Raw genomic sequence first — 576,716 nt, forward strand, 5'->3', positions numbered from 1 at the left:
TACGCTTAGAGAAGCCAGAGGCACTCAGTGACTTCCATTTATTTTCGCAGCGAAAATCAATGCATTTATTCTGTTTCTTCTTCCCATCATCGTATTGTGTCTCATTGCCGGACCACATATGCCCTGTTCTTCTCTTTGGTTAGGGGATTGTTTGTTTAGAGACTTTGTTTAGGGGATTACTATGACTGAAGCCAATTATAAACTAAGAACATAATTCATATCAGTTCACTTTTACTATCTCTAAGATTGAACCACAGCGAGACTCTTAAATGTTAACATATGAAGGGACATCTCCATATAATCCGTGTGATCTTAGTTCATATTCAGCTCTAGGTGATATTAATGTGCTTAGCAAAACTATTTCCACTCACTAGTGGAAAAAAATTATGGGGTAGCAGCAGCAGCAGGAGACAATAGACCAAAGGAACTCTCAGCAGCCTAAGGAGCTTCCTTTCCCTTAGGGACAGTCAGATAATGCCAGATCCTTGACTACCCTGAAGGAAAGAACTTCAGGATGAGCCAGAGTGAAGGCAAGTTAGTGAGCTTATCAAAGTCCGACAGCTAAAAGCCCAAGTGCTAGATAGCTAAAGCATCTTTCTTCTCTGCCCTGCCTTTGACTCAAAGTCCCTCCTTTCTGTTAAACCCCTGTCATCTATCTGGTTACTTGCACTGCCTCTTGGCCTAGGGTTAACTTTATAAAATCCTGTGTACAGAAAGTTCTTGGATTAAAGGTGTGTGTTAGGGCTGAAGCACACCAAACAAAAGACAGGTTTTTTTCCCAGTTCGAAATTGTAGGGATCACAATGGGGTGAAATATCCTGCAACACTGCTTATTTATCTATTTTCATTTTGTGTCTGTGGGTGTCTTGCCTGTCTGTATGTGTATAAACTACATGCATGCGGTGCCTGAGGAAGGCAGAGAGGGTGTCAGCTCGCCCCAAACTGGAGTTACAGACAACTGTTAGTCCTTCCCTTCTCGTGACCTCTCACCTTTCCATCCTCATAAGCCACAGGAGAATCTAATATTGTAAAAATGCTGGAAAACCCACTCCCTAATCATGTGTCTGAAACAAATTCAATTTCTACCACTGCAAGAGAAATTAGGACGGCCCATTGATTAGTTGACTTCTGGCCAGCAGGTGGCAGCAGAAGATTAATTAAGTGCTTCTCTCCCCGGGGCTTACATTAAGTTTTCAAGCCTTTTCATAGCCATCAAGTAGCTGGTTTGCTGGTTAGTTGAGCTATCATTTTACATCACTGCGATTTTGAGTTGTTTACAATTAGTACTCTTCAAATTTTCTGGAATACTTTTAAGCTGCTTTTTCTACATTTTGTGTTTCTTTTGTTTTTGTTTTTTCAAGACAGGGTTTCTCTCTGTATCCTTGGCTGTCCTGGACTCGCTTTGTAGACTGGGCTGACCTCGAACTCACAGAAATCCACCTGCCTCCCTGAGTGCTGGAATTACAGGTGTGCACCACCTTGCCTGGCCATTTTTGTGTTTCTTACCAGCACTTAGGAGATGCCCAGCATCGCTGAGTTCATTGCAGACACTCTAAGCATCTCTCAGCTGAGTTCATTGCAGACACTGTGTAAGCATCTCTCAGCTCATTTTCAAGTGATGAAATCTGAGCAGGAGATAGCGTTCAGTCCACAGAGAGCTTGTCTAGCTTGCATGGGGCTCTGGGTCCAATCCCCAGAGTACATACAACTGGGTGTGGTGGTGCATGCTGGTAATCACAGCATGGGAAAGCAGAGGCAAGAGAGTCAGAAGTTCAAGGTCATTCTTGGTTTCACAATAAGTTCAAGACAAGCCTAGAAAACATGACACCCTGTGTCAGATAGATAGATAGTAGATAGATGGATGGATAGATAGATAAGCAAGCAAAACAAAAACTCAAAAACCTTCAGTCTAGAAAGGATTAAATGATGTTCAATAGGATTAACCAACGGTAAATGAAGGCCCAAATTGCTGAGACCATAAACTGATAAAAGCTGTTAACTGTCTTTTTGATAAGCTGCAGGAGACTGCCGTAGGCTGTGATGAGGTTAAGGACCCATGAAAGGTGCTAATGGCACTAAAGCTTGGTAGAGATGGACAGTCCTGGGCTCCATTTGCTACTGACACGCTACGAAGCATTACAGCCATTTTAGAAGACAAATTCTGATAACAGTACATGTTGTCAAAACATACAGTCCTGCCACCACACTGTACGAAACACCACACTACCAAACTGAAAACTTACGTCTGCACAAACATCCACACACAAGTGTTTGGAGCCATTGTTACGAGCTGCACCTGAAATGTCCCCACCTGGTCGCATGTCAAAGGCTTGGCCCTCAGCAAGTGATATTATTCGCAGAGGCTGTGGGAAAACTTTGAGGCCTGGCTGGATGTATGTCACTTTGGAGCCATCCTGTCCCGGCCCCTCCTTCCCTCTTCCTCACAGTCTCTCTGGCATAAGCAGCCTCTGCCATGCACTGCTGCCCCCACGGCACTGCCTCACAGCAGGCCATCGTGCTGGATCCAGACACCTGGAGTGGAACTTCTAAAACCATACATTAAATAAATCTTCCCTCCTTTTTAAACAGTTTGTTTTAGCATTTATAAGTGATCCTCCCCCCCCCCGCAAAAAAAAAAAAAAAAAAACAGGTAAAATTTTCAGATAATTTATAGTAATTTAGAGAATAGAGGATGAGGTGGCGGACAGCCTTGTCAAGATTAATGCTGAGTAATCCTCATCGGATAATTATAGAATGGTTGCCATCAAACTTTTGAATACTGCCTAGGAAACCAAACAACAGAAAATACTGTTCTCACGTAAGACTGTTTACCTTAATCACCAGGTGGTGCAGGACCAGCCAGATAGTTCAGTGGCTGAAGGTGTCCACAGCTCCCAAGTCTGAGTTTGAACCTAGGGACATGCTTTTAACCACTGCGCCTTCTCTCCAGCCCCCACAATTAATCCATTAGCAACCAGATTTTGAACCTAGGCATTTGACAGGCAAACTGATACACATTTGAGAGAGAGAAAAAGAATTGTTAATAATTTCCTAAAACATAAATAGGTCTGTCCTAGGAAAGAATGAAACATACCATCGCTACTTAGATCTCTGCAGTGACTATTACAGTGAATCTCATGGTATTGTTTCAAATAACAAAATGTCAATTTTTTTACAGTTGAATTTGAATGTATTGACTCTGTCATCTATCAAAATCCCAGAGTGAAATTAACATACAAAACATGAAGATGTTTCATCTTATCACTCAATGTAGAAGATAGGAAAACCCTACAGCTCAAAATCATATAAAAAATGCCGAAGACTACCTCTTCCCAGTTTAATTTGACATGGGTTGCTAAGATGAGCGGAACATAATTCTATCCTAGGACCGTCCTAAAATTAGTGCATCAAACACCATCTGTTTTAGGCCGCCCTCGCCTCCCCACAGCCCAGCAATTTTGCACTTTTCTCTATGTTAAATTTTTCTCTTTTTAGTGAGTTTTTTCTTTGTTTTTCTCTTTTATAAGAGAATAATAAAATTAAAGCAAAAGTTCCCCTGATGGTCTATTATTACTCTGCCCTTCCCCTCCCCTTTACAAAAGCATGAGGCGGGCAAATTAAAACTATTTGCATATGCTTAGTGAATTAGAAGCTATGCAGTTCCTCCACCAACAGTAGCTTGGCCAGCCACACTGTGCAGAAGATCTTCGTGAGCATGCTCAGTAAAGCATTTGTCCTAACAGTTGAGCATATAGAGGAAACTCATGTAATAGGTATCTGGTGAGAGTTTTAAGGGGCCTGCCATACCCAGGAGAGATTCTGAAGATCCAAGAGAGTATCGGAGCAAGCGGAACACATTCCTTCCAACTGGGTAAGAGGAAATTAGTGTCTTAAGAGTAGAACTAGGAAGAATTGTTCAACTAGAATTGGCCATTATTTATCCCTGATCTCTTACTTCATAGCTAGCAACTCTTTCTTTAAAATATGGTAGGAACCTGGGCTGAAGATACAGCTCAGTTTGCCTAGTACCTGTGAGGCTCTGGGCTTGATCCTTAATGCACCACAGAAACCAGGTGCTCTACCGATAAACTCAGCCCTTGAGAAGGGAAGGCAAGAGGATCAGAAAGTCACCCTCCCCTTCAGAGGGACTTCAAAACCAGCCTGGGCTAGAGTCCCGATTGCAAAAGATCAATAATAGTAACAACAATAGTAATACCTATTTGAAACTCGGTCTGATGGGCTAAAGCGGCAAGAGTGGGAGGTACCTTTGACGGCCCTTGTGAAGGGGAAATTGTGGCAGGACTCCCAAGGAGAGCTGAGGCCCCCACACCAGAGATGGTTCATGTCAGTTCTCTGAGGAGAATCGAAGTGGCAGAAATGGGGTCTGTTCTTGTACCTTTTGAGAAGGAGGTTTATAACAAGAGTCAGGCTCCCTGAGTCTACGCCCATCACACATTCCTCTCTCCCTAGGCGGGAAGAGGGCGGGGAGCGAGGTGTGCACGGAATGAACATCCTTTGAGGTTAACTCACTTGCCAGTCGAGAAATCCGGCCCGCAACGTCACTGGAGGGTTTCTGTCGGTATCCTCGACACGGGAAGAACTACTCACAACAGCAGCAGGATTCTACCATCTCCCTCTCACACTTCGGACCTGGAAGGCTCCACGTGGTCTGAAAGCTTGCTGTTTCCCCTCTCCAAAGGCAGCATGAATCTGGGAGAGCAGGGCCTAAAATTGAGAGGGTCTGAAATCTCCTGCAATAGCCAGCCTTACTCAGAGCATACGACTGTTTATTCTCTGAGGGTTAAAAAGGAATAAAGCATACAGTCACAAGGAGAAGACCCACGTGGAAAAAAACATGTTTTCCCATGAGGCATATGAATAACAATCGCTGAAGCAAACCCACATCTCCCTGCTACACCCAAGAGGAGCATGAAAAAGCTTGCAGTCAGCTGTCTGCATGTGCTGTTCCTTCTGAAGCTGGTATCTTTCAAATATCTTCCCCAAATCACCTTTCCACAAAGGCGTTTGACACCCCCACCATCCTGACTCTTCATGCTCTTCTGACATATTTTGATGGTTTTGTCCTTAGTACGGAACAAAGTTATAAATTTCCTCTAAGCTCTGTTTCTTCCACTAGAATATTGGGTCCCTGGAGCCCCTTTGTATTTCACTCTCTGCCGCTATTCACCAGGTCTGGGGAGCAGATGACACATACTGGGCGTGTCCTAAAGATTCGAGCAAACCAAGATCCAAGAAACAGGGGCTGAAGAGATGGCTGAGGAGTTGAGAGCACGCTGCTCTTCCAGAGGTCCTGAGTTCAATTCCCTGGCAGCCATCCATACTGGGATCTGATGCCCTCTTATGACATGCACATAGAGCACTCATATACACAAAATAAATAAATCAACCTTTTTTAAAAATCCAAGAATGTGTTGAAGGTTCTTAGAGCAAACGAAATGCTGAATTAATCTAATCCAAAGTTTCTTAGATGCCTTCCTTTGGCTCTCAGCACCCAGGGACCAATGGGATCTAGACCCAAAGGCCTGCTCCCAGGCAAAGCCCAGAGCACAGACTAGGTGGTCACTGGACAAAAAGGCCTCAGAAGCTTTCTTCCGGTTTCACTAGGGAGTCAAAGCCCCATGGGGAATCTCCTTTATCACTTTCTTCCGCCTCTGTGTGAGTGCAGATGATCTGCCTGCCCCTCACAGTACAGCAGCTAAGAGGGTCCTTTCTGACAGGGTTTACCTTCACTGTAAATCTCTTTTCATATCTGCTTTGGGCTCTGTCTTCCTGTCACCTTACTGCTGAGCTGAGGGGGAACTTGTCCAGGGAACAGACTTGAATTCCCTTATGACCAGACACTTGAGTTCTGCACTACAGTAACGGCAGGATTTCTCAGGACTCTCCAATAGGTTCATAAAAATAAAAAATAAAAAAAATCAGGTCTCCAAGAAGCAATATGATATAACTATTCCTAAAATTTATTTGAACATTAATGTCATTTCTCTGAGTCTCTTTATTACAGAACAGAAACGTCTCTTGGAAAATTATGTAGCACATAATCATACTTTCTAGCATTGCTTATATTACGGTAATAAACTTTTATGCATCCATTACACAAATGTGAGCCCTCTCATCCCAATCTAAAGCTGACTAGAATCTTGATTTCTTCCTGAAGTTTCTCTTGGTCAAGCCAAGCCAAGAAAGAAGAGATCAGGATTCTGCAGCACTAACTGCAATCTCTTTTGGCTGGGTGGGTGGACAGGGCTGGGCAGGGGTAACAACTTTACTGTGATATGACTCAGTACCGTACAACTTACTCACTTTAAAGCACACAGTTCAGGAGTTTGAATGTTTTTGAATGACTTTGAGTGACTTTGATCATTAACACTATTTCCACGAGCCTCCTTCTTACAGAACCAAAATTCACCTGTTGGTAATCACCACCACAATCAATCTTAGAACATTTCCAGGGGCTCTAAAAAATAAAAAATAAAAAAAAATCCTTGAACTCTCCAGCTAGCACCTTCTCATATCATAGTATTTCCGCAGCCTTAAACCGGTGGAGTCCAAGCAGCGCCTGCGGGGGACATCGTGTGACTCTTCCCTTATGGGACCCTACTGTGTCAAGGCATGTGGAAAGCCCTTCCCACCTGGCAAGGACCTGTGCTGGATTGTGGTGGCCTCTGTGCTTATCGCCTCGACTGTGTGTGGCACAAGCTCTCCTTGCTTTCCCTGCACTGTTTATACTCAGGGCAATACTAAGTTTCACCTTGCCAGTTGTGGGCCAGGCCAGGATCACACAGGCTGAAAGCCCTGTGGATGAGCCTATGTTTTTCTCAATACTCTTTCGAGGGGTAAAAGCCTCTTCTCTTCTCTCTGCCTCTATCGATCCTCCAGATATGACCAATAATCCTGGGTATTTTGGGACAGGGAGTAAGCCTGTAGCAGTTGTGGAGAGCAAGGACCTGCTTGCATAACTGTTCTGAGGAAGCTGTGTCTGATCAATAAGAGACTTAAAAAATGGTTCTTGGAAAGATGGTATCAGAAATTGATGGGTGCATATCAGGAAAGGCTAGTTAATACAATAAGCACATCTCCGTCTACAATTTTAAAAAGCATTACGACACAGGGGTGCTCTTTGATGAATGGACTTATACCCACACATGGTTAATCTGTCGCTTACCTTTCCTAACTGTGTAACTGCATTTGCTACCAGCTGGGTCTGTGCTCGTGCCCACAGGACATTCCTGGCTAGACATTTATTTTTGGCTTGCTTAAATTATGCTTTGTAGTGCAAAATAAGTTGGGTGTGGGTGGAGCGACTGACCCAGCAGGAGAGGGGAAGGAGGAGGGGAAACTATTGAGGGGGTTTTGTAATAAGGGGGCTAGTGTGGTGCTGATATTATGGTTTCTTTAAGTAAAATAACCAATGTCACTTCTCAGGCAAGCAGGCTTGTGATTGTATAAATAAAGACAGCTCGAGCTATTTGGGATCACTTGCTTGAATATGAACAGCTAGTTAGCATCTTCACTTTCGCCGCCGACACCTGTCCTCAGGTTTTGGAACTTACTAGCCCTGGTTGCTGGCATTAAATGAGCATTAATCTTTCTATTCTAGAATATTCCCCTACTCTTCATATTTCCCATAAACAGAATAATACACTATAGGCCCTCTATGTTTCTTTCCTAAAAGGTCTATATTCATCCATGTATCACCAGTTCATTCTCTTTATGGACAATAAGTCCTTGTATTGACCAGCCATCTTTTATCGATCTCTTCTTCAATTGCTGGACGTTGGGGCCTTTTCTCCTCTTCATTATTAAGAATATGAAAATTCCCATACAAGTTTTTTATGCGGGTGTAAGACAGGGCTCTCTAGAAGAACAGACCCACTAGAAAGGGATTCATTAGGTTGGCTTACACAATAGGGTAGTGCAACAGTGCATGTCTGCATGCTAGGGATGCTGAGAGCCCAGCATCTGCTCAGTCTAGTCTCAGTCCTGGTCTGGTGCTGAAAGCCTGGACATTCCCTGGAGAGTCACTAGTACTCACTCGTGCTGGAGGGCCGGAGAAGTTGGAGTCTCTTGTTGGTAAGGGGCAGCAGGAACATCAGAGACACAATTGCTCAGACAAAAAAAGTGAGGGCAAGCTGGAACAGGCCTGTGGTCCTTTAGGGCTTTATATCTGGGCCACTCTTTCAGAAGATAACACCTGATTTGAGGGTGGGGTCTTCTTCCTCAGTTCATTCTTCCTTGAAACACACACATATATGCATGCATGTGTGCATGTGAGAGAGAGGGAGAGAGAGAGCTGTCTCCTAGGTGACTTTAAATCTCATTACGGTGTTTTTATTTCTTTTGCATATATGCAGACAAGCTGAGTAAGTTCATTTTCCTGCTTAAACATCGTGCTGGTATACTTAGAACAGAATCCAAACCTTTATCGAGGCTTTCCAGGTGTGTTTATTCTCACCGTCGCTACATCTAGGTGGCTACCAGGTCCCCCCATTCACCACACTCTGACAACACCCACCAAATTTGATTATTGGTTTCTAAAATTATCCCTTGTTCTTGCTCTTCCTCGAATGTCCAGTTGGGCATCCCTCTCTGATCAAATAGACCTCAGTCCAAAAATGCCTGGCTGGCTAGTTTTTATGACAACTTGACCTGGGGTCATCGGGAAGGCTATAGGGCAAGTGTGTAGGGCGTTTTCTTGATTGAGATGGGAGGGCCCAACTTACTGTGGGTGACGCCACTTCTGGGCAGGTGGTCCTAGATGACACAAGAAAGCAAGTTGTGCGTGCTAAGGGGAACAAGGCAGGAAACAGCACTCCTCTGTATGGTGGCGCCTACTTCTTCTGGGGAAGCTTTTACCTCCTACGTGTTCTGTAGGTTCCCCAAATAGTGCCATTAGCCAAGGACCGAGTATGCGGTCCAGGAGTCTGTGGCGGGCATTTTAGATTCAGATCATAAAAAGGTATATACCCAAGATGGGGCAGTGGGGCTGTGTGGCCATTCTGTTTTTAGTACCCACCCTCAGCAGTGGTTGTAATTTAAATTCCCAACCAGGATGTGTAAGGGTCCCCTCCCCCCACATCTTCCCCAGTGTTTTTCAGTTTTGATTCTTTGATGAGAGATATTCTGTCAGGAATAAGGTGCAATTTCATGTTTTATATCTTATCCATATTTTCTTGAATCAAGGTAAATACAGAGAGATGAAAGGAGAATCTTTTCCTTGACCCATTTTTATTGCTGATTTACTTGAGGCTCATTTGTTCAACAAATGGCATACCTGGGATGCATTTCAAACATAAAGGCAGTTATGCTTGGAAAGCCCATGAAACGTGGTAAATCAGCTGACATAAAAGTGTGCAAACAATAAATAAACAAGCAAACAAGCCAATAAACCAATCACAGAGCTGTTAAATTTGGCTATTAAATTCGGGTCAGTCTCATGTGGAAGATTCACGAAAGGAGACAAGACTCCACTCAAACACAGTGAAGTATTGATTATGATACAGTCAATTACAGCCTCCCCAATCTTTTTAAGAATAAAGAACACTTGAATATTGTCATAATCTAGTCCATCGTCACAATTTATACGATGCGCTTTTTTTAGTTATACTATAGGAGAAAGTTGTGTGTGTTTGTCACTTTCAGTTTTAGGTTCTATTTGCTGGACACTGTCAGATATTTAGTTATGTAGAACAGTGAAAACTGCAGTGCACTAGGTACAACAGAAAACACGCACATTGGTTGAATGCCAAGCTGCTGAATATTGCTGTTTGTTCTCTTGCTAAAGTTCATACGTGGCCAGGGTAAGTAACTACAGCCAACCATATGCTGCAGTATCTGCTTCTATTTGTGTACAAAAGCTATGTGATTTATTTACCAGGGCTGATAACTATACAGCAGAAGTAGGTGACCATGATGTCTAAAAAATGATACATCAGTAATTAGACCTACCAGGCTATTATGGTCAAGAGTCCTGGTTCAGGTGTGTAATGGAGAAAGAGGGAAGTGAAAACTAGTCTGTCCACCATTCAAGGTGACCCAGGCAAGCTCATCCCTCATCTGGCAATATCTGAGCAGTAAACCCGAGAGGATGTACACGAGAACTATAAGAGATGGTTTGCTTTAGAGGTGTATTTGGGAATCACACCAGAGGCTGCTTTCTTCAGGGAATGTTGCTCGTCAACATTCCATTCACATGACTTCTGCCCTGACAACACAGAAACAGAATCAGAGCTGTTAACCACTTCAGACCAGAGTCTGAGGAAAGCAGGACAGGAGAAAGTGCATACAAAGGGGCAGCCAGGCACTATAACCTGATGACTTACGCAGATCAAAGCAGACATAAACCAGTTTACCGCGGATACCTGAGCAAGCACAGGTTATGACCATGCAGTTATATGAAGAACTCCCATGCACAGTTTCAGTACTGGATTGGAAACACCCGACCTAATTGTCACCATAATTGTGTGTGGGTAATGGGAAGCTTTCTGCGGGGTCTGACACTATGTGGAGAATGAGCCTCTAGAACAAAAGAACATAAATGAGGGGCTCTAAGAGCAGGCAGGTGGGGGAAAGCAAAACAGGACAGAAAGGACTATCAGACAGGAGAAAACCTCAAGTGAAAAAAGGCCAGACCACCAAGACTGTAGTCATTAAGGTAGCTTCATCACTGGGTTGGGATACAAGAAGCGTAATAAATAAATACACAAATAAATGAATAAATCAGGAGGAATGTTGTTCAGTATCTGTTTTGTGATCTATGTTGTGAAGTAGAAGAAGCTGGGGTGTCAAGGATCCAAGCAAATAATTAGCAAGCTAATGGTAAAGCACATGAGTTTAAGTACACTTTTTATACTTTGGGGGGGGCAGTAGGGGTTGAGAGCTCTATGTAGCTCTGGCTGTCCAGGCACTCACTATATAGGTCAGACTGACCTTGAACTCCAACATCTTTCAAGATACATCCACTGTTAACATCATTTGTGACTGCATAGAATTTTGAATTGTCTGCTTGCTTTGGAGATATTTTTGTCTTTGTTTTCATTTTTTTGAAACAGTGTCTTAACGTGTAGTCCAATCTTGTCTCAAACTTGCCATCCTCCTGCCTCTATCTCCTGGATGCTGGGGGTACTGACATGTACCACCACATGAAGCTTATGCAGGAATGTCTTCATTTCCAGTTTTAGAGGCTATCTTGACTTCCTACTCTGGAAAACAAGCATTTATATCTTTACATTTAAATTTTATTTATGACTAGCGCACACTCCTTCAGAGGCTTCTGGAAAGAGAATTTGAAATGTCGAGACCTCGTTTGTCAGAAGAGGCTCATTCCCCTCACATTTTGTTAGGTTTGCAATGGAGATGACAGTCTGTCTGGGAAACCATTTTCCCTCAGACCCTTGAACATGTTGCTCTACAGGCTTCCTGGTTGCTTGTGAGAGACACTGTGTTTCCCATTCTTTGTACCTGGCATGATTATCTCTACCCCTCTTATTTTCTAGTTACCGTTAGATTGTGCCCTTGCAAAATAATGTATCTTCCTATGAGTTGTTTTCATCCAAGGCCGTGATTTCCATTAGCCAGAAAGTAATTATCTTTCAGTTTAGTTAGTCAGTAAGTTAGTTAGTTAGTTAGTTAGTTGGTTGGTTGGTTTTTTTGAGACAGGGTTTTTCTGTGTATCCTTGGCTGCCCTGGACTCACTATGTAGATCAGACTGGCTTCCAACTCACAGCAATCAGCCTGCCTCTGCCTCCCGGATTACTGGGATTAAAGGTGTGCACCACCATGCCCAGATCAGTTTTATTAATTAGTTTATTTATTTTAGGTTGTTCCTTTGATAACTTCCTGCTTATTTTTTATCTCTTCTCCAACTTTCTGTTTGTCATTTTGTTCTGGCTTATGGTCAATTTGATCTTTTAACCCTTTCTTGAATTTATCTTATACATTATTTTCCAAAATTTCATTCATTTGTTTTATAAATATTCCTTTTGCTTGTTTTTAAGTTTTATTTATTTATATTAATTTTTTTGGAAGTCTCACGTAGCCCAGGATAGACTTAAAATTCTTATGTAGCCAAGGATAGCCTGGACCTCCTGATCTTCCTGATTCCACACAAGTTTGTGGCAGTCAGAAGACAACCCAAAAAAGTCAGTTCTCTCCTTCCACCATGTAGGACCAGAGTATCAAACTCAGATCTGAGACCCTCTTCTGGCCTCTACAGGCTCCAGGCACATGAGTGGTACATACACATCGCCAAAGCACTCATACTCACAACACAAAAATACATAAATCATTATTTAAGACAACAACAAACAACTTGACCCAGAGAACGTGTGCTGTCCCTATCAACTACTGGGCTTTGCTCTGATGTGGATTAGTGACAGAGCTCCTAGTCACAGCTTGTTGACTTTGCTGTCTCTGGAGGTTGTCCTTTGCAGCTTGGATGTTTAGCAGCATCCCAGGCTCTGCTCACTAGAGGATAGTTTCGAGGTCCATCTACGACTACAAACTGTCTCCAGACACTTCCATATATCTAAGGTGTCTCTTTGGTAAGGTTTGGTTGGGCTTCAAGCAAGTGTCTGTAATTTTCCTCTTTCTCACGGGTGTCAGCCTCTCTTGCTTTCTTGCAAGAGGTTTCTTGCCTGAGGATGGTTGCTTGGATACCGGAAGAAGGTACTAGTGTTCCTGTGTCTGTGTGGATTTAGGCTGTGCTGTCACCATTTTCATCTTATTACATTTGTGCTTATCTACTTTGTGTGTGTTTACATGGGAGTGTGTGTACACTCCCATGGCCGTCAGGGGTCCTCATGGAAGAAGGAGACTCTTCCACAAGGAGCCCAGGGTCATCAGGCTCCACGGCAGTCCCCTTTACCCGCTGAGTCGTCTCAGCAGCTCTTTCTTGCTGCAGCTGCTACTGGCACCATCCAGGACAGAGAGCCTCTGGGTTCTGTTTACGATTCATTCCCCTGCCAGGATGATGACACCCATGCGGCTGCAGCTCTGCAGGGTCGCAGAGATAAACTGTAGATCCTGGCACTTCTTTCACAGGCTTGCAGCGAGTCTTGTTTGAACCTCGTCCGCATGCCGATTCCGTGTATCTGGCATCTCCGGTTCTAGACTTTGTAGTTTTGCCATGCGAAGCAACCTGTGTCGTGGCTTCTAATATTCACCTTTCTTGGTTCTGTTATGTCAGTTTGCCCTCCTCCATTTGCTTTCCAACTTCCAAAGATTTCCTCCCTCTCTGTTTGTCTTTGTGGACCTTTGGTCGTTTGCTTGCTTGCTTGCTTGCTTGCTTGCGGCAGGGGCTCAGTCTGTATCCCAGGCTGACCTTCAACTTTGTAGCCCAGCCTGCTCTTGACCTTTTAACAAACCCCCTGCCTCAGCCTCCATAAGAATTATAGGAATTACAGTGCTGGAATTATAGGCACACACCACCATGCTGGGCTGTCCTTGTGGATTTTTGGCCTGCTGAATTATAAACAGCTATGCCATTTTTAGGAATATAATGAGTTTTATTAAGACAATCGGGTTATTTGACAAAATAGGGGGAAAAAAAAAGAACTTCAGCCTTTTCCTATAACCTAGTTGGTATTAGCCTGTTTTTCAGTATGCTGTCAGAGACTTCCTCTGAGCGGGCCTACCAGAGACCAGGGCAATCAGAAAGGAAACCTGAGGCACGCCTCTTTCCGATCATCTAAGACACAAGGCTATTGCTGTATCGCTGTTATCCAAGCTGCGCACTGCCGAACTTCTCTTTGTATACTAGCCTTCTTCTCTACAATGCTGATTTCGTTGACTGTTCTTTATCAGATCAGGGCAAGAGATCTGTGCTGCACTGGAGAAAAATGACCTTAAAAAAAAAGCTATATAGACAGACGGAAGTATTGGCAGTTGGGTAGCCTGCCTCTAAGACTTATGCAGATCAGTGTTTCCAGTTCTGGAAGCTGATTGCCTGTTTCATTATTCACTGTGTGTTAGGCTGAGTTAGTTGCCAGTTCCCCACCCGTAATATCAAAACAAGAGTGAACTAACAGAAGGTAAGAATTGGAGTAGAGGTTGTAAAACTGTGGAATGTTGTATGTCATTTAGGTTTCAATTCATGTCATTTTCTGATGAGCAAGGTCCTTCTCAAACTTTCCCAATGAATCTAAAAGAGCCAGTCAATGAGACTTGCTCAAGTCTGGAAGTGTTAAGGTCGCCATTATGACACACAACACCTTCCGTACTGTTCTCCAGCCCTGGCATTCAAAACAGGATTGAGCGGGGAGGATCTGGAAAGAGCTCTCCACGGACCCGCATGCCAGGATAAGCGCTGCACCCAGAAAGCACGCTAGACAGCTGTGTTGATTCTTTGGGAGGTTTACTTTTAACAGCAGCGCCAAGCACGCCATGGGAACACCTCTAACACACAAGCCCTACCTCAAACCAAAGACTTTTTGGATGGGACAATGAGCTTATGGTGGCCTAGTGGCTTGGCACGGCCTATCACCACGATGACAAAAGACTTGCTGCTGGGAGCATATTGCTACAACCATGAGGGAAGGGGTCAAATGTTATTGAATGGACTCTTCAGACTTGTGGCCTAGAGTTCTTGGGCACAGGACTTTGAACTTACATGTTTTCATTTCGGTGGTCATCCAACGGAACTAATATTAAGGTTGTTCTAGATACCTTCTGTTGATGGGATAGAATAGCTTGACCGAAACTAACTTTGGGGAGGAAGGGATTTATCTGGCTGACACTTTCAAGTTACAATCCCTCACTGAGGGAAGTCAAGGCAGGAACTCAAGGCAGAAACTTGAAGCAAAAACCATGGAGAAATGCTGCTCGCTGGCTTACTCGTGGTTAGTTGGCCTTTGTTTTGTTTAGTTTTGTGAGGTGGATGTGTCTGCATGACTTTACATACATTATATGTGTCCAGGAGCCTGCATAGGCCAGAGCATGTTGGATGCCCTGGAACTACAATTACAGGGAGTTGTGACTGAGTGGTGTGGCTGCTGAGAACCAAACCTGGGTCCTCCGAGTGAGCTATAAGCACACTTAACTACTGAGCCTCCTGAGCCAGGTTTCCTGTACACCACGGGACCACCTGCCTATGGAGGGTGTGGCCCACAGTGGGCGCGGTCCTCCCGAATCATTTTGCCGGCCCCATTTTATGTCACCACAATTGAATAATAATAATTTTGCTCGAGACTGAATTCTATTGGTAGTTTTCAAAACTTTTATTTCATGGGCTCTAAGCTTTGTCACTTTTGTAGTGAGAACTATTATTTTAGCTAATGTACCCTTTTAATGTATTTTTAAAAAATCCTTGATTATCTCTTAAAAATGTTTTGGATGTTTTATAATTCTCTGTTCTAAAGAGAAACACTTTGCACCGAAGAGTGTTCTTATATTAATTGCTTTTCTATTTCTGTGATAAAGCACCATGACCAAAATCTACTTATAGAAGAAAGAATTTATTTTGGCTTACGGTTCCCAAGGAATTAGAGTCCATCGTTGTGGGGAGGAATGGCAGCACGCAGAAGGCACGCTGGCAGAAGCAGGAAGCTGAGAGATCATATCGCAGTCATGACATAGGAAGCCAACAGGAAGTGGAGCACAGCCAGAAGCTCTCGGCGCCGGCCCTCAGGAATGAACTTCCTCCTGCAGGGCTGTGCCCCTAACTGGGGTCAAGTGTCCAAATGCTCAAGTCTATGGGGGAATTCCTCACTTAAGCCACTATACTCTTTAGACACTGTGTCTTAAAACATTACATCTCTTGTTCTCCATTGTTCCCTTTGGGAGTTCTTGTTAGCTAAACAGTGACTGGTTCTCTCTGTGTGACTCTGTCGCTGTTTCTATATCTCAGGCAGGATCTCACGGAGCAGGTGCTGCTTGAATTCACTCCGTGGCTAAGGATGACCTCGGATTTCAGATCCTGCGGCCTCCTCCACCGAGGGCTGGCCTTCGGGGGTGTGCAGCCACAGTCCGATCCTCAGCGTCTTCTAAGCTGTCGTATTTTCCCTTTCTTTTTTTTAAATTAAATTTTTATTTTTTTATATATATTAGTTACAGTTTATTCACTTTGTATCCCAGCTGTAGCCCCCTCCCTCCTTCCCTCCCAATCACGCCCTCCCTCTCTATTCTCCCTTTCTTCAGATGAGGGTCACCTTCTACACATACCTCTTAAATGTGTACTTCAGGACATGAAGACAGGACTTAAGGCGTTCAAGTTGTAAAATGTCAGTTGCAGTTTTCAATTTTATTTTTAGAAACATTGTAAGGAAGCCTCAGGCAGCGTCCTATATTCCTGCGATTTCTTATCTCGAGCTATGGGTTGAGCACACTTGTTTTATGAGGCAATAAGCTGCGGGTCTCAGGAGGGAGGGCACACATAAGCCTGCTGGCTGCTGGCCTCTTATCTGTTACACCTGGTGGATTGCTTCCTGCTGTGTTTCGTCATTTTGAAAGTTTGCTCTGAGCTTCAATAGGGATCCATCTTTCCGTGCAGCTTTAGATCTGGGAGCCCTCCTAACCGGCTCCTTTGGTATTAGATTTTTGCTTTTTTTCTAGGCTGTTGAGCTGTTTTCCATCAGGTTTTGATGGCGATGGACACTCCTGGGCCATGTGGAAAGTACGAAATCTATCTGTATTTAAAGTTGTGGTTTCAGACTTCAGCTCTGTCCATGAGGTAAACTCTGGGTTTTTAATTTTTTGGAGATTTTTGGATTGTTCCCTTCCCAAAGCCGAGCTTCGTTTCATTGGAGCCTTGCCCTGTGACAGGTTAGAGAGATTTCCCGGTATCTCCTTCACACACGTGTATCCTTCCTGTGACTCCTGCCCAGCTCTATGCCTCTGAAGCTTATTTTTCATTTCAAAGGCCTATAGTCCATCTGCTTACCAAGGCCACTGCAGCTTACATCATGGCACACAGCATCCAGATATTTTTTCCATTGTCGACGCTGGGAATCTCTAGTTTCTCCACACAGTCATACATAAATATGATACAGTCCTTGTAGTTCTGTTTTAGCCAGCCTTTCAGGGTGTGCAAGAGGGGGGATTCTGTGCCACGCTAACCCTCGCTGTTAGAACTATACATCCAGCAATGAACTTTTAACTTATAGCTGCTTGTAAGTTAACATGTCCTGATACAGAAACAACAGTTTTCTGTGTGCAAAATAGTGCTCATGTTTAATTCTTCAGCTGAACTTGAATTTCTGTTCTTATTGTGCTAATTCAAACTTACAGTTGTCTCTTAGGGAAAAGACCACAGTTTCCTCGGAAAGTTGATCACTGAGACTTTGGTTTGCAGTGTGAAGGTGACACAATGCAGCAGAGTCATGAGCTCCTGTGCCAGAACGGGCAAGTGTAAGTCAGGAGTGATGGGTCCAGTCCAAGTGGAGGCTTACGGTTCGCATGAGTGAGAAGTTTACAGGAAGCGGGAACAGAGACAAGCAGTGGGGGAAATGCCCTGAGTCATCACAGCGTAAATTCTAGAAGAGGCAGGTTGTCACCAGTGAACAGATGTGCTACCCCAGGCTCATCTCTGTTCACGGAAAGTCCAACACTCCATGGAGTAGTGGTAAATAAGTGATAAAGAAAGTTTGCATTGTATTAATGAATACACCACCAATCGGATGTTTCATTGATGTAATGGATTGGTGATGATGATGATGATGATGATGATGATGATGGTGAAGTAGTAGGAGAAAAATTGACATTCAAGGCCAACCTTGGCTAAATTGAGTTACAGAAAACTCTTTCTCAATTTAAAAAGGAAAAAAAAAAAAAGAACTTCTAAGGGTTAGGTTAACAAGTAGACAGAGTACTATGGGCTGGAGTTCAGAGCCCTGGCATCCATGGAAACACGAGGTGGTGTGGCAGGAATTCCAGGCCCAGGAGACAAAGACACAAGTAAACACTACACACATGAACCTGAAAAAAAAGGCTGGTTTATTGTTTGTTTGTTTGTTTGTTTGTTTCAGTAAAACAGTATCCTCTGTTTCATTACTTATGTTGATAAATTGTGTAATTTTTTTATTTAATATAAATTTCAAATTAAAAAATTTGTTCATAGTTAATGCATAAATTTTAAGCTTGTGCTTAATCTTATGTTTGTATGTATTTAAGTTGTATATAAGTAAAGGCAAGTCATCTCTAAAGAGCCAAGTAAAAAAAGAATGGTTCTGACTAGAGCAGGAAGCAGGCACTGCAGTCCTCTATTATCTATACACGGAGACATATGGAATTACATTCTGACCTTCTGCAGTCGTTACTTTTGCATAGGACCAAAAATACCTGGAAGAAGAACTTTTAACAAGCAGGATTTACATTGCTCACAGCTTCAGAGGTTTCATCTCATGGTTGGTTGGCACCATGCACTTGAGCAGAGTATCACACTGACAGGGCATATGGCTAGAAGCAAAGAGCCTAAAGGTACGCAATGCTGTGGCTTATTCAGCTATGCACTTTGGGTTTGCACATAACCTGGTATTGTCTACCAAGTGAGGAGCCTACAAATAGCTATGGAAGCGCAATGACCCAATGTTGTATAAGTACCCATCACCCCACAAAGTGCTGGAGGCTCTTTGCCACAGAATGGGCAGCAGCGGAGAGCAAGAAGAGAACCGGGGACCAAATATAACCTCCAAAAATTACACCGCAAGTGACCTGTTTCTTCTGGCTAGGACGGAAATTCTAGCATTCCCATCACCTCACAAAACGGCCTGTCTATCTGAGGACTGAGCTTTCAATATGGGCGCCTGGGGTAGATGCTTTATCTCCAGCCACATACCTCTTCAAATTGTCGCAATTGCCTGGAAATGGGTAGGCCGGTGTCTACACAAGCATGTTGGAGGTCAGAGGACGACTTGCTGGAGCTGACTCTTCCACCACGAGGCAATAAGAGATGGAGCCCCGGTTGGCAGGCTTAGCAGCAAGCACCTCTACCCACCGATCCATCTCACTGGCCTTCAAACCTCTGTACTTTAAGAAAAGTTACTTATGGAAGTTCCAAAGATAGACAATAGTCTTAAGTATGAAACTTAGGTCTTTGAGCCCATCAGTTCTCATTTGTAAAACAGAAAAATCGTTCTGACGTATTACAGATAGTTGCTTATACATTAGAACTGTACTGTTTTTACATATCTAATAGATTGTCATTTTCTAGAAAAATATATGTTCCCAGAGAAATGCATACTCTGTGGCTCTGAAAATCAGAGGATTATTTCATTTTTGGGAATGACCAAGGTGCCCTAGTAATCCAGCTCCTACACAGAAGCAACAACTACTTGAAAGATGAAATTTTCCTAAGAGACGGAAATTGCCACAGATAGCCCTGTCATATTTGGGAGTGTGTACATTCCTTATTTATTTATTAACTTTTAGATAGGTTCTCACTATGTAGCCCCAAATGGCCTGGAACTCACTACATAGTCCAGGTTGGCTTGAACTCAGAGAGATCCACCTTTTTCTGTCTCCCAAGTGCTAGAATTTAAAGCATGTGCCCCCACACCTGCCCATTCCTATTCCGGGTTTAACTAAAAGCCTAAATTAAAGTGGTTGCCTAAAATACCATTCTAGAATGCCAAGGTATTATATGTATCATGAAGTACACAACGAGCAGGCTCAGAACCCATAGAAAGACTATCAAGATCTATGCCACTGTGGTGGTTTGAATACGTATGGTCCCTGTAGACATATGTGTTTGAATTATTCACCCATACGGAGTAGCACTATTAGGTGTGGCCTTGCTGGAGGAAGTGTGTCACTGTGGGGGTGGGCTTTGAGGTCTCCTGTGCTAACCTCCGCCCACTGTGGAGCACATTCTCCTTATGCTACCTGTGGATCAAGATGTAGAACTCTCAGCGCCTTCTCCAGCACCATATCTGCCTGCGTGCCACCATGATGATAATGGACTAAACCTCCAAAACTGTAATCCAGCCTCAATTAAACATTCCCTTTATAAGAGTTGCCGTGGTCATGGTGTCTCTTTCCAGCAATAAAACCCAAACTAAGACAGGCACTGAAGTCAAAGGAAGCCTTGGCTGTTACATACATAGCTATTTGTAGGCTATTGATTTGAGAGACGAAAGGAAAATTATGCTCAAAACCAAAGTGACTAGCTGAAGAAGCCACTAGCTTACATAGATTAAATGGTGGGTTCAGGGAAGAGAGGTCTCAGTGTTTACGGGATGTACTGCTCTGTGGGAGGACTGGCACCTCACTTGTAACTTCCAGCTTCAGGGGATTCAATGCCCTCTTCTGGCCTGTGTGTGTGTGTGTGTGTGTGTGTGTGTGTGTGTGTGTGTGTACACAAAGTATATGTAAAGAAAAATAAAATCTCTACTTTTTATATTTTGGTTTTTTTTTTTTTTTTGAGACAAGGTCTCTCTATACAGAGATCCACCTGCCTGAATGGTAGGATTAAAGGTATATTCCATCACATCCAGCCTGAAATTTTTTAAAAAATGAATTAAAAGCTGCAAGATATAAAAGATCTGTACCTAATCCATGGGCATGTATGTAAAAAGGTTAAAACCTCCTCAGCAAGTGCAGACACAAAGAAGGCAGTTGGAAGTAGACAATCGAAAGAACGGAAAGGCTGCTTCCCCCCTTTTTTAAATGGGTCACAAAGAATGAGGAAACACCTGGCCAGATGTTGTGACTCACATCTGTAATTCCAGTAACCAGGAGACTGTGACAGGATGATTGTCTTGAGTTCAGAGTCATCTCGAAGTAAATAGTGAATTCTAGATAAACCTGGACGACAGAGTAGCTAAAAAAGAGGGAGAAAAAAGAGTTAAGGATTGCCAAACAAAATTAGCCAGGCATATTTGGACAAGTCAGTCTCCATTTTTATTAGTGTCTAAGGTGACACAAAATACAATCTTAAGTCCCAGGTACGAGGTTAATAAAAATTTCTCAAGAGCCAGCCTCAGGTAGTCATAAGAATTAGGTAGCGTGAGATTCGGGTTCTCCAGGGGAAGCTGTTGCTATTAGTCACATTTATTATAAGATGACTGTTGCTGATGGTCAGTGATGCTGCCTGTTTTCTATTTCTATGGGACTGGGGAGGAAAAGGAAGTAGATTTCACCATATAATTAATTTCTAATTCTTAAATCTTTCCATACTGTCTCTGTGCTTGATTCTAAATATGGTTTGAGTTGTATGGTTGAGATGATTAGCTTTCTCAGAAACTCCAATGAAAGCTGTACAAGATGACTCCTCAGGTAGCCAACTGCATGAGCCTTTTCCATTCAGGATGTATGTGTTTCCGGTGTCAAGAATAATCTAGCGCATTCTAAGAAAATAAATGTGTTTAGGAGAAACATTTCTTAGTGCTGTGAGGTCTCTTTCTTCTAAAACGTGGGTCATTAAAAAGGAGTATGTTGGTGTACACACAGACTATTTCTTAATCTTTAAGCTAATGCCTTCCCGCTTTGTGTCTTCAAATACATTTGAAATGGTGTGTGTGTGTGTGTGTGTGTGTGTGTGTGTGTGTGTGTGTGTGTGTAAGAGAGAGGAGTGAGAGGCTCTGGCTGTCCTGGAACTCACTATGTAGACTATGGTGACCTTGAACTCACAGACATCCACCTGCCTCTGCCTCCCATGAGCTAGGACTAGTGTGTAGCCCAGAATTCTGCCATAAAGTCATTAGCCTTTCAATAACCAGATCCAACCCCAGGACCCCTCATCAGAGCTAGACCTTCTTTGATAAACCTCTGATGTAGAAAACACACAAAGGAAAAGCACAATGGCCCTGCCCCATTACACAAGGTGACTCGGCCTTCATGCCCACGGATGGCATCTGCACTCTGCAGACTAACACAGCATCACCAGGTATCACAGCATCACCTCCGCCTCTCTCTAATCACAGTAGTCCAGCTCTGATCCCCAATCACCCTCCTCTTCTGATCATTCCCTACCAGCACACTCTCACCTGTACCTGATATGAAGCTCTGCCAACACACAGTGTTCTTAGAGTACAGAGAAGGGCATCGGACTAGGACACGGAAAGTTTTCCTTCTTTCAAATGGAATAGTTTGAGTGGCGTCCTTCTGTTAACCTGGTGTAGAATGGGAAAGCAAAGGACTGATTAAAACTTCAAAAGCATTAAAATGGTCTGTAGAATTTGTTTTTGAATTACAAATTTCTTAGTAACTTTGTGGTACTTTTTCTAATCCTGTACATTCAATGTGATGTTAAAAAAAAAATGCAGGAGAGATGGCTCAGAGGTTAAACTCACTTGCTGTTCTTCCAAAGGTCCTGAGTTCAAATCCCATGCGGTTGCACTGTGGCTCATAACCATGTATAGTAAGATCTAGTGTGCAGGCAGAATGTTGTATAAATAATAAATAAATCTTTAAAAAAAATGCAGAAGCCCTGGGAACTAGCTAAGAATTTTTTTTTTAAATCTTAAATTGGGATCACAATTTCGTTTAGCTCAATTGTCATTTTGTTTTGTTTCTTTAAGGTCTTGTTTATCTGAGCCAAATTACTCTTGTGTTTTTTGTTTCTTCACCAACTTGTGATGTTTTAAAGGGCAAACTAGAATACTAGCACAGTGTTATGTTGCTTGGATGCTTAAGGGCAGAGACACCACTCCTGCTCCGGAATGTGGTCGCCTGGCTGGAATGCCACGGTGAAGATGTTGACCGCAGCAAACAGGAAGCATCTTTCAGGGGAGACCAGGAGGCATCCTTCTTCTTAGTCAACATACACAAAAGACTAGGTGATGACTTATGCAATACCAGTGAAGCAACTGGTAGACAGTAGGATTTAAAGTCAAACAGAAATTATGAGTCACCACAGTCAGGCTTTGGTTTGAATACCCAGGTTGTTTTGCTTCTCAGTTAAATAGTTGGTAGTATGCTTGCATACAAAAGAAAACAGAAGGCACAAATTATTTGAGTTTTAAATTTAAATGCTCACACACACATACATTCTACATTTTCTTTATTTTCCTCCCCTCCCCCACATTCTTATGAGTTATTCCTATACAGGACTGATCTCTAAGCTAAACTGCCACCATCTTCACCAGTCAGCTGCTTCAGCTTGCAGAAGATCACCACAGCTGGGCTTGTTGACTGTTCGTGTTCCCTCTGAGAAGGCAAGGAGGGCAGAAGGAAGGAAGGATGGGAAGGGCCGGGGATACCCAGCAACTCTTCCTGGCAAGCTGTATGCAGTTTGCCATGACTGCATGTGGCCTCTTTAAGGGGCTAGCATGTATAGGAGGGGAATGGCTAGGAGATGGGGCTCCTTCTACACAGCCATGGGACAATCATCATCCATGCTGGGTGCAAACCTTCGAGTGAGAGTACTTTAAGGTCATTCATACTCCTGCCCACAACCCCTCACCCATTGTTTGGTAAGTTTAATATTGGTTCCTCAGGGTAAGCTTTAATGAAATCATTTCTCAGTTTGTAGTTGTGTGAGGGGGGGTAGACATTGTTTAGTTCTCTTCCAGGGAAAGAGCTTAGCAACAGTTATTTAATCACTAAACTACACATTCCTCAAGTTACATGCCATAAATAATTGTTAATCGCTACTGGAAGTGAAGAGTCGAATTTTTACCACAGGAAAACATCTCTTATGAACAGCATAGCAACTGCTCTTGAGATAGTCTGAATTGTTATCCCTTAAGAAATACTGTTGACTGTTAGAAGAAAAAGTGGAGAAGAGCCTTGACCTCACTGGCACAGGAGACAACTTCTTGAACAGAACACCAACAGTACAGGCTCTAAGAGCAACAATCAATAAATGGGACCTCATGAAACTGAAAAGCTTCTGTAAAGCAAAGGACACTGTCGTCAGAACAAAACGACAGCCTACAGACTGGGAAATGATCTTCACCAACCCTATATCTGACAGAGGGCTAATATCCAGAATATATAAATAACTCAAGAAGTTAAACATCAACAAATCAAGTAATCCAATTAAAAAATGGGGCACAAAGATAAACAGAGAATTCTCAATGGAGGAATATTGAATGGCAGAGGAACACTTTAAGAAATGCTCAACATCCTTAGTCATCATGGAAATTCAAATCAAAACGAACCTGAGATTTCACCTTAAACCCATCAGAATGGCTAAGATCAAAAACTCAAGTGACAATACATGCTGGAGAGGATGTGGTGAAAAAGGAACCCTGCTCCACTCCTGGTGGGAATGTAAACTTGTACAACTCGTGTTCCCTCTGAGAAGGCAAGGAGGGCAGAAGGAAGGAAGGATGGGAAGGGCCGGGGATACCCAGCAACTCTTCCTGGCAAGCTGTATGCAGTTTACCATGACTGCATGTGGCCTCTTTAAGGGGCTATAAATAAATAGCCCCTTAAAGAAATAAATAAAATAAATCTAGTGCTTTCTCAGAAAATTAGGAATAATACTACCTCAAGATCCAGCTATACCACTCCTAGGCATATATCCAAAATATGCTCAAGTATACAACAAAGACATTTGCTCAACCATGTTCATAGCAACTCTATTCATAATGCCAGAATCTGGAAACAAACCCAGATGTCCGTCAATGGAGGAATGAATACAGAAATTGTGGTACATTTACACAATGGAATACTACTCAGCTATTAAAAACAGGAAAACTATGAAATTCACAGGCAAATTGTGGGAACTAGAAAAGATCATCCTGAGTGAGGTATCCCAGAAACAGAAAGATACACATGGTATATACTCACTCATAAGTGGTTTTTAGACATATAATATAGGATAAACCTGCTAAAAGTTATACTCCTAAAGAAGCTAAACAACAAAGAAGACCCTAGGGAAGATGATCAATCCTCATTCAGAAGGACAAATTCAATAGACATTGAAAGCAGGAACAGGACAGGAATCTACCACAGATGACCTCTGAAAGACTCTACTGATCAGGGTATCAAAGCAGAGGCTGATTCATAGCCTAACTTTGGGCAGAATGCATAGAATTTTATGAAAGAAGGGGAAGATAGAAAGACCTGGAAGGGTCAGGAGCTCCAAAAGTTGACCAAAGAGCCAAAAAAAACTGAGCCGTGGGGACCCTGAAGAGAATGATACCCCAACCAAGGACAATGCATGGAGGTCTAAAACTCCAGCTCAGATGTAGCTCATAGACTCAGTTTCCAAGTGGGGTCCCTAGTAAGAGAGCAGGGGCTTTCTCTGGCATGAACTCCTCAGTGGCAGGCTCTCTTATCACCTCCCATTGGAGGGTGCAGCCTTGCAAAGCCACAGAGGAAGATAATGCAACCAGCCCAGAGGAGACCTGATAAGCTAGGGTCAGATAGGGAAGGAGGACTTCCCCTATCATTGGACTAGGGAAGGGGCAAGGGGAAGAAGAGGAAGGGTGGGATTGGGAGGAAATGAGGGAGGGGACCACAGCCGGGATATAAATTGAATAAAGTGTAGTAAATGATAATAATAAAAAATAGTGAAAGTTTAAAAAAAAAGAAATATGGTTGAAAAAGCATGGTCGCAATGTTAAAAGAACTGCAAAGTAACAAGAAAAAGGGAAGCAACCATGATTGATAAGCAATACTTTCCCCTATCACTTTTAATAAGAAACAGGCAGTTAAGTCTTTCACCTTTTACCCGTAAGCATAGTGAAGCCTTCTCAAGCCCTTAGTCCTTGGCTTTCCATAATATCTTCCACAAATGGGTGTCCGGCATGTATTTGATGCATGAATAGCTGGAGGTATTAATGAGTTTCTTTACTTTGAAAAGCTAGACCTCTTAGAGGTTCTCTAAAAAGACTTCTTGACTGATTTGACACTCTTCTTTGGCACTCCTGTTAGAAGCAGCTGTTTCTCAGGCTACCTGTTGACCTTGAAGGTTGCCAAGTAAACAATACTCATAGACCCATATCCACAAGCATGACCTAGACTAGGCTGTTGCATTGCATTCTGGTCATTTAATTTAGAGGTGCCAGCTCTGTAACACTCTGTGTGGAGTAAGAATGAAGCACAAATCAAATTCCTTCCTTCAGCATTGATGACTATAGTGTCGTTTACCATCATTAGTCCAGTCACCAAGGTGCCTGATAGCTATTGCTTCATAAAGAGTAACTTAAAAAAATCATGAGGCAAAAAAAAATTAGACTATACAGATTCTGTTGTAAGTTAACTTTTCCAGTACAATAATTTATTTGGTATGTCTGCCCAAGCACTAACACAATAATGAGATCTGCATTACAATCTCTTAAATTGTACTCTTTACACAACTAAAGCCTATGTGTGCTCATCTTAGTCTTTCTATTTGTATAAATGTCCTTTAAGTATTTTTCAACCCAGAAGTGAAAAAATTTTTAATAGACACTGATAACTTATCCAAGACCAGGAATAGCCTGGTGTCTCTGAAATATGAGCTCAGAGCTTTCTATACCTTATGATTTTTCTTCCTGTCCAGACACTTCTTGAACCATTAATTGAATAGCTCTCCACCATATTTATGGACCACTCATGAAAAATTAGTGTATTTTTGAAAAATGGCCTGTCAGGAACCATTTTGAAAAATGATGTCAGGAAATAATGTTCTTCAAGGTCCACCACTGACTCGGAATCTCAGACTGTGTTTCTTTAAGGAAGAGTTGTCTTGTCCTTTTGAGGCTCCTTGGGCATCTTTAATACACCTGTTAGGAGGAGAGGTAAAACTGGTCCAGTGGAGACATGGACATTCAGAAACCCAATACAGCATCAATATGGCACAAGTAACTAGAGATAGCAACTACAATAGTCTCGTGCCTGGTTGAGGTGACCTGAGTAAAACCACCCACTATTTAATACAAAATACTATAACATAAAGGACGTATATGAGAGGAAGAGGTTTTCGTTATTGAATTCTTGATGGGTGAACGTAGTTTTCCGTAGTATCCAACAACAGCTAATAAATACATTTCATCGTTTTTGTATGTTGGGAAGAGGAGCCCAAAGTCAAAAGAACTCCTGGGCATCTGCCCAAAGAACTTTGTCTCTCCCGCAGGTACTTGCCCATCGTGGGCACTGTCGGAGCATCCACACAGGAAGAGAATGGAGTCAGCCTACATGTCTGTCAACCGAAGAAACGGTGACAAAAATGTGGTACACATGCTAAATGGAATTTTATTCAGCTGCAGAGAAAAATGACATTAGGATATTTGTAGGAAACTTGATACAACTGGAAAATGTGTTACAAAGCGAGGTAACAGAAAAAGACGAGTACAGGCAGCCAGTAATTTCAGCTCTAGGAAGGCAGGCTGACGGGAGGGCGAGCTCACACAGCCAGACTAGACACGTCCTTGGCCCCAGGGTGGAGTGAGAGACCCTGCCTCAAAGAATGAGGTGGAGAGTGATTCCTCAGGTCTCCACAGTAAGTGTGCACATTACATATACACCTGCACATATCCACATGCATGCTAACAGGCACATACACATGCTTGCACACATCACATGCGTGCACACCAAATAATAAAAATAATAAGATAGAATCCAGAGCCATAACTTTGCTGCTTTCTAGGATATACCATTGAGTACCTAGAGCTGTGAGAGCTCCCTCATCTGTAACACAAGAGTTGCTGACAAATGAATACAGCACCTGCTGTCACTGAGAAGTGTTCTTTTTTTTTTTTTTTAACATGTTAGCTATATGTTTCATGAGCTCTAGAAAAAACAGAAATTCAGAACCAGATTTTTGCCTCTGGAGTCAAGAGTCTCAGTAAGTGCATTCAGTTCAGGAAACACATTGTAAAAGAGCTAAGGAAGAGAAAAGTAATGTTCTAATTCTGAACTCACAAAATGCTAATGAAAAAGTGCACAGCAACCTAGGATTTTTAAAACAATTGTAGAGGAGCAGCTGGCTGCAGTGGAAAGTGAGCCTGGTTTTAAAAAGAGAAAGAAAATTAAGGTTGCATCAAATTCATCCATGAACTACTTTCATCGCGTTAAGCAAGAAGGTGGATGCTTCTAAAAATTGTGTGCTTTGCAGAGGAAAGCAGTGAAATATAGCTTTATTTTATCTAATTTTCCATATTATGAAAGGCTCATTGTTTTTCCGTATATAAGGGCTGGGGATGTAGCAGCACTGGTAGAATGCTTGCCTAGAACGCAGGAGTCCCTGGGCTTGGTCCCCACCACCATAGAAACACGACCGGCATTTACATGCACATGAGGTACAGTGACACACACCTGTAGCTCCAGCACCCAGGAAGTAGACACAGGAGGATTAGAAGTTCAAGGCCATCCTTGACTACATAGTGACCCTGTTATAAGAAAGAAAACAAAAGATTGCCAACTGCGCACAATGCTTTCCTGTAATGTAAAATTTATATTTCACATTTCTTTTTCTTCAAGATGAAGTACTTATTATATTGCCCAGACTGGTCTTAAATTCATAGTCCTCCTGCCTCAGTCTCCAAAATAGACAAGATTATAGGGTTTTGTCTCCTTGTCCGGCTCTGATCCCATATTTATTGAAAGAGCTATTTAAATATACTTACAAGGCTGAAAAGAAAAATATTAGAAAAATAGAACTCCTCAAATGCGGCATACTGACCTTTGGTTCTATCAGCCTCTATGTCTTCAAGAGCACGGATGACATTCATTTCTTTTGTGTGTGTCCAAATGTGTATATGTGCCTTACAGGTGCATGTATACCCATGTGTACATGCTCGTGTGTGCATGTAGGGGCTAGAGGTCAATCTCAGACGTCATTCTCTATAAAAACCCTTGACTTTCTGTTTTGAGACAGAGTCTCTCCATGGGAGCTGGGGCTTGACAACAGGCGAGGCTCACTGACCAGAGAGCCCCAGGGATCCATTCATGTTCACCTCTCCAGCACCGAGATTACAAATACTCATCACCGCAGCTTTCATTTACATGGGTGCTAGGGATTGAACTTAGGTCCTCATGGTTGTGCAGCAACCACTTTACTGAGAGATCAACCAGCACTGGTGATGCTCATTCCTTAGAAGACATGAGCACAGTTGCCCTCAAGATGCTCTCACAAGCCCTGCTTTGTTGTCATACCTCCCATGCCACCAAGCCCTGACAAGTTGTATATGACTTGCCTTGTGGGCAAGTGACTCTGCTATATCATCCACTATGTGATGTATTTTGAGTTCAGAGATGTCAGGTATGGAAAAAGTGCATCTTAGCAGTATGAAACTGGGGTAACACTTGAACTGTCAAAGACCTACTGTGAGGATTAATAAACCGAATTAGAAGGCTTAATAATACACTAGCATACGTACAAGCAAATAGCAGCCATTGTGTTACAGGGAAAGGCGGAATGCAGGGCTCCTGCTCTGACTCCTCCCCAGGCCACGGGAACATTCTGAACTGAGTTACTACAAGCTCTGGGTCTTTTACTGTGTTGCTTCAGGTTTAGCCGATTCTGGGCTTCAGATAATCCTCTCAGAAATAGCAGTACAGAGTGGAGGTTAAAATATTAGTACAAAACTAGTTAGAAGCACATGATTTGCCAGCAATGACAATGCAACCTTCTTCAATGAAGATAAGGTTGGTTTTGTTTTGCTTCGTTTCTCTGAACTATATAATGGGTCCCCAAGGAAGAACTCGGAAAATAATAGGGCAGGCTCCCAGGGCTGTAGAAATGCCTCTAGATTTGATTTAAGGAAGGCAGCTGTCTGGTGTCTCGGTTCTTGTTGATGCAACTCTGGGTGGAGGTCTGAAAGATTAGTGAAGGGGAGGGATCCACCACACGGATAAATCATCCTGTGAGGAAAGTGGGTAATTGCTTGGCATTTAAGTCATTATGCATGCAAATTAGAAGAGACTATATATATGAGCCAAATGAAAGACAACAATCGTTAGCATATTGAGCCACCATGCCGGTCACACCATCATTCCCTGCTGCCAGGATGTAAGTACCAGCGAGGACACGGGTTTCAGTTGGTGGATGCTCTGACAGTCATCTATTGAAGCAGCAATGCTTTCTTTGGAGGGTGCTCTCAACATTAAATGAGGGGAAATGATTTTTTTTCTGGTTGATTCTATACTTCCACCACACCAAAAGCAAAAAACCCAGAAAATATTTATTATAGAGCCAAATAACTTTAAAAAAATAATTCTTACTTTCTAAATTCTTATTTTTAGTTCTAATTTTAATTTTTTTCCTTTAAAATGTTATAATTGAAAATTTAATACTCAGTGTTAGTAATGATTGTTCCCAGCATGGGACTGCAGGATCGTTTCTTCTTTTGCTTCTTTCAGTATTTCAAAGAATATGAATGACATGCAGATGATGAACAGAACAGGGAGAAATCTCATCTTCTACTTTATGTAGTTTTTTTATGTTTGTGTTGTGTCTATTGTCTGACACAGATCGTGTACTTCTGGACATCAGCAGACGCGCATTTCAGGAGATTTCTATTTTTATTTTTAGTTCTAGTCTACTTCTGAGCCTCAGTGTAATGACTCCTGTGTGACGAAAGCTTAAGCTTACTGTAAGGATAAATAGAGACATTCTCAAGGGTTTCTAAACTTTAAATATATATATTTATGAGTGGTGTGAAAGCTTGGATCAAAGCCTGTGAATCTAAGCAATGGTGAAGCTAGAGTCTGCTTCACAGTTTCTTCTGTAACTAAAAGGGAGAACGAACCCCAGGTGCCATGAAGAGTTCTAGGTTCAACAATGAAGACCTGGATGGATGAGTTTTGCGGCAGGAAGGCTATTGCCAGGCCGGGGTGAATCATAAGAGGAAGGGCGGGGAAAGGCTTCCTACACAAATGAGTCTCAGCCGAGTGTGTAGCACGAAAACGGCCTCCAAAGGCTTAACATTAAACACTTTTAAAATCTCTAGAGAAAGCCTAAATTTAAAATCTCCGAAAAAAAAAAATCAGTGAATAATGGCAGTAAGTTAAGTGACACCGATAAAAGATACAAAACACTGCTAGACACGTGGAGTAGATCAGTTTAGAGCAGATACAGAACAATCCATGAAAGATGTTAAGACGAACCAAGCCTCAGAAGGGATGTAGGAAGACAGTGCAGACGGCTGGAGAGCACACACCAAGGAGCGCGCAGGCGGAGACAGAGCTGTTCTGATGTACCTCGGTTTGGGGTACGAACAGCCCTCTCCTGCGCGCTGCTGCTTCCCAGTCACAGGGGGTGATGCTCAACCACCGAGGCTGACCTCGCAGCAGGGTCACCGCCTTTGTGACAGGTTCACCCTGGAACCCACACCTGAAAACGGGCAGTGAAAGTTTATCATCCGGGAAGGCCTTGTAGGGGCGTGTTACCATCACACCCCATTTTCAGCGGGAATTTGGGGGATGATTGACCTCGTAGCCTCCTCCCAGAAACCACTGGTGGGGTCTTCTGAGACCCCACCATTCCCTATTACCTCACTCTCTGGGAACTGACCTCTTCAAGTCTGTCCCACTGGCAAAGCTCCTAAGCTCAGCCTATTTCTCTAACGTGTTTAGGATCCCCGAAATTTGCTTCATTACATACAAATATCCCACGTATTTAAACACCTTTATTTGAGATTTTTTTTTCACTTCCTTATTTAGTCTCAAACTGATTCCGTCCTGATTTTGTGAGTTTCCTCCTTGGCCACAGAGTGATCGCTTCTTGGATTACTGATTCCGAGGTCTCAAGACTGTCAGGTTATTAGCAGTCTCCACGTCCTCCATCTCCACAAGCACGCCACTTTGTTTCTGGATTTTGTTATTAACCCTAAAGTCCTCTTCTCAGTGGCCCCGCCCTGCTATCCAGGACTCAGAACAGAGGTGAGTTCAGACCTCGTTAGGGAAATGCGCGTTTTGATCTTCAGTAATAATAATATACTCAAGCTCGCTATAGAAAATGCAAACAGATCAGAAATGATGCAGGATAAATTGAAAGGTAAAAAAGATTTATTTAATTAGCAAAAATATTTAGCTCCACCCTTTTGATCAAAAATAATTGTCTCTTTCCAAAAATATTACACAGACTGACTGTACCAGAACGTCCTTTCTGCTCTGATCACCAGGTACACACGTGATGTACATTCTCTCATAAATAAGACCTGATAGGCTTCCCAGCACCCTTCCGGGAGCCCAGACATCTTCTCCCTCCTTCCTCCTGCGTCTGTACCTGTGCTTCCTAGCACCAGCCTCTGCTTCCTCCATGTGACTCCATGAGGACATCCGGCTCCTTGTGGCTAACAGGGCTTCTTTAAGGAGCTCCCTTCCACCCACGTGTGGAAATCCTAGCTGTGGCCGCAAGACTCGCGTGGAGCAAGCAGGTTGTAACTGAGAGCAGGACAGCTGTGTCTCCCAAGTGTTTACAGTGCTTCGGCATGATACTGCTCTGATGAGCTGGGCTTCGTGTTTTGGGATGATTGAGTACATGATAGTACAATGTTTGATACACTGAATGCTGGACCATTCTCTACACTACCAGGTGAGTAAGGTTTACATTTTTATTAACAGGGACAAAAATGGTGAAATGCAGTCCAAACACCATTTATCAGAGTATAATTCACATTACCATATAACTATTCATTTTAAGTAAAATATTCAATCACAATGTTGTACAATTACCACTTCTGCCTACTTTCAAAAAAATTAAGTGTCCCCAAATGAAAACCATGGAAACTGATTTTAAACTAACTTTGGGATTTATATATGATTTACATGTTTGTAATATCTATTATATTTCTATTTTTCTCATCCTACTAATCCAATATAATCCATTTAATGTTAAAGATATTTTCACTGAAGTGAGAGTACACTGAATGTCATAGGAGAAAGCCTTTCTCACACAAGAAAACTACTACTAAGCAATCTAAATCTATATAGAAGACACTCTTCAAAAAACGAGGGATAGCCAATTAAAAAAAGACACTTTAAATGACCAATGAAGGAGTTTGGAGGAAGTTAAAGTAAAAAACAAAATTAGACCAAAAAAAACAAAAAAAAAAAAAACAAACCAAGAACAGCTGGAGAACAGTGCCTGTCAGGGGCCCGATGAGTGCCTGTGGAATGAAAGAATGAAAAAAAAAAAACCTATTAATCTAGATAAATGAATGAATAAATGGCTGCCTTGGAAATGAATACAGGGTATGAGTGGTATTTCAGGACAGAAATTTGATAAATTTCCCCACAAGGGAAAAGACTTTAATGGTTGGTTACCCCTTAAAAACAAACAGCAAAGGAATATAGAGAATCTATGATTCTGTGATGAAATACTTATTCAAATAAGAAAACGATTGAGGTTTTTGTAAGCATATCTAAAATCTAGAGATAGAAGAATGTGACTTTTTAAACTGTTTTTTTAAATCAGCATACCAAATAATGAGCAATTTTATAAGACATTTCTCGAGTTGTTGAGCTTCCTTCTATAGCCCCACCCACCCCACCTCCTTCCTGCCCCGTTCCTCCTCAATAGTTCACCTTCTGATGTCATGTACATCACAGCTCAGGAAGGAAAGGACTGAGTAGATTCCAGCACGTAAGGCCAGAATTAGGAGGGCCTTTTCTGCTGTGTAAACCCTTGTTTATAAGCTTGGACCGTGCCCCATGTGGCTGTAAATTTACATGACTGTTTCTGAGTCAACCTTGGGGAAACCATTTCTCATTTGTTTCTCTTAATGTGCTGGGTGCATTTTTCCCCCTCTGACTACTAGTTGAAATATGTTATTAATTTTCAAGTTTGGTCAATCCCCAGGCCAGAAGAATGCCTGGAATGACACATAACATCATGTAACTATTGGAAGTAAAACAAAGTTAATTAAAGCACTGGCATATTTCCTTCAACACAATAATTAGCTTAATAGGGTTTAGCAAGAGCTAGAAATTAGTCTATTTCCGTTCATTTGTGCTAAAAATGCACTCCGGGGCTGGCAAGCTGACTCAGGAGATAAAGACGCTTGCTGCCAAGCCTGAGATGACCTGAGTTCACTCTCCAGGCACACTCGGCAGAAGGAGAGAGCCAACACACACACGTTGTTCTCTGACCTCCACATGCGTGCTGTGGCACTAGCATGCCCGCTCATCCAGATACATCATCACACGAGATAGAGAGATGATAGATAGATAGATAGATAGATAGATAGATAGATAGATAGATAGATAGATGGATTTTTTTTAAGTGAACAGGGTCATAGAATTGGCTCTCAGCCTGTGAAAGCGTTTGCCGTGCAAGCTTGATAAACAGAGTCCAATTCCCAGGTCTCGCAGTGGAAGAAGAACATGGATTCCAAAGGTAGTCCTCTGCTCCAAGGGATCTTCCTGTGGCATCCAGTACCTGTGCATGCAGATGGTGTGCCCAAACTCATGCAGGCATATATGCATACATCAAAAAAGATAAACTTTTATTAAAAAAAAACACACTTATACAAGGCATTCTAAGTCAGGGACAGCAAGCACATTTGGGATGTTTCTTGTGCATCAAGAATAGTCTGCTCCCCGAGGAAGCCCCCTCAGCCACACAACCCTCATTGCAGGTCATTCCTGTGGATCCACAAGCTCAGCTTTAGGCCTACCTTGTATGCCCAACTGTCCCTTGGCAATAAACTACTGAAGATGTGAACAATGTATTTAACAAGGAAAACAACTGATGCCATAGAAGAGGTGATGTGAAGATCAAGACATTCGTTCAGTTTAGCTTTTATTTGAAGCTTGTCTCATGACTGTGAGTAAATGGGGAATAAAAGAAACAAGGGACCAGAAATACAACACTTAGGCTTCTTCCATGCTACATTATGGAAGCCTTGATCAGTAAAGGCCGAGCTGAGCTCAGCCCTGATAAACAGAATTGTCCGACCCTGCTTAGTGGAAATAGGGACTTGCCTACACAAATCCCACAGAACCGAAGAACCCCAATCTTGGTTCTGTACTGGTCACATTAAATGAACGATAATTGTATCTAGTTTAAGACCTAGACTCTTAAATGAAAAAGAGAAGATTCATGCACATTAATTTAGAAATCACAGACAGCATTGGGGATGCACCCAGTTGCTAGATTGCTTGCATAGCATGCAGGAAGTCCCAGAATTGATTTTCAGCACCACACAAACCTGGCATGGCAGTACACACCAGTAATGCTAATACTGTGAAATGGAGGCACAGAGTTCAGGAAATGAAAAATTGTCTTCAGCCACATGGAGAGCTCAGGGCCGGTCTACAAAAGACGCTGTCTTAAAGAAAAAAGTCACAGGGAGGAAAAACCCTTCCAGTTTAGTGTTAGTCAACATTTGGTGAGATTTAAGTGGTGTTATTAATTAATTGCTATCATCCAGCTAATTGGAGGTTAAAAAAGAAAAAAAAAAAAAAACTCTTGAGACCAATGAGAAGGCTACAAGTATGGAAAGGAACACATAACATTCAATTTCACTTCTCTCTTCCTGGGTGGACATTTCTGTGCTGACTGGAAGACCCTGAGTTCTGTCTTCTAAATTAAAACCTCCTTTCGTTCTCCCCCACTTCTCCCTTTCTCCACATGCAGGATGGAAGCAGCATGGGACATGGTCCTCTCTTTCCACTGGCTGTATACAGTCCAAGTTATTCAGGTGGTAGCCTCATGAACTCAGAGGGCAAAATCAAGCGTAATGAGTTGGCATTAAGTATGCAGAAGCTGTGGTTGTTGAAGAAGTGATCTACCTAGAACTCTCTAGTCTTGCTGAGAGCAAGCTTGGCGTTTTCTCCCCTCTACCTCACCATGGCTGGGGAGAGAGGCTTTTGCTTGCCCTCTTGCTTGCTCTCTTTAAATGATTAGTAGATGTCCCAATATCAAACCAAAGATTCATTTCCAAGGTGTGGCCTGACACAAGGTTGTCAGGCGGCCACTGTCTTCAGAAGGGAGAATGTAATAGTAAATACCACAAAATGCTATTTAGGTACCAGGCAGATTTTAATGCTGGCTAGAAATGATGACACATGATACTTGTAATCTCAGACGAGGCAGGAGGGCTGCTATAGGTCCAAGGTTGATTTTGGATGTGTAGCAAAACATTGCTATAAAATCTGTTTCTGTCAAACATTTTAAAGCTCCTCTAAAAGGAGGAGCTAAAAGGCAAGCAAGATGGCTCAGCCTGTAAAGGTGCTTGCTACTTGTCTACCATGGCATGCCCGTGCGCACATGTATGTGTGTGTGTGTGGATGTCGCACACATCAAAAGAAATTAAAATATAGTTCTCTCTACGAAGTTTAAAAACCTTTTAAATCCAGTTAATCTGAGAACTCTACAGAGGTTTTCAGTAGTGATACAAAAAGGCTTTATTGGCCAGGCAGTGGTGGCACATGCCTTTCATCCTAGCACTCAAACTTGGGAGGCAGAGCAGGTGTATCTCTGAGTTCAAGGCCAGCCTGGTCTGCAGAGCGAGTTCAAGAACAGTGAGGGCTACACAGAAAAATCCACCCTGTTTGAAAAAAAAAAAAAAAGTAGGAACGGAAGGAAGGAAGGAAGGAAGGAAGGAAGGAAGGAAAGAAGGAAGGAAGGACATAAGGCAGGCTCTATCAATGCTTGCCTACCCTGAGTGCTCTATGCAAGTGTTCAGATGTGATTATAGCTACAGCTATCTACAGTTTTGATACAGTGTTAAACACATCAAACAAAAGATTTTTTAAAATCTACTTTTAAATCTTGGTGGGATTTTTTCATCAAAATGTGAAAATATACTATGTACTATACTAGCAAACTCTCTTTAAACTGCACAGTGTGGAAAATAAAACTTCTGGTTTAGTTTGAGCCACCATTAGATTAAAGGTATTAATTGATGTATTAATTGCAACGATCCAGTTAATTAGTGTCTACAATGAGGCAACTGCATGGGAAAAGGAAAATGGAACATTCCATCTCCCACACTACACACAGAAAGAGATAAGGATAACATACCCAGACATACACACGCCCACATACAGCGCTGTTGAGAGTGTCAAGGTGATAGTCGAATATGCGAAGTCTTTACACACGCACCAATAGATAGCACTGTAGAAAGCTTCAGGGTGTTTTCTACATGGGAACCGTCTTTAGTTAGGTAAGATTATACTTCCTTTTTCTTTTACCATGTTGGTATCATACTATAATTTCTATTTAAAAAAAATCTTAACCGCAGTGTCACAAATGGTTTAGGTTGAGTTCTTCTTCTCAGAAGCGAGAGTTTCTCCTGCTTGATATCAGAGAAGCCATATCAGCTAGATTCCTTCTTACCCCAGAATTGACAAGCTGTGGGAAGAGTTTGAGGGACAATAGAACAGAATCCAGTTGGCCACCTGACTAGGGAGAATCATTTTCTCTCCTTCCCTCCTTTTTACCTCCCCCCTCCCTCTTTACTTTTCCCAGTCCTTCTTCCCTCCTCTCTCTTTATGTATACATCATCAGATTCATCCCACAACCTTCTGAGGTGGGCTCCGTCATTATCCCTACCTGACAGAGGAGGAGGCAAGATTGCCAGCCCAGTCACTCCTCTAGAGTTAGAACACAGGACTTCCAACTCCAAGCCCATGCCCTTAAGACAAGATCTAATCTTGGCTACTTGCTTTATCAGACACAAAGGCATGTCTCCAGTCTTTTGATGTCTGTTTACCCAGGTCTATAAACATCAGCCCAGAGTATGCCCATCTCTCTCCTGCCCAGATGTCTGGATGGTTGCCTCATCTTAAAGAGCCCTTCTCCTGGCTGTCTCAGAAGCCTTCATATGGGCACTTACTTGTCAATTCAGAGTGGATTTCCTGGTTACTCCAAGGAGTGTCCTCTCCTCCTCCCAGAACTTCCTCTGTCATTTTGCCTTATTAGTTTTCTTCATGGCACTAACCACATCTAGAAAATATGTTGTCTGTTTGGTTTATATTTCCCCCTGCAGGAATGCACCCTCCATGAGAACGGTTTGTTCTGGTAATTCTGTGTTTTGGGAACCTGGCATAGAACCTGACCCATGACAGTTGAGGCTTTTAGTCCCTAAGCCACACTCTCTGGGGCAGTGGATTATTTCCTGCATGAAGGTGATACAGATTCCGGTGACAGCACCTGTCTCCTTCTTACCCACGTTCTGTTCAAACCTACATCCCCTGGAGGATACGCACTTCTGCACAAGTCTGGCTTCTTATCCTTTAGTTTCCACTCAAGTAGCACCTTGTCATCATCATCCTGCCTCTCCCTACCCTTCTCACCCACCACCCTTTTTATCTGGATTACAGTATTTATCACACTCACACTTATATTGGATTTTTTTTTTAACATCTCTCCATTAGAAAGTAAGTAATGTTCTTAAGGAAAAGAATAAGAATATCTCTGCTGACCAGGCAGTGGTGCCCACACCCTTAATCCCAGCACTCAGGAGGCAGAGGCAGGAGGATCTCTTAAGTTTGAGGCCAGCCTGGTCTACAGAGTGAGTTCCAGGACAGACAGGACTACACAGAGAAACTCTGTTTAAAAGAAAAAAAATCACTGTTGCAGAATTTCCAAAATGTTTTCAAACAAATAGACAACAATATTTGTTCACTGATCCAACTCTGGCCACTTATGTGTTCCTTCTTTGCTGTAATCATGTAGTTGTTCTGATAGTTTGTTATTTGCTTGTGTATTTGAGACAGTGTCTCTGGTAGCCCCTGGACTAGATTCTGACTTGCAGTGTAACTGAGTCTAGCTTTGATCCTCCTGTGTTAGCATCCCAGTTGCTGCGATTACAAGCATGTGTAACCACACCAGCAATTCTGATAGTTTTTAAGTGGATTTCTTTGTTTTTCTGAGTTCATGATTTTTCATGTCTAATCAATATTCCCTTCTGAGAGTTATAACATATTGCTTTTCTTTTTCCTATATTAACTAATAGAACCACAAACGTATGAGACTATACAAGTAATAGTTGCCTTAATTAATTAGTTTGTCCTTAATTAATCATTAATATGACATTGCTAGTCGTTGAAACAATCTATTCCTCATTAAGAGATGTAATCCTACTTTTCTAAGATTTTTCTTTGGCTGGACAGTTGGTTGGGTTTGGTTTGTTTTTGCTTTGTGCTGGTTTGGGGCAGAATCTTGCTAAGTAGCCCAGGCTAACATCAAATTCATGATCCTCCTACCTCAGTCTCCTAAGTGCTGAGGCTACAGGCATGCACCACCACACTTAGTAAGGATGTTAAATTTACCACAAGGTAGGTTAGTTTTAGCCAAAAAGCCACCTTGAATTTTACAAAGGGCTTTTGATCATAGGGTTTTCTTTCTCTGATTTCCCGATGGGGTACATTCCCAGATTTTGTTAAAATTGAAACTGATGTGGAGGAAGAGGAGAAAATGAGGGCTCGTGTAGCCCAGGCTGTCCCTGAACTCAGGCTCTTCTAGTACCTCCCAGGAGCTAGGATTATAGACACGCGTGCCCTCACCTGGCTGAAATAGTCTTGTATTTCTGGAATAAACTCTACCAGCCATGTAAACATTTCTGCCTTCTTTGGTTTTCTGGCATTTTTGGAATTTTTGCACATGCGTGGTCATTGGAGTGATGGTGACATGTTTGTTGGGTTTGTGTCTGTCACCTTGTGAGGATTTAGCAACGGAGAAGAAACAAATACCCGTGAGGGCATTTCCAGAATGCAGCTGAAGAAAGAGCGGTTGTAAACGTGAGCGGCCTCCTGAGTGTGAATACAGTGGGGCCAGCCGCCCCGGCAACAGCTAGAGACGGCAGCTCTTAGCTGCGCCTGCTCCCTGCTGTGACAGTGCGGCAGGCCTCACACTCAGGCAAAATGAGCCTTCCCTGCTAAGCTGCTTCCATTTCCTTACAGCCGTAAGAAAAATAACTAGTACATCTTCTATATGGTTCCTGTGTTATGGTTTCCCATTTTTCTTAGCCCAACAAATAAGTGTTGCTTTTACAGTAAAGAAAAAAAAAGAATGTAGCCTTCTTACTGTTTAAAGAACATTATTCATAGATGCCATTCTTAAACCGAAGCTATGTGTTATCTCAACTAGTTGCTTTATTTATCATTGAATTTTTACAGAAATCCTGTATGACTGGTTCTGCTATGATCTTCATTTTATAAGTCAAAAAAAAAAAAAAAAGCAAAGGTGTAGATAGTTTTCAGGTGCTGTTTTTCCTGAAATCTTACTTCATAACGTGGGTGTAGGACTGAGCCTCTGGTGGAACTAAAAGGGAAGTTTCTCTCTAGAATTTTAAAGCCAATTTCCAAGCAGAACCATGAAAACTGCAGTGATCGATTGTGCAAACGCTCTTCTCTGAGCCTTACACCTCTTCATTACTAATAAAGGCCGTCACCAACATCTTATTTTAAAGCTGACATGTAGTTGCTTGTTAAACTGAGAGCTGCCACCAAGCACACCCCATAATCCGCTGTTGGAAGAGATTGTCCAGAGGGGAGAGCCACAGTAAGAGAGGTACTACTGTGAGAAAACTCTCTCTGACCCCAGAGTTGCTTCTCAGTGGCCCACCAGGGTCATAAGTGGCCTTCAATGGCAAAAGTTCATACATTCAATTAAGTGATATGATCTGCTTTTCTCTTGGCTGAGTGTTGATCAAGAATCCTTCTGTTGGGATTCTCCAGGCCTACAACCTGGAGAAGGTAGACCATGAGAGGTTCCAGAAGATTTTTTTTTTCCATGCAGCTATTAGTATTGAAATCCAAACTGATGAAAATCTCTTCAGCTGAAAGGCTGGGCAGGAGGTTGCCAAGGGTTACCAGATGCTGAGATTTCATACAGCATGGATAAGAGAGCATTTTACTTTGAAGTGTTCTGGTCATAATTTCAATGAAACCATTCTAAGCAACCAGTATGGTTTTCAGGGAACCCTCCGAAAGTTCTCATTATAAAATATGATAAAAGTTTCCCAGGAGTATTCACTCTAGTGCCATAGTGAAGGCTGAAGCATGGGTTGGTGTTAATGATAGGGTTGGTCCTTATAGTTTCAAGCCCAGTCTTACTCACTGTGCACCCTTTGCTGTGTCCATACTATTAGGTCTCAAGGTTTTTGCAACCAGATTTAAGTAAAAGACTTCTTTATCCCTTCTTCAGGGCATCCAGTTCTTGCTGGATATTGCCCTGTGGATGAGTTCCAGGTACTTCAATCTCTCTCTCTCTCTCTTTTTCTCTCTCTGTCTTTCTCTCTTTCTCTCATAGATATAGATAGATAGATAGATACATACATACATACATACGTAGATAGATAGATATAGAGATGTGTCTTCCATCTTCTGTCTACTCTTCCTTGTCTCTGGTCATCAATGTCATCTTTCACAAGCTCAGTTCCAACTACATCATCGTCTCCCTCAAAACTTGAGCCAGCACCTTGCTGTTTACATGGGGAAAAGCTGATTCCTTGGGATAACGTTCGCAACAGATCTCAGCCTTATTTATTCTTCTCCACTGCTCCTAAACCTTTTCATTACTGTTCCTCCAGGAAATCTTTTTAAAACTATTCACACCCCTTGAAATGTTAACATTATAGACAGACTGCATATTGACCCAGCTGTGTGTTGCGTGCATTATCTATGTTTTATACATAAAAAGAGCAAGGGTTTCCCTCCACCCTATCGAAAATGTATGCTGTAGGTGGAGTGCGGTGGTGCGTGCCTATAATCCCAGCACTCAGAAAGAGAGGCGGCAGCATCAGGCATTTAGGGTCATCTTGGCTATAAACCTTAGCTACAAGGATTTTTGAGACCATCTTGGTCTACACAAAACCTTGTCTCAAAAAAAAAAAAAAGGAAGGAAAAAAAGAAAGAAGAAAATGTCTGTTTTAGCCAAAGCGGATCAAGTACTTAGTAGTACTTGTGTACAGCTCTGTACTTTTTAGCTTCCAAGTTTGTGCTCATTGTGGCCATTGAGAGAGCGTGAAAGACCCCGACAGCGCCTTTCTGTGTTCTATCCCACTGCTGTTCTCCTGGCCTAGAATAGGCTCATGTGTCTTCTCCCACCTCCATCTATTTTCTCCTTCTTCAAATCTTACTCTTGAAGTTTCAGGCCAAACTTCACATCCTCTGCACTGACCCACTTAGCTAAAACTGATCTCCTTTGTGTGCTCCGTGGCACTTTTATGCTTTCATTATTTGAATAAATGTATGGGGACGTACACGTGAGTACAGGTGCCCAAGGACATCAGCGGCCTCAGGTCCTTCTGGAGCTGGACTTACAGCTGGTTATGGGCCGCCGAGCCTGGGCGCTGGGAACTGGACCCAGGTGCTCTGCAAGGACACCAAGTACTTTTAACCTCCAAACCAGCTTCCAAGCCCAAGGAATTATTTTTATTAAATAATTATGTCTCTAGTCACGCGGAGTCCCTCTCTGGCTTATGAGAAAAAGACTGTGTAGTTTAGTGTGTACACAGTGGCTTCATGTAACAGGTTCCAGAACAGGTTAACTGCAGTCAGTTCACTGACAAAAACAGGGCAAAACTCCACCACTACCTGCATTAGAAAGTCAGCATGGATACCTAAAGAATGAAGGAACGTGCAAGAATAATTGAAAAGCGTGTGCATGACAGACATCCGAACCTCCATCATTACCAGAGAGTCAGTTTAGGAAGGAGTTCTGTGTCATACAACATGGACGAGTAGAGTGGATCCCCACTTCTTGCAGACAATAGGCACACCCAAAAAGTTATCTCAAAGGCTAGCTCTCCAGACACGCCGTGAGTGATAATGAAGATAAGTCAAGGGACCAAAGCAGACTTTTTTTTTTTCTACGTAGTCTTGATTGTTTTTGTTTTACAGGGGTGAAACCCAGTTTGGTTTACTTACCATGAAAAGGTGGTATTTTACCATGAAACGATGATACTTGTGGACATACTTTGTAAAGATTAATGGACATTACTATCACATCAGAAAGGACCAAATAATGGGTGTTGGGGTTTGCGTGTCCACCAGACTAAATTGTTTTTAAGTAGAGAAATATGTTTTCTGGAAAGACATTTATAATTTTTTGAAAGCACATCTATGACCCAGGCATGGGGGCACACATCTGTAATCCCAGCACTTAGGGAGGCAGAGGCAGGTGGATCTCTGTGTGGGCTCCAGGACAGGCTGGTCTACAAAGCAAGTCCAAGACAGCCAAGGCTACACAGAGAAACCTTGCCTCAAAAAAACAAAAACAAACAAACAAAGCAGATATGTGCACAGCTTTGGAAATAGCAGACTTTATTACATCATGGAATCATTGGCTTTCTAGGAAAAGTACTCTCTGACGGTTGCACAGGATTGCGATTTGCTCTAGCGCTTTCTAATACCCTTTGCCTCAGGGCTGCCTTCTGAAATACTGTAAATGGGGCTTTTTGTTTGTTGGCTTGTCAAAGCCTGAGGATGACTTTCTAGGAAGCAATGGGACTGTGTTTATGAGGGCAATGGGAAGTTTAGCAAAAAATTCATTTCCAAAGGTAATCTAGTGCCGCTCTTTCCGTGAGTCCCTCTGAGACAAATGGCCTGGGGTGAGTTCAGGCTTCCCCGGGTCTTTCACGTAGGGTAACACTTCTGCTAACTCACAAAATCACACCGCTTTCCTGCTCTTCATTACTGAAAGACGGGATTAGTTGTGAATCCTTTTCCTTCTCAGTCTTGCTGCCAGCCAAGATCAGATTTTTCCAGCAGACAGCAACAGCCAAGCAAATACTCTGGGGCTAACACTTAAAGGTAAGCCTCACTTAGAGACAGAATTATGTAGGCTTGTTTGCTTAACAAGTCACATAGAGGGTGGGAGGGGGAGAGGGAGGAGACGCGGCACGGCCCGCCCGCCAAACGCGATTGGCTCCCTCTCTCCATTTACTCACACATTTTGCCTCTCGGTTGGACAGGTTAAGAGAAACATGTCATTAAGGTGTTGTCAAAAGGAGCCCTGTATGTGTGGGCTGTCCCTAGGTTTGTGGTTTTGGGCTTTTCAGAGGCGCGGAGCTATTATGGGCTATGGGATCAAGTTCGGGAAAACTAGTCTTCTTTATCTTGAAAAATGGCTTTGTAAGAGGAGGCGCCAAGGAGCTTAAGTACACATAACTCGCACGCGGGAGAGAAAAAATGACGAAAGTTCCTCAGGGGTTTGATTTCAGTTTCCTAAATGAGGAAGAAGCCAGGAAGATCCTCCAGGTACTGGAAAGAAATGAAGAGCTCCGGAGGGCAGAGAAGGACAGGATCAGGTAGGAAGCGGACTCCTCTTGGGCTGGGCCTGCATCCTGCTGGCCTGCGGGGGAACCCAGGGGACCGCGCTGCTTTCCTGAGCACCTGCTGCGACCCAGGGCAGAAGGAGGGAATCAGGGTAGTTTGTTCTCTGTGGGTCTCCAGATGCCTTACGGGTGCTCTCTCCAGGCTCTCCATCCCCGGTGGGGCTGGCTGCGAGTCCAGGATTCCGTAGGGAGGAGGAAGAAGGTAGCGCTCTCCTCTCCGCATTTTTCCGTGCGTGGGTACCCGCCTATTCAGGACACCTGGCCGAACCTCAGCGCGGGAGGGACGGGGAGAGAGGCTCAGGTGCGGCACAGGCCACTAGGGATAGGGTCTGAACCATTTGGGGTATGCTAATTATTGTGCGGGGCACTCCTGCTCCCTCCAAGCTAGAGAGAGGCCCAGGGCGGAAGATCCAGGAACTTGCCAGAGTCCTGTGTGGGTGAATGGGACTCAGACACGTGGGGTTGGCTGCTGTGTGGTGCTGTAAGGAGGCGTTTCTATGGGATTTAACCAACGCGTTTATTAATAAATATGCTGTTGTAGGTGAGGAAGGGATAAGTTGCTGGCAAATTAAATTCACAAGTGATTACTGGGACTATAATTCAACTTTATTTCTCCCCTGCCGGAGTACTACCCATCCAAGAGCTATCCAAGTCTTCCGCAGTGAACTGTGGGAGGAAAGCCAAGATAATCTCTCAGGCTACAATGCATGACATAAACTGGACTTTAGAGAGCCGGCTTGGTGGAGTCATCCGGGTTCCCAGTTCCCCTCAGTTCCTCCCACCTCCACCCTTCTCTCCCAAAAGAAACCCCTCCAAGGGTAAACTTCCAACTGGGGAACCCTTAGTCTTTGCGGAGACAGAAGACACTGGGCCCAAAGCGCCTCCTTATTCTTCTCTTCTATATGAGTCTCTAGGGAGGTGTGTGTGGGGGTGACATTTAAAGTTTGAGAATGGAGATCTCACCACACTCTGCTTTTGAAAATCACACTCCATCCCCTCCAGTCACGTCAAAAGTCTGAAAACGGCGCGTTCACACCCACGCGCGTGCGCCTGTGCATATTCAGACTGGCCACACGCAGTGTCGCCCCGCGGAGAGATGGACGTTATTATCTGCGCAGGGTTAGCTTCAAGGCACATGCAATCCTGAGGCTCCCAGTCTGCAGTTGTCTGTGTTATTGGGACTGTTCCTTGTCTCTGAGGAGAAGGTGGCCATTACGTATGAGGGAAAAGCCAGGGCAGAATTAGGAAATAGTGAGAGGGAGGAGAAATTGTATTTAGGTATCAACTTGACCCTTTTAAAATTATAGTCTTAGGGCTGGGCATGATGGCACATGCCTTTAATCCCAGCACTTGGGAGGCAGAGGAAGGCAGATCTCTGAGTTCAAGGCCAGCCTGGTCTACAGGGCAAGCGTCAGGACAGCTAGAACTATGCAGAGAAGCCCTGTCTTGAACAACAAAAACAAAATTATAGTCTTGGGAGCTCCAGTGGCACCATCTGTTAGCATGCAGTAGTTATACAAACTGTAGTCCTCGAAATAGTGACATAATTAATTTTAAATTGATTCAAGGAAATTTCTTTTGTACTGAGTTAGAGGTATGTGAAATATGACAACTGAAGGAAAATAGATGAGGGTCTATAGGCCTCTTCATACTTATTATTATTGTGCATATGTTGTATGTGTGTTGTATACGTGTGTGAGGTAGACAGTCATGGAAGTCAGAAGAAAACAGCTAGTGTCCTTCTCTATCACTGTCTTATTGCTTTGAAACAAGGTCTCTCGCTGAACCTTGAGCTAGGCTGGCTGGGGGCCAGCAATCCTCAGCAATCTCCGTGTCTCTGTCCCTCACAGCTCTGGGGCTGTGGGCACTGCCACGCCTGCCTTCCTACGCCCACTGCTGCTGAGATCCAAACTCAAGTCTTCCTGCTCACACAGCATGCGCTCTCCGCCCCTGGCTGTCCCTCCTGCGCCTGCGAAGCAGCTTTAGAGCTGTCCCAACCTTTGCCTTGTGCTCTCTCTACCACAGTTGCTGGCATCACAAACTTTCAGGGTAATGGATCTGTGCAGAGTTGGCAAAGGCTTAGGTGTTAGGAAGGCTGCAACACATCTCGAGACGTCCTGATGTTCACGGCCTAAAGGAAGCATCAACAGAAAGAGCTACAATGCTAATACAAAACTCACAATTATAACTGTGTAAACTACTAAATTAATCCTCCAAATGGTTTAAAACATTACTGTCACTGACATATAAAAACACGTTAGGGGGGCTGGAGAGATGGCTCAGCAGTTAAGAGCACTGGCTGCTCTTCCAGAGGTCCTGAGTTCAATTCCCAGCAACCACATGGTGGCTCACAACCATCTATAATGGGATCTGATGCAGGTGTACATGCAGCTAAAGCTCTCATATACATAAATAAATATATTTAAAAAAACACTTGAGGGAGAGTGGATGATTGGACCAAATGGCCACAGTATTGACTTGTGGTTCCTTTCTCCTGGTTACTTCCTGGCTCTCACTGTTGAATACTCATATCTTTGTGTCGTCATCTGCCCTGCTTCAGGCCCAAGTTCATTCACTCTGTAGTGGATACTGGCCTGCAGAAAGGGCCCAGGGTAGCATGTAACCTAACTGTCTCTCCTGCTCATTATCTTTAAAAGTATGATCATTAGATTTTCCAAATAAAACTCAGGGTGCATGACTTATGTAATCCCAGACTGTAACTTCAGAAATGTTTCAAAGGGCCTTTCTGGGAGGTGCTGGGGCCTTATACTTCCTCAGAACCAGCTTCTTGAAATAGGATTCTCTTGGGTAGGACTGCAAGGGACTAGATAGGGAAGTTTGGCAAGGTAGCTGATCGAGAGACATGATGAATTCACCTGTATTTAAAATAGATTTGAAATGTCAACAAGACAACGAAAAGGAGTTCCTATAGTTAGAAATATAGGATGACACTGTGGCACAGGAAAGGCGATGCTCAGATATGAACATCAATGCTATAGGAATAGTTTAGGTCCCAGTGTAGGAGACAGAACCTCCCAAGAGTTCTTCATCATGTAGGGATGTCCTGTAATCATTATCAGTACTCCACCTCTTTGGCTTCAGTTTCTGGGAGAGATGTTATATTCATTTAATGTAGCAATGTTACTAATGTATAAGAAGTTCTGGTGTGAAAGACTATATAAGATACAAATTTTAGCCACCAAGATTCAAGTTAATAAGTGGGTAAAAGAAGTAAGTCAATCGCACCTGAGCACAGATAATCAATAAACAAAATTATTATCGTTGAGTCACAATAAAAATGAAAATTTAATTTTGAGATGCCCATAGTCTGCATGTTGTTAGTGAAAGAAGATTTCAGACCTTTTCCAAAAGATTAATTTTTATTATTTCTAATTGTGCATATATGCCTATCTGTGTGGGGGTATGTGCCTGTAATTGCAGGTTCCCATAGAAACCAAAAGAGAGCATGGAATCCTCCAGAGGTGGAGTTACAGGTGGTTGTGAGCCGCCTGACACAGGTGCTGGGAACCAAACGTGGGTTCTCTGCAAGAACAGTATGCATTTTTGACTGCTGAGCCACCTCTCCAGCCAACTCTCAGCCTTTCAGTGATTAAGAGCACAGTTTGCATAAGCCTTGCCTTTGACCCAGTTATCCACTTCTTAGACATTTGTCATAAGTAGGAGGTTAAAGAAGAGGAGCTGGCCATAGCAGCCTTTATTATAATGATAGTAATTATCATCCTCATAATAACAGCTAACATGTATTAGGAAGATTCTGCATACTGGCCATTGTACTAAACAGACTGTACAGATTTAGTGAATCTTCCCAATAGCCACGCTAGGCACACTTGTTAGTTTCCATTTTACAGAGAAAGAAACGTCTTATGAAAGTTGAGTATCTCAGCAAATAGTAGGATCAGAACTCAAATCTAGGTCTATCTTAAAATTATTTTGCCTGTCAACCTGAGTAACAGTCACAGCTGTTCCTCCAGTCTTACTAAGTATTTTAACATTTAACAATGTCAAGGAACTTGCCCAGGGTCCCATAGTTCACAAAATACAAATCTAAAACTTGAACCAAGATTGATCTTGCTCTAAAATGTTTTATTTTTCCCATATTGAATGTATACATATTTATCTACATGTATTTACATCTGGATGGATTTTATGTATTCACTTTTACTTTCATCCTAAATCTGACCAAGCAGAAATTTTGTTTTTTTCTGTCTTGAAAGCTAACAATAGGGGCTGAGTTGGTTTTCATGAGCACTGACTGTCTTGCTGAAGATCTGGGTTTCAGTTCCCAGCATCCACATGGCAGCCACAAACTTGTGTAACTCCAGCTTTAGGGTATCTGGCGCCTCCTTCTGATTTTCACAGGCAAGCTATGTGTCACTAACACACCAGTGATTTATTTTTTGTAGATTCTCTGGGAGAGGATCTCAGGTCTCACTTGCCAGCCATTCTAGTCAATCACGGAGCTCCAGGCTCAGTGAGAAACCTTGCCAATCAATAGATAGATAGATAGATAGATAGATAGATAGATAGATAGATAGACAGACAGACAGATATAGATAGGCAGGCCCATGCACATCCAGCCACACACTTCTATACACAAACACACATACACACTAAGATGCATATTACACATTTAAAGTCAGCACCTTGTCGTTTATTTCTTTACCTGTGGTGGTGGCAGCATGTGCGTTCCACAGCACATGTGTGGAAGTCAGAGGACAATGTGTTCAAGTTGGTTGTCTCTGTCCATCCTGAAGGCCTCAGAGATCAAACTGAGGTTGTCAGGCTTCGAGGAGACACCTTTACCCAAAGAGCCATCTCTGGCCCTTTATGCATTTAACATTTTGTAATTGTTTATTTACGTGTGTGTGTGTGTGTGTGTGTGTGTGTGTGTGTGTGTGGTGTATCCCAGTACTTGTGTGAAAGTCAGGGGACAACTTGTAGGCTTTGGTTTTCTCTAAAGGATGGAACCCAGACTGTCAGGCTTGGACGCAGGTGTGTTTTCCAGCTGAGCCACCTGGCTGCCGATATATATATATACATATATATATGTTTGTGTTTCGCATGTGTGAGTGTGGGTGTGTGCCTGCCACGGTGGGAATACGGAGGCCAGAGGACAACTCTTTGCCTTCCCACCTTGCTTTTGAGGTGCTTGTTGCTCTGTATGCCAGGCTAGCTGGCCCGCGTGCTCCCAGGCGCTTCTGCCACCCATTTCCCATGGCAGTGCTGAGCTCACAGGTGCAAGCTGCTCATTTGGCTTTTCTGTGGGTTCAGACACACTTGAATGGCTCATTGTCACTGAGCCAGTTTCCCAACCCAGAATTTGTTTGGTGTTTGCTTGGTTGGTTGGTTTTTTGTTTTTTTTTTTTTTTTTTTTGAGACAGGGTTTCTCGGTATAGTCTTGGCTGTCCTGGACTTACTCTGTAGGCCAGGTTGGCCTTGAACTCACAGCAATCTGTCTGCCTCTGCCTCTGAGTGCTGGGATTACAGGCATGCAGCACCACACCCGGCCCCCATATTTATTTTTGAGGCAGGATCTCCCTTTATCCCAGATTGGCCTGGAACTCACTATCTAGCTTAGGCTAGCCTTAAACTTCCGACAATCCTCCTGTCCGAGCCTCCCAAGTGCTAGGATTGAAGAAGTGAGCCCCTGCTTGCAGGTTAAATGTACCTCCTTAAATATTTTTTTAAATGTGTCTAATAAATTGTCTGCCCTTGTCGTTTTCTCCATTGTGTTGTGGTCTACATAGGTAAGCTGGTACAGGGTGAGCTGCACATCAGCCTTGACTCTTGGTGATCAAGGATGTTGTGTTGGATGGAGTTAGACACTTTGCGGTCATCCCATGGCTGGTTACAGGGACTTAACCGCTGTGTAGGGAATACAAAGTAAGGGAGAGAAAGATGTGGGAAACCACATGAAAACAGAAAGTCAGATCGAGTCTTGTCTAAAAATACGTTCTCATCCACAGAGGCCATCTTAAACCAAGAAATGAAAGGCAAAGAGGAGTCAGGTTAGGTCAGTAGGAGAACGTTTCACTTCTTGAAGCTGCGCAGGGGTGGTGAGGCCATGCCTTCCACACACCGGAGAATTCGAATGCTGTCGCAGTCCGCACATGGGAGGACTCTAACGCTGTCACGCACAGGGAGCGTCTGCAGCCCGCTGCTGCCCAGGCTGTGTATTTAAGAACCACAGGCTCGCCTCCTCCAACTCCCACCTTCCAGAATGCTTCCTGCTTTAAAGGCTGTCCTGTAACTTAGTCAAGCAGCTCACCACTGCTGCCAGTTTCTCCATTCCCTGTGTTAGAAGAAGAAATGGATGGCTGCTGTGACCAAAGACCCCCATCTACAAAAGACGGTTGTGATTTTTCAATATTAACATCGACTTTGCCTCGGTTTAGCTTTTAAAAAGCACATTTAGCAGGGGCTGGCGAGATGGCTTAGCGGTTAAGCACACAGGCTGTTCTTCCAAAGGTCCTTCTAGAGGTCGATTCCCAGCAACCACATGGTGGCTCACAACCATCTATAATGAGATCTGGTGCCCTCTTTTGGAGCACAGTCAGAATGGTGTTTAAATAAATAAATAAGCACATTTAGCAGCAGTTAAAGGGGTAAGGGGTGTGGGGAAAGAATAATGAGGGACACAAACTTTTCTGGCTACTACTCTTCTGTCCCTCATCACTGTGGGTTTATATTAAGTCAACGTTTATTGTTTATGAGGAAGCAGAGTCTATAACCCCTGAGAGTGTCTTCCTCACCTCTGAAAGGTGCTATACAGATGTCACTGGTTGTTGTATGTACCAAGAATTCGTTGCTTTGAGGGCTGAGGACCACTCCACTGGACACATGGACGGAATAGGTGACCACTTCACCCACTGAAGAACATTTTAGATTATTTCCGGTTTTGGGTGACTTTGAATAGAAGTTCTACAAATTTGTACACATTGTTGTGTAAATATAACAGTTTTTTGCAAGGAATATACTTGCCAGATCCTATCCTTTCTTTGTTTGTTTTGTCTTTCAAGACAGAGTTTCTCTGTGTAGCCTTTGTGTAGCCTTGGCTGTTCTAGACTTACTTTGTAGACCAGGCGGGCCTTGAACTTACAGCAATCCACCTGCTTCTGCCTCCCTGAGTCCTGGGATTACAGCATATGCCATCACCCCTGGCAGATCCTATTCTTGAACCCATATGGTATTTTCTAAGTTATTTTTCCTAATAGCTGTAACATATGGCATTCCTCTTAGTAGAATATGAGAGTTCCAGGTTTCGTCTTAGTTACTCAGGCTACCGTAATAAAATAAATGCTTTACATTGGTTAATAGAAACATAAGAAGTTTACTGTTCACTGTTCTGAAGCTGGGGAGTTTGATATCAAGACTAATGGTGACTATCAAATGCTTTCAATATTTTTATTTTACCCTATCTTATTAGCTTGTGATATTACCATATTCTATTTTGCATTTCCTAATGGCTAATAGTGAATATCAAATGTTTTCAATAGTTTTCTTTTACCTAGTCTTATAAGTTTATGGTATTATCATGTTCTACTTTGCATTTCCTAATGGCGAATGATAGTACACATTTTCATGTGGTAGTCTGCCTTTCATTTATTCTCCTTGATGTCTGTTCTAATCTTTTGCATATTTTTAATTGGGTTACTTGTTTTCTTATTGTTGATTTTTTAAGTTTTTCTTGACACTTTTCATTGTGGAATACAGAGTTTTACAAGCATTTTCTTCTCAACCATAGCTTGTCTTCTAGATCTTGTAGAACAAAAATATAATATATTTTGGTGAAACCCAATATACAAAGTTTTCTCTTGTGAATTATGCTTTTGGTAGCATTCTGAGAACTATCTGACAAACCCAAGAACACAGGAATTTTTCTCCTATGACATAAAGGGTTTCTCTTTCTAGTTTTATGTCTTAGATGGTTGTATTTTGAAATATTTTCGCGCACAGTGTGCAGTTTAGTGTGGACTTTACCATATTTCCTGGCTACTGATGCCCAGTCATCCCAATATAGTTTTTAGAAAGCCTTTCCTTCACTGACGTGCTTCTTCACCATTGTAAAAGTATATTTTAAGGTGTGTTTCTGAGCCCTGTCCAATTTCATTGTTTTTGTTCCCTTTCCTCAATAAATGCGACATTTGCTTCACTACAGTGACTTTATAGTAAATCTAGTAAATCTTAATATTAAACTTATGGGAATAATTATTTTGCCTGTTTGGTTCCTTTACTTTTCTGTGTCAGAGTCTTACATCTGCCTCATGTTATTAGTACAAATCCACACTGAGGTCTTGTGTTCCAACACTCTGTTAAATCCACACAGAGGTGGTTTTGCTTCTTCTTGTCTGGCAGGTGTGTCTTTTTTCCTAGCCTAATATTAGTTAGACCTTCCAACAAGGCATTGAAGAGGGCTACTTGCCTTAACTCAGAACCTTCAGTCTTTGGGTGTTGGGTGCGATGTTGGTTCCACTTTTCTGATAGATGCATCAGACTTTATTTCTTGCTGCTGAGACTTTTGATCAAAGGCTTTGGTGACACCAGTTAACATGCTCGTGTGGCTTTGCATCTTTAGACTTGGTATGGCATTTATAGCAACCACTTTTAAAATACCAAATCAGCCTTCATGTTGCAGAATGAACAGTGTTTTTGAAAATGAATGCTGGTCTATCTTCCAGTCCCCCAGCGTGGCATTGGAGAGAGGGCTTTAACATAGGTAGTTGACTGAAGATGGGATCACTTCTGTAATGAGGCTGATATTCTCTCTTTTTATTTTTTAATCTATACACAAGGGGCAGGCCTAAGAGAAAGCCATGTGCAGACTGCCATTACAATTACATGGAAAATGAATGGTCAGGAACAAGGATGGTCTTTGCCTGGTGCCTGTGAGGGAAGCAGGACACTGCTGCACTTTGATCTTGAACTCCAGAACTGTAGGACCATAAACCCATCTATAGCCACACAGTTTCACTATTATGACACTGTATTACAGTACTTTCCTAACACCAGGCTAGCACACAGGCACACTCTAAGGCAAGCCCCATTGGTCAGCATGTATTGCTATTATAGTTAAAATTTGGTTTGCTAAAGTTTCCTTGGGGATTTGGGCCTCTGGATTGGTGAAAGACACTGATGTACTATTTTTTTATTTTTTTTTCACAATTTATTCATTAAAAAAAATTACAATTGAAGCCCTCTCCCTCAATTCCTCCCAGTCCCACCCTCCCTCACTCTTCCTCCCCACCCCTCTCCTTTAGGCCACTGAAAGGGGGAGTTCTTCTCCTTCGCATCTGCCCATAGCTTACCATCGGGACTGCCTGGATCCTCTTCCTCTGTGGCCTGGCAAGGCCGCATCACCAGGGGCAAGTGACCAAAGAGCAGGCAACTGAGTTCATGACAGAGACAGTCCCTGTTCCCCTTACTCAGGAATACATGAAGACTGAGCTGCCAATTGGCTACATCTGAGCAGGGGATCTAGGTCATCTCCATGCATGGTCCTTGGTTGGTGCATCAGTCTCTGCAGAACCCCTTGGGCTCAGATTTTTTAGCTTTGTTGGTCTCCTTGTGGGGTCCCTGTCCCCTCCATGTCCTTCTATCCCCACCACCTCTTTTTCCATAAGACTCCCTGTTTTCTGACCAAAGTTTGGCTGTGAATCTCAGCATCTGCTTCAATCCTTGTTGGGTGGAGCCTTTCAGAGGACCCTTTATAGTAGGCTCTCATCCTGTTTCCTCTTTTCCACTGCTTCTGGTATCAGCAAAGTGGCTGGATACAAAATTAACTGATGTATTATTTTTATATATCCTGTTGCTTTGTTTTGTTGTTGAGACAGTCTTATGTATAGCCTAGTCCATCCTCATACTTTGTAGCCTAGGCTCCTGGTCCTGACTCATCTCCCAAGCATTGAGATTACAGGCATGAAGCACTGTCATGCTTATGATTCTTGTCTGTTTTAATGTTGAGTAAATCTAGCTTTATTACAGATTATCTTGTCTTTATTCCTGTGAGAGGTGGTATAGCTTCTTCTATAAGCATTTGGTAAAAGGCCCTAGGACCGAGTTTTATTTTCTGGAAGTTTATTATAAATTTGGTTTCTCTAATAATACAGGGCTTTCCCAGCTAAATTACTCTGCGTGAGTTGTGTAGTTGATGGTTTTAGAGAAATGGGTCCATTTTGCCTAAATTATCACATTGATGTATACAAGGTTGCTAGAATGTTTCTGGTGGCTACATTAATCGTATCATCTTTAGCAAGATTTGTGTATTTATTTAGGTCTACCATTTTGTTCCCTGTTTGTTAATTTTGTAGGTTCCTCATTGTCTTATTTTCTGCCTGCAACATTAAAATATTTCGAGTATTTATTTATTAATCATGTGTTGAGGTGCACATGTGCCATAGCACACAATGTGGAGGTCAGAGGACAACTTGATTGAGCTGGTTCTCTCCCTCCACCATGTGGGTACCACAGGTCCTGAGGTAGCAAATGCCTCCCCCCTTTTTTTCTGAGCTTCTCACTTGCAGCATTTGTTTTTAATGTTCTTTTCAAAACTGTTAACTAAAACGGTTGCTGTATGTCTGTATATAATGTTCGGTGGTTGCTCTGGGAATACACACACACACAATTTTTTCACAGGTAACTTATAATCACTATTTTACATGAAATGTAGGAAATGGCTATTACAGGGGTCAGTGTGCTCCCCTATGTTCTGCCTTATGTGGTGTTTGCTTGGTGTATTAGAACTATAGATAACAGAAACCCCAGCAGGTGATGGTGTAATTTTTGCTTTTAACCTTCAAATATACTCTATGGAACTCAATAAAATAATTGATTACATAGTTCTTTGTGTTTATAAGTTTGCCACTATAGATTCAAACATCCTAGTATCTAACTACATTTATTCACCCACTCACTCACCCATCCATCCACCCATCCATCCATCCTCCATCCACCCATCCATCCATCCACCCATCCATCCATCCATCCACCCATCCACCCATCCACCCATCCACCCATCCATCCATCCACCCATCCATCCATCCACCCATCCATCCATCCACCCATCCATCCATCCACCCATCCGTCCAGATTGAAGGTCTCTAAGTGCTGTTTGGGATCTATTCCCAGGCTATAGATCAAAAATGTTTAAAAGGTGATTGCATCTCTTCTAAGTATGTACATACATTTACTTGTCGTTAAAATCCTTATATTTATATAGCATTTCTTTGTATTTGGTGTTATGAGGGTTTTTTTTTAAATTCTTTCATGATTTTCATAGTTCTTACACAGAGTGAGTATTTGTATTCTTGTTTGTTTGTTTGTTTGTTTGTTCTTTGTTCCGGGGGTCCTGGATTCTATCCCGCTAGTCTGCTGCTAACAGATGCTGCTTCACTTCATCTGCCCGCGTCCTTCACCCTGGCTCCTGAAGGATATTTCATTAGGCAGGGCATTGGAGCGGACTGTTCTTTTCTCCCTTGGCACTCCCCAGACTTGTCCCTGTGATGTTTCTCTCTATCCTGTCTTCCTTATACTTCCTGTTATTTTGTTGAAACAAGGTCTCACTAATTACGTAGGTAAAGCTGGCGTTGAAGGCCTGTTTGTTTGATCCCTGTTTGTTTGGGGTTACAGGCATGTGCCACGGTGCCTGGGTCCTTCTAGTTCCCTGGAGCCGTGGGGGGAGAGGGGGTCAAAGCTCAGTCTGGGAGTTGCCAAGTCTTAGAACCGCAGCTCCTCAAATCAGAACAGTTTCCCTCCCTCGGTGTTTTAAGCAGTGTTCATGTTTCCTGTCCCTGCCCTTGCTCCCAGGAAACCCCTTCTCTGCTCCGCCCCCTTTCCTGTGCCTCCTCTCCAAACCAGAGGCACCTTCCAGACATCTCTGGCTCGTTCCAGTCCCTCCTCTGGGGGTCAGTTCGAATCCAAACAAAAAATAAAAATAAAAAAATAAAAAAATAAATAACAACAGAAACTACTCTGTGTAAGGCAGAATGGAGCACAGTGAGTTAGCCACATGGCGACAAAAAGAACCAGCTTGAACAATGTTGGGGGGTGGGGGAGCGCAACAATGATGGCGAGCCAGAGGAGGGCGTCCATGGAACCTGTAGCACAGAGACTGTAGAAACCACAGCATGCTAGAAAGTGGTTCTTCTCAGGTTATGGGGAAGAAAAAGCAAACTTCTGGTTTGTTGCCTTGGCCAAGTTCAAACCAGCAGTAGTTAAACAACCAGCTTGTAAATTCCTGAATATTTAACCAGCTCTAAAACTGTTTAGAGAGGAAAGGGCGCTTGGTGGCGTTCTCCCACAAGAGAAACAGAAGCCATGGCGGTATGAACAGGGGTTTGGAGATGACCGCCACGGTCAGTTGCAGAAGTCCTCCACAGCGAGAAAAGAGAGCAAACCCTTAACTTTCCTCTTCCCTCCTAACCTACCAGTTCCTGCAGGACCCCAGTCAGAAGCAGAGGTTATGAGGGCCTGGGAAGTGTAACCTGCTAGCGTCCCCGCCCAATAGGAAGCATTGTGCCTGTCCCTTCTTGCTTCCGTGGCTGTGTCTCTTCTCTGGCTCCCTTTAGAGTCTTCCTTCTCTCACTGCTCTTTCATTTTGCTTCCCTGCCTAAAAGTTCTCAGGAACTAACCCCTGTATGTAACACTGCGGTCCACATTCCATCCTCTGCCCTTTGCTCTTTCTCTACACTCTGCACTTTGAGAGAAGCGGCATTCTGCTGTGGCTTTCCCCTGCCTGCCTTGCTCCCTTCTGGGTGGAGCATTCCCTTCCCAGAAAGGGACCGTGCCCAGGTGCTATCCTACATGCAAAAGCCAAGGTCTTTGAGCACAGACTCAGTGTACCTTAGGTACTGGAGGCTCTGGGGGCTGAAGCTGAAAACAGATGGACTTGAAACTGAAAGGCTTCCAGATACAGGTTGCTCATAATCCATTCCTGCTCCTCCCAGGTGCCCTTGACTCTATGTATCCTCACTGTCTGATTCTCCTTGGTTCAGACTCTGGGAGAGGGACATACCTGTCAAGCCAATCACTTACAACCCTGATAGACTGCCCTGAGTGAGGCCAAGCATCCACTCTGAAATACCTCCTGTGAGGCTCCATGCGGGACTGTCTGATTGGGCTGTGCAGTGATGCCATGCTGTGGCAGGCACAAGACTCACCTGTCTAGGAAATGGCTGTGCCCTGGCCTTCTCCATGCTCACTCAGCTCCTTCCCCCAGTGTGTCTACCTGCACACCAAGACCACTGACACATCTGCTGGGTGTGTTTGGCGTCTGTGATGACATGTCTTAGGCTGTGCTGATTCTTGGCTGTGGCTGAAATGACAATGACTTAAGAAACTCTCAAAGCTACCAATGCCAGACCCCACCTTGGGAATGGGTTTTTCTTTTCTTTTCTTTTCTCTTCTTTTCTTTCTTTCTTTCTTTCTTTCTTTCTTTCTTCCCTTTCCCCTTCCCTCTCTTTCTTCTTTTCTTCCTTCCTTTCTTCTTTTTCCTTTCCCTTCTTTTTTTATTTACTATCTAAGGATCTAGGATTCAGGTTCCTGTTCAGGCTCCACTTGCCATGGTTGTGCAGCTCAGTTCGTAAAGAAACCTCAGAGTCTGGAATGTTAATTTTCGTCAGGGAGGCTGTGTGTTCAAGCAGCACACTGGAAGCTACAGGGACCCAGTATGCCTCATGTGCTGGGCTTTTATTAGGAACAACTACAAGCAATGATACTATACAATCATCCAACCATGTTTACAAAGAATAGAAGGGTTTGCTTAATAGATCACCAGGGAGAACAAAGACAAAGAAGTGAAAAATGTGTGGAAATATAAGCAGCCCATACATCTCAGGAAAAGTACACTCCGGCTCCTGAGCTGGAAAGCCTGTTGCACAGACCTTTCCTTCTGTCCTTAGTGTGCCGGGGCCCTGAGTGCTCCTGGGTGAGGAGAGTGCTTCTTTCTCAGACAAGGCTGTTTGCAGCATCATTTGTTCTTTGACAATATTATTCATGTATGCAATATATTCTACCCCCACCTCCTCAGGGACACATACCAAACCCCCTCCACATGTATGCCACCCCAGTCCAATCAGTGCTGCCTGCTGGAATGTTGACTGATCCTGTCGGTTTGATCTTGTGCAAGTTGTATGCAGATAACTATAGATGCAGTGTGCCCGTCAGTGCAACAGAGATGTTGTGTCTACAAGATCGCATCCACAGCATGTTTCCCATACGCCTATGTAGAGAAATTTTAATTCGGAACATGGCAGCTCTGGCAAGAGATCATATCCAAAGACCTTCTAGGTCTGTGTGATCCGGCTGGAATACAAACATGCCCTTAACCCGGGAGACAGAGGCAAGCAGATCTGAGTTTAAGGCCAGCCTGATATAGAGCAAGTATCAGGCAAAGAAAAGCTTAGGGCCAAGAGTGGTGTCACACGCCTTTAATCCCAAACAATGATGGTAAAGTTAGTTTGTAGAAGGAAGCATCTATGTTTGAAAGTGATGCTTAATTGAGTGGCAGAAACAGTGACGAATCAGAGAAAGACTTGACAGAATAGGATATGCCCAACTCTCACTAAAAGAGAAAGGAAAGGGAAGCTACTTAAGGGGCAATGAGAGAGGGGAGACAGTTTTACTGGGACAGTAATAGAGAGACAGGTTGCAGAGAGAGAACATAGGTGAAGACAGAATGAGCCAGAGACTGTGAAGGAGCCAGAAGATTGGGGAAGATTGCTGGAGTTAGTTTGAGCCCAAGTAGAGCAATTCTGGAGTGGAGAGAGAAGCCAGATTGAATAAGTCAGCTGGGAGAGGAGTTTGAGCCTGAACAGCTGAGTTGAACCAGCCAGCTAGGAGTTCAGAATGAACAAGACAGGATGAGCTTATTAAGCAGTAAATCTCAGAGGCTGAAAACATTCTAGGCCTGGGTTAGACTGTATGGAGGCCAGAAGCTTCTAGAACTAGGCCTAGGTTAGCAGAGGGAGGCAATAAGCCTCTGAGACAACAATTGAAACAGACAAATAAAAGATCCTTTCACATGCTATTCTTTCCCCCTTCTTGGCAATGTTCTGCTAGCCTTTGAGAGAGGTGGTACAGATGTCCTATGATGACCGTGCACTCACTTATTGTCAGCCCTTCGTTACTGAGCGATGCAGAAAGAGGCTTCCCCAGCCAAGGTTGAGGACAGCACTAACCTATGAGTATAACCATCAATATTTAGAAGACACTTTCAAACATGTCCGTTTAATAAAACAATAGCAATAGCTACCCTCCCGGGGGCATATGACCTCCTGACCATGGGGGTTGATCAGGTTTACAGTGCCAGGCATGTGGAGCAGGCTTTTTAAAGCTCCTTAGATGAGGCTAACGAACAGTAAGGGATCCAACAGGCCCCCTGGGCACTTGGATCACGGCCTTGAAATGCTCCATCTTTCCTACACTCCATTCCTTTGCGTGAGGTGAGAGACTGCTAATATTTCAGAAAATCCTATGCCTGGGAGGATAAAGCCTGGGGTCCGCGCCAGGTGAGAGGTCTGTGCCTACTGCAAACATAAGGAACTTTGTTTCTAGTGGTTTTTAACTTTAAAATTCCTTGACTTGATCAGCGCTACCTTCTGCCCGCAAAGCTGTGTAGTCAGGCGACTGGAAGAGTCACCTTTTGCTTACAGTGTTTTTCTTTTATGGCCTCCAGAGTGCAGGTTGCTGTGCACACAGAGGCTGGAATGGCCACAAGCTTCTTAGAAGTGGCCCTAAGAACTGACGTCCTTAAGAAGTTCTTCACCTTGGCTGTTGAGTGGCTGAGCTCACTGCCTATTTCTTAAAGGGCTGCTGTGTATTGGTGGCTCTCGTCTCCCAAATGCCATAAAGACATTAAGAACTGACCAGGGATGGTGTATATTTGAGGGTAGTTTTGACTTGTTAGCATTTATACTTGAGCGTGCACTTGCGTTGTGGCTTTTCCTGGGGTGATGCAGAAGAACATCTATTCAGCCCAGATAAAGCGCTGACAACAGATCAAACAAATGATTCTGGCGAGGTCTAGCTTACTGAACCAGTGAGTTAGCAGGACTATGGATGAGGGGTTAGCTACAGAGTGTGGGTGACTAAAGGCAGCTGCATCACTGAAAAGCCCACACCAGGATGGGTAATCCCCAGAAGTCCTTGAGCGGCCTACTTGGCCATGTTGGATCACTCTCCTCTCCCAGGCTATTGTTACTGCTTGTATAACCTTAGGGAGGTGCCTTGGGGTCTTGTAAGTTTCAGAAGCTTCCTGGGCTTATGAATTCCATTTATTTCTAGAGTCTCAAAGGACATCTCTCTATGAAGGAATGTTTCCAAATGGAGGACATGGCTACACAATTTAGAGGAACTAGGCATTAATCAATGTCTCTGCTTGCTGGAAGTTATCTCTAAGTAGCTGTTGGTGCTTTAGTACTTACGGTATAAAACAAAATACTCCTATGTATGTGGGAGGCAGTTAGAACCGGCCTTCTATTGCATCGGGGAGAGTGTGAGAGTATGGCCACTCTTCAATGTCATCAGGCAATTTCCCTACCCACTCACCACAGTCCATTCTCACTTCTGGTCACTGTACAGCACTGGCTCCAGAGAAGGCAACTGAAAAGGCCAATAAATTAGGTCATGTCTATCCACAGCTGTTTAATTACCCAGCCTCTGCCATCCGGGCAGACATCTGCAAACATTTATGAGTAACATATCCCTTCAAGCTAGCTGCCTACCTTCAAAGCCACTGGTTCTAGCTTCCTCCCAGATTTCTTCCTTATTTCCTCCTACATTGACATTCAGCACCTTTTCTGTGCCTCTGAGGCTTTTGAGGAGAGTCTACGGGGTAGTCCAATACACGAATTTACTATGTGCGTGTGTGTATGCATATATGTGAGGGTCAGAGCATCAGAAACTCTCTTCAGTCACTTTCCACCTTATTTTTTTTTGAAGTGAGGCTGGAACATTTCCATTCAGCTAGACTGGGTGGCTGGCTTGTCTTGGGGATTCCTGTCTCCAGCCTCCGAACACTGGCATCACTGGGGGGCTGCCATATGTACCCAGCATTTGGCTGCATTCTAGGGATTCAAACTCTGGCCTCATGTCTGCATGGCAAATGCTTGCTGCTGAGCTATCACCCTAGCCCATGGAAGTTTTTATTAAGACAATTTGCACTTATCTAAAGCAAATATTGTAAATACTACAATTTCCAAACATTGGCTCCTTAAAATAATGGAGCTGGCTTTAATTTGTTCGTGTGTGTGTGTGTGTGTGTGTGTGTGTGTGTGTGTGTGTGCGCGCATGTGCAAAATGCATTGATGGGCAGAGATTAACATCAGGTAACGGGAACCATTCATCTGGCTTTTGAGACCATCTTTTACTGGCTGGGATTGGAGTAGGCTAAGCTCCAGGGATCCATCTGTCTCTGCCACCCCAGGATTGAGAGTACACAGTGTACCACTGTGCCTGGCTTTTTAAATATGGGTTCCGGGAATCAACTTTGGTTCCTCATGGGTGTAAGGCAAGCATCCTACTGACTGAGTAATCTTCTGAGCCCCAGAGATGGTTTGTGACACAGGTGGTACCGATGCCCTCTTTCTCTAGCTCATGCTGGCTCTATCTCTTGGTACTGCAGGCACCCATTGGTCACAGCCTCCCACGGATCAAGACTGTGCCTCCACGAGTAGGTCATGTCAGAGTAACCCAGAGCCTGACTGCTTCTTTGCCTTGGAAGTTTTCTTCCTGGGAAGCAGGAGTTTGGGAGTGTGGTTCAGGCAACCATCAGCAACAGATTGTTCCAGCGATTATCTTAGCACTTCCTATCACCAGAGGACAGAGGTTGGGGAGCTTTGTTGCTCTGTTTAATGACAGCATCATGGGACAGATTCTCTTGCGTCAGAATTCAGCAACACCAGCAGCAAGCACTCATTCTGCAGCGGCTGGATCTGAGCTCTTACTTTGTTCCCAGTTGCAGGGATACAAATTCCTCTCTAAAACCTTTCAGCACGGTGAGGAGGCGGAATTTAAGTGCCATATAGTCAGCATTCAATGTCCATGGGGAACTGGTGCCAGCACTTCGCATCAGATGCCAAAATCCACAGATGCTGAAGTCCTTTATTTAAAATAATGCAGTATTTACATACAACCCACGGTCCACCCCACTTTAAGTCAATTTTTTGATTACTTATAATACTTTACCCAATTTAAATGCTATGAAAATTGTTAGACTATATTGTCTAGGGAATAATGACTAGAAAGTGAATGTGTTTCATATATATTTAAAATGTTTTTCAAATATTGTTACTTTGTGGGGTTTTTCTTATCTGTGGGTATAGAACCCAGAAATAGCAAGGACCAACTGTATGTTCACTAACTATGTGATCAGACAGTTATGTATAGAGGTCATTGACTACCATGCTGAAAGAGACGATGCCTGAACTGAGTCTGGAGAGAGATGAGGAGTGGGTAGAGGTGGGAAGGCTCCTGGACATAATGCTGGCAAGACCCAGCTATGTGGAAAACCACAGTGAGGTGCAGCCAGAATTCACAGGGCAGATCACCAGGATACAAAGTAAGAGGCAAGCGTGTAGGCTAAGAGACAGCGGTGGGTCTGAGAAGGCCCCTGTGCCATGCCAAGAACCCTGAGTTTGTTATGGTGACGGAGAACCATAAACACGTTTAGAGCAGCAGCATAATGAAGTCAACATTTCTTTGTGGGTAGATGATAGTCAACTCTGGATTAAGGAGAATTCTGTAGAGAAGTTTAATGTCCCCTAAAGCTCATATGTCAGGAACTTATTTTCCAACACTGTAATGCTGGGAGGTGGAGCCCCATGGAGGTAACTGGGCCATTGGGGCTCTATTCATCTAAATAGACGGCCATTCTTGCAGGAGTGAGAGAAACTTGGTGTAAAAGCAAGTTTGAAGCATGGAGAGGTAATTCAAGTGGCAGAGTGCTTGCCTGGCATACACGAAGCTCTGGGTTCCATCTCAGCAGTACATAAACCAGGTATGTTGGCACATGCCTATAATGCCAACACCAGAAGATAGATGAGGAAGACCAATAATTCAAGGACATCCTCAGTTACACAGCAAGATAATTTCAGCCTGGGTACATAGAACCTATCTCTCTCACACACACAAATAAACCGAAAAAAGTAAATTGAACTTCTCCGGTTTGCGTGCTTTCTCATGCTCTTTTGCCCTCTACCATGGGATGACAGAGCATGAGGGTCCAGGCTAGATACCAATGCCCTGCCCTTGGACTTCCCAGACACTAAAACGATAAGAAATAAGTTACACATCTGCAGCTCTCGGTTACAGCAACATAAAATTGACCAAGAAAGAGGTCTTTATTAGAAATTAAGTGAAGGTGATGGATTCAAAAGATACCAGAAAGGCAAATCACGGGACTTGGTGGCTCCTTGGCTGAAGAAGGACAGAGATACGACTATAGACAGATTTCAGGCTTTGACAAGGTTTTGGTGTCCCGCTCACTGTTTACCTTGAATCTAGTGAATCCAAACAGGCTGCACACTGGGGTCCAAGGATGGCGAACAGAGCTGCGTTCCGAAGGTCGCCGCTCTGAAATATTTAGACATTACTTTTTGGCAGTTGAGATTGGGTCTTAGGCCTGTGACCAGGGCTGGAGCCGAGAGGAAGAGTGGACCCGTCGAAAGGCAGTGTTCTGGAACTGTCTGCCAGCTCCAGATGGCCTGGTGAGGGACTTCTGGAAAAAAAGATGAAAGCAGGCATCCAACAGTAGAGGAGTAGACGGAAGCCATCCCAAGTACAAGCTGGTGAACAGCCCGCCAAACAGCAGGTAACCAGCCAGTCAGAGGAACACATAAGTCCTTCATTTCCTCCCCTCTGGCTTTGGACTTCAGTCAGAAGCCTTATTTCTTTCTCTCTAAGCAAAAAATTATTATGACCAACTAATTGAGACAGCTCCCCTCACCCTCCCCCCACCAAAATAAAAACAAGGCAAAAAGCCCAGGACTCTTGATTCCAGCCATTTGTCCTCCCTAATAAGCAAGAAGCTTCCCTTCAAGCAGCTCTGTCCCTTTTCAGATGGGGTGGACAGAAATGCAGTTCACTTCCAGGGAGCAGGAGATCCTTCACCTCAATACATCCTGCCCCCGAGCACAGGGCACTGAGGATGTCGCCTTTGAAGCTCACACAGAGTCTCTGAGGAGAAAGGCAAAGCGGTCAGTCTGTGAGCACCCCAGCTCTAGCCAGGTAAGCTGCCATTCATTCACCTGTGGGAAGGCCCCGCAGCACTCAGGCTTGCGGTTCAAGACTTAGCTTAATTAAGTGCTCACTTCGGTGGTCAAAGCAGCATGGCTAAGAAGGGGATCCAGCAGACATGGCGATGAGACACCTGCTTCAAGCTCATAAGCAGATGCATTTGCTTAACTAAACCCCAGTGTTTTGGGGAGCAGGCTGAGCAGCATATCTACTCATATTAAGATATGAGGTCCTTGAGAAATATTTTGAGGAACTGTTATTTATATAAGGTATTCAACCTGCTACTGTTAATGCAAAATCCAGGGCCCAAGAAATGAATAATGTATTTGAAAGGATAGGCCAGAAGGATTTAAATAACTTCTCTCTGTTTCTCCCTCCCTCCTTCCTTCTTTCTCGCTTTCTTCTTTCTTTTTTCCTTCCTTCCTTCCTTCCTTCCTTCCTTCCTTCCTGCCTTCCTTCCTTCCTTCCTCCTTGCTTCCTTTCTTATTTTTGTCTCACCTTGTAACTCAGGCTGTCCTAGAGCTCAGTATACCCAAGGCTACTTTAAAAGTCTGATGATTCTCTGCCCTTTGACAGCTTCTATATTTTTGGATTGCTCATGACTGGTGAGTGGTACAGACTTACTAAAGTAGGGCTTGGGAGACAAACATGAATGGAAACTAAAATTATGAGAAAAGTGGTTGCAAAGAGGCTGGCCATGCAGGCGCAGCTATGGTGTGGCTAATAAAACGTGGCTGGAGAAAATGACTGCTAATTATCGCTTGCTGCTGTGCCACTGAATGGAATATCACACTTGCCAAATTTTAATTCATAGTTGGAATATGTAATCTTCACTTCAGAAAAACTATTCATGTTCCTATCAGAAACTGAAGCCCTAAACTGAAGACTTAGTGCTTGCCCTGTGGTAGCTGCTATCTCCTCCATTCTACAGCTTCTGCCCCACCACTCTCCTTCCCCTCCCCAGAATTCTATTCACCTTCAGTAACTATTGCTAGATGCCCACTGACTTTTAACAACCAGACCCATAAAGGATGAGATCAGAGTGGATCGTTTCATTTTTACGTTTCAACTCTGTAAATTTCAAATGGAAAAGAAATACATTAACCTCTGACAAATGAAGCTTGTGTTAATGGTTTTGTAGCACCTTCCTCTGATTGCTGGCTTTCTGTTGAATCAGTTGCTTCAGAAAGCAATTTCTCTGAATGCCGGTGCTTTCCTATGAATGAGTAGCTGACAGGACACAAAAAGAAAACCTGTCCCTGCTACCCCCTTCCATGGTTGTATTAGAAGTCTCCAGAAGACTTAGATGATCTTACTGTTAAACACTCTCCAGGCACCTCTATTAAATAGCCGAGAGAATTTAAGAGTTTGGAGAAGTCTCATGTGTAGCCCAATAACCGGAGACAACTGTGAAAAGATTCTTGGATAATGGCGTGACTGCCACAAATACATTTGGACAACTTTTGGAAGCAAGGCTAAGCAAACAAAAAACTAGAGACCACTCGCTCACAAACAAAGCCAGACAAAACCCCCAAGTAACCTCCCACTTCTCTTCTCCCGGACTGCTCTCTATGAGGATGGCAGCCCTCACCCACAACCACTAAAATACCTTCCAGTCGCTGTGAATGAACATCATGGCTGGCAACCAAAAGCAGCTCCAGATGTTCTAGCAGAGTTTAAACCCCAGTAAGACTGGTTCTGTCTTGAAAGGCCCATGTTATATTAGATAGAAAGACTCCTACCCTCCTTTGTGGCCCTACGTCAAGAGGCTTGGCTTTCCATGATACAAGATCTGTCATGTTCTAGGTTACACCTGTCTTTATCCACCAACAGATACTAAATTTCCCAGCGTCTTCATCCCATCATTGTGGTTGCTAAAGCTCACTATGGTTTGAAACGGCTTTTTTCCCTAGTCAAAAAGGCATTTTTAAAAAACTTTAGCTAGGTGCCAGCACTGAGTCAGATCGTGGCACAAAGAAATGTGTGAAAAGGGCAAGCAAAAGAGAAACTTGGAAAATAGCCCAGAAGACATGACAGCAACTTTAGAATGGTTAGCAGGCAGGGTTTACGCGAGGGAGTGAAGGCCAAACAAGCCCAGATAAGTAAGCAGGGCTGGATACCAAGACTGGAGTCCCAGAGGGGAGGAGGAAAATGAGGCAGAAGTTATTTGATCAGTCCGAGTAACAAAGGGATCGGTGCCTGGCCCAAGAGTGTTCCCACCACCCAGAAGCAGCACCCTCCCATCAGCTCAGACAGTTTTTGACTCCCACGCCAGTCTGGGACAACTAGCCGGGAAGAGATGGCAATCTTGATTGGCAAGAGTGCCCTGACGGTATCGTCTGCAGAGCTGGACCACATGGGGCCTCCCTTTGTGCTTAGCACAGTAGCCAGAACAAGAACAGACAAAGGAGCATAAGAATTAAGTGGACCGAATGTGACATTTAGCACAGGTCTGTGACATGCTCCAGTGGCCAGGCCACAGATACTTAGACCCACCCGGGAGTTACTCTCAGTGAATACTCTCAGGTTGTCAACCTGCTGTTTTTCCTCTTGTGGCTTGGTCCTTCATCAAAGGGCCAATATTACTAATGATGTCTGGGTTAAAATAGCAAGCAAAGGTCCTGAACAGAGAAGCCATAAGATTATTCCTGCCCAAGAACATGAAATAATGTTCAGCTCTCTAATAAGGTATTAGGGAAGGTCAGACAAACTATCTTTGATCAGCAAAACACTGAAAGAATGGGCTAAAGAGGCGGGACAGGGCTTTTGAGCATTTGCAACTCTTGCAGAGGACTGAGTTCCATTCCCAGCACCCACACGGCCACTCAAAACCCTCTGTAACTCAGATGGTTCTGATGTCCTCTTCTGGTCTCTGTAGGTACTGAGTACGCAGGTGCACAAATACATGCCAGCAAAAGACCCACAGAAAGTAAAGTTATTTTAAAAAGAGAATGGTAATGGGAAAGGGGCCCTTGCATGGGGACAGACTTTATACAATCTTTCTCCACAGTAATTTGAGGACGTGCTTCATAAGCAACGAAAACAATTTCCTTCTCTGGCTTGCCAATTCTACTTCAGAGAAATTCATTCTGCGGAATTAATGAGAAATATGCACAGAACCAGTTCTAAACTGTGTTCGTGTCAACATCATAACCATGAAAAATTAAAAATAACTCATGTATCTGACTATAATAAGAGAGCTGAGGTGGTAGAATATTCATGTAGTTTAACAATGTTCTTAACTGTGATGCTGAGTCGAAGCACAGATATACTGCGGAATATATGGTGTGAGAACATTTTTAACAGAAAACTAGCACATTGAGCAAGTGGGAAAACAGAATATAATCAGAAAGCACCTTTTGTTTTACCTCCTGTGATCCCTTTAAGTGCTATTGAATTAAAATTAAGTGTATGACCATGACCTCTCTCCTTACTCTTATGTAATAAAAGTCTTTTGGCCACTTTAAAACACACAGCACAGGTCTTCTAATAAGATAATTAGAACGCCTGGGTCAGCCTGAGTTCAGCGGTATTCAGTGGAATAGCCAGTCCCTCTAACGGCCACCATCTGCTTTGCTCTTCTGCTAAAACCAAGACACACAGGGTCTGGGGATTATGAGTGGGTTTTTTTTCCATGTTTTTTTTTTCCTGATTTTTTTAACTTCAAGGTTTTTTTGTTAATTTCTAAGTGTTCTGTGTTGAATCGAATTATATTTTCATAAAGTCAACTTAGAAAAGCTTTATAATGGGAAAGCAGTTTATTTTGCCAACATTGAAGGATCCTGTCCTAATGCTAAGAATTCTCTTGAGAACAAATTCCTCCATATTGCTTATGGCTGGATGTTTAATTTATTGATTTTAGGCGACAAGGAATTTATGCTACTTTCCCTTAACTGGTGGGCGGTTCGTTGTTGTTACGATGGGAGGTCAGGAACAGCCTGGGCCCTCAGGAGCCAGTCCTCAGGAGCTGGAAGGGAGCAGCACTCTGGCACCTGTCAGTGAGGTGAGATTCTCCAGGCCTAGGGCTCGGAATTTCATCTCTGCCTCTCCTTGTGCACTTCCATTTCTGTGGCTGATTTCCTTCTTGCACCATCCATTTCTGCCCCTGGCTTCGGCCTGTCTCTTACTGTCGCATTATGGGCTCTATGAGGTACTCAATGCCTCTCTCTGTGTTTCCCTCAGCCTCTTGTCGCTTTAGTTTGGTTTCGCTGTCATGATTTCAAGACCTGGCACGGCGTGATTAAACTGTTGTCACTCTCCAGGGTACAGCACGTGAGCTGGGTGGCCGCCTTGCTCCAGTTTAGCTCTTGAGTCAAGCACATGTTGCTGGTATGGTTGACTAAGGCCAGGAATTCCAACAATTCGGATCATGTGACCCAAAGTACAACTGTCACTCCTGACCACTTCCTCGCTAATGTTTCCTAGCACACCTTGGGCTTCCTATGGCGGTCTGTTGTCTCGGGCAGATCCTGCATTCTTGCATTAGTTCTTTGGCTGGGTTGTATTTTGCGGTGTTGATAAAGAGAATAGATGTAACAGAATGATCTCGTAAATTGTTATCAAATTCTATTCATTTACTTTTGTGTGTTTGTTTATGTAGCACGGCATGTGTGTGGAAGTCAGAGAAAAACTAGCAGCAGGCAGTTCTCTGGCTATGTGGGTTCCAGGGATCAACCTCAAGGCCTAAGGCTTGATGTGACGTGCCTTTACCTGCTGAGCCATCCTCAGAATTATCTGAAACAAGCAAAAACAAAAGAGAGGGATGTCGGGTTACGCGGATTTCTTCCTCTAGGCCCTATATTACTTTTTTCAGAAAAAAAAGAAAGAGAGAGAGAAAGAGAGAGAGAGAAGGAAAGAAAGGAAGGAAGGAAGGAAGAAAGAAAGAAAGAAAGAAAGAAAGAAAGAAAGAAAGAAAGAAAGAAAGAAAGAACGAAAGAATGAAAGAGAGAGAGAGAGAGAGAAAAAAAACAATATCAAATGAGCAGCTGCCTTCATTGCTGCTTTTCCTCTCTAAAATATACCTGGCATTGACTTTTCATTCTTGAGAAATGGGTTGGTTGGTTACACACCAAGAAAGACTATTCTGTACTTATTCACGTCAAAGACATATTAGCACTGTATCCCAAAAGAGTTACATTGTCATTCGTTATGTTCAGCAGTGTTCATAGCCTTTCTCCAAAGACTGGCTGAGACTTTATGAGTAGGTATTTAATACACAGTGAAGAATGAGTGCAAATTTTGTTTCTGAGATCCTGAAATAATTTAGATGCTAGCATCCAGCCGGGTGTGGTGGCACACACCGTTAGTCCCAGCACTCAGGAGGCAGAGGCAGGTGGATCTCTAAGTTTGAGGCCAGCCTGGTCTTCAAAGCTAGTTCCAGGGGAGACAGGGCTACATGGAAAAACCCTGTCTCGATAAACAACAACAAAACAAAACAAAAACACAAAAATAGATACTAACATCCAAAAGCTAAAATTGTATCAAATAACAGCAGTGACATTACCAGAAAAAAAAAATCTTAAAAAAAAAAAATGTTAATACAGGAACTCCAGTCAGCGGGTCAATGCACCTGATGACCTGAGTTCAATCCCCGGGTCCAGACTGCGCAAGAAGAGAGCCAGCTCCAGCAAGTTGTCCTCGGGCCTGCACAAGCACACTGTGACATGTACACATCCAACAGCTACATGTCCCCCCCACACACTCAGGTTTTCCTACATTTCCAAAACAAGTCACGTGATTTACATGCACTAGGATAACTTACATGCATTAGTATTATTATTTCATTTTACTTCAAGTACATATTTTGTTGCAAGTTATTTCAACACTGTTTCAAGGAAAGATGTTTTGTTTGTTTGTTTTTTAATATAACTATATCTAAAGAGAATCTTTAAAGTCTCCTGGATGAAATAGTAACAAGTGGAATAAATTATCAGCAGATAAGATTATCATGATCACATTTTTAAGAAAGCCCCAAAACATTCAGTGTCAGACTCTGTGTAGTTTTAGAAGATGCTGAACACCAGGTTCAAACCTTTAGTCCGTCAGTGAATGAAGAAAAGCAGAGTACCCATAGCTCTGACCTCTGTAAGACTGCTTCTAGCGAGGACTTAGAAAGGGCGGCAGCAACCATTTAAGTAAAGCCTTCTTCAGAGCCTGAGCCTTTCCTGCAAGCTATTACCAAGCCATGAGCTTCAATGGCCCCACTAAGCTCTCTTCGGCTAACTTCTGCCATGGACTGTGCAGGTCACATATTCTCCTGACTTCCACTGTCCCTGGTGAGAATCCGGAGAGCCATCTATTCATGGCTGTGACATTTAGGAAAATGGAGGCCACTTTCCCTACATTCCTGGAGGAGAGGTTGAGAGGGACACTTTCTTCCTGCTGGCTTGCATGCTTGATCTGTGTGTGAGGACTGGTTGAGAAGAGGAGACTAAGCCCAGGCAGATTTAAGGCAGTGTCCTAACACCTTTAAGATTTGTACGGGACAGAGTGTAAAGTGGGTTGAATATAATAACTGTTTATTTTAATTACAGAATGAGAGGTGAATTGTCTAGACCCAGAATGAGTCCAGAGTGAACGTGGTTTCTTTTTGCTAGTTTGTGAAATCATCTTTCTGTTTTCTTTTTCCGGCAAGATATGCCTAAGGATAAACATTAAATTTGATATGGGAGTGAGGGCACATGGTTTTCATTCTTGTTGCTGCAAAGGAAGGAGGGATGCTGTAAAGGAGGGACATACACCTGGCTAGAGCCTGTTACCTCACTGCCTAAGTGGCAGACAGAGGATGTGGTTGGAATTTAAGGTGTAGTGGTCTTTGGAGAACAGCCATGGATAACATAATAAACAAATCCAAGGTGCTGAGATCACGCACTTTGCCTGAGAGTCCTTTACACGCAGTTCTGCGCCTTCAGTGTCCTACCAGTCAGCTTGTGAGTCTCAATGGAGGTGTCTGAGCAGCTGGGTAAAGTGGAAAGACGGGGGCAGCAGCTAACAGCTGCGGCTTTTAATTCCCACGTACCCCTTCACTGGTCATTCAATAATACGTATTCACTGCCTGCAGTCTGTGCAGGAGGGAGATCTGGCCCTCGACCTGGGGAACTGACAGTCTCCTGAGGAAAGTCAGTCACAAGAAAAAGGGCTACAGAGTAGTTTAATTCTAGGCAAGGGTTGAATCGCCCAGCCTCACGGTTTCCATAACAAATGACATACTCTACCCCCTTAAGGGAAAGTGGTTTGAAGTAGCAAATGGCTACTTATTTCACTCATCTTTACAGCCTTGGGTGAATATAATCTTTCACAGTTTTGTTTCCTTCTAGTATGGGAGTCCGTGGGTACCTGCAGGGGGTTGGCTTCAGGATAAGCCCCCTACTTGTATGCCAAAACCAGAGACACTCAAGTCTCTTATCTAAAACGCCATGCTATTTGCACATAACCTATAAAACCCCTCCCAGGTATTTTAAATCATCTTTAGATTATTTAGAATAAGTAATATAATGCAAATGATATGCAAATAGCTGTTTCACTGCCTTGCTTAGGGACTAATGGCCAGAAGACATCTGCGAAGGGGAAGCCCAGCAACATTTTTCTTGCATCCTTATCTGCAGTTGGTTGAAGCCAAGGGTAACGGAATCCATGGCTATGAAGGACTAGCTATGAGATCACGCCTCCCTCACTGGGCTCCCATGGTGGTGACAGTCTATGTGGACTTAGGGGCACTTGTCACATGACATACGCTTAACACATATTTCCAGCTTCCTTTCCTCTTTGGGGAGCAAGGTGATGTTACTGTGTAACCATAAATAATACAAAACAGGGCCTTCATCTTCCACCAGGTTCTTGCCTGTGGAAAACAGTGCTGTCTTTTAGCTGTTTCATTTTAATTTTGTGTTAGATCTGGAGAGACACTCCAAAGACAAAGGGCAGGAAAATGAAAAGACAGTGGATACCAGAGAATGGTGTGAAAGATTTGCCCAGAATACAGCAGCTCAAAGACACAGGATGAGATCAGTGAGATCTCAGACAGAGCTAACTGTGGGTTGGCTAAGCACATTCTTACAGAAGGCTCCACTTTCAGACCTTTGAAAATGCATGTGTACAGTCACAGCAGGGAAGAGGGCCCTGCAGTCTCTGGTTCAGCATTTCACACATGAGGAATCGGCTTCAGAGAAAAGAGCTATTCCCAAATTCATGTGCCCGAATCTGTTCTCTGCTTACCAAGAGCTTACTGAGCCCCTACCTGTGTCAGGCATCAACCAGAACACAAGACATAGAAAGGCCTTGCTGTTAGGAGCTGCATTTTTGAGGGCAGAAGAGACATTAAATGAAGCAAATAAATGAAGAAGATTAATGCAATTAAAACACACACACACACACACACACACACACTAAGAAATCTGACTCTGAGAGATAGTGACTGCAGGTGGGAGGCTCCAGGGGAAAGAATCGTTAGTTCTGAAAAGCTAAGGAAGACCTCTCGAGGATGCAACATTTTAGCTAAGGCATAAATGAGGCAAAAGAATGCCCATGTGACAAATGGGGGTAGGGGCAGGGATGGACAGCCTAGATGGGGGCTAGCTTAGCTCCCTGGAGGAAAGAAAGAGGCCAAGCGCCAAGAAGAAAGGAAGGCCTTCAGATTAAAAGTGGTCAAACTGGCAGAAAGCCAGTAACACGCAGCTTCAGAGACTACGGTGTTCAAAGTGCCCTGGTAAGCATGGTGAGACGCTATGGGAAGATGTGGCTGGGAGACTGGTGTGAGAGAGCCACAAAACAATACTGTGTGAGGGCCTTTTTCTTGTGGCCCTGACAAAGCACTTGCCAAAAGCAGAGTAAGGGCAGACAGGTTCATCTTGGCTCACAGCTCCAGGGTCCAGTGTGTTGAAGGGCAAGGGATGGCTTCCTGATAGCAGGACTGTGAGACAGCTGCTCACAGGGCATCCACAGCCAGCGAACAGAGAGAGAGAGATGCTAGTGCCCTCCTTACTTCATCCTCTTCACTTATGGACCTAGCTTGAGGGGTGCTCTAAGTCCCACCAACTGGGGAGATGGCTCAGTGGATGAAATGTTTGCTGTGAAAACAGAAAGTTCAGTTCCGCATTACCCGTGTGAAAAGTCAGGTGAGGCCATGTACATCTGTGATCCCAGCACTGAGGAGGTAAAGAGGGTGGGGAAGGCGGGGGGGGGGGGGAACCTTTCTGGCGTTCACTGGCCAGTCAGACTAGCTGAATGGGTGAGACCAAGATTTAGTGAGAAACCCTTTCTCAAGAAACCACTGTTGTCCTCCGTCTTCCAATGTGTAGGCACTTCACCTATGGCGGGCACAGACTGACTTTATCAGCTTACGCCGTCCTCACCAAGCCTCACTGAAATATCATCACTCTCATCCCCGCATTATAGACGAAAAAGCCGAGGTACAGAGATTAAAGTTATGGTTGATAAAGGTTACCTCAGTGTCCAACCCAATTAGTATGAATTTACTCTCGCTTCTCAGTATTTTGTTTTTCTCATGTGGAATAAGTAATACTGTTAATCTTCAGGAGGGTGCTTGAAGAAGCTAGTTAATATGTGTAAGCATGCCTGAAAGCACTGTGTTAACCGTGACTGGTATTATTCTTAAAGAAAAATCTAAATGTGTACACGTACGTGCATGCATGTGTAATTTCCATGCAAAACTTCATCTCTCACCTTACGTCAATATTGACTGAGTTCCTTCACAGCAATGGCATGAGAAGTTTGAAAAGGAGCTGGAGAGATGACTCAGTGGGTGAGAGAGCTCCCTGCTCTTCCAGAGAACTTGGGTTCCGTTCCTAGAACCCACACAAGGCAGCTCACAACCACCTGTAATTACTGTGTCAAGGGATGTGATGCCTTCCTCCAGCCTCCTCACACACCTGCGCACATATGTGCAAACACACACAGACACACACTTGAACACATGACTAAAAACTAAAAAAATATATTTTGAAGTTTTTAAGGATGTTTAAGAGCTGGTCACTATGTCACATACCTATCTATAATCCCAACACTTAGAAGGCTAAGGCAAGATGATCACAAATTTGAGGCCAGCCTGGGCTACATGGTGAGACTCTTAAACTAAACAAACAAAGAAGAAAAGAGAAAGAAAAAAAATCAAAGTTTGCAGAACTCACTATCATCTAAAGTGAACAACAACAAAATAGATGTTGATTGGCTTTAATGAGGGAACCATCATACAAGGCCCTGGGGATGCCAGGTAAATGGGATACAGTCCCTATCCTTAAGGAAATGACGTGCTGGTGACATATCCAGACAACTGAATGCCAAATAATTCAATACAATGTGCCAAGCATGGTGATATTAAAGAGTGTTGTCTGAAGTAGTTAGAATAAATTTTAAAAAGTCATGTAAACGAAAGGGTCAGAAGATGAAAGGGTCCACACAGCTTCAAGAGGAATAAACTCTAAATGGACAACCAGCCTCCAATTGACTGCCAGACTTTCATACAGCACCTTCTTCAGAATAATTTTGGATGAGGAACACTAGATAAGAACCAAAGGACATAGTTCTTTTTATTTAGGTCATTCGCATTTTCTTTCTGTTGTAATGTGTCCCATTAAAAAACAACAACAAAAACAAAAAACAAAACAAAACAAAAACAAATCCAGGAAGGTTACAATCATCAGTTTTAGAAATACAGAAACAAAACTTTTATCTGGGAGTGTCCAGTCCAGATCATAGCCATTCAAGGAGTTTCAATGGGCTGTTCTGTCTCACTTGGCCGAATGGTGAAACCATTGTGTCACTTCCCTTTGCATTTGAAAGATTTACTATAGTTACTGGTTGCTATTTAGTTTACCCTTTCTTTATCCAAACTTCTTCCCAGACTTCCCCAAAGGTTTGATTTTGCCATTATCAAAAGAACGCTTTTTTTTTTTTTTTTTCAATCAATCTGCTTGCTTTTTCTAATCTCTGCCCCTCCCTGTGTGTTAGTTCTGGGCCTAACCAAAAATCAGACCCTGGTGTCAGTGGCAGAGGCTTTCAGTTCCACAGGTTTGGTTTTGTTTTTTGTTTTGTTTTGTTTTATGTATACAGTATTCTGTCTGCCTGCATGCCAGAAGAGAGTACCAGATCTTATTATACATGGTTGTGAGCTGCTATGTGGTTGCTGTGGATTGAACTCAGGACCTTCAGAGAACAGCCAGTGCACTTAACCTCTGAGCCATCTCTCCAGCCAGGCAGAGGCACTCAAACAACCATCTTTTCAAAGAAGCAACAGAGCCAGGCCCTGGACTGTAGAGTTCTGAGTGCTGCTACTGAATCACAAGGCTATGAGCCTTGGTGTGGCCTCCTGCTGGTGTGGTGTGGAAGGCTCTTCTTTAGGGGTGAGTGGAGATAAAACCTACACCCGGAAGTTTTGCCTTTCTACAATAGCAGGAAGACAGAGAGTGACCGTTCACAGAGATGGTGTGTCTGTCTGAGGGACTCCGGTTTTTAAAAACTTGCTTGGATATACAGACCCATTCTCCATCATGACATTTACCTTGCATGTGTCTCTGCCTTAGGATGCAGGTCTACTCCTATACATGATCACTTCCTGTGTGTTGTGGTTAGTAGACAGTATGAAACAAGCGCAAATTAGAATTCCTGTGTGGAAGGGAAACCGTCAAGGCTGTTTTGGTCATGTGTGAATGGGCAGACAAATCTACTTTCATAAGATACTCTATCCTATGAAAACTGGAAAATTCATTCTGGGCCTCATGGATGACTGAGCCTGTAAGGAGTCCCTGGCAAGGGGCCTTTCGTAAGGTTTAGTGCAGATGCTTGGAAAGATCAGGATGTTTGTCTGTGTGGAAGACAGAACAAGGTATAACAAGACCATCAGTGTGGGAAAGTCAGTTGTGAAAGAGAAATAGGATGTGATAGAAGCCAAAGAAGTTAAGAAAGTTGGAGGGAAAGGTATCTGTAGGAAGATAGATAGATAGATAGATAGATAGATAGATAGATAGATAGATAGATAGATAGATAGATAGATAGATAGACAGACAAATAAATAAATTATAAGAGAAGCAAAAAGAGGGATAAGGGGAGTGGTTTTGATAAAAACATTGAGATTATGCTGACAGCAAAGCTGTAATTCCTGTATTCTGGCTCAGAGGGCTTGTTTGGTTTTAAATTTTTTATAACTGTCTTTAAGAACATTTGAGGGAAATGTCCCTCTAAGCATATGTCAGTTGCATTGTATATCAGTGGCATTAGCGATGCAGGCAGTTAAGTTCATAGTTGGGAAACACAGGCTTCAGAATCAGAGACACGAGCTCATACCCCAGTTCAAGCACTCCAGCCTGCCTCGTCTGCCTGGCTGCCTGGCCTCTCTAAGTGAGGCTCTGCAGTGTGACCATGGGACCAGGAACAATGATGGCAAAACCCAGAGAAAGGAAGGTCTCAACATATTTGCTACTGTTATCATCATCATCATCTTCATCATTATTAATTATTCTACCTGCAGACAAGGAGATTGAATAGATTATGACTTCATATCTTTGTTAGCTCTGTAAGATACCCTATTTAAATATAATACAGCAATGCTGAGTCTTTTTGAACCATGGACTTTAAACCAGATTATGGTTATCTCCAAAAATAGCCCATCTGTATCTATTTCTAAATTTTATTATTTATTCTTTATTTTAAAGATTTCTTTTTATGTTTATTCATGTGCATATGTGTGTACGTGTGTGTGTGTGCACAACACATGGGCCAGGATGCCTACAGATCCAGAAGAGAGTGGTAGGTTCCTTGGATCAACATGGGTGCTGGGAACTGAACTCAGGTTCTCTGGAAGAGCAGCAAGCGCCTTACTGCTCTTTTCAGATCTTGTATCCATTTATAAAAATTAAAAAAAGAGAGAGAGAGAGAGAGCCTCAAAATTTAAACCATTTTGACGTACTAGCTTATGGTACTAGCTTATGGGGGTATCATTTGGGCTGGCTTAGCTGGGTAGTCCACTCTGGCTTCTTCTTTTTGGCTCTAGTGGCCCAGCAGGATCTAGATGGTCTATGATGGCTTTACTCATGAGTATGGCAGTGGATGAGGGTTCTCAGCTGGGTCTCTCCTTATGTGATCTCCCTCTCAAAGAAAGACACCAGTTAAAATTCTTTTTATACTGAGGTTCCCAGGCTGCAAGAGGGAGAAGACAGAAATCACAAGATCTTTTGAGGCCTGGCCTTAGAAGTTTCCAGTTTCACATCTACACATACTCTGTTGTTCTAAATAATCAGTTGGCTTGCCCAGATTCCAGAGGGCTGTGGAAGAGGCCCTGATAGGAAGAGTGGAGCAGTCACAGTGAAATGTATATATTTTCACTTTTCAGGCAGAAGAGGGATTATGGAGGCAGTCCTACAAAAAAAGAAAGAAAGGTAATTAGAAAAGGTCATCAAGGGAAGATAAGGAAGAGATGAGGGACATGATAGTCATAGCTCAAGGATGCAAACTACAGAAATACTTAAATAACTCAGGAAAAGAAACCTTAAAAGATGTGGCATGGTGAAGGGGTGCCAGGATAGAGTCATGAGCAGCATGGGGCAGAGTGAAGGAAAGGTACTGGGCTTGAACTAAGGGCTGGACCAGCAAGAAAAGACCTGATCTTATGTAGTCTAGTTGATCACCCTGAGGGTAAAACAAATTAGAAGTATAGACAGCAGTCCCTGTGATATGTTGAGTCAGGCACAGCTAATTAAGCAGACAAGCTTTGTACTAGTAATTTGCCTCGATGTATGTCATTCCTAACCCTAGGGTTCTTCTCGTTGGCTTAAGTGGACCATACACCCTGATTGGCTCCCTGGGTATATAGCAAAGCAAATTAGAAGGATGAGTCTCCTGTGGGCTGCTTAGGAGTTGAGTTCCATTGAGTTCTATTCACAAACAAAGTATCCCTGAAAGCAAGGCCAGCTGAGATATAAATGTCGGTCCTGTTTTGAGTGTCGCTGTGCCCTTGCTTTTATGTTCAGGGTTTTTCTTACTTCTTCATGGTGAGTTACTCGCTATCTTATGTTTGAGGTAGATGCATAAATAACTCCAGACCATGTTGACTGTATGAATGAATGTTGTGTTCTTCCCAGTAAGCTGCCATAAGTGTGCAAATTATACTTTACTGTCTACAAACTCTTCCCTAGTCAAGACTGGGAAGGCTGGTTCTTAGAGAGTTTAGACTTTCGTGCTAGGCTTAATTTCTTCACCTCCATTCCTCTTGTTCCAAATGCCAGAACTAATTTTTGCAACAGTGAACACAGTGTCATCTTCCACAACCTGAACTTTGAACTTCCTGGATCCTGACTATGCCTCCTCAGCCAACAGTGTAAAAGTAACTTTTATTTTACTGCCTCCCTCTGCTGACCTAGGCCTAGGCCTAGAAGCTTCTAGCCTCCATACAGTCTAACCTAGGCCTAGTATGTCTTCAGCCCCTGAGACTTACTGCTTAGTAGACTCATCCCTTCTTGTCTTATTGAGCTCTCGGCTGTCTAGTTCAACTCAGCTGTTCTGACTCAAACTCTTCTCCCAGCTAATTTGTTCAATCTGGCTTTTCTCTCAGCCTCAAACTAACTCCTGCAATCTTTTAGCTCCTTCTCATCCTGTATTCACCGGTGTCTAGCCTGTTCTTTTATTCAACTCTTCTGTAAAACTCTTCAGTTAAAACTGCCTCCCCTTCCTCTCTGCCTTGCCCCTTAAGTATCTTTCCTATTCTCTCTCTTCTCTTGAGACTTGGGCGAATCCTATTCCATCAAATCTTCTCTGATTCGTCAGCTTTTTCTGCCACTCAATTAGACATCACTTTCAAATGTGTGTGCTTCCTTCTACAAACTAACTTTACCTTCATTGTTTGGGATTAAAGGGGTGTGCCACAACATATGGACCTAAGCTTTTCTTTACCTGAAACTTTCTCTATGTAAGACTGAGCTTAAACTCAGAGCTGCTTACCTCTGTCTCCTGGAGTAAAGGCATGTTTGTATTCCAGTCGGATCACACAGGCCTAGAAGGTCTTTGGATGGGATCTCTTGCTAGAGCACCCATGTTCTGAATTAAAATTGCTCTACAACTTTCCCCTTTCTGTTTAAGCTAAAAATTGTACACAGATTAACTTTTACAATAAAAACAATTATCAATCCCACAAACTTAACAGTCCAAATGTCCTTATGAAAATCCACTCAGCCATTGATGCGATGATCCTCCATAATTGCAGTCCTGACCATCTGTCAGCAACAGTCCATTTCAGCATCAAGGTTTTCCAGTCTGCCAGTCTGATGAACTGTGTTCCTCTTCAGCTGGTTTGTTAAGCTGTCTTCATACAGGGGAATCTGCTTTCTGCGTTGTCTACATTGCTGTGTGTGTGTGTGTGTGTGTGTGTGTGTGTGTGTGTCTTCCTTGAGTCGTACCTTTCATTTGGAAGCTTCTCTTATTTGGACTAGGTCTTTATCAATTTTGATGCAACCCATAGTCTTTTATTACCTATGGAAATATAGGCAAAACTCTTCCCCAAGGTAACATATTCCCTGAGTTCTATTCTGATGCTAAAACATCTTTAAAGTGTACAAGTTGATCTAATTTAGTTTTTTCACCAACCTGTGTCTTTAAGCTAATCTTATTTTCTGTATGATGTGGTGAGGTGTTGTGGAGACACCATAACATATAGCAGTATTCTGTGTCGTCACCAGCTCTTCATTCAAACACCCGAACTGAGGATGCACAGCCATTTCTTCGCATTAGTATTGTCTGTGACAGAATGCAAATGGGACTCCATTTATCAGCTCCTACAAGGCAGGCAGAGCAAGAGGCTGTGTTCAGACAGGTGAAGACAGAAGGAACCTGAGAGTGAGAAGGAGCCAGAAGATTAGAAAAGATTGCTAGAGTTAGTTTGAGGCCAAGCAGAGCAATACAGAAGCTGAGAGAAAAGCCAGTTTGAATCAGTCAGTTGGGAGAGGAGTTTAAGCCAGAACAGCTGAGTTGAACCAGCCAGCTAGGAGCTCAGAAAGAGCAAGAAAGGGTGAGTCTATTAAGCAGTAAGTTAAGGGGCTGAAAAACATTCTACTAGGCTAGCTTGTACAGAAGCTTCCAGGACTAGGCCTAGGTTACCTGACAACGGAGGCAGTAAGCCTCAGAGATGACAAACACCTCAGGGAAATAAAAGTTCCTTTTATACAACTGTCCTGTCCACCAGCCACCAACACCCTCTGCATACTTTTGCTTTATTTAAATATTCTAAAATTGTTCTGGATCATGCCATTATTGCACATGTAGGTATCGCTGTTTCCTGGATTTCATCTCTTACTGCCTTCAGGAAACAAATATAATTTTATCATAAATTTAACTATAGATTATACCTAGTTCATCCCTAGCTAGAATCATGGTTTTTATGGCACAACATTTAGAGTTTAATCAAAATAAAAATCAAAACCCTGTTTTCAATACTTAGAAAAGATAAGAAAAATCAGGACTTTTTTTAAATGTCTGATTCCAAAGAAAAAGTCTTGATTCATAAACTTACTAAAGCATGCAATTGCCAAAACACAAAGTGTAATCACAAAATATTCAAATCTTATTAATTATAAATGTAACACTAAATTGAACTCAGAAATGTAGCATACTTAATTGAACAGAAAACAAAACTTCTCAAAGCAAAAATTAATTACTGACAATTATAAATGAAATATCTTTAAACTATTACATAAGAAAAATAAAAATAATTGAAATAATTATACCTAGCTTTCTAAAGCTGTCTTGTGGTAGGCTTGCACCCCGTGGCCTGATTATAACCTTTGAAATGCATTTTGGTTTTATGTATAAAGAATCACAAAAATGTTTTGACTCTTTAGTCTAATCGTTCTATTTCTGTCTGAGGCATCAGAAACTATGTGGTATGTTAATTACCTCAGTATTTACAAGAGTCTCAATGACATATTTCAGGGGATTGGAAGATTACCTTGAATACTTAGTGATTTCTCAGCAAACGAGAGAAGTTATAAGTGTTTTTTGGTGTGTGTAAGTATGTGTGTGTGTCTTCTACACCGAGACACATGTGTAGAAGTCAGAGAAGAACTTGTGAGAATGGTTTTCACTGTCTACTGTGTGGGTTTCAGGACCTGAACTCAGGTCATTAGATTGGTGGCAAGTGCCTTTACCAGCTGAACCATCTCACCAGCCCCAAAGGTGTTTTTGTTAAAATGTTGTTTTAATGTTATGTGTGCTAGATCTCTACAAATTGCATCTTCTATGTATTTTATCAATAAGAAATCTCGTGGTCCTCCTTGGCATGTACCTTTAACTCCCAAATCATTCCATCTCTCTAAAAACTCTATTTTTCTTTGGCTTCACCATCATCGAGCAGGTTGAAATAAATGGCTTTTTCTACTGGACTCTATAGGTACTCTGACTGATCTGGCCTTCAGAGCACTGACTGGAATCTATTCTCTGCCTGTAGCTAAATGCCAATGTCTCTCACACTCACACATACACACACAGCATTGCTTCAAATGCCCAGCACCTTACCCAAACGCTACACAAAACTGTGGCTGCCTCTCTAGACTCATCTCCCCATTGCTACCCTCTGGGCAGTTATCCACAGTTGATACTTTTCTGCCTAGGATGCTGTCTACTGCCTAGCACACTGCCAACAGTTGACACTCCCCTGCCTAGATGCTCTCTGCAAGTACTTTAACTCATCCTCCTTCCACCCCACCATCTCAGGAAATCTTCATTATTGCCCTCAAGCAGGTTCCCTTGTCATACTCTCTTGTGACCTCTACTATTTTTTATTTATGACTCACACCTACATTCATATTCCTACCCTAGTAGAATTTAAAGACCAGGGACTTGACTTGTTCACTGCTTTTTACCCAGAGTTCAAATATGCATTCAGTGCCTAAGTCACGTGCACCACTGTTGCTTGGCTGATCTGTGTCATTGTGGGATTCTTGGGGCTTTCTCTTGTTTTACTTCAGTCTCCGGAGAGAGGGGCCATTCCTGCTCTGCCTACTGTGATACCCCAGTATCTGCACAGTAAGCGGTTTTCTCCAGGTTTCTCCTGGATAAATTTACCATAACCATGTAAAACACAAAGAAAAGCTGCAACCAAAAAATGGTTAGAATTATAAAAATATAACTTTTCTCAAAATGATAACATAATAAAAAGTCACAATTAAACAGAAAGAAATAACTCTTTTAATACATTGTAATCATAAAATGCATGTAACAAAAAGGCTAACCATAGAAATGGTACGTATAATTATTCTACTGTAAAAGATTAGATGTTTCTATTTTTCTCTAGTGTATCCAAATGGCTGTGTCATTTTTGCATAGCTGTAATCATAGATTAAATTCTATGTTTTGTTTTTTGTTTCATGCTTCTGTTTCCCAGGATTCTAAATTGCCTATGTAATTATAGTTAGCAACTACATGGTATTCATTTCCATCTTTGTGCCTGACAGTGGTTCTTACTCTAAGATGTATTTCCTTGAAATAGAAATCAGAGTGTGTAAGTATTCATAGGGAAATATGTTAGTATGGAAAAGACATGGAAACCGTCAGGTGTGCAGACATAGAATAGTGCTTGACTCAGGACTAGCTGTGATTATTTTTACAAGAGGATTCAACTTTCATCAAGCCTATAAGGAAAAAAAAAATCCCTCTCTGTAGGTTTATACAGGACACCCTAAGTCATGTAACTTCTGAAATAAGATGGACATGCTAGGAGTGAAAGAGGGTACTGGGTTTGGGAAAAGCCACAAGTAGAGAGGGCTCTGAGAAAATGGAATTCATAGATTTATGAGGGACATTTTTAAGTGAAACACCAATATTGATTAGAAGAAGATAATGGGGGTCTCTGTTCTGTTAGCATGGGAGATAGCAACAGAGACAGAAGTGACTGACCAGGTGACAGGCAAGCAAAAGGCAGACACCAGCACAAATCTGTAGGCTGAACATAATGACGCTGCTGCCTAATGCTTTTCAAAATGCAAGTCTGGGCAGGATGACCCCTGGCTTCTCTAATACTTTTTGTTTTTTATAAAACGGCAGTATCGTAGCCTCAAGCAGGATTGAGTTACAGCCCTCTCGGTTCCTTGGCTTTAACTCCAAAGTGGCCACTTTGGCCTTAGTCTTGTCTGCCACCTTTCTAGCAATACAAAAACCCAACACTAAAACTAGGCACAGTGGCTCAAGCCTATGACTCTAGCACTTGAGGAACTGAAGCAACAGGATAGCCATGAGTTCAAAGCCAGTCTGGGCTACATAATAAGACCTCATCCCAAACCAACACACATTCACACTCACACACTCCCTAACGCACTTTTCAGAAGACCTCACATAAAAGATTACAGCTATCAGAACCTTGAAATAATTCCCCAAACACTAGAAATTCCCCAAATTTGGAAGCCCAATACACCCAAAGTTTTTGTGAGTGCTGAACCATCTGCTTTTAAGGTTGGCATGATGCTCTTCACCCAGGGCCATCTCCCTTTGAATTAAGCACCTATCACTTCCAAACGCTTTCTAGAGTCCTCCTGAGAAATGGCTTATCCTGGAAAGTAATTAGTTAAGGACTTAAAACAACCTTTCTTTGAAAAAGACAGCTAAGGAAGGAAAAACAGGGGGGAAAGAAGCCATGTTAGGAATTCAGGTCTGAAATCCCAAACATATAGCCAGGTGTACACTCTTGTTCTCTGAATGGTGTTTTCATCTGTCTCAAAAGTCGACTCTCTCCTCTACAGCCTGAGCACTAACACTGTTCTCATTCGCGGTCTTTTGTGCCTTGTGTTCAACAAACTTCATCATCTAAAGCCGTTACACTAACAATCCACGTATTAGCTTCGTCGCCGGCAACAACGTGGATAAGGGAGGATGTCATCTGCTGCGCTCCGCACAGCCTACAAGGGATCGCAATAAACATTTAGTTGACAAATGTTGCTCAAGAAACATCTAATGTATTAATGAATAAGCGAATGAGTAACCAGAACCGGAACATTCCGGTTTCTACATGTCGGTAGGACATCTATCATTTCGGTGCTTCATTAGATCAGGTCTTAACACATCGCTCAGCCAGGTTTCTTGTCATTGACTCTGTGATTATTTTAACAACCAGCAGAAACCTTTAGGTTGTCATCGTACACAGAAGACTACAGCATATTCAGAAGACCGTGTGTAAATATGTACAGCATGATCAAAGGGGACTCTGGCTAGGACTTTTCCCCGAGCTGTCAGCCTAGGCTGCCTCTCTAGTATGCAAAGTTCAGCTCATTACCTGAGTCTGCTCTAATTAGGAATGGATTTGAATGGTGCGCTGATATTTGTGTCTTACTTCAGCAAACTTCAAAAGACAAAGAGGGACATCAGGTGGCTTCAAGGAGCAACTGGTGAATGGTTTGAAGAAGTTCAAAGAAAGAAGTTTTGCAATGAAGCAGATGTTAACCAGATGTTAAAACCACCACTTACGTTCAGGCTACAGAAGGGGATGGCAAAAAATGGTAAGAAAGAAAAATTTTTTGCTTTAAATTATCTTGTCCTTTCCTCGTGCTATAGTTTCATAGATGATGAATCCACGCATCTGCGATTTAACCAATTTGCACCTACGGACTGTTCTAAAGGACTAAAGTTTTGTACTAGAGCACATGCTAGACAGACAAAATGACTAGTACAATTCTCTGCGAATATGATCAGATTATTTGTTCTTCATAAACTTCAGTACAGTTTTCATCTTTAAATGGGAATAGTATCTACCTCAGAGGATTAAATAAAATTACGAATGTTAAGAATTAGGCTAAGGGCCAAGGAGATATCCCAGCAGGTAAAACATTTACTGCACAAGTGTGAAGATCTAAATTCAAATCCCCAGTACCTACCTAAATCTGGCACAGTAAACCATGCCTATAACCACAGCATTCCTGTGGGAGGAGAGAGAACAGCCAGGAGAAACCGCTGCACTCGCTACCCTGCACACAGCATGGCAGCAAAATGCCAGGAGAAGACAGAAGGGTGAAGACTGATAAATTAAGGTTTCCCCTGACCTCCGCATTCATGACATGGTAAGAGCATGCTATGCACAGATGCACACACGGACACTCACACATATCAACACACTAAAGACTTAAAAGTAAGCAGAACTGGCCTGAGCTGACGGTGATGGCTTCTGCCTTTATCCCAGCACTCAAGAGGCAAGAGGGTCGTCACAAGTTTCAGGCCAGTATGAGCTACAGGATGAGACCTCATCCCCCAAAAATATGAACAGGAAAGAAAGGCGGAGAACTAACCAGCAGCATAGGAAGCAGTTACCTAAATGGTTGAAGGGAAAAGGCAGGAGAAGAGAAGGTTGGGATAATAGCGGAAAGAAGAAGGCGTGTAGAAGAGTTGACACTCCTCTGGAGCCTCAGCAGACTCCACAGTGAGTTGTAGCGAGTGCCTGCTTGTGACTGCCAGCCTGTCACTTCGCTTCACCCAGTCTGAATGAGGGCGGCGAAACCTGTCTCCACAGGACAGCTGTGAGGGCAGTCAACTGTCAGAAACAGTAAACCATGAACCGACCCTGTTACCTAACCAGTCTCGCCAACTACTTTTACATACGTTGTCAACATTGGTAACCTCCTGAAAGAGGCAACAATATTTCTGAAAGTATAGATAGATAAAATCTCCAACTCACACAAAAAGCCAATGGGTCTGAAAGGACAATTCAGGTGTGTGTGTGTGTGTGTGTGTGTGTGTGTGTGTGGTGCTTGTGATGCGGAGGATCAAGCCCAGGGCTTCGTGCTAAGCAAGTGCTCTGTCACGTATCCCCGTTTTCAGATGGGGCCCAAATATATGCCACGGTGGCTCTGCCTTGTCTTGAACTCTGGTGTTTATAAAGTCAGCACAAAGGAGCTATGGTATTACGGTCTTTGTCTGTGTTGAAGGCTTTCAGCTTGAAATTGAAGGCTCACATATAAAGCTACATGTTATAAAAAGAGCTTCTACTCTCCTGCTTCTGTTGTTGTCTCCGAGGCTTACTGCCTCCTTCTGCTACCCTAGGCCTAGTCCTGGAAGCTTCTAGCCTCTGTACCGTCTCACTGAGGCCTAGAATGTTTTCGGCCTCTGTGACTTACTGCTGTGACTTACTTACACACGTATTACATGAATACACATATAACTCAAATATGTCCATACTCACATATATTTGTATATATGTAAAATACACATCACATACCACACCAGAATAGATTTTGAAAAAGAATAAGGAACACGGGCTGGAGAGATGGCTCAGTGGTTAAGCGCTCTGTCTATTCTTCCAGAGGTCTTGAGTTCAATTCCCAGCAACCACATGGTGGCTCACAACCTTCTATACCTTCTACTGCCATCTTCTGGCATATTGGTTTACATATAGAGCTTTCAAAATAAATAAATACAATCTTTTAAAAAAAAAGTTGACAAAAAAAAAAGAATAAGCAACACTCTAAATGGTTTCATTCCCTTTTATTTACTTTCTTTGGGGAAAAAACAAAGTTACATGAAAACTCTCCATGATTTCAAAGAACTGAAATTTTCTAAAACCTATTTGGACCAGCAAGATATGAAATGAATGTGACCCCTAAATGTTGGACATCCATGTAAAGGATGTAATGAGAAAGACCCACAGAGCTGGCATCAAGCAAGGAAGCCCGTGTGGACGGTGGCCTGTGACACACACTGAAACACATGATGTTTGTGTGCAAAGCTCTTCTCCTCCCAGCAGAACCACGGCAGCACAGGGCCCTGAGGAGCCGCTCTGGCTTCCCTTCACTCCTGAGCTTTTGTGGGGATGCTAACTGCTCCCAGGCTTCAGAAGGAGAGGGAAACAAAAGCCACACCTTCCTTCTTTCACCTAGATTTACCGGAAAGCCAGGCATAGTAGCAGATGCCTGTAACTCCAGTCCTGAGGCAGGAGGATTGCATGTTTGAGATCAGCCTGACCTCACCAGCCAGACTGAGCTTTGTCATAATAACTTGTCTTAAATTTTAAATGACCAGAAAGTACATTAATCCGAATTTTTTTTAATGGTCTCATGTAGCTTATTCTGCCTAACATGTAACGTGTGCCTTGAATTTTTCACACGCCTGCCTCCACCTCCCAAGTGCCAGGATTATAGGCAAGTCCACTCTAGCAGTGATAGCAATAGAAGCCAGGGCTATATGCATGCAAGCACCCCACAACCCTCCAGCATTTCACCAATGCTTTGTTTGTTTGTTTGTTTGTTTGTTTGATTTTAAGATCCGATGGAATTACAGACGTCAAGATCTAAGAACCTAATGAACCAAAAACCATCTGTTTCTCCCAGAATGAGTTTTCGGTCATCCTTTGCCTCACTGTTCTCATTCAGAAGATCTGGGAAGGAGACGCTTAAGCCTCAATCCCAGAGATCAAAAGGGTGAGTTTAACCCAGATCATGCTGCCTTGGTTATCTGATACTGCGGTGTATAGCCTGTTAGGTGTTAGAACGTTGGCTGATTGTTCTTAGAACTGAAGTCCCAGTGCAAACAGTGTCTCGCTCACTTCAGAGCGCTTCTTCGGGACTGTGAAACTTGGCTCAGCTGAAAGCCAACTTTTAATCAACTGGTGGGGAACCTGGAGAGCCATGAGTTAAATGTTGCGAAAGAGTTCTTCACAGTGGTTCTGCTGGAGCGGAGAGCGTGCCTTGGCTGGGAAGATAAATTTAAATCGCTAGCGTGTTTTTGTCCATCAGTAGACCTGACATAGTTAGATCAGAAGAATATTAAGCATCAGGTGGGTGAAAGGGGGGAGAAAATCAACTCCCAAGCAGAGGGGAAAATGAACTTGGTTCACAGAAACGCTAAGGCGGCTGCTGAGCGGTTGGTTGCCTGGCTGCTCAGCCTAAGGAGAGGGCGGGGCCTGCGCGGCTCCGCGCGCACCTTCCCGGCTGCGGGCCGCAGTCCCCTCCACTCCAAGTGTCCCCGTGTGGATTCGCGACGAACGAGCGGCCGGAGCCGGGCGTCTTCCGCACGTCTTCCTGGTTGCAAAGCTCCCACCCTCTTAAGGTGTTGGCTCGGCACGTGACGCGTTCCCAGCGCTCGCGAACAGTCAGGCTGCGTGCGGCGCTCCGAGGTGTCGGAGGTCACTGTCCCTGAAAAACAAGCCGCAGCAGGAGCCGCCGGCGGGCGTGTGCGAGGCTCCGGGCCTCGCCGAGCCGCCCGGACTCCTCACCTGCCGGGAGAGCAGAGCCAACGCGGCTGTGGGACTACCAGGGTCACTTCCCGGGAATGCGCTTCATCGGTGAGTGGCTGTGTGAAAGAAGGAAAACCAAGCAAAACGCGTGCCGCAATCGCAGTCCTGTTGTTTGGGAGAGTTAAAACTGAAAAATATTTCGTGGTTGGTAGGAACCATTTTTTTTCCCCCAAGGAGAAAAGTTGATCGTCAGCCTGTCTCGGGAGATGAAGGTTTTCACTGTGACTTCTGTCTTAGGAGATTTTTTTTTTAAGGGGGAGTTTTATAAAGCAGAATGAGATGGCTTAGGAAGCCGGTGAAGAGGCGTGTTTTCTCCATAGGCAGTTTGTTGTTTAGTTGGTTGGGGTTTTTTGGTTTGTTTTTCCAAGCTCCTGTTACATATTTCTGCAAGAGTAAATCAAGGACTATAAAGAGGGCCAAAGGATCTTCATTCTTGGTATGTGTTTTGACCAGAGGGCAAAAGAAAGCAGAAAACCTGCAAATTCTGTTCAGTAGATGTAATCTCAGATAGCAAACGGACTCATAACCAGACAGACTGAGAATGCAGCCTGGAGACGGGCAACGAATGCCATTACTTCAGAACTGCGAGGGCATTGCCATCTTGAAATACATCTTTTAAAAAATATTCATTTTTTATTACCGTGTATATAAGAAAGAGAGAAGGGCAGAGAGAGACAGAGAGGATGAACACAGGCACCGTGAAATGTGGTGGTGGAGGTCAGTGGGCAGCTTCCAGGAACTGGTTCTGTCCAGCCGTGTGGGATGGGGACCAAATTCTGTCATCATCCTTGGCAATAGCACTTTTACCCACCAAGCCTTTTTACCAATCCCAAATACATCTTACTCTCAAACTGGAAATGTAAAATGTTTATCTTAACATGATCATTAATATGTCTTTTATTTATTTACTTGCTTTTGTTTTTTTGACAATTGTATAGACTGTAGCCTAGGCTGTCCAGGAACTCATGTAGCCCAGGCTAGCGGCAAGCTCACTCTGATCCTTCTGTTTCTACCTTGACAAGTATTTGATCTGCCAGGACAGACTATAATGAAGGATTAACAGTAGTGTTTATTTCTACAAGATCTCACAGGATCGTGCAAAAAGTACGCCTTTTTTAACTTTAAATTTGAACTTGATTTCAGTGTTCGGATAGAAAGCCGAAATGTGGGGAAACATATGTTTTTTGAGGGGGTAGGAGGTGTCACATCAAGGCAGCTAATATGAACTCATGGTCTGTCTAATCCCAGGGAGCAGTTAACTTTAACAGTTTCATCTCTAGAATGCAAAAGCAATCTTCCGTATGCATTCAGACTCAGAAGCTATCCTTGCCGGAACTCTGGAGAGGGACTGGTGAGATCTGGGAAGCCTAGTTACCCAGCACAGGCAACGGTCAGGTTTCTACTTTCTGAAGCCATCAAGGGCTTGGCTGTCATGCTTGGTGCCCTGGGGAGCAAGGCAGCAAAGCAGGTTAGGAAAAAAAGTATTTTCACTTTAGTGAGCCAATTTTAATTCCTTCTAAGGTGTAAAGTTTATACTACGATGTTAACGCTTAAATCAACTTACTTTTGGGGTTGTTTATCTTCATCCTTCTCCTTTATCAAATCATGTTTGTGGTTCTCATAACAAATACACAATTGAGTATCAGGCGCAAAAGCCAACGTCAGAGTTATTGATATAGAAGGGTAAGGTGAGCGCATGAGTGGTGTAGGAGCATTCATGCCTCTAGCAGCTAATCCAGAGCTGGGGGCCCTTAACTTGACTTTCCAGAGCAGCACTCAGAGGAAAAGTAACCAAGTCAAAAAAGCAAAGACAAAACACCAAGCTTTATATGCAAAAGATGAAACTCTTGATAAATTCTCCTCCTGCTCCTTTCCCTCCTCCTTCTTCTTGGTTTGAGACATGGTCTCTCTGTGTAGTCCTGGCTGCCCTGGACTTTGCTATGTAGACCAGGCTAGTCTCGAACTCTCAAATGCAGAGACCAAAGGTGTGCGCCACCACACCAGGATTGCTTTCTTCCTGTAAGCTTTGGGTGTTTGTTTTGTTTTGTTCTATTTTTGAGACAAGAGCCCAGGCTAGTCTCAAAACCGATCTTGAACCTACAGCCCTTTGATGCCAGCCTCCTGGATTCTGTACCTAAGAACGTGTCCCACCATGCTCAACTCAATGGGTTGGTTTTCACTGGGAGACAACACCGGAAATAGGTAACCTTTCTCAGAAAATAAAACAGGGAGGGGATTTTGTAACTTGACAAGATAGCCTGCTTACTGTAAGGCCCATCCGATAAGAACAGGATAGCTTCCCCCTCCCTATTCAGTTAATTCTCAACCCTGATCCAAAACTACAGTAGAGTCTGACGAGAAGCCTTGAAAGACAGAAAAATAAAGCTAGATTTATATAAGTTTTATTGCGGCACATTGTGGTTATCCCGGTTTGTTATTCACTGGTGATATCTAATTCTTCCTATGCCCAATACATGAATTAAGCATAGGTAATAGGAAAAATAAGGTAAATATAGGGTTTTCTACCATCTGTGATTTCTAGTTGTCACTAGAGATCTTAGAATGCATCCCTCACACAAGGATAAGAGAAACTAGAGTGTATGGGGGGGGGGGGGTTGAGGTGCCTTTTCTTGTTTTGCTTTGTTGAGACAGAGTTGCACACTGTAGCCCAGGCTGGCCTGGAATCCATGGCCATCATCCTACCTGAGCCTCCTGAATGTTAAGATTCTAGACATGAGCAACCAGGTCCAGCAATATGTGTAATCTTGAAGTTTTGGTTTATTGCTTCCAATGGAAAAAAGAAAGCCACAGGAACATAGTAATTCCATAAATTATAAAAAAATCAAAATGACTTTCTGTTTCTGCTTCAGGGGTGTCCTCTTCCTCCAAAACTCACACTGTGCCCCAGCTTTCCCGTTACAACTTTAATATTACTTGAAAACAATTGAACTGACCCAAATCCCAGGAAGAAAGACAAACGTTTGTGCTTATCTTTTATTTATCACTATCCAGTATATTCAAGACAGTCTCATGTGGTACAACAGCTCTCCCCAACACTTTCCTGTAGGAGGCGTTCCCCAGGTCATGCTATCAGGCAGCTGGTGTGTATGCATGTGGTGTTCAGCCCCCACCACAGAATCTCAGTAGCTCTGTGTTCCACAGGCTCCCTCCCGAGAGTTCAGTAGGTATCTGTGGTACACAGCCTTCTGAACAGCATCCTCAGCCATTCCTTTTTTGGTCCAGATTCCCAATCACAGAAATGACTCTCTCCTTGCCATGGTGAAGCAATGTGTCCCAGCATGCTCCACCAGGAAGTCACTCCCCCAGGGAGCCACCAACTCTCTGTCCGCCCACCGTCTGAAAGCCACAGCCATATGCTCCTCTCGGTTATGGCAATTTTAGGAATGTAGATTTTTTTTTTTTACATTGCTCTTTTCCTTGTGGTAGTCCCAAAATGAAAGCGCAGGGAAGTAGTTTGCAAAGTTCGTGAATAATGTGTGTACAGTTGAAGCCTCCCTTCCTTTGAGGAGCGCCACTGTGTATGACACACTGGTGACTGGTCCCAACATGGTTCCAGATGGACCGGTAACTGTGATTTTGGGATGAAGATGCAAGCCCACCCTTCTGCTCCTTAGGGATGAATTGATTCATCCTTCAGTTGCAAGTAGCTTTGGTGGATCCACCTAGCCACTTCTCAGACATGCCCAAATCTGCCTGCTCCACAGGGCGTACACAGCCTGAGCCGCTCAGCTGCAGACTCCCTTACATAAGCAGAAAGGTCACAAGCTCTTTTGGAAAGTTAAAAGGCACGTCGTATTTTCCCTGAATTTATATTCTCTGTGCCTCTTGCTCCCACTTTCTCCTTTCGTGCCCCTTTTTCGAACTGAGCTGGAATAGAAGACTCTTAAGAGCCTTAGCCAGAGAAGTCAGAGTAAAGGAGATCCTTCCTGAATTCCCTCTGTGGTCCCAGGTGTGCTGCAGACAGCTGAGCAGCAGGAGAAGCAAGGCGTGGGGCAAGTCTGAGTTTCTTTCATCCTGGGTAGCTAGCGGCTTCCCGTCGATCTGGTTTTCTCTATTAAGTCTGGGTCATGTGAGCAGTTTCACGTGAAGAGTTGATCAGGTCCTAGGTTTGGAATCTGCTTGAGGAGGCACAGCGCTGGGACCAGGGAACTTTCTTTTTTCAAGATGCCTGGGAAGCCCTGCAGCTTATTCAGACTAAGGTAAAGGCTGCACTATTCCTGGCATGGGTGATAGCAGCCAAGGCAATAGCTTTACTTTCATGTACAATCAAGCTCTTATCAAAGCCCTACCCAGGATCAGCGGTGCCTTTAGCGTTAGGGGTGAGGTGTGGCCATAAAGCCAAGTCCCTTCTGGAAGGACTCTATACTCTGATTGCCCCCTGCAGTGGGGGGCTGGTCCACCTCAGAATCCTTCTGTTTTGTTTTGTTTTGTTTTGTTTTGTTTTGTTTTGTTTTGTTTTGTTCTTCCTATTTTGTTGTTTGTTAGTTTTGGGTTTTTGCTTCCTTGTTTGTTTTGTTTTTCAAGACAAGGTTTCTCTGTGCCGCCCTGGCTGTCCTGGAATTCAAACTCAGATCCAACTGCCTCTGTGCTAGGATTCAAGGGGTATGTCACTGAATCTGTTCTTTATTTTGGCAGTTTCAGGAAATGGGTCTTGAGGAAGTTGTGTCCTTTTGAATTCACACAGGGATCCCAAGTGGCCTAGCTGTCACCTGGGTAGCAGCAGGTATACTGATGTCTGATCTATATCACCTGGTAAGAATCTGATGACTGAGGATCTTTCTGCCAGGGGACCAAAGAGAGAAAGTTCTTAACATAAACTAGAGGATCCAGGAGGCTTTCTGGAGGAAGGGGACCGAGCTAGGTGACTAAAAGACTAGAGGCTGTACCAAGCAAAAATATAGTTGCCAGAGAAAGCAGAAATCCATCCAGGTGCAGAGACTCAGTGAATCAGCTCAAGTTGCCATCATCTGTCTTGCATTTTAGAAAGATCGCTTCGGCTCAGTGGTTCTTCAGCCACGGGCAGTTTGATGCCTTGATGGACATCCGGCTTTAACACCTTTCCGCTTTTCACAGCTGAAGTGAGAAGTCAGAGACGTTGAGAAACATTTGCAATGAGCAAGACAGGCTGCCACAGGAAAACACAAGGTCTTTGCTCCAACCTATAGCACAAAGAATGGATTTGAGGGAGAAGAATTAAAGCCAGAGTTGCAGGAATGCTGGCTTGGTGGTACCTATCTGTAATCCCCTTCCAGTCCATCCTCAGCTACGTTGTGAGTGTGAGGCCAGCCTGGGCTAAATAAGACCTTGCCTCAAAAAAGCAAAAGCAATTGAAAATGAGAATAAAAGTAAGAGCTAGGGATGGGGGAGATTTATAATCCTTAATTCTAGGTTACCAACTGGTCTGGGTTTCAAACCATCTAGGAGACATACCCTGGGCTGTATCTCTAACCGAAAGCCAAATAAACCCTTCACCTTTTAGGTTGATTCTTTCAGGTATCAGTCACAACAAGAAGAAAAGAAACAGCTACATAACTGGGATAGCAAATGTAAAGATGAACATATCTGGCAAGATTTTGAGTGGATCATGACAGTCACAATAGGGGGTGGTGGGTGAGGAAGGAACTAGAGGAACTGCCTTGGGGAACTAGGTGGATGGCGATGGATGAAAGAGGAAGCGCAAATGGGAAAGGGGGAAATGGCTGCCACCTTCACTCATTTATTTAACCAGACTGTACAAGAATTCCACAGGACCAACTTAGTCAGTACCCACCTTCACACATGTGGTTCTTTTGAGGTGAAGACAAACTCAGAGGCTGAGAGGAACCGCCACAGCGGAGAAGACCCATCCGGTATGGGAACACACTGAGGGACAGGGCTTTAGAGAAGGTCCAGCTCAGCCTTCTTGAGGATGTGACATCCATATCTTGATCCTTCAAGTGTCCGATATGTTGCCCCAGCCCAGAGCTGACAGAGGGAGAGTGTTTCAGGCAAAGATTGTGCGTGCAAAAGTGCAGGTGTCAGTCAGACTCCCTCTGGCGGAGGAGACAAAGGGGGACATAGGGCAGCAGGGTGTGGGGCCAGAAAGCACGTAGAGACTAGGTCACATAGGGCTTCACGAGTGCAGAAAATAACCTCACCTTTCACTGGGAAGCAAAACATTTGTGGGAAGAGGCCCCGTTCGATTTGTCCTGAGCGCTCTGACTCTCCACGGAGAATGGATTGGGACAAGCTTGGAGACATCAGGACAGTTAAGGGCTACTGCACTAAAGGGTATAATGAATGCTGTGACCAGGGTAATGGCAGGTAGGTGCAGAGACAAGGGTGGATTTGAGAAAGAACCCTGAGTCTGAGTCAGTAGGGTTTGTTGACCAGATAGGAAAGAATGCGGATGGGAAGATGAAGTCCGTGTTTAACCCGTGGGGTCTCAACTGCCCGTGACACTATAGGTGGGTCTTCTCAGGATAGTCTTGAGCCCTGCCCTGTCCTATTGCATGAGGATCTCAGGTGGCATCTGCAAAGGGGTGGAAAGGAAAGAGCCACTGAGGGGGAATTAAGTGGACAGGTCCAGAAATGCCTAGGAGGAGTGCTGAGAGATAAGGCTCAGTGGGCGAGGGCTTGCCCAAGTTGTTTACACCAAACCTGATGACCCAAGTGTGATCCGCAGGACCCGCATAATGGAAACTCCTGCCAGTTGCCCTTTGACCTCCGCATGCTGCATGTGCACTTAAACCTACGCTAAATAAACAAATGTAATAACAAAAAAAATTTTTAAAGGAAAACTTTGTGTCATGTTAAGATTTTGATCAATTCCTTTCAGGAGTTTTAGGCAGGGATTACAAAGATCTCCGTGTTGTTGGCATGAAGGATGGAGGGGATTCCAGAAGGGAAACAAGAAGGTGAATATAAGGCAGGATGATTGACATGGGAGGAGGGGTTATTTGTAAGAGATCTCTGAGATGTGACATCATTAGGGACCTGGCGATAAATGCAGAGGATGAGTTATTTTTGCCAAGCCCAGAGGGCTTTTTCCAACATATTCTTCATGACACCAGTGATGCCTGTGGAAGGCCGGGCAGGCCTGCTGCAGATGCTGAGATGTGGGCCTCCCAGGCAGCTGGAAGTCCCCCCCTCCCCCATCCAAAGTAGAAGGTAGCACACATGGCCAGACACCTTTCAGGTCGATGTGCATCCTCTACCCCAAACACCTGCGCTTGATGGCGCTCTGTCCTGCCTGTGTCCCTTTAGTCCCGTTTCCCACTGTTCGCCATCCTCAGCGCACCGCCTCAGTTGTGCTGACTCTAAGTCAGGTAGGGGAGCAGGCTGGCTGCAGTGAGGACTGCCATCACTGTGGTTATGAGAAGATCTGACCCAATCTTGCTCATACTCTTGGCTCAAGGCTAACTGAATTCTTGCCAGTTCCCAACCAAACTGATAACATTCCTATCTCCAAGACTTTGTTTTTGGGTAGGGTATGTCTTTATCGGTTTGTTTGAATTTTTACTTGTTTTATGCATTCATGGGTGTTCTGTCTGCATGTATGTCTGTGGACCAGGTGCATGCCTGGTGCCTGTGGAGGCCAGAAGATGGCCTCTGACTAATGGTTGTGAATTAACCATGTGGGTGCTGGGAACAGAACCTGGGCTCCTAACCACTAGCCATCTGTCCAGCCTTTTATCGTTTGCTTGCTTGATCGATTGATTGATTGATTGATTGATTGATTGATTGATTTTGAGACATGGTTTTATTATGCAAGCCTGGCTGGCCTGGACCTTGCTGTGTAGATCAGGCTGATCTCAAGTGTGGGTCCCCTGAAGGCTGGGAGGGCAGGCATGCGCCAGGCTCCCACCTTTTGCTCATCCTGCCCTTGACCTCCGTGGCAGTTCTCCGCCACCTTCTCCCTGCTGGCTCCCCAGTGCATCTCCTCCTGGAAGTAGCTTCTGCTCTACAGTGTCTGCACGCTCACACGCCTCTCTCTATTTTCCTTACCAAGGCTAAAATGGTATTATAGCTCTTCAGTGAAAAGCACTCTGAAAACCAGGATCCCGTCTCAGCCATATTTGTTTTCTTCAGAGATTTCAAAACAATACCATTTCGAGGGCAGTTTGTAGTAGGAATGCAGCTTCAGCAAGTGTAGACAGAGGAAGAATAAAAGTGGGGAGAGGCACGTTGTCCTGTAAACTTGAGAGGCAGAATTGTGGCAGATTCAAGGCCTGCCTGATTTACACAGTGAGTTCAGGCTAGCCAGGGCTGTGTGGCAAGACTTCGTCTGACAAGGCCAAGGAAATGCATATATAGTGTGCGCACCCCTAATCCAAAAGCCTCACATCTGAAATTTTTTAATGTATTTAATTTTATTTATATACGTTGGTGTGAATTGTCAGATTCCTTCGAACTGGAATAACAGAGTTTTGAGCGGCCATGTGTGTGCTGGAACTTGAATCCAGGTCCTCTGGGAGAACAGACAGTGCTCTTAACTGCTGAGCCATCTCTCTAGTCCCTCAAATTTGAAATTTTAAAGATTGTTTACATTTGTTTGTTTGTTATTTATTTAGTGTGTATGCGGCCCTGTGTGCTATAGCCTGTGTGCTTTTTCTTTATATTTATAAAGAAAAGAAGGGAGGGAGGAAAAGAGAGGGAGGAAAGGGAATGAAAGAAGAGCCGAAATATGTCTGGTCCCAAGCACATTGGGTAAGGAATCCTGACTTGTGCTTAGCATGCAGATATTATTAGTAGAACTAATATTTCAGGATAGTATGAAAAAAATCCACAACTTAAATGTCTGTTCGAAGTTGAAGATCAACTACAAAACAGCTATGGCTATCTTTAAAATATAAAACCGTTTGGCGTGCCAGCTTTTATGGTCTACTTGCTTGAACTCTGAAGCAGGGAAGTGGATGAAGGTCAGCTGTTGCCCAGCCACTCCTGACTGCGCCAATCCACAGTCCCAACTTGTGTCACACTTGGTTCCCTGGCTGCTGCCTTGGTGGAGGAGGTGGCCTACTTTCCCGAAGAGCTGTGAATCACTGAAGTCTAACCCTGAATCAGGACCGGCATGGGCACACGTACTCTTGGCATAGTACTCTAGGCTGGCGAGCTGGCATCGACCCCTTTTTATTTTCATATTTATTGTATGTATGTGTGGCAGCACGTGTGCGCCACAGCATATGTTTGTGGGAGCTGGCTCTCTCTCTCCACATGTGGGTCCTACAGATCTGACTCTGGTCGGCAGGCTTGGTGGCAAGAACCTTTGCCTCCTGAGACATGTCACCTCAAGCCAGCGACTTCATGAACAAAATCCCCCAGAAGCAATTCTTGTAAGGCTTGTTTTTTAAACGGTTCTTATAAATGAATTCTGGCCCTGGTGTAATTGCTCTTTAAAATAGAAATGCCCAGAAGTGTTTCTATTTGCAACAGAAGCCAGTGTACTCTGCTGGTTAAGGACAACTGTAAATTTAGACCGCCTCACCCAGCTCCTACCCTGGATGCTCACTGCCTTGTAAGCCGTGCTTCCCAGCCTCCCTGTGCTTTATGTTATCATCTGTGAAACAGAAACAGCCATGATCTCTGCCTTGATGGGGGATCTGAGTGAGTCTGGCGCCGGCCACGTTTATATATTTAGCAGATATAGGCAGTTCTTTACATGTGTTTATGCTGTGCTCAGATGCAAACTACGTGGGTGGCAGGAATGGAAATACAGATTCTAAGCAATCCCAGGGGAAAGTTTTCTGAAATTTTGCTCAGGTGATGCACTAACCAAAAGGTGTCCTTTTAAGGAGCGTTAAAAATACACCGTATTCTCTCTTGATGGTGTCAGGTAATGGTAAATGTGCTATTTCATTGGCTTTTCTTCCTGGTGAAAGTCAGCCTCTTCAAAGAAGTGATCTCAAATTCTTTCCGCAGGTGTGCTGATGGTGCAGGACCTTCTCTGAGGGAGACAGCTGCGGTAAGTGGCGGGGGAGCCAGAGTTGGCCCTGAAAACATGGCGTCTGTGTCGCCCCGAGCGGCTGCCTTGTGAGCAGGATTCTCCTCGGCTTGGCTTCACGTTGGCTTCAGATTTCTCCCAGAGAGTCCAAAGTTTCTGGGTGGCTCTGGTCCACACTCACCTCCTAGAGTCTGCAGGAAGCCGTAGCTGGTGTGTTTCCACCACACTACAGCTGGCGCCTCCGCTGTCAACCCCATGTCCCTCCTGTCCAGCACTGAACTGGCGACTGGCAGGAGGCATGGGGCAGTCACAGCCACGTTTTCGTCAAGTGAGTGTTAGCTGGATCCTTTCTGAGTGCGGACGTGTTTTCATTCAAAGTGGAAACCCCTGAAGGTGTGTGTGGATGGGGAAGGCTCACAGAAGGGGCTTAACCACACACAACTCTTGAGTACCAAAGGCAGACATGTATTTGTTTACTTACATACTTAGGACATATTAAGCACATAGGTGTTTTGGCTGCATGTGCAAGCTGTTGTCTGTGCAAGCACTTGCAAGCAGTGCCCACAGAAGCCAGAAGTGGTGTCAGGTTCCCGGAGCTGGAGACCGTGAGGGGTGCTGGTGATACAACCTGGCTGCTCTAGAAGAAGGGACTGTGTTCTTAACCACTGAGCCACCTCTCCGGCTCCAAAGGCAGAAAGTCTGGCTTTCCACTGTGTTTACATATTCTTCAGGGTTGAGAATCAGAAGTATTCTATTTCTGGTTTTATTTTGAGATCATAGCTCCTGCTTTGCGTTGTCTGTATGGCTAATGATCCGTAAATAAAAGGTGGGCTTTTGAGGGGGCCGCTGAGAGCGTAGGAAGAGGGAGGGGCGATTTTCAAATGACTGCACCCTGAGCCCTGGCGCGCCCACTCGCTGCAGCAAGTACGAGTACAGTCGTGGTGAGGGCTGTACTCGAGCACGAGTTCATTGCGTGAAAACAAAAGTGGACTCTTCTCCCTGGTAATGAGATTTTTTTCTGAGTAATTATAAGGAGATAGCTCTGGCAGTAATGTCTTTGCCTTGAAAGCCTAAAATAAATAAATGAACTGGCAGCTTTGGTGTAATGGGTAAAGTGCAGAGCACGTGGAAATACGGAGGACTGTGATGGCAGCACCGCCCTCCCTGGGAGGCGGGGGGGAGGGGGGGAGAGGTTAAACAGTTCTCAGCTGCTCGCTCAGAAGCTCCTGGCTCAGCTAGGCTGAAAGACGCAACAAGAGAGACCTTGCCCCAAACAGAGTTGCGGGTGAGGACTGCGAGCCCACGAGTGCACTGTGGCATGGCGAACCCACATTCACACAAAGCCAGCTGTGGTGGGTGCCCCTGTTCCCAGCGCTGTGCCTTGTCTCCTCGGCAAGCTCCAGAGCAGAAAGAGAACCGATCTAAAAAAAAGAAAAAGGGGAGAGAACCTATCTGAAAAAGGAGAGGGTCTGTCTGAAATAATAAAAAGTTGGAGAGCACCTAAGGCATTATGTCTGAGGCCTCCGCATGCACACAAAGAGAAAGCCCCATCTTGAAAAAAAATCGCTCCTGCTTGTCTTTTTAATCAGCTATTTCATAGCTATCAGCGTGTAAGGGACTGTTGTCTTAATGAATGATAATCCCAAATCATTTGATTTTTACCAGCACAGACTCAGGAGCCAGATGCTGGGGTGACAACTTGCTAGCTTAGAGAGGCAGAGAGAGCACCCAGCTGACCTTCCTTCTCAGCTCACATCCCAGAGGAAAAAGCCTGCCAGCTCACCCGACAGCCCAGGAAGAAAAAGCCAAAAGCTAAAAGCCGAAGAGCCCTTTATTCTTCTCCCTGCCGTCTTAAATACCCTTCAGCTCAAAGTCCTTCCTTTTACTTAATCCCTTTCAGCTGGCTTCCTGCTCTGCCTCTTGACCTCAAGTTAACTTTATTAAATCCTAGGTTCAGAAAGCTCTTGGAGTAAAGGTGTGTGCTAAGGCTGAGCCACACAAAATAAGAAACAGGCTTTTACAATTCACAGTCTCTGGGTTCACAATGGGATCAAATATCCTGCAACAAGGGACCTGCCAGTGAGCCTTGTGAGAATGACTGTCCGCTACCACCAGTGACAAAAAGGGAAAGAATAGAAATTCTGCGTAAAGCCACAGCTGTGTATGGCATCCTGGAAGTTGACCATTGATGCCACAGGGATTCTTGCCAAACCTGGGGTGATGAATTTCCCACCACTTGATTGGCAGCTGGGCAGGATGATACATGGAGGTGTGGGGGAGCTGTTAGTATTTTGTGCGAGATTTATTGTGTGATTGAATCACCCTCCTTTGAGAAAAGGTGGCAGGCACTACTTAAACAAATGCACAATAAAAAGAAATAAAGCATCCCAGAAACATGGAATGCTTTGGCACTAGATGGAAACTTAGAGATTGCCTCGCCCAGGATTCCTCTCAGACTCAGCGCCATGGACGTCTTTAGCCCAACCGTGGTCTGTGAGGGCACTGGCTAGTATTTGGCAGGGTGTGCCAAAGCACCTCACCTCTGCGTACAGGATGCCGGCATCTCTCTTCCCTCCAGCTGTGGTCCCTCTGGAACATGTAGCCTCCAGCTGAGAACAATTTCCTGGCAAGAGAAGAATCTAAAGTTAAAGTCCACCTTCAGGAACAGAGCTGTCACTTAGCTGATAGAGTGCTTGCTTGAGTTTGATCCCCCGCATCGCATCGTATAAACCAGGCATGTGGTGCGCCAGTAACTCCAACGCTTAGGAGGTGGAGGCAAGGTCAGAGAAGTTCAAGACCATTCCCTACTCTCTGTACCTAGCAAGTTCAAGGCTAGCCCGGGCCATAGGAGTATATAGACTAAATGTGTGTGTATATTAAAACGGACACACTTTCGTGTGCATGCACCAGACAAACCCACGGTGTGGTGATGCATGCCTGTGAATCCAGCACATGGGAAGGTCAGAAGTTCCCAGTAGCCTCTGCTACATAGCAAGGTCGAGGCTAGCCCAAGCTACATGAGACCCTGTCTCAAAAGAAGAGAAAAGAAAAGAAAAATGTGATGTGGGCCAGATAGTTGCTCTCGGTTTATCTGAACGCACTGTAGTTAAGCTCAATACTGCCAGCACCGTTTCTGGAGGGACACACCTCCAGAGTGAGACTTACCAAGCAGATAGCATCTCACGTCTCTGTACATATCCTCCCCTGCAGAGCCTGTGTGCCCAGGGTCTGAAAGCAGGAGCCAGGGGGCCGAGAACACACTGCTGAATGTGATCTCTGCAGGAAAGCAGACAGAAAAAAAAGAAGAAGAAGAAAGAAAGAAAAGAAAGCAGGGAGCACCTGAAAATTTAATTTGTTGACTTTACCCAGGCATTTGATAATATCGGGCGGCGGCAAGGGCTCCCACAGCCGCCCTGCAGGTTTGGCCGCCCTGGGACGTTCTCAAATGTTCGCAGGTTACACTCTGACAGGAGCTTTGTTTGTTCAGTTATGTCAACACCGCAGACAGTATCAGCAGAGGGCATTGAAGTTGTGTAAAAGGTCCTGGTTACTCAGTGACTTTTCTGCTCCCTGTTTCCTGAAAGCCGGAGTCTGAGAATGTTGTCCTGTTGGGCATCTGCCCAGCTCACGAGCTCTACGAATCTCAGACGTTCTCCAGAGAATTCTCCATAACCCCAAAGAACAGCAACAGTAGGCGGAGAGGACTCACCGAGGCCTGGACCCCGCTCTCCGTGGTTCCCAGCTGATACGTCAGCTCACCTTCTCAGCAGCCCAGAAAGGAAGCATTGCTTGATATCGTCCTTAGTTTTATTTGACCAACAAAGTCACTAAGCACAGAAGGTTAAGGGATTAGCCCAGAGCCATGTAGACCAGCGGTTCTCAACCTTCCTAGGCAGTGACCCTTTAACACAGTTCCTCATGTTGGGGTGACCCCAGCCATAAAATCATCATTGTTGCTACTTCATAGTTGTGGTTTTGCTACTGTTATGAATTGTAATGTAAATACTTAATATGCAGGATATATGTATGATGTTCCATCCCCTTTCCCAAGGGGTCCCGACCCACAGGTTGAGAACTGCTGCTGTAGACACTCCTGGCCAGAGCTGGGCCTCCACTGTGCAGCAGCACTTACGCTGTCTTCCCTCCAGCATGCTTTTCTGGGCCCTAATAGGGAAAATATTTTTCTTATCTTTTTTCTTCTCAAGACAGGGTTTCCACGTAGCCCTGCTGCCGTCCTGGAACTCATTCTGTAAATAGGCTGGCCTCGAACTCAGAGGTGGTCCTGGCTCTGACTCCTGAGTGTGAAAAAAATTTCTATAACTCAGTAATGCTGTAATATTCACTAGCAACCTCCCCTCTGTGGTTTTCTATCCTGGCGTGTCGTAAGTCAGTTCATAACTACGTACGAAGTGTCACTCCACACAGAAAGGCAGGGAGTGTGGAGGTTTCCCTTTCAGATGGGTTGTTATGTAGATATGTGCATTAGCAGAAGTTACCATGGAGCAACCAGGGCTTAGGATCAGCTCAGATGAGTGTGAACAGCCACCACCACTACGGCATTTATATGACACCTACGTGAAGTTCACTTGTTTTATCTCCAAAATGGGGATGATAAATCCTTAACTAAACCACAAATTTGTTATAAGGGTATAGGAGAAAAGATGTAAGAGGTGTAGTATTTAAAAAGTAACCAAGGGCTAGCAAGGTATCTCACAGGGTTAAAAGGGCAGGGGGCCACTTGCCACCAGGCCCAACAACCTTAGCTCCATCCCTGAGATACACATTGACCTCTGACCTCCACAAGAATGCCATGGTACACACAGCCTCAAATAAATAAACAAGTCATTTTAAAGATGTATTTATTTGCCTTTTACGTATGGTTGTTTTACCTGCATGTATGTTTGTGCACCACGTGCATGCAGTACCCACAGAGGTGAGAGGGTGATGGGTGCCCTGGAACTGGAGTTTCAGACAGTTATCAGCAGCCATGCCAGTCCTGGGAATTGAACCCAGGTCTTCTGAAAGAATAGCCGGTGCTCTTAACCACTGAGTCATCTCTCTAGCCCTATAATTATTTTTTTAAAGATCTATTTATTTATTTATACAGTGTTCTGCCCGCATACCAGAAGAGAGCATCAGATCTCACTAGAGATGGTTGTGAGCCACCATGTGGCTGCTGGGAATCAAACTAAGGACCTTGAGAAGAACAGCCAGTGCTCTTAACCTCTGAGCCATCTCTCCAGGCCCACCCCCTATAATTATTTTTTAAAATGAATGAGTAATTATGCTAGAATATAAGAATGTTGGTAGCAAATGAGTAGGGGAAAAAAAGATGTATTAGAGGGTTAGGGAGATGGCTCAGTAGGAAAGAGTACTTGCTATGCAAGCATGACAACCTGAGTTCAAATCCTCAGCTCCTGCATAAGAGCTGTCTTATAAAACCAGCCGGTGATGGCTCATGTCTTTAATCTCAACACTCAGGAGGCAGAGGCAGGTGGATCACTGAGCTTTGAGACCAGCCTGGTCCATAAAGGGAGTTCAAGGACAGCTCAGGATACACAGAGAAACCCTGTCTTGAAAAACAAAAAATAAAAAGAACCAGGTTGCATTCCTATAACCCCAGTCCTGGGGGCGTGGAAACGAGTGCATCATGGGAGCTCCCTAGCCGGCTAGTCTAGTCAAAATGGCGAACTTCAGTGTCAATGATAGGAGACCTTAGCAAGAGAACAATGTGGAACGTGGTAGAGGAAGACAAGACATTATCTACTGAGTTTGGTATGTGCACACATGTGCACACACACACCACACTACCACTTCCACACACAAACTTTTAAAAATCTTTTAGAGAAGTCCAGAAGGAAAGACTATTACCATAGGGGGAGAGAGATAAAATGTAATGTGAGGTGGGAAGGAGGCTCTAGGGAGCCAAGAGCTCAGAGGGCAAGAACTGAGTAGCAGAGTGAGCAGGAAATAGGGGGAAAGGAAGGACGGCAGCTGCCAGCCTTGCTCGGCCTGAGTACCCTGGCAGGATGAGCTGAGGTGGGAGGTGGGACTGACAGAGCCAGTTTGACAAAGGACATGCAGGTGGGGCCCTGGCATGGAAAAGTGAAGGTGCGGCGTGGATAATTGTCCCCAAGGTTATAAAGACAAATGAAGCTTGAAAGTGGGACAGCGACTGAATTTGATACCAACATGAGCACTTGCTAGTTTTTGTTTTTCTAAGGGAATGCAGCTTTAGCTTTATATCTGTCTCCTAAATCCTTTAAAAGTAGCAACGGTTTAAAAAGAGAGGCAAGATCTTACCTTTCAATGCCTTCATTTCAGAATTACTAAACCCACTCATACGGAATGTGTGATGGTTCTCCGTTCTTCGTTTCTTCCTCTTAGAATGTGATTTGATTAGTTTTTGAAATTAACATGAATGTGATGAGTTTCTGTTGTGGCATCTTCGTACTTTATTTTTCTAGTCCTTCTCCCCTGCCCACTCACTTCCTTCTTCCCCTTGCCCTCTTCCCTCTGCTGCACTTCCTTCTGTTTTACGTGATCACCTTCCTTGTGTTTCTCTCTGTTCTGTCATTTGGAATGGCCTCTGGATAGGAACACTGTCTTTTCTCAAGCCCTTTGAGTTCATAAAACTCAAGGTCCACTTGGATGGCAGCTAAGACACTCTTAACAGAAAATGCACAGTTAGGAAATCCAAAGTCCTAGCCATTAGCACCATAAAGACGATACCCCCCACTTGAGAATGGTTAACTTCCGGATTGCCAGGAATCGCTCTTCTACCATAAAGCCTGCTTAATTCTGTAAGAGTCTCAGCGCCTGCCTGAACATTGTTGTTAAAACAATTAACATTCATTGAATTATGTATTGCGGATTGTACATATGAATGTATGTGCAGGGAGTGGACATACGAATGTGTGTGGGGGATGGTGTATGTATGAAGATATATAGAGGGGAGTGTGCATAGGTGTGTGTGGAGGGGAATGTGCAAATGAGAGTCTGTGTAGGAGAGCATGCGTGTATGGAGATGCGTAAGGGAACATGCACATGCATATGAGTGTAGCAGAGGGTACTTACCAGTGCGTGTGTAGGATAACGTATGTGTGAATACGTATCTAGGAAAACATGCATATGAGGGTATGGGTAGGTGTCCCTGTCCCATTGTAAATAGCAAAAATAAGAAAACACCAAATTGAGAAATAAATGTTGGAAAAACTGATCAGTAGTTCTTAGACTAGCACCACTGACCCTTGGAGGAACATACAAGTGTTTTAGCTGGAGAAGATATAAAATAATATTATATATATTTTTTACTTGAAAATTGACAGGCAAAAATATACAATTCACCTGTTGGGAGTCAACCAGTTGCCAGTGCGCTTGTTCCTAAGCCGGCCATCATGAGGGAGGAGAGTGGCATGCCTCCCCCCTGGGACGCTTCCCTGCTGGAGAGTGAGTTTTTTCAAGGTAAGTTCATGCATCAGGTCTCCCTAGGTACTCTGGGAACTAGAGAGAGTATCTGTACTGAATGCTCTAAACAAATCAAGGCCTGACTTACTTCCTCCACCTCAAGAGGATTCCATTCTATGTTATGAACCCAAATCTTGAAGAACCTTATGGCTAAACATAGTCTAAGCAAATAATCTGAGATCAAAGACTGACAAACTTATGGACCAGTGATGCTGTTTAATATTTTACCTCAGATCAAAAAGAAATACATCTAAAAGCTTGCTCTTAAAAGTCTCTTATTGTTATTGATTAGGGCACAAATGCACTGTGAGCAATCCAGTAGTCATTAAACAGTTCACCCAGTGACCCAGATATCAGAAGTACAGAATACACATGAGTCATAGTATTGATAACATAGTTCACTTTACACGCATTATTCTGTATCACCATGCCCGAGGCCAGGAGAGTTAAGCCCATGGTCATCCAGCAGCTTTGCAGTGAGGAAACATTCAGTTTGCTGTGAAATGGGACCAGTGGTAGTCATAGAGCCTTAGGCTAGGCTCTTCATCTAGGAACACCCTGGAGCAAGGTGGGCAGGGACCAGGGGGAAATCTATTCCAAGTGAAGCTTTTGCTTGAAAAGGAATCAGCACAAGCCTCTGAAAAGAAAGGCTGGTGGCAGAGCACTAATTTTTCCGGCCTCTGGAGTAGTAAGAAAAACAGCCCCAATAATGTGAGGTTCTGACCAACTTTGAGTGCCTGAATTCTGTTACAGGGTGAGAAAAGTGGCTAGTCCCAGGAGGGAGTCCAAGTGGCCATGATTTCTTTTGTTTTCTGTTTTAAATGTGTTTTGTTTTGTCTTTAACATAAGGCTTTAATGTGTGTGTTTGGGGGGGCGGTAGGATGGCCACACATGACAGGGATGGGACATAAGCAGCTGAGGGGGCAGCAGCCTTACCAGGCCACAGAGGAAGACAAAGATGCCAGTTCTGATGAGACCTGATAGGCTAGGGTCAAATGGAAGGGGAGGAGGACCTCCCCTATCGGTGGACTGGTGGACTGGGGGAGGGGCATAGGAGAAGAGGGAGGGAGGGTGGGATTGGGAGGGGATGAGAGAGGGGGCTACAGCTGCGATACAAAGTGACTAAACTGTAATTAATAAAAATAAAATGAAAATGAAAAAAAGAAAAAATATTTTAAATGAAAAAAAAGAAGAAGAGAACGGAAACAAGAGACTTTTATCATTTGTTTTAAGACCAGATTTTTACTAACTCTATAGAGTTTTCTTTTTTTTTTTCCTGCCTTATAGTCTGACATAGCCTGATAATCTTATTGTGGATTATTCCAGTGACTAGGAATCAAATGGTTTTTCATTAAGAATCCTTTCGTTGTAAGATCTTAGTGATAAACATGAGTTCCAATGGCTTTGTCAGCTCAAGAGCACTTACAGAGAAGTCCAGAGGAGAAGGGAAAAGATCCCTCTAGTGTCTGCCCAGAAGTGATTGGCACATTGCTTGTACAGCTATGCATGACAGCTGTGTGCATGCAGACATGCCTTGCCTTCCATGATTCTTTAGTTTAAAAAAAAACTTTAAATGAGAAATAATATAACTAAAGTTATATTATTAATATAATCATCTACATCAAAAGAAAGCTTTCTGTAGGCCCAGAACTGCAGCACTCTGAATAGTACAGATCTAATTTTTATTAATGAATATTTCACCAGTAAATGCATAATTGATTTGTATTCATCATAAAATATATATGATATGTCTATTATAAGGCAAGTCTTAGAAAAATGTAAACACCTTAAAGAGGGTGCAGTTACCGCAGGTTGACAGAGGAAGATGTTTACTGTGATTAAATCCGGTGCGAAGTGATGCAGGTGTTAAACCTGAAAATCTCAAAGAGAAAAAACTAAGCCCATGATTGTCCAGTTAAAGCAAGGTGTATTTTAGGGCACAGCAGGCATTGGCCAGCCCTGCTGGCCTCTTGAAATCCCTTTTATAAGGAGAGATAAAGTGGAGAGGATGAAAGAGTTGGCCGTTACACAAGGTTAAGAAAGGGGAAAAACAGGGGTAAGGACATTCATTGTGTGAATGGGGTTGTAAGAAGTTTACATCAGATCGAAGAAACGGGAACCTATTCTTTTTTTTTTATATATGTTTATTTATTATGTATACAATATTGTACTCCTGCACACCAGAAGAGGGCACCAGATCTCATTATAGATGGTTGTGAGCCACTATGTGGTTGCTGGGAATTGAACTCAGGACCTCTGGAAGAGCAGCCAGTGCTCTTAACCTTTGAGCCATTTCTCCAACCCAGGAACCTATTCTTAATTACAACTAGAAAACTTAACTTGCAAGGAGTTAACACAGGACAAACAGGAACTTATAACTACAAACAGACACCACAGCCTGCACAGGACAGGGACTGCTTCTTAATTACAAATAGAAAACCTACAAGGACATAACATCCCCCCTGTGGGATTACAGATTCATGCCACTATTCTGCTTCTTCCTGGGGATTGAATCCAGGTCCTCATACTTGTACAGCAAGCATTTTACTGACTGAGATATCTCCTCAGCCCCAAAATACAGCTTTATATCCTTAAAGGTACGATGAAAAAAAGAAAGAACATTGCATTACAGTCTTATAAAAGTCATATTATCATTTAAACATCAGCAAGATTCATGTTCTATTAGCCAGGCAGTGGTGTCATACTCTCTTAATCTCAGCACTCGAGTAGCAGAGGCAGGCAGATTGAATTTGAGGCCAGCCTGGTCTATAGAGCGAGTTCCAGGACAACCAGGACTACACAGAGAAACCCTATCTTGACAAGCCAAAAAGGGGAAAAATATTAATGTTATATTTATATTTACAATAAGAAAATATGATTCTCAGAAGGGAAACTTCAATGAGACTGATTGTTATAAAACTACAAAATCACATACAAAAAATTAATTCCCATTCTCCTTTAGTTTTAGATGATTTGGATAGCAAGCTGGCTCAGGAGCAATCTGCAGGCCTGGTGAATACCAGAGCGCCATTCAGCTACGGATCAAGAACACAGTTCAAGTATTCTCACCCGAGTAGGAACAGGCATGGTCACGTCACAGGAAGACATCAAAACTACCGCAGTGAAACTTCCAACATGTCTATCTACGACATCCTGAGACCAGGAACTCCTAGAGAAGGCTTCAAAACCTTTTCTCCCAGGACAAAGACAATTTATGATATGTACAGGACCAGGGACACCAGAGTCTTAAAAGAAGATTTCATGCAAAAGAATACGTTTGGTAGTACATCTCTGTGTTTCGACAGCCGGCAAAGATCAGCCTCACCAGCTGCCGGGCGTTTTACTGCCAGAAGTTTACACTTCCCAGCCGATACTCAAAACAAGAGTAGTTTTACTCCACTGAGGCACCAGCAAAGCCCCAAAAGGACGCCTTTATCATCAATCATATGGAACAGGCCAGATTTTTCTAGACATAGACAGGATCTGGAAGGGTCACCAGGGGTCCCATCACCAATGGACATTGACCCTCCTGATCAGTATGTGTCTAAGTGTTTTCAGGAAAGTAGGAGGTATGGGGTGTACCATTCGCAGAACACTTACCAGAGCTACCCTGTAAGCACTCCCATGGATAATGCGATGAGTCCTGATGTGATGGAGGACTCAGAGAATGTGCCATTCCACCAGCAGCATAACCCATCTGCGAGGTCTTTCTTCTGCAGTTCCTTGAGACAGAGCAGAGAGCACAGATTTGGACAGAATTCTTTTTGGAGCCAACAGGAAGAGCATTCTTCTTGGTCTGACTTTCCCCACGGCAGGCAGCCATTTCCTTCTTCTGAGAAGGACTTTGAAATGATTTCCATTGAAGCAGCCAGGGCACCATCTGTCTGCAGCCATGGTGTCCCTTCTCAGCACTGGAGGCCACGTTCTCCTGGCTATGGACCATATGTGTTCAGAGGTCAAGAAGATCCACATTGCTGGCGATCTGATTTTCAAACGTCCCCACTGGAAAGCATGGACACCTCACATGTTAATGAGAACCATTTGCCACCCCATTTTGTCACACCAGATGGCTTTTCCATAGCTGGCTCAGGCTTCCATGTCCAATCTTGTAGGCTGGACTCTCAGCAGGGCCACTGTCCTATAGAAGTAGCTGTAGATGAAGAGCCTTGTTTGTTCAGCAAAGCTCGGACTCTAGTATCCGCATTCAGACCTCCCTCCCCCCTCAATCCTGACAGCCGAAGGGAGTCTCGGAGTCCCAGCTTCCAGAATTCCACAGTTACTTTGCAGAAAATAATCTCTAATAAGCCAGACTCTCTTCCAATAAGAAGCTGTACAGAAGTTACTGTAGCTTGTGGCCAGTCGACTGAATCACTGTCTCTTACTGATACCCAGTCCAACATCCCAGTGATGGAAATGGACAGTGAAAAAGATATAAATGAATCTATTCCAGAGGATGAACAGCTAAACAGGAGCAGCCAGAAAAACAAGCCAAGTGGGTTACCCCAACCTGCTTCACAGACAGTGATCTCTAATGATTTACCTGATTTTCAAAACACCCACTCCCAGGAATCAACTCAAAATGACAGGTATGTCTTTAATGCATCTGCCACAGAGAGTTCCAGAAGATCACCCAGGGTCTTTTCCAGGAAAGGTACATCCGAAATTCATACAACACAAAGAGATAAAGGCCAGGAACTGAGCAAAAGTAAGTGTTTTCCTGGGAACAGGAAACTTGACTCAGCAGCTTCCCTGCCTTTTGTCCAAGAAAGTGGTACATCACCATCTCGTCCCAACCCAAATCAAGGTTGTTACCAGACAACAGGAAGTCATGAAGACACTTCAAGCATCGTTAAAAACAGCCACTGGTGCTTGGAACCCACTGCTAACCAAAAGCCCCAGTCCCCAGAGGAGCCTGCTCTTTTAGACCTTGAGCGACAGCGATGCCCTTTCACTCATTCTGCCAATGGCAGTAAGCTGGCCGCTGGGAACACCGTCTCACAAGGCCCTTCAGGTGTGTCGTCAGGGGCACCCCAAGATTCCTTACCGCTGAGTGAGTCTTTCCGGGATGCCCTTCTGGTACCTTCCACTACAGTGTTCTCCAGGGGCCTTTCCGACCAAGACCCATCTCAAGAACAGAGAGAAGAAAAAAACAAGGCTACGAAGAACCAAAATGATCAGTTGGCTGTAAATTCTGGAGGCAGCCAGGAGAGTCCTGATGGTCCTGCACTCACGCATGGTGCTGTCCTCTGCCATCCGTACTCTCCCTTCAGAAATGGGAGGGGGAAAGGAAGAGTAAGACGCCGCATTTCCTGTATTGAGGAGCTAACCAAAACAGAGAGCAGAGCAGCACCCACAGGCAAAGGCGATAGCCTTGCTGAGGACCAAAGCAATGTCAGAGCTCCTGAGCTCAGCTCAGTCTACTGCACCCTGCCGAGAAAATCAGCCAGCTTCCTCACACACAGCAGACAGCGGGAAAGTAAGGTAACGGCTGCTTCCGTCAGGAATGGGCCGCTTCCGTTCCAAGTGAAAAATAAAGCAGAAGTTCCCACTGGGAAGAGTGCATCTGACAAACCCGGTTCTCCTGAGTCAGTGAGTGATGCTTCAAATTCAGTCATGGGGACACCCGAAGCCACCAAGAGAATGACAGATATGAAAGCCATCAGATCGGCTTCTCTTAGGAAGGGGCCGCTCCCTTTCCTCATCAAGAGGGCAACGTCATGTCCCTCGGGGGAGCCATGCACCTTGGCTGGAAGTGGTGAGAGAGAAACGTCACCAGCCCTGGACACGGATACTTCTGCTGTAACACCCAGGCCTGGGGGCACCATCTTTAACTCTCTGGAAGGTGAGTCAGCGTTTGGAGCGAGTACTTTCTCCGAAAGACACAACCAAAAGGAATTTGCTCCAGAACACCCTGGAAAGGATGGTGAGACTCCTGCCCCCAGGATGAGCTCATTTACCCTTTCAAACAAAAGCCCAGAGCCTTTTGGATCAGGAAAGGAGCGTGGGAAAGCATTACATAAGTTTAAGACGACTAGCATGTTTTCTGTTTCCGGGGATGAAGAGAATGTGAAGTGTTTGGAGGTAGTTTCAATATATTACACTCTACCAAGGAAGCCCAGCAAGAAGTTCTGCAGCCTCCTTCAGCAGTACACACATGATACCGATTCACTTCGGGACGCTTTTCAGGGAGAGGCGAAAGCATTTCCTAATGCTTTAGAAAGTGATGAGCTGAGCTCTCCTGCACAAGTGCAGTCCCGAACGCCTCTACTGCAAGACCTAAAGTTGCCCGTTGACCCTGCTCCGTGCTGTCCTTCTCACGGCTTGGACAGTCAGGCTGGCTCCCAGTTACCAAACATGGAGGCCTCCAAATCTACCTTAGAGGAAACGGCTTCTGCGAAGCCAGATGTTTCTCTTCATAAAGGAGAACCTAACACAGAAGAGATGTTCCCGAGTAACTTATCTGAAACAGCTGCAGATGACTCACTAAGCAGGAAGGAGAGAGGTGGGGAATTGCTAAAACAAACGCTACAGACCCCTTTACTGCTTCAGGAAAAAAGTGCTGCAGAAGAAAGCACTGAAAGTCATCAACAGCCTTTTAAAGGAGGAAACAGCGATCCCTCTGGTCTCCCATCCCACTCAGAAGATAATGCTGAAAATTCCCACATCAGAAGAAATTCTGGAACAAGCGCAGGTGGCATGGCCATTATGTCAACAGGAAATGGACTGTCTCCTTGGAGAGCTCACGTGGCTGTGGCTGTGGATGACAGTTCTCGTGGCTCACAGCCTAGGGAAACCAGTGGGACAGCTGGATCAGACTGCCAAAAGCTGACTGCCAGAACGCCCTCTGACTCAGAAAGCCAAGCCTCTGCCCTAACACCAGCGTTGCATAAGCTGCAGCTTGCCGCTGGGGCTCAAACAGGGGCAGCAGACCCGCAGTCGGGACCCAGGCCATCAGGAAGTCAGGAGACAAATACAGCAGAGATGAGGAGGCTTGGAGATGAAACACAAAAGTTGGCAAGGGATCAAACTTTACTCCCTGGAGGAAATAATAAAAGTATAACCAACACGGGTGACCTAGAAACAAAAGCAGACAGGTGCTCAGTTAAACACAGAAGGGCAAGCAGAAAAATCCCAGCTAGGGATTTAAGTGCCAGAAAACACGTAGCTACTGTCTTCTCCCAAAGTGAAAGCAAATCTGGCTTTCCGCGGCTGTCTCTTTGCAGGCCAGAGGACGGCCCACTCTCCCCCGAACCTACTGTAAAATCCACAAACTCCGCAGATAAAAGCAGCCTGACGAATGTGAACAAATCTGAGACCTTTCTCCAGGCTGCTGCAATACCCAACCCAGAACCTCCTTGTCCGTCCTGTAATCAGGAGTCTAACACACCACAACCATATCAGAACGAGTCCAACCGTGTCTCAGAAACACCACCAAAGAATGAGGGTTCTAAAGCCCGGACTTCAGGGGAGTCGGGAGCCCCGGCGCAGCCTACACTTGCCAGCCCCTTAGAAAACAGCTCTGACCGTCGGCAGAGGTTAAGTCCTTTACCCCTGGAGCCTGTACAGAAATCTACAATTAACTTCTCCCAGGGTCAGCGCGACAGGAGTGCTCTGTCCCCTGAGCCACACCTCTATCGGTCGAAGAGTTTAAAAAACTTCAATGTGGGTGGTGACCTGCTGTGCGCAAGCCAGCCTCCCAAAGCCAGGGGGCGCCACTTCTCTGAAAACACTTCCATTGACAGTGCCCTGGGTCAGCTGTCCCTTGAAGATGACAACAGCGGCTACAGTAGAAGATTCAAATCTTTTTCTGAGCTTCCCGCCTCTTATGAAGGCGAAAGTTGGGCTTTGCATAACAGGACGCGAGTGGGCCCGAAGTCCACCTCATCCATTTCCAGGCCTATTGATTATGGGATTTTTGGGAAAGAGCAGCAGTTGGCTTTCTTGGAGAATGTCAAACGGTCACTCACACAAGGAAGATTATGGAAGCCAAGTTTTCTCAAGAACCCTGGCTTCCTCAAGGATGAGGTACTTAATGCTTCCAACCTCTCACAGTCAGAGCTGTTAAATTCTCCTGGTGGTCAGGCGCCAGAAGATGGCTTATTTTTAAACGAACCACTTAATATCTATGAGGAGGACCCCGTGGACCCAATGGACTCGGACTGGGACACAGACACAACCACAGATGACGAATACTACCTGGATGAAAAAGATAAAGAGTCAGAACTGTGAGACTTTTGCAAGAAACTGTATAATATAATATTTTCACTTTTTTTTAACCAAAAGTTTACCATTGAAATGAGTCTAAATTTATAGGCAGATAAAGAAGATCCAGTTTGAGCAGTGTCCACATCAAAACAACCCATTCCTTTCTATTCCATTTTCCCCCTTCTGAATTCTAAGAACAATGCTTACTGGTTTTGAGAGGTTTTGTTTGTTTGTTTTTCCTGCTATTCTGGTGTGTTTGCCTTTCTTGTATCTTCCCCCAACCTTATATCTAAGCCACTTTCCAGTGTTAGCTCTATTTTCTTTATCGTTTTCACACATCTCTTACCCCTAAAGGTTTGGGGACAGGTTCAGCCTTGTTACTTGCTAGTTACCCAGCACAGTCGCTAAGCTGAATTGCCTCTCTGTCCACAGCCTGAATTCGAGATGTTAAATTTAATATAGGGAAAGCAATCGTCGTGTGAAAAACTGTCAGCTCATGTTTTCATTTATGCCGTGCCACAGAGGCTAGAAGGGGACATCAGAGCTCCTGGATTGGGAGTGCCAGGTGGGGTGGTGTGGGTAGCAACCCCGGTCCTCTGCAGGAGCTCTTAGCCACAGAGCACTGTCCAGCCACAGGGCTGTTATGAGAGAATCCTTGCACTTCTGTAGTGGGCCCTTAAACACCTGGTTAGAGGACATGTCGAGGTTATGAACGAACCATTGTGGATTTCTCTGGAACAGTTTGTGGTGGCTGGATGAATTTTTGAGGGCTAAGTTTTCACCGAGCTTAGAGCGTGGGCGAAACACAAACGATGCAGGCAGGGCAGCCTGGCCACGGAGACAAAAGCTAATGGGCGGAGATGACAGAAAGCTCTTTGCTGGACCAGCTTTATTTTGCTGCTCTCTCCACAACCGTCTTTCCCATCTCCCCAGACCTGTGCTTTTCTCATCTCCTTATTTGTAGCCCAGGCTGGGCCTTCTTAAACTTCTCTTACTTCATGTCTTTGTAGTTTGGGGAATTTTTACATGACTTCGGGTATATATAAAATAGGTACACAAATCAAATATTCGCTGATAACTCAAATTTAGTTTAAAACCGGTTTCTGGCTTGCACACCAATTTACCACTTGTTTAAGGTAAAAACAAAACATATACTAATGAGCTAGATGTGTCTGTTTGCCTAGCACAGAGCAGTCTGAGGCCAGGCTAATGTTACCCACATGCTGGAGAATAAAGTGAAGAAAAGTCTTTGTTGCCTGTAATTGCTCTTCAATTTGAGCAGAGATCTTTCCATGTGCAGTAAAAGCTGCGCAGAACTGTATCAGATCTCCTCTCCCCACTTTCCTTTCCTCTCTCCCTGCACTCTTTTCTCTTCTTCCTCCCAGGACAAGGTGTCCGTGCTCTGTGTGTGAACCAAGCTGCAGTGAAGCCACACCAGGCGCCATGGGAACAGCAGGGCCAGGATTCACTACATAGTTAATTTTGAATTGTTTGTTGTTGTTGTTCGGTGCACTTTCAGAAACTTTTACTGCTGCCATTTTTTTTTTTTTTTTTTGCAACCCCACATTCAGTTATACAACCCCATAAAGAGTGAGGACGCACAGTCTAAGAGGCTTTGGGTTAGGACATGAGAAGGATTTTAGTGGGAACCTTGGAAGAGTCCTTAAGATGCTGGATCAGACATAATGTCTGGGAACCACTTGGCTCCTCTGCTGAGCCATCCTTCAAGCCCTCAGGAACATCTAACTCAGAACTCCTAATTTACTGTAAGCCACGTGTGATACCCATTGTCAATTCGGCTTCCTACCTCTTTAGCTCTGCATCAAACATCTGGAGCTTTCTTGCCTCTAATTCAAGATCAAGGTCTATGGTTGAGGCAGAGGGTGATCGAGACCTGAGCGGCATGGGATGACAAGAGTGGATTTTGTCTTATATAGCTGTTTTCTGACATACTTATATCTTCCAGATAAACTGAAGCTAAGGACAGGTGTGTATAGAGATATGGCGCCGACACAGATGCAAGAAAGATCTATATTATTATTATTGCCCTCGTAATCATTGTCTGGCCTCAAAGCCAAATGCCTGGGCTAGTTTACGTCGGTCCCATAAGACTCAGAACTAGTAAAGGTGAGGTCACTAACATTTCCTTTAGCCTGTCCGCTCAAACTTTGAGCTCTAGCCAATTTGAAGCTCAAAAAGATGCCTAAACCAACTGTCCTGAACTGATTCAAACTTGATTAGTAAAGAAAAAAATTTGTCTAAAAACAAAAAACTTAATTTCTTGTTTAACGGTGTATACTTGTGCACATGCCTTTCCTCTTGCTGTTTACCTGATTATTTGAGTAAGCCTCTCACATATTATGACTTTTGTGTGATTTTAATATATTCTGAGATATTTTAACAGTAAGATCTTGGTTGGTTTTTTTTAAATGATCACCATGAGATACTATTGCAGTAAATATTTTTTGAGCCTACATGAGTCTGCAAGAGGTGACACGAAGTCGGCTTGCTTTTGAACAAGGTGAGGCTCTGAGTGGGGGAAGTGGGTAAGAAGGACAGACGCCGTGGAGGCCCTGACTCTGTGCCGGAACGTGCTTTCCACATGGAAAGGTTCCTGGCTGCCCCGCTTGTCTGCACCATGTGTAAGGGTCACTGCTTGTGGAGTGAGGGACTAGAAAAACGGTGATTTCACAAAAATACAACAGCACCTTTACTGTCCTGGAGTTTATGAAGCACTTCGTTGAAGAAGTATAGAGACTGTCTTTGTGTCGTAATACGTAAACTGCTGCTTTTTAATGCTCATTTTGGGCACAGCTGTGGTAACTTTAATGATGGTCATTTTATATTTTTTCTAAAATATATAATCATTTATAATATATAAATATATATAATCAATTATAAACAGTAAAACACTAATTGATCAATGCTAATAAGTGCCTAGGAAACTACTAGTTTGCTTAAATATTAGGTTAACACGACTATAAATATTGTGTTGCTATATTTGTCTTACGTGGAGTTTAGGAAGATTATTTTATTTTTTAGATACTCCCATCTGAATAGTTTACTCTCCCATCATAAATACATTGATTTTCATAAAACTCCCACCGCTACTAACACGAGTTTGGTTAAGGAGAATGTCAAAAGGGAAAACTGCTTTGTATAAGAAATAAAGGTGGTTAACAAGGTTGCTGAAAGAAGTCTCCTGCGGTTGTGGAAAACATGAGGATCAAGTGGAAATTCACAGGGCTGTAAAAACAAGTGTCTCTATTGAATGCTGTTGTGTTTGGTCTATCAGGCCTTACTGCTTAGAGCTTACTGTCTATAATGGAGTCTTGGGATGCCCTCCCTAAATGTACAGTATAGATATGTAAATATCTTATTTTGCAAGTTTGCATTACTGCTTAATGGCCCTTTGTGACCAATAATTCTATTCCAAAACAATAAGCCATAATCAGCAGCTTTGTTAAAACTGTCAAGACTCCTCTTATGGTTTTCCTCGGATCTGTTCCCAAAGCGTGGACTATGGACTGGAAGGTGAAATCTTGTACCGATGCTTTTGTCGAAATAAAGAACTTAAGCACACGCACCACGTGGCTTGTTGTCTTTTTGGGGTTGTCTTGTTGGATTTGTGGGGACACACACTCTAGGCAGCCCCACCACTAAGCCCCAACCCCAAACAGTTAGACTTGGTTTTCTTTCCTGTCCTCAGATTAGTTTTTAGTCTTTTAATGTGTATGAGTGTCTTGCCTGCCTACTGTGCACCACCTGGCGTTCACAGGCCAGAAGAGGGCATCAGATCCCCCAACGAGAGTTACAGATGGTTGTGAGATGCCGTGTGGGTTCTGGGAATTAAACCTGGGTCTCTGCAAGAGCAGCCAGTGCTCTTAACTGCTGAGCCATTTCTCCAGTCCCTCAAAAGATGATTTTTTTTTTTTTTAACTGTGAAGTTTTCCAGGAAAATTACTAAGATACTGGGGAAATGTCCCCAGTCTTTCTGGGAGAGATTTCCCAAATGGATGATTTAAAAATCACAAGAGCAGCTTGCTCTTCTCTTTCATAATACACATTCAAAGTAGACAACAAGCTGAGATATCAACGTGCCTGGCTAACAGGAGAGACATGAGAAAGGCCTGACCTCCCTTCCTGGAGGGTCTCAGGCATAGGAAGCAGGAGGCAGCCCAGCATGAATTGGGGCACAGCCCACCTAACAGCCCCTCAGGTTGTTCTTTGTAGCTTAAGACATTCACTTAAAGTTTTCATTTCTCAACTGGTTGAAGAGATCAATTGCTTGGCAGTCCCTCCCTCTGCCCCCAAACAGCTGTTACTTCAAATATTATATAATTTCTTAGACAACATTTCACTATCGCCCAGAACCAGATAACCCCCAGCTCACTTCTCTGGGAAAAGAAAATTTAACTTCATTTTGGCAGAGAGTGAACAAAACGCTCTACACAGGTTGTTCGTGCATGTGCTGTTTATTTATGAATGCTTACAGAAAGAAAACATTCTAAGAAAACTCCAGGAAGCAGTGTGGAAATCACAGTAAGTTATTCTACGCTGCTGCCCCTCAGCTTACAAGTGATGTATCCCAGGTGCTGGTGAGGCGTCTAAACTAGAGTGCTGTCTAAGCCCTCCACAGGTGGAGCACAAGCTAACTCAAGTCCTGGGCCCTGTGGAGTGCACCTGGGCTTCCTGTGCCTTCCTCACACTGGCCTCTCTACCCTATCCCGCCCTTCTTAAGAGGGTTGGTGACCTGGGCCCAAGCTCCAAATGCTCAGGAGCCCAACTGAAGCCTGGGGAAGGCAGAGGACAGTTCAGAATCGGATTCTGACATGATCTGGCTTGAGATCTATCAGGAGGGGCAGCTCTTCATCTGTTCTGTAGGATGAGATCTTCCAGATTTCTCAGCCTGGGAGAATCATTATTTCCTAAGATTTGAATGCTATGCAGATAAGAAGAAAAAATAATTACCAAAAGTGAACAACTGGGCTGGGGGGAGATGTTCTTTCTGACTCTTGAGGCTCAGGAGCGGGGTGCCCGGGCCACCCATCCTACCTTTCCAAAGTGGGTAGGGAGGGAAAAGTGCCTAATTCTGAGAAGGTTGCCCACACAGCTCAAGGGAAGGCCCAGTGACCTCTGCACCAGAAAACACTCGAAAGAGAAGGGACAGAAAGGGAACCTACTCTAGGGACGTCATCAAGAAAGACTGCCAAGGACAAAATAAATGTGACCCAAGACCAGTGAAATTCCTCACGGGGAAGCCATTCCTCTTGTTCCACTTGTGGCACTGGCAACCAAACCCTGGGCCTTGTACACTGTAGGCCCCATCCCAAACCTGAGCCTGTAACGTTTAAACTCGTTTCGTTGTTTTGTTTGTGCCAGACTGGGCATGGGAGTGGGCACCTTTGATCCCAGCACTTGGGAGACAGAGGCAGGCCGATGACAGTGAGTTAAAGGCCAGCTGGTTTACAAAGAGAGTGCCAGGGCAGTAGGAGCTACAGAGTGAGACCCTCCATCAATTAATTAGTAAAAACAAAACATAAAATAAGTGGAAACGGTAACAACCATTTAATAAGCCAACCAACCAACCCTGCCTTTCTCTAAACTTCTGACAAACTCAAGCGACCAGTGGAGCCCCGGCGAGCAGGAGGCCGGGCCGCGGCGCTCACCGACACCCCGTCGCTGTCGGGGGCGGCTCCAGGCTGAGGCCCGCCCCCGGGTGTCCCCCTCGGCCCGGCGCTCCGGCCCCTCCCTGGCCAGCAGAGCTGAGAGCCGGCGACCATGCACCGCGTCCGGCGGGCCCTGCTGCTGCGGCTGCCGCTCGCCCTGCTGGTGGCCGCGGGGGCCGGGGCGCGAGTGAGCGCGCCGCGGAGCCTGGCGTGGGGCCCGGGGCTGCAGGCCGCCGCCGTCCTGCCCGTGCGCTACTTCTTCCTGCAGTCGGTGGACTCGGACGGCCGGAACCTCACCAGCTCGCCGCCAGGTCAGCGCGGTCCCTGTGCCCACGCGTGGTCGTCTCCGCACTGCGGGGGTCGCCCTCCTTCCCCTCCCAGCGGCCCCTTCCCTGCTCCCTGACACCCACGGGGAGACGCCACCCAAGTCCGCTGGGTGACTGTCTGACTCAGAGGCCGGGCCACAGGTCCCGCGCCATGACCGACGTGAGGGTAAGTGGAGGGAATGGGGCCCGTGCTGTCCTGTGGGGCGCGGGGCGCGATCACGTGGCCTGCAGGGCGAGACTTCCTTCCGGACTCAGCAGCCCGCGCGTCACCCAGGCGCTCCGAGGCCCTCCGTGCAGGCCGTAACAATCAGTGAAACTTCGGCAGGGTCCTCCTCCCTCATCTGACTGCTGCTCTGGACTTGCCCAACTGGTTTCAAGTTGTTGCCAGTCAGGATTTGCTAATTTGCGTCTAAATGTAAGCCTGCTCCCAACGCATCGCATCCTGTTTTGCCTGCAAAAGAGACCCGAGTAATCCAGGGCCTCCACAGTGCAAATGGGAATTTCATGTCCTTGGAGGTCTCTGTGTATTTGGTAACCCTGGAGTAAAAGGAACATGGAAATGTCTGCCCATCAGAAAACTTGGGCCCGACCGAGAAAAGAGATAATAAACAGCTGACCTATCAGGGCACAGCACAGTTGCTACAGCAGGGTGTGTGTAGCGTGGTATGAACAGTGAGGACAGCCAGTAGGCCCTGGGATCTCTGGGAGGCTTTCGGGAGTAGGGGGTTTGGAAGCCCAGAAGGTTTTCTGGACATGCTTGCAGATGTGCAAAAGCAGAGACCGTGAGGACCAAGTGTTCAGAACAGGAGCCTGTGGGACACGGCTCAGATTCAAACCGTAACTCCGTCTCTCCAATTCTGTAATAGATAAATGTACCCAGATATGAACTCCTGTAGCTACAGCATGAGAGTAAGGATTTTTTTTCTCTAATTTTTAAATTCTTTTTCCCCATTACAGTTTTCTGCAGAGATTATGCGTTATTTATTTAGACTTTCATGGACAGGCGCATGTGCGTTTGCATATGCGCTGATCTGCTGTGGCTGGGGTTGTAGGCACTTGTGAGCCGCCTCATGTGGTTGCTGGGAGTTGAGCATGTGTGCTCTGGAGAGGAGGAAGCACTCCTAACCACCCAGCCCCAATGGATGGTAATGTTTCTATAGTGAGGGAAAAAAATCTTTTAAAAAAAATGCAGTGCATGGGTGGGTCCTGGAGTGTCCATGGCAGGGGTCAGACATGTCTGGAGGATGAGGTAGCCCTAGGGTTTAACACTTTGGTCTTATGGGATTCTCTAGTTGGTAATGCAGGGCCAGTACTTTCCGTGTAACTGCAGAGAGCTTTGACACACTGCCTAAGTGTCCTTGAAAGGAAAAGTATCAACCCCCAAGACCAAGTTCTCAGCATGAAGGCGATTTATTTGCTCCGGAGGGACAGAGGGTAGGGAATAAGAGACAAAGACAGGAGGACAGAGGATGAGGGAGAAGGGAAGTGGCCAAATAAGGTGCTGAGCTTTAAGGCTGTAATCTAACAGTTTCTAGCAAAGCAGAGGGAGCCGGGTGCAATGGTGCACGCCTTTAGTCCCAGCACCCAGGGAGGCAGAGGCAAGTGGAGCTCTGTGAGTTCGAGGCCAGCCTCGTCTACAGAGTGGTTTCCAGGACAGTCAAGGCTATATGGGAAACTCTGTGTCAACAACAAAAAAAGCAAGGCAGAGGGAATGGGAAAGAAAGGCAAGGCCAACCAGACACTTGTTTTCATTGCTACTTTAGAACTGTAATTTTGCTGCTGTTATGAATTGTAATGCAAATACCTGAAATCCAGGGTATGTAATATGTGACCCCGGTGAAAGAGTCATCCGATTCCACCCTCGTGAGAACCTGCCCACAGGTTGAGAACCACTGCCCTTGACTCAGCCTTTGCAATCATAAACTCCTAACTGTGGTGACCTGCACTAGACTCACACCAGACTGGCCCTGCCAACCGTCAGTTCAGTCACAGAGTAGGGAGGGCCTATGGGGCCCTATTCTCACTTTCTAGCGATCATTAGGTTCTGGGAGAGGGAAAGGCCTGCTTTAGTTGTGTGCCTGCTCTAGATCCCCTATTGAGCCCAGCTCTGAATCCATGGTCACACAGACAGCCCTGGGTGGGCACAGTGGACCACAAACAAGATCGAGACACGTGAATGTTAAAAAGAGATTTGTAGAAAAGGGAAAGGGGTAGACAAGGCCAGGAGGGGGTTGGAGAAGGCAGAGGGTGACAGTGGTCCGTATGTATCTAACAGTGGGAAACTGTCAAAGGGCAAAATTAATAAAAAAGGAACAGTTTCTCAGAAATGAGAATACTTAAATGGCATTAAATAACGTGTGTGTGTTTAACAGGGAGAAAGTTGAATTACTGCAGGGCCATTATCTCTATAGAGTGTGGAGTCTTAACCACCCACGCTTGAATGTTACTCAGAGGAGAAAAGACCAAGCAGGCGAAATGTTGCTTTCTCAAATGAGTTGATCCACTGTCGTTTTTGAATGGCTGGTGAACCCCATATTAAGCCAGAGCCTTGGCTTAAGGATGGGCCAGACATAGTTGCTGCCCTCAAAGATCTTCCAGGCTGATATGAATGTGGTTTACTGTGAGACTGCAGGACAAAGGAATTTAGATACGAAGACACCTATGTAATCACTGGGGCATGATAATCAGGAAATGAGCTGGGCGCGGTGGTGCCTATAATCCCAGCCCTCCGGGAGGCAGAGGCAGGTGGATCTCTGTGAGTTCAAGGCCAGCCTGGTCTACTAAGTGAGTCCAGGACAGCCAAGGATGCACAGAGAACCCTGTGTCAAAAAAAAAAAAAAAAAAAAAAAAAAACAGAAACAAACCAAATCAAATAATCAGGAAACAGTAACGTTATTTATATTTCTTTTGCTCACAGGTCAAACACAGTTCAAAGTAGCAGTAAAATCCCTTTCACCTAGAGAGTCAGCCCGTATTTATGTCCCTAAACCTTTGGACAGAAACGATGGAACATTTTTGGTGAGGTACAGGATGCATGAGACGGTCCATGAAGGCCTCAGGATAGAGATCCTTTATGGTGGCGAGCATGTGGCTCAGTCTCCCTACACCCTGAAAGGTAAGTGTTACTAGTCACCTGACCCCACACTTAAGTGGAGTGTGTGCGTTTCAGATGGGTTGTTGTGGCCCTTCAGTCAAATTCGACAGGGTAAACATTGTCTATGTGCTCCCTGGAGCTCACATTTTTTTTTTCATTTTTGGCATTTTTAAAAATATCATTTTTCTGAGTTTAGAGAGCACTTTCTGCTCTTGCAGAGGACCTGGGTTCAGTTCCCAGCATCCGCAGGGTAGCTCACAATCATCTATAATTCCTGTTCTAGGGAATCCAATGTCCTCTTCTGACCTCTGCGGGTATTGTACACACACATGCAAGCACATACACCATACACATGAAATAAACCATAAAAAAATTTTTTTCTGCTTCATTTTGTATCATTCCCATTGCTATATCTTTAAGTTTGTTCATCTTTTTTCCTCTGAGGCCAAGTTATTCCTACTGCCATTAATCTCCAGTAGTGTATTTTTTTTTTATCTCTGACTCCATTTTTAATTTCTCTAAGCTTTATCTCCCGGATGTGGCAGAGTTAATTGGACATAAATTAATCCTTTTGAATTATGTTTTTACGATTTGTTAGATGAAACTGAGCCACGATTAATCTAGGGCTAATTATTCTCGACAACTAAGACACGTGCTCTGAAGCCCGGAGGATGCAGAGGCTCTCCCACCTGGCTGATGCAGCCCTCTGGGAGCTGTTCACTGACCCTCCAGGGTTGTTCTGGATGGCTCTTCCCTGCCCTGGTGGTTTCCTCTCATAGATGCCCTGATCACAGGCCAGGCTGGATGCTCACCCACAGACCCCTGCGTGTTTCTGGACTCTTCCATATTTACTCCTGCCTTCACATGCTCTGTATTCCCGTGCTCAGTTGCTTCGTCTGCTTCGTCTCCCCGCACGCTCAGCTCTTGAGAGTATTCAGCCCTGCCCATGCCCTCTTCCTGTAAGCAGCAAGTTGTGTGACCTGTGAGGCTTACCTTGCTAGAGTCTGCCTCCAGGACTCACTGTCCTTCATCACCTCCTGTCCATAGTCTGAAAACTGTGAGCCTGTAAGTCATGTCAGGCTCCATCCACCAGCGTCAAGTGAAAGAACAAGCTAGCGCCTCTTACTGCTCTAAAGTAGAAATCTTCAAGAAAAATCAGGCCTAATGATGTCATCTCAGCACTAGGCAGGTAAAGACAGGAGGGTCAGGACCAGCCTGGGCTACATGAGACTCTGTTTCCAAAGACCATAAATAGATCATCAAGAAAACTTAACATGGATGTGTCCTGAAATTATGGTAGATTCGTATACCTTGTTTTCTAAGTGTGTCTTCAGAAAAGGCCTGTGCATTCAACTGCCCAGGGCACACTTGATAGACCCCATTGGGTTATTCTTTCCTCTGAGATGTGCCAACCAAGGGAGCCTTAGAGACCTTGAGGGAAAGTCCTCCGTTTTCTCAGACTTACTGTTTCCACGAAGCACTCCCTTTCCGTGCTAACCTGTGATTATTTTATATTCATCGCTTCCACCTCACCAGAAGCGAATGTCCCATCCAAGGGACTGGAGTGTGTTGGTTTGTCGGGAGCACATGCTGTGCAGGGTGCGGGTGCCTTGAAAGGGGGCAGAGGTGTGACCCTGATGTAATTACTCCACCGCCGATTGGCCTAAGATAGATTTGCCTCGCAGTCGTTTCCAGGTGTGCAGAGTTTTCATCCGGTGCTCACGTCCCCTTCTGTCACGGTGTGTGCTAACTCAGGGTGGCATTGTGTGTGTGTGTCACCCCCCAGGACCCGTGTACCACGAGTACTGTGACTGTCCAGAAGAGGACCCTCACGTCTGGCAGAAAACTCTGTCCTGTCCGGCCAAGGAACCACAGATCGAGCAGGATTTTTCTTCCTTCCCCAGCATCAGTCTCCAGCAGATGCTGAAGGAAGTCCCCAAAAGATTTGGGGACGAGCGGGGTGCTGTTGTTCATTACACAGTTCTCAATAACCGCATCTACCGGAGGTCTTTGGGGAAATACACAGACTTCAAAATGTTCTCTGATGAAATTTTGCTGTCGCTGGCAAGGAAGGTATGAAAATGAATGACCTGGGTCCAGAAATGTTACATACTTAGAAAGATAACGACTGATGACAGTAGATTTCAGGGCTCAGAAACGTGTCTCGAAATGTGCATAAGTCTCCTACCTTCGCAGATGGCTGCTTCCTGTAAGATTTAAATTAAGCTGTGCTTGGTGGCTCTTGCCTGAAATCCCAGCACTCAGGTTCATGAGACTTCAGTATAAGCTAGAATATACCAGGACAGAGCATAAGTCTTGTTCTGTGGTCTAGAGATTCTGGTAAACTTAGTCATGATGTGAGTGTGTGTGGGGTGTAGAGATTTGGGCGGCTATTCAAGTTAGGGCAGGGTAGGGTCAGAATGCCTAATAAGGGAACTGATGGCCCATTCCAAGCAAGAGATGGCAAGGACCTCAACTGAGTATCAATCGTGGATACGGAAACGGGACAGAGGCCTCTAGAGGCAGAGGTGGCAGAGGGCACAGTGAAGGGACAGTGGCTTAGGATCAACCGCAAGCTGTTGCACATTCACACTCTCTGTACACGCCCACTTCTGTAACATCACCTTGTAAACGCCACCTCGGGAGAGGTAGCCAGCTTCCAGTTAAGTGAGCGTGTCATATACTGCCCTCACCTAGGACCTTCTGACATACAGTGACCACGAGGCCTTCTTCTCCCCCATCCCACCGTCTTCAGTGGTCTCCTGGATTAGAAGTTCTTCAGAGTGCCAGGCTGGGGAGGTGGCGCAGTCAAGGGCTTGCTGTGTAAATGTTAGGACCCGAGTCTAATCCTCTGAACCCACATGAAAAAGGCCAGTGGTGATGGTGTGTGCTCGTGTTCCCAGTGTGAGGAAGGAGAGACAGGTGGGTCCTGAAGGCTCAGAGCTTAACCTCCGCAGACCCTGTGAGCAACTCTCTCAGGCTGTGAGAGACCAGGTCTCAAAAAAACAAGGTAGACGGCTCTTGAGGAAAATGATCAGAGATTGACCACAGCCTGTCCTATACCCACAGGTGCGCGCGCACGGACAGGACACGCATGCACACATGCACACGCACGCACACGTGCGTACACACACAGCCAAGAGACTGAGGCGTCCGATACCTCCCAGCACTAATGCTAATGTGCTTTTGTTTTTGTAGGTCACCCTCCCAGATTTAGAATTTTATATTAACCTGGGAGATTGGCCGTTGGAGCATCGAAAGGTCAATGACACCCCCAGCCCTATACCTATCATTTCGTGGTGTGGCTCCTTGGATTCAAGGGACATTATCCTTCCCACGTATGATGTCACCCACTCCACACTTGAAGCAATGAGGGGTGTCACAAATGATCTCCTCTCTGTTCAGGGAAATACAGGTAAGTCAAGGCTAATTCTCTAGGGGAAATCTTAAGTGTGAAAAAAAGGTAAAGAGAAAGTTTAACCAGAAATAATAAATGCATAAGCTTAGTCATTCTTACTTCTCACTAAGAAAAATGCTTGACTAGCATGTACAAGGGACCAGGCTCCACTTCCAGCATGACAAAGCAGGTACAGGCACCCCAAGGCTGAAAGATGACGTTTAGGACTCTACTAAATTGAAAATTAAAAACACATATTTGGGGGCAATAATGCCCAAGCCTATATGCATGGAGTCTCCTTAATCATTTGTAAACATATTTTCAAGTCTGCACTTGGTTATACTTATATGAAAATTTGGGGCAGAAATTAAAGATACTTAAAGAATATGTATATTTGGTAAACTTGTTACTTAATTCTGACTCCAATGCTTTTTATTAATGGAGGAAATGAGAGCAGATTCTAAAAAACATAATAGGATTGTGATCGTGGTGTAATTTGGGCATCATGAGCCCATCCTCCAACACTTTGTAAGGAATTCTCTCATTCCATTTTTCTGTACTTCTTGAGTCTTTAAAACTAGAATACCTTCTCTCTTTTTATGAGTCCTTTCATTTTGATACAGTACCCTTTTTGAAACTCATTGGGCTGCAAACATTTTGCTCCTTTTTCAGCCTCTATTTCTCTTTAATGTCATTTGGTGGACAAGATCAGAGATTTGTGCAAAGTACCTAAAGATGAGAACAGATAATAAAAGTAAGATGAAGACAATATGAAATAAAAATGGGCCTACTTTGAATTTGATAGCAGTGAATTTCTGAAAAGTATGCTGAGAAGATTGAATCCCCCGATTTCTACCTTCTGATATCTTGGATGTGCTGAGTCTTTAGAATAAAGACTTTAGAATAATAAGATATTTTGTCAGAGGTTGGAATTTCCCTTCTACAAAAGAGAAGATACAGCTGGGCATGGTAACTCATGCCTGTAATCCTAGCTCCTGGAAGCCTAAGGCAGGAGGATTGTTGTTAGTTAAGAGAGCCGTCTGGGCTACATAGCCAGGAGCAGACCAGCCAGGGTATACAGCAAGAGCCTGTCTCAAACTCCTTATATACCCGTGTGAGGGTAGTGGGCCGTATTAACTGCATTTAACAGAACAGTGTCTTCCCTGTGGCTGAGCTGGAGAGATGGGCAAGAGCACTCACTGCTCTTCAAGAAGGCCCAGGTTCCATTCCCAACACCTACTGGATGACTCCTAACCGTGTGTTAATTCCAGTCCAAGGGATCTGACTCCCTCCTCTGGCCTCTGTGGGCACCTCATGTGTGCAGTGCACAGACATATATAAAATACTCGTTCATGTAAAATAAAAATAAGGGGAAAATGGACTAAAAATCTGTTGGAGTTACTTAGCCATGTAGTTTTCCGCTGACATCATATACGAACAAAGCTCATGTGTGCTTTGTGGAACATGAAAGATGGAAGAAGCTATGGCCTTGGAAGTGGACAAATAAGGAACCTCTTGTGCTTTGAGCTTGGTCTGGTAGTGAGTTGGCTACTTCCTGGTGTCATTCTACAGGAAATGGCAGTACCTGTGTGAGCTGTTCTTGGCAGGTAAATGGGAGGGGCTGGGGCAAACAGGACGGTCTCAGAAGCATCTCTGGCAAAAGGAGACTTGGCCCAGATATTTTGGAAACAGCATCTGTGTTACAAAGTGAGCTTGTGAACAGCATCAGCACATAAATGGCAATGGTGGATTAAAGGTCATTGTACTGTCTTATGATTTCAGAATCTTAATCATCATTTTTTATGGCCTCAAACTTCTAGGGCCTTCCTGGATCAATAAAACAGAGAAAGCTTTCTTCCGAGGTAGAGATAGCCGGGAAGAGAGGCTGCAGTTGGTACAGCTGTCCAAAGAAAATCCACAGCTGCTAGATGCAGGAATTACAGGATATTTCTTTTTCCAAGAGAAAGAAAAAGAGCTTGGAAAAGCCAAGTTGATGGGTTTCTTTGATTTCTTTAAGGTATGAGTCTTCCTACGGCTATGAAGTGATAAACTGTGTCCAAAGTCTACGAAACAGGTGGTCCAGGCAGGATGCCTTGGTTTGTGAGCTAACTTTGCTTTCAGACTTTCCTGTCAGACCGAGGAAATCACAGAGCTCTGGCAGTCTGTCTGTCTCTGTTAATTTTGATCACCAAATAATGTAGAACTGTATTTAATGCTTAGAGTAAATGTGAGGTTTGGGTGTATTTATTGTAGCTTTTCCCTTTGATTTAATAAGCTGGAAAGATAAGTGTCTTTTACACGGAGTGATCTCGAGTGTCCTTGGTAAATGAAGAGAGCATTCATTTTTATGTATGCAAAATAGGAGCCAGAGCAAGGAGTTCAGGACCTGCTTATATTCCCTTCTTCATTGTCTCTTAGTGACTCTGCTGTCCCCTGCTGCCTGCCATGTTCTTTTACTCTCTTCTTGTATTGACTTGTGCGTGTGTGTGTGTGTGTGTGTGTGTGTGTGTGTGTGTGTGTATTGGAATTTGTACATACATGTATATATGTGATATGGTGTGCATGTGTGTATTTGTGTTGCGTGTACACACACATGTATGTGCCCCTCACTTCTTTAGAATTTAGAGCTGGCTAGGAAACACGTGGTATTGATCATTTAAGAAATTGTTAGGCGGTTAGGGTGTAGCCCAGTGCGGAGGGCTTCTGTTGCATGTGTGAGGCATAGATGCAATCTCCACCACTGAGAAGGAAAGAGAGGGAGAATGGAAGGGAGAATGGGAGGGAGGAGCTGGGTCACCATATGTAGAAATGGATCATCTTCATCTCCGGGGTTTTACGAAGAAAAGCACAGCAAACTCGCGTTCAGAATGTAGGTTTATACATTTCTCTGTGTACTGGTTTTCTCACTTGTTTAAAAAAAAATACCTCATAATTAAATTGATAAATGCTTTTGAAATCAAAACTTACTAATACAATATAAGCCAGCAAAATAACTACTTCTCCAGGTTCCTCTCAACTATTTTATACACCTCTCTCTCTCTGTCTTTCTGTGTGTGTGTGTGTGTGTGTGTGTGTGTGTGTGTGATTCAGATGACTCCTTACCAGAGTTAATTCTCTCCCTTTACCCTGTGGGTCCTGGGAATTGAACTTGAGGACCAGAGGAGCTGGTCTGGCAGCCAGCTCCTCTACTCATGGAGCTACCTTAGCTACAGTTTACAGGCTGCTAAGATATAAATTCTGTTGTATGTAAACTCTAGTTTACCAGCCAGTAAACCATTAGAGACAGTGCCTTTCTGTTTGGTGGGCTTAGTATAAGGAACAAATGAAATAGTTTATACATGAAATTTAGAACGTTTTAATACCTGCTCTGGTTACGGAAGTCTAGACTCTGCCCTTCACACATGTAATTGAAACGGGCTCTTGTTCCTGTCCTAAAATTTCCCATAAAGGAGCTGTTAAAGGCTGGTTATCATTTTTATACAAAGAGAAAATAAAAAGTAAATGAAATGCATACACAGATGTGGGAAAATGTGTATTTAATTTTAAAGTGCTGGCGAGAAGCAGAAGGAAAACAAATGGCTTTATGAGATTTTGTTTTTCTTTTACTCTTCTAGTACAAGTACCAGGTGAATGTGGATGGGACTGTGGCCGCATACAGGTACCCATACCTCATGCTTGGGGACAGCCTGGTTCTGAAGCAGGAGTCTCCATACTATGAACACTTCTACGGGGCTCTGAAGCCTTGGAAACACTACATTCCCATTAAAAGAAACCTCAGTGATTTACTAGAAAAGGTGAAATGGGCCAAGGTATGTTTCAAGCAATTTTTCTTTCTTTGGGCAATGATAAGGTTATTAATATGGGAAAGCTGTGTTCTGTCAGGACCTAATGTAATGAAATCAAATCAAAGGAAGTAGGATTTTCCGAAAAATATGTTCCTTTAAATAGCAAAAGAAAGGAAATCGGGTCGGAGAGGTAGCTGATCAGTTAAGAGTACTTGCTGCTCTTCCGAAGGACCTTGGTTTGGCTTCCTGTGTCACCCTGGACAGCTCTCAGTGACCTGTAACTCAGATCCAGGGGCTCAGATGGCCTGTTCTGGCTTCTGTCGTGGCACTCATGCATGCACAAGCCCACATCAGGTACACATAAACACATATGTACAAGAGTAAGAAAGGAGCTGGACGTGGCGGCACACATTTTTAATCCCAGCACCAAAGGAGGCAGATCTCTGTGAGTTCAAGGCAGCCTGGTCTACGTAGTGAGTTCAGGACAGCCAGGGCTACACAGAGAAACCCAAAAATTAAATAAGGAAATAAAAACAGAGAGAGAGAGAGGAAGGACCTCAGAATCATTTTGTATACCCTCTATCAATATTGTTGAAGGTTAGATTTGAAGTCTAGTGTTGTATATAATATATCTTTTCTAAATGAATCACTATTTGCACTTCTATATGCAAAACAATAACACACACAATGTAAATAGTAGATTGAAAAGACCAGAGTTGAAAGGCTTTGTATATAAAGAGAACATTTCAGGCAACTATGATACTCTTTTTCATATAGGAAAAAAACCCACAAGTCCTTACCCAACATAAGCTACACAGCATCCCAAGAACATAAAACAGGGATTCTTTTTCTTAAGGAATAACATTTAAAACTATTGGGGTTTACTATGAAGCTATAAAAATTTATCCTTCCATTATAATTTTTTTTTATTTTTAAGTTTTAAGAAGTAAGATTTGGTTATGGAAATAATGAATCAGAATCATTGTTCTGGCTTTTCCTAAGATCCACAATTTGCCAGCAAATAGCTTTTCATATCAGTTTGTATGCACAAAACAAGCATTTCCCATGACTCTAATTAGGAGCATTAGTTCTTCCTGGCTCTACAGCCTGTGAGTACTAAAGAGTGAATAATTTTTTTATTACAACATTATAGTCCCTTGTGACAAAACTTTTTGCCACTGACTGTATATTTAAATGAAGTTTTATGAAAACATTTTTATTATTTTAATTTTACACATGTCAGTATAAGAATCTGTGCGCGTGAGCAAAGACGCCCTCAAAGGCCAGAGGCCTCAGGTGCCCAGGAGCTGAAGTTGAGAACCACCGAGGTGGCTGCCAGTCCTTTGCAAGAGTGGTACTCACAACTGCCAAGCCATCTCCCCAGCCCCAAAGCTTTTATTTTATTTTATTTTGGTTTTTTAAGACAGGGTTTCTCTGTGTAGCCCTGGCTGTCCTGGACTCACTCTGTACACTAGGCTGTCCTGGAACTCAGAGGTCTGCAGCCCCGCATTTGAGCCATTTGAACTTGGAAATTGATTCATTGTGTACTTCGGCAGAGAGGGCTGCTGGGAGATGAGGACCCCTGGTTCTCTCCATGGGTAGCAACGAAAGCACCAGAATAGTCACAGAAGAGGCCTGTGAGTGCTGTGGGGTCAGGCCCCACACCTGTCTTTGCTCTTTAACAGACATTGACTAACTTCTCCCATGGCCTCCCTTGTAAGGTAGAGCCCACTGTAGGTGCCCTCCCACCCCACCCCCGTGCTTCTTAGGGCCACCTCCCCTGGCTCACTCTCACCTGCACTTAGCTTTCTTGGTGGGCTGCTGCAGTAACTTTGATTTTTATTGTTTGCCATTTAGGAAAACGATGAAGAGGCGAAGAAGATCGCGAAAGAAGGGCAGTTAGCTGCTAGGGACCTGCTCCAGCCGCCCAGGCTTTACTGCTACTATTATAGAGTACTGCAGGTCAGTTCAGAGCGTCTGTCCTGCTGGCTCAGGGGTCCGTGGACCACGTGTGTGGACTGGACACTTTGTGCCGTGCTTCCTGCGGGGATCAGGGGCAGCTTGTGGAAAGAATGTGGGTTCAGCTGAGACCCTGGGAAGAAAGGACCAGTGCTGACTCCCTCTGGAGCCACCACACTCTTGTTTTGTTTTTGGCTTTGTGCGTGTGTGTTTTGGTTTGGTTTGGTTTGGTGTGTTTTTTTAATTGAGGTGTGGCCTTGGCTGTCCTAGAACTAGCTTTGTAGATCAGGCTAGCTTTGAACTCACAGGCAGCCTCCTGCCTCTTTCTCCTGAGTGCTGGGGTTAAAGGCGAGCACTACCACTGCCCAGCCTAATGCACATTTGTAATCTTTTATGATCTGCATTATAAAAATAATGGAAATACGTAACAACGAGGACCCAAGTGAGGATGCTTAAATCTCACTCAGAAGGGGAAATAAAACAGACAGCGGAAGTGGCTGAAGAGAGAACAAGACAGAAGCCTAGCGTAGCTGTCCTCTGAGAGGCTCCACCCAGCAGCAGATGGTAAGACCCGGAGCCAAACATGGGGCAAAGCATAGGGAGTCTTGTGGAAGAGTGGAGGGAAGGATAGAAGGACCTGGAGGTCACAGGAGCCCACAAGAAGACCAACATAGCCAACTAACCAGGGCCTAGAGGGGCCTGTGGAGACTGAAGCCCCAACCAAGGACCATGCATGAGCCGGGCCTAGGCCTCCTACACAGATGTACCTGATGGACAGCTCAGGCTTCATGTGGATTCCCTAGTAAAGGGGAACAGGGGCTGTCTCTGACATGGACTCTGCCTGCTTTTTGATTACTTCTCCCTGGCTGGGCAGCAAGTATAAAAAAAAAAATGGAGGCTTAGAGCCCATGATGCTCCTCCATCTTGTCATTGTGCGCCCCCTGGTGGTTGATCCTTAGAGAAATAAAGGCCAATTGTGTAAACACAACCTTCTTGCCATCCATAGATGGGTTCCGTCCTCTCTACTAACCTAGTTTTAATCTTTTTTCAACTTTAATTCTATTCTATTTATTTATTTTGTGAGCTCAGTGGGAAAGGGTGAGCATAGTGCCCGAGGGATTCAGAGGACGGTTGATGGGGTTGGTTCTCTCCTTCCACCATGTAGGTTCCAGGGATTGAACCAGGGCTTTAATAAGGGTGGGCGTCAGGCACCTTCACTCACTCAGCCATCTTACCAGCCCTAGCTTTAATTTCAATGGTAGGTGTTTCTACCTTTAGCCTGTTGAGTGGGCTCACTGAGCTATACTGTTGTTTTGTTGGCATTAGCTCAGTACTAGGAGTAGAAGACCAAGTGGATACAGAGTAAATGGAGTGAAGGACTTGGTACATAGGGATGCTTATGGCCAGAGCAGGACACTGCACAGGCCTCTTGCCATGGCCCTGACTCCAGACCTGCAGGATGGATTGCAGCAGCCGTCTGCGCACTCCATCTGGAGAAGCACGCTATCTTAGCTTGCTACGAGAATTTAACAATAGAATATTCAGTGGAATTGAGAAAAAGTGCTAACTCCTTTTGTTTCAAGTAGGGGCGCTTAGCTCGGTATCTGTCTTTTCTAGAGTCGTCCCATTTACACTTTACACGGAAGCGTAGATTGGGATTCTGCCTGACTATGAGCTCTTAACACCAACGTTTATAGTAAAGAAATTTAAAATGTAACTATGAGACTAGAATGGGCCAGACCTTTGGTTTAGGTCTGGAACATCATGATTGAAGGAGGAGGAGTGCAGGAGGTGGGCTAGAGTGAAGCAGGAGCTAAAATAAACCTTCTGTTCTTTCCATACTTATTTCAGAAATATGCTGAGCGCCAGGCCAGCAAGCCCACGGTCCGTGATGGAATGGAACCTGTTCCCCAGCCAGATGACAGCGGGTCCATTTGCCAGTGCCACAGGAAGCTTCCAGAGAGGGAAGAGCTTTAAAGTGAGCCAGGTCCACACACCTTCGTATGCCGGCTGCATCTTTAAGACTTGTGAAAGATGCTAAGATGTGATGAGAAACCAGGCCTGGTGGATTAGGCTTACATCTGTAACCCCAGCACTCTGGAGGCAGAGGCGAGAGAATTCCACTAGTGCAAAGCCCACCTGAGCTACAGATGATTTCCAGGCCAGCCCAGACTACCCGGTTGGATCTTATCAAAAAGCCAGAATGAAGAATAAATGTAAAGAAATGCTAAGCATGTAATCCCACACTCGGGAGCCTGAGTCGGGATGATCATGAGTTTCAGTATTACCAAATACCTTTGAATATTCATTTATTTTGAGTGAAAACTGCTTATTTGAGTACCATAGTGGATAAAAAAGGCTTCTGAATCAACTGGCAATCTGTGAATGCCACAATCCCTGATTTGTTTCTGTATCAAAGATTTAAAACATAACTTTCACTGACTTTTACACTCAGTTATGAAGAGAAAAGTGTCTGGGAGACTTTTGTTTTCTCCTCACTCTGTAGTTTCTCCTCTTGCAAGCTGCTCTGGAAGCTTGGCGGTGGCAGCCTCCCTTTGGAAGATCTGATGAGGCTGGCTAAGGAACAAGTTGCCACTATTTAAAGTAGCATGGAGTCTGGAGGAACGTGCCACATCGTTAAAATTCTTTCTGCTAGGTTTTTGCCAGGACTTTAGTCAGAATTAGGAGGAAATTGTGTCCTACACTGGCAAGTCACAATCTGTCTTGGTTGTACACCTATTAAAGACGCCATACCTATTGAGGTAGATGGTGGCATCCCAGGGGTATGTATATTCTAGGAATATAACAAAAAAACAGTTGTCAGTGAGATCTTTAATTCTTCTTTTTTTTCTCCATCCAAGAGACCTTGAAAACTGCTACAGCCAGCGTTAGGAATCCTCTGTACTCTGCTTCACTAATAAGCAGATGACAGAGGCAGGTACTTATTCCTAGATCCACAGACCCTCCTCTCTTTCAGTAGGTTGATTTAACAGCCTATGGAAGCATTAAAATCAAGGTTTTGGAACTTTTCTCCACCTTGTAGGACAGGGTCAGGATCTAAGTCTCATACCATAAATACATTTCTAGTTCCTCAGAACATCATCAACTCAGCATGCAGTTTATGAAAGAATGCACTCTTAACACAAGAACTACCCACACTCCCAGAGTGAAAGCACTCCCTCATCTGAAGTCTTCACTTGGCCATATCTGTTCTCCTGAAGACCAAGAACACAAGAATTTATATTTTTAACTAGATCACAGTAGTGTATCATCGAGACAAATATCCCATCACCAATTTAAAGCCTCCCTGTGGGGTATGAAATAAAGGACAAGCTGTCCTGAGGCCACACCATGTGGCCTCTGACTTACATTGTGCATAGAGAATAGGGCTTATTGAGATCGGTGTCCGAAAAAAGGCTGCCTCCCTCATTTTGCCCTCTTTAACCCCAGGTCCAGAAAGCAAATGGTAGTTTGTTAGAGACACGTTAAGTCTTTTAAATTGTTGCCTTTGATGCTGAACAGTCCTCGAAGTTAAAAGCAAGAGACAAACCAGGCAGTTTCTATTGACTTGTCAGAGCTCCCATGATTCTAGCTTAAAGCGCCCCACCTTGGAGCATTTCACTGAAGACTTGGAAACATGAGCCTGCAGGGACATTTCACATTCAAACTAACAAGTCTATCAAGAAACCTAGATAACCCCACATCTCCCCAATTTGAGCATAGCCTTTGAAGTGAGTTTTACATGGCTTTTTGGTTTATTAACTTGGATGTATCTTGGTGAAACAACCTGGAATTTTAAGCCCTGATCCTTTCCCTTTCAACCCACCTATTATCCACATAGGCCATTAGCCACTTTTAATACTGAAATTTTTATTAAAATATATCTGGCTTTGGAGGCCATGAATTAAAAGAATAGAGGGAAATACCTGAGGGGGTGGGAGGGAGGAAAGGGGACAATGATAAAACTACATTTCAACTTTAACAAAAAAAAATTTCAATCTGACTTTTGAAAAGAGAGAATTAATGATACAAAGATAAAGTTGTGTTCATTCAAGTAAACTGTCTACAGTGTTTGTGGCCTCAAACACTGAGTGGCCATCACCCATCAATAGGGCATTGCCCACGTAGATGCAGACGAGTGGGGGAACGCAGTACCGCCACGGACAAGAACAAAGCAGTTTTAATTATGCAGTAGTGAAAACTTTCTGTGATGGGTTCAGTGAAAACCAAAGGCTCAGGATGTAGAACCTGAAAGCATTTTGCCAAAGACAAAAAGACAATGGTTGGGTTTAAAGGACAAACTGCCAGTGATGGGGAAGGTGTAAAGAGAAGGGAATTTTTGCTTTTTGCTTTATACCTTTCTATAATATCCAAATTGTTTTTTTGACTATGGATATAAATCAGATTATAAATTAAAATGTCAACATGGTAAAAGAATAAATGCACAGAGGGTATAAGAAGGAAAAATGAATATTTATGTTTTCCACAGTTCTATATTAAAAACCTATGTCTAGAATTTTGTCATGTGGATTTATTATATACTTTTTTTTTAATAAAACAAATTTTCTTAATAAAAATGGGAAGCTATTTATTTTGTCTTAAGAAAGATATACCTGTACCCTGGTATGTTTATGACTGACTTCATCTAAACTGATCGGGTTTTTTTTTTAAGATTTTATTTATTTTCTGTGTATGAGTGTTGCTTGCATATATGTAAGTACCCACACACATGCCTGGGGCCCACAGAGGCCAGAAAAGAGAGATTTCCTGGAGCCAAAGTTACAAGTGATTGTGAGCTGCCATGTGGGTGCTGGGAACTGAACCTGGGTCCTCTGCAAGAGCAGCCAGTGCTCTTCACACCTAAGCCCTCTCTCTAACGTTCATCTCCATTTCTTCATGAATAACTCAACTGAAACTGCTATTGTGGCCATTCTGTCCCTATTGGGCATAAATAGAAAAAAAAGTTTTACACCACCTTAAAAAACAAAAAACTAATTTTTAAAGCTCACAGCCACGGAGCGGGTGGTGGCAAACAAGCTCTTTTCCACAGCTCTTGCTTCTGGTGCAAGCCCCATTCACCAAACTCAGCCTGGGCGGTTGGTTACACTCAACGCACGCGTGGATTTTAATCCTCCCTTTCAGTAGCTGCGTAGGAGCAAAGGCAACTGCCACAGGCATTAGGCTGTGAACAGCACAGGAGCCCTGAGCCCTCAAGGAGATGCACCAAGACAGCCCGAGGCCCCTCTAAAGTCCACTCCTTCCTGGAGCATCACCTAGAGCGCGGCTGATCTGGGCGTGTTGGGGAGCATGGTGGGAAGGGATGAGGCTCCCCAAGACAGGCTTTAGGCCTAAGACTCTATCTACTCCAGGCCTCGTTACTTTTCTCGTAGGAGGTGAGGGTTTGGGAACCAGAATTGAAATTCTCAGCCTCACCTCAACCCGTGGTTCCCTAGGGGCGCGCAAACCCAGCCTTCCCCTTTAAAGGTGCCTTTTCCCTAGAAGTCCACCGGGACCTCCAACACCCAGGTCCCAAGCTCCGAGCTCCAAGCCACCTGGGCCACAGTCGTTCTCCTCAAAGCCCAGCAAATCCCCCATCCGCTCAACACCCCCACCCCATCCCCATCCCCATCCCCAACTGCCTCTGTCCTTAGCCTGGGCCTGAGCCCGGAAGACGAGGAACAGCGCCATCTGCTGGTCCCATGGATGTCGCCGTGCTGGTTGTGGAGCGGGGAGAGGCCCGTCACACCACAGAGCGGAAGCCCTTGCCCGGCCAGAGCTTCACCCGACAAGGGCAACCGTAGCTATACCCCGCTCCTCTCCGTTGTTGTGATCAGAGCGGGGGAAATCTGGACCCTGTTCGGCGAGGCTTGGTCCGGTAGGGGAATGGTGGGGGTAACACAGCCGGACAGCGCTCAACTGAAACCCAGGAGACACGGACTGGAGCTCTAGGAAGGGCCTAACAGAGTACAGCGACTGTGGGAACAAGGAACGGGTTTTGGGAAAGAAGAGATGGTTTGGAACGAGGCTCGTGTGGACGAGCTAACGTTGCTCTCCAGCGACTTTCTGAGACGTTTTACGGCTTCTTTGAAACCGCCCACAGTGAGAGTGGTTTCAGCACCAGAAATTGTAGAAAGCAGTGCTTTGTTTGGTCTTGTGTTTTTAGAACAGTTTGCAAGGATACACCTACCAATATCCCACAATTCTTTGGCTAACAAAATAAAATCATCCCACAAAAGAGAGAGAATCTGGTGTTCCTGGCCTAAAATGGGGGATTAGAGAAAGTCTGCAGACATGACATGGCTTTGACCATGTTTCAAAATTTTTAGCATAGCCTGGTCTACAGAGCAAGTTCAAGAACAGCCAGGGCTACAACCAAGAAACCCTGTCTTGAAAAAAACAAAAATAAGATTAGGCGGGCGCTTCGTTGCACGCCTGTGATCCCAGCACTCAGGGAGGCAGAGGCAGGCGGAGCTCTGTGACTTTGAGGCCAGCCTGGTCTACAGATCGAGTCCAGGACAGCCTAAGGCTACACAGAAAAACTCTGTCTCGAAAAAACCAAAACCAAAAAGAACAAAACAAAACCCTCCCCAATACCAAAATAACAACAACAAATAAATAAATAAATAAAACTAATTTTATTTAATATAAAAATTTGAACCCAATTTGTGCTAGATTAAAAGGCCCAAGTATTAAAATTTGTTCATGGCCGTGTGTTAAGGAGAACCAAAGCCCGTGGCCGCCTTTATGGTGACCCTGACAATGGCTTTGACGGTCCTGAAGCTCACATTGCCACTGAATTCCCTATAGGGATTTTTTTCCCCGTAGAAGGAAAACATTTCCCTAGAAGTTCATCTTCCTCACAAATTATGTCCCATGCAAGCGCACTGAGGGAAGCATAGAAGTGGGCAGGTCTGAATACCCTTCATTTTTCGTTGTTACACTCTGCCTGCGCGATGTTCAGCAGCCAAGGAAATGAAACACACATCAGCTGTGCAGTCTGCCTATTTAAGGCCCTCTGTGATGCCCTCGGTTTTTGCTTAAAACCTGTGTTACACTAAGGAATTTAAACGGCGTTAGAATGAGGCCTCGTGTCACTTACTCTCAGGCCTTCCGGCAAGGCCTATCACCTACATGCGATCCCTCTGAGTTCCTTTCTCAAACCGTTCGCCTCTGCGGTCCCGAGAATGAAAGAGGGGTGAGGGGCTTCTAGCAGAACTAACCATCACCACAGACTAAGGCTTAAACGTCTGCGGGAGAAGAATGGTCAGGCTGGGGGCGGGGCCTGAGAAGACGGTTGAGGTGGAAGGAGCTATTGAGTCATTTCCCACTGCGTCCTCCTGGTCACTAAGGAAACAAGCGAGGGGAGCGAGGCTGGCAAGTCAAGGGAAGTATCCCCTCCCCGGCTCCTTTCTGCTGTGACGGCTGATCTGAGCTTGGCCGGTTGCACAACCCTAAACACCCACGCGTCCATCTTGGCATAGACAGATGCTCTGTTCCCCAAACCCCTCTCCCGGAGCAACTGCTCTGGTCTGATGGGAAAGCTTTCCTCTGCCTCACCCATCCCTAAATCAGCGTTGGAGAGAGAGATTGCGAACCCGGCCCGCACCTCCGGATTCCTCCCCACACGCTGTCAAACGCGGTACCTGGCGCTAGCTTTTCTCCCTGACTATCCAGAGGTGGAGGGAGCCTTGTAAAGGGTACAAGAGCAGGGTGTCTGTTGTTTTCTGTCTTGACCCTCACTATAAAGGTATAGGGAAAAAGCAAAATAATGAAGACATATTTGTTGAAAAAAATAAAATCCAGTGAAGAGAATGAGAGTATGGGTTCTGAGTGGAAGGAAAACACGTGACGAGGTATTGGCTTGGAGTTGCCTTGCAGGCCTACCTACCTGTGAATCACATGACGGGTATTGGTTTGAGATTGGCTCCTCCGACTTGGCAGTTCGCGCCTGGGTGTGGTGACGGCATGACTTGGCGGTGGTGTGCTTGTGCTCCCTGCGTCTTAGAACTGAGAAGTATTTCCACATGGCTAGTTTGAATGAAGCCTCACAGCAGGCGACCTCGTCCCCCTGCGCAAAGAACTGAACGTTTCCTTTACCCTCTCTTTGATTCCTCCTCCTCTAACAACGTTTCCACGTGTTTTAGTGCCTCATATTTAAAAAAGAGAAGCCGCCTGGATCCAGCCCCGTCCTCCAGCTACTGCGTCCCTGCTTCCACACAGCATTCCAGAGCCCTTCCCTATTCCACGTATTCCTCAACGACCTCCGGCTTTGCCTTCCACAACGCTGCCTGTGACCTCAGCATTTAGGCCACCGACGCTCTGGGGTTTAGGAGCGTCTTGGGCTTCATGATGAAATTCTGTGTCTCTCTCAAAAGCAAGAGAGAGATGTGGGAGGGAGAGAGAGAGAGAGAGAGGAGTCGCTACTGACTTTACTCATGCTCATTGGCCTGACCTGCCATTTAGTACATTAAGAGCATTCAGTACAACTGAGCACGCTGAGCTCTTCGGTTTTTGGGTTTTTTCCTTTACTGAAGGGCCAGTGTACCCCAGGATCCTCTCTGCGTCGCTTTGCTATTCGCGTTGGAATGGTAATGTATACACAACACCTTTAATCTGCATTATTAACGCTTCACCGCACTATCCTTAAGTCTGAAGTCAACCAGCAGGATGAGAAATACCGATTTAAAACCCTTGACAGCTTTCACGATGCAAAGGCTCCTGTGGTCAGTCTCAGCCTCAGGGATTGCGAGGAGATGGGCCACGTTAGCCATAGTCTCTCCTTTACCGTTGCTGTGACTCTCCTGGAAGTGCTGGGAACTGAACTGTGGGTGCCAGGAAATCGTACTGCCCCTGAGCTGCAGCCCCAACCCTTCCTCTTCCTTCCATGCAGGCACAGCGAACAGCTCAAGAGCAGCAATTAATCGTTGGAGACATTAACTTTACATTTATTTGCGTGTCTCTGTGCAAGCACACGTGTGCCATGGCATCCTCCCTTCCAGCCTCATGCAGATTTTCCTTCCGTCTTCAGGTTCATGTCATCCGGTTGGTGGCAAGTCCCTTTACCCTCCGAACCATCAATCCTGCCCTTTGAAGACAGCACTGGCTTTCAGTGTGGGCTGTGGGCTGTGAAGGAGGACTTACACTAAGCACTGTGCCATGCACAGGGCACTCCCTGCCGCCACTCACAGGAAAATGGTGCAGCCTGAAGTATCAGGAGCGCCAGTGCTGAGGAGGACCGCAGTAGACATAAGCCAGCTCAGACATACGTAAATAGCAGAGAGCATAACCAAGGCTGTTGTGTTCTGAGGACTGATTTGGAAGTGTGATCTATTCTGACTGTCTTGATGCCTGGCTAAGCAACAGTGATGGCTTGGGGCTTTGTATGTGTCTGTTGTACCTTTTCAGAGTGATACTTTAAAAGCACAAATCAGATCATGTAAAATTGTTAGAAAAGAGGGAAACTAATATATATATATTATATATATATATATATATTTTTTACAAGTCCTCTGATTATATGTAGTACATGCTGTATGCTACAGCAAGGTAAAATGTCTGGGAAAGTCTCTACTCAATTGTGTGTGTGTGTGTGTGTGTGTGTTTGAGAGAGAGAATGAATGTGATATGTGGACACAAGTGCAGGTGCCCACGTAAGTCAGAGGCTCCGGATCCCCTGGATTGGAATTACAAGCAGCTGGGGGCCACCTGCTGAGGGTTGGTGAGGAGTGAACCCGGTCCTCTCAAAGGGCAGCAATGCTCTTGACCGCTGAGCCATCTCTCCAGTCCCTTCTTTTTTTGTTGAGACAGGCTTGGTGAAACCTGGAGCTCAACATTTTTTCTAGACCAGCTCACCAGTGAGTCCCCTGGGATCCTCCTGTCCCTGCCCGACTGTGCCCCTGAGGGCTGGGGTCACAGATGGCCATGGCTTCCTGCTCTCTATGGAGGCTGGGCATCTTCATGCTTGCAAAACAAGAAGCTGCCCAAACCCTTCCCCCTCGGGTCCCATTTTATCTCCTATGCTGACGTAGGAATGGAGTCTGAACAACCTCAGAAAGGCACAACTTGACATCCACTTCCGTCTTAGTGCGCATTTTGTGGAAGCTTTGGGAAGGAGCAGGAGCTAGAGTTTCTCTCTGGTTTCTGTACTACTCTTAATAGTTCAAGTAAAATTGTGAAGTACCCGTAGTGATTTTGCTTCACTCCTTAATAGTTCCAGCGTCATCTTTTTAAAAATGTAAAGTGTGGTATATAAAGGAGGCACCATAGTTGTAATCAACTCGCAGTTCTAGGTTAGGGCTTAGGCAAGCTTGTGGCTACAGCTGTTTCTTTACACATGTTGATAAAGGAAAGGTCACAGACTTGAAAGCCCTAAACAGACTCAACTCTGACCAGTTATTTACTATTTGACCTTAAATCTTAAAGTTCAGTCTGGCACAAGCACATTTAAAATCTATACTGGGAGCAGAGAGGTGGCTCGTGGTTAAAAGTCAGTGCTCTATCAGAGGACCAGAGTTCAGATCCCAGCACCAACATCAGGCAGCTCTCAAGAGACTGTGATTCCAGTAGCTGGGGGCACTTCATAATTCACATACGCGCGCACACGCACACAGATCTTTTGAAAAATCTCCCATGCAAAATACTTGTTGAAAAACAGTGTAACCCATTAGGGATCTCACTTAAATACCCAGTCTCATTTCATCTCCTTTAGACAATTTACTGTCCATTGAGTCCCAGAGACAGCTTCACAGTGAAACATAAAATTATTTCAAGGTTCCCACTTTGCTTATTTTTCTTTTAGAACTTCCAAATGCCTGAGGAACCACTCCAAGAATCTGAAAGGCTGGAAATGGCTGCAAAAACCATTCAGAGGGCCTGGAAAAACTTTCTTGTGAGTTCGTTTATTTGATCTCTTGAGAGATGATTTACAGTTCACAAAATGTACGTCTGTAAAGTGTGTGCAGTTCAACAGTTCTCTAGTGTATTTGCCCATGTTTGGACCGCCCTCAGCTTAGAAGTTCACCATTCAGTTTCAGAAGTTAGAATTATTACACTAGGTTCACAAACATGTCCATTCTTTTTAGTTAAAACAGTTTTTATATGCATGGATGTAGACACGTGCAGGCATGTGTGGACATGTTTGTACATGCACACATGTGGAGGCCACAAGTCAGCCTGTGACATTGGCTCAGGCTCAGACATTGTTCCTCAGGACATCGCCCACTTTATTTTTGAGACAGGAACCCGCACGAGCGTGTAACTTGCCTGTAGGCTGCAGTGATTACCCAGCAAGCCTCGGTGACTCACTTGTCACAGCCTCTGGCTCCCAGCACCACCGGGTTATTCCTGTCTCCTCACATTCAGCTTTTTGGTTTTGTTTTTTTGAAACAGAGTTTCTCTGTGTGTCCCTGACTGTCTGGGAACTCACCAGGCAGGCCTTCAATTGAGAGATCTACCTGCCTCTGCCTCCCAAGTGCCTGGATTAAAGGTGTGTGCCCCCACTGCCTGCCACACTCAGCTCTTTTATGTGGGTACTGGAGAGCAAGCACTTTATCCACTGAGCTGCCCCTCTGGTTTCTGGGAAGCTTCTGTATGTGGGCAGACGCTTTGATAATGCCCATAAATAATCTATCACTAACAGTCTCCAGTCTCATTCAATTTTGACCTCTGATATTTTTTTTTTTTTGGTGGGGGAGAAATTAAAGAAATTATTTTTTAAGTTATTTATTATAATTTATTCACTTTTTATCCCAGCTGTAGCCCCCTCCCTCGTCCACTTATAGGGACCCCCCTCCCTCATCTCCTCCTATGCCCCTTCCTCAGTCTACTGATAGGAATGTCCTCCTCCCTTTCCCTCTGACCATAGCCTATCAGGTCTCATCAGGACTGGCTGCATTGTCCTGATGAAACCTGATAGGGGGTGATCTCCTCTGGGGGTGATCAAAGAGCCAGCCACTGAGTTCATGTCAGAGATAGTCCCTGTTCCCATTACTAGGAAACCCACTTGGACACAGAGCTGCCATGGACTACATCTGTACAGGGGTTCTAGGGGTTCTCATGCATGGTCCTTGGTTGGAGTATTCGTCTCTGCAAAAAGCCCTGGGCCCAGATTCTTTGGTTCTGTTGATCTCCTTTTGGAGCTCCTGTCTCCCCCGGGTCTTTCTAGCTCCCTCTTCTTTCATAAGATTCCCTGAACTCTGCCCAAAGTTTGGCTATGAGTCTTAGTCTCTGTGTTGATACCCTGCTGGGTAGAGTCTTTCAGAGGCCCTCTGTGGTAGGCTCCTGTCCTGTTCCCTGTTTCCTTCATCTCCTGAGGTCTATCCTGTTTGCCTTTCTGAATGATAATTGATCACCTTACCCAGGGTCCTCTTTCCTGCTTAACTTCTTTAGGTGTACAGATTTAATATGTTTATCCTATATTATATGTCTAATATCCACTTATAAGTGAGTTTATACCATGTGTGTCTTTCTGCTCCGGGATACCTCACTCAGGATGATCTTTTCTTGTTCCCACCATTTGCCTGCAAATTTCATCATTTCCTTGTTTTTCCTTGCTGAGTACTATTCCATTGGTAAATGTATCACAATTTCTGTATCCATTCTTCAGTTGAAGGACATCTGGGCTGTTTCCAGATTCTGGCTATTATGAATAAAGCTGCTATGAACATGGTTGAGCAAATGTCCTTGTTGTATACTTGAGCATGTTTTGAACATATGTCTAGGAGTGGTATAGCTGGATCTTGGGGAAGCACTATTCCTAATCTTGAGAAAGCACCAGATTGATTTCCAATGTGATTGTACAAGTTTACATTCCCACCAGCAATAGAGGAGGGTTCCCTTTTCTCCACATCCTCTCCAGCATGTGTTGTCACTTGAGTTTTTTTTATCTTAGACATTCTGATGGGTATAAAGTGGAATCTCAGGTTCGTTTTGACTTGCATTTCCCTGATGACTAAGGACTTTGAGCACTTCTTTAAGTGTTTCTCTGCCATTCTGTATTCTTCTGTTAAGAATTCTCTGTTTAGCTCTGTATCCCATTTTTTAATTGGTTTATTTGATTTGGTGGTGTTTAACTTCTTGAGTTCTTTATATACTCTGGATATTAGCCTTCTGGCAGATACAGGGTTGGTGAGGACCTCTGATATTCTTTATTTCTTGACTCAGCCATCATGTTTGCAACAAAGTGGTAAAGGCATATTTACTCATCCAATATTTATGAGTACTCTTGAAGATCTTATGGTTTAATGGCATATTTTATCTGGGCTTTTGTATTGCTCATTTATTGTGCTCTTAACATGGATGGAATTGGTCTCATAAGTAAAAGTAATTTTCCAAGTTTACTTACCAGGTTGGGTGACAGCCAAGAGGGAAAATGACTTCACTTCTTCTCATAACAGTAGCAAACCTGTTACTGAAGGGCTCTAGCAGGGCTGAGCACAGCAAACATGGCTCCAGCAGGGTTCGCCCTTTCCCCTTCTCTCTCCTTTGCTAAACTGTGAGATTGCATTCCTGAAGTTATCCACCAAGGTCTGCTCCCTTATCTGACCACTTTGTTATGCCTGACTCATTCCTGGGTCTGAGCACCAACATCCAGCTATGAAAACACCAGGGTCCAGCAATCAGACTTCATGATTTTGACTATCCTGTTTAAGATACCCAGTCAGAACTTATCAACTCATTTTAGCTCATTCTATCCCAGACCTCCTCTTCTCCCCGCTCTTAACATTAACACTAGCAAAGCTATTCATTGCTGTTTCTGTGGGACTCAGAGTCAGCCGCCTTGCCTCTTGCTTGATAAAGGGATCTCTTTGTGTTTGGTTTGTGCTTGGAAATTGGTGTTTGGATGTGGTCCCTGCCTAATCTGGGGGCCAGAAAGGAGCACCCTGCAGTGGGTCCCTTCAGTCAATGTGCCTAGTGGCTTTGTGCTAAGTTATACAGTTGCTTCCAGTCCACAAGACTACCATCAGATCAAATCTTGCAAATCTACCATTCTCTGGAAGAGCCATAAAACCTGTGCTGGTGTGTAACTCTATTAACACCCAAACAGCTGCTTTTGCTTGTTTTAAGTTTGCATTTACTTTAAATTTCACATCCACTCTCCCTGTACGCTCTCAGCCCCTTTGTGTCTTCACTGGTGGCTTAAGTTTCTTATAAGTTTCAGGCAGAATATTGTTTGGTCTTGTTTTTTAAATCTGTTGATATACTCTGTAAACCTTGATTGTTTTTTGTTTTTCCAGACAGGGTTTCTCTGCATAGTCTTGGCTGTCCTGGCCTTGCCTTGTAGAACAGGTTGGCCTTGAATTCACAGAGATCTGTTTTCGTCTGCCTCCCCAAGTGCTGGGATTACAGGTGTGCGCCACCACGTCCAGCAACTCTGTATCTTTTAATTGGAGAATTTAGTTCATTTACATCTAAGGTTATTAATGATAAGTAAAGGCTCCTGAGTTTTTTCTTGTAATTGTCCTGAATATTCTTTGTAATTTTATTATATTGACGGTTTACTCTTATTTGATGAAGACTGATTCTTCATTTTCCTTTCGTTTGCAGGCTCTAGTTGGGTTTATGCTTCCATGTGCTCTCACGATGCTAGCTATCTTTCATTCACCTTTGAGTTTAGGACTCTCTTAAACATTTTCTTCACTTAACTACCAGTCTGTCTCCTGATGGATCTCACTGGGTATCCTTATGATCATTATTTGACATTTGTCAAGTATTTTGTACATAGTGAGCCTACAGGTCTCTGGAGCCAATAAATTGCCGTCTTTTTGTGAGCCCTCTCTTGTGCTCCCACACTGATATTTGCCACTTGATATTCCCATTAATTTATGGGGTAGCCTCTTAGCAAGTGGCCTGCTCCAGAAGATGTGTCCAGCAGCATGATTCTAGTGCACACCAGTGGCTCTGTTCCCACTGGGCACCACAGCCTCCTCCTCATAGCTTCTTTAACTAGAAGGGATGACTTTGGACACAGTACATACCAGGGAGAGCCTGCTAGATGCTGCTAGAGAGACTCACTGTCTCTGGAGACCTACAAGAGTGGGGACAATAGTGGTTCAGGTACCTGTGACATGAGCAACAGTAGGAGCGGGTACTCAGTGTGTGGCTACAGCACAGTGGGGATGGCAGCCTCTAGCAAATGATGGCTTTTCCTGAGGCTCTGCTGTGCCCTGCTTCTAGCAAAGCCTATTTGTTGTGGCAGTTCTAGCAGTGCTGAGAAGCCTGAAGCACCATGGCAGGCTCTCTGCCGCCTCAGTGTCAGTGCACACAGGGGTAGGACAGCTGGAGCCAAGGCATTTCTCTCTGCCATTTCTATGGTAATATAGATCCAGAGACAGAGGGCTGGCTAGAGCCCCTTTAGCAAGCATATGTGAATGCGTTTGCAGCAGGAACCACGGCATTTCCTTACAACTCTAATGACCTTTGTAGGTCTCTGCTTCAGGGTCCACAAGCAGCTGCCATGCTCTGGGCCTCAGAATGCAAGTACAAAAGTCTCCTGGTTCTCAAGGTCTGTGCCCTCTCTTCCTGGTCATGTCAAAAGTCCATCCTTTAAAATGCAGAGCATCCAACTAGCATAGGACACAGCTACTCTGCAAGGTCAGGCTGAGTTTGCAATGCAGGCACCCAAAAAGCCAGGGTAGTAGGTGTCTATGGAACCCTGGAGGGGAGGGCTACACAGGGATTTCTGACCCCTAGAACACTCCAACTTTACACAACAGTATATGTCTCCAGGTGCCACTAGCTATAGCAAACCTGTTTGTTCACCTGGAGACACTGAAGTCCTTGTCCAAAACACAGATGCTCTACAGAGTCATGGTAGCTTATCTAACTGCCAGCCTGGAAGAGCTGTGAAGCTTTTTTGATAGCAAAGGCTGCCTGCATCCTCGCTGACAAGAGTCTACGGGGGGTGGGGGTGGGGGGGGTTGGCAAGATGGCTCAACGGTTAAGGGCTTGGTTCCTCTTTCAAAGGTCCTAAGTTTAATTCCCAGCAACCACATGGTGGCTCACAACCATCTATAATGAGATTTGGTGCCCTCTTCTGGCCTGCAGTTGTACATGCAGGCAGAACACAGGATACACAATAAATAAATAAATAAATAAATAAATAAATGAATAAATAAATAAATAAATAAATAAATCTTTAAAAAAAATAAGAGAGAGTCTACAGGGACTCTCCCATTTACCCTCTCCTGCAGTGGGGGCGGGGGGCGGGGAGGGAAGCTTCCCTCTGTAGATATGGAGCTGCGATAAAAGTTGCAGAAATGCTTTTCTTTTTATGCTGTCAACTCCCCGACATCTTAATTTCCTTCCTTTTCTCCTTCCCTCCCTCCTTCCCTCCTTTATTCCTTCCCTCCCTACATCCTCCTTTATTGCTCTCATTTAGTCCTAAATCATCTCCTAAAGTCACTCACCTCATTATACAGCTATGTTTTTTAATTTGGTTCTTTTCAGAGAAAGTGGGTGCTGGGCTGTATCTAGCATCCCCTCCTCTCTTATATTCTCCATCCCCCCTCTTTTATGGTGTCCTTGAGGAGTTTTAACTTCAGATAGCACCAGCCTCCTTTAGGAGCTGGGGAGAGATTACATGAGAGATTTTACCTTCCAGCGTTGACTGCCTCAGCCGAGCCACAGGGGGAGGAATTTTTGCTCTCCCTAAAACGGTTTTAGTTTGAGGCCTCCTTTCTCTTGTCCTACTAGACTATTCATATCTGCGTTTCTGTGCAGTTATATGAACAGCTAATAAAAAAGTAGAAAATCCAAGGCCGGTAACATAGCTCAGTGGGTAAAGGCAATTACTAGCAAGCTAATGACCTGGTTCTTTCCCTAGGCCCACATGAGGGAGGAAAGGAAGGAACCAACGCCCGACAGTTGTCCTCTAAATGTGTGCTGTAGCACCCCCGTCCCAAATAAATAAATGCTAAAATAATTAAAATCATAATAATACCTTTAGGAAAGCAGAGAACCTAGTTTTAACCATAAAAATCTGTTTTCACTCTTTAGAATGTTGCCATATTCCAGCATTTTAAAAGTCTGATTAACTTTAGAAGACAAGGAGAACCACATCAGATAATGAGGTACATTAACCCTAAAGAGGTAAGATTGTCATTTCTGACCCAGAACTTCCTATTAGTTCAATGTTTTCATGTTTGCGTCTTTACAAACTTTTTACTGAACTATTACATGCATGTAGAATGCCCAGAAAGCATAAATATATAGTTAAATGAATTACCACAAAACAAACAGCACAAAATATGCCCCAGCTCACTGTACCTGCCAGTCACTTACAACATTTTCCTTCTAATCTAAGCGTGTTCATTTTGAGTTCAGCACCTTGCGTAAGCTTCTACTTTTGGAAGCATGTCTTGAGGTGCTATCCTGTTTTGTGTTTTGTTGTTTGTTTTTTGTCAGCTTGATATAAGCTCAGGTCATTTGGGAAGAGTCTTATGTGTAGGGCGTTTTCTTGATAATGATTGATGTGCTAATGGTTGATGTGGGATGGCCTTGAATAGTACCACTTCTGGGCGGGTGGTCCTTGACTGCACAAGAAAGCAGACTGAGCAAGCCATACATACATAGCAAGCCAATAAGCAGCACACACCCCCCCCCGGCCTCCGCATCAGCTCCTGCCTCCAAGTGCTGAGATTAGCCCTTCAGAGGAGGAGAAGAAACCCGAGCTTGTATCCTTGCTCTTTTGTCACATGATGTCATCAATGCAGGAAGGCCCTCTGCAGATGCTGATACCACAGCCTCCAGAACTAAGGAAAAAGCTTCCCATTCATCAACATTTTGTTACAGCAGCAGAAAGTCAACCAACATATGCCATAATCTCTTCTATTCCATTCCTGAGTATACAGCCAGGGAAGTAAATTCAGTGATTCACCAGAAGACATGAAGTACCAGTAATACTCACAGCGGCTTTGTTTGTAGCCCAAGTTATAGACAGAGCAAATGGGGAGCAGTTAGAGTTGGTAAGATGAAATACTAGTAGCAATGTAAAATAACCTGTGCATCTAATGGATGGATCTTATTCTTTTGTCCTCTACTGAAGCTGAACAAAACGCCAGGCACCAAAATAGTATATAGTGTGATTCCTTTTGTGTGAAATTTGAAAGCAGATAGCATGAAGATAAAGAGATATTTAAGGATAACCAACGGGGAGGGGCAACAGGACCACAATGATGAAAATGGTTATGATTTTTATATGACTTACAGAGTCATGGAATGTACAAATGTGTAAAATTTCATGGAGCAACACACTTAAAATTGTTGATTTCTGGTGGTGGTAATGCACGCTTTTAATTACAGCCCTCAGGAGGCTGGAATATGTATGAGTGTATATCATCACCATCCGAATAAAATTACATACTATTTTATACTCATATTTAATTTGTAAAGGTTTTAGATGGAAGAAAAGTATTCTGAAAAAATTAATTGATTTTCAAACCATAATGCCTATTTTCTAATCTAACCTAATATAAAGGAGATAGATTTGAACTGTCTTCACATAAGGGAATAGATAGATAGATAGATAGATAGATAGATAGATAGATAGATAGATAGATAGATTTGGTGCAGGGTACTATATTTAAAAGATCCATTATTAATAATTCTCACAAAAATTTGGATATTGTTTGACTTAGCAAAAGCTAGTGTTGAGCTTTAGTGAGATAAGTTTTTTTATGTGTGAATTTATTTACAAGGTAATATTTTGTATATGTCATATATTTGAGGACTTATTTCTTTCACAAATAACAAGTCACTTAGGATTTGTGCTTATTTTATTTTTTAATTATTATTTTAAGACAGGATTTCTCTATCTATATAGTTTTGGCTGTCTTGGAGCTCACTGGCCTTGAACTCACAGAGATCCACCTGCCTCTGCCTCCTGAGTGCTGGGATTAAAGTCATGTGCCATCATCACACTCATTTTAGGATTTGTATTTAAATATTTCACAGAAATGAGAGTTTGGTAGTATTTTCCCAGTTATCCTAAGAGCTGTCCATAAGTCCTTAGTTCTCAGTATTTTATGATGTCTGGACTGGAGAAATGGCTCATCAGTTAAGATCTCATACTGTTCTTCCAGAGGACCCAAGTTCAGTTCCCAGCAACCACACTGGGTGGCTCACAACCACCTGTAACTCCAGTTTTAGTGGAATCCAACGCCTATATCTTCCATGGGTACCTCTGCACTCATGTGTACTCATAATTAAAAACATTTTTAAATGATTTAAATCTATTTGAAGCACATTCACCTGACCTGTTTTATAAATAGTAAATACCAGTGATTACTTTTGAATTGCCAGCGTGAGAAAGCCAAATGATGCTCATGGGATGCTGAAGGGACATCTGTTTTCTTACAGGCAGAGTTCCTAGATACTGCTGCTGGTGTTCAAGTCCGATTCAGATTGGGTGGGGTGAGTATGCAGGAACCCTTATTTGGTAGGTTTGTTTTTCCCTTTTCTTGAAAAAAAATTTTTTTTTCTCTGACTATGGCTCTAATTTCTCTGATCCTGATTATGGTTCCCACTTCCTCTACTCTTCCCAGATTCTCCCCTCCCATCCAGATCCACTAACTTTGTGTCTCTCATAAGAAAACAAACAGACTTCTAAGGAATAACGATGTGATGTGATGTGATGTGATATGATATATGATGTGATATGATAAAATAAAACTAACACATCAGAATTGGACAAAACAAACAGAAGGAAAAGAGTTCAAGAGAAGGCCCAAGAGCCAGAGACCCACTTGCTGTCACATTCAGGAATCCCATAAAAACACTCAACTGGAAGCCATAATATTAGTACAAAGGACCTGAGGCAGATGTTTGCAGGCCCTGCACAAGCTGCCTCAGTCTCTGTGAGTTCATACACGCTTTGCTCATGTTCATTTAAAGGGCCTTGTTTTCTTGGTGTCCTCCATCCTCTATGGCTCTTACACTGTTTACACCTCCTCTTCCACAGAGTTTCTTGAGGCATAAGGGGAGAGGTATGATGGAGGCATCCCATTTACAGCTAAGTGTCCCAAGGTCTCTTGCTCGATACGTGTCCAGCATGTTGGGCTGTGGCTCTCTGTATTTGTTTACAGCCACTGTAGGAAGAAGCTTCTCTGATGTTGGTGGAACAAGGCGCTGATCTATGAATATAGCAGAACGTCATTAGGAGTTGTTTTATTGTTAATTTTGTTTTGGATCAGTAGGATTTGGTTTACCTTTGGTCCTTGGGCTATTTAAAGTTTCTGGTGATCCAAAGAGGATCAAATATGGGTTCTAACTCACAGAGTGAGTCTTAAGTTAAATCAGATATTGACTGGTTGCTCCCAAAAGCTTTGTGCCACCATTGTCCTAGCATGTCTTGCAGACAGGACAGCAGTGTAGATCAAAGTGCTGGTATTGCATTTGGTATACGAAGAATACCTTCCTGTTAACAAAGATGCTAGAACTTAGGGGTGAAGGCCCTGTGTAGGCACCCGGTTGACATCTTCATGTTCAGTGAGCTGTGTAGGTGTTATCTCCAGCAATGGGGGCTTTTTGTCAGTTTGTGGAGAGCAACCTATAGTCTTAGCAACAGCCTGGGTTGTTTGGGGATTCCTATGGGACCCTTTTGGCCAACAACTCAATTAGATGTAATCCAATCCTGATATTGAATGCTTCATCTGGTGATAAGAGATAGTTAAGATTCTGTCTTCCCCATTGTTTGGTGATTTCATTAGGTTACCTTCATATACATATGTCTTAGAATTTTATTGCTGTGAAGAGACACCGTGACCACTACAAATCTTATAAAGGATAAAATTTAATTGGGGCTGGCTTGCAGTTCTAGAGGTTTAGGTCATTATCGCCATAGTGAGAATCACAACAGCATGCAGACAGACATGGTGCTGGAGGAGCCATTTGATTTTCCTCTTTTGGGAATTCTCGGTTTATATCTGAACACCATTTTTAAATGGGTTATTTCTTTTGTTGATATCTAGTTTTTTTTTAGTTCTTTATGTATTTTGAATATTAAACCTCTATCAAATGTGTAGTTGGTAAATATTTTCCCATTCTATAGGCTGCTAGTTTGTCTGTCTGAATGACTGCCTTTGCCTTGCAGAAACATTTCAGTTTCATGAAGTCCCATTTATTAATTTTTGATCTTAGTACCTGTGCTAATGATGTTCTGTTCAGAAGTCTTTTCTTGTGCCAATGATCTCAAGGCTATCCCCACTTTCTCTTCTATCAAGTTTAGTATATTGGGTTTATGTTGAACTCTTTGATCCATTTAGGTTCAGTTTTGCACAGGGTGATAAATATGGATCTATTTGCATTCTTCTGCATGCAGACATCCAGTTTAACCAACACCATTTGTTGAAGATGCTATCTTTTTTCTGGTGTGCATTTGTGGCTTTTTTGTTAACACCATTAGCACAGGGACACTATGAAAAGACAAAATCTAAGAATACAGGAAGGAATACAGGAATACAGGAAGGAATACAGGAAGGAAAAGAAACACAGGTCAAAGGTACAGAAAATATGAGTAGAGGGTTCTTCAGTTTCCATGAGTTTGTAGTTTTCTGTTGTTTCTGAGTTCCAGCTTTAATCCATGGCGGTCTGATAAGATACAAAGGGTTATTTTAGTCTTCTTGTATCTATTGAGGCTTGCTTTGTGGCCAAGTATATGGCCAGTTTTGGAGAAGATTCCATGAGGTGTGAGAAGAATGTAAATTCTTTTGTGTTTGGGTAAAATGTTCTGTATATATCTGTTAGGTCCATTTAATTCATGACATCTATTAGTTTTGTTTATATTGCTGTTTAGTTTCTGTCTCTATGACGTGCACATTAGTGAGAAAGTGGTGTTGAAGTCTCCCACTATTAATGTGTGGGTTTTGATGTGGAATTTAAGCTTTAGTAATGTTTCTTTTACAAATGCAGGTACCCTTGTATTGGGGGCATAGATGTTTTGAATTGAGATGTCATCTTGGTGGATTTTTCATTTAATGGGTATGAAGTGTCCTTCCCCATCTCCTTTGATTAATCTTAGTTGAAAGTCTGTTTTATTAGATACTAGACTAGCTACTATAGCTTGCTTCTTGGGTCTTTTTGCTTTGAAAACCTTTTCCTGCACTTTACTCTGAGATGTTTATCATGATTGCTGAAGTGTGTTTCTTGTATGCAGCACAATGATGGGTCTTGTTTTCACATCCATTCTGTTAGTCTGTGTCTTTTTATTTGGGGAGTTGAGGCCACTGATGTTGAGAGATATTAATGACCAGTGGTTGTTACTTCCTGTTATTTGATGTTGTGTGTTTCCCTTCTTTTGGTTTTGGTGATGTGGGGTTATTTATTTCTTGTGTTTTCCTGGGTGTAGTTAGCCTCCATGGGTTGGAGTTTTTCTTCTAGTATCTTCTATGGGCTAGATTTGTGAATATGTGTTGTTTAAATGTGCTTTTTTTTTTAAAATGAAATCTCTTGTTTTCTCCATCTATGGTGATTAAAAGTTTCTCTGGGTATAATAGTGGGGGCTAACATCTGTGGTCTCTTAGTGTCTGTAAAATATCTGCCTGGGCCCTTCTGGCTTTTAGAATTTCTGGTGGGAAGCTATATGTAATTCCGATAGGTCTACCTTTATATGTGACTTGGCCTTTTTTTTCCTTGTAGTTTTTAATATTCTTTCTTTGTTCTTCACATTCAGCCTTTTGATTATTATGTGGCAGGAGGATTTTCTTTTCTGGTCCAATCTAGTTGGTATTCTGTAAGCTTCTTGTATATTTCTAGGCATCTCTTTTTTAGGTTGAAAAATTTCTCTTTTATACTTTGTTAAAAATATTTTCAATATTTTGGAGCTGAGAATCTTCTTCTTCCATTCCTATTATTCATAGGTTTGGTCTTTTTATAGTGTTCCAGATTCCTTGGATGTTTTGTTTCAGAGACTTTTTAGATTTAACATTTTAACCGATACGATTTTTTTCAATCATATCTTCTACACCTGAGATTCTCTCTTCCATCTCTTCTGTTCTGTTGGTAATGCTTGTGTTTGTAGTTCCTGTTCTTTTCCTTAGGTTCTCTATATCCAGGATTGCTTCAGTTTGTGGGGTTTTGTTTGTTTGGTTTTGTTTTTTTTGAGACAGGATTTCTCTGTGTAGCCCTGGCTGTCCTGAACTCTTTTTGTAGAGCAGGCTGGCCTCAAACTCAGAGATCTGCCTGCCTCTGCCTCCCAGAGTGCTGGGATTAAAGGCATGTGCCACTGTGCCGGGCTAGATTGTATTATCCTTACTCCATCTATTTCCAGTTTTAGATCTTAGACAGTCTTATTCATTTCCTTCTCCTGTTTGACTGTACGTTCCTGTATTTCTTTAAGGGATTTATTTAATTCTATCACCTGTTTGATTGCATTTTCCTGCATTTCTTTGAGGGATTTATTTTCCCCTTTTAAGGCCCCTGTCATTTTTTTATCACCTCAGATTTAAGATCGTTTGCTTGCACTTCAGGTGGGATACTATCTCCAGGACTTGCTGTGGTAGGATAGCTGGGTTCCAGTGGTGTCATATGGCCCTAGTTTTTGTTACTTGTGTTCTTATGCTGACCTCTAGCCATTTGGTTGTCTCTGGTGTTAGCAAGCCTGATAGTCCCTGATGATAGTAGGTCTCTGGGGTTGTAAACAGAGCTGGTGGTCCCAGATGGCAGCAGTCCTCTGGTTTTTCTGGGTGACAGTAGGCCTCCAGGTATACAGGGAGAGCTGGTAAGCTCTGATGGCTGCCATCTCTGGGTTTGCAGGTGGAGATTGGGCCAGGCAGTCCTTGATGGCTGCTTGTCTCTGGTGGTCACTGATGGGTATCATTCTCTGCTGCTCCCTGATGGCTCCTGGTGTTTGGAATTGCAGGTGTCAGTGTGGCCTGGGAAATGGCACAAGCCTGGGTTCTGAGGTGTGGGGCACAGAGGGACCTGAGCAGACCTTGTCATTGCTGGCAGGCTCTGGCAGGCCAGGAGTTGGGGAAGGATCCTCACTTCCTGCTCCTTGATGGATGCTGGGCTCTGGGGTTGCAGGTGGGGGAGAGATGATAGCAGGGAACTGAACCCGACTCTCAGATTCAGGGTCAGGAGCCTTATCAGTTGAGCGTCTTTGTATGCTTTTAATACCTTGATAGGCATCTTCTTCTTTTAGGTTAAGGAAGTCTTCTATGATTTTGTTGAACATATTTTCTGTGCTTTGACCTGTGTTTCTTTTCTTTCCTGTATTCCTATTATTCTTAGATTTTGTCTTTTCATAGTGTCCCAGATTTCCTGGGTTATTTGTGCCAGGATTTTTTTAGATTCAACATTTTCTTTGACCAAGGTATCCATTTCTTCATGTCTTCAATGCCTATGATTCTTTTTCATCTCTTGTCGTCTGTTGGTGAGACTTACCTGAAGTTTCTGCTCAAGTTTGTAAATTTATTTCCAGATTTCCCTCAATTTGGGTTTTCTTTATTGTTTCTATTTCTACTTGAGCTGTTCTATTCATTTCCTAGCCTTTTTGTGTGTGTGTTTTCATAGATTAAAGGATTTATTAATTTCTTCTTTAATAAACCTCTATCATTTATAATGGCTATTTTACGGTCCTTTTCTAGTGCTTCAGCTGTATTGCATTTCTCAGGGCCTTCTGTGGTAGGGCTGCTGGGCTCTAGTGGAGATATTATTCTGGCTGTTATTGTGTTTTTACATTGGTCTCTGGTCATCTGTGTTTGAGACAATTGTAATTCTAGGTGCTGATACTTGAGCTTGTCTTTGTTGGGTGGATGTTTTGTTTCTTGGTTGCCCGCTCTGGTTCTTAGGAGATTTAGTGGCTATGTGTTGCCTAATAAGAACATTTTCTGGCATTCTGATAGGTGTGGCCACTGAGATTTTCCAGGTTAAATGTATTTAACCTAGGTATTAGGAGGTGACATGTAAGAATGAGGATGGGCTAGGAGGAAGGTGTTAAGGTCCCCAGGATGGATGAAACAGGGTGTTCCACCAGGTTTGCTTAGTCCCCCAGGGACCAAGGGCAGGCACAGCCGAAGGTCTGTTATAGAGCTGGGCATGAGACTGGGAGATTGGACTCGGTGGAATGGAGGGAGAGGTGAAGATCAGCAGTGCCCTTTGAGGTCCAGAGAGTACCGACTGGAGTTAGGTCTAGGATAATGCAATGAGTGTGTGTGTGTGTGTGTGTGTGTGTAGGGAGGTTAGGAGGTGAAGATCTATGTGATCTACATGATGGGGGCTGAGGCGGATCACAAAGGAGAGGATGCAAAAGGTGATCTGCTTTAGAGCTAAGAATGAGGCTGGGGATTGAATTTAGAGGAGAGAAGGGATATGCAAAAATCGGCAGTTAGCCTATCTGCTTCTCTGGCCTGAGTAACCTGCAAGTTCCCTGGGAGTACTAGGAGTTGGGGGCTGGGATAAGGCAATAAATGGAAGGAAGGAAGTCAGGAGGAGAAGATATGTGTGATCCCTGGAGATGGGGCAGTAGGGAAGGGAGCAGGTGGGCAGCTGCAGAATTGGGAAGTGGGATGGATTTGGAAGAGCAGCGGGACAAGAGAAGATCTGTAGCTAAGCCAACCTGCTACCCGGGCTGGAGTCCTTATTTGGTAGTTTTAAAGCACAGCTATGTGAAGTATAAATGAATTTTTAAATTGTAACCCATTTCTGTTATTGCATTACAACATGCTTTGAACTTTCCCATCTACAGGATACATTTCCACCCCAGATATACTATAAAATTTTTACTCACAGACATATTGAAGATCTGTGTGCCAACAGCCCTAAAGACTACACAAAGCTTCCATCAAGATACACATCTCATAATAAAGACGATCCACCCGAGGTTGAGAACCGAAGTGGCTGGTATCGCCGGGTAGAGAACAATGGATGGAGGCCTGTTGCTTATAGAGTAAGAAAATGGAAATAGTAGTAATTTTTATTTAGCATATTTAGAAATTAATCTTGGTTTTGAAAGTTCATCCTGAATTTTAAAAATAATAATTGTAATTTAATTGAAAAAATTACTTAACTTAGCTTTTTTGGAGTTGTTAATTCTAAGGATAACAATTTGTTTTTATGTTTATAAATTAATTATTGTTGTGTGTGTAAAAATGATGTGTGTGCAAGCATGGGCAAATATGTGTTCCACTGTTCATGGAGAAGTCTGAGGACAGCTTTTGGCGCTGGTTTCCCCCTTCCAACTATGGGCTCCTGAGATCATACCCACATCACCAGGGTTGACTGGTATTTCTCCACAGTAAGCCACCTTGCTGCCTCTCTTACATGTTTATTTACTCTCTGCTAACTGTATTCTCAAAACACAGATTATAGGGTGAGGTATATTTATATATCAAATGTTTCAATGTCTCATGTTTAAAATGACTGAGGTGTGAATATGCTCGTTCAGTACTTTGTTGCATGTCTGTCATGTTAGGCTAGTTCCAGATGCTACGAACACAGTGGTGAGAAGACACAGCTCCTTCTCTCAAAGAGGATGCCTGGACCTAGAGACAGTCAAGTAGGCAGGCTGCTTTAGCACAGTCTGGTGAACGCTTCAACAGGGCAAATTGTTGGGAGATACAGCAGAGTTACATAGTACCTGTCCTGTGGGGATACACGGGAAGTGGGGAAGTGACCAACCAGCTAGGAGGACATGTCACACAAAAAAGCCACAGTTTGGAACATAGCAGAGGCACTTCTTTTCTGGGTGGATATAATCCTTGAGGATTAGAGTCATAAGAAGCTAGCAGCACTAGGAGGGACTAAGTATGTTCAGGCGAGATGAGGCAGACATGCTCAGAATAGGCTTACTATTCATTCATTCGCCAGGTACTGAGGGAACGCCTCAGCACACAAGGAGTTGGTCAGAGCTGCTCCTGGAATGTCCTGCTTGTAACTTAATTAGAGCTGCTTTGGGAAGTTCTGTCTTCTCTTTTACTCCTTTCTTGCACATTCCTATCAACACCCCAAAGTTCCTGTGTAGAGAGAGTTAAATTCACAACGAGTATGTCAATTGTGTATATATTCATCTTCACTTTGCCATAGTTTTGGATGCCAGCTGAAAGTGAAATGTTGGAAAGCACAAAGGAAAGCGAATTTCATTTCTCTAAACTGAAGAGAAAGCAAGATATTGAAAAGAAAAGAAAAATTAAAAAAATTGAATGGATGAGGCAAATGTAAGTAGATGACTTAGTTTTACTAAAGAAATGTATGTCTTTCTGAGAAAAAAAAAAGTAGAGTAAGGATTACAAAGAAATTGTAATCACGACATTGTGAGTAGCATAAAGGCACATAGAGATGTTTGGAGCAGACCATAGTACTGAGAAATAGACCCACACATACATTGTTAGTTGATTTTTTTTTTTTTAAAGCAAAGTGCATGGTTTATTCTATGCTGCTTCACATGATAAGGTGATCTGGCCACATGAGTTTAGGGGGTGAAAGGGTTTGTCTCAGCTGTTAAACTACAGTCTATCACTGAGGGAAGTCATGGCTGAAAATCAAACATCACTTGGAGTAGAAACCACAGAAGAACACCACTTGCAGGATTATCCTTAGCTAGCTTTCTTATGCAGTCCAATGAACACAGCTGAGCATGGCAGGCTCTCCTCCACCCCCGGCCAGCCAGACCTATCCACAGGCCAATCCACTGTGGACAACTGCAGGTGATTAGGACCAGGACTAGGGGACTGCTTTTGGCAAAGATACTCCATATTTTTGATTAGGAAAATAGTTCACTTACATTCCAGGTTATTACTGGTTAAGAATTTACTCTTGGCTTTTGTTGTTCTCCAGTTGTTATATAGCCATGGTTTCTCTCTATCTTGTTTATTTTTGTGGTTTGGGGGCTTTTCAGTAATCAGAGAGTTGCAGTGAGGGCCGCCCCCGCCCCCCCCCCAATTCACACACATTTCATGGTGTTTACTGCCCTTTAACACGAGATGCAGGTCTTTGCTGAGCATCTGTTATAGGTCAGGTCTAGTGATGAGGTGGTTGAGCTTCCTCAGTTCTTGTTTGTCAGAAACAAGAAAGTCTTTGTCTTACTAAACTTTGTTCAAATTGTCTCATGGCAATCCTCAAATGCTTCAATTACAGGTGTGAGCCATCACACCCAGCTTTATCTGATTCTGTCAGAGCCTTTGGACTTCCCTACCTTCACAGCCGCACCTTTCCCCAGGTTAGAGACATTTCATTGACAAGGTTTTGTGGCTTTCCACATTTTGTTGTCTTGTATTAATTAAAAATTTTGTAACAGTGCCATGTCTATCAGACTGTTTCTTCACTCTTTTTTTTCATCTAACATATTACAAAAGATCTACCTTTATACTCATATTTTTTTCTCCTTATTTAATGTGGTGAAGCTATCAATTACATATTTAATTTGAATTAGTGAATTCCTCACTTGGAAGATTATTTTCATGATCTATATCTGCTAAAAGTTTCATTCATAAATTTCCCCAATTTTGTTGAATTTCCTGTGTGTATGTGTAACTCTCCTAGATCTGAGTTTCCTTAGATTGGTTAAAACATTTAGTAGGCATTTAATTAGTATCCTTTTTGTTGTTGTTTTTTTTTTTTTTTTTTGAGTCTATAACTATAGTTCTGCTCCCTTGGAAGCTTCGTGTTACTTTTTCTCCATTACCTCTGTGTCTGCACCTCGTGGATCCTTTTAGAGTAAAAAGCCATCTTTCTGAATGGGGCTCCTTGAATGTTGGCCTGGCTAAGGACACTGGCTCTATTTCCAGTTGGCCATGGAAATAAACTCTTTCCTGTAAAAGGAACTTTTATTCACTTGTTTCAGTTGTCTCAGAAGCTCACTGCCTCTGTCCGCTAACTGAGGCCTAGTCCTGGAAGCTTCTAGCCTTTGTACAATCTAACTTAGATCTAGAATGTTTTCAGCCTCTCAGACTTACTGCTTAATAAGCTCACCATTTCTAATTCTTTCTAAATTCTGGCTGGCTGGTTCAACTCAGTTGTTCTGACTCAAACTCCTCTCCCAGATAACTTATTCAATCTGGCTTTTCTCTCAGCCTCTGAATTGCTCTGGTTGGCTTCAAACTAATTCCAGCAATCTGCTCTAATCATCTGGCTCCTCATTCTCTGGCTCATTCTGCCTTCACCTGTGTCTAGTCTGTTCTCGCATTCAATCTCTCTCTGTAAAACTCTCCTGGTAAAACCATCTCCCTCCCTTCTCTGCATTGCTTCTTAAGTAGCTTCCTTCTCTCTTTTCTTGTGAGAATTGGGCATATCCTATTCTGTCAAATCTTTTTCCGATTCATCACTTTTTTGCCACTCAATTAAAGATCACTTTCTAAAATGGGTGCTTCCTTCTACAAACTAACTTTACCTTCATTGTTTGGGATTAAAGGCGTGTACCACCATACCTGGACCTAAGCTTTTCTTTACCTGGTACTTGCTCTGTACCAAGCTGGCCTTGAATTTAGATCTGCTTCCCTCTGTCTCCTGGATCAAAGGTGTGCCTGTATTCTAGATGATAGAGATCTAGAAGGTCTTTGGATGTGATTTCTTGTCAGAATAGCCATGTTCCCCAACTATAGTCAGTGGCTTGTGGATACCCTACATGTAGCAGTCCAGTCAAGGAGTCACTTTTCCTCTGAATGCCATGTTGGGTGGCAGCATGGAGCCACCCAAATAAGTATGTTTGCATACTGGGTCTCCACCACATTGACTACTGTGGGTGCCAGGAATGAGGAGCATAGTGGGATTACTATTTCTGCAGGCACTTTAGGTCCTTATGCTGCAAGTGCAGGCCCTCTTCTCTAGCATTTCTTGTAGCCCTGCTCTAGTAATGATGGCAAAGTCTGCTGATGATGGCACATTTGTCTTCTCAATGAATTTCTGCGTTTCTATTCTTAGTAATGACTACTATTGTGCCTGGTGGGAACACTGACCTGAAAGCAGTGCTTAAAATAGTGTCAGACAGATGGAAGGAGGCTGTACTCAGACTCAATTTGAATCCTGGTTTCTCTCATTTTTACTTTTATGATCTTGAACAATTCCTTTGATTCTCCATGGTTCTTTATATGAAAAGACAGAAAAACAACTGTCACAAATGGCTGACTTTTAAAAGAAAAACAAGAAAACTATGCAATGTATCTGACACAAAGATGTAGATAAACAAACCTTTCCTTTTCTAACTGCCATTAGCCTTGTGATCTTGTAGAAGTTACCCAATTCCTCCTGGATTTATTTCTTCACTTATAAAATGAGAAAGCTAGCTTAGTCTCTAAGATTTTTCTACTCACAACATAGTTCAGATTTTCTTTGTATCATGAAACTTATGCCAGCTGATTAAGTGAAGGCTTCCTGGTTAGTGGCTAAATTAGCCTAGTAATGTTGTATCATATGGGTCTCAGTTTAGATATATAGGACAAATATTTAATTTATAATTTTAATATATAACATAAACAAGAACATTTATCAACTGTGTCTACTTCTAATCACTGCAACAGATGTGTTTCACTTCTTTTCTGTTATTTAGGTACTATATGGGAAGCCTGGAGGCAAAGCCCACCAATCAGGAAACTCTAGGCCTAATTCATAAAGCAACAAAAGGACTAATCAAGAGTTTTGAAGATGGTGGGGTAGATTCTGTGATGGAATGGGAAGTGGATGAAGTGCTGAAGTGGACAAATACACTCAACTTTGAGGAGTAAGTACAGAGCAAGTCCTTCTAAAAATTCCTAAGCTTCCTAGGTTGAACCCTGGGGTCATGAACATAACCTTTAAAAACCGACTGCTGAGATTATAGGTGTGCGCCACCACGGCTGGCTCCACAGAAACATTTTATGAGAAAAAATTAGAAGTAACCCTAATGTCCATCAGTTGACAATTAGGCATGTAAATCACAGTATACCCACATAATGTAGCATTATTCAGCAGTACAGCAGTGAAATACTGGTATGTGCCATGATGTTAATGGAACTGTTAAATAAAAGCAGCCTTATTATATTTGATATGTGATATATACAGAATAAGTAAACTTAGAGACAACATATATTAGTAGTGGTTACCTGAGGCTGTGGAATTTATAAGGGATGTTGAGTGTATCCTGGGTGTAATGATGTCTGAAAATTGACTGTGGTGAGAAGTGTACATGTCTGAATATACTAATCATCTCCAAACCATAGACTTTACATGAGTGGATTGTAGAGCAAACAAATTATACCTCAGCAAAGCTGTTAAAATGTTCAATATGTATTCAGCTCCAAGAAATGTGAATATTGCATGGGCAAAGAGAAAAAGTATAAAGATGGTGAAGAAATGGGAGCTGTTAGACAGAGGGGGTTAATGCCTGGGCAACACAGGTGGAGCTGGCCATGGTGGGGAAAGCATGGCTGTGAGATTAGGAGAGCTGCCCCGCCTGCTGCCAGTGGTGGCATTAGATGGCCTGATGGGAGCAGCTCTGGAGAGCCGGTATACTGACATGCTCAGCCACCACCCAGGCCCAGATCCAGGGCTTTGAGTTGGCCCACCCCCAAATCTACAACATCTGCAGAACTCATGGATAGAGTGAAAGGGCCAGTCCTGTTGAGTCAAAGCTGCAGGATCTCCATGACACAAGGCAACAACAGGATAACTGAGATGAGTCCAGGTGGGAGTCTAATGTTGAATGTGTGGCAGAAGCCAGAGGTCTCCAGCCAGACCAATGACTCATTGCAATGAACACGTGCAGTGAAGATGTGTGGACAAAGGATACACTGTAGGACACACTGACACACCACAGCTTCCACAATGAGGTGTTTTCTTCTTTTTTAAAAAATTTATTTTCCTTTATTTTATGTGCACTGGTGTTTAGCTTGCATATATGTCTATATGAGTGTCATATCTTGGACTTACAGACAGTTGTGAGCTGCCATGTGGGTGCTGGGATTTGAATCCAGGTCCTCTGGAAAAGGACAGTGGCCTTAACTGCTGAGCCATCTCTCAAGGAAATTTTTTTTGTTGGTTTAAGCTTCCCTTCTTTTGTGGGGGAAGGTTGCAAGGGCGAAAGACAGATATGAGGGGACAGGGAAATGAGTGGGACTGAAGTGCATGGTGTGAAACTCACAAAGAATCAATAAAAAGTTGGGAAAAAAAGAGGGAGATAAAAGGGGAGAAGAAGAATCAAGGTGTCACCGACAGAACCAGGGAAAGAGACCAGATGAAGCAGAGAATGACAAAAGGGAAAGCCCATTATTCAGATATGTCTTTGTCACCACACCTGTGGAGAAGCTGGTGTAGACAAACCTCTGTTGCCAGTCACTTCTCTGCTCGATTCTGTGTGTACTGGGATGAACACTCATGCTATGAAATGGTGGGCATAACTGAAGGCCCACATTTCCCCTTAAATGTTTCCCAATAGTGAACTTCTTTCAGTTCAATTAAATACATACACACATTTTATTTTTTCACTGACCCCTGACAACAGCATAAACTTTAAGGTGAGGTGAGTGATTGTTGGGAATATATGAGTATTACTTTTGGGCACAGACACAAATTATCAGATGCAGGATCAAACTTTTCAGCAACTTGGTTCTACAGCAGGAATAAGCAGCTAGTTCCATTGGCTTTTATGGCTTCCAGTCTCCCTTACTGTTCTTTGTTTATAACTGGTTTAATGACATTATGTGGGAAAATGTTGAATATGGCATTTCTCCTTATAGGAAAATTGGTAGGTCAGTAATTTCTTGGAAAGACCTTCAAAAATCTGGGTAACTATACTTACATATTAATTTTTAAAGCCCCAATATTTAATTTTAAGACAAGGTCTTACTATGTCACCCTGCCTGTCCTAGAACTTAAGAGATCCATCACCCATCTCCAGAGTATTGGAATGAAAGGTGTGTGCCACCACAGGGTTCCATTTTAACCTCTTGTAACTCCTTGTCCTGGAGACTGCCTTAGAAGCATGTGACCTACTGGCCGGTGGTAAAGTCAAACATTGAGACTAGTAAAGATGTCACCTCTAAGCATATGTTAACTTATTATTTAGTAGTAAGTCAACTTAATGTCCATATAATGCGTTGCAGGTATATTGCTAATTGGAAAGAAACTGCCACAAGCAACTCTTCAGCTACGTTAAAACGTAGGTGATTATTTGTGTGTGTGAGTATTTTGCCTCTGTGTAAGGGTACCATATGAATGAAGTGCCTATGGAGGCTGGAGGACATCAGATCCCCGGGAATTGGAGTGACAGTTGTATGTACTGCTGTGATGGGGCTGCAAACTTACTTAGGTCCTCTGCAAGAGCATCCAGTGCTCCTTTCCAGTGCAAGCTGGGTGATTTTTAGCAATACTTTATGGAACATGTGTAAGTCTACATGATATTACTCACATCTCTACATATGTCCAAGGAGCTAACCTTTCAGCATCTGTAAGAGTTTTTGTGTACATACATGGCTATAAATGACTCCGCCAGGTCATTTTTACCTTTTTGTATAGGGGTGTCAATTGCAAATAGTTTTTCTTTTAATTTATGGCTGGATAACTTTTTTTAGAAAGCTTTTTTTTTTTTCTGTGTGTGTGTAGCTCTGGCTGTCCTGGAGCTGACTCTGTAGACCAGGCTGGCCTCAAACTCACAGAGATCTGCCTGCGTCTGCCTCCTGAGTGCTGGGATTAAAGACATGTGCTATCACCACCTGGCTGGGTAACATTTTTTAAAGTTGCATAGCTTATAATTTTGGTAATGATCTCGGCGAACTTTGGTAATGATCTCGGCCAAACTTGATTTGGCAAAATGAATGCCTCCAAATATTGGAAATGTCTTAAGTTCAGTGCCACTGTTGTCCTTTTAGTAATAGCACACTGAAAACTCCCATGGCACAGAAATATTAATGATTCTAAAATACCTCTGACTTACAGTTTCTGTATTGTCCAGAAACAATCTGAAGAAAAGGCTTATTCACTTAAACTCCTATATTACAGTCAATCATCCAAGAAGTCAGGGCAAGGACTGATGCACAGGCCATGGAGGGGTACTGCTTATTGGCTTGCTCAGCCTGCTTTCTTAGACCATTCAGGATCACCTGCCCAGTGGTGGCACTGCCCATATGAGGTAGTCCCTCCATCACCAATCTCTTGATCAAAGCAATGGCTCAGACTTGCCTGCAGGCCAATCTTACAGAGGCATTTCTCAATTAGGAGTCTCTCCTCCTATGTCTTTGTGTCAAGTTGACAAAAACAACCAGCACAATAGCCAAAGCCTGTGATTACCTGTGATCAGAGTGTGACTCTGCTATCTCATATAAGAAGCAGTCAGGCAGAGAGGTTAGACTGCGGAGTCTGGGTTTGAGTTTTGGTCTTACTGTTGGCTGACTATGTGATTTTGGTCCTTCATTTGTAAAACAACAATATTACCTATACTTAGCTCATGGGAAGTATAAGGCTCAGACTAGTGCTTGACATTTAACATATCTTAGGATGCTGCCCAACACACATCACCCCATCAGTATGGACTATCATTTTCCTCAGCTTGTTCACTTACTCCCAGCTCACTGCTACCCCCCAAATCCACCATGTGATCAACAAGTTCTGCAATGGCTACCATGCCGAGATTCCCCGATTCATTCTATGTACAACAGATAATGTGAACTCTTAGCAATTACAAAGAAAAATGAACTTTCTTGATTTTTCAAACAATATATGGAACAGGTTCCATTATCTGCATTTTCTGAGGGAGATGATATGACTAGCTCAAGGTCAGTCTGTGTCTAGGATTTAAACAAAAGCAGGTTAATAATCCACTGAAACACTGTTGTAGTCTGCTGCTTCAAACACTCAGCTTTTCCCACATAAATTCAGTTGACTGGATATACTTAATGAACACATTCTGCTTTTTACTCATACTCTTCATTTTTCAGACCCATGACTATTCCTCAAACACACCGAGCAGTTTCTACACTGGGGATTGGTGAAGTCAATGCTGATCTATTAGACTGGTTTAATCAGTATGCTCTGAGTAGTCCAACAATGTTGGTTCCACACCAGAGTCTGAGAATCCAGTGGTTGAACATTCCATGGGGGCTGGGTACATTATCAGTACTGAAAGTCTAGAGGATCCTTTGAGAGCTGCTGATCTTTAGCACATGCTGGAAACCTGAGGCTGGCTCTGATATCAATGAAAGAATGCAGCATAGACAGTTCAGATAAGTTTGCCATTAAAATAAAGACAAGCAGGCAAAGCAAGCCTTCTTTTTCCACCACCTCTTATTTGGGCTGCTGCAGAATCGTGCCACCCACCTATGGGTGGGCCTCTCAATTAACTAAGCAAATTCCTCACATAATTGCTTGCCTTTTAGTTGACTCCAGACTGAGTCAAGCTGACAGCCAAGACTGACCATTAAAATGGCCTTCTATAGAATAATTTTTGGTAACCTTCTTGATAGTAAGGACAGTCAGGGTTATACAACAGAGACCCTGTCTCAAAACACAAAACAAAGAGATAGGATGTGCGTGAACAGAGCATATCCAGAGCAGATCCAAAGAGGAGAAAATGTAGTTTATTTGGGAATAAAGAAATGGCCATAGTTAATTACAAAGCACTTATTTCCAAACAGTATGCACCATCACATTTAATTCTCACAAAACCAGGCAGGGCCTGGGGGATGGCCTAGTCGGTAAGACTACTTGCTATGCAAGCTTGAAGACCCTAGCACTCTTGTAAGAAATGCCAGGCACAGCCTGTGGGTGCTTGTGACCTCAGCATTAGGGAGTGGACACATGGGAATCTCAGGAACTCAATGGTCAGCCACCCCAGCAGAATTGATAAGCTCCATGATCAACGAGAGATCCTGAGTTAAAGGAATAAAGTAAGGCAATATGATAGAGGTCACCTTACATCATCCTCTGGCCTTCACTGGGTCCAGCCACACTATGAGGCAGGGTCTACCATGATCTTAAGTTTTACAGATGAAGACTTGGGCTTACAGAACATAAATGAGTGTCCTAAACTACTACCTGTCCTAACAGGTAGTAGTTATTAGTAGGTCCTATCTAGAACTCAGGCCCTGCAGAGACCTATATAGATAGACCGTGGTTAAAGTAGGACAAACAGATTGGGGCACTTAAGAGTTTCGTTAAAACACCAATAAGGACATGTGCTCAAAGTGTGGAGGAAAGGACTATAGAGTAAGGCACTGATTTTTGTTGTTTTTTGAAGAGGGTTTCTCTGTGTAGCCCTGACTGACCTGGAACTCGCTTTGTGCCAGTCTGGCCCTGAACTCAGAGATCTACCTGCCTATGCCTGGGACGGAGAGTGTGCCTCACCATACCCAGCAGGGCATTGTTCTAACCACCTGTCATTTCTCTTTAGATGTCAAGCTTGAGCAAATACAGAAAGGCCTACACAACACCTATGAACCTAAATCCGCAGAGCCATTATTGGATGAAACTTTTGAGAGTGATCGCAATGTAAGATCACCGCTCATTACCTTAACTCCTGATACCACGTATGGAATGTAACCACAAAGGATTTCCTTTTCTGAGTAATGGTCCTTCAAGCCCATTTTTCAGCTAAGAGATTACTCATTCTGACTACTATATATATATATATATATTATATATTATATATATATTAAGGAAGGCTAAAGAAATACTACACTGGCCAGTGCATAGTTCTTCCTGGTATTCTGATAAACTGTAGTTGTCTTGACAATTACACTTAAAATAAAGATATTTTAGGTATTCAATTCAAAATAATTTTGCTTTTAGTACAGTTGGTCAGGGAAGAGTTCACTCACTGAACAGTCCATATCCAAACGGCCTTTGCTTATTTGTTTTCCTGAACTGTCCACTGAAGAATTTGTAAACTATGCATAGGTAACGATTTACACATTTATGGAAAACGGTGTATTTCACAGTATTTCTACAATGTGTACCAACCAAATCAGGGCAGTTGATGTCTCCATCTTTAGGTTGGTGCATTTGGATACACGGTGCTACAGCGAATGAGGAAATGCACGGATTTCTTTGGGACATCAATTTCCTTTGGAAATATACCTGTTAGTGATGCTGTTGGATCACAGAGCAGCTTCTCTTTGGCTATCCAACTGTCCTTCCATCAGGATTATGAGTTCCTTTCCCCCATATTAACACACATTTTTTTTTTTGATAATGTGCATTTTGTTTAGAGTATGATGGCACCTTGTTGTTTTGTGACTTTTAATATTTTTAAAGGTTTTTTTAATGTATTCTTGATTAGACTCTTTTCAGATGAAGGGTTGGCAAGTATTTTTATCCTCAATTTGTAAGCTGTCTCTCCACTCTTATAATTTTGGTTTTGTTGCTTCACATGAGCATTTTAGTTGGCGATTCCCCAGTCTGTCACTTTCAGTGTTTTTTGTGCATTAAGGGCACTTAAGAAAACCATTACTCATTACCATCTTATGTTTCATGTAACAGTTCTATATCTTATCTTTAGGTTTTGACACATTCGAGTTGATTTTGGTATAGGGTGAGATACAGAATCAAATTTTAATCTGCATTAAAATATAGTTTATCAGAACCAATGGAAATAAGAAAATTGTTTCTGGGCCAACATTATGTTTTTGGGAACATCTGTGTAGAATCAGTTTGGTGGGGTATGTGTGCTTTATTTGTAGGGCAATAAAGTTTTCATTATTGCAACTCAAGCATGTCTCCTAATACTTCCAAGTTTTTTATTGTTGTTAGCTACTGACAGGGTTTTGTTTTGGTTTTGTAGTTCTATATGAATTTTGTGATTTTCTAGTTCTCTAAAGGATGTTCCTGGTATTTTCAAAAGGATTGGACAAGCTCTATAATTTTTTTGTCTGTTATGAATATTTAGCAATATTAGTTCTTCCAACCATAAACAGACATACTTTTCATCTTTAGACTTCTCTGGTGACTTTCTTCAATGTTTTATAATTTTCATAGTAGAGGTTTTTCAGAGCCTCAGCTGAATTTATTCTAAGGTATTTTACTTCTAACTAACTACCGTGAATGGATTTGCCTTCAGTTTCTGTTACATAAGGTAATAGCAGGATGAAACTCAGCCCACATATAGTCATTTTTGGCTTAACCTATCCAGACCTAAGAAAGAAAATGACACCTCTGATCTCACGGCAAACTAATGAACCTCAAAACAGTAACTCTAAGAACAGAGCAAGGCATTCTAACTTCTCTATCCTCAGCAAGGATGACTATTACCTAACATAAAGAGACAGACATATCCAAATAAATGCAGTTAACGGTGACTTAAACATCTCTCATCAATAGATCATCTTCTTCTGGAAAACGGATGGAAAGTAAATAATTTCTTTTTCTGAATTACTGGGGTTTGTGGTATATATTGTCAATCTCAACCTACTCATTGTGAAGAGTAAAAGGTGAATGTAAAAAAAAAAAAAAAAAAAAAAAAAAAAAAAAGGCCAAAACCAAAAAGTACCAGCCACTCCATTTCTGGTTTTATATCTAAAAGTACTAAAAATGGAGTTCTGAAGAGATGTCTATATTCCCATGTTTATTATGATGGCATTCTGTTGTAGGGACAAATGTATGTGGTAAACAATAAGACTCCTTCATTTAGGTTCTGTGTTGAGGCAGTATCATGCCAGGAAGCAAGTTGTCTTGCAAAGCTGAAACTTTTCAAAGATACGGAGCAGTGACACAAAGAGACAAAGGGTTCCATCTTATAAATTCAAAGAGCATAACCCGCCCCTCTCCTAACTTTCTTGTACTGGCCCAGCTCCTAAAGGTGGTTCCATCACCTCCCAAATGTTAAAAGTTTGTTTGTTTCTTAATCTTAGAAAACCTAACAGTGTGAGCATGATAGTAGCACGTTAAAAAAAAAAAGTCATTTTCAGTGTGTGTAGTAACAGTTAACTCAGCACAAAACTTCACAGCAGTCCAGGGATGAAAAGAAATTTCTTTAACAAGAAAAGTGACAAAGCCTTACAGGAAATTGGAAAACACTGGCACTTGAGTGTTAGCTATCAGCCACAGGACTGTTCAAACATGACAGCTTATATCTTCCATGATCACTGCATCAAGCAGAGGATGCAGCCAGAAGAGGAAAGAAAGATAAAGCTACAAAAAAGTAATTAAATCTGGAAGGGAAAAATATTTTTAATTTTTCACCTAAAACTGCAGTTCTCAACTCCTGGGTTGTGACGCTTTCCCAGGGTCACCTGAGACCATCAGAAAACACAGATATTTACATTACCACTCATAACAGTAGCAAAATTACAGTTCTGAAGTATCAACAAAATAATCTTATGGTCGAGGTTCACCTCAGCATGAAGAACTATATTTAAGGGCTGCAACATTAGGAAGGTTGAGAACCACTAACCTAAACAAACCCACATATGTTTTCAGAAAGAATAAGACTTTATCTTGGTTACTAGATTAAAATATCAGTGGAGAGTAAGTAAAAAATTTCAAATGATAATGAGAAAAGATAGTGTATCAAAACCGTGAAGGTGCCCAGGAAAAAAAAAAATGTAATAAAGTATGCAAGATTTATACAATAAAAACTCTTAAGAACTGAGTAATATTTAAGAAGGTATAGGAATGAAGGAAAGTCCTCAGAGATTTAACCATCATTGAAAACAGTGATGACAATGAATAAGTGACAAGAGAGAAAACAAGATTTAGCAAAGATAACAAGCAGCCAAAAGAGAAAAGCAGAAACTGTTATTCAGTCACTGTGACTCTTCAACAGAGAAACAAACACACAAACCTCCCACCCCCAAAACCTGTGAAAAGTTTTGCGTCCCTAGTTGTTACAAATGAAGGCAACACCATTTTGTACCTAACGGAACAAAATATTTTTTAGTTTGAAAATATAAACAAGGCAGAGGTTACCTGGTTTAGAACTTCTGCTTTTGAACAATATATTAACTATCTAGCTCTTACTCCTCTCCTACACATAAAACCACATGTCCTGTTAGAGCAAAGTACAGGTTTTTATCCCGAGGAATAATTTTCATTATATGAGATCTTTACCAATTCTGAACCCAATCTCTCGGGATACTTTGACTATACTGTATACAAAACTCATTTTTTGCCAGAAGCTGTACAGAGGAACATGAGACCCTCAGGAGCAATGAATTTTACAACATGACAAAGTGAAACATCACATTTAGGATACTAGGATCTTTATTTGTCATATCCCAGTACAAGTTAGTTTTTTAGATTTGAGAAATATCAACTAGATCACTTTATAAGCTAGAGTAATGAACGTTATTCATTTGCCTTCCTGTTACAAGGTAATTAAAAACCAGCAGACACATAGGCTTGCGGTCACAGGGCAGCAGCAGCCACTCTCCTCTGGCCTAACTGTGAGCTGCACACGGAACACTCAGTATTTCATAGAGTGCACAAATGCTCATATACTTAGCATGTACTTGTAGAGTTCTTTATTAAAAACATCTGGTGACTCAGCTAACAGTGTAACTGAGAAAACAAATCTACATAAAATACATCATTAAAGTGCAACTGAAACATTTGAAATGGCACATTTGTCTACTTCATACTGGCCTTCTACCTAAAAAGATGGTTATTATAAACCTTAAGGTGCCAAAATTCTTCCTTTTTGCTTTCGTTCCTTTTATCTTAAATTTGTGATGATTTCTAGGTGCAAAAAAAATTTTTCCCCTGTTTTATGTGAACATTATGATGACCTTAGCTTTAGGGCCTGATTGGAGACCACTTTGAAGGGGTACAAGAGCACAGAGCTGGTAGAGGGGCTGTTGCCTCCCCTTCCTTCAGACACATTAGCTGTCTAACTTCCTTTTCTAGCAGCTTCTCTAGAAAAGGACTAGACTTCTGAGTAAAATGTGCTGTGTTTTCTGACCTTAAGCAAGTAACCTTCCTCCAGCCTTCACTTTCTCTGGATATAATCTGGGACAACACCATGAATATTACAAGGTTTTGTTGTAACAATCGGAGGTGCTGCTGAGAGACAAGTCAGGTTCTCAGCATAAAGAAAATACCTGATTTTTAATACTTGTAAATCTAAGCATCTGTCATTGGCTCCTGGTTACTGCCCATCTTACTCAAGCTTGTCAAAATATTTTCTAACGTAATCTTTTTGACATTTCAATTAGCTGCTTCTAGGTTTATCTGAAGAAATATGGTCTAGTTTTTTCTTTTTAAAGCCATTGATAAAATCTGAATAGAATATGTGTGGGTGGCATATCATTCAAGGGTGAAGAATGGATCACTTATGTTATTCCAACCTCTTCAGTGGATTAACTACAAAAACAAATTACAAATTTACTCAGCTGGCCGTCATTAGCTAATATCATCCTCTATTCATGAAGATGTCAACAGTTCCATAAAGACATTCTAAGGTCATCACATTCTCTTATTTACTACACTCAGTAGATAACAAATATCCATTTAAGCAACACTGACAAAAGACACAAAGAAGGAAAGTTGAAATGCAGGATAATTTTCCTAACAGTTTGGCTGTGTGGAGTTTGGCTTTGTGTGTGTATGTATACATATATATGTCAACAATAAAAAACACAAACACATACACACACACACACACACACACACACACACACACACACATTCTTTTAAAAGAATCTTAGGCTTGCAAATAGCCTAAGATTGTGCAGCCCTGGCTGTCCTTGAACTTGCTCTTTATACCAGGCTGGCCTTGATTTCAGAGATCCCCTGGAGTACAGGGATTAAAGAGGTATGCCACCATACCTGGCTTGAAATCAGAACATTTCTTTGTTTTTAGATTTTTTTCCCCTTTTGTCATTCTTCTTTTTCTTTTTTCTTTTCTTTTTTTTGTAATCAGAACATTACTTAAGTGCAGGCTTAGTCAGTGTCCCTCCTCGAAATGCTGAGGACTAGAGCTGCTTCTGGTTTTAGATATTTTCAATTGTAAAGCATTTGTGCAGACTAGCTATGTGCCTCATCTGAAAGTTTGAAGTGTGCCCAATGTCACAAAGTTTTGGACATTGAAACATCTCATGTTTTGGATTTTGGAATTAAGATGTTCAACCTTGACTACTTTGCTTTCAACATGCTCTTTTCTTTCTCTCTTTAATCTGAAATTCTGGTCTGGAACATGGGTCCTCATACAGGTAAGGCACATATTCTACCACTGAGCCACACTCCAGCCCAACGTTCATTTTAATGTGGGTTTCCCACAATACGCTGTCAGTTATAACTTTAAAGAAGCCCCTTTTCACGGTACTATTAAGTACTTCATTACTCCTACGTGTGACACTCATATTCTCTGGAAACATGCTTTAATTAAAGATTGTTCAGAGCAGAAACTATGAAGTTGTCTTAGTGCACACCACAAGCAAGGCTCACCCTGCTACACCTGCTGTCTGCAGTTCATGTGTATACTGGTGATCCCACTGTAGTAACAGAAGCATGATCTTAAGGGTCAACATGCACCCTAAGGGTCGATTTTGAGTAACGATTACTTGTAACACGCGAGAGCAGAAATACTAATATTTTGGTGCTGATGAATCTAGTAGAAAACTGGTGTAAAAGCAGTTATTCACTTAAATAATTCCCTATATGGTCGGAGAGTGTACTTCCTCAAGTCTTGAGTTTAAGAGTCATTCCTGTGCTGACAGTCACACCCAAGCTTTCCATCCTGGGAAAAGCCGGCTAAGATTTTTGGGATCCATGGCCTGCTGGATGAGCAAGTTCACCTGTCCGCCCACACTGAGCACAGTGCCTTCCTCCACGCCTTTCAGTTTCTCTTGCAGTCTCATCAAGACACGCTCAGCTACTTTGTTGAAACTCTGCTCGGTGTCCCTAATGATAAGAAACACAAAGATTACATTGAGGTACAACCATTAAGGGCCTGGGAATAAGAAAATCTAAGTAACTAGCAATAGGTCCTTTCTAAAATCTCCCACCTAAGACTTCGTTTGCATTCCTGATCATCTGCATTGGGGGTAGAATGGAGCTCAGTCTCGTCTTCTGGCCTCTGTTGTAAATACAAAGCTTTTAAAGGATTCATAGTCCAATCAAAGAGTGGATCATACAAAAGGACCTAAACAGAACAAAACAAAATGTGCATTTGGATTATGTATAGTTAAAAACAGTAGCAACCACATTATAAAATAACAGTAGTAACAAGCAATGGCAAATGGAAAACTGTTCTTCAATATTAGGAAAAACACAGCAACTGACTCTCAGAAATTTGGATTGTCTTACAGGGGTGGGGTGTGGTTCTAAAGTGATACAGGTATTACAAATGGAGATAGAAATAATTTCCCAGATCATTGTGGCAAACTGTTAATCTTCTAAAGGACATAGCTCCAACTTGTTATCACAGATTTAACAGTTAGTGCCAGGGAAACACGAATAACTTAACCCTGCCTGCACAGGAGAAATCATTTACAAAACACCCATGTTCCTACATCATCCCTAGAAATTTGGTTTGGACTCAGTCAGCATCTACTCTGTAGAAGCAGTAAAGATGCTACTTGTGTGCACCCAGGCCTGTCCTCTACTTCCTGTATTTCCCTGTGCAGGAAACAGCCCAGTTCTTATCTCACACATCCTTACCAGGTTCACAAACGACTGCCTGAGGTGCACAGCTCGCAGCTGGGTAGGATTAACATTGTAAGCATTGGAAATAAATCTTTCTTCATTCTCTGTGCTGGGGCAACATGAAATGATGACCCTGATTTAAATGTGTATGTTCTGCAGGCCACAGCAAATCTAAACAGCAGATGGGCACTGCAGAAGCCTCAGCAGCAAACCTTGCTTCAGTTACGCTTGCCACTATAATGCTGATACTCTGATTTCCATCTAAATTACCTCTGAAATTTATAGTGGAAATTATATACATTACTGATTTCTCTTCACGGAAATCAATCTCAAAGTAATCCCACATGGAATGCATACAGATATAACTATGTGTTTGCACACAACCATATTATGTGGGTGTGACTGGAGACCAGAGGTTAATGGCAGATGTTTTCTTCAATCACTTTTCTTCTTATTTTCTGAGACAGTGGCTATCACTGAACCAGAAACTCACCAATTTGGCTAGACTGGCTGGCCAGTGAGTCCTAGAGATAGGCCCATCTCTGCCTCCTCAGTGCTGGGACTGTAAACTATGCTAGGTTTTCACATGGATTTGGGGGATCCGAACTCAGGCCCTCACACTCGAGGGCAAGCACTTTGACACCTGAGTCATCTTTTCAGGCCCACGTGCGATGTCTAAGATGTCGAAGGGCTCATTTATTTATTATTGAAAATTGAAGATTACTTAACAACTATACAATATTACAAGAAACCTGAGAGGACGAGAACCATTCCTGACCCTAAACTTCGTGATGTATGAAAATGCCCACTGTGCCCCTTTCTGCTGCTGCCCAGCACCACTTTACATGGGTGACCTTCTAACAAGGCAGGCTGGCTGCTAAAGGGATCCAGATGTCTTTACGCATACTTTACCTCTACGATGGTTAGCAGAGTTTCCTGAGAACTGCGCATAACTTCCATTGTTTTTTCACAGCACCTGCAAGGTGAAACACATCACAAATGTGAATTTTGCAAGCACACCAATATTTCAATCCATCTTTGCCTACATGCACTTATAAATACAGTATTCCCAAAATTGCATTTCAAAGAGCAGAATAGTTGACTAAGATGACATTTAAAATATGCTCCAGAAATTAATACAAATGCAAATATATATGTGTGGCTATTTCCTAAGCTCAGCACTTATAAAAGAAGGCAGTACTACTATAAAATACTTTGTCTTATTACTGAGGCAAGTATTAACTTACTTTTTAACAAGCTGAGATTATGAACCATTGCTGGGAAAACTAGAAGGAACAATAAAATCTATAGGTGGGAGTTATACTGGAACATTGTTCTTTCAGATAAAACTATCATCTCCTTAATACCCAAAAGAATGAGCATCAACAAAATGGCAAAAATGAGTCAACTAAGACTGAGTAACAGCATAAAAGGGCTTCTCCTAGAGAAGGCTAGGCATGATAACACATGTCATGCTGAATTAAGTCCCAGCTGGCTGAAAAGAACTATTAGTGCCTGTACCTAGCGTCTTTTCCTTTGTACTGTAAAGTACTTTGCATCATCTATTTAAATCTATTAGTTGAATAATTTTGATAGCCAAAATTGTCTGCTTTCCCTCCCTTACCTTCTGAAGACACCTTCCACACCAGTGATGCCCATGCCATCCACAATATCTCTGCTGAGTCTAAAAGGAACTGTTTCTGGAGTGGGAAGGATCTTCCCCTGTTCAAAAGCCACTCCTAAAATAAAAGAAATAGGAGGCAAGCAAGTCTGCTGGGCTGATACACTATTTCCATAAGTACATTTTAGTTTTGTAAAGGCAGCAAATAATATCACTGATTCTCTATTATTCCTGGATGATATGAATATACACACACACACACATATAAAGTATGTATTATTCTATTTTTCCTTTCCCTATCTACCTCAGCTCTACCGTCTATAAATGCAAAAGTGACAGCTTCTTGACAAATGAATGCACATTAAAGGATGATTTTTAAAAGGGTAATGGGTATGTTTAAAATGTAAAGACTGATGTATTAAATGTTTTAAAACATTTTAAATAAAAAGTTTAGAGATACAGACTCACATGCTTTTTTGAAGTAATTACAGATTCACATGCAATTCTAAGAAATAATGCACAGTACAGTATCACAGCCAGGATATAAACATTGGTACAGCCAAGACACATTGCATTCCATCACCAAGGAATCCCTCATATGGCCCTTCTATAGCCCTCTTTCCTCAACGAGCTTGTCAATCTCTACACATATCCCCATTCATCTAACAACCACTAATTTGCTTACTGCTATAATTCTGTCATATCAAATGGATTATATTAATAAAATCACACTTGCATTCACTCCAACTTTCTGTTGCAGTTAATACTGACTGGACTTTATTATTGCCCTCATGGAATATTTTCCTCCTGTAGCTTGAAAGATTTCTCTCAAGGGTTGAAAGATGCTTTTTCTTGAACCTTGAACCATTTCCTTTGATGTACTGAAGAGATGGCTCAGTGACAAAGAAACCCCTCCTTTTGGTTTGTGATACTTACTTTTCTTTTTGTTTTGAGATGGGGGTCCATTTCATAGCCCAGACTGGTCTGAAACTCCCTATCTAGCCTAAGCTGTCCTTGAACTCATAACAATCCTCCTGCCTTAGCCTTTTAAATGCTGGGATTATAGTAGTCATGAGACTCAAAAGCCCAATTTGGTTTAATTTTTCAACACCAGCATTCCCAATGCTTCCATCTTCAGCCCAGTGACTCAGCATGTCTATCATGGACTCGTCATCACATCCAAACTCTTTTTTTTTACAGTATGTTGCCGCTGCCATCTGGAAATCTCACTAATTCTTTGAAATAATGTGCAAAACGCATTTTTAATATTTAATGAAATCTGCTTTATTCCTTTGTTACATGCTTTGGATGTCTGGAAATCCCCCTAGCACTCTGCACAACTAACTTCAATGGTACAACCTACTAAAAAAATGTCTTCAAATCCTAGTTCCAGTTCAGAAAATTACCTAAAGTTCAAACATGAATGTCTCCTCTTTAAGTATTTTTCACTTTCCACCATTTAACAGATTAAAAATCAAAACTCTTCAGCCTATTTTTTTTTTTACTAATTCACTATCATTCTCTGTCTCAAGCTACTTAATTACAGGCAAAGTTTCCTCCAGCAATATTTAGAACCTCACCATTTCTACAGCTTCCCTTATTAATTACCCCTCCCATGGAGTTTTTAGTTCTCCATGTTCTCAATCACCCTTCTTTTCTTGAAGACTGACTCAACTACCACCTCTTACAGTGAGATTTACTCATCGTCACAGGTAAAAATAGCGACTCCTCTCACAGGTACTTTAGCCTAAGAAAAACAAGTCTTTTTTTCTTTCCTTTTTCTTTTTGGCTTTTCAAGACTGGGTTTCTGTGTAGCCTTGGCTGTCCTGGACTCTCTTTAGAACAGGCTGGCCTCAAAATCACAGAGATCCGCCTGCCTCTGCCTCCCCGAGTGCTGGGATTCCAGGCCGTGAAAGCCATGTATTTCTGCTGCTGTGTCTGACCTCCTTATATTTATAATATGCTGACAGGCAAAATATTATGACTAAACATTTATCAAAATATTGATGACTAAATATTAATGAAAGATAGGTATCTTTTATTACTCACCCAAATCTATGTGTACAAGTTCTGCTGACTGCTCATTTATCAAGATGTTCTGTACATGCCTATCACCAAGTCCAAGGATATAGCCAACTAGGGGGAAAATCAACCATGTGAAATCTCCAACACACATTCAACTACAATCTCGACTAACACCATTGAGTCTATGCAATTTTTAAGTATCGACTTTAAAGCTGCTTAACGGAAATTATACAGTAAATAGCATGTAGAGTTTAAGTCAAATCTAGCTAGATACTTTAATACATATAAATATTTTCTCTTTTTTAAAAAGCATAGATTTTCTCTGAAATTAGTGTGGTTAAAGCTGGAGACCCTAGGCCAGTGCAGTACATTCAACCTTTTATTAAGTGTTCTTACAAAATGAGATACACTGATAGGTAACTTCATTATTTGACAGGGAGACTTTCCTCTGCTTGATGAGCTATGCTGACCAGAAGCTGATGGCTACTTTATTTCGCCAGGTGCCTGTCCAGGCATAACTGCATTTCTATTTTTTAAGACAGATAATGACACACCCTAAAATACCTTTAACCTGATGAGAGAAAGCACGCAGTGTTACAGAAAAATCATTGGGTAGAAAATAAGGGTGCCGCCATGCCTGGCTGGCTGTACTGTTAACTGAGCCTGCTTTCTTGTTTATAAACCAAAATGCTTTAATCCAATTAGACTTTCAAGGCAGAAGAGGTTCCCACAACCACCGACTATGCATGCCCTGCCACATTACATACAGTATAACAGTGGCAGAATAAACTGTTTTAGTTGCAAATTAAAGTGAAACAGTCTATTTGAGACATGAGCCAGACATCTAATAGTTCTCATACTCTAGGATTTTGCTAGCTGCTTTATCTAACTAACTTTATTTAACTAATTTTATCCCAATCTCATAAAAAATTTAAAAAGTCAAAATATATGTTGTATAACAAGTATTTAAACATATACCACAATTTCTGTTCTGAGATTATATTAAGCAGAATGAATCATTGGCAGAAGACTACTAAGGAAGTCAAATGGCAATATCAAAGGTTTTATTGCCAAAGAATATCTCAAAGAATCCGTATTGAAGGGAGAGAAAACAAACCACTTTCACTATATTAAAACTAAAACAAAACTTGTTTATTTTTCTACTTCAGAGTAGAATTCTTGTCTATAAAGATAGTTAGAAGCTAACAATCAGCATGAACAAACACTATTTTTTCATTGTGAGGATAGTTTGAGTAACAACTACTATTACCACCACTACTATGCTCTTATAAGACAGAATGCAGTATGTAATCAACACGTAAGATATACAGGGATTACCAATAGAAGACGTGGCCACACTGCGTGTATATGCCAATCGTTTCTCAAACCAAACAGCTGGGTCCAAGAACTTTTCCATGCAGAAGTAACGGAAAACTGGTTCAAAGTTTTGGCAAATAGTCATGAAGGTATCATATTTCTCTTCAAAAGACTTCTTCTGCACTTCCTTTAAACAGAATATTTATAATACTTTCTCAGTATTACACTTATGTCATTCAACTAATATCCATAATGCTTCTAGATGAAATAGCTAATAGATTATAGGGGACTAAAAGATAAAAAAAGACATTCTACATCCAGGAGGTTAGCAATTCAGTCAGGAAAGCCTTTAAGTGATAATCTTGTTAGAATCCTATCTCTTGGACTGCTTTTTAACTAAATTCTAATTTGAAGAGTCTTGTAATATAGATGGAATGACACAGGAGAAACCAGAGGAGGCTCCCAATAGTTTCAGATGGTGCCACAGCATGAGTGCTGTGACAGGATGGAGACATCAGACTTCTGTCCTCTAAAACCTCTCTGTGGAATACGTTCCTGAAGCAAAGTTTATCAACTTCAGTAAGTTTAGTATCCATCCATTTGACAATGACTTCCTACTTTGGCCCAGACACCTCTAACTTGAGTGCTGTGCCACTCCATTTCCCACTCAACATCCTCACTTGAATCCTTCTAAATCCAAACACAGCAGCTGGTCTTACTATCCAGAAAACTGCTTAGAACACAGCTTTCTGTATACTGTTTGTTACTTAACTTTAATAAAATTTCATCCAGGTATATGTTATATATTGAACATATTCTCCTACCTTGTTACACTCCTCTATGAATCCTTTAGCAATTTCAGTTCTGTTTTCATCATTTTATACATTCATTCATACTGTTTAAAATCTAAGAACCACAAATTTGAAAAATCAGACATCTGTCTGAGCCTAGCTTAATTAACTTAATATTATCATCTCCAGTTTTTCTGCAATGTAACTTCATTCTTCAGCAAACCTTAAAAATTTTCCATTTTCCTTATCTATCCCTATGAACACCCGGGAGCTCAATGTTTGTGTCTCTAAGAAGAAAGGGTTGGCACTTCATATTGCATAAAAACCTTCCTATTTCACTCCCACATACATTCATCCTGGTAAATTTATGTCTTGTTTGTTACTTAGTATCTTCAATAATTATCTCATGACTATATTGTTTTGTATTTTATAATATTTGGTATCTTTATAAACATTAAATAACCTTGAACTCACCATCATTTTCTTTTGGCACTGATAAGCACTGAAATCATTTGGCCTGTATCTTTTATGAGCACCTTCTTCGTTGTTAACAAGATATTCACCAATAGGGATGGTTCCTGTGCACCACTCAAGAACACCACTTCGCTGGGAGAGTGGAACCACCTGAGGTGAAATCAAGAACCTTTGATTATGGAAAGACATTAAAGATCCACTGATGATCATCAGTACAAAGTATTTTCTCAGGATTTACTAACATTTCTGCCAACAGGATAAAAAGCTCCTTTGGAAGAAAGCATGAATAAACCTAGGCTCAAAAAAATAAGATCTTTCTAACTTTGGCTTAAGATTTCAGAGAAACCACCCATCTCTCAGTACCCACAATTCTCTGAGAGATCATTCCTGTTAATGATATCCATCATTGCCTGTGATTGATCCATAATTAATTTGTTCATTTAGTAGAGGATAAACTCTGTTTTCATTATACTGTTTTCTGAAACAGGACCTCATTACATAGCTTGGGATCTTTGAACTTGTGATGTTCCTGCCTCAGTCTCTGGAGCAGTGGAACTAGGAGTGCATCTGCTATTTTCCTAACACCTCTGTTACCCATGAAACTTAGGGAGTTTCATTTAGAATGTGGCTGTGGTCTCAATTTTAACATACATTCATTATTTAACTACATGTATTTTTTTTTAATTTATTTTTATTTTATTTTGTGTGCATCAGTGTGAAGGTGTCAGATCCCTTGGAACTGGAGTTACAGACAGTTGTGAGCTGCCATGTGGGTGCTGGGAATTAAACCCAGGTCTATTTGGAAGAGCAGACAATGCTCTTAACCACTGAGCCATCTCTCCAGCCCCCGTATTTTTGTTTAGAGTCTTATTAATTTCTCTTTTTAGTCTTATTAATTTCAGGAAGAGAAAAATATATTTGTAAACAAAAATAAGAAAGTTTACTAAGATAGTTTTTTAAATCATGGTACATTATAAATATTTAAGTGCAAAAATAATAAGAAACAAATACTATTTTATATATTAAACAGCTTTAAATCTAACACTTAGTCAAATTTGCAGGAAAAGAGATGAAGCTTCTTTTATGGCTCTTGCTGTGTTCACACCTCTCCCACCACAATTCCTGCTACTGCTTTATTAAATTCATGTAATTTTTGTACTTTATTTTCAAAGCTATCTATGTAAAAATACCTGCAAATTTTATATTTTAAGTAATTATTATGGCCTATAAAGCAAACCAGCAGTCTATTTCTGTACTGCCTCTGAGCAAGCCATGTCTTTACAGCTTTAAAACGTCTTAAGTGAAAACTAAAGAATATGCAAGAGTCCTAAATGGACCTCAAATCTAAAATATTTACTAGTTATTCCTTCACAGAAACCATTTGCTAATCCTTAGTCCAAATAGTACACTTTTCTTGGGGAAGCACCAGAATACAAGCTACCTTGGATGAATATAAGTTACCTTGTATGTGCAGATAGTCAGTTTCCTCTTTCTCGTCTCAGTGTTTCTCTGCAGCAGTGTATTGCACATCTGGAAAACCTGCTGCATGACAGCATCCTGTCTCAGGTCATCACGGCCCTTCAGAACAACCAGATACAAACAGGCACAGTTTACTTTATTACAGGCACATCATCATCTAAGAACAGTACAAGGCAATCTGAGTTTCTATGCTCCTCTTCAGAGTCTCTTAAGTAATTAATACCTACTGCCATTTTTCACTTAGAAAAAACTATGAAAATGAGAAGCAGACTGATACAAAAGACAAAGTTTCTATCTTTGTTTTTAATTTCATAAAGTTTTTATTTAACTTTTATTTTATTAGCATTTATTGTATAGATGAAAAGATTCCACCATGATATTTCACACATTGATCAATCCCCTATTATCATAAACTATTTGCCCTTTTTCAGTATTTCCATTCCTGTATCTCTAGAGCCTTCTACTTTCATTTCTCTATTTTTTATCATTTATTACAATTTATTCAATTTGTATTCAGGCTGTGGCCCCCTTCCTCTTCTCCTTTCAATCCCACCCTCCCTCCCTCTTCTCTCCCTATGCCCCTCCCCTAATCTACTGATAGGGGAGGTCCTCCTCCCCTTCTATCTGACCCTAGCCTATCAGGTCTCATCAGGGCTTGTTGCATTGTCTTTCTCTGTGGACTGGCAAGGCTGTACTTCACAGGGGGAGGTGATCAGAGAACCTGCCACTGATTCATGCCAGAGAAAAGTCCCTGCTCCCCTAACTAGAGGCCCCACTTGGAGACTGGGTCTATGGGCTACATCTGAGCCAGGGTTTTAGGTGCTCTCCATGCATTGTCCTTGGTTGGGGTATCATTCTCTTTAGGGCTCAGTTTTTATGGCTCTGTTAGGCCAAGTTTCTCTTAGCTGCTTCTCAAATAACCGAACCTGATTAAAGCAATATTTCATCTGCAAGCAGTGCAAATCAAGGAGTGCTGATACTTCCCAGTAGAGTAGCAGGTGGCACAGTATCAGGCCCAGTATATTGAACAAAGGCCTGAAATCTGTTCTAATCACCACCAAAAGCTTTTTCCACAAGCAAGCTCGTGGTGTGTGTATAGCTTGGTAACAGTCTTTCTCTCGAATCAACTGCACAAGGGCCTGCCGAGCCCCATAATGCAGACCTAAACTCTCAGCTCTCCAGAAGCTGAGGCAAGAGAGTCCCAAGTTCAAGCCCAGCCCAGACAGTTTAGCAAGACCTCTTTGGCTGTAACTCAGAAGAAGAGAATTGATGAGCATGAGCAAAGCCCTGGTTTTAAGCCACAATAGTAGAACACAAAAACCAAAAACAATAGTCTTTCAGAGAAAGATAACACAGTAAGAAAGCAGTTTGGTTTAGCAAACTGCATTTCTACTTCACAAATGTTTCCTACTGGTCATTATTCAGAATAAAGCTATATCCAGACAGCCAAATGAAACAAGAGAAAACGTCTACTCAAGTTTTTCCTGACTCTGATGTCGTTAACCCTCTAAGGACTACACCAGAAACAGGAAGTCTTACCTTGACAAGCTGTCTCCTTTCTTTGCCATCAGAACCCACACAATCTATTATTTTTGGTAAATTTAAACCTCCTGCTAAGCGAAATTCTGTTCTAAATGATTTTATAGTCACCAGATTTTCATACTCTCCTGTGGGATCAACCTAATAAATTATGACAATTGATTATTATAAGTCAGATAAACAACATGGAAGAAAAACAAATAATAAATAGTAATCAGAACAATGAAAACACGCTGCTGATTAACAACTAGTCTTATAATTTATTTTGTTTAATTAAAGTCAGGATAAATGACATGGATAGATCTTTATTACACTGGCTTATTCACTTGCTATTTGGCTGAGCACACATGTATGTCACTGTACTGGTACCAATGTTGAGCTCTGGTTTACAGGCTTGGAAGCAAGTGTCTTTATGTGGTGAGGCATCTTGCCAACCCAGATTTTTAAAATTACATATAGTTTACTTTATGAAACATCTTTTAATAGAACTTCAGCATTTCAAGTCAATTAGACAGTGTTGCTGTAAAACTACTGAGAAAATTACAACCTAGTTGTCATTTCCATATGTTAAATAATCTAAGAAATTATTTAATTCACAAGAACATCAGGTAAATTTTGAATAGTGAAGAGGAAATATTCAGTTAAACAACATAGTTTATAGCTGTGAATCTGCATGATGAAGTAATGGGTCAAACTCAGTAACAAAAACACTAATCTTAATGACTGGAAGGAGAGCTGTACCATGTACTTAACTCATCAGTTTCTACAATGGCAACTTTTAATGTTACATACAGCCTGCCCACATGGTACTCTTTGAAATAGCTGTGATTAGCTAAATTTCATATGTACATGCAGCAACTTCAAAGTACTATAATATCTGTTGCTTTACTAAATAATATATTTACATCACAACCAATGTTACATCACAACCAATACATTAAAAAACAAAACAAAACAACAAAAAAGAGAGAGTGTTATATACCTGTAAACCCCAAAAGATTCAGGTATAGTTCAGTGATACAGTGTTTCGTGACTATGGCACCACACCCACACTTATGCACGTATGTATACACTTAAAAAGAATAATAAAATAAAGTGAAACAAAATGAATGGGCCACAGGTCTATAGTCCCAAGTACTCAGGAGACTGAGACAGGATTGCCAAGCTCATCTTGCTTGAATTACAGAGCAGGTTCAAGGTCAACTCATTGAGACCCTGCCTCAAAATTAAAAGTATAAAAAGGCTTATCTAGCATATACCAGGTTCAGTCCCTACTGCTAAAATAACAATAAAATAAAACAATGGAAATTCTCAGGAAAAGCTCCTGACTATTTTAAGGTTTAGGCAAAGGAAATCTAATACAGACAACCTCTAGGTGAGGAAACACAAAACTACAATAATGAGCCATTTGGAATGCATAAAAAGATCTACAAATAACTTATTCTAATGTGTAGTTTAGTCTTATTAAAAATCAAAAGTTAATGGTAAATTACCTTAATTTCCATAGTGGGAACAACAACATCTTCTAAATTCTTTAGTTTAGTGATTGGTTGGTTTGCTGGAATACTGATGCCTTCTACATTAAAAAAAAAAAAAAAAAAAAAAAAAAGATTTCAGCAACAACCGTAAATTAAGGAATATGACTGAAGGTTAAGCTGGAACAGCAGCAACGATACTTTGGCACATACTTCTCTGAGTCTTCCACTGAGAGGCATCCAAGTTTGCCAATATAATATAGGCATCACAAAGCATCTCCATGTCCTTCACCATCTTACATCTCTTACTTCTGATGGTATGTATTATTTTGGTTGCAGCCTCTGTTCGATCCTATCATCAACAACAAAGAACAAAGAGAGCAAAGAGAGAATAAGAACCACTGAGCCACTTTTTGGAGCTATACAAAGAGAATTTATGCATAGATTTAGACAATGGAAAGACTATATAATTCCTCACATACAAACAAAACACCCATCTAATAAATGAAACAAACACATAAAAAATTCAAGGTTAATAACTTGGGCACTTTTCAAAAATCTGTTTTTCTGTGGCTAGAGAGATGGTTCAGTGGCTAAGAGTACTTGCTGCTCTTTCAGAGGACCTGGGTTTGGATCCAGCACCTACATGGCAACTCCAGGTACAGGACATCCAAAATCCTCTTCTGGATTCTGTATGCACTAGATATATACATGGTATAGTCCAGATACTCATGCACATTATAAATAAATAAAGCTTTTTAAAAAATGTTTGTTTTGTCCCACTGCTGTGCAAAAACAAAATCAAACTGCTATTTATGTGCTGGGAAACGTTTAGGAAGTGTTAACCAGTTTTGGGTGGCATCATCATAATAAGGGATTTAGACTCTAAATACCACAAAAAGCAACATACATTCTTAAAATCTCTGAGAATTAAGAAAGGAATATTCTAGGAAAGAATGACCATCGCGTACAAAAAGGTACTTGTATTTAATCCAAATACCTCATCCAGCTGAGAGCTTTCTTTGGGTGCATTTTTCGTTATTCTACTCCTTGCTGTCTCTGGTTTGCTCAAAAATTCATCTTTGTTTGCATTTGCTAAGGCCAATATAATGAACAAAGTATGATGGGGGTGGTCCATTGAAATCCTGGAGATCAGCTATCAGAAAATTAGTAACTATTAGTTTCATACAAATAAAATTTTATATACATTTTTCATTTTACTTCACATCAAAATTCAAGTTAATGTCATTATTATACAGTAAGTGTGTGTATGTCTGTATGAGAGACAGAGAAAAGAACATCAGAAAAGAGAAAAATTTATCTAAAAAAGAAAATTTAATATTATGATTTTCCATTTTCAGTAACAGAAAGGTAGTTATTACATTTTGACTTCAAGTCTACTTACATTATTTAGGACTTCATGAAATCCGAGGCCTCCCATCATTTTGGTCCCCATTCTAGCAGCCAATTGATACATAAGAGGCAAAAATTTATATGATGAAATCTTCATTCCATCTTTCTGCCATTAAAAAATGCAAAATTAAGAAATGTGTAATATACTCTCACATATAAGCCAAAATAATAATACTAAAATAATGTTCCTCTACTAGTACACCCTAGTGGCTGCCAAAATTTTACTAACTACACAATTTTACTCGTTTCTTGGCTTATCTGAAGCTCTTCTAATGGGAAGCCTAGGCTGATTCAGTGACACTAAAAATACTTTGCCCTAAATAATTATATCCAGAGCTGGTATGCTAACCACTACATACATTCCAGTGACTCCAAGGATGACAAATGTGGATCTGAGGCCTATTGTGGTCTCAACTCCCAAGAAGTCAGTGGGTAACAAAACACAAGTTCTTTTTCCTTCATGCCAGAAATACTGAAGTTTAACACATACCATAGAATAGATTATTTTGTTGATTTTGAGACTTAATCATTCTTTTCATTCCAAACTAAATGATAATATGTATTTATTTTATGACTATATCTTAAGATTTTTCTCAATAAAAACTTACAAGTACTCCTGCATATGTTATAAAGTTTTTAATTGTTACTCTATTGGGGAAAAAAATCTCTCAAAAGAATAAATAAAGCAAAGCAAAATTCTTGCTTAGGATCACACTGTCTCTAGTTGTTTCTGTTCTCCGGTCTAGCATTCCCTTTTATGTACTCCTCTACATCATCTGCGATGATAAAACACTAACATAAATTCTCTCACCTCTTTACAAACTTACATCATTTAGAGCTTATTTGTGGAGAAATAAACCCATTGGGAGGGGTACATAGGGATGTATAAAATCAGACACTGACGGGTCTTATGCCTCAGTTTTTAAAGCAGATGTTCAAATGCTAGGTTGGGTAAGACTTGCCTTCATCATGCCATTAACTTCAGAAACTCCAGAATTTTCAAGCCAGAGGGAGCAAAGTCGGAATACCCACATATCATGTTCTTCTCCACTTAGTAAGCAGCTGATGTAGTTCTCAACTGCTTTGCATAGGAAACGTTTACGATCCTCTTTCAGCGCATGGAGAGCACATTCATCAAGCTCCAGTTCTCTCTGAACCTTTACTGTGTATCTTGCATTTGATAAATTCAAACACAAAAGTCACAAAACTTTACGTAACTATAACATCATACATACTATAGAACATAAATGAAAAACAAGGTGTTTACTCGAAGCAAAAAAAAAAAAAAAAAAGACAATTCTAAAGATAATAAATGGAATTAAATGACTTGTCAAAATTGCAAATAATAGGTCTTACATACCCCCCAAAACAGAGTGGATTCTACTTAGTTAATTCTCTGCTTACTTCAAACACACAAATACCCAATGCAGACTTAACATGCAGGCAAGTCAACTACACTTAATTTCAGTATCTAGCAAAACCAAACTAACATCCGTGTACTTTGCCAAGAGCTAAACCAAGACACCAGTTCTTCTTAGAATATGTCAGTGTACTGAAGACTGCCTGAAGTTGTGATTAACCACTGGAGGACTGAGAAAGACTGTAAAAAGTCCAGTGTAAGTATTTGAAACTGTGATTCAGATGACAAGTCCAATTCATACTTTTCATGCAAACAGCCCTTTAGCTGAACATATAACAATCACTTATAGACATAAAGTTACCTATTAGTTTGAATTTTATGTTCCCTTAGAAGGCCCACTTCTTCTTTGGCTCTTTTTAAGAGAGTTTGCTTGTTTTCAAATTCTGACGATTTCATGTAGTTTTCAATTCTCTGGTACTGAGTATCAGAGAACCGTGCTAATGACAGAAATGCCTTCATCTGTCCATTTCTGAGCTCACTGCTTTTGCCATCATAACTTCCAGCAACCTTCACTGCCTTTAACAACATACAATTCATTTAGATTATATTTACAAGTGCTGAAAATAGTTAAAGACTCTCAGATCAAGGTAATCCACTCACATATATGCAAATGCAAAATTTGATGATATGGAACCCTTACCAGGTAATAGTTACAATGAACTATGCAAAAATGAAGAGATTTTTTTTTCTTTACTATCAAAGACAACCACATTTTTCTCTTCATATTAAACTTACTCAGTGAAATAACTATTTCCCAAATTAGTGGCACTAAATGACAAAGAGGAGAAACAGTAAGGTTAATGAGGACTAGAGAAGTGAAGTCTTAACCCTTCCTGTGGGTTGCTGGACCACCTACAAAGAGCAGTGATGGAATGTATGTTTAATAGGATATTTTGTAGACTAAATGACTTCTGGAAAGATAGCGGTGGGTGTAAAGATGGAAGACATTCATGCTTTCAAAGTTGTTCCTTCTTTGAAGCACTCTGTTTCATTCTGCTCTAAGGACTGCACAGAGCCCCAGCAGGAGCTGAGGAATTAAACCACACTTTCATTTGGTTTTGACATATATGTGGTCTTAACAAAAGGATCAGGTATATGCTAAACAATAATATTCAAAGCTGCAGCAATAACCTACCTTTTCTAGATAGGTCTGCATGATGATTGCAGGATTTTCTAAGCAAGTTTCTGCCAGCCAGTTGCCACAAACCCTCAGACACTCTGTGTACATGACTTTTAGACCTGCATCATTCTGTATAAGGAAGCAAAAATGTTAAAATGTAAATCCTCAAGCAATTAAAAATATTTTTACTCATGTTGTTACTATATAACTTTTAAGTATGCAAGTTCATGAAATAGCCACCCTGAACTGTTATTAATTGGAACAACTCACATTTCCTGAGTACTTTAGAATGCCAGGATCCTTCCAACAGCTTTATATATATAAACTCATAATTTTCACAGGACTCCTACAAACTAGGCATATAATTATTACCTACTTGCCAACGCAAAGACTGGGGCACAAAACCAGCTCATATATTGGGGCCTATACTATTAGGGAATATTTAAGCAAGTTATACTGGCACCCAAAGCTTTTTTATAATAAATAATTCATAACCCTACAATGTCCCTGTACTGTCCACTGAATGATATATTCAGAGCATTTGGAATGACAAACTGTTCTAACTCGTTTCTACTTTTCTTCTCTCAGACATTTCTCTTCTTGCTACCTCAAAGTATGTATTTCCAACATAACATTCATTGACTTTTATAGAAAAACAAAACTTAGCCCTGCAATAAATAATGAACATACAAGACAGACTGATAGATTTTTTTTTTTTTAAATAAGAAAAGGTTTCCAAGTCTCATTTCTGACATTAATTCTCAAAATCTCTTTTCATATTATTTTGTTCATGGATCAGTATTTCAAAACCTTAATGTAATTATTACAGACATAGTCTGAAGCCCAAGAGTGCTTTTCAGTAACACTGAAACGCTACTCTAGTCAGCCAACTGAAGCACGCACCTCTTTAAAGCTGGCATCCAACTTCTTGATCATCTGCTTGAGGATACTCAGGGCAAGACTCTGCTCCTTTTTTGCCCAGAACACTTGTGCTTCTTCCAGCTGCCACTCAGAGACTCCACAAATAGCTGAATTATATTGTTTAATTTTAAATATTGCTCTTTCAGGGAGCTATAATGAAAGTGCATGTGGAAATAAATACTACGACCAGTAAGGTTGAAAACCAAAGCATACCTACCTTTCACTGAGAACTTCACTATTTGTCAGGGACTACCTTATTAGCTCCCTGCGTACTTACAACAAAGTCTCCCTGACACATGGCTCATGCGTGCATGTGTGGGTGTGGGCGCACATGTGTGAAATCACTGAATTGTTATTATTAAATTATAGTAGGTTGTGTATCTTCACATTGTATAAACAGGAAACTGGGGCTGAGAAAAAAATAATTAATTGTCTTGTGAAGATTTAAACTCAGGTTTTGTCTAACTCCAATATGGAAGTTTTGTTTTATCTTTTCCCATCAATACTGCAGTGTCTGGTCCGAGTTTTCATTTCTTCTTCACATTACCTTCTGGTATTTGAGTAATGAAAAATCCCAAGAAGTAAGATGACATAATTTTACAAACTTTTTACCTGGGTGTTCTTGAAGGTTCGGGCCAGAATAGAGAACTCAACAAGGTGTTTGGTGAGAATGTCCTTAAATAATCCTCCTAGCGAGGTCTCCATTTCCTTTTGTATGAGGATCTCCAGAATGACTGTGCGCAGAGCCATGAGAGGCTCCTGAAAACTAAAGTCACTGTCCTTCAGAAGCTGGGAGTGTTTCTGCCACTTCAAATATACTTCAGAGAGCTCTCTATCTGTAATTGACCTGAAAGTCAAGTCACATAACTTAAGTGAGCAAGTGCAAATGAAAACAACAAAAAAAACATTTAAGTCCTAAAACTTAAGACACTGTACACTATACAAGGAACTCTTATAAACTTATAAATAACAATAACTATTTAGAACAGTGCAAAATAATATGTACTGAGGATCCTAGGAAGTCAATAGGAAGGTTACAGATAAAGGGTACTTTAAAAGATATTCTTAAAAGGCAGCCTTTCTACATAGATTTTGTTCTGAGATGAGAATGCTATATTCAAACCAATAATGAAAACATGACTAATCTTCTAGTCCTCCTTGCAACAAGGAAGTCAATTAACTTCATTAATCATCTACAGATCACACTATGCATAGCTGTCAAAAAAAATCAGTTCATTGAAGAAACAACTGGCATTTGAAAAGATTCCATCTGCTAAACATTATTAAAGCAATAGAAAATGCAGAGTGTACAGTTCATTTAAATGAAGAATTTGCCTTTCACATGCATAAAATAAGTTATATTATCTTTTTTTTCTTCATTGAGACAGGGTTTCTCTGTGTAGCCCTGGCTGTCCTGGACTTGCTTTGTAGACCAGGCTAGCCTTGAACTCACAGAGATCAGCCTGCCTCTGCCTTCCTGAGTTCTGGGATTAGAAGCATGAGCCACCACATCCAGCTAACTACTTATCATTTTTTTTCAATGTTTATTTGTCATTTTTTTTTTCATGTGTATGAGTGCTCTATCTGCACGTACATCTCCATGTCAGAATTGGGCATCAGATCACACTATAGATGGTTGTGAGCCACCATGTGGTTGCTGGGAAGTGAACTCGGGACCTCTGGAAGAATAGACAGTGCTCTTAACCTCTGACTTACGTTGAGAGAAAAAAAAGATCTAGGGAGACTAAGAAAATGATGCAAAATAAAGGTAAAAAATCCTTTTAGTTGCTTCACAGAGACGGAAATAATAATGTATGTTCGTAAAACCAAATGTCTACTTCCCTCACAAATGATATCAGAGCAACAGATCTAAAATACTGTAGACAAAGGAACCTCTATATACTCTTAAAATTAATGAAGGTTCTAAAGAGCTTTCAATTTCAATTCTCAAGTTATACCTACTGGCATTGCATTTTTCAGTTGATAAGAATCTAAAATGTGTTTATTACACATACTTTAATAAATGTATCAAGTTTATTTTAAAATAAATTTCTCCCTTTCCTCCTGCTATGTGCCATCAACACAGAGTCTTATTCAGGCCAACATAGAAGCAGCTAATCAGGGCTGAAACCTTTGAAAACCATGAGCCAAAATAAACCTGTTCTCACTTAACAAAACAAATAATAAATCATGCCTATCATATGCTAATGGTAACACAAACAATGCACCTCAGGATTATCAAAACCACATACCTTGAGAAAAGCTCTCCAATATTTTCCAGTTCTCCAATTGCCTGCAATCTACTAAGTGTGGGATACAGTGAATACACAGATTCCAGGCTGCCCTTACACAACTCTTCAACTTCTTTTACTCTAGGAGTAAGAGAGAGAAGACTGTCTGAAACTAACAAGTTTTCAGGGGGATAGAAGTTCAATTCTGTGTTTAAGCTGTACTTAGCATATGCTTGTTGCTGACCTAAAAAAAAAACCTAATACACACAAACAATAGTGATGGTGAAAGAGCAATGTGGCCAATACTAGCCTTATGACTGTACAGTTCTAAATGTAAAGCCCAGTTCTGCTATGTCTGTTTATCCTTGACTCTGTTACTGAATTCAGCTATTGTTTTTCACCTGTGGAGTTACTTTTAAGAGTATGTATAGAAAAAGGCTGACAAAGTGTTTAGAATAGAACCACTTTATATATATGATTATATATATAGATATATAGATAGATATGATTTAGGATGTCAGTGGTGTTTAAAAAATTCATATTTTGGGGCTGGAGAGATGGCTCAGAAGTTAGGCTCACTGGCTGCGCTTCCAGAGGGCCAGGGGGTTCAGTTCCCAGCACCCACAACGCAGCTCACAACTGTCTGAAACTCCAACTCCAGGGGACCCAACCCCCCTACAAAGACATATATGTAGGCAAAACCATCAATGCACATAAAAATAAATCTTTAAAAAGAATTCAGGTTTGCTTAACCTGTAGTTAATTTCTACATAATGTGTCACTTCATGTGTGCATCAAAGAAACCTATAAATACTATTGATCATCCTTTTATAGAGCTATAATGGCAAGAGAGTAAAGGCCATTTAACTAGAGGACAAAAATTAAAACTCTTCTAGGATGCTTGTATAGAAAGAGAACACCACCACGATTTTCTGAGGGCTCAGAGTGAAGAACTGACATAAAGTCCTAAAGAAAATCTTTAAGAAAGAGCAAAAAGTGACAAAGAAACACCTGACCAGTCACCAAGTCTTCATTCTTTCATCAATGCACACACTCACATTAAAACTACTCACAGTTTGAGGACAGCAGCCACAGCATTAAATGTAAAACAATCTTGTCTTTTATAATACCTGGCACAGCTGAGACTTTCATAAAATGTGGAGAATTCTCTGTTTCTTAGAGACTGCAGAGCATTATACAATGACTCATGGTAACTGGTTCCTTCTAGTTCTTGGCTGTGACATGATTAGAAAAAGAATTAAATATAGAAAATCTTAAAATATGCATGTATAGATAACTAGTTCAAAGGACAAAACTGAAAATTAAAATTAAAAAAATATGGCTGGATGTATGCCTTTAGCGGGGAGGCAGGAGCAGGTGGGGCTCTGGGAGTTCAAGGCTAGCCAGGGTTATAGAGTAAAAGCTTGCCTCAAAATAAAAATAAACAAATGAATAAAACAAAATAAAATAGAACAAAGCAGTAAAAAACAAAGAACTTTATAGGCCATTTAAAATTTTTGAAATAAAAACAGCTTCTCAGAAATTGTGCCTGGTTCTCAATCTTATCTTTAAGACAAATATTTAAAATATAAGAACAGTGGTGGCACATGCACTCAGGAGGCAGACGTAGGATCTCTGAGTTCAAGGCCAGGCTGGTCCATATAGTCAGTTCCATGACAGCCAGGGCTACACAGAGGAACCATGTCTCGAAACAAAATTATATATATGTGAATAAATCTGCTTTTATTCTACTCTTACAATATGAAATTTGAAAAACATTCCAATTAATGACAACATTTTTCCATTAAGGGAATTAAATGACTTCATTTTTAAGTGTTCTATTATTAAAAGATTTTTATGTTAACTATTAAATCCTTTAGTAGTCCAAGTGTTTGGGTTCTCACTTAAAAAAATATCGTGATTGGACATACAGGTTATAACTTTTATCTTCTTGGGCAATGTGGTTTAGCAGTACGTTTTTCTGTCTAATTATCTATTTGTTTTTAAGGCACTGTCTCCTGTGTAGCCCTGGCTGGTCTGGAACTCTCTTGGTTAACATGGCTAGCTAGCATCAAACCTAGAGATACACCTGCCTCTGCCTCCTTGAGTACTAGAGGAAAGTTGTGCATCACAACTCTGGGTCTAGTACTACTTTTTAACAAAAGAAAATATTGTTAACAAATGCAATCTATTTTATCATCCAGCCAATAAAAGTGTTTGTGACTACAATGTAGCAAGAAGTGGAAGAAAGAATGCCTAAATTTGTTTTTAGACTCCTGAATCCAACAAAGAATTCTCATAGAAAAAGAAGTTTTAAAAAAATTTCTCTTCAAAAATTCTTGAGGGAGGGGACAGAATTTCTCTACTGGAAAAAAAGAGAATGAAAATCAAGCTTTGTTGTGTTAACTGCCTATTACTATCTTAAATATTTAGGCAAATGTGCAGCCCACAAAAATAGCTGCAAAATATATATAAAAAAAACCCCCACAACCTACCATCTTAATATTTATGGATAAGACAAAATAACTAGGGGAGTCAGGCATGGTGGCACATGCCTTTAATCCCAGCCTCAATATGCAGAGGCAGGCAGTCTCTGTGAAATTCATGATCAGCCTGGTTTACAAAATGATTCTAGGACAACCAGGGCTCTGTTATACAGAGAAACTCTGTCTTGGGAAAAAACAAAAACAAAAACAAAACAAAAAAAAAAAAAACAACCAAAACCAAACCAAACCAAACCAAAACAAAAAACACAAGCAAATAAAAAAAAAAAAAAAAAACACAACTAGGGAAAAGTTAATCTTTTGAAAAGTCAGTTTTTAGCCGGGTAGTGCAAGCCTTTAATCCCAGTACTTGGGAGGCAGAGGCAGATGAATCTCTGTGAGTTCAAGGTCAACCTTACACAGAGAGTTCCAGGATGGCCAAAGCTACACAGAGAAACCCTGTCTCGAAAAACCAAACAAATAAAAAACAAAAAAGAAAGAAAGAAAGAAAACAAAGAAAGAGAAGTCAGTTTTCTCCTTACTTGGCAAAACTGCCTAGGTCCCACTGCATATTCCTCCACGCTGCTTGGTAATGAAGTTCCTGTAGTTCAGGACACCACTCTCTATTTTCATGATCTAATCCTTTTAAATAGATAGAAAGAATATGGGAAAGCCCCAAATTCTGCAAGGCCTAAAAGAAAGTTATTACAAAATAAATACATATTCAAATATCTCAGCATAAACAAGAGCAGCTGTTTTCAACATTCCTAATGCTGTGACCCTTTAAAACAGGTCCTCATGTTGTGGTCACCCAACCATAAATTATTTCTTTGCTACTCCTTACCTACAATTTTGCTACTGTTATAAATTGTAATATAAGTATCTGACATCCAGGATATCTGATAGGTGATATCAGATACCTGAAAGGGTCCTTCAACCCCCAATGGTTGAACCACTGAACTAGAGAGGAAAAAATTTAACTTTAAAAATGGTAACTAGAGAAGAAAAAAATTAACTTCAAAAATTATAATTAACCATATTACTTAAAATTCTAAAATATTACTTAGCATATATATTTCCTCAGAAAATACTAATATTTGATGGAAAAATACCTAAGCCTATTAACTAGTAACAGAAGTAACAGTTTCTGGGACCAACTCTAATGCAAACTATAGGTGCTATATGAGGCACTCCTGGCATCCTGTGCCCTCTCAAGAACTGTCTTCTGCTGTTGACTAATAAACAAATTGCCAACAAGCTACACTGACCTGTCCAGCTTTCCTGTATATACCTGAGGCTTTAGGCTAATGTCAGAAAGCAGTAACTCTGGTCTACTCTAGTCTACCTGAGTAAACACTTTATGACACACTGAAATCGATGATGATGGCTTTATAGAAGCAGATACAGAAAAAGGTGTACCTGGATTATGCCTGACTGGCGGGTTGAGGAAGAGATTGTGGTCTCAATGTCATACGTTACTAAGGCTTTCTTCCACATTGCTTCATGTTCATACGTCCGTATTCTACAAGAAAAGATGGTAAAACATCCTTTGTTTCTATATGCATGTAGCTCCTTCAAAAAAGAGAAATACTACCTAAAAGGGAAATTTACCTAGTAAGGGGCTGTAACATTTTCCCTCCACCACAGCCATATAGGCTGTCTGGCTCTCCTATACTTCTGTAGATTTCTAAGAGAAGATCCTAAAAACAAAAATACCAAAGATGGAGATTTGAAACAAACAAAAAAAACAGTACATGAATTTCATAAACTTTAAATATTATCATTATCAACTCATAAATGTATTGTAAAAAGTAAAACATAATATTTTAAAACAGAAAATATTCTCATCAATAGCACAACAGACCTGTCCCATACAACAAAACGATTAATCTATTTTAGAAATAATGTTCACAGATGGAGACATGGTCCAGCAGTTGAAAGCACTTGCTTTTCCTGCAGAGGACCCAGGCTTGAACCTGAGCACCCACACAGTGGCTTACAACCATCTGTAACTCCAGTAGTATGGGACCCAATGCACTGCTGTCCTTGGCAGGCACCAGGCATGCATGTGGTACATTTACATACTTGCAAACAAAATACTCATATGCATACAAAAATAAATCTAAAAAAGGTGATACCCAAAATTTCATGAATTAGATAAGACACATATACCAATGTACCAGGTTTTTAATCACATTCAGCAATAATCACAAAACAAAGCAATCTTGTCAACAAATGAAACTGTAAATGGAAAAAAAATTCTGTAAAGCCTAACTACCAAAACTGATAAAAATTGAAGGTCATAAATTTCTTTAAAATGTCTAATAGTTTAAAAAAATATGCTGTGTATGAGGCAGCAATTTAATTACTTAAAATACTTTTTTTGTGAAACTTACATAGGACAGACAAGTGTTGTTTAACTTCAATGAAATAAAGCAAAAGCACACAAAAAAAAAAACCAGAAGCTACATTTCATAGGAAACTGAGCCAGTAATTTAACTGCCTTGATATTATTGCTGTGGGAAATATTCTCTAAATACAAATCCATCAATATTGGTTTAATTCTATATAAAATTCTTATTCAAATATTTCTATTCCTATACATGAAATAAAAGCTTAAGAGTTAAAACACTAGGGACCTAACAGTGCTTGGCATAAGAAAATACTCACAAAATTTCAGCACAGAAAGGTGAACTGTACAGTATCAAGAGAAAAAGAGAAACATTAATATAGTGGATCACATGGTTAAGCACAAGACAGGGCTGAGGAGCTGAGGAGAAGCTCAGTCACTAAAGTGCTCAGCACAAAATCATAAAGACCTAAGTCCAGATGCCCAGCACACACATGGAAGCTCAGAGCAGCTGCAAGCAGCTGCGATTCTAGCTCTGCAGAGGCTGACAGGGAGATCCCTATTGCTCACTGATCAGTCAGCCTCACAATCAGTGAGCTCTGGGTTTAATGAGATACCTTGTTTCAAAAGACATGATGAAGTTAAATGTTAAGGAGAAAGAAATGGAGAGCAAATACAGACATCATCAGAAAGTCTGGATGTGAAAGGAAAGAAGACAGTGACACCTAAAGAGAACACAGGAGCTCCTTCCATCTCTAAAACCAGAAATGTTTTAAACAGTAAAGGTCCGAAATGTTTAGGATATAGTTAAGAAAGAGAACAGCATAATAATGTTTCTGAGAAAGAACAGATAAATAACCTGAGATAAAGGAAAGTAGCTTTCTATTTTAATGAGAGACAGTTATGACAAGAGCACATATGGGGAGATTTAAGTTGATTTTGGGATGTGGTGGGATTCCTACCTATGTGGTGGTCTGAAAAAGAATGGCCCCCATGGCTCATTTTTGAATACTTGGGTCCCCAGTTGGAAAAGTCTGAGAATGATCAGGAGGTGCAGTCTTTTAGAGGAAGTGTGCCATTGGCGTTTCTCTCTCTCTGTCTCTCCGATAGCTGAACTCCCAGCAGCAGCTCCTGCTGCCATGCCTTTGCTCTGCCATAACGGACTAGAACCCACTAAAACTATAACCCCAAATTAAACACTTCTCTTTTATAAGTTGCCTCAGTCACAGTGCCTTACTACAGCAATACAAAAATAACTGAGATATCATCTATTTTCTCCAAGAAGCAGGAGGCAAGCTGAATACAACTAGAAAAAAAGTGAAGTTCAGAGTTTTAATCAAAGCATTCAGGTTCAAACTGCCATTGTAGAGAAATGAGCTTGACAAAGAGATTCAAGAATGCCGAAGAGTGCTAGGAGTACACTGAGACAGTATTTAAATAAAAAAGATAAAGTTAAGTTGCTTCTCTGTGTCATATGTATATATGCACATATAGAAATAAAGGTAGTAACTGTAAGTGCCATAAATAAAATGGAGGAGGACACAATGACAAAGCTGTGTGGTCTAAGTTTACCCTGTGAGAAAGGTGGTTTCACATTAGCCTTTCCTATCAGAGGCTTCTAGGTCAGAAAGAGTCAGTTATTTATGCAGCACACATAACAAGCGGCAGAGTCTAGATGGGACATCACTTCTCTACTCAGAGCATGGGGATTCAGAGATAATGCTCAGTCCAGGATGTAACTTCAGTTTTAAAATCAAGTATATCATCATGAGAAGATAATCCAGCATATCACATAAATATCATTACAGAGTTTCTAATAATTACCTGTAAGCTTATTCCAGTTTCTTCTTTACTTTTTTCACTCAAACTAGAAATAGTTGTACCTTGACTTCCTTCTTCAAATGTTGGACTTCTGGTTATTATAAGAACATCTCTTTTAATGAGAATATACTATCTAAGAGGTTATGAGTATATTTATTCTATATTTTAGCAGAAAAACACTAATATGGTTGCAAAAACAAAGTAAGCTATTTATACTTTAACAGAGAATATCCTTTAGACCCAGCAGGGAAAACAACTTTGAGAATGTTAATTCTATATGTGAAATTTATGTATAATAACAATATTATAAAAAACAGCAAAGTTATGTGCCAAAACATGCTTATTTACATAGACAGGCATGTTTCAAAATAGAATACAAATTTTACAATTCAGAACCTAAATATTTTGTCAGTGGACTGACTTGCTTTAACGGGATAACTGCAGATATGCATTAGTAAAACCACAAGACACAATTTAACCCTGGAGCATGCTAACAAAACTGTACATGTACCTCAAATACCCACTATGAAGAATTCTATTAAATAATTTGAATAGAAAATACTAGTAATTTGTTTACTTGACAGTACAGGTAAACTGCTCACCTCTGTTCTAGTCACAAGCACGCTGTGCTTACTACCTCAGACCTTCAGGTCTGGCTCCTCTAACAGACTTCTCCGTCTCTGTACACCTCATCTGTCTATTCCTTTCTCATCAGATCTCCAGGGGAAAAAGAACTCCAAAGAGACCATCAAAGCAAATGCAGGCACAGCTGCCTGTAAGCGAGCAATTCTGCACAAGTTTGCTCCATTCGCGTAATGGCTTTCAAATTTAAGATGCTCGTATTTATACTCACAGAGGACTTAGTATTTACTCCCGATTAATAATAATAAAAAAAAATACTATCCTATGGACTTACAAACTAAAACTATTCAAACTTCAATTACTACCATATACTTGTCTCCATACAGTAATTATGAACACATTGCTTACATACGCTATAGTGTCCTCATAATGTCGACTACTAATTGTTTTCAACTGAAAAGCAGAGATTTAAATATCAAACCAGAAGTGAAGAAACTAGTCCAAATCTGTTAACTAGTCACAGAATATGAGATTTCTGGTCCCACTTTTCCAGTCTAAACAAACACATTACATTTCCAGTTTAAGAACATCTACAATTGCAAAACATTGTATGTGTTGGTATAACTCAGATTTGTGATCTTAATTTCTTAGTGAGGCTGAATTAGTGGTAAGAAAGTGAGGCTATATATAAGCACAAACACTAGGCTATTTCAGACAGACAAGGACTTAAAAGGAGATTCATACAGTAAAGTGTGTAATGCAATTTAATACCCTATTTTTCTTGGTTATTTCTTTTATCACAATCTATGATCATATTTTTAGCTTCTTATAAAAGTTCTAACTCAACCAGAGCCAAAGAGGAAAATGAATCCTGAAAGGTAAAAGGGTTAGAGGCAAATAAAAAGTAACCAAAATTAGGAACTCAGTCAATCGTGAAAACACGTACGGATGGTTTACATTCCAAATGCTAGCCTAGTCACAGGGAAAACACAAACAGGCAAGTATTGTTTCTGTCTAGTCCTTATAATATAAAACAGAATACACTAGAAAACTAGAATTCCTTTTTTTTTTTTTCAGAGAATTGCTTCTTTAAAAAAATATTTTGCTTTGATATAGAAAATTTCTGCCTAAAATGTCTTTTAAATGGAGAAATGGAGCAAAAAAACCTTTATTATACACTTTTACTGAAACAGTATCAGCACCAGTTTAAAAACCAAAATGTCACTATGTGTTGGTGGCACACGCCTTTAATCCCAACACTTGGGAGGCAGAGACAGGTGAATCTCTGTGAGTTCAGGGCCAGCCTGGTCTACAGAGTGAGTTCTAGTACATACAGTACAGAGAAACGGTGTCTTGATAATCCAAGAAAAAAACAACTGTCAAAACCCATTTACCTTTTCTCTTGCTCCTCTACGCTTTTTCTGTCTGAGTAGATCTCCGCATAGAGCAATGCTGTGAAGTGAGCAGCACAAGACTGAGCCACCTTTGCAACTTCAAGATAGTTCACATCCAGCCAGAAAGCGTCATCAAAAGCTGTTCCTGAAGAAGACCTGAAGTGGAATAAAAGCACAACGGTACAGGATGTAACTTCAGGCCACAGTTCTCTAGTGTGCGGTCATAAACCATTCTGAGATAGCATGGCTAAGGTCCAGTTCTCAGTGTCCTGGACCATAACCTCTCAGAGAATCTGAAGAAAGCTATGAATCATCACTCCATACAAATCTGGGCTCTGTACCCACCGTTTAATTCACTGGCTACAAAGGACAGTTTCACAGTCACTTTAGTAAAAAAACATTGTCTCTTCTCAGACAGGAGGAAAACAAAAAACAAAAACCCAATAACACCCCCCCCAAAAAAATGTGATGGATTAATTCTGACTGTTAACTTGATGGAACTTAGAAAGACAGTGGATACAAACTCCTGAGCATGTCTTGTGAGAAGACCCACCCTGAATAAAGGTGGCACCATTTCATGAACTCAGATCCTGGGCTGAATACAAGGATAAAGTGAATTGAGCACCAGCATTGACAGCTCTCACCAGCTGCTGTTGCCAGCATGCCTTTTCCAACATGATCAAATGCATACCTCAAACTAAAAGCCTTCTTCCTTAAGTGGCTTTTGTCAAGTGTTATGTCACAGCACTGAGAAAAGTAATACACATGGCTTTTCTCTTGCAATTTTTTTGTTCCTATTACCAACACTGAACTATTTAATTAAAAACTATGCACTGTCACCGGGCATTGGTGGTGCTCACCTTTAATCCCAGAACTCAAGAGGCAGAGGCAGGCAGATCTCTGAGTTCTGAGTTCAAGGCCACCCTGGTCTACGGAATGAATCCAGGACACCTAATGCTACACAGAGAAACCCTGTCTTACAAAAAAAAAAAAAAAAAAAAAAAAAAAAAACCCAAGAGATCAGAAGTGGAAACTATAGATACCATCCTCTTCAAAACTACCAATATACACATAAGACAACACAGTGGTTCGGCACTGGCTCTGGAGCAGTGTACAGCCAAGTACAAACGCAGCTTTACAACCCACTCCTAGCTATATCATCTGCAGCAACAATTCAGTCAGTTTTATTCCTACGTGTAAAATCATAGAACAGCACACAGCACGCCTTCTACATGGTCAGCATTTTAGTACAACACTTCTAAGGAAATTCAAGTTCAGAGAAGTAAAACTTTCCCACAGAAAAGAACGGTACATTTACTGAATGTCAGAAGTACTACACTGTCAAATTTGATCAGCAAACACCCTACCCTAAAGGAGACCTTACCTTGACATTTATCTGAGACATGGACTAGTATCTGAGACTATGTGTTCTGGCTGTCTGGGATTCAAAGAGATATTCTGCCTCTGCTTGGGGCTGAAAGTATGCATCAGCACATCCATGCCCTTATCCTGATTCTTACAATGAAAAACAAAGATGCACCCAGACATCAGGTAAAATGATCAGATTATAGAACTTTCAATAAAGCACTAAATTTGAATTTGGTCTGACCCTAGTCACATCTTCTTGGGTAATTTTTAAAAGTCCCCCCCCCCTTTTCAAGACAGGGTTTTCCTGTGTAACCAAGGCTGTCCTAGAACTCACTCTGTAGCCCAGGCTGGACTCAGAGATCCATCTGCCTCTGCCTCCCCAATGCTGGGACTAAAGGTGTGCATCAGTACAGCAGACCTGCAAGATTTCATAACAATAATGAAAGTAACCCCACACACACACCGGAGACATTATCTTTGTTTTATAATTGTAGGCTGCTTTGAAACGATGTAGCCCAGGCTTGCCTCAAATTCACAATCCTTTCCTCAGTCTTCTAAATATTGCAATTACAGATGTGCACCACTATGCCCAGCTCAGGAATTTTTATCTTGTACAGTTACTACGTGTTAACTGAAAATAAAAATGTGAATAAATGTGTGAATACATGTGTGTCCATGTTCATCATGTGCTGTCATGCACATGTGGCAGTCAGAAAACAACCTTGGGTGTCAGTCCCTCGCCCCCATCCTGTTTAAGATGGGGTCTCTTGTTCACTGCTACATATACAGGTTTGTTGGCCCACAAGCTTCTAAGGAGTCTCCAGTTCCTGCTTCCTGTAACTTGTTATGGACAGTAGCATGTGCTACTGACTCCAGCTTCCATATGAGCTCTGGGGATTCAAAATCAGGCCATGAGGATGGCACAGTATGTCAGGGTTACACAGCAAGCACATTGCCCATGCATCCACCATCCCAGCCCAAAAAAGTGTTCTCTTAAAAAAAAAGAATTTTTATCTTTCCTATGTCTTGCCAATATCAATGTAATTCTATCTCATTAAGTCTGAAATAAACGGTTCCAAGACGAAACTATCTCCCAATACCAAAAAGGGCACTCAGAGGTACAGTTAAGTGTCTTCTCAGAAGAGGATCAACTTTAAAACAAGGTAACAAGCTTTCTAATAACAAAGAAAGACAATAAAATGCAAAAATAAAATCTGTTGGTGAAATAGAATGTTATGAAAGGTATGTATCATTTACAACAAAAATGCAATTAGGGTCAAAATAATCTATTACTCTTTTATCTTATCCCTTCATCTTTACCAACTACTGTCATTATCACCATACATACTCATGAGGCATTAATTACTGTGTGTCCAAATTACACATGCTGCTACACTTAGGGTAGGTTTATGGCCAATATACCCATCCCAGGTTGAAAACACCTTAAGGAAAAAAATGCACTTATCATAACCAACCTACTGAAGAGCATAGCAACACAGTACATAATGACAGTTTATCTTCTTCATCACATGACTGATAAGGAGCCACAATCTAGCATCTCAAGAAAGGATGATGAACATAGTGGTGCATACCTTTAATCCCAGCACTTGGGAGGCAGATGCAGGTAGAATTCCATGAGTTTAAGGCCAGTCAGGACTACAAAGTGAGGAAAAAAAGAAAAAAAAAAAAGACTATGCTGTATTATCACCAGCCTGCAACACGACCGGAATCTGAAGTCCACCTTCCTCTGAATGCTGTCACATATTGTTGTAAAGTTGAAAAATCCTAAGGTGAGCTGGACCATTCTGAGTCAAGGCCTACAGCTTCATTTCTCCAGGGTTCTGATAGCTCTCTAGCATCATACATGTTCTGCACCCATTTTGAGCTATTTCTGCACTTTGCTAAAAGTCCCTTGAATGGTACACACCTATAACCACAGCACTCCAAGTGGAGGAACATCGGGGATTCAAGGCCATGAACTACATGGTGAATTTAAGGGTACTCTCGGCTACATACAACCTGTTCTCAAAACAATTACAATAGAAATAAAAATACTATATACTGTAAAGTAACTGAGCTAAATCAATTTTGTCATATCACATAATTACTACCAATTTTCATGGTAAGTATGGCAGAGAGCAACAAAAGCTTTATTCTCTTTAAAAAATTTTTTAAGATTTATTTATTTTATGTATATGAGTGATTCATCTGCAGGTACACCTACATGGCAGAAGAGGGTATCAGAACTCATTATAGATGGTTGTGAGCCACCATGTGGATGCCGAGAATTGAACTCAGGGCCTCTGGAAGAGTAGACAGTGCTCTTAACCACTGAGCCATCACTCCAGCCCCCAAAAGCTTTATTCTTTATAACAAAAAATGATAGAAGAGGCATCCAACTCTAGCAACTCTAAGAAATAGTTAATGAGCAGCCACATTACTGAGAGCAACCTGGGAAAACCATATGTTCCTTCTCCACATCTTCCCTGGTATGGTAAAGTAAAGTTTGCATGATTTAGCCACAGCAGTATGCCTAATGGGACAGCTGGGACAAGAACTGACAGTTTCCCACACTTAACCTAAGTATTGCCCTGCATAAGGATTATTAAATTAAAAAATACAGAAGCATAACATCAATTAATTTTAGCAGTCTGAAACAGTTGCACATAATAATCAAGTTGAAAAGCACCCAGAAGGACATTGCAGTGCTCAGTTCCCAAATCTGAGAAACAACTGTTATATTACCTCTTTTGCCTTCTCAAATAATCGACAACAGCAAGCATTGTTCTTTGAGACCTTTTATCCAAACAGCATTGGAGAAAGTGCTCTTGCTCTAAAAGAAACAGAAATATCTTTTCTTAGTCTCACACTGCTGTATAAGCAGTTTCTTGTTGTGTGTCTCCTACACTGTATGACTCTGATGGGTGGTATATCTAACACAAAAATGCTTAATAAATAGAAATCAATTTAATTTAGTGCCATTTAATTTATTTAAAAAAAAGGTGTATAATATAAGAAGAATTTATATTGCAAATTATAATTTGTTTCTGAAGCAGGTATCCCACTGCTTGAGACATCTGGAATTTTTTATGTGCTAGTGCTTGGTACATCTACAACCACAACTAATCAAGACAGTTTCTGCACACAAAACCACTGACTAGCCTTGAGCTCTTAACATGGATGGATGAGTGGTGTGAGAGAGAAGCTAAGGATGTGTTCAATGTGTACAAGTCAAGTGACAGTGACCTCACGTGGACTTAGAAAACCTTGAAAGAAAAAGTTCCATCTGGTCAAATACTGGTCAGTCAGAGAAAGGGAAAGCTAGCAGAGTCTGAAGGGGCTGCGAGTGTAGCTCAGCTGGCAAGAGTGTGTGGCCAGCCTGTAGGTGCCATGGCACATACCTCTACAGCCAGCACCTGAGAGGTAAAGGCAGAAGAATTAGAAGTTCAAGGCCTTACACTACTACACAAGTCTGTGAACAGTTTGAGTTGCTGTCTCAAAACAAAAATAAAAACATACCAAAACAACAACAAAAACAAACAGTGGCTACTAGTAACAGGTAAAACTCAGAAGATAGTGAGAGAATCTCAACCAGAGGTTTAAAGCAGAAAGGATGGCGGTGACAGAGGTAACAGAACTGTCAGGATCTGCTACTCTGATGGGTGAGAAAGGTTTTTCATGTGGCCAGCAAGGACCATTTATTTCATCCATACAATTGAGTTTAGATTCATGTGAGACATTCAAGTAAGAGACTTCCAGACACCAGAAAGACACAGCATTTAAGATTTATAGGAATCTACATTTATTGTCATTTTCAATAATATCCTTATATATGTGAAGTTCAAAATTTCATTTAAGATAATAGAAACATTGGCACTCTATACAGAAATAAAACTAGATGATTTTGCTATTAAGTGATCAAGCATAAATATAAGTAGTAAAATTGTTTTAAACAGTAAACGGTTGACTACTTAATATTATTATTTCCCCAATTAAACATAGGTGATTTATTCTTGTTTGCAAGGTCTCTGCAATAACTTTTATTTTGGATTTTTAAACTTACATTTAATTAATTTTTAAAAAAAATGTTGATTATGATAATTATTATGTGTGTGGTCACTCATTGCACAGAGCTTACATGGAGGTCGGAGGGCAGCTTGTACAAGTTGGCTCTCTCCTTCCACTGTCTGGGTTTCTCAGTATTGAACTCAAGTCATCAAAATCTGGTGGCAAGTGCCCTGACCCATAAAACCACCAACACACTAACCCATACTGTAGGACTTTTATTTCAGCAATCCCCCCAAATTTCGTAAGCATATTCCAGATTATTTTGATGAACAACTTCTAATCTAAGAGGGACCAGGATGGACAACCATGTCTATATTATATGTTTTTTTTTTAGATAGTTTTGTTACACTTTATAATTTTTAACCACAAGCATACATATTAATGGGATGCCATTTGATTTTTCAATGCAGGTATATATTTTATAATGTTTTAATCAGCTTAAATATATCTATCTCGGGGCTGGAGAGATGGCTCAGAGGTTAAGAGCACTGGCTGTTCTTCCAGAAGTCTGGAGTTCAATTCCCAGCAACCACATGGTGGCTCACAACCATCTAGAATGAGATCTGGTGCCCTCTTCTGGCATGCAGGCATACATAATAAATAAATAAATAAATCTTAAAAAAATATATATCCTCAAAATTTTATGTTCATAATAAAAACATTAACTATTTCTTCAAGCTTTTTAAGAAAGATTTTTAAAAATGTGTGTGTTGTGCACATGAACGCAGGTGCCCATGGAGAAAAGAAAAGAGGTGACAAGTCCCCATGGAGGTAGAGTTACAGGTGAGCCAGCCACTGCGGTGCTGAGAATTGAACTCAGGCTACAGACCTTCCAACACCTCAAAGGTTTGTCTGCTTGTTTTCACATGCAATGTGGTATCACTGCCAGCAGTCCCCAACACCAGCTCTTATGCCTGCATAACTATAACTTAGTAGCCACCAGTCTCCTCACCTAGCCTCTCTCAACTTCAGTGAAATAATGTATCAACTCAGTTACATGAAAACAGCAAAATGAGGTCTAAAGGATGCCGAGGACAAAGCAAACGCAGGCTTGTCACAGTAAAAGTAGAAATTTTTATTTCTGGTAAAACTGAATAATCACAATTATGCTGAAATGTCTATAAACTAAGGTGTGGTTTTTATTAAAATGCTATTTCTTGAGATGTAACATGTACATTTGTACCTGGTTTTATGCATATGTACACTAAGCACAGTAAATTAACAATATGGAACTGTTTTCTTACCCTTTTGAAATTTCAGTTTGAAGAAGTGACCTATAATGAATCCTCAATTCCGTTTATATGTGTTACACGCACTATGTACATTTAAATTCTAATGTAATTTCTCTCCCTCTCTCTCTTTTGGCATATGTGTGGAGGTATACATGTGGAGGTCAGAGGTTGACACTGAGTATCTTTCTTGATTGTTCTCTCTATATTGAGGACTGTCGGTCAACCCAGAGCTCACTGTGTTGGCTAGCTTAACTAGCGAGCTTACTCTAGGGATTCTCCATATCCACCTCTGACAAACAGATATGAGAGATGGGCTATCACACTTACCCAAACTCTGGTCCTTGTAAGCACTTTACCTGCTGAGCCATCTAACACCCTTAATGTAATGTAACATCAGAAATGTTCTTGTGACTTACTTGATATTTTTTTCTTTTGGCAACTGTCACAGAAACTTTATCCAGAAGTAAAATGATAGCACACATCAGATACACTGCTTTGAATATTTAAAGCCCTAGAAATACTCACTTCATACCATGAAAGTAAAATTGGAAGAGTAAGTAAAACACAAGCCAACTGTTCCTTTAAAACAGTTAAAAAATTAGAAGGATATATTCCAAATATAAAAATATAAACATAAAAATTTATATTTATATGCATACAAATCCAAATGTAGATATCTTGAGTTATGGGTATGACTAGGGGTAATTGAAAAAAATTGTAGAACTTTTATTATCTACAAAAATATGTATGATTTGGTGATAAAAAGTTTTTAAAGAGTGGTTGGCCAGAGGTCTTAAAATATGAAAACTCCACCATACTTCTACCATGGTCCCAAACACGAGGACAAGTTTGCTTACATGTTTTTTCTATTGCTAAAACGGGAGTGCTGTGTTGGTCACATCCATATTGCAAGCACAATGTCTGATGTAAAGAATGTACGGTAAGCTGCCCCATTATTCACTGTACCATCTTTCTCTAGAGTTGCGAGGTTAACAGTGTAAATACTAACAATTAAACAGAATACCTGAATCTGAGTTTGCAGGAGTTGCTGATCGGCTTGCTTGTAAGGAATGTTTAAAACAGCTGGTGAAAAATCCTCGAACATGTGTAGATAGCAGAGTCCTCCTTGATTCATGTGTGTCTTGGAGTAAAACATCATGAATCAAGTATGGCAACACAGTCTGACAAAAGTCAGTTTTCACCTAGAACACAGTAATACATCTACTTACTTGTTTCAATTAGAGTAACATAATTCACTTAAAATGTTTATTCCCTATTACTGACATATGAAAAAGTTAAAAATTACACTGATCTCTCATGAACTCAAAATAGCATTAAACAAGAATAACAACCACCACCAAAGGTGTGTATCAAATAGTGTTTATAAAATAACAAATTAATAAATAAAAAACAACAGTAATACCAAGCAAGCTATCACAGAATGTGGGAGATTGCTGCAGGAGGAACAGCAGTTCAAAGTCATCCCTGGGTGTGCAGTGAGTTCCAAGTGAGTCTAGGCTACACAAGAGCCTCTCTCAAAACAAAGCAACAAACAACAACACACCAGGTCTGACCCCAGCGCCTGATGCACTGAAGCACCTGATCTCCCAGTGAGCCTTACCTTATGCCCCAAACACTGTCAGCTATTTGACACACTTACTATTCACACTTACTATTCGCTGAAATTGGCTGTACGCGACCTTCCATGTAAAACTGATTACTGCTGCCTACCTTTTCTTCACTTAGAAAGCATGAGAACACCAACTGACAGTAAAGAAAATCAGGGCTGACTTTCAATAACATAAATAATTTATAGTCACAATTACTTTAAGGGTCACTACTCTACAATTTAGCCAGTATGCTGCCTTCTTATATCTAAAGCCAGCCTTGTGGTCCTGATAACCAGAGACACCACTTTAATGCATTTACAGCAGCTGGAGGTGGGTAACACTGCAGGCAGATGATTCACTCATCACTTAGAAGTCTTCTCAAAATATGCAAATCACAATCAGACACAGATGTTAAAATGAATAGGAAAAGCAAAAAACAAAAACAAAAACACAGGCTCTAAGTCAGAACAAATCCTCTTACTTCACACATTGGCTTTAATAACTGAAGAATTTCACTTTTTATGCCTCCACTGTCCAAAAAGGCACATGTCAGCGTCTTGATCCAAATGTCATGACTTTCACTTTGAGGAACCCACAGATTCACATCATCCAGGCTTTCTAGAACATCTTCTTTAACAAACTGGGGTACTTCTAAAAACTAGAAGCAGAAAGTCATTTTCTATGTCAAATAAATACCCAGGCACAGTCAAATCTGTTTCCAATAAAACTAAGTACACTTAAACTCCACCCCAGGTCTGTGCACACAAGACAGGTCAGGAAGTGAAGGTACTTGCCATCAACCTCACTGACCAAAGTTTGATCCCTAGAACCTACATGGTATATAAGGAGAGAACTGACTCTGGGAATTTGTTCTCCCACTTGCACATGAGTGCCATGGCACATATGTGAACACACACACACACACACACAGGCGCACACACGCGTGTGCATATGTATGTGCACGCCTACACATACACATTATGTTTAATAAAAAATTAAATTTGAACACAATTATTTGCCTTTTAAAAGTTAAAGAGTTTAGATTAGGAATGGTGGTTCAGGCTTGTAATCCCAACTATTCAAGAGCTGAGGCAAGATTTTAAGGTCAAAGCATGCTTGGTATCTTAGTGAAATCCTATCTCAAAATAAAAATAAAACAGAACTAGGGATACAGGTCAATGGCCAAGCAGAAGACCCTAAGAGCCAATTCCTGCTACAAAAGTAAATGGGGGAGGGGGATAGTGCACATATAAGGGGGTAACTGGGGGAGTGAAACTGTAAAAACAATACTGGTGTGGGAAGTGAGACACCTGAGTTCTACTGTTAGCTCTGTCACTCACTGGCAGCACATTAAAAAGTCACAATCTCTGCCTTATCTGACTCATACACAAAACTGGTTCAAATCTACCACAAAAACTAGTTCCAAAATAAAATATAATTTTTACATGTTAAAAAGATAATACTTAGCTGGGCAGTGGCAGCACACACCTTTAATCTCAGCACTCAGGGGACAGAGGCAGGCAGATCTCTGAGTATGAGGCAAGCGTGGTCTACAGAGTGAGTTCCAGGACAGCCAGGGCTACACAGAACAACCCTGTCTCGAAAAACTAAAATTAAACCAAAAAAAAAACCAACCAACCAAACAAAACACAAAACCTCCAAAACAAAACAAACAAACAAAAAGTCCCACTATTTTACATTATATTAGCAACTTCATCAGCAGTTTGCATTGCTTACTAACTTACTGAGAACCAGAACTATGATACATTAAAATTACTACTTCAATAAGGGTGAGCAGGTAAAAACAACTGCACAGCGCTGTCACTTTCTGAATAGAGGAATGTGTAGAGACAGGAGATGCAAAAGCTTTTAGTGATACTGCAGATGGCTTTCAGCAGAACTGTCATGATGATCACATGCAGGAAAGCAGCTTGTAAGTCTTATATTTTACCAAAGTTGGGCTAAGCAGGAAATGATTGCTGGCTGATCACAATACATAAAGTTATCCATAAACAAAGACGCATGATACCAAAGGGTCTGCTACACTGGAAGAGAATTTCCCTCAGTCCCAAATCACCATTTCTTTAGGCTATCTACTTCAGCTTTTCTATTCTGCCAAGTGAAAAACAGCAGATCTCTAGAATTCAGTATCTACAGTTTGAATTTTTCTAGAAGTACATAACAATTTTAAGCAATTTGATATCCACAGCCCAAAACAAATGTAACCATTCTATTAGGTAATCAATAGTCATTCGTTACTTAAGAGACCTTTTTCCTTGATGTCCTAAAAGGCTGTAGATAGGTCAGCATGGGATCCTTTGATGTCTTGTAAGTCTCCCAGAAACTATGTCCAGTCTTTGTAGCCAAAATGTTTTTCAAGCAGGTAGCAGCAGCTGATCGAATTTTGACACTGAAAAACACACATAATTATTTATACGGAATGCTATGCAAATTCAACTGGAAAACTTTAAAACTAAAATATATTATAAACATCTATAAAGTTCTACAGCACTAAAAAAAAAAAAAAAGTCAAAGGATTTTTAAAATATTTCAATTGAAAAGTAAAATTCTTTCTTATTAAGACAGAAACACCACAGGCAATGGAGGGCTACAGAGTCCTGAAAATACAGCATCTGACAAAAAAACATTACTGGGCCTGAGACTGTAGTAAGGACAAGTTATCAAAGTTAGGCTTCACTCTTCAGGTGTGTTTTGGCTAATTACTCACAAGCTGACTTCGAAAACTGGAAATTCTTTCAATACCTAATTCCTACTGGCTATGTTGAAACCATATCCTAGTCCCACCCATGTCTCACCCATGTCCATTCCTGGTCTCCTAATTATTATCACAATCTTTCTTTCTCTGTACTATAGCAATAATTAGCGTTACCGATTCTGTTTCTACTTTTGCCCCTTAGTCGTCGTGCTGGAAAACTTTTTTTTTTGTCAACCTGACACAAGCCAGAGTTATCTGAGAAGGTGCCTTCATCAGATTGCCGAAAAAAGTCTGGGGAACATTTTCTTGATTAATGACTGATGTAGGAGGGCCCAGCCCACTGTGGGCGTGCTACCCCTGGGCAGGTCGTCCTAATAGATGTAAGAAAGGTGGCTGTTCCACAGAGCAAGCCAATAGGTAGCATTCATCCATCAGCTCTACTCTAGTTCCTGCCTTCTTGAATTCCCATCCTGACTTCCTTTCAGAATGGACTGTGAAATAAACCCTTTCTTCCACCATTTGCTTTTGGCCATGATGTTATCACAGCAGTAGAAAGCAAACTAGAACAGTAATCAATTTGTCATATAAAAGCCAGTTATGTATGATGTATCACAATACTACTGCATATAAAAATTCACGGCATATGTATATATATAATACATATATCCTGTATTATATCAGATAAATATAAACAAAATGATCTTACTATCACCCCTGTGTGGAATGCTTTACTCTTATTCTCTCATATGTTAACTCTTTATCACTCAAATCATATGACACTTCTTCAAAGAAGTGTTTTCTGATCAGCTACTGTGGTTATTTACTTAGTCAACCTCCCTCCATATGCTGAAACCCCTTAAATACCTAATGTTTCTCCCCATCTACAGTAAAAAAGAAAAGAACTCTTTATCTGTTGCCTATTATTCTCATGCTTATGTCACACTAAAGGTCTGTGCATCATAAAACAAACACAATTTCAGATTACTGTATATCAGATCATTTTATGATTAAGTTTTCTGTGGAAAATTTCTTCAAAAAGAAAAGATAGATTAAGCCAGTATACATGTTGCAATCTCAGCACTTAAGAGGTAGAGGGCAGAGGGAGAATCAGGAGTTCAGGATCACCAAGTTATAATCAAGTTAAAGCAAGCCTGAATTACATGAAGTCTTATCTCAATAAAGGAGAGAGAGACAGAGATGGAGAAAAAGAGAAATAAATGGATTAACAATGGCAGAATAATCGGGGAATGTTTAAAAAAAAAAAAGGTTAGCAGCAAAACATTAATGTAAGAATTTACATGGTAAGTATATAGATTATTCACTGTATAATTCTTTCACCTTTATTGTATGTATAAAACTTTATATAATAAAATGTTAGGAAAGAACCAATGACAGCAAGTTAACATAACAAAAACAATAACAAAAAAAAATGTAGGTCCACTAAATCAATAATGGAAACATAGTAGGTTAGGAGAGAAGAATAAAGTAAAAAAACCATACATATCTTTAAGAGATGCCTGGTTGGGAGATGACACTGAACTTACCCACTTCCACAAATGGTAATGAGAGGGTAGATAAATAAACCAGTCAATCAATGAAAAACTGTGAGCGCTGGGAATATGACTGTGATGCCAATGATGTGTAAGGTCCTGGGTTTAGTCCCCAGCATTGCAAACCGTTAATAATAATAGTAATAAATAAGAAGTTAATAAATAATGAAAAGAAACTAATCTCACAACCAGCAAGATAAAATAGTAACTGTATATGAAAAATTTGTTTTGAACAAAGAATAATCAGTAACAGAAAATTCTATTAGTTTAAACCTTTGTAGATTAAAAAGTATTTTGCTCCACGGATTATTCTAGAAGAAACAAAATAAAGATCAGCTTGGAGGAACAAAGCACTCTGTTTTTTGGTTGTTTTTGTTTTTTGTTTTTTTTTTGGGGGGGGAAGGTGTTTTTTTGAGACAGGGTTTCTCGGTCAGCCCTTGGCTGTCCTGGACTTGCTTTATAAACCAGGCTGGCCTCAAAGATCCACCTGCCTCTGCCTCCCAGAGTGCTGGAATTACAGGTGTGCACTACCAACCCTGGTACACTCTGGTTTTAAAAATCACTTAAAATAAATTTACATTTCTGTATTTAAAGCTGTCATTATGTACATATGTGAGGGTGAAGGTGCATAGCACAGCATGCTTGTGGAGGTCAGAAAACAACTTTCAGGAGTAGCTTCTCTCCCTCTGAGTTCTGTGGATCAAACTCAGGTTGTCAAGCTTAATGGCAGGCACCTTTTACCTGCTGAGCCACCCCACCAGACTACAATGCCTGTAATTGTCTGTATGGAACCACCTGACAGTTTGCTTATTTATCCTTTAACTTAGTCTCACCAGATTTTAAAACAGACCACCATCAAGTGTCAGGTACATAGGGTACCTAATCATACAAATAATGGGAGTTTCATTAAAATATACAAGATTTTTAAAAATGAGGCTGTGAGTATGGATTGGTGGTTGAGAACATTTGTTTCTGCAGAGGACCAGGGTTTGATTCCCAGCATCCACATACGTTTCAATTGTCCAACTACATTTCCAGTGTATCCAATACCCTCTTCTGAGATACCCAGGCACCAGGCATGCATGTGGTACACATAACATATATGTAGGCCAAACATTAATACACATAAAAGAAACAACAACAACAAAAGAACTGGCAAGATAAAGTGCTAACTTAAGTGAAGTACTAGGATCATTTTCCTGAAAGGCAGATTTGGTTTCTCTAATGGGATGAAAGGCGGCCAAGGACTCACCTGTCCTCTACCAGTGTATTGTTCAGGGCAGTCAGCATTATCAAGGTCCACTGAAGTTCTTTATCTTCAGGCAGCCCATGGGCTTTGGTGTAAGACATATCTTTGCTATGCTGTACAGCTATAGTAGAGAAATCCAGAGGACCTATCTCTCCCAAACACCTTCCAACAGCCTCTACAGAGAAACCTCGTTTTAGTATAGTTATAAATAGGAAGGTATACAACATTCCCACTTTAAAAAGCATTAGCACTGTTTTGTCATGCTTCAAGATTTCAGTGTTTTCTAACATTGGGAGTAAAAAAAACTACAAAATGTATCAATGTTATAACATATTTTTCCCCAGAGAAGACAGGCTATAAGTTAACAATTATAGTAACAGAACATTAAAAGCAAAAGTATTAACATGCCTGGCACTGTATAAAGTATCAACTTTAAACCCTTATGTCATACATGTATCATTCATTAATTTTAAACATACAATTTAGTGAAAAATTTTGAACATATGTCATCATGTCATCTATAAACACAGGCAGTTTTGCTTTCTTTCCACTCTGCACACTTTTCATTTCATTTCCTTGCTTGAAACTCTAGCTACAACATCAATCTACTGCTGAATACAAGCAATAAAGGGGAATAACTTTTCTTATTCCTCATGTTACAGGAAAGGTTTCAGTCTCTTACCACTAAGTGTGAAGTATATTAACACATAGAAGATCACTGTGTTACATAATAAAGCTACTCAGGGTTCCTGGAGCAAATCAGGTTCATGCCCAGAATCAAGACAATGAACAAAGCTGTTCACCTGGGGGGTAGGCAGATCGGAGGGTTCTGGTAGAGATAAATTTCTAGAACTGGGGGGTGGATGCAGATATAGTCTGATTGTGTACAAATACTTAAAACTGAAAGCTAGCTTAAGACATGATTTGTATACCAGTCTATACATAAGATAATTTAAATAAAAACCAACCTAAAAGGTAAGTATGCTAGACAGGCTCCCACAGAGAGCTGAGACAGACACTAGCAAGTGAACCATCAGCAAATTACTTTCCCCATTCTCAGTAAGGCATTGTGGAATGCCAGTTGCTAGCTAACTATAATCATGTGATTTTTCCTTTCTAAGACTACCAAATCTAAATGCCTATATTCAACATGATGTTAGGAATTTACTTTATATTAGATTATGCCTAAATGGCAGCAATAAAAGAATTAAATGATATTTAAAAAATTCTGAGTTTAATCAACCTTCAGAATATTTGTTCCTGTTTTCTATATAGAAAATACACATTAAATACCATTAAGTCATACTTACTAATTTGCAACTTAGTTAAGCAGTTATTTATGATTTTCCTACATATTTATAAGACATTTTAAGATCAACATTTATATACTATCAGTTATTATTGCTAACTTTATAAGTATTTTGAAGAATATGAAAGGATTACCTGAATTAGACAGAAATTTAACAAGCCATTCTTATTTCTCCAGTGAATCAAATGAGAAACTTACACTTATTCTGACCATACTAGAGAGACCATTCGCCTACATCATTTACCTAAAACTTCTCTTTCACCAGTCTGGTTCACTGCCATTTTGGATAACTGCAACAAGCTGACAACCAGCTTCACCACAACGCCATCTTGTGGGTTATCTAGAAATAATTTTGAGAAAAGTGCTTCAGTTATAAGGACAACACATACTGATTTTACACCACTTCCCAAACAGGATGTTTTAAAAGTTTTAAATCATAAGCCGATTTTAAAAATACACAGAGATAGAACATGAACTTCCTTCTGAAATACAGCCTCATGGAAATGACTAGAAAGATTTATTAGCACAATTTATCAAGGAGATAGAGAAATGTCTTGAACAAGTTGAACAGAAAAGTTAATACCTTAGCAAGGTCACAAATAACTGGAAACATAAAACTCATTCAACACAAAAGCTGAGATCTTGCTTTAGAAAGGTCTTTAGAAACAGCACACAGTATTCAGAATTTAAACCCACACCATCCAGTGGCCTCTCTGCAATGATGAAGCTACAAATGATGACGGTGGCAAGAAAAATTTACAAAATAATATTTGAGAAAGAAACAAGAAGAAAAAAATTCATAATGTTAAAATTAATACTCCAAGGGGGTTGTAGAGATGTCTCATCTGTTGAGAACAATTGCTGCTCTTGCAGAGGATCCTGGCTCAGTTCCCAGCACCCACATGGCAGCTCACAACCACCTGTTAACTCAAGCTCCAGTAGAATGCAATGCCCTCTTCTCTGTCCTCCATGAGCACTGTGGTACATATAATATACATGTAAGCAAAACACACACACACATAAAAATAAATATTAAAGAAACAAAACAACTTATACCCTGACATGCTCTCATAAGATCTAACATCTGATCCTTATGTTGTTCCAGTTGTCTTCGAAGATCCTTCAAGCCTTCAAGCCTGGTCAGTGGCAGTGGATTGTAAGCACTTACTGAGAGAAAATGGTTAATTTCCTAAAGGACAGGATTAATTAATATTAGTTGAGTATGTTTTGGATAAGTGTAAGGAATAAAACAATAAAAGAAAAACAAGTACTGTCGACAGATACTGACACACAAAGCAAACATAGAAGAGCAAAGTTCCTTCTTCCACTTTAATTCTGACGATGTTTTAAGGGTTTAGATTCTAAGAGATTCTCTTATCTATATTAGATATCATATATTAAGACTTCAAGAATGCAATAGCAAGCTGAATTGGAAAGAAATGTTTCACTTTTTATTTATTTTGTACTATAACTTGGATTATGTAGCATAATGTAGTAAATATTTTCATATTGATAGTCTTAATAGAATAATTTTAAAATTGTAACATTTAGACAAATTTAGACATAACTAAGTTTATAAAGATTAAAATTCTAAATATCATCTCTAATATTAACTATTACTGACACGCAAAGAAATAAATGGCAATTCTGAGATATTAAGGAGCATGTGCATGTTAAAATTAATACTATTTTATATCATATTCAAAGATAAATATTCAAACTGATCTTTGTCAAGAAGCTTTGCTATCTATACTTTAAGTAAAATTCAAGAAGATGCATAAAGATCTGTTTTGACAGGCTGAAGCGATGGCCCAATGATTAACAGAGCTAGCTGCTCTTGCAGCAGACCTGCACTCAGGTCCCAGAATTCATGTCAGATGGCTCAGGACCAGATATAATTTCAGCTGCAGGGGAATTTGAAACCTTCTTTTGGCTTCCTTGGGCACATGTACATATAAGGCATACACACAGAGAGACATAAATTTAAATATCTATGCATATTTTTAAGATATTTGGATTTTATTTACGGAGGTAACTCTCATGCATTACTTTTATTAGAACGGAAAGTACTCTGTCCTTATTAGTGAGGCACTGAAGTTTTAAGACATTACTACTGCCTATGTTCTGTAACATAAAACTATAAATGAAATTTTTATTACCTCTAAGAGTGAAAAAGGTCCTCCACTATATTTGATATTCTGTTGGGTAAGCCGTAAATCCTTAAAAACAACATGGTCAGGAAAAGGATCCAAAAGCTTAATTGTGACAAAGAGGTTTTCATTGTCCTTGTTATCTATTACTAAGTACTTCAACAGGTCCAATACCTAAACAATTGCCAAAGGAGAGAGGAAGTCTTAATTATATTCGGAGAGCCAAATTCCATTAACACCGATAAACAAACAAACCAACCAACCTCTGCTAACCTAGTTCAGAAGAAATGTTCTAACAGCATGTGTGATACCCAGCTATTAGCCAGTAGTTTCAAAACTCTAAAACACTTGCAGTGCTACACATAATGGGAATAACAAATCCAGTGCTAGTGAAACATTTTATGAGATCTCACATATCATTACGGTGGGGACTACTAGCTCTACTTTTTAATTACTTCTACATTTTAGTGTAATAGACAACATTATCAGATTTATCAGCTCAAAATTACCTAGGGCTAAGTAACTGATTTCAAAGAGTAAATCACTAAGAATGCCTTCCCCACCAACTATCAAGAAGCCTTTCTATTAAACCTGTTAGCCACACCAGGTAAACATAAAGTGTTCAATTCCTGAGAGTGTCATTTATCTCAAATACCCCTGTTCAGATGAACTGGGAAATTACCTGTTCTTGAACCTCCTGATAATCCACAAGGGGTATAAGTGTGCCAACAATAACATGAAGATGGTTTTCTAGAGCATCCTTACAGTGAGTTACAGCTGTATGACAAACTCGACTTAATAGGTCACAGCAAAGGGAAAAGCTACGAAATGACACATCTGTGAAATGAGAAGGCCTAATAGGAAAAATAAACGAATGGATGAATAACAACATCTAAGAAACTACTTTGAAGTAATATTTCAAGTTATTTTTACTCAGTCTCTAATTCTTACATGGCTTGGAAAAAACTGACTTTCATATCTAATATTTCAATGGTTACAAACCAATAAAGAAAAAGGATGCCAGAAAGATACAGAATAGGCAATCCTAGCCACCTATTTTCTGATAGAATTACTGCGAAACAACAACAACAAAAAAACCCATCACAACTGTTAAATACAGCAAGACCTCACTACTTTACAACAATAATCATGAAAAAAAAATTAAGTAGCAAACTTAAATAAGCCAGTAACAAGTAATGAAACTAAATAAAAAGTCATCCAACAAAGTCCAGGATGAGATGACTTCACTAAACTGATACTGATTATTTGCAATTATTCAAAAATTAAAGAATTTCTGCCAGCTCATTCCACTGGACCATAACTAGCCTGACACCAAAACCAGATAGTTAGATAATAACAACAAAACTATAGGCCAATATTCCTGATAAGCAAAGATACAAAAATCCTCCACAAAGTACTAGCAAATATAACTCAACATCACACAGAAAACATAACACATAATCAGGTGGGGTTCATACCAGAGATGGATGGTTCAACATATACAAATCAATAAAAGTGCTAAACCATACATCAAAAGAATTAAGGCTTTTAAAGCTATAATCATCTCAACAGCCAAAAAAGCATTTGAAAACGTTAAAACCTGAACAAAATAGATATTTTAAGAATATATATTAACAAAATACACGAAATTCACTACTAACACCCTGAACAGAGAAAAGCAGAATAGTTTCTCTAACATTATGAAAAAGACTAGAACTCCTTTCCCACCACTTCCATTTCAAGACAGTGACAGAACAGGAAAGAAATAAATAGTGTCTAAAATGTTAACAGAGAAAGCCAAGTCATTACTATTTGCAGGTAAACTTAAAAGGCACCACAAAACAAAACAAATATACAAACATCCAAACTATTAAAACTACTAAATGTGTTCAGTGAAGGTGCAGTTTATAAAATCAACATTAAAGAATCAGTAGGATTTCTTCACACTGATAATAAGGGGGAAAAACACACACAAAAAAAAATTTAGCTAAACAGGAACAATCTCTACAAAACAAAAACAATAAATTTATAAAATAATGAAACAAAGGAAAAGGGAAATCCTTTAATCACTGAATAATTATTAAAATGTTCACTCTACCCAATGCAATCTACGTAATTCCTAAAGATACTAACGACACCTTAGAGAACTAAAATAGAAATTCTAAGATTCAAACAGAACACACACACACACACAATCTCAAATAGCCAAAGCAATTTTAAGTAAAAAGAAAAAAAAGAGTATAATACTATTTTTGATGTCAAAGGCATAGTAGTTAAAACAGAATGAGAGCTGAAATACAATAGCATGAAAATGTACATACAGACCAATGAAACAGCAGAGTGGTCACCTATAACCCCTGGATGCAGGAGATGGACAGAGATCCTGGGAACAAGCTGGCTAGTACCAGACCAACCTTACTGGTGCGTTCTGGTTCCATTAAAGACGGTGACTCAATGAAGTAGGTGAAAAGCAATTCAGAAAGACTCCTGACATCAACTTGAGGACTCTACATACTCATTTCCAAAACACACGTGCTTGTACACACACAAAAGACTGCTAGTGCATCAGTGCAATGCATTATTTACCTTTTGTTGATGTAGTGAATCAAAGTATAAATAATATCCCGAAGAACAAAGGCCCAAGCTCCTCCCAAGCCACTTGTTATATCTTTCAGTAATAAACTAACAAACAGGTGATATATTTTAAGAATTCTGTACTTTTTATAGATATTATTTGTCTCAGCTGCTTGTTTGCAAATGGCCAGAAGAATTTTCTGATAGGAATCCTATAAAATAGATACATTTAGAAAAAAATTTTAAATCAAATATATTTGACTGCTGTTAACACAATTAATAATGTACTACATGATCATTTAGACATGGGCCTGATATCATATGCAAAATATTACACTGAAATTGTTAAGAGTCCATTTTACTTTTTAAAAGTTGCCACATTAGTTTTCAGAAAATAAACTGAAAGTCAACAGATTATGATGAAACAGTAAATATGCTCCCTGAGTTAATTAATACAGGCAGTGTCACAAGATCCTGACTTAATATTTAAATATGTTTAGTTAACACTAAAACACTTAGATACAACTGGTAAATCAAGTGCTTTCCTTTTTAAATTAGTAAAGTAAAATTTCATGTTTTCCCCCCTTCCCAAGATACAGATTTTCTAGCTGAAAAGGACTTTTCTTACCAATTAGTATACTAATAATGCAATGAGTACTTACAGGGATTTTAGAAAGAATTTCTAAAATGCTTTTAAACTTGGTTTTATGACAGTTACTGATGTAGGCAAATGTTGCCTTAATAACATGTGATGGAAAATATGGTGGATTAGGAGCAGGATCCAAATCCCTAAGAAAGTATAAGGAAAGAAATAAAGTTATTTAAAGAAAAAAAAATGTATCAGTGAATTTCCAAACTGGAGACTTTAATAACTCCCAAGTTATTAAAAACAAAACTGGTTTTTCTATTGAAGAACTATGTATTTTTAAAAATCACAAATGATAAAACATAGTTCACATACATGAATCAGGCATTCTCCCCATGGACTCAGTATCAGATGATCTGTTTAAAATAACTGAATTATGTAACATTTTATAAAGTTAATGGCAGACCCAGAGTTGGGCCTCAGCACAACTTCCCTTCAGGTCTGATTTATGATTATACCTGAGTATTGCAAGACCAACAGTATCTTAAGCCAGGTGATCCATAAGAGTAGTAATATTATTTAAAATAAAATTATAAAGTCTAAGCATTTTTTCAGTGTAACTACTAATGCTTAGCACAGTCATCCTATTTTCAGCAGGGTACAGTGGCACATGCCTTTAATCCCAGCACTGGGGAGGCAGAGGCAGGCAGATCTCTGAGTTTGAGGCCAGCCTGGTCTACAAAGTGAGTTCCAGGACAGCAGCACTAAGTAGTGAAACCCTGTCTTACTAAAAAGAAATCCAAACAAAATATTTTGGTAACTGGAGAGATGGTTTAGCAGTTAAGAGAACTGACTGCTTTTCCAGAGGACCCAGGTTCAATTCCTGGCACCCACATGGTGGCTCACAACTCCAGTTTCAGGGCTGGGTGTGGGGGAATGAAGGAGGTTCTAATGCCCTCTGTGGCCACTGCATGCACGTGATGCACAGACATACATGCAGGCCAATCACTCGTACATATAAAAATGAAATGTTTTAAAAATACTTTTAAAAACTGAGAATTTTCAAGTAGCTTACAATCACGCTTAAAAAAAAAATCACACTAATATTCATATAAAAACCAACTGATTTCCCATCTAAATTAAACTAGACAGCTAGGAATACCATAAAGGAGGCAGAGAAAGGTATTAGGTAGCTCAATGCTTTAGTACCATAGGAAAAATGAAAGTTTTCCAAAAAAGTCAGCAGAAGAGCAACGATGGTAGGAAGGTTGCAGGGAAGGAGACAGGTCGTTAAGGGGACTCTTGAACTACACCTAGCTCTCTAAGTATGAAATGGGCATACCCTGAGAAATCACAGAGCTCAGTGCTTTGACTAGCATCAGAATCAGCTGTTTCATGTAGTGTCATAAGCAACTCCACCACAATCTCTGGTAAATTACTAATGAATACTTGATCAATCTGTAGAAACACAAAATTACAAAATATAAAACACTTTTATATCTGTGATTTTCACAACAGCACAAAGGGTATGTGTTAATTTCTTACTTCAAAACTAAAAAACATTAAATTAAATAAAATATAATCAAGCCTAAGTTCTTCAACAAAAACCTCTACATTTTCTTCTATAGAGCCAATCCACAGAGTGAGGTAAGCTTAGCAAAATCATACCCAGCCAACCTTCCGTACCTTCTATTTTACAGAACTTTAAATGACTTCAGATTTACCATAAATTCCTCAAATTACAAGTTCTCCAGGTAGCAAAGTTCCATAATCTACACTGTTTCTTGGTTTGTATTTTTATCTTTAATTCATTTGCTAACTCTTTAACGATTTTAACTGTTAAAAATCTTTGTGACTGGCAATAATCCTGTAGTGTCTTGTATCCTGATATTGGATGATATTCCCAAAATCTGAAGCCAGTACAACCCTTCATCAATAGTCACTAAAAGGACTCCTGTCTAAGAGACAGATTTCTCACCAATCTGCTTCTGCTACAGGTAATCTCACAAAAGACTGCCAGCAAGAATCTATGATCCCTACCTCTGGGGTTACAAGTGTGAGGTGTCAGCCAAGTCAGCTTTTATTTGGATGTAGGAATAGGAAGTTAAGTTGCCATACTTGAGCACCAAATACTTTACCAAGCCATACCCTGAAGCCCAATAACATTAAAGTCCAAAGCTTACATCTTTCTTCAGTAGATAAAGGTACACAAAGACTGAAGCCATACTTGTTTCCCTAGGAAGTCTTCGCCTTTAAGTGTATCGTAGACCTCGGTAGCAGTCTCTCTCTTCTGGGCTATGCTGCTGTCTCCTCTGCCCTCATAGGCGAAATAAGGAAGAATGTGTACAAGAATCTTTGGGAAGCAGTCTATCAACAGACTTTTCCAGCCCTTTTGGATCTGATTAGCAATGGACTTCACCTCATCAAAATGACTTCTAATCACCAAATGTGGAATCAAAATCTTGTAACAAGATCTGAAAATGTTTAAATTTAGGTTATAAAGTTCTCAAAGTAAAATTTTACATCAAAATAACAAAATGATTTAATAGTCAGTAGTTAAAAGATCACTTTAGGTCTTTAAATGTTCTTTTTACATTTTACACTTTTTATGTGTTTAAAATGTTATAAATACAGGTGTTTTGCCTGCATGTATTCTATGTACTGCTCTGCATGCCTCTGAAGACCCAACCCCATATAGGGTCTTCTGTAGTACAGGCTGGCCCCAAACTCCCCAGGCAAATGAAAATGACCTTGAACTACTGAGCCTCCTGCATCTACCGACCTTCAGAGTACTGGGGTACAAGTAAGCCCCACTGTGCCTGGTTTACACAGTCAGCGCTGAATGGAGGGACACGAGCACCCTAGGCATGTACTATACCAACAGAGCTGCACGCTGGGCACACTGTACCAACAACGCTATACTTAAGTCCTCACAATATCAATTATCTTGCAATAAGCTTTGAGATATCATAGAAATTATGATTAAATAATCTACTATCAAGCAAGAGGAATGAAAAATCCAGTGGGAAATAATGGCCACTAGTAATTTATCTTTGATTATTTACCAAAGGGAAGATATTTGTGTGTAAACGAGATGCATAATGTATTAGCATGGCTTACACAAAGATACACAACTGATTGCTGATATTGCTACCAGAAATTCTAATTCAAGTACATCCTTTGATACATTCTCAAACTTTCTTTTTTAAAAACCAGGCTACTTCCTACCTGCAGCTAGGGATGGGAGAGGTAGGAAAAGGGGGCTGTCAAACACTATTGCACACAGCATAGATAAACCTACCTATAGAAATCCTCAACATTTGTATAGTTTAACAAAATAAAAGGAAAAGAAGATAGGTTGTATTCACTGTCTTGAAGGTTCAGCCATTCCAAAACCAAGTAATCTAGATGAGAAACCATGAAGTCTTCTAAACATCTATAACCAAATGATTCAGAGACTTTCTCTAAAACCTGCACAAAAGAAAAACATGTTGTTTGAAAAAATAAGGAATAATCATCATTTTGGTCCTTGTTAATATTTAAAATAGCATTTTATAACAGTTATCCAATGATTTTCTATCTTGATTTCTTTATCAACGAATGACACAAGGATAATAAAAGAGAAAATAGAAGATGTGTTTAATATAACTGACATAACACTCAGCACATAGAAAACGCATAATAAACATTAAATAAATAATAGCATAATTTTATATAGCTAACTATATCTCAAAGGAAAAATCTAAGAAAAAATTATTTTCGGCCTGACATCTAAATTTTTTTAAATCCCAAAACATGCCACTTTGTTGTTTTTAAAATACAAAATCCCAATTGTTTGAGTTTACTAATGAAGACTCAGGAACCAGACGTGGTTATGAAAACCCAGCTGACCTCCCTATTCCACCAACATCCCAGAAGAAAATAGTTTTATCTTCTCCACACTGTCTTAAATACCCTTCAACTCAATGTCCCTCTTTCCTGATTTTCTTGTCAACTGGTTACCTACTCCGCCTCTTGGCCTATGGTTGGCTTTATTCAGCTCTTGTTTACAGAAAGCTCTTGGGTTAAAGGTGTGTGCTAGGGCTGAGCCACAAGAAAGAGGTTTTTCCAGTATATAATCTTGGGGTTCACAGTGTGATCAAATATCCTACAATATCAATTGAATAATGATGTAGCATAATAAAAAACTTCTTATAAACTCATTTTAACCAATAGGTAAAAGGTTAACTCATTTAAGATCATTCTCTGCAGGCTGGCCTACAATATTCTGAACCTATGCTGGTACAAAGTTATTTGCCTATCAGTCCATATTCATCACATTAAAACCTCCAACAGGAACTAAATAATCAACATGGAATGGAAGAACAGGGAGGGCTGCTACATTCTACAATAATGGGATGATACAGTTGTAATGATTAAACCCAGGCCTCTTCCCTAAATGAATCCTAAAAGCCACGCTGCCCTGAACTTTGTTTTCTGGTCTTGTTAAATCGTAGTGTGCTGCTCCACAATGGATAATGCAAAAGCAAACAAATGTCTCCAAGTGTTTCCCTCAATAAACACTTCCAGAGAATATGTTCTATGTGGAGAGACCATTCACTTCTGCATATTTTCAGTGAGTGCTATATTTTATGAAATGCTCTTAAACTGACTAAGACGAAAGTCACAGTAAATACAAATTCACATACCACTTAAAAGAATTATTATGTTTGGCTGTGGAAGGGACTATAGCTGAGCAGCACAGTGCTTATTACAAAGTACAAGGCTCTGTGTCCAAGTCCCAGCAGTGTAAAGCACCAGAGCATATGCACGTAAGCACACATGCACACATTTTCTCTCACACACACTATTAAGCTTCTTTTTAATATTCCAAGTCTAAAAACCCAATTGTTTCTAATTGTGCTACATACAATGAGAAAGTATTCATCATACCTTTTTCACAAGATGAAGTTCTAATCCATTTTCCTTCACAGATTTGCATATAGCAAACAAAGCCTGTTTTTCACAGATAGGGCTACAGTGCAAGACCACAGCTATCATCATCAGTAAAACAGATTTTCTATTATAAATCTCATCCAGAAGATCGGGGTTCTGAGTATCACATAACTTCAAAAAAATTGTAAGAATAATGACTTAAACATCTTAAAATGGTAAAGCAAGCAAGCAAGCTCAAATCCAAGTATTCTCTAACCTCTGAATAGCCTACACTGTTTAAATCTTATAAAAATGAGCTAAGAGAAAAGACATAAGAAACAAGGTTTTCCACAGCTAAGAAAAGCTGTCATTTCCCAGGATCTAATGGAAACAGTTACCATAGGAGAAAAAAAAAAAAAAAAAGATTTTTCCAAAGGATTAAAGTACAAACAGCAAATGAGAACAAGAAGTATTAACGAGTTCTTCCACTACAAAGTGGTACTCCTAAGAGGATTTTTATTACTAGGACATCTTTATAGCGTTTCCTTCTTTAAAAATTGTTGCCATCTATATTATAAAAATAAACAAAAAAGTCTTGAAAATAGAATGACATGCTTTCGGTTTATTGAAAATTACTTTTTAAAAATCTCCACTAGGCACCATCTTCATTTTAAAAATTTATTCTTATATGTGATATTTTGCCTGCATGTATGTCTATGCACGGTGTCTGCAGAGATTAGAAAAGGGTGCCAGATACCCAGGAACTGAGCTACAGAGAGTTGTGAGCTGCCCTGTGAGTGCTGAGATTCAAACCCTGGTCTTCTGTGAGGAAAGCCAATGCTCTTAACTAACAGCCATCTCTCCAGCCCTTATCTGCGTTTTTTTAACTAGCTGCACTTACTCTACAATCCAAGTTTAACTCAGTCTTTGAATAGTAAGGTCACAGGCACACACCACCAAACTCTGCATCTTTTGGTGTGTTCTCGATTTTTCTTTTTGTTTTAAAAAATTTCTTAAGCTAAACAAGCCCTTTTAATATCTCAATGTATTGAAATGCCCATTAAAGTTGGATTGTCCTCACAAAAACACCATAGAAAAGTTACAGCAAAAGTAATTGCTATTAATTGACTCCTTCTGACCTATAAATTACATTCAGAAAAATTTTATTCAGTCTATACAGATGACTTAGACAAGCTTTATAGAGAAACTACTAAATACAAACTCTCATCTCAAGTGTGCTAAAGAAATAACACAGACCACACGTGTGAGTGCAGAGCATATATGTTAGCATAATTAGGTTAGCATAATTACCGCTTCTCTTATTCCTGCCTCTGCCTTCATGTATGCATTTTTAAATGCTGTTTGTTGAAATTTCAAAGGAAGTGCTTTCAAGCATTTGGAGGAATCTCCTTGTTTCATATGCTGGAATAATCTTTAAAAACAAACAAACAAAAAAGATTAATTTATTTCAAAGCCTACATATCAAAGCATATTACAGAACAAAAGTAAACCAGTTTGTAAGGTAAGTATACCTTCTTTCTTTGAAAGACTAAGTTAGCAATTCAGACCATCTACTAAATGTTAAGGTCCTTGATCTATAAGCCAATTTCTCCTTTAAAAAAAAGAAGATTCCAAAAATTTTTAAAAACTGGTGAGATTTGAAAGCTGTCAGAAAGAATCACTGTCCTCTTACCAAACACAAATCAGGAGCCCACAAACTTCTGTCAACTTGTTCTAATATTTAATCACCCCAAAAGTGAGTAGCTCCATACGTCAATATTCAGTTTACATTATATTTTATGTGAAAAAAGGTTATCAGTGCCTCTTACATATCCACATATTTAAGGCATCTCTGTAATAAGTTTTGTCCCTGATAATTTTTAGGAATCAAATTTTTATAATTTCTGATTGCTACATTCTGCTAGCTTTTTGAAATAGCCCAACATTATATGCCTAACAAATTTGAAACCCAAAAAAGCCAAACGAATCCTAATTATTGATCTTTCTTGAATTTAGGAGATTCCCCATGCTACTACTACACTGGGCTATGACACTCATCTATAACCCTCTAAACCTGAGAACTTTAACTTCAGTTCAATAAGCATTTAACTCCCACACACAGCCACCTGCAATCTTGACAATGCATTAATTTCTTACTAACACAAATGAGGATTGAGACAACATCTGGTTCACGAAAACACCACTGTCATAGATTCAAATGATGGACACATTAGCACTAATATCATAGAGCAGCAGTCTTCAATTTTCCTAATGCTGTTTACCCCTTTAATACAGGTCCTCATGTGGAGATCCCCAATCATAAAATTATTTTTGCTGCTAGTTCATAATTGCAATTTTGCTATGAATTGTAATGTAAATATCTGTTTTCCGACGGTCTTAGGCGACCCTCAAAGGGGTCACAACTACAGGTTGAGAATCACAATCATAGATTATGTAATTACTTGGACAATTCCATTATGGCGACCTTCTTTTACTGGTCACTTAGGTCTGAATAATATGCAATTTTTCAGCTTTGATGGTTTTAAAGCAGCACATAATTTCTTTTCCAAATACATTCATTTATTGCACCAATTATCAATGAACAGCCAGCACAGCCAAATATTATTTTAGGTTAAAAACAGCCATGATATCAACATCATAAAAAATGAAGAAACTCCCATTTTACTGAATCACATAAAGCTGTGTAATATCCGAATATTCTACACCTTCTCAAGTGGCAGTAGACACATTTCACTCAAATCAATGGCTTGTTAGCGCCATAGCACTAAGCAAATTACCTCTCAAAGCTAGAGTTTTCACTTGTAAATTGAGGACAACAATGTTATCTAATTGAGAAAACTGTCAGAATAAATAAAAACATAAAACACAGGACTTGTACACACTGACTAAGTGTGCGTTGCTGTCATCAGCATGTGGAGAGTGCCACCAGCAGCATTACGAGCACTTCAGGAGAACTTCTCTTTACCTGTCCACTGACCCTGCGGCCAGCATCCGAACCTGATGATGATCATCTGCCAGAAAGTGTGGAAATACTTCATTTACAGGAAAGTCTTCTCCTTTTACATTAAGAACTGCCCATTTGGAATATGGATCAACCTATAGTAAAATAACAATTAAGATTAAATACAAAACATTATGAGAAAAACCAGTGACTAGCATGCAGAAATAAAGGCAGCTTTAGCCATCCCAACAAAGAACTTTCTAGTAACACGGAATAACTCACCTCAAGGAGAGTCTGAAGACACTTTACTAATGCCATTCTTACAGAGAATATGCATTTCTTCTCCTTTGTTAGATGCCTGAAAACAGGTAAGATTTTTCAATGCAATAATTACTCAAACAAAGCAAAGACCAAAAAAAAAAATCAATGGATATAAGCATTATCACAGGTTATTTCAAAATTTGTTTTAAACTAATTCTTACTATATGGAAAATGCCAATATATTTATCTTTCCTAAAATTCAAGCTAAATAAAACAATATTTCAGTTTGATGTACCTTATCTGTTTTTTATCTTAGAACTGATACACTGTGGGTAACCATGCTATAGCAAACTAAAGATAAACAGAATATCCTTTAAATTTGGTCATTATAATATGAATTTAAAAACTATGTTCTAAGCCAGGCGTGGTGGTGCACACCTGTAATCCCAGGACTCAAGCAGGCAGAAGCAAGTGGATCTTTGTGAGTTCAAGGCCAGCCTGGTCTACAAAGCAAGTCCAGGTCAGCCAAGACTACACAGAGTCCCTGCCTCAAAAAACCAACCAAACAAACAAAATCTGTGTTTTATATTGACTCAGAGAAGTCCTTATTAATCAAAGAGAATGAAGCATCTAAATTACAAACATGTGATTTTCTATAAGTATCAAATATGTTGTTGTTGGGCCAATGACTGCTGGACCCTGAGTTCAACCCCTGGGACCCACATAATGGAAGGAGAAGAACTGACTTCCACTAGCTGTTCTCTGACCTGCACATGTGCACATGTTAAAATGTTATTGTGAGACTATGAGTGAAATACAGTGACAAAGCCAAATGGTTCATTTGGATGACCAACAATTCATTTGGCTTGGATTGTTGCACTTTTTTATGCAACATCCATGTCAAGTTATTATGTGATTTGAAATTTACAGGGCCACATGCTAAACATTTTAGAAAATAAAAATTATAAAAACAATACAGCTTTTCAAGTAGGGAATGGAAGACAGAGCTGGGGAAATGGCTCAAGAGAGAAAGTACTTGCTACCTACGTATGAAAACCATGGTTTGGATCTCCAGAACTCATGTGAAGTAAGATGCAGAAGCATCCATATGTAATCTCAACATACCTACAGCAAGATTTGTAAAGGAGAAAAAGGAGAAACTTGTGGACCTGGTAGCCTGGTGCATGAAGCAGTGAACATAATACCTGCTTCAAACAGGTACAAGTGAGAATGACACCCAATGTTGTTCTTCGAATGTTACGGTAGTGCAGTGACACACATGTACCCACACTCATACAAGTGAACATTCACACAAACATACATACTAAGAAAAGGAAGACAGACCACTCACACTTTTGTTAAAAGATGCAAAATGTTATACAAAACAAACAAAAAAATTCAGGATTGTACAGAGTTTACACCCGTATCTAGAGATAGAAAAACAACTACAAAAAGAGACTTATGCCTACCAAAATGCGCCAATCACTGTCAGGAACTGTCCTTGTGCATTCTTTGTGCTCTCAGTGTCCACACTGTCCCAACACAGGCTTGTCACTATATGGAGGACATTGCTTAAAATTGCTTCACAAACATCTTGGTCACGGCGATGCAGAGAACATACAAGGCTGTGGTAGAAAAGGTTTAATGTTACAAGCTTGCAAGAACACGTCAGTTTATAATTTAAAACAGGCAGAACATATGGTTTTTGTTTCTTACGATAATGGTTTCAGAAGTTCAGCAACATCTTCCATTGGTAACGAATGTTCCTTTCCAGGAAGCTCCTTCAAAAGCACTAAGTACTAAGGTGGTTAAAAATAAATAAATTAACAAATAAACAAGTCACCAGCTTTACCCAAAGATCACTTACTTTAAAAAAGCATATGTAAACAAATCGAAACATGCACACAGCTGTAAATTTCTAAACACAGCATATAATAAAAATATCTTTAAAATCAAATGCTAGATTCAAAACTCCACACAACAGCCATAACTCAAATGGTTAAAAATCCTGACCATATGCCGTGGAGAACTGTCATATTGGGGAATATATCAATCATCTGGCCAGGTAACTAAGGAGTAGAAACAATAACCTCTATTGCTGAAATTCAATAAGTGATCATTACTGTCACTGCTGCAGTTAAAAGATAAAGACTCTGAGACTATACTATGTCTCTACACTCCAAGAAAAATGTAAGTTCAATGGTGAAAAACTACTGAATTCTGGAAAGCAAAGATATATTCTGAGAAGTAAAATGTCCTAATCTACCTACTTACCATGGCTACTTTGTAACTATGTTACTATACACACAAAGATCTATGTTATAAGTAAATATTTATAATGGCAGTTATAACCGAGCAAGCAATTTCTCAGGTGTTAATTTTCTAGTTATACCAAGAAATCCTAAGAGGTATTTCTTATACACTAATAAAGGATTTGTTAAAAATCCTCTTCAGTGTCTAACATGTGAGTCGTATGTACTGTTACTGAGAATGTAAAGTAATTTGTACCATCAAAACTTTAAGTATATTATCCTTCCCACTGGTCAGAGATAAGACTCTATGAAAGTATTCAGGAAGAATGAAGCCAAGGGTCCCAACAGGATACAATGAAACCTATTTTGATTAGAGAATGCCTGTGGATGTTTAAGACATCCATGGCAAGGAATTAGGAACTCACCAAGTATGACTGCTAGTTTACCAGAACCAAGGATATAACCTTGAACACACCCAGAAGATACTCAATGGGCCAGGAACTATTTCCAAGTATTTACTGGGAATGAGGTAAGGGCATGTTTCACATAAGAACTTAGTTTCATAGAAGGATACAGAGTAAATAAATTCATTATTTATTGACAAAAAAAGGACCAACAAGGGAGCTACAAGTTTGCAGAGGAAAAAAAAGCCATGAAGTCATGAATTGGAATTGAAGGTATATATTTAGTGGCAGTAGTTCAAAGGCCAAAATTCAGACTTCAAATTTCATGTTATAAATTAACAGTCAAGATCTATGTTTTGCTGACCACTGATTACACTCATAATCTCAGCACTTGGAAGAAATTTAGCACAAGCCATCCTGGGCTACACAGGAAGAACTTGTCTCAAAGAAGATATTTCTTGTTCCAGTCAATAATAATTCATAAGAATTACACTAAATAATATTCAAAATACATTCAAATTTTAAAGCTTCAGCATCCACTTTAATTATTTCATTGCATGTTAAAGAAAAAAAATGAGAAATCTAGGCATAATAGCATTTACATCTTACCCCATTTATTCAGTGAGACTGCTTGAGCCCAGTCTGAGAAACACATACACACACAGAGAGGGTATGTCTATGACTACTCTCAGATTTACCTTTCAGAAAATTAATTTCAATCCTTCAAAGTGACTGTTCCACTCTTAAACATCTAACTATTACATTTACATGACAACACCAGACAAAATCAAAAGCTTCTTCAATCTACTTGACTCACCACATGTAGGTGGAGGGATTTAGTAAGATCAAGTGTGCTAGAATCAAGCAGCATTAACAATTTCCTTCTAATATCAGCGCCTCTAAAAGACACAGTAATGCTCTGAGATGCAGTTACACAGCGGCATAAAAACCTGAGCATGTCTAAAAGAAGGTGATCTTGCTTTGACAGATAGTCAGCATTCAAAGGATTCATGGCACCTAAAAATAAAAGGCACTTATTAACACTAAGAGAGGGGTACAGTAGACAGATACATCCTCAAACATCTCTCCACAGTCCAAATAATCTATCGTGCAGTTTTTTTAAAAACTATTTTAAATTCTTTCATGAAGAATAAAATAAGAAACTAATAAATTTGATTTTTAAAATGAGAGTAATTTAAAATGTGTAATAAGGAGGGGAAGTGAAGTTCACTTGACAAAACTGAAACCCAGAACTCAGTCCACAGTTGAAGGGGGGAACTGACTCCTGGAACACTGTCCTCCAATCTACCTCCACATGTGTACCCACAATAACACACACACACAGAAATAATAAAAGCAACACACACACACATTTTAACAATATGTGGGTATGGTGGTAAAACACTATTAATCTCAGTACTTGTGAGGAAGAGGCAGATGGATCTTTGTGAATTTGTAGGTCAGTCTGGTCTACAGAGTGAGTTCCAGGACAATACTGCAAAGTAAAACTGTCTCCAGAAAAAAAAAAAAAAAGTCTTAATTGTATAGAAAAAGAACAATCCAAGTAGACTATACCTAACAAAAGTGAAATTATCATTAAAGTTCTTTTCAGTGAGGCCCCTTACGGTGCCAAATTAATATAAATGGTAAAAGAAACTCCAACAGTATTTACCAACAGTATTCTGGTTCTCTCCAGCATCATTTACATCACTCACAGTACCAGCACTAAACAGACTTGAGGATGATGGACCCTGTGCCTCCATCAGATTTTCATCAGCACCATCTTTCACTGAATGCACTTCTCCATAATCAAATGGCTTTTTTGTACGGGATACCTTTAGAAAGGAGTAACAAAGATGCTATTTTCAACTTCTTTTAAAAGCACCCTAATCCATCATTGTGTAGGGAAATGAATATATAAACTGGAATCTGTTTAGATAATAGAATAACAAAACTTTACAAATAATTTCTTATATTAAAAAGTATCATGGGCCAGGAAGGTGGTTCATGGAATAAAAGCACTTGCTACCAGGCCTGATGATCTGAGTTGGGACCCTGAAAACTACATGTTAGGAGAGAATAAACTCCAGCAATTGCTCTCTTACTTCCACACACGCACTGTGACACACGTGCCCACACAGTATAAAAATAAATGTGATAAAAAAAAAGAATTCTAGCAGTCATTCTGTATTATATTTAAACATTCAAACACCACTCTATTTCCCCACAAACACACAGAACTATACTTTGCAACATTTAATAAAATTTTTAAAAGTTAGTATCAGAAATTGATGGAAGCATAGAAAAAGTATCAACTATTTGGTAGGACAATAACAATATTCATCAAAATTAAACTTAAAGCTGAGCACAGAGGCACGAGCCTGCAGTCCCACCTCTTTGGATACTTGAGGCAAAAGAACCATTTAGGCCTAGAGTTCAAGGCCAGCCTAGGCAACACAACTAAGATCTTCAAACAAGCAAGCACACTCCCCAAGGTTCTCATGCGTCCCTCTGAACGAGAATTTCCTTCCTAGAATTTCTCTTGCATCCTTCAAATGCACAAATACAAGACAAAGTAGAAATGCAGGGGTCTCTGTAGGAAAAACTCTTGGTTAGAAGGGGAAATGATTTGAAATGTTAAGTAGGAGCAGATAGGTATTAGCAGGCATGGAGGGATGTGCCCCTACGCAGACTGCCGGCATGGCTTAGGATGGCTTAGGTAGAATGATTATCAAAAATTCAAAGCCAAACTGGGGTGTGTGATGAATACCAAGCTAGCCAGGGATACCATAGCAAGATGTGTTCTAAAATTAAAAAAAAAAGAAAAAAAAAAAGAACAGGTAGATTATACATATGTTTTATATATATATATATATATATATGGTGTTATATACATATACTATTCCTAAGTAGTACAATATTATAACTGCCAAGTAAAGCACAGCTGTGTGTAGCTCATAAATAAGCATAGTAACAAGGAAAAACGATTTATGAAACACAAATAATTAAGTTACAGAGTATTTCATTGCCCAACAAACTATTAAAAGTAAACAAGTAAAAATAAAAGAGCATGTATAACATAAGTCTAATCTCATAAAAGATGAGGTATAAATACCACAATAAAAACATGGCCCCAGGCAGATCACTGTGAGTTCAGAGCCAGTCTGGCCTACAAAACAAGTTCTAGGCTAGCCAAGCCATATAGTGAGAACACGTTTTGGACAATAAATTGAATCTTTCAATTATTTCAAGGAAAAACTAAAGGGCAACTAAACTACTTTGCCAGGCACTGATATCAAGTAGAAATCAAACACATGTCCTCCTTAATGTAATAAGTTTATTAAAGACTGCATTTATTTAAAAACAATCCAAGATGCTCTATACCATGAGATGCATATCTATTTAAACAAAAACTTGCAATTAAGGACCAGTAAGATGGGTCAGTGTGTAGAGGCTTTTGCATGCAAGCCTGACATCCCGAGTTTATTCACTGGATCCTAGGAAATGACAGACAAGAACCCACTGCCAAGAGTTGTCCTGACTTCTACATTCACTGAGGTATACATGCACCAGTTTGCTTATGCTTGCTCACCATCCCCTTCTTTCTGAAACATATATATGTGTATATAAGTTATTAGTAAAATAGGGTTCATACTTACTAAACTTTTACAAATATCTGCAATGTCATTCATAAGCTTTGATGTTAATAATCGTAGGAAAAAGCCAGATGCAATCTTGTTTGGATTATGCTGTAATTTAAACAAAGATCCAAGCAATAAAAAATAAAACACACACACATACATATGTGTATATATACGTATATAAATATATAGTGATACTATTTTCTCTACCTTGAATGAGCTGTAGATAGAGTTCAGAACTGAGGCCAAGTTAAGATACAATACCTTCTTTCTTTTTAAGAATGAGACTTTTGAGTCTATTTCAAGAGGCTAGTAAACTAGGAAGTAACCAGAAAAACAACTAAACAACTCCAGCCTCTTTTCTAAAGGAAATATAAATAAAGTAAATGTTCTTGCGTTTATGCATCATTAAAGTGCCAGCTATTGATCCTAAACATAATAAGCAATTAACTGTGTGGTTTATTCTTTGATTTCAGGCCTACCACACTTGACTGTTCTGATTACTGATAACACTCTAGCATGATTAAGCTACCCCAACAGGCCTGTGAAAAATCAAAAAAAAAGAATTACACACAGCAGGACTTTTTCTATCAACATTACCAAAGATGATCTGGGTAAAAGAAAGAAACATTTGCTCAAGTGTCATTTATCCTTGTTGGCACTCTACAGAATGAACTGCATCCTAGGCTTGTGTTATCTTTGTAACATTCATCACCTGTGGTATAGTTGTAATAAAAACAAAAAAAAAATCACATAATTGTTAACAATCAACAAATTAGGAAAGCATGCTAGCAACACAAGACTCAGTTGTGTGTGTGTTTATATGTAATAATAAGAAAATGAAGTTATGATTTGGTTCATGAGAAACCAATATTCTCTGAATATTCTTATTCATCGTTCAATTTAATGTCAGATCACAGATAAACTCATAAATGGACCAAAAATTCAACATCAGTCAATATGTCCCATGAATAGGCTATATTACCAAAAAGACACTCTTACCTTGGTATCTCTACACAAGCAACCGGTACACAGCTGTATCACATTTCTCAATGAACCAATTCTAGATTCCTCATTTGTGTTATATGTAAACAGAGAGATGCTTTCTCCTGCACACTGCATTAGAGACTATTTAGAATAGAAGAAAAAGACAAATTCCAGTTGACATAATAACTCGGTATTACTATTTTGAAATTTAAGTACAAATATTAAATATATTTACAATTTGAACATGAAACTTGGAGTGGGGACAGACACTAGCACTTGGGAAAGGATGATGTAAAAGCATCACGAGGCCAGCCTGGGCGAAGAGCTGAGACCCAGACTCAAAAAAAAAAGTGTACATGTTTATGCAGTAAGATTACAAGTGACACACACCCACAAAGAAAATGACAAATCCAAGCTACATGAGCAATGTGTGCAGAGGCTCAAGGGTCCAAGGTCTTGAGTTCTATACCAAGCTGGACTATACAGTGAGACCTTGTCTCAACAAACAAAATGACAACAAAAACCTACCACAGATATACAAGTATTGAGAGATTATTAATAAAGTTTTAATCCGGATGGTGGTAGTGCATGCCTTTAATCCCAGGGCTCAAGAGGCAGAGGTAGGCAGATCACTGTGAATGCAAGGCCGGCGTGGTCCACAGACTGAGTTCCAAGACAGTCACGGTTAGACAGAGAAAACTTGTCTCAAACAAACAAACAAACCCAAACAAACACACAAACAAAAAAAGAGGTGAAGAGCTGGGCACAGTGACACACCAAAATACCATCACTCAGGGAGGCAGAGACAGGCGAGTTCAAGGCCAGCCTGCTTTATACAGGGAAACCTTGTCTCAAAGGAGAGAAGGAGGAAGGGAGGGAGGCAGGGAGAGAGAGGAAGAGGAAGAAGACAACGAAGAAAGTTTTACACTTAGAACCTATGTGACTAATATACCCAATCAAGAATTCTTCACTACAGATCATCTTGGGGAAAAATTTAAGAGTAACAAATAAAACTCAATGTGTATAGCCAGGCATGGTAGTATACATTTTTAATCTCAGAACTTGGTAAACAGAGGCAGGCAGATCTCTGCGAGTTCCAGGTCAGTCAGGGACCCTATCTGAAAATAGTAGTAGTGGTAGTATTCTAATGAGGTTACATTGTGATATGAGATTATTTATTTATTACTGACTTATAATAATTTTACATTTTTAAGGAAGGAAACAGCATTTCTTTTATACTGTATAAATAAGTGAAAGAAAAAAAGTTAATCTATATACGTTGAGCATTTCTTATAAAAATACACAGGACAAAAAATGTTTCAGAATTTGAAATATTTACACATACTTAAAGTATCTTTGGGATAGATCACAAATCTAAACACAAAACTTGTTTGTTTCATCATTGTTGGTCAGTTTTTCTGTCAACCTGCTAGAGGCACATGAGAAGGGGGAGCCTTAGCTGGTTGACAGGCAAGCATTTTCTTGACTGACCACTGCTGTAGAAGGAAACAGTCTGCTGTGGACAGTGCCCTCCCTGGGCAGGTCCAGGGGTAAGAAAGCTAAGTGGGCAAGCCTAGGGAGAAAGCCAGTATGAGCATTCCTCCATGGCCTCTTACCAGGTCCTGCCCTGGCTGCCCTCTAGATGAAGTACAATCCTCACGTTTGTCAGCCACATAAACCTTCCCTCCCCAGGTTGTTTTTGGTCATGGTCCTTATCACAGCACCAGAAAACTACAGACCACATCTTACACATGCCTGATGGTAGGATGGCCTACATTTTGACTATGACCTGTCACATGAGGGAAGATGTGGAAACTTTCACCTTTGTGCTCCAGTTCTCTGAAGTATTTCAGATTTCCTATTTTCAGATTAGAGACATTAAACTTAACATATAAATTTATTTTACCTAATTTTTCAGGGATTCAATTCATTTAAATTCACCTAAAACTTTATCAATATAAATTTTCCTACCTTGGCCTTCTGAAATAATTCTGATTTATATGCTTCATCTTCTGTTATAATACCCACATAACAATAGCAGCCAAGAACTCCCACCAAAAGACTTGAACACCGGACAAGTGTTTCTGAACTTGTAATCTTAAAATAAATCATAAATTAAAAAAAGTATTAGATATAAATAATTCTGTATACTTTGGAATTACCTCTGGAAAAACAAATTCCTGTACATATGAAAAAATAAAAATTAAACAAGTTAAAACTGGAATTTTAACAAGTTTAAAACCAGCTCAAAGATCACTGTAGAATTATGATAACCAATATCCAAAAAAACAAACAAAAAAGGCTTAGGTTACTCCTAAAGACAGGCAGTGGTGGCGCTTGTCTTTAATCCAAGTATTTGAGGCAGTATAGAGGCAGGCAGATCTCTGTGAGTTCAAGACCGGCCTGGTCTACAGAGATTGAGTTCCAGTACAGCCAAGGGTGTTTCTCCCAAAAACAAACAACAATAATAAAAGACAGATAAAAGTATCACCTCCTAATGCAGCAACACACAAGAAGAAGAAAAAAAACCTGGCAGTTTTAGAACATGTGGCTCAGTGCTTACCTAATTACAAGGTCCCAGGTTCGATCTCTAATATTGAAGAGAAAACAAACCAAAAGACTCAGAACATGAAAACCAGATTCATAGAAAAATGATACTCTGAACAAAAGCCTTTACTGATTATTAAGCTTTCTTATACTCCAGACTAGCCAAAAACATTTTTACTAGTAGCCATCTGCTAGACAACTTTACAGGATTATAGAAGAATCTGCAAACATTACACTGAAAAACAAGATGATCATGTTTTGATCATGTTTTGTCCCAGTCCTATAAGAAATGACATTCTAAGAGGAAAACAATAGAAAACTAAACTATTTTAGAACAAAATCAGCTAAATCTGTGATAGAGAAGACCAACAGTAAACGGCAAAGACAAAAAAAAAACAGCCACACTGCCCCTGCTTGGTTTTATTTGATCATTTTCCAGGCTGCTTTTTGCACTCCTTTGGGAGTTTGAGAGCTTTTTAAAATTATATCATTTACATAACACAAGACTTTGTGGAAGATATAAAGACCAATAAATTATTATGACCTTTAAGCAAATTATGGCAAAAGTTGACATATATATATATAAACATACAAATATCCATGATATAAAAAAGATACTAATTAAGTACTCTTAAAATTGAAATACTAAACAGTATGAATTGTCTGTTTTTTCAAGACTAGGTTTCTTTGTGTATGCCTGGCTGTTCTGGAACTAGCTTTTAGAGCAGGCTGACCTCAGGAATTCAGAGATCCGCCTGCCTCTGCCTCCCAAGTTCTAGGATTAAAGGTTATGAAACTAGTAGGTAAAAAACTAGTATGGCTGGGTGAACATAAAGCTTCTACAACAAACGTTAACATATGACCATCTATATAGAAAAGCATGGATATACACCATACACGGAAAGAAATGGTGTTTTACCAGAGACTAGCACACATGAGTTTGTAAGAAATCCTCATTTGACCTCTAAAAACTGTGTAATTACTAGTCCATTTCATATGTTTTAAAATCATTCCACTTGCTTCAAATGCAATGAATCTATTAGATTTTTCTTTTCCTGTGATGAAAATTTCCTTCCTTTGTACCAGTATGTTCGTTCCACATACCATCATGGAATTCTTAGACTCACACCAGCACTACTTCCCACTAACTTACTCAAAAAATTCCTTTGTCTAAGAAATCTTGGAACTAATTTTCTCAGACTTGTTTTCCTTCCCTTCCTGCTAACTTTCCCGGATACTTGTTGGTGTGTGCCACCACTTTATTCACAACCAGGCTTCCCTCGTCTTCCGTGCCTTTCATTCTCCCATTTTTCTTTCCTAACTGTCTACAAACGTGCAAGAGTAGGCCTTGGTTCTTTTTTTTAAAATCTCACCTCAGATGAGTAATTATTTAGAAGCTGCTCTGACAATCCCAGAAGATAATGATCCAATGATTCCTTGAGATTTTGGTGGACAGAAAAGCCAACACTAGGCTGAAAACTTTCTACAGAACATTCATTCAGAGTGGTTAAAAAATCCATGTTGTCAAAAGTTGTCTGAAGAAATAGTTCTTCTACTTCTGAAAATGAAGGCTCTTCTTTAACTTGGCAGTACTGTTCACTTCAAGAGGGAAATAGCTGATTAATAACCGTGATCTTGTGTTTTCTCAACTTATTGGCCACATATTACATATAAAAACATCAAGAAAACACTTAGACCATTCAAAGACTGCTAATACAATTTGTGAGTTATTCTGTCAAATGGTTTCTCTTTGTTGGGCTTCTACAGCAAATTGAATTGAGACTGAAGAGTTCATTATTCGGTAGTAAGTTTTACTCACAAAAATACAGAAGTTACAATTTCAAAGACATTGTCTTCTTTTTACCTCTATTTTCAAAATAAGTGATTTTTCTTTCATAATAAGACTTTGAGAGCAATAGACTGGGTATCTTTATGTCACTGAGTTATTTTCAGTTACAGAGACAAATTTAAGTATCTGAGTCAATCAACTAAAATAAGTTTTTAGGTATTTTTACTTTATAATTAGGCTTTGTTTTTCAGTATTAATTCTAGTTACACTGCGCAGGATGGTCTCAAACTTGATTTCAACACTCTTGCCTGAGCTTCCCAGTGTTTGGACCATAGGACGTCATGATATTCGTATCATTAGTTTTTCTTTTGTTCCGCCACCCATTTAGCTAATTAGATTTAGTGACAGTGTGTGAGTGTGTGTGTGCTTCATACACATGTGAAGTCAAATTGACAACCTTCCAGCATATCAGTCCCAGGGACTGAAGCCAGGTTATCGGGTTTGAAAAATATCTTTACCCACTAAGTCATCTCATGGGCCCATTTTTAAACCTAATAAATGTAACTCAATAAATAAATAAATAAATAAATAAATAAATAAATAAAGGAGTCTCTACTAAAAATCACTTCAAATAAATTTCCCATCATAACTGTTCAGTTTTATACTGACACTTGTTATACATGTTAAAATACCCATCAGTAAAACTGTAACCTTATCTAAAGTTATAGAACACAAATTATAATCACTAATAAGAAACTTTTCTTCCTGCTTAATAACTACAGGGATATTTTTCTTTACTCAGACCAATTTATATCATAATGACTAATGAGATGAGCTCCCGGCCTGCTAGGATTATCTTTTTAATTAATGCTGTATCTTAAAACATCACATATTTTACATACCATTCTGGCATACTTTGAAAAAATTTCATTGCAGCTTTAGAGTTTTTCATAGTGAGACTTACAAGAATTTTTTCCAGTACAAGATGAGGAAAATTACTAAAAAGAAAATGAAAAGCTTTACTTAAGAGACCATATGTCATTAGGAAAAATATAAAAATCTTTAACATCCATACATATATAGCAAAAATTGTAATCCCTAAAACTCAGATCTCAAACTAAAAATGTTTTCATCTGTCCTGAATCACCTAGTATTTGAAAGGAGAATTTATTAAAAAGGTTGAAACAATGCTACTATAGTTTCCAACATACTTAGAATAAGCTTTATATAATTTTAAAAGTAGGATTTCTTGCTGGGCATGGTGGCACACACCTGTGATCCCAGCACACAATGTATGTGAGCATCAAATATTGCATTGTATAACACAAACACAAATCCTTTTTATGTTAAATTTGTAAGAATGTTTCTGTCCTTCGTGACCATCTCCCATATCTTACAGTGAGATAACCTTTTATTTCAGAAATGATCCAGCATAAAGATACAGATGATTTAAAAATTTTAAACATAACTGCAGGAAATTCTGCATTATGAGTATAAAATAAAGCTACTTGATATTAAATATGTAGATGGAGCCTTATAAAATTAAACACGTAATCATGCACAGACAAAACAAAACAAGAACCCAGGAATATGCCAATAAACTACAAGTACCCCTGAAGAATTGGAGGCAGTTCTGTGCCGTCTTCTAAGTCATCCTCTAAGTGGTAGAATAAAAGCCATCTCATTATTGACTCCTTTAAAGAAAAACTTCTATTTATTTCACATATGCTTTGTTCTGTTCCCATTTTTATTGCATCTGGAACTACACAGGTGCTAAGTGCCAAAGTCAAACAGCACACTGAAGGACTATAAAGAAACACAAAGAGATTGTTAGAAGCCAGCTCTTGGGCAGAAGGCTTTCCTATGCTGCTTGCTGCTAAGCCTGTCATGCTCAGGGCAATATAAGAACCATTTTGTTAACAAAGCCATAAAAGAAAGACTATATTTGAAATAACTCTTAATTAAAAATCTTTGCCCAGGGGCTAAAGTGATGGTTCAGAGGTTAAGAGCACTGGTTGCTCTTCCGGAGGTCCTGAGTTCAATTCCCAGCAACCACACGGTGGTTCAAAACCACCTGAGATCTGGTGCCCTCTGCTGGTGTGCAGGTGTAAGTGGTGTGCAGGTGTACATGCAGACAGATATTGTCTACATAATAAATATTTAAAAATAATTTTGTCCAACAAAAATATGCAGACCTACAAAAATGTTTAAGACTATTGAATAATTATAAATTATAGGTAAAAGAAATTTAAATTTTATAATCCTTTTAAAAAAAAGGCAGGGCATGGTAGCTCACATCTTTAATCCCAGTACTTAGGAAGCAAAGGCAGACCGATCTCTACACATCTGAGGCCAGCTGATTCTATTAAAAATTCTAGGCAAGCCTGGGCTACACTGTAAGACTCTAACACCAAAAATATTAAACCAAATCAAACACACACAAAAAATTAAATTGGCCTTAACCCCAAAACTCTCTGTATTATTATGTAGTTTGGGCCAAACAACAAAAGCACCCCAAACAGAATTTATTACATTTTGCTGAAGTAACAAACTCTGAAAATGATCGGAGACATACACTTGTATATTTATGTAAAATCAAATATAATGCAACCTACCTTGAAGGTTTACAGGCTGAGCCAGTAAATAACTTCCAGAATTCTCTGTCAAGTTCAATTAAACTTCCTTGAATAATGGCCCCAAGTAAACCAAAGTTTTCAGTTTGTGTTTGTTCAGAACTTATACCACGAAAGGTAATAGACCAAATTTTAATCCACAGTTTCAGTAAATCTGACTTTTGAGAGCTTTCTAGGTTTGTTTTCTTGCCGTGACACAGCGCAACTTCTGTAAGGCATCTTAACAAATATGGAGTACGTTCTCCACGTCGCTGCTGAGGTAGAAGCTGGTACAGTATCACTATTAATGGACACAGCTCACAGTTAGGTAAACTGGAAGGATACTTTGATATTAATCGGGTTGTAATCTGTAGCCTGAAAGAAAAAAAGGAAATAATCTCAAAGTTTTTCAATCCCGTTAACAACCTAAAAGAAAATAAATATGCAAATAATATACCTTAGCATCTTAACTAAAGCACCATAGCGCTTTCAAAATAAAGTAACTATTGATATTTATTAGGCCCTGCTGCCAATTACAGAATTACAACTTCTGGCTAGGTCTTTATATAAAACTAAGTAACAACTAAACTTTTGATCTTCTGGCACCAAAAATATTCTATACTCGGAAAATAAAACTTCACTACTACTAGCTGGTCTGGGAGTAGACAAATAACACCTCTGGTCAATGGAGGCTTTCTGAGGAAAAAAATGCGATTTAAATGACATTGAATGAGAAAAATACAACATTTTACCAAGGCACAAGATCAAAATCATTTTGTGACTTCTGAAGATTATCTTTTATCACTTCCCAGCCAATTTCTATTTTTCTTTTTTTGCAAGGTATACTGTCATCAGTGGATTCTCTTTGTGTGGTATAGGACTGAGAAATCTCCACGGATCTGGTATCTTCATTAAAAAGCTACAAAATAAAAAGTACATTTTTACTGCTACACTTTTCTAATCATTAGGGAGAAAAATCCTTCTTAAATGCAGATACAGGGACTCACAATTAGTAATAAGTTATAGAAATATAAAAACATATTAAGAGGTAAATATTTTGCATAGCAATAATGACATTCTTCCCAAACATGCTTTATTTCGTCGGGACATTTACCAAAATTGCAAATAGTGTATTTTCAACAGGATTAAAATTTAAGATTACCATTAACAATTAAGAGCACAAAATTACTACCAGGATGTAGTAGGGGAGAAGAGTTTAACTCATGACACACAAGTAGAATATCAACTCATGAATGAGTAAGCAAATGTACTATATCCATATAATTATTATTTAATTATAAGGAATAAAATACTGATTTATAGTGCCAAATGTTGTGGATTTAAACAGTTTTGTTTTGATCTCAGGTGTGGAATACAAGACTGATTCAGATGGTCTACAACAGCAGACTATTTGCTTCATGTGGGCTCTGAGAGGAGCCCTTTGCCAGCTGCAGATAGTTTAAATCTGAGGACTCTGAAGAGAGAATAAATGCCAGAGCCCATAGAGTGTGAAGAAAGAACAAAGCTGCTGCTGCTGCTTCCCACTTGCTGCTCCTGGTTGCTGTTGTGAGACAAGAAGTTAGAGATCTCCTGAAATGAGGACTGGGCTGGCTCCAATGAACCAGGCAACCCTAACCAGCAGGAAGCAGCTAAGAGAACTGCACCCCCTCTCCCACTAACCCTTTCTCTCTCCTACCTAGTGTTGGGGTGCTGAAAGGGATTGGGGTGGAATAGGGAGAAAAAGATATAAGAAATGTAAATAAAAGTTTTTCAAAAGTATGCCAACAAACAGCACCCAGACGTCGGGCTTAAATGGCTAATGCCGCCCAGGAGACAGTAGGGTATGATTGTCATCACCGGATCTAGATACATGCTCAAAAGTTATCTTTCAATTAAAAGGGTTAATTTTAAATACACACCATTTTAAAATAATTGTTATGAATACAGAATAATTTCGTAGGCTTCTTGTGATAATGCAAGGTATAAACATCCAGACGAAAGAAATTTAACAGGAAATTTTAAATGGCAACAGGTACAATACCTGGTGACAGACATCTGCCATCAAGTCAATCAAATTTTCTTTGACAGCAATACTACGGGATCCTGAAGAATATTTTCCTCTACTTCCTATATGACTTATTTCATTCACTAGCAGGTCGTATAAGTTGTACAAGATACTTTTCCATTTCACTGATTCATGAGCACCTGTAACCCAGAAACACAGCGTATTTACATACAACTTCTGTCTACACGGCGCGATTTCAAAATACTCAACTTCTTAGGCTCCTCAACATTAGATGCCCAGGTCAATGTCTATTCAGTACTAATGCCTTTCTGGGCAATATCCTTGAAAACTCTACTTCCCAATGGTCTCCACTTCATATTCAAGCAATTGTGCTTGTTATAAATAGCTCACATTCTCATCTAAAATTATCTTTTCTTTTTTTTTTTTTTTTTCCCTCATTTTGATTTTTTGAGACAGGGTTTCTTGGTGTAGCCTTGACTTTCCTGGAGTTGCTTTGTAGACCAGACTGGACTCAAACTCACAGAAATCCACCTGCCTCTGCCTTCCTGAGTGCTGGGCGCACGCCACTGCAACCAGTGAAATTCCCTTTTCTAATGTATGATGTTCCCTAAGAAAGAGAAAATGTTTCTTCCACTTCTCTTCTGGACAGTTTCTATCACTGTCCAGAGAAAACCATGATCAGATCCTCTCCTAGAACATACATGACGCTCTCCACTCATCCTGGCTCTCTCACCATTCAAGCCACACTCCAGCCAGGTTAACTCCCTCTTAAAACACTGAACTGGAAAGTGGGGTGTGGTGGTGTACTCAGGAGGCAGAGGCATGTGGATCTAAGTTCAAGGCCAGCCTTGTCTATAAGCAGAGTTCCAAGAAGGCCAGGGTTACACAGGGAATCCCTGTCTCGAAAAACACAAAATCAATCAATCAATCAATCAATCAATCAATCAATGCTGAACTGGAGTCTGTACAATGTGGTGAACGTAATTCCTCAACTGTCTGAGCTTCCTGAAATACTACAGGGCTATTAATTCTCACAATCAAGGTACCATAAAAATAAATTATTTAATTACTATGCGAACTTTTCTGGTATCTTCGTCATCCTGTTAAATTTTCAATTCACCATAAATAAGCAGTTAACTAACATATTATACCACCTCTTAACCTGTCTCATCTCTATCCTGGCTAGAGCAAGGTGAAAGATGCAAAAGCAAGAAGTCATAATTCTTCTGACTTACAGTCATTTTAGGGGCCACACAAATCTCAATGTATACACTAAGAGATGATACATATCCCTATTGAAATAAAAAGTGGCTACAATAGTTATTCTCCATTCTATCTGTTATTTAGTGTACCATGCTATCTTGACAAAATCATCACTACTACCCAAGATGAACTAATCTAAAAGGTAGTTAAGCCTAAAGGCAATCATAAACTAGCCATAAACTAGGTCAACTGTCATTCAATCCAGTACTTAAGGGAATGTAAAACAATCAAGGAGGACAAGAGATTCATTACCAATGTTTTACTGTTTTTTCTTTTTGCTCCCAGAAAACGAGACTGGTGTAACAATGAGGCACAAGGTACAGCCCATTCTACCTCACATGTCTTTGCAAAATCTTAAGTACATAACCTTCTTGGAAATTGAATAACTGGCTTGACTGCTTTCAGTTTAGCAGTTTTATTTTCTATTAGAAATAAGAAGCAACATGTAGATAAACGTTCCTGCTTTCTCTAAATTCCTTTGCTCTACAGCCTATGTCATCTCTTAATACTGAAGTAGTGATGGATAAATGGCTTTTAGAGGAAATGTCTCATAATTGTTTTCATCATAGCACTTTATTGAACAATGGAAAGGCTATATATAATTTACTGTCACTGATTCAAATTCAAAAACATGCATGAAAAAGTCTCAAGACTAATTAACCAGAGACATTTCAATCACCTACAGAACACACTGATACCATACTTAGGCCTCTTATATTTTAATGAAGCATATTCAAACCAGGAAAATTTCTCCTTATACCTTTTTCAGGAGCTGTGGCTCCTTGTGGATGATGGATACAGATTTGCAGTTGCATTAGTTCAATAATTACTTCTTTTAAAGAATCGTTAAGTCTATGCTGAGTCCAAATACACAGTAAGGTAGGAAGAATTTCATCCCCTACATCACACACCCGCTTTCGGAAGTTGACAGCCAGAGTCTTGAGGAAAATGATAAGGGCTGCTAAGATATGATTTAAGCCAGGAGAGCTCTTTTCTTGTCTGCAACAGAAGAGAAAGTCAACTCAGTTTAACAGGCACATTCTAAAGAATAAAATTTAATTTTCAAACAGTATCATATTCTGGGTCGCTCTTCAGAAAAGAAAAACAAATAATATCCAAGAGTACTAACCAGTAACAAAAACATTGTTTCTCAGCTGGGGCTAAGAAACTTGTCCTGTTAAATCTCTCTACCATTAAACCACTCTCTAAAAATACACACAATTTATTTGTATATTTACAGTTTATAAATGTTTTAATATAAACTGTATAATACAAGTGTGCAACAATGCTTCCAAAATATTTTACTATTTTATTCTCAACATACTACATCTATGCTTAAAACGGAAAGGCATTACTTAAGTGATATCCAACTTCCCTGGTTATCAGATGAGAAAGACCCCAGTGCTCACACTTAAGAGTGTCATTTAGTATTTACACATTAAGGAAATCTAGATCTATCTGATACTTTGAGAAACTACTTGGTTCTGAGTCAATGGTTCCTTTTGAAAGACAGTATTTTACACTCCCCCAATACAGTGAGTTAGCCCTTCTCCAAAATGTTAACAGCATTTGCTGTTTCTTTATTTTTGGTAGCAAAGCTCTTTGAACTAAAGTACTTCATCTCACTGTGGTTTGGCTTCACATCTTTGATAGCTAATGAGGTGAACATGTTCTTCATAAGTTAACTGATAGCATAGTTGTTTTTCTTTTTCCACCTATTTTATCATGATGCAGATCAAGTTGGCCATAAACTCACAATCTTCCTATTTCAGAGTACTGGAATTACATCACTACAACCAGCCCTTTGCTTAATTTTTTAATAAGGATATTTAGTAATTTTAAAAACAAACTGATTTTTATTAATTCTTTGAGAGTTTCATATAATGTGCCTTGATCAAATTTACCCTCCATCTCCTCAGCAATGATTTTTTTTTTATCAAGTTCCCTAAAGTTGCTTAATATAATCTGAATGGTAAGTCTTTAGTGAGATTCAACAGTGTGTATAAGCCTCTCCCATTTGGAAAGCTATCTTTTCACTCTGCTGAGTATTTTTCTGTGAAGAAGCTGTAGTTTATATAATCCCATTTATCTCTTTTTGCTCTTGTTTTAGAGGTTTATCCCAAAAGATCACTGCTTTTATCTTTAAAAAAAAAATTAGTGTGTGTGTGCACACATGCACATACATGTATGCATGAAGAGGCCTAATGGAGGATGTTGGGTGTCCAAACTTCTCCACACTATTGCCTTGAAACACAATCTCTCATTCAACCTGGGACTTGGCAATGATCTCTGTTTCTATCTTCAACTCCAACTGAGAATGCTGGGATCAAAAGTTTGCCCAGTTACACTGAGTTATTTGATTTGGCTGCTAAAGATCTAAACTCAGGTCCTCATACTCACACAAGTGTTCGTATCCACTAAAGCACTTCCCGAGACCCTTATGTCAATATCTTGAAGTGTTTAATCTTTTTGCTTTCCTCAAGTTTCTAAGTTGCAAATCTTTGGTTTAAGTTTTTTTGTTTTGTTTTCTTATATAGGACAGGAAATAGGGGTCAAGTTACATACAAAAATGAAATATCACAATGAAACATTTGAATATTTACATGTATTATGTATTAGTAAAAACTTAATATTCAAGAAAATAGAAATATCCTGATTTGATCATTACATGCTGTATACCTATACTGAATATTATTTACATCACAAATTCGAGCTGAATAACCACTGTTGAAAAGGAAATCTAAAACATGGTCATGGCAGGATCTAACGTAGTTTGGTACAAAATGAAACAAAGTGATTAGATTACCTTGCATACTGAATAGCCTTGGAAAAAAAATCTAAAAACTTCGAAGGTAATCCATCAGTCTGTGAACAGCATCCTCTCGTGACAGCATGAATTATTCTAGCCACTAAAACTCTATTAACGTCTTGTGATGGTTTGAGATACAGCCTGAAGTACACAGAAAACAATTCTAAAAATTGAAAAGAAGAGTATTAGCTTTTCAAGTTCACTCTGCTTGTAACACAACAAACAGTATGGCAATTTCATGAATTTTTAGTCAAGAGCATGAGATTCTGATGAAATAGGAAAAGCCAACACTACAATTGCTTCTCATTAGAGCAGACTAAAGGCACATGTTACTGGTGGGAAATGATGCAAATTTTCACAAAATCAATCATACTTCTCTAGAGAGGGGGCATAAAAGATGGCACGAGACACTGCTTCTTCAAAAGGGTGCAATATATGCATTCAGGTGAACGTGCTTTCTCCATGAGCACCAAAATTACACATGAAAACAAATGTTTCTTGAGTTGAAAAATAAAAACTCAAATATCATCAAATGTAAATTTCTTGAGATATTACATAGGAGCAGTGCAGTCACTTGCGAATGGTACTGAATGGGATAAACCATGCAGATCTGTGTCTGTCTGTGTTACATGGTCCTGACTGCAATGCAATGCTGAAATGCTGTAGAAACGGACGTGACTCCGGGGAGGCCTCAAGTTAGGCGCCACAATGACGGAAGTACTCGTATCGTCAGTGATGTGGGCTCAGGGTTTAATTGCAACTCTCTCAAGTGCTAAAACAAGATTCCAGGAACAAAAAACAACTTTGTATTACAGCACTGAACAATCTGGGAATAGAAATTTTAAAAAACAGCACTTTGCATTCCTAGTAAGTGAATGGGTAAAACAATATTCTAATGCATTTGATTTTCATTAGCTAATAGTTCTGCCTAACGCAATGAGTAGTTTTGGACTTCATCGTTTGAGACATTTAAGGTGTTCACCACACCTTCTGAACTCTTGCTTTCAACTTCTGTGACATGTCTCATTTGGTTTACTCCTTTCTCTATGTTCTGTTCTGTGTGCATACTCTACACGAGCATGCATACAACAAATGGCACAATAATCTTCAGTTGACTGTTTCTGTCATAGTACTACCCAATAGTTAAAAACAGTAATCTTTGAAATCTTTAATTCGGGACTAGAGAGATGGCTCCGTGGTTCAGCGTACTGGCTGCTCTTCCAGAGGATCAGGGCTCAATTCTCAGCACCCACATGACAGTTCACATCTGCCTGTAACTTCAGTTCCAGGGGATCCAACTCCCTTACGTAGATATATATACAGTCAAAATACCAATGCACAGAAAATAGAAATAAACATTGAACTCTGTAATTCCAGCTCTAGCGGTAAGTACCTACTATAAACAATGTGACTTTATAATTTTAAAAGTACATAATAAACCAACATTAAGAACTAAGCAGGGTAGTGTATATACTCTCACCCTTGGCAGACCAAGGCAGGAGGATTACAAACTGAAGCCCAGAACAGGCTATATAGCAAGATGTTATCTTAAAGAAGAATTAAGGATCTAAAACTATAAGACTGTGCATCACCTGTGGGATGTAGACTGCTTTTACCGTTGAAATTTCATATTGTAAAGGAAAAAGTCTCAGTCTTCAAAACATACCTAGCCACTGTTGCTCAGATATTTCACACCAGTATTTTCTCACAGAAAGAATGTCTTTGAGTAGTATATTGCTACAATCAGCTCCATAAGTTACACCATTAGATGAATCTTTCACTGTCTCCATGACATAATTCAAGAGGTCTTGACATTTTAGCCTGGGTGCTCCTATTTAAAAATAAAATAAAAAGGTAAAAATGCACAGATCTTAAAAATAAAGAATCCTTGGACTGCCAACTTCTTTAAATGACCCCATTCGGAAAGTTGCTCTTAACTCACTTCCTCATACACTAAAGGTTGGCAAATTCTATAGTCCAAAGTAAAATTGAACTGGTGGCTATTTTGTTAATAAAGTTTTACTGGAACACAGTCACGTTCATTCATTTACGTAAATAACAAGAAATGAGTAAATATAACAGATAATATATAGCCCAGAAAGTAAGAAACAAAACAAAAAACAATTTGCTATACAGCCCCATTAAAGAAGTTTGACAACTCCTAGAGGTACAGCAATAGTAAAGATTAATTTTTATACCTCAAAATTCACACTTTCTGGCACTGAACTTAAAAGATTCGGAGTCTGAGAATCTTTATGATTAATTTTATTAAAATAGCCTATTTACCCTAAAAAGCAAGATTATTTCATGACATCTAATAGCATACAAATGGTATCCATATAAAAGACTGAACTTTTTTGTTTGCTTTTTGAGACAGGGTTTCTCTGTGTTGTCCTAGCTGTCCTGGAACTCAGGCTATAGGCCAGGCTGACCTTGAACTCAGAGTTCTTCTTACCCCTGCCTCCACTACTACACAGCTAAAAGGGCTGAAATTTTACCAACACAATATTTTAGATTCTGAAAATTCAGTGTTAATAAGATAAATACTTTTTAAATGGGTTCTTTAAGCACCCACCTTTCCTACAATTTTATTTCTTTGTTTGTGTATAGGTGTTCTGCTTGCATGTGTGTCTGTGCACCACATACATGCAGTGCCTGCCAAGGCCGATAGCAACAGATCCCCTATGAGTGGAGTTATGGGTGACTGAGAGCTCCATGTGGGTGCTGGGAATTAAATCCAAGTCTTCTGGAAAAGGAGACAGTGCTCTTAACCAGAGCCATCTCTCCCACTCCTAAATGTTTACTCTTAAAGATCACAAATTACATTTACAAAATAACAATCCAGTAATCCCAGAAGTCCTGGGTAAAGGCAAGATTAGGAAGGTCAGGGTATCATTCTTGACTATACAGTAAGCTTAAAACCATCTTGGGCCACATGGAAACCCTACCCTTAAAAAAAGAAGTCAGGCACCTACAATCCCAACATTCATGGAGGCAGAGGCAGGCAGATCACTCTGAGTTTGAGGCTAGCCTGGTTTACAAAGCTAGTCTAGGAAACCAGGGCTGCATAGAGAAACCCTGTCTTGGAAAAAAAGAAAATGGGAAATTTTAAGTTGACAAGCATGGTGTTTGTCTGTAATTCCAGGTAAAGGCCAGAGCATTATGAACTGGAGGCTAGCCAGGGCTAGTGTTAGGCTTCAGAAATAGCCAAATACTGACCACTGGAACACCAGACGCAAGTAAGTTCATTGAAAGCTGAACAAAAACTGACCCATCAGGGCCATAATCTGGGCTCAGGAGCCATACTGTGATGCCGGTCTGTTTCTAAGGCAGGTTTTTTAATATAAAAAACCATAACCAGGCAACAACCAGGTGGGGGGGGCACTGCAGCATTACATCTTCTGACTAGCTAAACAACCGATTTTGTTCCAAGTGTACTGTGTTGTACCTAGGTAGCCAGACAAAGTACTTTAAGTTGATTGGATGGGACTTAGGGTAAAAGAGCTCTTGGGGGCTTTCCAGCTTTCCAGGATTAAGAAACATAGCAGGATGTAGCGATCTTAACTCTAACAGAACATACATTTATCTTTTATTGTTTTATTCTAAGCAGCAAGTACTGGACTATTTAACTGTATCCTGGTCTCAGGCATGTAGGCCTGAAATTGAACCTAATTTCACCTCTTGATCAAAAGGAGACTTGGAAGCAAAATGGCTTCTGATATGCTAAAGGCTACAGCAGGTGTTAACAGAGGTGCCATAGTTATGCTAAGAACTAAAGTAGGTCTCAACAAAGAGGGTATAGAGTTTAAGCAGGTTACAACAACAGAAAAAAAAACTATTTTTATCTAATCATACTGATGTCAAAGCTAAAACACTATTGTTTCTTCAATACTGATTTCATTTTGAAATTGAACTATGTGTAGAGTGCAATTCCATACATATAAGTGAAATGCATTAGGTTAACGTTTTCTTAGCGAGACTGGTTATATCAGGCTATGGTAAGCACTCACTGACATCACAGCACAGCAGCTTTCAGTTCTGGCTTATAATTTCAGGCATCTGGCCCATGATGCCCAGACCCATGTGGTCCTTGTCTACTATTCCTTGGGTATCTTACTCATAATTCTTGAAACATTTTCTTATATACAACCTTTGTAGTATTATCAGAATATTAGGGAAAGAAATAATTTTTATGTTACCACAAATGCCCAAAACCAACAGTGGACAACAATAAACTCATAAATATTAAGATGAAACAATTTTTTCTGTGTTCTTTATCCCAGCAGTCTCTTCCTCTGCTAAGCATAATTGTGTTAAAATTTGTTTTAAAAAAAAAAAAAACACAAAAGTTTCTCAGCTGAGTGGTGGTACATGCCTTTAATCCCAGCACTTGAGAAGCAGAGGTACATAGATCTGAGTTCGAGGACAGCCTGATTTACAAAGTGAGTTCAGGACAGCCAGGGTTCATAGAAAAATTCTGTTTCGAAAAAGCAAAAACCAAACCAAACCAAACCAAAACCCAAAATGCACCTCTCAGAGATTAAATAAAACTCAGTGGTACAATATTTGCCAAGCAAGCACAAACCAAGGGTTTCATACCTATCACTGTAAAAAACAAACAAAAGTAACAAAAGAAAACCAAACAAGTAAGTAAAAATTAAAAAAATCTATCTCATAAAGAGGGCTGAGTTATCTATATGCTTAAAAAAACCTGGTCTTGATTTTCCAGTTACATTTTTATGCATACATGCAAGGCACTTATGAATTTGGGAGTCTAAGGACAACTTGTAAGAGTCAGTTCTCTCCTTCCATCACGTGGGTCCTACGGACTGAGCTCAGGTTGTCAGGCTTGGCAGCAGGTGCCTTTTATCTGCTGAGCCATCATGGTAGACCATGGATTTGCCTCATTTTTGGCCTAAAATCGCTATCACAAATCCTCACCATTATTTACACAGTGTACAAAATCTGAGATCTCTCAACAAATATTTTTGTTCTAGCTTTCAGCACTATATAAAGACTATTTCTTTGCAAAAGCTTATTATTTCTGCTTCTAAAGTGTCATTTTTGAGGTCAACAAGATGGCTCCACTGGTAAAGGTGCTTGCTGCCTAATCTGATGATTTGAAAACATATACATGTACACAAAATAAATAAAATCTAGTAAAAAATTTTTGAACTCTCCTTCAAAATATGAAATGTAGGGACTAGAGATGCTTCTCGGCGAAGGAAGCTAATCCATCACACACAAGACCCAGGTTTAATCCCCAGAACCATATATATATCTTTACATAAACAACACTTAATTAAGTAACTAAGTTCAGAATAAGAGATACGTGACTTATCACTGACAAGAAAAAAAAGACTTGATTTTTATTCATTTTTTTAATATGAGCTAAAATGTCCATTTTGACTACAAGAGGTATTGTAGCATCCAATCTTAGCATGAGTATGACAGGAGGATCCCTGGAGCTTGTTGGCCTACAAACCTACCTTCCAGACCAAGGAGAAACTATATTGGATGGCACCAAAGGAATGACAGCTAATGTTGTCCTCAGACCTCCCATTTACCACAACACTTGTGGATAAATGCGTGATCACATGCACACACACAAATAAATCAATAAAAAAACAAACAATAAACTCATAGGTAGCATGGGGGCACCTATCTGCAATTCTAGCACTGAAAAAAATTTGAGGAAGCACATCACAAATCTGAGACCAACCTGAGCTATGCTGAAAGACCCTGCTTCCAAAAGCAAATATGCTGTGGACTATGCCAGCTAGATTATATTACAAGATTGAGTTCCACTCTTTAAGAAATAGCAAACTGAAGAATTTATATTAAAGAGAAAGTAAAATAAAAACTAGGTCACATGAGCTGAAGGAATTAAGTCCATTTACCTTAGAGAAAGAGTACTTGGGACTGGGAATTCTGTGGCTATTTTTTCCAATATATCAAATACTATCATGTTGAAATAAATATTAGACTTTCTGTGTATGATTTAAGAAGTTAAATGGGGCTGGAGATATGGCTTAGTGGTTAAGAGCATTTGATGTGCTTGCAGAGGACTTGAGTTTGGTTCTCAGCACTCACATGTAAGTTTATAACCATCCAGTTCCAGCAGATTTTTCTGATTTCTGCAAGTACTGGAACACATGGTATATTTATAGACATGCAGACAAACGCTCATACACATACACAAGTAAATCTTTAAAAAATAAAATAGAACCAGGAATAAATGAAGACAGGCTTTTAAAAAAATTTTTTTAAACATTTTTCGTTTGTTTACTTTGTATATGCACTCATGCTCACATGTGCACTAAACCACCCACGCCATAGTGCATGTGCAGAGGTCAGAGGACAACCTCAAGTAGGTTTTCTCTATCATGTAGGTTCTGGGGCTCAAACTCAGGCCATCATGCTTACTGGCAAAGTGCATTTACCTGCCAAGACACCTTACTGGCCTGACACACTTTTACACCTTTAAAATTGTTCAGCCTCAAAACGTTTGTCGAATGCTTAAGACTACACTTCTGTGTAAAGATATGCCTAAAAATATATAGAGGAATTACAAGATGTATAAAGATATATAGAAGAAATACAAGAATGAGTGAATTGAAGCAGTAATGTTTAATTTTTCCACTTCTGAGATTAACCATTTTATACAAAGTTTCTCTAAATTTTGGACCTTTAACGACTTAAATATTTGTGTGTAATATAGAACGTTGCTTACTTTTATTTGCACATTTGATGAAGTATCTGACCAAGCTGCTGATCTCTTGAATCTTTTTCTGTCTGGAAGTTTGTGTGGAGGCTGATACATTTGATTTTGCTGTTCTCAGACATTCTGTCTCTTTTTGAATATACTTCTGCAAAAACCTTCAAGAAAAAAAAACATATGCTCATTAATGCTTATAATTTTATCATTTAAAAAACTCATGCATGGTTTTGTCACCTTCCCTGCTTACTCAGAATGGCACTGACGACGATCAGCTCTCCTTACACTGTGAACAGCCTGTTATACTGCTACTTGTGAAATGAGGGCTGGCAAGGAGGGATGCAAACCTGGCCTATGTAATCAGCTTATAAAAACAGACAATAACTCTGTTAACACCGCAAATACATTACATGCCCAAGAGAAAGCAGGACTTTTTCCGTGTCATATGCATTCAGAACTTTAAAGAGTTTACTATCAAACAAGAGATAAAAAATAAGTTTATCAGCTGGGGAATGGTGTTGGATGCTTTTAATCCCAGCATTCAAGAGGCAGAGACTACCCTTTGAGTTCAAGGCCAGCCTGGTCTATAGAATTCTAGGGCAGCCAGTGCTACACAGAAAAACCTGATCTTGAAAAACCAAACCCCACCCCTGCCCAAAAGTTTACCTGTAGGAATTTCTATGACAACTTACTATTATATCAAGAAACACGAATACCTTCTTTACTGCAACTATTTATTTTGTTTATTTGTAATGAACTAAACTCATTATCTTTCTCTATCAACTTCCTAAGAGCCCAGATTATAGGCATTACAAAATCTCTCTGTTAGCCCTAGCTGTCCTGGAACTCCTGTAGACCAGACAGGCCTAGAACTCAGAGATCCAAACGCCTCTGCTTCTAGAGTACTGAGTTTAAAGATGTGCACCACCACCGGCTAGCTATTATAACTTACTTTTAAATCTAATTTGAAACAAATCCTTATAAACTAATCAAAATGAACAGAATTCTTAATCTGTTTTTCTGTTTTGTCTGAGACAAGGTCTCACTATGTAGACCAGGTACTGGAACTTACTATGAAAGCTGGGCTGGCCTGGAACTCATGAAGTTCCCTGCCTCTAGAAAGCAGCATTACAGGAAGCCCAGACTCTTTCTTGATCATACATGACATACATCTAAAGCATTTCATTGAAGAAATGAAGTAAACTTTCAATGTTCTGCATGAGTTCTTAAAACTTTCGGATAACTAAGTGCCAACTTCCTGTACAGCACACAAAGATATACACTGAACAAAATTAAACAACAAAATGGTATCACAAAAAAATAAAAATAAAAATAAATAAAATGAAAGTAAAACAAATTTAAAGATGATACCTGAAAACAGCATCCCAATTCAAGTATTTCCCTTGTTTGGAATCTGAATGCCTATCTAAATTTTGAACTGTTTCAGGATCTTGAATCAGGCGCTTAAATTTCTCCACTTCTTTCTGAGAATGAAGAACAAATATAATAATAATAATAAAATACTATGTTACCTATCACACATTTGTTTCAAGAAAGACAATTTCAAATAATTAATTACCCTTCGTTCTGTGGCTTTCTCATGTTCTAATTGCCGGCAGCAAATAAGCAGATCGTTAAGTGCTAGACTCATGGTTTAATATTTCAGCAAATACATCCTTACCTGTAAAAGAAAAAAAAGTGTGTGTTTGTGTGTGTGTGTGTGTATATTTCATTAATTTTTTGGTGTTGAGGACTGGATCAGTACCTTAAGCATAATATATATTTAAACATACTAAAATATTTAAACATATTATACAGTAAGCTGTTCTTTAAATCTTTATGTAATTATTTTAGACATTAGCTATACATCCAGAGACACAGTGATCAAAAGCACAATAATTTTTCTTAACATTTCTACAGGACATTTTCTTAAAATATATCAAAATTATGCTGTAATTCTCAAACATGTGCTTTTTATAGCACATAAAATATTCTTTTAAAAATGAAATAGTTCAGTATTATCTCTACAAAAAGAAAAGATTCATTGATAACAACAAACAATATTAGTTTCATGTCTGCAAAGTGTTTCAGGTTAGGCACGTTAGGGACAGCTAGAAATAAGTGAACTGTACTGTACTCCAAGCCTACCCTCTTGGAGACATTTGGGGAGAATGAAGACAATGAAAGTATTAATGCATAGTTTCAAATTGTAATATACGCCTCAAAGAAAATAAAAATACAGTAGAAAACAAGAGACAGAATGTGAGAGTACGTGTGTACTCCCACCACCAGGGAGAAGGTGTAAAAGGAAGATCAGCAGTTTAAAGTCACCGTCAGTGAGATCAATGCCAGATTGAGACACAGAAGCTCATGTTTCAAAAAAAATAAAATAAAAAAGTTTATCATTTTCAGATAAGCTGTCATGAACATGTACATGACATGTTTAAATAAACTGAGGTTTAAATAAACTGAAGATCTGAATGAATTGGTGCCAATTACAGGAAGAACTAAGAGTGACCATTTTAGGAAAAGAGACTAGAGGAGCCAAAAGGACCTAAAATGAAACTGAAATTGTGCTAGCCTCCACAGCACAAACACTAAAATTGAAACAGCTGTGCAGAGATGATGCACAAATTCATGAAATGTTCCAGGTTGCAAACAAAAAACAGGCAGTGGTGGCACACGCCTTTAATCCCAGCACTCTAAAAAGCAGAGGCAGGTGGATCTTTGAGTTTAAGGCCAGCCTGGTCTACAGAGTGAGTTCCAGGACAGACAGGGCAACACAGAGAAATCATATCTCAAAAAGAAATAAACAAAAAATAGTAGTAGGTGGCAGGACTAACGCTATCCAACTGGAGTGAGAGCTATCAAGTGAACAATCTCTACTTGATATTAAAAAGATAACTCCAAACATCCAACTAAAAAAGCTTCCTAAGCAAAAGTCCCTGAATAGATTACATTTATCTTCCTTTTAAGAGTTCAATCAAGTGCAAGTGCTTACAAATTTGACAATGATAATTATATCACATCTTCCCAGAAATAACCCCACCTCTGGCACAGTGCTCAGCCAGACATGGCAGCTAGTAGTCCCAGGCCTCGGGGAGGCTCAGGCAGCAAAACTGAGTTAACGGTTAGCCTGGGTTGCAAAAGGGTGGACTCCAGTCAGGTTGCATTGCTCAAATCCAGGTCCGTTCACTTAACAGTTACCCAACCTAGAACAACATGTTGTTAACCTCTCAAACTTGTTTTCTTGATGCTAAATGAGAAAGTGATACCAGTATCTACCTCAAGGAATTTATTCATGTTCTCTCTTTCTTTCTCTCTCTCTCACACACAGAGGAAATGTTCAGTATGACTGTCATATCGTCTTCCCTTACGATCGCTTTATAAATCTATTTTAACGTTTGTATTTTTTTTTCCTCCTCTTCTTGTTCTCATCCCCCTCTATGGCTTCAATACACTGAAAACTTGCAAAACCTGTATCCCTCAGTAACAGAGCTCGCTCTGGAGCGTCAGGAACGTTGTATTCTTTGTGCCTTTCCATGCATGTCCTTCTGTCTGAAAGGCTCGCTACCGTCTCGCGGAACAATTTATACCCGGCAAGGTCTAGCAGCAAATTTTATTCTTTTAGGCTCAGTTTCCACAGAAGCAGTCCCTCCTCGGCTAACACAGCCCTCTTCTACCACTTTTCACAGTGCCCTTGGAAAAGCAGCTAATTATCTGCGGCAGGTGGGGGGAAAACAGCAGCTCAAGCATCTTAAAGGGCTCTTAGCGGTTGCCACTTAGCTCCCTCAAGACAGCACAGTTCATTCAGGTGACAACTCTGAGGCTGACATTTTCGCGCCCAGGCTCTTAACCACGAACCCGCGGCTTAAACCTAAATGCATGGTCTGCGACTAAAGTTAGAGATTAAAAAATCAGTCTCCTAGAGAGATCAGAACCCGAAAGGTGACAGAGAGGAGAGAGGCACGCACGGAAGGGAAGGCTCGGGCTCACTTCACCCAGAGTCCGCAGGGTTTGCAGCGAGCGGGAGAGTTCGCCGACAGCCGGAAAGATGAGGGGAGCATCCAGGCCACAGCGGGGCGGAGGAAAGATGGGGTCTGAGGAGAACGCTCCCTCCGGGGAGCCCGGACTTGCGTTCCGCGCTCCTACCGTTGCTTTCTGCACGCCCAAGCAGAGCCGGGTCGCTATGCCTTTTCCCGCGTGCAAGGGACACGCAGCTGGTTTACCTTGCCCGCCTTCCGCTTCCGGTTCAAAAGCCTAGCGTTGGCACCGCTTGAGTGCCCCACAGCCAGGAGACTGGCTGAGGCGCCGTACGTTGTGCGCCTGCGCCCGGCCGTCACGCGCTCTCCAGCTCAAAACACTCGCTCCCCTCAAAACATTCGCCCGGCCCGCGGAAACGCGCCTGCGCACGGCGCACCAATGGCGATCGACCTCGCGCCGGCGGCTCCGCCCCGGGGCTGACGCTCCCCTACCCGGCCCCCGGGTCCTCCGCGGCCCCGCCCTCCGCGGGCGGAAATGACGACAGGTGCGAAGGGCACGGAGGCGGGCTTCGTTTCGGCGCCTTTCTGTGTCCCGCGGAGGCGATTGGCTGATGTGGAAGGAAAGAGGCGGGACAAATTGCCGCGGGTTCAGTACCGCCAGTGGAACCGGGAGATGCGGCGGCGCCGGGGCCGTGGCGGCGTCTGCTCTGAGTCGAGGCTTGTCCCTGCGGGCGGCTCCCCGTGCGGCTCGGATCATGCTGCTGCCCTCGGATGTGGCCAGGCTGGTGTTGGGTAAGCTCCGCCGAGGAAGGCGGGTGATCGGCCCGGGCTGGGGGCTCGGGTGGGGCGGCGGGGAGGGCTGCCCCGGGTGGGGAAGCCTCGGCGGCCCGGCCCGGCGCGTCCCCGTCCAGCGGGCGGCGAGGCCCTCGGAGGCCGCGCACGCTCGAGGCTCCGGGGGTGCGGACGCCCCTCTCTCGGTGCTGCGTGGCGAGGGGCGGTCGGAGGGAGGAAGCGGCTCGGCGGGGAGCACCCGGGGCCTGGATTCCGACGCCGAGCCAGGCCCGCCGGGACACCTGAGAGGAGCGTGGTGGACGGGGCTGCGTGGCCCCAGGCTTTGCCCGGTCGGAGCTGGGACCGCGGAAAGGAGACGGGAGGGAGGCCGGCGCTCCCCGGTGCCCTCCCTCAACCCGGCGGAAGCGCTGGGATTCGGGGCACTGGGAGGTCTCCGTACGGCCTGCCGTAGGCGCCCACCGTGGAGGCTTGACACGCCGGGGGCCTATTTTTTGTATTTATCAACACGGCTGCTTTGCGTGTTCTGGAGCAGATGTTTTGGGGGCTACGACGACTGCCTTCTGCTTGCGCACGTTCTGGCCTTAGTTTTTCTCCGTTTTCCAAAAGGACTGGTTCATAGGCCACTGTTCGGTCGGGGACTATTGTCTGTGTGAAAGACAGTTTTCGTTGTTTGTCCTCCGAAAGAATAAAAGGGGTTGTACAGCAGGGAACAAGAGCCTCTCAGACTCAAACTGGGTATTGACTTTGAAACATTTGCGACATCTCCAGAAGAAATTGGTAAAAGCATGGTGAATCCTTCGCTGGTTTCCACAACCGTTACTATCATTTACTTTGGTGCCCAGTCCTGTCCATAAAAATTAAAATTGCACTGGGTTCTTGATAAGCACGTTTGGCAGGAAATATTAAGGGGGTTTCTGTTTGGTCCCACCGTCCAATTTTGGAGAAACTTAAACACTAAAACTAATGTTTTGAATGCTTAATTTTTTTTCTACTTAATCACAATTGAGTAGTTAGCCTAAGTTTATATTTGTGATTTCTTTTCAAAAAGTTAACTGTCTTGTAATTTTTAAATGTAATGGGCGCATACGAAAATTGGTGAAAAGTAGACCCACTGTATGTATGAATATATCTTTCTGCGCATATGTCTAGGTAAGAACTGCCACGTTTAGCAGTCTGGCGATCCAAATAAAATTCTTGTGATTGTCGTCTTAACGTGGTTTCAGAAGTTTGGCAACATAAACAATGTAAAGTGGGTAATAATGGGACATTTCCTGAGTTCAGGCTTTACGGGAGGTTTAACAGCAAATCTCGATTTCTCTCCACCAGATATCATAGCACCTCCTTCCTCAAGTCATTCCCAGATGTAGACGAGGGGATGAAAGGAGCCTCTGCAGACTGTCATATCCCCTGAAGAGAAAGTTCTGCCTTGTTAAGAAAACCTTGAGGAAGTGACAGGGTTTTTCTAATTGGAGCAATTATGTTTCTCCCCAGTTAACAAGCTGAAACTAATTTTGTCTTAGTGGTTAGAATCTCAAGTTGTTGCTTTTCATCCTTAAAATCATCTTTGTTATTCAGATTCCATTTTCAGTGCCATGAGTTCTTGCATGCCTTCCTTCTGTTCTGTTTTGGAATTGTTCTTGTTTTCTCTTGTTGCAAATCTTGCTGAATCATTCAGCACGAAACGTGTTCTAAAAATTGAACCACTTTTGAGCTTTGTATACAAAAAGCCTCCCCACTACCCTCAGTTGTTTGATTTTAGTATTATCTTTTGTATATATGTGTACTGATATCTACAGGTTTATTGCTTGCTCAGCATTCTCTTGTACTCCCTTACCATCGTTAGCCCTCTTTTGATCCCTTATTATGGTGTGTTGTTGTTGTTGTTTGTTTGTTGACGTGTTCCCGGCCAACACTGCCAGTTTTTAAGCATAAGAAGAAAAGTAATTTTTCTTCACTTAGCATTCACTTCTTTGTTTTTTTTTACACTTAACGCCAAAACATTTTTCTGAACCCCATTTCACATTGTCCCATGTCCTATGTCACCTGATAGATTTACTGGTAAAACTGCTTGTTACTTAGCTGCTTTACTAATTCACTTTTCTCTAATTCTTCAGCTTACTCCACACCGAGTCTTCACCTAACTGCTCTTGGTCATAGCCAGTGATTTATTGCCTTGAAGGAGTCTTTCAAAATATTGTAGGGGCCAAGATACGTTGCTTACTTCCTCACGTCGTCGTTTTGGCTTTTGCTAATCTGTCATAGTGCTGTGTGGACCTGGTTCTGCTTGTCTTTGTACCCATTCCATCTTTTCAGTATCTCTGGTAGGCTGCAGCATGCTACCTACCTAAGGTTTTCCAAATACTGTGCATTCCTTTCTCCCTGTGCTCCTAATATGCTTGTGTTAGAGGTTCAAGTCAAATGTAGTATCAGAAAGTTCTTCCAGTAGCTGTACTTGATCATTTCTCCACTGTCCTATTAAAGAAGCTTTGTTGGCAGGTGTAGGTTTTTTGGTAAGGTACACCTAACAAAATTGATCATTTTAACAATTTTAAATTTTACAGTTTTGTAGTTTTAATTATTTAACATTGTTCTGCAACCACTCACTACCATCTACCTCTAAATTTTCATTCTTCCTAAGCTGTAACTTTCTTACTCAGTATTTATCTTGGATTCAAGCTTCAGGATTCTTAGGAAACTTCAAAATGTTAAGTTCTTTTATAAAAGGAGTGCTTTCATGGTTGAAGGGTTCAGATTTTCTTCAGTTTCGTGAGTAGGTTACTTTCTGTATGAGTTGGTATCCATTCAGAAAAGAAAGCAGAAACTAAGTTGTATAATGTGATGGAATTTAATGAGGGAATTGTTTATACTAGAAGTGCAAAAACTAAGAAGCTAAACGGCTTATGAGGCAACTCATAGGTTAGCAGAAAGCCATGCTCATTCAAGAGACAAGGCAATATAGAGCAACCCAGAGGTGACTATGGAAGATGAAACAGAAGTCTTGTCTGATAGGGAACTGTAGTCACAGGAGAGATTCTTGAGGAGTCAGGGAATAAGAACTCATCCTTCTGAATTCCAATCTGATAAAAGCCTTTGCTATTTTAGCAAACTTAGCTAGAAGGTAGCTGACAGGTGAACCAGATACTGCCTGTTTGAAGTCTGGTTTCCAAAATAGAGTCCTAGAAAATGAAAATTTGGTTTAAGAGCAAACAGGACAAGGACTAAGAGATAAAGAGCCATTGGTTTTATTTACTTTTACATGAGGTATAGCTATATAATAAACATTAACCAGAATGCAATGTGATCATTCTACATCTTGAATAATGCCCGTATTCACTGCTGACACATAAAGTGTTTCATGAAAGTCGGTTGTTTTCTTTTTAATTTCTGTGTTTGTTTGTGTATGCACATCAGCATACCCAAGCCCCATTTCAGGTATGTGGAAACCAAAGATATTTGATTCCTTAGAGCTAGATTTGTAGACAGTTGTAAACTACCTGCAATGGATGCCAGGAATCAAACTCGGTTGCTCTGGAAATTACCTACACTTGACTAATGAGCCATCCTTCCAGTCCAAGTTTTCATGGCTTTTAACCATTTTATGTTTTTTGTTGAAGCTCATTAAATATTATCTTTTATGCAGCATCCAAACTAGGCATGTTGCCCAAATAAATTCCTACGTATATGCTATCCATACTTCGGGACATATCACCTCCTTGAAGCATTGGATAATTTTCATTCCTGTAGGAAATTCTTGAGTCAGTATCTTTTCATGAACTAAGCCATTCCTATTTTCTTCTTTTAGCTTTTCATATATTAGTTTATCTCTTCTAGCTCTTTACAAATCATACTTTGTGGATTTAAGCCGTACATCTTATTACAAGACACTGGTAGTTGTCTTTCTAAGAATTTATATTTCTTTCAACCACCAGTACTGCTGGGGAATCAAATTTCATGAAGTGTAGATATTTACACAAACAGAGCTTTAGTTCTAGCTGTCTTTTGGCTCCTAATTGTTTTTCCCTAAGATGGCCACGCTCTTAGAATTGAGGTTTCTACAATTTAAGCAGCCTTGATATAGTTATTTTTATGTGGTGTGATAATTGATTATGATCAGATAGTTAGTGATGGTGGGTGGACATTTTTGTAGCACAAAACCAGTAGTATTATTGAATATTGTCAAGTATTTCCTACATTGTTTTTGAACTCTTAAGACAAAGTAAAGCAGAACTTTACTGTAATAATTAATAATTTAATAAAAAATGAAAGCTCAAATTTTACCAAAACATTTTTTAAGAGTAGAGCATATATGTGAAAACCAGAAAAACCATCATGTAGAAATAATGCAGCATTTTCATAGAGCCTTTTTCTCAAATGTGCTATGTGGGCTAATGCTGACTTAATGTAGCATGAACTTTCATATCTGATATTTTTTTCCCCAAGATATGCTAGCACAATTGATTGTACTTTTTTTCTTGGTGGCAGGGAGAAATTAACTATATTACTGTCTGTCTAGGGCATTGCTTCATTCCGCTGTCATGCTCTTAAAAAGGAGTCTTTTTGTAGACTTTTTCTGACCCTTCTCACAAATATTTTTAGTGTCACAAATAAACTGTATATCTTAATTTTAAATGTATATTACTTATATGTGCATTAAAAATGAAATTCTCCCATTTTCCTCAGAAGCAGTTCCTACCCTCTTTTAGGAATGTTCTCCAGGGAGGAAAAGTCTTTGAGGAGTTCTATTTCATAACGACCACCAGTCTCAAGTGACTGAATACGTCTAGGTGATTAATGTTTTTAAAACTCTACCATGAGAAAAAACAATTAGTGTCTCTAGTCCAAATCCAAAAGCTGAAGAAAAAGTTGCAACTGCCCCAATTCCAAGAGGATTTCAGTGGTTTGAACATATTTTTAATTGGTTCACAAAATCATAGTGTTGCCTTACTCATTCCAAACAATTCCTTGGGAATACCAACTGAGCAGTTTTTTCAAGCTGGTTGTATTTCACAAACATGTAAGGCTTTTTCACAGTTGAATTTTATTATTTTCTGTGAGAGGCGAAGACAGAATCACATGACAGAGAGGATGTGCACATATGTGGAGGTCAGAAGATAACTTTTAGGAGTCAGGTGCCTGCTTTCACTGTGGGCTCCAGGGCTCCAACCAAATCAGGCTCATGAAGCAAATGTCTTAACTAGCTGAGCTGTCTTATTAAGCCAGACATCCATTTTAATTCATGTAATTATACATCTGCTGTATGATCTTCAGTGGTAACAGTTTTAAAGTAGAGATATCTGAAATAAAGGGTTTGAGCTTTGGATTGGTTTAGTTTAGTTTGGTTTTGGTTTCTAAGAGCTTCTCGTACTCCAAAAAATATTTTTATATTTATTTCTTTTATTCATAAGTTAGAAGTTAGAAAACCTATTCATTAACTACAAGAAGACAGTTGGTAAATCCCAAACCATAGAGCAGTGCCTGAAATGAGATGACCTTTTTCTTGTTCTTTTTTAAAACTCCTGTGTAATAGCTTTCTGGGCCAATTCATCAGGGTTGGGTTTTTTGTTTTTTATGTGTTTGAATGTTTTGCCCTCGTGTGTCTGTACTATGTGCACACCATGCAGAGGGTCAGAAGAGGGTGTGAGACCTCTGAAATGGAGTTGCAGATAGTTGAAGGACACAGTGTAGGTGCTAAAAACTGAAGCCAGTGCTCTTAGCCACAAACCACCTCTCCAGCTCCTGGTTTGTTTTTGTTTGTTTGTTTTGTTTTTAATTAGAAGTGGTGTGTGTGTGTGTATCCGTGTATCCAAGTGAAGAAAGCCCTAAAATTTTAAAGTAGGAAGAGGCTTTATAAATCATTAATTAAAACTGACAAAAGTGTTTCGATTGTTACATTTTACCAGCACAGCTAGGTATACTTTGGGTAAATAACGTATGTGCTTACTTACAGTGATTACAGAAGACTTAAAAGTGCAGGCAAAGGGAATATTATATATATAAAGGGTTTTTATAAGATTAATTTGTTTGAAGAGCTGGAATTTACGGTAAAACAGCTAAAATGAAATTAGGAAGTAAACAAGTAAAGTCTCATAGTTTGTTAGTATTTATGGTTAGCTTAGTTATTGTTTGTTTGGGTTTTTTGTTTGTTTTGGTTTTTTTGAGACAGGGTTTTTGTGTAGCCTTGGCTATCTTGGACTCACTCTGTAGACCAGGCTGGCCTTGAACTCACAGAGATATGCCTGCCCCTGCCTCTCTGAGTTTTGGGTTTACAGGCGTGCGCCCCTGTGCCTGGCTACCATTAGGTTGCTTTTGTTGCAATCTATAACTAACACAATTGAAATTTTGGAGGTTTATAATATTCATGATATGCAATTATAGCACTAATTCCAAAAACATGTATTTGCACATCTCCAACAAAAACTACATACTGATAACAGGCACTTTCAATTTTCCATCCTCCCACAAGCAGTTGCCTACTTTCTTGTATGTATAGATTTGCTGCTTATGGACATTCCATATAATTGGAAAATTGTGAGTTTTATGTCTAACTTCATTTAGAATGATTTCAAGAGTGAGTCTGGTCATGATGGGTATTAGGACTTCTGTTCCAGTGGATATGGCAAAGTTGGATGTCTTGTCCTGAGTTGTATTATCTTCTTTGCAAAGCATTTGCTCATTTACCTTTTTATTATTGTTCCTTTCAATTTCACTATATACTTTACTTTCTAGCATCTACCAGATAAATGATATTCCAATGTGTTCTTCCATTTTAAAAGTTACTTGTTTTACTTTTATAATGGTGTTCTTAGTAGCATAGAAATTTGAAATGTTATATCCAGCTTATCTCTTTCTTTGGTAGCTTTGTTTCATAGGTTATACCTGATGTATCATTGTTTAATCATTATATCATTGTTCAATTCAAAGCTAAAAAATGATATTTTTGTTGTTGTTTTTATTTTTCTAAACATTTTATAACTTTAGCCTTTACAGTTAAGTGTTTTATTTTGGGGTTTTTTAATTAATTTTTTTTAATATAGTGTGATTTGAGGGCCCAACTTCATTTTTAGCATGTAGATACCCTATTGTTCCAACATGAGTTGTTAAAAGACTATTTTTGCTAGGTGATGGTGCACACCTTTAATCCCAGCACTCAGGAGACAGAGGCAGGTGGATCTCCTGAGTTTGAGGCTAGCCTGGTCTACAGAGTGAGTTCCAGGAGAGCCAAAGATACACAGAGAAACCCTGTCCACAAACAAACAAAACTATCCTTTTCTCTCCTCCAGTGAGTTATTTTGATAACTTTAATATAGAGCCAAGTAGTTAACCTCTTAGCCTTCACTTGTTAAGGTTGAAGTTCTTGTTGGAATTACTATAATAAAGTATAATACAGAGGATGTGAATTAAAAATTAGAAAATATCCTTCTGACCTTCAACATAGTGTATATAGATAGATCTCTCTTCACTTTGTTAAATCATAAAGTTGATAGTCAAACACAAATTAGTGATACTGAGAGAATGTGGGTTTTGGATAGTCCGGTAAGTGGATGTATGCCATCCCCTAAGTCATGGAGTAGTGGAATGCACTTATTTCCTCGTTGGTTTTCTCTAAGTTTACTACACACTAATTGCACTTTGTCAAAGATCTCTTTTTACAAGCTTGACTAGAATTGTAGGAATTCCTCCAACGTGGAGGAACTTGTGATCGTAACATTATGGTGTACACTCCCTACTGGAAGGCTGTAAAAGTGGGTTTTGCTGAGGCTCCGTTTATGATTTTCCTACAAGCTCTAACATTTTAAAGAGCCGCTTACCAAAAGTACAGAATTTACTGAAAGTATTCAAACTTCTATTCTTCATTTAGGTTACTTACAACAAGAAAACCTCACATCTACTTGCCAGACTTTTATTTTGGAAAGTTCAAATTTAAAAGAATATGCAGAACACTGTACTGATGAAGGCTTTATCCCAGCCTGCTTACTGGTGAGTTACTTGCTCCTTACAGGAAATTTTCATTACTAATCAATTGAGAAGACTGTAAAGCAGAGCCTTAAAATGAGCATATTAATGAGGTACAGCCATATGTGTCCCATCTGATTGGGAAACTAAGATAATCACAGAATACTTGAGCTCTGGGGTTTAGAATTGGCCTGGGCAATGTAGCAGGTCCTTTGTCACTCATCAGCCAGATCAATTTTTGCAGAAGAGTACTTATTGCTACCTAATTTACTAAGTGAAAAACATTTAGTCAGGTGGTATACATCTGCAGATTTTGAAAGGCTGAGACAGGACAGTTGTCATTACCTTTAAACCTTTAGACCTGTAGACCTTTTATTGTCACTTCTTTTTGTCGGTATCTGTAAGAAGAATATTATAGAATTACATGATTTCACGTGGAACTGGTAGTTGTATGTTATGAAGGCTGTTTAGTGAAATTTTAACTGTTAGTGGGTGTTTTTCTGTAAGAAGCCTAAAAGAATACAAAACTGAAGTATACCAAAGTCACAGGATACAAAATATGCAAAACTCTACTTTTACATACCTTCAGTGAACAGTTATTTCTGTTTTTAAAGTACCTGTTTATAATAACAACAAACTGAATGCTAACCTAACAAAATATGTATGTAATGTTTACTAAGAACTGCTTGAAAGGAATAAAAAAAATGTGAATAAAATCAACATTGTATATGTAAATTAGAAGCTCAGTAGTGTTAAGTCAGTTTTCCCTAATTTTACTTGTAGATTGATCACAGTCAGAATCCCCACAGCTTTCTAGAAAGCAATATGTGGAATCCTAAATTTTATGTAGAAAAATGATTAAAATATCTCAAACAATTCTGAAAAACATGAAAAAGTTGAACCACAAGGGATGGTCCAAGCACCTGCTGCTCTTCTAGAGGATCTACCTTCCAGTGCCAGCACCCGTGCCTGGTGGCTCACACCAGTATGACCTGCTCCCTCTGCTGGCTTCCTTAGACACTTGCACACCCAAACAAGAATAAAATAAATCTTAAAGAGCCATTGCAGTCTATCATTTTAAAATGTCACGATCAAGAAAAAGACTGGAAAATTCACATACCAGAAGGGACTAATAAAACATAACGTTAGAGTATTATTTAGGATTCTGGATTAGATAGCAGAGAAAACTTCCAAACCCTGGCTAAGTTTCCGTAGTTTGATGTTGGTGTTCCTTAGGACTGGAGAGGGTGCTTTTATGTCAGGGGCCTGTGTGCAGGTGTGGAGGATACAGGAGCTCTCAGCTGTCTTCAGGCTCTTCATTGAATTCTAAAATTATTTAAAAACAAAAATCTTTAAAAAAATAAGTTAAAACTTACAAAGTACAAAATAGTAGGTAGAGACTTGTGTCCTGTTTTTTTTAAAGATTCTTTTTATTTTTTTTTATTTTTGATTATATGTATTTGTGTATGTTTGTGTGAGAATAAAACACACATGAATGCAGGAGCTCTCAGAGGTCAAAAGAGGGCATCTTGGATCCCTGGAGCTGGAGTTACAGGTAGTTGTCAGTTATCCAGTGTAAATGCTGGGAACTGAACTTGGGCCTCCATCTACCCTCTGGACCATCTCTCCAGATAAGTAAACTGAGGTTCTGAAAGTTAAATTGCATGCACAAAGTTCTTATAATTAATAGCAATAGATCTTCACTGTGATACTTTCTATTGCTGAGTGTTTTTCTTGGTTGGGTCTCAAAACAGCAGTGAGAACAAGAAAGAAAATAAAATGTGTAAAAAGAGAAAGAAGGGAAATGAATATTCTGTGAGTGTGACTTCATTCGTCCTTGTGCTGTGAGGCCAAAGCGAAGGAATTGCTGTCTGTTTCCCATTAAATCAGTGCTTCTCGGCCTATGGGTCACAACATCTTTGGGGGTCAGCCTCTCATAGGGTCGCCCAAGATTATTGAGAAATATAGATGTTTACATTATGATTCACAACAGTAGCAAAATTATAGTTATGAAATAGCAACAAAAATAATCTTACGGTTGAGGGTAACCACAACATGAACAGTTGTATTAAAAGGTTGCAGCATTAGGAAGGTTAGGTGATAGCAGTGGAGATCTTGTTACTCCACAGAAAGGAACCATTCTTTGCAAGTACTAGTTACTGGTTACTTACCTCAATTCATTATTAGAGAGAAAGAAAAAAAAACGGAGAGTGATTACTTAGGCATACCTCCTACCTTCTTAAACTTTCTTGTGCATTAGCATCCTCTATCCCAGCCTCTTTCTTTCTTGTTTTGAGTTGGGATCTCTCTAATTTACCTTAGCTGGTCTGTAGCTCACACAAAATTGAATTTACAGCCCTTCGGCCTTAGCCTCTTAAGTACCTAGGAATACAGACCTATCCCACATCCCTTAAATCCCAGCACTGAGGAAGACAAGACCAGGCTGCGATTTATAGTAAGACCATGTTATGAAAAAAAGAAATCTAGTGTTGAAAGTTGAGAAGGAAAGATGTATGCCTGTGTCATACATCTTCCTCAGTATATTTTATGTCTTCAATATTGTCCGAAATAAAAATTTTACACTAATATGTGTGCAGTAAGTTGTATGTACTTAAAGGGTTTGTTGCATGCTGTTGAGTTTTTTGAAATCAGAACTCTTGGTTCCAAAATTTTTGCTCTTTTATAACCTCTAGTGTGTGATCACAGTTTAGACAGGCAAAGTTCTTTCTCTCAGATGTTTGTTCTCTTTTTAGGGAATTTTGGTGACTTGCTTGTCTACCCTTTCCTCACAAGATTTTCTGCAGTCTAGATCTTCACTGGCATTGTTGTGGGAAAGTGATAAATCCTATGTATAGTTTTAGTAATGTTTGATCTTTCTCCTTTCAGTCCTTATTTGGAAAAAACTTGACAACAATTTTGAATGAATATGTAGCTATGAAAGCAAAAGGTAAGAACTTGGATATTGTTTAAGATACTGTCTCATAAAAAGCCTTGAAAAAATTTAATCTTCTGATAAGATATATTACTGAGTTAGGTGGTGTTGCGCACAACTTTTAATCACAGTGCTCTGGAGGCAAAGGCAGCCAGATCTCTTGAGGCCAGCCTGGTCAGTAGAGCAAGTTCCAGGACAGCCAAGGCTACAAAAAACAACAAAAACAAAAAAGATGTATTTTACTAGGAAACAATTTATTTTTGCTTATATTGAGTAAAACAAATTCTAAAACTCCAAATATTAACTAACCAACAGATGCCAAAACTCATATTTTAAAATGGAATAAAACTTAATTCTAACCTGGGTGGTAGTGGTGCACACCTTTAGTCCCAGCATTTACGAGGTAGAGGCAGCCAGATCACTATGAGTTCAAGGTCAGCCTGGCCTACAAAGTGAGTTCCAGGATAGCTGGGGCTACACAAAGAAACCCCATCTTCAAAGCCTGAAAGAAAAAAATCCTTAACTCTAGGTTATTTATACTGATGAACAAGGCATTGTTATTTGCTAAAATATCTTGAACTGACAAGTTAATTCTGACTTCTGTGTAATATGAGACTAGGCACAGGACGTGGGCAAAAATTGGCTCATAATTAACAGAACATAAAGTAATAATTGTATAAATTTCTGATGAATTAGAGGGAAAATACGTATCTTAAAGTAACAGCCGAAGAAAAAGTAGATAACTAACTAGATGCATATCATGTTGTGTCTCACTTAGTCTTCAACCCAGCAGGAATTATTTTTCTACAGGTGTTTTCAATAAGGATGTCAAGGATTGTTTGCACACATAGGAGTTTGTATAACTTTCTGATGTTCGCCTTTCTCTAGTACAAAGGAGAAATAAAATTTTAAGCCTATCAGGTTTTTTAGATACACTTTCTCATTTGTATTAGATTTGATTCTGGTTTAAGAAAATAAAGCCATCTCATCACACATTTACACACTGTTACAAGTAGGCTTTTTTCTAAATTTCCAGTGTAAATTTAACGGGCTTTTTGTTTTTTCCTGTTATTATTGATGCCTTTGTTAAAATTGACAAATGAATTTTCTTCAACTGAGTTTATTTCCTCTTGTGCTTTAGAAACATCAAATGATGTCCCAACAATAATGTCATCTCTATGGAAGAAGCTAGACCACACGCTTTCTCAGATCAGGTACTGTGCTTGTTAAAATGTACTGATTTAGGAATGCAAATACATTTTGGCTATAGGACTTAAGATATTTATAATATATCCATGAAACATCTTTCTTGCTTTGAAGTTTTCTAGAGGATAATCAAGGTTTTCTTTAGTTGAAATGAGGAAATTGTAATATAAATAAATTTAATAGCATTCCCAACTTTGCGTAGCAGTTTAGAAACAGTTTAGCCCGATATTTCTGACAACCAGTTCTTCATTACATATTCAGAGAATTATTGACTTCATGGCAGGTTGGTTCTTTCTGGAATGTTCTGCTTTTAGTATTTTCTCATGGTATAAATAGTTATACTTTCTACCTACTTCACAGCTTTGGAATGTCAGTTTCAGCATGCATGGAAGGAAACCAACCCTGTTGCTATAAATTTTTTGGCATCCCTTAGTGGAGTCACATGAAAAACCCTTCCTTTCAAAGCTACAAATGAATATTCCATCTAACTTCAGCAAAGGTCTCATTTTTATCCTTTGTTAGGCTCATGGCTATAAATGCTTTTATCTAGCAATGAATTGCATTGTATTTGGTAGTTTTATATTTATATTTCTTTCCCTAACTCATTCTTCTGCCCTTGGAAATAATCTTTAAAAGCTTTTTATAGGGTCTGGAGAGGTGAGTCAGTAATGGTGTCGCTACATAAGCATGAGGACCTGAGTTTGGCTTCCCAGAATCCATGTAAAGAACTGTGCATAGTGGTGCATTCCTTTAGTGCCAGGACTGGTGGATAGGAGAGAGAAACCAGTGGAAACCTGAAGGTCATTGGCCATCTAGCCGGCCTAACCAAGTTATAGATCGCATCTCAGAATAAAGGTAGTGAGAAGTGAAGAGCCAGCCTAGTGTTACCTCGACCTTTACATTGAGCGTGCCACACATGCATGCCTGTACCACCAAGTACACATGCTGTACACATACCAAAAAAGGGAGATTTTGCAAACTCAGTGGTTGAGTTTTGAGGGTCTGATGGGGAGATATGTGTTTTGGTAAGCTAGTAAATAAAAAAGATTCTATTTATGCATGTTTTCTCAATAGTTTTACTAAAAATTTTTATTCAGTTCATTAAGTTATTGGTCTTGTTGGTAAAGAATTTTGCAAATTTCAGAGGAACAGGACAAGGTCTATGATTGCTTACCAAATCTGTTAATGAGTAGTTCCACTTAGAGTAAAAGAATTATCTTCTACTGTTAATTTTCTACATGTGCTTTTCTACATATCTGGAGATTCAACAAAATAATTTCATAGTCATGAGTATGACAGAAGGATATCCTTGACCCTGTGATTCTTATGTATTGATGCATGTGAATCAGAATTTTTTAGAAAAGTCTGTTGTTACAAAGTTGAATTGAGAATGCTATATTTATATATAGATTACTTAAACATATCAAGTTCCTGATTCAGATCAAGCTATACCTTAATATCACAGCACTCCAGTAGACATTAATTAGATAGGAATTCGATCACCAAAATTATGTTGTATGAGTGTTTATGATTCTGTTTTTCTTCTAAAACAAATCACATTTGGATACCCCAAAAGCTTCCTTACTGAGGGAAATCACCTTTTAACTCACAGTTTACTTCAGATCTGATGATAACTAAGCCAGAATATATCTTCTCCAAAAACAGTACTTAAGAAGTAACTGCTTTGTTTTATTTGTTAGGAGCATGCAAAGTTCTCCAGGGTTTGCTGCCCATCAGAGAGGTTGGTATTTAACTTTCAACAGTTTCAGCATTACTTCACACTCTGTCTCAAGAACATTTTAACTAACAGTATGTTTCCTAGGCCTCATTAAATTACTTTTTTATAGTACATCATTAGATATTTTTATGTGTCTTAGTTGAGGGAGGTTGAGGTGTGGCTTACTGGTAGAGTGCATGTACCGGGGTTTGATCCCAAGCAATATAAAACAAAATTAAAACCATATGTACATGAGTGTGTGTGCATTTTTGTGTATATATACATATAGAATATGTCCTAGTTTTAATTTTTGAGTATCAGGTAGTAGCATCTTTAACCTATAATTTTTAATATCCTAATTTTGAGGAAACTATACGATGAATTATTGCAGAAATTTGGGGTTTTTGAAGTTTTAATGTATACGTTTTAGTTTGTTTCACGTGAAATTGTTGCATAAAGTTATTATATGTTTTTCAAAGCTTTTTTTTTACTCTATAGATATAACATGTTATCGTGTATAGGCCATGCAACATAGTGTCTTCTGAAACTTCTCTGACACTGAATTAATTTTGGAATGCCCATGTGTTTCAGCCCGAACAAGAAATGGAATTGCAGAAATCAAGCGACAGAGATGGCTTGCATCTCAAGCAGCTCCTGTCAGTTCAGAGTTACTGGTTTTACCTTATGCTTCGGGACAATTTACCACTTCTCCTTTGGTAGCCACACAAGCTGTTAAACCAAGTGGCCAAATTTCAACTCCAGTGAGGTCAAATATCGTAGTGGTCAACCAGTCACAGTCACAAAATACTGTAACCAGTAAGTTTAACTTTTGTTCTTTAAATTCTGTTAATCCAAGTACAATTTTACAGTTACATTAATAATACAAAATAATGGCCCAAGAGAAAGATAACAGAACTTAAAAAATGAAGAGACTTCAAGTTAGTTTAGGGGCCTGGAGAGATGGCTCAGAGGTTAAGAACACTTGCTGTTCTTCCAAAGGTCCTGAGTTCAATTCCCAGCAGCCACATGGTGGCTCATAACCATCTATAGAAAGATCTGGTGTGCAGGCAGAATGTTGTATAAACAGTAAATAAATCTTTCAAAAAAAAAGCAATCAAGTGGTTTAGCCACAAGATTGTAAGCATAAAACTTTGATCTCACTGCTGTATAAAAACGGGCTCACCTGTGTAATCCCAGCAATCAGGAGGATCAGAAATTCAGGGTCAGCCTCTGCTGCTGCATGCCTTCAAAAAAAAAATTGACTTAAAATCTTGGAGTTATTGTAGCTTAAATCTACAGTTCTTTCTATTGTAATTAAACTGCAGTCTAACCTTGGACTTGTTTGATTCTCAATTTTGGCGTAATAATTGAAAAAAACAGATTGTACTTTTAAGGAGAATATACATTATATTTTACCATCTCTTTACTGTGAATGCAGTCTGCCCTGGAGCATCTTCCCAGTATACCACCATCTTTGGTTTTTTTGAGACAAGGATTTTTCTGTGTCGCCCTGGCTATCCTGGACTAGCTTTGTAAACCAGACTAACCTGGCCTCATACTCACAGAAATCACCTGCCTCTTCCTTCCCAAGTGCTGGGATTACAGGTGTGTGCCACCACCACTCAGCGTTATACCACCGTCTTTATGTGTTAAATATTCTATATTCTCAGCTGAGTCTCAGAGATAGAAATAAAGTTAGAAGTCATATTCTGATCTAGGTCATGCCTGTTGTATACATTCTTGTTGAAGTGAAAACAGGATAGTAAAGAAGTATGAGGCTGGTTTAATAAGTGCTTTGCGATGGGAATTCAGGGCCCATTCTCTTAGTTTTGAGTCAAGTAATTTTATTGCTATTCTTTAAGATTGCTCATAGAGTGCCTTTAATTCCAACACTGGGAAGCCAGAGGCAGGCAGATCTCTGAGCTTGAGGACAACCAGGGCTACACAGAGGGAAAACCCTATCTTCAAAACAAAGCAAAACCACGATTGTATATTTCCATCTTATTCCAAATCCTGTTTTATGGTAGGATCAATCATTTGTTATATTTTTTATACTTTTTTTCTCTTTATATTTCTTTGTATTTTATCAAATGTCAAACCTTAAGGATGTAAGGCCTGTATCGCATTAGTCTTACCATCTTATATAATGCCTTGCTCATAGTACTCAGTAAATGTTTGTGAGATTTTTATAGGGCTTCTCTTTGTAGCCCTGGCCTAGAACTCACTCCACCTGCCTCTGCCTCCTGTAGTGCCGGGATTACAAGTATGCGTCACCACAGCTGGTTCTTTCTAATGTTGTTTATCTCATTACGAGTTTAGACAATTTCTGTTCTTTGGCTTACTGTGTTTTCTTAAAATGCAGCTGGAGAGTCTTTAAATATTATTCCTGGTCCTCAGGAAAGGAAAACTCATACCAGTTTAATGTCTCCTGGTAGACGTAAAAGGTAACTAACTACTTTTTATAATTGACCCATTGACAGTAGCCATTTAAAACACACACACACAGAATTTAGTTAGTGTTTAAAGTAACAAGACTAGATTAAGTTCTTGAGATGTTTATTATATTTATTCCAAAATACATCTTTTCCAACGTTCTGACTTCACTAAGTTTGACTTGTATCCTTTAATCAATGTTGTGTCACTTACTGTTCACTACCTTTCCATCGTGATGTGCTGAATAATAATGGATCTTACAAAGGTTCTTACCTCATTTCTCATGTTTTAAGTGAATATAAATAATGTTAGTTTTATGCTCCAAAAGAACACATGCTATTAAATCATGAAAGCATGTTTTCATGTGTATTTTCATATGCATGTTCTTCCTGTTCTACTTCAGCTTCTATTTCTTAAAAAAAAAATTAGAGATCAGAGTTCTAAATGATATTTGTCTGATTCCTCATCTGCCAACCAATAGGTTTTTTAATTAGTTTTTACTGTATTGTCTAATTCAAGCTTTCTTTAGTTAAAAGCCTCCTATATTATAAGTTGTCTGACTTAACTACATAAAAGAGTAAAGTGTTATTAATAACATTTTCAGAAATGTGGATCTTTTTATTATCCATGCGTATTTAACTGGTTTCTTGAAACCAAAAATATAGTTGGTCTCATTCCATCATCATGGGACTGGCCTTGTAGCTTAGTGGTAGGGCACATGCCTGGCAGGTGCAAGTCCTGGATTAAATTTCCGTGACCATGAAAGAAAGGGACAGTAATACAAAGTTTATATACTTAAGACCACAAAGCTAGTCTTTGAGTTTTTGTTTTGTTTTGTGTTTGTTTTTGTTTTATTCATTTTTTATTTTTTAATTTGTTTTTTTAACAGTAAATCAAGTGTACTGTATATGAATCTAGTAATACTTTTTCTGCTTTTCTGTCTTTGTTCTTATGGAAAGAAAAAAATGCCTACTACCATGATCTCAAAATTTGTATGTATATTATCGTTGATCTGTTAAACAGGTAATAAAAGACAAGCTTTTACAATGTATTTCAGTGAATCACAAAGGAAGAGTTTGATGTCATCCGGACCTCATTCATCAGTAAGGAATTTCCAGGACCCAAATGCATTTGCAGTAGAAAAAGTAAGTGACTGTCCCAAATTTGCAGCTTGAAATATTCTCAAATTTATGTGTGCTTATGTGTTTGAGATGAGTATGAGAGCGACAGGATTGCCTCCTGAATAGGGAATTATAATTGGAACTTGGCACTTTGAGAACACACACGTGGCAAATGCACCAAGTAATAATTCTAGTTCTACTGTTGAGCATTTTACCAGGGTCACATAAAGGCCTTCTGTGAGAAGGTGAAAAGCGTAGACCTGCATTCTGGATGCAGTGAAGACTGTGTTGGCGGAAGATCTGGAACGACACTTCTGAATTACAAAATACTTTGTTCAGGCCTAAATATGGAGGGAGGCACCAGAACTTGTGTTGCTACTTGCTACTTACGTTTATCAAAACTACGCACTGCTATTGACTTGTTTTTGTGACATTTTTGCCTTTTCATTATTTATTTAGAGATGGGATCTTGTTGTGTTGTCCAAATTGAAACCAAGTTTGTTACTCCACTTAATAATCCTGTCACCTCCCAAGTTGATGGGATGAAAAAGCATTGATTTTGGTGGTTTGGTTATTAGTGACTAGTATGATGTCTTTTCCTATCCTTTTACTAGTTAGCCTTTTCTTTTTCAGCAAATGGTTATTGAAAATGCAAGAGAGAAAATATTAAGCAACAAATCTCTTCAAGAAAAACTAGCAGAAAACATAAATAAGTTTTTGACTAGGTGAGCTGTACGATTCAAATTTCTAATTATTTTTACCTGCTCACCCAACTGCACTAATGGTTTTCATTGGTTTCCCTTTCTGTGTTACAGTGACAGTAGTACAGCTCCAGTACCTAAGCAAACAGACAGCAACCCGACAGAGCCAGAAACGTCAATTGATGAACTCCTAGGACTTCCGGTATGGGTAGATGTGGGTGTGGGTGAGTGTGCAGGGGTAATACAGTTAGAATTATATGGTATTTTGGTTTTATTTTAAAATTATTGCCAAAATTTTCATGTATAAAATCTGAAGTAATCAAAATAGACTGCTCATTCATCAGTGTAATTTGTTTATGAATACATTTGAATAATGAATATACTCAGAGACTCACAAATACTAAAAATGGTGAGATTTTTCTAACCCTTCTAATAGCTTACCTGCTTTACAGATAACAGTTTCACTCTATTATTTACATAAAAAATTAGTCATGAATTTTATAAGTATTCAGTACTTGTAAATTCACTACATGGTACTGTCTTACCATTCATCTACATTGTTATGAGCTGAGTAGTGATTTAAGGATAACTGAAGTATTGTGTTATATGTGACTTATACTCATCAGACACCCAATATAATAATCCTAAATGTCTAATGTGTGTTTCTCAGACCTAACTTCTAGTTTCCTTCTCTGATGTGTTTTGTCATGCTTGAGCTTTGTGTGTTGGTGATGTCAGTTTTTTTGATTAATGAACTTTGACCTACAATAGTTGCAGGGGTTTCTTTTCATTGCTGACTTTTTTTTTTTTTTTTTTTTTTGAGCACTCTGTTTTCATGCAAACCAGAAGGAATCAGATTCTGTTACAGATGGCTGTGAGCCACTGTGTGGTTGCTGGGAATTGAACTCAGGACCTTGGAAGAGCAGCCAGTGTTGTTAACCACTGAGGCATCTCTCCAGCTCCCCCTTGCTGACTTTTTTCCTTGCTAATTTTCATAATTTCGTTTATTTAATTATTTAATTTTATTTATTTTCTCTTTAAAGTCATTGGTTTGTTTTAGAAGTAGATTTTGTCCTTGCACTTCAGCCATATAATTTTTGTAATGAGTGGAATCTTTGTATATTCTTTGTATATTCTGTAACTGAGAAGTTACTTATCTCTTTGTGATAGCTTTTTTTCATGCATGTGTTCATTTGGGTCTGTTTTCCAATTTTATTTAGGAGTAGTTTTTCCTCCATTTCTAGTACCACTCGAAGGGGAGAAAACATACTACTATAACAGCAACAGCACCAAATCAAGATACAGAAATACACTCAACTAAAGCCAGTTGATAAATCACCACTGACCATAGAACAGATAATGACAAAACTAATGTATGTACTAAAGCTAAAAAATAATTACGGTAAATGTAAAAATAATAAGTGAATAAAATGAAGGCTAGGGAAAGGGAAGAAAGAAAAGTTAAATAAAGGAATAAAAAAGAGTGTTGTGACAGGGGAGAAGAGAGAACTAGTGATTAAAAAAAAAAACAGGCCAGCCGTGGTAATACATGCCTTTAATCCCAGCACTCAAGAAACAGAAGTAGAAAGATCTATGTGAGTTCAGAGCCAGACTGGTCTAAACATGGAGTTCTAGGACAGCAGGATTATATAAAGAAACCTTGTCTCAAAAGAACTGTTGCCCAGTACCAAACTAATGTATGACACATTGATAAATATAAAAAGGCTTTTTTTTCCCAGTTGGTCAAAATAGGACTGAAATACAGTTTTTGGGTTTTTTTTTTTTTTTTTAAGGGAAAACACAGGATGAGGAGCTAAAGTGCTGGAGCAAATTTTTTAATCTGCCCCATTTAATATATAGGATAGAGTGGGAGTCTCTTGGGGACTTCTGTTTCCTGTGATTTGGGCTGGTCCTAATCCATACTGGATTAGAGCTAATAGAGCTACCTAATACCAAAAGAGCTGTCCTTACTTAAGCTTTACTAATCTCTCAGTCTGTCAGCTGATAAGGTTCCCCACTCCCACAGGGTGCCCAGTGTTCAAGCTAGCAGATGGCTTGAAGCCTTTTGGGAATAGGGAGCAGACATATTACTGAGATCAGTATAGTTACACTGTCCTCCATACTTTGAAAACTCTATAGACACTAAGTATCTTGCAAAAGGAATGTGGCTGTGGACATGAAGCTTTGGGCTTCTTGGTTCTTAAAGCAGTGTTCCTTATAGCAGATGGATTGCTCCATGAAGCCACTGGCTTCAAGCTGTGAGCTAATAGACTGCAGTCATGAAGTGATGGTGGGCCTGCCTGGCCACAGAGAAGGGACTACTTCCCACAGCTGTCTTACCCTGTGTATAGGTCCCCTGACTTGTCATCATCCCTGTTCTTAGGTCTCAAGGTACCTCATCTCAGTAGAGTCCCTCTCGATATAGTGTCCACTTAACAGCCCTCCAAGACACAGCAGGGGACAAAGTAGGCCCCCACTCCACTACCAGCCTGGAACAATGGAGGACTCAATATCTCACCAAAGCTTCCACCTGCATTTGAGGCATTTGACAACTGTGGGTTTGTCTTGTGGGTGTATAGGATTGCTGGTCTCTTTCATTCCTGCCACTTGGCTTAAATGTTGGGTGAGGCTTGGTTTGCCTTTCTAAGCTACCGCCGGAGCCACTTGCTTCTTACTGGTTTTTACTATGTCATTTACTATGAAGAAAAACTATGTCGTCTATTTCTTCACACCTTAACAGTTATCCTGTCACCCTTCTATCATGTTGGATATTGTTCTTCCACACATTCTCCTTGACATAGAATCTGATCGTTCTTGTTCTCACTCTTCTCATTTACTACAGTTTCTAATATACTAGCCCAGAAATTATTTTCTTCTAAATAAGCCTCTTAAAATCAGAAGGAAATTTTTTGTAGGGAACTAGTCATATATAAAAGGTCAGCAATAACAACATGAATAATTTTTCTGGTATTAAAGCCATAATAATTCTGTTTGTTCATACTTTTATTCTTGCTTTATAGAATGAAATCCACATGTCTGAAGAAGCAATACAAGATATATTGGAACAGACAGAATCAGACCCAGCATTTCAGGCACTCTTTGATCTCTTTGACTATGGTAAAGTACACCATTCAGTCTAGCAAGTAGACAAAAATTTTCTCAACCACCTTTAGTAACCTACCCCAGAATAAAGTAACATTACCCAGGGCTTCCCAAAAATTGCCTGTTTCATTATAGTAAATAATGTGTGGAGATAGGTGAGGGTGTCTATACTTTTCCTTAGGGAAGTTCAACTGTAAGAATGGATTGGTGTTTTGTTTTGTTTCTGTTTGTCTGATTTTTGAGTATTTTGAACAGTCAGCATGAGCTGTGGTGAGTCTCCTATTTATATCCCTCGGGATCCTAGACCACGCCCCTCTCTGTGCTGCAAGTGGCAGGCTGCTACTAGCTGGCAAAGATCAAGCTCTGTAGGAGGCCATTATCAGCTGTGGACAAACTTAAGATCCCACACGTGGGGTTAAAACGAAAACATGTATATAACATAGCTGAGTTTATAAAGAAACCAAAACTTCTATTACAAGAGGGCATACCTGTAATAATCCTCAAGAATTTGGAGGTAGAGGCAGGAATGCCAGGACTTGAGGTTCATCTTTGGCTACATAGTGAGTTTAAGATCAGCCTGGGCTGCCTGAGACCCTCTCTGATAAAACAAGGAAAAAAATATGATTGAAATAAAAATTGTAACATTTGAGAATGGTAATATTTGTGCTTGTTTCTAGTATGCTTATTTAATTTTTTTTCTGTTCCCTTTTTAACAGGTAAAACAAAGAACAATAAAAATATATCACAAAGTATTCCTAGTCAACATATGGAAACTAATCCTAATATAGTCTTATCTGAAGAAACTAACATAACAATTAAAAGTTCTTTTGAAACAGAAGAACCTGGTAAGATTTTTATTTTGTTAATATCATTAACCAAACTGTTAAAATCAATCTCAAAATTCAAAAAAGCAAAATACCGTTTAATTGGAAATTATTCAAATTACTGTATGGGTCATTTTTATGCTTATAGTTTTCTTCATTGAGAAAATTGTTGCCAATTTTTAGTACTGTAATTAAAAGATTAATTTTTCATTCTTTCATAGAGCAATAGACAAACAATCTCGTAGTAAGTCATTGGCCAAATGGGCAAGTCTGTAACAAAATAATTTCATTAAGGGACAAATCCTAATGTCTGATCTCTTATGTTCATATGTTAGAGTGGTTTAGCCTTCTAAGTTGAGCTGACATTCAACATTTGATTCTGGGAAATTATACAATTTATCCTGATAGTCTTGAACTTGGTGGTTTATAAGTTATTTATTCCTACCATCTTTATTTGCAGCTTGACAGTCTTATCTTTCATAGAGTACCAATGTAGCATAGTTAGTCCTTACATAGGACTGTGAATTAAAGGAAAGTGTGAATAAGTCAATATTAAAAATTTTAAATATAAAATGAGGGGTTTTTTTTTAAGAAGCTTTGTCAAATGTAACACAAATTTATAGAAATGCATAATAAAATGTATATAGCTCTCTGTAATGAAATTAAATCAAGAACTTGCCCGTGGAATCATCTCTCAAGTGAGAAAGGACTTTTGCCAGCACAACAGTAACTCCGTTCTCTGCTCCCTGAATCTCTTTTCCTTAGTGATAGCTTCATCTTTGCTGCTCATAATTTGGTAAACCTTATGCCATTGCAGTGCCATCTCCAGTCTACAAACTATGCCTGATAATAATTTCTTCTTACCTCCTGATCAATTGGTTGACTGGTTGCTTTTTGAGACGGTTTCTTTGTGTAGCCCTCGCTATCCTGGAACTCTGTAGACCAGGCTGGCCTCAAACTCACAGAGATCTCTGCCTCTACCTCCCAAGTGCTGGGAGTAAAGGCGTTCACCACCACTGTTTTAATTTTTTATTAGTAATTGTTTATTTTATGTGCATTGGTGTTTTGCCGGGATATGTGTCTGTGTATGGATATCAGAGTTTGGAGTTAACAAACAATTGTGAGCTGCCGTGTGAGTACTGTCAGTTGAACCTGGGTCCTCTGTTTGATAGAGCAGCCAGTGCTCCTAACCACTGAGCCGCATCTCTCTAGCCCCTTACCTGTTTCTAAATGCCTAATGGCTTCTAGTCTTCAAAAACTAGTTTTGGAGTATCCTCCTGTGTAATAACAAAGCTCAACCCTCCGTTCTTAAGCCAAACTATAATTGAGCTTATGTTCATTCACATCCAGAAGATTATGCTTCACATAAGCTTTACCATAAAATAAAACTTGTAATTTTACTCTTTCAGAAAGTCTTGCCATTTCATTATGAATCCACTTCCAGGCTAAGAGTGGCAGAATGCTTATGTAGCATAACCCTCAATTCAATCTCTAGCATTGCTATTTTTAAAAATATATCAATTATCCTGTGTATATGTGGCTTAATATAATTTCCCCTAATCTCTCCCTCAATATAGAATTAAGTGGGCTCTGTATACAATATGGTTTTTACTCATTATCATAGTTGCAGGCATATTTCTAGATTTTTCCTATTATGTTTCTTTTCATAGTTGTTCAAATTGTCTAAACTGTGACTCCTGTGAGACCATATGGATGCTACATTGTTTCCTCTTAAATCACCTCATTGGGTACCTCCTTTATAATCCCCCCTGTGTTAGCCTTCTCTTTTATACTATTAGAATTTTCACTGTACTTTATCTCAATTTTCTGTTCTATGTGTTCTTTTCTGACTATCCTAATCTCTCATTGAATAAATCATTCAGTTGAATTCTACAGCCATATATGGTTTCCCTCAATAAATATGTCAAATGTTAAAGTATGCACAGAAATCATGTTAATTGTGTAAAAGGATCTTGGTCTCATTTCACCACAAAAAAAAAAAACAAACATATGTAACAGAATAAGGTCAGTAGACATCACAAAATTTGAAAATTCCATCATCCAGAAGGCTGAAGCCTGAGGATCACTGGGAGCTCAAGGCCAGTATGGGCTACACAGACACAGTGAGACCTGTCTTAAAAAGAGAAAGAAAAAAGTCAAGATAGGGAAACAACACTTTTTCCACTGTTGGTTAGAGCCAGCTTGGGCCAGTTTTGGCTCCTGGTAAGTATTGGATATTGTTAAACCTGTATGTTTCCTTCTTTGTGGCATCTTTATTTCTTAGAAACTTGGGAAACAATTTGACACCTGTTTACAAAACTGTCTGCAACTATAAAAGTAATTAGATATTTTGATACCTAGAGAGTGGGAAGTAATTTTGCAGCAGTCTTAAACTTATTAGCAGGCCAAAAATTAGTATTTCCTTGGCAAAGTAGGTTGTACAGGAAAAGTGACTGCTTCAGAAGCTAAGCTTTCTCAACGTAACTTGATATCACGCTGCTGTTTTACAGATGGGCAGTCTGGTCAGCCTCCATTTTGTACATCCTATCAAAATGAAGATTTATTATTAAGTGATTTGAAGACTGGCAACAACCAGGATGTTCTTCAGCAAGAATCCCAGGAAAACTTCTCCCAAATAAGCTCTAACACTCAAAAAAAGTCCTCTAAAACAGCTGTACCTGCTGAGCAAAAGAGTGCCCTTGACATTACTTTTGAGTCTGTGTCTAATTTGAGTGACTTTAACCAAAGAGGAAGTTCTGAATGTAATGAACATTGTTCTGAGTTATATACCAGTCAGATGCTCACTGAAGCTGAAGTGGCTGCGGTTGAAAAGAATTCTTTGTCTCCAGGTATGCTGAATGAACCCCAGTTACAGCCTGATCAACCCAATATGCCAATAACTTCATTTGTGTCTCTTGGTAGTGAAACCAATGATGAAAACTTAATTCTGTCTGGGAAAAGTACTCAGCTTTTGTCCCAAAGTACTCCATTAACTGGAAAGCCATCTAAAAGTCAATTTTGTGAAACTTCTAACATAACAAAAGTTAAAACTAATTCCCATGGTTCTGAGTCACCAGATTCTAGTGAAACTCACAACAGTAAAATTGAAACTACTAGTGTATCACCAGTTGCAGCACAGCCACTACCAGATTGCCAGGACAGTTCTCCACTGCAAAGCAAAACATCACCCGCAACTGTTGAAAGTTTAGGTTTAAATGTACCGGAACAGGTAGAAATTCATCTTGAAGACTCAGTCCGTGCAGATAAACAGCTATCCAATGGTTCACCATCTGTTGACTTAAATCATACGGAAAGCAAGACTGAGCCACTCAAGTCTGAGAGCTCTCAAGACCCTTCCTCTTCTGTGAAAGATGGAGATACTGTTTTTCTCTCTTTGAGTGGACATGACAGCTGTAAAGAAGTTGCCCTGGTTCCAGGAGAAGCGAACAGTGTAAAAAACAATCATTCACTTCCTTCAGAATCTGCTGGTTCAGTGGGAGGGTCTCCTGAGACACAAAATACTGATGATAAGCCTAGCAACAATTCAACAGAGGTAGATGCATCAAATATTGTTTCTCTGAAAATTATCATTAGTGATGATCCATTTGTTTCCTCAGATGCAGAGCTTAACAGTGCTGTATCTAGTATCAGTGGAGAAAACTTGCCAACAATAATTCTGTCTTCTAAATCTCCTGCCAAAAATACAGAATTTGTTACATGCCTGTCTTCAGAAGAAACTACAAGTGCTGTTGTCTCTGTTGAAGTAGGGGATTCTGGCTCGATGGAGCAGAACCTTTTAGTGCTCAAACCTGAAGAACCTGTGGTAAACAACACTCAGAATGAAGATGGCATTGCTTTTTCAGCCAATGTTGCACCATGTGTTTCTAAGGATGGAGGATATATACAGTTGATGCCTGCCACAAGCACAGCGTTTGGCAATTCAAGCAACATTCTGATAGCTACATGCATGACTGATCCAACAGCTTTGGGACCAAGTGTCAGTCAGTCTAATGTAGTGGTATTGCCTGGGAACTCTGCACCTGTGCCTGCACAGCCTCCTCCACAGCAGTTACAGACACCACCAAAGTCTAACAGTGTATTTGCCGTCAGCCAGGCTGTGTCACCAAACTTTTCACAAGGTAACTTTAAAAGCACATTGGAGGTGAGCAGGGGATATAGTTCAGTGGAAAAGCACTTGTATAGCATGTGCAAGGCCATGGACTCTGTCTCCAACACTGAATGAAAAAAGGTACACGTATGTGTGTATAGTGTAAATGTGTGTGTGTGCACATATTTTGGGACTTCTATAGATCGTAATCTCCTGTGTGAGATCTCTGGCTAGGAGACAATATAGACAGTTGATATGAGAAAACACTCTTCAAATAACTGCCTGTGCCTCTTTCTTGCCACCCAATTCCGCCAGGTTTTGTTTTGAATCTGGTAGGCTATAGCTTTGTTTTTTTCTTTATACAGTTTTTAATCCACAACACTAAGTTTTGAGAAAGAAAAGAAAGTGTTATTACTTACATAGTTGTATACATACTTAAACTCAATGTTGTAGAATATTAATTTATTATAGTCATAGTTGTTAAGAAATTTGTCATTTAGAGAGACTTTCAAGAAAGACTTGAATTCTATAAAAAGTTCCTTAATTTCTCATTATCTTCTACTTAAAATGATTGAAATCTTGGGGGCTCTTGTGCTCGTTGCATGCTGGTTTGCATGCAGTTAGTAATTGATACACATATCAGTTGATTTATGTTTCTCAGAGACAAGACTTCACACATGTTCACCTACATTTCCATGTGCACTGATTTATAGATATTCGGTGAAATGTAATTAAATGTTACCAGCTAGCTATTAAACTTAGTTTATTTCAAAATAGATAAAAGGCGAGGTCAGAACTGGTACAGAATATAAAACTTGACTTAAGGCTTAATGAGGTAAGATTTGAAATTAGGAAAAGTCCTTATGCCAAGTGAAGAGTAAGTGTTCATGGATGTTTGGGAACTGACAGGGTAGTCAGTATATTCGGAAAAGGTGTGTTTATAGAACAGAACTAAATTGCCACAGCTTTACTTGTGGCTTACTCCTAAAGACTGTGTACACACTGTCCTTTCTCTGGTGGTTTAATCTAGTTATAAAAGTATGTCTTTTTTATTAGTATTAAGGTATAATACATTGGGTCAAGAGTTTGGGGCTATAAGTATTCATTTGCAGTTTAGGTTTTTTGAATCAAGGTTCAAATATGAAACATTCACTAAGTTTCTAATTAGTTTCACCCTTTTGTATTAGAGAAAGCAGTATGTAATATAATCTTCTAGTTACAGAGTCTCAAGCTTAGGAAATTCTTGCTTAATATTTAGATTTACTTTTTCTCGATTTGCTAGCCTTGTCACTGAAATCAGTTTAAAAAGAAAAAAAAAAGTCTTAGTTATGGTTACCATTGCTGTGATAAAACATCGTGGCTAAATGCAACTGGGGGGCGGGGCATTATTTTATAATGAGGGCGGGAACTCAATTGAGGCAGGAACCTGAAGGCAGGAGCTGATGCAGAAGCCATAAAGGTGTGCTGCTTATGGCTTGTCTAAGCCCTGGCTTGCTCCCCATGGTTTGCTCAGCCTGCTTGCTTATAGAACCCAGGATCAGCAACCCACAATGGACTGGGGCCTTCCACATCAATTAGTAAGAAAATGCGCTACAGGCTTACCTACAGCCCAGTCTTAGGGAGGCAGTTTTTCAGTTAACTCTAGCTCGTTTCATGTTGACATAGAACTAGCCAGCTTAATTGACCCTTGTCAGCTTGACACACAAATAATAAGCCATAACCTTTCTTTTCTTGTTCTTCACCAAAATCAGACATCAGTATCAACATTACAGTATAAACATTCCAAGTTTTAAAAGACCATAGTCTTTTTTTGGTTTTTCGAGACAGGCTTTATCTGTGTAGCCTTGGCTGTCCTGGACTCTCCTTGTAGACCAGGCTGGCCTTGAATTCACAGAGATCCACCTGACTCTGCTTTCCCCTCCCCAAGTGCTGGCAATACAGGCATTCGCCACTACACCTGTCTCCAAAGTCTTTAAAAATGCAGACATTTAAAAATTCATTTTCTCGGGACTATAGAGATAGTTCAGTGTTGAAGAGCAATAGCTGTTCTAGAGGACCCAACTTCAATTCCCAGCACCCACATGGCAGATCACAACTCCAGGGGATCTGGCATCCTCAAACAGACATAAATGCATGCAAAACACAACATAAAAATAATTTAAAAAAATTTAATTCAGTCTTTTTAAAATAGGCATCCTCTTAAAATCCAGTCTTTAATATTCAAAGTCTTTCAGCTGTGTGTTCCCGTCAAATCAAAAAATCAATTCAAATACTTTATCACTTCAAGAGGGAGGAACTAGGGCACTGTCACAATCTGAACAAAGTAACACCAAACAGTATATTTTATATATATAAATATTTGTGTGTGTGTGTGTGTGTGTGTGTGTGTGTGTGTGTGTGTGTGTGGTTGGTATTTATACCAACAGTATAAATAAGTGTTCAATGTCTGAGAGTCATGATCTTCTGGGCTCCTCCAAAGTGACCCAGAGGGCTTAGGAAACTTCTCTGCCTCTGCCTTCTGCAGCACACACAGCTTGTCTTCTGTGCTGTGGCTGGTTCCACTCCACCTCTGCTGCTGATTTTGGTGGTCATCCCATGGTGCTGCCATCTCTAAAAATGCTGGGGTCCCTTGCTGCAAGGGAGCAGACACGCCTTGGCTTTCTTCAGGGACTCCAGCCCTTCTATACAGTGCCAAGCCTCACTTGGTCTCTATGACCTTCACTTCATCTTCATTCCTTCAAAATCTGGGTGGCTCTTCAACTACTGAGTTTGGCTACCAGTATGAGGTACAATCTTGGTTGCTTCTGGACCAGAGCTTCTTTGTGCTGATGCCAAGGAAACACTTGTAGAAGACTTTACCTCATTGATTCTAGTCTCTTTATCACAGCTGATTCTTGAGCACCAGCTGACCAGCTTCAGCTGTCCCAGCAAAGCAGAGGTTTTACTTTAGTAGTTCTGGTCTCTCCTTAATCACAGCCAATTCTTTAGCTCCAGCTGAGGAGACACTACAGCATCTTCACACAAAATGCCTGGTAGATTCTTTGTTTCACTTTGAGACTTAGCAAGCCAGGCTTCCATTGTCTGCATTGTTCTCAACATTCTCATCTTCTAAGAGCCTACAGAACATCCCACTGAGCTCTCAGCACTCAACTACTCCCAAAGTTCTTCATAGTCCTCCCAAAAATAACATGGGCAGCAGGTCTGTCATTGATACCTTACTCCTGGTACCAGCTCCTGGTTTAGTTAGTGTTATTGTCATGAAACAAGTGACCAAAAGAAACTCGAGAGGAAAGGGTTTATTTTTTACTCATAGTTTTACATAATAGTTCATCATTAAAAAGCAGTGGAGGCAGGAACCTGGAGGCTGGAGCAAATGCAGAGATTGTCAGGGAAGAAGATTTGGTCAAAAACTTTGTTTCAGTTACGTTGACATTTGCTGTCAAAATATTTAGGGATGAAATCTGATATTAATGAGAATTGTTTTTTAGGATCCGCCATCATAATTGCTTCCCCAGTCCAGCCTGTACTTCAAGGAATGGTGGGAATGATACCTGTGTCTGTAGTTGGACAGAATGGAAATACATTCTCTGCTCCTCCCCAGCAGGTAACATTTATGAGCTAAAAACAGGGTGGGAATGGGTTTCAGATAGCATAATTACTGCGTTTTTTCTTGCTTTCCCCTAGGTCCTTCATATGCCTTTAGCAGCACCTGTTTGTAATAGAAGTATCACTCAATTCCCCATTCCTCAAAAATCTCAGAAGGCTCAGGCACTCAGAAACAAGCCTATTACAGGTATTTTAAAATCAACTTTGTATCTTAGAATAAATAACTGAATGTTTTCTTCGTGAATTCCTGTACCATCTCTATTCATGTCAAAACCTGAGTTACTCTTAACACATATTTCTCTTAGTTCAAGTAATCATTATTTTCTGTCCTATCAGTAGTGTCCTATTCTGCTGTCCTTTTTTTCTTCTTTTTGGAAATCCTCAGTTTTCTACTTCGTCCTATATTTGTTAGCTGAGTGACCCTTCTTCCTCACCTCTGTTAAAATAGATAACTTCCTAACTAAGCAATTTCAGGGGTCCCTGTTGCTCATAGGATAAAATTGAAGCTCCTAGCCTAGTGTGGGGCGAATTCTGTTTATCCCATACCTGGGACACTGAAATAAGAAGCTAGAACAGGCTGAAAAATTAGTGAGACCCCTTCTTGAGAAAAGGAAAGGAAGTGAAGTGATCCTCTCATCCCTAAGTATTCCCTGAGGATCTTCCAGGAATTTCACCAGAGTGTGTTATAATATGCCCCTGCTCTTCCTTCCTCCTCTCTTGCTCGCTCTCATTGCTTCTACCTCCCTTCCTCCTCTTCTCTCTCCAGTTTTCACTGGAGCATGCTGTGATATCTCCCTGCCCCCCCCACTCTCTCTCATTCTCTCTCGCTCGCACATATTCTGTCTTTCTCTATAGCTCTTATTTGTTTTTTATTTGTTCGGCTAGGAACTTTTCAGTCTTGTTAATCTTTACAAAGAATTGGCTCTTTATGAGATTAATTCTTTGTATTATTTTCTGTAATACTGTTTTTTTACTGAAACCTTGAGGTGCATTCATGTTTTTTTTTACATTGTTTTTGAAGAGATGTTAACAAACATCTACTTACCCCAGATAAGGAACCAGGAAAGTGACCACAGACCAGAGTCTTAACTTGGTGAACCAATGAGCTTTATTAGATTTACTTACAGAAATTTGGGTGAGGGGTTACTAACAGAAGTAAAAGTGACTCAGGCTGCTGCGGCACCAAAAAGCCCACCCAAGCCTAGGTGACAGCTCACAAAATGTAGAAACCTAAAGTGTACTGCATAACTCAGGTGCTTGGAGTCCTTTCCAGGTAGCTCTGTTGCTTCCAGGCTTGGGGGCTAGTCTCTGCCTTTTGTAGGCAGCCTGGCTGATCTACCTCTTCAGGTTCCTCTGCTGGTCTGTGACTGTCTATACTATTAATGTCCTTATTGTTTATATATGCTGGTGATAGAGGGAGGGACCTAGTGACTGATCCGTCTTAGTGACTTCCTGAAGCTAGGAAGTTGTTTATTAACTGAGCTTAAGGAGCTGCGATGTAGGATGCAGTTTACTTCCCTTTTAACATCCCAGGTCTTAAGGAGCTCCCCTGTAGATGGAGGCCTTTAATCTAAGGAAACTGTTATACAGCAACCAGTAGATTATTTATTTAGGATCTCTCTAGTTAATCATTCAGAAGTATTATTTAGTGTGCAAGTGCCTAGTTTCTTGTCTAGGTCATGGATTGATTTCCTTGTCTGTTTGTTTGAATCATATGTTAGCATTGATTATAGTGGAATTTCTTACAGTGCTGGCTTGGTTGTGAACTGATTTTTGTTTGGTTTTTTTGTTTTGTTTTGTTTTTGAGTCAGGGTTTCTTTATGTAGCCTTGCTGTCCTGTAACTCTCCCTGTAGACCAGGTTGGCCTAAAACTCATGAAATCTGCCTGCCTCTGCCTCCTGAGTGCTGGGATTACAGGTGTGCACAACTACCACTCAGTGTCTTAGAGTATTTTTATTTATGAACTTTGAGGGGTAATTTGTTGGATGTAGCGATTGTAGTTTAGAACTGCTTACTTTCAGAGCTTTCTTTTCCTGCTTTTTTGACTTGTTGTTGACAAGAGATCGCATATTTCTGCCTTTGTGAGTTGGTGTTTTCCCTTACAGTTTTTACTGTTGTTTCTTTGTCCTAAAATTTTGGCTATTATATGTTGTAGGAATGCCCTTTTCTGGCCCCTATTGTTTTTATTTTTTTTTCCTTTTTCTTTTTTATTTAAGATTTGTCTGTTTTATGTATATGACTGTTACATGCCTGGTGCCCACATATGTTAAAGGAGGGCACTGTATCCCCTGGAACTGGATGGTTGTGAGCTACCATACAGGTTCTGAGAAGTGAACCCAAGTCTTCTGGAAGAACAGTCAGTGCTCCGAACAACTGAGCCAGGTCTCTTGTTTGAGGTCCTTAATACTTCTTGTGTTTGGGTCTCTTTCTTTCTCTTGACTTGGAAAATTCTTGGCTATAGTTTCATTGAACAGTGTCAGAGCCTTTGGATTTTATCAGCTCCTTCTAATTCTGGATTCAGGTTTGGTCTCTTGAATATAATCCTTTTTCCTAAAAATTTACTTCTTTCCCCCCCCCCCCCTTTATATATGTCTGTATTATTGTCACAGCCGTATTCCCCTTTCCTGGACATTCATTCATTCTGCTTGCTTTTGTGTGTTGACAGTACTTTCTGTTGTGGCTTCATTTGATGATTGAGTCTTTCGTTTCTAGAACTTTTCTGTGGGTCTTTTATCATCTCAACTTCTTTCGTGATATTTGTTTGTTTAGTATTTTTCCTTCAAATTATTGATTATTTTTTGCACTGTAGTAACTAATTCTCTTGTCTAGGTCATGGATTGATTTCCTTGTCTGTTTGTTTGAATCATCTATATAGTTGTTGATCCTGTTTTGAAATAGGACACTGAAATCTTTTTAAAATAAAAGGATGCAAGTATGTAAATATTCGAGTAAAAAGCAACTGGAAAAGGGGAGCAGTAAGAATGATAAGGCATATGGTTAGAAGGATGAAAACCATAGGGAAAATATTGTGTGTTAGGTTTTTAGAAAGGAAGGCTAGATTATAAAGCCTTAAGTTATACCTGAACTCTTAAAAGTACAAAAGTAAATACTAAAAAATAGCAGTAATAAAAAGGAAATTCAGAAAATGTAAGTCAGAGATTAAATACAAACTAAAATTAATGAGAGGAGCGTATTTTACCTTGGTTCAGTCTATAACGATGTTGTAGCAAGTTCTGCCCAAAGTATCCATACAGCTTCTCCTTGCTGTTACCAGGGTGGGGGCTACTGAGAGTCAGCTCCGGACCCATTACTGCACCTCTGCTGCCGTCGCTTTCTGCTGCTTGGAGATAGCGATAGTTCCCATCAGGATGTTCCCATCAGGATGCTGCAACACATCATTCTGCAGCTTTTTTTGAAGTCCTGGTATCCAGCTCTTTTATTTAACAGCCCTGGCTTGTCCTGGAACTCTGTAGGACAGGCTGGCCTTGAACTCAGAGAGATCCTCATACCTCTGCTTCCTGATTGCTGGAATAAAAGGCTTGTGCCTCAATGCCACCACCCAACCTCAAGGTGCTTTCGTAAACCGCTACCTTGATCTAAGTATAGTTGACTTCCCTTCTCAGTTTCTTTGACATTTGCAAATTCAACCAGCCACAGGCAGAACAGTTCTGAAAAGTTAAAAAATATATTTTTGCCAAATAGACTTTTCTCATCACTTTTCCTTGAACAGTACAGTATTAGCTAGTAACATGGTATTTTATTTTTGTTATACCACATGAATAACCTAAGGATATGCCTCTGTTACATGCAAGGACACCTTCGTTTTTCTGTAAAGAGCCTGGCAGTGTACATGTATTAGTATCCATTCACTCAAAAGCACTAGGAGAAAATTGGTTGCAGTAAGTGTCATTTGGAACATTAGAAGTTGTGACTCTGAAGGCTGAATTCATATTTGCCTAAAATTAAAGCAAAAAGTATATGAAAGTGGTTTTGGGTTTTGTTTTTTTTTGTTTGTTTGTTTGTTTGTTTGTTTTGCTTTTTGTTTTGTTTTGTTTGCAAATTAGCTGTTTTTCTCATGTATAACATTATCACCTGGCTCATTCTCTTTCAGAAGAGTGTATTCTTTCATTGCTGTTTCTCTTTTCTAATGAATTAATTTATAATTTCAGGAAAACAGGTAAATAATTTGACAGATTTATCCAGTCTTTCAGAAGCATGTCATACGCAAAGGTGAGCATAAAGTACTTTTTATCATAGATTGTCAAAATTCTTAAATGATATTTTTCAGGCTGTTAAAAATGAGCTGTTATTTTTATTTCAGTAGAACTGAAGCTTCTGATAAGACTATTGTCACTGAATGCGGGAAAAAATTAGAAGAGAGCACGATTCCCCTCTTAGCAGAGAGGGCAGCTCCTGCCAGCAAGCCATTTGAAAGTCATCGGCGGGTGCTCTGTTTCGATAGCACTGTTTCTTCTATGACAAATACACAGGGGCCACTTTATAAGATAACGTCCCAAAACAAAGAAAAGAAGGAAACATCTTTTCCTCATCCTGACTCATCGGTTGTGTCCTCCACCTTAAAACCGCCTCCTAATAATGCCAGTAAAAGAGAGAGAGAGAAAACTGTGCCCAAGATTTTATCTAAATCCGAAACTGCCTTTAACCGACACACCACTGTGAAAGAAATTCAGTGTGAAAAGAAAGTTTCCCCCACAGAAATGGCCCTTGAATCTTTCAATAAAGCAACAGCTAACAAGGAGAATGAATTGTGCAGTGATGGGGAAAGGCAGAAGAATCCAGACACTTCAAAACTGCCTGTCGGCCAGCAGAACGGAAGTTTGCGGAATGAAAAAACTATAGCTTCACTGCAAGAATTGACCAAAAAGCAAGCCACATCCTCAAACAATAAAAATGTAACTTCTATAGGAGGAACAGTAAAGGACCTAAAACAAGAGCAGAGCAAATCTGCCAGTTCCTTAATTGCTGTAGAAATATTGCAAGATGTTGCATTGCACAGCCCCACAAATAGGATTGCTGATACTGATTCGCCAGTACCCCGGACGCCTGGCTCAGGAACAGGGGAGAAGCATAGAGAAGAAGCCGCTGGCAGCATGAAGGCCCCCGCGAATAGACGCTTTGGTGAAGAGGGCAGCATGCCCAGAATAACGATCCCTCCTGTCACTGCAGACTTACCTGCCTGCAGCCCAGCCAGTGAAACAGGCAGTGAAAATAGTGTGAGCATGGCTGCCCACACCCTCATGATTCTCTCTAGAGCAGCAATTGCTAGGACTACAGCCACTCCTCTGAAAGATAACACACAGCAATTTAGAACATCTTCAAGGAGCACTACAAAAAAACGAAAACTTGAGGAATTAGATGAGCGGGAGCGAAACTCCCGTTCTTCTAGTAAAAATCCTGCAAATTCATCAGTACCAGTGAAAAAGAAAAAAATCAAGGCAAGTGTGAAAGTTTTTATTTCAACTCCACTTATATGGCTTCCTTCAGTGTTCACATTAGAGAGCTCAGTACTATTTTGCTGTAGCTACATAACCAAATGTGCCCTCAAGACCATGCCCTTCGTGTTTCCTGGTCATAACGATACAGGCTGTCTATATGTGTCGTTGTTAGGAAGAATGAATGCTCTGTCCTGTATCACCCAACTACAGAAAGACTGAGTAACCACCATTATATGAATTACCAAGTAATGCACTACCTTACTTCTTTAACTTGAAGTTTTTTACATGTTCCTTATCTCTTCCATAGACTATAATGCTGGTTAACCTGGCAGAGTGCAGAAAAACTCATGTCCTCTTGTTTTTTCTTTAACCATGGTTATCTGTAGTAAGGCAATGCAAGCATAGTAGCATTGATAGATGAAATGCATTTATTTAAAATTTGTTTTACTAAGTAGATTAATTGGAAAGTATGAATGCCATAGAGAAAGAGTAATAGGTTAGAAAAGTGGCATTTAAGTTTGGTGTCCTGCAAGCCTGTGTATGAATTCTCTATCTTTGTCGTCATTTCTCTGTGTAGCCTTAGCTGTCCTGGACTCACGTTGTAGACTAGGCTGGCCTAGAACTCACAGAGATCCGCCTGCCTCTGCCTCTCAGAGTGCTGTATTACACAGGTGCACCACTTTGCCCAGCTGACTGTTCTTGCTTAATCTGTGGCCCCGAAGCGGTCGTCCTCTGAGCCTACACATACACACTCATGCACGCTCACACGCACCCAAACACATGTGCAAATGCTTTTTAAGGGTTCTGACTTACAGAGTGGCCGCCTTAGCAAGTATGTCTCGTCTCAGTATTCATATATACACTTTGGGTTTGTCTTTTGCCCTAAACTAACACTGAATTACAATTAGAATGTATTTTAACATTGGGATGATGAAACCTGGTTTTTCCTGTAGAAATAACATTTTAACAGATTAAAAAGTGATGCAATTTGAATAATAAAGAACCCAGTATAATGTTTAAAGTGATTTACTAAGAAAATTATATGGCCTAGAGTTTATTGTTTTTCCTCTCTCCTTTTTTGTTTTTGTTTTGACAGAAAAAGAAGCTGCCTAGTTCATTTCCAGCAGGAATGGATGTGGACAAATTCTTGTTATCATTGCATTATGATGAGTGAACACCCTGGCATAGAGAACAGTAGCTTTTTAAACTAATGTCCTTCAAACTGCGTGTAGGAATGGGCTAGTGACAGACTCTGCAAACATGACCTGCACTTTGATTGTATGAGATCTCACCTTATACCTAAGTCACGCTGTTTCTGAAGCAGCCTCCTACTTTGTAAATAGACTTTCTTGGCATATTTCTATTTTAGAAAAAAAGAACATACGCAGAAATAGAAGTAAAGCCAATCTGCAAAACTGTACAGCTTTGACACTGTATATTGTACATGTGTATATCGTGTAGAAATAGAGCTTAAATCAACCTAATGTCCCCATACTGTCTTGACTTCCTGTGGTGCCCGAGGCTTATTCTTCTGGAGTAGTTTCTTGTCTCTTTTGGAGGAAGATGATAGTTATTCTTACAAATTACCTTCAGCCAATGTTATGATAAGACACTTAAATATACAGCCTCTAAGTAAAAGTTAATAATGATAACCACCTCAACTGGTTAGTAGAGTGTCTAATCAGAAAGCAACAGTTTGATGATTTTTCCTTAGAGTTGATACTTTATCACCCTTTCTCATAAATTCAGTAAAAATTATATTTCTGAAGTTTTATACTTTCTTCTGATCATCTGTTCTCTTTGTTTTAAAGAGAGTTTTATAAACCATTTATTAAGTGTTCTGATAATTTCACTTACAGCTTTTTGAAATCTTTTACAGAACATTAAGTGGTTAGACTATTGAGCCATAAAAATTTGAGTTATGTAGTAGTTGAGAATTCTTGATTATATATAAACTTGCCCTAAGCACTGGGGATACAAAGAATTGCACTAATTCATAGAATTTTTTTGCATACTAGTGACCAATGCACATTTAATTTAAATCTTGTATGTAAAAGCTTATGTGGAGGATTGTCTTCTGGTGTCTTTGAAAGTCATGTCCATCATAAGATGTAAAAATGCAAATCATAGTTCTATTGTAATTTAGTTTACCCTAAAATGGGATGTGTAAATAACTGTGTTTATACTTCACCTATAGAACATTGTGTTCTTTAAAGTGTTATAAATAGTTACTCTCAAAAGGTCCTTAAGGGGAGTGAGAGGTGCCTTCTCTGTGTTGGACTGACTCATCAACAACAGTCAAGTTGGAAAGCTGGCTTAAACTTTAAAGTAATGACAGAAATTATCATTAATACTTGACCGATTGTGCCTAGATATTGAAGTGTTTTCTTAAGTTCTTACTGTTTAACTAAATATCGGTATATTAGGATTTTTTTTCTATGGGTGTATATTTTATTAAAAAGTCACTTTCTTCAACCATTTTTTTGTACTGGGCCTTTAACAAATAAATCCATCCTACTGTAACAACAACAAAAAGTCTTCAATATAGAAATTATGTCTTTAATTGCTAGACTTTACTATATAAATTTATATTGTGAGAAATTTTTATATGACTGCTCTATTCCTAAGGAACTAAATAATCATACAGTTAATGTTTACATAACTCAGCTTGGGTCTATCCTACAGTTAGGTTTGAATAAATATATTTTCATTAACTTTACATGTTTGGCTTTATATTGACAGTCATATTTAGAAATTTTTGGTTAAATTTCTTTGCAGCTTAGTTAATTCCTACTGTTTTTCAGGAGTTGACTTAGTGCAGAAAATTACAGATTTTCTTATTTAACGTATGTTTATGTGCTGCATAATGAGAATTCATATATAAATTAACTTTTTTTCTTTTTTATAGTTGTATGTGTTTTTTTGTCTGTCTTTCCTGTAGCTCAGGCTGGCTTAGAATTCATTATATAGTGAAGAGTGACTTTGACTTCCTGGTCTCCCTTCTCTACCTCCTAAGAGCTAGTAACGCAGGCATGTACCATTCCCACAGCTTCTTCGGCATTCTCTTTGTTGTTCTTTGTTTTGCTTTTTGAGACAGGGTCTCTACTCCTGGCTGTCTTTGTATAGACAGACTAGCATCAAATTCCCAGGGACCTTCTGCCTGCCTCCAAAGCTCTAGGGATTAAAAGGTGTGCGTTATCACTCCTGACTTTAAAGGTTCTTAGTGAACTAGCCTGAATCACTAGGCAGAACAAAGACAGTTTACATAGATACAACCAGAGGAGATGCCAGGTATTTTTCATTTCTCTCTGCCGCTTTGCCTTAAGATACGGTTTTCACTGAGCCTGGAGCTTGATAATGTCCAGCTCTGCTGGCTGGCCAGCAAGGGTGCAAGTACACACAACCATACCCAGCCTTCTACATGGGCCCTGGGAATCCGAATTTAGATAGTCATGGGCACATGGCAAATACTTAGCCATGAGTTGTCTGCTCTGCCTTCATTTTATGGAGTTTTTTTGTTTGGGTTTGTTTTTTCTTTTTATGTTTGTTTGGTTTTGGTTTTGGTGTTTTGAGACAGGATTTTCCTCTGTAGTCTTGGCTGTCCTGCACTTGCTTTAGACCAAACTGGCCTCAAACTCACAGCTATCCACCTACCTCTGCCTCCCTTCTCCCCGCCCCCAGGCATGCGCTGCTACCACACCTGGCGTTTGGTTTGGTTTGGTTCCGCTGGATAGCCCTGGCTGTCCTGGAGCTCGATCCGTAGACCAGGCTGGCCTCAAACTCCAGAGATCTGCCTGCCTCTGCCTTCCAAGTACTGGGATTAAAGGTGTGCTCTGCTGCTGCCACCACCACCTCAGTTGATTTTACTGGCTTTTGTGTGCTTGTTTTCGTTTCTGTTCTTTTGCTGTTACAAATAAAAATGTCACGAAGCATTTTCATAAAGAGTTATTTGTTTACACTGTCATTTATTATTTCCTTAGAAGATATTTTATCAGTTTACATTTCTACCAGCAAATAGTTGTCTCTTTTAAGCCGGATATTTATCCATTACCAGATGCATATCCAACTAAATCATCACTTTTTCTTTTCTAGGCTTTTATTTAACTTGTTCGATATAGCAGTTAGCTTTTAATCCACATGGAATTTGTTTGGGTAACTAGTATGAAGAAATGACCAAAGAAGACTTTTCCTGTAAGTTTTTTGAAATAAGCTTTCTTTTCCCATATTCACTTGTATTTCATCCTACCACGATTTACAATCTTTTACAATTTCATTCTATCTAAACATTTGTTCTGTAAAAGTAGCTTGCCTAATTTGTGTGCTGTTTTGTGATATGTGATACATATATTGTGTTGCTCTTTAGAAACCCAAAATGTTTTAAATTATGAAACCCAGTTTGCTCCAAAGGTTGAGAGTCAGGAATTTCAGACTCATATTTATTCATCTGTATTCATCTGTATGACTAATATAGATATTTATTCTGTATGACTAATATAGATATTTATTCATCTGTATTCATCTGTATGACTAATATAGATTGTATTACGTTCATTAGTTGCATCATAACTAGTTGGTATTCATGCTTTTTCAAGTGTGCCTTTTCTACTTCCTAATTCAGAATTACACATTTTCAAACTAAATATACATTGAAATAAATTTTTGAAGTACATTAAGGTTATAGCTTAATTGATCTGAATAGCAAGTGGAGGTCAAGATGGTGGCAAAATCCTGTAATCCCAGCATTCAAGAGGCTGAGGCTGGAGCGTTGCCATGAGCAAATGGTAAAGATCATAAGGTAAGTATCAATCAAGTTTTTCAGGGGTTCATTTCATTTCGTTTTTTGGTTTTTGAGACAGGATCTTTCTGTGTAGCTCTGGCTGGCCAGCAGCTCACTGTAGACCAGGACGGCTTGAACTCCAAAGGGAGTGCCACTATGTGTGGTACTTGATAAAGTTTTGGTTGTTGGAACTGTGTAGAGATGTTACTCCTTAGTTAATGTAAGCTTTCTGCTTTGACTGAAACACCTTGGCTCAGATTTGATATGTTATGAAATACAGTGTTTTTACTGTCATACAAAGTAATCTGGCCGTGTGGAAAACACCATGTTTCATTATGGAAACAGTATTTTTTTACTCCTCAGTTTATCTGTATCAAACTGATAACTACTGTAAACTTTTAGTCATATACAGTATATAAACAAAAACTGCATAGTCATACATGTTAAGGGATTTCCTCAAATTACATATCACCCAGATCAAGACTATCAGCACTCTAGAAAATCCTTATCCTTTCCATGACCGCCTTCCCAGGGGGGAGTCATGACCATGGTTTCTAGAACCATGGCCTCAGCTTCTTGTATTAACTATAAGTTTATTAGTATGGGATATTCATTGTGAGTTTCTCATGTTTTATTCAGTATTCCTCAATATTGTATATAGTTTCATTAACACAGTGGACCTAGTTTTGCAAATGTTTTATATTCAAATTATATCCTCTTTGGGGCTGTTATGAAGAGAACTGTCATGAATATGCTTATATATGTTTGGGGAATTGCTACACTTTTTGGTTAGGTATACTCTTACATACCCAGTGATATTGCTGGGTCCTGGTGTTATCTGTTCTCAAACATGTTTCAAGTTGTCCCGAGTGATTGCACTGATCCATGACTGCTCAACACTGTAAGATCTTCTGTTCTACATTGTCACCAGTACCCAGTGTGTGCATGTTAATAATTTTGAAGAGTGTGTTAGTATACTATTGGCTATTGTGACCGTCCATACCTTTTGCCTACCTTTATAATGAATTGTCTGCCTTTCTTTGAATAATTTTTTAGTGTATTTCTGTAGTCCAGATACAAGTTCATTATGGGATAGATTGATCTCAGGTGTCAATTTTTTTAAATTATTTATTTATTATGTATACAATGTTCTGCCTGCATGTACACCTGCATGCCAGAAGAGGGCACCAGATCTCACTATAGATGCTTGTGAGCCACCATGTGGTTTGCTGGGAGTTGAACTCAGGACTTCTGCAGGAGCAGTCAGTGCTCCTAACCCCAGATGTCAATTTTTATATTTCTTTTCAACAAAGTTTTTTGTTACTGCTATTTAATGTCATATTTTTAAGAGCCCCTCCATCTGGAATTGATGTTCCATGTGGATATCCTGTTAACCTAGCACCGTTTATTAAAAGACTGTATTGCAAAAGCTGGGAGACCTCCACAAACATGAGTTCCAGCAACTCAGGCAGGTTTCAGGCCCTGCCTCTGCCTCAACTGGGCTGCAATGTGCCTGCACAAGTTCATGTCACTGCTGCCCTCACCTGGCTATACTAGGCAATCTCAGTCTTTTACAGCCGGTGGATACCCTGGGCCTTCTGCTTCTGTGGGCAAATCAATTCCGCTTGGCTAATGCATGCGGCGTATACTTCCTGAAGTCAAACCGCTGGCTACGCTGAGCTGAAAAAGAGCCTGCAACCATCCAGGTGTCCAGGAAGGGCATGCACTGGAGTTGTTTCCAGGATGGGTGTAGAAGGCCAAGCACGCATACACTCAGATCTGAGGTGCTTGGTGGGAACCTCATTACTAGAAAGGGTAGTGACTTTCTCTTACTTGCCAGAGTGTTAGGGGTCCCTTTGACAAAGCAGGGTGCATATAAATACATACCTGTATGAACTAAATCTTACAGTATTTTGACCTCAGAAACTGGAACCAGCTTAAAGGTTTGTTCTGTTTTGTTGTTTTTTCCTTTTGGAGAAAGTACCTTTAAGTGGCCAATTAGGTCTTTGATAATGGCACAGTTTAATTTGTTGAATTTAGAAATGTGCTCAAGTCTGGGTAGACAATGCAAGAGCATCTGGAACCAGAATGTGTGGTGCAAACTTGTAATTCTATTAGTTGGGCTGTGAAGGTAGGAAGAATAGTAGTTGAACTTCTTCCTCGGGTACATAGTAAATTTGAGGTCAGCCTGGGCTCCATGAAATTCTGTCTCCAAAACAATATTGGCTAATAGCACTTAAAAGTTGTTTTATATAGTTTAGAGGATGCCGTTTTCATTTAAATCATTCATAGCCTAGAGCAGTGGGTCTCAACTTGGGGGGGGTGTCAGACGTTTACAGTATAATTCGTAACAAAATTATAGTTAGCCAGTAAGAACAAAATAATTTTATTGTTGGGGTCACCACAACATGAGGAAGTTTGAGAACCACTGGACTAGAGGGATTTAAGTTTAATGCAAGTCTATCTAGTATCCCTAAAAACAGCAAGGAGTGAGACAGGGAGGTGTCCTGAGTGGCCCCAGGTGAGGCTGCTGTTGTATGTCAGGGTTAAGTCTTAATTCATAAGCTTCGCTTTCATATTTTTTTTCCTTTAAAAAAAATACTGAATTATTTCTCTCCACCATGTGGGTTCTAGAGATCGAACTCAGGTCAGCAGATTTTCCAGTAAGCACACCTACATGCTGAGCCATCATGGTGTCCCTGCTTGCATTTTTTAAATGGTTTAGAAGGGATTGCAATGTTCCCAGGACATTTAGCTGCAGATAACTCTAATCCTATGAACCCCTGCGATTGCTAGCCTTTGGGAGTAGGGCTCTGTTTACTTCCCATTTGAAGGGGTTAGTGATAATACTTTAAAGTTCAAGTTACCGTGACCAAACAGCTGTACATTCTGGAACATGTTTTACCTGGGTTGGATAAGAAGACTCATTTATATGGAGCCTGAGCATGTATTGCAGACCCACATTAAGAATCCAGTCTCTTCTGCAGATGTTCTTTCTGGCAGAACTTTTTGAGACAGGTAGTAGGGAAGGTTCTTGATACATAGCAATGAAACAGGAGATCGGTCATCTTGACCCTTATTGTAATGGGAAGTGCTGCCTGAGGGCTCTTTGATGCCACTTTCCCTATGTCTTGTCTCCACCACACACCTATTAGAGACCTTGGAGGTAAATCTAAGGTTTGAATTGCATGCCTGAGAGGGCAGGGCCGGCTGCCTGATCTCTAGCTACCCTTCAGAGGGGACAAAGCAGGAAATAGTTAAGAGCACTAGTGAAGTCAGGCCTGTATTTGAGGAGAGTTGTCTCTAATGATTATTTGCATGTTAGCCGTTGGTGTTATGTAAGTTAACTGTGGAGTGTCGAGAAAGAACCCTGTTTGAAACCTATTCTATCCACCAGTTTGTTGGGCAAGGATGCCCAGGATGTTAAGTGAGGCTGGTCCCAAGCTTTGCAGTGTGACTTAGCAAGAATAGAACTGAGGTAAGGCTATATCTGTTGTGTGTCTTCTTATGTCTCTGCCTTATTTCATTTTCATTCTTAATTATGTATATCTGATTATAGGATTGTGCACATGTACAAAAAAGGGCACTGAATCCCATGGAGCTAGAATTACAGGCTGCTGAATGCCCCCCAGGGTGGGTGCTGGAAACCAAGCTGAGGTTCTTTGGAAGAACATGCCTTGCCTAATTTCCCTAGCACCATTTTCATTTTTTGAGATAAGGTAGATAATGTTCTTTTACTGAGCATAGAGCCTGTTAATAACCTAGGTTGGTTGGTCAGCAAACTCCAGGATCCACCTGTTTGCCCATCCTTGGCCTGTGCTAGGGCGAGACTCATACGCCACTTTGAGCTTTTCTGTGGATGCCGGAGGGCTGGGACTGTGTCCTCATGGTTATGTGGGCAGGCACTTTACCGAGGAAGTTCCTGAGCTCCCAAATTTAGTTCTGATTTGCATTTCTGGTGGCCAACGACAGTGAACACTTTCATGTTTACTGACCATCTCCACTTCCTAAGAACGGGGCGCCCCTTCCTCCCATCATCTCTCTCTCTCTCTCTCTCTCTCTCTCTCTCTCTCCATCCAATAAACCTTATGGGATTTAAGAAAAAAAAATGCTCATCTGCACAAATTGATTGGATTATTTGGTGTGAGTTCCCCCTTTGTTTTTTAATTTTTATTCATATATTATGAATATATTCTGTCAGATGAATAGTGAATTTCATTCTATAGACTGTCTTTCCATTATATTTACTATGCTGAGTTTTGAATTTTGTGCAATCCCATTTCTCAAGTTCTTGCTCAGCTTTCCTGGGCTGCTGGAATCCTAGTATTTGTCCTGTGCTTGTACTGGGAACTACTTCCTTTTGTTTTCCATAACAGTTTCAAAGTTTCAGGTCATAAATTAATGTTCAATCCATTTTAAACTGATTTTTGTACAAGGTGAGTACAGTCTCTACTCTTTTGTGGAGACATCCAGTTTCCCTATTACCATTTGATGAGGAGGCCTTTCTTCTCCAACAGCTGCTGAGAATCAGTCATGGCTCTGTTGGTTTATTTCTGGGTTCTGTATTCTGAAGTTCATTCTTGAATCCCTACCCCCTTTGCACATCATCTACTGTCGAGTGCCAATAAGCTCAGATAGCGTTACTGTTAGGTTTCGTACAGAGAGGAAAGGACATGACTGTTCCTTGGTATGGTGGAGGAGAAACTTTATTATAGAGCATAGGAGAGTCACAACTGGGAGAGTTCAGCGTGGACATGACTGGCATGAGCTGGGCCATGAGGGGAGGGGAGGAGAGAGAGGAGAACCAGGTAAAGCTTCTAGGAGGCCAAAGGTACAAAAATAGCAGGGAACCAAAATATCTGGATTATATATAATCCAGAAGAGCCTCTGGGAAGGGGACCCCAGCTCATGGGCTGGAGAGTTGAGGGTAGAGGTCAGGATATGCCAGCCATACCCCTGTAACAGGTAGGGACTGACGTATACTGGGAGGCCAAGTCTGCTTTGATATGTGAAAAAAGCAACTCTTGACATTTGCCAGGGTTTGAAAGTTAACATTCAGTATTATGAAGTTGAGTATATCAACATTCATATATGTATATACTTCCAACTCTTCTTCCTCTACACCGCCCCACACACACACACACACACGCACACACACTGATTCTATTTATATAGTACTGGGATTGAGCCCAGGGCTTTGGGTCTACTGAGCCAACACTACCAACTGAGCCACAATCCCAGTCCTGTCTTCTTGATGGATTAGTCCCTTCATTAATAGTGATATTCTTATCTGACAACCTGTCTTGAAATCTAGCTTTTGTCATTCATGGATAAAGCTTTCTATTAAAGCTTCCACTTGAGGCGTATGGTTTCCCATTCTGCCACTTTTAGTCTATGAGTCTTTACCAGTGAGGTATCTAAGACAAGACTTTTGGGTTTTTTTCAAGGCAGAATTTCGTTGTACACTCATGGCTGTCTTAGAATTCACTCTGTAGACCAGTCTGGCTATATAAACTCAGATTGGTCTGTCTTTGCCACCCAAGAGCTGGGATTGAAGACATGTTCCACCACACCTACTAGATCTTTTTATTTTTATATATATATATTTTTTTTTTTGAGATAGTATTTTTAAATTTTTATGTTGAAGCCATTAAAACTTTGGGTTGAGGATATATCCCCCTTACAGTACTTTTATTGATTGCCTCCCTGGTTGAATACTATTTATCTTTTTCTTCCATTATTCATTCTAGATCTCAGCTGGTTTATTGAGTTGGGCATGGTCTATTTCTATTTCTGTCACTCCTGGTTCTGGATTCCTCTCAGAATATATTCTCTGTTGTGCTCTCATGTGTCTGCTTCCTTCCTGCTTTGTCTGTAGGATTCCTTTAAGAATGCTGATTTAGTTGATATGAATTGCTATAGTTTGTGCTCACTTGGAAGATTTAACAATTTTTCTTTATTTTCATTTGTATTCACATAACTTTATTAGAAACCAATTTCGAGTGTCCAAAGATTAAAGTTCAAAAACAAAATAAACCACCACAGTTTTCTATTCATTCTAATGGCAGAATAGGAAGTTTGCTGATGTTAAGTAGGTGACTTGGGGTCTTGAGAAGTCAAGGAGCTTTGTTGCTGCTGTTGTGATGCCGATTGGTGGCCTTCCTAAAGGAGCCCAGCTGTGACTTTCTCATTTCTTGGGTGTATTTAGACAAAAATGCTGGGTCTTCTACTCTACTTTCATCAGGAAAGACATCCTTACATAGTATCTCCTGGGCTGGCTTCCTTTACTTGTAACAGCAGCTAGTGAGGTAGGGAGGCATAATATCTCACTTCTGGTAGTGTGTAAGAACGACATCTGTAAGAACAACAGATGTTCTTTTTTGTTTTTTCCAGACAGGGTTTCTCTGTGTAGCCTTGACTGTCCTGGACTGGCTCTGTAGACCAGGCTGGCCTCAAAATCAACAGAGAGCCACCTGCCTCTATCTCCCAAGTGCTGGGATTAAAGGTGTGCACCACATAGCCACAACAGATATTAACTGCTGAGCTATATATCTCAAGCATATACATTGATACTTCAAAGAGAATATCAAACTGTTTAGGTTTACCAAAAATAAAAAATAAAGGAGAATTTTTATTTGTAATTTCAATAGGTTTGGGATGATTTTTTTAAATGATTTACTAAAAAATAATTAAAAAAATTAAATAGCTTATGCTAAATATAAGTTGGCCAAGGGAGTCACATTCACTTCAGCAGGGTTTCTGGTCACATGGAACTGTCTTCTAAAACACGCTGTCTACAGCTTCTCAAGCAGCAGAGCAGAAGCTCCTCCTCCTCCATTGCAAATACTGGCCAGACCAAATTCTCCTTGCTTCAGGGCATGGGCCAAGTGAACAACAATCCGGGCTCCAGACATCCTAGGATTAAGAAACCATTTAGTTCTTTAATGAAGAACAGAATGTAGGACTAACCAGTAACATTTCCATTCCAAATTATCTTCTTGAAAAACTTACTAGCCAGTACTTGTGGGTGAGAAGTGCTTTTTAGTTTAGGAGTGGGTTTCAGGAAGACATTACAGCTCTTGTAAAAACCTGGGCTTTAGCTTCTTTATTCAGCACTGTTAATGTGCTATTATGTCAACTTGACACTACAGTCATCTGAGAGGGAACCTCAATTAAGGAAATCAGGCTGTATACAAGCCTATGTGACATTTTCCTAGTTACTGAAGTGGAAGGGCCCAGTCCACTGTGGGTAGAGCCATCCCTGGGCTGATGGTCCTGGGTTCTATTTTAAAAAGCAGGCTGAGCAACCCACAAGGAGCAAACCAGTAGGCAGCATCCCTCTGAGGCCACTGGCATCAGCTCCTACCTCCAGGTTCCTGCCCTCTTTGAGTTTCTGACCTCACTTCTTCAAGTGATGGACTACCATGTGGAAGAATATGCCAAATAAACCCTTTTCCTCCCAAACTTGGTCCATGGTGTTTCACCACAGCAATAGAAGCCCTAACTAAGGCAGATGTGCTAAGTCTATGTTCACTCTTGGATATTAACTGTCAGAAGTGGTGTTTATCTTAGAGACGGACAGAAAGGAAAACTGCTAATCAAAGAACAGTGGGCATGATGGTGAAGCAGCTTATAGAAATACAGAGGCAGCTATTAGCCTCGGTGGAATTATTTGTATCATACTCACCCAATTGGATGGCCCAGAGAAACCGCTCCTCCATGGATATTTACTTTTTGGGGATCAATCTCCAGCATTTTAACATTGGCTAGTACAACCACACTGAACGCTTCATTTACTTCCCACATGGCAATGTCCTCCTTTTTCAATCCTGCATATTTAAGAACCTAAAAATAAATCCAAGAACATTTACACATATATTTAGCAATCAACTTATTTTAATTATTTTCTAGAGACTTCATACTTTTTATTTACATTTCTCCTTTTTGTAATTAAATAGAAAGGTTTTTCTTAATGATTTTTAACATTTGCTTTTCTATTATCGGAATTTTGTTTGTATTACATTATGTCTCTGAATGTATTTGAAAAGGTGCATTTTCTGTATGAAAGTACCTCATGATAAATGACCTTAAGCTTTACCTTGTTAACTGTATATTACTTCCTTCTATATTCTTGAAGAGTTTTGTCTGTTCCTACATGCCCCCTCAATTTCTTTAGAAAAGCGGTGGAATTGTCTCAGGCACAAATCTGACATGTTTTTTGAAATCTTTCATCATGTTTTGTTTCATAACAGTTTCTCATCTTGAGGGTAAGGGATATTTGTGCTAATGATTAGCCTCATGATGATATCTTTTAAAAATATTGCCAAAGTCCTTTTCTGTTAGAAATTTTACCATTGGCTGATAACCTGGTGCGTTCACTTTCAGAGGTGCCTGTGTTCCCTTCAGCATGGAGAAACCTCTGCAAGCAACTATCCACTTCTGATCAGTTCTAATGAAGGTGGAGTTTGAGGTTTCCTAATAGCTACAATTTTGTAAAGTGGAAAGTCTCAATACCAGTTTATCTCTGCTTCTCCAAATAAACACTTAAAATGTATACACTGCAGTCTTGGTACAACAAGCAAACCACAGGTAGTATAATGCATACAGCCCCTCATTTTTTTCTTACCTTAGGCACAGCATAAGCAGGCGCAACTGGAAAATCAATAGGGTCTACAGCAGCATCAGCAAATGCTGAAAAAAAGAATCACTGTTAAACTCCTACATATACCCAAAGGTTCATCCTTGTATATAAGCTCAAAAGCCAAGCTAACAAATGCACATTACCCAGTCTCTATGCCATATGTAACAACTGTATTTGCTCTTTTTCTATTTTTTAAAGGCAGGGTCTTACTATGTAGCCCTGTCTGTGCTGTAACGTACTTGGGAGACCAGGGTAGCCCCAGCCTCATGTTCAAAAACTTGCCTGCCCCTACCTTCTGAGTGTTGGGATCAAAGATGTGTTCCACCACACCCAGCTACACATTGCTCCTTTTGTAAGATTCTCTTCTTAATAAAATCACACATGTCTCTGAAACACTGATTGGCCTGGGGAGAGGTTAAAGACAATGGCACTGTCTAGGATCACTTCATGATGCTGCAATCATTTAATACAGTTTCTCAAGTTGGGATGATCCCAACCATAAAATTATTTTTGTTGCTACTTAATAACTTTAATTTTGGTAGTACTGTTATAATAGAAATGCCTGGTACACAGGATATCTAATATGCAACCCTGTGAAAGGGTTTGTCTCCGGGTTTTATTGCTGTGAAGAGATACCATGACTGTGGAACTCTTATAAAGGAAAACATGTAATTAGGGCCGGCTCACAGCTCACAGTCCATCACATGGCAGCATGCCGGCAGACATGGTACTGGAGATGCAGCTAAGGGTTCTACATCCAGATCCACAGGCAGCAGGAAGAGGACTGTGGGCCACTAGGCCTGGGTTGAGCTTCTGAGACCCCAAAGCCCATCCCTTAGTGATGCATTTCCTCCAACAAAGCTCCACCTACTCTAACAAGGTCGTACCTAACACTGCCTGCCACTCATGAAACCATCACAGGGTTGTCCATCCTCAGAGGGGTTCTGTGGCCGTGGTTTCTCATCACAGCAAGAAAATCCTTAAGACAGAGTGTGATCTCCAGGGCGAAAATCGTTAGTCTAGGAGCAGTTGAGAGCATACGCTGTTCTTGCAGGGGACCAGAGTTAGCTTATCAGCACCCAAGTAGGCATCTCATGACTCTTAATGCCTCCATGGACACCTAGTGAGCCATAGGTGCACTTCCCACACGTAGACACACAGCTATACATAAACCTTAAAATTAAAAAAAAATCTAGTTTCATCAACTGAAGGGTAGAGTTTATAAGGCTGTTAGTTCAATCCCGAGTACCACAAATGTAAATAAGAACCTGTGACAGAAGCTAAGAATAAAATTAAGCTAAATGTATTACAAAGCAAATTCTACTTGAGTCCTTACAAAGAAGGCACACCACATTTTAAAAGCAAAAATAAGATGGCTTGTTAAATACTTATTGTATAAGTCTATAGATATAAGTTTAATCCTGAAAGCCATGTAAAAATGGGAGGAGACCAACTCCACAAAGTTGTCCTCTGACCGCCACATGCATATCATACATATAGACAATAATTCTTATTTGCTATTTTTCTAGACTTAATTCCATATTTTTTTTTATTCCAGCTGACTGCCTCTTTGGGCAAAATACACCTTTTCCTTTCCCCTACTTACATAGGATGGATACAGGAATTTTTTGTTTTTAAATAAGTCTTTTTAAAGTTTTGTTTTGTGTGAGGGTGGGATGCCTACTATGGCATCTCTGGAGGTCAGGAGACAATTTGTGGGGATGAGTTTTCTACCTTTTACCACATGGGTTTCAGGGATCTAATTAAGGTCATCAGACTTGGTAGGAAGAGCATCTTTTACCCACTGAAGTATCTTGCCAGCCCTTAAATCATTATATAAAGCAGATTTTTAACAAAAATATTAAAAGATCATCTGTCTCAATCAAAATAGACAGATAGCCAGCTTCGTTATATATGTTATCAAAGAGAGACCCTATTTTCAAAACAAAAGATGGAAAGCAATTGAGAAAAGCACCTTAGGACTCATGAGGCAAGAACACACATTCACACATACTTTTTTTTTTTTCCTGTAATTGAAAAAAAACACCCTCAGGCCAGATTTGGTGGCACAAATCTATAATCCTACCTAGGAGAGCTGTGAGAGAGAGAGAACAAGATTGAAACCAGCCTGGGCTACAGAACAAGTTCAGCCCAGCTTGCACAACTAAGTGAGCCCCTCAATTAAGAAAATGCCTCCAAGCTGGTCATAGTGGCACACACCTGTAACACCAGCACTCTGGGAGGCTGAGACAGGCATATATCTCTGAGTTCAAGAGCAGCCTGGTCTACAAACAGTCCAAGACAACCAAAGCTACACAGAGAAACCCTGTCTCAAAAAAAAAAGAAAATGCCTCCAGCCAAATGTTAGGTGGAGTTCAGGGAATCCTGAGGAAGAGGGAAGGAAGGATTGTAGGAGTCAAAGGGGTCAAGGCTACCACAGGAACATGGCCCACAAAATCAACTAAGGAAAGCACGTAAGTGTTGGAGGGACCTGCTATTAAAGTTGCAGTCCATCATGCCTACATAGCTCTCGGAGCTCGGAGCAAAAGGGAGGACTCCCTCAGCAGGGCGTTTTCTTCTCTGCCTGACCTTATTTGGAAGATGACTGCATAGACTATCCCTCGTTTTCCTTCCTGCCCATATGATAATCAGGTACTTTGTTGTAACCAACTAACCCTTCCTGACTGTAACCCTAAAAACTCAATATACCTCACCTTGGAACAATAAAATGAACTGCCTCTCTGAAGCTGACTCCCAGAAGCTCTCCATCATACTCAACAGCTGCCTGAACCCTGCTCGTGCCCCCTCTGTCCTTGTGGGCCAATGGCCAGTGATTCCCCCTCCCCCAAGGGAAGAGAACCACACACACAAAGATTGAACCGACAATCAGAGCCAGTATAGATAGGTCTGCCCTAGGTCCTCTGTCTAGCTATGTAGCGTGGTCTTGTGGGACTCCTCTAATAGGGAGTGGGGGCTGGCTCTGACGCTTGCTGCTTTGGGCACCCTTTTCCTTCTGCTGGATTGCCTCCAGCCTTGATTTCAGGCTGGATGGTGTGTGGTTAATCTTGTAATTTATTGTGCCTTGTTTGGTTGCTATCCCTGGGAGGTCTAAACCTGAGTGGTTGGGAGAAAGAATGGGTTGGGTAAGGGACTTGCAGGAGAGGAGAGGAACTGCAGGAGGGATGTAATACATAAGAGAAGAATGGATTAATTAAAAAAGAACATGCTTCCCTAAGATCAGGCTGGAGGCAAGCCTGTAGGGCATTTTCTTAATTAGGGATTTGGGGGAGGGCCCAGTCCATTGTCAATGATGCCATCCTTGGACTGATGGTCCTGGGTTCTATTTAAAAATCAGGCTGAAAAAGCCATAAGAAGCAATACAATAAGCAACATCTCTCCACAACCTCTGCATCAGCTCCTGCCTCCAGATTCCTGCCCTGCTTGAGTTTCTGTCCTCGTCTTTGATGAATTGTGATGTGGGAGCATAAGCCAAATACACCCTTTCCTCCCCAAGTTACGTTGGTCATGGTGTAAAACCCTGGATCCCCACTATCAGAAAAAGGGCAAAACAAGGTGAGAACAGGTAACCTGCAATTCGTGCCAGTGGCTTAACATTGAGTCTTCGGGCTGCATCTGCAGTCATGAGAACCACAGCAGCTGATCCATCGTTCAGTGTGCTGGCATTGGCAGCTGTTATTGTGCCTGAAATCAACAACACATCAAGTCACACATTGTTTTCACTGAATCCATTCTGTTCTCTCCCACAAATACAGAGTACAGTCTGGGTTATTAAATGTACAGACAAACTATAGATAAGCTTAGAGATAATTTCTGCCCTGAGTAACATGCACAAAACTAGCTCCACAGTGAATGTCAGAGTGTCGTGTGCTAGTTTCAGAGGTACTGCAAACATACAGTGGCTGAATGCACATGACCAACTCTCATGTTTCTTCTCAGCATCTCTGCATAGGATACGCATGTATTCTCCAAATCTATGTGTGAATACTATAACCATTCAGCTGTAGACTTTAAATCAGGTTTCTATTGAAATTTAAAATGTGGGCCACCACCACCTGGCAACATGTACTCTTACAATATAAATTTTTATGATAATGGCAAACAGATGACTGATCATTTCTAAACTTGGAAGTAAGCAATTCCATCAAGAAAGGGGAAACTAACTGCAGAGTATCACTGTTGCAGAAAGCTAACATTGAAGAGCTCGTATTTTCTCAGAGGTTAGAGGTCCACACCTCTTAGAGGTGTAGGAGCTAGGCGTGCCACTCAGTAGAAGAGTATTCGCCTGATAACTGAGTTCCTAAGTTCGATCCCCAGGACGCCCTCCCAAAAGGATGTTCAGAACACAGATCTATTTGTCCCAGCATTCAGTATTAACACATACTAAGCCAGGCACTAAATACCAGTGAACACATCCATCAGCATAAGACTCAGAGAACTTATTAATATGTAAGTCTGTCTTTTCAATTTGCAAACTATGGGGATCCTTGCCTGTGAAGAATTCTGTAGCATGTTATATAATCTCATCCTTAGGACTTAATATGTTGAAAGTATAAACTATTAGGCAATTTTAAACATGTCTTGAGGGGCTGGAGAGATGGTTCCCAGCACCCATATGGCAGCTCACAACTGTCTGTAATGCCCATTCCAAGGGATCTGACACCTTCACACTAATGCACAAAAAATTAGTTAAATAAATAAATAAACACACCTTGAATTTATATTATTTGGTTAATTTTATTTGAACATTGTATTCTAAAGATGTTAAATGATACCTACATGTTTTCTACAGTTTTGTTTAAATAGATAGGCAAGGGCTAGGGAGAGATGGTTCAGCAGTTCGCACTGGCTGCTTTTCTGGAGGACTGGGGTTTGGATGTCATCTTCTGACCTCCGTGGACACCAGGCACAAGGCAGTGAACAGACATACATGCAGGCCGAATACTCACACACAGGCCAAGACGCACACTGCGTGTTAGCTCAGGTTTTTCCTTCTCCCTGATTTCTTACTACTTACCATTTTCCTTCTGGAACACTGTCTTCAGCTTTGGCACCTTACTAAAGTCAACACGCTTGTATTCTTCATCTTCTTTCACCACCACATCTGGTTTACCTAAATTGACAACAAATAGCCAGTCAGGAAAAAACTGTTACACATGGTACCTGACATGCTTTAAGCCATTCCAAGTCAAGATGTGCAATCTGCACCAACAACTCCCATTATTTCCCAACCCTCTCTCATTTTTTTTCTTCTGTAGTCCTGGCTGTCCTGGAGCGCAGGCTGTGGCAGGGGGCGCAACGCTCCTCCTGCCTATGCCTCCCAAGTTACTGTGATTAAAGGTGTGCCTCCACAGCGGTCTTCCCGACCCTCTTCTCTGGCCGCAGACCTCACTGCGTACTCCACGGCTAGACACTCAAGCCGTGCTTCATAGACGAGAGTTCTGTCCCAGGCCCAGCGCGCACCCTGGGAGGTAACCCACACTAAGTCTGTACTGTGGATCTATTCCCGTGATGCTGGGGAGAAGGCCTCTTTGACGCCGAGCACTACAGCACGTGTGACTCTGGAGGTGGATGCCATTAGCCCTTCATTTCTGGGAGGTGGCCCTACTAGTTTCCTAATATAATTCCCTTTTTTAAAAGTTCTTGTTAGGGTCAGTGAGATGGCTCAGCAGACAGAAGTGCTTGGAATATAAGCTTGAATTTGAGTTCAATCCCCAGAACCCAAGGAAACATAGGGAAAAAACAAACAACTGATTCCACAGTTATCCTCTGACCTCCACATGCATGCCAGAGAGCACATGTGTGCACACACACGTGCACACTAATGATCAATGTAAGCCGGATAGACGGCTCACTGAAAGAGCATGAACTCCTCTCCCAGCGGTTCTCAGCACTGACGTCAGGCAACACACAACTTCCTATAACTCCAACTTTAGGGAGTCCGTACCTTTGGCCTCTTCAGGCACCTGTACCTGCATATAATAAATAATAAACTCTTTTTAAAAAATTTAAGGCCAGGTGTGGTGACACATGCCTTTAATCCCAGCACTCAGGAGGCAGAGGCAGGTGGATCTCTTGAGTTCAAGGCCAGCCTGGCCTACAGAGTTAAAGGACAGCCAGGGCTGTTACACAGAGAAACCCTGTCTTGAAAAGCCAGAGTAAATAAATAAATAATGTAAAATACATAAGCAATATACTGTCTGTCATTTACACGAGAAATAATTCTGACAACTATTATCTCAAAAACAGGAAGTACACTACTTCCTCCCAAGCCCGATGACCGGAGTTCAGTCCCTGAGACACTCACGGCAGAAGGAAAGAACCAACTCTGACCAGCATACACACCACAACATGCACATGCAACATAAGCACAAAACCAAAAAAAAAAAAAAGTAATTATTTTCTAAAAATAGTAAGTTTAAGGCACTCTGCAACTGGATGAACTGTTACTTCTAATCTGTAATCCTCTCCTTTATTAACTGCAAGCAAAACTGTTAATGTGTTCAGCTCAGAGGAACAGAGATAATACTCATTTAAAATGAAAACATCATGGGGCTAGGGAGATGACTCATTTAAGAGCACTGGTTGCTCTCCCAGAGGACCTGGGTTCAATTCCCAGCACAAACACATGGCATGTCACACCTGTCTGTAATTCCAGTTCCAGGGGATCTGACACCCTCACATAAACATACATGCAGGCAACACACCAATGCACATGAAATAAAGATAAGTTTTAAAAATGTTTTAAATAGAAATATCGATTTTACAACATGGAATATCTATTAGTAGCAAAATCTAACCAAGAAAAAAAACTACTAAGAACTTGAAGTCTATTTTTAAGTGTCTCCTCTACCTTTTGTTGAGACTGTGACAGGAATAATTTCGTTTGCAAACTTCCCTGAGTCCCACGCTTCTTTACTTCTGGTGTAAGAGCTGATGGCATAAGTATCCTGTTCGCTTCGTGCGATATTCATCTTCTTGGCAGTATTTTCAGCACAGTTGCCCTGAGAAATTTGAAAGTATTACCTTTACATAACTCAATGGGTAGAAGTTCAATTCCATTTCTCTAAACTCCCTTCCTCTGTTCTATGTAACTTCTCCCTTATGTCTTATCTGCAAATGGTTGCAAGAAACAGAAATGCCATTTTAGGAGGAAATACCCCACTCAGGTGTGGGACAGCTTTTAAATAACTGATCCATGCTGAAGAAATGGAAGACATTTATAGAACCTACTCTAGAATTCAGTATTTAACGTTTGTGTGTCATGAAGAGTCAAGGGTTGTGTATTAAATGGCACGCCCCATTAAAGCAGCATTTGGGGGCTAGAGACCTCAGCAACTTAAGAGCACATAGTGCTCTCCCGGGTACCCAAGTTAGAATCTCTGAGCAGGTGCCTCAAACCCAGCTACTCTAGCTCCAGGGGATCGGACACCACCTTTGGGCTTCCATGGATTCCAACATACACACATACACTTTTTTTTTAAATTAGTATTTACCATGTGAATTTTATTGTAGACATCTGTCAGTCCATCCTTTACAATCAGGTCTTCAAGTTTTACCCCACCATAGGGTGTTGCTCCTCTGCTCATTATATATGGGACATTGGACATGCTCTCCATCCCTCCTGCTACCATCACATCCTGCTCGGCAACACAACAAAGCCAAGGTCAGTTCAGCATTGCCAATCCATTACTCTACATACACGGCTGTCAACATGTGGGTGCTCAACATGGCTTTAGAGCTACAGTTCTATGGAAAATGCCCTCTTTACCACCTGTCCCTGAGGGGAAGAAAATGGCTTAAAGTATCCAATGACAAGATTAAAATTAGACACTGGGTATGGTGGCACACTTCTATAATCTTAGCACTTGGAAGGCAGTGCTGAGGCAGCAACATCAGGAGTTCAAGGTCATTTTCGGCTTTACAGAGGTTGGAGCCAGCTTGGACTGCACGAGACACTGTCTCAGATAACACAAATCAAACAAAGAGAAAGATAAGTTTGACTACACCTAATGTTTGGAAAGTAGAGCTGGTAGAAGGTTTTGGGAAACTCAAAAATCCAACAATTCTTTAGGATTTGAGGGGGAGGTCAAAGCCCTCTTGTTCACTGCTCTATTATAAACCCTAAGTACAAAATACAATATGTTCAGGTGTAGTCATAGGTCTACCATGCATCAGGTAGCGCCCTGCGGTAAAACAATCTGCCCAAATTTCTCCACTTTTAAGTAGCAGAGTATCCAGACTGGTGGAATACTCAGGAATGGAGTATTTTTTTTTCCTTTTGTCGTCTATAACTGTGAAGTTTCTAGGTTATGCATATACTGTTTCAATGATAAGGTCCCTGACACAGTAGCTGACCTCAGTGCACCCTTTGCTTCTCTAAAAGGGAACAAGGAAGTATGGTTTGTTTGTTTTTCTTGTTTCCATTTTCTAAATGTTATGTGCACGAGTGTTTTGCCTGCACGTATGTGTGTGTACCATGTACATGCCTAATGACCTCAGGCCAGAAGAGAGCATCAGGTCCCCTGGAACTGGAGTAGAGGTGATTGTGAGCTGCCAAAGGTGCTGGTATCTGAACCCAGGTCTCTGGAGGAGCAGCCAGCGCTCTTAACCGCTAAGCCATCTCTCCAGCCCCGTAAGTATGCTTTTTACATATGTGACAGTCAATATGAAAGCATGTCACACTGACTTTCAGCTCAGTTGTGATACACAATGGTAGGCTAGGAAGCCTACCATTTCTAATCAAGACCTTTGTTTTCTCACTCCAGCCCTGTAACTTTGATATCTGTGACTGTTCAGTGTCCTTCCATCCGAAAACCGATGAAATGTTAGTACTTAAGTCCAGACACAGCCAAAAAACAGCCTCTGAATGTCACAGCATACTCCCTGAGCAGCTTTCTCTTCCTCACTCTTAGGTAAAGGTAAAGTTTCAGTCAACAGGCCTCTAATTTGCAGTCCTCCTGCTTCTTCCTCATAAATGCTAGAACTGGGTTTGTGTTAAATAGAAAGCATCTCAGGGCTGGAGTTCAGTTCCCAGCACCCACATCAGGCAGCTTACAACCATCTGTAACTCCAGCTCCAGAGACATCATATCTTCTTCTGGTCACAGGCATCTGTTCACATGTGGCATCACTCACATTAACGGAAATAAACATTTTGAAAAATAAAGGGGACCAGGTTGTGGTGGCACGTGTCTGTAATCCCAGCACTTGGGAGGCAGAGGCAGGTGGATCTCTGTGAGTTGACGCCAACTTAGTGTTCAGAGCAAGTTCCAGAACAACCAAAGTTACATGGAAAAACTGTCTCAAAAAACCAACCAACAAAACAAAACAAAGGGGCTAGAGACTTTAATGGCACGCCCCATTGGCGAGGTAACCTGATGCTCTTCCAAGAACCCAGGTTCAAGTCCCACCACCCACATGGTGGTTCAGAACCATTCAACAGGACATCCAATACTGTTTTCTGACCTCTGTGTACCAGGTATGCACATGCTACGCATACATACATGCAGACAAAAACATAAGCTACAATCAATCTTCTTAAAAAGGAGGGCGGAGACGGGCAGAAATGTGGCCCAGCAACTAAGAGCACATGTTGCTCCTTCAGGGAACCTGAGTTTGACTTTCTGCACCCACATGGTGGCTCATGACTCTGAAAGTACAGATCAAGGGGCATCCAGTGTCCTCTTCTGGCCTCTGAACCCAGACACATATGTGATGCCCAAATACATGGAGGTAAAACACTCATACACAGACAATAGAAATCTCACTGCTACGGCGTAAATACGCTGAGGCTTAGGCATTTTCCAGGCTTTGGAGTTATTTGGAGTGACAGGTAAAGCACTGTGCTTCTTACCTGATGTCCACACATGAGATTCTGAGAGGCCATCATGATGGCTTTCATCCCTGAAGCGCAAACCTTGTTTACTGTGGTGCATGGAGTAGAAATAGGCAAACCTAAGGCCAAGATAAATCATACTTTTGAAAATCAGAAACAGTCCTTTTTCAAATACAATTGAAAAATTAAAATAGAGCATGAGACTATAATCTACAAATTTTATTTTCTATAATAGCCATACATTTACTTATTAAGCCGAAATGACCTTGACATTTTCAGGAATATTAGCTATAAAAGCAAATGTGCTTGTCCTACCTGCAGCCAGGGCTGCCTGCCTTGCAGGGGCCTGTCCTTCGCCCCCTTGGATGACATTGCCCATGTAGACTTCCTTTACTTCTTCTTTTGGAATCCCTTTTAAAAACAGCAGAAAGAACTGCCCTAAATTTACTCAGTCTTTTTTCTGTTTAATATTTTATTCATTTTTATTTTATGTGTATGGGTATTTTGCCTAAATGTATGTCTATATGCCGTGTACATGCAGTGCCCAGAGAGGCCAGAAGAGGGTATTGGGTCATCAGGAACTAAGGTTGGAGACAGTTATGAGCTGCCATGTGGGTGCTGGAAATTGAACCCAAGTCCTCTGGAAGAGCAGCCAGTGCTCTTAACCACTGAGCCATCTCTCTAGACCCAATAATTAGGGTTACCAAGCAAATAATTAGGGTTACATGACATGGGACAGGAATGATTTCTTTTTCCTGTTAAGTTTCATTTTCTCTACTACAAGGGAATTTAGATTCATAGAAATCATGCATTTTCTAAGAGTTATGTATATAGATAATAAATGCAAAACAATTATGTGTCTTCCAGTCATTTGTCCCCTCAACCAAAACGATGCAACCACTGACCTGCCTTTTCAATGGCTCCCTGAACTGCAGTGGAACCAAGCGTAGGGGCTGGCACTGAGGCGAGGCTGCCCAGGAAGGATCCAATGGGAGTTCTTACAGCACTTACTATCACCACTTCCTGGGGAGACAGAAGAGGGGGAAATTTGCAGAGGAATACTCAAATCCCCTTTCATTTAATAAACACTCAACCCCAGACAACTTATGAGTAATCAGTTAGCAAGGGTTAAAATAATATTTGAGCAGCTGGAAAATGCCATGACATACCACAACTGAAGGCACAACAAAAAGACAGGACCAGGGTGTAGCTCAGTGGTGGGGTGCTTGTGAGCATGCACGAGGCCATGGGTTCAGTCCACTGACCCATAATGGCTGGAGTGGGACTGGGGGACTGCAGGGTGGGCACCACAGGGAGACTGAGGGAGGTGGAAGAAGAAATGAAGGCAAATTCTAAAACACACATAGAAATCCCTCCCAGTTCTCTCTGGGAAGCTTAAGTTTCAATTGTGCTCAGTCAAAGTCTTAAAAATTGGGGCAGTCAAGATGACTTAGCAGGTAAAGGACTGGCAATGGCTTTGATCCCAGGAAAAATGTCCACAAGGTTATCTTCTTACCTCCACATGTTTATGTACATACTCCAGAAGGCATGTGCACACACACACACACACAAACACACCACGTGCATGTGCCCCAAATAACCATTTATTTTGGGCGGGTTTTTTTGGTTTTTGTGTTTTGTTTTTATGACCTGTAACTCTAGCTGCATGGAACTTGCTCTACAGACCTGACTGACCATGAAATCAAAGACTACCTATCTCTGCCTCCTGTATACACCACCACACTCAGCAATAATAATATTTTAAAAACTTTTCAAAATGATAACATCATACTCTCAGAAAACAACTGCTTTAACAAACAACCCTGAGGATGAAGTTAGGAATGCAGGTTGTGCAAACAGGAAAACCAAGAATCACCTGAGTAACAAGCAAGGTACCCATGACTTTAACTACATGAGATCTGACACCTTAAGGCACATGTACTCCCCACCCCCCACACCTGTGTACACACTCACACAGACACCTATACATATTTTTGTGTAAGTGAGGGTGCCTTCAGAGGCGAAGATGGGGCCAGAAGAGAGTGTCAGATCCCTTGGAATTAGAGGTGCATGTGTTTAAGAACCACATAACGTGGGTACTGGAACTAAATCCAGGTCCTCTGGAAGAGCAGCAAACACTTTTAACCACTGAGCCATTTCTCCAGCACCATTAATAACGCTATTAAAATAAAAAATAAACGCCACTAGCCAAAAGCTCCTTTCCTAAAGAGGAAAACTCCGGGCTAGCAATCCAGATGTACAGGCTACATGGACAGGATTATTAGGACATGCTTGGACAATAATTTCCTGTACTACAAATAGGAAAAAGTAGATAAAGTCCTCATCAATACCATGAAACACTTTCTCCTCACATTTGGTTTCTACAACCCCTTACAAACATTATATATAAAAGGATGGGAAGATGTCACTCTGAGAACCTACAAAGGGAGAAAGCAGAAACTGGGAAATGAAGGCCCTTCTGTTTACCGTCAGGTAGCCGGTCCCTTTCTTGTGAAGCCCCTCCCACATGCACGCGCCTCACAGCACAGGAGGAGCACGCCACAGTTTCGGAGGGAAACGGTTCTGTGGTGTATTTTAGAGAATTGCGCGTAGACTGACGAGCCACTTTTGAGATTGCAGGGGCTTAGTGAACTGTTAGCTCTCCCTCAGCACTGCATCGTGCCATCAACCTTCAAATATAGTCAAGGCACAAATATCTGCAACTGTGTCTGGCCTGCCTGCCTGCCTGGGGCATGGCTGGTGGTCCCCAAGCCAAGCCTCAGGGCTCAGCCCCCAAAGAGCTCATACAAGGCTCAGCCACCCTGCCTAGCAACATGTGTCTCTCTCCAGGCAACGGTCCTTTAAATTCTCGAAACGATAAGGTGCAATATAAATTTATACTTACATTCAAAGTGGGTTTGGATGCATAACTTCGCCCCAGGCATCTTACCTCCTGTAAGATAAATGTTTATGTTATAGTACTTAAAAATTAATCCATTGATTTTATACATAGCAATAATAGGAGCAAGGTGATTTTATTTTTACACTTTTATTTCCATGTTTTCCATAATTATATATACCACTTTTATAAATCATAAAGAAAATGGTTATAATCAATATTTCTTTTCTTTTTTTCTTCCTGGTTTTTCATGACAGGGTTTCTCTGTGTAGCCCTGGCTGCCCTGGAACTCACACTGTAGACCAGGTTGGCCTCAAACTCATGATCCACCTGCTTCTGCCTTCCAAGTGCTGGAAACATGAGGAACTGCCATTTTAAAACTTCATTTTTAACGTTATTTATTTTATGTCATGGGTATTTTGTCTGCATGTATACCTGTGTACCACACTCATGCAGTGCCAGTGGAGGACAGAAGGCATCAGATCCCTGCAACTGGAGATACAGATTTTTGTGAACTGCCAGGTAGGTATAGCAACTGAACCCACTTCCTCTGCAAGAACGGCCGGCACTCCTAACCACTGGGCCATCTTTCTAGCTCCTAAAATTTGTAAGTAACTATAACAACAACAACAACAAAGATTCTTAATTATAAAGTAAACACAAGGCAAACGTAGCTCGTGTACTATGGCCGGACAATCCTTTAGCACTGAAGGCTGGAGGACAGGTGAGTAGCACAGTGAATTTAGTGGCTTTGTTTGGTGGATTTGTTTTGAGGAAGTCTGTATTTTGATTTGTTTTGAGACGGGATTTCATGAAAACCAGGCTGGCTTCCAACTTACTCTATAGTGAATTTCTGTTTCTCCTGCTTCCCTAGCGCCCAAATGCTGAGATTAAGACCTCAGCTACCACAGCCAGTTTATTTGGAGACAGTTTATTTGGAGGATCAAACCCAGGGCTTTCTGCATGCCAGGCAGTCATTCTATCAGCTGACCTGCACTTCTGGCCTTGGGCTGAGAAAAGTACCTTCTTCTAGCCCAGGCTGGCCTCAAACTCACTGAGACCAGAGCAGCATTGAATACACACTCTTCCTGCCTTAGCCTCCTGGAAAAAAATACATAATTTAAGTTAAACCTAAGTTCTGAGTTATGTAATAGTAGAGCTTCAGAAAAATATTGTTTAATTTTTTTAATTTTTATTAATTACATTTTATTCACTTTGTATCCCCCCATAGACCCCTCCCTTGTTTAATTTTTTTTAAAGTAGGTTGGAGACTGTTTAAGACCTTGCCACTCTTTCAGAGGGCCCAGGCTGGGTTCTAACATACATGTTACATACTTACACACACACACATACAATAATAATAATATTTTAAAGACTACTGGATGGAAAACCTATTTTACATTTTTTTAAGGAAAACTTGCTGTTAGTCCCCAAGACCTTCCAACAAGTGTGTCTTGATTTACACAAGGCAAACGTAGCTCGTGTACTATGGCCGGACAATCCTTTAGCACTGAAGGCTGGAGGACAGGTGAGTAGCACAGTGAATGCCTGGCATACGCGAGGTCCTGGCTGACCTGCAGCTCCACCCTCACAAAGGAACAGAAAAACAGCTTAATTATTGCCACACCATTTGTAGGAACAAATGTCAACAAAAGAAATTCTGAAATGTATAGCAAAGGTCAAAGCCATACCTGACCTGAATTTGGACTGTGAGGTCTGCAAGTCCAACATTCAAACTGATAGCAGTTACAGTGTGCAGTTAGAGCTCGTGAGAAGGGCAATAAAGAGCCCTAGGGATGTCTAGACTTGCAGATGACCCAAGAATTTAGATTTTTATTTTTTAAAGATTTATTTACTTCTATATATAATTGCGTTTTTTGCACGGATGCCTGCATGCCAGAAGAGGGCATCAGATCCAGGATGGTTGGGAGCCACCACGTGGGTGCTGGGAATTGAACTCAAGACCGCTGGAAGAGCAGCCAGTGCTCTTAACCACCAAGCCATCTCTCCAGCCCCTGGATTTTTATTTTTATACTGATTAAACACTCTGTCCTAACTGAATGCAGATAATTAAAACTTTCAACCTAAAACTCAGAATAAACAAAACATAAATTTGACAGTAGAGTTCTAAATAGGAACAGTCCTGATCTCCAAGCTGGCTTTCACGAAGTGTCCTAAGGACAGACAAACAGCAGCAGCACACGGGCCTGTTTTCTGAAGCAGAAGTGAGTCCATAGCAATGGTTCTTCTCAAAGAAGGTGCGAGAGGACATGATGGGGAAAGGCCACGCAGTCAGCTCTGCTGTACAAACGACTCCATCTAAGTTTGATTTAAATGTTAACATCACGAAGTATATCTCCTACTTGGAGAGGTCTTCAGTCTTTGTTGTGCCACTGAGAGAGGGCCTGAAGTTATGTGATCCTTCCTTTTTCAACAAAGCACTTGAGCTTATTTACCTTACGAAGGCATTGCAGGGAGTGCGTTCTGCTACCTCATTCGCCAGCAGCAATACAAGCTTGTAGAGAGATGTTGAAATTACTTGGACGTGTTCCTTAAAGTTTGATTAAGAACTATGAGAATAGCACTGGAGACAAGCTACTCTGGTTTCAAAGGAGGAAGATTCCTGCTCTTCAAAGCAGGGCTCCACCGAAGTGTGTTTCAGTTCTGCCATGCTTCTATTTAAATCTTTTATAACACAATAATAAATTGATTCCAGCTGCTATTAAATTATCCTGTGTTTATTCCAACTGAAATAAAACAACTACTATCTCTAGCTCTACCTTTTAAAATATTGTTTTAGACAGAGGGTCTTACTATGTATATGTAGCCTAGGTAAGACTTGAAATCAATATCCCTCTGACACCAAACCCAACCCTGTATCTACACTTCTTTAAACTCTGTCATTAAATTAGGAAGGTGAGTGTTTGTTTTCACTCTCCAAAGTGTTACACAGTCCCTTAGGTGACAGGGTACTCAGCCATGACCAGTCAACACATCTGTGCTCAAGGAGATGAGGGCCAAGTGCATCTGTAACAGGGCCTGCACTATCTCAAGCACAGCCTCTAACACATACTCCAGGCTATTGTTTCTGTGTGATCTGCTTGTCTGTATCACACTGTCGGCAATATAACGCTGAATAACAACTGTGACATGGTAAATATGCCAGGCATTCTACCAGCCACAATCCTTTCTCCGTAAGAGGCAACCGTGAGACAACTCACCAGCTCTGACCAGAGCTGATGGCACCAAGAATGGACTAGACTTATCCTGGTTGGCACCCTGAGAGTCTGGGTCAGTTGACAACAGGAACTTAAGTTGAATCATTTTGAGAGGCTGGAGCTGGTGAGCACCTCATGCCAACACCACGTAAAAGCAGAGGTTAGAGTCAAAAGGGAAAAGCCACAAAAAAGTAGAGAATGAAAGGAACAGCACAAACATACTCAAGAAATGCGGACATGCCTTGAAGAGGCGGGAGATCCCTTTTTTAGTGATTTTTCTACTTAGTCTAGCAAGGCCGGCTCCATTCATTTCCTATCCCTAAATGTCCAAGAACTTGCCTACTCTATCTCTTCAAACAGGTCCCTTTCTGAAAGGAGGTGTAGCTTAGTGGGAGGGTGTGCTTAGCACACACAAGTCCCTGGGGCTAGGCCCAGTACCACACACACCATAATAATTCCTTTAGCTCTTGTAAAGTGGGATTGTAAGCCTCTTTACTCAACCAATAGTCTCTTCTTTCAAGCGTCTGGTTCACTTTCACTGAAGGGTTCCCGTGTGTCCACTGTGGCTCTCGTGCCATATACACCTTCTCCCATTGCTCGTCATTTCTCCCTTTCCTTCTGCATCATTCCACAAGCATGTAAATGCTCTCCACCTCCTCTAGCCTAAACATCTTAAAGAAATAATTGTTAGCTCCAGCCCACATCACAGTGAACTTTGTCATTTCCCATGCTGCCTGGAATGTGTCCTTGCCCTGTTATCCTTGCCACTTTACCACTGTTGGTCTGAGGTCGATACTGTCTGTGGAACAAAAGTAAATAGACATTTCAGAGATGGCACAGTAGCCCTGGGAGATTGATGTTGCTACAGTCACCAATGCTGGGTTAAGAAAAATATTGCCTCCACAGGAAAGCTGCCCCGTTTAATGGATGCTTGCCCATATGCCAAGGCAAAGCTATTTTTATGAAACATATTCAAACACAGTAATAGGTGTGGACATTTTATCCATGTATGTATGTGGCTCTGATCACTAGCCGAGTATCTAATAGACAACAATGGTATAGCTTTATGGAATTGTATAGAAACACTGGTACTAACACAATCTATACTCTTAAAAAACATGCTTATTGTATAGAAACACTGGTACTAACACAATCTATACTCTTAAAAAACATGCTTATTTGAAAAATGTAAATGTTTAACTACAATCTTTTCAACCTCAGCAACACTGCACTCTCCTTTCTTCTCTGGGAAATATGTGCCTGTTTTTATTGAGTATTTCACAGTAAGTAAAATAAAAAAAAAGCAGGCTAACTTGACGGGGGCGGGGGGGCTTTGTTTTGTTTGTGACAGATTCTTACTCTGTAGCACTGGTTGGACTCAAACTCTTTTTTTTTTTTTTTAATTGCTCCCTTGTAGGTATAGGTATAACCAGAGACACAGAAAAAAAAAAAAAAGCCGTGTGTGGTAAATTCCGTATGTTGAAATAACTGTAAAACTCTGCCCAATACATTAGGCATGGCAGCACATGCCCATTATCTCAGTACTTGGGAAACAGAGGCAAAAGGATAGTAGTTCAAGGGCAGCATGGGCGACACGAGAATTGTGTTAAAAAGACAGAAAGCCAGGTAACGGCGGCACACATCTTTAGTCCCAGCACTGGGGAGGCAGAGGCAGTCAGATCTCCGTGTTCCAGGCTAGCCTGGTCTGAAGAGCACATTCCAGAACAGCCAGGGCTACAAGAAGAAACCCTGTCTCAAAAAAACCAAAAAGAAATAAATAAAAAGACAGGTAATAGGACCCTAGACAGTCTCATAAAGGTTTGTGATCATAGAGAGCATGTGTGTATTTGAAAGCAAAGGTTAAAGGGCCCACACAATGTGCCATTCCACAATGTGGCACAGAATATGAAAAAAATTCTTTCTAAAAAAAAAAGAGTTCTATAACTAAGTAAATGAATAGTCAGTGTTAAGTCACAATAGGTCACTTCTAAAGTTCCTCACTGTGAACTGGGCCGGAGAACCTGGGTTCAATCCCAAGAATGTGGTGGCCCCGTGCCGGGAGCCAAAGCTATATCTACTGAAGCCAAAGTCAATTAGTGAGCCAAAGCTATCTAGTGGAGACAAAGGTATTTACTGAAGCCAAAGTCAATTAGTGAGCCAAAGCTATCTAGTGGAGACAAAGGTATTTACTGAAGCCAAAGCCAAGTAGAGAGCAAAGGTCATTTAGTGGAGACCTAAAGCTATTTAGTGAAAGAGTTATCTAAGACCCTAAATCATGGATGATAGATTATGAGGACATCGTTTGTTAGAGCATCCGTAAGATATCTTAAGAAAACACCCTTATGGTATCTTGCAGGTACAATATTTAACCCATGAAAGCACTCTTCCTATCTCCTGCAGCAGCAGATTAACCTTCCCCCTTTCCTGCCTTCTCCTTATATAAGTTGGGTAAAAATTTCTAATAAACGAGGCTTTGATCAGACGAACAGATTTGGCCTTCATTCCTGTGTCTCTCGTCCGTTCCTCCGCATTCCTTCCATTCTCCTGCTTTAGGAACCCCGTTGAAGCCCCGCAGGTCGGGGCAGCCCCAGACTGTTAATTCCAGTACTCAAAGTGCCGAGGTAAGAAGAGCATGCATTCTGGAGACCATCTTCAGGCAAAGGCCAGCATAAAGGGTAGGGGAGCACACGGCACATGCTATACAGCCCACAGGCAGGAAGCAGAGCCTAGAACACAGGCAGCTAGACACCGTAAAAATCAGTGCTGGGAAGAGACACACTTAACTTAGAACTCCATGGAGAAGACCCCAAAGCCAGGACCAGAAAGGGAGAGACTCACTGACCTTAATTTGCATTTGCTACTACGCAGGAACCCTTCCTTCCAACTCTATTCTATTATTTTGATCAATTTTATCCTGGTTGCACTGTTTTGAGAAAAACTCTCCCTATACAGCCCAGGATAGCCTCAAACCACAAATGCCCCGCCTCAGCATCTTCAGTGTTGAATTACATGTAGATGGACTCCATCCACCACGACATCTCAGGCTCACTTTTCTCATGCAAAAGATAATTAGCACCTGCTTATAAAATCTTAAGTGAGAAGGGCATGTGGTTCTCTGAGTTTGCAGCCAGCCTGGTCTACAGAGAGAGTTCCAGGACACAGAGAAACCCTGTCTCAAAAAACCAAACAAAAAAAAAAAAAAAAGAAAGCAAATAAATAAAAAAAAATAAAGTCTTAAGTGTAAAGTAAGAAGATTTTCCAAGATTTTGTTTTGACACACGCTGAGTACCTGGCTTATCTACTTAATTCACCTAGGCAACATTATTATTCAGAAGCCCAGTTAACTAATTTCACCAGCTATCCCAGTGAAACTACAAAACTGATCAAGTGTTCCTCTGGTTCCTCTGAGCTCTTTTAAACCCAGATAATCTGGAGGCTGAGGCAGGGGAGTGAGGAGTTCAAGTGAGTCTGGCCTAACCGGCAAAACCAAACAGAAAGAAAAATAAGGAAAGGAAGGAAGGACGGAAAGAAGGAAGAGAATAAGGGGAAAAGAGAGGAGAGAAAAGGGAGTGGAGGAGAAGGGGGAATCAGAAAAAAAGGCACACCCACCCAACTTTCTTGGGAACACATTTTTTGGGTGAGGTATTGCCCATCTCTATCCTTCTAGCTTTCCCATTATTTCAGTCATCCAGGATTTATTTTTGTTTTTATCTTTCTGAGTCTGGGTATCTCCAAATTGCCCACGTGGCTTGAAACCCTTGAGCTCAAGCTCCTCTTGCCTCAGCCTGTGCAGTGGCCGGAACTGCAGACACCAGCAACCCAAGCAAATTACCTTGATAGTTTCTCTCAGCTTCTGCCCTCGAGCCGCAGTCCTCATGACCTGCCTTATTAGTCTTTCACAATCTCTTGCATAGCAATGCTCTCTTTCAGCTCCTATTGCCGTCCTGGCCCAGTTCCACGAACCAGAAATATTATAAAAACAAAACGCCAGGCATCCACACCTAACTCCAGACTCTTAAAACCGAAGTGGATCTCAGCGCTTCCCACTGCCACCGAACTGGAAAGCTCAGGCTTCACAGCAATTTCATGCACCTTCTCACCCATTCCTAAGACTGTCAGACACTGGAAAGCAACCTTCGGAAAATAAATTCTTGCAAGATGTCTGAGCATCCATCTTGTTAGTTTTAAGGAGCAGCTGTGTAGTACCTGATTATCTCACAGTGCTTCGGCCCTGATAAGACCGATAATTACACCAATGATTAGCCAGGTGGTGGTGGTGGGTCGCGCTTTTAAAATCCCGGGACTTGCGAGGAAGAGGCAGAAATGACATCGAGGCTAGCCTGGCCTAACCCTGTCTCAAAAAAAAAAAAAAAAAGGAAAGAACAAAGAACAAAGGAAAAGAGCACTGTGCGACGAGCCGGCGAACTCCTGGCCTGCAGCCTCGGCTCTCGGCGGGCTGGCCTCACGCCTGGCCAGGCCGGGCCTCGCTGCCCAGCCGGTGCCGAGCTCCACAGCAGGGACGGACACGCGGGCCACGCCGGCGCGGGCACCCGGCCCATCCCCGGAACCCACCCTGCTGACCTGCAGCAACCCGCGAAGCAGAGGCCGGCGGACGCCGCCGTGCAGAGCCGCCAGGGCCGCCATGGGGACGCGAAGGGCTGTCAAGGGTGGAGAGCGGCGCGGCGCGGGCCTCCTCCCCGCGGGACCCTCGGCATCGGCGGGCGCCGCCCCGGCTCTGTCCTCCAATGGCCGCCCCTGCAGCCCCGCCGCCGGCCCTCTCCTCCAATGGCAGCCGCCGGCCCGCCCCTCCGACAGCAGCCGCTGCGCCAGGCCGCGCCGGCCCGCAGCCAGGGGCGGAGCTGCCGCTTTGGCAGGATGTGGACGAAACAGGACCAAGGGCCAGGTGGTCCGACGCCTAGCTGGTGCAGCTTAAACTGCTTTTCACCTCTTGACCCCTGCGTTTCCTCAAGCCCAAAACTTTCCATTCACGCAGCTGCGCCTGACCTTTGAGTGCATTTTCCCAGTCCAAGGAGATTGGTGTTTCCAGCAGTTCACACTGTAGGCACTTATAACACAAATAAACCAATTACTTGTGTTAAGAGAATTTCTAAGTTGTTTTTCTGTAGGATACGAAATAAATTACGTTACTATCTCAACTTCATTGCATAATAAGACTACATCAGCTTTTTCACAGAAATGTCTTGCTGGGTGTGGTGGCACTCAGGAGAGAGGCAGGGGGATCTCCTTGAGTTCAAGGACAGCCTAGTCCTAGAACAACCAGAACTACAAATGAAGACCGTCTCTGAAAAACAAACAAAACAACACCAACATTAGCTGATGTTAGTTACCTGATAGTTCCCCCATTTGTGGAACACGATGCTAAGGTTTGTTGGGTGTTTGAGTTTCGTTTGTTACACAGGGTTCCACCATGCAGTTCTGGCTATCCTGGAATTCCCTACAAAGATCAGGATGGCCTTGAACTCACAGAGATCAGTTTGTCTTCGCCTCCCTAGATCTGGGATTAAAAGCACGCAGTACTATGTCCAACCCATTGCTGACCTTGACTCTTCAGCTGGGATAGCTAATCTTTCAGACTTATAACATTAATTTTCCCTTATGTAAAATGAAAGGCACCACAACATGCAAACTAAACATTTGACTCCAAGCCAACCTCTTTTTTTTTAATTAATTTTTTTTAATGTGAATTGGTGTTTTGCCTGCATGTATATCTATGGGTGCCAGATCTTGGAGTTACAGACAGTTGTGAGCTGCCCCGTGGGTGCTGGGAATTGAACCCAGGTCCTCTGGAAGAGCAGTCAGTGCTCTTAACCACTGAGTCACCTCTCTGGCCCCCAAGCCAACCTCTTTTATGTAGCTGTGTGCATGCCTGGGTTGGCCAAAGGGCAACCTCAGGTAACTCCCTTTGTGGCTCTCTCTGCCTTTTGTCTTTGAGACAGGGTCTATCTTTGCACTTGTTACTCACTGGAGTGGCTGACCAATAACTGTCTCCACTCTCTTCCAGCCCCATCCCTAACCCTGGGAATGCAATCAAGGGCCAGCATGCCAACCTTTTGACATGGCTGCTGAGGATCTAAACTCGTGTGAAGCAAGCCATTTGCACACTCATCTTTCCCATCACCCTTTTGGGTGAGGTATGTGCATGTGGGTGCTTCCTCCTGTGTATATGCTCCATGTGCATACAGGTGTCTGAGGAGGGCAGTAGAGGGCAGTAAAGGGCATCGAAACCCTTGGGACTGAAGTTATAGGTGGTCGTGAACTCTCTGGTGTGTTCTGGGAACTGAACACACGTCCTTTGTAAGAGCTACACGTAGTCTGAACTGCTGAGCCAAAAGCCCCCCTTCCTCTGTTTCTCTAAGTCAGAGTCCCATGAGCCTAGGATACTCTCAAAACCACTGGGTAGTCAAAGATGGCCTTGAACATACACTCCTCTCAGAGTGTACTGAACCCAGAGCATCATATAATCTAAGCAAGTTTTCTACACCTGTTTTGTAGTGTTATTGTCAGAAAAGGGATGAATGTCCCACAGGACAGAGAGAAAAGACTTGCTTGAGGGCCCCTTCTTTCACAGCATAGATCCCTGGGATCAAATTCTGGCTACAGGTTTGGTAGCCAGCTCCTTCACCAACAGAGCCATCTGTGCCGACTCAAGATATTGGCTATCTTCGGTACAGGTGTTTTTCCATAGCTGGGCATGGTGGCAAACACTTTTAGCAGGTTAATCTCTGCATGTTCAAGGCCAGTCTGGTCTAGAGCCAGTTCCAGACCAGCCAGAGCTGTTACACAGACACAAAGGCAACATTCCTTAACACTCAATCTGTTTTAGATGGTTATGTCCTTTTGATTCAGCTTTGGCAGGTCATAGTTGTCCATAAATTTATCCATTTCCCCTAGATTTTCTGATTTGCTGGAAAATGAGGTTTCAAAGTGATCTTGACACTAGTGTTGTAGTTTCTTTTCAGCTCTAATTTTATCAGTTTGGGTCCCCCCCCCCTTTTGGCTAATTCAGCTGGAGGTCATTCCTGTTTTTCTTTTCAAAGAAAAGATACTGTCATGTCTTTGTTCTTTTTTTTTCTTTCCACTTATTAGGGTTTTTTGGTCATTTTTGAGACCAGGTTTTGTTGTGCAGCCCCAGTTGGCCTGGAACTCAGTGTAGACCAGGCTGGCCTTAAACTTGCAGTGATATTACTGCCTCAGACACCCCTGTACTGGGATACTAGGCACATAATACCAGGTCTAGCTTCTCCATCTGATTTCTGCCCATCCTTCTTTTTTTTTTTTTTTTTTTTTTTGGATGATTTTGATACTGTTCTTTTTCTAAGACCTTGAAGTTCACCCTTATTTGAGAGCTCTGTGATTTAAAAGAAAAAGAGAAAACAATGTGTATGTGTGTCTTGAGTCTTTTGCTTGCATGTGTATCATCAGTCCTCCATATGTATGCCTGGTAGACACAGAACAATGAGAAGGCATGAAATCCGTTGATACTCAAGTTACAGATGGTTGTGATGGCTTCCCCAGTGGGTGCTGGGAGTTAACCCCAGGACCTATGAAAAAGCAGCAAATGCTCTCAATGGCTGAGTCACTGAGACCCTCAAAATTTTTAAGCAGGGTGTGGTGGCACAGATACTTAGTCCCAGCACTCAGGAGGCAAAGGCAGGTGGGATCTCTTTTGAGGCCAGCCTGATGAACATAGTGAGTTCCAGAACAATCAGGGCTATGTGGAAAGATTCTGTCTCACAAAAACATAGATTAACATTTTAGTCTAGCTCACTAGGTATTCTCAGGATTCTGTTTTTTGGTGAAAGGTGTTATCTCTTTGTTCTTTGGAAATGACTTTATGTGCAAATAATGGACAGGTGTTCTAGCCATAAACTCCATTTTCCAAAAGCTGAGAGTTCGGATTATCTTTGTGAGCACACATACTGCAGTGCATTTGTGGAGTCACATGACTTTCAGGGTGGAGTCTTCTTGTCCCACTTCTTCGTAGGTTGTGGGGCCTGGACACAGAACACCAGGCTTCACAACACGTTTTTCACCCATTGAGCCATCCTGCTGGCCCTTTGAGGCAAGGCATCACGCAGTATGAGCTACGTAGGTAAGGAAGTCTCTGAGCTCATCTATCTCCCCACTCCCCAAGGCTGGAATTTTGGAAGTGTCCTACTATGTACTATATTTCTGTCTTAAACCTGTGACAGTGACCTATACCTATTCCAGGCAAATTCTGTCTTCCATAACAGAAATGTCTATCCTAGGCCCATGCACCTTTTTTAAGGTTGCCTGCCTCTAAGCTCCTCTAAGTTCTTGCCTGTATGATCGCTGGCTGTTAACAAGGAAGCTAGCATTCCGATTTATCTGTCAAACCTGTTTCCCGGATGGTGGGCGTGTGCCTGCCTCATTAGGATGTTCATTCTTTTATCAAAATGCTTTGAGCGCTTGCCAAAAGCTTTGGAAAGGACTTGTGGGAAGCCTAAAATGTAAGCCAAATTAAAAATCTTGTTTTGACTTAGGTGAAACTTACACTTTCCTATAGCTTCAATTCCAAGTCCCTCCTATTCCTAAACTCCCCTAATCCAAGTAAAGGGAACAGGCTCAGGCTCTACAAGAAGTCATGTGTTCATTCACCCAACTGTCACAACTTACTTCTTTATGGTGGCTACAGTCTCCTATTAAACCCCAACCTAAGTGTTCTTCACTGAGACAGCCTCACTATGCTGTCCATGTCAGTCTTAAACAGCCACAAAATCCTTCCACGAGCTGAAGGACGCAGGCGAAGCGCTGCCCAACTGCAACAATTTTCACTGCTTTTAAAGACAGGGTAGCCCTGACTGGCCTGGAATTTGTCAGTACACCAGGCTGATCTGGAATTCAGAGATCCAATTGCCTCTAGAATGTTGGGATTAAAGGCACATGACACTCACTAACTATTCCTGGCTTGCCAAAAATCTTAACTACTGTAAAATTTTTTGTAGTAGAACATCAAGATTTTCTGGATAAAAGCTTTTATATTACACTTTTATTTTGCAAGAAAATAAATTATACAACTTAAAAAATAAAATCCAAAAATTAAGCAGTTCATCAAAATATTTCATCCTACTGCATACAGAAACTGCTACCGTGGAAAACTGTACAGTGTCATCGCAGGCTGTGGCGGTGCACATGGAAAACTGTACAGACCATGAGGCTAGTCTACGTCTTAGGAACTCCAGACCACACAGTGTAGATGACAGGAATGCTCGCAACATGCTTCTCTCGTAACTGTGACCTTGGGAAAACCTGTGACAGCATCACAGTCATTTACACCAACACAGAAAAGCCAGCTTGAGGTTATGATAGCAAATCTTTCTGTAAACTAGCGGATTTTTCACCCAGATTGAATTTGAAAAATTTGCCCTTGGAGCAGAGCTAATGATATCATATTCAATTTAATAGAGAGTAAAAATAAGAATGATTAACATTTCATTTTTTTGGAGACTTTAATATTTATGCACATAGAGCAAGAGAATTAAATGAACAGGCTGATAAACTCAGGGACCTATTCCAATAATTGTAAAAATTTGAGGACTTCAGAATTTAGTTGAGGCCCTTATAAAAGTACAGGGATAATGATGGCCTAACATCTGTCTGTGAGCATAAAATGAGTCTACACTTCCCACTGTGTGAATTTGTTTCCTGTCTCCTTACTTTGGCCATGAGATAGCGACAGGTTACAGTTTATAGGCTGGGCCACCTTTAACTAGACAGAAGTGCCCAGAACTCTGAGCCTGCCCCCCAACTCATTTAAAAACACCTCTCTGGCAGTGGTGGGAGGCTGAGCTTTTCACCTTCTTCCCTGTGTCATGTTTGGCCCTGCTCAAAGAGCAAGAACACACAGTCCACAGGGAGAAGAGGTCAGATGGGGAACACTAACAGTGGTGCTGGACCTTCAGAAACTCCTGGTTAAGATCGGTTTCAGAACTTTTTTTTTTTTAATTATCAAATCTATTGATAAAACATTTAAAGAAAATCTCAAGAATGGTATAGGCACCTTGTCAACTAAATAGTTTTGATAAACACCAAAAAGTAGTTATACTTTTGTATATATATTTTAAAAAAAGGATGAAAACTGTTAGGTCTGTTGTATTTACTGCTGCTCATTCCCCAAAATACAATTAGGACATAATTAACTATTAAAAAATTTATAAAAATTTAATAAAAAACTTTGCTATGGACTTAGTGTTACCCACTTTGCATTAAGTTTGCCTTTATAAATCAAAATATCACAGCTCTCATTCTTAAATGACCAAAGCGATTAGAAATTTCAAAGATGTTCTAAGAAAAATTATGGTTTAAGATGACAAATCTTAAACATTAAGAAATGGCCTAAAATTTTTCCCTTGATTGTTTCCTCCTTTGGCATTCTGGTATTGGGACAGGAAAATTTGCCAACACCAAACTATTAAACAGAAGGGCCACAGTCACTATAAAACTATCTCTCTGAATTCCGGATGTACCAACATCAGCTGTCATCCATGCTGTAGAGCAGTGAGCACGGTCTGGTCTCCACACCTGCTCTAGCCATCCTCTCCTCACAGCTGCAGGGTAGATGGTGAGCACACATGCACTTCCACATTCCTGTGAGTTTCAGAGCAGGTGTCTGACTACAACCAGCAGAACCTCTAACATCCTCTCCTCTCCAGCAGGTGGCTCACAGCCACTGAGGCTGCTGCAGCCCACAGCCCATTGCGGTGAAATTAATACTGTGTGCTTCTCATGGTGTACACGCCATGTTCTGCTAGATTCAAAACCATACTTCAAAATACTACTTAACATCAAAAGTTATAAAATTTGCAAGAAAACTTGAAATGTGCACCACAATGAATAAAAATCCACACGGAGCCGTTTTTCCTGATGGGGAATAATTCTCTTCAGTTGCTCAAGTCCTCGATTTCTAACTTCCCACTGCTCTGTGAAGTCCTGAGTCACCGTTCATATTAACTGAGAGGAGCAAGGTTAAGTGTTGCCCTCTGAACATTTTAAAAATGTTTATTTTTAAAATATATAAATATATATGTACATATTTGGCAAGGTTACTGCTCATGCTCAGACTAACAACTCTGAGTACTTCCAGGTCACAGGTTGTGTTCTCACCTTTCTTCCTCCGAGGTGATGGTAAGTATTACACTTTAGTAGAGAATGTCTTTCCAGAAAACTGAGGTGGTCAATCTCTAATCACAACACTTTCAAACACCAAATAATTCTATGCTACAGGTTAAAAAAGCAAGTCCCTCACTATACTGTATCAGAGAACATTTCTGCATTGTGTTCAATAAATTTAGATACAGCATAATAAATATTAGGTGTATAAGTATTGAGTGTATTAATAACACACCTAACATGTTTCCTTTGCAATTCTGATTCTGCAATCAATTACTTACCTATACCCATACATTTTTTTAACTGAAAAACATTCATTATAACCTTCATGTTTTCAAAACAAGCTCTCCAGCCATACAAGATTTAAAAAGAAAGAAAATCCCAAGTCTTTATCATTTAACAACAAACAACTAAAACAGCAGTCTCCTGCTTAATGAAAATCAGGATTTTTAAGGTAGAAATATTTAATACCATTTTCGGGTTACCACTAAAATCCAGTTATGAAGGTGAAAGCAGTGTTTAACAAACAACTTGACACTGACATACTCATCTTCTCAAGTACACCTGCCCTTTCCCAACATGGTGTTGACAATGTCACTCCTTTCATCTAGCTTTAATTGCATTAAAAAAAAAAAAGAAAAAAGAAAACCCAAAACAGCATTTTTCAGTGCATGAATATCTGAGTATCCTTTCTTGTGCAAGTATATTCCTTTAAAGAGGAAAAGGGGATAAAAGAACTAACAAGAACCCCACCCTCATCCTTCCAAAACGTTTTTTTCTCTAGGTGGGTAAAATTGAATTGACTTGGTGAGTTCATAATGGGCTCTTCATGAATGCAATTTTCTCCACAAAACAGCATGCTGTTAAAGAGTGTGCAACATGAAGGGGATGCCATCATGCTAACTAATGTGACTGGCAAAATATAGTCGTTTTGTAAGGTAAGGCAGAGTTTAATATTTATGTAATCAAAGTCCAAATAAACCTTCCTCCAGCTTGACCAGGGACAGCTTTCTGCCCAGGTGCTCCAGGGTCTGTGGTCGGGACCAGTGGCTCAGGGCTCAGCTATGCCATGTAGATGAACGTGTTGATGTCGGCCTCATCTCTCCTGATGTACTTGTGCTCTATCAGCCATTCGATTTGCTCTTTTATCATTTTCTTCTGTGGTAAGAACATGTTTTTCAAAATTTCTACTAATTCAGTCTGCAGCTGAGCATTGCTAATTTTCTTTCTCATTTTCATTATTTGTATGATGGCTTCCTAAGAGAAAAAATGAAAATGAAAGTACATTAATACAGTAAACTAGTTTGATTAAAGCAAATCAGTAGCTTTTCCTAATTGTCTTACACCAACCAAACTGGACAGCAAGCCCTAGGTATTCACCTGGAGACGTACTCGAGAGCTACACGTTTCTCTATTACACTTATTACAAAGATTCTGAAAGTAAAGGAAGCCAAAATTAACCTATACTCTCTACTGTTTTCAAAGATTAACAATGTTGTTTGTCTTGCAGCTGACAAGGCTGGGGAAAAGCACTGGCTCCCCCGGAACTGGAGTTACAGATAGTTCTGAGCCCCCGTGTAGTGCTGCCCTGTTGACAAAGGCATTGTTGCTGCCAATGATCTGGGTTCAAACCCTGGGACCAACATGATAAAAAAGTAGAATCAATTCTTAAAAAGTTGTGCTCTGACCTATACATACACACACAAGCACATACACTTACAAATAAATAAATGCAATAAAAAAAGATACAAAACTTCCCCCTACACAAATCTGCCTCTAGAATAACAGAAGAGAACCATGGGTGTGTGTCTTAAAAATCAGTACATACTACTCTACACAGTAACTAGATAATACAGTGATATTAATATTTACTGCAAAATCCTGTCTTTTTACTTTTATTGATTCAATTACATGGTTTTGATGTTTAAATGTTTCTAAAGAGATCAACATTTTTCACCTAAGTAAATTTTGTCACTATGTTCTGTTGATTTCTTTTCTTTCTCTGTCTGTCTTTTTTTTGGTTTTTCAAGACAGGGTTTCTTGACTGTCCTGGACTCACTTTGTAGAACAGGCTGGCTCTGAACTAACAGATGCGCCTACCTCTGCCTCCAAGTGCTGAGATTGAAAGCGTGCACCACCACATAGAAGTTGGCAATGAAATTACCTGCAAAGTATGACCTCCTGCAATTACCATTAAATTTTACCTTTCCTTAGCCAACCAAAAGCAACAATGTTCCTTAGTGGAGATTAGAACTTTTTTTATAAAGGAAATGTGAAAAGAGATCCAGTTGTTGTAAGTATCTGTAAGTTCTACACCCACAGACTGAATGAAAAATACAATTATGAACTGAGTGTGGTGGCACATGCCTTTAATCCCGGCTGAATCTGTTTGAGACCAGTCTTGTCCACAAAGTGAGTTCTAGGACAAACAGGGCTACACAAGAGAAACTGTCTCAAAAAAAAAAAAATTCCCCAAACCCTCAAACAACCACAAAAATGTAATTAGGCCTATGATAGCTGCATTTGTAGTAAATACACAAACTCAGACATTGTCCCCTACATAACACAGTATGGTGACTAACTACACAGCATTATACTGTCTTAGCTGTTATGATGACCTAGAGATGATATAAAACATACGGGGTAAGATATGTAGGTCTATTCGACTACGACACATTTTATACAAGAAATGTGAGCACTGAGATCCTGGGACCTGCAGGAACTGTGGAGAGGAAGAAGAAATCCCTGAACCAATTCCCTGTGGATACTAAGGGACCACTGTATTTAACAAACTAGACAGAATGCTACTACTAACTGGTAGGCTTGGGAACCCACCAACACTCTGCAGCATAAAATCCTTCCCTATATAGGTTTGATGGTCTTACTAGATAATCTGCAATATGTCCAGTTACCAGGCTTTTTACTCAATATTTTAAGAAAAAGATTTTGAAACGTATCACTGTACATACATTAAATGTTTTATGTTTATGAGCACAAGCCATAGCATGCATGTAGAGGTCAGAGGACAGCTTTTTGAAATCAGTTCTCTTCTTTCATCTTTTGTTTGCTTTTTGTTGTTTTGTTTGATTGGTTTTTTGAGATAAGGTTCTGTAGAAGAGCCTGGCCTTGTACTCAGAGATACAGCTGCCGCTGCCTCCTGAGTGCTGGGATTACAGGCCTGCACCACCTCCACCTGGCTAAAAGACCCTTTCTAAAATTAAAATAACTATCTGTTTGCAATACATTTTTTTATAGTTTAAAAAAACTGTTTGGATGGGTTTACATACATGCGTGCCAAAGGGAGAGTGCATGCTCTGTAAACATGCAAAGGTCAGAAGACAGCTGTGGGAGCCGGCTCCTTCCTTATACCGTGTAGACTCCTGGGACTCAACTCAGGCTGTCAACTCCATTTAGCCATTGACCCATCTCACCAGCTCTAGTATACTGTAGTTGTTTTCTCTGTGAGGGTTTTCTCCTTCTACCATGTGGGTCCCCAGGATGGAGCAAGTTGTCAGCTTGGTGTCAAATATATTTACCCACTGAGAAGTCTTGTCTTCCCAGTAATGAGTATTTTTTTCATGTTCAGAGGCCGCCATAATCCTAATTTTAACACATTTTTTTAAGGGGACTATATCAGATAATGTTTCTTAGTTCTAAATATAATAAATTTCCTAACTGCACATTACATTTCAAAAGTAAAGACAATTGTAACTATTTCAATTCCAAAAATTCTAAGTTGTTGCTGAGATACATTTATTCAATTGGAATCAGAAACAGCCATAACTAAAAATCAAGGCTTCCTCCAAAGAATACATCAGAATTTACTGGAAGTCTCCAAACCATAAGGGCATTTCTAGTAGTACTAGAACGAGATTAATTTAACTTTTAAATTCTAATAAAATGAGCACTAGCTCTTATTTACAAATAAATAACTTACATGGTTTTTAATTAAATGTTTGAAGAGTTTTGTTTTTTTGAGGCAGGGTCTATGTAGCCCTGGCTGTCCTGAAGCTCACTGAAGACCAGGATGTCCTCAAGCTCACAAAAAGGGCTGAGGCCACCATGACCAACTATGAAGATTTTTTTCCCCCAAAGAAGCTTTTAAAACTAAGTTAGACATTTGAGCTGACAGATCTTCGGTGACCAGTGAGTGCCCTGTAGTGCCTGGTGAGCTCAAGCTAGAGGCCAGAGGCGTGGAGAGGAGCATGGTCTCTCAGGCAGCTGCAGAATGCCTGCAAGGATGCCCCACTGCCTCCTGTTTCCCCTGGAAGCAGCCTCTTCTGGGAGCCCAGATCCTGTGCTTTACTTTGAAGACTACAAATTTACCAAGGAAGCCTCTGTGCACATGATGATAAATGACTGCGCCAAGTCCCAAAAAAACTGTTTTTAAGAGCCTGGTACTAGAGCCAAAACTCTACAGAAATCTATGGTTTTTATTTTAACCTCACCACCAAATTTACTAAAATGCATCTCTTCCCTCATGGAACCTATGTGGCTCTGCCTGGGACATAGGCATGTCTTATTTACAAGGTGTTTTCATTTTAGGAAGGAAGGAAACATTTTATTTTTAAAAACTGAGCATTTGTAATTTTTCTAACATTTTTATACTCTAATAAAATTTGTTCATAAGAATTTACAATCAAGAATAAAATTAGACATTCTCCCTATACAAACCTGGGTTCTTAATATTCTTAGTTGAACTATCCCTTCATTTTCTTCTTCTCTCATTCTTTCTGTAGTAAGCTGCAAGCGTCCAATCAAATTAATTTTTCCCCTTTTCTGAACTTTTGCATTTTTTCTGCAAAAAAAATGAAAGTGTTAAACATTTACCACAACACAGTGTCTGCAGTCTTAGGAGTATTCTCAGAATTAACATTCGGAGTCTAAAGAGTAAGTACCACACACCAGCACCCAGCCTTGCTGCACACTCCCCACACTCGGTGGCACTTGTCTGTCTCACCTGTAAGCCCAGCACTCGGGAGGCTGAGGCAAGAGTTTTTGTTTGAGGCTGGGCTACTTAATAACAACTTGTTTCAAACAAAACTTTTCCCAAAAACAAATTTTTTTGATTCCTTCAAACAAGATAGAGCCTGTGCTGACCAGTGACTGCATTCCTCACAATAAAATAAATTACATTGCCATGAAAACAAGAAGACAAGAATTTTTATTCAGCATTATCTGATTGGTTCAGATAAATAGCTAACTAAAGCTGTTTTATGCAGTCCAGTCCACCTTCTAAAGTCTAATATTTTTTATTAAAAAATGAAATGACACAAATTCAGTGACCTGTTCAGTTACTGTTTTTAACATCACAAGGCAAACAATTATTTTAATAAAAACAAAGCACTGAAATTCAACATAGTACTTTTATTTTAAATCAACCAACATAACCTTACATTAAGCTGAACTCCTGGTTCACTGAGAAGAGGGTACCTTCTGTGAAGTCTTTGGGTGAGTTGACTTGAGGTTCGTACAACAAAACTTGCCGTTTGAGCTTGGGAAAAGCTACTAATGACTACGAAGAAAAGGAAAACAATGAACATAGTAAGTTCTAGAGTGCTGGGTCCCACACTCCAACACAGGCATGAATGACTTCCAGCAATTCAAAACTATTATGTAGCACTTCCATGCATGTGACAATGTTAATGCATATAAAAAGAGGAAAGAGTTGATTCTAGCAAAGTATTCTGTTACTACATGTAGTGAGACAAGTAATTAGGACTGGTCATTCGGGACCACAGTAAACTGCTTGCCAGGTTTGTCCACTGCACAAAGTCAGCATTAAGTGCAGCTCTAATCAACAGTAGTCTTGGCACAGTTGACACACTCAGAACTAGCTCTCTCTCCCTCTTCTTTCTCTCGTCATTTCCTACTTTGGTAATTAGTCTCTTTTCAAGTTTTTTCTTCCCCCATAAATTCCTCAATATTGTGCATTTTTTAGTTGAAAGTCATATTCAGAGTGTCATGAATTAAAAAATTTACAGTGGCTTAGGTATGTAGTTCAGTGGTAGAATGTATGCCTAACCTGTATAAGGCCATGGATTTAACTCTCAGTACCAAAAAAATCCAGTTTTACAAGCCATTCTCATATTCCCAGCTATGTGACACAACACTATTTTAAAAACAAAACCAAACAGAAAATAAAACAAACCCATAAAGTCCTTCTAAGTTCGGCATCAGGCAGTTCCGTTGCAAGTTTTAGGTTTTCAAAGCTGATTTTCTCTCTGGGCCTTTGGTTCCATGCAAACAACACAGCCAACTGAAACGTGGTTACTTCCAAATCATATTGACCTACTTCATTCTTAAATGTTATCTGTAATAGATAATGGGCTTTAGTAAGTAATTTCTTCATGAAGCATACTCCAATAAATAGTAAAATGTACATAAGACATTATGGGAAAAATGAGACTGCTAGTTTCCTTCCAAGATTCATTCTTCCTTACTCATAGATAATAAGTAGACATAGATAATTTAGCAGACATACAATGCATCTCCCAACTGTCCCTGCAGCACAATGTGGCCAAGTGTCTTCATTCTGTCCACTTGTGAGGAAAATGTTTATTGGTTGCCTTAAAGGAAGGTTCTCTTTCTCCTTTCCCTTCCTTTTTGTAGGAAGACAGACAGATTTGGGATGAGGAATCAAGAACATTCCTTAAGTAAGCATTACACTGAAATTTGAAAACGGTCATTGAAAGCTAGGGGCAGAGCCACTATTCTTGTTCTTCTCTTTACGTTTTGTTGTTGTTTTGTTTTTACTTTATATGTGTGGGTGTTCTGCTTACATATACACCTATGCACCCTATATGCACAGTGTCTGTAGAGGCCAAAGGAGGGCATCAGATTCCCTTGGGACTGGAGTTAAAAACATTAGTGGCCATGTGATTACCAGGAATTTAATCTAGGTCCTCTGGGAAAAAAAAAAAAAAAATCAGTGTTCTTAACCATGGAACCATCCATCCTCCTGGCCCTTAGGTAACTCCTGCTACTAGCATCCAAAACTTTAGCCCATCTACTTACAATTCCATTTGACATGAGATGATGCCAATGTAATTTTCTACCACTATGATTTTTTTTGTAAAATTCTTCTACTTCAGGAATCAAATCCTCCAGTTCAGTAGGAAGTGAGACAAAGACTTTCTCAGAGCTCCTAGACCAAGCTCCAGCATTTAGAATTTTTATATTAACCGAATCAGCTGCAGGAAAGAAAATCAGAAATTATAAATATTTTTATGACAACTTAAATTTTGGTGAAGATAAACAAGAATGAAGATTTTGTTAAAAGAATTCCTTTTTTGTTAAGAAATAAGTATTCAGAGACCTAGCATTCTATTTTGACAAGTAGCTATAATATGGAATTCATAAAATCTCTGATGTTTACTTTAACTGAAAAAAAAAAGATTTTTTTTTTAAAGTTTAAAAATACCCATATTTAATCATAAATAATACCTGGTAATGCCAACTTATTGTTTTTGTGCATTTCCTTAAAAGCTTGGTTCAAGTCTTCAGATACTTTTATGTCCTGAAACATTCTAGCAAGCTTGTTCACATAATCTGCTGGCATACCAACTTCCTACAAAATTCAAAGACAGAGAGATAATAAATAGGTGCTCTGACACAATAGTTAGAAAAGGTCTTAACAGAAAACCGTCTGGTTTGTTATTTGAGGTTTGGGGGCTAAACCTGGGGCCTCATGCACACTATACAAATGCTGCAGCAAGGAGCTCCATCCCATCTTAGATGCTTTAGTAAAAATTCTCTTCTTTATTAGAATTTAGTGTGACACCTATTACATTTGAGTCTTAGAAAATAAACAGGCGTTTAGGCCATCTCTGCTTTGTTCAATTCCAGCGCACATGAATTTCAGTTGCCACATGTGAGTAAAATCAGCTCCCAACTCAGCTCAACTACTGCTGACGCCAGGGTTTCAATGCAGTGCAACCTGCACCTCGAATCCTCAACGAGGACAAAAATGACAGAAGGACGTCACTGGTACAGCTCAGGCATACACAGCACGCCTAAGGGTCTCTGGGCTTGGCCATTACCTGTAAGAACTAACTCCTTATTGATCAGGATGACCTTGATAGATTAGAGGATGGTGATCCTGTAAGTCTTCACTTCCTTAACCTACAGGCATGAACCACCATTTACAGCTTTTTATAAAATTACAGTGGTCACCATTTATTTACAAATTTATTTATTTATTTATTTATTTATAAGCTTAAGCATTTATTACTAAAGACATGGTAAAAAGTTGGTGATTTTTTCCCTGGATACTACTTAAATAAAATTAATTAAAATTGAGGGTGGGTGCAAATGAAAGTACAACAGTAAAAACAAAGCAGGATCAAAATTAAGAAAATTCACTTTATTAGACACTACTATTTTATATACTTGCCGACATACTTATAAAATGAATCTACCTGACATCAATAGTAATACCAAGACACATTATTTTAGCATGCATATGAATCATGTGCTGTATCAATAAAACAAACACTTTTAGGCAAATGTGACAGCCATTCAGGCAAAGGGGCTTGCTGAAGGACCTGATCATCTTGAGTTCAATCCCTGGAACCCACAAGGTAGGAGAGACTGTGACTCCTGCAAACTATCCTTTGACCTTGTCAAGTTTCAAACCCAGGACAACAAGCCGAGATGCCTATTTAACACATCAAAGCAGGAGACCAAAAAGCCTAAAGAATCTGAGCCCAGTTGGTAGACAGAAACTAACGCAGCAACCAAGGACCACACATGGAGGACCTAGATAGACCCCCTGCTTAGATGTGGACGTCAGTTAGACCAGCACCATTAGTTGAAGATGTTATCTTTTTTCGGGTATATGGTATAGAGTGTCCTCTGAAAGGCTCCACCCAACAGGGGATGGAAGCAGATGCTAAACTTTGGACAACAGTGCAGGGAGTCTTATGGACGATGGGGGGGGGCTAGAAGGACATGGAGGGGACAGAAGCCCCACAAGGATATCAACAAAGCTAAAAATTCTGAGCCCAGGGGGTTCTGCAAAACTGATGCACCAACCCAGGACCATGCACAGAAAGGACCTAGACCCCCTGCTCAGATGTAGCCAACTGGCAGCTCAGTCTCCATGTGAATTCCCAGGTAAGGGGAGCAGGGGCTGCCTCAGTCAGGAACACCGTTGCCTGCTCTGTGATCACTCGCCCCTGATGATGCAGCCTGGCCAGGCCACAGAGGAAGAGGATCCAGGCAGTCCCGATGAGACTTGACAAACTATGGGAAGATGGCAGTGGAGGAGAACCCCCCTTTCAGTGGACTTGGGGGAGGACATGGGGGGGAGCAAAAAGGGAAGGAGGGTGGGACTGGGAGAAATTGAGGGAGGGGGCTTCAATCAGGATAGATAATGAATAAATTGTGAAAAAAAATTAAAGTAAATTAAAAAAAAAAAAAAAAACCTTATCAAAGCCGACCTGGCCTCTGGGTTCTCCTAGCATCCCTCAGTGCCTACCTGTTACAAGGCTGGCATACACTGTTCCCTAATTTCGGTTATCCACCCACTTTTGTATTTTTGGCCTCCTGGCTGTTGCACCTGGTTCCTCTCTCCCCCTTCCCCTCCCTGTTTCCTTACAAGGGTCAGGGTCATGACCACTCTGGGCCTTCCCAGATGTGTCTGCCTCTGGCTATGTCTCTCTTTAATCTACAATAAACTTTTTCCTCCACCATACCTAGCAGTCATGTCCTTTCCTTTCCATTTCATTCTCCTGGTGCTGAAACCATGGGACTGGTGTAAATGATTCCCTTCCTCAGGAACTCAGCAGTCCCTAACAAGTTGCTGGCCTACTCTCCTCAGGTGTATATGGAATTTAATTCTAGAATCTGCCTGTGCAGCTGTTGCTTCCCTCCACCTTATCTAACCGTCCACGCCTCCGCACCTACTCAGTGTCCTACCTCCCCACTGTGCCATTTTGGAGCACAGAGAGCACCCTCCACATGAACACCCCTCAGCAGTGGCCTGCAGGGCCCACCACCTAGACACTCACACCTCTCCAACTGTTTTCTCTTCTACCTGCTCTAACCGAGGACTAACAGCTGAGCTGCCTTAAGACCTCTTATGCCTGCCTCTACCCCACGCCCAATAAACTGTAAAAAAAAATTGTACTTACTCTTAGCCACTCTACCATGTTTTCTTCAATCTCACTGTCCGCAGAGATGTCCAATATGAGACGCCGGGTAAGATGAGCTTTGTGGTACCTCATAAAAACATCTTTGTTCTGTACATATTTAAGTACCAAGAGCTGCACAGAAGATAAAATTACTTTAAATTCTTATATACTCGGTCATTTCTGTCACGTAGACCTTTCTATGTCTCCCAACAGCCAGGATGCACAGATTTATAAAGACATAAACAGAGGCCTGTTAATTTACTCATTTCTGAGAAACCAATTCTAGTAACTACTTCACCAGCAAATTTGACACTGCTTTTGCTTATTCATTCACTCACTCATTTATTTATTTATTTATTTGTTTGTTTGTTTGTTTATTGGTGGTGTGTGCCTGGAACTCTCTATGTGTAGCAGCTGGGTTCAAACTCAGAGATCAACCAACTTTTCCCTCCTGAGTGCTGGGATTAGTGTGCAGTACCATACCTGGCTACATATTTGAGACTTTAAACCAATTAATCTTTCAGTTCCTGTTAAGTTTTTTCAGATTTTATATAAATGTAATAATACCTTATAGGGAAACTAGTAGTAATTTCTCAATACATCTTATTTTTAATTTTGACAGCAATCATCTCCTGGGGCCTTTCTGTCTGTACTTGTGATCTTTCTCTCATTTTACCCACCTCTCTGCATTCCTGCACTTAAATAATTTTACTAACAACCAACCAGGAGGACCCAAAGAACTGAAGAGATGGTTCAGCAGTTAAGAGCACTGGCTGCTCTTCCAGAAGACCAGAGTTTAATTCCCAGCACCCACAGGGAGCTCACAACTGTAACTCCAGTTTAGGGGATCTGACATCTTCACAGACATACATACAGGCAAAACACTAATGCACATAAAAATAATAAAAAATCTAAACAAGCAAATAACTAACTTTCACCTACTCTCATTGCTCCCTATCTCTCTTGAGATCTAACAAAATGGAGTGAAAAGCTCCACTTGTTTATTTGTTCTTTAACAGAAACAGACTTTAATCACCTACAGCATCAAGAAAGAAGCCAGGAGGAATGGTGATACATACCTATTAGCCAGCCCTCAGGAGATGTCACTGAATGGTATAGTGCCTGTCTAGCATGTACAGGCCCGCGTCAAAAGTCAGTCTCCAACACAACACACAGGCAAGCACCACATGTAGGAAAGGGCACACACACCCACGCACACACACAAAGACAAAGAGGAACAAACAGAAAGCTACTGAATAAAGATTTTTAGGAAAAACCTTATGAAGGTGTTACACTTTAAAACTTTATAATGTTTACAGATAAATACAGTTCTTTCCAAGTGCGGTGTGCACATGCGTGACATGGAGGCCAGAAGCTGACATCTGGCACCTTCCTCCATTCCTCTGCACATTTACTTACCTACTTAGTTTTATGCGTATGGGTGTTCCTCCATGTACCACAGACATGCAATGAGATGGTTCTGAAAGCTTGGTGCTGCAAACTAAACTCAGGTCCTCTGCAAGAGGAGACAGTGCTCTCTACTGAGCCATCTTTCCAGCGCACCTCAGTTTTTGGGATAGTTTCCCACTGAACTTAGAGCTCACCAATTCAGCAAAATTGGTTAGTCGGTTAGCCCTGGCATCCACCGCTCTGTGGCACCACATGCTTACCCCCAGCACTGGGTTATAGCTGCACATCACCACACTCAGCTTTTCCTTTTCTTTTTAATGATTTATTTATTTATTTTCATTTCATGTACATCAGTGTCTTGCCTGCATGTATGTCTGTGTGAGGGAGTTGGATCAGATCCCCTGGAATGAGATTTACAGACAGCTGTGAGGTGTCATGTAAGTGCTGGGTATTGAACCAGAGTCCTCTGGAAAAGCAGCCAATGCTCTTAAACACTAAGCTATCTCTCCAGCCCCAATTTTTGCTTTTTGACGTGGGTGCAGGAGGTCTAGATTCAGGTCCTTATGCTTACACAGCAAGCACTTTCCTCCACTGAGCTATCAAATTAAGAACCTGTAAGATAGCAAAATATCTACTCTTTAAAAAAAAAAAAAAAAAGATTTATTTTGTTATATATATAGTGTTTTGCTTGCATGTACACCCGCCCGCCAGAAGAAGGCACCAGATCTCATCATAGATGGTTGTGAGCTACCATGTGGTTGCTGGGAATTGAACTCTGGACCTCTGGAAGAGCAGCCAGTTAGTTCTCTTAACCTCTGAGCCATCTCTCCAGGGCCCTATTCTCCCTTCTCAGAAGGACAGCACTGCCTTGGAAAGAGTCCTCATGCTCTCCTTACAGGCACAACTAAAATATTTACAGAATAGTGAGCATGTTCATTCCTGAGTGGCATTCTAAAAACAGAAGTTCGGCAGGCCCCAAGTGTTCCTATGCCCCATTTCAAGCCTTCAAACATTTGCTTCACACCTGAGGTAGTTATGCCCCAAAACATGCCTGCTATATTTCCTTTCTGGTTAGACCTACTGAACTGAGTATACTCAGAACTATGCCTTCCCGGGACTTGTTTCCCTATGTGAGTGTATACAGGTCCCGATATGCTACCTCACTGCTCCCTTTGTTGGGAGAAGATCGTCGACTTGATATAACCACTTCTCCGTACCTACTACAGGAAATAAATCCTTACTGATGAAGAAATAAAATTAAACAAAAAAAAAAAAATGTCCTTACCACTTCTTTAAGCTTTGCTTCAATCTCCTCAGAGGTTAATTTTTTGCTTAAGGGTGTTTTCCTTAACAACATGTCACAGTAATTGGCAAGCAACTCAGGGCATTTCGATTCAGGTTGAGTTTTCAATCCCACTCTAGGGAAAGAAAAAAAAAAGCAGTTATCTTTTACTGCAATATTACAGTCCCCTGAGCAACTATGTCTGAAATGATTTTTCTTTGTCTCCACAGCACTGGTGATGGAGAATTGGCAATGGGCACTAAATGTGAAAGAATCATGAAGACACAAACAAGAGACCATCTGTTAGCAGTGGGTTCAACCACTGCTCAGCAGAGAAAGAGGAGATCATTCCAATCGAAGTACGAACAGAGCTGGCTCAACCTGTGCCGCAGCTGTGCTGAGGATCAGCCTCGCTCTGGTTAACCAGCACATGTAAGAAATGTCCTTCATGGGCCAGGCATGGTAGCACAAGCCTTTAGTCCCAGCACTTAGGAGGCAGAGGCAAGCGGATCTCTGTGAGTTTGAGCCTGGTCTATAAATCTGTGTACAGCCAGAGGTATTACATAGAGGAACCCTGTCTCAAAAACAAAAAAGTCCTTCTTTGGTTTTCAACTGAAAGCACAGTCACTCCAAGCCAGTGTGGCCACCAAAACGTCTATTGTCCTCCAGCAACACTTCTCCAAAGCAGGGAGTCAGCAACCCTGGAAGCTCCTCAGTCTGACTTCCAATCCTTTCACCACAGCTGCTTCTGCAGCTCTGTAGTATTAAAACTACTCATTTATATAAAAAAAAAAAATCCTAGAAATTAAACACCAATAAACAAAATAATCCAATTAAAAATTCTAACGACTTGGAAAAAAAGGTATTTTCCAAAAGAGTAAATATTTTGTTAAAGTAGATTCAAAAAAAAAAAAAAAAAAAGATCTAAGTTGAAGAGTTCTAACAGCAAAATAGCAAAAATTTTAGTAACGACAACAAAAGGCAAACAGAGCCAGGCATGCAATCACAGCACTGCAGAGCTGGGGCGGAGACTCTGTAGTCACACTTCCTGTAAGTCAAAGGTAAAGCCAGCTGTGGTGCCACAAGCCTTTAATACAAGCACTGGTAGAAAGGGATGAGGCTTTTTGTAGCCAGGCCAGCCTGACCTACATAGAAAGTTCAGGTTAGCCGGGGGTACATAGTGAGACAAACAAAAAAACCTAAAGATATTAAAGGCTATGAAGCTTAGAGATGTTCAGTGGTTAGGAACACTGGCTGTTCTTCCAAAGGACCCAGATTTGGTTGCTGGCTCCCAAATAACCTTAACTCTAGCTCCAGGGGATCCAAGGCTATCTTCTGACTTACATGGACACCAGGCACACATGGTATACTTAAAGACATGTAGGCAGATACTCATATACATCAAAAATAATAATAATAATAAAAAAGGGCAAAAGACCTTGATCAGTTAGTAGAGTATTTACTTAGGATACAGAAAGCCCTGGGTTCAATTCCCAACAATGAATAAACCAGGCTCAGTGCAATGAATGCCAGCACTCAAAAAGTAGAGACAGGGAAGATTTGCAGTTGTCTTCCTTGGCCACAAAGAGGGTTCGAGGCTAGACCCTTTGTCTCAAAAACTAAACAAAACAAAATACCAACAAGTAAAACTTAAAAGCAACCCCAAGAAAAACCCAAACTTAGTAGGTAAACAGGGGACCTTGCTTAACCAGCAACCCAGTAATGTGTAACATATTCCCCCAAACTTGAATTATTTTTTTACAAATACTTTAAAAGCTTACCCTTTTTGCTTCAAAGGCAATTCAAGTTTAAATATGGTAGCATCATTAACAACTGCTTTATATGCCTGCAAAAAAACCAACCCAATTTGAAATGGGATGAGATTTAACATTTAAAATATACACATTACATGTTCAATGATACAAATAAATAAGAACCAGGTGTTTTTCTAAGTTTACTATTTTTTTTGTGTGTGAACTAGAACTAGAAAAGTGAACTACCACTGAAAAGGTACTCACTCTATTACTGAATTATATTCTAAACCAACTTTAATTTTCAGTGGTATATCTGGCCTCAGTAGTTTTACTGTTATTGGGGTGGTGTAGGCACAAGCATGTGCCATGTGCATGTGTGCTGTGGTGTGGGGATCTCCTCTCTTCTAAGAGTTCTACAGAAGCTGTGCATGGTGGCGCACACCTGTGATCCCAGCACTCAAGGAGGCAGAGGCAGGTGGATCGCTGTGAGTTCCGAGGCCAGCCTGGTCTATAAAGAGAGTCCAAGACAGCCAAGGCTACACAGAGAAACCCTGTCTTAAAAACAAAATCCAAATAAATAAATTTCAAAAAGGAATTCTAGACAAAAACTCTGGCCAAGCATCATGATAAGTGATTTATCCACTAGGTCGTTTCATTGACTCCTCACAGGGTACTGTTCTAAACATTTCAGCATGGTCCTTGTCAGAGCATAACTACCAATATTCTATCTATCAGTATTCTTGTCTTCACATCCATTTGCTCTTGTTCAGCTTCCTAACAATATTTTTGTTTCATCTCCTTTTTCCTCAAACTGCTAACATTTCCTTTCCAGTGTCTGTTCTCAATAAATGGTATGTTCTCCCACTTTACTAAAGGGAGAAGAAAAAAACAAAACACAAAAAACAAAAAAACCATGACAGTCAGATAAGATTCAATGCAAACTGCTCCTATGAGAACAAGAACTGTAAACGCAGCTCTCACAGGAGCTCCAAGACATGGAGGATGGAAAGCACTAACTTTGGGGCAAAAGAGGTGGCTCCAAGGGTAATGGCAGTTGCTGCTAAGCCTTGTTCCTCATTTTGAGAAAACCATCTCTTAGAAGTTGTCCTTTGACCTCCATACTCACGTAAAGCTTGGCATGCACACCCTCACCTACCCTACCACCACTATCAAAAGGTACAGGCCTTTAATCCCAGGACTTGGCAGGCAGAGGCAGGTGGATCTCTGAGTTAAGAGGCCATCCTGGTCTACAAAGTAAGTTCCAGGACAGCCAAGGCTACAGAGAAACTCTATCTCTGGGATGAGATGTGGAGAGCAGCAATGTAACAAGACACATCTCTTTTTTTGTTTGTTTGTTTTTGAGACAGGGTTTCTCTGTGTAGCCCTGGCTGTCCTGGACTCACTTTGTAGACCAGGCTGGCCTGGAACTCAGAGATCTGCCTGCCTTGGCCTCCCAAGCACTGTGATTAAAGGCATGCTTCACTACGCCCACTGCAAAGCACACCTTAAAAGGAGAATAAATGAAAATTCAACCATCAGGAACCTTCAAAACACAGGACAATATCCCAAAAAAACTAAGGAGGGAGCAGTTTCCTGGTTGAATCTTAGTTCACAATGCTTCAAAAAGAATGTAAGAGGTCTCACATTCTTAGTTTTCAACTTAGAAGCATCATTAAGTCAACTGTAACAGTGTCAACTTTTATTAAAATGTCCACACAGAGAAATATCACCTTATCTCTTGCAGTAAGGAAGCGAGGATCATCTTGAAAAGCTTCTTTGACGAGCTTACTGAACCTATTAAACAATGTAAGTAATTGCTCCACATACTTCTCGGAGTCCTGGAAACAAAATGTTTTCCATTTCAGTTTTTAAAACAAACCAACAACAACACAAAAATGAAATTAAGAAAATATTATTCTAATAAAAGACTAGGGCTTTAAAATTGGGGAAATTTTTTTCTTAAAAGTAAATCTGATTGATGTTCCAAATTACTACTTTGCTGTTTCAATCGTCTCGTGGATGTGACCTGGATGTACGCGCACTGCTGCCACTGAAGGAACTTACAGTAGTGATGGTTTCAGCAGCCGCCACCATGTCTGCCAGGCCAGCACTGACGATGTGCTCCTCTAGGTCCTTCAACATTGGCTCTATCCCATTAGGAACTTTGTCCATCAATGAAAACATCAAATGTAACTCTGAAAGGACACAACACACTCATGTCATTACTTTATCCCAAAAAATAAATATGTCTTGATTAATGTCCATCACCTTTTGTTTTTTGTTTTGTGACAAGGGCTCACTATGTAGCCCAGGCTGGACTCAAACTCAAAAGGTGTATGTCACTATAAAGGCAACTATGTCTTCTTAGTCATAAGATCCTGAAGAAATGTTACGTGGGAGTTTGAAATATGTTATTAGTATCCCGTGGCTATAATTAGTTTAGAAATTAAAATAATTTTTTAAAATCTAATTAAAAATGATCTTTAAAATAATTTTTTAAAATCTAATTAAAAATGATCTTTTATTGCCAAGGCAATGCCACTTGACCTCCAATAAGATTAAAAGTTTTTGTTCAAGAAAAAGTTGCTGGACGCGGAAACAGACAGGAAGACTGATTTTCAAGGCCACAGTAGGCTATACTGCAGGTTCTGGGGTAGCCTGGGCAACAAAGTAAGCTCATGTATCTTGGGGGAGAAGAATACAAACTTACACAGAAGACTACTACATTTCATAAAGTACAGTATTAAAATTAAGAGATTAAAAACAAGGATAATAAAAATTTGTATCAGAGTTAACATTAACCTTTATTCATAAAACGTATAAAGCATTTAACTGGCATTCACACAGCCTTACTTCACAGTACTGATCATCTCTAAATGAACTATTTGCAAAGTTCAGTATGGATCAGATATAACTGTTTAGGCTGACACTCTATGAACTTGAGTGCACAGAAGAGCTCGATGCTATTTACAGCTGCATGGCAGTTTTGGTCCTGCCTAGAACGCATGGGACCCTGACTCAAAAGCCAAATTCTGAGCTTAAGTGAGTTAAAATACATTCTTTAAAAGCAGCCAGAAACTGCACAGTACAATCAGGACAATACACATAAAATATTAAAAGTGGCTTCCTAAGGGAAGTAAAAATGAGTAAATTTCATGTTTATTATATACCTACTTCCCAAAACATACCTTAATTAAGAAAATATTAACGGAGCCAGGCACAATGGTGTACGCCTATGATTAACAGCACTTGAGGAGGCAGAGGCAGACAGAGATCTGTAAGTTCAGCCTGTGTTTCTCTGTGTAGCCCTGGCTGTCCCAGAACTCACTCTATAGTCCAGGCTGGCCTTGAACTCAGAAATCCGCCTATCTCTGCCTCCTGAGTGCTCGGATTAAAGACATGCAGTGCTATGCCAGGCAGGATAAACATTATTAACATGTTATGTTTTAAGTATCATACTAAAAAATTATATTCTTAGTACTTGTGTGAGGGACATGCAGGCGTGAGTGCAAACCCTAAACATGTGAAAGTCAGATGACAACCTGGGAGTCTTCCTTCTGCCACCTGTGCTCGGAGGCCAGGTCTACTGAGCCACCTTTATTGTTTTCAAAACGATGCACCAAGTTCCTACACAAAAGCCGAACACCCAGCTCTACTTTAGACTGTATGTCTACAACTTATACTAGCCTTTAAAAGCACAGTTGACTTTTAAGGAAAAGAAGACAAAAAGCCTTCCCAAAGAAATAAGTGTTGGTATATACAGGAGGAAATGTACCGCCATCTACAAGAATGACCCAATAACAATTAATCAGGTGATCTGCTTAAGATCTTCTCTTAAAAAGGTTATGTCTTTATGTGAGATTTTTACCTACTTTCGGTTTCATTTCGCTTGATCATGCCTTGGCATTCTGCTAAAATAGTCTCCTTAAATGAGGTCACCAGCGCATTTACACAGCATTCCATGAGCTGAAACACAGCAAAAACAGTAATGGCTCGTAGAAGTCCTTCAGCACACTAATGAAGCAAATCATGCCATTCAACAGGAAAAAAGTAAGCACAATGAAAACAGACCTTATTTTTTTACAGAGTTGTAATTGCTGTATGTATGAATGAATGAATTATACCACACTACTTACCAAAGTAAAGGAAAAAACTGCAGAACTTAACTTCTCTTTAAAATTTAGTTCTCAATAGAAGGGAGAAAGAAAATTAAAAACATACAAAAACCAAAACAAAGCAAACTTCGGCTAACTTCTCTTACCTGGTGAAAGCTGTACTAGAATCCTAATTCTACTTATAATCCAGTATGACCATGAATGCGTTCTGTAAACCACTGTCTGTGCCTAGAGTAAGTGGGCACCTAGTGCTCACAAGCAACACAGGTAGGAACTGTTCTGGAGGAGGAGACCATCTAACTAAGAGGCGGGGAAACTAAACTAAGGATCTGCTCAAAATGACTCCTAAATTCCCCTCTGGCCAGGAGACATGGTTCAGCAGTGGAAGGAATCTGTTACTCTTGCCGAAGGCCAGAACCCACACAGGGGCTACAGAAATCTGTAACTCTAATTCCAGTGTATGTGGCACCCTCTTCTGGGCACCCTGGGCACTGGACACGTACAGTGCACACACATACATACCTCTCCTCTACCCCACACCTGGTCTCCCTGGTGATGGCACTCTGGAATCCCAAGGCCTTTCTCAAGCTAGGCAAGCTTGACCACTGAGCTATAGACTTAACACTTTTTCCTCATTTCTTTATTTCTGAGACATGGTCTCATTATATATTATTTGGCTGGCCTGGAACTAGCAGAGACCCACATGCTTCCACCTTTCAAGTAATGGGATCAAAAGTATGTGCTACCATACCCAGCCATGGAAACTTAAATTGGATTTTAAAAAGTAAGTAGTCCTAGAATGGACTAAGCCTTCTGGGTATACTAAATTAGACAAAGTAAAGAGAGGAAATAGAAAAAGTTATAAAAGTGGGATAAAAGCGGATTCTGAATGAAAATCTATAGTTTATGGATTTAGCACAGAAGTAAGAGATGATAACCCAGGGAAGTTTTAAACAGAGTATAAGACCAGTGAGATGTTCCTTTCAAGTGGCCATTAGAGATCAGTGTAATGGTGACTGCACAGGATACGGGGTGGTAGAAAGACTGTGAAAGAAGCTGTCGAAATACATCAAGGGAAATGAAAACGTCCTGGGTTATACAAGACCAGATTTTTAAAAAATCTTAAAGGAGCAAACAATTCATACACAGTTCCTGCTCTATCACTGCCAAGAACTTATTTACTCCCCATGTAAGGATCAACAAAGTAATATGTGATGTGTGTGATCCTAGCATTCAAGATGCTGAGGCAGGAGAACACTGAGTTTTAGCCTACCTTCAGTTATATAGAGAGACCCTGTCACAATCAAATAAAGGTTGTGAGCATAGAAGCAAAATACAGAAATGCTAATATGTCTCTTCTGAAAAACCTAAACAGGTCATTAGCTATATTAAACAGTGAAGGCAGTATTACATGTGTCTTAAAAATTTTTCTGTCAAAAATTTTCCTTGGAATAGAAATAATATGGATAATCACTGAATATGCCAAGCACTGAGGCTTCAAGAGGAGAATCTTGTATTCCAGGCAACTGAGGCAAGATAGCTGAAACTATTCTTTTTTTTTTTTTAAATGAGTAAAATATAAACCATTTTTCCTCCTTCTTAAAATGTTTATGTATTTCCTAATAAGAGCATCTTTGGTAAGTCTCTCTCAAATATGCCAATGACTATCTCATTTCTAGCATTCTAAGATAACACACACATGGTTAACAACTTCTTGCCCAATATGGTGGGAAGTTCTGCCCCAACTGCTGAGTGGTATCATTCTACCACTGGACCTGAGTATGCTCACTCAGTGTCTTCTCCTTTCAACACTAACCAATTTTATGTTATACATATGAGTTTTGCCTGTGTGTATATATGTTTACTGCATGCATGGCTGGTGCCATCACAGGCCAGAAGAGGGCACCAGATCCCCTGGAACTAGAGGTACAGATGGTTGTGAACTGGGGACCAAACCTGGGTTCTCAGCTCTATACTGCTGAACCTTCACTCCAGACCCATACTCAACACTGACCCACACCAGTGAAACCAGACTAAAACCAGGTAAGTTTAATCATACAGAACTGATGGAGAAACTCACTCTAAATAGGCTTATGCCCCATTCACTTAATGTTTTCTATTCTGATAAATTTGCACATAAACATGCTGTTACTAGCAATCCAGAAATTTCAGATTCTAAAAATCTGGCCTGTTACGTCTCAAAATGTTGTAAAGGCTATACCTTTTTTTTTTTTTTTTTAAATGTCATAGAACAGTAAATCCAGATATGGTGACAAAAACCTTAAAATCCCAAAAGTTAAGAAGCTGAGGTAGGTCAATTCTGTAAGTTCAGGCCAGCCAATAGTAAAGACCCCATCTCCAAAACCAAGAAAGTCTTAGAACAGTGAAAAACAACAACAAACCAAAATAAAACAACAAAAACAACAGACTATCACACAATATATTGTAACAATAAGCATTATTCCATAAACCTTTTGTTGCAGATATGTACAAATAAACTATAAACACACACACATATATAAACATATATACTAAGATACATACATACATACATACATAGAACTTCTTATGGGTTACAAGGAGAATTAAAAGGGGAGGTCAAATTGAATAAAGACAACTGCACAGAATTTAGTAACTGCCTCAATGACAGGAACCAGGTTGCTGACCTAAGCACAGAGATCTACCAGGCTCTGCTTCCGGAATCAGAGTGATACTTCTGAAAATTTGGCATAAACTTATAAAACAAAGATAAATATAAATAATAAATATGCCCAGCTTCATCCATTATTTACTTTTTAAAACAGATTTTATTTTATGTTTAAGAATTTTGCCTGGTGCACATATGTGTACCAAAGAGTGGCATTAGACCCTGTGGAACTGAAGTCAGAGAGTGGTGAGCTGCTGTGTGGGTGCTCGTAGCAAAATCTGCAACCCTGTTAGAGCGGTAAATGCTATTACCTGCTGAGCTGCCTTTCCAGCGACTTATTTAACCTTTCTTTTATTTCATGTGTATAGGTGTTCTGACTGCAGGTTTTTGGCAGGAGACAGAAAGAGAGTGTTGGTGTTGGGATTCCCTGGAACTAATGTTACTTGCAGTTGTGAGTCCCCATCTGGGTGCTGAGAATCAAACCCAGGCACTCTGGAAGAGCAGCCAGTGATCTTAACTATTGAGCCATCTCTCTAGCCACTGCTGGTAACTTTTTGTTTTGTTTTTTTAGATAGGATTTCTCTGTGTAGCCTTGGCTGACTCAAGATTCCCTTTGTAGACCAGGCTGGCCTTGAACTCACAGCAATCTGCCTGCCTCTGCCTCCCTGAGTGCTGGGATTAAAGGCGTTCACCATTACGCCTGGCTTACTGTCAACTTTTAAATCCACATAAAATCTTTTAAAATTTATTACACTGGAAAATTGAAAGATATTAAAAACCAATAAAACTTAAGTCTGTACAGAGGAATCATAATAAGAACTATAACAATCCAAAAGTCAGTTTAGAATTATACAGTAATTTGTAAATGGGTTATACCCTTTCTTTGCAGTCTTATTTCCAGGAGATTCCATCTCAAGATAGTACAAAGTATAAGAAAGGATATATTTGTAGAATATTTAAATTTTTTTATTTTAAAAAACCATTATTAGCACACATAAGCAGCATTAACTGGACTTGGAGTTATCAACAACCATAAAAAAAAAAGGAGCTGGGTGTATTGGCACACACCTGTTATCCCAGCACTTGGAAGGCAGAGGCAGGTGAATCTCTATGAGTTCCAGGCCAGTCTGGTGTACAGAGCGAGTTACAAGACAGCAAGAGCTACACAGAGAAATCCTGACTGGGAAAAACAAAACAAAACAGAACCTATAAACAATGAAAAGATGGTTCTAAATAGAAAACTGACTAGATATATTACAGAACTTATAATGTTACAGCAGTGTTGAGTCAATATGTACACACAATATCATAAACTTCTTTATAAAATGCCAGAGTACAGGAAAGAAGAGAGTAGGGAGGGAAGGAAAGAGGAAAAGAAGCAAATGAGTACAATAATGGCGATGCTATTGTTGTATGCCATCATTTCTCAATTAATCAATCTGAGGACCAGGACCCTTCCCGGTCAGGGGCAGAGCGTTTGTCTGGCATGCATGAGGGTATGGATTTGGTTGTCAACACAACCAGAAAAAAGAAACAAACTAGAACATGTGTGGGAGAGGTTATGGGTACTACTGAGCCTGGTGACTGAATTTGATCCCTGGAACCTTTCTGAAAGAGAGAACCAATCCCTGCAAGCTATCCTATGATCTCCACATGCATGCTCTGACACATGTACTCCTACACATACACACATGTAAAATAAATAGGCATTAAAGTCATTTATAAAATCATTTTTATCATGCAGAAAAAAGAGATTGCTAGATTTCTTCTCTTGGTTCAAATGAGTCTCATCATATACCAAGAAAGTCCTTTCCCTGAGAAGAGACCATTTTCATATTTCTTCACCAACACTGACCAAAGCACTACATACACGGTTGATCCTAAATATATACTTGCTATATGAAAACATGTTGAATAAAAAGGACAGCGATAAACCATCTCTCTCTCTCCTTGGATTCCTTTCCATCTCCATTTGCTAGCTTTTACAAAGAAAACCTTTTTGTCAAATGCCATTACCTCCTTCCTGTACTTGTTTCCCTGCGATGAGCAATCTATCCCCATGGTCTACAAGGTGAAACACTTAGCAATGTACCTAACGCTTTCACTCTGCTACACCAGGACTAGAAACACTTCAAAGGTAGGGCTGCCACAGGCACAGCCAGCACTTAAGAAGCCGTGTGTGAGAAACATTCCCAGATCTGTGGAGGTGGAGGATGAGACAAAAGGGCTAAGTGATACAGGAGCTTCTTCTTTTAGTGGGATTCAATTAGTTCTACTCCACTGAAATTTAATACAGACAACAAAACAGGTCTTCCTCTTGTTAGTTACATCAATTTGTAAATAATAGTTTATTCTGCCCCAACTATAAATAAGAGTTGAACTAAAAGTTATTTAAGTTTTCTCTATTTATATTTTGAAATTAGATTCTTATTTGGAGACGGGCAGCACAAATGTGAAGGTCAGAGGATAATATGCAGGAGTTGGCTCTGTCTTTCTACCATGTGGGTCCTGAGGACTTAACTTAAGTCAGTAGGCTTGGCAGTGAGCACACCCTACCTGCTGAGCCACCTGCCAGCTCAGGGTTCTGTTTTAACACTACCATTCAAGTCCCTCAACCAAACAAGGGCATCTGTATTCATGAGTTAGTTCATTCTCTCTATGAAATTGCCTTCTCTTGGCTTCTCTGGCTTGGTTAAGATCTTTCCCACCACTGTAACTAGTGACAGCTGCTCCACTTCTAAAACTATCTACCCAAGTACAACTCCATATCACCATCACCATTGTTTTGTGTGGAGATTTTGGGTGATAGGGATCAAACCCAGGACTAAACTTTAACCCGAGGTTAAAGTATAGTTAATAATTTACAAATTACAACATATTCACCTATTCAGTTTTTAATTTGTGTGTGTGTTTGTGTGGAATACACGTGTGAAATCCGAGGGCGACTTTCAGAAGTTGTTACCATCTCTACCTTGTTGAGGTGGTCTCTCTAGTCCTTCTTGTTTCTGTGTCTGTATGGTACTCTCCAGGCTAGCCAGCTCTGAAGCTTTCTAGCAATTCTCCTGCCTCTGTCTCCCATCTCTGCCTTAGGAGTGGTGGGATTACAAATGAGTGCCACTGAATCTGGCATTTTATATGGACTTTGGATTTGAACCCAAGTCACGGGGCTTTCATTTTTAACTAATAATAAGTCATTTTCCTGGCACTTTTGTGTTTTTAAAATGTTTTCTACTTGGTTGCTCTGTAACAGCACAATTCACTTGCACAGCAAGCACAGTCCCCACTGAGCCATTTCCCTAGGCCACAGGGTATACTTCTGATCATGGCATACCTGTTTAAAAATATACAACAGTCCTATCTTCTGAATAGGCCCAAGCCTGGCTACAAATTTCTATGAAAAATTTCTATAAATAACCACTAAATTAGCCCTCAACTTTTTGTCTTTTGTTTGCCAATATCAACATTACTTTAATGGATTAAAACCATATATACTACGAATCATGAATAAGCGGTCTTCTTCAAGGAAAAAAACAAGTCAAAGATTCTACTTAGTGTGATATTTAAACAAAGAATAAAACTAGCATGACTATCAATCAAGGTAACAGAACTCAAAAAAAGGTAATGAGTAAAATCCCACTGATCAGCTCTTTTAAATATATACATATATATATATAGAACATGTTTTTAGTACAAATACAGCATACTTAATGAGAATGACTAAAGCTTACATGCTGTACATTACACACAGTAAAGTCTAGAAAGCTCAGAATAATATGCCTTCGCAGATGTGCTTTCCTCTCTGGAGAAGATTATTATAACCAGTTACCTATGCTAGTTAAGGTCATTACAAAGACAGGTGTGGGAGGCTGGAGAGATGCCTCCGCAGCTAGGAGCACTGTCTGCTCTCCCAGAGGACTCAGCAGCCACTTGCTGATGCACAACCACCTGTGACCCCAGCTCCAGGGCCCGAGGCCCTCTTCTCATCTCCACAGGCACCAGACACACAGTGCACCTGTGTACACGCAGGCAAACCACGTAGGAAAGAGAGCAACAGAAGAAGCGCTGTCAGTGGTGTGTTTGCCACCTGTGCCGCGCGCTCCAGACTGTCCCAGAAAGCACACAGCCACACTCTTACCGCTTCGACTGAGTTGCACTCTCTTCTTGTTTCTAAGTAACGGACGGCCCTTTTTTCTTCTTCTTTTAGTTTAGCATCTGCCTGTCCAGAAGCAAAATAGCAATCATTTTAAGACTATCAGCAGACCAGTTGAAACTAAGAACTGCACTGAATTCTGACTTACATATTTCATGTAATTCTGCACACCATTCTGCTGTAAATACGAGGGTGCCTGTGTTCTATAAAATCTCTCTGTTGAGTCCAAATATGCCTTCTCAAAATTATCCCTATAGATCTGAAGCTTGTCCTCAGGATTAGAACAAAGGTTAACTGAAAGACAGAAAATAAAGTTACGTTAGCTCTATTTGAATATTTTGAGAATGACAGAGGAATAACATACTGGGGTACGGTTATGAGTCTAGAAAAGTTCCACAGGTCATAGCACAAAGCAGTAAACTAACATACTACATACTATAGTATTATAGCCATAGAGAATATCTTATCTAAAAGAAAAGAGACTGCCTTCTAAACTGATGGTTTTAACTGAATCTTCAGGAATAAACAAGAATTGCATGGTCAGGATAAGAAGATCAATACCCAAAAGCACAAACGCTCCAGTGCACTGACAATCTGCCTAACAGAACACGAGGGAAGAACAGCTGTGGAGGGCCTCACCCCTGAGTTTAGCGTGGATAACACTGAAAGGGTAAGAAGCTGAGCACTGTGTGATGGCTCACAGGGAAAGGCACTTGCTGTCAAGCCTTACGGCTTGAACTCAATCCCTGAGAGCCACCCAGTGGAAAGAGTAACTCCTGCAAGTTGTTCTCTGACCTACACACACACAGAGAACAGCACAGCATGGAACACACATGTCTGTACACAAATAAATAAAAACAAAATAAAATGGGAAAATGGGGCTAAGGATATAGTTCATAGCAGTTTAGGCCCTAGGTTTAATTTTCAGTACTAGAAAAAAATTTACTGAAATATCATTTCAAAAGTCTAGATGTAAAATTTAAAGAGGTCTAGACCAGTGGCAGGTAAATTAAAAAGCACAATTTCAAAGATAATACTGAAGAAAATCAAAAGACTTAACAAAAATAGGATAAAAACATTTTTAAATGACTAAAAGTTCATTAATTCAACAAATATATTTACTGAGGATGACTTTGTGTTACATATACTAATAAGACTCTTAAGCAAAATATTATGCCAGGGAGGCACAATTACTCTGCATCACTAAATGTGAGGGCTCATTTTAGTCTGAAAATTAGGAAAGGTAAAATGAGGGATGAGGATGAGTTTAAAAGGAGAAAAGGAATTTGACTGAAAAGGACAAATGACATCATTGTTACAAGTTAAGAAGGCAGAAGAACATCTGAAAACATTAACACCGAATAAAGTTACCTTTTATGAGCTACAGGTTGCAATTTATAGTTCGCTAGTGTAGGACACCAGAAAGCTTTAACCAAGAAGTTACTAATGAAGAAATATGAAAAATGAATTTAACTTTAGCAGGTTTCTTTGACACAGAGTCAATGCCAATAAAAAAGTCTATGGTACAAAAAGCAGATATGTGTCTCACAAAACTGTAATATCCTAAGATTTCCAGGAGGGAAATGTGACTACAAAAGTTGAGAACATACCATAGGACTCTCGAACTCCTATGACCAGCTGAGAATCAAAAGCTTCCCCTAATCTCTCAGCGTGCACCAGCTTCATTGCACTATCCTGGAGTCTGTTTTTTATATTTGAAAAAATTGACTCATTCCACGTATCAAGCATGAGCTGGGAAAGTAAGAAAATACAGCATCATTTTCAAGTATTAACATGTCAAGTATCATACACAAAAGTTTCAGGACAAATGGTAGAAAAGGAAATCCTATTGCTAGATCTGCATTGCTGAGGATTTTAGAAGTCACATCTTTAGCATAACAGTAAAGACATGACAACACACATCCTTAATCTGAGCACTCAGACGCAGAGGGAGGAGGATCTGAGTTAGAGGCCAGACTGGTCTACAGGGTGAGTTCCAGGACAGCCAGGCTACACAGAGAAACCCTGTCTCAAAAATCTAAAAAACAAAAAAAACTAATGCTTCACAATAGAATCTGGATCCCAGTCCTGCTGTTTATTTCCTTCCCCATGAGAAAAATATTAACAGCCCAAATGTCCAGTGTTTGTTAGAAAAATTAAATATGGTAATACGGAAAACTATGTATTTATAATGTTCACATTCATGTTTGTGCTAATGGTCTTATTAAAAATATGTGTACATCTATCTACTAGCTGGCTACCAAAACTACAGAAATAAAGTATACACACTGGTAAACAGACTGATGTTCCATGTAACATTGTCAGACACTTATTAGTAATGGTAAGAGCAGCAATAAAGGTTAACAATTCTGTAACTCTCACCATGTACATGTGACTACACTGTGTATCTTCCACAGGCAATTAACATGACACTCACAGTCCTCTTTATGTGACAGCTGGGTCCTAGCAGGCAGCACTAACATGCCTACATAAATCCAATAAATATGGTCCCAGAATCAATGCTTATTCTAATCAGTAAGCCTCTGATGTTGGTCTGTTAACATAACTATCACAGCAAATAGTATGTGAAGTTCAAATGGCAGTTTTTCTTTTTCAACGCTCCATTAAGGCTCAGTAGTAGTGCTTATGTAGCATGTCTGTCCTCCTGTATAAGCTCTGGTTCCATTCAGTTCTCATTGGTAGGAATGTAGTTGGTAAATGAGTATGGAAATATAAAAAAATAATTTAGAGTTGAAAGTCCTTGGGACACATAGGGCTAGCCTTTGTCGACTCAAGTATAGGTAGTTGCCAGGCACAGGCTTTAAACATGCACTATTTAAAAATAAGCACAGTGCATACCAAGCTTAAACCAGCACAAAGAAACTATAAAGATGACAGCTTGTTAGCCACAATTAAACAGAAAGTTAGAAGACAATCTAAGGAAAGAATTTTTCAAAAAGAAAATGCATGATTAATTCACAGGAAAATAAAGTACAAAGAAATAACACAAAGCAAGATACTGAAGATAAAACTAGGAAAAGCTAAAAAAGAAAAAGGAAAAACTGAGGAGGTAATGTTTAAAAAAAAAACACATAGTTAAGAGCACACAAAAAAATAAAGGAAAGCTGAAGCTAAAATTTATGAAAGAAAGTTTCATACACACAAACAAATCCTAGTATCCACAAAGACTCTACTTGTGAAGTAGCAAAACCTACTTACCTTTCGAACAATACTATCTTCCATATTTGATTTTTTATTGCTGCTTTGTTTACCCAATAAGGTAACCTCTAGCTGACAAAAAGGTTTTGGTAAAATATCACATTGTGTGAAGAACTTTCTCCATTCAACAATATATGCCTTTAGCAACGCTGTATCATCTTGATGGCTCAGTACACGCTGAAAAACAAGATGGTATTGACTTGAAATAAACTTCATATGCTTCGAAAAAGGATTATGTAGTCAAGCAATAATTTTAAAATACATGATTTATATTTATAAACTATTAATATTATAAACTATTACATTTAAGGGAACCTAAACACATGTCCTGAACATTTTGTACATAAATGTCCACAGCCATGTTATCTGAAACAGTCAAAAGTAGTACATGTAAACTGGCAGTACCGAAGCAGGCCTTTAATACCAGCACTTGGGAGGTACAATCTCTGGGTTCAAGGACAGCCTGGTCTACTAATCAAGTTCCAGGACAGCCAGGGCTAAAGAGATAAATCCTGTGTTGAAAAACAAAAACAAAGTAACAACAAAAGAAAATGTTAAGAGCCATTCTCTGACAAAGGATAAACAGTATGTGGTACAGCTACACAACAGACCTCTGCTGAGAAGAGAGCACAGGTGAGTCCCGAAAATATTATCCCAAGTCAGACCACTCTCAAAAAGGTCACAGTTCATGAAATGCCAAGAACAGATGAATTCAGAGGTAAAAAATTCATGTTTAATGGTGAACAGGATTTGAGAGGAGAGGTAATAGAGAATGACTGCCTATTAACAGTACAGTTTCTTCAGAGGGTGACAAAAATATTCTGGAATTAGTGGCTGATGTTACGTGAATAAACTAAACTTCTCTGCAACATAAACTTTAAGTGAGGTACTTTGTTTATATAACTTTTTGTTTTTCCCTTCTCATTCCTCTTTTGAGGCAGGATCCGACTATGCATCCCTGGCTGGCCTGGAACTCACTGTAGAGCAGGCTGACTTCTAACACAAAGATGGGCCTGCCTCTGCCTCTGAGCACTGGGATTAAAGGTGTGGGCTACCACAATCAGTTAAGATGGTAAAATTTTATGACATGTAAATTATTTCTCTTTGCAGGGCTGGAAGTGGTGCTGAGGTCATCCCTAGGGCCTAACATGATAGTCAATATACTTCAATTGTTTCTAAAGTGGTCATTTATTTCCCCACTACTGATACTGTGCTCTTCTTGTGGCCAGCTTTAACCAAACAGAATGTTGCTGCTGCAATGTGAGATTTACAAGCCTCGACCTGAAGAAATGTTGTAGGCCCCACAATCACCTTCTGGGCTGTTTGACTTGAGAATGCTGGAATCATGTGGTGGAAGAGAAAACTGGACTGAGTAACAGGTATCTAATTACGCTCACTTGGACCTCCTGACCCTTGCAGAACCCGTGGCTGTTGGAGGTACCCTGCTGGCTGAGGTTGCAGTTCCTGCCTCAGCGGGCTCCCCTTCTCGCTTCCTCACTTCATCTGGAGAGTGCTTTGCAACACAGACTCCCACATGATATGTGGCCTCTGACACAGCTCCCTGCACTTATCTATATGTTACTCAAGCACTGACATTCTACTCTTATGATAGAAGCATGCTATATAATGCAAATCAAGCATCCTTGAAATGCCCAGTTTCAACCAATTATGTTTACCTATTCCTGGAGCCCCTCACACACTCCCCTAGGTGCATATATTCTTTGTTCTCTGGAAGTTGAATTAGCCATCAGCTGTTTCCAGGGTGTGTGATCCCTGCATGGTTCTCACTGGCCATTCCAGGCAGGTTTTTCTCCCTCCTAACTCCGCTGGCTGCTGGGAGGCAGACCCCAGGCAGGAGGAGAAGGACACATGACCAACTAATAATTCATTAAAACGCTGGGTGAGACTAGTTGAAGCCAGCGCACATTCCTCACTACACAGCTGTGAACAAGTAAGCTAGTTATGTTACATTAGTGGGAGAGCTCAGAGGCAGAGTGCTTGCCTGAGTGTGTGTGAGGCTATGAATGGAAAAATACGTAAGTAAAATTAAATGGCTAGGCACTCCTTAAAATAAAATCAGGCTAGCAAACGGCTCACTGGGTAAAGGCACTTGCTGTAAACCCGACAACCTGAAGCAAACATGGCAGAAAAAGAGAACTGACTCCCAGAGGTGTCCTCTAACTGCCAGAGCACACCATGGCACATATATGCATGTGTACAAGAAGACAATTAAATAAACTGTAAAAAAGAAGTTTAAAGAAAAAATCCTTTTCCTAATAAATTTCTCAAGCCCTATCTATCTTTTTTTCTTTTTTTGGCTTCCTCTTTGCTTTTTGAGACCTATATGTAAAACATGTTAATATCTGATTCTTTTTAAGATTTATTTTATTATGTATACAGTGCTCTGCCTACAGGCCAGAAGAGGGCACCAGATCTCATTATAGATGGTTGTGAGCCACTATGTAGCTGCTGGGAATTGAACTCAGGAACTTTGGAAGAGTAGCCAGTGCTCTTAACCTGAGCCATCTCTCCAGACCCAGTATCTGATTCTTAGAGCCTATTTCCAGAAATTAAAGTGTAAACTTTGTTAATTTGAAATAAACTTTTACTTGTTTTTATCCAAAATCATCAGCAAATAAACTAATGTTTTCTAGGGCACAAATTATATTGTGGTACTTAAACATTTAATTTTTTTTAAACATCTAATTTTCCAATTAAGGCTTTAAAACAGGGTTTCTCTGACTACCTCTAGCTGTCCAGGAACTCACTCTGCAGACCAGGCTGGAGGCTAACTCAGAGATGCCCCTGGCTCTGCCTCCCGAGTGCTGGTGTTAAAGGTGTGCACCACTCCCTACCACCCTCAACTCCCGGCAAATAGTTTTCATTAAGGTAATTTCTTATGAAACTATCATTTAAAAGTTCCACCATTGCCAGGTGATGGTAAAGCACACCTTTAATCCCAGCATTTGGAGGCAGAAGCAGCTGGGTCTCTGTTAGTTCAAGTTTGAGGCCAACCTGGTCTACAGAGTTCCAGGACAGTCAAGGATACACAGTGAAACCATATCGCCAAAAAAAAAAAAAAAAAAAAAACAGACAGACACATATACACACACAGCTGACACAGCTGGTGGGGGAGGGGGGAGGGAGAGAGAGAGCGCGCTGGGGAATAAGAAGTTCTAGCATTCTAGTTTTCACATTCCACTTTACATGAAGAAAAGTAATATGCTCTTCAGTTGCTTCTCAAAATGTTAAGGGATGCACTTGTTAGTGATGTCACAGTTACTTAGAAACAACCCCTTATCTTTTTGCATTCCTTTTTTCCCCAAAAAAAGATGATGTTAATTAAGAACTTAACCAAACTAATACTGGCATAATTAATCAGTTAACCAAATACTTGTAAAGTTAATAAAGTGTAAGATTTGTCTTCATCTTAGCAATACTAAAAACTTAAGCAGAATAACAAAACCTGAGTGCTGACTTTAGCCCAGTAGCAACAACTCAAAGCACAACTCCGGATTTCACAGTCAGAGAAGTATCTGGACCTGAGGGGAATTAACTCCCACCTGAGAAGCTCTCGGTCCTGAGGAAAGGAAACCTGCCCATGAAGGTTCTAGCACTGCAATACTCCACAGTCTGCCTTTGGGAAGCATCTACTCTACTGAGAGCCCCCCAACTCTGGAGCTCACAGCACCTGGGTGTGTGCTCGCCTCAAGTTCCAGCACTGCGGCCACAGACAGCTGCCACCATGCGCAGTCTACATGGTGCTGAAACTTGAACTCAGGCCCTTTTACACGCTAGTCAAGCAGTGGACCAATTGAACTCCACGTCCAGCCCTCTTACAGTCTTTTAATTGAGAATAATAATGTTCTGTTGACAGAACTATAGGAAAGCTAATGACAATCACTTCATTCAAAAATATAAGAGATTCGTCAAAAGTTACTGTGAAGGCACGCTATCCGAGTTCCACCCTGCAGCCCATACAAGGACGAGAGAACCATTTCAAAGTCGTCCTGATCTCCACAGGGACGCTATGGCTCACCCTGCACATACACACACACACACATATACAATAGCAAATGAATAAATCAAAGTAGTTTAAAACTTATTGTGAATTCTGAAACTACTTTAGAAACTTCTACCTTCAGGATCCTAACATATACAGGTTTAAGCTTATGCATGTTCACATATAAGTAGGTATTCGTGGATATGCATGAAAATACATGTGCAGGCCAGAAGACAACTATGGTTTTTTGTCCCTCGGGTGCTATCTACTCTAATTTTCATTTTTTTTTTAAGACTAGTTCTCATTGGGCATGGTAGCATATACCTTTAATGGCAGCACAGGCAGGAGGATCTCTGTGAGTTCAAGGTCAGCCTGATCTATATAGTGTATACCAACCAGTGCTATGTAGAGAAACTCCGTCTCAAAAAAAAAGGAAACAACCAATTCTTTCACTGACCTAAAACTTCCCAAGTAAGCTAGGCTGGCTGGCTAGAGAATCTCAGGAATCTTCTTGTTGCCACCCGCCCAATGCTGAGATTACATAAAAAAGCCACCATGATCAGCTTATTTATTTATTTATTTATTTATTTATTTTTGTGTGGGGAGGGGGAATGGGTACATGCCATAGCATACATGTAGAGGTCAGAGAACAACTTTTACCCCCGATACTGAACTCAGGTTTTCAGGCTTGATGGTAAGTACCTTAATCCACTGAGCCATCTCACTGGTTCACACTTGGCTCTTTCTAAGCTGGAGTTCTGAGAATCAAACTCATATCCTTGTGCTTGTAAGCCAAATACTTTACTGACTAGACCATCTCCACATCCAGATATGAAGTTTTGATATTTATTTTATTTTTAATTATGTGTAGTTGCACGTTGTCTGATGTGCATGAAAGTGTCCATATAAGAGAGAAACATTGGATTCCCTGGAGGTAAAGTTACAGGCAGTTTGTGAGTGTTTGATATGGGTGCTGGGCACTGAACTCCGGTCCTCTGCAAAAGGAGTGTATGTTCTTAACCACTGATCTCTTTAGCACCAGATACAGTTTTTAAAAGCAATCCAAGGGGCTAGGTATGGTGGCACATGCCTTTAATCCTCGTACTTTAATCCTAGTACACAGCCAGAACTACTGTGATACCCAGTTTCAAAAACAAACAAACAAACAAAACAAACAAACAAACAAACAATAAGGATGAGGCAGTGGCTTACTGATCAAGGCCATGCTTATTAGCCAAGCAGCTAAGGCTTTGATGCTCAGCATTAACAAGAAAAAAATGTAAAATTGGAAATATGCATAACTTACTGCTTGTGCTTGCTTAATAAATTCAAGAATATCTTCTTTTAAAGCCTGATGGATTTTTGATGAGCCTTTATCATCCCAGAGACAGACTGCATGTACATCCCTGTGAAAATAAAGCAGGTGGATAAATGTCAGTAATAAAACAGGAACACAGCAAGCATTCATCCTAAGTTCTTATTACAACAGTTTCCACGAACCATGGTAAAGTAATGTGGCTAAATCCAATCATAAGAACCAACCATTCTTTGTAAGAGATCTCAAACAGGTGACTGTTTCTATACTTCCATTGTTACTGCTTTACTTTTTTGTTTGTTTGCTTTGTTGTTGTTTGTTTAGACAGTGTTTCTGTATGCCGCCCTTGCTATCATAGAACTTGCTCTGTAGACCAGGGCGGCCTCAAACTCAGATATAAAGGCATGCACGAAAACCTCCCAGCTGCTTTCCTTCTTAATTCTCTATTTGACGTTACAAGTCATTACAAGTCAGGAGGTAGTGATACACCCCTTTAATCCCAGCACTCAGGAGGCAGAGGCAGGTGGATCTCTAAATTCAAGGCCAGCCTGGCCTACAAAGGAAATTCCAAGACTCCCAAGGCTACACAGAAAAATCTTCTTGAAAAAACAAAACCAAACCAAACCCAAACCAAAAAAACAAACATTACAAAAGCATGTCTGTCTTTTTATCTCTATCCCCAAAGTTAATTAATATTAATATTTTATTAGCCAGGAATGTGGTACAGGCCTGCAGTTCCAGAAATGGGAGGCAGAGAGAGGAAGACCCAGAAAGCTTGCAGTCAGCCAATTAAGCTGAATTAATGAGCTCCAGTTTACTAAAAGACTTTGTTTACTCCCTTTTAACTTCTTTTATATAACCTTTTATATAAAAGCAATAGAGGAAGACAAGGCATCCAATATCAATCTTTGGCCTCTGCATACAGAGCATGCACGCCACATGCAGGCACACGTGCACACACCATTTTTGGGACCAAACTTGGGTCATCATGCTTATATAGCAAGCACTGTATCTATTGAGTCCTCTCCATAGTCCCTGACTATATTTTGGTTGTCATTTTTCCCCCTGTTCTACTACATGGTAACTGATCTCATAGGTTTTGAATATGCACTAATATTTATTGTTTCTATAATGTAAGTTAGTGTCTTTTCTTATTTCAACATAAACTATTCTAAGAAGTTGTGCCTTTTCCCTGTATGTCCAGGCTTATGACTTCACCTAGCAGGTCAGGGACCCTAGAACATATCTCAGTAATCCCCAACAGAACCAGTAACAAAACGCAGGTAAAAAGATCACTTAAACTGATACTGTCCATCCAGTATAGAAACACAGCAAAACCTACTCTGTTAACAAACAGAATTACTAGATTACTTACGAAAACAGATCAAACCACTGCTGTTTTGTTACAGATTCCTGGCGTAAAAGCTTCAAAACAATTGGACGCATGAAATCCCACTTGTCTTCAAACTGGAGAGAACCTTTATTCTAAAAAATAAAAAACAGATAAAAGACAGTTTAACTTTAAAACAATTAAATAAAACACCTCATACGCTTTTATTTAAAAATATATAATATCTTTTAAGAGATGCCCAGAAAAATAAGGAGATCAAATTTAAAACAGCTTTCCAGAACAGAGTTCTTACATGCATAATCTGATAGCAGGACTCAGAGAACAATAACTATTAACACAAATCAGGGCTGGAATTGTAGGTTGGAATCACAGCCTAAGAGTAGAGTGCCCACTGTGCACAAGGCCCTGGGCTCAATCCTAGGAGAAGGAAGAAAGAGACAGCAATACTAAGACTGAGACTGAGTGTACAGAAGTGCGCAGTGAAGAACTTGCTCTAAAGGGTGTGGACTTTCCTCTTGGCTTCTGATAGATAATCCCTGGACAATTGGAATGTGTATCTAGTATAAGCCTGAGAACCTTAGGTCCTGTTGTAAGGGACAAGCTAATCAATGTGGTTTTGATAGGGAACTGGCCGAATCTACATGGTCTTAAAAGTGGGGCTGGCCAATTTGGGAAGATTAACAATGTAATTTAGAGAGGGGAGCCTTTTGTGTCAATCTAAAGATTCAAAGAACCAATAGACATAAAGCATCATTTACGTCTTTGTGAAGAAATTCCATACAAACTAGCCAGGAAAAAGTTAGATTAGCTTCCTTAGGCATAAGTCCTGTATATTATCATACACTGACATCATGTGCAGCCTAGAGGGAGGACAATAGAAGCTGAGCTTGGAACCTCCTAGACTCTGTCCTATGCTTCTCTCCCTTTAGCTGATCTTGAACTGAAGGATGCCAGTAAGTAACAAATGACAGTAATTATACCAGCTTACTGTAAATCCTGAGTCTTTCTGGTGTTGGAAATGAGCAGGTGTCTCACGGAGACTGAAGCCTATAATCTTGTAGCTGTACTATACTCTTCACACTGTACAGCTGTTAGGCTGAAGAGATGGCTCAGCAGTTTAAAAGCACTTTGCTGCTGCTGCAGAGACCTGGGTTTAGTTCCCAGCACCCACTATGACTCATAACTATCTATAACTCCAGTTCTAGGGGATCTGACACTCTGTTCAGGCTTCCAGGGACACCAGCCATGCACAAGGTACACATTCATTCACGTACAATATTCATGGGGGGAGGGCTGGGTATGGTGGCACCCACCTCTAATCCTAGCACTTGGGAGGCAAAGACAGGTAAATGAATATCTGTGAGTTCAAGGCCAGCCTGTCTACATAGTAAGTTCTCGAACAAGCTATGGCTATAGAGACCCTGCTCAAGAAAACCCAAAACAAAACAACAACAACAAAAACAAACAAACAAAAAACACAAAAGTACAGCAGTCAGTGCTTGAGGCAAAAGAATGAAGACCTGAGCTCAAATTCCCAGCACCAACATAAAAAGATAGGCATGGCCATAAACCTGCCAATAATCCCAGTATTGCAGGGTAGAAAAAGGAAGATCACTGGGGTTTGCAGGCCACTAGCCAAGCTCTAGGTTCAATGAGATACCCTGAGCCTCAAAAGTGTAAGGTGACAAGTAACAGATCAGGACAGTCAACACCCTACTTGGTCGGGTGCACACACACACACACACACACACACACACACACACAACGGATGGGCTCCAGGGGCCTTCATGGATACTGAAATCTAGGAATGGTCAAGTCTCTTAGGTAAAATGACACAGGGCTTGGTGATCCACCTATTCCATCATTTTTAAGCCATCTTTAGATTACTTCTAGTTTGTTCGTTCTTTCAAGACAGAGTTTCTCTGTGCAGCCTTGGCTGTCCTGGAACACAACCGTAGACAGAGATCGGCCTGCCTCTGTCACCCAAGCGCTGGGATTAAAGATGTGCACCACCACAGCCAGGCTTACTTCTAATTCTTAATATATTATGTGAAATAATTTTGTTCAAGACAAAATTATCAAGTGACAAGGAAAAAATCTGTATATGTTTAAAAGTCTGTAAATGTTTTAAGTATTTTTGATTCACTGTTGGTTAAATCAGCAGATACAAAGCTTTGAATCCAGTCACCTGTGCATTAGAACTCTACATGAAAATGTTGGAGGAAAACACTAATTTCACTTTATAATGCTAATAAAATCTTGACATGAAACTTGAGAGCAGCACAAGACACATAGAAAATATCAGATATAAAGATTTAAATGAGCATTTTCAAACTAAACAAGTATATCAAAACACTAATTCATCTTAAGCATTTTGTCCTATGTCTTAATAGGGGAAAAACAAAAACATCAATTAGTCACAGCAGCAGACAAAAAAGGGACCAACTTCATATGTACCAGACAGCTGAGCTCCTATTCAGGCTAAACGTATACACAGGACTTGTTCTGGCCAATAAATTTCAATAAAATTCATTATTTTTTTTCTTTTTGACTTTTCCCCATTGTTTTTCTAATACAGTAGCACTAAATATTTCATAAAACTCATGAATTTTTAAGCTACTTTAAATTTTAAGAGTATACTTATTTGTGTGTCTGCCCGTGTGGGTGTATGAGTGCCATGCATGCATCTGGAAGTCACAGGACAAGTTTTCAGAGTAGGTTCTCTTCTTCCACCATGTCAGCTGCAGAGGCCTGAATTCAAGTCATCAGGCTTGGCAGCAAGCACTTTACTAGCTGCTCCATCTTGTCAGAACACACAAAAATATTTTTGAGAATACTGCTTAGTTTAATAATTTTTTGTAAGATTTTTTTGTTCTATTTGTTGCTTTTTATTTTTGAGCAGCCCTGGCTGTCCTGGAACTCTCTATAAACCGATCAATCTGGCTTTGAAACTCTCAGAGATCCGCCTGCCTCTGCCTGGGGGTAAGTGGTGGGATTACAGGCGTGTGCTATCACCACAGTTCTTAACCAGAGGTTCATACACTGCATGACATCTGCAAACTCCCTGAATTCCACTTCGGAAACTATTTCTCATTGCATCTCCTGACAGCCTACAATCAAAAATCTTCATGGGCAGTTACTTCACCTACAGATTCCTAAACCTACCACAGACCTACTGGACCCACTAGAATTCAAAATTAGCATGCTTATCAAATTAATGACCAATTCATGTTAAAATGTTAAAGGGTCTGTGACCCAAAAGTTACAAACTACTAGCAATTATCATACAACACTGAAAGGAAGTGATGTTTCTTGTATTCACTTACACAGGTTATCCTAAATTATTCTGTCTTGCGCCAAATGCTGCTGCTATCACTCAGCAATATTATAAAAACACCTGAGAGATAAACACCGAACTCAGTGCCAGGATTAGCTGTGTCTTCTCCCTTCACCAACTACAGAATTTAAGTGAGTCAGGCATGGTGACACATACCTTTCAATCTAAGCAAGTTCCAGGACAACCAAGGCTACAGTTAGACCCTGTCTAAAAAGAAGAACTTAAGTAAATTAGAGGTTAATTTTGTTCTCTTTGTGGAGCTACCTAATGAGTTTAGCCAGGTTTGTGATCCCAAAGTATACATTATGTGCTAACCTTATGCCTGGCTTTCTATTACTTTTTTTTTTTTTTTAATGTATGCAGTGTTCTGCTACATGTACACCTGCATGCATGCCAGAAGAGGGCACCAGATCTGATTATAGATGGCTGTGAGCCACCATGTGGTTTCTGGGTATTGAACTCAGGACCTCTAGGAAGAGCAGCCAGTGCTCTTAACCTGAGCCATTTCTCCAGCCCTTTCTATTACATTTCTTTCTTTTTTCTTCCTTTCTAAAGATTTATGTATATGAGTGCTCCATCTGCATGTACACCTGCATGCCAGAAGAGGGCACTAGATCACATTATAGATAGTTGTGAGCCAACATGTAGTTGTTGGAAGTGTTAGGCCCAGCAAGAGCCTAAATATAAGAAGGTATGAAGAGAACTCAGGAAACTAATCATCCATCGATGCAAAAAAACGCAAGAGACTCTTCTTGACCATTGCGCAATGGGGTCACCCCTGCTGGTCAGCTAGGAGTGGCACCGGGAGACAATGACCTTAGGTTTTTAAAAGACACAAGGCAGGAATCTCCTGGGGTTGCCTTCTTGGCAATTTAGGATTGGATGAAGTGTCTAACTTTTAAAATAATTGGTTAGTTCTGGTCACCCTTAGGTCCAGTCAGCCCTGTCGTAAATATCTGATCTTCAAGTCAGTTTGGAATTTCCTGCCATCCACAGTTAGAGGTGGGGGAGTGATTAACTCATCCCATGTCTGTTCTGAGGAGTGGGAGTTACAGGCTTTGGATCAAAGGTCAGGAGAAGGATTGGGGCCATTTGGCCCAGTTTCCAAACAAAGCCCATCTCACCGGCACTAGCCGATGATTTTTTCTCCATTTAGTAGAGATCTCTGCTTGTTCTCTTCCTTATCTCTGCCCTCACAGATGGCTAATGTCAGGAACTTTTACATTCCTCTAACCTCAGCTCTCTGGAGAAGCACTAAGAGGCTTTAATTAACATAGGCCTAAAACTGTAGGTTATAAGGCAGTTAAAAGAAACATAGGTTACAAAGTTAGTCTGATTCTTTCAGAAGTTGAACTCATGACCCCTGGAAGAGAAGCCAGTGCTCTTAACCACTGAGCCATCTCTCCAGCCCCTATTACTTTTCTAATGCTATTATTCTCCTGTAACTTCATTTCTCCTTTTGTTGTTGTTTGTTTTGGTTTTGAGACAGGGTTTCTCCATGTAATAGCCCTGGCTGTCCTGGACTCACTTTGTAGACCAGGCTGGCCTCAAACTCAAGAGATCCCCCTGCCTCTCCCTCCCAAATGCTGCAATTAAAGTCACCACCATACCCAGCCTCATTTCTCTTTCTTTAAAAAAAAAAAAAAAAGTATTTTATTGAGGCTGGAGAGATGGCTCTGTGGTTAAGAGCACTGTCTGCCCTTCCAGAGCACCTAGGTTCAATTCCTAACACCCACATGGCACCTCAAAACTGTAACTTCAGTTCCAGGGCATTGTACACCCTCACACAGACATACTTGCAGGCAAAGCACCAGTGGACATAAAAAAAGAAGTAAAATTTTAGAAAGAAGAATATTTATGTGTGCATCTATATGTGTGTATGCCCATGTGTGCAGATAGCTGCAGAGGCCAGAAGAAAGCGCTGGTTCTCTTTGAGCTGGAGTTACAGACAGTCGTTAGAAACCATGTGGGTGCTGGGAACTGAACCCAGGGGTAGCCAGTGCTCTTAACTGCTGAGTGATCTCCCCAACCACTATCCCCCTTTTTGAAACAAGTTAACTGTGTATCTCAAATAGCCTAAAACTCACCATGGACACCAGGCTAGCCTCAAAACTCAAGAGACCCACCTGCCTTTGCCTTCACTGTGCAGTTTTAGCTGGCTCTCAACTCAAAAGATCCACCTATTTTGCCCCTCTCTGCAGCATGCTGGAGACTGGTGTGTGCCACCACACTCACTGCTCTATCTGCCCTTCCTTCTTGAAAAGAGGGTACAAATAAACAAATTGTATGCAGAAGGAGGCCTGCAATGTCCTGGCTCTGGCAAAATAGACTCATAATCTTTTCTCATTTCAACCAAGTCAATCTCCACAGGCATAAAAGTAAACAATGTAAGTCTTACATTCAAAATTCAAAATGCTACAAAGTATGGTTTGAGTAATCAGTTACTTCAAATAAATTAAATACTAGTTAGGCTCTGAAGTCTGATATAGCAAGATAACAGAAACATTTCTGTACTTTTACCTCTTAAAACATAAAATACTAACTATAGAAACATTTTCTCCTAATTCTCTCAAGGAAGAATCTAATAATTCCTATTAAACTTTTAAGAGTCTAAAAACAGTGTTTAAGGAGTTCTTTGACCTGCTCAATTAAATTGTAGAGCTTATCATTAAATCCTAACTAAGCTATAGAATATCAAACTTCCAATCTACAAAAGGAAATACCTTAATTGATGAGCAAAGGAATCTCCTAATTATGAACTGAGTTCCTGATGTTTCCACTACCTTACTGAAGCCCCTCTCTTCTTTAACTTGCCACCAAGTCTGTTCTGCTTTGTTATTGCTTAGAACATCAAGTAGGCCAGACTCATAACTTGTCTAGTGTAACTTCATACACTAGCTGTTTCCCTCTAAGAGGACCTCAACCTTTGCCCCTCTCTCTATTCTTCACCCTTTACAATGTTTCTCCTTATGGGGCACTCTTCTGAAAAGTCTAATATGCCAAGGGTAGCCCATGGAGGGAGGTGGAGGTAGCCAGGTCAAGGACACAAAGAAAGACGTTTATTATTCCAGAGCCTGCACAAAAGTGGAGAGGTAACTTACCTTATGAAGATCATTAGAAAGACTGACTTCTATTTTAAGTGAGATTAGAAAATCTGAACAGGAAGTGCCTTGATCTGATTTTAAAAAGTCCCTGATTACTATGCTAAGAATATCAAGGACAGGGGCTGGAGAGATAGCTCAGCAGTTATAAGAGCACTGACTGCTGTTCCAGAGGTCCTGAGTTCAATTCCCAACACCCACATAGAAGTTCACAACTGGCTGCAACTCCAGGTCGAGAGGATCTGACATCCTCACAGACATACACGTAGGCAAGGAAAAAAAAAAGGACAGCGATCAAAGCTGGGTGTATAGGATCTGAAGGCAAGATGGGGGAGTATAATGACTTGAACTGAGCCATTGGAGAGAGGAGATACAGGTAGAGCCTAGTTATTTCCATGGTAACAAAAGCAGAATTCTTGACACTAAGCATCTGAGATATGCAAAAAGAAGTAAAGCCAGACTTCAAGGCTTGTCTAAAAGCACAGCATTAGCATGAACTGGAATGAAAAAGACTTAACGTTTAAAAAGGGGAGCTGGAAAATTGGCTCAGTGGTTAAGAGCACCTGTTGCTCTTAAAGAGGACCTGGGTTCAGTGCCCAGCACCCACATGGTGGCTCACAGCCACCCCTAACTCTAGTTCCAAGGGCTCCATACCTCTTCAGACTTCTACAGGTACCAAGCATGAACATGATACACATACATACATGAAGGCTAGATATTCACACACATTAAATATAAGTCTAAATTTCTTCAACAAAAAAGATGATGGAAAAAGGGGGGCGGGTAAGATGGCTCAGCAGTTAAGAAAAAGTTGATGAAGAAGGAGCAGCAGCTCTGAAGTCAGTTCAGTTTTTTTGAGTTTTTTGTTTTGTTTCGTTTTAGAAAGTCAAGGTCTTTTTATGTGGCCCTGGCCAGCCTAGAAGACACTATGTAGAAATGGCTGGCCTCATACCTAACTCTGCCTCTCCCAACACTGGGATTCAAGGTGTGCAAAGCAGTGATGCAGGACATTAAGATGATGAGAGACCTACAGAGGGGTCTCTGAAGCCCTTGGCTGAGTACTAATGATGCATGTGCACAAAAACCTGATCACAGAAAAACCACTACAAAGGAACAGGCAGAGCAATCACCAGAGCACATATGTAGGCTCCCACCTGTTATATTTCAAACCCTGGGACAAGTGGCTGAGGTGCCTATTTAACATATCAACGCACACCTCCAGGGTCTCCCAGCAGCCCTCAGTCTCCACCTGCTACAGGATAACTCAGGGCCTACCCTAAGTCTTCCAGCCCACTGGGCTCCCCTTCCCACAGAGGCTCTTCTTTATATAATCCAGACATTTTGATTACTTACTCTGTCCATCTCTGCACTCTCTCTTTCTCTCCCTCCCTCTCCTCATGTATGACACCTCATCCCCCTAATCCCCTGAGACTGGTGAACTCGCCAGGGAACTGTCTGGTGTGGTGCTGGGCTTCACACATCCTAGGCATGTGCTAAACCACCGAGTTACACCCCTACCCAAAAAGGGCTTTCAAAAGAATATACAGCTTGCTGAGGTAGTGAATGCATATAATCCTAGCATTTAAGAGGCTGAGGCAAAAGAATCACTTTAGCTTAGGAGTTCAAGACCAGCCTGGATTGTTAAGTTGCAGAGGGTGATGAATAAAGACAAAGTCACTCGTAAGGGTTGCTTCTGTAGAACAGAATAGTTGCTGAAAAATCAGCTTGGAGTGCTGTGGTTTGAAATAAATTGAATGCATTTACCTTAAAAAAAATAAATAAATAAAACAGCCTGGGCAACACAGTGAGACCCCAACTCAAAAAGAGAAAGGTTGGAGGAAGGAGAGAAAGATAAAAGTTATCCATTCTGGGGCTGTGAGTTGGCGCAGCAGATAAAGAGTTAAAGAGTATCTACAACTCTTACAGAGGTCCTAAGGAATCAATTGCTCTCTTATGGCATCCCAAGGGACCTGCACTAAAGTGCATATATGTACACACACACATGCAGATAATAAAAAAAATAAATATATTTTAAAAAACACGATACAATATACTATCAATTTCTTTAATACTCACATTTCTTACAATGTAAGCTCCTTTATAGGACTTTTGTCTGTCTCTCTACTTGCTACCATCACACTCTTTAAAATAGCATCCAGCAGTGTAGACCCAGATATTTACAGACTGGACAAACTCTAGTTATTCTTGATATTGCTGGTGTATTTGCCATGTATTTGATCTATGTATGCCCTGCTTTGTTTACAAAACCTAAGGCCTCTACCAACCTACTACAATAAGACAAGAGCCAAATGGCTTTTAGTGACACAACTAGAAAAATACCTAAGGAAAACTTGTCTTGGGGCTAAAGAGATGAAGCCCAAGGGTCTATCTCTAGCACGAGGTAAGCATGGTGTAGTATTTAATCTCTGTAATCTCAGTATTTAAGAAGAGAAGACAGGAAATTCAGAAGTTCAAGGTTGTCCTTGACTACATAGAGGACTCAAGCCAATGTGGATTACATGAGACCCTGTTTAAAAAAACAAGAGAGAAGGAGAGGAAGAAAAGAAAGACAATACAGGTATATGTACCTACTTCTTTACCAATTCTGGTATATTCAGCTTCTAGAACTCTAAAAGTCCCTTCCTCTAATGGAAAGTCACTAAATTCAATAGTTTTAAGTTAATACTCAAAGATTCCCATCACAGTTTTCCTGTTAATGACTTAGTTCACTGTTTCCACCGGGTTTATACATCTCTAGATCTGTTTGGAGTAGGGATGCAGCTTCACACCCTCAAATGACCATCTCAAAACAGCAATTCCTACCAACCCAATTTAAAAACTGACAATTTTTAATGAGGTTCCTAGTAAGTTTGGATGTTTAAAAAGAATTATTCAGGTCTGTATCTTAACTGAAACACTCATATCTTGAATCACATCTGTATTCCTAGCCAACTACATTCCCGACTCTGAATTAGAACTCTTCTGGTCAACATACACCTGGTTTCATGATCAATAAGGTCCTGCCTCCATCCTATTGCCTCAAAACCATTCCTTAACCATTTAATCAAAAGTAACAGCTATATGGGGCTGGAGAGATGGCTCAGAGGTTAAGAGCCCTGCTCTTCCAGAGGTCCTGAGTTCAATTCCCAGAAACCACATGGTGACTCACAACCATCTGTAATGAGACCTGGTGCCCTCCTCTGGTGCGCAGGTGTACATGCAGACAGAAAATTGTATACATAATAAATAAATATTAAAAAAATAACAGCTATCAGCTGGGCATAGTGGTAAATAGCTTTAAACCCAGCACTGGGGAGGTAGAGGCAGGAGAATATCTTCCAGTTCAAGGCCACCAGGATAGCTAAGAATACATAGAGAAACCTTGTCACAAAAACAACCAACCTTACAACTATTAGCTATAGCTATCTATCTCTATACTTCATATAGGTGCATATGCTTACCACATTTCTTCTCCACAAAAATTTATCTTATATAAAGACCATTTGTCTGCCTAGTTCATCACTGTCTAATTAATATGAGAAAAGGTTAAATGACTGATCAACTGTACACAGGGCCCTAGACTTTAGTAGGTCCCAGACCTTAACGTAACTGATTCCATGACAGAAGTACCATCAGACTAAAAACTCAGTACAGGACATCACCACCAGCCAAAACAAAAATAGACCCAATCATCAAAGTCTATAGTTTTGGAAAAGTCTAAATATACTAACCTTGCTTTTTGGCATCTGTAGTTCCACTACTGCCTAACTGTTCTTGTTAGCTGAAGTATGTCAACCCAGGACATGGATCTTTTACTTATAAGCTCACCCTGAGAAAGGCCTGAGGCTACACTGGGATCTCGAATATCCAGGGTAGTTGCTGGCCAGCTAATAAAGATGTCCTACTGGCTTAAATACATGTCCAAGCAATCTTCTCTGGTCAATACCTCATGACATAATTACATTTATTTTTCACAGCTAAACTGACTCGAAGCAAAGCCAGGTTGAACAGTTTCACAGAATCTCTGCACTTATATTTTTCAAATCTTGGTCATCGTCCATGACACCTCAAAGCCACTTTCCTAACATTGAAGACTTCTGACATCTGGCTGTGATTTGGTCTTCCTCTCCTGTTGTTTCCTTAGATTCTAAGTTCCTATCATGCAACAGTTCCATAGTGCATCATCCACAAAGGATGCAACACAATCCATCACTTACTTTTCTATTCCTACCCAATCTTCCCCTTATTACCACCTACACAAGAATGCTGAGAGATTGGGGAGATGGTTTGGCCATCAAGAGCCCTTGGTCTTGCTGAGGACTTCGGTTCAGTTCTCAGCACCCACATGGTGTTTCACAACCAATTATACCTCCAGTGCCAATGGGTCCAATGTCCTAGTCTCAACCCTGGGAACACTGTACACTACATACTCATACACAGAAAATAAATAAATCTAATAAAAATAAATTTTCAGTAAGATATTTTTAAAAGATATCCAGAAAACAGTGATGACTTGGTTGGTAAGAACGCCTTATAAAAACTGAGTATGAACTGTAGTTAATATAAAAAAAACAAAAACAAAAACAAAAACTGAGTGTGGCTGTGTTTATGTGTAATCCCTGAGGCTCCCTCGAAGCCTGCCTACGCTAACTAACAAGTGAGACTGACTATGTCAAAAAACAAGGTGGACAACCCTGGGGGCTGACACCTAAAGCTGATCTCTAGCCTCCACATTCGAGCATACAGGTGCATGCATCTGTACATGCAAGCACAAAATATCCATTCTTCAAAATTCAGCTCTAATGCTCTCTTCCTAAGTCTAATCATCCCATCAAAAATACTTCCTCAATCTGTAAGGTACCATACAACACACAGTAACATTCCTGAACCTTCTGCCTTAGAGAAAACCATCAATACCACTTATCCTTGAGTATGACAAACTCCTACAGAGCAAGGGCTTTATCATATACATCTTTAGGGTATCTTGCATGTTGGCATCTAATAAACAACTTTATAATGAATTAATTCTAGACACTTAGAATTGCTCACTTTTTTCTTTCATTTGTTTTTTTAGTTTTCTGAGATAGGGTTTCTCTGTGTAGACGTGGCTGTCTTGAACTCACTTTATAGACCAAACTGGCCTCTAAGTCACAGAGATCCGCCTGCCTCCACCTCCCAAGTGCTGGGATTAAAGGCGTGTACCACAGCTAGCTAACTCATTTATATTTTCATTTTCCTTCTTCCCAAATAATAAAATGTTGCACTGAGAAAAAGCTGTGCCTCATATTTCAGTTCTTTTTCAGATTCTTGTTAAGATCCAACTGGGAAGGTCTCAAATGACTGGAACTATGTACTGTACTTAAGCAAAAATGTGATAGAGTCAGAACCATATTTTCATCTAAAGCTTCAGATCAGCACTAAGAAATAATTAGTGAAATAGGTATTAAGACTGTATCAGAACCAAAAAAACAAAAAACACAAAGATAGACAAGGCTGAAGATTGAATCCAGAGAAATAATTTGGATATCAGTAAAATACAGGTGATTATGGAAAACAGTAAAATAAGAAGAAAAAAAAATCACACAAAAAAAGAGAAAAAGCAGAGAATATGAACAATAATACCAGACAAGGAGATGAACCTTATCAAGAAGAATCTGGTTTGGGAATCAGGATATTGTCCACACTTACACCTGACAGCTTCAAGATAACTGAGTAAATTAAGGAAAAAGAAGAATTACAAATCAGCACATGGGCAAAAGTCTTAGCAGAATGCTGGTTAAGTTTACACAAGAGACACAACTTTCTTATAGAGAAGTGATAGAAAGTGGGCTAAACAAGGTTAGATGAAAGGTAAATTGAAAAAGAGCTGTTATAACATGGAGGAGGCAAAGGCAGGCAGATCTCTGTGAGTTTGAGGCCAGCCTGTTCTACAAAGTAAGTCCAGGACAGCCAAGGCTACAAAGAGAAACGGTGTCTCAAAAAGAAACTACAAAAATGTACAAGACTGGCCAAGGGAAATACATGTCTAAATTGCTAGGTAATGTGCTAAGAACTGAGAGGTGTGAAAACATTTGAACAATTGTTGTTTGGAGTAGCATAATCAACTGGAAATGAAGAAAATGAGTACTCTGAACCCAGATGACAACTGCAAAAGAACAAGAAAAAGCAGAATTAAGTGTCAGAAGTAATCTAAAATACAAGATGAACCGGTACTATCAGATTGCTAGAACTGTTCTACAGATAGACTGGGAAAGAAAAAAAAAAACAAACAGATATAAAGTACCCATGTGAACAGGGATGAAGAGATGAATTCCCCTAACCAGTTAGTAACTAAATGTCAAAATGCACTACACACATCTTTCTATACTCAAAAGATTTCCCAGACCCAATGACAGCTTACTTGGTCTAACAAGAAAACACAATCCTAAATAAAATAAAATTCCAATATAAAAACATGTCTTATTGTATCAGATTCTTGGAAATTTCATAAAGAAAGTTTCTTATTTTTCTCAAAATGTGCTAGCTCTTTCTCTGAACTCTGTAAAGTACAAAACAAAACAAAAACCCAACCCTAAACAAATGAAACAAAACATAAATACCACCTTTCTTCAAGTTACAGTAAACTGGGATTCAATGTTTCAGGTACAGTTGGCAGATCTGGTAAGGACTCAAACTGTGTTCTTGTCTGGCCTACATTTCTCCTTTCTGACCACTGGACATGATAATTTTCTCTTTGTTAAAATCTACTTGCAGAAGTCCAAGGTATTTCTCTATTAATAAGCCAATATACCAATAAAAAGAAAGAGAGAGGAAGGAAGGAAGGAAGGAAGGAAGGAAGGAAGGAAGGAAGGAAGAAAAAAGTAGGCTTATTTGGCCACTCCCCAGTAAGCCCTATATCTATTCAAGGTATTAACAGCCCTGAATTTAAGTCCGTTTATTGTGTTCATTATATTTTTTTTTAAATATTTATTTATTTTACATATAAGTGTGCTCTATCTGTAGATCATTTGCATGCCAGCAGGGGGCATCAGATTCCAGTATAGATGGTTGTGAGCCACCATGTGGATGCTGGGAATTGAACTCAGGACCTCTGGAAGAACAGACAGTCCTCTTAACCTCTGAGCCATCTCTCCAGCCCTGTGTTCATTATATTAAAACAGTTCTATCTACCTAAAATCAGACTCCAAACCAGGCCTGATGGGTTTTTCGTCTAAAGCTTCAGATAATCCTTTAATCTCAGCACCTTTAATCCCAGCACTCTGGAGGCAGAGGCAGGCAAAACTCTGAGTTCCAGACCAGCCTAGTAAACATAGTACCAAGGCCAGCCAAAGCAACAAAGATCCGCCTTATCAATGATAGATAGATCGATCACATACCACATAATATTCATTTAGGACATCTGCTTTCCCCCACAAAATAATGTTGTTGAAAATGCATATTTCTGGCATCTGACTTTACTGAGTCACTTACTGGTTTTTCCAATGTACTGTCATGAAGTTAAAATGCCTTTATTTATTTATTTTGCCCTGTGGGGTGGTAGTGTTTTCTATTTTGTTATTATTCTTCACATACACAGCCCGAGAACACAGTTTATTTTCCCTCAGGTAATCACTACCCCCTTTCAGTTAATACTTCTAGGGAGGATTTTCACTAAAAACGTACCTTGAGCTCGTCCCATCTTCCTCGGTCTTTTCCTAACTTTTTAGATGATGATACAGAATCTGCCCCTCTGGACCTCTCTTGGTATTTAATAGCTTTCAATGCTTTCTTTGATTTAAAAAAATTTTTTTGTTCTCTCCACCCTAAAAACGATGGTAGCACCTTATTGGGTGCCATCTGATGTCCTATGAGGGGTTAGGGTTAGGAGACAGTTCCTCAAGGAACAAAAAAAAGGTGGAAATAGGAAGTGAAGGATGAGAGAACTGGAGGGAAGGTATAACACGCAGAAAAGGGAGAAAGGGGGTGGGGTGGGAGACACTGCTGTCTGACTCGCATTTCCTGCAGACTGAGTGTGAAGAGAAATTAAGGAACTGGGGGAGGGGGTCCTGGCCATTGAAACCTGCTGGGTAGCATTTTGTTGGGATTTTTTTTTTCCTAGGATGTCTCTGCCACTCGATTCGGAAGAAACAGATCTGAAGAGTCACAATGGCAGGGTCGGCGAGGGCCCGGGAACACTGCTCCGGTTCCCAGCCTGGGCTGGTCCCCTGAACGCATCGCTCCGAGCCAGCCAGCCGGCGGGAGGCACCGCCGGAGCCTCTGGACCCCGAGGCCAGGGCCCGGCGTCGGGGTGCTCGGGGACAGCCACCCCGGCCCCCCTTCCGGCGGAGAACCCCGAAACCCTCGGGTCTCGCCGCTCACTGCGCACCCGGCCGTTCCCCGGGAGCCGAGGGCGTCGGTGGCCGAGCCGAAGCCGGGCTGCAGGCAGGGGCTTACCTTTAACAGATTAGACGTCGCCATGTTCCTTCAACTTGGCCTCTCGCGAGACGCGGCGAGACTCAGCGGCGCTCGGGGCCGGGCCTCCTCGGGAGGCCGGAGTTGCCAGCAGGGCCCCGCGGGCCGCGGCGGGGAATGCGGGGGACGGCGGGGCGGCGTGCCGTCAGCGCTGCGCTCGTCCCGGCCTGCCGTGCTGCCTCAGGAGGTCTAGCTACATGGCCACCGCGGTCTGCCCACGCTAGAGAGCGCATGCAAACGCCCAGGGAGACGGGAGTGGCGGACGGCGGGAGGGGCCCAGGGGCGGACCTGGGCGGGCACGGGCAGCATCGACTTCCCCGGGCCTCCCCCACCCGCCCCCCGCTGCGCCTCTGGGGTCGCGGCCTGCGGCGGCCGCCGGCAACGACTTTAGCTGGGCATAGGCCCCGCTCCTCGGGTTCCGTGGCGGCGTCACGTGACGCGGCGGGCGGGGGCGTGCTCGGGAGCAACCCCGGTGGCCGCGCGGAGGGTGGGAGCGCGCCCCCTGCTGGCTGGAGCCGGCTCCGCCTTGACCCGCCCGCTCCAGATCGGGGGATTGCTCTTCTGAGCACGGGATTAGATTAGCCGGGAGCTGTCCTCCAGAAAGACTACTTGACTGGGCGAAGGCTCCCGGTATATATTTGTGAGTGAATGCACAGACGTGTTAGTTATTACCATCCTGCTAAAAATGCCGGGCCTGCTCAAGAAGTGATTTTTTTTTTTTCACATTTAGTTATTTTCATGTATATGAGTGCTCTATCTGCACATACGCCTGCGTGCCAAAAGAGGGCGTCAGATCTCGTTATAGATGGTTGTGAGCCACCCTGTGGTTGCTGGAAATTGAACTCTAGGCCTCTGGAAGGGCAGCCAGTGCTCTTAACCACTGGGCTATCTCTCCAGCCCCAAGAAGTGATTTTTAAAGGTGGATTCCTTAAAACATATTCTACAGCATCCTATACTCTTTTCTCCGGATTGTGTCGCTTCAGATGACAAGTCTATGGTTGAGGGAAGAGAATATAAATTATATAGGGATCTCACAGGTTAGCTGTTATCTAATGCATTTGAAAGTTGTTTGTTTTTTTTTTGTTTGTTTGTTGTGACAGATTCCCTATGCATCCCTGACTGTACTGGAAGTGGATCTGTATACCAAATTGACCTTGAATTCAGAGAACTGCCTGCTTCTGCCTTCCCAGTGCTGGGATTAAAGGTGTGGACCAAATTGACCTTGAATTCAGAGAACTGCCTGCTTCTGCCTTCCCAGTGCTGGGATTAAAGGTGTGGGCCAACACTGTCAAGCTGCAGAGACCTTGAGAGCACTTGGCTGCTCTTCCAGAGGACCTGGGTTTGATTTCCAGCACCTGCAGGGGGCTCACAAGTAGTCCCGGACTTCAGGTACCAGGCATACACATGGTACACAAATATGCATCCTGGCAAAATCTCATACACATAAAATTTAAATATTAAAAATTCAAAGATTAAATATAACAATGTGAAAACACAATGTATAATTTATACATACAGGCATTCAGTGTAGTAAGAGCTAAAGTGTATAATGCTTACTATATGTAAGACATGAAGGACATGATTCTATACATGTGTTGTTTTGTTGTTGTTGTTGTTTGAGACAGGGCTTCTCTGTGTAGCCCTGGCCATCCTAGAACTCACACAGACCAGGCTAGGCTCATACTCAGAGATCCACATGCCTCTGCCTCCTGAGTGCTGGGATTAAAGGAGGAGGCCACTACTTCAGCTGATAAACATTTTAATAGATTAATACACTGAATGCTAGAATTTATCACTCCTTGTAGAGACCTTTAAATACTAATTAAACTTCACATGTAATAAGATCAGTGAAGGGGGGAAAAAAGCAGATGATGCAGAAATAGAAGGGAGAATGGACCAGAAAGATGATTCAGGGCTAAAGAGCACCTACTGCTCTCTGAGAGGATCCCTGAGTTTGAAGCTCACCACCATAACTCCAGTTCTATGGGGATCTAGATCTTCTAGCTTCTGAGGGCCTCTGTACTCACAAGCACATACACACAGAGAGATGCACATAAATAAAAGTAAAATAAATCTTGGTTTGTAAGAAAGGGGAAATTTTCTCAGGTTCATGTTCTTTTTGAAAAAAAGAGGATCATGTTTAGTTCAGTATATAAGGTATTACACTTGCTAGGGTAATGAAGAGTCACTGTTGTGTGACTTTTTTTTTTTCAGGGAATCTGCACAAACATCCATTTACCCCAAACAGCGTACTGACAAGAGACCAAAGAAAACTCCACCCAAGTCTAGCTCAGTTAGCTATACGTTTCTTGGAGTTACTTACAGAAATATGGTTGACTCAAAGGTTGTTTCATCACTGAAAAGCCCACCCCACCAGGGGTGAGGACTCATAAATGATGTACCCTCAGTGCTTCCTACACAATTTGCAATTAGGTGAGAGAGTTTCCCTCGGCAATAGTTACTGCTGTTACTGAATCTATATCCTTTAAGAAGGGTAAGAAGGGCCTGATACATCTTGGGGATTCATAAATATAATGTTCATTATACTGGCAACCTGTCGTGTCATGTGATATTTAAGCTTGTTTCTTGTCTGATGCGTCTAAAACAAAAAGGGGAAACTGTAGAGAGCTGCGGAATGCTATGCCTTAAAGATGGAGCTGGTTTCCGCCAGCTCCTTCCCGATGGTGAGTGCTCTCTGTCACGAACAACTCCACATTTGGCTAAGGCCGAAGGATCTGGCTTGCTTCCATGTACGTGGACCTATCTGCATTGCCCACGTGGCACGCCTGGGTTGGCTACCCAGAGGCTATTTAAGCTGTGGGCTGGCTTTCCCCAGGGTCCGAGGATTGTTCAAGGTTCCTGAATAAACTGCATTGAAAAAAAAAAAAAAAAAAGAAACAAACTCTGGGATCCTGAAGGCCTTCCCTATTTCTTCCAAAACTAGCCCCCTAGCTGGAACAAGGAGAAAGGAAAATAGCAAATTCCTAAGACCATTGGGGGGGAATGTGTCTTTGAGAACATATAGAAAGTGGTCTTGGAGGAAATTGAGCACTGTTTCAGAAGCTCAAGCCAGGCGCAGTGACATACTCTCTCTGCTGCCTGCTGAGCCAGATGTACAACTCGCAGCTCCTTCTCCAGCACCTTGTCTGCCTGGACACTGCCATGCTTCCCACCATGATGATAATGGACTAAACCTCTGAACCTGTAAGCCAGCCCTAATCAAGTGTTTTTCTTTGTAAGAATTGCCATGGCCTTGGTGTTTCTTCACAGCAGTAAAAATCCTAAGATAGGTGGGGATAGGAAGCTGAACTTCAGCCATGGGCAGCGCATCCTTGGAGAGAAAGTTCAACCAGAAACTGCCTGCCTCAATTTCCTCAGTAAACTTCTACTGGTTATTTGTAAGCACTGGACTTCAGGATGTTATCTATTTGCTATTTGTTCTTTTACCTGGAAGCTTTTACTGTAGACATTCAGCTGTGCCTAGGACTGTCAGGTGGGAACTCCAGATGATGGCTACTGGAACTTTCCCAGTTGGTACCTGTTGAATGTTTGTGAGCCCTGGATCTGATGGAGTTACCTTTTTCTTAGGCGGGCTGCTCCAGTTGCTGGATGTTACCTACTGCTTTCCACTTACTCTTTTACATCTGTTTGCTGTATATTTAATAAACTTGCTCATTCAAAATAGAAAGTACAGCCACTGTAGCTCATGTCTGGACCATATAGAACAAGGGGTTGCTGCCACTTTAAGTGTTGCTAACCCTTGAGCTTTCTAAGTGTTGCTTTCTGAGTCTCCTCAGCCTCTCTCCTCCCTTTAGGAAGAAAGGTTTCAATAAGGAGGAAGTAGCTACGCAACATGTCAGCCTTTCCTCTGATAGTCTTTCCTTCCTCCCTCTATGATGTTCTCTGAGCTTATATTTGGAGGGGAGGGGATGCTGTAGGTTCCTGATCATTTTCTTCCACTGGAAACTGAACATTGGTCACTATGCCACAGCAACAGTTATTCACAGGAGTTTAACTAACTGGTTAATGAGTCTCTGCAGTACACTGCAGGGAAGAAAAAAAATAAATCCCTCCAGGACAAACCAGGCTGACAGCAGCAGTAATTATGTGTATAATTACAAATGTTTAGAAGGGAATTTAATAGGCACATTAGACCCATTTATCAACACAATAGCAGTTGCTTCCCCACTGGGGCCTGAGACCTTCCTAGCCACTGGCTCTTTATCCTGGCTTACAACACTGTTTAAATGTTCTGTTGTGGAGCAGATCTAAATCCAATTGGAAATTAGTTGTTTACACTCCTAACAGTCTTGCCACTATGTACTCTATGATTTCTTAGAATGCCATCAAGGCCCACATCAAGAGCTTGCGATGATAGCGAATGCATACCACTTGGAAGCAGAGGCATGCTCGAGGCCAGTACAGCACAGTGAAGGGGACCCTGTTTCAAAAACACACAGCAACAAAAAGATCCATACCAAACAAGACTCTTCGTGACACTCCTCCCCAGTGGCCTGAATATTGCCTTCAGGTATGAAAACTAGGAGGGAACTCTGTGCTCTGCCTCAGGCTGATTTCTCTTATAAGTCCTTTCAGCCAAAGCATTCATAAATAAGAACTTAAAAATAGCCATAAGGTTTAGGCTGGGGAGATACTTCAGGGGACCTCCCTGACCAACAGCTCGTTGACGTAGCTCAACCTTGGCCGTGTATTTGTGCCCAAACCTCCCTGGCTGGGTGCCAAGTTCAGTACAGCCGGAAACAGTCCTATGGTTTGTATTCATGTTATCAGCGGAGTACAACGCAGCCCTTGCTCAACAGGCACATAAGCCAGGCAGAGCGGTGCTGCCAACCACAGTCTGAGCACTTAGGAGGCAGAAGGAGCGGGAACTCAAGGTCATCCTCAGCTACATAGTGAGTTCATCCTGGGCTAAGAACCAGTTTCTGTCTCTCTCGCTCACTCTCTCTCATACCACACACAAGAAACAAAAACAAAAAACAGACAAGGTTAGTGTAATAATTAATTTTGATTGACAGGATTGAGAGTCATCATGAAAACAAACCTGGGCGTGTCTGTGAGGGATTTTCTAGATCAGACATGAGAAGACTCACCCTAACTGGGGATCCTACCCTGAAGAAAAAGAAAAGGAGCTGAACAGCAGGATTCATTGCTCTGCTTGCTGGGTAGATCCAGGCTAGCCATCTGTTTTTGCACTCCGGCAGACACCATGCCTTTCTTACAGTTAGGTCCAAAGAAACCTGGGAGGATTCTCACTCAGCATCTGTGGCTCCTCCACAGATCTCAGCCAGCCCCACTACTCTAACCTCTGGAGCTCAGGGCCTGGGCTTCCCTTCCCTCGCTTCTGGTCCCTATGTATCTCAGCCATATGGCTCTCCTGGTTCTAAAGCACTCTTAGTCACCTTGGCCTCCTCTTCTCCTTCTCTCTCTCCCCCATCATGGCCCAGTTCAGATCCTTCTAGCTGAACTCTCCCTCATATCTACAATAAGAACCTCAACCATAACTAGGAGCGATCATGTCCTCATTTTCATGCACTTACTATGATGGTTGTACCTCTGAATTGTGAGTCAAAATAAGTCATTTCCTTGAGTTGGTTTGGTATTTTGTCACAGCAAGGAGAAAAGTAACTAACTAGTTGGGTACAGTGGCACGAAAGAGAACTCCCCCATCCAGCCCTGCGTAACCCACAGTAATCCATGAGTCCTTCAGCCAGCCTTCTCTTGCTGGGGTACCACTGCTGTTGCTACTGATGAGCCCCTGTGCATCTTCTCACTGATGGTCTCTGTAGGGCAGGCTTGGCTCAAGTCCAAGGAGGACTAGGGTTCATGCTTGTCTCAGCTTTCCTAATGTAGGGGCCACAGGTATGTCACTGCTCATTGTAAAGTTATGGGACAAGCTAAGTAATAAAGACGATCAGGCATATGACAGATCGTATATACAAAAGAGGTTTATTAGGTGGATATGAAGAGAGGGAGGGAAGGGAGAGCAGGACATAATGGGGAGAAGGGGGGTACCCCGATAGAGAAATTAACCAAGAGAGCAAGAGAAGAGAGGACCAAGAGAGAGCAAGAGACCACGTGTCAGGTTGTCCCTTTAAGGGGCAAGGTAACCACGCCTTCCAGGTGTGCTCACCTGGTCTGTGACACATGATAACATTATAAGTTGCTAGGCAACCCAGAGGCAGGTTTTGTTCCAAAATCCTAACACTCATTAGCCATGCATTTGGATCTCTCTCTCTCTTATTTTTTGGTTTTTTTGTTTGTTTGGTTTGGTCTTTTGAGACAGAGTTTCTCTGTGTAGCCCTGCTATGCTGGAACTCACCAGGCTGGCCTCAAACTCAGAGATGCACCTGCTTCTGTCTACCAAGTACTAAGATCAATGGCATGTGCCACCACCACCCAGCCAGAGGTCAGAAGAGGGCATTGGAGTCCCTGGAGCTGGAATTACATATGGTTGTTAGATGCCAGGTAGATGCTTGGAATTGAACCAAGGTATTCTGCAAGAGAAGCCAGCGCTCTTAACTGCTGGGCCATCTCTCCAGCCCCCTTTTTGTTAACTGCATGTGTGTAAGTGTGTAAGCTGGCTGTGGTGGTGCATGCGTCTTATCCCCCAGCACTTGGAAGGCAAGGGAGGAAGATTTCTGAGCTAGAGCCTAGACTGATCTACCTAGCTAGTTCCAGGATAAACAGGACTACTACATCAAGAGACACTGTACGTTGTAGAACACCAGGGTTAATGTCTCCTAATGAAAACACCTAAACTTAGGGTGCCCTTTAGGTCATAAAAAAAAAGATGCCCCACCGAGCCAGCTGCAGTGGCACACACCTGAAATCCCAGCACTCAGGGAGGCAGAGACAGATCTCTGAGAGTTTGAGGCCAGCCTGGTTTACAAAGGGAGTACAAGACAGCCAAGGCTACATAGATAAACACTGTCTTGAAAAAACTTTTAAAAAAATGGCAAAACCTTTTAATATTTCAAAGCTTAGGCTTTATCTGGGCAGACTCTCAACTAGCTCATCTAAGTTAACCTGACCACATGGCCCCATCCAGCCATGTGGGTAGCTAGGCCTTCCAGGCCTGTAGTCTTGTCTATCTCCTCTCCTGTCTCCTGGTGGAAAAACCTTTCCTGTTTCCTCTTCCCAGAGTTCCTTTCTTTCTCCCAGGAAGTCTTTCCTTCCACTTCTCTGCTCAACTATAGGCTGTCAGCAACTTCTATTATCCATTCAGGAACCATTTGGAAAGCAAGGTTCACATTATCTTGGTTAGGATTTGCTTGTAAAGCAGGATCATGGATGGGGCAAGTAATTAACATTTGAATACATAATAAATTTTAGATAACCCCAATACCTGTATCATGTAAGTCTGTGCACCATGTCTGTGCAGTGCCTGTGGAGGCTAGAAGATGGTGTCAGGTCCCCTGGAACTGGAGTTACAGATGGTTGTGAGATGCCATGGGAGAGCGAGGAGCTGAACCTGGGTCTTCCGGAAGAGCAGCTGGTACTCGCTCCAGCCTACATTTGGAGCTTGGCCTTACTTTCCCACCATATTTCAAGGTTTCTGTTTCTGTTTTCATACTCTCAGCAAGAGAATGAAAGCAGAGACACTGCCTTGGCACCACTCTGCAACTCAGAAAGCAGACAGCAAGGCAAGCTGAAGGTTCTGTTGATTGTTTTCCTTTCCTCCTTGAAGTCAAGGTCATCAAATGATAGCATGTTGAGAACCCACACCCACCCCCACCTGAGGATGGAACCCAGGGCCTTAAGCCTCTACCACTGAGCTAAATCCCCAACCTCGATGTTGAGAAATTTAAGCAGAAAGAACAGAACATAACACATTGCTATGTTCAGTGGTGGAAGAATAAAGGGACCACAGACATGTGCTATGATTCCTGGGCAGCCATAAGTGCCATCTTGCAACCAGTAAGCCAGAGTTTTTATTTGAGGCAGGGTCTTGCTTTGCAGCTCAGGCTGGCCAGGAACGCTCCATCCTGCCTCAGGATCCCACCTCACTCCAAATGTTAATTGAGACCTTTGAAACAAAGATCTAGTAGGGCTGTTGATTTGTACATGATGTTGCAAGCTTGTTAGTAGGTTCTGTCTGATTCTGCAGCTATATTCAGTTAGGTACAGACATCGAGTAGGGACAGAATAGGATTGTGCTAACTAGGATGGCAGTTTTGCTGAGTGAAAATGATGGGGATTAAGCAAACCTGCAAGGGAGTAAAGATGATGACCAACCATTCGATTTTGCTGAACTAGTGGAGGATCAAAACGCTGTAATCAGGAGTGGACGGAAGCACTGTTGTAGGCTGTTAGTAGTAGTAGCCATTGTAATGCCAAAGGCTAAGCTGGAATCAAGAAAGAGCACTGGAAAGCAGATCTGGGAACTGAAACGCCAGGCATCCAAACATGTTTGCTGGCCAGTCATGTGCAGCTGGCCTACGCCTCATTTCAGCAGCCGCTGTGGTTAACATTCTATGAGGTCCAATTCCCTATGACAACGTCCCACCCGACAAAGGCAGTTCTTTCTGCTCTGACTTCAGGGTCTTCTCCAAAGGTCCAGAATCACGCAAGGGTCACAGGCAAGTTCAGTATAATCTGAGGAAGCAAATATTTCCAGGACTAGGAGGTTAAGAAGCGAGTGTGGCACATCAGTCCCTAGTCTTCTGGTTCATAATGCTGGGTTCTCAGGGTGATCACCAGAGCTGGGAAGATAGCTCAGAAGCTGAAAGGTTTTGTCACACAAGCCTGGTGACCTAACTTTAGGTCCCTGGGACTGCTTAAATGGGCTGGGAAGATAGCTCAGTGGCCAAAAGCTTTTGTTACACAAGTCTGGTCACCTAAATCTGGATCCCTGGAATGCATGTAAAGGATGATAATACACATCTGTAATACACTCCTCCAGCACAATGGGAAGCAGACAGGCAGATCCCTTGGAGCTCAAGGGCCTGGAGTATGAAGCAGAGAAGCAAAACAAGAAAGACCTGCCTCAAGCAAAGTGGAGGGAGAAGACAGAAGCTCAAGTTTGGTTGTTGTCTGACTTCCACATGAGCACTATGGCATGTAGGCATGTACCTACACTGAATCACAGACATAAACTTCAGCAAAGAAAAAAAATCTTTATTGAAACATTAACATATTAATAAGCCACTACATGGATATTGAAATAATTATTATGACGTGGAATTTGTTGGAGCCAATGATAATGGTATCAATATCTAATTCCATTAAGAAATGAACACATATGACCTGGAAGGGTCTGTGCATGACTGTGAAAATAGAAGTTAATGGATAGTTATTCCATTAACACAAGTCTCAAAGTGAAATTTAAAAACATTTTTTTTTTAAAGAGAGAATGATGAGCCTTGAGCTGGGTGTGGTGGTACATGCCTATAATCTTAGCACTTGGGAAGCTGAGACAGAAGGATTCCGGGGGTTGAGGCTATGAGCCTGGGCTGCACAGGATAATCTTGTGCCAAAACAAAACAACAAAAAATAGTTTTGGGTTTTTAACAGATGAGGGGAAGATAATGTGACCTAGAAGTGGCAATGAAAAGCAAAGAAGTCCCCAGAACAACTCCAAGCTTGGTGCTACATGGACCATTTTAGAGAGAGATGCAGAAAAAGCAGTGACATGGAGACAACCACACTTCACTTGGAAACTTGGAAGCGTTTGTAGGTACAGGCTATAGGTGAAGAAAGGAAGACAGTATTGGAAGGGAGAGAGTTTCCAAGTGTGTGAACGAGAGGTGTCCTGAGAGTAACCTCGTTTCCTCTGGCGAGTGACATAACGCTTTGGGCACTACAAGTTTGGCATTTTGCCTGCCCCTTGCTGGAAGATGGCCAGCGTCCAGGGTTGGCATAGGCTAACAGGGAGCTGACCACTTTGTGGGTAATCTTTTCAAAGTAACTGTTGAATAGTCATCAATTCTTTCAAGGTTCTTCATGAACTGCTGTTAACCAATAATACTATTTATGTGGCAGGAAGCAATCTTTAAAGGCTGAAATATTCGAAAAATGTTTAAAAGTTCCAGATATTACAGAAACAGAAACCAGAGCATTACAACTTGAAAAACCCATGGACCACTTATCTAGTTTTCGTAACCAACATGTTACGAAAAGGTAAAACCAACATGTTACAACCAACCAAAAGGTCTTCACCTGACCTTTTGCGTTAACCAGCTTGGCAGCACGTGAACTTCCTTGGAAGCTAATTATCTTCCGCCACAGCATGGGTGATTGACATAACTGGAGTGCCAATTTCAGACTGAATGCATATTCTGTCTGAAGGATGATTTCAGGAGAAAAACATCCAAGAAAACAGAGGCAAAAGGCTCCAGATGTGAATCTTAGTCTGTAAAACAAACCTCTCTTCCAAACCTAATTGTTCTTTATTCCCCAGAGGCGGCCTCACCCAAGACTAGTTCCTCTCAGCCTCTTATCCACATAAACGTGGACTTCCTGCCTTATTCTCCTGACGTCCCCTAGCTCTCTTCCTGTAGGAGAGAAGTGATAAAGCTGGAGATTGTTCTGGGTTTTCTGATGTTTCTATTTGACCCGTTTGTTTACCCTCTAGACCTCTTTGGTTCAGTGTCCAAATCAGGCTTGCTGCTTCTCAAGCAGCTACAGGCAAGTCAGGAACTTTAGGGCTGCGTTCTTCAACCTGGCACTCTGCTACCCTCCAGCGGCCACTGTTCAGCTTGCAAGAATTGAGATGGTAAGTGTTCCAAATGCTATTTCCCGTGTTATAGTGGTATAACAATTAACTTCTGTGGTCACCAGAACTTGATACAATAAGAGGACAAATTCAAAGAAACACACTTCCGGCACTTCTTGTCTTGCTGGGTCGGGTGGAGCGTGGAGACGGGGCTTCTCTACATAAGCCCTGACCGGCCTGTAACTCAGAGATCTACCTGCTTCAGCCTGTCAAGTGCTAGGAGTAAGTAATTGCCAGCACCTCTAATGCTTGTTTTCTTATCCACAACTCCACAACTGATTGCCTACTTTTAGTTCCACAAAAATCCAAACAGCTTTAGCTAGTCTAATTAGCATTAAATAGAAAACAACAACAACAACAAAATAGAGCAGGGCATCATGGTGCTCACAGGTGGACCTCTGTGACGTCAAGGCCAACCTGGTTGAAGACACAGTCCAGGAAAGCTAGGGCTGTTAGAGAAATTTTGCCCCCCCCAAAAAAAAGAGGAGGAGGAGGAGGAGGAGAAGAAACTATACAAAATTTGTTTTTAAATTTTCTCAGTTAAGATTTTTCAAAATAATGGACCAAAGGAAAGAAATATTTTGTTAATGGAATTTAGAGATTAGAATTTAGAACTCAATTTCTTATTTTAAAAATTATTTTATTAGCCGGGTGTGGTAGCATGCACCGGTAATGTAATTCCCGTACTCAGGGAGGTAGAGGCAGGCAGATCACTGTGAGTTCAAGGCCAGCCTGGTCTACAAAGCAAGTCCAGGACAGTCAAGGCTACACAGAGAAACCCTGTCTCAAAAAATCAAAAGAATTGTTTCACCTGTATAGATGTGCAATACGTGTGTGCAATGACCTCCAGGTCATAAAAGGTGCAACGCCTCTGGGACTGCTGTCACAGATGGTTGTGAGCCAGCATGTGCTGGGGATTAGACTCAGGTCCTCTGGAAGAGCAGCCACTGCTCTCAACCGAGCCATTGCTCCAACCTCCAGAACTCAAATTTCTTGGGAGAATTAAATCTAAAGTTTTCCTAGAACATTTTATTGTGCCCAAGTACAATGGTAGTTAGTTAAAGGGCAATGGCAGTGGTCTGTGTTTTATTTTTGATACTTAATAAGTGACTTAACTGTTGCTATTGCTATGATGAAACACCATGACCACGAGGAAACTTTGGAGGGAGATAGTTCACTTACATATCCTGAGCCTCTCTCTCCATTGAAGACAACTCAGGAACTCAAATCTCAAATCGAGTGGGAACTTGGAGGCCAGAGGCGATGAAGAGGCCATGGAGAAGTGCTGCTTACGGGCCTACTCCTCGTTTACTCATGGTTTTCTCTCTTTTCTTTTCTTCCTTCCTTCCTTACCTTCCTTCCTTCTTTTCCTTCCTTCTTTCGGTTTTTCGAGACAGGGGTTCTCTGTGTAACAGCCATGGGCTGTCCTGGACCACTTTGTAGACCAGGCTGGCCTTGAACTCACAGAGGTCTGCCTGCCTCTGCCTCCTCCCCAAGTGTGCTGTGATGACAGGTGTGGGCCAATGTGCCTGGCTCCTCCTCATGGTTTTCACAGCCTGCTTTCTAATAGAGCCCAGGATCACCAGCCAAGGAGTGCCCCACCCACAATGTGAGAGCTGGGCCCTCTCCCATCACTAATTTAGAAGAACCCAACAGGCTTGTCTACAACCAGATCTCACACAAGCATTTTCTCAGTTGAAGCACCTTTCTCTCAGATGACTCTAGCTTGTGCCAAGGTGACTTACGATTAGCTGGCACATTACCTATACAATTAAAACATTGCTGGGTTTCACAGGTCTAAGCATTGAGGTCATATTAATACCCAAATATTGTCACTTCCTCTACTAGTTTTCAAGACAGGATCTCACTGTGTAGCCCTGGTTTGTGTGGAACTTTGTGAATTTTTTCTACCTCTCCCAGGCTGAAGTTACAGGTGTGTGCTAGCATGTTCAGCTTCCTTTTGTATGTACGTTTGCATACCGACCACAGTGCGTGTGTGGAAGTCAAAGGCCAACGTGCAGGAATCTGTTCTCTTCCCTTCTGTGTAGATCCCTAGGATCATTTCTGCTTGAGACTCCTGCTCCACTGAGCTTCAATTAGTTGGCTGTCTGAAATAAGTACAATGTACTGATGATTTCAGAAAGTGTAATTTTAAGTGAAAAGAATTGAGAACAGGCATAACAGGAAAAAATAAGGCTTAAGGCATTTAAACTGTGGTGGTAAAGCTGCAATGGGCATTATATCTTCAAAGGGTCATTTCTCCCCTTCTCTTGTGTATGCATGTATGTAGTGGTCTTTTTGGTTTTTTATTTTTCAAGACAGTTTCCCTGTGTACCCTTGGCTGTCATGGACTCGCTTTGTAGACCAGGCTGGCTTTGAACTCACAGAGATCTGCCTGACTCTGCCTCCCGAGTGCTGGGATTACAGGTGTACACTAACGCGCCCAGCTCCCTCTTGTCTCTTTAAAATTCACTCCATCACAGGTGGAGAAGCTGAGGAAGCACAACTTCCCCTTCCACTTCTGTGGTTTAGGCAGGAATCAGCACAAACCAGCTAATTTAACGTGTCAACCTTGCTGAGCCATGGCATTATTCTAGATGTTTCTTTTCAATGTATTTGGAAATTAACTTTTTCTTGTCTTATTTTTTTTTGAGGCAGGGTCTCTCTACATAGACCTGGCCATCTTGGACCTCATCGTGTAGACCAGGCTCACATAGAGCTGTGTGCCTCTTCCTCCTGAGTGCCCCACAGAGGATGTTAACATTTAAATTAGTGGACTTTGAGTAGAGCGTATCAGCCTTCATAATGTGGGTGGTTGTCATCGAATCAATCGAAGGACTAAATAGAATGAGAGAACTGCTCTGAGGGAAGTGGAGTTCTCCAGAAGACCACCTTTGGACTTCACTGACAACATTGGCCTTTTTGATTGTTTCTAGGCAGATGGCCCTTGGAGTCCAACTGAAGTGGTAGTCCTTTTGAGTGTCCATCCTGAAGATTTTGGAATTAACACCCTCCCTGAGAGAAGTGAGGCTCAAACTGGCTATGCAACAAGCACAACATAACAAATATCTTCATTTATAAGCATTATGCTGGTTCTTGTCTCTTTGTCTAGCCCTGAGTAATTAATGTCCTGGTTGTGAAATAGAAAAATAACCAAAAGGTTTACTCTATATAGTAAAGAAATGAAATATGTGTGATCAGGAATGTTTTCAGCTTTCTATCTCTATAACAAAACATCTGAGTAATTAACTTCTTAAATGGTTTATTTTAATTCACAGTTTTGAAGGTTTTTGTGACAATCTTCATTTTAAAACAGGTAGCATTGATAACATATATCAAGTTTATAACCATATTTTACTCTTTTCATCATTCTGGAAAAAATACCAAGAGATGATGGCAGCAAAACATTTATTCTCCCATGGAATGTATAAGTTAAAATTAAATATGTGGAACTCACAGTTAAAAGACCTAATTCAACAGCATATCCTTGCTAGTAGTCACTGGATGTCACAGTTACAACGATGTGTTAGGCACTGCTTTAATAGGAACAAAATTTTTACCCAGAGAGATAATAAGGTACATTCTCTTGTATTATGTCTTTAAAATCTTTTTGTTTTACTTTTTAGCATTATTGTATGCAGCAAGTGAACTAGAATGTGTAGTGATTGATGCGGGTTGCAACAGCTCCTGACCCAGGCCTGCAGTTCCTGACGCTACAGAGGTACCAAGTCACACAGGTGAAGACTGAGTGCCCAGGAAAAGGTTGGTGGAAACATTTGAGGTTTGGAAAGGTTCTGAGGCATAAACAGCTATTCATCACCCATGGGATTTCTGAGAGTAGCTCTGGTTGGGCATCTGTTCTACTGTTGACTGATAAAGGGATTTGCTCGTAGCAATGACCCTGCTGTCTCTGGATTCCAGCGTGCACCACCGCACCTGGCCCTGCTACTCCACTACTTTAAAATACAGAAGCTCTGGCCGTAAGTGCTTTCCCTCTAGAATGATGATGTTTCCTTTGCATTTCCAGTCTAACTCTTTCTGGGAAGCTATGAGAAAACCAATGAGTCAGCTTATCAGATGGATCTTTTTCGGCTTGCTTATATCTTCTTTATTTCATCAGATCTAAGGAATTATGCAAATGCAGAGGACTCAGAAGGTTCGGAAGTTCTGCATTTCATTGAACCAAGGGCAGTGTAAAAACATGCATCATTCTTGAAATGTTTTACGGAAGTTCTGCATTTCATTGAACCAAGGGCAGTGTAAAAACATGCATCATTCTTGAAATGTTTTACGGAAGTTCTGCATTTCATTGAACCAAGGGCAGTGTAAAAACATGCATCATTCTTGAAATGTTTTACGGAAGTTCTGCATTTCATTGAACCAAGGGCAGTGTAAAAACATGCATCATTCTTGAAATGTTTTACTAATCGGGATTCAGTTTTTCAGTGAGGTGAAAAGCTCGTGAAGTGCTTAATGCTTTTGGAAACCGAAACCCTCAGGTTTCCAGACTCAAAAAGTCTCTCTTACTCACTCCTACGGTGATGCAAAAAACATAAAGGTCACATTGAAAAGCATTGTGACCACTTGAACATCTTATTTAAGCTTCCATACAGTGAGACATCACACTATTCCATGTTCTGAAGGCACCAGCACTGTGGATAAGCAGTTTCAATCAGGCACAAGTTTATTGTACACTGGGTGTGTTTTTATTCCTTTTAAAATTTCGTAATTAATTTGGTAGCTACATCATCTATTAGTATTTAAATAAGATTAAATAAATTTAAATGTAGTAATAGTAATATAAAATAAGGTATGTCTTTTTTTGTTTTTGTTTTTTTAAACACTGGCTGAACTGGAACTTGTTCTGTAGACCAAACTAGCTTCAAATTCACAGAGATCCACCTACCTCTGCCTCCTGAGTGCTGGGATTACAGGTTTCTAAGAAACCTGGGCAAAATGTTTTTGCCTAGAGCAAATATTGGCATTATCTTCCAAATCCTCTATAACAATGTATAAAAATAGGTCAATTATATATCTGTATATAGACAGAGTTTGGGTTAAGGTTATAAGGTTACATGTCTGGCAGTCTTACTTGAGTGACTTACTATCATCACTCACTAAGAGGGTCTCTCTGCATAGCCCTGGCTGTCCTAGAACTTAGTTTGTGGACCAGGCTGGCCTCAAACTCACAGAAATCTGTCTGCCTCTGCCTCTGCCTCCAGAGTGCTGATATTAAAGGTGCGTGTCACCATGCCCAGTTTATCACGGACTTAATACCTCTATAAGGTAAAAACAAGTTAGTCCAGCTTTACTTATCCTTTCACATTTCTCAATCAGGTGCACATACCCACACACACCCTAGTAATCAAAGAGTCAGAGAAACACAAAGTTATAGAACTTGCTTGTGCAAGTATCAGCTTTTGGGAACCCTGCCTTCCCACTTGTCCTCCCAGCTTCCGTTTTGAGTTTGGGCCACAGCCTATCCTTCAGACCAGACTCTAGTCTTTATCCAACATTAATATTATAAAAGGTGTCCACTGAAAATGAAATTACACCTTAAATTTCAGTTTTAGTAGGCACAGTAACTCTACTTGAAGCTGTTAGATATTCAGCATTTTATGTCACTCCATTTTGGATGTGATGAAAGATTGTAGTGTAAGATTTAGACCTGTAACCGCAAAAATAGAGTACTTCTTGTAGGAGGGACAGTCTGAATTCATTCCCACAAACACCCTGGGGATATAAAAATATTGACAATATAAATATTCAACACTTTCACAGTGACATAATTTATATTTTCATATGCATTATTAAAAATACACAACCCTAGAAAGTGTACAAGTGTTAATATTTTAAAATACAGTTAAATGCCCGCTTCAAAGATGCACAAAACACTTTCAAATATGGCTGATTGGATTAAGTCTCCAAGGGCTTTCTTCTCTATTGCTTATGCTTTAGAGAAAGTGATTCAACAGTGGCTCAAGAGAGATAGAAGGACAAGCCCCAGCACTCAGGGAGGCAGAGGCAAGCAGATCTCTGTGAGTTCAAGGCCAGCCTGGTCTACAAAGCAAGTCTAGGACAGCCAAGGCTACACAGAGATACCCTGTCTCGAAAAGCCAAAAAAGGACAGAGGGCAAACGACAACCAAGAACTCCCCTGGGTCCATGAAAATGCACACTGTCTTCTGGTACCACCACACAGAAATAAAAAGAAAGAACACAAGAAAAAAATTCTCATCTACTGTAAATATAATGATATGTCCAGAATTAGCAACATACTTGTATAATGTTTTCTGTATTCAAATATTTTCAACACTATCTGCTTTCAAAATAACCTCATAGAATTCAATACATGAGTCTGGAAGGTTCATTTTATCAACCAGAAAAAAACGATGTTCAAGAGGCCAAAGGTCTTTCTTACAGTCTAATACTGACTGGTACAGCAAAGGTAAACTTAGAGCTATGTTCTCTGATTTCTTGCTTAATATTTACATTTTTGGTTTTCATACAAATGAAGTTTCTATTGCTTAAGCATAAGAGTCTCATAATTTCAAAAAGGCAGCTTCATTGGGTAATTAGATAACCTTCTATGATTTATAGCATAAAACAGAAATGCATGTTGTAAAATATTTAACACTATGATCCAAATTCTAAGCATGTTCTAGCAGTAAGTTAAAAATCAGGCACGGTGGCACACACCTTTAATCCCAGCTCGCAGAGGCAGGCAGATCTCATCCAGCCTAGTCTAACATACTGAGTTGAAAGTCTACAGGGATTCCCAGAGTGAGACCCTTCTCCCCTGCTAAAAAATTAAGGAGCTGGGCATGGGGGCTTACACCCAGTATTTGGGAGACTGAGGCAAGTGGATCTGAGCTACATAACTACATAACAAAGCTCTCTGCAGAAAACAAAAATATTAGTTTTTTTTTAAAAATTGAACATTATTTTATGTACTTAACTGAGTATTTTATCTTTCCCTCTACTGATGAGATTGTAAAATGAAATCTGAGTGCTAAATTGGGTGCCTAACACCATTTTTCTTGTTCCAAATAATTTTTCCACACTTTCACTGGAAATGGGATAATTTGAAAATATACTATTATGTATATTGATAGTTTTGGCATTAGTTTAAGGTAAGCAGCATTTTTTCTTTGAAAATGTCAGTATACAAGCATTGGGGGTTTTATCTAAATTTGGACACTGCACTATAACATCAAAGTTTTTCTATGGAGTGATCCTTTTTGTTCCCTGTATTTGCTTAAAACATCTCCTTAGAACATTTACAGACCTTATCAAATGTGATGATTCCAGGAGCAGTAAATCCAGGAACAAAAAAGGAATATAAGCTTATTTGATCGTGTTTGGAGACTGGCAGATCCAGTACTTTAAAAAGAAACTTTATCTATTAGTCCTAGTCAGAACTTCTGACACTGCTTCTAAGCACTTTGTTTTCCCGCTCTAGCTTTGACCCTGGGGTGGAATCTAGGTTTCCAGAAACTAAAGAAACATTCCACCACCGAGCGCCAGCCCAGCCTTCAAGCTGTACGTTACACATTTTCCACATTATTTACTCTATGTCCCTGCGCTCACTGTATTTGTTTGTACAAGTGTATGATGGCGTGCATATGGAGGTCACGGGACAGCTTTAAGGGAAATGGGTCTTCCTTCTACCACAGAGGCTCCAGGGGACAAACTCAAGTCTGCAGATTGGTCGGCACGCTTCTTCCCCAACTCATCTCATTGGCTTTTCAAGTGCACTTTGTGGTCAACACTAGTTAGCTCAGGAGAATATACATCCCGACACATTCTTTTCAGCTAGACATGTGCACCAAAAAAATCTATTTTCAGCTGTCAAGAAAGATGATTAGTACTGACATATCTGGAGACCAAGGTCAGCTATGTTGCTAACAAAGTGAGAACGGATGTAATTTTGTGGACACTGGCTTCAGGAAAAATGTTGTCTGCTTTTCCTTATAATTTAGCAGACTATCCAGTCTGGTGAGAGCAGAGCTCTGTGTCCAACACCTTACAAAACGGTGCTACCATGGGTCTGGATATTCTGTGGATGTTTGTTCCTTGCATCATTCTGCTGTAGATGTTGACATTTCTCCAGAGACGGCGTGGACTGTCTGGGGTAGTTCTTTGGCATGTTGAAGTCAGCAGAGGCACTCTTTCCTGGGCTTTACTGCCTCCTCAGAAGAATGCACAGTATTTGGAACAAAACCGCTTTTAACCCCTTCCCAGCCATCCTGAATACAAATCTCTCCTTTTTTAACAAGTTCATATATGTCTCTTGTCAAGATTGTGAAAGACTCCTCAACATTTGTAGCATCTTTTGCTGAGGTTTCTATATATTTCATTCCACAGTCTATCGACAGTTGCTCAGCTTCTTCTCTTGAAACCTGCCGAAGTGAAGCTAAATCACATTTATGTCCCACCAGGAGAAACATAATCTGAAAAGGCTGCACGTGCATTTTTGCTTCTTCTAGCCAATCTTTCACGTGTTCAAAAGACCTCCGGTTAGTGATGTCAAATACTAAAAATCCACCAACTGAGTTGCGGTAATACGATCGTGTTATTGATCTGAAAAATAAGAAAAGTTGTGTGAGGACAATGCCCTTTTCTCCCCCATTGAATAACGAATCACCAAAATCAAATCTGAAGATCCCTTAATGTCATTTAACTAGAATTTATAAATCCAATATGAAGTGTCTTAGGTGAATGAAAATATTCTGAGAATAACACATCACATTTCATATACTGACAGATTAAAATTGTGTTTCTTAGATGCCTAAAAACTTATATAGTATGTCACCTTGCAGTGTCTTATGACACTTATTTTTAAGCATTTGATAGAAGAGTTACTCCAAATTGAGTTAAAAGCAGACAGACAAATAGGGGATGATGGCTGTAACTCGGATGCATGCAAGAAGTTCTGAGTTCAACTCCTACCACCAAATCTGATATGACATATATGGTGGCACATTCCTGTAATCCTTCACCCAGGAGGTGAGGGTAGCAGGATGAGAAATTCAAGGTTGGAACTCAGCTGATAAAGTGCTTGCCAAGCAAGCCTGGATACCTGAGTTTGGTCCCTAGAACTCATGTTAAAAAACAAACAAACAAAGCCAGACATGGTGGAGCACGCCTTTTATCCCAGTACTCAGGAGGCAGAGGCAGGCAGATCTCTGTGAGTTTGAGGCCAGCCTCATCTACACAGTGAGTTCCAGGACAGCCAAGGTTACAGAGAAGTCCTGTCTTGAGCCCTACCCCCCCCCCCCCACAACACACACAACAAAAGCTGGTGTGGTGGCTCAAAATTGTAATCCTATCATTTGGGAGGCCTCTGCAAGTGGATCTCTGTGAGTTCAAGGTGAGCCTGGTCTACAAAGTGAGTTCCAGAATACCCAGGGCTACACAGAGAAACATTGTCTCAATAAAACAAACAACAACAACAACACAAACAAACAACAGAAATGAAATTTTCCAACACAACTTGGATGTAATACAAACAAATTTGACTTCATTAAATCACCGAGATATTTAGGGTTATGTTATTTTAGTGAATGTTTAAGTTACCAAATTTAAAAAAATGAGTTACCACTCAAAAAAGGAAAATTCAATGCTGGAATGCTTGCATGATAAATGTGTATATATGTATGTATATACACACACACATACAGAAATATCCCTTACGTTGTAGGAAACACCATGTTTTCTAGCAACTTGCATATTTTTTAAAAAAATCCCACTTTGGTATATTAGAGGGGAATTACTAGCTGTGAGACTATCCACTGGCCAGAATGCAAAGGGGATACAGAACCCTGAAAGTACAATATAATAGGACTGGAATTCAGGTTTCGGTCTCTTAGCAGCGGCCCCCGTCTTTCCCAAAGGGGAGAGCCAGGTTTTCTTTATCTGCAGTTATCTCTGTCTTTAGGGGTTGAGGATTAAACCCAAGCCCTCATTGATAAGCATGTTCTCTACCAGTGAGCTATATCCTCAGCCCCACTGGTTTTGCATGTAAGAGAAGCCTGTGGATCTTTCGAGGTTTGAAGGTGCAATCTCACCCACTTTCTAAGGCATCTTCTCCGACTTGGCCTCAGGAACACCCCACCCTGACCCCAGTTACCCCTTCCAATCCTTGCTGTAAACAAATCCCCTGCTCCTGTGACACAGAGGCCATCTGCTGGCATCTGTCAGAGTGGCTCTGGGCCATCCTCCACAGACTAGAGATTTTAGCACTTGACTTTTTCTCTCTCATGTCTTGTCATTCTGCTAATATCACAGCAGCCACTCTGGCGAGTTGTTCAACAGTGCTGTCTCTACATTTTCTCATCTCTAATGGCCTAGTATCAGGACCCAGTGAGGTGGTTCAGGGGGTGGAGGTGCTTGCTGCCATGCCTGATGACCGGGGTTCAGTCTCAGGGCCCACACTTCGGAAGGAAAGAACTTACTCTGCCAAGCTGTCCTTCAGAATGAACGTCCCCTCATCCCCAAGTACATAAATGTAAAAGAAATAGCTGCAGACCTGTGCTGAGGAGGTGGTTCAGCGGTACATCATTTGACGTCCCTGTGATTTCATTATAACCAACCCCAGGTGGGCACTCAGCAGTGCCAAGGAACACTGCCAGTACTCTAACCCTCCTTTCCACTTTCTGTGTCCATGCCACTGGCTTGCTAACTGGGAGAGGCATGATAGGCCATGTCTGTTCACTGATGGATACCCACTGCTCTTCAAGTTCGTGGTACAGAATGGTCACCCAGTATCTTTTTTTGCCAGGGTCACCAACATAGGTGATGAGGAAATAAGAGACGTGACCAAATAATGAAACCCAGGGCAAGATATAAAAGCAGTACAAAAATGCTAGCATTTTATCCATTAGTTGTTCGGCCTCATGTTTTGTACAAGAGCATTTGCTATCGGTGCTATCAGTCTTGTAGAGACTGATTAACGTACAGGAGTCAGTGGTCTTAGTGAAGTTTCTCAGAGGAAGTGACTCTTGTTTTTTTTAATTTTTTATTTTATGTGCATTGGTGTGAGGATTTCAAATCCCTTAGAATTGGAGTTACAAACAGTTCTGAGCTGCCATGTGGGTGCTGGGAATTGAACCCAGGTCCTTTGGAAGAGCAGACAGTGCTCTTCACCACTGAGCCATCTCTCCAGTCCCGGGAAATGACTCTTAATCTGGAGACATGTTGATGAAACCAAAGAAAGTGAGTTGTAGTATCTTCTAAAATCAATCAGTTGGGCGTGGTGGTGAGTGCCTTTAATGATAACACTCAGGAAGCAGAGGCAGGCAGAGCTCAGTGCGTTCGGGGCCAACCAGGGATACATTGTGAGACCATATCTCAAAAATTTAATTAATAATTATCATTACTGTATATGTATGATGCATGTGAAGGCCAGAACACAGATGTGTGGATTCAGTTCTCTCCTTCTACCTTTATTTGGGTTCTGGGATTACACTCAGGTTACCAGGCTTGTACACTACCTTGTAGTTATAGTTAATGTATCTTATGCCCCTGCCAAGAATAAAGATGGATTTTTTTAAATCGCCGAAGAGTTTGTATAGAATAATGTACTTCTGTGACCTTAAGTGTGAGGTGCCAGGTGGTGCTGGTGCACGCCTTTAATCCCAGTGCTTGGGAAGTGGAGGTAGGCAAATCTTTGTGAGTTCAAGGCCAGCCTGGTTTACAGAGTGAGTTCCAGGATAGCTAGAGCTATTACACAGAGAAACCCTGTCACAAAACAAAACAAAACAAAACAAAACAAAACAAAACAAAACAAAGCAAAGCAAAACAAAGCAAAGCAAAACAAAACAAAACAAAACAAAACAAAACAAAACAAAGACAAAAGTATGAGGCCTGCTTCTGCCTCCTGAGTGCTGGGATTAAAGTCATAAGCCATCACCACCTGCCTACAACTTCCACTTTTTATGAAGAAGATCAAGATGGTTTTATCTAGAATACCCCTGAAATAACGGATGGGGGGAATTTGCATAAACTTTGTCTAGTAAAAAATGCTAGAAATCAAGGTTACAATATTTCATAACTTTTAACATAATTTTACAAGGTGAAGGCTTATTTAAATATATGGCCACTGATGATAATGTACTGTATTTTTTAAGCTATAGAAAAGTGTGTGTTTTCACCATAAAAATGCTGTCTGAGATAAATTAATGTGATTAGATTTTTTGTTTTTGTTTTTTGAAACAGGGTTTCTCTGTGTAGCCTTGACTTTCCTGGACTTGCTTTGTAGGCTAGGCTGGACTTGAACTCACAGAGATCCATCTGCCTCTGCCTCCCTGAGTGCTGTGACTAAAGGCATGTGCCACTGTACCTGGCTATGCAGTCAGATTTAAACATTAGACAATAAATATGTATATCAAAATGTCATGGCACCCTAAAACATGACCCTTTTGTATTTGTAAGAAATAAATCTAATAAATTATAGAGAAATGGAATCAGCAGGATGTTCCTCCTCATGTTAGTCAGCCAGACTGTTTGTCACTCTGACAGGTATCTGAGAAAAGCAATTCAAGGGGAGAAAAGATTTGTTTTTACTCATGGTTTCAGAGATTTATGCTCAAAGTCCTTGGTCCCATTGCGTAGGCCTGTGATAAGAAAAGCATCATGGCAGGCAGGGTGTGGAGGGACAGAGCTTCTCATTTCAAGATGGTAGGGATAGAGAGGGAGAGAGGGCTGTAAGGAGAGAGAGAGAGGGGAGAGAGGGCTGTAGGGATAGAGAGGGAGGGAAGAGGGCTGTAGGGATAGAGGGAGGGGAGAGGACTGTAGGGCTAGAGAGGGAGGGGAGAGGACTATAGGGATAAAGTGGGAGGGGAAAGGGCTGTAGGGATAGAGAGGGAGGGAAGAGGGCTGTAGGGATAGAGGGAGGGGAGAGGGCTGTAGGGGATAGAGGGAGGGGAGAGGGCTATAGGGATAAAGTGGGAGGGGAAAGGGCTGTAGGGATAGAGAGGGAGGGGAGAGGGCTGTAGGGATAGAGGGAGGGGAGAGGACTATAGGGATAAGTGGGAGGGGAGAGGGCTGTAGGGATTGAGAAGGAAAATGATAGGCAGAAGGAGATGAAGAGAGGAAAAGAACACACTGACTCAGAGATAAATCTTCAGTGACATTTCTCCCAACCACTGTTCACATTCTTACATTATCATCATATTGTGACACCATTAGGGGAGTAATCTATCAGTTAGGTCCTAAACACATCAACTGGCAACCATGTCCCTTTCATGTAAGCTTTGGGGGACATCTCAGACTCAAGTTGTCACACCTCTTTAATTTTTAACAGTATTGTTAAGGATGATTTTGCTCAGACCTTCAGGTCTCTAAATCTAGATCTCTCTTGACAACTGTTCTGTTTCCTGTTTGACAAGCCAAATGCTTCTAGAACATGCATTATATGTCCTATGATGTCTCTCTGTCTCTTTCCAAGTCCAGTCTGGCCTCATGTTTATAGCTAGCCTTAACTGTATGAGTGCTGGCACTATAGGTGTGTGCCACCATGCCCAGCATGGCTACATAAAGAGTTTTAGCTGCTGAATTATTTTTTTTTCTCCAGAGATAATATATACATGAGTGAGTGCCGCCAGCCTCAGAGACTACTGGATTTACAAAGACTTAATGTATGATTAATTTAACAAACTGGGCGCAAACTGCTGTGGAGAATTTGGAGTCTTTTGGCACAGAGGACAATTATTGAGGTTCTAAAACAATGTAAGCGGTATCTCAGGCAGCTACCTAGTTTTCTGGCAGGCACAGAAAACAGGTGATGTTGTGTGGAGGACAACACTCCACAGGCCTTGGAGTGCTGGGATTTAGAGCAGTGACAAATATTTAAATGTAAGTGGCAAGGGTATAGAGCCTTTACATGTCATCACGAACTCTGCTGGATGGACATCAGACTCTTAAAAATCCTGGGCACCCGCCAACCTGGGCTAAATGAATCAGATGCTCTGCCTAGAAATGCCCAACTGTGGCTTTGCCAACTGTAAAATAGGCATTTAGAAGACAGAAGTGCTTTGATGCTGAAGACTGCTGGCAGCTAGTAGCCCACAAATGCATTAGCGTCTTTTCCAGCAGGGCAGTATGTTCTGGCTGCCCTTGTGGGAACAGGCCTTGTGTTGACGCTTCACTCGCCTCCTCCTCCCTTGTGAGGCTGGCCCTTAGGACTGACTTCAGGAGCTTACAGCAAGTCTGCCCTCTCACGCTATCAGGACTCAGACCCTGCCCTTGCCTAGGAGTCTGAGACTCAACACTTTGAACTTGGTAGTCTATTTGCCATTTTTGTTCTTATTCTCCGTAGCAATTAATACGGCTGACATTCCATAAAATTGTCAACTTACTTGAGTATAGCTCATCTCCTCCTGTTATAAAATAAGGTCCACAGAGCTAGTTATGGCGGTGTATGCCTATAATCCCAAGACTGAGAGACTGAGGAAGGGAAGATCATGAGTTTGAAACCAGCCTTGGCTATGTACCAAGACCCCAAGTAAACAAACAAATACATGCCATTTTACATGCATGCTGGGGATCTGAACTTGGGTCTGCACACTCAAACAGCAAGCTTTTTACTCACTGAGCCATCTCCCCAACCCTACTCCAGTGCACAAGAGTAACGCTTCTCAACATCACTTTATCATTTACATAGTGAAATGGATTATCAGAGAGAATTAAATACTTCCCAACATAAGCAAAGGATACATGTTCTTGGTTTAGAAGTCTATCATTTCTGCATCTACAGCCTACCCTCACATGGCTTTTTCTGGACCACTTTGTTTCATATGATTTCATGTCCTGGAATGTACTACACTGACTGTTTATCCTTACATTGTTCAGCCTGTCTCTAAAATTACTGTTCCCCGCAAGATTTCCACGAGTAAGTCGCCATTCCTTCTTCAGGGGGAAAATGTAGGATCTAAGGACTGAAAATGTATTCATAGTACTTCTGAAACATATTTAGAGAGTGTATCCAGCATGTGCTTTCCAAGATCTCCCCTTATCTAAACAGACAAAATACTTCAGGAGGGCCAGTCATATGGTTCAGCAGGTAAAGGAGCTTGCCGCCAAACTCTGATGACCTGAGTTCAATCCTTGGGACCCACATGGTGAAAGGAGGAAAAGGACTCCTTCTTCAGTGTAAGGGCTCACTGCTATTGCTAAGTGTAGCAGTGCAGCCACCAAAGGCTGCACAGAGAGAGGAGCTGTCATTCCCTGATGCCGCATGTACATACAACCACCATGTAAAGCAATTTCCCCTTGTTTCCTATAGTGAGAATTTTTTGGTGTCTTTTGTTTTTTTCAAAGCCCAGTTATGTTATGAAAATGTGTTTTTGTTTTAATACCAGGTGTGGGATATGGGGCTGCTTCAGATTGTCCACAGAAGCGGACTATTGCCTCATGTGTGCTCTGGCAGGGGTGTGATTCTGATAGCTGAAACTAGTTTAATTCTGGGGCCTCTGGAGAGGGTATAAAAAGACTAGAGTCCCAAGAGAGGAGACAAGGCTGTCCCTCCTGCTGGCTTCTGCTCCTGCTGTTGCTGGTTTGCCAAGTGGTTAAGAGAAAAAGAGACAATAAGAAGAAATTAGAGATAATCATGACAAGGCGAAGATTGGGCTTGCTCCAAGGAACTCAATGGCCCTATTCAGCAGGAAGTAGTCCAAAAAGATCTCAATGCCCACTCTCCCCACTAACCTTCTGTTTCTCCTACCTAGTGTTGGGGTGTTGGAAGGGATTGGGGTGGAGAAGGGTGGTAGATGTAAGAACCCAAATAAAATAGATAAATATGACAACAGTTTCATGAGTATATCAGGAAATAAAATAATGGTTTGGATGGCTATTAATTTGGGTCCTGTGGAATGGATGTTGTGTTGTTTGGAAACAGAAAGACTTTCCAGGATAGAAACTGTTAATGTCATTACAATTTGCTTCAACCATAACAAGAAGCGTGGCATGAAAGACCACTAAACACAATGCTAAGAGACCTGTGGGGCTACAGAGGTGGCTCAGAGGTAAAACACACAGACTACTCTTTCCAGAGGACCCAGATTCAATTTCCAGCACCCACAGGTGGCAGCTCATATCGGTCTGTAACTCCAGACCCAGGGCATCTGATGCCCTCTTCTGGCTTCCACCGGCACTACACACATGTACATACACATGAAATAAAACAGAGGGAACGAGAGAGAACTGAGTTCTTATGCAAACCAACTATGAGCTTCAAGATCTTGGACAAGTCAAAGACTCTCTACACATTCTATTACTTAGAAAATGGTACTTGAGAGGTGGAGGCCGGAGGATCAGGAATTCGAGGTTCTACAGGAACTTTAATGGAATGACTACAAAGTGGGTTTGAGCCAGCCTGGGTTTCATGAGACTGCTTCTCAATAAAAACAAATAAGTTTGCTTTAATAAAAAAAATAAGAACCCTTCCCTCCAGTGACACCCACTAATCGTACACTAAAAACGATTTCAAGGAAAGGTGATGGGCAATACTTATAATTTAAGAATCTATAATCTTTCTTCAAAATGCTTTCTTTTACAGCTAGGGAAGTTCTTGGGAGCCACCTAACTTCCCTTTGCAGCATTCTTTCTTAGTCTCACAGAAGAGGTTTCACTTCGGGTCACTTACTACACTTCTGTGTATCTGAGGCGAGCTTCTGCCATTGAGGCTATACTTCAGCCTTATCTACATGGGTCCACATCACACTAGATCCTGTAAAAAAAAAAAAAAAAAGGAATACACTGGAAGGGACTAAGGAATCAGAAGAGGAGGGTGGGGAAAATGCCTGCTTAGCAATAGGAGGATCTGAGTCTGGGTCCCCAGCACCCATGTAAAAAAGGCAGGTACAGCAGCATGCACCCATAAGCCGAGCAAAGAGGAAAGGGAGACAGAAGCCCTGGAGTTCACTGACTATAGCCCCTACCAGCCTACAACCTTTTGCTAAGTTAATTAGCCAGCTAACTCATTTATGTAGGTCTGCTATTGCTCTAAATCTTTGGGGAAAAAAAAGCAACTATCAAAGGAGCTTCTTCTTCTTCTTCTTTCTTCTTCTTCCTCTTCCTCCTCCTCGTCTTCCTCTTCCTCCTCCTCTTCCTCCTCCTCCTCTTCCTCTTCTTCTTCACATTCCTTGGTCACCAGTGATCCCTGATTGTATATTTTGGAAACAGCTCAAGTAAATCTGCTAATTTAATCGAAGTTAAACACATTTCTTTGCTGCACTATTTCTTGCAGCTTTCTTCCTCCAGTGCTCAGATGAAACCTAGGGCCTTGGGAATGGTAACAAAAACTCTGCCACTAGGCCACAGCTTTAGTCCTTGGTATTTTCAGACGAAGTCTTACTGTGTAGCCTATGCTGCCTTCAAACTTACTATCCTGACTCTGCTTCCCAGGTGTTTAGACCACAGACGTACACCATAACACCTGGCTTCTTAGATGCTTTGATATGGGGTTTTAAGGGAATGTTATATGGATCTCTAAACACATTTGATTATCCAAGTCATCCTTTGAAAAGAATCACAAGAGATGAGTGTGTTACAGAGCACATCTTGAAAGGACTGGGGGAAGAAGACATTTTTCTCTGAGTATTGTAATTAGTGACTATAATTATACTACCCAAAAGTTCAGACAGAAAAAAAAAAAAAGGCCAAATTTGGCTTGAAATCCGCAAGTTTCATGGTGTATGTGTTCAATATTGCTACTATGCTTTTTTCATCTCATATATTAGACCACTTTCTGCTCCTATGACAAAATATATGGGGCTGGAGACAGTATAAAGGAAAGCAGTTCATCTAGCAGCATGACACTAGGTTTGGTGAGGTCTCCTTTGCTTTATCACATGGTAGGTGATATCCTTGTGGTAGCATGTTTGAGAGGAAGACATCACAGAGCAAGACAAGGTGCCAGAAAGCTGAAAGGGGTCAGGGTCTTCATTTTATCAGAACTTACTTTCATAAAACTGTTTGGGGGTCCATGAGAAAATGCTTTTAACATTCTCTATCCTAAAGTTTTCCTTTAAATTTTAATTTCATGAAATTATTTATGGTTGGGGGGGCACTTCAGTACACACCTGGAGATCTGAGAACAACTTGTAAGGGCCAATGCTTTCTTCACACCGCGTGGGTCCCAGGAACCAAACTTAGGCTATCAGGTTTGGCAGCAAGTCCCTTTATCCTCAAAGCCATTTTGCAGACCCTCCCATGAGAAAAAACTTGATTCCTCCCAAGGATGATGTATTCAATGACCCAATAATTTTATACCATAGACCCCTCCTTTTAAAAGTCCCAACACCTCTTGCCAATCACACCGATGGATCTGGTCGAACATATGAAGGACATGATAGTGGTGTCAACATATGAAGGACAAACATTAGCACTTCATATTACATAAATATATTTTACGGAAAAAATTTAAAAAATATTCTTCTACTTAGTACTTTCCTATATTTTTAGCCCTTTCTATATAGTCATTAATAGTGTCTTGCCCCTGGTATGATGGGGCACACCTTTAACCCCAGCCCTTGTGAGACAGAGGCAGCTGTCTCTCTGAGTTCGAGGCCAGCCTGGTCTGTATAGTGGGTTTCCAGAGCTACAGAGAAAGAGATGAAAACAACAACCAACCAAACAAAAGCCTAGCCAAACAAATGCTGCATAAAACATTATTTTTATTTTTTTAACTGCTCAACTTTTCCTAATATAATTAAAATTTATAAAAAGTGGTGACTTAGTTTCCCTCTAACATTCACAGTTCTAAACTCCCTTTTCCCACTTCCTAGGTATATAGTGGCCCTTAGTAAACTAGGGTTCTTCATGGAATGCTAAATATTTGTGTAAATCAAAGCAATATCAACTGATTTTATTCTTTTATTTTTATTTTTCAGACTTTCTCAATGTATAGCATTTGTTTGGCCCAGAACTCTTCTGTAGACAGGACCGGCCTAGAACTCAGAGACTTGTTCACTTCTGCTTCCAAAATGCTTGGAGTAAAGGCTTGTATCACCATGCCCAGCATTATTCTCTTTTGAGAGCGAGTCTGGTTGTATAGCCTGGGCTGGCCTGGAACTCATGGTCCACCTGCTTCAATCTTTAAATGATAGTCAGGTGTCACCAAGCCCAGCAGGTCTTGTTCCTTTTTGTTATGCTGGTAGTTAAAACCCCTTAGAATGTTAATTTAAATACTGTAAAGTAAATCTTATCATGATTACTACCAGCTGGTCATTTCTTGTTCTGCAAGATATTTGTTTGTGCTTCCAAACGACCTCATGAGTTCTCCAAGGTAAGTTCCTTTTTTGCTTTATGTCTAATCACCAATAAACCTTCTAATACAACATTTCCCACAAATTCCTTAGGGTATGATTGTAATGACAGGCATATTATCTTCAAGTACCCTTGAATGTAATAAAACGTGCCAGAAGATCCATGATTCAAAGTAAATAGCTGCATTTTCTAGAAGATGTGGGATGGTTTAACAGTAACTGTTTTGAATGCAGTTTTATGTTGAAGCATTCTGCTAAATGCTAGAAAGGCAAGTGTTGTAGGTAGCTACTGAAATATGTATTTACGAAGATATCATTGATAAAGACCAAACAAAACAAAGTATGACCCATAGTAAATGTCCTTGCATTATTATGGGGCAGTTATTCAGTGGCTTTAATAATAATAATAATAATAATATATAATGAGTTGCTATTTACATTCTTCTCAAAGGCATTTCAAAACCCTCACTTAGCAAAGGTTTATGTGTTAACAAATTAATTATTCTTTATCTTCCTGTCAATAGGGTCAAGAGGAGTTACTTTTAAGTAAATAATTAGACACAGGAGGATTTTACTATCTTTAAAGGGCAGAGCAAACACTCTTAGCATTTTTTTTCTGACCCTGAAATATCTCATAGTTCATCTCTGACTAAGATCACAAATGGGAGACTCTGTAATGTATCTCAAAAGTGACTGAACTAGAAGGAATCCTAGAAATCATAAGGACGTCTTTATTTTACAGATGAAGCATGAGTTAAAACAAACAAACAAACAAACAACAAAACTGTTTCAAACGAAGGAGGCTGACTGAAAAGGGAACCAAAATATTTTCATGGAATTCTCAACAAGATTGATGGCTGTTAACACTTCTCTGAAACTGGCCTTAATGTTTTTCTACCTCACACACAAAAGTAAGAAAACTAAGACACAATCAAGAGAGGCAGTTCCCTTATTATATCCAATTTTGTTGTTGTTTTGTTTGTTTTTCAAGATCTCAGAGATCTGTCTGCCTCTGCCTCCTGAGTGCTAGGAGTAAAGGCCTGAGTTACCACAGCCTGGCTGAAAGCCACAGTTTTGAATGTTGGACATTCTACAGATGTAGACTAAACGCTAGCCGAGCTTTATTTGTGAAGTTCCTTAATGGAGTTCTTTATTTCTCAAGCAGAGTACTTGCTGAGAGATATAAAAATGCTTGCCTAGAAGAGTTTCAACTGATGGTGTGATTTTTAAGAAACGAAACACCACATTATTGGCTCCCTTACCTTCCTCTAAAATAAAGTACTCGTGGACCCCAGAAACTGGAAATACGCTTTAAATGCGATTTGATCTCAGATGTCCAAGGAATCAAGTTTCATTTACTTTTTATTTCTGTAACGTCAGTGGTTTTTGTACGATTCTTTCAGGTTCCTCAGTGAGAGACTGTTTTCTTGAGACCCTCTCCATTTACAGAAGAGTTTGCTCTCGTCATCGCACCGATCGGTGAAATAAAGGAAAAGTTGCAGACAACCCTCACAACCCTCTTTTTCACATCAAGACATCAAAGAAGACAAACTTTTAAAGGCAACTTCATTCTCTACACACAACCCCCCCCCTCAGTTGTCTCAGTGACTCCGACGTCGCCTTTGGTTGTTTTTCCGGGACCGACTCCCGAGGGTCACGGCCCAGAATTTTCTGGTGAGCACACTCGGTGCTCCGTGCACCATTCCGAGGGGCTCAGGCTGTAACCGCAGCGGAGTTCTGCTTGCCGAGAACCAAGATCACCACAGACCTGGGGACCCCACTAGGCATTTCCCCCCGTGCCGGAAAGAGGCTTGGTGAAGGCTGGAGAGGGGGTGCTAAGAGGAAGGTGGTTGAGTCAGGGTGTGTGTGCTGAGCGAGCGAAGTCGAGTTTGGGGAAAAGGCAGGGGTGCGGCCAATCGACCCAAAAGCCGGGAGGAGCAGACAGGGCTGGGAGTGGGGAGGAGACGGAAAGGGGGCGCAGGAAACCCGCGCTGAGGAGAGGAGCAACTGCGGAGGAGGAAGTCGCTCCGGAGGGGGAGGGGCGGCGGGGAAGCGGGCGCCGAGCGCTCGCGCTGCCGAGAGCCGATGCCCCTACCTGAAGCGCTCCTGCCCCGCCGTGTCCCAGAGCTGCAGCTTGATCCTCTTGCCGGGCTCGATCTCCAGCAGGCGCGAGAAGAAGTCCACGCCGACCGTGGGGTCGCAGGCGGGGGAGTGCAGCCCCGGGAAGCGGCCCTGGGTGAAGCGGTGCAGGAGGCACGACTTGCCCACCGTGGAGTCCCCGATCACGATGAGGCGGAACTGGTAGATCCAGATAGTCTCCATCGCTGAAGGGCCCCGCGCGCTCGGGGCCAAGTTCTGCCGAGGAACTGTCCCTTCAGCACCTCGGCGGCCGGCGCTCGCCCGCTTCCAGCATTTTCCTGCGGCTGCGGCCGCCGCCTGGTAGCCGCCCTCTGGGGAGGGAGGGCGGGGCCGCGGGCAAGGGGCGTGGACCTGTCCTGTCCGGGGCGGGGCTCGAGGATGGGGCGGGGCCGCGCGTTAGGGCGAGACGGCAGGTAGGGGAGTGATTGTGCGTTGGGGGCGGGGATTCAACGCGCAGAGGCGTGTCTCGGGCTGAGGGCGGGGCCCCAACCCTAAGGGGCGGGAACCGACGTCCTAAGGGCGGGGCATTGGCCACACAGGGGCGAGGTCTCCGACCGGAGGGGCGCGGCGCCGGCCTCTGCCTAGGGCCCCGGGGAGTGGGAGAACCCCAGACCGCAGGAGCTCTTGCAGGAAGTGGGTACGGGGAAAGGACGTGACAACAATAGCAACCAATGAAAATGTATTGAAGGGCTAAACTCCAGAAAGGTCAGCCAATGGGAAGTGAGAGTCATTTTCTCTCCCGGGTCTGGGAGGGCTCCTCGGATGAAGGCTCTGATCGCCCAAGTAGGCCCGGTGCTAACGAACTTGTGTGCGTGGATTCGTGGTGCCCAGGTTTTCAGAAGACTCCACGGGGCGGTTTTCTGCTGAAGGGAGCAGATTTGCAGGACTAGTTCTGATAGCTTTCGTTAAGGACTGCCTGTTGCTGTTTGCCACAGCCTTTCCAGGATTAGACAAGTAAGAGAAACGCCCAGTCTAGCCCTACGCGCCGTGGGGTCCTCCAGCCTGGGAAAAATTAAAATGTTGAGAAGCGCATACAGGTCATCACCATTCTCGGTCTACAGCCACTCTCTGCTTGCGTATGGCCAAAGATCTAATAAGCGTAGCAGAATTTACATTTTGCTGAGACCTTACTCAAATTTGATGAGAGCTAATTCAAATGTTCTCTTCTGGACTGGGATGTAGCTCAGATGGTAGAGTTGCTTAGCAATATGAAGCTCTGAGTTCAGTCTCAGCTCCACATAAGCCAGATATGGTGGCCCACGGTTATCATTCTAACACGTGGGGGCATGAGGATCGAAGCTTACGGTTATCCTTGGCTACACAGTTATAGGGCGATTTTCCTTAAAGAGTCAAATCAAAGTTCAATAGCTTTAAGTTTCTCATTTATAAAACCAAAGTTTGTGGGCTGGAGAGATGGCTCAGAGGTTAAGAGGACTGGCTGCCCTTCCAAAGGTCCTGAGTTCAATTTCCAACAACCACATGTGGTTCACGACCATCTATAGTGAGATCTGGTGCCCTCTTCTGGTGTGCAGGCACACATGCAGGCAGAATACTGTATAAATAATAAATCTTAAAAAGTAATAAAACCAAAGTTTGTGATGAGAGCTGTTAGCATTCTTGCCTAGTAGCATACATAAAACCCTAGGTTTGATCAATATTGAATTTTTTTTTCCCAACCATTTCATTCTATTCTTGAAACATCTAACTATCTCACTCATCCTTCCTTTCTTGTTCTGGAAGGAGGAATGTGACTTACAGAGAAGCATTCTTTTCTCTGCCATGCATCTGTAAGGGGGGCCCCCCACTAACTGATCTTTATGTTATGTGCTATGTATCTTGTCTCTCCTTCTACAGTAGTTTTTCTTTTGTTGGTTTGTTTTTTTGAGACAGGGTTTCTTTGTTGTAGTCTTGGCTGTCCTGGAACTAGCGCTGTAGACCAGGCTGGCCTCAGCCTCAGAGATTTGCCTGCTTCTGCCTCCTGAGTGCTGGGATTAAAGGCATGTCCCACCATCACACACACACACAAACACACACACACACACACCACTCTACACGTATTCAAGTAGTCACAGAACCCTCTTGACGATGTGCCTTCAGCTTTGCACCCTCCATCATTCTCCTTTTCACATATCCCAGAGAGTAATCTCTCATTTCTTATGCACACAACCGTCTTTACCAAGCCTTCACACACGTTCAATGCCTCAAACTCATGAAACTATTGCTTCAGCGAATTTTGCAGGAGACCCCCTAATTATCAAGTTCAACACTCCCCCTTTCTCACCATCCTCACCTCTGACCCCATCATTCTCTCTGACGTCTCAGGACTCCTCCATTTAAAGGTAACCAAGTGACAGCTAGGACATTGGAGACATAAGGGGGCAGCCTTTTTGTCTGTCTTTTTCTCCTCCTAATATGGATGTTTTGATTATATTACTTCTATGTGCCATTTGGAGGCTTGGTGCAGGCAGAGGCCCAGAAGAGAACATCAGATTTACATCAGGATGTGAGCTACCATGTGGGTGCTGAGTATTGAACCCGGGTCCTCCGGAAGAGGAGACCAGTGACCTGAACTATTGAGCCATCTCAGCTGCTTGTCTTTCATTCTTTTTTTTTCTTCCTATATGGAATGTGTTGTAACAACCATCTTGTGAAGATGAAGGTCTAGATGCTAAGGATGGTTGTGGGAAAGTGAGAAAGATACACACACACACACTCATTAGACAAGATCTCTCTATTATGTATTCTTGGCTGGAAAGTTCAGGGTAGAGGTTTGGGTTTGCCAGCCATGCTCAGCAGCAGGTAGGGACCAAGGGATGCTGGGAGAACCTGGAGCTGCTTGTGCTGGGTCTGAGGCACAACATCGAAGCCTTCTGTTGATAATAAACAGATTGGGGCAGAGTAATTAAGCATCTTTGGCTGCTTCCTGATGATATGGGGACAGAGATAGGGGGTGAAAAGGCTGGAATGTTGACCAAGTCCAGGAAGAGGAGGCTGTCCTATTTGCTGTTCAGGATCTGTGAGATCATCTGTGGCTAGGACGGAAAATGCAGGTCCAGCTGACTGTAGGTCTGCAAGGTTAGACTAGAGCACCTGTAAATAGCTGTTTGGATGTAGAAAATGCCTGGACCTGACAAAAATATCACAACATATGTAAGGGCAGAAGACAAAGTTAAGTAGGTTAGGGAGAAAAAAAAATTGGTGTATATTTGAAACTTTTGGATTCATGGTTTTGGTAGTTCGGGAAAGGAGAGGAATCCCGTCCTCTGAGATAGACAACAGGTGGAAACTTAGGCTGTTGATTGGCAGTACTCATCTGGAGTCCATCTGACCTGAGAGGTGGACTTAGGTAGGTTTCCTGTAGCTTATAAAAACCCTTTTTGAGTTTACAAAGAAGCTACGTTTTAAACATTCTAGCATCACCATGGTTATCTGCAGTGAAATACACATCGTAGAAAAAGGCAGTAAACACACGTTTGTGTCACAGCATAGCTTAGGAAACAATCTTGGTTAAAAGCATGAACATTCTTTGAGGTGATCTTAGGGAGGACAGAGGCCTTTGTGAAGTAGAGGGGGCAAAAGCTCATTTGAACTTGATTTTTAGCATGATTACACATCATGAAAGAGGGGCTTTCCCCCCTCTATCCAGAAGACTGGATGTATATTAATCTAGCACAATGAGAAACATTTTTTAAAGTCTATACTTAAAAGACAAACCAAAGGAAATTCAAAATCTTGAGCTTGGAACTATGATAGTGGATAGTATAGTGGAATGTTTTTTTTTTTTATCAGTTAGATTAATAAATCAGAGCTCTAGTGATTAATGTCAAAACTCTGAACAGCCTTAATACAACAGTAGCATAGCAGCAGGAAGAAATCTGAACCATTTTTATCTATTTATTTATTTTGGATACATTCACCTTTTTAGACCCTAAAATACTTTCTTAGGTACTCATACCTTAGGCTTCTGTATCCTCGGGCCTTTTTTCCTATTTACCATGAGACACAGTGAGACTTCTGGGAACAGTCACCGTCCTTTAGCTAAAGGAATGGTAACAGGGTACATCTGAGACCTGCTCTTTGAGTAACAAGGTAGGCTGTGTCTGGACCTGATGGTGGCAGCTTTAGGAATGAGGCTTAAGGCCTGGTCCACTGCGTATGAAGAGGACTGAGAAGCTATCTGAAGCCTTCCATGACAGAGATGACAAAATGTGGCCATGGGGCCTGAGTGTGAGGTTAAAACAGACCTGCAGTGTTCCCCTGGGCTTGGCGAGGTAGTGGAGCCTTAGTCCTCCGCCAGGTCAAGGAACTCAAAGACCGGAAGTGTCTGTGGTGTTGCACTGATTAGTCCTCCGTGTCTGTCCACAGAGGGCTAGCCTGCGCGGGAGCATGTTGACTCCCAGAGGCCGGTCTGCTAGCAGGCAGGGCATGGCTTGTTGAGGCAGCTGTGGGGCCAGTGTAAAGACACTGATTTTTAGCATGAGTACACATCATTAAAGAGAGGCTTTTTCCCTCTCTCTAGAAGACTAGATGTATATAAATCTAGCACAGTGAGAAACATTTTTTAAGTCTATACTTAAAAGACAAACCAAATGGCTGCATCTGAAACAGGTCCCTGGTGGAGCTGACTTAGGCTGGACCCCTGTGGGGCATCACAGGCTTTTGTTTCCTCTGTGGGAGCGCTGACAGCCTCAGAGCTGCATCCAAGGCCTGGAGCTAAGCCTGCTGGGAAGACTTGGCCGCAGTCATTTTTACCAAGTCCTGTATGGGCATTCAGGGACTATCCTCAGCTGTTTAGTTAAGATGGCAGTGAAACTGTGTCTGCATCTGTAGCACTAAAATATATATTTATGGACATGCCAAAGAACCTGATCATCTACAAAATGACTGACTTCTAACTTGCATTTCTTAATCATCAAAGATTTTAGGCTTTATCTCTGTTAGGCTGGAGCCTTAGAAATCATAATTCTGAATGAGAACTCTTCCAGCATTGAAACAAAGCTTTTAAATCCATAAACATAGTCCATAAAGAGAACAGGAAATTTTTCATCTTTTTTATGGTGTATCATTATAGAGCATAAGTTTCTTGTATGATTTACTTTATAAAAAGCGCATAACTTATAAAAGTCTAAAGCAATACTATGGACTAGCAAAAACAAGACTAAGCATATTTAAGGCAGTGATTTTTAACCTTTTTGAGTGATGAGAGCACATAACTAAGCTTTAACATTGTAAACAATAGAATGTCTCTAGAATCAATATATCCCAATTTAAAAGTATCTTTGGAATTATGTTACATATTTAAGAGTATTTAAGCACAAGTTCTTAACTATTGATCCTGGACTTTAAAAACATGATTGAGTCTGAGAAAGAGTGAGCAATAACCCGTTTCTAGAGTCAGCAGTACTGTAAAACAGTATAAAACAACTTTAAAATTACACTTGAATTTATTATACCAAAACCATTGACCAGAAAACTTGGAGATGAACCCAGAGCCCAGGCAGCTGGCAGCAGGAAAAGCAGCATTCATCCCTGCATCCAAGAACAAGCAAAGACATAGGTAGTTAGGCATACATTTTAAACTAGCTTGTTAATCTGAACAGACCTTTACAACCCTGAAAGTTTGTCATCATACAAAAAACACTTCAAACCAGGAATAATATACAGTATATTGTAAAAAGTATAACTTTGAATTTTTATAAAAAATTGTACCAATTTAAGATGAGTCTTGTTGCTTTCTTAGTCTAAAAAGGAGATGAAATAATAAATATCGAGTTAATTATGACTAAGAACGTCTATAAATGTTGCTTTATACCACATGGTCATTTTGAAATGGTGGAGTCACATGGCAGCTTTTAGACCATGTGGTCAACAAATTCCATAAATCCTTAGATAAGAGTTTACAATATAATCTAAAGATTTTTTTTTTTTTTTTGAGAGGAGGAAAAGAAATCACAGAGGATTTTTTATTTTTAAGAGTTGAAAAGTAGAGTCTTAGAGATAAGAGCAGAGCTAGGTATTTGGGAATCATCAGTCTGTGATAAGGCAATTTTTGGCCCGAGAATGTGGCCAGATTTTTGTAAGAGTCCATTGCAGAGAGGGAGGGAGTGCATGCTTGAGAGTCCTGCTGAGCACAGGCAGGAGGGGGAGGGTGGGCCAAGCCAGTGGGTCCTCTTGGAGAGGCTGGAGCCCGAGCCACGTGGGGCGATTGGACTCTCAAGCAGAATTTAGAACCAACTTAACAGGGAAATGAGTTCCAACTACCTCCAAAAGGGGTCTAGAGAAAGCTGCTTGTTGAGTGCAGATCGGGAGTTGCGGCCACCTGGTGAGGCAGAGAGGCAGTCCAGGGCAGACTTGGGGCTCTGAAGCAGCCAGTGGCAGGAGCAGGCTTGGCTTGAGCAGCTCTGACTCACCATGGTAGAGCGTGGTAGGGCGTGCAGAGAGAAAGAGACAGGACTTTGAGAAAAGAGAAACAGGGAGTAGTTTTCCATTTCATCCATCGCTCCTGTGGGTCAGATTTTAGGTGTAGAGCCTGAAGTTTTTCAAACCCGAGAGAATGTGGAAAAACTGTTCCTGTGGACGGTGGGGGCGGGTTGTCCTTGCAGCCTGCGGTCATGGGCATCCCTGGACCGAGGGAGGACGAGTGGAAGGCACAAGCTGGTTAGTGGCGGTCAACCAGCTAACTCAGGGGTCAAGGGCTTGGTCTGGCTAAGCCTGAGAAGAGTCGACATTTGGTACCAGGAATTTTCGTAGAAGCCAGAAGGCAAGGAAGACCAAACTCTGGTAGAGGGATCTCATCTACCGGAAAAGATTAAAACAAACAGGCAGCTTCAGAGTGGAGTAATAGAGGATCAGGGAAGAGCGCAATGGCCCTGTAGGGCCTACAGGACACTGCACGTTTGCAGTTCCGGAGACGGTGAGTGGGAAGGAAGCTGGTAGCCCTCAATAAAGATGGTGGCAAAGCCATCACTTTCCCCTAACCAAGATGGCTCCCATCGTGTGCCTGCCCTTAGTCAAGATGGTGGTGAGTATCCCAAACATCAACACAGCGACAAGCAGAGGCAATGAGGTGGGTGATTCAAAACTGTCGGCGCATGGGGGCCCTGAGGCCACATTGGGCTATTGCTTACCTAACAGTAGATGGGTGGGCTGACAATCCTGAGAGGCGAAACGGATGAGAATGGTTGGAAGCATGAGAATGGTCCGGGCATGTGTGGCACCAGGAGAGAAAGGCAATTTGTAGAAGAGAAGGAATTTTGTTGCGGGAGGGCGGTAAAGGAGTGAAGACGACGGAAATGTCTGTGAGTTTCACAGCACCAAATGTTATTGTATATGAATTACACGCCCCACAACAGGTCTGGCACAATAAAGTTTATTGTGGAAAAGGCGGGAGAGGAAGAGAAGACAGTGTGGGAAAGCAGAAGAGAGTGCAAGGGCATGGGGAGACTGACAAAGCATCAGGGAGATAGGAAGTGCGAGAGAAGAGAGAGAGGCAGGGTGGCAGATGGGTTATGTCCTGAGCACGGGCGCAGGTGAGGACATAGGATGCAGGTGGGGACATAGGATGTTGTCAGGACCCGAATGGCCCCTGAGGACAGGCCAGTTGAATGGCCTGCACACCAACACACCAAAGCCTATAAAACCAAGAAGTAAGATTACTGGTCAGCAGAATAGAACCTCGGTCATCTCTCTGCCCCTGGAAGGAGACACGACATCTGAACTTCTTGAAAGGCAGTTAATAAATAACACGCAAGTGCAGTTTCAGGATCCCTAAACTTTACAAGCTTCCCGGATAGCAGAAAACTTTCTACCTTGATCCATACTTGTCGTTCCTATGAAGGAGGCTTTCTGATAGAGAACAAAGACCATGGCCCAACTTACACTCATTTCAGGAGAAGAATGAAAGCAGTCCAGACCAGAAACAGAAAGGCCTTTTTTTATGGCAAATGAGCAAGTGATTAAGAAAGCAGAATTTGGTTGAGGGACATCTAGGTTCTTTCCAGATTCTGGCTATTACAGGCAGCTATTCTGGGCTTCATGTAGATTCCCTAGTAAGAGGAGTGGGGGCTGTTTCTGACATGGACTCTGTTCCCTGCTTTTTGATCACTTCCCTCCTGATGGGGCTGCCTCGCCAGGCCACCGAGCAAGAGGATGCACTCAGTCCTGATGCAACTTGATGTGTTGGGGTGGGTTGGAGGTGGGGGTTCCCCTTTTCTGAAGAATAGGGGAGGGAAATGGGACCAGGAGTGGAGGAGGGAGGGTCTACAATCAGGATGTAAAATGAATAAATAAATACTTTTTTTTAAAAAAAGGAAGAAAGAATTTTGCAGCTGTTTTATCATCATGGGAAAGGTACATATTATGGGTTTATGGCCAGATAGTTAACATACCATGAAACATTTTATGGTCAGTCAGTTCTCAGAGCAATGGAAACAGTTTACAATGTGTAATTCACACGGTTATTGAAAAAGAATAAATAAACAAGTTGACCTCTAGCTAAGGGCATGATCAAAGTCTAACACTTTTTTTTTTAACATTGTTTAACTAAACAAAAAAATGGACTCAGCTGTCCCCTAACAACAGTATCTCATGTAGCTGAGGCTGTTTTGAACTCAGTATGTAGCTAAGGATAGCCCTGGACTCCTTATCTTCCTGTCACTACCTCCCAACTGCTGAGGTTATGGGCTGCACCATCATGCCTGTCTGTAATCGTTAACTTTGTTAGTTAACCTAATTGCCTTAGAATTGCCTAGGAGACAAGCATGTCTGTGAGGGTGTTTCCACAGAGGTTTACGCAGGGTGGGCAAATCGACCCTCTTTGGCAGTGTTATCCCATGGCCAGGGGTCCCAGATGGAATACAAAGGAGAAAGTGGGGGCTGGAGGGACCGCCCAATGGTTAGGAACACAAATTATCCTTGCAAGAGGATCAGGGTTTGGTCAACAGCACCCAGGTTGCGGGCTCACAACCACCTGTAACTTGAGCTCCAGGGATGCTTGACAGCCTCTTCTGGACTCTGAGGACCCCCTCCCCCACCCCATACACATAGTACACATAATTGTTTAAAAAAAAAAACTCAAAAGAATAAATCTTTAAAAAAGAGAAGAAAGTGAGTGTGGCACCAGCATCCATCTTTGACCGCACGGAAGTGTATCACCTGCAGGCAGTGTATGTGGAGGCCAAAAGGGGGTGTTGGATGGCTATGAGCAGCTATGTTGGTGCAGGGACCTGAGCCCAGTCCTCCGGTCCTCTCTAAGAGCAGCCAGAGTTCTCAGCCACTGAGTCATCTCTGCAGTCCCAGATGCCGCCTTGCTGTTGCCACTGCTGCTTTTGTTATTCTAGGCAGAGGCTTGTAATTAATTTGTCTAAGGCCAGCATTGCGTCACAGAGGCACGGCTTTTAAAGAAGAGAGAGAAGAGTAGGTGTGTCTCCGCCTCACCGGGAGTGTTATATGATCTGTCAACAGACCTGCCCTAGCTGTGAGAGGGTTGTTCCCAAATAAAGCAGTACAGCTGCGCATTAAGTGCTGAAGAACTGCCCAACTGCACTAGCAATCATAGAGATGAAATGTAAATCAATGGCATGCAGTTTTTACCTATCGTACTGACAGTTTTGCTGAGGGCGATGAACTTGGCGATTGATCATTCTCATTTTTTTTTCTTACCTCACTTTTCCCGTCATTGGAAATTAAATAACTCAAAGCTTAAGGTATAAATCATTGCAGTGAACTTCAGGATCATTAAAGGAAGCTGTTTTGTTGGAATTTCTAAACTGTGGAAGTAGAGGTAAATTTTACTCTAGTTCCAAACCTAGGATTTGACTTTACAAAGATGTTAAAAATCACTGTTATTGATGGGAGAGGAATGAGGAAGAATTGGCTTTTTTTTTTCTCCCGATACTGAGCCTTCTCCCATGTTACTTATTTCACCTGTAAAAATTTCAAGAAATTCTTTTATATATGGCAAAATTCAATATATCGCTGGAAGTCCTTATAACCCAAAGGGTCAGGTATTTGTAAAACAAACATTTCACCCTTAAAAAGTCAAAGGAAAGGACTACGCCCAGAGATACTCTTGCTATTGCCTGACTTACTTTAAATTTTTAAAATTTGACTCGACAGGAATCTATTCCTTGAGATTCCCAGCATCCTCAGGATGCTCAGTCCTACACGTAGCCATTGTCCCATCCTATGTGGTATGAAGAGCTAGAACTCAGGGCACCAGGATTAAAAAAAAAAATCTAGACTTATCTAGACTTTTTTTTTTTAAACAATTGCCTGGCGTCTCAGGACAAGGAATAACAGAAGGAATTACAGAAGGAATTGTTGATGCCTCACAGGGCACAGACCCTCATTCCTGTTGGCAAAATATGCACAGTGCTTTTTCAGCTGGCATTGCACTTATCACGTGCCTTTTCATGCATTTATTAGGATGTTGATGGCGCTAACCAAGAGTGAAAGCCTGAGAACACTCAGCTTTATCTACTGCGCTAGCTGTTCTTGCTTTACAAAACAAGAACGGGGGAGACATTGCAACATGGTCAAAAGAATGATGCATGGTTGGGGAACCATGAGAGGGACTCCAAGAGAAAAGGGCAGAAGGCCTTTTTCCTCAGGTGCATTTCCACCCCCTGGATTGTTCTGAACATGATTTTATGCCTTCTGTGACAAACATTTACATTTAATTTCTAAGACGTGTTTGTTCTTGTTGGATGTAGCTCGAGAACACAATTTGGTGAAAGGAGATGCTGCGTGCTGCCGTCCTGGCACCCTGAATCTGGATATGGCCTTCTGCCTTGCTCTAACACTTTTCCAGACATCATCTACAGCACACGCCCAGCAGTTGTCTCTGCCCTGACAAAATTCTGGGAAAAGGCTGCTCTATTAATATTTGCTACGTGCTTACTGACGTTTATCTACACGTTTCTACCATCATGATTTTCTGAAGACAAGCAACCTTCCTTGGATCATTGCTTTCTTTGTTTCATTCATATATTAAAAGTAAACAAATGGAAATAAGGTTGTCGACAGCATTAGACTGTGATCTGCCTCCTCAAATATCTGGTATCACAGACAGATCTGCCTAGGTTGGCAAAAGTTGACAGTCCTCTCCTCTAAATCTTAAGATAGTACCCAATGGTACTTTTATTTAATACAAGATAGAAATGTAGCTTCTTGTGTTTGTTAAGACAGGGTTTCACTGTGTACTGGAACTCACTCTGTAGACTAGGGTGGCTATGATCTTGGAGATCCACCTACCTCTGCCTCCCAAGTGCTAGTATTAAAGGTGTTTGCCACCACCACCGGGGAGAGATGTAGATTTCTTCTGACTAACATTTATAGGAAAATAGAAAATTTGCATTTTACTTCTGGCCTTTTTTATTTTATTTTACTCTTTAAGAAGATATTTGTGTGTGTGTGAGAGAGAGGGGGGGGGAGAGGACTGTGTGAGTATATGAATACAGGTGTGTGCACAGGGCACACGTGCTTGTGTGTGCAAAGAGCTCAGAAGGTGGGCTACCCGCATTTTGCAATAAGTTATGGCTACACGCCTATGGAGGCCAGGGAGTAGAGTGTGGTTTGAATAGGAATGGCCCCCATAGACTCACGTGTCTGAATGCTTGGCCATAGGGAGTGGCACTGTTAGGAGGTGTGGCCTGGTTGGAGGAAGTGTGTCACTCTGGGAGTGGGCTTTGATGTGCCTTATGCACCCAGGGTAGGACCCCGTCTCCTCCTGCTGCCTACGGATCAAGATGTGTAACTCTCAGCTCCTTCTCCAGCATCATGTCTGCCTGCATGCCGCCACGTCCCGCCATGATGATAAAGAACTAAACTTCTGAGGCTGTAAGCCAGCCCCAATTAAATGTTTCATCTGTAGGAGTTGCTATGGACATGATGTCTTTTCACAGCAATGAAACCCTAACTAAGACACAGGTGTTTGTTTATAGCGGTTCCTGGCTTAATACATGGGTGCTGGGATATGAACTCTGGTCCTCATGGCTGTGGAGCAAGCACTCTTAATTGTTAAGTCATCTCTTCAGGCCTTACCTCTTATCTAACTTGTCTGTTCCTCCTTTATAACCTAAAAAGCTGAAACTGAAGTAATTTCAGATTACTTTCTTTTATTTTTACTTTTTAAAGTGTGTATGGACGCTTTGCCTACATATGTGTTTGGATTCCACATGTATGCTTGGTGCTCATGGAAACCAGAAGAGGACTTTGGATCCCCTCAAACTGGAGTAACAAATGGTTGTGAGCTGCCATGTGGTGCTGGGAATTGAACTCAGGTCTGGAAGAACAGCAAGTACTCTTAACCACTGAGCCCTCTTTCCTGCCCAGAATAAGTATCTCTTATGTCATTTAGAAATTAGCAGCTAAGGTTTAAATATGAGAAATATCAAGCTATAAAATAATTTACAGCTGCACAGTGGTGGCACATGCTTTTAATCTCAGCACTTGGAAGTTGGAGACAGACAAATCTCTGAGTTCAAGGCCAGCCTGGTCTATAGTGTTCCAGGACAGCTAAGGCTACACAAAAGAACCCCATGTGTTGTATGTGGAGATTAATATTTATTATTGATTTATCTTCTGGTAATGCTTGCTGTTAATCTTAAACAGCCGTATAACCAAATCACTACACAGAGACTGGGTTTTTAGTTAACCTAGAGCACAAGGCTGGGCAATCTTTACTCCCTCCTAAACCTCCAAGCCCTCAGTTTCCTAACATTTAGATTTCCCACATTATACTTGCTTTTTGTGAAATCTTAGGTCTGGTTCATGCTCCACGTCCTTCAAGATCTCTCCTCCAGCTCTGCTCTCCTAGCTCTTCTCTCGCCCCTTCTCCTCCCACTCCTCTCCTGCCTTCTGGCTCCTCCCCTCTTTCCTGTCCTCTGGCTCCTCCCTGCTCAACATTGTGTCTAGTTGCTTTATTTTGTCCTGTTTACACAAGAGTTGAGACAAGATGCTTAGAATGAGTATCACAATGCAATATCTGGATTGAAACCAGAGAGTTGGGGGAGGGGAGGAGAAATCAGCATTTGAATGAACAAGGGTAAGGTGTATACATTAAAAAAAAACACATTATACCAACATTTCCCCTTTAAGTCCAATAAAAGGCTCCTTTTCTTTCAATACAATAATAATTATGAAATTATGAAAACTGTTAGGTAAAATCTATATGTGCAATGTCCAGTCCATGTGTATTTAGCACATGGAGAGGGTATCTTAGGGGAAAGTATCTGATTATCCCATCTATCATGACAAGTTTAAAGTTCTATACCTAAATTAACTTTTATCCTTATTGGTATTACCTATATGAAAAGATTTCTTAACTTCTAAACAACTTAAGCTTAAATGTGGTACTGTAACTTTTGGTCTTCAACCCCATCAGAGACTTGAGAAGGAATAAAATTAGTTATGAGAGCAAACAGGAATTGCATGTTAGCAGCTTCCAAAAAAATAAAAATTGACAGAGACAGTTTGCTGCTGAACAGTCACCCATAACTCTCTATAATGTTGGAGCATCATCTTCAGCCTTCTGGCTCAGAATATTTTGACAGACATATACGTGAAGCAGGAACTATTTAGGACTTGCTTACCCTGTCTTGGCAGAGTTCGGCAGTCTACTTGTTCTGCATTTAAGCTTGCCCATTTTAGGCAGAATCTGTCTGTTGTGAAGTGAGGGTATTTTCTTTACCATGGAAAGAATCTGTCTGTTGTTTGCCATCTCCATACGGACGTTCTTCGATGCTCATTATCTTCTTTCAGGTAGGCAGGGTGCTGCCAGGAAATGACTTGTCTCATTGTCAAAGAATCTTTAAAATAATAACATTTTAAATGCCATATTCTGTAGGTCTCTGAAGTTTTTGAAGACTACCTATCTTTATGTAATCTCTTTGTATACAAAATCATATCTATTTGTTAAACCTATGATGTATACTCCTGTGATAAATTAGACTAGTGATTGACATGACTATGAATTGAATAACTAACAATTAACTTGCATACTTAATATCCTAGCCACCTATTAATAGTAGTTTAAAAGTATTGGAAGTAACCTTGACTTTCTATCAATATACTAAAGCTTATACCAATGTATTAAAAATACTTATTTTTGCATCAATATGCAAAATCCTATACCAGAGTTAAAATTAACCTTATTTGGGAATAACAAATAAAACCTTAAGTTGAGTAGATTCAATAATCTACCCTTTTTTCTATTTCTATAAAATATCCCTGTATATTTCTTGTTTTACTTTGAATAAGACCATTAATAATAAACATCTCCCAATGACAATAAAATTTCATAGCCATAGCAAATAACCAAAAACATACCCAACCCCCTTTAAAGGAAATTGGACACCGTTCTCATGAGTTTTTTCTAGCTGACATTTTGGACATGTAGAAATCCTGTAGGGGGCCCAAATAAAAATGGTTAATTAAGCAAGCAATAACATTAACATTTGTGGTCCAATAACATTTGAATGTTGAGAAATTTCAGGCTTAATAAAAGTCCTTTTTGGAACAGTCTAAAATGCTGGATCAGTTAAAATTAGTAGCTTTCTTCAAAGTTCTTTTGGGAGCAGGCTTTAATGAGAAACAGCAGTTGAAGAAGTTGAGGCAGATATAAGCAGAATGCTGGAACATGCAAGATGCTGGAACAGATGTGTCAATGTCTCAGCATGCTGAAGAATGATTCTGTTAGGTTTGATCCAGCAACTCTGGTGTTCAGTTCTTTTGTTCTGCAAACATATAATTTTTCACAAGCATTATACAGTTCTAAAATTATAAATGTATAAGATGTGCAGGATGAAACTAAACTGTAAGCCAATTTTATCTATGCAAATTAAAAGGTTAGCATAATACATTTTGAGGATATTATAGCCAAGGACTATTGGCCAAGTATTGATGGAGTTCTGGTTGGAGACATTTTTTATGTCTGTCAGTTTCAGAGGTTTTTCCAGGTAAAGGGATTATCAATTTATGTTACCTGTTCTTTTTGATCTTGATTTCTCTCCTCTTCTGAGTGGTTAAGGTCTTCCGGTGGTCTTCCACTGTCATTTCTGATTTTTATTAGTTTTGAAGGAACCCATAATTTCTCTTCTTGTTCTTTATATAGCCAAACTCCACTACCTGCAGGAAGTAACCCTAAAGGTAACCAAAGAAAAATTACTGGCACTAGAATAGCTAGTCCTGGAACAGCTGGAGGCTCAACATATAGAGGAGTCCAACAGCCCTTGGAATTCTCCTGTATTTGTCATCAAAAAGAAATCTGACAAATGGAGGATGTTAACAGATCTAAGAGCAATTAACAAAATTATTCAGCCAATGGGATTGTTACAATCCGGAATCCCATTGCCTTCCTTGTTACCTAAAGAATGGCCTATTATAGTGATTGATTTAAAGGATTGCTTTTTCACAATTCTTTTATATGAACATGATAGGAAAAGGTTTGCTTTCTCAGTACCCACTTTGAATAGAAGCTGTCCAATAAAGAGATATCACTGGAGGGTCTTACCGCAGGGGATGTTAAACAGTCCTACTTTGTGCCAATATTTTGTACAACAATTGTTGGAGGTAATTCACAAGCAGTTTTCTCAATCCATAATTTACCACTATATGGATGATATCTTATTAGCTGATTCAGATATGAAAACATTAGAAAATATTTTTGATGAAATAAATAGAACTTTGCCTTGTTGGGGATTACAGATTGCTCCCGAAAAAAATACAAAGAGGAGATTCTATTAATTACCTAGGATATAAAATAGGTCTACAGAAAATTCAACCACAAAAAGTACAAATTAGAAAAACCAGTTAAGAACTCTTAATGATTTTCAAAAATTGATGGGAGATATTAACTGGCTACGGCCTACCCTTGGTTTAGCTACTCAAGAGCTAAGTAACTTATTTCAAATCTTACAGGGTGATAAGGACTTAAATAGTTCAAGAACGTTATCAGCTGAAGCTGAAAAGGAATTGGATCTGGTAGAAAGGAAATTACAAGATGAATGTATAGACCGTATTGATCCAAAGAGAGCCTGTATTTTGGTTATTTTGCCCTCCATTCATTCTCCCACAGGAATTCTTATGCAGAGGGGGACTGTATTTTAGAATGGGTATTTTTGGCACACAAAATAAAAAACTGAAAACCTATATAGAAAAGGTTTCTGAATTGATCCTAAAAGGAAAAATGAGATTTCGTCAACTGGCTGGAATAGATCCAGCTGAAATTGTGATGCCCTTTACCAATGCTGAGATTGTGTCATTATGGGCAGACAACGAATATTGGTAAAGAGCTTGTTGTGAATTTTTGGGAGAAATCAACAACAAATACCAAAAAGCAAGCGACTTCAGTTTATAAAAAGAACCAATTGGATTCTCCCTCATATAGTAAAAGGAACTCTAATTTTTGGAGCTCCCACATTTTATACAGATGCCAATAAATCAAAAAGGGCAGGTTATGAGTCAGAAAATGTGAGTAAAGTGGTGGAGAGTCCTTATGATTCAGTTCAAAAATAAGAATTATATGTAATTCTCTTGGTGTTATCAGATTTTCAGGAATCTCTTAATGAAGTCACTGACTCTCAATACGCAGAAAGAGTTGTTCTGCATATAGAAACTGCTGGTCTAATTCAGGATAATTCAGACTTAACTTCATGTTCCTTCAATTACAACAAGTAATCAGAAATAGAAATAATCCATTGTATATAACACATGTCAGATCTCATACGGGTCTACCAGGCCCTGTAGCACAAGGCAATGGTGAAATTGATCAACTATTGATAGGAAGTGTGTTAGAGGCCTCAGAATTTCATAAAAAACACCATGTTAACAGCAAAGGTTTAAAAAGAGAGTTTTCTATCACTTGGCAATAAGCCAAAGAAATTGTGAGAAAATGCCCCAGGTTGGGCGCCATTTGTTGTATGAGGAGATTAATATTTATTATTGATTTATCTTCTGGTAATACTTGCTGTTAATCTTAAACAGCTGTATAACCAAATCACCACACAGAGACTGGGTTACAGGCAGCTGTAAGCCATCCAACTTGGGTGCTGGGAACGGAATTCGGGTGCTCTGAAAAAGCAATATGAATGCTTAATCACCAAACCATCTCTCTAGCTCTAATTAAAATAATTTTTTAAAAGATGCAACTATGTAACTGGTTCAGGTTGCTATCACAGGTGACTTAGCTATTACATATAATTTTATATTATCCTTCCTAGAAAGTCTGCACTTATTAATCGAAATATTAGTGAATGAATACTTTCTTAGCCTTAATCTCACCTAGATGAGCTAAATGCATTTAATTAGAAAACAGCTGAAAATTTACCTAAAAATCTCTCTCTGAATGTGTTATGTTTCTGTTGGCAGAGCCCTTTACCAGAAGCTGCTGTCATGGCTGTGCACACGCATGTAAACTCAGCTCTTAGGAGGCTGAGGAACTCGAGTTTGAAACCTTGTCTCAGTTAATCAAAGAGAAAAAAGTTTCTGATGTCACTCTTGCCTTTTCATTTCTGTTTAAATGTCTTGGGTCTGTGTGATAGCTCAGGCACTTGCTAACAAGCCAGACAACCTGAGTTAGATTCTTGGGATCCACATGGTAGAGGGAGAAAACAGACTCTGAAAGTTATCCTCTGACTGGTACACAAATAAATAAATAAATACTTGCTAAAAATGCTTTTTTGTTCTTGAATAATACCAAGGGACAGATTTTTAAAATACTAGATTGTCGCCATTCATGTCACAAACTTCCATCAGCTACCTTGACATCCTTTAAATGTTTTGGCCTCTATTATAGTGACCTTTCTCTACATATAGACAACCAGTTAGACCAGAACCATTTGTTCAAGATGCTGTCTTTTTTCCATTGTATGGTTTTGGCTTCAGCAAGAACCTGGAAATAGCCCAGATGCCCCTCAACTGAGGAATGAATACAGAAATTGTGGTACATTTGCACAATGGAATATTACTCAGCAATTAAAAACAAGGAAATCATGAAATCTGCAGGCAAATGGTGGGATCTAGAAAAGATCATCCTGAATGAGGTATCCCAGAAGCAGAAAGACACACGTTATGTACTCACTTATAAGTAGATATTAGGCATATAATATAGGATAAACATACTAAAATCTGTACATCTAAAGAAACTAAGCAAGAAGGAGGAGCCTGGGTAATATGAACAATCCTCACTCAGAAAGGCAAACAGGATGTAAATTGGAAGAGAAAACAGGAAACAAGACAGAAGCCTACCACAGAGGGCCTCTGAAAGGTTCTATCCAGCAGTGTATCAAAGCAGATGCTGAGGTCAATAACCAAACTTTGGGCAGAGTGCAAGTAATCTTATGAAAGAAAGGGGAGACATAAAGACCTGGAGGGGACATGAGCTCCACAATGAGAGCAACAGAACCAAAAAGTCTGGGCCCAGGGGTCTTTTCTGAGACTAATACTCCAGCCAAGGACCATGCGTGGAGATAACCTAGGACCCCTATACAGATGTAGCCATGGTAGCTCAGTCTCAAAGTGGGTACCCTAGTAAGGGGAACAGAGACTATCTCTGACATGAACTCAGTGGCTGGCTCTTTGATCACCTCCTCCTGATAGGGGAGCAGCCTTACCAGGCCACAAAGGAAGACAATGCAGGCAGTCCTGATGACACCTGATAGGCTAGGGTCAGATGGAAGGGGAGGAGGACCTCCCCTTTCAGTGGTCTTGGAGAAGGGCATAGGAGGAGATGAGGGAGGGAGGGTGGGATTGGGAGGGAATGAGGGAAGGGGCTACAGCTGGGATACAAAGTGAATAAATTGTAATTAATATAAAAAATAAAAAAATTCCTAAAAAAAGTGACCTTTCTCCTTCTTATGCTGTATTAAGGAAATTTTCTAGAGCTGGTTCCAGTCTATTTACATTCTTTTTAAAAAAATTTATTTATTTTTATTTTATGTGCATTGGTGTTTTGTCAGGTTCCCTGGATGTGGAGTTACAGATAGGTGTGAGCTGCTATGTGGGTTCTGGGAATTGAACCCAAGTCCTCTGGAAGAGCAGCCAGTACTCTTAAAACTACTGAGCCATCTCTCTGGCCCCCTCTATTTACATTCCTTAGGAGACATAGTAATTTCATTGATTTAGCCAACCTTTATAAGTAGATTATTTAGCTTTTTGTTGTTGGGACAAAATATTTGACAGACATCTGAAGAATGAAAGGTTAATTCTGGCCTAAGTTTCAGAGACTCTGATTCATTACTCACTGGCTGGCTGTGTTCTTTTGGGGCCACAGTGAAGCTGAGCGTTATCACAGGAGAGTGTATCAGAGAAGGATGCTTACCTAGTGGTGATTAGGACACACAGAGGATTAAGAAGGGGCCAGGACATTCTTCCAGTGAACTACTTACCCAAGTAGGCTCTGCCTTCTGGTTTTCCACTACCTCCCCCAAAAATGTGACCAGATTACAAATCCAATAGGTCAGAGGCCCGTCGGCTATAACCAAACCTTTAATACACTAACCATTTGAGGGATCCTTAATAGCTGAACTGTAACACCAGGCAACAGGACCCCAGATCTTCCTCTCCAGCAGTCTTTTCTATATGTCTTAGCAACAACTGTAGACATGACCCCTGCAGCCTAGATGTTCCTTGAAATGCAACATCCTTTAAATTCAGCTGGTCTTTAGAGGTTGAGGCACCCTGACCCTCTCAGGATGGTCTAATAATAGCCCTGTCATCCTCTCAGTCGCTCACTCCCAAAGTCTTCAGAGTAAGTACACTGTATTCTTTTTTCTCCTTCCCTCACTCCCTCGTTCTTTCCCTCTCTCCCTTTCTTCTTCTCTCCCTCCTTTTTTCTTCTTTCCTCCCTCTTTCCACCTCTCTCCTTTCTCTCTCTTATCCATGCTGTAGACCTCATATTCAGCATTCTTACCATAATAGAGAAAACAAACCCAGATTTTGAGTTAGCTTCCATCCCTTCCTTGTCCCTACCAACCCTTGACCTGGGTCTATAGGTTGTGTAGACACTTCCTTTGTTTTGGTTTCTTCTCTGTATTCCTACTCCCACAGCACAAGTGGGCCCTCTCACCACTAAAATTTCTTTTCTGCTTGCTTTTCTACAAGTGACATTTTTAATTCTTTGCTGCTCCAAAAAAAAAAAAAAAAAAAAAGTGAACTTCTGAACTGCTGGCCACCATACAGAATGACACACAAGTTCTTTAGTCTGTAATTTGAGGCCCTTTGCAATGTGGCCCAGATCTCACCTTCCTTTTATTTCCTACCACTGACCCTGATGTCTTAGCCAGAGGGCTTTGCTTAATCTGTTACAAACAATACTTTAATTCTCAGGAAAAGGGCTGAAGCACCTTGAATACTTGGGCCCCAATGGTTGACACTGGGGAGGCTTCGGAGGTATGAACTTGCTAGAGGAAGTGTGTCATTCCAGGCAGGGTTTGGTCACATCAATAGAAAAGGAACAAGACATGGCTTTTTCCACCTCCATTCCAGCCCAGGGTTCTTACTGAATCCATGTGTCATTCACAGCACTTAATATTTAATACTTGTTAATCATCTTGTAATACATATGCTTTTCTACATTTCTAATGTATTCTGTGTGTATTTGGTGTATGAGTTTGTGTGTGTATATATGTGTATACAGGTCCACATGCCCGTACATGCATGTGTGAATGTTGGACATTGATGTTTGACATCAGGTGTCTTCCTCTATTCTCCCTACCTTACTTCTTCTTCCTCCTCTTCTTCTTCCTCCTCCTCTTCTTCTTCCTCCTCCTCCTCTCCTTCCTTCTTGTTCTTGTTCTTGTTCTTCTTGTTCTTCTTGTTCTTGTTCTTGTTGTTGTTGTTGTTGTTGTTGTTCTTCTTCTTCTTCTTCTTCTTCTCTTTCTTCTTCTTTTTTTGAGGCAAATTTTTCTATGTAATTCTGGCTATCCTGGAACTCACTATGTAGACTAGGCTATCCTCAGACTCAGAGATCAGTCTGCCTCTGCCTCGATGGGATTAAAGGTGTGTGCCACCACTGTCCACTTTTACTTTTTGAGTCAGGGTCTTTCACCAAACCTGGAGCTCACTGATTGGCTAGACTGGATAGCCACTGAGCCATTTTGAGATTCTCCTATCTCCACCACCCAGTGGTAGGATTCTAGGTATGCACTGTGATGTTTTTTGCATGTTTGTTGTATATCTGAACATGGGCCTTCCTGCTTTCTGGGCAAATACTTTATAGACTGAGACAATCTATTAAGCCTATAATTTGCCATTATAATTTTGCTTGCTAAGTAGTTATTTTTTATTTTTTCATTAATAAAATAAATTCTATAATATAAAGTAATTTTATTATGTTTGTGTGTGTAATTTTTACACAGGAGTGCAGAGGTCAGAGGCATTAGATTCCCCTGGAGCGGAAGCTACAGTGGTTATGAGCCTCCTGATGTGGGTGCTGGGAAACAAACTCAACTCCTGTGAAAGAGCAGCATGGCTCTTTACTGGCTGGCTTTGTGTGTCAACTTGATACAAGCTAGTGTCATCAGAGAGGAAGGCACCTCAGTTGAGGAAATGCCTCCATGAGATCCAGTGCGGGAGGGCCCAGCCTTTGTGGGTGGTGTAATCCCTGGGCTGATGGTCCTGGGTTCTATAAGAAGGTAAACTGAGCAAGCCATGGGAAGCAAGCCAGTAAGTAGCAGCCTTCCATGGCTTCTTTATCAGTTCCTGTCCTGACTTCCTTCAATAATGAACAGCCATATGCAAGTGTTAGCCAAATAAACCCTTTCCTCCCAAATTTGCCTTTTGATCATGGTGAGTCATGACAGCAATAAAAACCCTAATTAAGACAGGCTCTTACTTCCTGTATCCATTCCTCAGTTGAGGGGCATCTTGGTTGTTTCCAGCTTCTGGCTATTACAAATAAAGTTGCTACAAACATGGTTGAGCTAATGTCCTTATTGTGTACTTGAGAATCTTTTGGATATACACCTAGAAGTGGTTTAGCTGGATCTTGAGGAATCGCTATTCCTAGTTGTCTGAGAAAGCGCCAGATTGATTTCCAGAGTGGTTGTACAAGTTTACATTCCCACCAGCAGTGGAGGAGGGTTCCCTTTCTCCACAACCTCTCCAGCATTTGTTGTCTCTTGAGTTTTTGATCTTGGCCATTCTGATGGGTGTAAGGTGAAATCTCAGGGTCGTTTTGATTTGCATTTCTCTGATGACTAAGGACGTTGAGCATTTCTTTAAGTGTTTCGATAGAGTGTTTTCCTCTATCGAAAATTCTGTTTAGCTCTGTTCCCCATTTTTTAATTGGATGACTTGATTTGTTGCTTTTTAACTTCTTTAGTTCTTAGACCTCCCCTACCAGTGGACTTGGGGAGGGGCATGCGTGGAGAAGGGGGAGGAAGAGAGGGATTCGGAGGGGAGGAGGGAGGGAGCTACAGGGGGGATACAAAGTGAATAAAGTGTAATTAATAAAAAAATTTTAAAAAACATATAATAAAGAATTCTACATAAAAAGACAGGCTTTTAGTCATGAGCCATTTCTCCAGCCTAACACTTTCTTGATAGTAAGAACACGTATATACATATCTATTAATACATTTATTAGCTGGGGCGTAACTCAGAGATAGAGTGCTTAGCATGTGCAAAGCTCTGGGTTCGATCTACAGGACCTATTTAGAAAAAGGTAAAAATACATACACATGTCTTGAGCCCACCAGGGATTCATTAAACTAAATTTTAGATGTGAGCTCTATGAAAACATGACTCTCATTTGATTTGGAATGCTTGCAGCTTGTGGGAAATCTAAGTTTTATGAACATCTTTTTAAAAACACATATTTCCTTTCATATGAATGTTTTTCCTGAGTGTATGGATGTGCACCATGTGCGTGCCTGATGTTTGTGGAGTTCAGAAGACAGTGTTTCATCCCTTAGAATTCATGTTACAGATGACTGTGGGCCACCACACGGGTGCTGGGAATTGGACCTGAGCCTTCTAGAAGAGCAGCTAGTTCTCCTAACCACTGAGCCACCTCAGCAGCTCCTTATAAATGGCTTTTCAGTGCATATTTGATTTGCTTACTTTCCAGACAATGTGTTCTCTGTCTGTCTCGGTCTCTTTGTCCCTTTCTCTCTCTCTCTTTGTCTGTGTGTTCAAATGCTCACATTCCCGTGCCACAACATATTTGCAGATGTCAGAGAACAGCTTGTTGAGGGAGTCAATTCTCTGCTTCCCCCATGTGGGTATCAGAGATTAAACTCGGGTGGCCAGGTTTGGCATGAGGCGCCTTCATCTGCAGAGCCATCTCACTGGCTCACGGCATGTGTTTTATGGACAAGACAGTAAAGACAGCATCATCTAACACATCTGAAGTCAAAGTTTAACTGTTGTTGTTGTGTTATTATTTTTTTTTAATCTAAGAAGAAACCAGCAGATCAAAGCCTGAAAATAAAATACATTAAACCTCAGAATATTCCTAGGTGATTTATTTTGACAAGTGTTTGAATTATTTAGCCATTCTGAATTTATTTGGTTTTAATTATTTATAGTAACATGCAGTAGTGCATTAGTAAATGTCTTGAAGAGTGTTTGGTAAAGGTGGGTGCTAATATTACTGTAGATCTGCCATTTAATTTTTGCTGACAAGTGGGCTGAGCTGCTGAGGATAATTACAAGGAACATGAAAGGATCATTCATACGTGATTGATGCAGGATGGACACCGCCTTTGCCTTTTCAATTCTTTGTGCTGCTGCAGTGTTTCAGTACTTTCGAAACTGCCAGTGGGTCAATAAGTTCAAGCCTGTAACTTAAAATGTCATCTTTCTATGCACTCAGCGCTGTTTGCCCAAGTTTTTCAAGTGCTTACCCACTAACAGCAGCGCTTTGGAAAGATGCTCCATTACATCCCAAGCCTCCAAACATCTTTTCTTTTTACTTGTTCTTGGAAAATTTCAAAGCACTCATGTATTTGCATAGTGATGTAATAATGTCCAATGCAGCTTTCAAATATGCAACAACTTTAGGCAGTTGAGACTAGCTTCTTCCTTATGCATTTTCCCTTTTGCTTTTTTTTTTTTTCCCTGTTTGACATTTTCAGTAGATGCTATTGAATGTATTCCCCAGTGAGGAGGAGTTTAGCAAAGAAAGGTACATTAAGGCATTCCCAGAATTTGTTGGCCTTGAGAAGAAAACTAAAAATACATTCATTACCTCTCAGAGTGGGCAGCATCCAGCAGGAATGGCCACTCAAGATGATGCATTGCTAATGAACACTGGGACGAAGATGCAATTCTAGAGCTGGTTAGAAAAAAAAAAAAAAAAAAAAAAAGCTAAATCTTTAACGCATAGGAGGCGAGCCAGGTGGCAATGGCACACGCTTTTAATCACAGAACTCAAAAGGCTGAGATGGGTAGATCTTTGTGAGTTTGAGGCCAGCCGGGACTGCAGAGTGAGTTCCAGAACAGCCAAGTCTATACAGAGAAAGCCTGTCTCAAAAACTAAAAACTAAAACTAAAAAAGTAAATAAAAATAAATAGGATTCTGAAGCAAGAAGATTGCTGTGACTTCCAAGGCAGCCCAGGCTACAGAGGGAAACTTTGTCTCAATAAACAAACAAAACACACAAAAGAATGCGAGAGAGACACTGCATTTCATGGCTATAAAGATCCGGGGTGGGGTGGGGATGGAGCGTTGGCTTAGCAGTTAGAGCACTGGCCGCTCTTGCAGAGGACCTGGGTCTAGTCCCCAGCCCGGTCGCTGAGGATGGTGGTTCTTCTGGGGGTGGGCCTCTGCGTTTCACTTGTGTGCCAACATACAGCTCAGTGCTTGCTTTCCCTCCCGTGCTCTCATCGTAAGCATTCCTTCTTTCCAAAGGTCAGGGAGCTAAGTGTCAGATTTCCCATACGTTTTTGGTATGATTCCCACTCCCCTCCCCTTCCTCTTCTTCAACTATGAGCATTTTCACAATGGGCATTTTAGAAAACATTTAGAAAAGTAAGACAATTCATATGTGGATCTTATATGGAGCCAAAGCTCTAACTTTAAGATGAGGGCACTAAAAAATTTATTTTATTTTGTATCTCTCCAGAGTTAAATTTTATGTACTGTATCTAATTTTCCTTTTAACCTGATTTTTAGAATTGGGTGTAGCATGAAACAAGCAGACAGGACACAAGCTTTTTCTAGTACTCTCAGAAATGGCTTTCACGTGGTCTTGAGTTTGCAATATAGTCACTTTTCAGGTCCGCCATGGAACTATTCACAAATTGAGTTACAACAGCAGAAGCTTATTTGTTTATTTATTTCATGAATCTGGAGGCTCAGGTTTAAGATCACTGATGGAGTATTTTTCCTTTCTCCTAGCTTCTGAGGTTACGCCATGATGGAATGTTCCTCTGGAACTGTAGCCCTGGTCATCCTGGAACTCAATCTGTAGACCAGGCTAACTTTGACCTCACAGAGATTGGCCTGCTTCTGCCTCTTGAGTGCTGGGCTCAAAGTTCTGCATTTTAAATCCCAGTGTTGAGCATCTTTCTCTCTTAATCATTACAAGCTTAGTTCTGTTTACCTCGGTCCCAGCTCAAAGGCTGATGCTGTGGAACGCCCTCTGTGCACGGAGCTCTCAGGGACAAAGGATGGCAGCATCTTCTGCTTCATCCGCGCTTGCCAGATTCTTCGTTGTGTTGGCATTAAATGCATGCTAGGGATAAAGAAGGAGAAGACAAACACAATGCGAGAATGCAGAGCATTGTTCACATTTGGCTGGTGTGTAGTAGAAAGCTGCTCCCTCATTCCAGCCATTTTAAAACTTCCAGCTCACTGAGTACAAAGACAGACGTCCAACAGAAACAAATATTTCTTCTACTACACACCAGCCAAACGTGAACTTTGAGCCCAGCACTCAAGAGGCAGAAGCCTCTTTTTTTTTTTTTTTTTTTTTTTTGAGACAGGGTTTCTCTGTGTAGCTCTGGCTGTCCTGGACTCACTTTGAGACCAGGGTGGCCTTGAACTCATAGAGATCCGCCTGCCTCTGAGGCATGTGCCACTGCACCTGGCCATCTTTTTTGCATTTTTGAGACAGGGTTTCTTTGTGTAGTTTTGGTTGTCCTGGAATTCACTTTTTAGACCACTGGTCTTAAACTCACAGAGACCTTTCTGTCTCTGCCTCCCGACTGCTGGAATTAAAGACCTGTGCCACCAACCAACTGGCAAATGTTTTCTGTGGTCATGGTGTCTCTTCACAGCATAAAACCCAAACTAAGACAGAGCTAAACATGGCCCTTGGCAGCAGCCTTGACCCATACACCACTATGGTCTCTGGTGGCATCTCAGGCCACTCACCTCAGGATGGTTCCTGGGAGCAGCATGGCCCACGGGCATCAACACAGATTCAGGCCGTGGCAGGCCGTGAGCATGTGCATGTTGTCAGGTGTCAACGCTGTCCTCGGACATCAAGTCGCACCCCGCACCCAGCAGCATCTGCAGCACCTGCAGAATCCATCTGCAGCATCCATCCACAGCATCCATAGCACCCGCAGCATCCGCAGCAGCACGGAAGGTCCAATATAGAAAGTGAACTGTTGTTCATCTCGGGTCTCCATCGTTGCCCAGAGCTAACTGCAGCCAGGATGCTTGTTTGGGGGCTGAGTCTGCACCTGCTTAAGCTCTGGCGGCTGCATACCATCCTGTCAAACCCACTGGGCAACAACTTGCCCCAAGGTCGACCTCAACCCTCTCCCACGCCAGTCCCCACTGCCATGTCACCAGTTCCATCTCTCTACAATGTTCGCTCCTCCGTCACTCCCATCTCTCAAGGGAAGACGTGGCTAGGGGGTCATTTCTGCCCAACCTTCCCTTTTTAACAGTTCTCTTCAGAATTCCTCTTCATGCACAGCTGCCGAAGGTCCAGGCCCTTCAAGTCCTGCATCTGCCGCTCCTACAAATGGGAACCCTTTGAATGTTATGGCAACGCTTAGTTCCCGTGGTCAACTTGACACAGTGTAGAATCACCTGAGACTATTGGTGATTCATGGACTGACTCTCAATAAGGGATTGTCTGTGCAAGCATCTTGATTGCTTTATTGGCATGGGAAGGCCCGGCCTAACAGTGGGCAGCACCAGTTTCTGGGTTCCCGGGTTCTGGACCTGTATTTTATCACAGCAACTGAATGAAATGGAGACAAGATCCTCTCCCGTCTTGCCATAGAAGTCCCCTCAATTTCATCAGGGCTGAGCAGTTTATAATTCACTCTGTCTTCCAGGACAGGCAGCCTGCTGGCCTTGGGTGGCTTTCCTGTCTCTTGCACTGGAAACCACGTAGCAGATGCCACCTCCACCAGTAATGCACTGAACCTGAACTTCCTGTCATGGCAGAACACAGGTATAGGAGGATCCCTTTGGCGGGGGAAGGAGAAGGTTTGGATCATGCCTCTATCAGCCTCTTTCAAGGGCAGCAGCCTACAAGGCCCCACATGACTGTGGCCAATAACACAGCCCAGAGGGGAGGCTTAGACTCTGGAGTCCTTACGTGGGCAGCTGGGCTGTTGTGGTTCCTTTCGGCTAGGCTGAAAGTCCTAGCAATCCTCGTTACTGACCTCCTCCACCATGCTGGAATTACACTCTGGCCTGGGACCACACTGCTTACTTTGAGGGTGCTGGGGTCTGAACCCTGGTCTTTGTTTAGCAAGCACTCTAACCCATCCTTCTAGCCCCAGAACTGGTTCTTAATTTGGCTCTACTATTGGAATATACACAGACAATGATAATTCTTTGTTCTTTGAATCTGTGAAAAAAAAAAATGGTAGTAGCCTAATTTCTTTCTGAAATCTTTGAGACATTAAGATAATGTCTACTGCATTCTATGAATACCTGGGAACAAAGAATACATCTCAAAAATTTGGTGGCATCTTAACACCTGGAGGATGCTGTCAACAGTTGTTCTTCGTGGTCTAGATTCATATTGAATAATACACAGTACATGTATGCAAACTGCTCTCTCATTTGTACTTTTAAAAAAGACTTCACAAGCGAACACTGCATCTACTTGACTTTCTGTACTTTATTTTTGAACAGCACATAATTATACATAGGTGCTAAAAGGGAATTGTCACAGCCTAAACGTACTATAATCCTTTTTATTTCTTTTTTTGTTTGTTTGTTTGTTTTTTGAGACAGGGTTTCTCTATGTGGCCTTGGCTGTCCTGAACTCAATTTGTAGACCAGGCTAGCCTTGAACTCACAGTGATCCATCTGCCTCTGCCTCCCAGAGTGCAGCTATAATCCCTTTTCTGATGCACTTCCAGTACATCAGCTATGAGTTCCTTTTCTGTTGCTGTGATAACACCATGACCAAGGCAACTTACAAAAGAAAGCATTTAGGCCCGTGGGCTTATGGTTTCAGAGGGATAGAGTCCATCGTGGCAGAGCGAAGGCTGAGTGCTCACATCTTGATCTGCAAGCAGAAGGCAGAGAGAAGGCCTGGGCACCCCATGAGTCTTTTGAAACCTCTAAGCCTACCCTCCAGTGACATGCCTTTTCCAACAAGGCCACACTTCCTCATCCTTCACAGACATTTCCACCATCTGGGGACCAAGTATTCAAACATATGTGGGGGCCGGTCTCATTAAACCACCACATCAGGGAATGCCTCAAAAACCAGAATGGCAGCATAAACATCGTATATAAGTACTAAAGAAGTAGCCATGGTTAAAAAAATGTTTTGTTTTTCGAGACAGGTTCTCTCTGTGTAGCCCTGGCTGTCCTGCACTCACTTTGTAGACCAGGCTGGCCTCGAATTCACAGAGATCCGCCTGCCTTGGCCTCCCCGAGTGCTGGGATCACAGCCGTGCGTGAGTCACCTCGCCTGGCTGGTAAATTTTTTAGATTAAAAGCTCTTTTGTGTCTGAGCACTTCTCCTGCATGTATGTAATAAGCTCACTGCATGTATGCCTGGGGCCCCTAGAGGCCAGAGGAGGGTGTAGGCGCTCCACAAACTGGAGTGGTGGATAGTTTAAGATGCATGTGAGTGCTGGGACCCAAACTCTGCTCCTTTGCTGGAGCAACAGCTGCTCCTAACCAATGAGACATCTCTCCAGATCCTAGAGGAACATTTTAAGTGAGAAAGAAGTAATTCAGTAGAATATCTGCTTGGACACCACATTATTTAATGATTGAAGTGTGATTTTAAAAAACCTGTAAGTCTCTGGTGAAATAATTTTTTTTCTTTTTTCTTTTTTAATTGTATTTGTGGTTATGTGTGTGTTTACCAGCAAAGGCCAGAAGAGGGCATCCAATCCCATGAAAATTGAGTTACAGCTATTTGTGAGCCTACTTGACCTGGGTGCTGGGGCCCAAACTTGAATCCTCTGTGAGCGCAGTGTGCGTTCTTAACCTCTAGAGCCATCTCCAGCCCCCGAGTGTCTGGCCCGAATAAAGCGTACACTAAGAGCCTAGGTGTCCTGTAAAATTATCCATGTGGGGATGGAGAGATGGCTCCGTGGCTTAGGGCACTTTCAGACGACGTAGGATTCAATTCCCAACACCCACTGTGTAACTCCAGTTCCAGAGTATCTGATGCCCTCTCCTCTCCTGGCCTCTGCGGGCACTGCATGCTCATGGTACACAGACATACAGGAAGGCAAAAGACTCATACACATAAAATGAAAATAAATTGTTGTGAGGTAAATTCTTCAGAGAACACATGGACCCTTAAAGCCAATAACAAGTCTTTATTCGCCAGTCGGTGGGGCTCCACAGGGAACTTGTCTAAATCTTGTAGCCACAAGCTTTACTCTTTCTGGCTTTTCATGCACAAAAGCCCCATCTGGGTGGACACGCCTCACTTAGCACTAAGCGGAGCTACAGAAGCTAAAAGGCAAGGTTAGCACCTTTGGGGATTTTCTCAGAGCTACGGACTGTGATGGCCTTTGTTCTTGTTTTGGCGGGTTTTGGGGGTCTGCACGCTGGGCTTTTAGGTCAGAGTGGTGCCTTGGCCCCTCTAACATGGGGTCTGGGTCCTGTTACAGAACATTTTTTTAAATTGCTTATGTAAGTTGTCATGGATAACTTCAGTACGTCGAAGAATAATGAAGTACTTTATAAGATCAAAGTATAAAGCAATGTTTTTTTGTTCTTTGTTTTAAAGATGTATTCATATATTCTATGTATCTGAGCACTCCATCTTAATACAAGCCAGAAGAGGGCATCAGGTCCTAATCCAGATGGTTGCAAGCCACTGTGTGTTTGTTGGGAATTGAACTCAGGAATTCAGTTCCCAACCAGAAGAGTTGCCAGTGTTCTTAACTGTTGAGCCATCTCTCCATCTCTCCAGCCCCATAAAAGCAATGTTCTTAATAAAGCAAAATGTCTAAATATTATTTTAAAACGGTAACAGAATAAGCTGGGGAAAAGAAGTTGGGAGTTGCTGGGCCACAGCTGACATCTAAGGCCTTTAGATTAGACAATAAAGAAATGCAGTGGCTAAACATGAAACAATCTTCCCAGGTGATGTTCTGTCCCTTTAAAAACTGTTTGATTAAGTTTCTAGGCTAGGATGTAAAGTATTAAGCTTCATCATGGCATCTTCTTACCCATGCATCATTAAATTCTTACTTTTTGATTACTGTTTTGTCTGTGTCAGTTCTCTTTTTCTTATTTTCACTGTTTATTTCAGAAATTGTACGGCTATAGGAAGAGGTGTTCAGATCACATCTGGAGAAGAGGTGAGAAGAAGTGTTTTAGGACTGTGGGTGAGCAAGAAGGGGTGAAGTGGGCCGGGTGAAATAACGAGGGGAAAGCGCATTTTCTAGTCTCCCCTAGCAAAAGCACTTGGCCTCGGTTTGTTTTGGGCTTTTGCTTGTTTTGCTTTTTGAGACAGGTTCTTTGTGTGGCGCTGGCTGTCTCGGAACTCACTCCGTCACCAGGCTGTGCCCAAGCTCAGAGATCCGCCTGCCTCCACCTCCCAAGCGCTGGGACGAAGGCTGCGTACCACCACCATTAGCCAAGCGATCATTCCCCCCACCCCTTGTATTAAACTGTAAATAATTCAAGGATAACATTTTTTATGCTCATCTAGCTTTTACCCACTCCTTTTTATCATTGTTGTTTGCGTAATGCTAGAGGTTAGACACAGCTGCTCACGCATGCTAGGCAAGCACCCTCCTGAAGCGCTAAGTCCCTCTTGCTCTTCTAGCTTTTGGACTTGTATCTGTAGTCATTCTTTGTATAAAAGCACATTAGAATGTCTTGGTCCTACCAAATTACACATTTACACATATTTAGAACCTTTCCCCATTTCTTTCTCATTGCTACTTTACCTCATCTTTGGAAACCTGGACCATTCTCAACTTGGAGTGATCGACTTAACGTCAGAGGTGAGCGAAGTTATGTGGAACCTGTCATTCTGTGTCTGGCTTATGTCACATCACACAATTGCCTCCAGGTCTATACGTGCTGCTACAAATAACTTCATTTTTTTCTAGTGCTGGAATAGAATTTGATTGTGCCTCTATCCATCTACCCATTGGAGGATAACCAGGTTGTTTTCCATTTCCTGGCGGTTATGAATGTCTCTTTGACATACTGATTGTATTTCTTCTGAATATTTTCCTGAAATAGAGTCACGGGATCACTCAGTAGTCCTCTTTAATTTTGGAGGAACCTCTCTCTGGTATTCTCCATAATGATTGTGTTTCTTTACACAATCCAGGGTATGTAGGAACTCCCTTCACTGGCAGTTGTCTTTAGACTTTTTTTTGTTTTGTTTTTTGAGACAGGGTTTCTCTGTGTAGCCTTGGTTGTCCTTGACTCACTTTGTAGACCAGGGTGGCCTTGAACTCACAGAGACCTACCTGCCTATGCTTCCCAAGTGCTGGGATGGTCTACAGACTTCTCAATAGCCGCTATTCTTCCTAGGGTGAGGGAGTATCTTACTGTGCTTCCTACTTGTACTTCCACGACGATTAGCGATGTTGGTCATTCCCACCCACTTGTTCCTGTTTGAATGTACCCTTTTGAAAAATGCCTACTTAGGGCCACTGCCAGCTTTTAAATTGAATTACTTGTCTCTTGGCTCCTGACCTTTTGAAATGCATTATGTGCTCTGGGTTGTCAGATGTGTGCTTTGCAGCAAAACCCTTCCATCTTCTGGGCTGTCTCTAGATCCTGCTGATTTTGTGTTTTTTGGCAGGAACTTTGTAGTTTGCTGTAATCCCATTTGTCTATTTTTTAGTTTCTTCTGCATTTGCGGTCTTGAAAAAATTCCCATCCCATTTTATTGTTCTGAAGTATTTCTCTTATTATATTTTTCTTACAATAAAAAGTTAAATAAGAAAATAAGTTTTTTTCTTTTCTGGGCTTATGCTTAAATTTTTAAGGTATTTTTGAGTTTTTATTTTTTTGCATCTGATGAGAGATAAGGGTCTAATTTCATTCTCAATCCAGTCGATAAATGATATTCCTCAAGCCGTTTATTGAAAGCCTGTCCTTCCTTCAATGCTTGTTCTCTCATTGTTTCCTTGCTGTTTCCTGTGACAGGGTCTCTGGAGACCATGACTTCATGGAACTCCCTTTGTAGAGCAGGCTGGCCTCATCCTTGCTGAGATCCTCCCGTCCCTGCACCTTGAGTACTGGGACTGCAGGCATGAGCAATAATGCTTGGCTTCCCTACATATTCTTAGCCTCTTTGCTAAAATTCAGTTGACTAAATGTAGGTAGTTTTCAGTTCTGATCTAGCCTGAGGCAAGAACATCACAATTCCAAGGCTGTTCTGCGACAGACTTTTACTGGGCACGGGCAACACACACACCTACTCAGCCCAGAAAGGAAGCCCACGATGGACCAACATACATCAAAGTCTACTTGATGAACTAACGAGTTTCTGTTGGGATATTAACAGGAGTATGGGCTAGAATTGCTGATGAAAAAAAAAAAAGACCCACAGCTCACACTTCAAAAAGAATGAAAGAGATGCTTTACTCTGGAACCAAATATGAGTTCCCAGACCATGGCCTGGGAACACAGACTTAGGTCTTCCAGAATACCATGTTCTGATATGGAAGCAATTTCCTGAACCAGTCAAACAGAACAAAGAAAGGTATGTGCATTAAGACACTTTTCAAACACCTTGGTGGGTACATCCAGTAGGTGGGTTACCGCAAAGCAGGGAAAACTCTGCTATAGGCCTTAGATGCATTCTGACATCACACGTATCCCTTTGATGGGTGAACACTAAGGGGGTCTGGTCATTTAGTCCAGTCAATTTTTATGTTAGCCACAGGATGTTAGGTCTGACATGGAAATGGACAAGAGACAGCTACTTAGGAGGCTAAAGCTAGCCCAAGATGAGTCACAGTTAGTCTCTGGACTTGCAACGTTCCATGCTCTATGCATCACTGATGTTCTCCTAATCAGCCAACCAGCCTTTGCAGACACAGAATATTTCCAGGACTCCTTGTTGGCGGAGTATCACAGTTTGTGTATAGGGGGTTTATGTGTGTACTGAGGGGTTGGCCAGTTTTGATTAATAGAGCATGAGTGCTATTGCCACTGGTGACTTACCCTTTTTGTACAATTTGGATAAAAGGAGACAACCCCAAATCTCAGGGCACTTCACACCTGAGACAATAATGTGGGGATAATTCCTCGGTAGCCAGTAGTCTGGCCATGCCACAGGGCTTCCCAGGGCCTCTCTGCCCTGACGGTAGTGTTCTCATCATCTGGAGTTTGAATTCACGAAGTTGCTCCATGAGTTGGAGGTTGGTAGATAGGGTTAGGTCCCATATGGTGGGGTATCTAGCCACATGCACAGGGGAAAAGGTCGGTAAGGCAGGTTACGATGCAACAGAACACACTGGCAGCTGTGACACATTAACTGTTATACCTAGGATTTTTTTTTAAAGTTATCATCTCCAATATCAAGAGCAACACAGTAATCTAGTGGTTGGACCCAGCTAGAATTCTTCTCTTTTTATTAGTGGAAACCCTTGTTATTTTCTTGAAGAAAGAGGTGATACCCCACAAAGGGAATTTCCTTAGGAGATTTAAATTAGGACTCTGTTGAGTCTAAAATCTGGAACCTTTCTTTACCCAAATTATGCAGAATAATGAGGGAATTTTTCCTTGGAGGTAATGAAAAATTGAATCTTTCCAAGAATGAAGACTTGGCTCAAGTAAGATGGGAGGTTTAGAAGCAAACAGGCACAGCAAAGACACGGTTAACAAGAGGGTACAATATGGGGAGCAGGGAAAGGGGAACCATCATTCACTGCTGATGGGACTGCAGACTGGCGCAGCCACCATGGAAGTCAGTATGGAGACTTCTAAAAGCTAAAAATAAATCCACTGTATGACCCAGCTATATCATTCCTTGGCATATGTCCAAAGTACTTGACATCATACTCCACAAATATTTGCTCGGCTACATTCATTGCTGCTCTGTTCACAATGGGTAGGAAATAAAAACAACCTAAGAGTCCTACAGCCGAGAAATGGATAATGAAAGTGTGGTACACATACAATATTGAACACTATTTAGCAGTAGAGAAAAATGAAATTGGGCTGGAGAGATGGCTCAGCCTTTAAGGGCTAGGCTCACAACCATGAATATAGGAAAAATGAAATCATGAACTTTGTAGGTGGATGGATAGAACCAGAGAAGATCATATTGAGTGAGGTAACTGGGACCCAAAAAAGACAAATGTCTCGTGTTCCCTCTTACTGGAGGCTCCTGGTTCCAAATCTTCAGATGTGAGCACATAGCCTGCAGTTACTACAGAAACCAGGAAAGTAAAATGGGACCATTGCCAGGATAGGGGCTTGGAGGAGCAATAGAGAGGGACATTAATGAGGTACAGGGATCTGATCAGGGAAATGGGAAAAGGTGGGCTCCTTGGGGAGGGAGAGGGAGGTGAATACAGAAGGTGGGAAGAGGGTAAAGGGAACGGTAGGGTAAGTTATCTGATGGGGAAAGGGGCCTCCTCAGAGGAGGGGAGGAGATGGAAGACTGTAGAGACAGGGGAAGGAGGGAGGTAAAATAACAATATGGATGGCTGAACAACCACAAGGAATCATGCTATTGATTTATCTTAAAAAACCTATACTGCTTGCAACTCAGTGTATAAATGCACATTTATAGTTTAATGAATTTTTCTCATCTGACCTGACATCATTCCCTCCAGGAGCCAAAGTCCAACAATAGATAGAATCCAGTGATTCTGAGATTTGTTGACTATTTCAGATACATTGGCCAAAGGCAGTCCTAAATCTACCTTTGCCACCACAGAATGCCGGTCATGAACCACTCCAAACGCATAGCAACTGGCTGTATAAACTTTGGCTCTTTTGTTTCCTGCGAAGTGGCACACTCTGGTTGAGGTTATGAACTTAACCCCCCCGAGCAGATTGAACCCCGGGCAAACAGCACTCTCAATTATATCAAGAGTAAAGGTAACTGCGCATCCTGCTGAAAAACATCCTTGTTTGTTTTGTGAATAAGAACTGTCGGTAAATAAAACCAAACCTCCATTTTTGATGGGCGTTTCCAATGTGTCTCTTCTAAGGGGACAAGCAGGACTGAGGGAGTCACGCGGGGAAGATGGAAGCAGAAGCGTCTTGCGGTCCGTCAGGCCAGTTACAAAGTAATGCTGGATTTGATGGGGAAATAGCACAAGTGCTATAGAATGAGGCATATGCGTGGTGAGAGGAGAGCCTGAGGTGCCTTCTGCTGTTTTGGTACAGCAGCAGGGGCAGGTGGCACTCTCACAGGACCACGTCTTCCCACCGGATCTAATCGCTGACGGGAGTTCCACAGGGATCTGTCTTTCCCCGTGTTTCTGGGTCTGCCTGCTCCCTGCTTTCATTCCCTTTCCATGAATGAACAGGAAGAAGGGAGGATTATGGCCTGGTTGTCTTTGGGCAGGGGCCTGGTTGGTCCTGTTTAGGTTTCTTATACAGTGACTGGAAAATGAAGGAATAATTTAGAATTCAGTTTCAATAATGGCCACTCAGTCCTAAAACTCCTCTTAATTGTTTGTTTTAGGGGCTAGAAAACCTCTTTAGAGTAGAAATATGGTCAGTCTTTTTGTTGTTTTTGTTTTCTTAGGCAATCTTGGCACATCACTGTGTGACAAAGACAATCACCTCCTGCTTGCAAAGCTGCATTTTTTTTTTTTTTGATACTTTATGGCTCTTTTTAGCTGGCTGCCGTAATATCAGAGGAGAGAGCAAACAGTAGACCATCCACATACTGTGTTGAAGCAGACTTCTAAAAAGAATTGCACGTCTGGTACATGGAAGTCAGGAATTTGAGAAAATACCTGGGACTTACCGTGTATCCCCGTGGCATCACAGGCCAAGCAAACAAGCAGAACGTGGCTGTTTGATGTGCCAGGAATGCGAAAGGACGAGGGAGGGCACCCCATGCTGAAAAACCAGGCTGTATTTGGGGGATCGATGCCCAGCAGCTGTGGGGATTAGGCACCACTGGCTGTTGAGGGATAAGTAGCTCATTTACGTCCTGGAGGTGCTGCAGAAACCTGCAGCTCCTTCCCTTTGGCTTCCTTGTGGGTAATATTGAGGTGCTGCAGACTGTTGTGGGGACTATGAGCCCCCTTCTGGGTGTTCTCCCACGGGTTCTATACCCAGCAGGGCTTCGTGCCTCTAAGGGTGTTTTATATTAGGCACAGGTCCGCTCTTGTCTGGTTATCTCTTCCGGAGCCCCTCGTCTTAGCTGTTCTGTGCCCGTTGGGGACTTTGCCCTGGTACTTACGGAAGGAGGCTGTCGGTTTCCTTCTGTGAACTCTTCTGACTTTTTCACAAGCCACATGGAGTGTAGCACCCGTTTTTAGATTCTATTTTGTTGGGGTTCCTTAAAGGCCTCGCCCTTCCAACCCCCAATCCTAGGTAGGAGAGAGGTCAGTGGAAGAGGGGACGCAGACCCCCTTTACTTCTTCTGGCCATTTAGGGTCAATGGCCTACATGGTCGACTGTTTGTCAACAGCAAATGCAGCCAGCAGTCTCCTCCAAGCTGCTTCGTTGAAATGTTTCTCTCCCTCGGTCTGCTCCAAACCACCACGTCTTCTGATTTCTTCAAGTTGCCATTCGCCACACACCACCAAGGAACGCCACACCTTCTCTCTCTGGGGCCTCCCTATTTCTTTTCCTCAGAGTCTTAGATCGAGAGGCAAAGACCACGTCTCACATGAAACAGCTATCAGCTGTGACTAAACTAAAGCCTAACCTATAATTCCACACTTGGGGTTAAGACGGAAACATACTTACGTACCAGAAGTGAGTTCTTAAGGAAAGCAAAACTTCAGCCGTGATGGAAACGTGTCGGCGGAGCCAGGGGTTCCAGTGTCACCTAAGTTTAGGATCTCCTTTCCCTGTCAGGAGATGGAGACATGAGCATTTCGTGTTTCTAGAAAGTCATCCTAACAAGTGAACCCCGGCACAGTTCCCAGCAGAAAATGAGGTACAGGCTGGAATGAGGGCTCGAGGTGGAGAGCGCTGACTGCTCTTCCAGAGGACCATGTTCAATTAATTTTCTGCACCCAAATGGCAGCTCATACCTTCCATATCTCCAGTTCCAGGGGACCCGACAAGCTGTTCTGGCTTCCACAGGCACTGTGTATATGCAGTCTGCACACACTACATGCAGGCAAAACATCCAAGTGCATAAAATTACAAAGAAAAGAAAACTGTGGTGCCCTACAGTTTCTCCCAATTGGAATCTTACAGAATTTGTCTTCAAGGCAGTTATGGGTAGTTAGAAACTCCCATCATTGGAAGTTTGTTTTACTTTGAGGAAGTATTTAATCGTGATAGGATTTAACACAGAGCAGCCTAGTATTCACTAGGGCTTTATTTCCTCTAGGTTAGTTATCTCTACTTTTCTCCCTAAAGTTTTAGTAAGGAGAAAAAGAAAAACTACAAATTTCTTCCGAGCAGCCCTGTTGCAGCCTGGTTTTTGTTCCGAGTTCTCTCTTTCTTATCGTTCAAGGCTGCCCGTTTTGGGAAGGCATCCACTTCAGTTTCAACTGGAAGAGCCCAGCTGGTCACACAGTTGCGGTTGACTCTGCAGCTATTTTCAATAAAGAAGAATTTGTATCTCTTTGTCTGGAAGCTTAACTGCTTTCACTGCAAGCACATAGCTTGGCTACGGGTGTCTTTTTACACACACACACACACACACACACACACACACACACACACACACGCGTGCGCGCGCGCGCATATGAAAGCTTGTCTGCTAAAGTTAAATAGGACCTCTGTGGGAAGTGAAGTTCATGCTGGATTATTCCATTTGACCAAAGTGGCTATATCTTCTTCTTGCCTTTACAGAGATGCAGAATTTAACTTGTGGGCCTCACAGCTCTCAGGGGATTTAATTTCTCAGTGCTGTTTAAATATTTTTGTTTGCTTGTTTGTTTTAAATTTGACACAAATGTCAGGCAAAGTTTCCTCGGGCTTTGTCTTGCCTTGCTGTAGTTTGGCCCAGTCAATACTTTGTGGAGATAATTTTGGTATCACAGCAGAGGCAGCCCTCTACTTCCTGGAAGGCATTTTTATCATCAGCATCTTATTAAAGCCCTTAAGGTAGTTTTTGCATTCTGCCAAGTGCAACCATCCCTTGCCTTGCTTGCTGAAGCCAATAATTGAATCAAATGGTCAGAAAACCCAGGTTCATTAGTAAATAGGGTGATTTGAAATTCTTTACCAAAACTTAGCAGACTCTAATATGGAACACCACAATCAAAGACTCACATTTTGTCAGGGAGTATGAAATATATCTGGGTCTTCCTCACCTCCCCCCGCCTCCCTGCCGAGTTTTATTTTAAAAGGAGCTATAAGATTTTTTTTTCTTTTAGTATATAGAACTTTGTTCCCTTTGGCAATAGGGAAAAGGGTAGAAAGGGAGAGTGGTAAGGGGGGATGTGGGGAGGGTGCAGCGGGACTTCTGATAGAGGAGACAAGGGGATCGGTGGGGCGGGGGCTGGCATTTATCTTTAGTTTGAACACAATTTATGACATTAACAAAACCTCTTATCCTCCTGTGTCTGTCTTTAATTCTGATAGTTTCCAAAAGCCCCATATTCATTTTCTTCAAGCTATCAACAATTTTATCATTTCTTCCTAAATGCTTCTAGATTCCAATTAAAAAATTAAAGTATATATAGGGGGCTGGAGGGATGGCTGAGCGGTTAAGAGCACTGTCTGCTCTTCCAGAGTTCCTGAGTTCAATTCCCAGCAACCACATGGTGGCTCACAACCATCTATGCTGGGATCTGATGCCCTCTTCTGCCGTGCAGGTGTACACGCAGATAGAGCACTCATACATAAAATATTAAAGTCTGTTGTGTTGCCCATTCAACTGTTCTGCGTTGAAGGAACTGTCAAGTTGAGCTATCCGTGGTCAAACCTCTCTGTTTCCCCAAATACTTGCAAGTTGAATGGCTGCAATTATTACACATCAGGTTGCCTGGGGTACTAGATTGTGGTTTATCTTCAAGTGTTTCCTCCCTTTTGGAAGTCTTCTTACCCCTTTTCTTCCTCCTGAAGAGTTGCAAGCCTCTCTAGTGAACTTGTGTTTCTATGCTGCTTTGGAGTGGGCTTTCTCAGCTCTCACCCAGAGACCATCCCCTCCCACTGTGTGTTTACGGAAATGTGAGGGTTCTCAAGACACCGGGATGTTACAGGTGTTACAGGATGTTAGGCCTGACGCAGGAATGGACAAGAAATGGCTACTCACGAGCACTAAAACTAGCCCAAGATAATTAAGTTGTGGATCTGCAACATTCCAACCTCTCCGTATCACTGACGTTCCACTACCCAGTCAACCAAACTTTGCAGACGCAGCTCACTCCCAGGGGCTACTTACAGGAACAGAGCTGACTCCAAAGCAGCCGTGTTACTGAAAAGCCCACACGAGTGAAGATGCAGAGAGGCTGCAACCACACAGCTCTCTGCACAGCCTCCTGGTAGCTCAAAAGGTTCAGGAGATCTCTTGGCAAGCTCTGTCAGTGAGTTGCCTTCCCCAGAAGCGTTTGCTCATCTTACATGGCCTGGGATGAACCTTTGAGAAAGGAGCTTTCAAAATCCCCCTTTCAGAGCTGGAGAGATGGCTCAGTGGTTTAAGAGCACTGTCTGCTCTTCCAAAGGTTATGAGTTCAATTCCCAGTGATCACATGGTGGCTCACAACCATCTATAATGTGAACTGACTCCCTCTTCTGGCAGATGTAAATACAGATAGGACACTTATATACATAAAGTAAATAAATCTTTAAAAAAAAATCCCCCTTTCCCAGACATGACACATTTTGTTTCCTTCCTGGGTTCCCTTTCCCTCCTGGAGAGAATTCTTCAGGCAGGTGGAATCTGAAGGGACTGCAGGCAGCCCCAGCATGGTGAGCATGGCTTTGCCCTTCTACCCCGTTCCCTCTGCCTCGCTAAAAACCATCCCATTACCTTCCTAAAGCTAGCCACCAAGGTCCATTCCTTCATTTGGCTACGTTCTCTGCCTGCCAGCAATCAAAAACTTTGATTAACATGCCCAATTAAATTAAACACCCCATCCTAACACGGGGTCTCCCCTTGTACCTTTAGAAACTGCCATTTGCCTGCATGCATGCCTGTCTCCTCTCTCTCCAGAGGCAGTCAATCCTTTGCTCCCCTTCTCTGTGACAAACGCCCCTTCTCTCCCTTGTTTCCTTCTCCTTTCCCTCTTCCACTGTCTCCTGTCTTTGCCCCTTATCCCTTCCCTATGCCCCTCTTGGGCAAATAAATCTCCTCTGTGCTAAGAACTTGGTCCAAGAACTTGGTCTTGAGCCAATACTTTTTCCTTTCAGAAACTGCTCTACAACAAAGGCCAGCCTCGGCTACTCAGTGAGACCCTGTCTCAAAAGAAAAAGCAAAGAGAGTGGGCGTGTAGCTTAGCGAGGAGTGCTGGCTCGAGGCCCTGAGCTCAATTCCCAGCACTGCAACCACAACAATTCTGATCTAAGCTGGGTATGGTAGTGCACACCCTTAGTCCCAGTGCTCAGGGAGGCAGAGGCAGGCAGATCTCTGTGAGTTCTCTACACAGAGAAACCCTGTCTTGAAAAAAAATGACAACAAACAAACAAACAAAACAAAAGAACAACAAATTCTAACTTAGAGAAAAGATCTGGCGGCCTTTTGTTAGAAGGCATTGGTCACATGCGTTTGTTTTACTGGCACCTGCCTGGGGCTGAGGGGGACGCTGCCAAAGGAAGTCACCAGGCTGTGAGAAGGTCCAAATTAATCCACAGAGAGAGGTCACGCAGAGAGCTCCTGAGCTAAGCACATGGAGAGAGCTGTTGGGCAGGGACTGGATGTTCTGTCCCCGGGCCTCCCACTCCTTCAGCCTCCAGCTACCTTCTAGCTGTGAAAAACAGGGAACAGCTCCAGCCAGAATTGCCCAACTTAGCCCTTCCCCAAACTCCTTACCCACAGAAACCACAGATATAATAAAACGACTGTCTGAAACCACAGGGATTTGGGCTGATTTGATGCACAAAGCAGATAGTCGCAGGTACGCGGAAGGGTTTAGTAAGTGGTTGTTACTTGAACTTCTAACAAGTGAGTTTACTATAAATCCCCCAAACCTATTTTCCCCCAGGAAATTTCCTTTGACTAAAAAACAAAACAACAACAACAACAACAACAAAAACCTCGTGGATTCATACCCACGGATCCACCTAGTATATTTTAATCCTGCTACCACAATAAAGCAGAGTGACCAGTACTCCTCAGTCAGGGGTGAGCTCATTGTGGAGCAAAGTTAAGAAGTGCTACTTTCTCGGGGTGGGGATGGAGGTCGGGGTGCTGTGCGTAGCAAGACAGGCAGTGTGACTTTACAGCCACAGGTACTGGTTGCCTGTGTTTCCTGGCCTCGTTTTCCCTTTGGAGTGTAATGCTGAACCTAATATATGGCCAATTCAACCGCAATAGAATGTTTTCAAAATTAGTAATATGCCCAGAAGATGGAGACAGATGAAGGCAATCTCTCCTTACTTATTCACCTAACCCCATTTGTGATTGCATTTAACCACTGCTCCCGCCCCCTGCAATTCCTTTTGCTGCTGTTGCAGTGAAGCACGAAGTTGGAGATCTCCTGAAAGAAGGATTGGACTCGCTCCAAAGAACCCCTGCTCAGATGTAGCCCATGGCAGCTCAGTCTCCAAGTGGGTTCCCTAGTAAGGGGAACAGGGGCTGTCTCTGACATGAGCTCAGTGGCAGGCTCTTTGACTACCTCCCCCTTGGCCACAGAGGAGGACAATGCAGCCAGTCCTGATGAGACCTGATAGGCTAGAGTTAGATGGAAGGGGAGGAGGACCTCCCTTATCAGTGGACTTGAAGAGGGGCGTGGGAGGAGATGAGGAAGGGAGGGTGGAGTTGGAAGGGAATGAGGGAAGGGACTACAGCTGGGATACAAAGTGAATAAACTGTAATTAATAGAACAAATAAAAATTTAATTAAAAAAACCTGAAGACTTTAATCAACAGGAAGCAGCTAAGAGAACTGTGACTCCTCTCCCACTAACCCTTTCTCTCTCCTCTCTGGTGTTGGGGTGCTGGAAGGGATTGGGGTGGAGTAGGGAGAAATAGATTTAAGAAATATAAGTACAAGAGTTTTAAAAAAGTATGCCAACAAGTGGTGCCCAGATATGTTGGGCTTAAAATAATGGGTAATGCCAAAGAGGAAACAGCATGGTATAAATAGATGAATATACTGTTTCAGGATGCGAGCATTAGGTTGACTGTGGCTGCTACCGCTGGTTTCATTTCTGATTTACTCCCAGAAGGAATTCTCTGGCTTTGCTTCATCATCTTCCTGCATTCCTTTTAAAAGGATGTTAGGAGAATGGTTGAACAATTAGAAAGGATTGCAGAATTGGCCATGCCAGTAGAAAATTTGTGGGTAGGTGTTGAAATGCTTGGAAAGCAAAAAGTGTCACTGGTAAAGAGAGAATAACTGGCAACTAAGAGCTGGAATTCTCCACAAATGCCACCCAACCACCCTGCTTCATGCACTTTTGGGGTCCATTTCCCATAGCCTCTGGGTAGGCTGGGGAGCTGGGAGGAGCAGGAGGCCGTACAGGCTGAAAGGGTTAAAGAGAAACAGCCCATTTCAAGAAAAAAAAAAAAAAAGATTAATCTTGAATAAACTGAGCTATCAGAGGAACAGCCTCAGATTTTGAAATTATCACAATTAGCTTTCCCAGTAGCCACCAAAAGTTTCAGATATTGAAATGCTCAGTGCAGCCTCAGAGCTTAAAATGGCTGGCGTGTTAACTCTGAGAAATACAGTACAATCTGCCAAAGAAGTCAATGAGTCATTTCTGGCAGCACTGAGTTACCTGCAAGAATGCTTAGGTAACTTGTGGCCATCAGGTACCTAGCTCGAAGCTCAACAGCAAAAAGTACAAGCCAAAAAGCATGAGCCGATGTAGGCAAGAGCAGCCCAGAGTCATCAGGTTATAAAAGAAATTATTGATTCAAAAATGGTTTGCTTCCTTGATCATCTCCTTTTAAGAAAGCAACAGCAAGTTTCATTTATATTAAAATAAAAGCCACTTTTTTAGACAAAAAAGGGAAAAATGGTGTGGATATAAATATGTTTTTGTTTTAATCCCAGGTGTGGGATGTGGGACTGATCATGGCAGCAAACTGAGACTGTGGAGAGCTCCAAGAAAGAACAAGGCTGCTGCTTCCCCTTACGGTTCCTGTTGCTGTTGATGAAGTGAGACAAGAATTGGAGATCTCCTGAAACAGGGACTGGACTGGCTCCAACGAACCCAGCAACCCTAACCAGCAGGAAGCAGCTAAGAGAACTGCACCCACTCTCCCACTGACCCTTTCTCTCTCCTCTCTGGTGTTGGGGCGCTGGAAGGGATTGGGGTGGAGTAGGGAGAAATGGCTATAAGAAATATAAGTAAAAGAGCTTTTAAAAAGTATGCCAACAGCTCACTACAAGGCACAGGCTGGACCCACACTCCTGGCTGTGAGGCAACTTCCTGCCCTAGTCTTCCAAGTGTTGAAAATTAGAATGACCCACCAGCACAGCCAGCTGCCTTGCTTTTTGGCTCACATAAACAGGAGTGAGCGTAAATGTGTGCGCACAATGCATATGTAGATACAAAGATACTTCTTTTGTTGGTGGCTCTGCTAAAGGAGTCTTGTTGCCCAGGTTCTGCAGGCTGCTTGTTTCACCTGACAGGATCCCAACCTTTACAAAGTAGCCTATGTCTCCCTGGCTGCCGTCACAGTGCCATCGATGGTGGCTTAGAGTAGGGCAAATTCATTTATTCCTTCAGAGTTCCAGAGGCCAGAGGTTCAAGATCAGTTTTACCTTGTTACAGTCGAGGCTAACGTTGTCAAGGCTGTTTGTCCTGGAGGCCCTGAGCTTGCAGCGGCTACCTATATGTACGGCTGGCATACATACTTTCCTAGCTTTAGGGTGTACCATCCCCAGTCTCGGCTGCTTCCCTCTGTGAGGACACTTCCTTTATGGCCCACTGGACAATCCAGGGCCACGTTCCATCTCGGGATGCAGCCCTTCATCAGAGCTACAAAGTCCCCTTTACTACCTAAGACAACCACCACAGTTCTACAGATTCAGCCTGGGGCTGTGGACATCTCCAGCCCATGCATGTGAATTTTTTTAAAGATTTATTTTGTTTTTTAATTTTATGTGCGTGGCTCTTTTGTCTGCATGTGCGTCTGTGTGTGCTATGTGAGTGACTGGTACACGTGGATATCCTGGGACCACAGTTATGGATGGTTCTGATTTGTGGGTGCCGGACATCGAACTCGGGTCCTTTGTTTTGTTTTGAGGCAGGCTCTTGGTATGTAGCTCCGGCTGTCCTGGAACTCATAGTTGAGTTTCTTCTAACACTGTAGGATAGTCCGCCTCTCACAAGATCTGCCTGCCTCTGCCTCCTGAGTGCCACCATCACCAACTGCATCTCAACTTTCAATCTCAGCACAACTAGGGGACTGTATGGTACATGCTTGCTGTTGCTTATTTCCTATTTTAAGGACAGAGCCTCGCTCCGTAGGCTAGAGTGGCTTGGAGCTCAGTATGTAACACACACTGTCCTCAAATTTAGGTGAACTTTCTGCCTTGATCTTTTAAATTCTGGGGTTACAGGTGTGAACCAGCAAGCCCATCTAATTTGTTTTGTTTGTTTGAAATAGATTTCCATAGTTCAGGCTGTCCTCAAACTCCCTGCACCGCACAGGAGGTCCTAGAACCTTTGCTCCTCTGCCCCCACCTTTTTTGGGAGGGCAGATTGAACCCAGAAGCCCGAGGCACACTTAGTTCATTCTAAGCACGTGGCTTACTACCTGGAGATACCTCTCTGGCCTTATTTGAAGGTTCTGTGTGTACTGATACAGTCCATACCTTTCTCTATAATCACACATAACACACGTCTAGTAATCTGGAGATGCTTCAGGGAAAGTCCTAAGAGTTACTTCAGCAGGGAGGCTGGGGTGGAGGGGCAATCCGGAGACTTCAGGGAGCTGGCTGAATGCAGCGTGACTGACAGTAGATAGAGCACGTGTTAGCCTATTTTTTAGGAGAGGCTCTTCTGGAAGGCTGACTCAGGGATGGTGAAAGTTCAGAGGCCTGGGGCCAGAAGACAAAATTCACCTCAGTCAAAGCTAGGTGTGGTGATAATTGCATAATTATAGCACTTGGGAGGCTGAGGCAGGAAGGCCGTGGTTCCTAGGCCAGCCCGGGTAACATAGGGTACTCGATTCTAAATAAATTACAGACAGCCAGGAGGTGGCGGCACACGCCTTCTATCCCAGCAAGCAGGAGGCAGGGGCAGGCAGATCTCTGAGTCAGAGTTCAACGACAGCCAGGGCTACACAGAGAAACCCTGTCTGGGAAAGAACCAAACCAACCACCGCCACAACCACCCCGTCGATCAGTGAAAATCTGGTTGACAAGCACTTTGTTCTGCTTAGTCAAGAGGAAGAAATGATTCAGTCTTATTTATGAAGCAGAGAATGGGAATCAGAAAGGTCATTTGCAGATCTTACGCGGTCATACAAGAACATACATGAGTACAGGGTTCTGGTGAAAAATGCCACATTGTCCCTTTTCTTTTCAGACAGAGTTTCTCTGTGTAGCTCTCTGGCTATCCTAGAACTCACTACGCACACCCTGCTGGCATCCACCTGCCTCTGCCTTCCCAGTGCTAAGATTAAAGGCCTAGGCCACAGTGTTCAACAATTTCACAGAGCCAGCATGTTTAATGGGCTATTGTTCAAGTTCTCCATCCCCCTCCTTCCTCATCAACTATAGACAGGGTCTCATGTATCTCAGGCCGACCCTGAGGTCACTACGTAGCTGAGGGTGACTTTGAACTTATCCAAGTGCTGGGACTACAGGCATGTGTCACCTATGGGGACTGGACCCAGACCGTCACCCATGCTGGGTGAGCAAGAGCGGAGCCAGGCCTCCATGTGCCTCTGGTGTTCCCAGAAGGCTTCACCAGGCCGTCTTCTCTGGTCATTTAGTTTTGAGTTTTACTCTCTCGCTTCAGGTAGTTATCTATACACACACAATGCATCTGTCCATCTAAGAAAATGAATAGATGTCTGTATCTAGCTGTCTGTCTTGTCTGTCTATGTAATTATAACTTTGCGTGTTCATCTATATCCCCAGCCAATACATCAACATTTATTTTGTGATAATATTTATTTTAACAATTATGAAAATAATTTCAGTGAGGACTCTATGTCCACCTAACCCATTTTATCCCCCCACCCCAAGTGTTTGTAAGGCAATTTGGATTAAGTCCTCTTAAAGTTAAAAAAAAAAAATAGCCAGGTGTGTTGGCGAACACCGGTAGTCCCAGCACTTGAAGGGAAGAAGCATTTCTGTGAGTTTGAGAGTCGTATGAGCTACACAGTGAGTTGCAGGGCAGCCAAGGCTAGTTAGACTCTGTCTCAAAACAAATCCCCAAAATAAGTCAGTAAAATTAGAGTAAGTCCCAACAATCATTTCAGCTAGGCACGCCAAATGATTGCATGCCAAAACCCTCCAGAGGCCGAAGCAGGAGAATGGCCCTAAATTGGGGCCAGCCTGGGCTATATGTTTGAGTTTCAGGCCAGCTTACTTTACAGAGTGAGATTTTTGTCTCAAAAAAGACAAAAACAAACAGAAAATAATTACATTTAAACTTTACAGCACTTGTGGTTAGTAAAGTTACGGGCTTGTTTAGCTACATTTTTCAAAACCTATTCCCTTTTTAATAAAATTATTAAGATTTATTATGTATACAGTGTTCTGTCTGCATGTACAGCTGCACACCAGCAGAGAGCACCAGATCTCATTATAGATGGTTGTGAGCCACCATGTGGTTGCTGGGAATTGAACACAGGATGTCTGGAAGAGCAGCCAGTGCTCTTAACCTCTGAGCCCTCTCTCCAGCCCATATATATACACATATATATATATATGTTACATGGATTTGGTTGTGTGTTTGTGTGTGCCACTGCCGCATGTGGAGTTGAACTTGGCAGCGATCTGTTCTCTCCATCCACCGTGTGGGCTCCAGGAATTGAACACAGGCTTGGCGAAGGGCACCTTGATGAGCTGAGCCACACACCGCTACCCCTGCCTTGTGTTTCTGAAGCAGGATCTCACTGACCTATTACTCACGTTATTCTAGGCTAGCCTCGAACTCAAGGCGGTGCTCCTACTTCCGCCTCCTAGGAGCTGCGACTAAAGGTGTGAGTTACCAGCTGTTTAAAACCTGCTTTTTCTTAGTGCCTCTTAAAGAACCACCTGACCTCCTGCACCCACAGTCTTGTAGAACTCACCCTTCACTGTGCTCCTTTAGCCACAAAGGAAGGGGGTTGGGGTGAGGGGTGAGGAGGTGGGGAGAGGTCTCCACACCTTTGCTTTTGTCTCCCTGGTCTCTCTCAGGGGGGGAAAGTGCTTAACCAGCGCCATAGACTTCCTGTCAGCGAGAGGCAGGGACTCTCCCACCCCACTTCTTCTTCCCTCTTTCTGGCTCCATCCAAGCATCAGCAGGCGTGGCCAGGGCAGCCCTGAGCGTGGCGAGGCCACCCAACACACCCACGTGGCTGGGAGACGGGCCCGGGCCGCTCCGCAAAGGCGCTCTTCCTCAGCGGTTTCGCGGGGAGGGACGGGGCCGGGCCCCAGGGCCGGGCGGGCCCCGTGGGCTCTTCAGTTTGCGAAGTTCGGGCGAGCACCAACTGGACGCCTGTAGGACTTCCGGGAACCAGCGCGGTGACTTCTTATCGGATCACCGAGTGCGGATTTCAGACAAGGGACCGTAAAAGCCTGAAAGGCGCCGGGCGCGGGAGCGCCAGCCCGTAAAATCCAAGCCCTCCGGAAGCCGAGGCAGGGGGACGGCCGCGAGTTCGAGCTCAGCCTCTGCTAGGCAGCGAGCTCCAGGATCGTCCCTGCTACAAAGTGAGACCTCAGGTCAAACAAACCAAACCAACTCCACCCACACGGGGGTGGAGGTGTGGGGGGGGGAGGCGGAGAAGCCCAACCCCTCGGTCTCTTGGATTCACAGTGTGTCCCACCCAGCGCGGACTCCAGCGGAGGAGACAAACCTGCCTCCTTCTGCCCCGGCTTCCCGGAGGGGCCAGGTGGGGCTCCGCAGCGCATTGTCTGGCCCTGCGGGCTTGACGGTTAATGATTTGTCGCCCGAGCCGGGCGGAGAAGCACCGGGACGCGAGCGAGCGCCGCCTCCTGTCTTCCGGGCCCGAGCACTTCTCGGGGTTCCGCGCACGCGAGGCCGGCGGGGACCCCATGGAGGCCGAGCCGCCGGCGAGGGCGGGGGTCGCCGACGCCCCGGAGCCGGGCGCGATGGGCGCCGTCGGCAGCCTGCTGGGCAGGATCCGTAGCAAACTCTTCACCTGGTGAGCGCGGGGCGGGCCTGCGTGGCGGGGGCCGAGGCCGGACCGGCGGGCAGCCCGCGCGCACGTGTCTGCGGGGCGCCGGCGGAGGCGGCGGCCTGCGCCTGGGCGCGCACCCGGAGGTCGCGCTTCCCCTGCGTGCCCCCCGCCCGCCCCAGCAACCACGGGCGCGCGGGGCCCCCGTCCGATTGGCGCTGCGAGACGGGCCCCTCGTGTCCCCGCCGCAGGGTGGGAGTCGCCGTGGGTGCCGCGGAGGAGGGCTGCCCAGCCTGGGCGCTTGGCAGGTGCAAGCGCTGCCCTTGCTGGCTCGGGGCCCGCATTCCTTCAGAGCGCATCGGTGCTCACCCAGCCCGGTGATCTCCAGCAGGAGTTCACTCAAGTGAGAAAGCTGGGTTAAGTTTTGTGCTGTTGGGAACCGGAGGCAGCGTCTGCCCTGTTTTGGGGCCTGAGCGAGGCGACATGGCCACCTCGGGAGCCACGGTCCAGGGAAGCAGGTGGCTGATGTCACTGTGCTCTCTTGAGCTGTAGGTGGAGATGTTCTTAAAGAGTTGGCAGAGGCTCTGGGGAAAGCTTTCTGTGGTCACTGGACGATTTGCATTCTGGAGACACACAGAGGCTTCCATCCAAATGATGAAATCCATTTACCGAGCGTTCGCTCCGTGCCAGGCACTGCGCTTAGCCATTTATGTGGACAATAGCACCGCATCTCCTTCGCTTTAGGATATGGCGCTATTGTTAGACCCACTTTCCAGGTAGGGAAACACAAGGCTAAGCAATTAACCTGGGAATTAGGAGAATGCCAGGATTACAGGCGTGTGCCACTATCCATCCTGGGCAATGAATTTCAGTTGAAGGATTTTGAAAGCTATGCCCTTGGAAAGGCATTTCACCTTCAGAGCTGATCGATAAATGTGTATACATGCAATTTTTTTTGTCATAAATAAGCATAGTTTTAAATAGATGCGCGTGTTCAAAGGGGCAAATTGGCCCCAAGTGTTCATTCTACGCCAGCTGTGTAATATCCTGATAATTTGGCAGTAATTGATTAGCGGGGAGACGTTACAGTGGCAAAACCAAGGGCACAGCCTTTGAATTCAAATCTTAGTGAGTTAGCTTTGGAAAAGTGGAGTTCTTGTGTATGCTTTTTTTTTTTTTTTTTTACTGTGAGGATCGTTGGAGTACTACAGCAGTGCGAGAGAGTTCATGCTCTACATGGGTCAGGCCTGTGGGTTCATTTCTCAACAAGAGAGCAAGAGAGAAAAAAAAGGTGTGTGAGGGGTGGGAAGGCAGGATGGCTCAGTGGTTAAAGGTCCCTGCCACCAAGCCTCATTACCTGAGCTCAATACCCTTAAACTGACACAACGGAAGGAGAACCAATTCCCCCAAATTGGCCACCGATCTTCACACGTGTGCTGTGGCATGCATGTCCGCATATAATACACATACAAATACACATATAACACACACACAAAATAAGTAAATAAGTGCAAAAAAAATCAATAGTCTTCCACACGACCCTCCCCCCAATCTGATTACCCTGCAGGGCGCTGAGAGGATTCGTTGGTTGACCGAACAGCCTGGCCCATTTCAGACCCTACACGGCTTAGTTGTCACCATCAGCTCTCTCCATTCCCTGGTAATGGGAACATGTGGTAATTGGGGAGATGCCAGTGACCCTGGGGGGTAGATAATCCAGCAGATAGCTCAGCAAGAAGTACGGAGAACTAGCAAAGATGATCTTCTCTTCATACCGTAGTGTTTCAGATAATGTGTTTTATAGTCAGAAGATTCTTCTATCCCTCAGTGGGACTTTTACTTTCTTCTTTGTGTGAGGATGGTTTGTGGCTATCTTACACGCCAAAGGATGGGCCTGCTCAACATCGCTTAATATCACTCGTGCCTTCTGCACAACCCTTAGTACAGGAATGAATGAATGAGTAGTTGAGAGATGATAACATTTCTTTTTTTTTTCCCCTACTTTTCTTTGCTCATAAACCATTTCTTTTCCTGATCCAAAATTGCATGCCGGAAAATCAAATTAAGCACGACAATATTTATGGACTCTAGAGCCCATAAGCAATGTTTTCTCTTGTTCTGTCTTTGGTTCCTCACACCCTTTTTCATACAGTGTCTCTCCGTGTCCTCAGGCTGGTTGCTAACTCTTGTGTTGTTAAAATGGTCCTCTTGCCTTAGCTTCCTGAGTACCTGAAAGGATGTGCATCTGGTTGCTGTAACAAAGTTCAGGAAGCATCCTTTTCGAAAAATCTGCCACACTGAGTGCCTCCCTGTGTTGATCTTTATTCTGATCTGCAACTTTTTTTTCTTTTAGATGTATTTATCCATTTTACACGAGTGCTCTACCTGCATGTATACCTGCATTCCAGGAAGAGACATTAGATCCCAGTATAGGTGGTTGTGAGCCACAATGTTGTTGCTGGGAATTGAACTCAGAACCCCTGGAAGAGCAGTGCTCTTAACTGCTGAGCCATCTCTCCAACCCACAATTTCTTTCTTTCTTTCTTTCTTTCTTTCTTTCTTTCTTTCTTTCTTTCTTTCTCTTTCTTTCTTTCTTTCTTTCTTTTTTCTTTCTTTCTCTTTCTGATTTTCGAGACAGGGTTTCTCTGTGTAGTCTTGGATGTCCTGCAACTCTCTTGGTAGACCAGGCTGGCCTTGAACTCACAGAAATCTGTCTGCCTCTGCTTCCCTTAGTGCTGGGACTATAGGCTTGCAGAACTCTTTTGTTTGTTGTTGCTGTTTTTCGTGGTCTCAAGTAGGCCATGCTGATTTTCAAAGTTGCTATGTTATCTGAAGCTGACCTTGAACTCCTAACCTTCTTGGCCAGGGAACCATGGGAATGGAAAGAAGATAGGATACAGAGAGGGTTTATAGCTACATAGAGGGCGCCCCCCCTTTTACCAAAAGAAACAAGAATACCTCTTTTGACAAATTGGTTCCAAATACAGGGAAAAATTAAGGGCCTAGGCAGATTGACTTTTTTTTTTTTTTTTCCTTTTTTGAGGCAGGGTTTCTCTGTGTAGCTCTGGCTGTCCTGGAATTTACTCTGTAGACCAGGCTGGCCTCAAACTCAGGCCTTTGCTCCCCCCACCCCAAAGTGCTGGGATTACAGGTGTGCGCCATCATGCCCAGCTCAGATTGTCTTCTTTATGTGAGCTGTGCACTCTAGGTGACCCCAGCTCTTGACGAACCTGCCTCCTTTAGGTACAGACATTTTTCTTTGAGGTTGTGAATACTAGATCGCAAGGCTGATTATGGTGGTGCCTGACTGTAATCTCAGCACTCAGGTGAGATGGAAAGTTCAAAGGCATTCTGGGCATTCTGGGCCAGGCATAGTGCTGCCTTGTCTCAAAAACAGAAGAAGGGGGAAAATCAGATCATTTGACTGCTCAGTAAGTTCAGTGAGCACTTACTGTCTGATGCATTCGGGGTTTAATGCCCCGAAACAGGCTGTGCTCTTAAGCAGGACTTCCGTTGCTCTCAAGTCCAGTGATGTACTGTAACAAAGCCATGAATTCCTAGAAGAGCCTGAGGACACACACTTATCATTTGTATACTATCAGATAGTTTACATTCTGGCACAGAGACCTTAACTTATTCATATGTTTCAAAATGAATATTCCCTATGATTACCAATTTTCTATCTCTAGCAGAAAACTTTATTATTTCAGCAGCTTATCTTTTCCCTTAACCAATAAATGATAAGCTGTTCTGTGCATAGCTTTCTGTTTTTTGTTTCATGAGACAGAGTTTCTCTGTGTAGCCTTGGCTGTCCTGGACTCGCTTTGCAGACCAGGCTGGCCTCGAACTCGCAGAGATCCGCCTGTCTCTGCCTCCCCAAGTGCTGGGATTATAGAGGTACACACCACCTTGCCTGGCTGTGGGCATAGCTTTTTACTGTATTTTTGTAACACAATACTGGTCAGGTTTTGTTTTGTTTTTGTTCAATACACTTAGATATCTGTAGTGGCTCTAAACTGAATTTTCTGAGTGGGGCAGTAGGTATGATTTAGTTCCTGTATTCAAGAGGGCTCATAATCAAATTATAGCAAGAAATTATGATAAGTACAAAGTTCGGTGATGGTGTTGGGCTACAGGAGTGAGCAGAGCTGCCTTCCAAAGTTCACGGTCGGCACAAGGGAGGACAGAGGTCAGGCCTGCCAGGGTGAGGGACACAGCTGAGAAACTTGAAGTTTTGTTCGTCCAGGTGGGAAAGAGGTAGCCAGGTTTGGCGGGGTTGGAGAGTGCTTTGCTGAAAGGCCGGTGAGGAGGTTAGTGTGAAGGGCGAGAGGAGGGGTGGCCAGCGCTCCGTGGCCAGCGCGAGAGCACTCCTTGATACTGCCAGAGCACTTCTAAGCACCACCCACGAGTCCATAGGAGCTTCAGTCCTCGGCGGGTGCTTTGTCTGGATGCATGCCTGTGCAGCACACGCCTGCATGGTGCCTCAGGAGGTCGGGTGAGGTCATTGGATCCTCCTTGGACTGGAGTTGCAGACAGCTGTGAGCCACCACGAAGGCGCTAAGTACTGAACCTATGTCTCTTGGAAGAGCAGCCGATGTTTTTAATTGCTGATCCATCTTTCTACTCCCCCCCCAAAGGGTGGTCTTATATGGCGTTTTTTAAGGACATTGTATGAAATGAGAACATATATGCCTTGTGATGCAGGGGCCTGGTAATCCATTTATCCTGCCTGTCTCTGTAAATTCCCCCAGCCCCATTTCTATTGTGCAATTAATTACTCTCTGTTTCTACTAGACTAGGAGTTGGGAGTAATGCCAAGTTTTGTCCACTGTTATATACTTTATTGCTAGCACATTTTGAGTTGAATAATTCCTCATGGGGGGCATCTGTGCATCCTGGCCTCTGCCCAAGAGATGCCAGCACAACACCCTTACCCGTCAACACACACCCAATATGACAATCAAAAATATCCAGATATTTTGTCATACGTTTGCTTATAACTGCCTCAGATATTTGGACTCCACCCTCAGAGCATAGCTCTGTGCTGAGTGTTCTCATGTTTTCTTCTTGAGTGCTGAAGAAGAAAGAACCAAATGGCCACTGACATTAGACAGAGGGGACGCGAAGAACCCTAGAGCCCTGGGCCACCGTGCACAGTTAGGCGCTTTGCTGGGTGTTGCTCCTCTCTGAGCCGTCACATCACTTTCTCAGCTCTGGAGGGCTTTATCGAAGGACGTGCAGTGACTGTCTTGTGTGGTAAAGGGGTTGAGCAGAGAGTAGAGTTTAAAAGCTCTCTTCCAACAAGCCCTTCACTGGCCTCTGGCCACACTGCCCAGGTTCTGTCCCCAGAATAGTTCTAGACAACCTCTGGGTTCATTCTGTTTCTCTTTGCTGCTTTTTCCAGGCTAACTTGAAAGCACAGATGGCTGTGAGAGCTAATTCTTCATCTTGACAACACTTCTAGAATATTCCTGCAGACCATCTTCCCTTCAGTCCCAATAGCCACTACGTTAGTTCATCATCTCTCATCTGGACACTTGCAGGTTCCATTCATGGTCTCATTCTCCCTCTCCGTCAGTCACCTCATGACGCAGAAATCAGAGAGGTGTCGGCGGAAACAAAGGGGTAGCATTGTCAAACGAGAATTCCCTGCTTACATTTCACTGTCCCCATGACACACCTACACAGTTTGGTTTCTCATTTGACAGAGCGGATGAGTAACTTGCCTGGATCACGCAGCTGGCGAGTGGCAGAGAGAGATAGTCACAGTTGATTCTAAAGCGAAACCTGCTGTACTAGTTCTGAAGCCTCACCGTAGCATGTTTGGAGGCCAAGGTCTTAGGATTCTGCCCTTCATCTGCAATGATGACGTACAAACTAAAGAGGTATCTTAGGAGTCCCTGGAGGTTCCCTCACTTGGTCCCTGGGGAACAAGTGAAGGATGGGTCTTGGTGAGTTTCTTAACTGGTGTCTGGCATCCACAGATACCTTGATTGCTATTGCCATTTGTATAATCGGGATCTTATGCAAGATGTTTGAATTATTAGCAGCAGTACTCCAGGCTGGGTGGCTTGGAAACAAATAGGAATTCACTTCTTGTAGCCCTGAAAAGTGGGATGTCTGAGGAGGAGGCTCTTGCAGATTTGGCATATTTACTATCTCATAGGTGGCCATCTTCTCACGAAGCTTCTCATGGCAGAAGGGCCGAGAGAGCAGCCTGGGGCTTCTCTATGTGCATCAATCCCAGGCATAAAGATGAATTCTGTCCTAGTTACCAATTGTGGTAAACACTATGATCAAAAGCAACTTGGGGAGGGGAGGGTTTACTTCATCTTCTAAGTTGTAGCCTGTTATAGAGGGAAGCCAGGGAATGAACTGAAGGTAGAAACTGAGGCAGAGGCCACAGAGGAACACTGCCTACTGGTTTGCTTCCCGTGGCTCGTTCAGCCAGCATCCTTACGCAACTCAATGCCCAGGGGTGGCACCGTGCCCAGTGGTTTACATTAAGTTGACAAAAACTAACCAGCACACACACTCATGACCTAAACACCTCTCCAGAGCTATGCTTCCAAGTGCTGCCCTGTGAGGATGGGAATTTAACACAAGAATTAGGGGAGGGCAACAACATTTAGTCTATATCTGGGTTTGAGGAGAGCTGCAGTTAAGACAAGGCTGAGAACCACTGGCTAGCCTCCCGATAGATCTCACAGGACTGCAGGTCCAGCTACTCATGTCCTCCCGCCTCCATTTCTCTCTTTTTTTCTTTACCTGTACACAATAGTTAATTTCACTGTTTTAAAAATTATGCTAAAATGTACATAGTTTGAATTTCCCCTTTGTAGTTACTTTTTTGTGTGCTGTTCAGCCTTCACCAGTGTCTACTTACAGAGTTTTGAATGTGTTCATAATTCCAAACATATACTATCTCCTGCCTACTTGTCCCTGGCAGTCCCCATCCATCCATCCATCCATCCATCCATCCATCCATCCATCCGTGTATGTATGCCAAAGGTATATAGAGGCAGAGGACAGCTCATAGGACTCATTCTCTTCTACTGTGTGGATTCTGAGTGTTAAACTCAGGTTGTAAGGCTTGGTAATAAGTACCTGCTGAGCCATATGGTCAACCTGGTCTATTTTGTCTGTGAATCTGGCTTCTCTGGATGCCTCCTGGAAATGGACTGGCCTCCATGTGAAGTACAATGACTGCTGTCACCTGTCTCCCCCCAACCCCCCCGACTCCTGGGTCTTCAACCGGAATGATGGTTAAGTTGGAGGCAGAGGCACACCTGTGCTTCCTTTGTCCTTTGGGCACCCCTCAATGCTTTTGCTCTCTACTCCTCCCTGTGGAGGAGGCTTAGGGAGTTTTTGTAGACAGTTACTAATGGGGGAATCGTGATTCCTCCCAGCCTGTCCTCACACAGATCTTGGTTGGATGCCTCCCCCCCGCCCCTCCCCTGCTTCTGTACCGTAGGTCATGTGTTCCCACCCCTCACTGAGCTCACTCCTGGAAGCTCGAGCATAGTTACCACTAGCCCTGGAGAGTGCCTCAAGGGCACTTCATCCTGGAAGCCCCTGTATCCTTTGCTCTTGGCACAAATCCAAAATGGCAGCAGTTCTTCTCGTCTTTCGGAGATTGGGCAGACCCATGGGAACAGTAAAAACCCATTTTTAAAAAAACAGAATATCTTTTCTTGTTATCTTTGGCAGTTTCATTTGAATAAATAATGCATCTTGATTACATGCACCACCACCCCCACCCCCACCCCCACCCCTGCTCCTCCGTCCACCTTTGTGTCCTCTCCGTTTTCCTTATTAACAACCCTCTGAGTCCAGATAGTCTGCCTGTTGGAATGCTGCCTGATCTTGTTGACTTGACCTCATGTATGTATGGAGATGTATGGAGACTATGTCATCTTCTCACGGCAGCGGTTCACACACTCTTCCTCACCTTCCAGTCCCTACAGTCGTCACCCCTTTCCCAAGATGCTCCCTGAGCCTGAAGGATGGGGTGGGGTTGATGCGGGCTGAGTACTCAATAGACACTTATCCTCAGCACTTTGACTAGTTATGAGTCTCTGAATTAAGCGCTGACCACCGCAGAGAGAGGCTTCTCTGGCCAGGGTTGAGAGCAGCACTAGCCAATCGGTGTAAGAATAAAGATTGAGAAGGCAGTTTGACAATTGCGTTGTTTAGCAAAATGATGAAGGTAAGTTCCTTCTGGGACGTATGACCTCCCCAGCTATGGGCTTTTGACTAGGCTTACAGCACTAGACATGAATTCTTTCCTGTGTAGCTGACCTCAAATTCATTCTAAAAGTAGTTGCTTACCCCCATACCGTTTGTGGCACTGTTACGTCACTGGGCACACCTTGCCTTGCGGGTTGGTATTGTAGCACTGAGGGTTGACTGAATGAGTACCACTGGTGTCTTTTCTCTCCCCCACCCCCAACCTATATGGTCTACCTAGTACCCATCCCCTGGCACTATGAAAACTAGTCATCAAAAAAAAAAAAAAAAAAATCAGGTCAGTTCCAGCTTGATTTCTCTATGTTTTGCAAGCGAAGTGTATTGTATCTTCAGCAATAGGGTCTTACCACCTCGTTCTAGTGTGTAACCAGAGCAGTGGCGTAGCCCATGTTTGGTGTGTGTGTGTGGAGCTTCCCTGAGCAGTAACTCATAGGGAGGTATCCTGTACCCAGGATTGGGATTTTCATTTAATATCCCATCTTCTGGAGGGGGAAATCATTGTCCACCCATGTGTGGTTCTCCCCCTTGCATTAGATGTGCTAAACAAGACGTTAGAGCCAGCACTCCTAAAGGACCCAGCACTTCCTAAAGTGGGATGGTGGCATCCAGCTCTTTGATTTTGAAGAGAAGGACCAGGAGTTCAAGGTCAGTCCAGCCTCTGACAGCTCCTTCATGAGACTGTGTCTCAAACAGCCACAGCTGGAAGTGAGATATTTTCAACAAACAAAAACACAAACACCCTTTACCCCCACCCCTCACAACAAAAGCTACAAACATTCCCTTCTGTTACTTACTGAGGGTTATTAGAGATTTTACTTCCAACAGGTTGATTTTCCAGGAAGCCTCAAGCTCATTCTTCTAAACACTGACTTCACTTTAAAAATCTAATTGGAGCCTGGCGGTGGTGGTGTGAGCCTTTAATCCCAGCACCAGGGAGGCAGAGGCAGGGGGAGCTCTGAGTTGGAGGCCAGCCTGGTCTACATAGTGAGTTCCAGGACAGCCACGGCTACACAGAGAAACCCTGCCTCAAAAAACAAAACAAAACAAAAAACAAAAACAAACAAACAAAAAAACAAATAAACAAACAACCCCCCCCAAAAAACCCCCAACTAATTGAATGACACTTTTTATGTAATGGGTTTCTCACTTCTGTAGTTCATCTATGCATAGTTTTTGGCAGCTTGTCTCCAATATTGAATTGGCTGGTACTGGAGAACTGCCTAGGGTAAGCAATCCATGTAATTACTTAGCAGGGCCACTCACTGATAGTCTTAGAGATTTTGGCAAGAAAAGAGTTTATTTAACATTCTTAGCTGGACATCATGGTAAACCTTTGTGGTTCTACCACTGAGAGACTGAGGCAGGAGGATTGCTGTGAATTCAAGGCCAGCTTGGGCTACGTAGTGAGGTCCAGGACAGCCAGGACTACATAGTAAGACCCTATCTCATACAAAGCAAAACAACAACAAAAAAATAAATAAAAATCCTTTTTCAAAAAAGTTCATTTACCTATTTAATGTGCATAAATGTATCTGTGCATGTGTGTATGTGTGTCTGTGTGTGTACAGATGTATGTGCCTTTATGCATGAAGAGGTCAGAGGAGGGTGTCATCTTCTATTGCTCTCTAGCCACACCTTTGAGGCGGAATCTCTCCTTGAGCTCAGGGCTCAGGTTTTCCTGGATAGGTTGGAACCCTGCAAGCCCTAATAACCCCCTACTCCTGGGGTTTCAGGATTGCTCAGGATCCCTAGCTTGTTTTGTGAGGGCTGGGATCTGAACTCTGGGCCTTATGGTCGTACAGCAAGTTCTCATAATTGCTGAGCCTCTAGCCCCAATTCTTTACTGCACATTTAAGACCCAAGAACGCACTCATTTCCATACACAAAGTGCATTTAGCCTGGTGCCAACTCCTGCCCCTGTGAGTTTTACTTATTCTGCTGAGTAACAAGAATGTGCTCTGGGCCATCTAAGTAAATTATTTGTCTTATTTCCCCTAACTTTCACTCCCACATTGTCACATATGACTTTTTTCCCTGTCTTATCAAGCATATCTGGGAACTTGTGTTCTTTTAAAATATGGTTTCTAAGTGTTAACTCCCCCCTCCAGTAATCAAACAATTTTCCTTCTTTTTTTTTAAGATCTATTTATTCATTATTCATACAGTATTCTGTCTGCATGTGTGTGTGCATATCACAAGAGGGCACCAGTTCTCATCAGAGATAGTTGTGAGACACCTTGTGTGTTGCTGGGAATTGAACTCAGGACCTTTAGGAAGAACAGTCAGTGCTCTTAATCTCTGAGCCATCTCTCCAGCCCTCAAACAATTTTCAAAGTAGGAATGGGTTATACCTGGGAAGTTTTTATTTTCTTGTTTGCTTTTTGAGGCAAAGTTTTACTGTGTAGTCTTAGCTCTATTGAAACTCGCTCTGTAGACCAAGCTGTCCTTGAACTCACAGAGATCACCTGCCTCTGCCATGTTTGGATTAAAGGTGCGAGCCACCACTGCCCAGATGGTTTTGCTGTTTAATAAGTTATAGCAGATCATATCTTGTAGTCAGGGCTGTCCTTGAACTCACTATGTAGATAAGGATGAAAATCCTCCTGCCTCTACCTTCTGAGTGCCTGCACTGCAGGCAAACACCACGATGCGTTGTTTATAAACGTTTTGGTGTTCGGGTCTGGGGATGTTTATTTTTAATGGTTATAGGTATCTATGGTAATTAAAACAATTGACAAATTAGACATGCCAGTGATGTGAGCCAGCTTCCGTGAAAGACTACCCTGATGTCTAAACTGCCTTTTAATTATTTCTTTATAACCAGAATTTTTGTTTTGTTTTGTATTTCAAGACAGTTTCTCTGTGTAGCGTCTGGGAACTCACTGTGTAGACCAGGCTGGCCTTGAATTCAGAGATGCTCCTGCCTCTGCTGGAATTAAAGGTGCCAGGCTCTAAAACCAGAATATTTAAGAGAGAATTTGATTCTCTTTCTTCACTCCATATTCCTGTTGAGACCCGAGGCTGTGTTCAAGTGAAAGGTAAAAGCAGGAAGAGCCAAGCTTTGTTGAGAGTGGTGTCTACTCCAGAGTGACCACAGTGTTCCAGGGCTTCAGGATATATTGACTCATGTAATCCTTCTAACTCTGTTCTCCCCCCCAGCCACGTGGGATGGCCTGGTTCTCACTTCGAACCACTTCTCTTACTTAATCTCCTGAATCCTGAAAGAATTTTCTTGTTTCATTTAGTTTTAGTTTTATAGTTACAGGGTCTCTTATACCCATTTCAACTCCTCAAACTCCTGTTTCTGTCTCCTGGGTTGTGCCCCAGCTCAAGTACTGGGGACTAATCCTAGTATGTAAGCAGTTTATTCCTGGTCTACAGTTTGCTTCTGCTAATTTTCCACATTAACTTCTCTGCTTGAACATGGGGAAACAGAGGCAGAGGGAAACCCATAGTCCAGAACTGGCCATGCTTTCCACCTCTCAGGCAGTTTGGCCCAATCTTCCGCACTACTAGCCTTCCATGTTTTTATTTGTTTGTTTGTTTGTTTTTTATATGAGTGCTCTAGGTGCATGTACACCTGCATGCCAGAAGAGGGCATCAGATCACATTATAGATGGTTGTATGCTACTATGTGGTTTCTGGGAATTGAACTCAGGACCTCTGGAAGAGCAAGACAATCCTCTTAACTGCTGAGCCATCTCTCCAGTTCTTGTGTTTTTGTATTTTGTAAGATGGACAGTAAAAGCAAGCAAGCAAGCAATCTGCCCACCCCAGATAGACAGACAGACTTCTGGCAGCCTCCCTCTTGAGCCATTTGTAGCTCTATGCCTGATAGCACAGAAACCTCAAGATAAATATCTTTTCCCTCTTGAAACATCATTTCACTTATTTTTTAAGACTCCAATTGTACAAAGCAGATTGATTTTTTAAATTAACTTTTTATTGATTTTTTTTGTGAATTCCACATCATGTACCTCAATCCCACTCTTCTCCCTCTTCTTTCGGACCTGCCCTCTGTCCTTGCTTGGTGTAGTGTGTCCCAGTGTGTCCCCCAGCACACCCTTTCATCTGCTTCTGTACTTGTAAATGTTCGTGGCAGTGAGTCATTGGTCTGATTCGAGGCCTCTGGCTTGTGGCTTTGGATCTATAGGACTGGCCCCTTCATGCACTCCAGCCATTCCTAGATGGTATAGATGTTGAGGTGGGCCAACTCAAAGCCCTGGACCTGCGTGGTAGCTGAGCTGGTCAGCCCACCAGCTCTGCCATATTCATGCCAACAGGGTGAGCTCTCCATCCTTTCCCCAGCTAGCTCAGCTAATGCCACAGTTGGCAAGGGGCTGGGCCAGCCCTCCTGCTCTCGTGTCCTTGGGACTGGCTCACCAATTCTACTGTGCTGCCCAGGATATGTGCAGGGCCCACTCTCCAGAGTGCTGCCGCAGTTGAGGGGCTGGGCCAGCTCTCCTGTTCTCATGACTTCAGGGCCAGCTCTCCTGCCTGTCATACAGTGGCAGACAAGAATTGGGGCCGGTTCTCTTGTGCTTATGCCCTCAGGCCTGCTCACCTGCAACCCAAGCAACCAGGGCCAGCCCTACAGTGTGGATCCCTTCCTCTCTCCCAGTGCTGCTGGTGAGGAGTGGGGCCAGCTTTCCTAAGATGCCCAGGTGAGGGGTGGCACAGGCTAGGACCTCACCATGGCCTCAGATAGCATCATTGGATACTCACATCAGGCTGTTCATCACTACCCTCAAGTCTCCAGTTCCACCCCTTTTCATTGTGCAGACATCCTTCTGCTTCTCTTTCTCTTCCTTCTCTCCACCACTTGCTCATTTTAGTGGTGCCCAGAGCCTCTGGGTGTCTGGGGTCATCTCAGGAATGTTTTGGCCTGCCTACCTGTGCTGTGTGGTACCAGGCAAGGGATCATCTCTGGTGTGGCCTGCCCTCCGGAGCCTGCATAGCACCAGGCTAGAGGTTATCATGGGCTTGCTCTGCCTACCCAGGCCATGTGGCAATGAGCTGGGGGTCAAAGCAGCTTAGTCTTAATTCCTGGCCCATGCTACACTCTCAGTGTTGGCACACAAATGGCTTTATTAATTTTTTAATGTAATATATTCCCACAAATCCACTACTAGTCCATAGAATTATATGCACCTGGTAGTCATTCCCCTCCATCTTTTTATCTGTTTGACTACAGATAGTCATCACCGGAATCTTCCTCTCATCATTGTTTGCTTTCATACACATAACGTATATATGTATTTGAAATATAGTTTTGTATCTGTATGGCTTCCTCTCCCCTCTGCCCTGTCCACAACCTCTCTTTGAGAAAAGGGTCTCACTATGTTACCTTGGCTGGTCTGTAGAGCTCACTATTTAGACCAAGCTGATATCTAATTTATAGAGATCTTTCCGCCTTTGCCTCTTGAGTGCTTGGATTAAAGGTATGCTCCATCATGCCCAGCTTTTCTTTCTTTCAGACTGGGTCTCAGTTTTTTTCAGATGGCCTTGTGTTCCATATATAACCAAATATGACCTTGATCTCCTTTCTCATTCTCCTCCTGTCTGCACCTTTCTAGTGTTGTGGATTTACAGCTATATACCACAATAGGAAATATCTATACATAGGCTAAAAATATTCTTAAAGGATTATTTTACTTTATGTGTATGGGTGTTTTTCCCGTAAAGATATCTGCACACCAAGGAGACCAGAAGAGGGCATCAGATCGCCTGGGACTAAGTTGCTGTGTGTTGTAAAAAAGCAGCCGGTGAGCTGGAGTGGTAGCGCAGACCTGTGATCCCAGCACTCAGGAAGGCAGAGGCAGGTGGAACTCTGTGAGTTTGAGGCTAGCATGGTCTATAAAGGTAGTCCAAGACAGCCAAGGCTACACAGAGAAACTCTGTTTCAAAAATCAAATCAAATCAAATCAAATCAAAACCAAACAAAACCAGCCAGTGAACTGTTAAACCATTTCTCCAGTCCCAATTTTTTATTTTTATCTCTTTCTCTCTCTCTCTCTCTCTCTCTCTCTCTGTGTGTGTGTGTGTGTGTGTGTGAGCTCAGGAGCACTCTCAGAGGTTGGAAGAGGGGGTCAGATTCCCTGGAGCTGGAGTTAGAGGCACTTATGAGCTGGGGCTGAATTCCGCTCCTTTTCAAGAGTAGCAGGCACTTTTAACTGCTGAGCAGTCTCTGCAGCCCTTACTAAACTGTTTTACCTCATAAAAAGCACCCTGTGCTGTGTGTAGTAAGTTGAGATCTCCTATATCACATTGTGAAAATTAATGCATGTTGTTCTATGATGTCACACAATATTCACAATCACTCTAAATACTCTTTCCTTTGAATATAGCACACTTTATTCTTTCATTGGCTCATGCTTGCATTCATGTTGTCAGTAGGTTTTTTGGGGGTATTTTCCAGGGTTTTGTTCTTGTGACTAGGACTCGTAGGAATATTCTAACACACGTTCCTATAGGAAGACAGAGCATACTGGCAGAGTCCCAGCTTAGTATGCACAAGGTTCTGAGCCTGGTCCCGTGCTGCAGAGCAAACCAAATGTTTTCTATTGATCACGTGGCAAAAAGCTTCCTTTATGTATGCAAATATATATTCATCCAGGAAAGAAATTGCTGGTTTGTAAGCTGTGTGATTTGAACTTTGTAAAACCGTTACCAAACTGCTTTGCAAAACTGTATTGTTTTACACTACCCCAGCCACAGGTGAGACACCTTGTGGGACAAGGTCCTTTCTAACACTCGATGTTGTCAGACTTGTAAATATGTCTCTTACTTCACGTATATTTGATGAGTAAGGAATTCGAATGTGTGTGTGTATGTGCGTCTGTCTCTCTGTCTGCTGTGCATTCGTCTAAGAGTGCATAGAGGCAGGAAGACCACCTTGGGTATCCTTCCTCTCATGAGCTTGGGATTCATTAAGCGGGCTAGACTGGCTGGGCCCAGAGCCCCAGGGATCTGCCTGTTTTCCATCTCTCCAGCACCACACTAGCCACTGCATCTGGCTTTAGGTTATTTTTGGTTTTGTTTTTTTTGTTGCATTTTGATGTGCATCTTGAGGATTGAACTCATGTCCTTGTGCTTGCAAGGTAAATGACTTTACCAAGCTGCCTGAACCATTTCCCTAGACTGATTCTTTTTATTTAAGAATAAAATATAAAGGGTCTCCAGCTGTAGAGATGGCTCAGCAGCTAAGAGCACTAATGGCTCTTCCAGAGGACCAGCGTTCAAGTCCCAGCAGCCACATGGTAGTTCACAACTGTCTGTAACTCCAAGATCTGATGCCCGCACACAGACATACATGTAGGCAAAACACCAGTGCACATAAAATAAAAATAAATAAATTATTAAAAAACAAACAAACAAACAAACAAACAAACAAAAAGGGTCTCCCTTTTTAGCCCATGATAGTCTGGAATTTGCTATGTAGGCCAGGCTAGCTTCAAACTCACAGCAATTCTCCTGCCAAAGATTGGGATTATAGGAAGGAGACCATGCCTGGTTGATGAAGTGGAGTCTGGATATGTTCTTAATGACTGAGTCATCTCTTTAGCTCTGACATAGTACATTCTGTGTTGTAGAGGTTTTCATAATTGAAAAGCTTGTGTGTGTGTGTGTGTGTGTGTGTGTGTGAATGCTCATGTATCAGCTTTCCATTGATGCTCTTTTCCTTCTTGTCTAGTAGTAGGTCTCTTGAAAAGTCTGAGAGCAGTGGGCTGGCTGAAATCAGTGCCGCTGAACCTGAATTAAGGAAGGAATGTGACAGTTTTCTACTTTGAAGCTGATGGGTGTTGAAAGGTTGGAGAGGACCTGGTGACTCACAGGAAATCTCCCCAGTGCCTCCCAGCTCTCTCCCTAGGCCTTGTTCCCAGACGCTCTGAGAGCTGGTTCTCACTTCTGTTGTCCTCAGATGCCTGGCTGGCATTTGATGAGTGTTGTAACCGATAGGTTCTTATAGAAATCCAGCTCACCGCTGGCATGGGGAAAAGGATATATTGCCTTGAGAGTCAAGGACGGCTGCACTGCCAAACCACAGTGAGACCGCAGAGGCGAACCCAACCAGTAGGGCTCCAGCTCTGGGCTCCAGCTCTGGGCCCCGCCTCCGCTGCGGGCTTCTTGCTTCTAACTTCAGGCCAGACGATTGTCTTCATTGAAGACTGCATTCTACAGCATAAACTACACCAAACAATTGGAGGAAAAATGACTTTTGTTTTGCTAATGTACAAGCAGGTAAAATTAGATGTTGAAAAAAGGAGTCTTTCAAACCTTTTTATTTAGCCTGGCCTGGCCAGCAGCATAAGGAACTACACAGTTTACCGGCTGTGGCCTCCTGGCTGCCTGTGGAGACCGGGGTTAGTTGCCCGCAGTTTTCCTGCCAGATGGTGGGCAGAGGCAGCCTTGTGGGTTGTCTCTGAGCTGGAAGCTCTTGCAGGTCAGGGATGGATCTCAGCAAATGCCTTTAACCCACTGAGCCATCTCGCCAACCCCATCTCTTTTCTTCTCCATTGCTTCATCGTGTGAGTCTGACAGAATGGGGGGGAGGACCAAACACACACAGTCTCTCGCATTGTCTTTGGAGTTTAGTTTAGTGTTCTCACTTTGATTTGACGTATGAACTCGGTTAGATGAGGTAAGCTTTGTGACGATGTCTACACTCACTGTTGTGTGAAAATCCGGCAAGTTGATGTGTGTGGGAACTCAGTTTGGTGGCTGGTGCCTCTCCTGGTCTCCTTTGCTGCACAGGGCAGAGAAGATACTGACATGCTGGCTATATCTTTGACTACCTGAGGCTCACACAGAACTTATTGTGTAAGAGGAAATCACTAGATTTACAAGTTTAATTTTGTTTGTTTGTGTAAAACTATTTTAATGCATCTAGCTCGGATGCCTGGTTTTTATTTCCCCCCTGACTAACGGGGTGTGTTTTAATTCAAAGTGGCTCCTGATTGACTTTGCCTGCAGCTATTTAATAGACTCTTGATTTGATTTGATTATCTTTCTCCTAAGCAAATTTACTAAGAGGAATGTAAGTAGTTCTAACAGTAGGACTTGTACTGTCTTAAAGTAGTTCACACACGGCTAGTTTTTTTCTGTTTATTAACCTGCTGCTATCCAAACAAACTGCTTGCCTCTGCCTCTCAAGTGCTGCATAAAAGGTGTGTGCCACCATGCCTTTCCTATAACCATGCTTTAAATTATGGCTTATAAAATGATCATGTCTCTTTTATTTCATCTTCATTAAGTTCAACGGCCAAAGCAACACACTTCATTATCTTTCAGTTCTGTGGCTCAGAAGGCCAACCAACAGAAGCCTTATTGGACCAAAATTAGTATTGGCAGGGCTGTGTCCTTTCCCAAGCTCTAGCAGGGAATCAAGTCTTTTGTTTCCAGCTTCCAAAAGCTACCTGCATTTTGTGTCTCCTGGCCCCTTCTCATCTTCAAAGCCAGAGTCTCTGCTCCTTCTGCAGTTGCATGGCTTGTAAAAGTAGCTTTCGTTCGACTGATATGATTGTTGTCTCTGAGGCTTCCTGCCTCTGTCTGCTAGTCCTAGTCCTGGAAGCTTCTAGCCTTCGTACAATCTAACCTAGGCCTGGAGTGTTTTTCAGCCTCTGAGACTTACTGCTGAATAAGCTCATCCTTTCTTGTTCTTTCTGAGCTCTGGCTGGCTGGTTCAACTCAGCTGTTCTGGCTCAAACGCCTCTCCAAGCTGACTGGTTCAAACTGGCTTCTCAGTTTCTCACTGAATAACTCTGCTTGTCCTCAAACTAACTCTAGCAAACTGTCTTCTGGGTACTTCTCATTCTCTGGCTTGTTCTGTCTTCACCTTTGTTTAGCTTGTTCTCTCTTCAACCTGTCTCTGTAAAACTCTCCCAGTAGAACTGCCTTCACCCTCTGTCTGTGCTGCTCTCTCAATAGTTTCTTTTTCCTTTTGAGAATTGGGGGCATATTGTAATCTGTCAAATCTTTCTCTCATTTGTCACTTTGTCTCCCCTCAATTAGACATCACTTTCAAACATGCCTACTTCCTTCTACGAACTTAACTTTACGCTCATTGTTTGGGATTAAAGGTGTGTACTGAGGGTGAATCTGTGTTCCAGCCAGAGTAGCCTTGTTGTTGGATTAAAATCCCCCTACAATGTCTGACTGCAGTTGAGAAGGGTTCTTCCTTATTGGGCCTTCCTGGATAATAATCCATGACAATGTCCCCAGATCAGAGTTCTTTTCTTGTTTTTCCAAGACAGGGTTTCTCTGTGTAGCCTTGGCTGTCCTGGACTCACTTTGCAGACCAGGGTGGCCTTGAACTCACAGAGATCCGCCTACCTGTCTCCCTGAGTGCCAGGATTACAGGCATGTGCTAGCACACACACCTGGTTTAGCTAAAGTTTCTTAACCTGTGTCTTCTTTAAACGCTCGAGGAAAGAATGTGGCTATTTGTGAAATGGCCTTTACTTCCCACCTACATTTAGTCATAGGACTTGAAACAAGTAGCCTGAAGGGCAGACACACACCTATAATCCCAACATCTGGGGCGCTGAAGTAAGGGACCAATAGTGTAAGGTCAACCTGGGTTATTAGTGAGTGGCAGGACAGCCCGTGCAGTCTGGGTTTGGCAAAAATGTGGCAATAATTTTACATCAGGGCAGTCTTCCACAGTTCTTTTCATTTATGTAGCTCTCCACACATCTTTGAATTTACCAGTCAAGAACTGCTGCCGACAGGTCTGAGAGAGTTTGTGGGTGCCGATTCCCTTGGATGAGGAGTTGCTCCTCCGCACTTGAGCTGGAGAATGCTCTTCCCTCTGATGGGCTGATGGTTCCTATGGCATTTCCCCCCTGCCCCCATCCGTTTTATGTGTGTGTATCTGTATGTCCATGTGTTTGTACTGGTGCCAGCGTGTGTGTGTGTGTGTACATGTGTGGTGTGGACACAGAGAACAAGCTTGAGTATTGTTCCTCAGGAAGGCTATTCTGGTGGTAAGTGATTGTGGAGGTGCTGGGGGCCTCTGTAAGAGTAACAGGTGCTGTTTGTTCATTATCTGTCATCTATTATGTATGTATGTATGTATGTATGTATGTATCTACCTACTTTGGCTCACTGATTCAGCTAGGCCAGCCCCAGGGATCTGCCTGCCTTTGCCTTCCTTGTGCTGGGGTTTTAAACATGTGTCATCATGTCTCTTGGGGTTTGGGCTCAGGTCCTCCTGCTCCAACTTAACCTGACATGGTCTGACCTATGTCCCCATCCCCCATAGCTCTTCTCTTGGCTTAAATAACTTTTTATTCTTTGAGTCTATGAAATACCATTCCCAGAGTCTTCCATGAAATCCTCTTCTAGCTGCCCATTTCTTTGAGCACACTCACCACACTTTCTGTAATTTCTTCTCTGGGCTTCACTGCTGTGTTGTGAGTTCTATAGAGGTCAGGGGCTCTATCTTTACTTGTCTTTGTTTTCAGAGTGACATATCTCACTGGGTCCTAAAACGATTGCTTTATGACATCATTAAAAAATGTAATACAGTCAGTATTGGAAGCTAAGGAGGTGGCTGAGCAGCAAATCAGTGCTGTGCAAGCAGGACGACCAGAATTCAGATTCCTGGTAGCCCTGTAAATGTCGGATAAGCATGGCAGCTAGCCTGTGAAACCACCATAAGAAAGAGAAGATGGGAGTTGCGTGGTACATCCAGGGTCATAGAGCTCTTCTTCACGAACTGTTTCTTCTTCTCTTGCAGTCAGAGCAAAGCCTTGGGGTGGGAGCATACTCAGTTGAAGCAGTAGCTGAAGTCTTCATATCTTTCAAAGATTTTGACTCTTTGTGGCAGAAAATAATTTTAATTTTAGGATGGGTCAGTAAGAAGCAGAGCTGGAGGTTTTTTTTTTTTTTTTTTTACGTAGAGGTAAAAGAAAGATAGGTGCTTGGGAAGAAAGTAAGACACACCAGAGAGATGGGTATGGAGCTTCTGTACCGGGGTACCAAGGAAGGGACCATGTCTCTGTCATTTCATCTTTATTAATTTTCCAGAGTTTTCTACAAACCCTCCTTCACCAACTCTTTGGTCACCTCATGGGACATTATTTGGATAGAAAAGACAGGATAATGTTTCTTGCTTTTTGTCCCTTAGTAGTTTTTAAGTAACAAGTCTCTCCAGGGCCAAGGAGTGCCCCTTTAGAAGCTGGTGCTGCTGTTAAGCCCCAGGTTCAAGCGTTTCTGTGTCTCGGCTCACGCAGCATTTTCCTAGATGTGTCTCAGCCCACTGAGGTGTCCTTACTGTACCAACATGTGTTTTGGCCTTCTGTGGAATTCTCACCATACGTAGAGTGTTTTGATTCTGTCAGCTGCTTCGCAGACCTCTTGTGTTTTACTGTGATAAGATGGACCAGACTTGTTTTTTTTAACCCAGTTCTGAAATTAGCCATTTCCCCAACATCCTTTGTTCTTCTCAATGGATTTTAGCATCTAGCTTCTTTGAAATAGAGGCTCTGGCAATTTTAGAAGCACTAGGTAGTTTATATCCCACTAAAAATGGAAAGGTGCCGGGCTCGGGCTATGCTCGTCAACACCATAGCTGAGCTTTCATGGATGTTAAACAGCCACCTAGGTTGCTATTCAGTGTGTGCGTTAGTTAGTGCTCCTGTTGCTGTGACTAAACGCCTGGTGAAAGCACCTGACGGAAGTGCACTTGGCTCACAGTTCACTTGGCTCACATGGCGTCTAGAGTTAGGAAATGGAGCCATGCACACGTAAAGGTGGCTTTACGCTCACCTTCTCACTTCTGTTCAGTCTGTGAGTTGGTGCTGTGAAGATTCAAGGTGGATCTCCCTTCCACTAAACCATTCTGGAAAAACCCTCACGTACACACCCAAAGGTGTGTTTTCACTTGGAAGGCAAGATAGGTTTCTGACTCTCCCCCAAAGAAACTACCCTCCATAGCTGTCTTTCAGCTTTTAATCCTAAAATTTTATCTTCAGCTGACAACATGCAACCTGGCACCACAGATTTATTGAGACTTAAAGTAGAAGGGAGCCATGGCTCACAGAAATGTGATGTGTTTTATCATTCGTCATCATATCACTCTTTAAAAAAAAAAATCAAATGAAAAGGGGAGAATAGCTGAGCAGCTGACTTTCTCACTGCATCTTCCGCTTCTCCAGGAGATGCTTGAATAAACCCGCTCGTGTTTAGGTTCTTCCTTCCCGGAATCTAGGTAAGCTGGTCTAAGCAGCATTTTTGGCTATACTCTTTTATTTATTTTTTTAGCCTCTGATGATTTTGAAATATACATCTAAGTAAAGGACATCTGGCCCAACTTGAAGCTACACTAAAGAAGAGCTAGAGAGCCAGGCTGTAATCCCAGCACCCAGGGAGGCAGAGGCAGACGGATCTCTGTGAGTTCAAGGCCAGCCTGGTCTACAAGGCTACATAGAGAAACCTTGTGTGGAAAAACAAAACAAAACAAAAAAAGAACATCTAGAGACAGGGATGATGGTGATGGTGAAGGTGCTTTGGGGACAATGATGATGATTGCCATTATGAGAAGTGTCAGAGACAGAGATGCTGGTCATTGTGTCTGCTTCTAGTATATTGTGCAAAATTTGTGTTTGACTTAGGTACACAACCAGATGGTGGCCTTTCTTGAATTTTCCTTGACATTTATCAGGAAGTAGCCCATCTTCTCTTCCTTTGGGAACCTCCTCCAGGAAGTCCTGGCCCTTGGCAGTTGGTCTAGATTCTCACAGAGACAGATGCTTAGAGATATTCAGCATTGAAGCATTCCTTAGGCCCCTTCCATGTAGCAGACATTCTGCGACCACAAAGGCTACAGTGTCCTGGTCTTGGAGTTAGGTTTCCGAGTGTGCGCCATGAGGAGTCTGTGGCGTACTATAGTTGAGGGGCTTCAGCAAAGAGTCTGGGCTGGGAAGTATGTATAATGGAAAAAATTCCAGGTTTCTTGGGCTTGGTACATAATGATGACATCCAGAGTTGACTGAGAAATGTACTGAATGAGGCAGAGAAAGTGTTAGAAAGCTGGAGGACAGGGCGGAGTGTTGTGGGATTCTGTGTTTCTGGCAAAACATGTCTTGTACACTCTTGAGCTCCTAGCAGCCATGATTGACTACACAAGATCTGAACGCAATTAGGCCTATAAAATAACACATCATGAAAGTGGAAAGGGACTGCTTAGCCCTACCTTCCTTGGGGAGCTGTAGAGAGTTAATGGTTACTAGGGAAAGCAGAAATATTTTCATCAGTGGTGTAGCCACTGGCAAGTTGGCTCCAAACTCCTGTAATTAACCCTAATGAAGTCATTTCACACACACACATGAAAGAAGGTTGTCTAATTAGGAGGAAGAAGGGGTTAAGAGGGCAATAGGAATAAATATGATCAAAATATATTGTGGATCCCAGTGTTATGTGTGATTAATATAGGTTAATAAAAATTTTAAAAGAATTTACTGAGTGAATAAAAGAAAATGTAATTTTATTCAAAAGTAATGCACAACTGTATACTGGTATTTTGGAGTGGAAGAGATATTAAGCTATGTACTTTATTTTTCTGGAAGAAGGAATAAAGTGCCTTTTCTTTCATTTTTGCAAGTTCTCCAATTCATAGAAACTTACAAACAGTACCGTGGCAGAGAGTAATGTACTCAGCCCATTTTCTGCCTTCACTCCTGTCCACAGCCATGCCCGGGCTCCTGGAAACCTTGCTCCCGCAGCAAGCAGGCAGAAACTGGGAAGTCCAACTTGCAGGCTGAGGATATCCGGTTCTTTGAAGTTCGCTTCAGTGGAGGTTCTGTTTGAAAAGACAGGATATAGCCCGCAGTGGGATGTGTGCTGCTTCCGGAAGCCTCCCTTAGCCGGGGAGGGTATTGTATGGTGGGGAGTCCGCTCAGACTCCGTCCAGGCTTGGCACGCTTGGTAGAATGCATAGAATTCAAGTACTCCTGTGGGGCCTGACACCGGTCTGAGGCCTTCCGGATTTCCCCTTTCTTTCTTAAGCCTCCACCTCTCTTCAGGCCCCTCCCCCTTCCATTATAGATGAGGTCATTGGGATTTAGAGCCAGGAGAGATGCATTGCTGTAACTTTAAAGCTTCAATTCAATTTGAATCTCTCTCTCTCTCTCTCTCTCTCAGAGGCAGTTGTCTTTTACGGCTGGAGGATAATTTGTTTAATTGTGCTTTCGTAGACTACAAAAATGAGCTGGCTGGAGGAATTCTGCCAACTTGTGGAGAGGACTCGGCGCCTCCATGGGTCTTAGTCTCCTTTATTTCACATTCATCATTGCTTTCAAGTTCATTATGGGATATGGGCCACACTCAGGGTAGGATTAGCTTCCCAGGGCTTGACTGGATTTTCTGTGCTCTCTACTGTGAATACCCAACTTGCTGGTTTTGCTCAAGGAAGGTGTGTGATGGGAGGAGAGAGGCCAGACTTGGGTAGGACTTTGAAGAAGAGGTCTTCTAATACAAGCTGTGTTACGGTACCCTGGTGGAGAGGAGGCGGGTGGAGAGTGACAGAGAGAAGCCAGGAGGAGTGAAAAGAAGATGCAGATTTGGAGAGACGTTAACTGGCGGGATGATCTCACTTGCCAGTGGTACGTAGGACCTAAGACCTAAGGGGATTTGAGCTTCACCTGCTGCCGTTCACTGTTGCTTTTGTCTGGGTGGGACCTCCTGCCAAGCTCACATGGGGAAAAGTAGCTTCTCTTGCCTTGGCCTCTGGTAGTGAAATGCCTAGAAAATAGTCATATCTTGTGGGTGATTCACCAGAGAACACTGCTCAGACATGGGTTTAAGCTAATAGAAGGTTTTTATTAGCCTGCCAACTACATTGGGTGTTTGGGATCCCAGGGTAGCTCACAGCCTTTCTCAGGGTGAGCTTTTGAGCACAAAAACTATGTCCTGGGTTGACATAGTTCATTTAACAAGAAGCAAAACAACAGAAGTTAAAAGGCAAGGTTAGTACATTTAGAGACTTTCCCAGAACTATGGGCTTTGACGGATTAGGCCTTTGATTTCAGTTTTGCACGTAGTGTTGAACTTTACAGCCTGAATAGCACTTCCATCATGGAGTAAGTTGTGCTAAGGTCTGGAGCCCTGTTCCATATCTCCTGCGAGCCAGTTTCAATTCCATGTTCCTCTTGGTGAAAACAGTCAGGTGTGGACTGGCTAGTTCCTGACATCATTCTTTCTTCTTGAAGGGTGCAGATTTCTTCAGTTCTACAGGGAAGACTTAACTTTTGGAGAGGAATCAAAAAAGCAGTGCATTGGAAGATGCTTCTATCGCTAGTGTCTCCTTTACAGTGACCGCTTGAAGCTCTCTGACACAAACAGTAAGCTACCATGGGGCACTGGCTCTCAGAAGCCTCAGCCCTCAACAGACAACCCAGAGTGGGAGGAGAGTCTCTCTCAGCATATCTGGGAACTGTTTGCACCACTGCTAAAAAAGAAAGCAAAACCAGATATGTGGTTAGGAAACCTATGCACAGATAAACATCTGTGAGGCACGATTTCTAAAAACAAAGAACAAAAAAAAATTGGAACTTAACCTAAATATTCTTCAACAAAAGAATAGAGTGTGATAGAGTCACACAGCAAAATACTATACAGTGGTGAAAAGGAAACAGCTGGAAGTAAAGGGTTAACGTGGAGAATTTTGTCAAACAACGTCGAACAAGAGAGAAAGTTACAGTTTACTGCTGGAGATACTTACACGAATGCTACTTGAACAGTATAAGAATGATAAATAGCAAGTTCTGGAAAGTACTTACCTGTTAGAAAGTTCCAATAATTGGGGAGAATAAAGACGGGGTTGTTGTTGGTGGCGCTAATATTTTAAGGATTGAACCTATACTGAGCATGTGCGGATTGCCTGACTTTAGACCCTGAAAAGCACATTCCAGCAATTAGTCACACAGCACTGACTTTGCATTAGGCATTCTAGATCATGTGACTTAACACATGGGAGGGCGTTACACTATTTTACAAAAGATCCCCAGCCTTTATCGAGTTTGACCTCTGTGGCAGGGCTTGGAACCAATGCCCCGCAGAAACTTTTGCTATATGTGGATCGTGTCCAGTCAGACATTTTAGCAGTTGAGGCTGGGGATGTGGCTCAGTTGCTGGAATGCTGGCCTGACATTCCTGAATCCCTGAGTTCTATCCCCGAGGCTGCACACAACGCTGCTTGCCTGTAATTCCAGTGCTGGGGAGTAGAGGCAGGAGGATCAGAAACTCAAGGGCATCTATGGAACAGTGTGTTTGAGGCCAGCCTGGGCTACATAAGCCCTGTCTTGGGGGAAAAGAGAGGGGAAAAAAATCCAGAAAAATTGACTATTAACTAAGCTATGTAGAAAAACACTTCCAGATTTAACCAGAGCCAGATGCAGAGGTCAGACATTGGTGGCCCCGTCAGCCATTTTTAAGTTGGGCTCTTACATGAGGGCAGAGGGGAACCACTTCAGGCTTTAGACAGGGAATTATTCCATTAGATCAGAATCTAGAAAGAGACTGTAGGCTGGGCTTGGGGAGAGAGAGAGGGTGCCTCAGGAAATCAGTTAGGAAAGGGTTACTGAGCCAGGCTTGGTGGTGCACACCTGTGATCCCTGCAGGTGAACACCAGAGTTCAAGGCCAGCCTGGTTTGCCAAGGCTACACAGAAATCCTGTCAACCAACCAACCAACCAAACCACAGAGATACGCGGAGCCCCTTGCTCCGTTGCTGGAACACTGCACAACTAGGCCACACCCACAGAACCCAGCAGTCAATATTAAAAAAAAAAAAAATCTTAGGGGCTGATGAGAGGGCTCACTAGATAAAGGTGCTTGCTGCCAAACTGAGTGGCTTGAATTTAGTCTCCAGGGTCCACGTGGTAGGAGAGACCAGATTCCTGCAAGTTATTCTGTGACCCCACAGGTGCTGGAGTGAGCATGCGCGCGCACGCTAAATAAATGTAATACAATTCTTAAAATTCTCCCACACTTTCACAGTATGTCCGTGGCTGCATGTTTTTAAATGATGCAGCCTTTGATTTTAGTGTGGTATCTGCTCGTTTGTTTTTGAGGCACTGCAGATTATACCCAAGATTTGCCCGTTGAAGCGGCCCTCCCGTTAATCTTCATGTGCAGCCGGGTGGTGGGGGTGGGGCGGGGGGGGAAGACTGACAAGTTAGGCTGATTCTCCGCTTCATTTCATAGTGAATCGGAATTTTATGTCAATGATTTAAGTTTAAAAAGTATTGATTTAAGCCATGTGCGGTGACGCACGCCTTTATCCCAGTGCTCGGAAGGCAGAGGCAGGCGGATCTCTGAGATCCATGTTAGCATGGTCTATAGAGTGAGTCCAGGACAGCCAGAGCTACATAGTGAAACCTTTCTCAAATTCTGCTCCACACACACACACACACATACACACACACACACACACACACTGATTTGATTTTGAGGGCATTTCAAGTTAACATTGTAGTATACTCAGGTCTGGTTCCTTAGCTAGTCCTTTTAAAGACCTATCTTCTGTGTCTCTTAAATTTCTTGTCAGTCTTAAGTTTTACCCTTGCTTTCTTCTACTTCCCTACCAAACAAATTTCAGTTTTTTTAACTCTTTAAAAATTACACGTCTTGTCTTCCTCCACTGCTGCCTGCTTCCCAAACTCTGTCCCTGCCCCTTTCCTCCCCTTTTTATTTATTCGTTTATTTAGACAGGGCCTCACTATGTGGCACTTGAAACTCACTTTGTAGCTTAGACTTTGACCTTGTGGGTGTTCCTCCTGCCTCCTTCTACTTAAATATTTATTTCTGTATTGCATGTGTATGTAGGGGGTAGGGGCATGATGGCCACGCTGTGTGAGTGGAGGTCAGAGGACAACTTTTGGGGTTCTGGTCTCCTTTCACCAAGTGGGGCCTGGGAACTGAACTCAAGTCATCAGGTTTGGTAGCAAGAATCTTTACACACTGAGCAATTTTGCTGGCACTTCCTCTTTTTTCACTCCTTTAATTTTTTTTTTTTTTTACACTTTACCAGGTGGTAGTCCCAGACCTTGGGAGGCAGAAGCAAGTAGATCTGAGTTCAAAGCCAGGTCTACAGGGTGAGTTTCAGGATAGCCAAGGCTACACAGAGAAACCCTGTCTTGGAAACCCTGTCTTGGAAAAAGACAAAAGGACAACAAAAAAGAGAGAAAGAAAGAAAGAAAGAGAAAAAAATTACATTTATTTAGTCTGTGTGCATGTGTGCGTGTGTACATGTAGGAACACATGCATGATACACCCCCACCTCACACCCAGGAGTACATGGAGAACTAAGAAAATGAAATAAATTTTTAATGGATGGCCAATGGATGGATTGGTCTTGTTGGAAATGGGGGTGTGAAAAAAATAAAAGAATAAAAATAGAATCTTCCCAACTCTATTAATTCAACTCTTGTGCTCGTGAAGTAAGCAACAAGATGAAACCAGGAGGCTTGGGATATGCCCACTGGCGTGGCTGCAGCTCTGCGTTCAGTTTCTAGCTCGCCGTGAACTGTGTGTGCTAGTACGTGGGGTTCAAAGTCACCCGCTGCCGGGCGAGCACACCCAGCCTGGGCCTGACGAGCGCCCCCCAAAGAGCGTGAATAGAGGAGGGGCTTGGTGCTTGCTCTGCAAGTGTAAGGACGCGCGTTCACGTTTCCAGAACCCACGTGAGGCTGGCCGTGGACCCGTATCCCGAGATCCTGCCGCGGGGTGGGGGTGGAGGCGGGAATCTGCAGCTTGTAGGCCGGAAGCGTGCACGGCGACGAGACGCTAAAGCAGCCCTGCCTCTCAGCGTTGAAACAGGACGGCGGACACCCAGGGTTGTCTTTTGACAACCTCGCACATGAGTGAGCAGACACACACAGACATGCAGACCCATCCCAGGACACGCCCTACACATGTACATGAAGAAATCAGTAACTAGTTAGAACGATCGTTTGAACGAGGCAGAATAATTCATACTGTGTGTAGCAGAGAGTGTGTGCCTGTGTGGGTTACAGGTTCTTCCGGGTGAATCGAGTGCCTTGTTTTCTAGGGATATTTTGAAGACCATAGTTCTGGGCCAGATGCTGTCCTTGTGCATCTGTGGGACGGCCATCACCAGCCAGTATTTGGCAGAGAAGTACAGAGTGAACACGCCCATGCTTCAGAGTTTTATCAACTACTGCTTGCTCTTCCTGGTCTACACAGTGATGCTGGCCTTCCAGTCTGGTACGTCAGGTGTGGGCGTCACACACCCGTGCTGCACGTTTGTGTGGCCTTTTTAAAAAATCTTTTTTTTTTTTTGCATGAGTGTGTGTGAGTGTGTGTGTGAATGTGTGTGGGTGTGTGTGTGGTATGTATGTGTAACCTAACTTGGCTAGGAGGGTGCAGCACTTTCATTTCCATCATTTAAAACAACTATTGTGTTTGTTACCTCCTAAGGGAATCAGTGTTGCTCCTATGTGGCAAAATCGATAACTTCCTTCCTTCCTTCCTTCCTTCCTTCCTTCCTTCCTTCCTTCCTTCCTTCCTTTCTTCCCTCCCTCCCTCCCTCCCTCCCTCCCTCCCTCCCTCCCTCCCTCCCTCCCTCTTCTCTCCCTCCCTCCCTTCTCCCTCTCTCCCTCATTCCCTCCCTCCTGTTTGTTTCTTCCTTCCTATATTTCTTTCTTTCATTTCTTTTTTGGGACAGACTCTCAACTCTGCAGCCCTGGCTGGTTTGGAGCTCCTTTGTGTAGACCAAGCTGGCTTTGAATTCATAGAGATTTGCCCTCCCCTGCCTACTGAGTGCTGGGATTAAAGGCTTGTTCCACTATGCCCGGCTATTTCTTCATAGATTATTTTACCTCTAAGCCTCCCCGTCATACGTGCCAGTTCTTTTACCTCTTGTGAATCCAGAGACGAGTAAGTCCTATTTAATTTAAAGCCACAGAACTGTGGTGCATGGTCACCACAGTAAAAAGCATCTGTCAGTGGCGCCACTAAGGCTTTTCCAAAGCTCATCACAGGCTCGAACTTTAAAACAAGTACAGAGAATGACCTTGGCGCTTTTTCTTCAAAGAAACTCATGCTAGGGAGTTCAATAACCAATTGCTTTGTCAAAACATTTTCTTTTCCAGAATTGCCTGTGGCTTGCCAGAAATGGCTTCAGTCATACTCACAGAAGGATATATTATTTATTATTATCGAAATAGACAGGGTCTTTTGTACCCCACGCTGGCCTTACATTCCCAGTGCAGCCAGGGATGACCTTGAATTGTTGGTCCTCCTGTTTCCACCTCCGTTGTGCTGGGATGGAACCCAGGACTCTGCATGCAATCACGGTGCCAACTAAGCCACTGGCCAGCCCTGGATATTACATCCGTGTTCTGTTGCCTCTCTCCAGCTCTCTTCCTGATGTTCCCCTTGCACAGTTGCATAGTCTTCAGCTTCAGGCAGACCTGGTGGTGATGGCCCGGATGTCCGGCCTCTGGGTAGCTAACGTTAGGACTGGCCAATAGGAAATACACTCCAGACCCTCATTTTGACTCCCTGGTCTACAGATTGGTGTGTGTGACGCCCTGAGTAACGTGTGCCCACCCGTCTTTCCTTCAACCAGGCAGTAGTAACCTTCTGGAGATTCTGAGAAGAAAATGGTGGAAGTACACTCTCTTGGGGCTTGCCGACGTGGAAGCCAATTACCTGATTGTCCGAGCGTACCAGTACACGACTCTGACCAGTGTCCAGGTAAGGGCGTGATTGGGCATTCTGGGTTTGTGCTTCTCAGAGGAGACCGTGTCCTCGAACACGTTCATCTGATTTTGTTGGAAAGCTTGCATCTGAGGAAGCCCTGAACACAGGTGGACGATAGGTGTTTTCCAGCCCAGCACGTGCTCTGCTGAGTCACGCTTTCTGAAATCACTGACAGTGTATACCCGCTAGTGACTTTCTAGGCTTCTCTCTTTCTAAGCGGATGTGAACAGTGCTGAGCAAAATAAGCGTAAATATTGATCTGTCACTTGCTGTCGTGATGCTGAGAGGAGTTCGGATGTGCGTTTGACGCAAACCCGGAAGTAAGTGTGGCTCTGTACTGCAAAGTGGAGGCTTGCCAGCCACGCGGAACAGAGGGACACACTGACTGAGCCTGCTCGATACGCCAGCTGCGGACTCTTGTCACTATTTCCTTCTGGATTTACCTTCTGAGTTGTTATGTGTGTGTGTGTGAGTGCACCGTGGCACGTGTGTGGAGGTCAGGTGACAAGTCTGTGGAATCAGTCCTTTCTGTCCACCTTTACCCGAGTTCTGAGGATTGAACTTGGGCCTTCAGGCTTACCCAGCAAGTACCTTTCCCCACTGAGCCATCTCCCCAGCCCGCTGCTGGGTTCATTCTTTCTGGGTTGAAGGGAAAATAGTCACTGCAGTACTTCTCAACTTCTAGTTGAGACAGACTGGGTCCAGTTGTCTTAGTGTTGGCAGACAGCAGGGCGTGTCACGGTCCTGACTTGCCTTGACTTAACAACCAGATGCTCTGTAAATGGAGGGGAGAGTGAGAAGAGGCACCACCGTCCGATTTAGACTTCAGAGTTTAACGCTTCTGTAAGTCTTTTGCTTCTCAAGAAAAGGTCTTGTGCCTTGCTAGATTGTTGGGTTCCAGGCTGGTTGTGCAGTATTAAAGCATTACAGCATAAAAGAAAGAAAAGGAAAGAAAGAAAAAAAGAAAAGGTCTTGCTATTTATCCCTGGACAGCCCTGTACTCGGTATGTACTGAACTCACAACCTTACAGCTACCTACTTCCGCTACCTACCCCCACGTGCTAGGATGACTGGTGGGAGGCACTCTGCCTGGATCCTGAACTTCTGGTCTTCCTGCCTCTGCCTCCCAAGTGCTGTGACCGCAGCTATACACTGCCATATTTGTTCTGTGCAGTATCAGCTAGGGATTGAACCCACGGCTTTATGCTTGCTCAGCAAACACTCTACTCACCAAGCTGCACTCACCTTGACCCTCTTCTAATTTTTTTTTTAAATTAAATTCTGTTTTATGTATTTTGGTGTTTTAAAATGTGTGTGTGTGTGCGTGAACTTAAGGCATACAAAGAAAGAAGAAGGAGAAGGAGGAGGAAGAAGAGGAGGAGGAGAAGAAAGAAGAAGAAGGAAGAAGAAGAAGAAGAAGAAGAAAAGAAGAAGAAGAAGAAGGAAGAGGAGGAGGAGAAGAAGAAGAAAGAAGAAGATTCTTCATTCCCAAGGAGACATTCAGAAAGGAAGTTCCTGTAGATTCATGGCCCAAGGTGACAGGTGTCAGACAAGAAGCCATGGCATTTCAGAGTAGGTGGGTTGTTTTCAGGAAGGCTCAAGGAAACACTTAGAAGACTAAAGAGTAAATAACATGTCAGGACCCATGGCTACACATGGCATGCTGGCCTCCAGTGATGGTATTGCCATGGTAACAAGCAATAAACTGTTTCAGCTGTGATCCGACAGGTTGCTGGAAGATTAAGGCTCTGTCTTGTCCATGACTTGACAGACATAGAGAAAAACCGGTGACCAACTTGAAACCTCACAGAGTGAGCAATGAAGTAAAAGTTTCAGGAATATAATTACGGTATAGCACACATTTCCACGTTAGTCCTGAATGACTCTAATGCAGCGGGAACCAGCCTTCAGGGGTTGCAGAGGTGGCTCTGTGGTTAAGAACGCTTGCCGCCCTTGCGACTAACAGAAGGTGTTTCCGGCATGCATCAGCGGCTCACAATTGCCTGCAACGTCAACTCGGGGAGACTCAACATGCTCTTCTGGCCTTCACACCCACCCCTGCCCACTCCCCAAATTAAAGTCTTTTTGCAATGTATTTTAACCCTAAATTCACACACACACAACAATGTCAAATTAAGAACCGAGTAAGTAAATTCTCTATTCTTTCTTATCTTGCCTTTCATTTTGAATTTGCTTTAGTTTGAATACTTTTCGTCCCTTTAGGTCAGACGGGCAAGTATCTTATGGACCCAAAATGATGGAGGAACATATGCTAAAGATGAACAGGAATCTGTGCTGGGAGGAAGCATGTGTCTCACATGGGAGAACTGAGCTCTTTGTCAGGGAGGCGATGTCTGCTTGTTCCCTCATGGAATCCTGAACTTGGTAGCACTGTGTTCAGTTACAATTAAATACTGAACTCTGTTATTTCTGATTTCATGTCTGTCTAGTCTAATGTGCGCTCCTCAGGATAGGGCCCCTATCTTGCTCAATTCTGTATTTCCAGAATGCTGTACCCCCCATGGTCCCATGCCAGGCAAGTGCTCTGTCACTGAGCTGCATACCCAAACCCAATTACAGAGTTTCGGACACTGGACATGCTTAATACATTTCTGTTGACGGTGTAAATGGATGTACTGGAAGGAGATTCTGCCCCCTGGATGTATAGATAAACACAGTGCAATGCCAAGCTTCCTGGGTAGGATGAATAGATTCAGCCCTTGAGTCTCTTTCTTTGTTTGGTTTGAGGCAGGTCTCTTGTATCCCAGGCTGGTCTAGAATTTGCTCCGTAGCCAAAGGTGACCTTTGAACTCCTTGACCTCCTAATCCTCCTGCCTCTACCTCCAAAGTACTGGCTTTATACGCTACTAGAGCTCAAACTCAGGGCGTTGTGCCTGCTAGGCAAGTACTCTCCCAACTGAGCTATCTCCCCAGCCTGCCTTTTTTTTTTTTTTTTTGAGACAGGGTTTCTCTGTGTAGCTTTGGCTGTCTTGGACTCACTTTGTAGACCAGGCTGGCCTCCAACTCACAGAGATCCACCTGCCTCTCCCTCGCTGAGTGCTGGGATTACAGGTGTGTGCCACTGTGCCTGGCTCCCAGCCTGACTTTTTTTTTTTAAAGGACTTTATTCACTTTATTTTTCTTGTGTAAGTGTGGTAGCTTCAGCTGGAGCCTGGGTCCTCTGAACAGAGACTCTGGTGTGTGAAAATCCTGCCTGACTTTTAACCGTATGATTTGGGGCAAATAATCTCTCCTTAGCTTTTGGGGTTTTGTGTGCCCATCTAAAATGGACTTGCAGTCCCAATCTCGCACTTGTGTGCAAGGCTGGCAATAATCAACATTCCATAAGTGCTTCCTCCTGTCACTACTCAGTCATGCTTTTTTGTTTCAAGCTGCTGACATGTTTGACGCTGCTTGCTTTTCTTTCCCTACAGCTCTTGGATTGCTTTGGGATTCCTGTGTTGATGGCTCTCTCCTGGTTTATCCTCCGGGCAAGATACAAAGTGATCCACTTCATTGCAGTGTTTGTCTGTCTGCTGGGTGTAGGGACCATGGTTGGTGCAGACATATTAGCAGGGAGAGAAGATAATTCAGGTGAGACTGTGTCACTTGCTCAGCCGCAGAAGTGTGTTTGCTCACGTTTTCAGGTGAGTTTGACAAGGTGACACGGAAGGAGAGTGGGTGACAGGAGGGCTCTGCTGATGGTGAGCGAGCTTGTGCCTGCCTGCTGGGCTGGCCCCTCTTCAGTGAGGTGCTGCTGTGCTTCCGCACTTCTGCACTTCCTGGAGCACTTTGCTCATTTGCTGCTAAATATTTGGTTTGGTGATTATTATTTTTTCCTGTTTAACTGCATTTTCCCACTTAAGCACGTTTAAAGTTTTATTTTAAATATATTTGTAGAAGTCATCTTTTGCTTAGAACATTTTGGATTAGTTACTCCAAAACCCTATATTCTTGAGCTAGCTCTCTTTTTTCTCTCCTTTTATGTCATTCTTTCTGTTTCTTTTTCTCGTTCCCTTCTTCTTTGTTTCTTCTCTCTCTTTCCCCATCGCTTTCCTTCCCTCCTTTCTTCCTTCCTTCTTTCCTTTCTTTCTTTTTCTCTCTTTCTCTCTCTCTTCCCTCCCTCCCTCCTTTCTTTCTTTCTTTCTTTCTTTCTTTCTTTCTTTCTTTCTTTCTTTCTTTCCTCCTTCCATCCTTTCCTTTCCCCTTCTCTCCTTCCCTCTTTCCCTTCCTCTTATCCTTGAACTCAAAAACTCAAAATCATCCCTCCCTCCGTAGCCCTCCTCCACCCTGTGGGACCGAGGCCTGTGCCATCACACTTGGCAGTGCTTCTTCTGTCTATGTAAAAGAGACTTGACTGGAAACTTTTTCTGATGACTATGTTGATTTGAGCGCTTTGGTATATTCCTTTTTCTGTTTTTTGTTTTGTTGTTGTTGTTTTTTGTTTTTTTCCAAGACAGGGTTTCTCTGTATATCCCTGGCTATCTTGGAGCTAACTCTGTAGATTGGCTGACCTCGAACTCAGAGATCCGTCCGCCTCTGTCTACAGAGTGATGGGATTAAAGGTGTGCACCCCCACTGCCTGGTTGGTGTATTTCAGTTGACAATATAGATGCTGAACCAGGTCTGAATTTGTCTGATCGCCAAGGTAACTTCAGTATCTCCTTGGGTCAAGATAAACTCACTTCTTTTACCAGAGATTCTTTCCTATACATCTAGACGGGGCATTGTTTCTTTTAATGCTTCCTTTCTGCACAGTACATGCTATGAATTTGTCATGTCTTTAATGGCACACAGTACCTTCCTTCAGTTGGACTCCCAGGGATAAAATGTGGAAATCACAACAGTGTTATGTCAGGCAGGAGACTTTAGACTTACAGAAACTAGGATTAAGTAAAGTTTTATTCAAATGAACAAAGTTTGGTAACTCCTGTCTTAGCTGCTGACAATACATTTCTTTTGTGTCTTACTGTCTATAGGGAGTGATGTTCTGATTGGTGACATCTTGGTCCTTCTTGGGGCTTCCCTGTATGCTGTGTCTAATGTTTGTGAAGAATACATCGTGAAGAAGCTGAGCAGACAGGAATTTTTAGGAATGGTGGGCCTATTTGGAACAATTATCAGTGGCATACAGCTGTAAGAATCTAGTTTTTAAAAATGTATTTATTTATTTAATGTGCATTAGCATGAAGGTGTCAAATCCTTTGGAACTGGAGTTACAGACAGCTGTGAGCTGCCATGTGGGCACTGGGGATTGAACCCGGGTCTTTAGGAAGAGCAAACAGGGCTCTTAACCACTGAGTCATCTCTCCAGACCCTAAAGTTTTTTTTTTTTAAAAAAACAAAATGAACAAATATGGGAGTAGGGGGCAGAGGGCAGGGCAGTTAGGGAGCAGGAATGAATTATAACAAAGTATAATGACATATATGTGAAATATGTCAGAACAAAGGGCGAGCAAAATACCTCAGTAGGTGGGGATGCTTGCTGCCAAGCCTGATGACCTGAGTTCACGACCCACATGGTAGAGAGAAGAAATTCCTTCAGGTTGTCCTCTCCCTTCCAGCTGTACACTGTGGCATGCACACACACACCAAAATATAATTTTTAAATGGCAAAATTAAATCATTACTTAACATGCAAGCTTTTTTTTTTTTTTAATTAGTAAGTAGAGGCTAGAGATCAGCAGTTATGATCTCTTGTTGCTTTGGCAGAGGCCACAGTTGGCTCAATACTCAGCTTTGACATGATGGCTCACAGCCACTGTAACTCCATTTTCAGGGGACCAAGCCTCCTCTTCTGACCTCCAAGGCTACAGCAAACACATGGTATACAAACATACATGCAGGCAAAACGCTCATATACATATAATAAAAATTCTAAAAATAGTTAAGAGAGTATCTGATAGATAATTAATTTCTCTAACCACTATTTGTTTAACTCCAAATCACATTTGAAATCAACAACTTGATAAAATCTAATCGAAGATTCTTCCTTAAAAATTTTGTTTGGTTTTTGAGGCAAGGTTTTGCACTGTAGCTTAGGCTAGGCACCATTACCCAGGTTCATGGCAATCCTGCCTAACCCTTCTGAGTTTGGGGATTCTAAGTATGAGCCACATGCCTGCCTAGATTTTTTTTTCTTTCTTTTTTTCTTTCTTTTCCCGAGACAGGATTTCTTGTGTATCTCTAGCTATCCTGGACTGGCTTTATAGACCAGGCTGGTCTTGAACTCACAGAGATCCACCTGCCTCTGCCTCCCCAAGTATTGGGATTATAGGCATGCACTGTCATGTGCAGCTCTGTCTAGATATTTTTATATTCTCTCCCCCCCCCCCACCCCGAGATAAGGTCTCACTGTGTAGTCTTGAATGTCCTGGAACTCTCATAAAGATCCACCTGCTTCTGCCTTCTGAGTGCTGGGGTCAAAGGCATGCACCACTACCATCCACTTGATATTTTTATATCCTAAGGAAAAAAAAAATTTAAACCTAACTCTTTACCTTAGCCAAATTACAGCTTCTAAACTTTCTATAAAATAAGAAAAGTTAACATGTTAACATCTTTACCAAGCTTCTTGTTTTGACCTTAGATTGATTGTGGAATATAAGGACATTGCCAAGATTCAATGGGACTGGAAAATTGGTATGTAATTCAATGATGATTTTTTAAGTCAGTACTCTGTCTGTCCCTTAACTGACAAACACGCACACCAAGGAGTGAATCCTTCATTTTAATCATATGTCCAGATCTTTGGGAATTCATACTAGTGATGATGGCTCGCTCTGAGAATTGTTAGCTGCCAAGCACATGCAGCTACATCCTAGGTCCTTGAACTTTTTAAGGTTGTCATGGGCTTCGTGTAGTTTGTGAAGCATTAGCCTCAATGGATGGATGGGTGGTTGAATAGTCACTTGCTGCTCCCTGTTGCTCCTCTGATTTCTTGGACATTTGTGAGAATAAAGACGAAGGATAGTTAGGAAAGATTTGAACCTTAAGGATGGGCAGGAAGTACTTAAATAGTACATAAATGTTGCTGAAGATGGTATGCAGTGATTAGATAGTGTGGGAAATGAAATGTCTTAGATGTCCCAACACTGTGTGCTCTCTCTCTCTCTCTCTCTCTGTGAGTGTGTGTGTGTGTGTGTGTGTGTGTGTGTGTGTGTGTGTGTGTTGAGCATTGGTTAAAAAAGTGCTTACAAAACAGATGTATTGCTATTTCAGTCAACATCTGCCTTGTCAGCACTGTCCTAAAGTGGAGAATAATATTGTTCTGTGCTGGAACATGCAATTCCAATGGGCTGAATTAAATACAGTGGATCTAATGTCTATCTTTGATGTCCTAAAAATACTTTATTGTGAATCCAGTCATACATACCGCACCCAACCAACCAATCAGATAAAAGCAAACAAGGCCAGTGAGGAATTTCGTTTTTTGACATGTGATATTGACCTGGCTTTTGTTGAACTTTTATCTCACAGCCATCCTTTTTGTCTTGGGAGGGTGTTTGATGGGGAATAAAACAGCTGTCTTTTTAGAATGCTGACTGTTAAAGAGGAGCTTTGCAGGGAGTTTGTCAAAGGATCAGGGGGTTTTCTGTGGCATTCCAACCTTAAGCACCTTGTCTTCTGCTGTCTCTTCTTATTCACAGCCCTGCTGTTTGTGGCATTTGCCCTCTGTATGTTTTGCCTGTACAGCTTCATGCCATTGGTGATTAAAGTCACGAGTGCCACGTCAGTCAACCTAGGCATACTGACAGCTGACCTCTACAGCCTTTTTTTTGGACTTTTCCTGTTTGGGTACAAGGTAAGAAAGTAGATTGTGTTCAAATAAGAAAATACTTTGGGCTTATGACAAGCGTATTCATTTATTTGAGATAGAGTCTCAGGCATCCTAGGCTAGCCTGAGATTCACGGTGTAGCTGAGTGTGACCTTCAACTTCTGTTCTGTCTGCTTGGTTTACGCATTGTCAAAGATGGGTCCCACAGGAAGCACTCTCCCAGCTGAGATTCACCCAGCTCTAAAATAAGGTTCTTTCTTTTCTTGTCTTTTATGTTTGTTTTTTTTTGAGACATGGTTTCTCTGTGTAGCTGTCCTTGAACTAGCTATGTAGACCAGGCTGGCCTCCAACCCAGAGATCCACCTGCATCAGCCTCATGAGTGCTGGGATTAAAGATGTGTGCCACCATTCTTGGCTAAAACAAGTTTCTCTAAGACTCTGGATCTTAAAATAAAACTTTCTTGTTCTCCTGGCAATAATCTTATGGGGGCGGGTAGGCTTCACTTATTTTGCTGCTATTTAGAAATTGGTCTGGAGAAGGATTGTTCTTAGGCTTTTCAAAGTGATAAAATGCAACAGGTTTTATATTTGATGTATTGTAAAAGTAACTTTTATTTTCCTGGTTTAGTTGTTGGCGGCTTACTGCCTCTGTCTGTTAACCTAGGTCTAGTCCTGGAAGCTTCTATCCCTCCGTACAATCTAACCTAGTCCTAGAATGTTTTCAGCCTCTGAGACTTACTGCTTAATAAGCCCACCTTTACTTGTTTTTACTGAGCAGTGGGCTGGCTGGTTCAGCTCAGCTGTTCTGGCTCAAACTCCTCTCCTAGCTGACTTGTTCAATCTGGCCTTTCTCTGGGCCTCTGAACTTGTCCTCACACTAACTCTAGCAATCAGCGCTAATTCTCTGGCTCCTCATTCTCTAGCTTACTCAATCTTCACCTGAGTTCTCTCTCTGCAACCCGTCTCTTTTACGGTCCCAGTAAAACTGTCTGTCTGTCTGTCTCTCATTCTCTGTGTTGCCCCTTAAGTAGCTTTCCTTTCCTCTCTCTTCTCGTGAGAGTTGGGCCTATCCTATTCTGTTAAGTCTTTTTTTGATTCATCACTGTTTCTGCCACTCAATTAGACATCACTTTCAAACATGTACTTCCTTCTACAAACTAACTTTACCTTCATTGTTTGGGATTAAAGGTGTGTAACGCCACACTTGGACCTAAGCTTTCTTTACCTGGTACTTGCTCTGTAGCAGTCTGGCCTTGAACTCAGATCTGCTTGCCTCTGTCTTCTGGATTAAAGGTGTGTCTGTATTCCAGCCAGATCACGTAGACCTAGAAGGCCTTTGGATGTGATCTGTGAGCCAGAGCAGCCATGTTCTGAATTAAGATCCCTCTACAATGCATAGATAGCTGAGAACACCTGCTTTAAGAGATGCTAAAGCAGCCCCAGTGGCTGCTGTTGACCTTGAAAAACAATCCAGTTTAGGCTGGATGATCAGAGCCTCTTTACTCTTTACACACAAGAAGTCTGAAATACCGGGTGGAAGGGCAGGAGAGACGGATGTGTTATTAAGCAGGTGTGGTTAGAATAGTGCCATCTTTAGTGGTATTTTTCCTCTAAGGTAAGGTTTCACATAGCCTAGACTAGCCTCCAGCCACTATGTAGAAGAGGATGACCTTGAACTCAGAATCCTCTTGCCTTCACTTTCTATGTGGTGGTATTACAGTCTTGTGCTACCACACTTGGACCTCTTCCAGATACTTAAACAGGGATCCTTGGGGCTGATTTCTTCTCTTCCCAGGAGCTAACAGCCATGACTCACATGCTTATCTGAATTGTTGGCACACAAAGCTCACTTGGTTCTCAGAAATGTCTGTGAACCAAGCGCAAAACTTTTTACCTCACAAGGTGATGCGGGGCAGAAGCCAGCTGATGTCTTTGATTACTTGCTGATGAAGGACTTTCTCAGTTAATGCTGGTGAAGTATTTATTGGTTATTGACAGTGTCATATAAAAAGATTGCAGTGAAGCAGAGAAGTAATTCATATGATAGGCCTAGTTTTGTTTGGTTTTTTACTTCTTGAGATTATAATTATAACATTTCTCTCTTCCCTTTCCTCCCTTCCAACCCTCCCACAGACCTCTTCCCTCTCTCCTTCAATCCTCGGCCTCTTCCTCTGCTAATTGTTACTGTGTGCACGAATGTCTGTCTGTGCATATATATCTCTGAGACTTGTTAAGGGCAGCCGCTTTTCTCCTTAAGGGACGGAGTTGTGGTCTGGGGCTGAGGCAGCACGGGGCCTTCCAGGGGACACAGGTGCTCGGCTCTCTGTGACCTCCCTCACCTGTCTGTCTGTCTGTTTCCTCTATATTTAAAGACCATTATTACCTTTCATTTATTAATTGTGTGTGTGCACTTGTGTGACAGCATAGCTGAAGATGTCAGGAAGTAGCTTTCGGGAACTGTTTTTCTTTTGCCATCATGTGGTCTTGAGGATGGAACTCGGGTTGTTAGGGTCAATGTTGCAGTGCCCTTACCTGCCGAGCCTTCTCCCTGGCCCCATTTTTCCTATTTCCTTTTTTTAACCAACCATATTATCATTAGTAATTTAACTTTTTATTTTCTACTCTAAGTAATGTCCAGGAGGAGATAAAAGTAAAGAAATAAAACCTTCCAGTTCAAGGTACACTTGTCACTACCTATTATATTTTATTTCATAAACCCTGAGTATTTCAGCCTAAGATCTTAAATGCTTTCTCAGAAACTGCTTGTAGCGGTAACGTGAAGTGTTTTTATGTGCCCTGGTGTTGGACATATGAAAGCACACTGCTGTTCCCAGAATGCCACCCTTTCAGTTCTTTTGCTTATGATTCGTTGTGCCTGCGTGTCTGGCAGCTCACTTTGATATCACATTTTATTGTTTTTGGTCAAAGGTCATTTGAAGACTCAGAGAGCAAAGGACAGTTCTACCATGATCTTCAGAGTTTTAGGTGTTGTTCGTGCAGGTGTGCGTGCATGGGTGTGCATGCGGAGGCCAGAAGAGGACATGGGCTCTGTGCCTTATTTCCTGGAGACAGGGCCTTTCACAGATCAGGAAACTCTGGGATCTCCACTGTCCCACAGTGCTGGGATTACAGACTTACTGGTCACACCTAGGTTCCTGTGTGTGTGCTGGGGATTTGAACTTAAACTCCTGTGTCTGCACAGACAGCCCTCTTACCCTGCAAGCCTCTCCCCAGTTTCCTAGGTGTAGTTGCTGAGGACAGACTCTTGTAAGCCCCCAGTTCAGAAAACTGTAATCTCTAAAATAACTTGGCTCAGATTTTTTTCAAGCAAACATTTTAAAAAGGGGCTTAAATTCTTTTCCCAACTTAACCCATTTCAGCTCTTAAATACTCAGCATCTCCAGTCTTGATCCTGAGTGGATATGTGTTGGATAAAGTATTGTATGGAAACTTCCCATGCAGATCCAGACACAAGGGATAGCATTAGAAATGGGAAAAGGCTAAGAGGCCTGCTGGGAGGCCTCAGTTCCTCTACTTTGAAGATGTGACACAAGAGTTAGAAGTTATGTTCTTGACACTGGAAAAATCACTAAGGCAAACAGGACCTATTTTGAACAAACTGTATAGGTTTTCCCATTGGTTGGTCACATGAACACTTTCTAGAAAGCAAAATAACTTTCATAACTCTGATTTTAGAAGCTCACTAAGCTGGGTGCAATGGCACTGGCTAAGCCTGTAGTTTCAGCTCCTTGGGAAACTGAGGCAGGAGGATCCCTTGAGTCCAGGAGGTCCAGATCAACTTGAATAACAGAATGAGGTCTAGTCTTAGAGTGGAAAAGGTGGAGGGCACATTAAATAACTTTTAACTTCTTTAACGGTTTCTGAGTCATTCTTCCCCAACATTAGAAACCAGTGATGCGTTGGACACCATGCTAAATACTAGACATAAGAATTAAAAGCTCAATATACAGAAGTGAGCCAGCTCTTCAGCTTGACATTATCGTTGGCTTTTGTTGTTATTTTATTTCATTTTTAAACTTCTCATGTGTGTGTGTGTCCATCATTTGTGTACTTGCCAGATGTGTGGGTCCCTGAGGTCAGAAGAGGATGTTGGATGCCCTGGAGCTGGAGTTACAGGTGGTTGTAAGATGTCTGAGCTGGTGCTGGGAACCAAATTCTGGTCTTCTAAAAGAGCAGCAAGTGCTCTTAACCACCGAGCCAGCCCTATAGTCCATGTTTTATGTGTCTATTTAATCTTGATACAGGGTCTGGAACTCTCAGGTCCTCTGCCTTTACCTCCCAAGAGCTGGGATTACAGGTGTGTGTTACAGGCCAGGCTGTCACTGGGTTTATGTCATCACCTAATCCAGGAAAGACTGCCCTGCCGTGGGGAGGCTGTCCAGGCCTTATGAAGGTTAAGATTCAGCTAAGTGTGATGTTTTATGCCTATAACCCTAGCACTTAGTGAGTTTAGGGACAGCCTAAACTACATACAAACATGTCTCAAAACAACAGCACCAACACTCCTAAACCAAATCAAAACAATGTCTTTCTGTTCTGGCCTATTCCTGTAGATTGTGGGTAATTGAAACTGAGGAAAAAAAAAAAAAGAAAACACAGATAAATGGGGTTAACTTGAACTTTTGAAGGGTCCTTAGCAAATATTCAAATTATTCCATATAATTGAGTTTAACTTTTGGGCTACAGCAGGATGCCATTTGTGGAGTACATTCTGATAGATTGGTGTTTTTTTCTGTAGCAATCCAGCTCTTGGGAGGTAAAGGTGTGTGTATGTGTGTGTGTTGGGGGGAGGTGTGAGAGTTCAAGACCATCCTGGATACATAGAAAGACCCTGTATCAAGATTAAAAAGACAGAGCTGGCTTGGTGGCTAAGAGCACTTGCTGCTCTTTCAGAAGACCCTGGGTGGTCATTTTCAGTTTTAGAAAGAATGGGTTAAAGGAGCTGGAAAGATTATTCTGTGGTTAAGAGTACTGGCTGCTCTTACAAAGGCCCCACGTTCAATTCCCAGCACCCATGGTGGCTCACAACTGGCTGCACCTACATTTCTGGGGGTTTCAGTGCCCTCTTCTGGCCCATGCAGGCCCTGCACAGAATACATGCATGCAAAACACACATATACATCAAATAAAAATGAGGGGAAAAGAAAGAGCCCGCAGGTTAGAGACCAAAGACTCCTTCCATCCTTGCGTCAGCATGGCTCTGTCAGCATGGGCCCCTGCCATATTGGTCCTTTTAGAGGGGATATGGGAAAGTTTGTTAAATTTATCAGGATGAAATTCATCAGAATAAGGTGGACAGAGAAGATCCTAAGCAAATGGCCTCACGTTGGCTAACTACCGTAAGCTGGGCTCTCTTGTGGCGTGCATCTTGGTCAATGAACTGTTCTGTTTTGTGAGACTGCCTTTTTGATGGTGTCCAATAAGTGGATCACCACGGAGAAAGGCAAAGAGGTTCCTCCCGATGGATCTAGTCAGGGATGTAGTTCAGTTGGTAGTGTCCTGGCCTAGTCTGAATGAAGGTCTATATTCCCACCACTGTATGAACCAGCTGCGGTGTCCCACAGCTGTAGTCCCAGCTCCTGGGAGGTGGAATAAGCACCACGCATTCAAGGTCAGCCTTGACGACCCAGTGAGTTTGAGGTCTGCCTGGGCTACGTGAGACCCTGCCCCAAACAAACAAACAAGATCCAAGGATCCAGTTAACTGTCAAGACTGGTGCTGTTGTCTGAGCCCAGTATTTACCAGTGTATAGCGGAGGGGTGTGCTGTTGGCATCTCTGACAACTTCCAGAACGAGACTGTGAAGGTAGATCTCCAAAGAACAGCTGGCAGCAGGCCATAGCGCCTTGCTTGTGTGAGGGAGTACGTCTAACTGCCTGTTTTCTCCTCGCAGTTTTCAGGGCTCTACATCCTGTCATTCACAGTCATCATGGTAGGCTTCATCTTGTACTGTTCCACCCCAACGCGCACGGCAGAGCCAGCAGAAAGCAGCGTGCCCCCTGTCACCAGCATCGGGATCGACAACTTGGGACTGAAGCTGGAAGAGAGCGGCCTCCCAGAGACCCACTCTGCAGGCTTGTAGCTGGACAAGCCACAGACTCCGGGACGACACCAGGAGAGAGCAGAACCTGCCACTGCCAAGGGCATATATGAGGAGCCATCGGCCCCAGAGCGAACACCCACTGCATTGGACTGCATCTGTGGTTAGATCTTAGGAAGGGACACTGACCAATGGTTCTGAGCTAGAAATACTAAAATAGAGCAGAGCCCAAGGGTAGTGTTTCTGTGTGTTTAGTTCCAGTGCCTGTCAGTGTCAGAGAGACATGTGCAAGGCCCTCTTGCTGGGGTTTCAGGGACACAGGTAGGAAGGGAAGTACCTGGCCTCAGGCCTGTATAGGTAGTTAGGAGTTGGGACAGTCTGGGATGGTTGTGCAATAAGATTCCTCTGTTGGATGCTTCAAGTTTTTGTTCTGCTGGGACAGTCACTATCCATGGGCCTTATGGAATTTAGACAGCCAGGACGCCTGGTCCCTGATGGTATGTGATGGCAAATGGATGGGGCAGCACCTGAGAACCCCCAAAATAAAATGTGCCTGCTTTGAAAGCAGCTAATGAGTGCAGGGATCCAGGGGTCCTCTCCCAGTTATGGTCTCTGATCTTTTAGAACAAATCTGTGTGTCCCCTTGCTCCTCACTAGCCACATTTGCTCCTGAGTCCTGAGTTCCAGAGCAAATGGCTCTCAACAGCTGTTACACTGAGCATCCCTCATGGTCAGCCCCACACTCTGAGAGTTTTCCAGGTAAATCCACTCGTGTTACCCTTTTAAAAATGACTCCAGGACCTAGGAATATTCATTCCCATTGTCCTCATCTTGCAGTTTAGAAAATTCATCTGCCACAAGCTCTCACAGCGAGATAAGAGCTTGAGAACTTGGTTGCTGCCTCTGCTTGGGGAAAAAAATGTATTATCAGTAAAATGAAAAGCCAGTGCTAATCGTTTCACAGAGAAGAGTGTGTGCTGGAGTCCCCGATCCTGATTGTGAGAGGACAGTGTCTGCCTTCTTCCCACAGGTTTACAATGCTCCACGGTCTCTGACAATTCCTCAGTCCAGTGTCAACATGTAGCCTCAGCATGTCAGCAGGGTGCCACCTTCAGAAAACTCTGTGTAAAGTTTTTTGTATAAGTATAAAAAAAAGAAATTTGGGATAAGTGTTCATATTATTAAAAGACTTTAAGCTCATGGGAGTAGAATGGCACTGTCTGTCTGAGATTAGTATGTTTCCCTTGGGGAGCTGTATCTGTGTGTTTGTATCCTGTTTTATCATGTGTGTGTGTGTGTGTGTGTGTGTGTGTGTGTGTGTGATGCATGTGCCATGGCTCTCAGATGGAGGTCAGAGGGTAGCCTCAGCTCTTATGTTCTGCCTTGTTTGAGTCAGTTTCTTTCCTGTCCCCTGAAGCATACACCAGGATAGCTGACCTACAAGCTGTAAGGTCTTCAGTCTCTTCCCAGTTAACACTGGGATCACACAATTCCATTCCATTGCCTGCCTTTACATAGGTCGTGAGGATTTGAACTCAGCTCCTCACACTTGTGCAGCAAGCACCTTACCCACTGAGCCATCCTCTCAGCTCCTGCTTTTGCGAGGCTGTCTTACTGTGCGGCCCAGGCTGGTTTTGAACCTCTGACCCTCCTGCCTCAGCCACCTGGGTGCTGGGATTACAGCTGCGCAGCATCATGCTGGCTCTCCCTCGTGGATATTAAATAGCTTGGTATGTTCACAACTTTGTTCGTACACAGCCTTTCAGAGCCAGGTGTCCTGTGAGGCACGGTGGACATGCCCGCCTGAGGGCTGCACCAGGACTGAGTGGACAGTTCTTCGCAGCAGCCAACGGTTTATAGTTCGCAGTGACTACAGTGAGTGTTAAACACGTCTGAGTGACGTATGTCTCTCCTCCACAAGTTATTTACACTGACTTTTCAGTGGGCTTTTGCTTTTTACCTCCCATCAACGCCACAATCCCAAAGGTTCCAGAACCTCCCAAAACACCATCACTGCAGACTCTGTTCAAAGCCCAACACCTAGTGAGCAGTACGAAGGAGTTGCTCGTTGGCCCCCGTGTGGACAAACTGTGTAACTAGCTGTGGCCACATTTTTTTAGGAAGGCACTTTGCTGATGCCAGTATTACCGTATTTGGATGGGCAGGTAACATTTCTCCCTTGATACTAGGGTGTCTGGGCACTTTAACAATTGTAGTGGCTCCAGGGCTATCTCTGATAGCAAGCTATGCCATTTTTTATTGCTTCAATATTGTTAAAGAATTTTTAAGATGAATTATTTGTGGGAGAGAAAGAGAGAGGCATGAAGATGAGTATATATTTGTGTGCAAATCTGCATGTGTGTGAGTAGAGGTCAGAGGTTGACATCAGGCTTGTAACTGTACCGATTTCCATGCTCTGTTTTGAAGCAGACTCTTTGAACAGCTAGATTTCTGGCCCCAGGATGGATGTGCCTGTCCCTGCCTCCCAGACCTGAGGTTACAGATGATTGTGACCACGCCCAACTTTTATGTGGGAATTTCAAATCCGAACACAGGTCCCACACTTAAACTTTACCCACCGAGCCATTTCACTAGCATGGTGGAGTGTGTTTCAGACAGGGTCTCCCTGTGTAGCCATGGCTGGCCATTAACTCACAGAGATCCACTTGTGTTGTGGGTGGTTTTTTCATCCCGTCCCTAAGCTCCCGGAATAATGACTCATGAGACTCGAGATACTTATTTACAGATACCTAGGCCATATAGGTAGGCTCTTCTCTGACTAGCTCTTAACCTAATCTTTTACTAATCTACATTCTGCCACGTGGCTGGTTACCTTCCTCCTCACATCTTGCTGGCCGAAGCTTTCATGCCTGGCTCTCTCCCAGAATTCTTTCTGCCTCCCTGGTGTTCCACCTCCCGTTTCCTGCTTAAGCTAGAGGCCGTCAGATTTGTTATTGACAGTTGCTACATCCATACGGTACACAGACATTCTCTCAACATACTAGCTTCTGCACCCCATGAGCTGGGATTAAGAGGGTACAGTACCTTAACCTGCTGGGTGTTTGCTCTAAGGAGCATATTATCAGGACTGTGCTGAGCAGGGCTTGTCCCCAGTTAACAGCTGTGGAGTTGGGCTCTTGGAAGAGCTGGGACATTTCACTCACATGGAGATTGACAGCTAAGGTGCAAGTGGAATCCAGTTTTTTTAACCTGTAGCTGGCATCTAGGCCTCGGTCTGTAAGCAATAAGGGATAAGATTTTTGTCCTGAGGAGATGCTGAGCCAGCCACCACATGAGAGCTGCTGGGAGGGTTTCTGTAGAAAATCCTGACGTGGGAATGTCATTTTAAAAAAATTTTTTTTTTCTGCAGCACCAGAGCCTGCCACTTAAGGAAGCTTTAATGTAAACATCTGTCTCCTTAAGGTCTTCTGTATGCCCAGGCACGATTCTGTTCTCCATCATAATTATGGGGATGTGCCATCTCATCCGTGCTGAATTACTTAGTTTCTGGGCACAGCTTCAGCCCTCACAATATAATATATCAATAAATGGGAGAAATTCACCAGAGAGCCACTTAGCTGATTAAAAAGCAAGAGGTTTATGAAGAAATTAGGTAATGCTGAGCACACAGCTCTCCAGGAGTCACACAGAGGGTGTTTTCAGAAGTCTGGAAACATATATAAACGGTACAACACCAGGATGAAGCCTCGTCAGAACAAAATGTGACCTGCCCTTCCCTATCCTGACCTGTGACACTGGAAGGCTGTGTCCTTCGCCCTGTGATTTATTCCTCCGTTTAAGCAGTGCCCACTTCTGACCATCTTAATTCAAAACACAGATAATTACGGAGATGGCAGTATAGATTAAAGGGGTGGTGAGAATGGAGATAACAAAGGAGGCCGTTTGAACATTTCTTACCTCTAGCTGGCCACCAATGGATGTTTCCAAATGCTCACCTGCCAGTGTCAGTCACCCGACACTGTCTGCCTGGTGAAGAGGCCGGAGCTCATACAAGATACGACTTAGAGCAGCACCGCTGTGGGGAGTTGCCTTGTGAAGTCTCACCTTTTCCGACCTTGGGTATCAGTTTTGCTTGCTGGGTGCTCGACTGTGCGTTTCCATGGCTCCTTCACATACCTTTGGGATGTGCATGTGTTATGCACAAGAGGGGCATTATTCTAGGCTATGGTTCTACAGGGCTTTCAAAAGTGTGATGCATTTATTATAAATTAGAAAAATGGGCATTTTGTGAAAATGCTGAATTGGAAATATACCGTCTGCCTTGCGTTATTAATTCATCCAATCAGCACCTTGTTATCCCCTTAGTTATAAAACCTGTGGGCAGAGATGGTGTCTATGGGAGCTGGGATGTGATGGTGTTTGGAAGGAGGGTCTTGGGAGGCCTTTAGGTCAGGGGGCCAGAGTCCTGAATGGGACCAGTGCTTTATAAAAGGGGCCTCCGAGACTTACCTTCCTCCTTATGTCTGCTGAGAAATAGTGAGAAACTGGCCGTCTAAACGCCAGGAAGCAGGCTCTCCTCAGTCTCGGCAACTGTGAAAAATCAGCCTCTGGTGCTTTGAAGCAGCCAGTCCTGGCAGTCTGTTATGGCAGCAGGGCGGGCTGAGACACACCTTGGGCTATAGGAAGGGTGGTGAAGAAACCAGAACAAGCTCTTCAAACTCTTACCATACAGCAAGTTAATGCTTCAAGGAAACAGTCGACATAAGCACATGGTTGTGCTTGTTGGTTCACATGGTTTTCCTGTTCTGTCAGGTCTTCGGCTCGGGAAAAACTAGTCTTTGTTTGGCTACAGAGTAATGATTCTGTGACTTAGGAAACCGAAGCGTGGTTCATTATTCAGGACATTGTCTGATGATTGCACCCAGTGAGTTTACAAGCTTACAAGCCAACAGGGCTCAGCCTGAGTGCCAGCTGAAACAGGGCAGAGTAAAGAATTTCAGAAGCCACCGAGTGAGGAGACATTTGCTACTCTAGTTTGGAAAAATACAAACAAAGCCTAGATTAGTGGGTTCTATTTCTTATTATTGGAATGATTGGAACGAGAGAGGGGAAATTACCACCACTGGCGTTGACATATGCTGGTGAACCCGTGAGTCAGCAGAGGAAAAAACATTTCACGGGCAGCTGGAGGGGCAGGGGACTTGTTCTTTCATTAGAACCGGATGAAAGCTGAGTGTGGTGGTGCACACACGTAACCCCGGCACTAGGTAGGCGTGGGCACAAGTGACGTGAGTGTAGGGCCAGCCTGGGGTTCATGAACAGTAAGATCTTGTCTCAGTGGCTTTTCAGATTGCTGTCTTAAGATGTCCTCAGGAAAGGATTTGTCACTCCTGGCTCATAACACAGACCACCATGGCAGAGACTGTCATGGCGGCAGGCGCATGGAGCAGCTGTCACATCTGGTCAGAAAGCAGAGAGGGGTCTGTGCTGCTCCTCAGCTCCCTCTCTCCATGTCTGTAGACCAAGGTCCAGGCCAAGGGGTGCTACTGCCCACAGTGGGCAGACTGTCCCATCTCAGGGACTGCAGTCAAGGCCAGAGGCTCCCAGACAATTCTAGATTCTGTCAAGCCGACAGCGCAGACCTTGTCTTAAAACAAAAACGCTGAGCGGGCTGACATGTTTCTGCTGTTGTTTTGCAGTTCTTAGACATCTGTAGCCCCATGCATCTCTGCTGATCTTGAACTTGCTCTCCTCCTGAGAATGACCTTGATTTTGTCTCCACTTCCCAAGTGCTAGGATTGTTACCATGAGTCACTGTGGGCCACCATAACTGGTTTTATGGGGTCCTGGTATTTTTTTTTTTTTTTTATACAGAATTTCTCTGTGTAACGGCCCTGGCTGTCCTGGAACTCTGTTTTTAGATCTGGCTGGCCTCGAACTCAGAAAGATTCTGCCTCTGCCTCCTGAGCGATGGGATCAAAGGCGTGTGCCCGCACACCTGGCTAAGGGGTGCTGGGAAGTTAACCCCAGCGTCATGAACATAAGGCAAGCACTCTGCTAGCTGAGCCACACCCTCAGCGGAAGTCACAGGTGTCTGGCAGTGTACTGAGTCTATTAAAACGTATTATTTAAGCTTTACAATACCTTAACGATATTGAATTACGTCCACATTGACAACTGAGGAAGCTGAGGCTGTCTCAGTCATCTGCATTGGGTTCCACCGCCCTACCAAACAATACAAAATAGCTTATTATTTTAAAATATGGCAGACTTAACGGTTGGCTGTGTTGTCATCCCACTGTGAGGCAGCTTTAAGCCATCCTGTCTCTGGAACACAGGCCAGTGCAGTCACCATGGGAAGAAGGAACCATGAAAACTCCCTCCTGGTTCTTAAATACACCCAGGATTGACAAGTCTCCCTTTATTTTTCCTTTCACTGGCCAAAAGAAATCAAAGGTGCAGTCCAGATTTAATAGGGGTATAGAATCAGTCCTACTATGTGCTTGGGTGTGGAAAAGTAAGAGGCTTTTCTATGTGTTCTTCTGTCATAAGGCTCAAGGAAGTAAAACACGCCTATGCAGTGTAGCCCTTCCTCTCGCCAGTCTTGGGCCTGTGGTTTTATCCACCATTGTGTACTGATGTGAAAAAATTCTAACTCTTCCGTTGTCTGTCATTATTGAAATAGTAAAACCTGCGACCTGGACAGAAAATAGAAAGGGTGACCTGGCTGTGATGGACTGTTTTGGTTTTTTTTGTTTTGTTTTTAACATTAAAAAAATTCTTTAGTTGGGTGGTGGTGGCATATGCCTTTAATTTGAGCACTCAGGAGGCAGAGGCAGGTGGATCTCTGAGTTCCCAGACCTAGTCGACAAAGTGAAGCCAGGACATCCAGGGCTACACAGAGAAACCCTGTCTTGAAAACATAACAAAAATATCAGTCATGCTTGATGTCGTACACTTGTAATCTCAGCATTTTGGAGTCTGAGGCACAGAGTCCATTTCTCCAAAAAAGTAAACAAAAACGGAGAGAGAGGAGAGAAAAGAAGAAGAAAGAGAGAGAGAAAGGAAAGAAAAGAAAATAAAAGAAAAGGGAATTTGAACTTGAGCACTACTTTTTCTGCATCTACTTAAGTACTGCCCACATACAACCATTTGAGAGTGCCGGGCTTGGTAGTACCTGAACCTGCTAAACAGTGATTTCCACCCCTAGGAACCTGCTCTGAGTTTGGGACCCGAGAGACAGCTCCGAGTGGGTAAATCGCTTGCTGGGAAGTGTGAGTTTGGATCCCGCGCCTGTGTAAAAGCTGGGCGAGAACGATGGCCCACTTGTAGCTCAGGAAAGAGGAGAGGTGGAGACAGGGATCCCCAGGACACACGGGCCAACGCGTGAGCTGCACACTCAGTGAGAGACCCTGACTGCAGGAAACAAAGTGGACAGCGTCGGAGGAAGACACCGGGCATCAACCTCTGGTTTACGCACACATGTGCCTGTGCATTCACACGGGCACACACGAACTCACCCAGGTACACCACGCACGCACGCACACAGAGCTCCGAGCTTTGGATTTGGGCTGCTTTCTCACAAACCGGGGCCCTGTGAGCAAAAGCCCCGGCTGGAGACCGTGCGCAAGCCTGACTCTGCCCCCTGCTGGCGAGTCTGGGGTAAGAGACAATTTGTCGCCATCTGTTTCCTGGCCTGAGAAAGCCAGGAGTGAGCGCTCCAAGGCACCGCTCCTTTGGGAGTCTCTGAGGCGGCTGTGCTCCGCGTGGGGCAGCTCTGCCTCCCGATTTGGCACCACTTCCTTCCACACACCTCGGTTATTTCAAGTCTCACCATCTTGTCACCTCCCTCCTTATCTTGAGATAACCAGTTGTTGTGGTGTCAACAGCAGAGGAGAAGAGCCCAAAATAAAAAAGAGGCCCAGAGTGTTAAATATACACCGCTCCATAAAACAGGGGCACGTTCCTATTGTACTTATTTTACCAATGAATTGTTCCAGGGCTCATGGTCTTCATGAAGAAGGAACTCTCCATAGGGGATTCACCTGCCCCTGAACCCTCTACAAACTCCACATCAAGGCCTGGCAAGTCACTCCCCAGGATGTCATAGCTCCACAGGATGTCACAGCTCGCAGAGGACGCCATTACTTTCTGGGCCGAGACCTGCTCAGATTTCCTCTGGTCCCTTGCTAGCGAGTGAATGATCTAACTCCATGGAAGTTTGCCTGGGCATTTTGTAGACCCTAATATTTAGTGCACTCCCCCTAAAACCCAGATAGGGTCTTGTTATGTAGCTCAGAATGGTCTAGATCTTGTGATCTTCCTATTGTATCCTCTGGAATTTTGGGGTTATAACTGTGCACCGCCATTCCCAGCTTAACCTTTTTAAATTTGTGCATAATTTAGGCTTTACCTCTTTAGGTGTCAGCTGGACTCTGAGGGCAGCAAGGAACAATGTGAGGGTCCCCTGCCCAGAGTTCCTAACGTCATCTGCTGCCCAGGGGGTCCTGCTTGTAGTGCTGCCATCAAGCAATTATAAAATACTCAGTTCTCAACAGAGAAGGATCCTCAACCCCCTCCACACCAAACCCCTTCGTCTGCAGCTGGAGCACAACCTTATATTCCGGGTGTTATAAAAATAACCCACGTTTTCAGAAGAGATATTTCCCAGGGGCATAAGTGTGGCCACATGAAGGTCTGGTGTGAGATCTTTTCTAATGACTTTAGCTAACCTATTCCAAAGGGGATATGTTTTTAGTTTATTTAGGGAAGCTGTCTGGTGCCATCCGTACTAAAAAGGAGAAAGAAAAAGAAAACACCACAAATTTGTTAGCTATAAGGTCATTTTACTACATTATCAGACTAACTTACACTTAAGAACAAACCATCAAATTTGAAAAATACAATTTCTCTTTAAAAGCATCATGCCAGGAATCTCTTCTCTGGTGAAAATTAGTAATTATTTGTGTTTTATTGCCATAGCAGTAACATTTCCTGCCAAGAGTGTAATTTCAATTTTTGACTCAATGGAGATATTAGTCTTTTCCTATAAAAATATATTTTACATTAGATATGTATATATGCACATATATATGTATTTATTTCCAACACCAGTGACATTCTGTTTTATTGTCTTCCTGTCTCGTGCTAGTCTCATGTGCCCTGTCTGTCAGTGTGACAAATTTCTGCCTCCTATTCATTTTCCAGGCAATACTAATGGCTTTGAAACCGATGGAACGGCTTCCCGTCCAAATCTTTCCATTGCTTGGAGAATATACCTGGATGAAGCCCCTGGGTAGAACACTCAACCAGCATGCACGAAGCCTGTTCCTTCACCATTACTTTATTTATCCACTTTCCCACATTCTGATATGCTAAATTCTGGTTCAAAAATTTTGCTCATGGAGCTGAGGATGTAGCTCAGTGGTAGAATGCTTGCTTAGCACACAACACTGCAAAACCAAACCAAACCAAGCCAAAATTTTCATATGTGTCAGGCTTTGGATAGCAATTACATAATAGTGAGCTAAAGGTGAGACACAGTTTCCTTGGGCCCATGCAAATGATGGTGGTTAACTGTACCGTGACCTTTTATCAACAGGAATTGTTTAACCATAACAGCACCAAGCTAGAAGCAACTCAAGTGTCCACCAATAGGAAAATGCACAAGCAAATTAAGGCAAATTCATAAATGAAATGTTATTCAGTAATAACATGGGATGCATCACTGACTCATATAGATTATAAATAAATCTCAAAAACATGCTTCATAAAAGAATCCCTATTCCATTTACATGAAGTTCTATGAGAACAGAAATCAGAGTCCTAGTGGGAAGGGACAAAGGAATTTTTCCTGGATGAGGAAGCAGACTGTATCATGCCTGAGGTATTGTTTATAAGGTTACATTGGTTACGGTGGCTTTTTCTGCTTCCTTCTGAGGGTCACACACATGCTGGTCAGTGCCCCTCTGCTGGTCAGTGCCCCAGGCCTCCGGGGTTTTTCCTAATGCTTTAGTCTCCTTGTATGTGGATCTGCATTCTCTTCATCTTCCTTGTCCCACGCAGCCCTTCAGCTTCTATCTTCTTCTTCCCAGTATTACTTACTTTGAAACTTTCTGCAGTGAAGTTTGTCAACTGTGGAAGAGAAGCTGAACAAAATGGGCCATGTGGCCAGCTCCATGTGCCCCTGATCTGGGGGTAAACAGCATTCAGTGTTCTAGAGCCTGCTGGCAGAGTCAAACAGTGACTGGAGAGTGAGGATTAAAATAAATAAAAGCAAATCACACGGGACCAGCTCGAGAGGGCTGTCAGTAAGACTGGGCCACGAATTTATTCTACACTTCCTTTTTATAGGCAGAGCAAAACAAATCACACCAATACAAAAAAAGAAATTCATGGAACTGCCAAACTTGTTTTCATAAACCACTTCCCTGTAGTAGACATGTTCCAAGGAAGTTGATAAAACGTCCTGTTTATCTCTGTCTCAAGGGTCAGGGTCAAAACATGTTTTTCAATGAATACTCAATAACAAAGCAGCTTGACAAACAAGCAGCTCTCCACACAATGTAGAGCTGGATGGGATCTGGTCTCCTCAGAGGATGGGGAGTCCTCCACTAAGCAAATGAGGCCATTGGATCTTTTCCCTTGTGGGATGAGAACTGGGGAGTCCGAACAGCAACTTCCCTTCCAACACCTTTTGTTGACTTAGGTAACAACCTAATGTCAGGGGATGTGATTCTTTAAAATTATCTCAAATAGGTAAAACCTCAGTGAAAGAGGCTCAGCTGGCTCTTGCTGGTTTGCCCAAACTGTGGGTTAATGAGAATAGGCTGTTATAGCCACCAGGTTTAGGGCAGGAAATGAATGCACTATCCGTGGCCGATACACTCGTGCAAGCTGGTAGATGAAACAAGGAAGTACCATCCCTAAGTCCCATCCACCAGTGATAACGACAGCCAGTTCTTTGGGGAATGTTTCTCAGTATCTGGCTGTCTATATCTATCTCTACTTCTGAACCATATTCCTGCCTCATGTCAGGTTTTATATGCATGCACGCATATGAAAAAGTTTGCACACATACATACATACACTCAATCCATGTGTATGGACCCCAAAGTACAAACTACTTTGTATTCCCCCCCACCCACCCCCAGCACACACTCAAAAATCCATCCTAGCCGTTTTCAAAAGGCGGAGAAGTTTGATCTTTCTCCGCGAGGTTACGCAGCTTTCCCTTCAGCATTAGGCCGACATTTGCGAAGCGGCGGCACCAAACACTTGGTGGCAGCGTTGAGATGAAAATGCTGGAAAAGAACCGAAACCGTACCATCACCGTCCCGAGAGCCGGTGAAAGAACGTGTGTTTCCTTAGGGTTGTCCTTCTCCAGCGGCTCCAGACTTCCCTAAACTGGGCTCCACCATTGCCTCCCAAGACGGAAAGATCTGTTGAGATCGCATTCACGTCGCTTCCACATCCAGCGGGGAAACTGCGGATTTGCGCTCTGGGGGCGGAGGAAGCTTGGCACCCTCTCCTCCCCATTGCCCCGGTACTCACATCAGACACAGAGGAGATGGGCTGACGCGTTTGATGCCTGTCCTCTCAGACTGATTCCTGCCCCTTGCCGGGTCCAGTGAGACCTCAGAGCCTCCGGGCGGAGGGTGGACTCGGCAGAGCAGCACTGAGTTCAAAGAGGCTGCTGGGTACCCTGGACGTCAGAAGCCGGCCTTCCTCGGGTTAGATGAATCACTCACTTTTACTGAAGATTTTTCACCCTTATCTTTACCGCATTACCACACAGGACGAAGAGGGCTCTGGAGTTTTAATAACCGGAGGAAGAGCACTTATCTTAAAATTGTATTTTTTGGAGCTGCTGTATTCTCTCAGAACTGGGCTGCAAGCACCTCACAGCCCCTACGCACAGCTCGGTGTTTGGGTCTTGTGATCTGCAAAGAAGAAAGCAAGAGGAAATCGGGGCCTTCATGTCAGCTGCTAACCGGCCTGTCACTTGGTGAAACCCCGTAGCCCGGGTATTTCTCCATCTCTGTTTTGTTCCTGGGAGACCAAAACAGGAAAAACAGACCTTGTGGTTTAAGGGTTCTGTTTGCAGATAAGACAGTTAAGAATAAAGTCCTGTTTGGCCTGTTCAGGTTAAAGTGTCTGCAATTAAAGAATAAGGTCCCAGCTGTCCTGTGTTAAAGCCTCGAAAGTGAGGGTTTTTGTTTGTGATTAAGAGTAAACCCCTGTTTGTTTGTTTACTGTTCTCTCATATCACACCCCACAGCAGCTTTCCTCCCTCCCTCCACTACTCCCAATCACCCCGCCCAGATCCCCTTCTCCTCAGCAAAACATGCTTTTTTAACCTACACTAAAATTTCAACCCCATTCACCCATGTATAATCTTACCCCTGTTCCTGAGCTTTCATTGTATGTTTCTAACAATGCAGAACAGCTGACTCTCTGGCCCCTGTGAACAACTTATCTCTCCTATAAAAGGGACTCAAAGAGGCCAGCAGGGGCTGCTCTCTCAAATCCTGATTTAGGGGGAAACAGCCAGCTAGCCAGTCCCCGCTGCACCCTGAAATACAACTTGCTTTAACTGGACAATCGTGGATTGGGGCTTGCCCCCTTGATATTCTCAGGTTTAAGAGTTAAGGGTAAGAAACCTCAGCACCTGGTCCCACTCTAGGTGCCCCCAGCACCACTTCCTACATTAAAAAATTTTTTAGTAATTTATACTTTAAAAAGCAGCAGTGGCACCTTGTGAGCCATTAAGAAATAGTCGTTTCCTGGGCACCACGGCGTGGGCCTTTAATCTCAGCACTTGGGAGGCAGAAGCAGGCAGGTCTCTATGAGTTTGAAGCCAGATTGGTCTGCACAGTGAGTTTCAGGCCAGCCAGGGCTACAGAAAGGGGGGCATATTCCATAGGAAAGTAAAAATGGAGGTCTTCATCATATCCATTTCTGGCTGTGTGTTACCCTGTGTGTGGCTCTATTACAGTCTATTCAAGCGGGCCCCCACAGGGCCTATGAGATTGGTTGGCAGGTAAAAGCATTTGCTGCCAATGCTAACAGCTCGAGTTTGGTACCCAGGACCCATGTAGTAGAAGGAGAAAACTGAGTCCTGGAAGCTGTCCTCTGGCCTCTGCACATGGACAGCACCCGCCATACATCTTCCAAAATGGAACAAACGGTCCCTTCAAGGATGGATGTTTGGATTCCTAACAGTCTTTCGGGGCAGTGAAGCTGAGTATCACACATCCTGCATAATGTGTGTGTTGGCCAGTGCTAAAACAAAAAGGCATAAGTGGTACAAAAAGCAGAGAGGAAGATATAACACTCAGCCCTCTCGGTGTGCATACCTATTAAAACAAATAAAAATGTTTGGCGAGGTGTCTGGGTTCAGCGTCAGCTTCCAAGAGCACACACTACCTCCTCGGCCAGTAAGAGCAAACTTGAAAATAATACAATAGATAAGTAAACCCTTTCTATCAACGACAATGATAAAAATTGCACGGGAGGACTGGTAATTAATACATGGTAGATGAAGAGAGCAATGGGAGCTTGGAAAAGGTATCCATGCAGGAATAGACACACCTTATTTATAAGTGGTGTTGAAGTGATAGTAAGGAACAGACCAAACTTACTTTACAGGTGTAAACACAGCACCATGAATTTCCAAAGATATGGGTAGTGTTAGGAAATAAGTTACAGATGGTGATTTTGGAAGAAAAAAGGGAAAAATGAGATGGTAAGGAGAGAGATGTGCCTGGACTGATCCTGGCAATGTGCTAAGAACTGAGATTATGCTTAATGGTGCCTCCTCTTCTAAATCTGAACAAAGCGAAACAGAGCTTTATTAACACATCTCTGCAAAGCCACAGGGCCCAGGTGCACACCCGGCAGGCAGAGGTCATATAAATGGATCATTAAACGTTGCATGGCATGCTGGGAACCCTCTGACAACTTTCCCAAGCATGTAAGCACTTTGTTGAAATGAATTCAACAATTTGTAAAACCCAGACCTCCGGGCTTTAGCTGAAATGTGCTGGGGACAGCTCGCCTCCTTCTGAGACCCGATCCTGGGAAACTCATAGTCTTTTCACATGGGAGCCGGATAGCAAAATAACAGTTTTCCATTACCAGGTGCTGACTGTCCCTCGCAGGATCTGAAGCGGGAAGCCACGCTGGTGCCCACAGCCACAAAGGTTCACAGCGGGAAGGCTACAGTGTCTCTACTCGCCCTCCTGAGGGTGGAGTGGACAAGCGCTTCCTCTCAGAACGGCGTCTACAATGGCTTCTCGAGAGGGCTGTTCCGGTGGGCTTACTCAGTTCTTTCCGAGCCAACACTGAGCTCTGACACTGCGGTCAAAACAAAGGTGTCCAGGGGAACAGTGTTCCTCTGACTCATCAAATGCTATTCTTAGAAGGCGTCCAGGCCTCTATCTGACACTTAGTGAGACTCCATTAGTCATTTGAATATGACTGAATAACCTTTGTCTAAACACCTTATTATTCTAGCCAGAGGGGCTACTTTCCTTCATTGGTGTAGTCGTCACTTCAACATTCATTCATTCATTCATTCATTTATCATTGTTTTTATTATTATTTACTTTAGAAACAAGAAGCAAAACATTTTAGAGCATTTAATTCATGTCTTTTTGGTGGAAAATTTAAGGAAAAAGAGCCTTACAAATCTGGAGTCCCTCTGATTCTCCTATTCTTTTCCCTGCTCTATACATATTAGTTTATATATATATACATATAGTATATGAAGGCATGCAATACTTGCCAGAGCATTTTTAGCTTTACTAGAGATTGTCTGATTCCTTCCTAAAGTGGAGGTCTTTATTGGACCATCATGAAATCATGAACTTATTTTACATTTAACCCATGCTTTTTTATGTTTGCTTCATGTGAGTATTAACATCATGTAATTATTATAATTTTTTTTTTTTTAAAGCAGAGGGTTGCTGTGTAGTCTTGGCTGGCTATTAACCCATCCTGCTGCTGCCTTTTCCTCTTGAGTCCTAGGATTAGAGGCCTGAGCCACCACAATGGGATATAATTATTTAACTTAAAGAAATGGTAGCATAGAGTAATAACATTCAAAATATGAGCTCTTGTGCTTTTAGTTTTCATGGCAAAAAATATTTTAGTGACTCTCCTGGTACATCCTGTTCTACACATACGTGAGTTCCTTTGTGTATCTGTTATATACGTGAGAGTGGAATCCTTGCCAGAGCATAGAGCATTTTCAGCCTTACTAGAGATTGTCTGATTCCTTCCCAAAGGGAAGGTCTTTATTGGCCCACCAATACTTCAACTATTAGACTGTTAAATGTCTGTAAATCTGGTTAGGTGAAAGGTTAGCTCATTGCTTTGTTGTGCATTTAACAACAATCATTTTCATGTGTCTTTTGGCTATTATAATTTTTTGTTTTGTGAATTGCCTGTTTATACTTGTTGCCTGTTTTTTTTTTTTTTTTTTTTTTTTTTTTTTTTTTTTTGTTTTTGACTGGGTTTTAATCTTCTTGACTGTCTAATTCCTTAAACACTGGGTTTTCTTTTGTTTTCCTTATTTTTTTTTAAATATCAAATTACTATTTATCCCAGTCTGTGGTTTGTCTTTTTAATTTTCTTTAGTAGTGTTTGAGTGTAAGGGCCTTATGCATCCTAGGCCAGCTCTATCACTGAGTTATACCCCTACTCCCTTTTAAACTTTATTCGGCGACAAGCTCTCACTAAATTGCCTGGGTGGCCCTGACTTCACTCAAAGCTGAGGCATGTCTTCAAGGTGAAACCTTCCAGTCTCAAGCCACGCAGGTCGCTGGAATTGCAAGCCTGTGTCATCAGGTCCAGCTTACACCTCATCTTCTAGTTCTGTTTATAGAGTTCTACTTTTACACAGAAAATTTATTAACAGTTTACACTTTTACATGGGTAAAATCAATATTTCTTTCTAAAAGCTTGTGACAAGGCTGACCTACAGCCCCATAGCAAATGAAGGCCGAGCAAACCCTCCTCATTCCAGTGTTCCCCAGGCTCCTGGCAAATGACTCACTCAGCACGAATGTTCTTGTAATTGGGCTGTGGGTAGTTAGCAGTGGTCAGACCCTATCAGGTATCAGGGTGCTCTTGCTTTCTGGAGGGAGTTTTGGAAGAGGAGACATCTCCTGCTGGCTCTGCTCCTGCGGTTGTGACTTTGGTAGATAGCTGGGGTGTGACAGGCTGGGCAGCCGGAATCAACAAAGGGCCTGACTTCTGCTCTCACAGCTGCTAGTTCTATCACAGCCTCAGTCTCATGCTCTGTTAAAATAACATGAGGCTGCTCTACAGGGCTCTTGGGCTCCAGTTGGACAGGGATGAGAATATTTTTGCAAGATAATAGATAAAAGAAAAGCAGTAATTCCTAACTTGTGTAGTTTTGCCTTGACTTTTTTTTTTTTTTTCTCAGCAGTAGTCTGTGATTCAGCAACTGAAGGTAAAAATAGATCTTCCAGGGGCTATAGAGATGGCTCAGCAGTTAAGAGCACCAGCTGCTCTACCAGAGGACTATGATTCCATTTCCAGCACCCCCGTCACAGCTGCCTGTAACTTCAGGTCCAGGGTATCTGATGCCCTCTTCTGGCATCCGTAGGTACTGCATGCACATGGTGTATATACATACATACATACAAGCAGGCAAACACCCATATACATAAAATAAAAATAAATAAAATCTGTTTTAAAAAATGAGCTTGTAAATAAACAGAGTAGCAGGGGGCCTCTGGCCATGTTACAGCCATCTCCTGGAACAAAAAGCATGGACAGGCTAACCAGACAGGGTGGTTCCCTTCCCTCTTCTTGCTTGGCCCACCCTCTCCTTCCCTTCCCCCTCTTTTTTTTTTTTTTTTTTTCCACTGAGCTTCATTCCTCCTTTCTTCTGTTCTCCAAACTTGCTGTGCTTCCTGGGGGCATGCTTTTCTTATTTCCTTCTCAACTTCTATTCATTCTTTAGATACTCTTTGCTTTTCTGGGAAGAATTCTTTATTCTAGAGGCCCTCCCCTCCCCCACCCCGAACACTCAAAGTTTTCTTTTTGCCTGAAGGAATTCCTTGAATGAGTCACTTTTGTTTGCTCCCACATTGTCCTCATCTCTGTCACTGCACACATCACATTCATTTAATTGTTAGTAATCCTCCACAGATTGTGAGCCCGGAGATAGAGAAGACCTGGGTTTCATTTACTACTCTCTTCCCAAAACTCAGTCCAGTGACAGAAACACAGTAAATACCCAATCCTGTTGCATGAATGAATGAATGAATGAACGATGGAAGAAAACAGGAACCATACTGTCATCATACCTGGCTACAGAGATAAGTAAGAATCAGTGTCCACTCTTAGAGAATCAGGTCTTATAGCAAGGAGTGTAACCAGGTGGCCATGGTGCTGTGTTATAATAAATCAACAGACAGATGTGCAGAGAAGAGAGTTTGGATGGGTCAAGATCAGGAGGAGATCAAGGAGGGGCAGGAGAGATGGCGCATTGCTCTCTGCTTCCTGCTCCTACAGAGGACCTGAATTTGTTTTCTAGCACCCACACCCATAGGTTTACAAGTGACTGTAAGTCCAGCTCTGTGGGATCCCACTGACCTCTCCTGGCTCCACAGGCACCTGCACACATGTCACCCCTCCCCCACACAGATGAAAATAAATCTTTAAGAGAGAAATGGAGGAAGGAGGAAGAAGGAGAGAGAGGAAAAGAGATAGAGAGAGAGATAGAGAACATTGAAGGGCAGATATACATCAGGGAAGTTGCATATTTGTTCAGTCATGGCTCAATACATATTTATTGGTCCTACTATGTGTCTTTATGGCTGTATACTCGGTGCCTGCTCTCCTCCTGGAGACGCTGCCTTCGCCCACACCGGCTGTCCTCTGCCACCCCACACCCCAGCAGCTCTTCCGCCTAGGAAGCCCCTTGGGGGAGCTGACATGCCTGCACTTGATCCAGGGTCCTGGCTGTTTCTATCCCGAGGAAGATGTGAGGGCTTGTGTGTCTCAGTGTTTGATCAAAGGAACACAGCCGCGGTAGGGATCTCTGTGGAAATGTAACCCTCTGGCACAGGGTGCAGGCTGCGGACCTCACCATCTGTCTCAGGCCCTGTCTGAGTGGAGACGGTCTTTGGTTGAGCAGCCTCGTGTTGTGGGTCAGACAGTAATGCTGCACCTGTCAAGGGAAATAGCAAGACAAGAGAAAATGAAAAATGGAACACAAGCCAAAGGAAGCCTTATAAAGAAACATACACACCATTACTCAGGGCGTCCATGGGGAAGGCAGTAGAAAGAAACACAAGGTTACAAGAAGGTGGAGATAAATTCTTACAGGGGTCATTTTACCGTAATACCAGAACTCCTCCTTGCAGGGAATTTCCGACTGATGTGTAGGCGGTCGACGGAAAGAACGAATCATGTGCCTGCGTGTCAGGTTCTGCTTAGTGTCCCGACTCGGAGACACTAGCCACGTTTCCGCCCTCTTCCTCGGCTGACTGGATGCATGAGTGGCTCGTGGCTTATAATCGTAGCAACAGTCAGGGGGAGAGGAGAGGTGGGCATGGGCTCGTATCTTCCTACTTAAGAATATTTATTTGCTTATTTGTTTTCTTTCTGGTATGGTGGAGCATACTTTTAATCCCTGCACTTGGCTCAAGGTCATTCTCAGCTGCATGTGGAGTTTGAAGCTAGCCTGAGCTACATGAGACTCTTAAAAAATTGGTTTCAATCTTTATATTGTAGATATGATGAGACATTAATGTCTTTACAATAAACAGCAGTGGCATGGCACTCACTCTGATCTGTCCTCCAGCCATCACCTTATTTGATCGATTCATTTCTTGTCCTTTACATAATTATTTTGTGACGTGTTCTATTTTTATGTACTTATTTTATTTTGAGACAAAGCCTCATGTAGTCAAGGCTAGCCTCTAGCTTGCGAGTGGGTAGGAGGCATACGCACGTTAACCCTTCACGTGGTCTGGGTTTGGCATATGCAGTGTTTTCTCTTATTAAAGATGTTTTTCCAACAGACAAATCTAAACTAACTCCCCCATTTTATAAACAATCCATTCCTTTCCCTTTATAGACTCACTACAGACTTTACCGTGTATTTCTCAATTTATCATGCTTCCCCCACCAAAATGGGTCACTCAGTGAGAATGCATACATGCATACATACACATATACATATCATACTGGTTTTTTTTTTTTAGAACGGGGTTTCTCTGTGTAGCCTTGGCTGTCCTGGACTCAGTTTGTAGAGCAAGCTACCTCAAACTCACGGAGATCCTCCTGCCTCTGCCTCTCAGAGTACTAGGATTTCAGGCAGGTCCTGCCACAACCAGCTCATTCTGATCTTTAAACCCTAAAAAGTTAGAACCCTGGGGGTGTGGGGGTCTGAGTTACAAAGGATAGCAGACAGGGTAGAGATCTAGCACCCTTCCTCAAAGGCTGAAAAATTCTGAGTTCTACTAATTATTAAAAAATGTTAGGGAAAAATATTTTTCAAAGACACTTGTGCTTCAACTCACTACAGAAAAGAGTTTCTTGCTTCAAAAGCCAGCACTTCCTTTCATGAATATTTGACATGATTATCAAAGCCATGGCTTTGCAGTCAAACACACACACGTGCACACACACACACACACACACACACACACATATTTTTAACTAGCAGAATAAATTTCCATAGGCAATTTGGGTGCTGCCTCAGACTACAATTATAGTGGAAGCTATTTCCACACAAACTTTTTTTGTTTGTTTGTTTTTGTTTTTGTTTTTTTTTCAAGACAGGGTTTCTCTGTGTAGCCCTGGCTGTCCTGGACTCACTCTGTAGACCAGGATGGCCTCAGACTAACAGAGATTGCCTGCCTCTGCCTCCCAAGTGTCCAGCCTTCTACACAAACTTTTTTAACCAAATGGGTTTCCCTCTTTTGAGAGTGAGGCCGACACAACTGTGCTATTGGTAAGAGTCACCCAACTGACATCTTGAAAATAGCACCCCAAGTCCTTCCAGATTCTCTCATTTACCTTTAAGTTCTTTCTCAAAAAACAAACAAACAAACAAACAAACAAACCAAACAAAAAAACAATACAACAACCCTCCAAACCAACAAACAAAACCTTGCCTTTCCCACCAGTCTGTAACCTGTTGAATATTAATATTTATTATTGATTTATCTTTTAGTTAAGCAGTGGTTATTCCTAAATCAGCTGTACACCCAAATCACCACAGAGAGACTAAGATTTATTTAATTAACCTAGAGCACAATGCTGGGCAATAGTTACTCCATTCTAAACCTCCAAGCCGGCATAGTTTCCTCCTATTAAGATTTCCCACATTATATTTGCTTTTAGTCATATCTTAGTTCTGGTTCATCTCTCCTCACTATTCCAAGTCCTCTCCTGCTGATTTCTCCTCTCCCATTCACTCCTTTCTCCTCCCCTCCTGATCAGGATGTCCCACCCTATTCTCTCCATTGCACAGCACTGGCTGGTTATTTTATTGACAATACAGAGAACAAATGGTGGCATGTTTACACAAACTTGAGACAGGTGATGCTTAGAATAAACATCACAATGCAATGTCCGGATTGAAACCAGATTGGGGGGGGGGGTAGAGAAATCAGCATTTGAATGAATGAAGGGTAAATTGTATATATTCCACAAGAACATTATACCAACAGTAAACAAATAAACACACACACACACACACACACACACACACACACACACAGTGGAGTCTATTTTATGTTGGTCAACTACTCCTGATATGAGGCCTGCCCTGGAGTGGTTGATATGCCCAGTGTCACTCTATTGGAGAAAAATGATTTTCACACTCTCTCAGCAGGTATAAACAACGGTTTGGTTGTTCATCTTTTCCACAGTGGCTAGGTATCCATCCATCCATCCATTTATTTTAAAAAATATAACAATATAAAATACAAGCTAAAACAAAACCATCACTTTGGAGCTGGACAAGACAAACCAATAGAAGAAAAAGAGCCCAAGAGAAGGCCCAAAAATCAGAGACAAACTTGCTCTCACCTTGAAGAACCCACAAAAACACTAAACCAGAAGCCATTATATATCTGTGGTGCATACCTGTGCAGGCCCTTACAGAGCATGAACTTCTTAATTGCAAAAGTAATAAGAGTAAGTGCTGGGAAAGGAGAGACTGTTATGAAGGAAAAAGGTAAGCAGGAACTAGCAATGCTACTTAACATGTGTTACTTGTCTCCTTGACTTGTACACATTTATGGGTTTTTAAGTCACCTGTGTAGGTTTTTATTTACTTATTATTGATTTTGTGTGTGGTGGGGGCATGCATGAGGCTGTCAGAGGGTAACTGTTTGGAGTCTGCTGTCTTCTTCCACCATGTGATTTTCAGAGAGTGAACTCAGGTTTTCAATCTGTGAAATATTTGTAGATGCTACAAAACTGAATACAATGTAAACCTATTTAAAACGGTTAAATTTGGAGGCCAGGGAGATTGCTTGGTGATTAAGAGCAGTCGATGTTCTTAGAGAGAGCCTGGATTCTGTTCTCAGCACCCACATGGCAGCTCACAGCTAGTTCAGGAGATCTAACACGCTCTTCTAGCTCCTGTGGGCACATGCACGCATGCACACAATAAGTAAGTAAATAGATATGTAAATCCTTCAAAATTCTTCTGGGGCTGGAGAGATGGCTCAGTGGTTAAGAGCACCCACAAGATAGCTTACAATCATCTTTAGCTCCATTCCCAGGGGACCCAACACCCTTTTCTGAACTCTACAGGCATCAGGACACACATGGTGCACACACATACACGCGGGGAAAACACTCACACATAAAGTGACACAGTAAAGCAAACACTCTTCTAACACACGGCCGAAAGGCTCTCACAGTTTAACGGTCCAATCGCACAAAACAAAAACATAGAACACAGATGACATGTATGTCTCTTCTCTTTCAGAGAAGAGAGAGGGAAGCCTACTTATCAGGCTGCCCCAGCCTGGCTGGCAGGTCTTATATTTTTATTTATTTATTTATTTATTTTTGAGGCAGGGTTTCTCTGTGTAGCTCTGGCTGTCCTGGACTCACTTTGTAGACCAAGCTGGCCTCGAAGTCACAGAGATTCACCTGCCTCTGCCTTCCTCAGGGCTGGGATTACAGGCGTGCACCGTGTAGCCCTGCTGGATGGCAGGTTTTAAAGGGTTAATAACTGAGCTTAGATTATTCACTAAGCTCATATACGGTGAGGCAGGAAGGAACATAGAACTGGGTATAGTTGTTACACGGGACTCCTGCTTTATCTTGAATATTTCCACTTTTATTTAAGAAAAGACAGGCAATACAGTGAAACTTTAAATTGTTCATTGTGTGTGTTAGGGATATTTTAATTATGTTTTAAAAACAGTTTGTAACTTGTTAGTTTTCAAACAAAGAAAATCTACAACTTTTGCTGTTCAACCTCAGTAGCAGAGAAAGAAAGCCACGCATATTATGTACCAACCTGACAAACAGCTGTCAGAGCTGGTGAATAGTGGGATGCCTAGAATATACTATTCTTAGATCAAGAAATCCTGAGTCATCCAAGTTACTATAGCTCTTGTAAACATCACCATTATTTCTGGACTTAAAGTGATGAATGATTAGAACATTTATTTTTTGTCTCAACCCCACCCTTTAGTCCTTCTTCTCCTTCTACTTCTTCTTCCTCCTCTCCTCCTTCTTCTACAAACTGCCCTTGAACTTACTATGTAGCCAAAGCCGAGATGTTAGGCATGTGTCACAACATACAGCTTGTAATATGTTCTCCAAAACTAAACCCCTAGAGTTAAAAAGTTCCAAATAAACTATTTTCATATATGTACTTATATAGCAAACTTATGGGCCATTTACTACACACTGAACACTACATGGCTGATCTGCAGGGTGAGAGACAGGGTCCTGATATAAGAAGGAGTGATGTCAGAAATATTGGTGCTAACTCAGTGGTGTTCAGAGACTGTCCATCCTGGGCCCAGTGATCAGGAAATGCGACACTGCAATCAAGTTTTCTCGTCAATCACCGCACCAGCATGGGAGCTGCTGCGAAAACAGGAAGATGTTCTCACTGAAGAAGAGTGACACCAAATATGACAACAAAGTCTGAGAAACCACAGGTTGATGACACTAGGGAGGAGGGCAATGAAGCTAGAAGTAGGTCATTACAGGGTCTCATGGAAGATTTTGAACCTCATCTGGGAGCTATGGGAAACCAAAGAAGTAGGAAACGGGATGTTTTTCCTTTGTGGAAGAACAGGCTCTGAGAGCCTGTTTCTGCCTGGACCCCAGCTGAAAAGTTCACTGTGGAAAGCACGGTGTGGTTCACGGTTCGCGCAAGAATGCAGACGTGATGGGGTCTCAGCGTGATTCTGGCGTGCAGTCTAAGGTGGTAATAGATTACACCCTGGGGAAGCCGATTGGCTCTGGTAGCGAAGGCGCCTCCGGAAAGAGAGCTCATCCTGAGAGAGGGAAAGAGGTATCTACTGCCTCTGTCTATTCCCTGTTGTACTTCCTTGTGAACTCGTGTCTGGAAAGACCCTGGAGCAGAGGCAAGGTAGTGCTCTTTAGTCCTTAGGATGGCTACCTGTTAAGCAAGACAGCCTGTGGGTGTGGGTGTGTCTGTGACGGTGACTCTGGCGGAGATTAACCTTTGAGTAGGTGAACTCAGTAAGGAGATTGCCCTCAGCAGCGTACGTGGTCATGGTTCAGTCCACCGGGGCCTGAGTAGAACAGGAGGCTGGAAGAGAGTATGACGCCTGTCCTCTCCTGAGTCTGCATGTTCTCATTCTCAGGCCTTCTGACTCAGACCGACTCACACCTCCAGCTTTCCTAGTTCTCCATGTGGATGGCACGCTGTGAGGTGTCATCATGGTCTCTAGAGTCCTGGGGACCAGCTCCCATAATAAACTGTCTCGTACACTACTGAAGGTCACCTGACTGATCTGCCCCATAGGGCGCAGCCACGGAGAGGGGCACATTTTTCCGTCCCACCCCCTAGCGTGTCCTGAACTAACGTTCTCAGATAACTCCGCTCTTCCAAAGCCGAGGGGCCCAGCATAGGTGGTGCCTGAGGAAGAGCACTTTGCCGGTTACACCCAAAGCAAACGAAGGAGGTATTTGACACATAAATCTCTCTCCACGGATGGTGGTCTTTAGTGGGAGACGCAGAAGCAGGGGTGGAGACCGATTTCACACCCCTGCAGAATGCTGTAATATCTACCAAGTGAGAAACAGGCTAGGGAAAGAGGAAGATAACAGCTGATTGTAGGCTTAGATTTTCCAAAAAGCTGCTTTATTTAGGGTTCGTAAAGAAGGTTATTAGGAAAGGGGGTAGTGGGTGTTTTTAGACGTAGTTCTTGGGGGGCAATTCTACTCTCCGTTGTCTGGACACCAGCAGCTCAGTCAAAGAGCAGACTTCACCCAGCAACACGAATCAACAGCAGCGGCCCAATCCAGCAGAAAGGGCAAGACTCTGGCAAATCAGTGAAAGCAGGGGGGCTCTGCCAGAGAGGTTCTCTGCAGCGCTTCTCTCGGAGAAGCCAAGTGCAGAAAAACGGAGACTAGCGAAGCGACGAGAACCTTACAAAGCACGGCAATGCAAAAGCGCGGTCCCCCTGTCCGTGGGCTCCTATTTTACCGAATCCACACAAGGCTAGCTTTCCAGATGGCAAAACCCACGCCCCTTCCAGGAGACAGCTTCCAGCAAAACAGCCCGCTCCCTCTCACGTGACTGTTTTCAGCTGACCCAGATCATGTGGCCTCCCACGAGTTTATTTTCAACTGAGGAGGAACTAAAAACATTTCCACGTCCCACATTTGGGACCAAAACAAAAAACACATAAAAGAACCCAGAAGTTTCACTACAGCTGACTTGATGTTTGTTATCAGTGAGCTCCCATGAAGGCACAGATGCGATTTGTTGCCTTTGTTGGTGTGTGTGTGTGTGTGTGTGTGTGTGTGTACTATTGGTGGATTCTGCTTGACGGTGGCAGGTGGAGTCAAGAATCGGTGAAATAAGTGCAAGCTGGAGTATTTCTGACCCAGCTTCCTAGGATCAACTCCCCGAATTCTCACAACATCAGTAGCTGGCACGCACGCCACGCTTGCTTGTACTGTAAAGGCGTAGTTAAGTTACTCTCTGGCCTGCAGAGCATGTGCCCGGGTGCGCTCTGAGATGGCTTATCCCTAAGCCAAAAGGAAATGTGGCCTGTAGCTTTACCCAGCGAGCCTTCTCTGCAGCTTTGCAACAGGCGCTTTGGGCTCTCCTTGCCTCCAGGGAGCGGAGATTTTCCGACTCGCCATGTTCTCTCTGCCGTAACAGCTGAAGGCTAAAGCCAAATGAACTCTTCCACAGGAACAATAAACAGTTTTGTCTGGTCCCCATTATTCTTGCTGCTCCTGCAATCGTGTTATTCTGACTGACAGATTCTCAGAAGGAAAGTCCATAAAATTTTGCGGATCAGATTCAATAAAGAACGGGATGTTTCCAGTAGACGTGGCTAGCTCAAGCCTCCCGGAATTGTTAAATAACGGCCCATCAAAGCCCTGATGAATTCTTATTTTCTGTCAGAAAAATAACAAAGCAGTCTGAAATGCACGGGAGTTTGGAGGACAGATGGTATTTGCTTAGTAGTAAATACATTTTGGCTGCTTTTTACCCCAAGTAAGCTATTTAATGTACTAAGAGAAATCTATTTGTTTACACAGTCTTACTATAGAGCAAAAAATATACTTGTTCTGGGGAAAAGACATGTAACTGGTTCTAAGTCAATGATGTTAAGTGCTGTAAGTTCACCTTCTCAGATTATTATAAAGAGGACTCACCCATAGTTTTATGGGTCTTGCTTCCACCTCTCATACAAGATCTCATCCCCTAGAAGGTCCCCTTAGTTCTAGAACCTACAGGGCACAACTCACCAGTGCTCAGGAGTGAGCATTGCTGTCGTCTTGTTCTTGGCTCTGGCCTCTCTCAGCAGCTGTCTGCTTTTGAATTTGTCTCAATTTCAGGCGAGTGTTGGTAAGTATTACAGCTTCGGCGGGAGGCGGGCAATACACATCAACATTACATTGCCGGGTTCACCGACATGCTGAGGTCCGAGAGATGACACACAGGACTGTCTCTCCAAGTCAGTGTGTGACACCGTGTCGAAGGACAAGGCGTTCCGGAGCTGTTTCCCGAGATCTGCCTTCTTCCAGCACTGCCCCTCCCTTCCTCACCCCCACTTCTCCCTCTCTCCCATCCTTTTGTCTCTTTTATCTCTCGAGATTTTGAGACAGGGTGGCACATACCCCAGGTTGCCTTCTGAGTCACTATGTAGCAGAGGGAAGCCTGGAACTCCAGACCCTCTTTCCTCAGCAACACCAACAGTGGGATCACAGAAAACCACCACACCTCAGTTTGTGCTTTTCTCTCTTTAATTTTTAAAAGTTTTATTGTAGAGTGATGACTTATAATTCCATGTTCAAAATGGTGTCATGATCTAGGGTGGAATAATTATACCAACCTAACGAACGTATCCATCACCTGGAAAGTACAATTTATTTTTTATTTTTATATATTTTTTTGGTTTTTCAAGACAGTTATGTGTGTAGCCTTGGCTGTCCTGGAACTTACTCTCTAGACCAGTCTGGCCTTGAACTCAGAGATCTGCCTGCTTCTACCTCGCAAGGGCTGTGATTGAAGGTGTGTGCCACTATACCCAGATCTAAAAAGTGCTTTTTGTAGTAAGAGCAATGGAAAGTTTCTGTGATGGTTGTTTTGATTGCTGCTTTGACTGGGTTGAGAGATGTCTAGGATTGGTGAAACACACCCATGAGGTGTGTCTGCACAGGGTGTGTCAAAGAGGATGGATTAGGGATGCGGAAGACCTGTTCTGAAGGGGAATGGTATGGACTACTGGGTTGGGAGCTTGGTTAAGCAACACGGAGGACAGGGAAGCCAGCTAGCGTGTGCAGCTTCTATTCTTCCTGACTGTGTGTGGGTAAGGCTTCTGCTCTCACCAGTAGGCTCCAGTTTCTTCAGCCTTTTGATGGGAAATCGTCATCATCAACTCCCTGAGAAGCTTCTAGGCAGTCATCATATGCTGATTCATCTCTTTGTACTATCTATTTGTCTGGCTATCTATCTATCTATCTATCTATCTATCTATCTATCTATCTATCTATCTATCTAACATCTATCTATGTGAATTTATGTGTGTACATCTGTATATAGTTGGTTCTGTTCTCTAGAAGACCCTGACACACTTGTAGCAGTTTTCTATCTCACACAGTACTTTAGCCGTAATGCTGTACAGTAGATCTCAAACACTTGCAGTGAGACAACACTTCCTCCTTTTGTCCCCTCTAGCCAGCATCTCCCACACTCTGAAGCCTCTGTAATCACTGCTCTGCTCTGCTTTATGAGTTCATTTGCGGGGGGTTGGCTGGGGTTCCACACATAAGCAAGAACACACATTCTTGTTTCTGCTCAGCTTCCTTCATTTAGTGCGATGTTCTCCAGTTTTATCCATGCTGTTACACATTACAGGACTTCCTAGGTCTTTTTAAAGGCTCTGTAGTCTTCCATTGTGCAATGTATCATATCTTTTTTATGCATTTGTCTGTTGATGACCACTCATGGTTCCATAATTTGGTTATTGTAAGTAGCCCTTCTTAAACTATCTTCTCTCTGTGGCTTTGGCCCTATTTTGTATTGTTATTTGTGCTTAGAACAATGTTTTGTATGCAGCACTGTTTACTTGGTACCAGCTGAGCATTCTCAGGAGTAGTAGCAGGCTAGTGACCTCGGCCCTTTGTCATGCACTTTCCCTGTCCTGCCCTGACAGTAACTGTATCTGAGGAGCTAGCTGTAGAGAGTGGAGGAAGCCCGAGTGTGTGAAGTCCAGAGCGTCACTGTTGACATGGGCATCACTATGCCAAGGATCCTAGCCTCAGACCCAGAGGAAAATGACAGAGCCTTCCCTTTGGGTCTATGTGTGGATGTTGACAGTGACCATTATTTTCTCATCGCTCCAGAGAGTTACGGCCTGAAGACTGCTCCCCTACAGAGATTGCTCCTACCAAGATGAGCTAAACTTGTCTCCTCGACCAGCTGTCAACCATAAGCCTCGCCCCCTTGTTCTCTTTATGCAATAACCCCACCTCCTTGTTCAGCTGTCTGCAATGACCCTGCCTCTTTGTTCAATCCTATATAAGAAGCATCCAGGGTCCTGCAGTTTCTCCCAGCCCACCCTGTCACAGCTTTCTCTCCATCTAGCTGTCATTCATGCCCCCATTTCCTTGCCACCCTCGTCATGTCCAAGTCCCCGCAGTCATGTCGGAATAGCGAGGAGCACATGGATGATAAGAGAGAAGTCAGGGAAGCTACACTTGCTGAAACTGACATGCAGCATGACGTTACTCATGCTTCTAACATAAGACTTTGTTCTTACAAGTTTTTTTTTTTTTTTGAGACAGGAGTTCACTATGTAGTCCTGGCTGGCCTGGCACTCTTTTGGTAGATCAGGCTGTCTTTGAACTCCTGGAGATCCACCTGCCTCAGCCTTCCAAGTGCAGGGACTTAACAGCATAGACTACCACACTGAGCATGTCTGCAGATTTTTTTAATGGGGTGACAGGGGCATGGGTTACCAAAGTCTAGAGGTTGTTTGATGACTCCTCATCTTTATTATGTTTCCTAAACACTCTTCTCCTTTTTGATGCCAGAATGATGTTCCCCCCCCCCTTTTTCTTGCCATCCTTTTTGTGGGAGCCACTCTGCCAGGCCCAAAGTATATGTTTGTTTTTTTTTTTTTTTTTTACACTGCAGTGGTGGCTTTCCTCATTGCTTGGACAAATTGTTGACAAACGCCACTTAAGGAAGCAAGAGTTTGTTTTGGATTCATCAAAGTACGGTGGTGAGGTGGATAAATATTAACCCCAGTGGCAACCCCACCACCTAGGTGAATGCTTTCATGACATCTCTGGCCCCTGACTAAATTGTAGATCAGTAGGCATAGAAATAATGTCAAAGAATGCTCAGTTATGTCCTACTACTGCCAGGCAGAGCAGCACCTCGGCCAAGAAGTTGATATAGATGGAACGCCAGTAGGTCATAAAAAGGGAAGAGGCAGTATCATGGAAGAAGGTTTATGGCACGGGGTTGATTGGGTTTACCTATAGTGACATTAACGATAGTTTTTCCTTAAAAATCACTTTACGTTTATTTATTTACTTAAAACATATGTGTGAATGAGTGTATGGCCATGCAGGAGTTGGTTCTCTCCTGCTACCATATGGGTTCTGGGGATTGAGCTTGGGCTGTCAGGCTTGGCCTATTGTCAGGCCCACATTAGTGGGAATCAAAATTTCTCATACATTTATGTTTTTAGATATGTTACACTGAAAGTGCTACTTTTTAAGTGGACAAATAATAATTTTGAGTGGGTAGAAGAAGAACAGCTGCGTCTTAGTGACCACGAAAACATTCCCCAGCATTTGAAACAATCTGGCAGGGCTTGGAGGGAGGCAAAAGACAGAAATCTGACTACAGTTACAGAATTTGCCAGATGGCAACAGATAACAGCCAACCTTCGATTGTGCTATAATTAATATTCTCTATCTGTCACTTCAGCAAGCTATCATTTTACAAGACAAGTGGCGACAGAATGTTGTAATTAGATTACCCCTTCGATGGGCTTACACCAAAATGAAGAAATGGAATGGAAAAATCCTTCTTTTATTAGCGCCTCTGGGGAGGTAGGGATGGTGAGAAAGGCTTGGCCATGAATACAAGTATGCAGAGAATTGTGTTTGCTCCTTCTTTCTGGGAATGCCTTGTTTTTATTGACCCTAACTGGAGACTATCATATTTACCCTATTATCCTCAAAGACAGGATTTACTGAGCAGCACAATTAATGGAGTTGTGTTTATATTCCTCAGCGGATGGCTTTCAACTCCATTTAAATGAGTTAGGGACCCCACTTACCTTCCGACATCCGACTTGTTTCCAACTCATGCTTGTCTCATTTAAGCCAGCATTTGTTGTTGAAAATGGTGTCATCTTACTTGTTTAAGATGTAGTCTGTGGGCTGGTGAGATGGCTCAGTGGTTAAGAGCACTGGATGTTCTACCATTGGTCTACGGTTTGAATCCCAGTACCCACATGGCGGCTCACAAATTTCTGGGACAGAGTGATGCCCTCTTCCAGCCTCCCAGGCCGCTGCACACATATGGTACACACATTTACATGCAGACAAAATATTCATAGGCATAAAGTACAACACAAAGGAAATAAGAGATTTAGTCTAGGTATTTCTATCTAGTCTATTCCTCACGTCCCACTAGTTTAGACCGGGTCTGCTTCTCGCCCCTATCTAGCCAAATGACTGGGCTTTGCTGTCTACTTTTACTGCTATACTAGTTTAACTGACACAGATATAAGCTGTTCTTCTACGACTGTTTCAGGAGAAGCGAGTTGAAGATGTGACCTCGCTGTGCATTGCTTTGATGGAAAGTTACGTGTGGCAGCTGATGGGATTGGGGTGGGGGTTAACGTCTATTGCTAGGACAAAAGTCAGTTCTGAAGGAGAACTTATGGGATTCTGGAGCTTGGTGTGGGGAGTATGGGTTCAAGGCAGAGGACACTTCACATTTCAAACAGCTAATGATACGGGTGATGAATCAAAATCACGTTTTCCTAGCTTCGTGTGCTGAGTAGTGAAGGCAGCAATGCGGAGCAGTTTGTTAAAATTGGTCCATCGCTCTTGCTTTATGATGTCCTGAAGATGCGGTAGAGACGTTTACAAAGTGGTAAAAGATGGGTTTAAATCCCACATCATTGCACCAAAAGTTAGCTGGCAACGAGAGTTTTCACATCCCTGCATGGTTGCTTCCAATTGGCAGCCATAGGAGCAAAGCCTTAGTCACCATGTCCCCCTGAACACAAATAGGCTGGAACCTTCGGAGCTTGTCTCTTTGAGATGCTTCACCAGTGACATCACAGTGATTGCCACCTCCCTCAGATTACTTCAGGCCCTGCCCAGAGCCCGGGAGCTCAGACAGCCGGGGAGACAGCTGGAGTTGGAGAGAGAAGTCCAGGGCAGCCTGGGTGTGTCCTTGTGCCTCTTCAGGTAAGATTTTGTGTGTACCAATATTTCCCTGTCTCTCTGTGTATGCAATTTTCAAAACAAAATGTTAACTAATGCTTATATTTCCCGATGGAACAGGTAACCACCATATAGGTAGTTTCTTAAGCTGTGAAGTGAATATTGATTGCTGGTTTTTCCTTTGATATGTAGTTTTTCTTTTTTCTAGTTTTTATATTTTTTTCCACATCCCAGAAGAAAACCGATGTCAAATTTCTTGTACAATTAGGTGCTGGTTTTTAAGGCTTTGGTGCATCCATAGGACAACCATTTTGGCTCATAGAGAAGGCAAAAAAAAAAAAAAAAAAGGAATTCAAAACTTTTGTGTGGGCTTCTAGCAGGGAAATAGAACATGGGTGACTGAATAACTGCCTGACTTTTCTCATTCTTCCCAAAGGGTGTGGATGTGTGTGAACATAACGTTCAGACTTCAGTTATGCCTTGATAGAATTGCACCCACTGGGAATTCATTGGATTGGTGTTTTATTCATTTAAAAATATACAAAACAATAAATATTTAAGGTTTCTATCAAGTACAAGAAATAGCAAAGGTGAATTCACAGAGAAGAGACATGTGGTGCTCAGCCTGTCAATCCGGAGAGGCTGGAAAAAATGTGAAGAGTGCAAAAGATGCAAGTAGCTGAAACATGAATTATAAGGGACACGAGTGTAACTGTCATTTACCAAGAACCAGATGGCTGGCAACATCCCAGAGGTACACTCCAAATTATGTCCCTTCTGCCTTCTGTCCCCAAGTGTGGAGATTGTCTGTCCTTCCTTTTTTTGAATTTTATCACCTGTGTCTGTGTTCCAAAGCAACATGATTAAGCTCCCTGTTCTTGACTTTGTGCGAATGGAGTCACATTCTCTTCTACTCTTGCAAATCCTCCTTTCATCCCACAGTTATGGTGTGAGATTCATCCATCTTGCTCTGTGAAGCTGGAGTAGAGCACGTATTTTCTTTACTCCACAACATTCAAATGAATGTGAACACCACATTTCACATCCATTCTACTGTTGGTGGCCAGTTTTTTTTCCAATTTGTGGTCCTGTGGGGCCACATTCAGTATTCCTTTGCTGTAAACACTTCTTCTAACAGGATCCCTTCCCTTTCTCCTCTGCTCGTCTGAACACTCATGAACATTCTGTTCTCCTCTCCTAGTCACTCATTTTCTTCTGCTTATTCCCTACTCCAGGCACCTGTTTGTAAAGGATTTCACTAGTAGTTGACAATTTATATCATGTTAAGGGCTAAAAGAGAGATTAGAATTAAAAGAGAAGTGGCTGGCAAGATGGCTCAACAGATAAAAGCAGTTGCTGCCAAATTTGATAGCCTGAATTCAATCTCCAGGTTCCCCAGGAGGAAAGAGAAAACCAACTCCTGAAAATTGTTCTTGGACCTCTGCATGTGTACTGTGACATACATGTGTCCCCAGCACCAAATACATACATAGACATAATAAAAATTAAGAACTAAAAGGAAATGAAACATAAATCAATCATTGCTGGCTATATTTTAAAATGAGATTCTATAATGGGTTCATTGGCATAATCTGGTATGTTATTGTACTGTATATTATGCTAACAATTATGTAACAAAATGGATTATTCTGCTGATATCTATGGAATTAATAATTTGGTCCATTGATGATACAACAAATATAACAGTTACAGTTAATTCAGTCAGGCCAAAAGTTGCTACAAAGCTTTGGCCCCTTGAACTTCGATCTTTTGCAAACCAGTACTCTTTCCATCTAAAACTTTTCTTTCCATGCTAGAATTTTGTCCTAAAATAATAGTATCTACTTAAATTATTTAAAATATAGAAGACTTAGATTTTATTTTGATTGTATAAACCAAGTGTCGATTTCACTACTTAACCAAAATTAACAGTCTGATTGACAGCGTTGCCTGCGCTCTTGGAGCATCCTTTTTTGCACGTACAATCTGTATGCACATTGAAGATACCATCTTTGCTGTCTGAAATGTTTACAGTCTAGGCACATCCTGAGCTTGACTAAAAATAACTGGCACAAGCCCTTGTTGAAACAGAAATGCTCATGAGGTTAACACTTGTTCTTTGGCCTGAGTTCCTGTTGTGCGAGGGACTTCTGGTTGACCTCTGCAGGCGTTGCGCCAGTGTGGGCTTATACGAAGCTGTGCAGCTGTTGGAGCTACCTTGTGCTTTCACCAGGGTTGGATGAAGACCTAAGTCATCTTTAAATCTGAAAGATGATTTTATCCTACTCCTAAATGTGATCTGAAGAAAGAGCAAAACTAAACTATAATGTTTTTCCTGTTTCAGTGTCCTTGCTTGCAGATATTTAAAAAACCAAAGTTAACACGCATATATAGACATGCTGAAGATGGAGAGAGAAAAATGTAATATTTTATTTCTTACACTAAACGATGCCACTAATACAGGATAAACATACCGGTCTTGGGATGACAGCAGGAAGAGAAACTGGGCTATCTGAGTTCATCCACATTCTTCAGAGAAACACAGTTAACGTTCTCTTTCTCTTTCTCTCTCTCCCTCTCTCTTTGTGTGTGTGTGTTTGAGAAATTGGTTCATTTCATTGTGGAGGATGGCACGTCCAAAATTTTCAAGGTTAGCTGCCAGGCTGGAGCTTCAGAGAGGAGTGGTAGCTTAACTTCAAATAAAATCTGAGGTCAGATGTTGGAGACCAGGACATTGGCAAGGCTGATTCCTTTAAAGCTTTTCTTCTTGGCCTGAGAATGACCACTGTTTCTGTGTTTCTACAATGTCTTCCCTCTATAATGTCTGTGTCTTAACTGCCTCTTCTTAAAATGCCAGTCATATTGATTTAGGGGCCCCTGTAGTCTGATCTACTGCTCTAGTTTGTTTCTCTTTCTGTGGTGAAACACAGAAGCAAATCAGTTTAAGGTGGAAGGGTTTATTTTTAGCTTACAGGCATAGTCCTTTATGGAGAAAAGCCCGGGCAGTAACTTGGGGCAGGAACCTGGAGGCAGAAACTGGAACAGAGACCATGAACACTGTTCACTGACTTACTTCCCCTGGCTTGCTCAACTACCTTTCTATTTTTTTTTAAGAATTATTTTATTATTTAATATATCTTTTTACTATTTTAAATTATGTGGATCTGTTTGTGTGTGGGCATGTGCTCACGAATGTAGGTGCTCAAGGAGGCCAAGATCATCAGATCCCATCAGAGCTATAGGCAGTTGTGAGCCTCCCAATGTGGGAGGAATTATTCAGTTGAGTTCTGCCTCAGGGTTTTACTGCTGTGAAGAGACACCACGACCACGGCAACTCTTATAAAGTAAAACATTTAATAAGGTCTGGCTTACAGGTCAGAGGTTTAGTCCATTGTCATCACAGAGGGAAGCATGGCAGCCTGCAGGCAGACGCGGTGCTGGAGGGAGCTGAAAGCTCCACATCTTGATCCTCAGGCAGCAAGGAGAGGCTGGGTGCCACACTCAGCATACCTTGAGCCAACCTCCACAACCACACACCTCCTCCTAGTAGGCCACACCTTTCCAACAAGGCCACACCTCCTAATAGTGCCACTCCCTATGTGCCAAGCACTCAAACACGCGAGTCTCTGGGGGCCGTTCCTGTTCAAACCACCACAAAGTCCTTCTTCCCAGGTGATTTTAGGTCTATATCAAGTTGATGCTGAAGTTACCTATGACTCTGACCTCATTAACGTGCTTACCTCTTAGGAGACCATATCTCCAAGATTTCAATGATAAATTTAGGAAGAAGGGTTGGGCAAGTCAGCACAAACACTTTCCTCTTCCAAGACTTCCATTTCCTTTAAGGAAGACTGAATATCTTCTGGGAACATTCACGAGTCTCTTATTTTGTGTCTCTTACTTTATTAGGAAGTGAAGACCAACCAGAGGTCCTTGGTGTGTTCTCAGAAGTTTGCCTGGAGTTCTCATCCAGACGTTCTGAAGATGGAGCGGTCTACCCAGGAGCTGTTTCTCAACTTCACAGTTGTTCTGATCACGGTTCTTCTTATGTGGCTCCTTGTGAGGTCCTACCAATACTGAGGGGCCATGCCACTCTCCTGGGAATGACTGCTGTGCGCCCTGAGCTTCCACTGCTGTGTTTGTGATGGGATGCCACTCCGCTGGCCCCTCCAGCATCTCTGTCCCACCCTCACAATGCAGTATTAGATCCTTTGTGTGCTTTTTAAAGATGCTGTTCTTGTGGGCTGCCCAAAGCTTGCCAGCCAGCGAGCCTTAGATCTGTTCCCTAGCATGGGCACTATTCGAGCCATCAGGTTAAAAATTAAACTGAATTTCGATGATGCAGAGTAACAGCAAGCTCCTGGTCTGTGTCAACACCCCCACCTCCCCAACTCACTCTGTCTGCCATCAAGCTAACTCAACCCTTCGGAAGAAATGTGAGAGGAAGTCCTTGCCAGTCCCTTGAGCTCTCATGTGAATAAAGTTAAGCCGCTCATGCAAATGGCTTTCAGAATTTATTTTAGCTTCTATGTGACCCTTGGCTGGGACCAAAGTGACAAATAACGTACTATTTATAGCATTTGAGATTAGCCAAGATGCCCCAGCTGCCTAGGATCTGAAGGAAAGTCAGGTTAGAGTGTCACATTTTAAATACTTTTATTGCTTCTCAAACCTTTTCTTCAATAATACCACAGAGGGAGAATAACCCCATCCTGCTAGAAGGCTTGGGTCAGAGCCCAGAGTGTCCACTGACAGAATTCCTCTGGAGTCTTAGCTTTATCCATAGCTTCCACAAGAAAAGGGTGCAGGAGTTGACTCCGTCAGCAAAGCCCTTACCTGAGTTAGGATCCTCAAAAGCCGTGTGAAACCCCAGCACAGTGTGAGTGGCGATTTCGGTGATGGTGAGATGGGTGGCAGAGACAGGTAAGACAGATACTGGAAACTTTCTGGCTGGCCCGTTGAGCCTACTTGACAAAGTCCCATGCCTCGAGGGGCCCTCTCTGTAACAAAAGGTGGGAAGCACACCAGGAACGCCACCTGAGGCCGTTTCCTGACCTTCACATGCATGTACACAGATGTGTGTGCACACACCTGCACACACAAGGGTACTCCCCCAACTATGCACACAGACATACAAACATGCACACATGTACAAAGCGCATTCAAACACATAAACATGCATGTATATATGCATACACACTCACACACCAAAAAAAGAACAAGAAATACATGTTCTACTCACACTGCTACATCTTTTTGCATGTACATATTTAGAATAGTCAATCGCTGGGTAAAACTAGAGCATGAATCATGCCCCTATGAATAACATATTCCAATTTGGTCATTGTCGTTATGCAAATAAGAGCTAGATACAAGGACAATTTCAAGAAGGGAAAAATGGAAAGCGCACCTTTGCATGCATGTTCACAAGACAAAGCTAGCATGTTGCTAATACACCCCATGCTGGACAGATCGAATCTGTGATTTGTGCCAGTTTTGCTGCAACCACAGGAAAGAGAGCTGTTAAACACCCTGTTTCACAACGCCCTCCAGCGAAGGCATTCCTTGCTAAGAATCTGATCTATCATGGCAACCCTGCCTACACAGCACTCCTGCCCCGCCCACAGCCCTGTCTGTGTCCAAAGAAAATCAATAAAGCAGGGAAAGAGTTCTCAAGCTTTGGACGATGCATCCCTTCCAGACCAATTAGGCAGAAATCTGAGTGGTGGAGCCTGAATGACAAACACGGCCTGAACAGAGAGCACAGCGTCCTCCAGACGGCGTTAGAGTGTAGCCAGCATTGAGGCCCAGCCATTGCTGCTCAGACTGGCATGCGGCAGTAGTTTCTTGAAAGGATTCCAGACAATTCTAATGTGCAAGGGACTAACAGCTGATAGACTTTGAGAAAGTGCATTTTGAGAGATTCTTGCCCCCCCTCCCGCCCCCAAATATGGTCTCTGATGTCCCGGCTCTAATTTTGGAGGTAGGTCACACATGTGGACGAGTGTCTTTAAAGGTTTATCATGTGGCACACACTCTCAGAAGTCTAGAGGGCTCGTGGGGGATGGTTAGAAGAATGCCCTTTCCTTGAAGAAGAACTCTGAGGGTCTACTGAAGTTGGTGACTGTTTGGGAAGGTGTGTGCATGGTGGGGCAGGGAGGAATGGGAGCATGGAGAGCCACACATGCGCTCTCCACGTTGGACCCTGTACTCATTGCCCGAAGGCCGGTCCTGGCGCCACACAGGAAGCGCTTAGTGCATCCACTGCATGCTCTCCCTGTCCGAGGTCCCCTGCACGTATCACGAAGTGGACAGCCGTGGGAACTGAAGCTTGGAGACCTCACCAACTGGGCGTCAGTGGTTAAGCTACATATCTAAGATTAAAACAACAGTGTCACCTTGATCTTTGCTGGTGACAACTTTGTTGTAGATCTTCAAGCCGTTTGATGATGTTTCAAGTCTTATCCCCAGATTCTTCAGCAATCTGAAATATTGGCTTCATTGGATAAAAGCACCTTGCAAAACTCTCTGTATGCTTTCTCTTACTGATCCTCACCCCATTTCTGTCCCTGATTTCCAATCTGTGGATACACATAGGAAGATTCCTCGATGTACTGGACCAGTGTCTCAGAACACACCATGGGTTACCTTCCCCGGGATAGGGGCGTCCACCAATAAGCTCAGTGTGGAGCCAGGATCGACACCCAGCACCTTCCACATGTCACTGGTGGAATTAGAGCTAAATTCCACCCTCACTTAAAAGCCTTTTATGTGTGACTTTCCTCAGTCCCCTGGGAACTCTTTTTTAATCATCATAGTACCCTTTGCTGCCCCCAGTATTGGTCCCAGACCCTCAAAATGGGCTTGGAACCCAGACATGATGCTTGCTCTCCTCTAGAATGGCAAGAACTGATTTCTAGATGTTGACTAAAGCTGAGCACACAGGCCTGAGCCCATTCTAACGTTCCTCTTTGGTTTACGCATTCATTCATTGGTTCATTTGCTCATGAAATACTTATTTTGAAACTGCTGAGTGTTCGACATGATACCAACCACCAGGGATAGCATGACTAGTAAAACAAGTAAGCCCCATGCTCATGGAGCTTATGGTTGAATGGAGGAAGACAGGTATATTAGAGCGCAGTTAGAATACTAAGTCACTTGACAGGAGAAGGAAAGTCTGGCAGCTAAGAGCAGAGGGCATGGCAGGTTTGGGAAACTGAAAACAACCATCTCATTTTTAATTTTTTTTTTTTTTAAAGAGAAAGACGTCTTGTAGTGTTGTTAGTATCTCTAATTTTGCACTAAACTGTGCATCTTTGAAACACCTCATTTTTACCTCCTGAAATTGGTCAAGGTTCTCTAAAGGAGCAGAGCTGACAGAGTGAACATTGCAAAAGGCAGATATTAGGTTGGCTTCCATGACACAGTCTGGGCCAACAATGGTTGTGCACCAGAGAGGCAGGGAACCTGGTGGCTGCTCAGTTCACCAAACTGGATGCCTTGGCAGTCCCAATTTGGCGTTGAAAGCCTGGAGGATTCCTGAAGGACCTTTATTCTGTGTTAGAAGGCTGGTAAAGCTGGGCTCTGTTATCAGCAAAGGGAGACAGCAGCAGTGGCAGCAACAGATGAACTCATCTGTGAGGAGCAAAAGTAGGTAAGCTGCCCCAGCTCTGTCTCCCCCTCCCCCCGACTCACTCTCACATCTGGGCCACCTCTCAAAAGCAGAGCCCACTCCGTGCAAGGGTCTTTCCCCTCGGTTTATCTTCACAGACCCACCCAGAGGTGTGTCTTTTAGCTGATCCTAGACCCAATCAAGTTGACAACCAAGATTAACCATTATACTAACTTATTCCCTTAAATTGAAATAAATACTCAATCCGGCCATAATGGCGTACACCTTGTGCTGGATGGTTTTATGTCAACTTGGCACCGGCTAAAGTCATCTGAGAGGAGGGAATTTCAATTAAGAAAAATGCCTTCATAAGATCTGGCTGTAGGCAAGCCTGTATGGCATTTTCTTGATTAGTGATGGGTGTGGGAGGGCCCGGCCCACTGTGGGTGGGACCATCCCTGAGCTGTTGATTTGGGGTTCTATAAAAAACTAGGCTGAGCAAGTCATGAGAGCAATCCAGTAAGCAGCACTCCTCCATGGCCTCTGCATCAGCTCCTGCCTCCAGGTTCCTGCCCTGTGAGTTCCTGCCCTCACTGCTTTTGATGATGAACTGTGAGAGTGAAATAAACTCTTTTCCCCTCAAGTTGCTTTTGGTCAGAGTGTTTTATCGAAGTAAAATAAAAACACTAAGACACACCTGGAATCTAGGACCAGGGAAACCGAGGCAGGAGGAATATAAGGCCATCTCTGGTTATACATATTCTCTGCTTCAAACAAAACAAAACAAAACAAAAGAAAACAAGACACAAATGTGTACTCATGTCTGACAATTCCAGCACTATCTCTGGCTCCCAACTCCTCTCAGTGGGGCTCTGGAATAGTTGCCTCCAAAAAGCATTCAGATCAATTCATGTCCCTGCCCATAACTCTAAGAAGACCCCAAGGTACTGTGACACAAACATTTTTCTGGGTTTGCTTCACACATACAGACTAGAGCATATGAAATGGCCACATGATTGCAGCATTTTTATGGTTTCTTACTGAAGTCGGGGCTCCTAGCCTAGAAGGAGCTTTAGGAGACAGCTTATCTTTAAAACTCAGTGCTTCCTGTCACTTCCTGCTCCCTTGAACTGGAACATGCCTCCCTGGGTCCCTAGAGTACATGGTCTGTGCCTTACTTGTCTGGCATCCCAATGCCATACTTTCCTCATCATACCTACCCAGAATCCTGTTCTGAGTACCCAGGGCACCCCACAAAATAGTCAGTGACAAAAGTCAGCTACTTCTGCTCTGTTTTCTTCTGATATTAACCACTGTTCTAGGCATTTGATCACTTTTTTTTGTTTCAGAATCATCATCATCATCATCATCATCATCATCATCATCGTTTTGTATAGAAGGTCTTTCTTAACCAATCTATGGCCACCCATAGTCTATCTTTTGGTTGCCTGCCCTATCTGCCTCTCCTCAGCTCTCATTTGTAACCACTTCTTGCTATTTGTAGTTTCAAGGATGCCCTCTGTCTTCTCTCACCATGACCTCGCACAGCTGTCATATTGTCTGAATGTCCCACTTTTCCCTGGCTAAATCCTGCTCACTTACTAAGAATGCCATTAAGTGTTATCGTCTCCTGGAAACTGTCCCCAAATAATTCCCTTCTCCCTGGGCCTCCTGCCCGTATTTTCGTAGCACTTATCACATTCTGTTGTTTGTTTGTGTCTCTCCGATGTGTGCTTCTCTGTGCAGACACCCTTCAAAGCTTAATTTTAGTTTCCAGTGGTCCATCTCATCCCTGGCTAAGTATCTGTTGAAGACATTATGACTGCCTGGCCAGATAGCAAAGCTTTGGAACATACAGCTACCATTTCTGTGACTGAAGACAAGGCCTGTGCTCATCGCCTCCTCTCACCCCCATTATTAAAAGAAATGAAAGGCATAGGGAAGAAAACTGGTTTACTTCTGAAAGTTCTGCTACATGAATGAGCAAACTAAACCTAAAAAAAAAAAAAACACAAAACTTTATACAGTTGAAACAACCTTTTCAAAGGCCGTTAGCTCCTTCGTGAAATATTCATGATGCTTGCTTCTTTTGATCTGTCTCTATCTCCACCCTGAACAAGTTGACAATGTTTATGAATTACTCATCAAAGCCCAAAGCGTTGAGCATATTTTCAAGTTCATCTACCAACAGGAGAAATTTTCATTATTCAAAACATGTGCAGTTACGTATCTATTCATGAGGTGCCTACTGTGTGTTAAGAACTTTCGTGGATTATAGTTCATTTCATCATTTGTATCGTGTGAAATATTTGTCCTTTTTTATTTGAATTTTATTTCTCAATTTTTTTTTTTAAATACAGGCTCTCACTATAGATCCCAGGTTGGCTTCAAACACATAGTCCCCGCCTCAGATTCCCAAGTACTGGGATTACTACAAGCACCTTGTTTTTTGTAGTTAGAAATTTTTATATATTTATTTTTTGAAACACTCTGCTGGTCTCTGGACTCAAGGGATCATCTCACTTGAGCCTCAGAATTACACAGGTATGCAGTACTGGGTGCCTAGAATAAAAAACCATTTATCTTGGTGAGTTGAGGAAATGTATGCTCAGAAAGCAAATGTACTCAGCCCTAAGAGACAGAACATAAAAATACACTTAGTTCTATCCAGTTCCAAGACCAGGTAGCTACACCGCTTTCCAATAATGGATGTCAGGTGGGGAGACACTAGCAGGCTTAGAAGGTATTGAAGATGGACCCTTCCCTCAAAACCAGTGGTTTGTAAAACCAGGAGCTAACTGCTTAAAAGAATGAACTTGGGTCTGATTTCCCGTCCTGGGTGCAGCCAGGACACTCTAAAGTGCCCGAATGATCATAAGATTACTCCCTACAAGACGGCCTTTTTAAAGGACAAAGGCATACCATTGAACTCTTTCCTCAAGAATTTAGTCCAAATGGGATGGCCGATGAATCACTTGAGCAGAACCCCCACTCCCACCCACTTAAACTTTTTAAGAAACTTCTGGAAATTGTATAAAACCTACTTTTTGGGTTTTATGGGTTTAGGCAACGGTGTCTCTGGGCACTCTTCAGTCTCATAGGGTAAGGCTGTTTTCCTCCACAACGGTCCTTTGGCCACTGTTCACTTTAACCCTTGAGAGTGGTTTAGATCGCTGTATAATCTTCTATGTAGCGCTCCGTGTATCTCTTGTGAATCCTTTTGATTGTGATCACCACAACCAGGAGCTGAGGAGGATCCAGAAACCACCTAGCCCCGTCCCTCACACCATCACGTGAGTGAGTCAGAGCATAAGGCGGTTTTCTTTACTGTGGTCTGCTAGTTCCGAAGGCACGCCCGTGCATGGATACAGCGAATACCTTATTTGCTGTATGGCTCAGCTATATAGCACGTGCAGTTAAGCAATTTTCTATTTCCAGAGACCCAGAGCCCTAGAACCACTTTTCCTTTCGGCTGGGCAGTAGATGGTCAGAGAGGACATGTCCAGTGCCAATGCCAGCTGTGGAGATGACAGTTCCACCTAGAGCATTAGCTTGTGTGCACATTGCTGGCGTTTGTCACATGGCAATTCCCACCTCCTGCTCATGAGAGTTAAAAATAATGGTCCAGGAAATGCCATGTCTCAGACTGCATTTGGCTTCCTGACAGGTAATCCTCAGTCAAGCTCTGACTTTCATGGGCCCTAATTTCCTTAGCAGAAGGAGGGCTGGAAAGAGCCCAGTTGGCAAAGGGCTAGTGTTCCTAACATGAGGACCTGACTTCAATCCCCAGAAGCCACATAAAAAGCCTCTGTGTTGGGGGCCGGGGGGGGGGGGGTGTCATGTATACTCGTAATTCCAGTGCAGGGATGGCCAGACCCTTAGGTGGTGACGCTCTGGAATGCCGCAGCCCTGTAGTCATCACAATGAAATTCAACAATACATTAACAGCCAGGTCTACGGTAAGGAAGCTGTTAACACTCATGTCTTGAAGGCAGAGGGTGTCACCACACCCATATCTGAGGTCCCACCTACTATGAGCACGCCAGTGTGAGCACAGTCTGGTCTTGGGATCGTGGTGGAATATTTTGTAGGCCATGGAAAGTTGACGAAGGACAGGAGAAGGAATCTAGTGATGTGGCTTTTGTTAATTGCCAACTACCCTGGGATGGGGCTTTGTGAGTTTGTGTGTTGTGTATGATGTAACTGTTGTCATATAGGGTTTGTTTTTCTGCCAATTAGAGAATGAAAAGGCAGGAAAAATCTCCAGTTTGACATGTAGTAGGGCAGAAATCTTGAACACAGGATACAGGAGCAGATGGAACCAGCAGTTGAAGAAAGGCCTTCTTTGAGGGCCAGTAAGCACACAGAGGAAGAGAGGGCAGACTTGGGAATGCAGAAATCCAGTCTCTTCTCCAGGATTGGTGTTTTTTAAGACTCTGAAGAATTTTTCTCCCCTAATTTAGGTTGGTCAGTTTGAAGACACAAGATGGCAGATGGGTCTACATCTATTGTGTGATATGTCCTACTCCAGCCTTGAAACTGAGCCAATCTGTCTGCAGGGGTTGAGGAGAGGGGCTGGCTAGAGAAATAGCCCACCATGGTCTTTGTTTTAAGCTGCGAGGCTTTTGTCTCAGGTCAGGGGGGTGAGGAAGAAGCCGGTCATCTTGGAAGTCCAGTGTCTGTGTGACACAGCCATGGTCCCTCCCCCTGTCTGTGCCCTAGGGAGTCTGTCTAACTCCCAACAACCTCTTTGAGTCAGCCATGCTCCTAGAAGTAGCCCCCATAAACTCGCTTCTCCATCAGGCTGGGTTTGGCGGGGCCTTTCCTTTCTGTGGTGATTAGACACTGTTCTCCTCTCCTTGGGGTAAGCCACACAACAGGGGGTGGCACTGCTGTGGTGCCCGCTTCAGCGCTGTTTCAGGAAAGATGATAATGAAACACTTTGCAGAAGCTGATGATTTCCTTAAACAGAGGAAAGAGGTGAGTTGCCGTTTCCTTTGCTCTGAAGGGCATATAGCAGTTCTCGCAAACACAAGGGCTATTTGATGGATAGCATCTGGACTCCTCGCTCAGTTGCAGTCTCCGGAACCCCCCAGACTGACTGGAGGGATGCCCCAAGACCAGGGTCTTGGCTGCTGCATCCATCACGAAACACCTTCCTGAGTGAGTCTGCTACTTGCTAAGGTTTGAGGACTTTCGTCTCCAGCATCTTGGCATACCAGGGCTTAGAACCTGCACTTTTAATTAATATCCTGGACTCAGTCAGCAGTTGGTCTAAGAATTTTGCGTCCGAAAGACCACAGATTTCTTTTTTAATCCTGTCCCTTCAAACCACAAATTCACATTCTTGTCTGTCCCACCGCTCTCTGTATGTTCCCACCTCGGCCTGGCGTCCTAGTGAGTCCGACAGAGGCTCACCTGGTGCTGTCGAAGGAAAGCAGGGCAGAGAGAAGCGTTGCAATCAGCTCAGGGAAGAAACCAGAGTCAGAGAAAACGAGTAGAGTCCTGCCCCGACCAGAACTATTTATAAGTGATGGAGCAAGTGTGAGGGAAAGCCAAAGCTATGCAAATATGGGGAAAGGAGAGTGCTGTGTAAATGACCTATAAAAAGTCACAGCTCTCCCGGCTTGGCACAGTCTCTGACCTTTCTCCAGCCTCGCTTTCACCCTTGGAAGGAAGGGCCTTTCTCCCTTAATAGAACATTTCTTTTGTTAGTGTCCACCTGTTTCTGTACAAATCTCTGTAGAGGGACTCAAGTGCCAAGGAACCCCAATGCTCCCCCCGCTCCCAACCCCCCCCCCCCCGACTCCAATACCCATGTGTAGCAGTTCTAGCTCAAACAAAGTCTGTATCCTTGGGCCGGAGAGACGGCTCCGTGGGTGCGAGGACCTGACTTCCGGTCCCCAGCACCCATGTAAAAGGTGAGCACGGCATGCAGGCACCTCTCACCCCCGTGTCTGGGGGTGGGTAGGAGGCAGAGATGGGAGGTCCCAGAGGCTCACTGTCAGCCAGTCCATAACTGAACTGGTGGGATCCCGGATTAGTGACAGGCTCTGTTTCAAAATACTAAGGCGGAGAGGAACCAAGGAGGAACGTGACATTGACCTCTGCCTGCTCCTGCGGGTGTGCGCGCACATGCCACACACACACTGAAAATGTTAACGCTGTTGTTCTGTAGTTGGTTTTGCTTTTGGCTTTTGTTTTGTTTTTGAGAAAACAAGTTTATCTAGTACACTGCCAAGAGAGCAGTGGGCATGACTGACAGCCTCAGAGAAGCACCTACCAAAAGCGAACACTTTTTAACCTCAGGTTACGTGATGGCTTCGCCGCTCACGAGAGCGAGCTTTGGCGCATGTTCAGAGCGCACGGAGGAACTGTCACTCACATTCAAAGGCTTTAGAAACCTGAAGCTTCAGCAGATCCTCCTACACTGTCCCAGTCCTGCATTTGGTTTCCCTTTTCACTTCTCTGTGGCGAGGTTTGAGGAAGGTTACAGGCACGCTGTGGTGTGTAACCCTGGTCACCACTCCCGTGGGCCCCCGAAGGATCCTGACCCCACCCCCAACCTTTTTCCTCACAGCCAGATTAGACCTGAGGAGATGGTTTTAAGATTCAGAACTGCGTTATTTTCACAGGGTGTAAGTGAGACAAAAATGCATTTCCTCAGCGGCACGCTTGGGGTCCGTACCAGGTGACTGTGGTCTGGGCAGTGCCCACAAGCTCCAGCCAGTCCCGTGACCCAGACTGGACTGTCAGTTGTCAATCCCCTTGCCTCCTAGTCATTTTACATTTTTTCTCATATAGCTTTGTGACGGTCCTAGAGGAAAAAACAAAAACACCAAAATAACAACAGACTATTTTGCTAGTCAACGGTGAGCAATTCTCACTATACATCCAGCCAGACGCTGGCCAATTTGTCTTCATAATGCCAAGTTTTTTGAGAGCCAGAGATCTCCTGGTGGTCATCAGAAATGCCACTATAAAAAGCTGGTCTTATTTTTGCTTTGTTCCCTTTGAGCCTTCCATATAATGGAAGTTTCGGCTTCTTTGTAAACTCAGTTATATTATGTAAATCTGTTTTTGTTTTAATCCCAAGTGTGGGGTTTTAGTCTGGGCTTTAGTTTGTCCACAGCTGGTAACTGTCTCCTGCAGGGAGTGGCCTTTGCCAGCTGGTAACGGCCTGCCTGTGCTGCACAGAGAAGGGAGTGGTCTAGGACTTGGGTACACATCTGAGAGCTCCTAGAGAGGAAGGTGGTGTTCCGTGTTGGCGTGTGTCGTGTAGCAGTTTGGAATGGCCAGAGACGGGCAGTGTGGTGGGCAGTGTGCCTGATAGAGAAAAACGTGCCAAAAGCGTCTGCGCCCCCTCTCCCCACTAACCTTCTCTCTCCTACCTAGGGTTGAGGGGTTGGCAGAGAGAGGCTTTACAGAACCCCAAATAAAGCAGAGTTTAAAAATGAGTGTTACACTCCATTCATCCAGAGTGATAGGACTTCCAGTGTCCTACAATCCATTTTAAGATTTCTCTGTGGGGGTTGGGGCGTAGCTCAGTTGGTAGAGTGCTTGCCTTGCATGAAGAAAGCCCACACTGCATAAACTAATAGTAGTTGCATAATCCTATAATCCCAGCACACAGGGCGCAGAGGCAAGAAGATCAGAAGTTCAAGGTTATTTCCACCTTTATACAGGAGATCTTGTTAAAAAAAAAAATCAACCAGCCAGCAAAACAAGCAAGCAGACAAATAACAAAAATAATAACAAAGCAAGCGAGCTAACAGACGACAGAAATGACAGCAAACCCGAAAAGCATCCAAGGAGTAAGGCGTGAGCGGAAGAGCTAACGGTTGGAATCGGATGACAGTGAGACACCTTTTCCGTAAGCCATTTCTTTCCCTGTATCCCACCCTAGCTGGATGACAGGAGACACGTTCAGAATGCAGAGCAACAGAAAAGGTGGGAGGCTGGACTTGGAGACTTGATTTGCTCACCAGGTGGTTCCCATAAATCTTGCCTTAGGAACGAGAGAGCCACCTGCAGGTGAGAGGCTGCCGGTCTTCGATGTGACCCATTAGAACAGAGGCCATCGACTCTAAGGGCGATTTTGGACCAGTTCATCTTGAATGTCACTTATGAAAAATCACATCTTTCTCATTTACTATGACTGATGATTAGTCTGAGCCGTTGCGCATCCCGGCACAGACAGAGATGCGTATTGTGAAACAAGGCCATTTCCCACCTGAGATCTCTCTGTGCTTGGCTTCACCCTCCCTTTTCATCTTTTGCTGATATTTTTGTTCTTCAAATAAAAAGACACCCTTCTTACCTCCAGTGAAATGGTAAAAGAAAAGCAAGCCTAATTCTTCGGAGCTATTTATTTAAGCCACAGGGCCACTCACGTCTGGGGATGAGTCGCAGGACTAGTTCTTCAGGGAGAAAGTGGTTTTCAGCACCTGGCAGCCGGGCATACATTTTAATAGGCTAATTTTTTTATTTGCAATTCAAAACTGGCAAATGTTCTTTAGAATACTAGTTATGATGACTTGAAAAAAAATGCTGAGAACTTTTTTTTTTTCCAATCTGGCTGTCAATTAAAAAAAAAAAATCTTGGCCCAGAAATACAAGTTGTCCCTGGCTCAGCCACTAGCAACCCACACAGCTCTTGCAGAGTACCAGGGCTGGTTCCCATCACCCATCCTGGGATGCTCACAACTGCCTGTAGCCCCAGCTCCAGGGATCTGAGGTCCTCCTCTGGTCCCACAGGCACTGCGCTCATATGCACAAACCCAGACCCACATTCTCACACACAGAGGTTCCCTGTATAGCCTTGCTCGTCCTGGAACTAGCTCTGCAGACTAGGATGGCCTGGAACTCAGAGACCTTCCTGCCTCTGCCTCCCAAGTGCTGGGGCTAAAGGCGTGCGCCACCATGACTGGCTTAAATTAAATAATCTTAAACGATTAGGAGTTGTTTTATGTTACTCTATTGTTTCAGCTACACATAATTACATCATAGGATCTTGTATGTTTTGAGACAAGGCAAATTAATTAGCATTTTCAGAGGGGGAAGGGATAACAAGAACATTTTGTTGGGCTTGAATTTTCTTGTTTTAAAAAATAAAAAATTAATTTATTCTATTAATTATTTATGCATGTGTGTGCATATGTGTTTGGGTGACCACAGAGGCCAGAAGAAGGGTGTCAAATCCCCTGGAGCTGGGGCTTCAGGAGGTTGTGAGCTGCCTGTTGTGTGTGCTGGGAACTGAACCCAGGTTCTCTTGTGAAAGCAATAATTGCTCTTCACTCCTGAGCGACAGACACTCCAGGCTTGTTTATTCCCTTCTCACTGTGGAGCAGACCTGGCTGGCCTGCACCTTGCTACGAAGTCCAGGCTGGCTTTTAACTCATGGTAATCCTCCTGCCTCTGTCTTCTTAGTTCTGGGAATATAAGTGTATGCCAAACCTGGCTTCCTTGAAGCTTTTAAGTCAATTTCCTAAGTAAATTGACTCCTGGGCACATTTGATAAGATAATTCTTAACTTTTCTGTAAACAAAGAGTTAGTAATGTTTGATGATTTTTTTTTTGTTCCAATATTCTACAACTACAAAATGTTTCAGATCAAGGAGTTTGTTAACTATCAGTCAATGAGATTAAGTTCCATGACAAAAGAGAGAGAGAGGAAAAAAAATTGTGGTCTAGGTTGTTCTATTTTAATGTGGTAGAACTTTTGACGTATGAACATAGTACTAATCTCAAGGGTAAATAAAAGGAGCCAAATACACTCCTAGGCATATATGCTCAAGTATACAACAAGGACATTTGCTCAACCATGTTTGTAGCAGCCTTATTCGTAATAGCCAGAACCTGAAAACAACCCAGATGCCCCTCATTTGAGGAATGGATACAGAAATTGTGGTACTTTTACACAGTGGAATAGTACTCAGCAATTAAAAACGAGGAAATCATGAAATTTGCAGGCAAATGGTGGGACCTGGAAACGATCATCCTGAGTGAGGTATCCCAAAAGCAGAAAGACACACATGGTATACACTCATATAGACCTATAAGATAGGATAAACATGCTGAAATCTGTACACCTAAAGAAGATAAACAAGAAAGAGGACCCAGGGTAAGATGACCAATCCTCACTTAGAAAGACAAATGGGATGGACATTGGATGTAGGAGAAAACAAGTAACAGGACAGGAACCTACCACAGAGGGCCTCTGAAAGACTCTACCTAGCAGTGTATCAAAACAGATACTCAGACTCATAATCAAACCATTGGCAGAGTGCAGGGAATCATATGAAAGAAGGGAGAGTTAGTAAGACCTGGAGAGTACAGGAGCGCCACAAGGACCAAATATACCAGGGCACAGGGGTCTTTCATGAGACTGTTCCTCCAACCAAGGACCATGTATGGATATAACCTAGAACCCTTGCTTGGATATAGCCCATGGTAGCTCAGTGTCCAAATGGGTTCTCTAGTAAGGGGAACAGGGACTATTTCTGACATGAACTCAATAACGAGCTCTTCCACTCCCCCTCTCCCCCACAGGGAGGAACAGCCTGGCTAGGCCACAGAAGAGGACATTACAGCCAGTCCTGAGGAGACTTGATAAGCTAGGGTCAGATGGAGGGGGAGGAGGTCCTCCCCTGTTAGTGGACTTGGAAAGGGGGAGGGAGAAGATGAGGGAGGGAGGGTGGGGTTGGGAGGGAATGAGGGAGGGGCCTATGGCTGGGATACAAAGTAAATAACCTGTGATTAATGTAAAAATAAAAAAAATTAAAAAAAGGAGCCAAATATGAATCACCATGAGCTGGGAACATGGATACAGGTTATTCCAAATAACAGTTTCATGAAGTTATTTATTTATTTATTTATTTATTTATTTCTATTATTTTATGTGTATGCGTGTTTTGCTTTCATGTATGTGTATGTACCACGTGCCTGGTGTCAGCTAGGCCCAGAAGAGGGCTGACTCTCTTGGGACTGGAATTATAGACAGTTATTAGCTGCCATATGGGTATTGGGAATTGGACTTAGATGCTCTGCAAGAGTAACAAGGGCTGTTTACTGCTGAGCCAGTTCTTTAGCCCATTTCATGAAGTTTCTATTGTAAAAGAACAGAGATGTGTCATAGATCAAGTCTTTTATGAATATGTTGGTAGGAACAGGGGATGGATGGGTGGATAAAGTGCTGATTGTCCCATGATGAGGACCTGAGTTTGAATCCCCGGTAACCACATAAAAGCTAACTATGACAGTGTGCATCTATAACCCCATCTGTAAGCTGGGATTCTAGAAACAGGTGTGTGCGTGTGTGTGTGTGTGTGTGTGTGTTTGTGTTTGTGTGTGTATAGGACTGTGGGAACAGGAAAGATTCCCAGAGTTCACTGACCAGCTGGTCTAGCTGAAATTGTGAGCTCAGGTTCAGCAACAGACCCTGTCTCATAAAACAATGTGGAGAGTAATTGAGGAAGGCATCCCACGTCAACCTCTGGCCTACACATGCATCTAGGGTGAGTATATGAATGTGTACACACACATACAGGCTGCCTTCCACACACACAACAGTGAAAAAAAAAAGGTGAGAGATCATTGGTCCTGGAATAAAAAGTATTCTAAATTTCTCAGATTACTTTTTAAAGATAGGATCTTACCTAAAGCCCAGGCTGGCCTTGAACTCATGATCCTCCTGCCTCAGCCTCCCAAGTAACAGAATTACAGGCATGTCCTACCATGCCTGGCTGGGCAGCGGAAAGGAAACTTCAGCAAGGGTTGACATTTTAGCTGTGTGGAAAACAGGCCGTCGCCATGACCTCTCAGATCCCTGCCATCTGGTTGGCAGGTTCCCTTGAGAACCTTACTTGCAACTCTCAGATGTTAAAGCCAGCTGCTTACAAATATCTTCCCCTACTCTCAAGGAACATGATCTAAATATGAGTCACCACAGGCGCAGAGACTCTTGGCTAGAAAATCCTCCTACTGACACAGTATCCCATCCACTGAGATGAGCCAAAGGGATTCTTTCCATAGCTTCCTCCTCCGAAGGGCAGTGGCGGAGCAGAAAAAGCACGGGCTTTGGCAGTGTCGTCTTGAGCCTTAATCCTGACTTAGCCATTTGGTGACTGACCCAAAATAAGCATCCGAGTCACAGCTTTCCTCTTTTGACGACGGAGATGACAGTACCTACCTCCGAAGGTAAGGGTGAAAGCGGCAGTAACAGATATACAAAATAGACGTGAAGAGCCTAACACAGGAGGTTCTAGGCAAGGGAAAACTTGTAGCTTACGAGGTTTAGTGAGGTGTGGCTACTAGAATGGAGTACACACTGTCCATATAATGTAATCGTGAGAGTTCATTAGCCTCCAGAGCTGCGCACACTGACCTGTGTGTGTATGTGTGTGTGTGTATGTATGTGTATATGTGTGTGTGTGTGTGTGTGTGTGTCTGTGTGAGATGTGTGTTGGGGGACTAGAGGAGGAAAGAGAAGACACTGGTTTTTGATTTTTTACTACAAATTTAGCATCTTAAAAACAGTTTTCATTTCTTTTATTTTTTTAAAATATGCACTTTAAAAATAAAGAAATGCTGATGCATTCTTATTAAACAATGCGAACAGAAGCAACCTTGCCATTCCTTTTTTTCTGACTAGAAGAAAACAGAGCCACTGCTAAGAGATGAAGCTCTAGCGAGCACACAGTCTAGGTTGGCCCTTCTGTCGGACACGCCGTTCCTTAAGGTGTCCAAGCATCCTCTCTTGTGAATGAAGTTTACAATTATATTTTTTAAAAGAAAGCTAAAATCGTCAAAATAGCAAACATCCCCCACAGAAAACAGGGTATTTTCTGCAGATTTTATAATGTGTTCTTTTTAAAGCAAGCTCTTGCAGCGCGGCGGTGCTCACCTTTAACCCCAGTGCGTGGGAGGCAGATGTACTCAGATCTCTGTGCTTGAGGCTGGACTGGTTTCCATAGAGAGTTCTAGGCCAGCAAGGACCGCATGGTAAGAGATTGTCTCAAAGTGGGGCAGACTGGGAGGGCTGCTGCCTTGGTTAAGAGCGCCAGCTGCTTTGATACACTGCTGGGTAGAGTCTTTCAGAGGCTCTCTGTAGTAGGCTCCTGTCCTGTTATCTTGTTTTTTCCTTCTTCCAGTGTCCATCCCATTTGTCTTTCTAAGTGAGGGTTGATCATCTGACCCTGGGTCCTCTTTCTTGTTTAGCTTCTTTAGGTGTACAGATTTTAGTATGTTTATCCTATCTTATAGGTCTAGTATCCACTTATAAGTATGAGTATATACCATGTGTGAGAGTTCTGCTTCTGGGATACCTCACTCAGGATGATCTTTTCTAGATCCCACCATTTGCCTGCAAATTTCATGATTTCTGTTTTTAATTGCTGAGTACTATTCCATTGTGTAAATGTTCCACAATTTCTGTATCCATTCCTTCGTTGAGGGACATCTGGGTTGTTTCCAGGTTCTGGCTATTATGAATAATGCTGCTATGAGCATGTTGTGTACTTGAGCATATTTTGGATATATGCCTAGGAACGGTATAGCTGGATCTCAAGCAGATGCTGAGACTCATAACCAAACTTTGGGCAGAGTGTAGGGCATCCATATGAAAGAAGGGGGAGTTAGTAAGACCTAAAGAGGACAGGAGCTCCACAAGGAGAGCAAAAGAAGCAAAATATCTGGGCACAGGTGTCTTTTCTGAGACTGATACTCCAACCCAGGGCCATGCATGGAGATAATGTAGAACCCCTGCACAGATGTAGCCCATGGCAGCTCAGTCTCCAAGTGGGTTCCATAGTAATGGGAACAGGGACTGTCTCTGACATGAACTTGGTGGATGGCTCTTTGACCGCCCCCCCCCCCCGCCCGCAACCACCAGGGAGGAGCCTTACCAGGCCATAGAGGAGGACAATAAAGCCAGTCCTGATAAGACCTGATAAGCTAGGGTGAGATAGAAGAGGAGGAGAACCTCCCTTATCAGTGGACTTAGAGAGGGGTATGGGAGGAGATAAAGGGGGGGGTTGGGAGGGAATGTGGGAGGTGGCTACAGCTGGGATACAAATCGAATAAACTAATTAATATAAAAATTAAAAAATTAATAAAAAAGTAATAATCTCAATTAAAAAAAAAAAAGAGCGCCAGCTGCTTGTCCAGAGGATCTGGGTTCAGTTCCCATTGCTCACCCGCATGGCAACTCACAACTGTTTCAAGAGGGTCTAACAGCCTCTGTGGGTGTTGTGTGCATGTGGTACACACACATACATGCAGGAAAAACACCCATGCATATAAAATTAAAAAACCCAAAACCTCAAAAAGGGGAGCATTTCAATAAAATTTTTAGTTTTAATTAAAAGATCTCATACATTTTATTACAATTATTTCTAGTTTATAATTTTTTGCTGTTACAAAATTGTTTATTATTTTTAGTAATTAAAAATAAATTGGACACTAATAATATGTTTATTAGTGTGTTTATTTGTTGGGAACTAAGCCCTGGGACCCTCCCTAAGAGCCTGGCCCGCCAGATAAGCACCGGAGGTCAGCAGGCCATAGTTTCTTACGACCCATTGTTCCCGAAACTGTTTGCTTTGGGACACATCCGTGACCACAGATATTATCTTTGGGCCTTGTAACTCTTTAACCCACCTTCTTAGCCTTGGGAACTTCCCACCTCCCCACCAAGGGCCTTGGTATTTTTCCACTACTACTCCCCTTTTCTCGCCCCTCTCCCCCGCCCTGCCGGAACCGTGCTTTAAAAGAAACACTGAAGCTCAATAAAGCTGACACTTGACCGGCACTTGTCTGCTTGTGTCCTTTCTCTCTGTCGCCCATCTTTTTCAGGATTGACCCCCTTCACCCCCACGAATAAGTAGGTCCCGAGGGTCGGGGCAGAGTGGCGCCCAACGTGGGGCTCGAAGTACGGGTCTCTCCGGACGGACCCTGAAGCGAGGAAGAAGGCCTTCGAAACCACACAAGCGTGATCAGCTCCCTCTGACCCGGAGAGACTACATGACCTGGTAAGACTACATGACCTGGTAAGCTTTACATTTCCGTCCCATAACGAGGGGCCATTCTTTGTCTAAGGAGGCGTCTTTCGTTAAGGAATTAAAGGCCTCCCTCAGAGAGAGAGGAATACGGGTTAAAAGAAAAAGGGTTTAATTAAGTTCTTTGTTTTTGTGTCGGACATTTGTCCATGGTTTGCTATTGATGGGCCAGAGATAGGCCGAAAAGTGGGATCAGGTTGGAGCCTGCCCTCTTGAGGACCTTAGAGAAAGAGGTCCAGATAAAGATAATAATTATCCCCCCGTTATTATTGTTAATTCCCTAGCTTTCCCCGTTTTTCCCAAAAAAGGCCCCCAGGTGGGCTGGAGCAAAGGGCATGGATCGGAGCCATAGCACGGTGAGCAGGAGGAACAGAGACTCTACTTGTCTCCTTCCCACTCCCCTACCGAGGGCCAGGCTTGCGGAGAACTGGGTGGATGAGAACGCCCAAACCCTCAGAGGCCTAAGACCTGCCTCTGTCAGTTGCAGAGCTTAGCAAGACTGCAATTTACCCTGTCCCCTCCCACCGGCTTCAGCCAGTGTCAGCTTCAGCCAGCTCTCGAACAGAAACCAGAAAGATGAAGCCACTTCTAGTTTTAAAGATTAAATTGTGTTCACTGATAAATTCTGAATTTTTCTAGTTCTGACTGAAAATCATGGTTATGCTCTATATATTTAAATGTTTAAAAAGCAGGTACCGCGGTTGTTTTTTTGTTTTTGTCTCTGTGTTTTGTTTTTGTGTGCCGGCCGTAAGTGTAACTTTTCTGTGCAATGATTGTATGTGTAGTATTTTCTTTTCTCCGTTCTAAAAATTCCTGAGCTCGAGGTGTCTGTATCTGGGTAGCAAGACGTGATCAAGGTGGTCACAGCTGCCAAAGTTCAGGGGGACGCCCCTAACTTAATCAGTATTTTCAATAAATTTGGCCAGCTGGTTAATGTTTTTCTTATCTGAATGTCTCTGTGCAGTATTTTTTCGTCTCTACCTTCTGTTTTCTGTTCTGAAAGGCCTCATGAAGTATGTGCCTATGTGCTTGTGGGGTCTATGAACGCATGTGTGTGGGTTGCCATGTGGTGTATGAGGTGCCTCAGTGCCTCGCTGCCATCTTGACTTTACCATATGGTTTATAATGTAACCGCCATCTTGGTATGAAAAAAAAAAAAAGGAAACCTTAGTCAGATAATTTTCATTTCCTTCTAGGTTAAAAGGATGAGTTATTTTAAATTGGTATTGGTTTTAAAAATTAAATTGTTTGTACTGGTAAATTCTTGTTTTAAAATCTAGTTTTGACTTTTAAAATTATGGTTATGCCTTGTGACTTCTCTCCTACAAAAGGGATACTTTGTTTTGATATTGCAAAAAAGGGTTTTTAAAAAATTGTTTAAATATTTAAGGCTATAATAAAATTTTTAAAGTTTATCAGGCATTTGGGTATGACAATGATTTTGGGTATTTATTTTTTCAATTTTACTAAATGAAACCCTGCCGTATTGTTTGTGCTAATTGAGAAAACTGCAGTTTTTAGAATGTATCTTATGGAGAGCTGTTTGTTAAGCTGCTTTATGTAAAAACATTTCCACCCTGTTCTTTACCTTGAGACAAAGAAAAGAGGAAGTTTCACCAAGTTCCTTAAAATTTGTTCTAAGTTCCCTAGAGTTTATGTGACCTTGGACCATCTTGTCTGCTACAGGGAAGTTATTTTAAAAAGAATTTGGCAGTCTCAGAACTCCTCTTTGTATTAATGTAATTTGTTTTTGCTTTGCCTTTAAAAAGCAAATGGTAGACGCTGGGCTCCAGCAGGATCATGTTAGGATGAAAAGGATTTTGATGAGAATTTTTATGTTGTCTGAAAAGCAAGAAAGTAAGCATGTCTGGTTAAGCCAGAAAAAGGAAGCTAGAAACCTAAAGGTATATAGAAGGTCAAAAGGTTAATAAATGTATGTAACCAGAGGACAAAAACTGTATTGTTATAATTCATTTAAAAGGCTGGTGATTCCTCATTGCAAAATGTTTTCTTATGCTCCTTTAAGGTGAAAAAATTCTGGCTAATATGTTTGGTATGGCTAAAATAATTTATATAGTTTAAGATTGTTCTGTACTGTTCTGTTATGCAGTTGGTTCTAAAACTTATTTGAGCTCCATATATAGCCAAAGATGACCCTGAACTTTTGGTTGTGGGGGATTGTTCACGTGGCTAGCCGCCATGATGTTCAGGGATAGAGAGTGTGTGGAGCTGTAGTTTTGCTGCCATATTTGTTCGGGGCTTACAGCTGAGTTCAGTTACACGTGGCCAGCCGCCATGCTGGTCCGGAGATAAAGAGGGTAAAGCCATGAATTTACGATCATTTTTTTTTTTAGGTCTGAGGTATGTTCAGTCATCTGATTAGTGCTAAATGCCAAGCTTTTACTGTTCAATTTCAATACAAGTGGTAGGAGCAGCAAGATTTACTAGCCTCTCTATAAACTGTATCTGATTAAAAGGTTTGCTTTAATTTTAGTTCAAAAAGAGCAGATTTAAAGTTATGCTAACAACTACAGTTGGTTAAAGATGTTGAGCTATACCTAGTGTCTTTGTCTAGTTTTTTTAAGGTTAAGCCTAGGATAAGTAACTAAAGTTGCCTTTATAAATCTACTTAAAATATAGTTCTAGATAGCATTCTCTTTTATAGGACATAGTTTAAAACAGATGATAAAAACAGTAACTCAGATATGCTGGCCCTCAAGCTTGTCAGAGATCTAAATATGGCATTTTAACATATGTAAGCTTATTATGACAAAGTCCAACCTGTTGATGCATCTTTTCAAGTGTCTAGCATATCTGTGCAAATAACAGTTACCTGCAGTATTGGCTGTGTTTTAAAGTTTTAATAAACAGTCTTTAAACATTTTTACAGATAGTGCCTATGTAGCTTAGTCTTTGCCTAGGTTAGAGACTGCAAATTAAATTTAGACATCTTCTCCTGCTAAAATTATTTTTACAAATTCAAAATTTGATACAAAAAAAAACTTTTTCTTTTACATTGGACATTTACAAGCTCATTCTAACCTTCCAGGACCTTTAACTAGGGTAATTGTAAAGCTGACTTGTTTAAACAATGCCCTTGTGTTGTCCTTTTGCCTACTTCCCATCTTGGGGTCTTGTACTTAGTGTTATTTGGCAAGTGGATGTTACACATATTCCTAAATTTGGTAATTTAAAATATGTTCATGTTTTTGTTGACACTTATAGTGGATTTATACTTTCCACACTCCAAACTGGTAAAGCTGGAAAAAATGTTATCGCTCATACGCTGTCAGCAATTGCTATATTAAAACTTCCAACACAATGTAAAACAGATAATAGCCCTGGCTATGTTGGAAATATGTTTTCAAAATTTTAAGAGCGGGCCCCCCAGAGACATAAGCCTCAGGTTGTTAGGGGATGAGGCACAGGGAAGTTCAGGGGTTGCCATCCTGGCTACTCATAATTGGATGAGGGATTAGGTAGCTGACTTTCAGGTCTGGTCAGTCCTGGCCAGACACCTGAGGAATATCTGATCTTTAATTCACGTTCAGAATCTCCTGCTAGTGGGGATGTGGCTACAGCCAAAGATGGAAGAGCAATTAGCTTCAACCTGTGTTTTCTCTGAGGAGCGAGCCTGAGAGAAGGTCAGGGGCTCTTCAGGAGAAGAATTGAGTCCATTTGGGTTGATTGCTAGGTGATGTTATCTCTCAAGCTTAGATCTGGTCATTCTTCTTTACAGAGTGGAGGTCTTTGCTTGCTCACTTCCTTATCTCTGCCTGAGCAGAGGACCAGGGTCCGGGGCGGTTACATTCTTCCATACTCTGGAAAAGTACGGTGAGGCTTTAATTAACACTTTAATTAACAAGGGCCTGAAACTCAAAAATATGGACATTCAGCTGTGGAATGTTTCTGGCATATGGATGCAGAAAGACAGTTTGCTACTGTCCTATTGAAAGATCCTTTTGAAAACAAATGGCATGGTCCAGGTCCTGTCCTGATACGGGGCAGAGAAGCAGTTTGCATCAATTCTAAAGAGATAGATGCAGCCAGATGGTTGCCATTAGTAAAGCATATAGATAATAATAATAACACTCATCAGTCCAGGGTAAAAAAATTACCCTGAGACCATATTCCTTTTATATCTCTTTACAGAAATGATGGAAGAAAAACAACTGTTTCCATGGACTGTGATCCTTTGCCTCCAGCTGATATATGTTCATGGTGGACTTAAGCAGCACAGGAATGGGCTCCTTCCCTATCTCCTTCCTTTCCTTGGTCCCCTGCTTATCTTATTGATAATTCTTTCAATAGGACCAGTTCTCTTCAACAAAATTATGGCTTTTATTAAACAGCAGATTGAGGCCCTAAAGGTACACCCCATCCAGGTGCACTATCAAAGGCTAGAGATGGTCAGCCAAGATTATGAATAGGCCTAATGCTAATCATCCCAGTGAGCTGAACCGGTTAGCCAGTGATGGGTAAGGAATCCACAGTGGTCTTCTGTTCCCCCCTTTTTTTTGCCACCTAAGACAGGACTGCTGATGTATCCAATGACGAGCTTAGCAAGGGTTGAAGACCCCAGATTCCCACCTAAGACAGGCACGGTTCCCTTGGGATTATGGCCTTGTAAAAATAAAATAAAGGGGGACCTTCTGGCACCTTGCTGCCCCCTAAATTTTGGCATCTGGCTTGACCGGACTACTGCCCGGATACAATAGTGCATTCCTGGCTGACCTGGAGCTTTAGATAAGATCATCTTCCTGAAATACCTTAAATTCTAATCTCCCTCAGGGCTTCCTAAGTAACTCTTCTGAGGAACTTTCCAAATTACCATTATTAACACATCTTGGTGGGCCATCCTGTGATTTCTAGTCACTTAGTAACCTGCCAAAGGCAATTACATTCCTTCTGCCTCTGCCTGTCAACAAAGAGGCCATACATCAAATTAACGCCACTGATTTTCAGGAATGCTGGGTGTGTTACTCACCACGGCCACCCTTCTACGAGGGCATACCCTTACCCTTAGAAGTAATTACAACTAATAATTCTAATGCCTTACGGTGGTAGCACCCAGAGGGAGTCAGCCTTACAGTCACACAGATGTCCGGGATTGGAACGTGCCTGTCGGGACCTTCTATGCTTCCCCTGGTGGCTTTACAAGAAATTTGCAATATTACTTTTGTAAATTCAAGCTTTACATATATTGCTGCACCTAATGGCACTTATTTTGCCTGCTCCACTGGTCTCACTCCTAATCTTGTAAGCTCCACCATTCTATGAGGGGATAGCCATGATGAGTGGCCCTGTCCCCACCAATGAAACTGCTGACTTACTTTGGCATGCCCCCCCTGAGGGAGGCCTTACCCTTAGTTTGGTTTTGGGATTCGGCTACTGCCTTGTTGGGCCCAACATGCTCCCCCCGCGACCATTACAATCGGTCTGTAATCAGACAATTGTTGTCAATCAAACATTTTCCTATACAAAAGCCCCAAATAATACTTACCTTGCTTGCACCACGGGACTTACTACCTATATTATTAATAAGGACTTTATAGATAAAAAAGACTATTGTGTTGTCATTGTTATTCTTCCCCGATTTTTTGTCCATGACCCTGATAATTTTTTATCTTTCTATGATATACCTATAAAGAAAAGAGAGCCCCTAGCTGCTATTACCCTTACGGTACTTCTGGGCTTGAGTGCCGCAGGAGCTGGAACTGGTATTGCCTCTATGGTCACCTCTCAACAACATTTCTCCCAGCTCCAATTGACTATTGACAAAGACTTGAGTGAACTCCGAGAGGGAGTTCAAAAGCTTAAAGATTCTGTGGCTTCCCTTTCTGAAGTAGTTCTTTAAAACCGGCAAGGCCTTGACTTAGTTTTTCTAAAAGAGGGAGGCCTTTGTGCCGCCCTTAAAGAGGAATGCTGTTTTTATTCTAATAAGACTGGATTGGTACAAAACAGCTTAGATAAGGTCAAAAAGAGCCTAGAAGAACGCAAACAGGCTCGAGAACAACAAGAATCCTGGTATCAAAATTGGTTAGCCACCTCTCCGTGGCTTTCCACCCTCCTTACCAGTCTCTCGGGCCCCCTCATGGGCCTATTCTTGCTCCTCTCTTTTGGCCCTTGGGCCTTTAATCGTCTCACAAACTTTGTTAAGAACCAGGTAAGCTCCGCAATCAAGCCCATCGGAGTCCATTACCATCGCCTGGCTGGAGAAGAAGAATCTGCCGTAGAGCTTCCACCTGATGCCCCAGCTTCCCACCCCCTCGATTTCTCCACCCTAATATCCCCTGGCCCAAGATGGAAGTTCTGGGGCCGCTCTCCCAACTAGATCTGGACCCTTTACGATTCTCAAAATTGGCTGACCAATTTCGTTAAAATTAATTCAAACATATTTAACAAATGTCTTGTAGCTCTTAACTCGGGGTTGGCCCTCATTCTTTCTGAGGAGAGTTAATGCGTTACAGTTTCACAAACTGCGCGGTCTGGTAAGTCAGTGACGGTTGTGTGCAAGTCAGTCTTCGCCCACCTAAGACAGGACAGCCTCGCACTAAGAGGAGGTTGCTCCAATGACGGGTAACGGCCAACCATTGCCTTCCACCAGGCTCAGACCCCGTTTGTGCCCCTGATCATAATGAGGACTTATGCCCGCCATACTTGTTGATATGCACTGTCTATGGCCCTAGCACTCTGAGGGTTTTGTCCCATTGCACCAGAAGTGGCATAGACTGTCGACAATGGTGGTGACGTCCTGCTTTGGGGAATGCGGCCTCCAAAACTTGCTTGTGTGGATAACCCCAAGTAGGCTATACAAATTGGCTCTTCCAAAATGCCTTTTTTATGCTCATTGAGAATCCTAAAGGGCCCCCTCATTTTAAAGAGATAAAAAGGGAGGAGATGTTGGGAACTAAGTCCTGGGACCCTCCCTAAGAGCCTGGCCCGCCAGATAAGCACCGGAGGTCAGCAGGCCATAGTTTCTTACGACCCATTGTTCCCGAAACTGTTTGCTTTGGGACACATCCGTGACCACAGATATTATCTTTGGGCCTTGTAACTCTTTAACCCACCTTCTTAGCCTTGGGAACTTCCCACCTCCCCACCAAGGGCCTTGGTATTTTTCCACTACTACTCCCCTTTTCTCGCCCCTCTCCCCCGCCCTGCCGGAACCGTGCTTTAAAAGAAACACTGAAGCTCAATAAAGCTGACACTTGACCGGCAACCGTCTGCTTGTGTCCTTTCTCTCGCCCATCTTTTTCAGGATTGACTCCCTTCACCCCCACGAATAACTAGGTCCCGCGGGTCGGGGCATTTATTGGTTTGCTGTCCACCCAGCCATACTACTCAGCTCCTAAGTGTTGCGCTCACTTCATGGAGCATGTCAGAAGGACTGCATTGACATTCTTGTCTAATAGTGTTGACATCTGGTCATCTCTGGCTGGCTGTTGACTGTCTCTCCTACTGAGAGACTTTTCCAATTCTTTGTACCTTAAGTAAATTTTAGTTATTTCCTGGACATTTTGAAGATTCTGTTACAAGGCTCCTAATTATGAGAGCCCACAGTCTCAGATACAAATCCTGATCTGCCATCTGTTCTTCAGTTCCAATGACAGCCCATTAAAAAACAATTTTATGTTATTTGATTTTATTCATGGAAGTGTGTGTGTGTGTGTGAGTGGGTGTGCCTGTGGAAGCCAAAAGAGAAATTTAGATCTTGAAGCTGGAGTGACAGGTGCTTATGAGCCATCCGACATAGACGCTGGGGTCCAAATTCCAGTTCCCGTGATTGAACGGCAGGCACCCTCAGCAGCTGAGCTGTCTCTCCAGCCACAGGCAGCCATTATTTGTTTATTCACTATTTCTTTTTCATGGTGCTGAGGACTGAATCCAGGACCTAACACGCTAGGCGAATGTGTTCCCATTAAACTTCTGTGACACTACAACAAAACAAAACAATTTCCCACTTTCTCTTTTAAATCTGAAACAAGGGCTTGCTTACTCAGGTTGGTCTTGAACTCCTGACCCTCCTACTTCAGGTACCTGGGATTATAGGCCTTTGCTGCCAGGCTCAACTCTGGGTGAAGCATTTCAACAGTGCTACTTTGGTTCACAGTGGTGTGCTTCACCCAGAGGCTAGCCTGGGACATGGGCACTGGGCTACGTCGGTTTGGTTTCAAAGCCTTTGCCGTGCCAGTTCTCCTGGTAATAAAGGATTGTTCTCTTGAGTTTAGATGCCTGCAGGTCCCTGGATTCTGCTACCACAGTTCTGGGATTTACCAGAAGGCAGGGCCAAGCGGTTAAGAATTGATTAACGGCAGAAGAAGAGGGTTTGTGGTGAGCGTGACCACCCACTCCTGATGTGCAGGTCCAGGGCTTGGGCTGCCCTGTGGTCTAAGTTAGGACATAAGGGATGGAAAAGTACAAACACAGGAAGCTCATTAGTCTAACAGTTGTCCTGTGAGTTCTGAGGAAGAAACAAGTTGGGACAAGTTTACTCATTTTAACTAAAGTCAAGATGCTCCCAAGTCCAAATTGAAGTTCCTAAGTCTCTCATTAGATGAAGGTTCTAATAGAGCTGGTACCACAGCAGCCTAGCAAAGTACACAGAAAACTTTCGGGAAAAGGACAACATAATCATAGGCCCAAGTTATTATTATTTTGAAATTTCATGTATTATATCTGGTACTCAAAAAACACACACAATACTAGCATAGCACCTAATGGAACCCTTCAAGTTTTGCAGGACGGTGTTCTTTGAATATGATTTTGAAATTTTAAAATGTATTTAAATATTTGCTCATGTCCATATGTCTGTGTGTGCACACGTGCCATTCATGGCTCTCCGAGAACAACTCATAAGTGCGTGTTTTGTTTTTTCTACCATGTGGGTCCTGAGGAATCAAGTCATCAAACCACCTTTACCCGATGAACCATCTCACTAGCACAGAATATGCTTTTAAGTAGAAATAAGACCAACCCTTTAAAAAAAAATCTCAACAAAGATGAAGTTACTCTCACACACATTTCCCTTCTCACAACAGCATAGAGTAGTAGCTTTGCTAAAATAGAAACTTGTATTCTTTTTAGGCAGAAAGCTACTTTTCTCATAACAAAATAATCAAAGGAAGGTTTACTTTGGCTCACGGTGTGAGGCTCACAGTTCATCACAGCAAGGAAGGCATGACTGTGACAGCTGCTCCAGTGGGGGAGGCTGGAGTGGGCTGACTGGCCACATTCGCCTGCAGTCGGGAAGCAGAGGGAAATGGAAGCTGGTCCTCAGCTCGAGTTCTCCTTTTTGTTCAGCCTGGGATCCTAGACCGTTGCATGGTGCTCCCTAGTGCAATCTCCCTGAAAACACTGTCACTGTCATAGCCATCCGCACCCCTCACACCCAGCCTCCTTGATATGTCTTTTAGGTGATTCTCACAAGCCAAGTTTATGATAACAATTAACCACCACA

General features: G+C 42.0%; 10 protein-coding genes and 1 long non-coding RNA gene across 20 annotated transcripts; 7 read left to right on the forward strand and 4 right to left on the reverse strand.

Annotated features, from left to right (window-relative positions):
• Positions 1–43,702: 43,702 nt before the first annotated feature.
• On the forward strand, positions 43,703–117,717 carry Exph5 (exophilin 5). Of its 3 annotated transcripts, none has more exons than XM_021638679.2 (6): positions 43,703–44,033; positions 84,633–84,793; positions 87,544–87,700; positions 98,437–98,479; positions 105,787–105,922; positions 108,888–117,717. In XM_021638679.2, the coding sequence occupies exons 1-6, from the start codon at positions 43,915–43,917 to the stop codon at positions 114,152–114,154; spliced, it is 5,883 nt and encodes a 1,960-aa protein (XP_021494354.1). In that variant the 5' UTR covers positions 43,703–43,914; the 3' UTR covers positions 114,155–117,717. The 3 variants fall into 3 exon arrangements, with proteins under 3 accessions (XP_021494354.1, XP_060229859.1, XP_021494355.1); XM_060373876.1 differs by lacking the exon at positions 43,703–44,033 and adding an exon at positions 64,066–64,301; XM_021638680.2 differs by lacking the exons at positions 43,703–44,033; positions 84,633–84,793; positions 87,544–87,700 and adding an exon at positions 88,343–88,563.
• An 881-nt stretch (positions 117,718–118,598) lies between these two features.
• Poglut3 (protein O-glucosyltransferase 3) lies at positions 118,599–136,937 on the forward strand. Of its 3 annotated transcripts, none has more exons than XM_021638681.2 (8): positions 118,599–120,110; positions 123,043–123,240; positions 125,006–125,292; positions 126,418–126,634; positions 128,437–128,633; positions 130,231–130,425; positions 132,259–132,363; positions 134,212–136,937. In XM_021638681.2, exons 1-8 carry the CDS (start codon positions 119,912–119,914, stop codon positions 134,335–134,337), a joined length of 1,524 nt encoding a protein of 507 aa, XP_021494356.1. In that variant the 5' UTR covers positions 118,599–119,911; the 3' UTR covers positions 134,338–136,937. The 3 variants fall into 3 exon arrangements, with proteins under 3 accessions (XP_021494356.1, XP_021494357.1, XP_060229882.1); XM_021638682.2 differs by having other exon boundaries at positions 119,682–120,291; XM_060373899.1 differs by lacking the exon at positions 118,599–120,110 and adding an exon at positions 120,353–120,540.
• A 6,230-nt stretch (positions 136,938–143,167) lies between these two features.
• On the forward strand, positions 143,168–168,795 carry C1H11orf65 (chromosome 1 C11orf65 homolog). Its single transcript, XM_021638683.2, has 8 exons — positions 143,168–143,248; positions 149,356–149,448; positions 151,717–151,770; positions 158,042–158,242; positions 159,379–159,509; positions 162,836–163,006; positions 165,366–165,421; positions 168,647–168,795. The coding sequence occupies exons 1-8, from the start codon at positions 143,168–143,170 to the stop codon at positions 168,793–168,795; spliced, it is 936 nt and encodes a 311-aa protein (XP_021494358.1).
• Positions 168,796–172,434: 3,639 nt separating this feature from the next.
• Atm (ATM serine/threonine kinase) lies at positions 172,435–262,175 on the reverse strand. 4 transcript variants are annotated; one of them, XM_060373907.1, is made up of 63 exons: positions 262,039–262,175; positions 259,466–259,567; positions 259,258–259,370; positions 257,902–258,047; positions 252,835–252,999; positions 251,166–251,331; positions 249,120–249,358; positions 247,112–247,275; positions 245,823–245,989; positions 245,074–245,445; positions 244,070–244,264; positions 243,361–243,456; positions 242,043–242,268; positions 240,094–240,219; positions 238,138–238,263; positions 237,154–237,243; positions 235,167–235,329; positions 234,312–234,511; positions 232,555–232,637; positions 232,308–232,463; positions 230,860–230,935; positions 230,602–230,732; positions 228,927–229,047; positions 227,634–227,807; positions 226,003–226,172; positions 224,929–225,175; positions 224,044–224,159; positions 222,778–222,904; positions 222,128–222,327; positions 220,224–220,395; positions 219,551–219,715; positions 218,448–218,580; positions 217,636–217,731; positions 216,086–216,257; positions 212,836–212,977; positions 211,049–211,225; positions 209,982–210,159; positions 206,403–206,490; positions 202,290–202,445; positions 200,317–200,404; positions 197,754–197,842; positions 197,562–197,664; positions 196,685–196,833; positions 194,790–194,894; positions 193,681–193,800; positions 192,041–192,275; positions 191,411–191,578; positions 190,523–190,636; positions 189,689–189,903; positions 188,930–189,137; positions 187,960–188,073; positions 187,555–187,710; positions 186,768–186,906; positions 186,573–186,655; positions 185,080–185,220; positions 183,523–183,639; positions 182,062–182,211; positions 180,818–180,983; positions 179,504–179,590; positions 177,458–177,572; positions 176,746–176,809; positions 175,194–175,330; positions 172,435–175,089 (listed from the first exon to the last, which is right to left on the reverse strand). In XM_060373907.1, exons 2-63 carry the CDS (start codon positions 259,535–259,537, stop codon positions 174,906–174,908), a joined length of 9,153 nt encoding a protein of 3,050 aa, XP_060229890.1. In that variant the 5' UTR covers positions 259,538–259,567; positions 262,039–262,175; the 3' UTR covers positions 172,435–174,905. The 4 variants fall into 4 exon arrangements, with proteins under 4 accessions (XP_060229890.1, XP_060229889.1, XP_021494342.1 ...); XM_060373906.1 differs by having other exon boundaries at positions 261,883–262,139; XM_021638667.2 differs by having other exon boundaries at positions 261,861–262,139.
• Positions 262,176–262,509: 334 nt separating this feature from the next.
• On the forward strand, positions 262,510–301,764 carry LOC110549478 (protein NPAT). 3 transcript variants are annotated; one of them, XM_021638685.2, is made up of 18 exons: positions 262,510–262,661; positions 270,520–270,638; positions 273,501–273,561; positions 274,688–274,760; positions 276,453–276,493; positions 277,061–277,285; positions 278,832–278,913; positions 279,960–280,047; positions 280,657–280,748; positions 280,839–280,926; positions 283,745–283,841; positions 284,543–284,671; positions 287,161–288,789; positions 292,247–292,362; positions 292,443–292,551; positions 296,534–296,594; positions 296,686–297,820; positions 298,917–301,764. In XM_021638685.2, exons 1-18 carry the CDS (start codon positions 262,625–262,627, stop codon positions 298,992–298,994), a joined length of 4,260 nt encoding a protein of 1,419 aa, XP_021494360.1. In that variant the 5' UTR covers positions 262,510–262,624; the 3' UTR covers positions 298,995–301,764. The 3 variants fall into 3 exon arrangements, with proteins under 3 accessions (XP_021494360.1, XP_021494362.1, XP_060229919.1); XM_021638687.2 differs by having other exon boundaries at positions 296,689–297,820; XM_060373936.1 differs by having other exon boundaries at positions 287,161–287,499.
• Positions 301,765–308,530: 6,766 nt separating this feature from the next.
• Positions 308,531–331,968, reverse strand: Acat1 (acetyl-CoA acetyltransferase 1). Its single transcript, XM_021638695.2, has 12 exons — positions 331,792–331,968; positions 323,999–324,046; positions 321,999–322,116; positions 321,409–321,504; positions 321,112–321,212; positions 318,753–318,896; positions 318,110–318,260; positions 316,274–316,369; positions 314,827–314,940; positions 311,224–311,288; positions 310,285–310,442; positions 308,531–309,512 (listed from the first exon to the last, which is right to left on the reverse strand). The coding sequence occupies exons 1-12, from the start codon at positions 331,852–331,854 to the stop codon at positions 309,392–309,394; spliced, it is 1,275 nt and encodes a 424-aa protein (XP_021494370.1). The 5' UTR covers positions 331,855–331,968; the 3' UTR covers positions 308,531–309,391.
• A 4,258-nt stretch (positions 331,969–336,226) lies between these two features.
• On the reverse strand, positions 336,227–388,754 carry Cul5 (cullin 5). The gene is made up of 19 exons (XM_021638666.2): positions 388,615–388,754; positions 373,768–373,877; positions 372,384–372,483; positions 367,075–367,251; positions 365,466–365,607; positions 364,004–364,149; positions 363,841–363,921; positions 356,816–356,909; positions 355,008–355,138; positions 354,674–354,781; positions 352,971–353,035; positions 351,193–351,325; positions 348,498–348,629; positions 345,808–345,931; positions 345,379–345,554; positions 344,513–344,674; positions 343,758–343,876; positions 343,036–343,159; positions 336,227–339,618 (listed from the first exon to the last, which is right to left on the reverse strand). Exons 1-19 carry the CDS (start codon positions 388,636–388,638, stop codon positions 339,424–339,426), a joined length of 2,343 nt encoding a protein of 780 aa, XP_021494341.1. The 5' UTR covers positions 388,639–388,754; the 3' UTR covers positions 336,227–339,423.
• A 292-nt stretch (positions 388,755–389,046) lies between these two features.
• Positions 389,047–392,320, forward strand: LOC132649706 (uncharacterized). The gene is made up of 2 exons (XR_009588202.1): positions 389,047–390,021; positions 390,847–392,320. It is a non-coding gene; the product is annotated as an uncharacterized LOC132649706 (long non-coding RNA).
• A 10,292-nt stretch (positions 392,321–402,612) lies between these two features.
• Rab39a (RAB39A, member RAS oncogene family) lies at positions 402,613–421,389 on the reverse strand. The gene is made up of 2 exons (XM_021638691.2): positions 420,730–421,389; positions 402,613–407,949 (listed from the first exon to the last, which is right to left on the reverse strand). The coding sequence occupies exons 1-2, from the start codon at positions 420,954–420,956 to the stop codon at positions 407,523–407,525; spliced, it is 654 nt and encodes a 217-aa protein (XP_021494366.1). The 5' UTR covers positions 420,957–421,389; the 3' UTR covers positions 402,613–407,522.
• Positions 421,390–469,321: 47,932 nt separating this feature from the next.
• Slc35f2 (solute carrier family 35 member F2) lies at positions 469,322–514,680 on the forward strand. The gene is made up of 8 exons (XM_021638664.2): positions 469,322–469,680; positions 497,956–498,131; positions 499,498–499,625; positions 503,066–503,225; positions 504,611–504,767; positions 506,221–506,273; positions 507,281–507,435; positions 513,323–514,680. The coding sequence occupies exons 1-8, from the start codon at positions 469,454–469,456 to the stop codon at positions 513,509–513,511; spliced, it is 1,245 nt and encodes a 414-aa protein (XP_021494339.1). The 5' UTR covers positions 469,322–469,453; the 3' UTR covers positions 513,512–514,680.
• A 29,800-nt stretch (positions 514,681–544,480) lies between these two features.
• Positions 544,481–548,929, forward strand: Sln (sarcolipin). The gene is made up of 2 exons (XM_021638696.2): positions 544,481–544,609; positions 548,495–548,929. Exon 2 carries the CDS (start codon positions 548,570–548,572, stop codon positions 548,663–548,665), a length of 96 nt encoding a protein of 31 aa, XP_021494371.1. The 5' UTR covers positions 544,481–544,609; positions 548,495–548,569; the 3' UTR covers positions 548,666–548,929.
• Positions 548,930–576,716: the final 27,787 nt, after the last annotated feature.

Source organism: Meriones unguiculatus, chromosome 1, assembly GCF_030254825.1.
Source record: "Meriones unguiculatus strain TT.TT164.6M chromosome 1, Bangor_MerUng_6.1, whole genome shotgun sequence".
In the NCBI taxonomy this organism is placed as follows: Eukaryota; Metazoa; Chordata; class Mammalia; order Rodentia; family Muridae; genus Meriones; species Meriones unguiculatus.

Coding starts and splice junctions, on each gene's coding strand:
- Exph5 (XM_021638679.2), top strand. CDS start 43,915: ATGACGAAAGTTCCTCAGGGGTTTGATTTCAGTTTCCTAAATGAGGAA. Junction 44,034..84,632: donor GCAGAGAAGGACAGGATCAG/GTAGGAAGCGGA, acceptor GTCTTACTTCAG/CAAACTTCAAAAGACAAAGA. Junction 105,923..108,887: donor GGAGAGTGAGTTTTTTCAAG/GTAAGTTCATGC, acceptor ATTCTCCTTTAG/TTTTAGATGATTTGGATAGC.
- Poglut3 (XM_021638681.2), top strand. CDS start 119,912: ATGCACCGCGTCCGGCGGGCCCTGCTGCTGCGGCTGCCGCTCGCCCTG. Junction 123,241..125,005: donor GTCTCCCTACACCCTGAAAG/GTAAGTGTTACT, acceptor GTCACCCCCCAG/GACCCGTGTACCACGAGTAC. Junction 126,635..128,436: donor CTCTGTTCAGGGAAATACAG/GTAAGTCAAGGC, acceptor TCAAACTTCTAG/GGCCTTCCTGGATCAATAAA.
- C1H11orf65 (XM_021638683.2), top strand. CDS start 143,168: ATGCCTGAGGAACCACTCCAAGAATCTGAAAGGCTGGAAATGGCTGCA. Junction 163,007..165,365: donor AATACACTCAACTTTGAGGA/GTAAGTACAGAG, acceptor AATGCGTTGCAG/GTATATTGCTAATTGGAAAG. Junction 165,422..168,646: donor CTCTTCAGCTACGTTAAAAC/GTAGGTGATTAT, acceptor ATTTCTCTTTAG/ATGTCAAGCTTGAGCAAATA.
- Atm (XM_060373907.1), bottom strand. CDS start 259,537: ATGAGTCTAGCACTTAACGATCTGCTTATTTGCTGCCGGCAATTAGAA. Junction 189,904..190,522: donor TGCAGACCTATCTAGAAAAG/GTAGGTTATTGC, acceptor ATGTTGTTAAAG/GCAGTGAAGGTTGCTGGAAG. Junction 186,907..187,554: donor AAAGCTCTCAGCTGGATGAG/GTATTTGGATTA, acceptor TGTTGATGATAG/GATCGAACAGAGGCTGCAAC.
- LOC110549478 (XM_021638685.2), top strand. CDS start 262,625: ATGCTGCTGCCCTCGGATGTGGCCAGGCTGGTGTTGG. Junction 277,286..278,831: donor GTCACAAAATACTGTAACCA/GTAAGTTTAACT, acceptor CTTAAAATGCAG/CTGGAGAGTCTTTAAATATT. Junction 296,595..296,685: donor GAAGCATGTCATACGCAAAG/GTGAGCATAAAG, acceptor TTTTTATTTCAG/TAGAACTGAAGCTTCTGATA.
- Acat1 (XM_021638695.2), bottom strand. CDS start 331,854: ATGGCGGCCCTGGCGGCTCTGCACGGCGGCGTCCGCCGGCCTCTGCTT. Junction 321,213..321,408: donor GCAGGCAGCCCTGGCTGCAG/GTAGGACAAGCA, acceptor TCTTGGCCTTAG/GTTTGCCTATTTCTACTCCA. Junction 318,897..321,111: donor ATCTCATGTGTGGACATCAG/GTAAGAAGCACA, acceptor GTTGCCGAGCAG/GATGTGATGGTAGCAGGAGG.
- Cul5 (XM_021638666.2), bottom strand. CDS start 388,638: ATGGCGACGTCTAATCTGTTAAAG. Junction 364,150..365,465: donor AGGAGTTCGAGAGTCCTATG/GTATGTTCTCAA, acceptor TCTGTCTTTCAG/TTAACCTTTGTTCTAATCCT. Junction 343,877..344,512: donor AACTTAGAAGGACTTTATGG/GTTTGTTTTATT, acceptor TTTTCTTCGTAG/TCATTAGTAGCTTTTCCCAA.
- Rab39a (XM_021638691.2), bottom strand. CDS start 420,956: ATGGAGACTATCTGGATCTACCAGTTCCGCCTCATCGTGATCGGGGAC. Junction 407,950..420,729: donor GCGGGGCAGGAGCGCTTCAG/GTAGGGGCATCG, acceptor CTTATTTTTCAG/ATCAATAACACGATCGTATT.
- Slc35f2 (XM_021638664.2), top strand. CDS start 469,454: ATGATTTGTCGCCCGAGCCGGGCGGAGAAGCACCGGGACGCGAGCGAG. Junction 499,626..503,065: donor CGACTCTGACCAGTGTCCAG/GTAAGGGCGTGA, acceptor CTTTCCCTACAG/CTCTTGGATTGCTTTGGGAT. Junction 507,436..513,322: donor TTTTCCTGTTTGGGTACAAG/GTAAGAAAGTAG, acceptor TTCTCCTCGCAG/TTTTCAGGGCTCTACATCCT.
- Sln (XM_021638696.2), top strand. CDS start 548,570: ATGGAGCGGTCTACCCAGGAGCTGTTTCTCAACTTCACAGTTGTTCTG.